Source organism: Myodes glareolus, chromosome 18, assembly GCF_982192425.1.
Source record: "Myodes glareolus chromosome 18, mMyoGla1.1, whole genome shotgun sequence".
Classification (NCBI taxonomy): domain Eukaryota; kingdom Metazoa; phylum Chordata; class Mammalia; order Rodentia; family Cricetidae; genus Myodes; species Myodes glareolus.
This window is the reverse complement of record NC_142043.1, coordinates 66,637,356-67,063,059: the sequence shown is the minus strand read 5'-3', so window position 1 is coordinate 67,063,059 and position 425,704 is coordinate 66,637,356. Positions and strand designations below refer to the sequence as shown.

General features: G+C 51.1%; 11 protein-coding genes and 3 pseudogenes across 27 annotated transcripts; 8 read left to right on the top strand and 6 right to left on the bottom strand.

The window, feature by feature from the left end:
• Positions 1–6,452: 6,452 nt before the first annotated feature.
• On the bottom strand, positions 6,453–16,108 carry Tcp11 (t-complex 11). 2 transcript variants are annotated; one of them, XM_048451186.3, is made up of 10 exons: positions 16,023–16,108; positions 15,592–15,729; positions 14,579–14,651; positions 12,170–12,290; positions 10,597–10,817; positions 9,877–10,013; positions 9,344–9,558; positions 9,082–9,263; positions 7,797–7,960; positions 6,453–6,860 (listed from the first exon to the last, which is right to left on the bottom strand). In XM_048451186.3, the coding sequence occupies exons 2-10, from the start codon at positions 15,710–15,712 to the stop codon at positions 6,634–6,636; spliced, it is 1,461 nt and encodes a 486-aa protein (XP_048307143.2). In that variant the 5' UTR covers positions 15,713–15,729; positions 16,023–16,108; the 3' UTR covers positions 6,453–6,633. The 2 variants fall into 2 exon arrangements, with proteins under 2 accessions (XP_048307143.2, XP_048307144.2); XM_048451187.3 differs by having other exon boundaries at positions 15,652–15,729.
• Positions 16,109–81,754: 65,646 nt separating this feature from the next.
• On the top strand, positions 81,755–115,852 carry Scube3 (signal peptide, CUB domain and EGF like domain containing 3). Of its 3 annotated transcripts, XM_048451776.3 has the most exons (23): positions 81,756–82,236; positions 93,422–93,544; positions 94,213–94,338; positions 96,384–96,518; positions 97,371–97,496; positions 97,681–97,797; positions 99,655–99,702; positions 101,582–101,698; positions 103,311–103,433; positions 103,786–103,902; positions 104,567–104,692; positions 104,948–105,064; positions 105,202–105,306; positions 105,476–105,592; positions 105,858–106,013; positions 106,157–106,372; positions 106,718–106,879; positions 107,086–107,253; positions 107,749–107,910; positions 108,145–108,342; positions 108,710–108,862; positions 108,972–109,051; positions 112,084–115,852. In XM_048451776.3, the coding sequence occupies exons 1-23, from the start codon at positions 82,152–82,154 to the stop codon at positions 112,231–112,233; spliced, it is 3,027 nt and encodes a 1,008-aa protein (XP_048307733.3). In that variant the 5' UTR covers positions 81,756–82,151; the 3' UTR covers positions 112,234–115,852. The 3 variants fall into 3 exon arrangements, with proteins under 3 accessions (XP_085536005.2, XP_048307733.3, XP_085536006.2); XM_085679879.2 differs by lacking the exon at positions 99,655–99,702 and having other exon boundaries at positions 81,755–82,236; XM_085679880.2 differs by lacking the exon at positions 106,718–106,879.
• A 1,518-nt stretch (positions 115,853–117,370) lies between these two features.
• Znf76 (zinc finger protein 76) lies at positions 117,371–144,645 on the top strand. Of its 4 annotated transcripts, XM_085679882.2 has the most exons (15): positions 117,490–117,624; positions 117,960–118,069; positions 129,027–129,182; positions 133,963–134,043; positions 134,153–134,230; positions 137,140–137,339; positions 139,207–139,323; positions 139,529–139,604; positions 140,110–140,235; positions 140,348–140,527; positions 141,239–141,475; positions 141,564–141,727; positions 142,307–142,471; positions 143,345–143,458; positions 143,838–144,645. In XM_085679882.2, exons 3-15 carry the CDS (start codon positions 129,110–129,112, stop codon positions 143,940–143,942), a joined length of 1,716 nt encoding a protein of 571 aa, XP_085536008.1. In that variant the 5' UTR covers positions 117,490–117,624; positions 117,960–118,069; positions 129,027–129,109; the 3' UTR covers positions 143,943–144,645. The 4 variants fall into 4 exon arrangements, with proteins under 4 accessions (XP_085536009.1, XP_085536007.1, XP_085536011.1 ...); XM_085679883.2 differs by lacking the exon at positions 117,960–118,069 and having other exon boundaries at positions 117,371–117,510; XM_085679881.2 differs by lacking the exon at positions 117,960–118,069 and having other exon boundaries at positions 117,487–117,624.
• A 1,671-nt stretch (positions 144,646–146,316) lies between these two features.
• Def6 (DEF6 guanine nucleotide exchange factor) lies at positions 146,317–171,371 on the top strand. Its single transcript, XM_087898387.1, has 11 exons — positions 146,317–146,469; positions 154,546–154,686; positions 155,215–155,400; positions 156,780–157,016; positions 157,856–158,002; positions 164,643–164,751; positions 164,867–165,165; positions 166,799–166,965; positions 167,057–167,255; positions 169,562–169,652; positions 169,812–171,371. The coding sequence occupies exons 1-11, from the start codon at positions 146,374–146,376 to the stop codon at positions 170,030–170,032; spliced, it is 1,893 nt and encodes a 630-aa protein (XP_087754513.1). The 5' UTR covers positions 146,317–146,373; the 3' UTR covers positions 170,033–171,371.
• LOC148119192 (PHD finger protein 23 pseudogene) lies at positions 159,815–164,651 on the bottom strand (annotated as a pseudogene).
• Positions 171,372–177,532: 6,161 nt separating the features above from the next.
• Positions 177,533–248,357, top strand: Ppard (peroxisome proliferator activated receptor delta). Of its 5 annotated transcripts, none has more exons than XM_048451192.3 (8): positions 177,533–177,597; positions 181,923–182,006; positions 233,249–233,455; positions 242,256–242,410; positions 243,341–243,479; positions 244,641–244,843; positions 244,947–245,397; positions 246,402–248,357. In XM_048451192.3, exons 3-8 carry the CDS (start codon positions 233,329–233,331, stop codon positions 246,647–246,649), a joined length of 1,323 nt encoding a protein of 440 aa, XP_048307149.1. In that variant the 5' UTR covers positions 177,533–177,597; positions 181,923–182,006; positions 233,249–233,328; the 3' UTR covers positions 246,650–248,357. The 5 variants fall into 5 exon arrangements, with proteins under 5 accessions (XP_048307149.1, XP_085536003.1, XP_048307150.1 ...); XM_048451193.3 differs by having other exon boundaries at positions 177,537–177,597; positions 181,923–182,000; XM_085679877.2 differs by lacking the exon at positions 233,249–233,455.
• An 11,849-nt stretch (positions 248,358–260,206) lies between these two features.
• On the top strand, positions 260,207–270,789 carry Fance (FA complementation group E). Of its 4 annotated transcripts, XM_087898382.1 has the most exons (11): positions 260,207–260,559; positions 261,724–262,315; positions 262,969–263,013; positions 263,257–263,325; positions 263,493–263,636; positions 263,830–263,953; positions 264,116–264,194; positions 265,024–265,090; positions 268,544–268,669; positions 269,599–269,674; positions 270,388–270,789. In XM_087898382.1, the coding sequence occupies exons 2-11, from the start codon at positions 261,770–261,772 to the stop codon at positions 270,513–270,515; spliced, it is 1,404 nt and encodes a 467-aa protein (XP_087754508.1). In that variant the 5' UTR covers positions 260,207–260,559; positions 261,724–261,769; the 3' UTR covers positions 270,516–270,789. The 4 variants fall into 4 exon arrangements, with proteins under 4 accessions (XP_087754508.1, XP_085536001.2, XP_087754507.1 ...); XM_085679875.2 differs by lacking the exon at positions 269,599–269,674 and having other exon boundaries at positions 260,210–260,559; XM_087898381.1 differs by lacking the exon at positions 262,969–263,013 and having other exon boundaries at positions 260,429–260,559.
• Positions 270,790–272,895: 2,106 nt separating this feature from the next.
• On the top strand, positions 272,896–275,199 carry Rpl10a (ribosomal protein L10a). 3 transcript variants are annotated; one of them, XM_087898383.1, is made up of 6 exons: positions 272,896–272,979; positions 273,190–273,264; positions 273,353–273,433; positions 273,782–273,930; positions 274,690–274,862; positions 274,994–275,199. In XM_087898383.1, the coding sequence occupies exons 1-6, from the start codon at positions 272,975–272,977 to the stop codon at positions 275,162–275,164; spliced, it is 654 nt and encodes a 217-aa protein (XP_087754509.1). In that variant the 5' UTR covers positions 272,896–272,974; the 3' UTR covers positions 275,165–275,199. The 3 variants fall into 3 exon arrangements, with proteins under 3 accessions (XP_087754509.1, XP_087754510.1, XP_087754511.1); XM_087898384.1 differs by having other exon boundaries at positions 272,960–272,979; positions 273,193–273,264; XM_087898385.1 differs by lacking the exons at positions 272,896–272,979; positions 273,190–273,264; positions 273,353–273,433 and adding an exon at positions 273,530–273,679.
• An 831-nt stretch (positions 275,200–276,030) lies between these two features.
• On the bottom strand, positions 276,031–295,679 carry Tead3 (TEA domain transcription factor 3). The gene is made up of 15 exons (XM_085680120.2): positions 295,568–295,679; positions 295,072–295,432; positions 294,643–294,779; positions 285,243–285,494; positions 284,011–284,075; positions 280,572–280,634; positions 279,624–279,635; positions 279,050–279,187; positions 278,919–278,968; positions 278,489–278,550; positions 277,997–278,139; positions 277,738–277,911; positions 277,417–277,557; positions 277,186–277,338; positions 276,031–277,099 (listed from the first exon to the last, which is right to left on the bottom strand). The coding sequence occupies exons 1-15, from the start codon at positions 295,677–295,679 to the stop codon at positions 276,986–276,988; spliced, it is 1,977 nt and encodes a 658-aa protein (XP_085536246.2). The 3' UTR covers positions 276,031–276,985.
• Positions 295,530–309,391, bottom strand: Tulp1 (TUB like protein 1). Of its 2 annotated transcripts, XM_087898379.1 has the most exons (15): positions 308,423–309,391; positions 308,249–308,300; positions 307,856–307,937; positions 307,603–307,755; positions 307,132–307,266; positions 306,213–306,308; positions 305,992–306,111; positions 305,636–305,751; positions 302,283–302,288; positions 301,828–301,998; positions 301,609–301,721; positions 299,379–299,490; positions 299,204–299,302; positions 298,014–298,185; positions 295,530–295,926 (listed from the first exon to the last, which is right to left on the bottom strand). In XM_087898379.1, exons 1-15 carry the CDS (start codon positions 308,467–308,469, stop codon positions 295,793–295,795), a joined length of 1,608 nt encoding a protein of 535 aa, XP_087754505.1. In that variant the 5' UTR covers positions 308,470–309,391; the 3' UTR covers positions 295,530–295,792. The 2 variants fall into 2 exon arrangements, with proteins under 2 accessions (XP_087754505.1, XP_087754506.1); XM_087898380.1 differs by lacking the exons at positions 302,283–302,288; positions 307,132–307,266 and having other exon boundaries at positions 305,636–305,685.
• Positions 309,392–320,323: 10,932 nt separating this feature from the next.
• LOC148119190 (small ribosomal subunit protein uS15 pseudogene) lies at positions 320,324–320,801 on the top strand (annotated as a pseudogene).
• A 20,001-nt stretch (positions 320,802–340,802) lies between these two features.
• On the bottom strand, positions 340,803–425,143 carry Fkbp5 (FKBP prolyl isomerase 5). The gene is made up of 11 exons (XM_085679869.2): positions 424,991–425,143; positions 387,672–387,794; positions 383,366–383,510; positions 372,113–372,255; positions 371,202–371,316; positions 359,265–359,421; positions 354,519–354,609; positions 351,484–351,567; positions 347,404–347,589; positions 343,585–343,824; positions 340,803–343,008 (listed from the first exon to the last, which is right to left on the bottom strand). Exons 2-11 carry the CDS (start codon positions 387,774–387,776, stop codon positions 342,904–342,906), a joined length of 1,371 nt encoding a protein of 456 aa, XP_085535995.1. The 5' UTR covers positions 387,777–387,794; positions 424,991–425,143; the 3' UTR covers positions 340,803–342,903.
• On the top strand, positions 377,725–378,065 carry LOC148119189 (protein transport protein Sec61 subunit gamma). The gene has a single exon (XM_087898378.1). The coding sequence runs from the start codon at positions 377,789–377,791 to the stop codon at positions 377,993–377,995; it is 207 nt and encodes a 68-aa protein (XP_087754504.1). The 5' UTR covers positions 377,725–377,788; the 3' UTR covers positions 377,996–378,065.
• Positions 402,769–402,869, bottom strand: LOC125411591 (U6 spliceosomal RNA; annotated as a pseudogene).
• Positions 425,144–425,704: the final 561 nt, after the last annotated feature.

Below are 425,704 nucleotides of genomic sequence, written 5' to 3'. Positions count from 1 at the left end.
CACTGGGTTTATCACACTGTGACTGTATGGGTGTGGGCCGTGGGGACTGAACTCAGGCCAGCGGGCTTAGTTAGCACCAAGCACCTCTCCCAGCTATGCCCTCTCCCCATTTTAAGTGGCAGTAACAAAGGGACTTAAAGGGAGATATTGAGAGGTCAAGTTTCTGTTACTTGAACTGGTAGACGACTGTGGCAAGCTACATACAAATTCAAAGCTCCTTTTTTAAAAAGCTGTGGAGAGGACACTACAGATAAAGCGGTGTAGGCATGTCAGAGTGCTGGGTGTGGCCTTGAGGCCTGTGGCTGGGCACTTACATCACAGATCCAAGGCTAGCCTGGGCAACACCAAGACCCCATCCTCAAAAGTCAAGGAACTCCAAGAGGCAGGAAGAAAATAGAGAAATAACAGTAGTGAGAAACCAACAGCAGCGACCTCCAACAGTCAGTTCCTTTCCTACCCAGGACAGAACACCTGAGGAAATCCCGCTACCTTGGCTGTGGGCTGCACAGCTCCAGAGCATGAGACTAAACAGGTAAAAACCTGCTACTGCAGGACTCCTTGCTTTGTGGTGGTTAGGAAAGGGCCTAGGAGGCAGAGAAGGACAGGGAGGGCCGAGGAGAAGGAGAAGGTATGGTCCAGTTGTCTGCTTCCTACAGCCACGGGCCTCGCCTACAGAAGTTCCAATCCCTCCATTAAATAAAGTCATCAAATTATGAATCAGTCTGTGGGATAATCAGGTTGGGTCAGACCCCTCACCTCTGAACGGATGACTTGATCAAATCTACAAGCTGTGCTCCAGGTCTTCAACACAGGAACCCTTTGGGAAATGCTTCATAGCCAAACATAATATTATTAAATATAAATTGTTTTCAAATATCAGTTTGTAGTAGCACACACCTGTAATCCCAGCATGAGGGTCAGGAATTTAAGGCCATTCTCAGCTACACAAGTTTGAGACCAGCTTAAGTCTTAAATAAATGAAAAATACAAACAACAATAGTCTGACACTGTTTTGAAATACCAAAGAATGGGAATACAAGAGAAGCAGATTTTAAAATCTGATCAGAGGGCCTAGAGAGATGGCTTGGTGGTTAGGAGCACTGGCTGCTCTTGAAGACACCCAGGTTCAGTCCCTAGCACCCATATGGCAGTGCACAGCCAAGTGTAAACTCCAGCTCCTGGGGATCCAACGCCCTCTTTGGTGTCCATGTGCATACACATGGCACACTTACATGCAGGCAAACACTCGTACATATTAAAAAAAACTCTTTCAAAGCTAATGTGATCCAAAGTTAGGAGTGTAGGATAGAAGGGGACTTGCCCTGTATGCATGCACAAGGCCTGGGTTAGGTTAGGGTGGATGGATCAGCCACATGTCCCCAAGGAACTCACATGGAGCGACAGTCAAAGCAAAGTAAAAAGGGTCGGGAAACACTCCTGCCGCCAGGACTGACAGCCTGAGCTCAGTCCCTGGAACCCATGTGCTGAGAGAGAATGAACTGTTCCAAGTTGTCCTTTGACCCTCACAGGAACCCATGTGCTCATCTGCATATATACATGCACAGTAAACAATCCTGAAGGTCGCTGGGTTGTGGTGGTGCAGCCTTTTAATCCCAGCACTTAGGAGGCAGAAGCAGGTGGATCTCTTGAGTCAAGGCCAGCCTGATGTACAGAATGAGTTCCAGTAAAACCACCTCTCAAAAAAACAAAAACCCTAAAGGTAGGGGAAATATACAAATAAAGGCGTAGCTCATAAAGAACAAATCACAAGACAGAATACCATTACATGATGACAGAAGGTCACAGTGTGAAGGTTATAAGGACCACGGCCTCTCTCCTTTCCCCCTCACCCCATGTGCACAAACACGCAACCCCTCTAACAAGGAAAAAATCCTGAGATGGGAAGGTGGCCACCTACGGCCCTGGAAAAGATCCCTCACCACAAGCAGCCCTTCCTGGCCTTCGTCCATGCTTTCCCTGCCTCCAGAACAATGAGAAATAAACACCTGGGCTATGGTATTTACAACAAATAATACAAAAACAACTCTCCCTTATCTGCTTGTGGGCTCCCACAGTTGTGAATGAATTTTGATCCACGTGCATATAATTGTGTAAATGAAAGCCATGTGTGTGCATGCACCTGCAGAGGCCAGAAAGCGGCATTGGGTCCCCTGGAGCTAGAGTTCCAGATGCTTGTAAGCCACCCAAACATGGTGCTGGGAGCCAGACTCTGGTCCTCTTGAAAAGCAATAAGCACTTTAACTGCTAAGCCATCTCTCCAGCCCGAAAACAGTATTTTTTACATTTATTTTTTGTGTATGAGTGGCTTGCCTGCATGCATGGTGCCTGCAGATGAGGCCATCGGATCCCCTGGAGCTAGAGTTTTAAAAGGTGGTGAGCACCGTGCGGGTGCTGGGAATCACACTCCTGCCCTCTGGGAGAGCAGCCACTACTCAACCACTGAACCCTCTCTACAGCCCCTAACTGAATTATACTAAACACAGACTTTTGCCATTCCCTAGGCAATGCAGTAGTTATTTACATAACATTAACCAATGAGTTATTGTATGTAACAACTGTTTAAAGCACGCAGGAGGACGTGTGTAGGTTATATGCAGTTTCTATGCCTTTCATTCATGGGTTCATGCAAACTTGTGGGTTTTGTTATTTGCAGGGGGTCCCTGGAATCTCCTGCCAATATCACAGGGCAGCTATATAGACTTCCACATCCCTTTATCAGCCACAGATCAAAGTAGGCAGGATAGGCAGGGGATTGCAAACTTCTAGACTACCAACTACTAGGCTTTCTCTGATATGAGCCAACACTCCAGGCAACAGGGCAGAATGTGCCTTCTGTCCCAAGTTCCCCGTGTCACATACCAAAAGAGAATGAATCCTGGGGCCACACAACAACCTTCACGAATTTAAAGATTTAAAACTGCACAGAATGCGTTCAGCCACGGTAGAATCAAAGCAGGAATCAATGGCAAAATGGCAGGACAGCCCATAAAGTGGGAAATGAGTCAGGGCAAGAGAAGTCTCCAAAGAACTGCTAATCGGTCAGGGAGGAGGGGCAGAGGGTGGGAGGAATGCGGGAGCTGGGGAGGTGGCAGCGCAGCTGCTGCAGAGTGGGTTGGGTTGTAGCACTAACTGCACACAGGGCCAGAGTGCAGACCAGTCCAGAGCAGATGTCAGAGGACGGTGGAACCAGAATTGGGGATCTGAAAGCCAATAAGAAGCAACAGAGCAATCTTCTAGGAACGTTCAATACAAGGTTCAAAATCTCCAGCAAAAATGAGGAGAAATGAGGGATTACCAACCACTCAGGCAGCTTCCTGCGAACGTTCCTCAAACCATCTCACAAAATGAGGTGGTGCAAGCCCTTTAAACGTGGAGAATTGAGGCCATCCATGGCCTCTCCAAGACATGCCCCTGATGACCTATGACCTCTCAGCAGTACCATGTGAGCAGGCACCAAGCCATTAAACATGGGCCTTTGAGAACATTCAAATCCTGGCAACCAATATCAGAAATGAACTGGCCACAGGCCCACAGCCCTCGAAGGGAGAGCTAAGTGTACTATGCACAATTCACAGGTACATACAACACACCAGTGAACCAAAGCCGGGCATACCACATCAATCATCAATCAAGAAAATGTCCACTAGCTGGGCGTGGTGGCGCACGCCTTTAATCCCAGCCCTGGGGGGGGGGGGGGGCAGAGGCAGGTGGCTCTCCTTGAGTTTGAGACCAACCTGGGCTACAGAGCTAGTTCCAGGAAAGGCTCAAAAAGTCAGAGAAACCCTGTCTCGAAAAACCAAAAAAGAGAATAAGTTTAGTGGTTCAAGGATGAACATACAGACCAATGGACTAGAAAGGCCAAAATAAACTTTTCTTACACATACGGTATTTTCTTACACGTACGGTATTTTCTTTTTGAGATGGGTGTAAATGGAGACCACTCGTTCATTTCCCAGCTGCCCAGACCCAAATAATCACACAGAAACTTTATTAACTACAACACTGCTTGACCTTTTAGCTCAGGGTTCTTATTAACTAACTCTTACATCTTGAATTAACCTGTTTCTGTTAATCTGTGTATTGCCACAAGGCTGTGACTTACGGGAAAGGTTCCAGGTCCTTCTCCTTCAGCAGCTCCATGGCATCTCCCTAACTCCGCCTTTTTTCCTCCCTATCTCTCCTTGGAATTCCCACCTAGTTCTATTCTGCCCTGCCATAGGCTGAAGAAGCTTCTTCATTAGCCAATGGCCACAGCATACAGAGAGGAATCCCACATCAGATTGGGGTCTTAAGATACATTGCCCAGGCTGTCCTTGGCCTTCCAGAGAGCTGGGGCGACAGCTACAGGACTACCCACCCAGTTAGTTCTCTTTTGGCCAGGGTGCCAACAATGTGAACCCGAGTCCAACAGTGGTTTCAACAGTGGTGCTGAGAACGCTGTATCCACACACAAGAAAATAACTGTTGTGCCGTGTTTTATTCTTGGCTCTTATGAGGGGCCCACCACCCAGCTCCCAAATAAATCACACAGAGGCTTATTCGCAGCTATGACTGCCTGGCCTTAGCTCGGCTTGCTTCTAGCCAGCTTTTCTTATGTTATCCCGACTACCTGGCTTTCATCTTCTCCTGTTTCTGTCAAACCTTTCTTTACTTACTTTTCCATAGCCGGGCGGCTGATCCGTAACATCCTCCTCTCCTTGTCCTCATTTCTCCTCTTCATCCTCTCGGCCTACCAGCCCCGCCTGTCCTTGCTCCTGCCTCGCTATTGGCTGGTCAGCTCTTTATTAGACCATCAGGTGTTTTAGACAGTAAAGAATCCCAGCTTCACAGAGTTAAACAAATGCTGTGTAAACAAAGTCACACACCTGAAAATAATATTCCCCAACAAATAACAGTCTCACATCATCTGATCCTTACGCCGGTACAAACTTTAGATCCTTAGTGATCTAGAGATGGAGCTGGGCAGTGGTGGTGCCTTGAAATAACAATAACAGCAAATGTCCTAAAAAGCTGGGTGGCGGTGGCGCGCGCCTTCAATCCCAGAACTCGGGAGGAAGAGGCAGGAAGAAGGCCAGCCTGGTCTACAGAGTGCATTCCAGGACAACCAGGGCAGTTACACAGAGAAACCCTGTCTCGAAATAAAATAAAATAAAATGCCCTCAAACCTGTAGGCAAGACTAAACTGTAAATGTGAATACAAACTAGAGAACCTGTCTCCTCCATGTGGAAGAACAAGAAGAAACAAGAAATGTCTACTGTGTTGGTTACTCCAGACTTAGCAAGGCTCTCACAGCCCTGCATCCACACCCATTGCCCGGGCAGTGTTCCCAGAGGCCCCAGCACTCTGAACAATGACGCTCGAACTGAGTAACTGCAATCAGAGCCCAAGCGGCCAAGCCTGTTCATCTGAGTCTATCTTTTTCCTGGGCCTCTCCAAGCTGAGGCTGTACAAGACAGAACTTCGAGCCATCTCTGCCCGTTTGTCTTTCCCCCACACTCTGGGGGCCACCAGTCAGAAGCATGTCTCGGGCAAACCCAGCTGTGACACCACCTTGTGCTGTCTCTGCATTGTGCCATCCTCAGCTTTTCCGGCTTCTGAAAAGGGGATGTTATTTTCCTTTATGTTGCCTTGAGGACACACACAAGCCAATCCCCACATCCTCTAGTCTGGTCCGTAAGGACCAGGTTAGAACGGGACACTTTCCTCATGGGAGCCAGTTGGGACCTGTCTGCTGTGGTCAGCATGACAGCAATGTGAGCCCAGGTCTTTCCCACAGTGTCCCACTTGGTGGTCTGTGACACACACACACACACACACACACACACACACACACCGCAGCACAGCATCCCACTTGGTGGTCTGTGACACACACACACACACACACACACACACCGCAACCAAGGCGAGATGGTCGTCCACTCCCATCTGAATGCACACCTTGCCTCTGTCATGAGGAGCGGGCATTCCAGACTTAGTGATGAGGCCACAGGAGGACTGGTCGGGGATGGACGGGGATGGGACCAAGGCAGACCTAGCTGTCCCGGCCTGACCTCTAGATAACCTGAGTGAGCACCGAGGATGCTGGGCCTTTGGCCTTTGGCTTTGTGCTGCTTGTAGCCAACGTCATTTTACTGCTGTGCCTTCTCCGCAGGCACTCTGGAAGGGGCTGGGGCTTTTGCTGTCCCGACTTCCTGCTGGAGCACCTGTAACCCCAGGGGAATCTAGTTTGCTTTCGCAGTGCCCTCTCCTGGCCCTGGCCGGCTGGGCAACGTGAAGGCTCCAGGAAAGTGTTTTCCTCAGAGCCTCCCTGAGCTGGGGGCACCCAGGCATCTGGCCTGTCACTTGTGACACTGCAGGGCACAGAGCCCGAGAGGAGCACTGCTGAGTCACAGCGCCTGGCCTCGGCTGTGTCCCAGAAACAATGCTGGTCTGCTTGCAGTTCAGAGGTTTATTAGGGAGTGGTCTGGGCCAGTTGGTGTTTACATGCTGGATTTCTACAGCCCAGGTGTGCTGGCTGTGGGGTGGCAGAGGGCACTCACTGCTCGCCTGGTCACTGGTGATGTCACTCCAGGAAGACGGGCCTTGCCCCTGGGTCCGAGGTGCCAGGGCTCTCAGAGAGCCTCCACTCTCGCAGACTGGCCTGGGGAGATGAGGGGTTTTAGGATCTCGGTATAGTAAGGGCCAAACACCTGCTGGTTGTGGTGCGTCAGGCTGACAAACTTCTGGCCCAGTTCTGCCAACTCTGCTTCGATGAGCGTGAGGCCTCCAGGAAGGTCCAGCAGGGATCGCTGCACGCCAAGAACCAAGCAGCATTTGAGGAACAAGTGGATCCGCTGATCTGTGTGCAGGACGAGAAGGAGAAGGTGACTGGAGCCACCGAGCACCAGGGGTCCTGCTACTCAGTCACATGCTCACCGAGGAGGGGGACCCCGAGCTGCTTGGGGACAGCTGTCTAGTTCTCACAGGTGCCGGGTTACCGAACCTCTAGGTACTCAAGACTGCTTAGTGTCGGGGTGTGACTCATATCTGTAGTCCCAGAACCCAGAGGCAGAGACGGGGAAAGCCATGAGCAAGGCCACCCTGAGATACACAGTGTGTCCACGCCAGCCTGGGCTGCAGCACTAGGCCTGGGATTGACATCAGAGAAGAAATCATCCGATTCCTCCAATGGGACTGGGTCCGTACTACAGAGAGATGACTTAAACCAACCCAGCTGGTTTCCTGCTGGAGAGCAGGTGTGGATGTTCCAATGAGCGACTCATCAACAGCCCTGAGCAACTATAACCAAGTTGGGTGGACAGGACTCCTGTTGCAGGCCTCCTTTAGGCCTTTCCATCTGACTGGAAAAGCCTCTGCTCTGGGCCTGGAGATGCACCCACTCCATGGCTGCCCCCCCCAGCGCCCTCACCGCCCACACGCATGGCTGCCCTCCCCCCAGCACCCTCACTGCCCACACGCATGGCTGCCCCCCCAGCGCCCTCACCGCCCACACGCATGGCTGCCCCACCCCCAGCGCCCTCACCGCCCACACGCATGGCTGCCCTCCCCCCAGCGCCCTCACTGCCCACACGCATGGCTGCCCCCCCCAGCGCCCTCACCGCCCACACGCATGGCTGCCCCACCCCCAGCACCCTCACTGCCCACACGCATGGCTGCCCCCCCCAGCGCCCTCACTGCCCACACGCATGGCTGCCCCCCCCCAGCGCCCTCACCGCCCACACGCATGGCTGCCCCACCCCCAGCGCCCTCACCGCCCACGCGTGGGCACGCTCACCAATGACGCTGCGGACACAGTTTTCCTTCTTGGCAATGTTCTGGAGCTGTCCTACCAGAGACACCGAGTTGTCGCTGCTCAGAGGGGCGAGGCCCATGTTCTTGAGGCTTTGGTGGATTTCCTGGGTCACCTGCTCGCTCACAATCTGCATGGTCTCCTCAGGCCTAGACCACAACAGAGGTGAGCCAGCACCTGGTAGGTGGCTTCAGGCAGCAGCTAAGAGGTTAGGGACTTGGGGCGAGTGCGAGTTGCCCACCCCAGCCGCCCAGAACCGAAGCCCAGCACTGGCAACCTCTGTAAATGTTGCCGTGTACTGAAACATTCAAAGCTCTCAGTGCTGAAGAGCAGCGTGGCTCTGCCCAGGACTCACCTGTCGGCGGCCGATGCACTTTGTAAAGCCTGAGACCTCCCCCCAAGTGTCACCCCTGATAAGCACGGACCTGGCAATGCTGCTTTTCTTCTTCGGGGAGCTAAAAATCAAGCCTGGGGCATTCCTTGAACACACCGAGCAAGTGCTGAAACCCTCAACTCCATCCCCAGCCTAAATCTGGTTCTTCCATCTCCTCAGTCATCATCGGTTCCAGCTCAGCACAAGCTCAGGCAAGGCTGCTGCCAGCACCAGCCACCATCGCCCAACCAGTGAGAGACGGGCCTGCAGCTCAAGGTCTCACAACACCATTTCTGGAAAGTCTCCCCTGCCGGTCCCCCCCATACGCCCCAATATTACTACAGAGATAAAGTGACACTGGCTGGTTCGAGAGCCTCTCTCTGTGGTTTGGGGTGAAGAGCTAGTAACCCATGACCTGCCAGTATCTGAGACACTTGGTGCCACCCACTCTTCTGCGGACACCAGGGGCCAGCTGCCGACTCCAGGCCTCGCTCTCAGTAACTCTCTGCCTTCTTTCTCTTTGAACCCAGTCTGTGCGCCAGCCGACAAGGCTAGCTGATCTTGAACCCTCCCCTCACAAGTGCTGGAGTTACAGACGATGTCCACATGTCTGGCTTCTTGTCTTTTTGGAGACAGGGTTTCTCTGTGTAGCCCTCACTGTCCTGGAACTTGCTCTGTAGACCTGGCTGACCTTGAACTCACAAAGATCCTCCTGCCTCTGCTTCCAGCGTTCTGGGATTAAGGCCTGTGCAACCACAACCAGTTCATGCTTGGCTTTTCCCCAGCATGCTGGGGCTACACCCAGGTCCTCGTGCCTGCTCGGCACCGTCCTCACCAGCCAAGCCATCTCCCCAGCGCCTTCCTGCTAACCCTTTAGAAAAGATGTCTGTGGCTCACCTGGAGTTAAAGTCCTCCACCAGGGACTTTGTTATCCGTTTCAGTTTATCCACAAACTGGGGTGAGCCAAACAGAACACTGCCAGAGAAGCTACTGGCCACCAGCAGGACGGAGGCGAGGACTGTTAGGTGGTTCCGCTGCAGCTCCAGCTCCTGCAGTCGGGTTCTGTCCATCAGCAGGGTCTGAGGAGTGGGAGGGGCCGTCAGAGGGCTCTAACCAACGCTCAGAGCCCTAAACGAGGAAATGCTCCCCATATTCCCACCTCAGGGAACTCTTCATTCTCAGGGTCCCAGATGAGAAGGTTCAGGAATCCCTGGGACAGCACCATTGCAGGGCTGAGCGGCTCTGAGGCAGCGGTGTCACTGGGAGACGGGCCAGGTGTGCTGGAGGAGTCCAGTGTGTCGGGGCAATTTGCAGGGGGGCTGGTGAGGTCTGCGGCCGCCTGGGTCAGCCACTTAGTGGTGTGGTTGAGGAGGCCTGCAACGGGAGGGGTGGAAGCCTCTTTACCTACGGGGCTTTAGGCCACGCTTCTCCTTAGCTAGTACTGTCTATGTTGAGCATGGTGGTGCATGCCCCCAGGAGCTGAGGCAGGGGCATTGCCATGAGTTTGGGGCTAGGCTGACCTACATAATGAGTTTCGGAATAACCAAGGCTAAAGAGTGAGATCTTATCTCAAAAAAACTAAAATAAATCACTAAATTAAAATGTTTTTTAAAAAAGTGTATGTTCCTGGTTAATCTGCCTTCTCCCTCCCACTGTGGAGGCAGAACGTCCCTTTGCGAATGTCAGACATACTGGGCTGCTTGTTGAGGCGTTCCTGGAACTGGGCCCGCTCGAACTGGATGGAGTGCTCCTGCAGCTGGGGCTGGAGGCTCTGGATCGTGTAGTTCACCATGTCCATCTTCATCAGCCCCAGCACTTGGAAGATCCCTCTAAGCAGGAGAGAAGAATCGTGCTGGGAAAGGGACCTGACGGGAGGGAAGCCAGGAGGATGCCTGGGCACGCGGGACTCACTCTGTCCCCTCCTTTCACAGAAAGGACAGACAGCCAAGACCAAGGCCCACAGGGAGCAGGTGGCACACGGGCATGCTCTCTCCATTGAGACCCGGCTGTGGCGGTGCACAACAGGGGACCCACCACTGGAAGAGCCGAACAGAGACACTCTGTGATGTCAAACCCTGCAAGGGCCACAGGGCAAAGCCACACGCTTCTCTGCACTCAGGCGAGGGGCGCTGGTGCTTTTCAGTTTAAACTTGCTGAGCGCACTTCCTAAGCGCCACACAGCCATACATCGGGAGACACGCTGCTGTGCCTTGGAGCATGTGAACTGAGACCAGAAAAGAGTTGGGACGGGATGTTCTTCACACCTTGAAATTCTGTCTACCGCGTGTCTCCACTCTGGGAGCAGGGTGCCAAGCTGTCTCCAGCAGAAGACAGGTAGCGGCTGTCCCACTGTCTGCTACCCTTCCCAGCTCAGGACCTGGAGCAGGCTAGGCGACTCATCAAACATCACACCTCAGCAGCCGGATGGGATCCGTAATGTTCTCCAGTCTCTGCACGGCTTCATCCCGGACGGGTGCACACAGCAAGGCCATCGTGTTGAGGATGTACTTAGAGAGATAGGTGACATTCAGGTCCCCACGGTCAGCTTGCTGATGAAGGAAGTCCATGTCCAAAGCTTCTTCGATCTCACTTCTGAGGCGGGTCTGGCGTGGTAAGAGCAAGGACAGCAGGATCTGCCAGGCAAGTCAGAAGAGTACGTTCTGCTCAGTCTGGCATTTTCTCTAGCGCTCAACCCCCGCCCCCGCCCCCCCCCACACCAGCCCGTGTCTCTTTAGGATCAGGAAGTTGCGGCAGACACGTTCTACTGAGAATTATCGAGATTAATAAAACACAGAATGCGTGGAACACAGATGTGCTGAGTTGAGAGCATGTAGGTTCAGTTCCCAGCACCCACACGGTGCTCACAGCATCTCTAACTCCAGACCCCGGGCTCTAGCGCCCTCTTCTGGCATCCCTGGGTACTGCATGAACAGATACACATGCAGGCAAAACACCATACACATAAAATAAAAATACTTTATTTGTGGTTTTTCAAGACAGTGTTTCCCTGTGTAGCCCTAGCTGTCCTGAAACTCTCTCTGTAGATTAGGCTGGCCTCAAACTCAGAGATCTGCCTGCTTCTACTTCCTGGGTGCTGGAAATAAAAATTAATCTTAATTGAAAAAAAGAACTAGAAAATGTACTCTTAATTTACAAAGGATAGGTCTTTATTTTTTAAAATTATTTCAGAGGGAGAAGGCAGAGATCAGAAGAGCTGTAATGGGGTCGCTGATCCCCAAACGTGAGCTCCTGTGTCTGACAACACACAACACACGGAGCTGGAGGGCGGAATTATGACTAGTTAGCTGAATCCAGCAGCCAGCTCCAGGTGGTACCAGACAACACTGCTTCCTGATAGCTGTTTCAGTTGGCAAGCTTCCAAAACTATCACCCAGAGCTTCTTTGTTTCAAGTCAGCCCGAGGAAGCCGGGGCTGACCTCCCACATCACCACACACCTCTGGCCTTTCTTTGCTGCGGTTGCAGCCAGTTCCTTTTGTACTCTACAGAGGGCGCTAAATATACAACAAGTCAAAGAAAAGAGCCTCCCTCCCGCCCCAGCTCTTTAAAGGAAGCAGATCATCCTCGCACAAACTCAGTCTGTTCCAGGGCTTGTCAAGATATCTTCCCTAAAAAAGGCAGGTCACTGTGCCTCCAATCGTCCACCACGAATAAAGCACATTCTTTTTTTGTTGCTTTGTTTTGTTTTGTTTTTTGACTTTCAAGGCAGAACACACCAGTACAGCTGGATGGAGTAACTCACTCAGAACGTTTGTATCCGATGCTTCAGAATTCTCCAGAACTCTCTTTATCCTTAGTCCTCTCCCATGTCCTGCTGTAGTTATTGTACATGACGTCTTCCTGTTCACATTACTCTGGTTGGTTTCTGTCTAGTCACCTTGGAAACTAGGATTTGCAGCCACTGCCACGGGGGCGGGGGCGCTAAGACGGGCTTGGCACGAGCTACAAGCGAAGATGGCCACTCACCTCCTTGACCTCTTTCAGAAGCTCAAGGGCACAGCTGAAGTCAGGCGGCACAGCTGACAGCTGCTCCTTCAGATGGTCCCAAAAGTCACTGGGCATCATCTCCTTGCCCTTGCTGTCCAGGCTACAAGAGGGCGAACACACAGGTTACTCACTGCGCGGGGAACCGGTCCAGGCTCGGATCTAAGCCCCAGAGAGGACAGTGGGAGCAACAGCAGGGGGGGGCTCCCTGAAGGCTCAAGAGCACAGGCAAGCCTGAGTGTAGGAGGTCTTCCTGTGTGGCTTGCTGTGTGTGGACGTGTGTGTGAACCTGCACGCATGTGCTGCGTTGAGTTCTGTGTGACTCGCTGTGTGTGGACGTGTGTGAACCTGCACGCGTGTGCTGCGTTGAGTCCTGTGTGGCTCGCTGTGTGTGGCCGTGTGTGAACCTGCACGCGTGTGCTGCATTGAGTCCTGTGTGGCTCGCTGTGTGTGGACGTGTGGGAACCTGCACGCGTGTGCTGCGTTGAGTCCTGTGTGGCTCGCTGTGTGTGGCCGTGTGGGAACCTGCACGCGTGTGCTGCGTTGAGTCCTGTGTGGCTCGCTGTGTGTGGACGTGTGGGAACCTGCACGCGCGTGCTGCGTTGAGTCCTGTGTGGCTCGCTGTGTGTGGACGTGTGGGAACCTGCACGCGCGTGCTGCGTTGAGTCCTGTGTGGCTCGCTGTGTGTGGACGTGTGTGGGAACCTGCACGCGTGTGCTGCGTTGAGTCCTGTGTGGCTCGCTGTGTGTGGACGTGTGGGAACCTGCATGCGTGTGCTGCGTTGAGCAAGAAGTTACTCATCATTTTCTTTCACTCCTAAATCCTAGGAAAATATTTTCCTTTTTTGACAATACTTGAATGTCGCAGACACCTCCAGATCAGTCAGGTTTAAAATAAATTGGCTCACCGGGCAGTGGCGCACACCTTTAATCCCAGCACCAGGAGGCAGTGCCGCCAGCCCAGGGTCCAATGACTGCTTCCTCACTATGTAGTCTGTACGCGGCTGCCAAGGTTCAGTACTCAGGTGCTGTCCCTTTAAGAGACAAGCCCACTTACTCTCACGCTCTCTTTCTGCCTTTTCTCTGAGGAGGCAGGTCACTTGTCTGTCTGTCTCTCTCTCTCTCTCACCCTCTCCTTTTCTCCCTCTCTTTCTTCTTCCTTCCCATGTAAGCTCTGTCTGATGACAAGTTTATTCCCTGCCATGAAATCTGTGTTCCCACCTCGTGCTGCATATAATTATAGGGGGGATCTCTGCGTTTCAGGCCAGCCTTAACTACACACACACACACGCGCGCACACACACACACACACACACACGCACACGCACACATGCACACACACGCACACATGCACACACACGCACGCGCACACACACACACAAAGGCTATGTTCTGTTATTGCTCTTTGCTATGACTTAAAAAACTTAAGATAATGAACACACTCAGGAGGCAGAGGCAGAAGGACCAGCCTTGGCTACACGAGACCCTATCTAAACTAAAAAACATACAAAGGCAATTTAATATAAAAAGGAGACTCTTTCCAATAAATGCTGTTGGAATAACTAGACATTCACGTGGAGAGAACTGAATTTAAACATTAAGGTGGATCAAAGGATCTCATTTTCGGACTGTGAGTTTTAAGTCATTATAACTAGCCTCGATAGATTAATCAAAGTAGGGACTGTAGCAATCAACGCACTTTCCAAGATGACAAAAATTTGGGTTGTTTTCTTTGCTAGTTTGAAACAGGGTCTCCCTGTGTAGACCTGAACTCTGTGTAGACCCGGCTGGTCTCACACTCACAGATCTGCCTACCTCTGCCTCCCAAGTCCTAGGATTACAAAGGCAGAGGTAGGTGTGTGTGTGTGTGTGTGTGTGTGTGTACCATCACACAATGATGAGTTTTTAATAATTGTGGTGGTTTGAAAGAAAATGGCCCCTGAAGGGAGTGGCACTATTAGGAGGTGTGGCCTCGCTGGAGGAAGTGCCACTGAGGGGCGGGCTTTGACGGCTCCTTTACACAAGTTTTACTCAATGTGACTGTGAGGCCACTTCTGGTTGCCTGCATATCTCAGCTCAGCTCCCGTGCCATTATTGCCTGTACACCACGTCGCGCCATGATGCTAATAAATCTGTGAAAATGTAAACCACCCCAATTAAATGCTTTCTTTTGTAAGAGTTTCCGTGGTCATGGTGTCTCTTCACAGCAACAGAAACCCTAAGACAGTGATATTGACTGACTGATTGGGGAAGGGCACACGTGGGTCCCAGGAATTAAACTAAGGTTATTGGACTTAGCTGCAAGTGTCTCTGCCCACGAAGCTGCAGAACCCCCTCAATGCTCAGTAATGACATCAGGAACCCAAACAGATAAAAACATAAAAGCCAACACCTGGTTGACGATAAAGTCTTCTCTTCGGAGTGGCAATCAAGCTTGGAAACTTCATGAACTCTCTCTGCCAAGCCTGTGATTGAAAGAATGTCTGGTAGAACCAGGCAGTGGTGGCGCACGCCTTTAATCCCAGCACTCAGGAGGCAGAGGCAGGTAGATCTCTGCGAGTTCGAGGCCAGCCTGGTCTACAGGGGGAGATCCCAGGACAGCCAGGGCTACACAAAACAAAACGAACCAACAAACAGTGACCTGATGCTGTTCCTATCTGCCGCTCTCTGAATTATTCTGGCCAAGACGGCTGGTAAACAGACACACTATTAACTCATGGATTAACTCGTGGTACTAAATAAGAGTTAAAAGGAAGCCTTCAAAGCAGGGCTGAGCTACAGGGGCATCCTGAAGGACCGCGGGAAACATTAAACACCTCAACTGCAACAGAAATTCAACACTAAAGCGCTCCAGCCGGGAGAGACAAAAAGAGACTAGAACAGAGTTCTCAAAACTCCAGCTCCCAGCCGGGCGGTGATGGCACAGGCCTTTAATCCCAGCACTCGGGAGGCAGAGGCAGGCGGATCTCTGTAAGTAGACAAGGCCAGCATGGTCTGCAAGAGCTAGTTCCAGGACAGGCTCCAAAGCTACAGAGAAACCCTGTCTTGAAAAACCAAACCAAACCAAAATCCAGATCGCCCCAAACAGAAAACTGCAAAACAAAGTAACCCTAATATACGAAATCTTAAGAGAGGAATCTGATGATACACGCAGGAGCTCTTTTACCTACAGACTTAACCACCTCCAGATGTTTCCAAAACACCGCCAAACCCTGACTTTCACCAACGCCACGCCGGGGTCCTGTTTCAAGGCATTTTGTTAACCAGCAGCGACCCCGCGTGGCCACAAGGAGGAGAACTAAGTGGAGAACGTCGACTGCAACCTCGCAGCGCGTGCACCGCGGTGATGCCGAATCCCGGGGTCCCGGCCCCGCCGACCCTCGGTCAGGCGACAGTTGAACCTACGTGTTCGGTGGCCCTGGGCGCTGCTCGCCTCCTCCCGAGTGTGTCCCGCGTGGGACTCACGGGAGGCGCCCTCGGCCGTGCTGGGCTCCTTCCGAGAAGCCCTCTCCTTCACGTCTGGCATCTTGGTGGTGCTGGTATCTGGGTGGGCGACAGAGGGACCAGCGCTGGTGCCGGGAGGAAACTGAGGCCGCAGAACCCGGCTTTACGCCCCCGCAAGGTGCCCCCCTCGGTCGCCAGGGACGCCGCCCTAGGCCAACACCCCCCTACCCTTCACCCTTCCCTCACCACCTCCTCTCCCTTCTCACCTTGTCTTCCCCCTCCCCCCTCCCCCTTTTGACCTCCCCCTCCCCATTTCCCTTCCCTTCCCCTCTCTCATCCCCCTCCCTGCCCTCCCCCTTTCTCCCCCGTCTCCCCCTCTCCCCTCCCCTCACCTCCTCCGCCGCCGGCCCGCCCACTCTGGCTGGCTCTCCGGCACGGGGCGGGTAGGCGGCACCGGCTGAACCACCTGGGAGGGCGGGGGCGGGGGCGGGGCCTGGGAGCTGGGCGGAGCCACTGGGCCCCTCGCTGCGGCGTCACGCACCCCCCACACACACACCGCTACCCTGCGGCCTGGGCAGGAGTGGGAGCGCCCGAGATCTGCTGACAAACAGCTGAGGTGTCCTAGCAACCTGGCACGTGCGCACGCGCCCCTCCCCTTCAGCACCCATCGAGTCTGGGCATCAGTCACCGGCCACCTGCTCACCTTCATCCCTCTCCTTTTCTAGGTGTCAGGAGCTGGGGTGGGGCTCAGGAGGAGCCTGCCGAGCCGAGCACGGATGAAGGGAGCTGGCCTTGAACTTCTGACCCTCCTGTCTCCGCCTGAGTGTGGGGTCACCAGTGTGAACCACCGTGAAGGGTTCGTGTGCTGGGGATGGAAGGGGCCTCAGGTACTTCACTGTTTGAACTCAGTCCCCAGCGCTGAGTCCCATTTGGGGGCTGGAGAGATGGCTCAGCATGAGAACCCTGGTCCTCTGGAAGAGGAGCACAGTTGAGTCCCATCACCCACATGGCTGCTCACAGCCTTTTGTAACTCCAACGTCAGGGCATCTGACTCCCTCTTCTGTCCTCCTAGGGCTCTGCATGCACGTGGCGCGCTTACATATATGCAGGCAAAACACCCATACATATAAATTATATGTCTTCTTTTGTTTTGGTTTTGTTTTTCAAGATAGGGTTTTTCCGTGTAGCCCTGGCTGTCCTGGAACTTGCTCTGTAGACCAGGCTAGCTTTGAACTCAGAGATCCACCTGCCTCTGCTTCCAGAGTGCTGGGATCAAAGGCACATACCATTTCTGCAGCTTAGATAATTAAAAAAAAAAAAAGAGGGCTGTAGCTTGGTTAGTAGCCCTGGGTAAGCTTCTCAGCTGTTTAAACCAGGCATGACAATACATTACATGCCTGTAGTCCCAATGTTCAGGAAGTGGAGGCAGGAGGATTAGAAGGCTACCTATGAGTTCCCAGGCAGCTTGGGATAAGTGAGACCCTCTATGTCTCACAAAGAAAAATGAACTTAAAAGGAGAAAGAGAACCCAGAGGCAGGGCTCTGGTCTCTGGCCAGCTCTCAGTCCCCTTTCTTCCTCAGACTTGGGCCATCAGCTCTGAGAACCTCTGCCTGGGGTTCTTGGCCTTGTTAACGTACTGTGTGAATTCATGACCAACTCATAGTTTTGAGACAGAAAACTGTGAAGAGAGATGAAAGCTTTAAAAGTTCATGAGACTCTGGGGCTCAAGCACAAAGTATCACCACCCTCCAAACTGTCCGCCCCATCATACTCCCTGACATTTCCCTCCAGTCAGCTGGGAAGCAACTTCACCTTCAAAGTGGCGGAAGTGGCAGGAGCTGCTCTGTGATGTCACATTGTTTCAATGTCACATAATGCGGTATTTAGACTCCACTGTTGACCTCGCTTTTAAAAGGAGCATTCAGAGCCTGGAAAGATGGGACCTAGCTGGCAGCTCACAAATCAGATGCATGCACATGGCACACAAACCCACACAGGTATGAGCATGTGTGTGTGCAGGCACGCACGCACATACACACACGCATATATAAAAATAACACTGCTAAGACACTGCTGTTCCTGCAGAGTTCCCAGCACTTAACATGGTGGCTCACAAACATCTGTAACTCCAGTTCCAGGTTACCCACCACCTTCTTCCGGCCTCTGCAAGCATTAGGCACATATATGATAAAATATACATACATAAACATGTACACACATCCACATGCAGGCAAAACACACAAATCTTTTTCAATTTAAATATTCTTGGTTTTGTTTTGTTGTTTTTTGTTTGTTTGTTTGTTTTTGAGATAGGGTTTCTCTGAGTAGCCCCAGCTGTCTTGGAACTCACTCTGTAGACCAGGCAACCCTCATAGTCACAGAGATCTGCCTGCTGCTGCCCAACTGGCTATGGGATTAAATGGACCTGCCACCACACCAGGTCAAAAAAGAATAATCTAGAATTCTGTTTGCGCATTTTAAAGTCTGGGAGCAAAGTGTGTGTGTGTGTGTGTGTGTGTGTGTGTATGCGTGTGCACGCGCACACACACACGCACACACACTCACACATGCACTTTTTCTCCCTATAAAAATAGCATTGCTATAAAACTCTCCCTAGATGCCCGAATCCCCCAGGACTTTGTACTCATGAGACAGCTGCTCCCCTCAGTGTCTATGTTCTTTCTTTTTTAGAAAAAATTATTATGTATACAATATTCTCTCTGTGTGTATGCCTGCAGGCCAGAAGAGGGCACCAGACCTCATTACAGATGGTTGTGAGCCACCATGTGGTTGCCGGGAATTGAACTCAGGACCTTTGGAAGAGCAGGCAATGCTCTTAACCGCTGAGCCATCTCTCCAGCCCCAATACCTACGTTCATGGGTCAGCAAAATGAGCTAATGGGCCAAGGAGCCAGTTTCTAAGCCGGGTGGCCCGGGTTTAATCCCAGGACTCCTTTCATGGAAGACCATCACAAGCCGCCGTCCTAACTCCACACCTGGGCCTTAGCATGGGCACGTTTACACACATACACACACAAAACAAACGTCATTAAGATGTTTAAGATCTAACTTCACTTGGAGGATTGTGGTATGAGAGCAGAGCGGGCCCTGGGAGGGGACTGGTGTGTGTTTGTGTGTGGGGTTGAAGCAGGAAGAGGAGAACGTTGTGGGTAGTGTTTTCCCGGGGTCAGGAACGGAGCAGACTCCGTGGTCCATATCATTAATAGTTACCAGAACCAAGCAGGCAAGAGCTGGATGGAGGGGCGAGAGCTGTGAGATGAGGTAGGCTCTCCTTCCCTGCGGGCCCTCGTTAATAGCTGACTTGTTCATTAATGGTTCACTCGGCCATTTTCTATCGCAGATGCTTACGGCCATCACACAGCCCTACCCATGCACATAGGCAGACGTGGCCATGGTGCTGGATTGTCCCCAGGGCAGAGGCAAGATGAGAGCGATCTCGGGGTAACCGAAAGCATGGTGGGCAAGGTGTTTTTTTTTTCTTTATTTTCTTTCTTTCTCGTTTCTTTTTCTTTCTTTCTTTCTTTCTTTCTTTCTTTCTTTCTTTCTTTCTTTCTTTTTTTTTTTTGGCAGGATTTCTCTGTGTAACCCTGGCTGTCCTGGAACTCACTCTGTGGCAGGTTGGCCTCGAACTCAGAGAACTTCACCTGCCTCTGCTTCCCGAGTGTTGGGATTAAAGGTGCATGCCACCACCGCCCAGCGAAGGTCTTGACTCCTGATCATAGGCTTCTTATGAATGCACACCGAGTGCCTGACTCTGGTTGAGAAGCTGTCTACCTACAAGGAGCTCTAGCACACGGTGGCTTGGCGAACCCTGCAGTAGGGATACAAGAGAACACGCCAGAGAAAGGATGTGCTGTTCAGGTGATCGGGCCAGGGCGGTTTCAGTCTTTATCTGGATCCCAAGCATTGAAGTTTCCTGTAAGGTCCTCTGTCTTTGGAGTTGTCAGCCTAGCTTATCCTCTGCCTCAGGACATCTTTAAACTCTCTGGGTGGTGACAGGACTCTTTGGGTGGTGACAGGACTCTCTGGGTGGTGACAGGATTCTCCGCCTCTGCTGTTGTCAGGTCCCTCCTTGCTCACCTGACTGAGAAACCTGTTAAAGTGCGGGAGTCTCAGAGATGGGAGGCGTTTGCCCAGCAGCCTAAGGTGGGACATAAAAGCCTTGCCTACCGTCAGGCTGAAGTGTGAGCACAGTGTCAGGCCAAACTCACCTGACTGAGGCAGGGTCTCCTTTGTGGTTCAGGCTCAAGCGGAACTCACTGGATAGCCTAGGCTGGCCTCAAACCTATGATCCTCCTGTCTCAGCCTCTGAGTGCTTGGGAATGCATGTGTCGTTTCTCCTGACTTAGGGCTCACTTTTTATACGACGACACCGTTTTATCTTCTAGTCATAATTTCTCTGACTGGTTTATTTGTTGAGACTAAGTCTCATTCTGTGACCCAGTGATACGTAGCCCAGGCTTCCTCATGCTTCTGCCTTCCGAGTGCTACATTCCAGGTGTACACCACACCTGCCTTGCACGTCTGCTCTAACACCCACGTCCAACCCGTTCCAGGTGTACACCACACCTGCCTTGCACGTCTGCTCTAACACCCACGTCCAACCCACCTCTTCAGCTCTTTGAGAACTCCTGCCCTAGAAGGAAGGCCTACCTGTACTACCGTTTGAATATTTGTATCTCTCTCTCTGTGTCCCCACGTCCCAGTCTGAGAGACAAATTATAGACATCAGTCCAACCCCAGCCCGATGGTTCACACCTGCCATCCCAGCACTCGGGGAGCAGAAGCAGGGGGGGTCAAAAGTTCAAGGTCATCCTTCAGTACTAGAAAGTTTGAGGTGAGGCCAGTCTGGGTTACGGGAAAACCTGTTGCAGAAAGAGACAAGAAAGGAAGGAAGGAAAAAAAGAAAGAAGGAAGGAAGGAAGGAAGGAAAGAAGGAAGGAAGAAAGGAAGGAAGGAAAAGAAGAAGAGGAGGAGGAGGAGAGGGAGGAAGGGAGGGAGAGAGGGAAGGAGGGAGGGGCTAAGGGCAGAGGAAGAAAGGAAGATAGTAACAAAGAGAGAAAACAAATACCAGACCTCTGCAGCCTCAGTTCCCCTAGGTCTCATTCCTCCCCCATGTGTGGGGCTGAATGTCAGCCAAGAATATCAGTATTCTCGTTGGTTAAGGACGGTTTTGTGTTCACCACCTCTCAGGAGCAAATCAAACAGAAAGTTGGTCACGTGCCCAAAAATATTCTGAGAAAAGAGTGGGTTCGGAGCAAGGTTGGTCAGGAAATGCTCCTACGTGGCTACCAGGGACCCAAAAGTTCAAACTTGAAAAGAAATCCCCAGTGCAGATGGGGAAGCGAAAACCAAACAAAGGCAAAAACCATCTAATTTTACCGGAGTCGTCCTGAGCCCGGGAGCATAGATGACTGGGTCAGGGTCCCCACGAGTTTATGGAAACCGTGAGTGAGCGCCCATAGGCCCGTCTGTTTATCGGGCGATGTATAGATCTCTGCAAGAGTACACGCTAATACCGTAAATAAATATTTACATTTCTGAAGGAAAAACATGTAAATGATAGGCCGCGGGATGGAAAAAGTCAAGGCTGAAGTTAAATAGAGGCCAAGCCAGTCAAGCCCACGGAAAGATAAACAGTCAACTAAAGTGGCTGGGACGTAAATACAGGGCGGGACATTTAAACGGAACCAGTTGGAGCAGCGTCAACCGGGGCTGGCTCCACCGGGGCCTCTCCCCCACACAGAACCGCACGTCAAAACTGTTTGTTTTAGTCTCCTGACGAATGTGTTTCTTTCCACGGACCCTCAAGGTTATGAGAAAAGCTAGGAAATCTGGGGACGGCCTAGAGGTGGCCCCTGAGAGTCAAAGGGACGTGCGATGAGCGGGAACCGTGACAGAGTTGGTGGAGAAGGCTCAGAGCAGAGGACAAAGAAGGTTCTGGAGGTAGCATTCTGGAGGTAGCTCTGCTTGTCCCCGCCCTAGGACCTTCCCCAGCCTGCTCACCCTGGGCCGTCGCCGCTGCTAGCTTTGTCTCCACGCTAGACCTTTTCTCTAGAGCGGTCATTAAAACTCGCAGCCACAGGTTTGCTCCTACAATGAATCTTTATTAAGTGTGTGTGTGTGTGTGTGTGTGTGCGTGCGTGTGTGTGTGTGTGTGTGTGTGTGTGTGTGTGTGTGTGACAGGAGCAGAGGTGTAGAGCGCCCTGGGACACTGAGGTCCCCTCTACCAGAAGGGGGCAGCAGAGGGCAGTGATAATGTCACAGGAGAATTTGAGCCCTCCCTCCCTCCCTCTCCTCCCGCCCCTCCTTCTCCCCAGTGACTCAGGCTAGGCAGCAGCCACAAACACCAACTTGAAAAGTTCTCTTAGCTGTGTCCCCAAAACAATTGCTCCTTGTGCCCGGGACACGGGCGCGAGCTACACACTTAAGCTGTTCCCAAAGAACCGTATTCAGTTGGTTTTCAGCTCTGGGGAAAGCTGGCAGTCTCTTTGTGGGTTTAAAAAAAAAAAAAATTAGTTGGAGGGACAATTAAACCTTTATGGGCCCCAGAACGTACCTATGTGCAGACATAAATAATGCCTCATTTCTGCGCAATCCGCTTTCTGGCAACGGAGAGGTTTTTTTCTTTCTGCCATGCAGGGCAAAGCTGAGCTCAGGTCCCAGAACCCCGTTTTGATTAGGGCAGATGACGGGTCAGCCGGAGTCACGACTCTGACCCTAAATATGACACCAGCCCTTTCTCATAAAATGGACACATCGCAGGCCTCGAGCCTGACTGGTCTTAAATAAATCACTTACAAAACTGCCCGAGCCTTTCCAGAAAGCCACCAGTATTTTAGGCCAAGAAAACGCATTTTTTTTCCTTGTGTTACTTGGGGCCCAAATGGTCCATTTGTCAAGAACCCTGACTGCTCTCAACACAGTACAATGCGTTCATATACTTCCAACTCGGTGTCCTTGAATGGTCCACGGGATTTCATTTTAATCCAATAATATCATTAAATGCTCCTGGGGGCTCCCTTCTTAAAGGAAGGTTTGAGCAAACCCTTTTGTTGAGGGAGGCGCTCTTTTGTAAGGCAAATGACCAGCCACCAATTTTGTTTTCGAAATCTTGGATTTCACACAGGCCGTTTCCTTACACGAGGGCCCACTTGAGGTGGGGGCTGCGCACTGGACACTCAGGCCTGGACAGGGATGAAGGCATCACGGACTGGCTGGAGAAATAAATCATTTTCAGTCCCTCGTGTCCTCTGTAATTATCTGTCCGAGAGCTGAGCATAAAGGCCTGACAAAGGACGCGGCGTTGGAGGGCCAGCCTATTTGAAGTTGATCTCAAAAGAAACCTATGAGATGTTTCGGGGGGCATTGCTGCAGGGGTTCTTAATTGTGGTAGAGCAGCATAATATTTATCACTTTACCCATTCCTACACGGACAATTCAGGGACATTAAGTAAATTAAAATTACAGTGTTGGGTAACATCATTACTTATCTATACCCAAGGCTTTCTCATGCTCCCCAAAAGCTCTGTGCCCTTTAGATAATTGGCTCTTCGTCCCCAGCTCTTCCCGGACCAAGCAGCCTCGCTCGCAGCCTTTTCCTCTAATAGGTAGAGAAGCCTCACACACCAATTCCTCTTTGGACTTTTTCCCTTTGCACAGCAAGAGGCTAGGATAGTTGCAGTGAGCGCTCTCCTCCCTCCCTCCCTGCCCCCCTCTCCTCTCTCTCTCTCTCTCTCTCTCTCTCTCTCTCTCTCTCTCTCACACACACACACACACACACACACACACACACACACACAGCTTTTTTCCCTTCTAGATTCTTCCCAGCACAGCCTCCCCACGCCTTTCCCGGCAGTGCCGTGCTGGCGGCCTGGCCCTGGCGTAGCCGGCACAGCCGTGCTCACTGGAGCACAGTGAAAGGGTTTAACCTTGCTGGAGGGTCTGCAGCCCCCAGAACAAAAGGAGGTCACCGGGGCTGAGTTTCTGCCCTAGCTGAGGAATGGTAGGAATGTTCTGACCCTGACGTCCGAGGAAGCAAGAACAGGCTGAGCTGGCGGCCCAAGCCCGCACATAGCCCTCCTGTTTCGGCAGTTATGTACCTGTGATGTAGGGCGCTAAGAGAGGTGGGGACGCAGGAAGAGACAGGCAGTCCTCCCTGGGCACCCTCAGACTCCATGCTATAGGATTTCCCATTGAGTTGCTGATGAAGGCAGAAGCAAGAAGATTGTCAAAAATGCCAGGCCAGCCTGAGCTGTGTAGTGAGAGCGGGCCCAACAGCCTGGAGTACACAGCAAGGTCTCAACAGCTGCCTCAAAAGGTGTAGGTGTGTGGGGGTATGTCCTGAGTTCAGATCCCCAGCACCCACGCATAAAGCCAAGCGTGACTGAGAGTCTGTAGTATCGGCCCTGTAGAGGCAGAGACAGGAGGACAGTTGGCGTTCACAGACCAAACTGATGGGCTCCAAGGTCAGGAAGACATCTCATCTCAAAAGGCGACAAGAAGATGCCTAAAGTCGACCTCTGGCCTCCAAGTACATGGACTTGTGCACACCTTCACACACACACACACATACACACACACACGTACAAAGGAGGATGGGGAAGCCCCCCACCCCCAAAGCAAAGGCTAGGGATGTAAAACCCAGTGGTCCAGTACTAGCCAGGCCCTGGACTCACTGTCCAATCCCAAAGAAACAAAGCACGCACACAGCTGAGCTACCTCCACCTCTGTAGGGTTTTCACTTCTGTGCCCACCGGCGGCCAACGGAGGCTCCCACAGGCCTCATGGCTTCCAGTTTGATTTTTCCTCTGCTCACAGCATTTGGACTCTCAGCTGGTGGCCTCCTGTCCCACCTTCACGGTCTAAGAGAGGCCCGTTCTCTACAGAACTATTTAGGGGGTCCTACAGTTCTGGGGTTCCACAGCACTGCTGGCCTGCCCCAGAGAAGCTACAGTTCAGAGACAGCAAGCCTTGGATTTCAGAAGTGGGGTGGCTTGACAGTAGCCTGGGTTCCTGCTGAGCAAGACCACATGACGCACTCCCCCAGCTCTGAGAAGTTGTTGGGGGAGAAGAGTGGAAGTGGGGCCTTCTGACACCTGAAATGCTTTTCAAGATTGTGTGTGTGTATGTGTGTGTGTGTGTGTGTGTGTGTGTGTAAGGAGGCCAGAAGAGGGTGTCAGAGTACAAGGACTTGTGAGTCTCCTGACATAGGTGCTGGGAACCCAGCTCAGGTCCTCTGAAAGAGCAGCAAGTGTTCTTAATTGCTAAGGCACTCTACGGCCCCTGTGATCCATCCCTCCTCCCTCTTTCTTCAGTGTGCAGATGTCAGTCCCACTAATGCTAATAAGGTTCTTTGCGGTTGGAACCAGCGCATCCACTCAGGGCTTCTGGAAGTCGCTAAGGGGTACCAGCTGTCTCAGACCCATGTGTAGGTTAATTAAGGGTAAGTTAATTTATTCCAACCACGCTAAGTTTTGGTCCCTGAGCATGACACCAGGTGGGTGACTGAGGCACGGGAGAAGTCCCACTGCTTCCCAGGTTTCCAATGGTTTAGAGACAGGCTAGCCATGTAGCCCCGGCTGGCCTCGAACTCACAGAGATCCGCCTGCCTCTGTCCCCTGAGTGCTGGGATTAAAGACATGCGCCACCACCCGCCTGGTTCCGTCTGAGTTTTCTTGTGTTCCATATTGGTCACTAACAATCCGTCCCTACCTCTAGGTTAGATTCACCCCATAAGCTGCACACACATGAAGATACTGTACTCAGCTTTAGTCGGTTAGGGCCCCATACAATCCCACAGCCTGTGCTGGGCTTACAGGCGTGCGCCACCACCACCTGGCCCTCTACTCTTTAAAAAGACTATATTTAGTTAGTTAGTTAGTTAGACTCTTTGAGGGTCTCACTCTATAGCCATGGAACAAGGACATGGTCAACAAGACAAAACAACAGCCTATAGAATGGGGAAAAAAAATCTTCACTAACCCCACATCAGACAGAGGTCTGATCTCCAAAATATACAAAGAACTCAAGAAATTGGACACCAAAAGAACACATAATCCAATAAAAAAAATGGAGTACAGACCTAAACAGAGAACTCGCAACAGAGGAATCTAAAATGGCTGAAAGACACTTAAGGAAATGTTCAACATCCTTAGTCCTCAGAGAAATGCAAATCAAAACAACTCTGAGATTCCATCTTACACCTGTAAGAATGGCCAAAGTCAAAAACACTGGTGACAACTTATACTGGAGAGGTTGTGGAGAAAAGGGAACACTTCTGCATTGCTGGTGGAAATGCATGCTGGTACAACCCCTTTGGATGTCAGTGTGGCAATTTCTCAGAAAATTAGGAAATAACCTTCCTCAGGACCCAGTAATACCACTTTTGGGTTTATATCCAAAGGATGCACAATCATGCTACAAGGACATGTGCTCAACTATGTTCATAGCAGCTTTGTTTGTCATAGACAGAACCTGGAAACAAAATGCCCCTCAACCAAAGAATGGATAAAGAAAATGTGGTACATTTACACAATGGAGTACTACACAGCAGAAAAAAATAACGACAGCTTGAATTTTGCAGGAAAATGGATGGAGCTAGAAAACATTATTTTGAGTGAGGTAACCCAGACACAGAAAGACAATTATCACATGTACTCACTCATAGGTGGTTTTTAAACATAAAGCAAAGAAAGTCAGCCTACAAACCACAATCCCAGAGAATTTAGACAACAATGTGGACACTAAGAGAGACTTACATAGATCTAATCTACATGGGAAGTAGAAAGTAGAAAAAGACAAGATCTCCTGAGTAAATTGGGAGCATCGGGACCTTGGGGGAGGGTTGAAGGGGGGAGGGGAGAGGCAGGGAGGGGAGCAGAGAAAAATGTAGAGCTCAATAAATATCAATAAAAAAAAGATTGGCCTTCTCCCCTACATCCCTTTCTGTCAGGATGCCTTTATCACAGTGACAGAAATGGGACGGAAGCAAAAGCATCCTTGGAAACGATTAAGTGATGCCTACACATTTCCGTCTTTGGTTTCCACCCAACTCAAAATGCATTGGATTTCTCTTTGTATTCTCCCTTGACCCATAGTTATTTAGAAGCAAAGTTCCCAAATATTTGGTGATTTTCCAAGGATCTTTATTATTAGCTTCTAATTTAATTCCATTGTGGTGAGAAAACTTTATTACTTGAACTGTTTTCAATATGCTGAGCCTTGCCTTATTGTAAGAAGATGGCCTATTTTGGTAACTGTTCTCTGGGAATCTGAAAGAGTATTTGCCTTCTGCTGCTGTTGGGTGGAACAAGCCATGCGGTCACATAGGTCAGGTTGGTGGCATGCTCGAGTCTCCCATAGCCTTGCTCATTTCTATAAAAGTAATCAAGGCACACGGAGCCGTTACCACGATGGCCACATTTGCAGTCTCACCCGTTTTGGCCTCATACTTCGAAGTTCTGTTATTAGGTGCATGTGCTTTTAGAATTTGGATGAGTTTGAGGATGCGGCCTGGGTGGTACCCGCGCGGGCCAAGCTCGCACAGAGCTGTGTGTTTGACCAGTACCGCTCGAGCAGGGCAAGAGGGTGATGCCTGCGATCTCAGCATCTGGGAGGTGCGCACAAGCAGGGCCATATTCCTACTCACAGGCTGAGCTGGAAGCCAGGCTGGCTACATGAGACCCATCTCAAAAATAAGCAAACTGCAAAGTATTTCTAGTGAATTGGCCATCATTATGAAAGAATTTTTTTCCTTTCTTTTCTTTTTTTGTTTGTTTTTGATAGGGTTTCTCTGTGTAACCCTGGCTGTCCTGGAACTCACTGTGAGACCAGGCTGGCCTCGAACTCAGAGATCTGCCTTCCTGTTTCCTAAGTATTTTCTTAACATATAACACCCTTTGCTCTGAAATCTTTGATAATAAAGTCATTTCTGTGTCTAAGGAAGCCTGCCCCTGCTTCATTCCCAGGTCAGATGGGGACACGAATACAGGTGGTGTGGCCCCCAGCTCCGGCTTCCTGTGATGAGGGCTGCCAGGGGAGACAGGAGGACAGCATGTGGGAGTTGGTTCTCTCCTCCATTGTGTGGGTCCTGGGAATAAACACAGCCAGGCTCAGGACTTTTACCACAGTGCTGTCCTCGCCCTAGCCTTAGATTTTATCTTCTCTGTGTCTTGTTCTTTAATGAGCCCTTTGGTTTTTCTTCTCCAACCTGAAACTTATAGAGTTTTATGGTCTGGAACTCGCGATGTAGGCTAGGCTGGCTGACCAAGGAGCCCAGGGATCTGCCAGGTTATGAGCCTCCCTGACCTTCTCTTCTGTGAATTCCTCACACTGTGTAAAGCACTGGACTGAGCCGTTTCCCTTCTTTTCCAACAGGAATTCTCACTGCACAGGCCAGCCTTCAGTTCCTGAGCCTCCTTAACAGTGGGACCACAGGTACATGCTGCTGGGCGTGGCATGACCTAACAGCAGGGCAGCACATACGTGTTGATGGGCATTGCATTACCTAATAGCGGGGCTGCACTTACGTGCTGCTTGGCGTGGCATGACCTAATAGTGGGGCCGCACATGTGTGCTGCTGGGCGTGGCATGACCTAATAGAAAAATAAGAGTTTTTCACTTATGTATCTGTGTGTGTGCCTTTGAGTGCAGGTATCCAAGGAGGCCAGAAGAGGGCGTCAGTTCCTCTGGGGCTGGAGTTATCATTTGTAAGCTGCCCAGTTTGTTTACTGGGGACCAAGCTTGGGTGCTATACAAAAGTAGCAACACCCTTCACCACTGCACCCTTGCTCCAGACTCCACATCAGATATCTAGATATATAACTGTTGATCTATATAACGATATACATAGCACATGTATCTTATCGCTATTGCCTTCCCCATTTTACATACAGGAATCTTCCTACAATATGGATTCATTCCTCCTGACCTTTTGGCTTTTATTGTTATACTTTTTACATATACATGTTTTAAACCACACAATGCAGCATGAATTTTTGGTTTAGTAGTCAATTATCTTTGAAAAAAGATATAAATCATTGCTTAAAATCCCGTGGTTTTGCCCTTGTTCTTTTGAGCTGAGACGCCGTCCATCTGGCATGGTTTCTCTCTGTCTGGGGAACTTTTAACAATTTTCTACAGTGCAGTGATGCTGCTGATAGGTTCTTCCAGCTTTTGTGTCTGAAAAGATCTTTATTATACTTTTATTCTTAAAGATTTCTTTCTTACATTTTTATTTATTTTGCCTGTGTGCAGCAAGTTTGTGCATGATCACTGGCCTATGTGTGCATGCATGCAAGTGTGTGCTGTGTGCACGAGTGTGTGCAAGGGTGTGCATGTGTGTGTTATGTGTATGCAGGTGAATGTGTATGTGGGCAAGTGTATGTATATGCGTGGGCATGTGTGTGCATGTGTGTGTATGCTTGCGAGTGTGTGTGCATGTATGTGCGCATGAAAGTGTGCATGCTTGCTGGCCTGTGTGTGCATAAGTGTGAGTATATGTGCATATGCAAGTGTGTGCATGCATGCAACAGTGTGCATGTTCACTGGCCTGTGTGCATGTGTGCATGCATGCATGTGTGTGCGTGAGTGTGTGTTCATGTGTGTCAGATGACATCTTGTAGAAGTCCTCTGTCCCTCTGTCATGCGGGTCCCAGGGATTGAGTTCAGGTTGTCAAGCTTGGCAGCAAGCTCCCTTTACCAATGAGCCATCCCCTATTCTACATGATATTTTGCAGGATTTAGATCTACAGTTCATTAATGAGTATGGCGGCACACAGTCATTAAGAGATCATTAAGAGATAGGAGGCCGCCGGGCGGTGGTGGCGCACGCCTTTAATCCCAGCACTCGGGAGGCAGAGGCAGGCGAATCCCTGTGAGTTCGAGGCCAGCCTGGTCTACAAGAGCTAGTTCCAGGACAGGCACCAAAAACTACAGAGAAACCCTGTCTCGAAAAAAAAAAAAAAAAGAGATAGGAGGCCAATGCAAGGTTTTTAATTCAAACTAGGATGGAGCAATGGTGGGCATGTTTTATTTCCCACCTCCCAGAGAGTCTTTTTCGTTGCTGGTAAATTCTAGAAAACTGTGCTTTCTTTATTCCCACCCTTCCTCCTTTCCTTCCTCCATCATATCCTTTTCTTTCTAAAAACATTATCTTATTTTTATTTATGTGTATGTTACTTCTCTTGTCTGTACACGTCTGTACATGAGTGCAGTGCCAGAAGAGGCCAGAAGAGGGCATCAGATACCCAGGAACTGGAGTTACAGAGCCTTGTGAGCTGCCTTGTTGGTGCTGGGAACTGAACTCCTGTCCTCTGGAAGAGCAACTAGTGCTCTTAACTGCTGAGCCGCCTCTCCAGCCCCCTCCTTTCCCCCTTCCTTCCTTGACCACCCTCCTTTCCCCTCCCTCCCACTCGTCATAGGAGAATAAACACAGTCACCAGTGCTCCACTTCAGCTGGAAGAAAAAAAAAATCTATTTCTTTGCAAATTCTTTCTTATCTTTGTAGAAAGCAGAGCAAAACTAGGCCTATGGCTGGCGCATTTGCTGAATGTTTCTGGAATCAAATCATCTCCGTCAGTCGTGTGATATTGAATCAGAAACCTGCCTGCCTCTGCCTCCGAGTGCTGGGATTAAAGGCGTGTCACTGCTCCCCAGCAAAGGTAATTTCTTAAGAGTTAACAATAAATTCTTATGTTTCTCATTCAAATGAAAACTAAATTTTACTTGTGAAATTGCATGGAGCTAGGCGTACGTGTGTGTGTGTGTGTGTGTGTGTGTGTGTGTGTGTGTGTGTGTAACATGCTCTATAGAGATGTTTTCAGGTCTGGAGAGATGGCTCAGCTGTTAAAACTGGGCTCACAAACAAAAAGATTAGGAATGTTTTCTAATTATTTCTTGCAGGTCTGACTTCATTTTCTTTTCTTTTGGGACAACGTTCTCATGTAGCCCACACTGGCCTCGAACTTGATATATAGCTGAGGATGCCCTCGAATTCCTAATCCCCCTGCCTCTGTTTCCAAAGTGCTGGAACTGAAGTGTGAGCCACCAAACCCCACACCTGCGGGTGCTCCGGGAGAGCTCAGGGTTTGGTGCCCGCTAGCGTTCTAGCTAGCTTCCCCGTTGCTGTGGCGAACACTGAAGAGAGTCAGCGTCGGGAGAAAGGGTTCATCTCATCATCTTCCAGCTCCCGGGCCGCCATCACTCACTGAGGGCTTCAGGACCAGAGCTGAAGCAGGAACCATGGAGGTGCGCTGCCCGCTGGCTCGCTCTGCACCTTTCTCATACAGCTTTGGTCAGGGATTGTACCACTCACAGTGGCCTGGGTCCTCCTACGTCAATTAGCAATTAAGAAAGTGCCCCACTGGGGGATGCTCAGTGGTTGAGAACAATTATTCCTCTTGAGTGGGCACTTTGGGTGCTCACAACCACCTGTAGTTCTGGGGGACTGGACACCACCTTCTGGCCTCTGCAGGGCCTCTCATGTACACACACACACACGTAGACAAAACACTTATATATATTTTTTTGTTGTTGGTTATTTGTCTTATTTAGTTTTTCGAGACAGGATATCTCTGTGTAATAGCCATTGCTGTCCTGGAACTAGCTCTTATAGACCAGACTGGCCTCAAACTCATAGAGATCCGCCTGTCTCTGCCTCCCAAGTGCTGGGATTAAAGGTGTGCACCGCCACAGTCCGGCTTAAACAAATATTTAAAGAAAAGCAAGCAGGCAAAGAAAACATCTCCATAGCTGAATCTGCCGGAGGCGATTCCTCAGCTAGGGTTCCTCTTCCTAGGTAACCCTGGCTTGTGTCCCGTTGGCAAGCACTCGCCCTCCAGCTGAGCGCCGTCCCTGGCCCTTCAACTGTTTTCTAAAGTATAGAACATGACAAGCTAGCAAGAGCACACCAGCAGAAGGAACCACATTAGTGTCACTGAGCTCAGTACGTATTCCAAGAATGGCTTAAGAGATATTACGGAAAGTGCCTGCCCTAGAAGTAGGGGACCCCAAGCTCAGCTCTCCAGCACCCCCAGGAGACAAGTGTGGGTGCACACCTTTAACCCCTGCCCTGGTGTGGTGGCAGGAAAGAGATGGGCATGATCCCCAGAGTCACTGGCCAGTCACACCCACAGGTGTGTGCTCTGTTTGCTCAGTGAGCTCTGTTCAAATTGACGCCTCTCTCTCCAAGAAAGGCCAGCTTCTTCACGTGAAGGCCTCAGACTCTGACTCCCTCCTTCTTCTTGTAGTGTCTGGGGCCTTCCTTAAGCTCCTGACCCTGTCTGATGAGGAATCCTGCACATCCCTTTGAGGTCTGTGAGGAACGGGACTCAATGACACAGGGTTTACTCTGGAAAGGGCCAGCGGAAGGGGCCATGGAAGGGAGGAACCGGAGTCCAGGGTCCACTTACAAGCCAGGGGCCGTGACAGGGCAGAAAAGGCGATGGGGGAGGGGAGGGGAAAGTTTCCTTTTCTGGTCGGCAGTTGACTGTGGCTGGGGAAAAGTTAAAGAATGCCAGGCAATGATAAGCATCTCTCGTGGTCAGTCATTACCTGGGGTCAATAGGGCAGGGAGGGGAGAATCTAGAAAATTAGGCACTTTAGTGTTGGGAACCAAACTACTTTAGTTTTGGGGCTTGTCACTGTTTAACCAAAATGGAGACACTTTTCAAAATGGCTAACAACCTGCCAAGCCCAGCTCAAGCCTCGCTCTTTTCAGGAAGCCATCTCTTCACACAGCCGCCTGTTCTTTCTGCAGCCTCCGTGGCCGCACCCCTTCACCAGGTCATTACCACCTTCAGAAGCGAGGCCTCTAGTCACCCCAGAAAGAAATAGTTCTACCTCAGTTCAGATGAGTGAGCCAACGCGTTTGCAGGAGCAGGGTGACCCCCAAACAGCTTCTTCACAGGAAAGCCCCACCCCCGAGCATGGCTGATCGCCTGAGCTGCAGGCATAGTTAACCTCTCTCATCCGCTCAGGCACCCGAGACCACAGGCCGCTGGGAAGGACAGGACAGGTGTGCAGAAGAGAAGGAACGGCAGGAATCTCAGGGGACCCTGGGACTCTCCGACTCCCTCCTTCAACAGGGAGCTCAACAAGCTGATCCTACTGGGGTCTCACGCTGGTAATCATGGCTGCTCTGACTGAGATGGTGACGGCCAGCGAGGCTGCGGTGAACATACACCAAACCCTGAGTTCAGTCCCTGGCTTGTACATGCTTGTAAGGTGTAGCACTGAAGGTAGAGGATCAGGAGTTCAAGGTCATCCTCAGCTACATAGCAAGTTCAATGCCACCTGGGCTATAAGAGACTCTGGCAAAAAAAAAAAAAAAGAAGACCAGAGGATGGCTTTCTCTACTCCTTGCTAATTCTTTTTTCTTTCACTCATTCTTTCTCTCCTCCTCCTCCTCTTCCTCCTCCTCCTCCTCCTTAATTTTTCAAGACAGGGTTTCTTAGTGTAACAGCCCTGGCTGTCCTGGAACTAGTTCTGTAGATCAAGCTGGTCTCGAACTCACAGAGATCTGCCTCTGCCTCCCCAGTGCTGGGATTAAAGGTGTGCGCCACCACTGCCTGGCACTCCTTGCCAGTTCTAAAGGGTACTGTAATGTCATTATCCCAGTTTCCAGAGAAGAAATTCGAGGCCCAGAAGACAACTAGGTCGCTTGCTCAGAAGAGCAGGCAAAGCCAAAATTCGAGTTCAGGCATGCTGGTTCCTGGGCCACAGCCCTGGGCTGTGATGCTCAGTGCCCCTAGGGCTAGCAAGTGCTCTGCTACCAGCGTTGGCCAAATAAAAACATGGAGAAGTGGCCTATGAGGAGAGGACTCCCGGAGCTTGCCCTGTGGCTGTCTAGCGGTTGATGTGTGGCCCACGAAGAAAACACCCCTCTCCGGCTTTCCTCCTTGGCAGCGTAAACTGAGAGCAAGTTGGGGCGATTCTCTTCCTAACCCACACTCCTAGACTCCCGGGAGAGCAGGAAGAAGCAGAACCGGAAGAGCTGAGGAGCAGTATCCCCCTAGCTCACGGGCTCCTGAGCCCACACCTCCTAAGGCTCAGCGGGCCGGATGTTCCTGGAGCTTGCCGGAATCTGGCCCGATTTGCAGAGATAAAAATCAACCTGACCCTTAATTCCCCAAATTAATTTATGGGCTTGCCTCTTGGGTGCCGAGGCACGTCTGGCCACCTGAAATCTGGTAATTATTTATATAAACACGGCATCCCGCCTTGGTGGATTATAATTGGCTGGCACGGCACTGGAGACTTTTTGGAAAACTCCGGATCTCTAAAATCTTCCTCGTGGCTCACGGACAGTGTTAACCAAACCAAAATATATAGTCGCCTTCAGCAGGTCCGGGCAAACTTATGCCCAACATCACTACGATTTTGGAGGTCTCAGTGGACACAGGAAAGAACTATCCCAGTCATCTGGGCTGCAGCCACCGTAGAGAGGACACAAGGTTGTGGGTGGGGGTGGGCGTGGAGACCCCCGTGGGACCCAGCGTCGGCTGGAAGCTGAGTTTAACGCCCTGCTGAGAATTAAACAGGATTAGGAACTCTCCGCTGTTTGGGGCGGGGGGCTGGCACGGGGTGAGGGGAGACGCGGGTGAGGATTTCCCTCCAGGAGGGCTGAGCTGTGCCACAGCGCAGGAGGAGGATTAGGGGCCAGAAACGAAGCTGACTGAGCTCCCAGAAGACCACGGGGTGGGGGGGTGGGGGGGGATGAGCCTGCACCTTTAAATAACATTAATTTCTGAAAGGCCCAAGTTGTTTCCCTAAATTGCTGCCCGGAACCTCTGGCTTTCATCTGTTTTTATGGTACCTCTTTAGGCTGTAGGCAGGAGCTGCCGCCAGGCGACAACCAGCATCAGTGACCCTTCTTCAGCCCCAGTACAGCCCGGGAGGAATCATTTCCTGCAGGAGGAAAAAAAAATTTTTTTTTCTAAGAATCAAGATATTTTTGAAAAATAAAAATCAATGTGCAGCAGAAATAGCCGCACACCCACACCCCCAGGAGAACACGTCTCACGGCCCTAACACAGCTGGGACCTCATTTTCTTGGTGGAGGGAGAGGGGACAAGCCACTTAACCTCAGTTTCCCCATCCGTAAAATGGGGTTAATCATGCTCCCCTGTTTCAGGAGCCCTGGTAGGTTTTAATTGGGTAATGGTTGTGGCGCCCTTTGATGTAGTAACTTTTATTAACTTGCGAGGGATCCCCTGGGGCCAGAAAAAGCAGTTAAACCAGAGAGAGAGAGAAAAAAGGGTTTGAAGGGCAAGCCAGGCTCCTGCACTGAGCGGTTCCAGCTCCACTCCAGACGTGCAGGGGACATGCAGGGGACGGGCAGGGGATGCGCTGGGTCCTCTCAGCATGCAGCAGGCAGCTGCACGAAGTCGGGGCTGTTCTTTAAGACACTGTCTGAGTGCGGCCCCAGAAGCCTCTGCTGTCAGGTGTGGAGGGGAAGACCAACCTGAAGCCTTGCTCCCAAGCCCCCATCCTCCCTTCATCCCACTGAGGTTCTTTGCCAAGACCAAGGTCCTTGGAATCGAGTTTAGGAAAGTTCCAGCCTCATTCTCTGAAAAATTAACAGAGTGCCCTCGAGGGCTGGCATTCAACCGAGGCTTACAACCAGAGAAAGACTTGGGAGACAGCATCCACACAGGCTGCCAAACGAGAGCTCTGCTCTATCCTCCTGACCACAAAGACAAATATAGAACACTGTGCCTCGGTTTCCTGTCCCTAAAAATGATTCTGATCTCATGTTCCCCCCCCCCCCCCCCGGAGATAAGGTTTCTCTAGGTAGCCTTGGCTGTCCTAGAACTGTCTCTGTAGACCAGGCTAGCCTCAGACTCAGAGATCTGCCTGCTTCTGCCTACTGAGTGCTGGGATTAAAGGTGTGCACCACCACTGCCAGACTCTAATCTAACATTCTTACCTTAAAGGCTCAACTAAGATTTGGAGGGGCTGAAGTGATGCTCATTGGTAGGTACTTACCGCACACGAGGCCCTGGACTCAACGCATTCAAACCTGATTTCTCAAAATGCTGGTATTTCAGTGACTGTTCTCCAGGTCAGTTCACGTTGCCCGAGTCCCTACTCTTTCTTCCTCAGTTAAAAAAAAAAAATGTGTGTGTGTCTGTGTGTCTGTGTGCGTGTGTGGTCAGCAGTCAGCCTTCAGGAGTTTATTCTCTCCTTGTACCACGTAGGGACCTGCAGTCAGACTCTGGTCATCAGACATGGTAGCAAGCGCCTTTACCCTGTGTCACAGAGATCCTCTCCAGTGCTGGGATTAAAGGTGTGCGCCACCACACTAAGCCCAGCACTCCCCCTTTGTAATTTAATTCACTTTTCTTTCACTTTTATTCACTTGGTGCTGAGGATGGAACCCAAGACCTTCTGTGTGCTAAGCAGGTGCCGTTCTGTGAGCCCCACCATGGACCTTTCTCGATTGACTCCCCCTCCTTGTTGAGGGCCCAGCTACACAAGCCCAGCCCAGCAGGATGAAGAACTTGTCTCACTATGCCAAGGACTGTGCCAGGGACTCCGGTGCCACAGTCTGTGCCACCCTTCTAATCCCAGACGAACTGAAAGAGTTTAATTGCCCTTCAGGTCCTCAGATGGCTGCAAAGTGCTATTTAAAATTCCTACATAGCCCGGGCGGCCGTGGCGCACACCTTTAATCCCAGCACTTGGAAGGCAGAGTAGGCTGATCTCTGTGAGTTCGAGGCCAGCCTGCTCTACAGAGTGAGTTCCAGGACACCCAGGGCAATTACACAGAGAAACCCTGTCTCAAAAAACCAAGACCAACCAACCAAACCAACCATAAGCAGCAGCGTCCGAGCCCAATGAGCCATGCACAGTTTGTTCTCTCTCCTCCTGAGTGGGTTTCCTCAGCCCAGGCTGTCCTCAAACCTTGTCAGGATGAACTTGGGTAACCTTGAATCTCAGATCCTTCTTCTCCCAAGATCTGGGATTAGAGGTTTGAGCCACTCACCTGGGCAAGCACTCTACTGAGAACATCTGGTGATCTTGCTTCCGCCTCCTCTAACCTGGGACCAGATTCTCTGCCTGTTTCCTATCGGAGCTGTGATGCTGAGAGTCTATTCTTGACCCTAGTCTGGGACGAGCTTACACACACCTGACACATGTTAGCTTCCAAACAGCAACCAAATGCTGTTGGTGCGTGTTTAACCACACTGCCTCCTACAGTGGGCCTGCCATACCCTCAGAGTCAAACGTTACTTCTGTCGGGCTGGCTAAGCCTTGCCATGATCGGCAAGTTCAAGCAATTTAAGGCTGGAGAGACGCCCCAGCAATCAGAAGCATTTGCCGCTCTTCCAGAGGACATGAGTTCGGTTCTCAGCACCCACCTGTTTTCACTCCCGCTCCAGTGAAGCTGGTGCCCTCTTCTGGCCTCCAAGGGTCCCTGCACACATGTGATATACACACACTCAGAAAGGTAGTGATATTTCATTTGTATTTTAATAAATAAAGCTTGCCCAAAGTTCAGAGAGCAGAACAGCCACACTGATCAGCCTTACAGAGCAGGCAGTGGTGACACACACCTTTAATCCCAGCCCCAGAGAGGACATAAGATAGGAGGAGGCAGCTCTCACAGTCTCATTTCAGACTGAGGCAGAGGAAAGAGACAGTGCCAGGCTGTTTCGCTTTTCTGACCTTCAGGTTGAACCCTAATTTCTGTCTCTGGATTTTTATTAATCATGCTACACATTTACACACATAAATCTGAAAAAAAAAACTAATTTCAAACACTTCTGTAAGCAGTGCTAGCACATCTTTAATCCCAGCACACGGACCTCTGAGTTCAAGGCCAGCTTGGTTTACAGAGTGAGTTCCAGGACAGGCAGGGACACACAGAGAAACTCTGTCTCAGAAGAACAAAAACAAACAAAAACAAAAAGACGGCTGTGGAGCTGGGGGCTCAGGAAATGCTTGTCTAGCGCCCCCAGCCTTGAGCTGGAGCACAGCACTGCACATTTGTCACGGAGGGAGCATGGGGCCAGCCTGGGCTGCATGAAACCTCGACAACAGACAACAATGGGACCAGACTGTCTTCCCGTAGTTCACTAAGCGGCATGGTACTATCTGTCTACCTGTCTCTGCTTATTTTGGTTTTTGGGGACAGGGTCTCTATATAACCCTGACTGTCCTGAAATTCAGTATGTAGAGCCGGCAGGCCTGGAGCCCACAGATCCCCTCACATCCGCTGGGATTAAAGGCGTGCGCCACCTCCCCAGCTTTATTTTGGTAAAGAAAACTCCCTGCTGCTAGAAGAAATAAAGTCATATTAGTTAGACAGCTATTTTGTCTACACAATGTCCCGATGCCCAGCCAAGTCATCGCTGGGACAGCCCCTTGTAGACAGTTGATCATCACTGCGGGGACTGGTGCGTGTATGCGGGGACCATTTCTTTAGGGACTGATGGTTTTCAAACCACCTTTGACAGACTCAGATAATGAAGGCAATCTTCTCGAGACAGATCTCAACCTGACTTTTACAGCGTGGGGGGAGGAAATTTACATAGGGAAGAAATGAGAAACAATGGTTAAATCAAAGCCGCCCTTGGCAGCCTCTGCCCCCCTCGCCCCATCTGAGGGCAGCCCTGCTTCAGTTCCGCTGAGCTCTGCTGCCTACTCCAGTGGGCCAGAGCCCACACCCTATAAATCGTCTCTGCCCTTGCGCAGAAGTTGCTGACTATACGTGTTTTGGGGCCCGGCATTAATTCCCTCATCCTTGGCTGGTGACGTGAAGATTTGTAACTGATAGAATATGGTTTTAATGTGTTTCCTTCAGGTTACTATTAAAAACATGCGATTTATCTGAACTTGCAAAAGTTTCCATTTTAGAGAGGGAGAGGTGGGGAGGGGTGGGGAGGGATGGGGAAGGATAGAAGAGGGCTGGGGAGGGCTGGGGAGAGAGTATGGGAGTGTATTACAGGAACAATTTCTCAGCATCCAATGGGCCGGGAAGCTGAGTGGTCCCGGGAACACAGTCTGGTCTTTCTCTCGCTCCACCTTAGCTTTCCTGGGTATGAAATAAGGATAAATATTTGTCTACAAGAGGCGGCAGTTGTAAGGATTAATTGGTTGGTGCTTCAGGAACCCTTTGAAGATGAAAGACCTTCTTTGCAGATGCTAAGTAAACTCAGAACGTGTCTGGCTTTAATGAGCCAGGTGAAGCCAGAAAGGACGGCTGGAGATTAACTGTGCCTAGCCCAGCGCCTGCCTGCAAGGACCCCGACTGAGGTCTGGGCGGAGCTCCCTCGGCTCCATCCATCCTGGCTCCTGGCACATCATCTGGTAATGATGTCCATGCACAAGGAACCGAGCTGGACTGGAAGGTTGAAGAACCCAGACCTCCTCCAGGCATTCCTGTCACCAGTGAGTCTAACCCAGGCCTGGGCAGGTCACAGTTCCCCGTTTGCCAGTGGTCTTTGTCATAGCCATCCAGGGCTGGGTAGGGTTGTGTTGAATTTGCATCCTACGCACAGCTAACAGCAATGGTGCCTTATCAGACCATAGGTTCTAAGTCTTCTTTGTGTGTTTTTCATGCATGAGTGTGGGTTTGTGTGTATACGTATGTGTGCATGTGTAGGTCAGAGGTTAATAATAGGTTTCTCTCTCCAACTTAAAAAAAAAGATTTGATTTTGTATATAAATGTTTGCCTGTGTATACATGTATCACCTGCATGCCTGGTGCCAGCAGAGGCCAGAAGAGGGCATCAGATCCCCTGCAGTTGGAGTCACAGACAGTTGTGATGCACACTCCATGCCCCACGTGGATGCTGGGCACTGAACCTGGGTCCTCTCCAAGAGCAGCTGGTGCTCTCGGTCCCTGAGGTCCAGCCCTCCATCTGATTTTTTGAGACAGTCTCTCCCTAAACTTGAAGTTCTCATATTCAGCAACATTAGGTGGCTTCCAGCTCCCGGGAGCCCTGGTTTTCACCTCCCTCTGTTATAATTGCAGGCACGTGCCACCACGCTCAACTCCTGACATGTCTTCCGGGGATCTGAACTCAGGTCTTGGTGTTTGCACGGCAAGCCCTTACCCACGGAGCCACCTACCCAGTTCCAGCTTCCTTCCCACTCCTGAGGCCACTGATCTCTCACACCAGACCCCCTACAGAAGGACTCCAAGTCACACAGCTGAGACACCGATTGCTCAGAAGCTTGACCCGAGCCCCGGTGGGTGAGTGAGGTGCAATTGCAGCCCTTGGCCAGCACTCACGGCTGTGGGAGCATGCCAGCTCTCCACACACCGCACCAGGGACAGGTTTGGGTAGGAAGCAAGACGTGAGTCTGGGCCGGCTGGAGGCGGCTGCGTCAGGATATGTGATACTTTGTTAGAAGTGTCTCGTGCCAAACCCTGGATCATAGAGGAAGTCTGAAAGGAAAGGTTGTCGCACAAGAACCCTGGGGCGCTGCCGCGGCTTAGGGGTGCCTCTTGGAGGATGTGGCCTGCGCTGTTGGCACGTCAGGCAGTCAGCAGCCCAGACACTCAATGAATGAACTATGTTAGGACTGTGGCCCAAGCAGCTTTAGCTTGGAAGTCTCCTGAGGAGCCAGAGGGGAAAACTAAGGTCTCAGAGGACAGCCTCAAACCGGCATGATGGCGCACGTGTCCCATCTTGGCTCTTGAGAGTCTGAGGCAGGAGAACCACGGCTCAAGTCTGTCCTTGGCAGCATACCAGGTTGGAGGCCAGACTAAAGTACATAAGACCCTGTCTCAAACAAATGGAAAAAAAAAAAAGCCACCAAATTTGGCCCTCCTCCCCTCAGAACCATGACATCATACCAGCTAAATGTGGGCTGGGGAAGCCCCTGGTCGGGACAGAAATATCTTTAGCCACTGCTGTCCATGATGGGAAGGAAATGGAACTCTGTTTAAATGCCATGTTGTTTTGAGAAGTCTAACGTGAAAGTCCCTATTTAGAAACTTGTGGACTCTGCCTTGAAAGTGGTTGAAGTTTCCACACCCTCGTGTTGACTAAGGCCTTGAAAAACCAACTTCCTGCTCAACTACTGATTCAAATCACCTGGGAGTGAAAGCCGGGCCTCACAGTCCCAGAGCTGTGCACGGAGGGCCTTCGCCAAGAAAAATCCTGGGGCTGAGTGTATCAAAGGACAAAGAGACCCCAAGCCTGAGCGGGCTGAGCCATCCAGAAGGGAAGCCGGGCTTTGGGAGGATACTTGGGCACAGCTTCTCTGGGCCCTTCTTAGATACTGGAGAAGTGAGAAGAGCCAGGCGGGCCATATGGAGCCTGCTCTCATTCAGTACCCGCTAAACACCACCCACTGAATCTTCAGTTCAGCCAGGACAAGCATATGTTTGTGGCTGTCACAACGTCTGTGTTCTCAAGGCAGAAACGGGATCCGTGGGTCTTAGCAGGGCACCCTTTGTCCCAGCTTACCTCAGGCTTTGATTTATGCTGTTGATCTACAGTGATAAATAATATCTTTGGGACTGGGAAGAGGCTTTGTGAGCAAAGACCTCGCCGCTAAAGAATGACCTCATTGGAATTCCCAGTGCACACACACATGTGTACACACACACATACACACACACACACACACACACACACACACTCAGTACAGTAATGTGGACCTGTAACTCCAGGACTCAGAGATCCATAGGCCCAGCCAACCGACCTAGGCAGTCAGTTGGCTCCAGCTTTAGTTAGAGACACTGCTTCAAAAATAGGAAGACTCGATTGTCACATAAATTCCTTCCCTGTAGGAGCTGTACCACACCCACCTCCCAGGTCCTAAGAAAAACCAAGGTGTGAGTCCCCCAAAGCCCACCCTGAGGAAGCAATGAGTTCATTAGACAGACTCACAGAGCGTGGATGACCTTAGAGTAACCACAGGTCTACGCCCAGAGCGGAAGATGATGATCTCCCCCAAGGCTGTGTAGACGGAGCCACCTCCTCTCCCTTCCTCACCTATACCCACAGCCCTTCCCAAAGCCCCCAGACCACGTGCGATTAGGGCCGCTCTGCTTACAGCTGGCTGGGTACTCCGCAGAACCCGTGGCTCTCCCCGCTCCCTCCTCCCAAGAAGGAACAGCAAGAGTTCAGAGGCCAGCTGTCACGGTCTTTGGCCAAGACGCCTGCAGATGGCCCGTGTGGCTCAGAGGACAGAACGTGGAGCTCAGAAGCCACCAGCGTCCTACACTTGCACACACATGCACGGGCTGGTGTACGCCACCCACCCCTCATAAAGCTGGCATTCCCCGCCTTCCCTCACAGTGCAGCCGTGTGAAATAGGAATTACGTGTTCACGGTGAAGACAGCTGCTTGTAAGCAACAGGGCTGAAATTCAAGTTTGGGTATTTTTCACCACTGTTAGTGGATCCCATGAGTTAGGCATGTGGCTCAGTGGCAGAGCACTTGCCTGGCATCCAGGAGGTCCTGGGTTTGATCCCAAGTGACACCAAAGCATGACAAAATGACTGGGGGCGGTGGGGCTTGTCGCAATAACAAAGACGTTAAGGAGAGCTGGTGGTGGTGGCAGGCTAGCCCGTCAGAGGTCGAGGTAGAAGAGTCATAAGTTCTAGGCTAACCTGGGCTACAAAATGAGACCCTGCCTGAAAACAAAACAAGCAAACAAGCAAAAGAGTTAAGGAGCACAAACTGCAAAGCCCCTCAGCTCTTTGGATGCTGAGGCCTGCCCCCTCCTCACCTCCCTCCTTGCCTGGCCCCCCCTCCTTGCCTGCCCCCTCCTCACTGCCCCCTCCTCACCTCCCCACCTCCTCACCTCCCTCCTTGCCTGCCCCCTCCTCACTGCCCCCGTCCTCGTCTGCCCCCCACCTCACCTGCCCCTTTTTGCCTGCCTCCTCACTGCCTCCACCTCACCTGCCCCCACCTTGCCTACCCCTTCTTCACCTGCCCCCCTCCTCGCCTGCCCCCTCCTCACCTGCCCCCTCCTCCCCTGTCTCAGGACCCTATCTGTCTGTCTTCTGGGGAAAGGAACCCGTGGTAGTCACTGAACAAATGTTCAGAGCAGGACAAGAGTTCCAACAATCCTCTGTCTATATGGGATCTTCACCGAGATAGACACACAAGGGGTTCCTGTTGGGGTTACCTCTGTAGCTCACCTCACCGAGAGGACCCACTTTCCTTAGGAAGGCCTCCGGGTCCTTGCTGGCCTGACCCTTCCTGTTCTGCCAGCTCTTGCTTCTAAGACACAGGGAGGCCTTGATTCTTCTTTCAAATTCATCTGCATCACCTAGGACCACAGAACCAGCCTGAACCAAACTCGTCATCACAGTTGAAGGAAATCGGTCAGCAGTGAGAAGGCTGAAGGCAAGAAACCAGAGCACCACACCCCGAGGCCAGGGCTTCTCACCCCAGGCCAGGGTTTCTAATCCAGAGGCCAAGGCACTTCCCAACAGGTGAAACCCCACTTAGCCTGAGGCTCCTGAGAAGGGATGGCCTCCTCCGGAAAGCCCTGGGGAGGTCAGTCAGGGAGGAGACTCACCTGATGTCTTTGACCAGCAGCTGCTCACCTGATCCTGTGCCTTAACTCCCTGCTAGGATATGGGGGTGGGCAGCAGGTAGCCCACCACTCAGGGTCTATGTGCCTACCTCTGTATGCTAGGTGTGGACACCCCAAGGGCGAAGGATCGCAGCTCCTGAAGTGGTCACTGTCACCTGGCAGTTGACTGCCAGACAGGTCACTTAGTGAGTGGAAGTCTGACTTTGCCCTCTTGACCATGATGACAAACCCTTCTCCCCATCACATTTCTGGTTAGCTTTGTTTGGGGACGGGGTCTCTCTCTGTAGCTCTGGCTATCCTGGAACTCCCTATGGAAACCAGACTGGTGTCAGTTTACAGAGCTCTGACTGCCTCCACCTCCCAAGTTCTGGGATTAAGGATGTGAGCCACCACAATAACCCCTCCCCATCACCTTAAAAATTTAAAGTCAGGGCTGGAGAGATGGCTTAGTGGTTAAGGGTTCAGTTCTCACAGCAGTTCACAACAGTCTGTAACTCCAGTTCTAGGATATTGAACACCTTCCCACAGACACACATGCAGACAAAACACCAATGCTCATACGATAAAAATAAATTATTTTTAAAAAATTAAAGAATAATAGCTACCATTTTTCTTTCTCTTTTCTCTAGCCAGAACGGCTGCTTGCTCCTTCCCTGCCTTTTCCTTCCATCTGCCTAGCTTTCCTTCTTTTATTTTGAAAGATTTTACTTTTATTATGGGGGGGGGGAGGAAACGGCTGAGCATGTGCATGCAATGCCCAATATGGCCAGAGGGGGCGTCCGATCCTGTGGAGTTGGAACTAACCTTCTTTTTTCTGTCTTTCCTTTCCCTCCCTCCCTCCCTCCCTCCCTCCCGCCCTCCCTCCCTCCCTCCCTCCCTCCTTCTCTTCCTCTCTCTTTCTTGACAGGGTCCCCCTATGTAGCCCAGGTTGGACTGGAATCATGATCCCCCCTCTCAGCCTCTCACGTGCTGGGATAGCAGATGACCACACTCCAAGCTCACAAACCTGGTTCAGAATGCAGCCTGGACAGAGGAACCCAAGACCGAAGTCCACCCCTGCCTGTTCTGTGCTTTATATCCTTGGCCAGGTTGCTGAACCTCTCTGAACTTGGGCCTGCTCACTGGGAATATGGCAAGATCGTGACTGGCATTGGGGTGAGGTGATCCATACGTTGTCTAGACCCAGGGTCTGGCACTGTGAGTACTTATGAGGAGGTGGGATTAATAGTCTTGCCTTTCTTCCAGTAATTGCAGCACCAAATGTGTTTTCTCCTGCAGCTGGGTCACAAGGCTATTTTGTCGCCTGCCGGACCCTGCTCCTTTTCAGTACACTCTTGCTGTGAACCACCATCCCCACCCCCTTTCCTTTATTCTCCGCTCCTCCTAGGCTGCGGGGGAGTTTCACCATGAGGAGGGTAGCTGGGAACCTGAGAAGGGGAGACCAGGGAAGATGGCAGCCACACATGTTCCCATCCCCCATATCGGGTCCATAAAAGGCTGCCCACTGCCCGAAACGGTGACCCCGTGGGGCCGCCTGGCCGTGTGCGTGTTCCCCAGCGATTGTCTGTGGAGGAGTTCCCTCCAGTGCCTTTTGAAGTTCAGCGGAGTGAAGTGTGATGGAAGTGAGCCACAGCAGGGGCCCACAAAGCAGCTCGCATGGCCTGTGGCCTCTGCTCAGCACGGCCATGGACGGCCATGGATGTGGGAAGCAACACTGGATGGAGCTCTCTTTGGGGTCCTCTGGCCCTGCCACTGGCCTTTGACCGCAGGACTTGAGGGGAAAGTGCTGGAGAGATAGCTCAGTCTAACCCTCTTGTTTTGTGGATGGAGAAACTGAGGCTCAGAGAGGGTTAACAGTTTGCCTGAGTAACACAGCTGGTGGAGGTGGAGGCAATGCCACCCCGGGGGGCGGGTACCTTAAGACAGACTTCCAGACCCGGTTTCTATGCCGCTGGTGAGTTTTGGCTCTGACCCCTGCTAGCTGGGTCATGTCGACAAGGCACGCAACCCCTGAGTCTTGGTATCTTTTCCTTCCAGTTACTAGAAGAATTCACAAAAGTCCCTAAAACTTAGGAGAGGCCCAATGGAGACAGGTGTGTGTGCGTGCGCGCATGCGTGCACTTGGAAACCGGAGGTTGCTATTGGTTCCTCACTGACTCAGCCAGGCTACTGGAACTGAGTTCCAGGGACGTTCCTGTCTCGGTTTCCCCAGCTGCCACTCCAGGCTTTTCCATGAATTCTGGGGACCCAGATTCACATCCTCACGCTAGTGCAACGAATGTCTTCAAGTAAGCATCTCTAGCCCCGAGGAAGCTTCACCTTCTCTCTCTTGTGACTCATTACATTAACAAGGTCACAGTTTTGGCTGCGATGAATGACTTTGGCTTTAGCAAAATAGGAGGTTAATTTCTCTCACACGATGCTGGTGAAAATGGCGGCTCCGCCAATCTGATCCGTAGCACCCATCTCAGGCCCTTAAATGGCTGCCACCGCCCCCTGCCACTGCAGTCACCTGCCAGCCAGTGGGAAGATCACTCAGAAAGCAAAAGACCCACTCTTCCTTTTTTTTTTTAATTTAATATTTATTTATTTATTATGTATACAGTGTTCTGTCTGTGTGTATGTCTGCAGGCCAGAAGAGGGCACCAGACCCCATTACAGATGGTTGAGAGCCACCATGTGGCTGCCGGGAATTGAACTCAGGACCTTTAGAAGAGCAGGCAATGCTCTTAACCTCTGAGCCATCTCTCCAGCCCACCACTCTTCCTTTTAAAGACATGGTCTGGCATCTATACACGTGTTTCAGGCCATGTCCTGCTGGGTAGCCCTTTATCACGTGGCCACAGAGAGCTGCAAGGCAGGCTAGGCAATACAGTTTCTCACTCAGCTACTCAAACCAGCTCACACCAAGGGACATCTGGAACATCAGGAGACATCTTTAGTTCCAAGTGGGAAAATGACGGTGACAGATAGGGGCAGGGATGCCACTGACAGTCCTAACTATGGACACATAAAATCATGCTTGCTGCCAAACCCAACAACCAGAGTTCGATCCCCGGGACCTGCGTGGTAGAAAGAGAGCCTTGACTCTCTGACCATTAAAATGTATTTTATGTGTGTTTGCTTACATACATGTATGTGCACCATGTACATGCTTGGTACCCAAGGAGGCCAGAAGAGGGTGCTGGAGCATCTGGAAATGGAGCTACAGATGGTTGTAAGACGTCATGTGGGTATTGGCCCCCAGCTCTTTGGTCCCCCCAACTTTTCAAAAATAATAATCCAACCACAAACACTAGTTCTGCCCTAGTTAGGATGTCCTGCTGTAATGCAGACAGCAGGCCCGGGAGTGCCAGGCTGGGGACACAGCTCAGTTTTTAAAATGCTTGCTCCACTAGTGTGAGGACCCATGTTTGATCTCTATAACCGTGACAAAAGCCAGGTGTGGAGACAGTGAAGGGGCTCCCTGGGGCTCCCTGGCCAGCCAGTCCAGTCTACTTGGGGTCAGGGGGAGGTACTGCAAGTAGATGGCACCCAAGGAATGACACCCAAGCCGGCCACATGCATGCATATACACACCAAGAAACTGGCAGGCTACGACAAAATGGAGGAGAGAAAGACGGGCACCTGGGACATAGCAGCACCCACCACATCGTTCACATCCAGTCTCCTAGCTGCAGGGGATTAAAACATCTTTTCCCAAGGTCTCTCCTTCCCACAGGGATCAAGGTTTTGAATCTACAGACCTCCAAGGAACTATCAAGAATTAGTTCTCAAGGCCTGGAGGATTGTGGCCAGGCAGTCTGTAATCCCACCCTTTGGGTGGCCTACAGGAGCCAAACAGGAAGGCCGGAACCCACACGCCTCCCAGGGCGATGGAGCAACAGGTGAGGAGCATTTCCCTCCCTGGGGCCTTCCCCTTCTTGGTTTATCCTGAGATATCTTGATCTCTTCAGAAATCCACTTCTAATTCCGTTGTCTGAGGTCTTGAAATCAGGGCTTGACAAAAAGGAAAACGAGAGACAAGGGCTGTCAATTCAAGGGGAAATACTTCAGGATGACTGTCCTGGTACCCACCGGGCAATGCTAGCCTGTCCTAGGCTGAGCCCCGGACCCTGGACTGGTGCCGGTCCTGTTTGGCTGAGCCTTCTTCTGTCTTCTTAGACAGGTTCTGAGACCAGCTAATGGGGAGAATTCAGGGTGGCCCCACCATCTGTACTCCCAAAATCTGTGATTTATTGGGCATCTGTAATGTTCTACAAACCGTCTCCACCAACGCTTCACTGAGAAGTGTGCATTTCTCTGTCAGCTCCTAAAAAGGCCACTGTTCTATTACAGTCCTGTACAAAGGATCCGAGAGGGACTGGACACCTGACTGGTTGGTACAGTGCTTGCTTTAGCATGCGTGAAACCCGGGGTTCCATCCCCAAGCACAAAATAAACCAGTAGCTGTAATCATCCTGTGAGCCGAGCACTCGGGAGATGGAGACAGGAGACTCAGGAGTTCAGAGGTCAAAGGGCCCCAGACCTTAGCACAAACACCTCCATGGTGAAAGTACCATTCCACACTGTACAGTTCAGCACATAGACAGCACCGCCTTACAAAATAAAAACAAAGACCTAATCCGTCGAAATCCACAGGTCTGAGAGAGCCTCTCAATGCGCTCACTGGCCTTGCTTTTTGCTTTTGTAGTTGTGCTTCTGGCTAACTATTTTTGTTAACCGAAGTATGTCAGCTCAGAACATGGTTGTGCTTAAAAGCTCATCCTGGGAAAGACTCGGGGCTACACTGGGATCCCGAACACCCAGTACAGTTGCCAGCAAGCTAATAAAGACTTTCTATTGGCTTAAACGCGTGTTCGAGCAGTCTTCCCCTGTGAATGCCCACAACTACCCTAGGTCGCTTGGCCAGGGCCACACAGCTAACAAAAGGAAAAGGTGAGTTTGGGTTCAGGATGTCCAGCCCTCCGGCTCGGGTTCTTCCAGGGCTATCTGTCTGGGGGAAGGTGACCAGAGAGGACCTAACCCATTATTACAGGTCTATGCCGCCGTGGAGGGCAGCCAGCCCGTCTCTGGGCTGTTTTATCATCCCAGCCCAGATCAATACTACAAAGAACGGTACCATTTGCTCTCTGTGGCCAGTTGGGGGAATGGGACCAGGGTGTGCCAGGGACTTCTTCAAAGTCACATGGCTCAGCGGTGAGCAACAAGTCACCAGACTACTCTGGTCTTACCCCCACCCTGCAGAATCTGAGGATCCCAAGGAAGATTCCTGGGAAAGATGCAAGTTCAGTCTGCACAGTCCTTGGGACCCCTTGGGGCTGTGTGGAGGGAACTAGACTGAGGTTTTCTTGTTGGTGTGAAGGGACCAGCCATGGCAAAGACACACAAGTCCTGGAGGCACTGAGCCACTTCTAGAGAAATGCTCTTTTGAACATTGGTACACACACCACAGGCTGTCTGTCAATAGGAAGCGATTCTTCCCCAGGGAGAATGGAACCAGAAACAAGGGATTGGACCACCTGACTCCAGTCACAAGCCCAGGGATGACCTTCTTGTTTTTAAGGAAGGCAGCGATGTCCAGCAGCCAGGACCTCAGATTTCCCCAAGCCAGGTCTACCACAAGGGGCCTGAAATAGCTGTCAGGTCCTGTGCTCACAGAGAAGGGAGGGCAGTGGCAAGGGCCGCAGACAGCAGCGGGGTCACAGTGCTGCTTTGTTGGGAGACGAGACACTCTGCCCCGGTTCCATCTGACGACGGTGGAGCTGAAGATACAGATATCGCTGCTTGGCTCTAGATCCCAAAGGCCCAGTGAGCCTGACCAAATCACAAGGGGAACAAACACGTCCAAAGGGACATTCTGCAGAACAGTCTGTACCCAAAAGCTGTGAGTGGGACAGCAACATTATCACCACCCCCGAGGGGCAGAGACAGGTGTCCGCCCACAGAACATGGTAAATACAGATGGAAATATGGTTCTGTTGTCCAAAGGGAAGTTCTGGTCCATGCTAATGAATGAATCTCAAAAATATGTATGAAAAGAAATTACATGTAAACATGGGGTCCCATGTAGTACAGGCTGGCCTCAAACTCACTAGATAGCTGGGGACAAACTCAGACCTCAGATCTTCCTGCCTCAGCCTCTAGAGTGCTGGGGTTACAGAGATGAGCCGCCACGCCCTGTTTATGTAACGCTGGGATGGAACTCCGGACTTGGTGCATGTTAAACGAGCCCTGTACCCACTGAACCACACCTCCAAGTTCTGTACTGCATACTTTAAATGAATGGATTTTGTGGTAAGGTTTGTTATTACTTTATAATGTGTCTGTGTGGTGGTCTGTACATAAGAAGGGAGGTGCCCTCAGAGACCAGAGAAAGGGGTTGGGTCTCCCAGAACTAGTTACACCGTGGGTGCTGGGACTGCAGCTGACAATGTTACCAGCCAAGCCTTCTCTCCAGGTCACTAGCCAATTTTAAAGACATTTTAACTAAGTACAATATATGGGTTTTTTTTATTTGTTTGTTTGTTTGGTTGGTTGGTTGGTTGTTGGTTTTTCAAGACAGGGCTTCTCTATGTAACAGTCCTGTCTGTCCTAGAACTCGCTCTGTAGACCTAGCTGGACTCACAGAGATCTGCCTGCCTCTGGCTCCCAAGTGTTGGGACTAAGGGCGTGTGCCAGCGCTGCCCAGCTAAGGTTCATTTTTGTGACTTTTTGTTTTGAGACAGTCTCTCACACTGAAGGCCAGCCTAAGGATCAGGCTGTCCTTGACCGTGTGATCATTTTCTTACCTCTGCCTGGGGCACTTGTGTGTTCACATGTGTGCTTACACGTATTTACACATGTGTGGAGAGGCAGCATTGAGGCTGAGAGACACTGGGCAAGCATCCACCTTGCCCTGCACTAGCTGTGTGACTAGGGTGAGACGCTTAACCTCTCTAGGTCCTGTTCTTGCCTCTTTGTGAGTTAGGATGAGAAACAGCCAGAACTCCATGCCATCTTCTATCTGGAAGACGGCGAGATCCCTAGGACACTGGGTCAGAAAGCGCTTTTTGAAGGCCCAGGTTAGCAAGGTAGGAATGGTGGAGGAGAGGGATACAACAGAGTGCTTCCGAGAGGAGAATGCCAGTCACCAAAACGGGGCCTTTGGATCAGAGTCAACTGGGAGATGACAAGCCAGGTACAGATGGCTCATCAGGACAGACGCTTATTTCTCTCTTATGAAAGAAGTTTGTCAGGGGCTGGAGAGATGGCTCAGTGGTTAAGAGCATTGCCTGCTCTTCCAAAGGTCCTGAGTTCAATTCCCAGCAACCACATGGTGGCTCACAACCATCTGTAATGAGGTCTGGTGCCCTCTTCTGGCCTTCAGGCATAGACACAGACAGAATACTGTATAGATAATAAATAAATAAATAAATATTTTTAAAAAAAAGAAAAGAAAGAAAGACGTTTGTCTGGGCAATGGTGGCGCACGCCTTTAATCTCAGCCCTAGGGAGGCAGAGGCAGGCTGATCTCTGTGAGTTCGAGGCCAGCCTGGTCTACAGAGTTCCAGGGTGGGAGTCTGGACTGGGCTGGTACCTTGAGCCCCTTTGTTTCAGCACCAGAGTTACCTCATTGCTTGGGGTAGTTACTGAAGCCGCGGCTATGACAGCAGAATTTAGGCAATGCAAGTCCACATACTTCTGCCTGCTTAAGGAATTTCACAAAATTTTTCTTCTGCTTGGGCACAGGAGGTTCCATTGCTTATAGGAGGAAATGGACTTGGGGTGACAACTGACTGACTCCCCAGTGAGACCCAGCTAGGGTAAGAGGAGCCGGTGACAAAAGGCACATGCTAATCTTCATGAATCTGCGACTTGGGGAAGCCCGGGTCCTCCCTAAACCATCACCAGACTGAGGGTGGTGGATGGCATGGACTCGGGAGCCAGAAAGCCATCTTCCCACGGGAGGAACTGTCACTGTTGTCACTGTGGATAGGACTAGCAGTGACTCCCGGTATCCTGAAGAGCTGGGGACCCAGGCAGAGGCGGGAACCGGAGGGAAGATGGCTGCAGTAAAGAGAACCCTGAAGTCATAATCTGCCTCCCCAGAGCCGTGTACCCAGACCCTGGACGCTCAGAGTCTAACAAAGACCTCCTGCCTGCTCAGTCCTCCAGGCCCAGACAGGCAGGCAGGCAAGCCTGGCACTGCAGGGGAGGTAGAGCTGGCAGCAGAGAGAGGAAGGAGAACCCAAGGAGCTGAGACTGAGTCTAGGCCCCCTGCAGGGCCAAAATAACCCACCTCTGAGTCAGTCAGCCAACATACTGGTCAGTCGGTGGAGAACCCGAAACCCCAGCTGGGTCTGTTATTTAACAGTTTGCCATCAAACAAAAATAAAAATAAAACAATCTCACCCCCACACTCCCACCAGCCTCAACCACAGAGGCTTTCCTGCCATCAGGAGTCACCTTGGGACAGCCCAGGTTGAGTCTTTTCCACAGTCTGCTCTCAGGGACACAGGAGCCCCTCTTATCAGGCCCTGAGGTGCTCACTCATCATGTCTAGGTGTCCCACGTCTACAAATGGCCCTTCAAGTGGGGACAGCGAGACGGGGTGGGGGGCAGTGAGAATCCAGGAGTGCCCTGGATGACCCTCACAACACATTTGCCACCAGACACTCAGAGGCCCAAGGTGACAGTGGATTTCTTTTCCAGGGCTGGACCCTTGGGGGTCAGATCCCCCAGGACAAGCTGTGGGAAGGCCTGCCACGGAGAGGTCACCATCTAATTGGTTCCAGTCCTCAAAGGCGGGGGGAGGGGCCGCTCAAATCTTAAGTGGTGCAGAGAATTACAAGTCCCCAGCGCTGCTCCGTCTGCTCGGCCTGTGGAAAACGTTCCACAACCTCGCTTGCTCCTTCACCCTTCCTTCGCCCAGGACTTCGCCCAGGACTTCCAGAAAACAAAAAATGCCTGAGAAAGAGGATCAGGAAAAACAGTTTGGAGGCTTTTCTTTCTTGTGTGGTTATTTACCTTTTCTTTTCTGGAGTGTGTGTGTGCTTGTGGTGTGTGTATGTGTGCACATCTGGGTGTGCACATGGTGGCGGTGTGTGCACGTGCGCTTGTTTGCGCCTGGATGCAAGGGGTCGGTGTAGGTGTCTCTGTTATTGCTCTCCATGTGTCTCTCTTACGGTTAAGTCTCTGTTGCTGTGCTGAAACGCTGACCAAAACCAGCTTTGGGGAGGAAATCAAGGCAGGAGCTCAAGACAGGAACCTGAAGCAGGAACTACGGAGGGATGCTACTCTCTGGTTTGTTCGCTGGCTCAAGTTTGGCTTGTAGCCCAGGACCACTTGCCTGAGGAATGGGGAATGGTGCCGCCCACAGTGGGCGGGGCCGCTACTAACAGATCGGCTTGATCTAGGCAATACCTCAATTGAGGCTGCTCCCCTCAGTTGGTGTCTATCAAGGTAACAATGAAGGCTAACCAGGACACTCACTCACTCACTGAACCTGGCGCTTGCTGGTTGAACCAATGAGCTCCACCTTCCAGTACTGGGTGCTCTTATGGGGGTGCTGGGGATCTGAGCTCAGGTCCTCCTGTCCGCACAGAGAATAAGATACTCAATTAAACCTTCTCAGTTTGCTACAGGTGACTCTACATGAGTCATAACCAGCCAGCCCTGGGCCTGAGCACCCCTTTCCAACATGGGGCAACCCTACCTGATCTCCTTCAGCAAGCTGGTTTGAACTTTTCCTGAGTGTCTCCCCAGGATGTCCCTTCCTCTCTAGCTCCACAGAATATTTCCCTTCCTCTCCAGCCCCACAGGATGTCCCCCTTCCTCTCCAGCTCCACAGAATGTTCCCCTTCCTCTCTAGCTCCACAGGATGTCCCTTCCTCTCCAGCCCCACAGGATGTCCCTTCCTCTCCAGCCCCACAAGATGCCCCTTCCTCTCTAGCTCCACAGAATGTTTCCCTTCCTCTCCAGCCCCACAGGATGTCCCCCTTCCTCTCCAGCTCCACAGGATGTCCCTCTTCCTCTCCAGCCCCACAAGATGCCCCTTCCTCTCTAGCCCCACAGGATGCTTCCCTTCCTCTCTAGCCCCACATGATGTCCCTTCCTCTCTAACCCCACAGGATGTTCCTCCTTCTCTCCAGCCCTACAGGATGTCCCTCCTCCTCTCCAGCCCCACAGGATGTCCCCCTTTCTCTCCAGCTCCACAGGATGTCCCTCTTCCTCTCTAGCCCCACAGGATGTCCCCCTTTCTCTCCAGCTCCACAGGATGTCCCTCTTCCTCTCTAGCCCCACAGGATGTTCCTCCTTCTCTCTAGCCCCACAGGATGTCCCCCCCTCTAGCTCCTTGGCATCTCATCCGTGACTGTTGTGTGTGTCTGTCATTTATTCTCGACTCTGGGGAGTACTAGTCCAGAGGACACTCTGCCCGTCCCAACCGGGGGCTCTCAGCTATGGGTGTTTCTCTTCATTCCACAGCTTTCTTGGTGCATATATGTATCTCTATATATACATTTTTTGAAAGATTTATTGTTTATGCTGGGCGTGGTGGCACATGCCTTTAATTCCAGCACTTGGGAGGCAGAGGCAGGTGGATCTCTATGAGTTCAAGGCCAGCCTGATCTACAGAGCGAGTTCCAGGATGGACAGGACTGTTACACAGAGAAACCCTGTCTCGAGAAACCAAAATAATAATAATAATAATAATGATGATAATTACGTATGAAGGGGGTGTGAGTGCTGTGTGTGTGTGTGTGTAAGTGTGTGTGTGTTTGTGTGTGTGAGCTGGAGTTACAGGCAGTTGCCAGCTGTCCAATGTAGACGCAGGAATCAGAACCCAGATCCTTAGAAAGAGCAGCAAGTGCTCTTAACCACTGAGTCATCATTGTGGTTTTGTTGTTGTTGAGACACAGTCTGTGTTAGTTAGGGTTTCTGTTGCTATATATAAAGGAACTCTTATAAAGGAAAACATTTAATTGTGGTGGCTTTCTTACAGCTCAGAGGTTCAGGCCGTTACCGGTAGGCCGTTATCATCATGGTAGGAGATGGCGGTGTGCAGGAAGACACAGTGCTGCAGAAATGGCTAAGAGTTCTTCTCCATCTGGCAGGTAACAGGAAGTGAACTCACTGGGCGTGGCTTGAGCATATATGAGACCTCAAAGCCCACCTCCACAATGATACACTTCCTTCACAAGACCACACCCAGTCCTCCAACAAGACCATCCTTCCTAATAGTGCCACTCCCTTTGGAGGCCATTTTCTTTCAAACCACCACAAAATCTCATGCAGCCCAGGCTAGCCTCAAGTACCTTTTATAGTCAAGGATGATCTGGAACTCCTCACCCTTACTCTATTTTCCACTCATAGATCTCACCAATGTGGTTAAGCTGGCTGGCAGCAGGTAAAGGTATCTGATGACATAATTTCAGTCTCCCAGAATCCACTTGGTGGACTGTGAGAAACAGTTGTCTTGTGAGTTCAACAAGTACACTGTGACCTGTCCCTCCCCCAAAATAAATATAACAAAACTAATTTAAAAAAAAAAAAACAGATAAGGAAAACACAGAGCCAGGAGTGGTGGTGCGTGGATGTTGTCCCAGCGTTTGCAGGGGGGTAGAAGCAGAAAGATCAGCATTTCAAGGCTTACTTTTGTTACATGGTGAGTTAGAGGCTAGCCTAGGCTACATGAGGTCCTGCCTCAAAGACTAAAACCAAAAACAAACCCACAAAAACACACACGGGGATTCTTTAAGTTGATATATCTGGGTCTGGATAAGGACTCGTTCGCGTTCATCCCTTCCCCCGGTTCTATCTACCTTCACTGAAGAGACAATGAAAATCTTCCTTCCCGTCGCCTGTGGACTTGAGCAGATACTAAGAACAAAACACACCTGTGGTTAACTTGAATCCCGATGCCAGAAATAAACTGGCCCCTTGTAAAGATGGCGTGAGAGCCCTGCAGTGAGTGGGGTGGCGGGTAGCAGGGGAGCCCTTCCCTGACCTAGACAAACAGTGACGTCAGGCCCCAGGCATTAATAACCCCACCGAGGGCTCCCAGGCTCCAGATACAGCTATTTAAAGTCAAGAAATGTCATTTCTCCCCACAGAGGCTGTCCTGCTGTGTATTTGGATTCTCTTCAGCCCCCGTGTCTGGCAGGCGCCCTGACCTGGCTGCCCAGTAATGGGACCACAGGGCTCCTGGCCAACCTGTCATCACTGCTGCAGGGAGGAGGGCCAACCTGACCTCTCCAGGTCTTCTCCTTTCTCCCTGCTCAGGTCCCAGGAGAGGTTAAGTAGACTCTAAGAGGCCCAGTTCGGCCTCCACACAGAAGGCCTCGCTGTTCATGCTACAGTTACGGATTGGGAGTGGGGTACAGAAGATCTGGGGACCACTCCCCCCACCAGAGTCATGCACTCAGCCTGACGTGTGAGTGTAGGTCACTTGTTTTCCCTCTCTGGGCTCCCATTTTCTTACCTGGACATTGAAATCATTCACCTGGCCTTGTTTCTGGGATGGCCGCAAAGATCAGAAACGAGGTTCTTTTGAGCCTATAGTGGGAGAGCACATGGGAAGCCCAGGGTCAGGGGCTGGGGAGCTGCTTGGCGGATAAGAACGCTTGCTATGCAAGACCAACAGTCTGCTTCTGAATTCCCCAACTCCCAGGTAAGCATCCTGGAGCCCATGCACGTAACCCCAGGAGCTGTGAAGGCAGAAACAATGTGTGTCCAGGCTGGCTGGACAGTCAGTCTAGCTGAAAGTGAGCTTCTGGTGAGGCACCCTGTCTGGAGGCAACAGGCATGGAGTTTGAGGCAAAGGCCTGGTGTCCCACTCTGGTCTTGGAGTGGACACGTGCACACCCAACCTCATAGGCACCCATGCATATCATACGCCTGCGCTCAACTTCAAAAGAAATCCATGTTGGGTGTGGTGATGCACACTTCTAGTCCCAGCACTTGGGAGGCAGAGGCAGGCTGATTTCTGTGAGTTCAAGGCCAGCCTGATCTACAAAGTGAGTTCCAGGACTGCCAGGGCTACAAAGAAACCCTGTCTCAAAGATATATATATATATACATATATCATAATTTATAATTAATGTAGACCTCTGTATTTATTTGGGGCTAAACAGATGTGGGATCAGGCAGGACAGAAACCTTGGTCAACATATATATGGGGGTGTATAAATAAAAATAAATCCAAATATTGCCTATGATTGTTGCCTGAGGTTTTTGTCCTGCCCAGTTCCTGCAGTCATTAAGTCCCGAAGAAATCAAACAGAGGTCTACATTAACTATAAACTGATTGGCCTATTAGCTCAGGCTTCTTATTAACTCTTATAATTTATATTAGCCCATAATTCTTGTCTGTGTTAGTCATGTGGCTTGGTACCTTTTTTGGTGAGGCAGTCACATCTTGTTTCTTCTGTGGCTGGGCCAGGATTGCAAAGGAATGGGTTTTCTTCTTCCCAGAAGTCTCCTGTTCCCATTGACCCGCCTCTACTTCCTGTCTGGTTGTCCCACCTTTACTTCCTGCCTGGCTACTGGCCAATCAGCATTTATTTAAAATATAATTGATAAAATACCGACCATCATCCCACATCATATGATGGCCAGTCTTGACTGTCAAGTTGGCACACCCACAGAGAGGAGCCTCAGAGGAAATGACCCCCTCAGATTGGCCTGTGGACACATCCGTGAACTTTTTCCTGATTGCCAACTGATGCAGGAGGACCCAGCCACCATTCCCAGACACGTGGGCCTGGGGGTCTAAGAAAGGCAGCTGCTGGGGAGCCTGAGGGCAAGTCCACAAGCAAGACTCCCCCACAGCCCTGCTTCAGTTCCTTCCTGACTTCCTCAGAGATGGGCTGTGACCTGGAAAACACAAACCCTTTACTCCCCAGAATACTCAACCTGTGAGTCCCCCCTCCTCTTCCCCAGGCAGGACCACTGCAGAGTACCTGGGCTCTGGACCACGGGGTGTAGCAGGCTGCCCCCATGGTTTCCATCATGGTCACCAGGCACTCACGGCAAGAACATCCTCATTCCAATTGACTCTGATCAGAGGCCTCTGTTTTGGACTGGTTGTTTCTGAAACTTAGGGGACACGGAAAGTTGAAAGCCTGGGGGTGAAGGGGTGGCCATCCCAGGCTGTCCTGCACAGGTGTCTAGAACTCTGTCTGGACAGCGCACATTCAGCGTGACTGTTATCAGCCCAGCACAAACAGGAAGAAGGAAATATTTGGGGATTATATTTGGGGCGATTTGTGTTTCCCTAAGTTGTATTCTTTATGTTTAAGGTCAAAGAATCCACAGAGAGTTGTCTTGTTTTGTTTTGAATTGAAATAGTCTAGGGCCAGGGAGATGGTTCCGCGGGTTCAGGCGGTTGCATGAAAGCCTGAGGAGCCGAGTTGATCCCTGGGGAGAACTAAGATGCTCTCTGACCTCCGCATGACCTTGGCACCTGTGTACTTGTGCACACGATAAGTAGGGGGATGTAACAACAGAATGGTCTAGACACACAAAGGTGTGAATCAGTCAGAAGACTACATATCGTGTCCTAGTAACAAACATTCCCAGAGTCTCAGTGGCCCAGCACACAACTTTCTCCTGATGTCGCTGCTTGTTCAAGTGGCCTGTGCAGGAATGGGGCTCTGTCCACTGAAGCCAACCAGGGACTGAGACGCAACTCAGTTGTCAGAGGGCTTGCCCGATATGCACAACGCCCTAGGTTCTATCCCCAGCACTGTACACAGGCCACCATGCCCCAGATCCCAGTGTTCCAGAGAGAGGAAGGAAGATCAGGAGTTCAAAGTCATCCTCCTCTAGAGAGTGAGTTTGGTGTCAGCCTGGAATAGAGAGTTTCCTGTACCAATCAATCAAAGACTTGGATGTCGACTGGGGCCTGCGTCCCTGGTAAAGGACTTGCCCAACAGCCATGAGGTTTTAGGTGTGAGTCCCACTACTAAAAAAAGAGGCATGGATTTTTTTTTTTTAAAGACGAGGTTTCTCTGTGTAGCAGCACTGGCTGTTCTGGAACTAGCTCTGCACACCAGGCTGGCCTGGAACTCAGAGATCGACCTGCCTCTGCCTCCCAACTGCTGCGATTAAAGGTGTGTGCCACGGCCGCCTGGCAGGAGACATGGATGTATACCACGTCGCAGCCCATCAGCTGCGTGTGAGCCACTGGTCACCATGCACCTTATCACTGAGCTCTGTCTTGGGAAACTCCGTGGTTAAAATAAAACTGAGTTAATCGATTTAGCCCTGAAACATATATCCAGAACACTATCTACACCACACACACAAGCCACTGAGGCTACCCAGGAAGGGTAGGCCTCGGTCCCTGTCCTCAGGGCGCCTGAATCTTCAGAGGACAGATGCCATCACCTTCTGTATAGTACGAGGGACATAAAAAAGCAAATGATAATCCCCCCATTCTGGTATGGGGGGACGACACACACTTGTAATCTTAGTGCTGAGAAGGCTGAAGCAGGAGGATGGCTAGCCTGGGCTACAAAACAAAACAAAACAAATAAAACCACACCTTTCTGCTACCCAAAGGTAGCTAGTCATTATCTTTTCTTTCCTTCTGGACTGGGTCAAGAACACTTCGAAGGTCTCTGTCATGCTCTTCTGGGAACCCCTCACTTATCATAAATCCGGATGTGTGAGGAAGGTGGTGATGGGGCTCCGTGCCTCGCTCAGCAGTTAAGAGCATGCCAAGGACCCAGGCTGGGTTCCCAGCACCATACTGGGTGGCTCCTGACTGCCTGCAACTGTCGGTTCCAGGGGCTCTGATATCTCTGGCCTCCATGGGCACCTATACTCAAGTGCACACACCTACACACACACGCACACATACACACACACTAAATTAGAGGGCGGGAGAGATGGTTCCATGGTTAAGAGCACTGACTGCTCTTGCAAAGGACCCAGGTTCAGTTCCCAGCACCCACATGGCAGCTCACAACCATCTATAACTCCAGTTCCAAGGGATACGATGCCCCCTTCTGGCCTCCACAGGCGTTCCACACACGGTACAGGCAAACAATTAGACACATAAACAAACAAACAAATCTTTAAAAATAAATAAAATTTTTAAATAAAGAAAGATGGTGACCCACACAGGATAGAAAAACTTGCATTTCCATCTCTAGCCTGACGTGAGCTTGAGGTCTGGAAGGGACAGTCCCTTGAGAATTACCTGGCCTTAGGCAAATATGCTTGGGGTTGGAGACTGTCCGTCATCCACAGAGCAGGGAGCCAGCTAGGCACTGCAAGGCTTCTTGTCCCAAAATATCTCCCTGGCCTGAAAAGCCACGGTGAGTCACCTCCCTGGTCTAAAACATCAGGTAATCCTCCCTCCAAACAGCCGTACTAAAATGCACACTAATGCCTGGCAGCCGGCCTGTGAGGTGTGTGGGGGACAAAGTAGGCCTCCACCACAGGGGATGCCCTGGGGCCCCTGCAGGAGGGAGGAGGGCCGCTTGACATAACCAGAAACAGGCAAAGCCACAGCCCTGGAACCCCACCTCCTTCCTGCCCCATACCCTGTCAAGTGGGTGATCCAGCTCAGGGATCTTAGCTGCTACCAGGTAGGGAGCCCCTGAGTGGCTGTAGCCATTCTCAGATGCAGGCAGAAGGAATTTTCATGCAGAGTTCAGAGAGGGGTCCAGATGGTAAGGGGAACCCCAAACCTGTGGTCACCAAGGACATGGGGCACTGACATCTAGCATAATAGGAACCCCTCTAGACTGAAGGGACTAGGGGGGCTGTAGAGATGGCTCAGTGGTTAAGAGCCCTGGCTGCTCTTCCAGAGGACCAGGGTTTCACTCTCAGCATCCACATGGTAGCTCACAACCATCTGTGACTCCAGTCCCAGGGCATCCAGTGCCCTCTTCTGGCCTCCATGATGCATGGATACATGCGCAGGTAAAACACCCATACACACAAGACAAAGAAAACCCATTAAGAAAGACCACAGAGAGTTATATAGGTGGTGCCTATCTGTGGTCCCAGCACTGGGGATGCTGAGGTAGGGGACTATAAGTTGTAGCCCTGGCTACATAGTGAGTTAAAAGCCTTCCTGGGTTGTCTCTGTATTTGAGCAAGGTAGAATGGAGAGAGTGGAGTTACCACTTGTAACTCCAGCTATAGGTTTTGTGGTGCCCTCTCCTGGTCTCCTTGGGTACCTGCATTTACATGGTGCACATAAACTCAGGCTGGCACACCCACACACAAACAGAAAAGAACTCACTCTTAGGAGAAACTGATCAGGAGGCACGCACGCTTCATGGCTCCCACCCGTAGGAAACAGAAAGATTAGGAAGAGTTCAAGGCCAGCTTCAACCTTGTGGAGACAGAGAGGGCTACATAAGACCTTATATTTGAAAGGAAGGAAGAATTTAGGCAGAAATAAAGGGGGCACTCAAGGGAAGTGGAGGCAGTGGAGGATCAGAAGTTCAAGGTCATCTATCACTGTACAGTGAGCTCAAGACCAGCCTGGAATAGATGGTCACAAAACTAAACAATGTCAGAGCAAGTGTGACCCAGGAGACCCTGAAGAGACAGTCCTGGGATGTGGCCAGGTCTGTAGTGTCTTTGTGGGATGCATAGGGTGTTGGGGGACAGATTTCTCCCCCACCCGAAATGTGCTATAACCACCAGGCAGAGAGCCCCAAGAATGCCTCTCACCCTTCCCTCTGCTCCTCTACTCCCCCTGCCCCCTCCGCATACCCCTCAGGGTAGCATGCACTGGAGAAAGACAAGAAAACCCACAAAAATCTTCCAAATAAGATGAATGTGCTGGAGACAAAAGCCGTGCTGGGTGGGACAAGGTTTCAGTTGCTCCCGATGGGGCGGGCCCGTCAAAAGTGGCTTGTGGCTGCAGAAAAATGCGTCATCTCCTGTTCTCGACAAGGACTCACTGTCTCAAATGCCCCCCTTAAAAAAGAAAAAAAAAGGCCTAGGCCGGTGGGGTTCCCATGGTAAGGGAATTGGGGATCTGTTGCTGGCCTCTAGGTCACCCTTGAGGTCCTGTTCGGTTCCAGCAGGACAGTCGGGCTTCTTGGAACAGGGTTGCCCTGCTGGGGATGTTGTGGGAGCTGGTTTAAATCGTCGGCTTCTTGAAGTCACTAACTTCCCAGCGGGTGGCAAGTGTCCAGGATGAGGCTGGGGTGGGGGTGCCAGTCTGCTGCAGGCTTGAGTCCTCAGAGAGTGTGAGGGTAGGGTCCAGCGGCTTCCCTGGGCATGCCTCTGGGGAAAGGGTGATGGCTGATGGCCGGAGACAAAAGCTCTCCCAGCACCCCTGCGCTCCACACTCCTGCGGGCTCCTGGCCCCTGGAGTTCCTTCTTTCTCCGCTCCAGTTCCACGCCTGTTAAGGGCCATTGTTCTGTGGAGAAAGAGATGGTTTTAGTTTGGAGGCATTGTTGCGGACTTTCTCCCTGGGCCAAGGGATGGGAGGCCTCCTTGAACAGTGGCCTCAGGCAAGTAGAGGTGGCGCTTGGCCTGGATGAGAGGACAGGGGACTCTATGTGTCTGTGATGGTCAAGCCTGGGACAATCCTCTGTCCCACAGAGGCCAGTCTCCAAGATGATGCCGTGCCCACAGCACAGAGAAGGCTGTGGCCTCCTGCCCCTTCCTGGCCTGCCCCTAACCCCACCGGCCCCACCCCCACCCCAGCTGTTTCAGCTAAAACTGTTTCTCAGTGTTGATTCTTCTCTCTGTGGCAGATTGAGAAACCTCAGTTTCCTTATTTGTAAAAATCAAAAGGGTTGCCAGCATGGTGCTGGTGCATGCCTTTAAAATCCCGGCATTTAGGGGGCTGAGGCTGGCCTGGTCTACACAGTGGCTTCAAGGCTGGTTTAGACTGTATGGGAGCCTGTCTAAAAAAGGAAGAGGAAAAGGGAGGAGGTGGTAGAGGAAGAAAAGGAGGAAGAAGAAGAAGAGGAGGAGAAGGAGGAGGAAGAGAGGAGAGGAAAGGAGGAGGAGGAGAGGAGAGGAGAGGAGGAGGAAGGAGGAGGGAAAGGAGAGGGGAAGAGAAGGAAGAAGAGAAGGAAGAAGAGGAGAAAAAGAAGGTGGCTAAGGAGGGGAATGCCATACTCCAGCAACGGGCATGTCCCCCTCTTCCCTGTCAGGCTGGTCCAGTGTGCTTACTTCCCACTGTTGTCAAACCAGGGGACCAGGACGTGGGTGAGGGGTCAGGAAGGCTGAGGGCTGAAACCAAAGGAGGTGGCCCTGGAGGAGGGGGTGGGAATGAGGTCCCACGGGAGTTTGCCAGGTGAGTGCCACACAGAGGTGCCTGAAAATGGCCCGAGGCGCTCAGTCTGAGAGGGATGTGTCAGGGCAGGTGGGGTTCAGATGTCTCCCTGTCACCCTGCTTAAAGTACCGCAGAGGTGGGTTTCACTGAGGGATCTCAGAGCTGGCCTGACTAGGAAGTGTCTGCTGAGGTCAGGAAGTCTTCTGATCAACTCTGCAAGTGACATCTGCCACTGCCTCCTCTTCCTACGTATGGAAATCCCTCCCACACTTTTTTTTTAAACATTTTTAAAATTTTTTAAATATTTATTTATTATCTATACAATATTCTGTCTGTGTATATGCCTGCAGGCCAGAAGAGGGCACCAGACCTCATTACAGATGGTTGTGAGCCACCATGTGGTTGCTGGGAATTGAACTCAGGACCTTTGGAAGAACAGTCAATGCTCTTAACCGCTGAGCCATCTCTCCAGCCCCCCTCCCACACTTTTTAAACAGAATCTTAAGTAGCCCATGCTGGCCTCAAACTCACTACGTAGTTGAGGATGACCTTGAACTTCTGACCCTCAACCTTCGACTGGGATTACGACCAGTTCTCCAACATTGAAGATGCAACCGAGGCTCTGCATTCTACACAAACCCCTATGCTGAAGCCACTTGGTGACCCGGTGGAGAATTCCTGAGGCATAAGGGACGTTCTTGGGTCTCCAGCAGCAGTTCTTGACCATTTATTTTCAGCCATTGAGCAATGAGTGACAGGTCCTCTCCTGCTGAGGCTCGGTGACGATGACAAGAAAATGACAGTGTCCCTGGGTCTGGAGCGGATGGCTTAGCAGTGAAGAGCACCGACTGCTCTTCCAGAGGACCTGGGTTCAAATCCCAGCACCACAGGGTGCGCACATTCTGGGGAATCTGACACCCTCTTCTGACCTCTGGCACCAGGCCCTCGTGTGGTCTACATACACATACCCAAATCACTCCAAGTAAGAAATGCACATCATATAAACACGAAGCATTTCTACCTTCTACACGTCAGTAAAGCTTTTCTGTCAGGGACCATGTAGAAAATGTCTACCTCCTACGTCAGTAAGACTTTTCTGTCAAGGACCATGTAGGAAATGTCTACCTCCTACGTCAGTAAAGCTTTTCTGTCAAGGACCATGTAGAAAATGTCATGGTCTGGCAGGTCACATGATCTCAACTGCAGGGGTGGCAGACAGAAAAACGCAAATGAATGGACGTGATTGGCCCACTGAAACTTTATTCCTAGGAACAGGAGTGGGGCCAGGTGTTCTGGTAGGCATAAGCAATCAATCAGGTTAAATTAAATTGGATGGCTGGGTGTGATGGTGATTTAATTAACCCGAAGGGCTGGGAGCTGGCTTCAGTGCAGCGTGCTCGCCTAAACTTAATTCTTAAATTCACATAAGAGACTAGATTCGGCAGGTGTGATGGCTTCTGACTTTTATTTCAACACTTCCGATGCAGAGGCAGGAGGATCTCTGAGTTGGAGGCCAGCCTGGTCTACAGAGTGAGTTCCAGGCCATCCAGGGATACACCCTGTCTCAGAAACAAACCCCCCAAAAGACAAAAACAAATCAGAACAGAGGGCTGGAGAGATCGCTTGGCAGTTAAGAACACTGGCTGCTCTTCCAGACAATCCAAATTTAATTCCCAGCACCCACATGGCAGCTCAGAACTGTCTGTAACTCCTGTTCCAGGGGATCTGACACCCTCATGATGGCATCCATACAGACAAAACACCCATGCACTTAAAATGCAAATAAATAAATTATACAAACAAATAAAAACCCCAACAACTAAAAGGGAGTCTGAGCCCTGAGATAGGCCTTGAGTTCCAGGCAGGTGCAGCGTTCACCAGCGGAGGGGTGGGGTAAGGGTTACACAGCAGAAATGGCGGCAAGGCTGACTGACATAGCAGGCTTTCTTTTGGGCCACCAACCAGCTTCCAGATCATGATCCAGAGTCTTATTAGTTGTGACCTTATCTTAGCTCTTACTTTGACCTGTTTCTCTTTATCTACGTTTTGCCTCGGGGCTTTTTATCTTCTTTCTGTATACTTTCCTGTTTCCTCTGTGTCCCGCTGGTCACTGCCTGGCTTCTGGCCCTGGGTTTCTTTCTCTTTTTCTCCCTTATTCTCTCTTGTCTTACTTTTCCTCCAGCCTAGAGTTCTCCTCTTTAGTCTCTCTGCCCACCAGGCCCACCTTTTCCTCCCCTGCTTAACTATTGGCTGTTCAGCTTTTTATTAGGCCAATCAGGTGCCTTGGGCAGGCAAGGTGAAACAAATGTAACACATCTTTACATCATTAACAAAGGAAACAGAAACAAATGTAACACATCTTTGTCTAGTTGAAGCAACATTCCACATCAGGCTGAGGTGAGACTGTGGGGGGATTTAAACACTTGACAGCAAGCTTACTGAGACCTCTCTTAGGAACAGATGTCCAAGGCGATGCCACCCCCCCTCACTCCCCCACCCTTCCACCCCCCCTCATCCCCCCACCCCTCCACCCCCGACGAATACCATGGAGGTGACATTTTTATGTGAGCCTTCCCTGTAAGCATACCTCACAGACAGACTTCCTCAGAAATAAGCAACATGGGGTCCTGGAGATTTCTCCTGGGTGGGTTTACATTTCCAGAAGACTGCAGAGACTCAGGTCCTCTGTGACTGTGATATTAACTCTTTTTCTAGATTAAAAATTTAGGTGGGGTGTGTGTGTGTGTGTGTGTGTGTGTGATGTATGTGAGAGTGTGGACATACACATGCCATAGTGTGTGTATGGTGTTCAGAGGACAACTTTTGGGAGTCAGTTCTTGCCTGCCATCTTGTTGAGATGGGGTCTCTCATGCCACATACTCAGAACGCCAGCCTGTGTGCCTACCATCAGTTCTGTCTGTAAACCACCTTGTGGTAGGGATATTGGGACTGCAGACGGGCATTATTGTACTTACTGTTTTCATTTATACATCTTTATCCATCTGCTTTTGAACCAGAATCTCACTATGTACCCTGCTGTCCTAGAACTCACTCAGAGACCCGCCTGCCTCTGCCTCCTGCATTCTGGGATTAAAGGTGTGTGCTGCCACATCCAGGCATGCGCTGCCACATCCAGGCGTCCATCTTTCTATGTGCATCCCAGGGATTGAACTCAGGGCATCAGGTTGCATAGCAAACTGCTTTACTTCCTCCCAGCTATCTCCCTCACCCCTTGAGGTTAATAGTTTTTAATTAAAATTTTTATAACATTTATTTGTGTGAGAGAAGGAGCATCTATTAATAATGGTATTTTCAGAACCATCTTGTTGTTTTATTTTACATTCCCTTTACTTGTTTTTGTGCCTTTTCTGCTTTTTTAAAAATGAAACTGTATCATTTTTCTTTGATATTTTCTTTTTCATTTGCTTTGTTGTGAGACAGGGTATCACGTGATCCAGGCTACCCCTAAACTGGATATGTAGCCAAGGATAACTCTGAACGTCCTGCCTCCATCTCCCAAATGCTGGAATGACCTGTGCATCACCACGGTTGTTTGTCCAGAGCTGGGGTGGACCCAGGACTTTGTGTGCCAGACTGGTGCTTTACCAACCGACCCTCATCCCAGCTGCAAGGCAGTTTTGGGGTCCCTATCTTCTCTCAGTCACCCTAAAATTAAAATGTTTATGTGGATGTTTTGCCTACATGCATATCTGTACATCACATGGTGCCTGGTGCCCAAGGAGGCCAGGAGAGAGATTCCCTGGGACCAGAATTACAGAAAGTTATAAGCCACCATGTGGGTGCTGGGAATTGAGCCCAAGTCCTCTGGAAGAGCAGCCAATGTTCATAACCACTGAGCCATCTCTGGGGGCCTGGTTGCCCTTAAATTTGAATCCTATATATGCAGTGTGCAGGAACGCATTTCTTCCAGTCTTTGTTGCTGTGAAGCATCTTGACAGGTTGCTCAGCTGGCCTCAGATGCTTGCTCTTCCTGCCTCAGCCTCCTGAACCCTGGGAACCACCTGATGAGCTTCCCTGATTCCCTGTCATGGGAAGCTGCTCCGGGTCTTCCTCAACAACTTCTGCATCAGTCTCTCTCCTCCCCCACTTGTTGCCACCAAGCTGAGGTTACCTCTGAAACCTCTTGAGCCAGATCCCCACATTTCAACTCATTATCAGCACCATAACTTCCACGTTCTACTAGGAAGCCCCGCTGATCAGTGCTTAGAGTACTCCACTGCTTTCCTAACCCAAAGTACCCAAGTCCAAACTCCAAACAAACACAGGGTCAGGCCTGTCACAGCAATACCCCACTCCCAGTACCAACTTCTGTCTTAGGGTTTCTATTGCTGTGAAGAGACACTGTGACCATGGCAACTCTTATAAACGAAACATTTTTCAAGGTGGCTCAATTATGGTTTCAGAGGTTCAGTCCATTATCATCATGGTTGAAGGCTGAAGACCTAATGAGCCCCAAATGCAAACAGCATGGGTTTGACTGGACTCACACCTGGGGGCTTCTCACACACACCTCTGCTTGCCAATGAGACGTAGGTGGGAGAGACTCAGGGTGCATGGTTTCCGGCTAGTTTATAGCCAAGGTTCAAATGTCAAAGATCTCCAACAGCCAGGCTGCTGTCTCTAAGTGGAGGGGATGCTGGTGCAGGAGGTGGAGGGCTGAGACATCACATCCGGGAGGAGGTGGTGCATATCTGGGAGAAGGTGGTGCACATCATCTGGGAGAAGTGGTGCATATAATCTGGGAGGAGGTGGCGCACATCTGGAGTCTCAGCATCCAGGAGCTGGAGGCAGGAGGATCGGGAAGTCGGGGGTATCCTTGGCTGCCTAACAAGTTTTAGGCCATCCTGGGCTACATGATACCCTATGGGGGTGGTAAGTAAGAACAAAACGAACAAAAGAAGAAAGAGGGAACTCGAAGGCCTATGGGAGAAACCGCAAACACGCGTCCTATTCAGCTACTAAAGGGAGTTGGGAGGTCGCCGCAGGCTTCAGTTCCTCCCACAGTATCAACCGCACAGACCCCAGAGATTGATATAGGGCCAAGAAAACTCCCCCACCTAGAGACTTCAAAAAGCAACCCTAAACTTTTCATTGTTACCACACCAAGGGGCTGTACTGCCCCTCCGGGTGTTTTACTGGCTAGATTTGCTGTAATTGTTATTATGCTTACTGTTCGCAAGAATACACTCATTGTCTCCAAAGCTCAGACCGTGGCCTAAGCATGACCTCATTTCTCCTCTGACAGGGCAGGTAGGTTAACTGTTCTTCAGAGGAGGCCGCGGAGGTCCCTGGAGGTCCGCGCCTTGAGTAAGGCCACACATCAAGAGAGGAAGGGAGGATGGCGGCAGCCTTGCTCCTCTGGGCTCCTCGTCTGTGTCATTAGGTCTGTTGACGTCCTCCGTGGTCACAGAGTTGGTTTGATGGGTCCTGAAGGATTGGATGGGACTGATCAAGGTAACTGTGGGGCCTGGTGACACGGGTGCTCCCCTGGTCACAGTGCCAGCACACCCCAGCCCCACCCCAACCTGCCCTTCCCTTCCCTGCTCTGAGCTCACTGCTTTCCCTTGGCTGACTGGCATAATCCCAGCTCCCCTCCCACACAGCCTTTCTTCCTCTGTGTGTACCGTGGGGTGTGCTGGTGTGTGTACTGTGGGCTGTGCTGGTGTATGGCGACCGAGGTTCACGTCTTCATCTATGCTTCTCACATTTTCCCCCCAAGACAGACTCTCATTTATTTATTTTTGGCTTTCTGAGACAGGTTTTCTTTGTGTAGCCCTGGCTATCCTGGAATTCACTCTGTAGACCAGGCTGGCCTTGAAGTCACAGAGATCCGCCTGCCTCTGCCTCCCAAGCGCTGGAATTAAATGTGTGTGCCACCACTGCCCGTCTATTGTTATTTTTAACATGGGTTCTGTGGAATGAAACTCTGGTCCAAAAGAAAGCACTTACTTCTAGAGCCACCTACCTAGTCTGCCTCCTTCTTCTTCCCTTCTCCCTCTCTCCCCTACTCTCTCCCCCACTCCTTTATTGTTTTTTTGACACGTCTCTTTTAGCCAAGGCTGACCCAGAACTCACTAAATAGCTAAGGCTAGCCTTGAACTCAGGCTCCCAAATGTTAGGGTGACAGACACCTGCCACCTTCAGCTTCCCTTCCAAACCCCGAAGGGGCCTTCTGGAGACAAACTGCAACTCAGAGAGGGTGGGATGTCTGAGCTGAGGATGGATCTCTTCCTGCCCTCCTGGCCGAGTCGCTGTACAGCTGCTGAGAATCCAGGTACCATGCATCCAGCAAGTTAGAGTGTTCCATAGGTGTCAAAAGCCACCACACCTCAGGAAAAGCACCCTTGTGATGGGGTGACCATGGGAGGTCTGTGAGTGGAGAAATGTCTCCAAGGAAGAAAGCAAGGGGTCAAGTGGTCGGATGGAGGAGGAGTGGCCTCTGGTACCCTAGGTGTGCACCACTGTAGAGGTTTTGAAGCTTAACTAGGGGCGGGTGAGCATGGGGTTTTAGAAACCACTATAGAAAACCTCACTTGGGAACACAAACACGGGGCGAGGGTTTGTATATGGGGGTGGGGTGGGTTCCCAGTCACCTGAAGACTTATGTGACAGCATGTGCTAGCTTATACCCACATGTAAAAGACTTACAAGATTCAGTGTATTTCCATGTTAGCAAGGGAGTGAAACCTTTACATGGAACATTGGGTTCTTACAAGGGGAACCCACTTCAACAATGCTGAAACAGGGAGACCATGTTGGCTCACAGCTGTGATCTCAGCACATAGAAGACAGAGGCAGAATCAGGAGTTCAAGGTTATCTGCATAGCAATTTCAAGACCAGGCAACATGAGACCCAGCCTCAAAATAAAAGTTAGAGGGGTTGAAACACTCCAAACAGTATGAAAACGTGTCTCTCACTTCTGGATCCCTTTCTGGTTTGTTTCAGACAGGGTCTCACTGTGTAGCCCTGGCTGGCCTCAAATTCATAGAGGCCACCTGCCTCTGCCTCCAGAATGCTGGCTCAGTGCGTAGGGGAGCTCGCCACCAAGCTTGGTGACCAGAGTTGGAGCCTCGAGGACCCCCTTGGCGGAAGGAGAGAACTGGCTCTGGAAAGTTGCTCTCTGACCTCCACGCACCCACCATCCACGCACCCACTGTACACTCACCCACCGTCCACGCACCCACCAACCACGCACCCACCATCCACGCACCCACCGTCCACTCACCCACCGTCCACGCACCCACCATCCACGTACCCACCGTCCACGCACCCACCATCCACGTACCCACCGTCCACGCACCCACCAACCACGCACCCACCATCCACGCACCCACTGTCCACTCACCCACTGTCCTTGCACCCACCATTCACATACTCACCATCCTTTGGATTCCAAATTAGACTAAAAATGGCCCCTCTGGGCTTCCTTCCTCAGTTTCTTCCCTACCTCAGTTTAAAATTTTAATTATTGCAGTTATTTGAAGACAGGTGTGCACAGGAACAGTGGGTGTGTGCAAGGAACTATGGGTGCGTGCATAGGAATAGTAGATGTGTGGACAGTGGGTGTGCAAGGAACAGTGGGTGTGTGGATGGTGGGTGTGGTGGGCAGTGACAATGGCCTCCTAACTGGGCTCTGAGCTGGTAGGACTCTGTCATGAGACTATGCAGGTATCAGAGCTGTCCCCATGGGAAGCCTCTGTGTGAGCTCAGGCCCAGGTGGCCTGCCTGAACCTCAGCTGTATCCCTGACTTACACATTCTGGCAGTGGAGAATTAGCCTTGAGGCTGGGTTCCTTGGTGTACCAGGATGTACTGCTAGGCTGTCCGCCAAGAGCTGCAGCTTCCAAGCCCCAAGGGTGGGCCAGGCCCTCTCCTTCCACAGCCCTTAGCAGCTAGCCTCACGGGCACCGTTACATTATGAGACCAGGGACCTCTCATGGGCTTGGATGGGGGCAGCTCTTGCTCAGCGAAGAACAGATTCCTCGAGCTGCCCCTGGCCAACAGGGAATATCTGGGAGCCCCCACTGGGATACAGGGCCAGCAGAAGACATGTCCCTGGCAAACCTACCTCACATTGTCCTCTGCGGTACTCCAGGCCGGAGCCAGAGACCCAGAGAGGCCACCACAGCATCTCCTCCCTACATCTCCTCTCTCCCCACCTCTGTTCCCCGGCCTGTGACTCCTCCCTTTGGGATTTCTTTACTTTCCCTACTCCCCGGTCTCTCCCTGTGATGAAGCAAACTGACTTTTCGGGATCCTGCAATGAGGACAAAGCAAAGCCAAGACTCAAGCATGACCAGCAGGTGCTTAGAAAAGAAAAAAAGAGTTGGGTGGTGGCTGACGCACACGGCACTCAGGAGTCAGCGGCAGCTGGATCTCTGTGAGTTTGAGGCCAGCCTGGTCTACAGAGTGAGTTCTGAGACAGCCAGGGCTACGCAGAGAAACCCTGTCTCCCAACCCCCCAAAAGAAAGCCATCTGCCGTGCAAGCTGAGGACCTGAGTTCACCGTGCAGCAGGTGCACAGCTGACCTATGACATCCACCTGTGTGCACACACACCCTCCCCAACTCACACAACAATAATAAAATTGTTTTGAGATAGGGGCTAACCATGTGGCCCTGGCTGGCCTTGAACTCACAGAGATCCACTTGCCTCTTCCTCCTGGATACTGGGGAAATCATGCTTTTTAAAGTTTCCAAAGCGGATTCAGTGGGGTCTCCCACTGGTGTCAGGCCCATCCTGTCTCTCAGAGGCCGTTTCATCCTTAGGTTCCCCCCCCCCCCCCGCACTCTCCAACTGCTATATGCACATAGAGCCACACAGGGTCTAACAAACCCCGGGCTGGTCTCAAACTAAGTAGCTGAGGATGGCCTTGAACCGATCCTCCTGCCTCCACCCCCGGAGTGCAACACCACACCAGCCTTCTGTGGCTCTGGGTGAATCCAGGTCTCTGTGCACGCTAGGCAGACTCTCTAACCACTGAGCTCCCCAACCCCACGCGTGGTTTTTTGAGTCCCATTAATAATTTCTGGGAGAGATTCTCCTCCCAAAAGCCCTGCTTACCTGGTTCCTGGCACCTGCCACTCTCCCTGCTTCCCTGAGTTCCACAGGTGGGGATGTTGTGTGCTTCGAGGCCAGCCGCTAACGGGTCTTGCCTTCCTTAAGCCCATGCCTTCAGATGCAATTCACTGCCTTCTTTATTATCTCATTAGGATTTAGGTTGACACTTCCATATGTCGACAGCATCACATTCTGCCTCATGTACAGTCAGTTCTGTGTGAGTTTCTCCCTCCTGCCCACGGAATCATCCTGGATCTCTGCATCCTCTAAGGTGGCCCTGGCACGCAATGGTAGGCTAAAGATCAAGCCAGGGTTATAAAGATACACACACAGTTAACACTGTACCTTCACTTCTCCCGTGTGAGTGTACCTCGTTCCTCTCTAAAAGGCACGTGTAAACGCTCTTGAGGCCTGTGGTCCTGGGCGGGTGGGGGGGGGGAGGCTTCAGGGATCTTATTTAAACTTCACCTGGGGCTGGAGGATGGAATGTTGGACAGCGGCACCTGCTGGTGATGATTGACACCGCAGCCTAGAAGACTCTACAGCATGGGTTCAGCGGTGCCAGGCCAGGGACTGAAGGCCAGCATAGATCCTGAGGTGTGGCACAGTGCACTGGGGTCAGAACACCCGGAAGAGCTTGTCCCCCAGCCCGCCGTGACTTCCTGCAGACTGGATTTTCCTAGATCAGAGCAGGACCCCAGGGAACCTCAGCTCCATTTCTGCCAAGTCGGCTTGGAGGACAGGGTCAGGATGTGAGGCACACACCTGCCAGCCTGGGGCTGGGCAGTGTCGGGGTGGGACTGAGGCTCAGGTCAGACTGAGTTACACAGTGAGACTCTTATCTCAAAGGAAAATAAATTAAGCATTAACTCAATAAGGAGACTTCGTGAAAAAAAAAAAGAAGGAAAGAAGGAAAGGAAGGAAGAGAAAAAGTAAAAGAAAAAAGGCTAAAGTTTGAAATACCAACTTCAGAACACTCTGGCAGACACTCCAACAACTCCTCTCTTGGTTCTCCGATGTTTCCAGAAGGACTCCCGGTCCTGTGGCCCTCCTCTGAGGAGCTCTACCGCGATCTTTTATGCATTTTTATGTTCAAGCCCGGTTCTTGAACACGCCGCCACCTCCACCCTCTTTCCTTTCCTACCGACATCCAGAAAACTGGGACAGGTGGGGGCGAGGTCCCACACTGCCTCTTCGTCTTTTCCTTGAAAGAGAAGTGTGTGTGTGTGTGTGGGGGGGGGGTTAGCCATAAGGAAACAGGGCTGAGGCAAGGAAGCCAAGCTGCGAGACTCCTCGACTACTCAGGGTGGGACTGCCAAGGCAGGGACTGGTCGGTCCCTGGTAGAGGCCTTGTCCTGGAACCTTCTATGTGGGCATATTTATATTTGGGGTCAAAGAGACAGACCCAAGAGGCAGCTCATCTCAAAGAAGAAACTCTAGCCAGGATGTGGCTCAGTTGGGAGATGCTCTTGTAGCCTGTGCAAAGCCTAGGGTGGGCCCCTAGTTCTGCATGAACCAGCTGTGATGGCATGCCCCTTAAATCCCAGAACACGGGAGGCAGGGCCAGAGAATCAGCATTCAAGGTCATCTTTGGCTATACAGAGACTTGGAGGCTAGCTGGGACTACATAAGATGCTTCCTCAAACACACAAAAGAGGAGTTTGCAACAGTGTTTTAAGTACTCTCTGGTGCAAGTCCTTAGCAGAGGAGGGGGTGGGGCTACCAGAGCCCTCCCGTCAAGTTCTGCCTCCCTGGATCTGCTTCCCCAGAACTCAGTTGAGCACTGCCTGTGGGACTTTCTGTATTCTGACTCCTTCCCGTCCAGTCCCCAGCCTCTGTTGAGTCCAAGCTGTCATCATCCAATTCTCAAACTCTGGGAAGTTCCCGAGCTCTGTCTTAGAAGATGCATCCCATCTTAGTCTTCTGGAACCCAAGAACCCCCATATATCTCCTTGGTTTTCATTTGTCTTGGGGTCTGCTCACTGCTCCTCTACTCTGAGGACTCTCTGCTGCCCTGTGACATTTAGACAGCCTGTGGGAGGCAGGGAGACAGATCAGGGGCTGCTTTACCAATTGAGGGTTCCCATGACACCCCTTGTTCCTTCATAATTTGTTTCTTTGTTTGATTGGTTGATTTTGAGACAGGGTGTCATGTAGCCCGGCTGCCCTGATATGTAAAGGTGACATTGAATTCATGGCCCCACCACAGCCATCCCTCAGTCACTCAACAGGTATCTGTTCAGAATAGCCAGGCCAACGTGTGCTTGAGACTGAGGCTACAGCAGAGACCAAACAATCTCTGTCCTTAAAGGTCTGACAGACCTGTGGTAGGCTGACAGCAGCAGCATGGACAGGGCCTTCATGGTGTGTATGTGTGTGCACGTGTGTGCATGCATATGTGTGCACATGCATGTGTGCGTGCGTGTGTGTGTGTGTGTGTGTGTGTGTGTGTTTGTGTGTGTAGAACCACTGACTTCCAATCTGCTGGGGTAGCAGGATGGCTTCAAAGATAAAATATCCTGAACCTGGGTCTTAAAGGACAGCAGTGGAAACCCATCTGGAGAGATTGCTGAGTATGCTATGGCCTGGATAGAGTGACATCAGATATTATCACAGAGAAAGATCCAGAGCTGACATGGAGGGCCACCTGCACCATGCTGAGGCACCAAACCGTCACCTTGGCTTGCAATTATCCCTGGGAGACACTGTGGTCCCCGTGAGACACTACGGTCATGGAAGGAAGAAGTTCCATAGAGTCTAAGGGCCTGGGCCAGCTGTGATCACTGAGTGGGTCTTGGGCCGCTCAGCTCAGCTCTTAGGAAGTGGACAGGTCTGGGGCAGGTAGTGAGAGGAATGAGTTTGGCTGGGGGAGGTGGGCCCTGAAATGTTGGACTGTTAGAGGTGGGGCATTTGGTTCAGTGGGCAGAGCGCTCGACTGGCATGCATGTAGTCTGGATGTGTGGCTCAGCTGGCAGAGTGATTGTGGGGCATGCATGGAGCCTTGGATTCTATCCACACAGCACACCTCAGAAACCAGGCATGGTGGTGCTTGCCTATAATCGCAGCACTGGGGAGGTAGAGGCAGGAGGATAAGAAACTCAAGGTCATTCTTGGTTTTACACCGAGGCCAACCTGGCCAACGTAAGACTCCATCTCAAAGGATGGGCATGATGGCGTACACCTTTAACCCAGCACACAGCAAACAGGGGCAGGTGGGTCTCTGTGAGCCGAAGGCCAGCCTGGTCTACATAGTGAGTTCCAAGACAGCCAGGACTGTGTAAAATGACCCTAACAAAACAAAACAAAAAGAAACCCACCACCCACCACGACCACCACCACCAACAAAAACAAGATCCTGTCTCAAAATAACTAAACAAATATGAAGAATTTTTAAATAGAAAAATACTATACATAAGTAGGCAGAAATATAGGACCCAGCCAAAAAGAAAAAAAGGGGGGTGGGGTGGGACAGACCTAGAAAGAGGCCTGTAAACTGGATGTGTAGAGTGAGAACCAGGAGGTCAGGGGGCTAAAGGGTCTCCATTCGCCGCCCCCCCTTCGGTGCCCCTCCCCCACCTCCAGCCGCCTGTGTGATTGGTTGGAGTTTGATCCTCTGTTTCCTAGAGAAAGAGTGTGGGTTAGAGAGGAGAGATTGCTCCCAGTAGCCCACTGACCGGGCTGGGATTTAAACTCAGGGCCAACACACAGGCGTGGCCCATACTCCTTTCTCTACCATGGCTCTCCATCACGGAAGGTCATGGAGGAAGAGCAGGGAGGGAAGGAGTGGGGAAGAGGGAGGAGATAGAAGCCTTCCACAAGCCAACCACTCCACCATGAAACTGGCCAGGAGGAGATGGGGGGGGGGAAGGAGGGGCTTCCAAGATGGAAGGGGAAAATGTGCAGAGGCCTTGGGATGACGCAGTTAGGTCAAGCTTGATAAGGCCTGGCAGGCGGCCCGGGCTGTGAAAATGTCTGCGCGAGTCACTGGAGACCTTGGCTCCCCAGCAGTGTCGGGGCTGCGCTGCGGGTCAGGACCGGGTGCAGGCAGGCACCTCAGAGGGGGAAGGGCTTCAGGGACGGCTCATCTGTGGGGTGAGCAGGTCCACGTACTGGGTATTGGCTAGGAAGACTGGCCTCTGTCCTGAATACAGAGGGTCGGGTGGGATGTTCGTGCTGGCGAAGGATCCTAACTGGAGAAATAAGGGACAGGGCGTAGCAGGGAACTGAAGTCAGGGAAGCAGCTATGCCCTGGGGGACAGGTGTGGCTCTGGTGGCTGGAGGCCCCCTGACCACTGGAGCTGGTGATCTCTGCTTTCTTCCTGCAAGAAAGAAGCAAGCGTCACCTCCACTTAGGGCCAGGGAGAGTGGGTGGGGAGTGGGTCGGGAGTGAGGGGTAGACACTGGGTTGAGAAGCCATGAGCGCTGAATGAAAGATGTCCAAAATATTCAAAGGAGAGGCCGGAACAGGGAGAGGTGTGGGGACCAGGTTGATTCCTCCTGTATCCTGGCAGGGCCATTTGTGACCTTTCTAAGGACTAAGGGCTGGGGACAAGCAGAAACTAGGGCTGGAATACACTGACTCTGCCCATCTTGAGCCATCCCAGAATGGACCCAAGAGGCTGGGCCACCTGGCTGCCATCCATTGAGACCCCCTTCCTCCTTCTTTCTCCTCTGTCCACGGGCTTCTATGTGTCTGCCACTGACTTGTGTTCATATCTCTATCTGTGCATTTATGTCTATCCTTTAAAAACCACTAAGGTAGGGCTGACACCTTGTCCAGGCAGCCTTCTCGGGTTCCTGTTTTCTCTGCCTCTCAGGGGCATTTTCTGCCTGGGTCCTTCAAGGTCATCCCAACAGTTTGTGTCCTCAGCTCCTTGCTAAGACTCCAGACTTTAGGGTTCAGCGCGGCCTCCAGGGTTCACGCCCACTCCAGGGCTGTCACGCTTCCAAGGGGGACCACATTTTCTTCCCCTCCCATCTCTCTTTTCTTTAAAGATTTTATCTCTAATCACGTGCATATGTGTGTGTCTGAGTGTGTGCCCTCAGAGGCCAGAAAAGGGTGTTAGACCTCTGGAGTTGGCGTCACCGGCAGTTGTGAGACAGGGTATGTGGCTGAGAACTGAAGTCGGGTCCTCTACAAAAGCAGCAAGTACCTCATAACCACTGAGTAGTCTGTTCAGCCCCTTCCTGCCTGCCTGCCTGCCTGACTCCTACGGTCACGGGCATAGAAATCGCGCCTCGGATTTCCGTGGGGCTGGGGATTGAACCTAGGCCCGTGTGAAGGCAAAGCAAAGGCTCTGGGTACCAGCCCAGGGACCACACTTTCCAGTTCTCTCATGCACTGAGCATAGAATGGGGACAAGCATTGCACAGTGAAAGATGGATGGCTGTCAGACACTAGGAGGAGGGGAAACAGGGGTGGCCTCCCATCTCTCCCAAAAGGAAGCAACAGTGCTCTGATCTAGGAGTCAGAGCAGAGCACAGATGTGCCTTGGTTCTAGCTTTACCTTTATTGACATTGTGTGGCTGTGGGCATGTCACATGACCGCTCTCATCAGCTGACAGAGGTAGTGGCTGATATCTGTACCCTGTCCTGGCTTTTGTCCTTGGTAGCATACCGCGCAAGTCAATCTGCCTGAGCTGTTTTCCCATCCATAAAAAATGGGACTAGAGTCACGCATAGTATGGCAGGCGCAATCCCAGCTACTCGGCTGAGGCAGGGTGGTCATGAGTTTAAGGCTAGCATGGGCTGTGGACTGAGTTCAGGGCCAGCCTCGGCAATTTAGATAATAGCTCAGAATAAAATGCAAAAAGAGGGCTAGCATATAGCCCAGCGGTGGAGGGCTCGTGTAGCAAGTGGGGGGACCCGAGTTCCACACCCAGCACTGGTGAGCGGTATGATGCGCTGAAGGATTCACTGAAATGGCTGCCTCCCAGGCCTTGGCTGGAGTAGTGTCTGGGAACTCTGGTTTGTGTCCTGGCATCGGCATCTTCCTGGGGAAGCAGGGCAGGTGAGCTTCTGTTTCATCTCTAGAAATGGAAAGCTACACATAAAGCCAGTGTGCTGGAAGGCGTGGAATTTCTGGAACCTTCTCAATAGGAATGTGTGAGAGACAGGAACCCGCTAGGGGTGCTGAGACCTCGTCAGCACCTCAAGCTCCAAAGCCTGGCCTGATGCAGGGCTGCTTTGTCCCAGGCACTGCTATGCCCTGTACCCATCCAACATTGTGGCCCCTTTGTCCCTGCCAAGTAGTGGAAGGAGGGACCACGGCCTCCATGTATCACGTGCTCTGTGCCAGGTGTTTCCACACGCCATCTCCTTGAACTAATGCTATGAACCCTGTGAGGCTCAAGGAGAGGATAAAGCTGCTCAGAAGCCATACAGGCAGCTGGGCGCGAGCTGGGCTGGAGGCTGAAGAGACAGCGCAAATGGTCACGGCTTGCTGAGGAAACATGCAGACCTAGGTCGCCTACAGAACCTATGTGGAGAGCCAGTGCCACAGTGCACACCCGTAATCCCGGCTCTGCAGAGGCAGAGGCAGGCAGATCTCTGTGTTTGAGGCCAGCCTGGTCTACAGAGTGAGTTCCAGGACAGCCAGGACTACAGAGTGAGTTCCAGGACAGCCAGGACTACAGAGTGAGTTCCAGGACAGCCAGGACTACAGAGAAACCTGTCTCAAAAAACAAACAAAAAACAAGTAAAATAAGGTGGAGAGCAATTGAAGAGGACACTGGATGTTCACCTTTGACTACCTGTATACACACATACACATACACACACACGCACATACACACACACGCACACACACCCCACATACACACACACCCATACACACACATGCACACGCACATACATGCACACATATATATACACATACACGCACGCGCACACATGCACACACACATATTTGCAAGCGCGCACATATACACCCCCACATACACACACATACACACATGCACGCACATGCACACACATACATACACCCACACCCACATACACATACATATACATACCCCACCTCCCCACATATACACACATACCCACACATACCCACACACATGTACTCACACACACAGGCATACACATGCACACACACATACATATACACCTCCCACCCCCCCATACACACACACACACACACACACACACACACACACACACACACACGAACGGTAAAGCAAAGGCACTGGACTGAGATTTGACCCCCACAGGCAGTCATTTTTTAACTCTACAGCTCATGGCGGCAGGGGCCCAAGTACCCAGTGCCTTCCAGGGACAACAGTCACTGGCCAAGAAGTGATTAACTTGACCCCGGTGGTGGGACAGGCCCTTCTGGCTTGTACCTGCTCTCCAGTGGACTATTGCCCGTCAAGCTATTGTCACTGATTGGTTTCACCTTTGAGAAAACTGAGGCACTGAGAGGGAAAGAGAAGGCTGAGAGAGGTAATTTGGGGGATGGGGGTCCCTGCACGTGGCTGGATTCCGACAGGGGTGCCCCCGGATATATTACCTAGGAGTGTCTCAGAGGGGTCCCTGACCCAGAGATGAAACGCAGCTCACAAGCAAGGGGGATGAGGTTTAAGAGCAAACGGCAGCACTTCTGGGTTTGGGGTGCACACCTGTCATGGCAGCACAGCACACGCCACAGCACACGCCACAGCACACGTCACAGCACACGTCACAGCACACGTCACAGCACACGCCACAGCACACGTCACAGCACACGCCACAGCACACGCCACAGCACACGCCACAGCACACGTCACAGCACAGATGGAGGCGGGAGGGCCAGGAGTTCAACGTCATCTTGAGTTCCATAGTGAGTTTGAGGTCAGCCTGGGCTACATGAGACACTATCTCAAAAAACAAAACAACCCTCCCCCCAAAGCCCTAAGTACATTGATTAAAAGTACATTTTAAAAATGCAGTTGAGAGATGGATGGAGAGGCCCAGAAAACATTGGACACTTTGCGATCATCTTCGTGTTCCTTCCTAGTCCTCTTGAGTTATTGTGTGAGTGGGAGTCCCTGCAGACACTGATCCCAACTCACTGTGCCCAGCGATAGAATCCATGCTTTTACCCCATAAAGTCCTCTGAAGGGCAAGGGATGGACTAGAGACAGATCAAGGTGCAGTGGGGGGAGGGGAGTAGACTAGAGATGGATTGGGGTACAGTAGGAGGAATGGGCTAGAGACAGATGGGGTGCAGTGGGGGAATTGACTAGAGACAGGTTGACACGCAGTGGGGGTGGGCAGAGAGCAGAATATGGGAGAAGCCCCGGGTTATAGGGGAGCAGAGAGGACGAATCAGAGAGAAACTGGGACTGGGAAGAAACTGTAGGGGAACATGGGGCTGCCAGAGGAAGAGTATGCAACTCCTGGGCACGCCACAGAGCCTTCTGTCCATCCCGGGGTCTGGGAACTCACAGGAACTGTTGAGAAGGCCCCAGAAAACACTCAAGCTCCTGGAGAGCCCTCCAGGACCACCTTAGCTGGGGGCGGGGTTAGGAATGAGCTGGCAGTACTCATGTCCCAGGGACACAGAAGGATACACGTTTAGATGGAGAAGTAAAAGCAAGCAAGACAGAGACAAAATTCCCTCCCCACCTTGGGGCTCCTCAACTCTCTCCAGTTCCCTCAGGCACTGTCTGGATACCTCCAATTCTCTTTCTCTCTCTCTCTCTCTCTCTCTCTCTCTCTCTCTCTCTCTCATTTGGGGCAAAGAGTGACAAGTTTGAACTTGCCCTACAGCTTCCACATAATTGGTGGCAGCAGGCGAGGCTGCTGGAGAGGGAGGGGTTTACCAGAGGAATGAGGGAGGAGGACTCCTGAGTGACAGGACTGGGAGGGACCACGTAGGGGGATCATCTGACCAACCTTTCTGTGGCCTCCACACCATTCCCATGACCCGTGTGTTCACCTCCCCCGTGCCATCTCTCACATTAGCTAAGGGCCTCCGGGATTTCTCTTCCCAGCGTCCCAAGGGCAATGTCCTCTCTGCATCATCCAGCCAATAAATCCACCCTGGTTTTCTAACTGAGGAAACTGAGGCCAACAGGAATGGGACTGGAAGCCAAAAGGAATCTGTCTCAAGACAGCCAGGGCAGGGAATTCATAGCCTCTGTCTGCATTCATTCTTTTACTTTTCCCTTTAATCCTTGCTAAAGGGCTCAACTCTTCCCCTGGATAGGAAGGAGCCTGCTGTCACCCCCACCCCAGCTGACGCCGCCGGCTGCCAATGTCAAGGGTTTGAGAACTGAGTCATCTTTAGGGAGACCTTGGTTACTGCCCAGTTCTCCTGGGTACCCTGGGATGACAGTTTCTGTTCTGCACAAAATTGGCTCTGGAGCAGGACTCTGAGGCCTGGCACAATTGGCTCAGAGCAATTGAAGGGGGCAGAGGGACAGTGTCCAGGCCTGGGGGACTTGCTCCTTCAGCAGTGTGTCTCTGTTTTAAACCTATCCTCTGCTGCTGGTGAAGTTAGCCATGGAAGTCGGTTTGGAGATAGTGGACAGGGCCTTCTGCGTGTTCTAAGACGATCGTGGGTTAGCCTCTGCCGGCGAGCTGAGCACTAGACAGCGCATATAGGAGCCTAGTCAGCGAGTTACCTCCAACGCCCACAGAGCCCGCCCTGGAGCCGAGCCCGTTTTAGCGGAGGGACTCGGATCTGAAAATGAGGATTGTGTCCCAAGGGTGCGAGTGACTTAGGGGTAGAAGTTCTGAGGACGTTACTTGGTCCGGAGTGCGAATCCATCTCTGTGTTCCGAGGTGCAGTCTCCCAATACCTCGCGCCCTCTTTGTCTCCCCGCCGAGGTGCGCATGCAGACCTGCTCCGCTCGGCCCTCCCGGCGTGCGAGCGCAGGGGGTGCACCCTCGACTCCCCCGCTAGCTCCCCACGGGGAGAGCGGACGAGCCGGAGCCCCGGTGCTGTTTGGTCTGGAGCGGAGCGGGGGCTTGCATTGATCCATTGATTGTGCGCGGTCTGCGCCTGACCTCCCTGCTCCCGGGGAAGCCGTCTCCATGGAGACCGGGCCCGCTCCCCCAGCGCCGGATTGTAAATTCCTGCAGGCAGCGGCCCGGCAGCCTGGGGAGGGGGCCGCGCGCCCGGGCGCGCAGGGGGAGCGGCCGCCACGCCGAGGCCCCCTTTGAAAGAAAAAAAAAAGGGCACGAAAAAGGAGGTGGAGGAGGAGGACGGAGAAGAGAAGCAGGAGGGGCAGTGGGAAGGGGAGGAGGAAGAAAACGAAAAGGACCAAGGAGAGGAGGAGAAAGAGGAGGAGGAGGAGGAGGAGAAAAGCGAAGAAAAACAGACGGAGCCCGGGAGACGAGAAAGCAAGGGAGGAAGAAAGAGACAGAAAGGGCGTGTTTAGGCGCTACGTCTCCCCTCCCCTTTCTCAGGTCCCAGCTCCGGCTCCGGCTCCGGCTCCGGCTCCGCGCTCGCTCTCCGGCTCCAGCTCCCCGCGGGCGAAGCTGGGCGTCGGGTGCGATAGCCCGGGCCGCCCCTCGGGCCGCCGCCCCGCGCCTGGCCGCGCTCCCCACCGCGCGCTCCGCACGCCCAGCCCGGAGCCCCCGCGGGGCGCCCTCCAGTCCCCTCCCCCTCTGCCTCGCGCTCTCCCCGGGGCTGCGACACCCCCGCGGCCCCGCCGCGCGGAGCTCCAGGCCATGGGCTCGGGGCGCGTCCCCGGGTTCTGTCTGCTCGTCCTGCTGGTCCACGCGCGCGCCGCCCAGCATGGCAAAGCTGCGCAAGGTAAGGGAGGCGCGGCGCGGGGCTGCGGGGCTGCGGGACGGCGGGGTCCCAACCAGGGCAGGTGCCTGGAAGTGCGTGGCTGTCAGGACCCGGCCCTGTGTGTCCCGGACTCTCCGACCAGGGTCAGACCTCTGGGCGCTGCGCGCCTGGAGAAGCTCTTGGAGGAGCCTGGGGGCGGCCGGCAGCAGGGAGCATGCACTTCTGCCGGCTTCTCTGCCACCTCTAGCATCTTCCGCCGAGGTTAGAGAATCTTCTCTCAAACACTGCCAGGGACTTCACTCGGGGGCTTGAGACCGAGAGAAGTTTTCAGCCATGCCGCACACTTCGTACCCTCACCCCCTCCCCGCACGCAGACAGGCCGAAATTTCAAAGTTGCTGTCTTATCAAGTCTAAAGATGTTAAAGAAAAACAGGCTCTTTCGCGGTGAAACCGACTGCCTGTCACGGGATGGTAGGGGGCAGAAGGAGAAAATGTCTGTGACTGGCTTCTGGCACGCACGTTGCGTTTCTGCCTTTTTGGGGGGGGGGGAAATCTCTTTCGTCTCGCATGGCTTTCATTTCTTATCATAATATTTATTTATTAAGGCCTGGGGTTTCCAATTCCATTTAAATCCAGGTCAGAATTGCATTAAAATAACAAAGTAAAATTCCAGGCTGGGAGCTCTGACAGATTCCCTCTAGGAATTAGAGAGAGACTGGGAGGCCCTCCTGCCCCGGTCCCTGACCCCGAGCTCACTGCCCAGCCAGTCCCAAGGCTGCGCTGGCAGAAACCAGGCTGGTGTCCCACAGTTCTCTGGGGACAGCCTCCCCTCCCCCATTGACCTGCTACACCCCTCCCCCCACGTTGTCCTCACCCAAAAGAGATTTATATGGACAAAAAGAAAATTCCTCTTAGCAAGATTTTGCCCGGGAGGTAGATTCTGCCTATTGTCCCAGGGGCTCCTGAAGCCAGCCAGGGATGAGGAGGTGTCTGAGCCAGCAGGAAAGTTGAACTTGGGAGTTGGGGAAGTCTGAGTGTCTGGCAGTCAGGTCGCTGTGTGGAGGGGCATGAGCCCTGGAGTCCTAAGCTGTTGTATGCCACCCGCTTTCACTGTGTTCCTAGAAGGTGCTAAGTCAACACCATCCGCTTCCCCCCAAAACACGGTCTCTACCCTTGCCCCCTCCAACCTGTCCATTAACATAACTAAACACTGGAGACCCCCCGCCGTCAAGTACCGGACCCCACCCCAAGCTCCTTCCAGCCCCAAACGGCTTCTTCTGCAGCCTCGGTTCCAGACAGCCCGCTGCCTGGAACAGCCCCTCTCCCCACTCTGGATTTGCTTGTGTGTTTTCGTAAACAAAGCTGGCTTTTGTAGTGCACGCTGACTTACTCATAACATGGAATTAGCTAGGGAGTTTAGTCTGAGGAAGGAACAGATTTCGTGCAGTAATCTAGAGACAAGATAAGGGCCTCTTTCAAGTTGGAGCCAGAGTCTGCAGAGGTGGTGGGGACAAGAGGAGAAGCAGCCTATTAAAGGGGCTCCAGGTGCAGCTGGAGACCCCCTAAATGGGACAGGTGTGCAGGGAAACCAAGGCTCTCAAGGGATAGAAGGAGTCAGGATACCGCCAGGGTACCTCAGGTACCTTCTTTTATTGGACACCCCACTGGGTGCTGGGGGACACTCAGCAGGAGGCGGTACCCTCAAGGTCCCTGCTTATCCCAGTCCTGAGCGCCACCTGCCCTGGTGAGGCTGCAGTAACTTGGCATCTGCCCCCTCCCCCGTAGGATTTCTGAGTCTGGTTGGGGCTAGACTGGAACCTCTCATTAACCCTACCATCCAGGAAATCTGTGAAGCCCTGTCCATCAAAGGTTGCCTAACAACAGGTTTGCTGGAAAACAGAGCTGTGCTTGGACTCAGATTTGTAGGTAGATGCTGCAGGCAGGGTGAGAACTGTTTGGTCTGAGCCTTACAGGCTTACCCATGGTGCTGTGAGCTCCAGGAGGCCTCCCTTGCCCCCTCGGCATATCTCCCATCTATCATCAGGGCTGGGAAGTCCGCCTTTGATGCCACGTGCTTCTCAGTGGAACCCTAGAGGGTCTGTAAATCGGAAACACCCTCAGCAAGCATCTTGAAAAGAACACTGCTGCCCTTCTGGGGACATCTGTGTCCCTGGGAGCGTCAAAGCCATGTGATGGGATGGAGGATGGAACAGGGGCAGGAGCTTAAGAATAAAGGAGGGAGGAAGGAAGAGAGAGGGAACACCAACTCCCGCACCTTGGTCCACCCTGGCCCGCTGTGTCCTCTGGGACCTAGTTCTTGAGTCAGGGATTGCTGAACGTTTTGTCCCTGTGGATGAGTGGGCGGGTCAGCTAGTGGGACTGGGAATGAGTGAGCTTGCTGGGTACACGGTTTTGAGTGGTTCTCAAGTGCCTGTCTGTGTGTCTTAAAGTAGACAGACTGGATAACCAAGATAATTGTAAACTTAAAAGCATTAATTTGCTTTGCTTTTTTTTTTTTTTGAGGGGTGGGGGTGGGGTAGAGGTGGAAGGACAGCCATGCTTAAAAAGACCTAATCCTCACTTAGGGCTCACGTTGCAGCTGAATGAAAAGGTCTCAGGGCCTCCAGGGGGACTGGTCCGGCCCCCAGGCCGGCTCCAGCTCCAGGACAGCCAGGTTGGCCATTTAGTTTACCTGGTAGTTTTGAGAAAGTCATCCATTTAGAGGCCACGACATCCCTGAGACTGAGCGCGTTCATCTGGCGGGGAACAGTGTCTCTCTGTCTCTGCGTCTCTGTCTGGGTGTATGTGTCTCTCTCCTTTCCCCCACCCCTCTCTTCCTCTTTAATGTGGCTGTTTCCTCTCCTCCCGGCTTCCCTCGGCTCCTGTGGCCAGCTCCTACAGTGAGGGGACTGTTCCTCCTAGCCCCTCCCTCCAAAATATGAAATGAAAACCATAACCGTGTCAGCGGGTGAGGGTGGCTCCTCAGGCAGCCGCCGTCGCTTGTGCCCCATCGAGGCCCTACTGGAGAGAGCAGACAGACAGACAGACAGACCCCACTCTTAGATCCTGTTGTTTTATCAGTTTCCCTAAGCTCATCCCCACTTTTAGGAAGTCCTCAGAAATCCCTTTGACCTCTTTCTGTGGCTTTCTGGTGGCATGTCATAGGTGTGGGGAGAGCCTGGGGCTAGGAGGATATAAATTTTGTTCTCCACCCCGCCACACACACACTCGAGTCTCTGTAGAGTGGAATGGGAGAGACTGGACTACAAAGACCTAGGAGTCACAACCATTACAGGAAGAGAGCCCTCAGATGAAACCGCTTTCTGGAACCTTCTGGAATCTGAGAGCGAGAACCGGTTTGAGATGAGAGCAGCTAGAACCTGCTGTGAATAGAGACAGGCTTGGTGTGAGGTTGGGAATGCGAGGTGTGCATTCACTGGAGTGTGTGAACATGCATGTGCATGACTCCGTGTGTGTGTGTGTGTGTGTGTGTGGCACACTGGTGAGGGGTAGGAGGTGGGCGATGTGCGTTTTGTGTTAGTTGGAGAAGGAAAGTAGAGTGGTCCAGTGCCTTGAACCGAGGGTGGGGGAGGGGAACGCGTGGCTTCAGATCCTCTGGAGAAGATGGTGGAGGTGGAGGAACTTGCAGCCAGATCCCACCCTGGTCTCTGCTGCCTGCTTCGGTGTGCGGGTGTGGGCCTCTGTACCCCTAGCACATGACCGCTCAATAAGAAAGAGTTCCTGTCAGGGCTGGAAACTGCGGAGCCGCTCTGAGGCTGGCAGTGCTTACGGGAGGCCCAGACCTGGGGAGACAGGAGTCTGGGAAGCACTGGACTGCTGGAGCTCAGGGGAGAGGTGAAAACAGCCAGCGCAGGGCCGTGTGGAGGGGATGAATGGGCTACTCACCTGGGCAGAGGAGGGACACTGACTCTCTGTCCGCAGACTAGCCACGCTCTTCCCTGCCAGCCTGCCTTCTGCCTGACTCAGGTGGCACTAGGTGGGTGGAAGAGGAGGTGTGAGCTCTCACAAACTCAGAGCCTGCTGGCTGAGAACTCGGGTTCTGCCCATTTTGTTGAACCCATTCATATAGGTAAGCTTCAGTAGTGCGGCCTCACCTACCCAAGGGCCAGGCCCTCTCCATCTGGACCATGTTCCGTTCTGCCTGTTGGAAGTGGGGTCACGTGGTACTTTTCCTTTTTTCCCCCACCTCAGTTTCCCAAGGATGATAGTCCTGTGTCAGGCGAGCAGCTAGCCTAGAAACCAGCCCCAGAAGCCCACGGACATGCTTCTGTATGTGTGCACATCGTGGTGCCCAAGACTGACCCCTGCCAATCCCCGAGCCCTGCCCTCTTCAGACCAAGGGCTTGCTCTGGAATTGGAGCCGGATGTTACAGTTGCGTTTCAGAAGTGGGATACCCCCCCCCCATCCTGAACAGGCCGCTGGGGACCTTGGTTTGCCAATGGTTTTCTCCTGTGACAAACCATAACCCTAGAGAGCTATGGGCTTTGAATTTCAGAGCTTTGTGCCCAGGACTGTCTGGTTGTGGTTACGGACAGTGGCAAACTGAGGACATGGTTGCTGACCCGTAGAAGATGCAGGATAAAGAAACAGGCCTAAGGAATCCCTGGGTGAGGTCCATCATCAGGCTATGTGGGCGTCAGTGGAGGGGGGTCGTGGGAGGATGGGATGTTAAAGGGTAGACCCTGGGGGGCAGGTTTAGAGAGAGGACGCTTTTTACAAGTTTCTAATTATATTTATTTGGAGTTTTCCTCTGGCGGTTTGAAGCTGTTAACAGCAGGAACCTGTATCCCTGGTGTTTGTTTTTGTTTCTAACCAGCTGCTTGGCCCCAGAGAAGTGAATCCCAAGGCTGGCGACACCTGCCCACCACTGCGCCCGCCCACCCGCCCACCCTCTCCTTACCTGTGTGTCTGCCTGCTCCCTGTCTATCCTGGTCTCCTCTGCTGCCATGGAGCATCCAGATGCTGGCTTTTGACCATCAGCCAGTTCAGTTCCAATCCATCTCAGGCTCTGTTTGGTTGCTTCAAGCTGAGTGCTGCCTGGGGCCAGGGGAGGCAGAGACCCATCTCTCAAGTACTTTTGAAGGCTTTTGGGGGTGGGACAGAGTTCTGTCTTTACATTGGCTATTAGTTCTTTCCCAGGGTAACCACATTAGGTGTTTCCCCATCCATTAAATAAGACATGCCTGCAGCTGCCTGAGAAGGTAACAAAGGAGCCCAAGAGCCTACATCCACTGTATTCACCAGGCCTCAGCACACTGTCTTTGGGGACTCTTAAAAAATCTCCATGTGTGTAAGTGCAGGCACACCGCCATGGCACACACGTGGAGGTCAGAGGACAACCTCAGGTATCCCTTCTCACCTTCCACCTTGTTTGACACAGTGTCATTGTGCACCAGCTGGCTTGCCATCTGGGGATTCTCCTGCCGCTGCCTCCCGTTTTGCTGCAGGTGTGCCAGGATTAGAGAGGCACGCTACTGGATCTGGCTTTCCATGAATTCTGGGGCTCCCGGCTCAGGTCCTCAATCTCACACGACCAGTGCTTTCCACACTGAGCTATCTCCCCAGTTCTCTCCTCCTCAGAATAAACTCCCTAGGACACCCCCCTTTCCAGAACGCAAATGGTCACAGGAAAGAAAAGAAGCAGGCTTCCTTCTGGGGTATGCCACAGGGAATGGCTTCCCCCAACCGTCTGACTAGCAGAGACTACAGAGTACCTCCACTCCACTGTTACTTTGTCTCAGTCGCTGCTGAACCCTGGGCACCTGGCACGCTGCCCTCAGGCAGGTACCTAGCAGCCATTTGCTGAGTGGTCAGGTATGCACAGCTCTGCCAGCAGTGCCATGGTTCCAAAGGGTCAGAAGTCATGGCCTTCAGAAACTCACAGCACCGAGTTCATACGGAGCAAACATCCAAGAGTATACTGGAGGGGATGAATAATGACAGCAAACTTTTCTTAAGCACTTACTGTATGTCCACACTGTAGCACGTGGTGGGTATTAGCTCATTGGATGCTGGTAGCAGCCCCCAAGATGGTGCTGTGACTGGTTCACAGGGGAGAGAGCTGGTGTGCCCAGAAGCTGACTCAGGACAACACAAGCACAGGCCAAGCCTGCACCGGGACCACCGCAGTACCAGTCTAGAACCTGCACAACCACGGCACCAGTCTAGAACCTGCACTAGCGTAGCCACAGTACCAGTCTAGAACCTGCACAGGGACTGTCACAGCATCAGTCTAGAGCCCGCACCAGGACAGCCACAGCACCAGTCTAGAACCTGCACGGGAACCGGCACAGTATTGGTCTAGAGCCTGCACTGGAACTGCTGCGGCGTCAGTCTAGAACCTGTGTCACCGCCACCACAGTGTCAGTCTAGAACTTGCACGGGGCCTGCTACAGCGCTGTTCTAGAACCTGATGCTGGGGCCACTAAGGTGTCAGTCTAGAGCCTGCACTGGGCTCGCTACAGCGCCAGTCTAGAAACCTGCACCGGGACTACTGCAGTAGTATCAAAGCAGTATCAGTCTAGAGCCTGCACTGTGGCTACCACCGTGTTGGTCTAGAACCTGCACTGCTACAGTGTCAGTCTAGAACCTTTAGTCGGTCTGTCACGGTGCTCCTCTGGCAGTGTCTCCCAGCTCAGGCAAATCATGTATTTACATGAGTTGAAAAAGATATCCCCAGACCTGTCCAGGAGGTCCTGATTTTTTGGGTCTAGACACCCCTGGGACTTTAGAGGTCCTCAGATTCCAGTGTACAGCCTGAGCCAAGAACCAGCAGTCTAAACCAACCCACGCCCAAGAGCATCACTTGGCTTGCAGCTGGTAAACAGCTGTGCCCTAAGAGGATGGACCAAAGCTGAGGCTGGCCATGTGTGCCACAGAGGTCCCTGCAAGGACACATTCTGGGCCGCCAGGTATGTTGAGGCGCTTTGAAGAACTGACAGAGGAGGAGGAGCAGGGTACGATTTGGAGCCCTGTTTCCTGCTCTGTGCCTCAGGCCAGTTTGCTTCAGAAGATGTCAGCCACAGTTGGAAGGTCCCTTCTCCAGCAAGCACCCAGCCATGGGAGAAATGAACCATGTTACATAAAACCGCTTCAGAGTGTTAGCTGAGCAACTCGGTGTGAACCAAAGGGAGGGCAAGTTGAGTCCCCCAGGGCCCAGAGCTCCCCAGGAGCTGGATGGACAGTTCTGATCCAGGCGTGGAAAGGTGGAAAGGGTGGGCCGGAGCATAACTGAGGAGGAGGAGGAGGAGGAGGAGGTGGGGTGCAGTGCGCTGGTCAGGTGGCGGTGAGGGAATAGTCCAGCGTGGGACATGATGTTTGGAGCCGTGTGCTGAAGACAGCTGAGCATTGTGAGTGAGGAGATGGTTGTAGCTAAGAAAAGCCTGGGGCAGCCGGCAGGGGAGGCCAAGGGAAGAGCCCGTGCACCCAGAGCCGAGCCCCAGCAGATGGAGACAGACAACACTGAGATGGTTGCACAGGGGGACTTTGGAGGAGTCTCCACGTTTCTGGGTTCCCCATTCAGAACCCCAGGAGTTCTGCTGTCTGTGGAACTCTGTGCTATTGGGTGTTCCCTGTTGCGCTGCCACCATGGACATTTAGCCTGTGGCTGGTGGGGCTGAAGAGCTGTCTTTGAAGGGTGATGAAGAAAACCACATGAGGCTCATGGCTACTTGCAGTGGACGGAACAGAGCTAGACCCCCACTGCTCACCCCTCAGCTCCCACAGCTCCAACTTCTTGTTGTGTGAATTCTAGTTAGTCCATTACATAAAAACCTGGGCTCGGATAGTGGGGGGTGAAAGCTGAAAGATAGAGAAGCGGAGCAGCAGCCACGAGTTCTTACCTCTACGAAATCCTCAGACTGAATGGGGTGTCCTGCCGCTACCAGTCCTCAGACTGAATCCTGAGCTCCCATCCCCTCCCTCCTTATATACCTCTCCCTGCCCGCCGTATCACTCCTGTCTCCCCTCCCTATGCTGGGATTAAAGGTCTGAGCCACACTGTTTGGCTCTGTTTCTCTCTTAGACTAATTCAATCTCACATAGCCCAGGGTGGCCTTGAACTCACAGAGATCCGTCTGCCTCTGTCTCCCAAGTGCTGGGGTAAAAGGTGTGCGCCACCACTGCCTGGCCTCCGTGGCTAACTAGTGTGGCTAGCTCCACACTCTGATCTTCAGGTGAGCTTTATTTGTTAAAGCACAAACAAAATATCACTACATTTCCCCCTTTTTTGTCTAAAATAAAAAAAGGTTTAATATAAGGAAACTATATACAATAAGTACAATAACTATATACAGTATATACAGGCAATAAGTACATCAACAATGGCTAGTCCATTTGCATTTGACAAATTCAAAGAAAATACTCCAGTATCCTATCTTGGTGAGAAAAGTGTTGTACCTAATTCACTTTTTATTTTAACTTGTGTTACCAACCCAAATTTATCTTTTTATAGTCTCTCAACCTTACACAGTTTCCATTTCTTTAGTGAATTTCTTTTCTGAGTCTGGTTAACACTTCCTGTTGCCCACATCCTTATTCAGGCAAATTAACCTCATGGCTGCTCACAGCCTCTTCTGAGGGGCGCCAACATCCTCATTTGTGGGGGAGGATCTCGGGACCAAAAATGAAAAAGAAGCCAAGTGTGTTGGCACATACCTGCCATCCCAACACTAGAGAGGCTGGAGCAGGGGGATTATGAGCTGGAGGTCAGCCTGGGCTACATAGTAAAGCCTTGTCTTTTAAAGGAAAACTTAGGATAAAGCCTCCCCAGAGGGTGGGAGAGCTGGACCTTAAACAGGATTGTCTCCACTGCTGTTAACCTTCCTTCAACAGGACAGTTCTTGCTTCTGCATCCACTGTATCAGTCGGACAGACAGGTTCTCCGACAGCCTCTTGCCATTCACAAGGTCACTCGCACTTGATTTATGAACTCAATCTCCATCTTTTCACTCTGTGGTGATCGGCTGGCAGGCACGTGACTGCTGAGCTTGGGTGAGGTGGGCAATAAGTGTGGACAGGACGGCCGGCGACAACACAGAAGAGCCGAGGGGTCATGAGCAGAGCTGAGTGGAGCCCGAAGAGCCAAGGCAGGCAGGATGTGAGGGGTTCCCTTTGCAAGTCCCAGCCCCACGGTACCTCAGCCCTGCCCCCAGTGCTTCTGGAAGCCTCAGAACAGAGGACGAACGGCTGCTTCAGGCTTCTGAGTGTCAGCAAACTACAGGAACTGCCGGTGCACAGTGTGCTCTGCCTAGTCAGAAACTCCAGGACGTGCCTTGAGCTGGGTTCGCTGGATCTGGCGAGGGCTGAGAGCCTCCATTCTAACAAAACCCACTTGGCAGCTCAGGAGTCTTACCCGCCTGCTCTCAAGCCCCACTCCGTTAGGGGCAGGCGTCTAGTCAGATACTCTTTGGAAACTTTGTATACTTTTCTCTAGTTCATAGGTGGGCATGGCCTCTTCCTCCTCAGACTGTGACAGGGCTCTTAACCCTAGTTGCTTGTTAGAATCATCTGGAAGCTTTTGAAAGTTACGGATTGCCAGGCCCCAGCCCAGACTTGATGACTTCAGACTTTGGGGCCTTGGGCATTTTGCGGGGAGCTGCTGAGAGGAGGACCTCCTCATGCCCAGTGTCTCATGGCCCCTACCTGCTCCTGCTTCCTGTCATTGGTCTGTCCTGACTGGGCTAAATGGCCTGTATGTTCTGAATGTAACGACTGCCCCAGCAAAGCCCTTTCCTGCTGAATGAACCACCCTCCTCCTCAACATCACTTCAACTTTATGATGTTGTCTCTGACTTCCCAAGGTTCTTTATTTTATTTATTTTGGCTTTTTGAGACAGAGTTTCTCTGTGTAACAGTCCTGGCTGTCCTGGAACTTGCTTTGTAGACCAGGCTGGCCTTGAACTCACAGAGATCCGCCTGTCTCTACCTTCCAAGTGCTGGGTGCTGGGATTAAAGGTGTGCGCCACCATGGCCTGGCCAGAGGTCCATCCATCCATTGGTTCTCTTTCTTTCTTTCTTTCTTTCTTTCTTTCTTTTCTTTCTTTCTTTCTTTTCTTTTTCTTTCTCTTTCTTTCTTCTTTTTTTGGTTTTGGTTTTTTTCGAGACAGTTTCTCTGTAGCTTTGGAACCTGTACTGGAGCTAGCTCTTGTAGAGCAGGCTGGCCTTGAACTCAGAGAGATTCACCTGCCTCTGCCTCCCAACAGAGGTCTTTTCTTAATCACCTTCGTTTTTTGCCACTGTGCGGGGGAGGCCACTTCCCTTAGTGTCGTGCCTATTAGAGGGAGCATTAGCATTGGAGCAAAAAGATCCAGAACTGAGGGCAGGGGCGCTGCCTGGTCAATGGGAGAGCTCCGAGAACTGTGCTCACCAAGCTTCAGATGGCGGGGCCGACCCCTGTCAGCTCCTGGCCCTTCTGCTGCTAGCTCAGGGGTCAAGGAAAATCTTCCATGGAACTCTGTTCCTCTAAAGCTGCTTGGTACCATGCTGAACAAGTAAGAGCAGGCTTGATCTTTTGTCTGGGTTTTTGAGAGATTGTCTTACTATCTAACCTGGAACTCCTGATCCTTCCGCCTCAGTTTCCAAGTGCCGGGGTCACGGGTGTGCGCCGCTGTACCCGAGTGCCGGGGTCACTGGTATGTGCCGCTGTACCCAATAGGGCAAGTCTGTTCTACAGTGGACTGTGAGTCAGATGAAGATCCCACATATGCCCCGTCTCCTTCTCTTCCTTAATTACTAGTGATCAGCTGGGCATGGTGGTTCATGCCTGTAGTCCCGGCATTTGGGAGAGAGGGAGGCAGGAGGATCAGGCATTAAAAGCAACCCTTAGCTATGTAATGAGTTCTAGACCAGGCTAGACCACAGGTGTCCCTTTCTAAAAAAAACTTATCAGCAACTGGACATGGCCACCTTTTAAGAGACCAGTGACTCCATGCCTGTCCCTCCCTCGCTCTAAGCTTGCTGCTATGAAAGATAAACTAATCCACACTGTGTCTAACACATCGAGTGTCTCAGAGTAGCTGAGGTGTCACTGTAGTTTAAATATCTTGGAGACAGTAAGGGTTCATTGTGACTCCCTGGAAGGACCAGAGGAATGTGAGGACCTCGGGTGCACTGGCTCTGTCTTGAAGAGGGGACTCTGACTTGGGGGCGTGGTGGTTCTCACATGTCCTCCTCTGCCCCTGCCAGATATGGATGAATGTGTGGAAGGGACTGACCATTGCCACATCGATGCCATCTGCCAGAACACACCACGGTCGTATAAGTGCATCTGCAAGTCCGGCTACACCGGGGACGGCAAACACTGCAAAGGTGAGACTGGGTGGGGGGCACCTGCGGGAGAGTGGGAACCAACGCTGTTGCCTCAGGGATGCGTCACAGTTCCCAACACCTGCAGCCTCTACAGGCCCAGGAGGGCAGCCGCCTCTTCCCAGACAGCAGGGTGTCCTGGTGTGCATCAAAGCATTGCACAGATCAGCTGGAGCACTGGTGGGAACACTCCCTAACCTATACCCACATAGCTGACTGGAGCACTGGTGGGAGCACTCCCTAACCTATACCCACATAGCTGACTGGAGTGCTCACACCTCAGGCACAGAACTAAGGCCTGAAGATCCCTGAAGCCTCAACCTCTTCTTGTACCCTTCAGATGGTGCTCACGGGATGGGACTGGTGTTCTCCAGTGGGAGTTCACTCACAAACAAGCATATCTTCTGCCCTAATTAAGACACTGCCAAGTAGCTTAGGATTATTGTTCTCAGTGTATGACCAGTGGACAAGGTCCGCCATACTTCTTGCTGCCCCTAGGACCTGAGGAGTGTTGGTTCAAGGATGACACCCCCCTCCCAGCAGTACCACAGTTAAAAAAAAATGTTCAAAGTCTCTATATAAAATGGCATAGTTAAAATATAAAAGTAAAATGGCGTAGCTGTTTGTATGTGACCTTCAGCATCTCCAGCCTGCTTTCTCTCTGTGCACAGACGTGGATGAGTGTGAACGGGAGGATAATGCAGGCTGTGTGCATGACTGTGTTAATATCCCTGGCAATTACCGGTGTACCTGCTACGACGGCTTCCACCTGGCACATGACGGACACAACTGTCTGGGTGAGCAAGGGGGGCGTGGCGCTCATTTGGTAGGGAAAGAGGAAAAGGGGCCAGAAAGAGCTGAATTCTTTCAAGGGAGCATGGGCAGCCTCCCCTGTGAGTCAGGCACGTGAGGACTGGGGTGCTGCTGCTGGCCAGAAAGTACTAGAGAGGCGATGAGAATGGTGGGCTTAACTCCGTGTGGGGGGTGAATTAGCTTCAGACGAGCCCTGTGTCGGCCACTTAGAACCTGCGGGACGTTGGGCAAATGAACTAGGCTTTGGGAATCTTAGATCTCTCGTCCATAAAGTGTGTTAGTACCCTTCTTAGAGGCTGCTCGTGGGGTGGGGTGGGGGCTAATCACGAGAACCTGTGTAGAAAAGCCCGTTTGCAGCTTTAGCACGAGCGGGTTCTACACGGACAGGAGCATTGTTACTGCTGCAGATGGCGCTCCTTGGGGCCCTGGAAGCCTCTGCTCCTCGTGGCTAGTTTTGTCTCCAGCCTTCCTGTCTTCAGTCTCACCTATCCCAGTTCTGAGCCTCAGTCTGCCTGATGTCCCGCGTCCCCAGAGCTCCGATACAGATGGGATCCCTGGGCCACTTAATTCAGCTTTAGTCTGTCGTTTTTGAGAGTCAGTCAGACCAAGTGAGAGGTCCCCTTAAGTAGAAAGTCTGAAGTGTACAACAAGATTTGAGATTTGAAATTCTCTCAACCTTCTCTTTGGTTCTGGCAGAAGAGAGACTCGGCAAAGGAATGAGCAGTGGGTTAGGGTTAGGGCGTCAGATGCCTCACGGTCTAGGACCCCCTTACTGCAGAGGGGCACGTGACCATCGCTGCCACCCTTCTACCCGGGTCCCTGGCAGACCCTTCCCAGTGGCTGTCTTCCCCATCCCCTCTGCCACTGGAGAAGGGGCCTTCTCGGCCCTGTCTCCAACTCCTTAGGGACAAGAAATGAAACACTGGGTACAGAATAGAGGTAGCCATGGGACTGTGAATATCAGCTCCAGGTCTTTGGCTTCTGTTGGGTCTTTCTAACCCCACTTCTCACCAAGAACTAACCATAGAGATGAGAGAGAGATTGAAGGTACTGAGAGGGTCAGAGATACAACAGTCTCTGTAAGGTGTGAATTTAAAGCCTCAACCATCTCTTTAACTCTTAGGGAATCCTTGAGAAAACTGTCCATGTGGTGGGCCTCAGTTTCCCCAGGGAGAAGCAGAGAATGGGTGGGCAGTAGTCAACATAGAGATGGAGTCAAGATACAGAAGTGAGCTTGGTTCTCGGGCTGGTGACTTGGTGACATCCCATTGTTCCTCCCCCACCATTCAGGGTGTGGCCTGGTCACCTTCCCCACCCTTCCATACCCACTGCCAGGCTCTGTTTTGTTAAACCAAAATAGGAGAAAAGCTCGGGACTGTGGCAAGGAGCCCAGGCCCGGAGGGAGGGGAGAAAGGCGGAGGTTGTGGCCGGTCCACAGAAATGGTCCTTGCCTCATGATGACTTGTGACTCAGCTGTCATTCCCGCCATTGTCGGCACCACAGCCATACTGCTGTCTGAGGACAGAGCCAATTCCAGGGTCCCTGATCTCCTGGGTCCACCACTGCCAGCCCGTGTGACTAATCTCCACCCTTGTCTTCAGCGATGTTCCTCTCACCCTGGCTTCCCTTCTGACCTCCGCACTCGGGCCCAGGGTTTTTACTGACTTTATTGAGATTTTATGTGTGCAGGCATGTATGTTTTGTGTACCGCATGCCTGAGGTGCCAGAAGAGGACACTAGGTCCCCCGGGACTGGAGTTAGAGGCAGTTAGCCGCCATGTGGGGACTGGGACTAGAATTGGGGTCTCATTGCTGAGCTGTCGTCTATCCGGTCTCTACCTGTAGGGGGAGGGATCTCACCTAGGCTAGCCAGGTTGGGTGCTCCCCACCCTACCTGAGCTCTGCTCTACGTTCCTCTTCACAAGTACAGGACTGCTTGCTAAAGTGACTCGTGTGTGTTTGGGGCTGGGCTCGGTCTGCCCGGTCTCTGGTGCCGCCGCCACAGCCCCACCAATCACCTTCTTGCACAGATGTAGATGAGTGTGCCGAGGGTAACGGTGGCTGTCAACAGAGCTGTGTCAACATGATGGGCAGCTACGAATGCCACTGCCGAGAAGGCTTCTTCCTCAGCGACAACCAGCATACCTGCATCCAACGGCCAGAAGGTCAGCCCATGGCCTGGGAGGCCCCCAGGCTTCTCTGCCCTGCTTTCCCTCTACACTCCATGTCCTACCTTCTAGATTCCTCTCTAATTTCTTAATGTAGTCACAGCCTAAGGGCTCCACACACAGAAAAAAATCTAGGGGATAAATCTGGGATCGGGCCATTGCCTGGAACCGAGGTTACTTTGGGGCATTCTCTGGCCCGGCTGTGATGTGGATTCCTGTTGGTGGCATTTGTCTGTGCTCTGCCACTCCAGGGACAGCCCCACCAATGTCCCTGTCTATGACTTGGATCGAGCAGGTTGTCAGAGGGAGCCTGGGGTGTGTGCCGCCTGCTCTTTCCTGCACTGGGATGTGATGTCCCGAGGGCAGTAGTTCTGTCTGGTCTGCTTTGTGTCCCATCACCCAGTCTGCTGCCCTGCCTGTGGGGGGAACTTAATACTCGTGCCGTAGCCAGGCCTGGTGGCGCACACCTCTAAGCCCAGCGCTCGGCAGGCAGAGACAGGTGGATCTCTGAGTTTGAGGCCAGCCTAGTTTACAGAGTGAGTTCCAGGACAGCCAGGGCTACACAGAGAAACCGTGTCTCCCTCTACCTCCCCGAAAAAGTGGCCTAGTGATTACCTACACTAGTTATTTCCCGCTCTGTCAGTCTGATTGCTACTTATCTTCAGGTTTCTAGTCCCGGTGTAAGCTCTTTGAGCAAAGAGGTCCTGGTTTAGATTTTCCTGGGTCATTCCTAAATCCTGAGCAGCTCTGGATTTGGGCTGACCCTCAGTGTCCTTAACCCCAGCTGGCCCCGCCCCCTGCGGCCTCCGGGTGCAGCTGGAGCACCAGGCTCTCCTCTTCCCTTTGCAGAAGGAATGAACTGCATGAACAAGAACCATGGCTGTGCCCACATCTGCCGGGAGACTCCCAAGGGGGGCATTGCCTGTGAATGCCGCCCTGGCTTCGAGCTCACCAAGAACCAACGGGACTGTAAATGTGAGACCTATGAGGGCAGGGGCGTGAGGGACAGGGCGATGTGGTGCTCAGTAGCCAAAGAGCAGGGCCAGGAGGAAAGAGGCAGAGGAGGGGGAGGCATGGAGGGACACAGTGAGGAACCAGCCCTGCTGACCTGCAGCAGGAGGGGAAAGCAGGCTGACAGGTCTCCTCCCTCTCTGCACAGTGACCTGCAACTATGGTAACGGTGGCTGCCAGCACACGTGTGATGACACCGAGCAGGGTCCCCGGTGCGGCTGCCATGTCAAGTTTGTGCTCCATACTGACGGGAAGACATGCATCGGTGGGTGAAGCCAGGGAGCAACTCAACACTTGTGACGGGGCAGGTGCAGGGACTGGGGGCTTTGGGGGTCTAGGTGCCGGACCTAGTAACTGCTGAGGGATGGCGACCCATGTGACGGCAGGTCTAGTAAGGGACGGGGCTCCAGGAGACTAAAAGGCACACTCGACCCTCCACCCTCTCCAGGAGTCCCGCCCTCCTCTCCCTCCCAGGCTGTAACATTGCCAAATTGGGACCCATTAGCAGAAGTGCTGGTCAACGAGACTGCAGGGATGTCTTGAGGAACTCTGGGGTGGTCAGTGTGGGGAGGTGGGGACTGGGACAGGCAGGTGTCCCCACTGTGGAACAGGCTAGGACCTCCTGCTTGTCCCTAGAGCAGCCAGTCGCGGGCTGACAAGTAGGGTGACTCCAGCCACTTCTTCCTCTCTACCCCTGCAACTCCATCCCTTTCCTGCCCCTCACCTGATGCCCCCAGGCTCACCTCCCACTCCGCGACCACTGAAGCCTGTGGCTGCCGGCACCCCTCAGCTGCTACAGCCCTCCACCCTGCCGCTGCCTGAAACCCATCTCCTGAACTCCTACGCCTGACCAGGGCCTCCACATACCCTGGATGAGCTAATTCCTTCAAGTTACCTTTTGGGTTCCCTCCATTGCCATTTCTTCAGTGGCGAGATGCCTGGACAGTGTGTCCCCTTGGAGAAGTGGGAAATTAAAGGGAAGGCTTTGGCTAGAGTTGAGGCAGGGTCTCCAGCCAGGCATGGAGAGGCATACCTGCTCTGTGGGCATGGGCACTTATGGAGAGCTGTTCGTCTGGTGGGCTGTAAAAGACAGGAGTGGGGGAGGGAAAAGGTGAGAGCGGTGGCTCTGTGAAGTCCTGTGTGTTCAAGACAGATTGAGGTTAGGACCGCTCGGTCCGTTGCCCCTGTCCTCACTTCAGCCACAGGACAGGGGAGCAGGTGGGCTCACACAGGTTCCCGGCACCTGCTCGAGAAACATGTGAATCAAAAGTGCTGCTCTAATGGAAAGCTTTCCTGCTCTAGCTCCCCGCCCCCCAACTCTTCAAAAACCCTAAAACAGGTTCAGGTCTTCCTAATGCCTTCTCCGGCTGGGTTATTCCAGCTCCTTTCATATTCTCCTTATAGGGCTAATTTGTCTGCTTTGAAAACCTCCCACCACCCTTTGGACACACCCACATACCCCCAGATTCTTCCAGAAGAAACCGCATTGGTCCCTAGGGAGAAAGACAGAGGTCCCATGGGGAAGAGGCAGGGCTCCTTCTTAGGTTTCTGTTCGAATGTTCTCAAACATGGCTGCTTTTTGAAAATGCCGTTGTCAAGCTTGACCTCTCTAACCCGAGACGCACTGCACCACCTGGGCAGCAGCAGCCGCGAAGCAGGACAGAGCAAGCGAGGCTGTTTCTCCCCATCCCTCTTCCCATCCCTCTCCCCCTGCTCTGAGGGAGATGAGCTTACTTGTCTTGGGAGGAAATGTCACCGGGTTTACCAGGACGCTCAGAGTGGGGAGACTGGGAGTGTAGTTAAAGCAGAAGGGATTTGGGAGGTGGCTGAGTGCAAGCCTTGACATCTCATGCCAGCTTTGCCTCTGACATGCTGTGTGGGGCTGCCCATCGCTGTTCTCCCGAGACTCAGAACCTCTGTTTTATAGTTTCTTGATGGGGGCTTGATTTCTTTGAGGGTACCAGGCAGGACGAGGCTGGGGAATGAGGCTAATCTGGGGCCCCAGGAATCACCATGTGGGGTTAGTGGTTTGGACCTTTGGGTGGAGGGTCCAGGGTGGGCCTGGGGCCCAGTGGGCTGCAGTGGCGCCTGCCCCAGATCTAAACAGCTTTTTTACAAACAGGGGAAAGGCGGCTAGAGCAGCACATGCCCACTCAGGCCGTTTCTAATGGTAAATATGTCTGCTCTCCGCTTGCTCTCACTGGCTTGCTAGGGAAGGGCTAACCCGCTGGGGCTCCCACTAACTGCATGCCCAGCAGGGCTTCCCCTGGTAGTGTGGGCACTAGACCCATCAGGTGGTAAGAAATGCGAGCTCCTCAAAGCTGGCCTGTGAACCTTCATGCTGATGTCTTCCTGGTTCCCCTCCTTCCTCTTCTGTTTCCTCTTCCTATACCACCTTCTAACACCTTACCCCCTTCCCAGTCATCAGCACCCCTCCCCCGCCCGTCACTGCATCTAAAGTCTTAGCCAGTGCCACCTTCCCTGTCGTTTCCATTAAGCCACTGAGATAAGGGGCATCAGAGTTGGATGCCATCCCCTCTGTGGGTTATCCTACTTGGGTTCCTACTCTCAGTACACCACTGACAGCAGCTGCTGATCTCTGCCTGACCTGAGTTTGGATCCTGGCTCTGCCATGTTCTCACCAGCCAGTCTCGAGTGAGCCCCATCTTCTCTGGCCCTCAACTCACTCTTCTTCAGAAGGGGGCAGTGATGGTCCTCCCGTGGGTGTGATGATCAGGACAGCATGTGGTCAGTGCCTTGCACCAAGGACAGGGCAAGCTATGTCCTCCTGCCGCCCTCCCTGCTCTGAGCAACTGTCCTGCAGAGGTGGACAACTCTGTCCAGCTTCTTGGTCCAGCCTGGCATAGGCACCGTGCCAGTTCTGTGCCCATCCTGGGTCCTCCGGAGGATCTACACACAGACAGGATCTTGTCCAGGCCTTGGGGGCCCTCTTTCCATACTTTGAGCACTTCTGGGGAGACTGGACTTCAGTTCCTCATGGTCTGGGCGGCCTCAGACCACAACGAGAGGAGAGCCCACTGTGGTTGCTTCCAGATCAGGACATGTCAGGGACTCCCAGGCAGAAGCAGGCTTCTTTTGGAGCCCTGGCACGCTGCCCTCTTTGGTGACAAGGGTGAACCTGATATCCTGAGAGTAGTTTTCTCTTGTGTCACGGAGACCTTGAGATACTAACGGGAGGATGCTTGGTGCCTCTAGGACAGGCCACATCACTCCAGGTCCTCATGCGTGTTCTGGCACTACTGGGGCTGATGGCTTTCTTTCGGACCTCCTTTCCAAAGCAGCTGTTTGAGTCTGTTTCCCTTCTGCCCTGCCTCTCAGCAGGCTCAGGAAATCTCGCCTGAGCACAACAAGGCTCTGAACTCTCTTCTGTGTGGCTTCTACCTTCCCTCTCTGGATTCTTCTTCCCTCGAGCCCCTCCCATGCGTGCACATTATCTCATCAGTAAAACAGAAGGACCAGAGAGCCTGCTTTTTTCCGGGGGGGGGGGGGGGACAGGAAGGTCTGGGAGGAGGTAAAGGTGGATGGCCCAGCTTGGCTATCTCCTCTGTCAGGTTCGCAGTATCAGGGAGGGGGATGAATCAGTGGGCAGCCATCTGTGTCTTGAGACCCTCTTCCCACCAAACCTCTTAGGAGACTGTCCACCATGAACCCCCCCCACCCCCAGGATGGGAAGAGACTGGTCTGCCCCTTCTGTTCCCAGGCAGGCCGAGCTCTCCCTTAGCTTTCATCTCTCCTGCCTCCCCACCCCCACCCCCTCAGCACATTCCTGCCTGACAGCTCCGGCTCGTACCCGCCTCGCTGCTGTCCTCCTTGTTGCAATCAAGTAGGGGCAGGGATGTGGAGCGCTGCTCGCTCGGCACTCCTGAGGGGCTGGGCCTCGGGAGGAAGGGGAGGCTGGAGCCTGGGGCTTCTGCTTAATGCTCCTGCTGACCTCAGGTGAGGTGGCTGAGGCCTTCCCTCAGGCCCTGCTACCTGAGTCTGGCATTATAGACCAGTAACCCCATTGCTACCCACATCTCCCTCCACAGAGACCTGTGCCGTCAACAATGGGGGCTGCGACAGTAAATGCCACGACGCCGCAACCGGGGTCCACTGCAGCTGCCCTGTGGGCTTCATGCTGCAGCCAGACAGAAAGACCTGCAAAGGTGAGAGACCTCAGAGAGCGCTGGAACAGGGCAGCCTCCGCCAGGATGAGGTGGGGTTGAGATTTAGCTCTTACAGAGCCACAACTCCCTTCTCCCAAAGGCCCTGGGACAAAGCTAAGGGGCGGCTCCTGTCTGCCTCTCCCATCTCAGTTCAAGGGGAACAAATCTAGCTAGGGGCACAAAAGTCCAGCTAGCACTTTGTTGCCTTCTGGGCCCAGCCTCCCTTGTTCCTGCTCTCACCCCCGTCCTGTCCTGTGCTGGGGAGAAGGTTCCTTGCCCTGAATGAGCATGGCCATCCCTGAGCTGGAAGGACATCTGAGCCGACTCTGCCTGAGGTCATGGGTGGCTTTCATGTTTTGGACCTGCATTCCTCAGGTCTTCCCAGTGGCTCTGGAAGGATCTCTTAGAAAGACTATACTAGGGAGAGTCAGAAGCACCAAAGAGAGCCTGGCTGCCAGTTCTGAGCCCAGCTCCAAGGGCTCCCTGGCTGGTTACTCCAGGATACTGTGCCCCGGCTCTCCACATTGGCCCTAGCTCATAGATGTGCTGTGGGGATGGATGAACTGTATACAAATGAGAAGGATTGGCACGTGGGGACTTGGGCTTGGCTGTCTTTATGGTTTAAGTTCCCACACTAGCCATTCTGCTCCCCTCCTTCTAGTTCGCTGGATGTGTGGACCATGAGGGAGAGAGGGGGAGGGAGGCCATTTAGAAAGTGATGACTCATCACGTCTGTCTCCTGGTCATGAGAAGTGGGGACCGGGAAATAGGGCCGGCTCCTTCTTTGTGTCTTTTGGCCCAGCAGCTGCAGGAGGGGGAGGGCTGGGGCAGCAGGTCAGCCAGCCGCACTCGAGGTTTCCTGCTGGGCAGGACTGTTGACAGGTAGGCCTGCCGAGCGAAGTCCCGCCCCCTCCCCTCCAGAAGTGGTGAGTAGCCTGGGTCCTGTCTGCCACCAGCTAGGCAACTTGACCTCAGGAAGGAAGCTGCTCACCCGCCCCTTTCTCTCTAGTACCCGACACTGCCAGGCTCTGAGTTTCTCCAGACCGCTCCGGTCCAGTCCCCTGCCTGGCCCCACTCCTGCTCCTCTTCTCAGCCTCTCTCGCTCTTGAAAGTCCTTACGACCTAGCGTCATTGCCAGTTCCTCCTCCCTGACGTTGCCCCTTTCCAGCAAGTCCCTCTAGGCTCTCCATATAACCAGGGTCCCGGCTCAGCCCTCCTGACCCAGGCTGTGTGACAGAAGTCAGCATTACGAAAGGAGAGCCCTGTTACTGTCCCGGGGATGGTCATCATCTGGAGAGTACGGGATGTGGACCAGCCCAGAGTTCAAATGGCCTCCTGTTCCCCTAACTCCAGAGAGTTGTCCATTGCTGACCTAGGTGGTTCCTGGACTCAGCCTCAGAAAAAAAAAAAAAAAAAAAAAAAAAAAAAAGGTGCTACCATGGCCAGATATCCCGGACAGGGAAGACATGAGAACAGAGGGTGACAGCCAAGTTAACAGGGACAGACCAGGCCCCTCCTTGACTTTCCTTGTCTCTTCGAGGAAGAGCTCTTGTCTCCTGTTTGCTCCTGGCCTTCAGTATTGTCCTTCATTGTGTTTTGTCTGCTCCCCCAGACATCGACGAGTGCCGTTTAAACAATGGGGGCTGTGACCACATCTGCCGCAACACAGTGGGCAGCTTCGAGTGCAGCTGCAAGAAGGGCTACAAGCTTCTCATCAACGAGAGGAGCTGCCAGGGTGAGCAGGCTTAGGGGACTCTTCTGGAGAGGCTCTCGGTTGGGAGAGCTTCTGGGATGGTGGGGTGGAAACCACCCGTGGACACAGGAGCATATACAGGCAGTGTTAGCCACAGCCAAGGGTGCTCCTTCCTTCTCCGCTGTCCCGATTCTTCCAGGTGTGGCCTGCTGCAGCTAGGTCATGACCCACAGGTTCTAGACCCGAACAGAAACTCCAAGCACGGTGCACAGAGGGAGTTGGCCCTGCTCAGTCGCAGATCTGGGGGCAGTCCAGGGTCTCTTTCAGCTCTAAAGTCCATCCCCTGCACACGGGGCAGACAAAGACTCAGGATCTCAAACCCTCGCTCTTCCAGACATAGACGAGTGCTCCTTTGATCGAACTTGTGACCACATGTGTGTCAACACACCAGGAAGCTTCCAGTGTCTCTGTCACCGCGGCTACCTGCTGTATGGTGTCACTCATTGTGGGGGTAAGCCAGCAAGCTCATACCCTCCTGCTTCCCAGCCACCTCGGTCCCTCACCTTTCCACCCTCCAAAAGTCTTGATAACCCAGTGCTGGCTTGGGGTAATAAATCCCTGGGTGCATGTATCATGTCTGCATCTGACACCCCAAGGCCAGCTAGCAGACAGGCACCGGGGAGCAGTATCTGCCAGCAGGGTGATTATGTGAGGGTTTTGTGACCCCTAGGCTGGCCTTGAACACATTATGTAGCCAGAGGTGACCCTGAACTCCTGATTCTCTGCCTTCACTTTCCAAGGGTTTGAGCCTGCAGGCGGTGCACTACCGTGCCCAGACTCTGCCTCCTAAATTCTACCCTCCCTCCCTATGGCTATTACCCAGTGAGAGGGTAAGAGATGCTGGTCAAGTTGGCACCCGCTCAATGGTGTCTTTAACCGGGGATAGAGAGAATAGGAAGAGGTTTGCGCTCCCCGCAGGCCAGAGAGCCCTTTACTATCTATCTCTGTGAATGTTTGATGTGAACGCTGCCACCTGAGAGATCCGGAAATGCACAGCAGATCTCTAGAAGGCACTCCCTCATCACTCAGTGTAGCTGGACAGTTACCTAAGGTCCTCACTTGCGGTCCGACCCCTCCACCACCACTGCCAGTCTGTTTCCCTGCTCCCCCCACAGATGTGGACGAATGCAGCGTCAATAAGGGAGGCTGCCGCTTTGGCTGCATCAACACCCCCGGCAGCTATCAGTGTACCTGCCCAGCAGGCCAGGGCCGCCTTCACTGGAACGGGAAGGATTGCACAGGTGTGTGGCGCCCTCTGCTGGCCAGACCCGGAAATGGCATTTCAGGGAAAGCTGGGGAACTGGTGGGAAGATGTGAGGGGGACAAGGGTTGGGGGTGTAGCCGGTTGGGTTAGGCACGCCATTCCTGGTTCAGAAGTGCCCAGTCTCCTTGGGCACGTCTGTAGTTCTGCACATAGATAATATTTTTCTGAATTAGCCATATGAGAAGGTGGGCAAGGCATGTTCCATATCCTCAGGCCCTAGTCCCCTTCCTAGAGCCAGTGACCTGTCAGAGCAGTCCTGGGGCCTCCAAAGCCATGCTCAGCTGCAGTCGGTCTGGCAAGAAGGACACTTGTGCCCTGACCTGCCCTTCCCGGGCCCGGTTTTTGCCAGGTATGTGGGAAGAGGGGGTTGGAGAGCTTGGGGGAGAAGCTGGCTGTCCAGCACTCCTCCGTCCCCTGGGATTCCTCCAACCATTGGAGGTTGGGGGGGGGGGTCAGGTCAGAACTGTGATAGGCCCCTTCTCTCAGAGTCCGAGAATGGTTTCACCGTGAGCTGTGGTACCCCCAGCCTTAAAGCTGCTGCAGCCCGAGGCACCCATCCTGGAAACAGCACCGCCTCAAACTACTGCCATGGTGAGCGCCTGCCCAGAAGCCCCCAGAAGCCCTCCTCTCTGATGCCCCTGGCTTTCACGGTCCTGCTCCCAGCTAAACTTGACTATAGCCCAGCTTTGAACCACCTCCAACAGCAGCCTCACCCCAGCCCCAGCCCCCAGGCTGTGCTGAGCTTTCCCCACCCCTCCAGAGGCTGCAGCCCTGTCCGTTAAGCAGCGGGCCTCCTTCAAGATCAAGGACGCGAAATGCCGTTTGCATCTGCGAAATAAAGGCAAAGTGGAGGAAGCCAGCAGAATCCCAGGGCCAGGTCTGAACCTCACTCCAATGGGTTCCACCAAGCCCCTCAGCCCTCCCCATCTGGTCCTGTCCAGCCATTCACCTGTACCCTGACAGAAGAGGGGGCAGCTGTTGTAGGCTAAGGCCTGAGCAGTCCTCATCATTCCCTGTCACTGAGTAAACTAGACAAGGAGCGAGAGGGATGCCGGGCTTGATGGGGAAGTGAGAGCAAGAACAGAGAGCTCCATCTCCAGTGGGAGCCCTCAGTTTGAAGTTGACAAGGCCTCTGTTTCTAGGTGGCGCCACTTGCTCCGACTGCCAAGTCACCTTCATCCACCTTAAGTGCGACTCTTCTCGGAAAGGCAAGGGCCGACGGGCCCGGACTCCTGGCAAGGAGGTTACCCGGCTCACCCTGGAATTAGAGGCCGAGGTCAGGGCAGAAGAAACAACAGGTGGGCCTGTGGACACTGTCGGGTAGAGGACCAGAGAGGAGGGCACCTGTCCTTTCGGCCTGTGTCACCTGCTGCCGTGGCTCCCGCCTTCTGTGCTGACCACTCTCTCCACTCTTTCCGATTCCTGGACCATCCCTTACCAGCTGGCTGCGGGCTGCCTTGCCTCCGGCAGAGGATGGAGCGAAGACTGAAAGGGTCCCTGAAGATGCTCAGAAAGTCCATCAACCAGGACCGATTCCTGCTGCGTCTGGCAGGCCTTGACTATGAGCTTGCCCACAAGCCAGGCCAGGTAGCTGGGGACCGAGCAGAGCTGGCGGAGGTCTGCAGGCCTGGGCAGCACCGGGCAGGCACCAAGTGTGGTAAGAGAGCTTTCTGGGAAGTCATGGGCGTGGGGAGTGGGGGAGCCCCAACTTGGCCCTGGCTCAGAGCAGAACAGGACCCTTTGCCTCAGGTACAGTTCTTAAAACTGTGAGGAAGCGAAAACTTTTCTGACCACTGTCCTCCCTTCCCTGGTCCCAGGCTGAAATCTAGGACCCCAGGCAGGGCCAGCAGCCTCCTGCACACAGATTTAACCTCCCCATCACTAAGCAGGATTCTGTTAGTTCCCTGACAGATTCTCCCCGTATCTGGAAGAGTGGGAAGGGGAGTCTTAGGCCTGGGTGGTGGGAGATGGGGGGTGGCTAGCGCGGCCGACTCTCCCTCAGTCAGCTGCCCGCAGGGAACGTATTACCACGGCCAGACGGAGCAGTGTGTGCCATGCCCAGCAGGCACCTTCCAGGAGAGGGAAGGGCAGCTCTCCTGCGACCTTTGCCCTGGGAGTGATGCCCATGGGCCTCTTGGAGCCACCAACGTCACCACATGTGCAGGTGCCAGGGGAACAAATAACACAGACTGGGCTAGGGTGGGCACTGGGACGGCCATGGGCATGGGATTTTCTAAAGGGCAGGTCCAGGCTCCAGACCACTCTCCTAGTTGAGGTCCTGTTCATATGCTTCTGTTCCCTAAGACTGGGGTGACCCTATGGAGTGACTTGGGAACAACCCCATCAGAGTTGGGCCCTGCCCTATTGCAGGTCAGTGCCCACCTGGCCAACATTCAGTAGATGGGTTCAAACCCTGCCAGCCATGCCCACGGGGCACCTATCAGCCAGAAGCAGGACGAACCCTGTGCTTCCCCTGTGGTGGAGGCCTCACTACCAAGCATGAGGGGGCAGTCTCCTTCCAGGACTGTGACACCAAGGGTGAGTAGGTTACTTAACTTCTCTCTGGCAGTTGAGGAATTGCCCTCCAACACTGTCTGTGTCCCCTGGGCAGCCCTGAGTATGTCATTCCATCATATTCCTGGATAAGTGAGGACGCCCCAGCTGCCTAACCAAACAGCGTCTTGGTCTCAGAAGCCATCTTGGGGCCGAGCCTGGGGATACAAAGTAACTAGTAATCCCACTATCAGACTGCTTTGAGATTGGGTGGACACACCCCTCACCCCCAGTGAGCTCCAGTATCAGGCACTGCCCAGTGCCTGCAGGAGAAGGCCTGGTGCCTGAGCCAGCCACTTGGGAAAGTCTCTTCCCTGGCCTTAAATTATTGCCTGGCTGGGAAAGGTAGGACCCTGGAAGAAACTTGGGAGTCTTTGGTCCCTGAGTCTCCATGATGAATGTATTCTGCCCATCCGTGGCCCAGATGCCCACTTCCCTACCATCCGTCTTAGTGCATGCCTTCTTCCCTCCTGCCTGCAGTCCAGTGCTCCCCAGGCCACTACTACAACACCAGCACCCATCGCTGTATCCGCTGTGCCATGGGCTCCTACCAGCCACACTTCCGCCAGAACTTCTGCACCCGCTGCCCAGGAAATACAAGCACTGACTTTGATGGCTCTACCAGTGTGGCCCAGTGCAAGAGTATGTGGGAAGTGGAGAGAGATCTCGAAGCCATGGGCACAGGATAAGGGGTGGAGACATAAACCAGCAGGAAGCTGGACTGGTGGGTGGGTGGGCAGGCAGCAAGGAGGGTGAACTGGCATGGTGGCTACCTTATGTATCTGTCCTCCACCTTCTAACTCTTCAGCTTGCTCAACGTGGTTCCCCACTGACTTTCCATTGTTATCTTGCTCTGTCCCTGGGGTATGGCTGCAGATCGGCAATGTGGTGGGGAGCTAGGTGAGTTCACTGGCTACATCGAGTCTCCCAACTACCCGGGCAACTACCCGGCAGGTGTGGAGTGCATCTGGAACATCAACCCCCCACCCAAGCGCAAGATCCTCATCGTGGTCCCCGAGATCTTCCTGCCATCCGAGGATGAGTGTGGGGACGTTCTCGTCATGAGAAAGAACTGTGGGTGACTGCCGAGTGGGCTCGGAGGAGGGGAAGGGCAGTTGGAATTTGGTTGGGGTGATGATGTTGGGAACAGTGGGGGCAAGCCTGAGTGAAGCCTTGGGGCCAGAAGCTGGTGCAGAATCTGATACAGATTTGGTGAGAGCCGTGGAGAAGCCGGGCTGGGCTGCCAGTGCTGCCAAATGCATTGGTCTTTCTGTCATTGTGATCATGTAAATGTGCTCACCATGTGACTGTGCAGTTTCAGGGGTGTGGAATGGAAGAGGGTGTGTGCAGGCGTGTGTCAGGGGGAGCGAGCTGCTGTTGGAACGACTTGGGCCCTGCTTCCCAGCCCCACTACTTCCTGACCTGATGCTTGCCTTGCCAGCCTCCCCATCCTCCATCACCACTTACGAGACCTGCCAGACCTATGAGCGGCCCATCGCCTTCACGGCCCGTTCCAGGAAACTCTGGATCAACTTCAAGACGAGTGAGGCCAACAGCGCTCGTGGCTTCCAAATTCCCTACGTGACCTACGATGGTGAGCAAGGGCAGGAGGGCAGGAGCGCTGGAGGGCTGGACTGGGGTTGTGAGGGAGCAGGGGAGCAAAGAGTCCCCATCCTCAGCCCCAACCCTGCTTGACTTTACAGAGGACTATGAGCAGCTGGTGGAAGACATAGTGCGGGATGGCCGGCTCTACGCCTCTGAAAACCACCAAGAGATCCTAAAGGCAAGTGAATGTTCACTGCGGCAGCTAACGTAAATGGGCACACACACCAGTGTGCAGGCAACATGCTGAGGACCAGCATGATCGTCTATTCCCTGGCTCTCTGAGGTGGGTGTTCTCTTCACTGCCACGTCCAAGGGGAGCGAACCCAGGCCCAGAGTGCTAGCAGGCTGCCTGTAGTAGGCCTGTTCCAAGGTGAGAGAACCGAGGCCCAGAGCACCAAAGGGCTTGCCCGTAGTAGGCTGGGCTCTGACCAACTCCTGGATCTGCAGTGTCGCCGCACGGTGTCACACTCTGGGGGAGGTTAGAGAGGTGAGGAGAAGAAAGGTCCTTTACCTATGCCATCAAGAAATGCAGGGGAGCTGGGGGTGGTAATGCACACCTGTAATCCCAGCACCTGGGAGGCAGAGGCAGGTGGATCTCTGAGTTCGAGGTCAGCCTGGTCTATAGAGAGAGTTCCAGGACATCCAAGGCTACACAGAGAAACCCTGTCTCAAAAACCAATAAATGAATGAATGAATGAATGAATGCCGGGGAGATAAAATGTAGAATGATTTTATGTTTTGTTTTGTTTTGTTTTAGACAGGGTCTTATGTATGTAGTCCAGGCTGGCCTTGAACACCAGGTCCTCCTGCCTTTACCTCCTAAGTGCTGGGATTATAAACCTAGAAAGAGACGTTTCTAATAATGAGGAATGAATAACATGCTGGGTCTGTGGAGTCACCAGTGGTGGTGGCATTCACCTTTAGTCCCAGCACTCGGGAGACATAGGCAGATAGGTCTTTGTGAGTTCGAGGCCAGCCTAGTGTGTACATGGAGTTCTAGACCAGCCAGTGATACACAATAAGACCCTACTTCATATTTAATTATGGGTATTTGTGTGGCTGTGTGCCTGTGTGTGCTAGGAGGCTGGCCAGAGGCATAGGATCCCCCTGGAGGTGGAGTTACAGGTAGTTGTGAGCCACCCTGCGTGGGTGCTGGGAACTAAACTCAGTCTTCTGTAAGAGCAGTATATGCCCTTAACCTCCGAGCCATCTAGCTAGGCCTGAGCCACTATTTCAAATCAAATGTAGCTGGCTGTGAGGGTGCACATGTATGGTTTGAACTAGTCAGAGTTGAGGTGGAAGACTAGCCTGGGCCACACAACATCTCAAACAGCACATGCGATGCGCTATGCAACAGGACTATTTACAGTGGCACACACCGTCGATCCCAGCGCTTGGGAGGCAGAGGCAGGCGGATCTCTGTGAGCTCTAGGTCAACCTGGTCGACACAGTGAGTTTTAGGCCAACCCTAGTCACGCAGTGAGACTGTGTTTCAAAACAAAAGTCAGCATAGCACAGCTGTCCTGATTAAAGTGGGGTGGAGAGGCTGAAAGTTCCTCTTATTTTAGAACTCTGTGGTACAGTCTAGAAGCCAGGAGGTGCGGTGTGGGTTTTGTTGGCATGAGTGTTGTATGTTGGGGGTGTGTGCATGTGGAGGTCAGAGGACAATTTAGAGGAGTGGTTCTCCCACCGTGTGGGTCCTGGGAATTGAACTGAGGTTGTCGGTGCCTTTTCCTGGTGAGTCGTGAAGCAGCCTGGTGTCTGGTGAGGAAAGGACTTGAAAGGGCTGAGGGTGACTGAGGAGCATCCCACACCGTGAGGATGGCAGCAGTGGCTGTCTTTGGAGACCATAGGACCCCTGTGGTTCCACGTGGTGAGGAAGAGCAGAGGAGGAGCTGGACACAAAGGACACACAGTTAGCACACCACACAAGGGACCCGACTCTCACTGGGAGTGTGGAGAAATGTTTGCCAGGCCCAAAGCCTGGGTCAGCCCGCACCACAGTTTCTGTTGTCTGCCGTCAACAGAAACTTCCACCAGATGCATGGTGCCTGCCTGTAGACCTGGCTACTGGAGCAGCTCCAGTGTGGGATCATTTGAACCCAGGAGTTTAAGATTACCCTATACAAGGTAGCAGGACTTCGTCTCAGGAAAGAAAATCCAGAGAATGGAAACCCAAAATGTGTTTCAAACATGAAGTAAACTAAATAGACACCCTTATGTAGCTCTGTGGGGAGACTACATAATCTATGGTGGGCCAAGGACAGAAACATGGAGATCTGATCCATGACTCACGCCTCTAATCCCAGCTATTCAAAAGGCTGAGGCAGGAGGATGGCATATTGTAGGTCATTTGGGGCTACAAAGTGAGTTTAAAACCAGACTGAGCAACTTAGGGAGACCTTGTCTCAAAAAGTTAGAGAGAGACCTGGGGCTGTAGCTCAATAGTAGAATGCGCACCTAGGGGCTAGAGAGTTACTCCTGCAGTTCCCAGCACCCACACAGTGCCTGACAACCATCCATAACTCTGGTTCCAGGGAATCCAACACCCTCTTCTGACCTCCTCTAGCACCAGGCATGCATGTAGGGCACATACACACTGGTGAAATCCACATAAACAAATCTAGAAGAAGAGAAAAGAATACTTGCCTAGTATCCGTGAGGGCCTAGGTTCAACCCTCTGTATCGTATAAGACAAAAGAAAGAAGTAGCCCAGCTATTGAAATAGTCCAAGTGAGACGGGCAGTGGTGGCGCAAGCCTTTAATCCCAGCAGCAGAGGCAGGCAGGCGGATCTCTGTGAGTTCAAGGCCAGCCTGGTCTACAAGAGCTCGTTCCAAGACAGGAGCTACAGAGAAACCCTGTCTCGAAGAAAAAAAAATAGTCCAAGGGAGAAACTCTGGTGGCTTGGTTCAGAGTGGTAGCCATGGAGATGGCGTGGACTGGTCAGACCCCGGGTGTGCTCTGCAGGCAGAGTCACCAGTGCTGTAGCTCTGAGCAGGTGGGCTCACAGATCGCTCTGCAGGCCAGGGCCTGAGGAGCAGAGGACTAGAGCTGCCACTAACCTAGCTGTGGAGTCCTAAAGGAGCAGATGGTAGGAAGAGCCCAGGGGTCCCCTCTGCGCACGCTCAGTGTGCAGTGCCGTTAGACGTGAAGAGGGGCTGCTAGGCATGTCAGTCAGCCTGACAACTGCCACCTGCTGTCTTCTGCAGGACAAGAAGCTGATCAAGGCCTTCTTTGAGGTCCTGGCCCACCCCCAAAACTACTTCAAGTACACGGAGAAACACAAGGAGATGCTGCCGAAGTCCTTCATCAAGCTGCTGCGCTCTAAAGTCTCCAGCTTCCTGAGGCCTTACAAATAGTGCTCGCGGCCTGGAGCCCCGCGTGTCAGAGCTCCGACTCCCTGCCCTCAGAGCTGGCCCCCACTCAGACAAGAACCTGGCCTCTCCTTCGGGAGGACAGACATCCCTACACCAGGCACTCTCCCCTCTGTCTTCCTAGTTATCCCCCCACTTTTTTCTTAACATGTTTCCTGGAAAAGCCATTCAGTGCTGCCCCTGTCCCCTCAGAGGTGAAGGAACAGAACCCCCTCTCTGGCCAGCTCACCAGCTCACATCCCTGCCCCCCCCCCCCCCCGTCAGTCTGCAAGGGTGTTGGAGGCCTGATAGGATCTGGCCTGCTAGGAAGTGGAGGGTGGGGTGGGTAAGAAAGGCTTCCACCATTATAGGGTTGTGCCTTTACTAGCCAGGAGCCAAAATATCCCCTGCTGTGCTCCCCAGAATAACTTTACAGCCCAGACCCTGCCAGAGAAGCTCTGACCAGCTTTATGCCAACCCAGGCTGCTAGGCAGTCTGAGCCCTGGGTGCCCGCACAGCTGGCACAGCACTCTTATCTGCACAGCTTCTCTTGTCTGCCCGGGGCTAACTCCCTAGGGTTTACAGGTGGTCCATACCACTGGGCTGACGAACCCTGCCAGAGCCCAACTGGAGTTCCTGGAGACAATGCTCTCAGATAGCTCTGGGACAGAAAGCAGGTTTTTTAAACCATTGCCTAAAACAGAAAAGAAAACGTATTCCCTAAAGGACTGGGCTGCAGAGCAAGTAGAAGCCAGCCTCAGACACTAACCCTTTCCTTGTCAGCCCTCACAGGCCCAGCCATGCCCTCACCCCACCGAAGTGCTCCCTGGGGAAGGCTTACTCCCCTTGCTAAGTGCTGGCCTTAAAGAAACCCGGCCACTGATCCCCACCAGCCTAGAACTTGCTCCACAGTTGTTTCGCCCTTGGAGCCCCAGGTGGCTGGTGGGCTCCACCAAAGAGGACCCCACTCTGCAGCCAGCCTGGAGCTGCCTACCTCTGGCCTCGGGCTGTGGGCAGCAAGAAGAATGTGTGCCCTTGGCAAGCCACCTGCCCATCCTGTCCACATCTGAGAAGTGCAATCATTGAGTCTATGTCGTCTAGAGGGAGGGGTTTTGTTTTTTGTTTGTTTCTTTTTCCTCTCAGAGTAACCCTATTTATAGCTGCCCAGGAGAGAAGAGTGTGCTGGGAGTGGAAGCCTCTCAGTTTGGCTCTCCCAAGCCTTGAGCACTGGAGCATCTCTGCCTGAGGCCGCCCAGAACTTCAGGGCCCTCAGCTGTGCGGAGCCAGGGCAATCCCTCGGAGGTGCCGAAAGTGGAGGAGAGTAATTCTGGTAACTTGGTGAAGCAGGAAGGAGAGGGGCTGTTGACTAAGCTGACCCTGCCGTCCTTGTGCGTCTCTGTGGCTCATGGTTACAGATGCAGATGGAACTGGTCGGTGAGCCACTGCAGGTAGGGTACCCTCTGGCCTTTCACAGCCTTCATGTTTCCCCTGACACGCACATGGAAGAGCATCAGGACAAACTCTAAGGATGGACCAGAGAAGGCGGAGCAGCCTTGGATAGGACAGTTCTCCATGTATGAAGCTGCTGAAAGGGCAAGAACCAGATGTGTGCTGACACTGGCCACCTGCCTCTTAAGAGTTGACGTCCAGCCTGTTTCAACTACTGTCTTCCAAAAGGAGGAAGAAGAAGTCCAAGCCCAGTCCCTGCACATGCTCCACCTTTAACCCGACTGTTGCTGTAAAGTCTCTAGTTTGCTCCTTCTAGGGCCCCCAAGGCTGTAGTCCTAGACAGTCACTAGCCACCAACTAACTCCTCAGGTCCAGCTCCAGGTGACTGCCAAGAGATTCAACGATTCAACACTAAATAATCTGGCCCCCAGCCACACCAGCCAAACTGCCAATGGCAACCAAAGCCAGTTTCCTGGATATCTGTTAGCCAACACCGTGGGGTGGGGTAGGGGTCTGCCGTCTGTCTGTCTGTCTGTCTGTCTGAGAGCTATTGTAAAGCTGCCAGATGGCTTCATACAAGGGTGAGTGGGCATTTGATGGCAGTGTCTGCTTCCTCAGAAGTGCCACAGAACGGCTGGAATCAACTCTGACCATCCTACTAGAAGCCAGGAAAACTTGTGAGTCCTCTCTCCCTGCCAATGTGCCCAGCTCCTAGAGAGCCACACAGTGAGAGTGCCTCCCGAAGTTGGCCATTAGGATATGGTTTCTCCTTGCTCCCTTTCCTGTCATACCATGCATGTGTCTACTTCCTCTGGTCATTTATTGAATGGCCGGTGGGAGCTCATGAGTTTCATGGTACAGAGAGAAGAGGTGACTAGACCTAGCTGACATCAAGACAGACGGAGGAAATCGAGCGAGGACTGGCTACTACCAACCAAGTCGGCAGTTAGGAGTCCAGGTGGAGCTACTGCTGAACTTTCAAAGGAAACTGGCCCTGGGGCACCTAGCCTGGGGCTCGGTCGGTGGGACAAGGATAACAACTCAGGGACTTTCTAGGACTGCACAGGTTAGGTGAGGTCTCTAGGAGGAAGTGGGGGGGATGGGAAGATGGTGTGAATAGAGCCTTCGTGAACTGACCCAGGAGCTTCTCAGCTGCGGTGCCCACGGACTACATAACCATGGCACCTCATTCATCTCAGCACAGACCTGCCCTGATCTGAGTTCCAACGTGGGGCGTCGTTTCCTTGAGGGCTCCAAGCACCAATCTCAAGAAGGTACTTAGGTCCTCAGCAGCACAGTGGTGCCTCAGCCCTCTGCCTCTGTATTGTCAGGCCAGCCAGTCCCTAACCCGGGGGTAATTCTCAGAATTAAGAGAAAACTGCCCAGAGCCTGGACTTTCGCTGCCCATCCTAAGCCTTTAGGAATGCCCGGAGAATTGCCACCAAGCTACCCATACTCCCATTTCCCCAAATATGGCGGCGGAGAAGACTCTGATTTGTTGCTTCAAGTTCAGGGGTACGGCTGGCTTTTGGTTCTTACAATTCTTTGTGAATCCGATTCTCCAGATGCATGCAGAGGAGAGTCTGATGGGCTAGGACGTTGTAGCTCAATATGTCAGAAAAGGTTAGGGAGCATTCAAGGACTGGTATTTGCTGCTGTGCCTCCAAACGACAGTCTCAAGACGGGAGTGTAGGCCAAGCGTAACTGACTCCAAGCAGAAGATTTAGCCTGCCTGGTTTCTTTCTCAAGCCCAGGAAACCTTTACATTGGATCCCGTCTCCAGGGTAGAACAGCCATTATTAGGACTAGGAATCTTTTAAGAATTAGAGGGAGCAGAAACGCTGGTTCATGCTGGCAGCTCACCAGCACAAAACAAATGGCAAGCCTTTGGACAAGCTACAAATTTTCAAATTTTGGTCTTGGTGAGCTGGCATTTCAGAGAATAATTATCACATGGAAGGCTTTTTTTTTTTTCGCAGAAGAGACCCTCAAAATACTGTATTTATAGCTGCCTTCCGCTGCTGCGCTACAGCAAGCATCTCACGGTCGACAACAACAGCAAACGGTGTGGTTCATAGAGTATTTTGCACTTGGGGAAAATATGTATCTGAACTTGTAAAAAAGGAATGTTTGGATTTTGTATTGTCTTTTTTATATTATTAAAATACTAAACGGAGCCCTTCAGGCTGGCATGCTTCTCTTCTACAGCTGGGAAGGAAGCATAAAGTAAAAGTACTGACTCCCAGACCAGGCTGGCTCCTTCCTCCCCCAGCATCTTATTCCCAATGACTTTGTATTCGGAAACTCTTGTCCCTGTCTACCTCTAAAAGCAGTCTCAGGAATTGTCCCTTGCTGACTGTGGTACAACACGACCTTAATCCCAGTGTTCAGGAGGCAGAGACAGGAGGATCTCTTTGCGTCCAGCCTGATCTACATAGTGAGTTTCAGGCTAGCCAGGGATACATAATGGAACGCAGTCTAAAAGGGGGGGGGGGCGTTGAGTAGCTACGTAAAGGATTGTGTTCTCCAGGGCTGTGGTGATGGCGCAGTTGAGAGCACTTGCTGCTCTTCTGTAGGACCTAAGCTCAGTTCCCAGCACCCACATCAGGTGGCTCTTTACTGCCTAGAATTTCAGCTCTAGGGAATCTGATGCCCTCCACAGAGACTTCAGGATTAACAGGCACATGCCAAGGATCCGCCCCCTCAATCTATGTATCTTTTAAACTGGAAGCTCATTCCCTTTTTCATTTTCTCTCAGGTTTCAGGAAATAACCCTAAACCACAATTTCTTCCTGATGGGAGAGGAAATGATAATTTTTAAAGTCTAGGTGCCAGCTGTGAAACGGGCAAGAGAATCACAAATTCAAGGCCACCTTGTGACATATAACGAGTCTGCGTCGAAAAAAGAAAAGAAAAAGGGGGCAGGCACTTCTGATCCTGTTCTTCACAGTGCTAGCTTACCAGGAGGTGCGGTTGGCTTAGGAGCAATGGGTGGGCGCCCGAGAACCTGAGAAGAACTGACAGGGTGCTGTACCTCAGTGTCCATCCACCAGAACGTCACCTCTCAGGGAAGGCAGGATTGAGGGAGCACCATTCCTCAGCAAGGGCTGTCAGGGCGGCTTTCCTCACGGAGTACGATGTCTCGGGGAGAATCATCCCTCTAGGAGAACGCCAGGGCCCTTCTTCCTCTGGAGACAGGTACACCATACCTCACAAACGCGCATGATCCCCAAGGCACTGTCCGCCAGAACACGGGACACGGCGGGACTGCAGGGAGGATGGTCCCTCAGGACGCTGTCCTCCAGGGCATCTTCCCTCAGAGCGCTGAGGAGCAGCGTCCCTCGGGGTGTCATCCCTCGGGGCGCCGTCCGACGGAGCGCGGGGAGGACCGGTCCTCGGAGCCCCGTGCCCTCGAGGCTCCTCGGCACCGTCCTTCTCGGTAACCGCCTACCGGTACCTGCCGCAGCTTCCTCCGGGAACCGGTTCCTGCAGCGCTGCCTCCCGCCGCAGCTCGCCGCAGCCCGCCGCAGAGCACTACCCATTGCTATGGCGACCGCGGCCTCCACCCGGCGTCGTGACGTCATCACGCCCTCCCCGGACGCCCCGGCTGGCGAGGCCGCGTCACCCGGCGGCCAGCAGTGAGGGAAGCCGGGGCGGAGCTCCGAGGCTCGCCGGAGGCCCGGGAACCGGGATAAACAGGCCGGCCGGCGCCGCAGAGGGGGGCGGGCTGGAGCGTGGCCCCGCGCTTGGTCATCCGGGTTCCGGGGCCCGGCGGAGGCCGCGCCGGGAGCCAGAGGGAAGTGCGGCCGCCCTGGAACCTGGATATCGCGCGAGGCAAGCCGCGCGCGGGCGGGCGGGCTATGGCGCAGGCGGGTTGCGGGGCCGGCGCTGGTGGCAGGGCCCGGTGCATGGCGGTCTGTCGGCGGAGTCGCCCTCGGGGGCTGTCAGGTTGGTGGCCGCGGGAAGAGTGGGTCCACCGTGCCCCGAGGCGGGAGGCCGGGCGGACGCGGGGCCCCGGGAAGGTCCGGAGCCCGTCGTGCCCACCCTCCTCGGGTCATGGCCGGGCGGCTGGGCCTCCCGGGACGGCGGCCTGGCCCCACCCCCACCCAGGGTCCCTGCCCCTCCATTCCGTCCTGGACTCCTCCCCCAGGGCTCCCAAACCCCACCCTGTGACCGCGCCCGCCTCCACCTCTTTGACCCCAGACACACACCTCACCCACTGCCCCGCAGACCTTACCAGGTGACCCCTGATTCATTGACTGCTAACCCCAGCCCTGCTTCAGTTCTGATACAGTGATCACACAGCTCCCAGATCTCCACAGCCCCTAGTGATCCCTCAACTATCCTCTGTGGACAGCCTTCAAAACTCCTGGCCACTGCAACTCCGACTCCGGTACTTTCCCACCCAACTCATCTCCATAACTATCGTGATCTTCGCCCCATTGATACCCGTCTTTGACTCCCCCAGCCTCCAGTGTCAATCAGCACATAACGTAAGCCCCTCACCACCGCCACCATGGTGGTGCTGAAGAGTGTATGGAATGAAGTATATCAATGGAGGCATCAAGAAATTCTGGGTTGAGTGTGTGGTCCCAGGTTCAAGTCCAGATTCTATCGTGTTGGGCTTGGGGAGCCTGGGAACGGTCCTGTCCTTCAGTGTTAGGCTGGACTTAAGCGTCTGGTCAATATTGTGATGTGGTTGAGTTTGAAGCTCCCTGATGTTTCTTCCGATTAAAGTTCCGCAATTCTTAGTCAAGACAAAACCAGACTGCTTTTATGTACTCTGCCCTAGAAGTGCTTCATTCTTCTTCATTCTTGCGATCCTACACTTAATTGTCCACACCATGCCCCCTTGATCGGGCTCTACCCGTCTGGGAAAGCAGTGTAGCAGGAGAGCTTTCCCTTTGCGCTGTTGACTTCATAAGCTTGGCCATTCAGCTGTGCAACCTTCGGCATCCCATTTAAAGCCTCCCCACCCCTCCGTTACTCTTCTGGCAAGAGAGGGTTGTAAACATGCCCGCAGTAAACACGTGCAGGACGTTCAGCACCATTGCTGGCCCACAGCAAACCTTTAAGGTATGGCAGTTGTTATGGGTGAAGTCCTGGGTGCCAGGAACTCCACAGACAATGAGTACGTGGCCCATGCCAGTCACTACGGCTGCCATCTTGGAGCCCCTGTCCCAGTCTGACTAGGGCTCCTCCCCTCACACTTCAACTTCCACAGCTCCTTAATGATTGCCGACTCCGCAGCAGCTACTGTATATCAAGCTTTATATAAAATAGCGTTACCTCTCCCAAGTCCGAGGTGTTAGTTATCTCCGTCACTGCTCCCTCCCCCACTTTTCCTGGGAGTTGCTTTAGTAAAGGATCCAGAATTCATCCCTTTGAACCATCTCAGAAAACCCACTAACCCCATTGTCTCTCATCTCTTCGCTTTCTGGTTTCCCAGATTCTCAGACCCTTGTTCCTTGCTTTCTCATAATTCTTAAACTTCATTAAATTCTTAGATTCATCAGCTCATTTTGCGACCCACATGGGTTTCTAGCGCCCTTTATCCCACGACTCCGTGGCTTTTCTCATCCTGTTTGTGACTTTGAACCTCTTTTCCCCTAAGACCCTGTCCCTTCTGTGGGAAGGACATACATACATTCTTAAAATCCCTGTTTGAGGCTCCTGTAACAAAAGCCAGACTAACAAGTGAAAAGCGTATGTTTGTTTAGCGTTACTTACCCCATAGAAAGCTTTCTGTGAAGGAGGTGAAGACCTGAGGCTTACACCTATATGTCTTATTTCTAGGCGTGATGAAGATGGATAGCTCAAGAAGAATGGAAGGCCATGGGAGTGCAGGAGATGGGGGTGGGGTAACTAATGTAACAAGCTCCAGATGTCTGGGCTCCTGCCTGTGACCTGCATCTTTAAGAAGAAGGGTGCTTTTGTCCATTGGGCATAGGGAGGGCATCTGCACATGATGGTCTTATGACCTGCTTCAGGAGAAGATAAGCAAGATCTTGGTTCTCAAGTCTTCAGATCGCTGTGCTTTGGGGTAGCATGTCCTGGGCCTAGTTAACCTGAACACCTGCTGTGCTAAGCAAGCACTGTACCACTCAGCCGTAGTCTCATCCCCTGTGTCTGTCCTTTGCTCAAAGTTGGGACCTTGGCGCTTCTAGCTCTCAGGCCCGAGGAATCCCTATGCTACTGGACCTGTTTTCAGTATGTATCCTTGCTCCTCCCTAACTTCTGCCATCCCCAGCCACATCCTGTCCCCTGAAACCTCTGATTAGTTCTTCTAGTGACCTTGTAATATGCACAGTTTCTGTGAAATGAGTCACTTCTGCCCAGCACGGTCCCACCCTTTGTAGACTATGTACACTTGCCTATTCTAGGGCTCCACCTTTCTGCCCACGCCCCGCTCAGACCCTGCATCTCATCCCCTTCGTGTTCAGATAGAAATTGCCTTTCTTTCTTCCCTCTTTCTCACCGCGCAGGCTCCTTCCCGCCTGTCTCGGTTGACGACATCGCAATGACTCTCCCTCCCACACAGCTCTGCTCTCAGGCTCTCCAGGGCTTTGAATTCTGGGGCTGCAGCTTTCAGGCCTACAGGGCAGACATCCTGTGCCTCGGGTTAGCACTGAGAACTGAACTCTTCTCTGGGAACATCTGATGGATTCAGATACTAGAGCCCCAAAAGTCCCTATCTTCAGGAGAGAGCCCTGGGAAGTGCTTCAGCCTTGATTGGCTGTGTCTCCAGAACACACTCTTGTTCCCAGCCTTCTTATGCAGTTGCTTTGCTCCAGATCCTCTGAGGCTAGAATGTGTTGTCAGCCTCCCCAGGCACTGAATTGGCCCTATTGTTTTCCAAGCCCTTGGCTCCCCTCCCACTGGAAGCCGGATGGTGAGTAGCAGATACGACATTAAAGAACCGTGCCCCAGCGTCTATTCGCCCAGTCTTGGTTGTATAGCCATAAACAGCAGAAGGTGAGAGCCCAGAACTCTGAGGGTGGACCTCAGAAGTCTCCTGCACCCTGCGTTGTTGCTTTTATCTTCCTAGGGTACAGGACATAATCTGCCTTATGCGTGTACTCTTTTCCTCCACCAACCGCCCTGTGGCTTCCTTGAGAACAGAGGCTGGATCCTTTAATCTTCTGGTGTCTTAATCCTCCTCCCTCTTGTCTGTAGAAAGCAGGCAGTCAGTCAGTCACTGCTTACTGCGCTGAGTGGGCTCTGAAATTCGGCGTACCTCCCAGCAAGTGAAACAGCTTCTGTAGCCACACCCTCCGTCCCCAGAGCCCTCAGCATGCTGACAGTCAGACATTGTGGGACTTAGATGCCGCTCTGTTTAGTCATTGTTCTGGAGAGGGGGTGGCTAACAGTGCGGGCTTTGGGGTACATAAGCCCAAAACAAGTTGGTTGAGAAGACACTCCAGGCAAGATGGCTCAGCAAGAACCCAGTGTCCCCAGTTTGATCCCCAGGACCCATGTGGTCAGAGAGAACTGAGTCCTCCCAGTTGTCCTCTGACCTCCTGCAGATGCCGTGGCATGCTCCTGATGAGAGTGCACCCACACGTGATAAGTAAACAGTTTTAGAGGCGTTGGTCCAGTGGTAAGAGTCAGACTGCTTTCAAGAAAATGGCTCCATGAACTGCTTAGGTAAGAGTGGAGAACAGGGAGCCAAGGTTGCTAGCTGGCTGTTGGAAATCACTGGGCCTGTGAAAGTTCGAATATTCTTTTCTGCGTGTGGAAATCTACGTCAGGAGACAGTGGTGGAGGAGTTAGATGAATAAGTACAAATTTAGCCCTGTTCCTCAGAAAACGCCTCCAATCAAGTGAGACTCTAGTACTGAATTGGGACTTACCTAGACTGAGTAGAATATTTAGCTCTACCCTGTGTCTGACCTCTTCTGTTTGTGAGATATCAGAAAGCTAAATTTAAAAATCAGCCTCTGCAGAAGGCTGTGCTGGTGCTGTGCTGGTACCCTGGGACCTGTGCTTTCCTAGCAACAAGAACCTGTTGCCCTGGTGCAGCCCTGCTCCCCAGCTCAGGAGAGGGTTCTGGTGCAGCACTGTTCCCCAGCTCAGGAGAGGGTTCTGGTGCGGCCCTGCTCCCCAGCTCAGGAGAGGGTTCTGGTGCGGCCCTGCTCCCCAGCTCAGGAGAGGGTTCTGGTGCGGCCCTGCTCCCCAGCTCAGGAGAGGGTTCTGGTGCAGCCCTGCTCCCCAGTTCAGGAGAGGGTTCTGGTGGTTAATAACTGGACTGGACCTGGGAACAGGTGAGGCTATTGTGAGAGGGTTAGAGAGCCCAGCCAGGTGCAACAAGGATCTTCCCCTTCTGACCTACTTGGAGGTCCTGAAGGGATGGGTGTTCATCCATCCATCCATCCTATTAAGTATTTTGTCTGCGGTATGCAAAGTACTCTTCTAGGTGCTAGGGATAGGAGACTGAATTTGCCCATTGGGGAATAGACAAGAGAGACAGAGACAGACAGTAAAGCAAACAAAACAGTTGGAACCATTAAATGCAGACGAGAGAGTGGCCAGGGTTCTTGTTTTAGACAGTGGCAAGGAACTTGTTCCTGAAAAGGTGACATTTGAGCAAAGACCCGAAAGAAGTTAGAAATGAGCCTGACATATATCCGAGGGAAATTTATTTTCCTAACAGTAGACAAGCAAGCACAAAGGCCCTGAAGCAGAAATAAGCCGTGTATATTCCAAAAACATGAAGAGCCAGCCGGTCCAGCTGTGGTACCGAAATGACTGCGTTCTGACAAGAGATGAAAAGCGGGAGCTGCTGAGGTGCGGAGTAGATCGGGCGCAGATCGTGGGTCTCACAGGCCACCAGCCACTGGAGGAGTCTAGGCGATGAGTGGCATGATTTGGCTTAGATTCTGAAAGCTCGTTCTAGCTGCCATGTTGAGAATAAATTGTATGGGGCAGAGAAGGACAGACACTGATGGGGTGCTCCTGCAGTGGGAACTGATGGGGTGCTCCTGCAGTGGGAACTGATGGGGTGCTCCTGCAGTGAGAACTGATGGGCGTTCCTGCAGTGGGAACTGATGGGGTGCTCCTGCAGTGGGTATAGATGGGGTGCTCCTGCAGTGGGTATAGATGGGGTGCTCCTGCAGTGGGTATAGATGGGGTGCTCCTGCAGTGGGAACTGATAGGCGTTCCTGCAGTGGGTATAGATGGGGTGCTCCTGCAGTGGTCCAGAAAAGAAAAGTTGATGGCTTGGATCCAAAGTAAAGGAGTAAAAGAGAAATTGTTGAATTGTGGACTTATTTTCAAAGAGGTTCCAACAGATGGATGGATTGAATGTGTAGTAAAGATGTTGAGGACAGCTCCAGTTTGTAGCCTGGGCAACTGAAGGATGAAATTCTCTCATGGTGAGGGGAAAGAGTTCGGAAAGTCAGATTGAGAGGGTGAGATTAGGAATTCACTCCCCCCTTCCCAGGGCTGGGCTCAAATTTATGTAACAGAGGATGACATGAGGGTTTTTTTTGTTTTGTTTTGTTTTTGTGTTTGTGTTTTTTGTTTTGTTTTTCTTTTCCAGACAGGGTTTCTCTGTGTATCCCTGGTTGTCCTGGAACTCACTCTGTAGATTGGGCTGGCCTCAAACTCAGAGATCCACCTGCTGCTGCTTCCTGAGTGCTGGGGTTAAAGGTGTGTGCTACCACATCTGGGTGGAATTCATGTTTTTTTATTCTTAGACAGGGTTTCTGTAGGTAGCCCTGGCTGTCCTGGAATAAACACGTTAGTGGTTTTAAGCAGCCAATAGAGCCGTTAATAAGTAGCTCAATGTGCAAATCTGTGGGGCCTTAGTAACTATCTCCTTTCCTAGCACTGGGCAGCGGATGCATGTAGAAGCGGTCTGGGAGTCTGCCTGGGCTCTGCACCCACGTAGCTGTGTGGCCCTACAGTTCCTGGCCTCCCTTCTTTTAAATGGCCACCTTAGGCTAGAAAGGACCTGTCCTCTCAGCTCCCATTGTGGATATGGATGAATTTTCTGCTCAGAATAAACAAGACAGTGTGTTGATGGAGTGGGAGCCTTCGAGGCCGCTGAGCTCTGCCTGGGCATCATGTTGAGGATAAATTTCCTCCTTTCTTCCTCGGTTCGTAAGTAATAACCCGGAGCACTGCAGTGTGTGAAGTGCTGATGCCACACCGGACATGATTTGGAGACTGTGAGTCTCCCTTCCTAGAGTTCTGCAGGTGAGCCACCAGCGAACTTCACTGCTGGCAGGCCCTGCATAAAACCTGGATGCAGTTGTGTGCATCTGCAGCTCCAGCCCTGGAGAGCTGGAGACAGACAGATCCTCAGCGCTCTAGCCAATCAGTGAGTCTCAGGTTCCTGAGAACCTGTCTCAAAAGTAAGGCACAGAGTGATTAAGGAAGTCTCCTGATGTCAGCCTCCAGCCTCTGACCTCCACACGCATCAGACACGTGCGCATGCATACACACATGCACATTTTTTAAAACTTTAACTATTCCACTGTAAGGATGTTCCGCAGTTTGCTTGGTTTCTGTGAGTTTAGGCAACTTTGAATAAACAAATCTGTGGATGTGTTTTCAGTTCATCTGGATAAACAAGGAATGTGGTCCCTGAAGGCTGCCCCTTCTTGCATGCCCAGCGACAGAGGGTGGACATTCATGTCAGTCCGTCCACACCTTTGGCCTGTGTGATGCTGTCGGTGCTCTGGGCTCACCTGTCTAGTCGTCTCCTGGTGCCGGCTCGTTTTCAGTTGGATGTCTTCGTGTTAAGATGTCTAACTCGTTGCCTTCTTTATTGCTTTATTGAGACGGGTCTCACTGCGTAGCCCAGGCTGACCCTAACCTCCTGGGGAATCCTCCTCTATGAGCCTTGTAAATTTACAGCATGAGCTGTCACACCCAGCATATGTCTATGTTTTTAATATATTTCATAGTTCTTTTATTAAAATATTCCCCAACTATTAATTTTCCTAACAACCACGTTTAACCATTGTCTTTTTTTTCCTTCTGAAGGTCAGAACTACTTTCTCTTCCTTATTAAGATTTTGCAGATTGTTCCACTTTGATGTCTTGATAAAATGGTGTAAGGTAGTGTCCTGTCCCTCCTAATGTTGATAGAATATGTCATTCTTCACATAGATGGTCCCCGTCAAGCCAGTGGTGACCATGGCTGAATACCTTGATTATTGTTCTGCTAATATTTTTTTCTTTCTTTTTTTAGGCAGGGTCTTGCTATCTATCCCTGCTGGCCTGGAATTTGCTGTGTAGTATAGGCTGGCCTTGGGCTCACAGAGATCCCCTGCCTCTGCTTTCCAAGTGCTAGGATTAAAGGCCTGCCTCTCAAGGGGTGGTTGGCTTCTCCCGTAAGGTTTTGCCATTGCTGTACCAGTGGGTGTACTTGCAGGCAGGCCGGCCGTTACTGTAGCTCATGGAATTCATATCTGGGATGAGACCGATCCTTACTTTCACCTCTGGTGATGTGTGGAGCACCTTCCAGCACTTTCCAGTGCCACGAATGATGGTCAGGAGTGGGTGAGGCTTATAACTGAGCCCAGCCCAGTTTTTCTGTACTCTGTGGAAAAATATATGCCACCCCTAGTCTGTACCTCTGCTGATTTGCTTATCGGTACACTAAGCATTAGTATAATCTCCTAAAATGCCTTGAGTCTAGACTTTCGTGACTAAGAAGTGAGGCTGAGATCCGGCCGTGATCATCACGCTGGCTGTCACAAGTTGAGGTGTTAAATCCTGCATCAACGTGTAGCTGAGATTTCATTTTAGTTGAAATGAGTTCTATTCTGTAAGGGTAGGGGCCCACATTTCCTGTCCTTTGGAACTGGGAATGATCCACTCCACCTAGTCACTCCGTTTCCTGCAGACTAGCTCCCATCTCTGCAGTTGTAATAGCCACATAACCATGCAAACGTGAGCTGGGCTTTTAAAGCCGGTGTGCTTTCTGACAGAGACGTGTGTAAATGCTTTACGTCTCAGTAGAGCAATGCACTTTTCTGTTACTAATTTCCTCTTCTCTCCTCGTCATTTAGAAAGCCACAGAATTAGGCTCGCGTCCTGATGTGCACTGAAGTGCTTTTCTGGAGTAACAAACACAGAATCATTTTTGTTAACACAGCTCTCCCAAATCTGTTTCTGATTTGTTTGCCCCTTGTTCCATCAGCCTTTGTCCCTCGCAGTCTAACGTTTTTCATCTGTGAGAAGTTTGGATGTGGACCAGATCAGAGTGAACCTTTGCAAAGAGGGGGGACAAGAGCACGTGTGCTCTTTCGTCCCCTAGCTTTTGCACCCCGTATCTGTCTACTCTGTGATTTTCTGCATTCCGCCAACAGGCTAAATTCGTGCTTTGAAAGGGGAGCCCAGAACTTGGCTGGATGCTGCTTTAGGTCTGACCTGTTGTTAGCACTCTTGGTCACTCCCCACCTTCCCCAGCTGTCTCCCGCCCCAGCTCAGGTCACTGCAGGGCTTGTAAACTCATACCTTCTCCATCCATCTCGGAATCCCGCCCAGTGCAGGCAGGAACTGTCCAGACAGCCTCTATGGTCACCTGGGAGTTTAGTGCTAGCATAGGAGGATTCAGAAGAACCATCATTTAAAGAAGGGAAAGGTAGGCTAAAGGCAGATAGATGGGTCTAAGAAGGGCTGTTTTGGGAAACATGCTCCCAGCTTTTCCTTCTTCCCCGTGGCAGACCTAGAAGACTGGGGTGAGGTTGTGTCTTGAGTGCTAACTGCACCCCATGCTTCATCAGTAGGGCCTGTGGAGGCCATACCTAGACAGGCCAGGCAGGCTTTGTCAGCGGCTGGAGCTTTAGGACCTTGGGCAGATGGCTTTCTCTTAGCTTCGGTACCTCACCTGCAAGGGAGTGTTAGCCTGAGCAGTGGGAAGGACCCGAGGGCCATCTGGGCCAATGGGTAAGGAAGCAGACAAGTGGCTAAATCAAGACCAGAAACCAGCTCTGCAGACAACCACCCGCTTCCTTCACGAGGGAGTGAACTCAGGTGTGTCTTCCTCCCGGTACCTCAGAGCCAGCCTCCATTGTGGAGTGCTTGCCGTGTGCTAGCACTCTGCTGAGTGGCGCTTACAGCCTCACTCAGCCCTTACAGTAACCAGGGAAGCAGGTCACTGCTCAGAGAGGGTTGTTCATTTGCCCAAGGCTACACAGCTTCTAAGAGATAGAGACTGTGCTCTCAACCACAGCAGATTTCCTTGCTGAGCCCGTGGAGAACAGACACCCTAAATTGAGCCGCTTGTCACTGTGGGAGCTACAAGCCCCGCCATGAAAGCTGGAGGCTGTTCTGTCTCTTCACCCTGCAGTGTGCTTTGTATTTAGGCCAAGTCCTCTACGTGTCCTTTATTTCCCACACATTATGATTATAGTAAAATGGGTCTCAAAAATCTCTCCCCGATTAAGAGAGTGAGAGTTGAGGGTTGTCGAATAGCCAAAGACAGGCCAGGAGCAGAGACCTGAGCAAGGGTGGGTTGGTTTCTAGAGAGTTGGTTCAAGTGTCAATTCCCAGTCTCTCCATGCCTCTGTGGCAGCCTTAGACAACCTCTTAAAAAAGAAAAAGGGGGGGGAAAAGGAAAAAGTAGATGCCCATGTTCCAAGGAAGTATTTTGTTTCATGACCTCAGCATCTTAGCCCCCAGGAGCGGCTAGTGGAGAACTCGAGCTCTCAAGAGTTCCCGATCAGATGGCATGGGTTCAGATCTCCTCACATGTAGCAGCTGTGCCACCTGAGCAAGCTGATTGGTGTCTTAGGACTAAACTATGAAATAGAGAAAAGTAGGGCCAGCGAGATGGCTCCATGGATTGGTGGCTCACATGTACCCAACCTGAGTTTAGTCCCCAGAGCCCACATAGTCGGAAGCACCCACTCTGTCAGGTTGTCCTCTGATCTCGTGCACGTGTGTGCACACAGAGAAAATGAAATGTTTTTAAACTTGGGAACATGTTGACACTCTTGCTGTCCCTTCAGCCCCCAGCAGTGTGTGCTGCTGGCTGTTGCTGTTGCTGCTCCCTGGAGCACAGAACACATAGTAACCGTTTATGGATTCAGTGACTGAGTTGTTCAGGTGAAGATGCTAAGCTTGGGGTGGGGCATCACAGCCAGCGTATCACAGATGGGCTATAGTTACACCAAGATACTGATCTGTTCAACCCCTGAGGCTGCCAAAGCCCCAGCTTGTCACCTCTAGCTTCAAGTCACATGTGTTATGTGACATAAAAACATCCTCTGGGTACATCTCTGTGAAACAGTATCTTCTGGGAGGGTGGATGAGTCAGGTGGGCAGCCTGGGTGAATCGTAGGACCATCAAGATGGCCATGTGGGTTAAGTCACTTGCAGCCAAGACTGATGACCTGAGTTTGATACCAGGAACCCCCAAGATGGAAGGCGGGAACCAACTCCTAAAAGTTTCCCCCAAAAATTGTAAGAATAAATCCCTCTTTATGAAAAAAGAGAATCCTAACTAAAGCAGAGGCTGAGGGCTCTTGACAGGTCACAGTATGGGGGTCTACAGTGGACCATGCTCCATGCTGCTAGGACATAGTGAGTCACTCCTGTGCGCATCCCTTAGCATGAGGGACTGAGCAGCCACCCCGAGCCAGAAGAGCCCTGTGTGGAACACAGGTTATGGTGACAGTAAGTGGTGAAGGAGGGGAGCCCAGGACTGTGGGCACCAGGGAGAGGAGGGACCCCGGCTTCTCTCTCAGTAAGCCCTTGGGCTTTAATCAGTGAAGCTGTGTATTTAAGTTTGTGCTTTTTTTCTTGTTGTTTTGCTTTATTTTGTTTGTTTGTTTGTTTGTTTTAATGTCATTCTCACAGCCTATTAGAAAACAAGCCAGAAGCGGTCAGGACCATCTGAGCACATGGGTGCTCTGACCATTGAGAACTGGTACTGCCCTGAGATAGGTCAGCGACTGTTAGGAGGACAGTTCTCAGGGATGACCCGCCATGGGATGGATGCAGTTGCCATCCTTGGGATGGGGACGCTGTGAATTCTGTTAGAGACTTGCTTATTCCTTGAGGACGGTCAACAGTGCCAGTGGACGGATGGGTCTGAGCACAGGGCAGACGCTGAACAAGCCCAGAGAACCAGGCAGGGAGGCTGCCTGCCTACAGCCTTTAAAGGGAGCGAATCTCAAAGGGTTCAGATCTGTGGACTTTGGCTTCACATGCAGCTTGACCGGCGTTCTTCTACGTTCACCATCTAGAGCTTTGTGTGTCCTTTTTGTACACTTCCCAGAGGAACCCACTTAGTTCTCTGGAAACATGGCTGTGTGTTCTTGGCTGGCCTCAGTCATTGCAGCAGGAAGACGCTGTGAAGCTTTTTTATGTGACATTGTCCATTTTCTCAGATTGGTGACCCAGAAGGAAATCTCTGACCTCTTTGGTGGCTGGAAGCCAACTTCATGTCTGAAGGCACAAGTGGCAGTTTGTCATGGAAAGCTTGGGGCTGCAGACGGTGACCCTCAGTGATGGGACGACAGCCTACGTCCAGCAAGCTGTCAAAGGTGAGTGTTGCCGGGGACCTCAGAGTCCTGTGTCTCAGCCGCTTCCAGTAGCGTCAGTGCCTCACTGCCCTCCTGCCCACTTGTCCCTGCCCGGGGCAGCCTCTGTGTGAGGGTCTCATATGTACTTGAGGAAAGAGAACTCCTTGAAGTAAAGCCCCATGGGATGGGTGAGCAAGTGCTCACCTGCAAGCCGAGGCCTCCTGCTTTCAGACACCACTATTCCAGTTTATGGTCCTTCCTAGATAAAGGCAATTCACTATCCTGATTCAGGAAAGTGTAAGCCCTGAACTGTCTTCCCGAGTCTCCACCATGTGCCAGATACCCTAGGTTCAGAAGGGGGTACCCCCCCAGCGTGCAGTTCGTGCCTTGCTGCCTGACATTAGTGGGTGCCAGAAATAAAAATGTCGGGTTCACAAAGAAATTCGAGTTTCAGATAAGTAACAGATTCTTTGGTAGTATAAGTATGTCCTCAAATTTGCATGGACCATGTACTTATAGGATCAAATCATAAAACAGTTCTACACAATCCTTAAGAGTAGACTGGGGAGCTGAGGATGGCTCAGTTAGAGAGGATCCAAGTTGGGTCTCCAGCACCTATGTTGGGTGGCCCACGACTGCCAGTAACTCCAGCTCCAGGGGATCCAACACCCTCTTCTGGTCTCTGAGGTTACCCATATATACATAGCACCCCCATGCACATATATACCTAAATAAAAGTAAAAGTGAATTTTAAAGAGCTTTAAAGAGCAGATGAGGTATCCCTTATGCAAGTGTTCAGGACCAGACCACATGTACCGGTTTTGGAGACTTGGGTTTGGAATGTTGCACAGACCTGAACTTGCCCATTCCTAATCTAAAGTCAGTAGAATTTCAAGCATTGCAGATTTTAGATTTTCAGATGAGGGATTCTCATAATGAAAGTTTGTTTGAAATTCAGACTTGATTAGCAGTCGAGTGTTCCATCTGGCATCCTGCCTCCTCTGTCAAGGAAGTTCAAATCAAGGCGAGTGTGGAGCCAGCAGAGTGCTGTTGGGCATAGGGGCCTTTGGGTGGGGTTCTCCTCCTTTAGGTAGGGGTGCTCCTCCTTTGGGTGGGGGTGCTCCTCCTTTCTTCCAGCATTCTCAGACATGCCCCATGCGTTGTTGTCTCCTCCCACCTTTCCTAAATGCGGTAAGCACCGCTCTCCCTATGGCCATGTTGCCGCCTCCCTTTCAGTACATGGGCTGAGCGTCTGCGCCTAGGTCTACAGGTGCCGCCTGTTTACTGTTTGTTTTGTCATTTAAAATTGTTTCCTTTCTTTATTAGTTTGTTTGTTGTTGTTGTTTTGGTTTTTCAAGACAGGATTTCTCTGTGTCGCCCTGGCTGTCCTAGAACTCGCTCTGTAGACCATGCTGGCCTCAAACTCAGAGATCCACCTGCCTCTGCCTCCCGAGTGCTGGGATTAAAGGTGCTCGTCATCATGTCCAGCCTAAAATTTTGTTTCTTGATAATGATGTAAGACCTAGATGCCATCCGTAAGCTCTTGAGGTGGTCAGGCTTCTGGGAGGCCTGTTAGAAACTGTCTGTTGTTTGTGGCCTGTCTAGGATTGTTCTCTTGCCAATGTGTTTTCTCTACAATGCTGCTAAAGCCCCAAACTCTCTGACTTTCCGTTACAAGTCCTGTCCCTCTGGTGACACCTGTGAGAGACAAAATTTAGGTGGGGCTGTGTTTCTCCTTAGACCCTGTGACTCCCACAGAGAATTGGTAGTTGAATGAATAAAAGCGGTTGTCAGCAGGCCCAGGCCTACAGTCTCTACACGCAGGAGACTGGGGCTAACCTGAGCTACAGAGTGGGACCCTGTCTTAAAAGGGCACAACAGTAAAGAAGTAAGCTCTCTGGCCCAGAAGCTGCCCCTCGTAAATCTTCCCTCCGTAAATTAAGCCTTCGCCTCCTCCACCTCTCTGTGTCTTTCTGCCATTGTTCTTCTTGGATGTGTTCCCTGCCTTCTCCATCATGTTGCAGTGTGTGTGCATGTGTGTGCATTTGTACACACTCACATGCACACACACAAATAAGTGTCATTTAAACATTTTAAAAATTTTCCTTCACCAAAATAATTAGTCTTTTCCTTTTAAACTCAGCCTTACTCAAAATATTAGGACATGGACAATGCTCTTTGCCAGAATGTACTGCGAATGGCCCTCCAGTTCATGTCCCCTAGAGTTTCTCTTCCCATCTAAAACCACGGGAGCCTGGACTCAACTGACCACTGCCTCTTGGCATCTTGGGCTTCCGAACTCCCACAGGAACTGCTCACTAATTTTACCTACAGCAACCTAAGCTTTTTGTAGCTTGCCTCTCCAAACTTTAACAAAGCCCTCCCACAAAAAGTTCTCGAGACTTAAGATCTACACCATGGACACAGCCGGCAACCCACTTCTCTAGCACCCGTTTCTGTAAGTTCTTCTGCCTTGCTGTGATGAAAACCTCCCAGAAATGACAGGGAAATGTTTACTCTGGCTCACAGTTTGAACATGTCCAGTCCATAGTCATTTGACCTCCTGCTTGGGCAGAATGTCATGGCAAACAGGAGCCTGTGGATAGTGGGAGAGAGCTGTTCACCTCATGGCAGACAGGAAGGAGGACGTGACGCACACATTCACCACCTGACCCCTAGAGACCCACTTCTTCCAGCCAAGCCCCCCTCCTGTAGTTTCCAGAACTTTCCAAAACAGGAAGACGTTTGTTATTCAAGGTTGTGTACAACTCCAGGACCATGACTGATGAGTCATCTGCCCTTTATAAGAGAACCCAGGAAGACTCCCTCTAGGGGCAAGGCTGGGGATTCCCCTGCTGGGGCATGTCAGCAGATGAGCCAGCTGGTGTTTCTGCTGACTTAAAGGAACCATCTGAAGGAAGGAGCAAACCCGTCTCTGGCATGAACTTGTCGATCTCCTCTTCTTGCTTTCTCTTCTCACTCCCATTCCTCTTTCTGTCTTCCTGAGAGGACCACCTGAGCAGGGAGCATTTGAGTCTAATTCCAAGAGTCACCTAGACCTGTTGGCTCATTCCTGTGAGCCCAGAACTTGGGCAGTGAAAACAGGAGGATGGGAGGAAGTCAAGGTTATCCTCAGCTCTGTAATGACTGTGAGGCCACCCTGGGTACCACAAGACCTTGTCTGAGAGAAAAGAAGAGATAGGAAAGCCCACAGATCAGCCAGGACACAGTAGCCCACATCTGTGTTCCCACGAGGATTGCCAATTTGAAGATAACTTGGGCCATATATCGAGACCCTGTCTAAAAGATAAAATCAAGGATTAGGGAATACAGCTCATGAGTGAGGCCCTTGCCTAGCATGCACAAGGCTCTAGGTTCAGTGCCCAGCACTGAAAAAGAGAAGAAAGCCTGGCATGATGCCCATGCCTATCATCTCGACATTTAGAAGGCAGAGAGAGAAGGGCACACGGCTGTGTGGTCTTTATTTTTCTGGTCAGTGAATTCCGGGTCACCTGGGTCACAGCAAGATCCTGTAACGAGAAATGCTTTGATTGGGGGTAGAGATGAGGGCTTGAAGTTTCATAGATCAGTTACGGGAACATGGCTCAGATGACAGTGGGCCCATAACATAATAGCAACACTCAGGCTAGGCAGATGACTCTCTCTTTCAGCATATAAGCGTGAGGACCCAAGTTCAACTCTCAGCACCCACATAAAAAGCTGCGTGCGATGGATGGTACATGTGTGTAGTCCCACTGCTGGAAGTCAGAGGCGGCAGCTCCCTGGGGACACTGGCCTGCCAGCCTTGCTTAATCTGGGAGCTCCTGGTCAACCAGTGAGAGATGGTGTCTCCAAAACAAGGGAAGGCTTACGGAGGGATAACACCCAAGGTAGATCTCTGGCACATATGTGCACACACGCACACATACACACACACACACACACACACACACACACACACACGTGCACACATACACCTATAGCCTCTTATTGCTTTACTTCTATTTCTTTTGTTTGTTTTTCAAGAAAGTCTCTTCTATATTCATGGCTGAGGCTGACCTTGAACTTCTGGTCCTGCCACCACTTCCCACGTGCTGGGGTTATAGGTGTGCACCACCACAGCTGGCTTTCAAACTGCACAGTAGATTTGCTGTCGTGAGCCCGGAAGTTCAGGGAGGGCTGACCATACACTGGCACATTCCCAGGAAACCCAGTCCTCACAGCTACCATGTAAGGAAGGGAGAGTTGTTAAGGAATATGAACAGGAAGCTGAGCCATGGGCTAAATAAGTGGCCCAGGGTCACACAATGAGTAAGAACCTGGAATTTACACTCAGGAGGTTTGTCCTGGCGGCTCCAGAGCCCATACCAATGCCTGCCTTGTTGGAGGACCCAGGTTTGGCATACAGTTACAGGGAAAATGAGGTGATGTGTTTTATTGTGTTAGTTTGGTCTGTATCTGAATTTTTAGCATTTAGGATCGTCCCTGGTCTCAGGACATCCTTTCTTCTACACACAGCTCCACCCCAGCAGTTCTGTGTTAGATTAGAGGCCCTTATCTTCACAGGCCTGGCTGGAGCACTGTATGAGACACCTGAAGGTTACCCCGTGGCAGGATGACTTTTCCCTTAGTGCCTCCAGACTGAGGCTTAGGAAGTGAGGAATGAGGGAACATGGTAAATGTCACCCATGCTTGGGTCACAGGCATGAATTCAGAGACTCCGTAGGCGTCTACCAAAGCAGGCAAGCATGTGGTAGACTTGCGTCAGGCCTGGCCCATTTCTCTGCTTCCACCTCCTCAGGAGAGAAGCTGCTTGAAGGGCAAGTGATCCAGCTGGAGGATGGGACCACCGCATACATCCACCAGGTGACGATACAGAAAGGTGAGGCGTCCTGGCACGTCCCTGTTCAGAGGGAGGCCTGGCAGCCCTCCCTGAGGCACCCTCCATGGCTGCAAGCTTCTGAGGATGGTTGGTGTTGCTCCCTTTACAGAATCTTTCTCCTTTGAGGATGGCCAGCCTGTGCAGCTGGAGGATGGCAGCATGGCCTACATACACCGCACACCCAAAGGTGGGCCATGGTCGTCACACCTGGTGGGAAAGAAGAGTCAGAACTGGCAGGGGCCGGGCGGTCAACACAAACACTGTTTTCCCAGAGACACAGCCTCACTTACCCGAGAGCAGCCTTGCACGCCTTCCCTGGGGCAGACCACACAAGCAGCTGCCTCTGTCATAAGATGGCAGCAAGTCTTAAACATTGGCATAGGCTTTGGTGCTGACTTTGGCACCAGACCATCCATCAAGACTTAGGTCTCTGCGTTGGACCTGAGGGCACTGTCACAAGCCAGGGAAAAGAACTTGCTCATCTTCAGCAGTGAAGGAAGCTCCCCAGCAAGTGTAGTGGCTCATCCCACACTCCCATCGCTTAGGAAGCTGAGGCAGGATTGCCAGGAGCTCAGGGGCAGTCTGTGTTACTAGTATGTTCTGGGCTAGCCAGAGCTATAGAATGAACCTGTCTCAAAGACCCAAAAGAAAATAGTTTCTAACGTACAAAAGAATAATCATTTAGATTGGAAGTAGTTTTGTGGGCAAGTACACCCTAGGCACTGTGTTCGTGCTGGAGTATACACAGCAGAACAAAGTCAGACAGCCTGTTTAGCCATCTGTCGTGAATGAACTGTCTGCACACAGTCAGGGCAGATAGACTCCTTGGGTGCTGTGCTGCGCCAGCCTCTTCCCTTCCTGACCCCTTTTTGCACTAGAACTTGTACATAGCCCTAGATATATAGTTATGTAACATTTATATACACATAAGCAGTCACTGATAGTAAATCATAAAGAAATTTACAGTGTTTGGGCTGGAGAGATGACGCAGCAGTTAGGAGCACTTCCTGCACTTACAGGGGTCCCAGGCTTGGTTCCCAGCACCCACAGTCAGGCAGCATTCAAATGATTGTAGCTCAGATTCCAGAGGATGCGATGCTGTCTGACTCCTCGGGCTCCTGTGCACAGTGAGATACATAAACTCCCGCAGGCGCCTCTGCACTCATTCCAGTCTTTAAATCCTAAAGAAGAAAAAGCCATTTCTTTGGCATGCATTCAAATTCACCGCTATTGCAGACAAATGCAGGTTTGCCTATTGAGCTCTCGGCCAGATGTTGTTTGCTCCACAGGATGATGGTGGATAAGGGGTGCAGAGCATCTCCAGCATTTCAGGTTTGACCAGTGGTTTCGTTCTGTGATCACCATTGCTAAGGGCCACCTCACATCAGGCAGTGTAAATGGCAGAAGGATGTTTGGAGCCTTCCCAAAAACGGTCACAAATTCTGTCCTAATTCCAAGCCAGAATTCACTTAGAAATTTTTTTGTTGTTTGCTTTTTTTTTTTAAAGATTTATTTATTTATTTTGTATACATCATTCCTTCCAGGTATGCTTGCAGGCCAGAAGAGGGCACCAGATCTCATTACAGATGGTTGTGAGCCACCATGTGGTTGCTGGGAATTGAACTCAGGACCTCTGGAAGAGCAGCCAGTGCTCTTAACCTCTGAGCCATCTCTCCAGCCCTGCTTTTGGTTTTTTGATACAGGGTTTTTCACAGAGATTCACCTGCCTCTTCCTCCCAAGTGCTGGGATTAAAGGCCTGTGCCACCATTGCCCTGCTTTACTTAACAATTTTTATGAAATTCAAATCAACAATTCAAACTGCATTTTTAAAAAATTTTTGATTAAAGTTTTTAGTATTTATTTTATATACTAACCAGTTTCCCCTCCTTCCTTTCCTCCAAGTCCCTCCCTGACCTTCTTTCTACCCCCTAACCACTCCTCAGAAAGGGTAAGGCCTCCCATGAGAGTCAACAAAGCATGGCATATCAAGTTGAAGCAGGACCAAGTTCCTCCCTGCTGCATCAAGGCTGATCGAGGCATTCCACCACAGGGAATGGTTCCAGAAGCCAACTCCTGTGCCAGGGACAGGTCTTGGTGCCACTGCTAGGGGCCCCACAAACAGACCAAGCTACATAACTGTCACCCACACGCAGAGGGTCTAGGTCGGTCCTATGCACACTCTCTAGCTGTCGGGCTAGAGTCTGTGAGCTTTGGGTCAGCTGTCTCTGGGTTTCCCTGCCATGTCAAATTGCAATTTTTAAAATCAAATCTCTAACACAATATAATCCAAAATAGACTGACTTGATACTTGATACAATAGAAAAATACTATTTTTAATAACTATTTCTGTAATTCACTTTGTATGAAGAGTTAAAGCTGCAGATTATGACATGGTCTTGAATTTGAGCTGACTGGGTGTTTGAGGCAGGGCTGGTTTGTGTTGTGTGTTCAGAACTGAGGCTCCAGGGGTTCACGTGATGCAACACTAGCAAGGCCTTCCAGCAACACCCCAGATCCCTGCACGTTTTGTTTGAATCAGGTTTTAATCATTGCACACGCAGAAACATCTAGTGGTGCCCAGTTTCTCACGATTCCAGCATGCAGTTATGTAGCGCCGTCCGGGGTCACTAGCCGCAGTCTAAGCAGCTGGGACCTGGGGAAGACAAGTGGCAGCTTGGACTCAGCTCCAGACGGGACCAGCGAATGCAGAAGTGAAGGTGGGAGGTGACGTTAGAAGAGAGGCACATCAAGGATCTACTGGAGCAAGAAGGCTGGGAAACAGCAGAGGGGCGAGGGTGGGCCAAGGTCGGAGTCCTTGGGACTCATGAGAGTAGAGGTTCAGTCTTTATCCTAAGATAGTGGACCAGGCCCTCAAGGAGCTGGTGAGTCCCAGTCATTATACCCTGGGAGGCCTGTCCTTATGCGAGACTGCCCCAGAAGGACCAACAAGAGAAAAGTCACATAGTGAAAGCTGAAAAGTCCACACTGAACCACCCCCCCCCCCATTAGTGTACTTACCACTCATAATTTAAAGTCAGGGTCTGAGCTGGGTCTCCCCCTGTGTGGCATCAGGACTAACTTCGTGTGCCCTGTAGAGGGCTATGACCCCAGCGCCCTGGAAGCTGTCCAGCTGGAAGACGGCACCACCGCCTACATTCATCACCCTGTGTCTGAGCCATCGGACAGCACCATCCTGGCTGTGCAAACAGAGGTGGGCTTGGAGGACCTGGCAGCAGAGGACGAAGAGGGCTTCAGCGCAGACACAGTGGTGGCCCTGGAGCAATATGCAAACAAGGTGAGTGTGCAGAGGGGGCCTCACCTGCCCACCACCTCTTGACACTGCCAAAACCTTACTTGTGTGGCCAAGTGTAGTGGTCTGAGCCTAGAATCCCAGCCCTTGGCCTTGGAGATAGGAGCTTGAAGCCAGCCTGGACCACACAGTATCCATCAAACCAAAGCAAAGCATAGAACTTCACCTCTAGAGAACAGGCAGGCCTGTGCCTGGGCACAGCCACGGCTGCTCTCGCTTGAGCCCTCTGCCCCAGCTCCTGCCAATCTTCTCCCATGAGTGCCTTTGACCGCTGGGGCCGTGACAGACAGCTGTGTGCACTTACTGTTGTTTACTCTGCCAGAGGAGGGAAGGCTGCCTCGGGAACAGTGGCTTCCATGTGGCAGGAAGGCAGTCCCAGACCCACTCAGGCTGCTGTGATAATCCTCTGTTCTTTGGAAAAGCTCTGCCTGTGTCTTTTATTAGTTTTTCCATCCGCTGAAGTAAAATGCTGCTGTATTTATTGCTTCTCTGAGACTTACGTAGTCACTTGGGGAAGTAAACCCAGCAGGCAGTGAGCAGGCCACGCACACCAGGGCAACTAGGATTCTCGGAACAGGAGCCCTGAGAGAAGGCTCTGGTTCTCCATGCTGAGGACAGGAACAGAAAACCCATGGGCCATGGGCGTGCTCCTACTTGGGCCAACCACAGAGCTGGGTGGATGGGCAATTTCCCAAACACTGGCTAACCTGCATGCTGGGAGAGTTGATTTTATAAGCTGTAGGAGAAAAGAGGAAATTCTCCTGCCTCTTCAAAAGGAAACACAAAACTACCTCAGGCCACTCAGTCACAGCTCCTTTCAGTCACTATGACCCTGGGAATATTAAAGACCAAGTATGAGGCCAAAAGAGAACGGAGCTTTATTTAAAGCAAGAGCCGTGAGGTCCGTGCTGGCTCTGCCACTGCCTGGTCCAGCTTGGGAGAGTCACTGCCTCCCAGACCTGAGCTGAGAGAGTGAAATAAGTGGGATCAGGTGATTTCAGCAGTCACTTCCGGCTCCGATGATTCTGATCCCTGCCTGCTGTGCCCGCTGTCCCCGCTGTGCCCGCTGTGCCTGCTGTGCCTGCTGTCCCCGCTGTGCCCGCTGTGCCTGCTGTGCCCGCTGTGTGTGCTCCTCCCAGGATCTCCCACTGGGAAGAAGAGGACTTGCTTCTGAACCCCTGCCTCCTAGTGTGTGTGTGGTCAGCTTTCTAACTCAGCCTAATTCAAGTGTAGCCATCCCAGCAACCTAGCTTCCCGTCTTCCCAGCTATCTAGGAGATCCTCCCAGGTGCCCTGTAACGTTCAGACTTAACCCATCAGGGCTGCACCATGACCATGCCAGCCCTGTTTTCATGTGGTATGCCTGCTTGTCTGTCCCTGCTTGTCTAGATGTGTTTCTCCGCCTCAGAGACACTCTCTCACACACATCATATATATATATATATAACATTCTGGAAAGGAGTTCCCGTTCTAAGTACATTGCTCAAGGGACTGGTGTGTCTTCTTGTCTCAGCCCTTCTCTTCTAGAGTCCAGCCTGTGGTCACATGGAGCCATGCCATGCTCCGGGTTTGAGTGAGAATGTTTGAACACTTGGTGGTGCTGTTTGGGGACACCCAGAAGGTGCAGTAGGAAGTGTGCCACTGGGCGTGGACGTGGAGATTTGAAGCCTCACGCCACTTCAGTTCACTCTCTGTCTCGGGCTTGTGTCGGAAGATGTGAGCACTCAGATTCTCTGCTCCTGACCCAGGAAACTTAGTTCTGCTCACTGTGTCTTGGGCGCCAGCTGGGTCCTGTATCCTCCTTCTCGTCCTCGCAGGGAGTATGTTTAGGGACACCAAGATTTTCTTCTCAGGTTCTGCATGGTAGCTCGGCTCCCCATAATGGCAAAGGGCAGCAGATTGGAGACAGAGCTTTCCGCTGCGGCTACAAGGGCTGTGGCCGTCTCTACACCACTGCCCATCACTTAAAGGTAAGGACTGACAATTAGCCCTATCCTCTTCCCTGGGAGACTGTAGTTCTACCCTGGCACTGCCCTGCCCCAGCCTCCTGTCACCTGCTGGAGGGAAGAGGCATGTTCAAAGGAAGCCGAGACACAGATGGTGGGAGGGACAAAAGAGCTGAGTCCATCTCCCATCACACTGAGTGCTGAGTTATGGGTTTGCTTTTCCCCACAGGTACATGAACGAGCTCACACGGGCGACCGTCCATACAGGTGTGACTTCCCCAGCTGTGGAAAGGCCTTTGCCACAGGTAACACACCTGAATGAAGACATGGTCTGCTTCCAGTTGAGAGCAAAGGGTTCTAGATCCACTTAGGGACCTCCTCAGGTGTCCAGCTCAGACTGCTATCCCAGAGAAACCACTGGGATGTGTGCTTTCTGAAGAACCTGCTCCCAGTGAGCGCCTGTGGGGGCTGGGCCTTCAGGAGAGGCTGGGCACGGGTACGGAAGTCTGCCTCTTGTATAGGCTCTGACAGCGCCAGCTGTGGGCCGCAGAGGGCTGAGGCCTTTCTAGCTTTGATTTCCCAGTGAAGCAAGGACCCTTCGGTCCTGCTTCTCCAGGCTCCCTCTGAATGTCATGTTCTGGAATGTCTCCATCTGACCTTAGGGAGTATCACGGGGCATTGTGGGCAGGACAGGACAGAGGTTGGCCTGGGCCTTCCAGAAGACCACTTTAGATAGACAGCCTCTAAATAAGGTAGGCATTGAGGGAAGAGGTTCCATTGGCTGCTCTTTTCACTTCCACACTTGGCTAGGCTATGGGCTAAAAAGTCACGTCCGTACTCATACGGGTGAGAAACCATACAAGTGCCCAGAGGAGCTGTGCAGCAAAGCCTTCAAGACCTCAGGAGACCTGCAGAAGCACGTCCGGACCCACACAGGTAGGCTGTCCACAGCGGCCAGGGGTGTTTTTCGGACTGAGTCCCAGAGCCCAGGGCCATCCCATCTTGCCCTGGTCCTCCTGAGCCTCCCCTTGAATCCCTGTCTACATAGGTGAACGCCCATTCCGGTGTCCTTTTGAGGGCTGTGGCCGTTCCTTTACCACATCGAACATCCGGAAGGTACATGTGCGTACCCACACGGGCGAGCGGCCCTACACCTGCCCCGAGCCCCACTGTGGTCGTGGCTTCACCAGTGCCACCAACTACAAGAATCACGTGCGCATCCATACAGGTGGGCCGGCTGGCATGTGAGCACTGCCCTCTCCCAGGCCCCGTCTCCTTCTGTAGGCTTCTGATTGGGGCACCTCTCAGCTCCAGCCCTTCTCTGCCAGCTACTCCGGGCTGAGTTGGGGTGGGTCCCCCAGATGACTGTGACCTCCGTGAGCAGTTCCCCGTTGGTAGTTGGGTCTAATCTGACAGGTCTTGCCCACCCTTTGTGGACTTGGACAGTTCCTAGCCACATACCCACTGAGCTCTTGAAGGAGGCCAGGGTCAGGGGTGGCCTGGAAGAAACAGTGAAATGTCACCCTCGTCCCCTCCAAGCATCCGCTGTGCATATGGCTCTGTGTCCTGACCCTTCCAGGGCCACACCCCTTGTCCAGCTTTCTGTCGTTTCTCAGCCATGCGCCCACTTCTCCCTTCCTACCTGACTCTTCCCTCTGCCCCACTGTCTCTGCTGTTCAAACCCTCACCCCTTCCACATTAAAATGCCCTACTCACTCCCCTTCTCTGAGCCCAATCTTGCTCTCTCTACCTTGTCTCTGGGTGCAGGGGTCCCATTCTCATGCCCTCCTGTCTCTCCAACCCCTGCCACTCAGTCTCAGTCCTCAGCTCCTCTGCTTTCCCTGGCTCTCCCCTCACCAGCCCTGTCCCCCAGCCCTATCCCCTTAGCTTTCCCCTTGCCAGCCCCAGTTCCCGCCCCCTCACAGCCCAGTGTCCCCAGGGGAGAAGCCATACGTTTGCACGGTGCCAGGCTGCGGAAAACGTTTCACTGAGTACTCGAGCCTGTACAAGCACCACGTGGTGCACACACACTGCAAGCCCTATACGTGCAGCAGCTGCGGCAAGACCTACCGGCAGACCTCCACCCTGGCCATGCACAAGCGCAGCGCGCATGGGGAGCTGGAGGCCACCGAGGAGAGTGAGCAGGCCCTGTATGAGCAGCAGCAGCAGCTGGAGGGTGAGGGAGCCGAAAGCGGGGAGGTGGGGCCCACAGGGCCTCTCCTGGCGTCTGGCAGCAGGTGACAGCCTGGGCCCTCCTCTCCTAGCTGCCTCTGCTGCTGAGGAAAGCCCACCAACCAAACGAGCCCACATTGCTTACCTTTCGGAGGTGAAGGAAGAGAGCAATGACATCCCAACCCAAGTAGCCATGGTGACCGAGGAAGATGGGGCCCCCCAGGTGGCTCTGATCACTCAGGATGGTGCCCAGCAGGTAGAGACCCTGGGGATGGGTGGAGCAGTTTCAGAATGGCTCCTCCAGTCTGGGGACTCTGGGGAGCCCTGAAGTTCTCAGCCTCACCGCCACCCGTGCTCCTGTTTTGCCTTTATGGACTCAAAAGAGCTAAGACTGCGGGGACCCGTGTGGTCACCTGCTCCTCCCAGTCTCCTTCTCTGAGGCTGTTGCTCTTCATCTGAATGACGTGCATGCCCTCAAGAGGGCCATGTCAGTCTACCAGTGTCGCTGGTCACAAAATATTCTGCCCCTTGGCCATACCTCATTGTCTAGTGTGCCTCTTCCTTCCAGAGTGAGCAGGAAGACAAGTTAGGTGGAGCTCCTGGCCTGCATGCAGCAGCTTCTAGGGGCAAAGTAGTGGGAAGTAGAAGTGCCAGTGAGATGACCTTCGAGGACCTCTCTGCAACCATGGCCCTGTGTCGTGGTCCTGGTCCCCAGTCAAGCTCTCTCTCTCAGCTTACTGTGAGCCAAGCTGTCTAGCGCAGCAGGTGGCCTGTGGGTGCATTCATACAGCCCTCTTCTGATGCTCCATCCAGCTCATCTCCCTCCTGTTGGCAGGTCAGCCTGTCCCCGGAAGACCTGCAGGCCCTGGGAAGTGCCATCAGTGTGGTGACTCAGCACGGCAGCACCACCCTCACCATCCCCAGTCACCACGATGAACTGGCCACAGCTGGCACACATACGGTCACCATGGTCAGCGCCGATGGCACCCAGACTCAGCCCGTATGACCAGGCAGTTTGCTTATTCTCTGTGTTCCTTCCCATGGGGGGCATTAAACGTGCAGTCCAATCAAGACATTTCATGAGGAAGATAGCACAGAAGTTCTCCCTGTCAGGCTGGTGGTGTAGGCCTGCAATTGTAGTTACCTGGGGGGCTGAGGCAGGAAGATCACAAGTGAAGGTCAGTCTGGGCAACTTAGAAAGACCCTGTCTCAAGCTAAAGAGTAAAAGGGGTGTGGGCACAGCTCAGTAGCAGAGTTCCTATCGGTATATGCAAAGTCCTAGGTTCAATTCCTATTACAAAAAAAAAAAAATTAAAAGCCAGGAGTGGTGATGCACACCTTAATCCCAGCATTTAGGAGGCAGCAACAGGCAGGCCTCTGTGAGTTCGAGGCCAGCCTGTTCTATACAGCAATTTCTAGGACAGACAGGATCACAAAGAGAGACCCTGTCTCAAAAAAAGAAAAAAAAATCTCCTTAGCAACCTTCATCTTCAAAACAGACCATCTCCAGACAGTGTCTAGGACAGGGTAGGCATAGTGGCCTGCATCTGTAATCCCAGCTAGTCAGCGCTAACACAGCTCAGGGTCAGCCTGGACAACTTAGAGAGATCCTGTGTCACAAAATACAGAAACATAAAGCACTAGGGTTGTAGCTTGGTGGTTGCTGTGCCTGCGCCACTCCTGAGGTTCGGTCTCCAGTACCATCTCTACCACACTGCCAACCTCACTGAAGAAAGATCCAGCCTTGTGTAATCTGAGCCCAAGATGCTTAATCTGACCTATAATGGCTTTCTCCGTTGGGAGTATTTTTACTTGCATGGGGAAGGGGTAGGTGCTGCAGGTAGCTGGAAGGTCTTCCCTTCTGTGTTTTCAGGTCACAATCATTACCTCTGGGGCCCTGGTAACTGAGGACTCAAGTGTGGCGTCTCTTCATCATCAACAGGTGGCGCTGTTAGCCACAGCTAACGGAACACACATCGCCGTGCAGGTAGGTAGAAGAATGGAGGGAAGGGTCCCTGACCAGAGAGGGTAGTGAAGCCGTTCGGATTCCTCTCTGCCAGCATCCACACGTCTGAGGGAGAGTGGGGACATCCTTGCCTTGGGGGTGACGGAAGCAAGCCCTTATCTTCTTGAGTCTTTCTCTTCAGGAAATGAGGGGCTGGAGTACCTTCCCTCCAAGGACATTTCTAGCCAGTTACTCTTTTATAAGCTGTCTGGTGTCTCTGACCCTGAGGCAGCCTGTGGTCTCCCTAGACCATGCCTAATAGGACTTTTTATTGGGGAATTTCCTACATTAGAAAGCACAGGTGATCACACGTGCCTTGGCTGGGGTCTCACGCTGTCCTTCCTGTGCACCCTCTTCACAGTTGGAGGAGCAGCAGACCCTGGAGGAGGCCATAAGTGTAGCCACCGCTGCCATGCAGCAAGGGACTGTGACTCTGGAAACCGCAGTGTCAGAGAGTGGCTGCTGAACCCGAGAGGACCGGCTCCACACAGTGCTGGAGAAGATGTCGCGCTCACAGGCAGCCCTGCCTCTGGGGCCCTGGCTGTGGCTGACCCCAAGAAGATGATCACATAGGCTGCTGGGATGAGAGGGCCTCAGGAAAATGGCCTCTAATGGAAAGGGCTGTGGGCCACACCTAAGACGAGGGTCAGGCAGCGGACAGTGGGGGCCGAGGACAATCAGTGTGGTCACCAGGCTGCCCTGGACACCTGCTTTCCTCCCTTGGGGGAAAATTCGCTTCTGTCCACTCCCTTTCTCAGAGAGATGGGGACTAGGTGGATAAGGACCGGCCTGCACCCTGACTGGTCTGCCACCAGGGGAAAGGTAGACAGCTCTTCAGCCCAGCGCCTCCCAGCAATAACCACCTCCTGGGGGTAGGTTGGCCAAGATGCCTAACCACTTGGCATCAGGGACTTCCTGCCAACACAGTCAGAATTAATTCCTCAGGGGCCTGTGGCTGGAGCGGGTTCCCAGGCTATGGCTCCCCAGTGGCTCTTCGCTCTGTCTGTGGCAGAGAGGCAGAGAGTGGCCTATACCTAGACTGCTGGGGATCAGGTTTAATTTGTTTTGTGGTTTGGTTTTTTAATTCTATTTTGATAATTATTTTTTTTCTTGCTCTGGGTGGTGGCGGCAAACGGGTGAATGAATATTTAATAAAAGTTGCAAGTTTCCACTTGCGTACCTCCGTCATTCCAGGTTGGGCCCTGGTGGCAGGGTTCCCTGGGCCCCGTCATTCCAGGCTGGGCCCTGGTGGCACGGCTCCCTGGGCTCCATCATTTCAGGCTGGGCCCTGGTGGCACGGCTCCCTGGGCTCCAGCTTCCCCTAGCACAGCTCTGTGCATGAGTCTAGGTGGGAGGAAGGCTCCAGGAGAAATGAGTCCTGAGGAGCTGCCAGTGGGCTTCTGCCCACACCTATGCCAAACAGGACTGGAGTGGCTGTGGTTCCCAGGTGTGACTCTGCATGCTTGGACTGGAAGAATTCTGGGTCTCCTGTCTTTCTGACATTGAATGGAGCCTGAGACCTTCCTTTCCCAGCCACCACAGAGCCCCAGGCGAGGTTCCTGAGGTCCTAATGCTGTTACTGTAGTGCTGACATCCTAACCCTGTTACCAGTTAGGGGCAGGACATCTAAGCCCATGCCGTGGGGTTTCAGAAGTATACATGACCCTACTGAAGAGTGAGCTGGAATGCCCGAGCAGCCATAACAGGGAGATGCCGAGGGACCTCGTGGAGAGCAGCTATAGGGCTGACCGCAGCTGTGTGGGAATGCTGGAGGAACTGAGGGTGCCTCCTCTGTCTCTACTATGATGCTCTAATGGGCCCCCAGCCCCTTCCTGAGTGGACCCAGAATACTGAGAACTACCTGTACCCTCTCCTGGGTCCCTAGGAAGCTCATATTCACCCTTTGTTTTGTTGGGGTCTTTTATAAGTTTGTTTCTGAGACAGAGTTGTGCTTCTTAGCCTGGGTGGTCCCAGACTTATCCCTGACTTTCAGACCTCCAAGCGAGGGGCGATAGTGTGTGTCTCCCATAACCTGCTTCCCATTTGCTCCAACACCAGTCCTGTGGGAGTGAGAGGCTGAGGCTGGGCATGCTCCCTGGGGGTGGGATGTCCCAGAATTAGCCTCAGCCAGGCTTTGTTGAAATCTGATGGCCTCCACGAGATGGGTTCATCCCAGTCTGAGAGGCCTCTGCATCTAAGGAAGTGGAGGCCTTAGTGAAGAGGGCCTACCCCTGCCTGCCCCTGCCTGCCCCTGCCTGCCCCTGCCTGCCCCTGCCTGCCCCTGCCTGCCCCTGCCAGGACCTCAGAGGTGAGCCCTGCTGTCACACATACAGACTCTGGTGTCTTCAAAGCCACTAGGTGCAAAGTGTCCAGTGTTCTGAGTTTCTTTAGAGTCTGAGTGCGAAGTTGCCCCGTCCTGGTGAGGGGCCTGCTTCCGCTCTTTTTCCAGGTGGGTTTCTTCTGCTTGGATAGAGCACCTCATTGAGATCCTTCTGGGGGCCCTAAAAGGAAAGTCCTGCCCCAAGCCTGTTGTGTCCTTTGTGCCCAGTCTGTCGCCTGGGAGGTAGGGCCTTGGCATCTTACTGGTTGGCGTAGACTTGACTCCTGACCCTGTCTACCTCCAAGTCAGGGTGGCCTTGAAGTACCACTGGGAGCCTGGGAGGGTTCTGGGGCAAGAAAACCTGTGCTAAAGGAGCCAGGCCAGGCAAAGGAGGGCTCTCTGGCTCTGGGACATTAGTCCTAGTCCCCTGCCAGCCCTGGAAGCCGGAGGGAGCAGGCAGGTGGAGCTCTTGTTCCGCTCTGCACCAGGGCCTCTCTGCGGTCTGCAGCCGTTTGCATTTCCTGAAACCGGATCTTGGTGTCAGAGCCGCCCCTGGGCCGGGGCGGGCGCCTCAGCCATGGCCCTGCGCAAGGAGCTGCTCAAGTCCATCTGGTACGCCTTCACCGCCCTGGACGTGGAGAAGAGCGGCAAGGTCTCCAAGTCCCAGCTCAAGGTGAGGGGCATCCTGGGGGCTTAGGAGAGGCTCACTCGCCACCTCGGTTCCCATCCGCCGGGAGTCAGACAGGGAAGCCTTTGCTACTCGGCGGGCCGGCACCTTGCCACCCAGCAGCCCTGGGTGGAGTGCTGGCCCAGGGGAGGTAACAGAGCCAACCTAGCTCAGTAGTTGCTTCCCAGAGGCTCCCAGGCACGTGTCACCAGTGCTGCTGTCCAGAACCATGTACTCTGACTGGAGAGTAGAGGTGGCACCATGGGCTTCTGAGATTCGGTAACCTGCCCTCTTCTCAGGCTTCTTGTGGACTCCCCAGAGTCATGCTTGGACTCGCACCCTGCTCCTCCCTGTGGCTTCCTCGTGGCTTTGAAGAAAAACAGTTAGTTAGTGTTGCCAGTCACTTCCTTTGGAGCAGAGAGCCTCCTCCATTTGCAGAGCAAGCCGGCAGCCACTGAAACAGTAGTGTGGGCCAGCTAAGGGGTCATGGCCAAAGTCTCCCCTGTGTTGCTACACAGCTCACCGACCAGCTCCACCTACCAGCACAGGCACACAGCAGGTTGGGAAATTTGCCTTATGCCTTGAGACTTGAGGCTGAGAGTTGGGGTAAGCCAGGCCCAGGAAAACCCCATCAGTGGCCACCCCTGTCGTCTTAAAACTATACGGTCTGGACAGTTCAGAGGAGACGAAGGAGCTCTCTTCCTGGGTAGGCGTCTTCTTCCTGGGGGAGAAATTAAGGCCTCAGCTGCTCGAGTCCTGGCATGCTGGGGAAAGCGTCAGAGCAACTCAGCTCTCAGACCCTGCCTAGGGATCCACTCATTCTTTGTAAATAATACTCCATCTAGTGGAAACCTGGGAGGCAAACGGACAGCGTGGGCATGTCCCCTCCACCTCGACCCTCGTGTTGTTCAAGCTGGGTCCTGTGAACTCAGGTGCACCACTTAGTTCTGTCCTGGTCTATCCCTTAGCTGGATTTGTGGGCATCTATTGACTAATGGTCTACTTCCCCAGGAAGGAGAGTCCAAAGCCACCTCAGGTCCCCTAGGGAGGCAGGTTAATCCTTCCATCTTGAGTAAATCCAGCTCATATTGTGTGGTTGAGTTCTGCCATGAAAGGAAATTAGACCATCTGAGCAGCACCGATCCTGCCAAAACTATCCCACACCCACCTTCATTGCCCCCCCTCTTTTGAGACAAGGTTTCTCTTTGTCACAGCCCTATCTGTCCTGGAACTCGCTCTGTAGCCTCAGTTTCCATCTCTGCAAAATGGATCTAATCTTTCACAATATTCTGGAGAGCAGTGTGCTGGACTTTCCTTTCTTGTTTGTTTGTTTGTTTAGACAGGGTTTCTTTGTGGTTTTGGAGCCTGTCCTGGAACTAGTTCTTATAGACCAGGCTGACCTCAAACTCAGAGATCCACCTGCCTCTGCTTCCTGAATGCTGGGATTAAAGGCCTGAGCCACCACTTGGCCCACCCTATCTTTTGGGTACCCTGCCACATGACTTCTTGCTCCCAAGATACTGCATGTTCCATCTGTGACCTGTGACCCCTCTCCAGGCTCTCTCTGTGCCTTAGGCACAGAGGTTACAGCCCTTGAGCAGCCCCCATTCTCTGGTGCTCTTGCCAGGAAGCGCTCCCATCTAGAACCCCTCTGTGTTAGCATCTGACTGGCCCCATTCCCGCCCCCAACCTCCATAGGCTGGGTGTTTCTGGGGAAGAGTCTGAGAGTGTGCACGGTTGAACTGTCACAGCTCGAATCGCGCAAGGGACACCGTGAACGTCCCACCTGCATGACAGGAAGCTCGCCCACTCTCAAGCTAACACCGACACTCTTGGGCCGTGTGGAGGTGAGGCAGAAACGGCAGGGTCCCTGCCGAGGAGGAGAGGGCTTCTTCCAGGCCCACAGTGGTAGACGCTGGACCGGGAGGAAGTAGTGATGGTGCTGGAGGTGGGGGCAGAGGCAGAGAAGTAATAGAGAAGTGGTCAGAAGGCAGAGGAAGAAGCCGAGGCAGCAGATACACCAGCGAGGTACACTCTGTCTTCTGTAAACATGGGGATGAAGGAAGGTCCTGGGCTTAGCTGTTCATCCTAGTACGGTTTCTAGCCTCTGTGTCCTCTGAGGGGGCAAGTGGGAGGCTGCACCAGCCCAAGCCTCGCTATGGCTGTGAGTCGCCTCTTCTCCCCCAAAGATGCTCATAGAGGCTATAGAGGGCTGCCTTGTCTAGCCTGGGTACATCCCGCTGAGGCCAGAGGAGGAGGAGGAGGAGGAGGAGGGGCAGAGCAAAGCCCAAGGGACTGGTGTGGCGGCACACACCTATGACCCTAGCACTCAGGGTTGAAGCAGGACACCCTAGAAGGTCTCAAAAAAAAAAAAAAAAAGAAGCAAACAAGCCCAAAAGGAGGAGAGTGATTTTGTCTTGTTGTCCCTGAGAACAGAAGGCAGGTGGGGAAGGGAATGACTTCTTCTGTGAATCCTCTCTTATTTATCTGTATATTTAAATCTTATGTCTGTATGTGTGTGGGCCACAGTGCATGTGGAGGTCAGAGGACAACTTGGGGAGCTGGGTCCCCTTCCGCCAGGCATTGAGCTCAGGTTGTCCTGGGGCAAGCTCCTTTATCTCCTGAGCCTTACCATAATATCTTGCCTTAAATCCCAGCACTCAGGGTAGCCCAGGCTGGCCTCAAATTCACAGAAGTCCTTCTGCCTCTGCCTCCTCCCAGTGCTGGTGTATGCTACCAAGCCTGGCTGTGCCTTAAAACAATGACATGGAACCCACACAGAGGTCACACCTGTGATCCTGGCACTCTTGCTAAGGCAAGAGGATTGCTGAGAATCTGAGGTCAGCCTGGGTTACAATGTGAGTTCCTATCTCCAAAAGCCAAACCAAACAAATAAAAAGGAAAACGAGTCAAAAAAGAGTAGTCTGGCTGGGCAGTGGTGGCGCACGCCTTTAATCCCAGCACTTGGGAGGCAGAGGCAGGTGGATCTCTGTGAGTTCAAGGCCAGCCTGGTCTATAGAGATAGTTCCAGGAAAGGCTCCAAAGCTACACAGAGACACTCTGTCTCAAAAAACAGAGGAGTAGTCTGTGTGGGAGAGACGGCTCCTGCTTTGTGATCTCATTGCCCGCTGCCTTTACGGCTTCTACTGTGTGCACCTCTGACCTCTGTCAGACAGGGTCCCGGGATCTGAAGGCTGGGGGCTACAGAGTCAACCCTTCTGATTTCTCGTGCTCAGTGTAGACAGGATAGCCAACCTCTCCCTGGACCCAGGGTCCCCAGGGAGAAGGGGTCCCCCCCCACACACACACCAATAGTGGAAACACACAGAATCTTCTAGGCCCAGGCTGCTCACCCGAGTTCAGGGACTGAGGGGTCAGTGGGGATTGTAGATGTCATCGGAGTCCAGATGACAGCGTATGGAAAATACAGACACCTAGACCCCACCCCTGGAAACTCTGAGTCAGTAGGTCAGGGCGGGGCAGGCCTTTCAGTTTCAGCTACTCCAGTGGAGACCCAAAGGGACCTCCGAGCTAGACTTTGGGCAAGACACTTCCTCCCGAGCCTCCATTTCCTAACCTGTGAATGGAGGCTGAGAGTCCCTACTTACCTCGGAGGCTCTGTTCATCACTGCCCCACCCCTGCCACTTCCTCTCCTGCCTGATCCCACCCCTCACCCCACCCCAGGCGTCGGAACGGCTTGCAGTCTGAGGTTAGCGTCTCTGTGTGGAGGACCCTAAGTGTCTAGAACCCTGAGTACCACAGCATCCTGACAACTGACAGCCCAGCCGTGGGCTCTGCAGATTCAGTCACCAAAAGGCACAGATGAGGACCCCAGCTGTGCATGTGGCCGCAGGGGAAGGGAACAGGCCTGGAGATACAGCTCAGCTGAGGGCGCTTGCCTAGTGTGCATGGGGCCCCCGGTTAGGTCTGCAGCACTACCTAAACAGGGAATGTAATCTTGGCACTACGGTGGGAGAAGCAGGAGGATCAGAAGATCAAGGTCATACAGGATGAGTTTAAGGTCAGCCCAGAGTACCTGAGACCCTGTCTCAAAAAAAAAACAAAACAAAATAGGAATGGGCTGGAGAGATGGCTCAGGGGTTGAGAGCACTGGCTGCTCTTGTAGAGGACCCACATGGTGGCTCACAATTCTCTGTAATTCCAGTTCCGTAAACAGGCAAGATGGTGTAACCTGGAATCCCAGCCCCAGGAAACTGAGGTAGAAGGGTTGGAAGGCCAGCCCAGGGTGCAGAATGGGACCCTGTCTCAAATGTTCCTTCCAATTTCTTGTCATAAAGGCAGTCTATGTTCCAGACTTACACAACACACACTGACAGGTTGTTGGGTGAAGGCACCTACTGCCAACCCTGATGGTCCCGGTTTGATTCCCGGCACCCACCTTTGGAAGGAGACTTGACTCCCTGTAAGTTGTTCTCCGCGCTCCACACAGGAGCTGTTAAAATAACAGAGATGTGAAGAACAAGGCGCAGCACTCACCACTGTTATTACCCTGCCCGGTTATTAAGTCTCTCCATGGAAGAGTCTTGTGCCTCCCTGTTTGTGTGTTTCTGGGTGTCACCCATTCCTTAAGGACAAGAACCACTAGGCCAAACCCTTTCCCTAGAGCTCAGCTGGATCCAAGTCGAATGTCTCAGTGACTCCTGAGACCTGTGAGGTGTGCACTCCACACACATGTAAATAAATAAAAAAATGGACCAGGTCCTGCCAGCACACACTTTAACCCCAGCACTCGGGAGGCAGAGGCTCAAGGCCAGTCTGAGCTACAGAGAGAAACCCTGTCTCCAAAATTCTCTCTCTCTCTCTCTCTCTCTCTCTCTCTCTCTCTCTCTCTCTCTCTCTCTCCTTAGGGGTGACTTAGCAGTTAAGAGGACTAGCTGCTCTTCCAGGGGAATAGGGTTTGGTTCTTGGAACCTACACGGTGCCACACAACTAACTCCAGTACCGGGGAATCTGGCGCCCCCTTCTGGCCTCCTTGGGCACAGCATTTACATCAGATGCACAGACACACATTCATCATGCAATACACCCATGCACACAAAATGAAATTGTTTTTAAATCCTTTTATTTTTGATTTTCTTTTTTACTTTAAAAAGGGATTTAAGACCTAGAGATGCCTACGTTGTTACAAGCTCACACTAGTCTTGCAGGAGACCCGAGCATCCTAGCATCCACGTCAGAGTGCTCACAGCCTGTAACTCCAGCTCCAGAATACCGATGTCCTCCTCTGGCCTCCGAGAGCACCCACACTTGTGATCACATACCTACACGTAGGCACACACACACACACACACACCCCACATAATTAAGCGTAAAATAGGTCTTCATTAAATGAAAAGAAAATATAAAACAAAAAATGCTGAGTTAAAGCTCACATCCAATTTAAATTTAAAAGATTAAATTTTTGGTGGTGGTGGTAGTGTGTGTGTGTGTGTGTGTGTGTGTGTGTGTGTCTTCATGAGCATGGGTACCCTCGGGGGCCAGCAGATGATATCAGACCTCCTGAATTACAGGCAGTTGTGAGCTGCCTGCTGCGGATGTTGTGAACTGAGCTCAGGGCCTCTGGAGGGCAGCAAGCAAGTGTGCTTAACCACTGAGCCCTCCCTCCAGCTCACCTCCAACTTTAGGTTTATAGATTGCGGACACCACAAAGATAACTAGTGTAGCTAGTTATGGCAGCACGCACCTGGTTTCCCTGAATTCCCGGCATTGGGACGCAGACGCAGAAGGAACACGTTCAAGGTTATCTTTGGTTCGGTAGTGAGTTCAAGGCCAGCCTTGGCTACGTGAGATGAAGATGGATGACTAATTCACATCTGGTGGTAGGGTTTTGTTTTTGTGGGGGTTTTTTTTGTTTGCTTGTTTTTTGTTTTTGAGACAGGGTTTCTCTGTATAACAGTCCTGGTTATCCTAGAACTTGCTCTGTAGACCAGGCTGGCCTCAAACTCACGGAGAGCCGCCTGCCTCTGCAACATCCCAAGTGCTGGGATTAAAGGTGTGCACCACCACCGTCTGGCTAGTGGTGGGTTATTAAAGCCCCCGTTTTCCCACTTTCCTCAGTATTTGCTCTTACCATCTTTCTCACCTTTGACAAATAGATTAAAAAGGTGCCCTTTTCACCCTGGACAGGAGTTCACACTCACCGTGTGCAGACCTGAACCTGGCTCTCCACCTCTGTCACCTTACACCACATGGCCCATAGCAGCGGTATCCCTTTTTATTGAAAACAAAGTCAAAGCTCCGATCTGATTGTAAAAGGGTTTATCCAGGACCCTACAAGCAGGAAGTGAAGGCCCCTGGCTCCCCATGCGCCAGCTCTCACGGAGAGTAGCCCTTTGCCTGGGCTTTGCAGTGTCTCCTAAGGAGGATCCTTGAGAAGAGACATGGCAGAGGGGAATAAGACAGACGCTCGGGCAGATACTGCCACTTTAGATAGTCTGTGGGTGTCCTGCACTGGCACTGGACTTTCAAATTCTAGACCTTGAGCAATGGCACCTTAGACTGGACCATAAATCATTACTCAGATGTCAGTGACTTGGATAGACCCATGCATGGTGTAAGGGAAAATGATACTGACTAGCTCTCACAGCCAGACTTCCAGAAGTGAGGCCGGGAGAGCGGCTCAGTGGTGGAATGCCTAACATCTGCAAAGTCCTAGGGTCATCCCTAGCACAGTAAAGCACACGCACACACTCATGCACCTGCACACACAAATACATGAACACATCAATATTTTATTTATTTGGTCTCGTGTAGCCCAGGCTAGCCTCCAACTTCCGATCCTCCTACCTCTACTTAATTGCTAGGGTTACATGTATGCGCACCATGCTCATGGTACATTTAAATTCTTCTTCTGTAATTAAGAAAGCAATTTTGGGCTGAAAAGATGATCTAGTGGGTAAAGGTATTTATTGACAAGCCTGAAAACATCTCCCACGTGGTACAAGGAAAGAACTGGACCCTTAAAGTTGCCCTCTGACCTCCACATGGACACCAGGGCTTAAGCACTGCCCTGGCCACACTTAATGGATAAATGTAATACTTGTTAAATCACTTTATGCAGTGGCTGGGACATAGGGAGTGGCAGGCATAAAGCAGTGGTTTACCCCCGCCCCCCGAGACAGAGTCTCACTGTGTGTCTGTGCCTGACCTGAAACTCTATGTAGACCAGGATGGCCTGGAACTCACAGAGGTTCACCTGCATCTGCCCCCTGAACGCAGGGATTAAGGTTCTGCCGAATTATGCTCCACCCAATAAGTGGTTGCTTTTAAGTCATCACACTGCCTGTGATTAAGCAGTGTAACAATTTCCCCAAAGCAACCTTCCCCCTTCTCTTCACTTTACCAAATCTTCTTGTTCAAACTTCAGCTCCTTTGTTTTAGCATCATAAATCTGATCAGCATGCCTGCCCCACACGTACCATCCTGCCCCATGGCTACCATTGCTCTTATTCCTCACCTCATGAACCATTTCTCACGAGCATTCTTTGAACCATCCCTAGCTCCCACACCTGCTCATTAGGGACCTCCCCAGATCGGACTCACCGCAGTGCGAATGGCAGCCTGAATACTGAGTCTGTGATTAGAAGTGATCAAGTCAAGGGTTTTGCCCCAGAACGGCCTCCTGCCTCCCTGCAGATAGCCTAGAATTTGTGGGAAGCCCCTGGGCTTTGGAATCTTGCCACACAAGCTTGGAATCCCAAGTTCCCATTCACTCCCCTACTGAGAGACCAGGAACTTCTGAGTCCCAGATTATAGAAAGAAGCTTCCAAGTCATAATTAAATAATAGGAGAGGGTGTCTTTTCCCGGGTTTGAATCGCAGCTCTGCTGATGAGTAGGACCTGAAGATTTCTTCACCTGGCGCCTGGGGACATGGAGCGTCACTATATGGGGGTGATACGAATGAAGGGAAGTATGGAGTGTGCTCTTGTGTGTCGGAGTGGATGGTGCCCGAAGAGAACTTAGTCAGAGCAGGGTGGGGATGAACGGACAGGCCAATGGAATCAGTCCTTTGGTCAAGGCCTGACTGGGTGCAGGAAAGTAAACTGTCTCTCTGTCCAAGGTGCTGTCCCACAACCTGTACACGGTCCTGCACATCCCCCATGACCCCGTGGCCCTGGAGGAGCACTTCCGGGATGACGACGATGGTCCTGTGTCCAGTCAAGGTTACATGCCCTACCTCAACAAGTACATCCTCGACAAGGTGGGGCACGCCCCTTCCCTAGGACCCCAATACCTAGCTTTCTACTCCGGCTCTCCACTCCCACTTCTGTCCACACTGCCCATCCTCGCTCCTCCATCTCCACTCCCCTCCTCACTCACCTGTCCACACTGCCCATCCTCGCTCCTCCATCTCCACTCCCCTCCTCACTCACCTGTACCCCGTTGCCCATCCTCTGTCTTAGCTTCCGCACCCCGTCAAAGCCCCCCTAACCTGCACCCCACTCGTCTCATCTGTCACCCCCTGTGTAGGTTCTCCTCGGCTGTCCTGCCCCCTAGGGTTCCCCTCCTTTCTCCCTTGGCTGAGGAACTAGCTTTACTAGTTTACTAGTAAAGTTTACTAGCTAGTTTACTAGTTTACTAGTTTGCCAGGGGAGGAAGTGGAGATATTGGTGAAGTGCCTGAGCCAGTTTGAGTTCAGGCTTGGGCTTGGCAGGCGAGTAGGGCGAGGCTTACGGATGGAGCGGGGATGAGGGACGATGCAGCTGGCTAACTGCGGACCTCGTGACAGGTGGAGGAGGGGGCTTTCGTTAAAGAGCACTTTGATGAGCTGTGTTGGACGCTGACGGCCAAGAAGAACTACCGAGCAGATAGCAATGGAAACAGCCTGCTCTCCAATCAGGATGCCTTCCGTCTCTGGTGCCTCTTCAACTTCCTGTCTGAGGACAAGTACCCACTGATCATGGTTCCCGATGAGGTGAGGGTGATGTCAGATCCAGGGATTGAGTCACTCAGGGCCAAGCCCCTGGTAAAGCTGTGAAGGAAAACAGGTTGTCTATGCGCCTTCCCAATCCCCTTTCTCCATGACCCTTAGCCCCACCTGACTGCCTCTGAATACAGAGAAAGAACTATCAACATCGTGTCCCTCAGCCACCTTCTAAGAGAAGCCAAACTACATTTGCATCTGGGTTCTCTGAGGAGGAAAGTGAGCCACAAATGTTTACGTTCTGCAGCAGTACAAATGGGCAGCACACTGATGAGAGCATTCAGATGGAACAGCGGGATTCTTGGGCGCCGTGTAATCTAGGAAGGTGCTTTGTTAGGGGAAGTGGGCGGGGTGTTCTCGCAGACAGGAAGTAACTCTGGTTAGCAAGGTGGACAGCCAAGTCTGGCCTTGGCCTCAGAGGGTTTCTTTTCTCTTAACTGGTGAGCCAGACAGACTCCAAAGATGTAGGGCATGCTGGGGGATGAGGCTTGGAGTCTGGACCCTGCCTTCTTAGTTCTGGGGGATCGCTGAGATCTGAACTAAGGCCTTCTACCAAACCGCCACTGGAGACCCAGAGTAAAATCCCTAAAGAGTCTTTCAAGACGGCTGGGGCCAGTGTGGACTCTTACCAGGTCCCTGCCAGTCGGGGCAAGGTGGCCCCTCAGAGAGTAGGAAGGCTCTCTCTGCAGTGAGAACAAACCGCAGCAGGATGTACCCCAACCACCACTTCCTGTGCCTCTGCCTTAGGTTTCCTGTCCCTGCCCTGCTTACCCCCCCCCCCCGCCCTAATTCCATTGCTATCCCCCAAGGGAAGGACCTCAAGGACTGGGGACTGGCTTCAGGATCACAAACCCAAGCACTGGCTGCCTCCCACTTGCCCTGTGACTTGAAGGAAGTTGCTTTCCACCTTGGCCCTTCCTTCCTTGTTTGTCATAGGCAAAGTTGAGAGTGTTGAGGAGGAGTTCTTTTTTTTTTTTTTTTTTTTTTTTTGGTTTTGGTTTTGGTTTTGGTTTTGGTTTTTTGAGACAGGTTTCTTTGTGTAGCTCCCTCTAGCAGTCCTGAAACTCGCTCAGTAGATCACGCTGGCCTTGAACTCACAGACCTTTGCCTGCCTCTGCCTCCCGAGTGCTGGGATTAAAGGTGTGGCACCACCGCGCTGCACATGGCCCTACTTTTATTTTATGGCGGAAAGGAGGTGGACTTAGCACGGGGGGAAGAGGGAGGCTGACCGAGGCATGCCTAGGGTTCTAGGTCCCCTCTCAAATCTCTCCCCTGTTTCCACCTGTATGTGGCCTTCCCACGCCCTTGTCCTTGGTCCAGGCTCCTCTGGAGGCGCTGCTGACGTCACCTGGCCTCCCTCTCCCTTCCAGGTTGAGTATCTGCTAAAGAAGCTCCTGGGCAGCATGAGTCTGGAGATAGGCTTGGGCGAGCTGGACGAACTGCTGGCCCAGGAGGCTCAAGCAGTTCAGACCTCTGGGGGTCTCAGCGTCTGGCAGTTCCTAGAGCTCTTCAACTCTGGCCGCTGCCTGCGGGGTGTGGGTCGGGACTCCCTCAGCATGGCCATTCAAGAAGTCTACCAGGAGCTCATCCAAGATGTCCTGAAACAGGTCAGTCTGAGAGGATCGTTTGGAGAGGGTGATGGAGACTTGAGGACCACCAGGAGGGAGGGTGATGGAGACCTAGAGGACCATCAGCAGGGGGTGATGGAGACTTAGAGGACCATTGGGAGGGGGTGATGGATGCCTAGAGGACCATGGAGGGGGGTGATGGCAACCTAGAGAATCATCAGGAGGGGGTGATGGATTCCTAGAGGATCATCAGGAGGGGGTGATGGAGACCTAGAGGATCATCAGGAGGGGTGATAGAGACCTAGAGGACCATCGGGAGGGAGTGATAGAGACCTAGAGGACCATCAGCAGGGGGTGATGGAGACCTAGAGGATCATCAGGAGAGGGTGATGGATTCCTAGAGGATCATCAGGAGGGGGTGATGGAGACCTAGAGGATCATCAGGAGGGGTGATAGAGACCTAGAGGACCATTGGGAGGGGGTGATGGAGACCTAGAGGATCATCGGGAGGGGGTGATGGATTCCTAGAGGATCATCAGGAGGGGGTGATGGAGACCTAGAGGACCATCGGGAGGGGATGATGGAGACCTAGAGAACCATTGGGAGGGGGTGATGGAGACCTAGAGGACCATTGGGAGGGGGTGATGGAGACCTAGAGGATCATCAGGAGGGGGTGATGGATTCCTAGAGGATCATCAGGAGGGGGTGATGGAGACCTAGAGGACCATCGGGAGGGGATGATGGAGACCTAGAGAACCATTGGGAGGGGGTGATGGAGACCTAGAGGACCATTGGGAGGGGGTGATGGAGACCTAGAGGACCATTGGGAGGGGGTGATGGATACCTAGGAGGCCTCTCTTACTTGCCTCTGTCTGCAGGGCTATCTGTGGAAGCGAGGGCACCTGAGGAGAAACTGGGCAGAGCGCTGGTTCCAGCTGCAGCCCAGCTGCCTCTGCTACTTTGGGAGTGAAGAATGCAAGGAGAAAAGAGGCACCATTCCACTGGATGCTCAGTGCTGTGTGGAGGTGAGGGCGCAGTGGGTGGACAAGGGGTCGGGAGCAAGGGTGGAGGGAAGAGAAACCTCACTGGGATGGTTCCACTTAGATTAGGTTGGTACAGCTCAGACACACCTGGCTGCCTTGAAGCCATTCTCGTCCACGTCAGCACTTCTTTTCCTTTTGTAGTGTGAGTGGTCAAACCTGGCGTCTCGCTAGGCAGGTGTTCCGCCATACCAGCCCTGTGTCAGCCCCATAAAACCACCGACCAGGCGCGGAAGTCATTGGTGGATTATTAAACCCCGATAGAGATGACTCAGATCTACACTCCACAGCAAGCCTTCCAGTTTCTTTTTTCCCTTTGAGACAGGGCTTCTTCTAGTCTAGCATGGCCTTGAACTTATTTACGTAGTCAAGACAGACCTTGAATTCCTAGTCCTCTTGCTTCTCTACTTCTCAAATACTGGGATCATTCGTGTGTGTGTGTGTGTGTGTGTGTGTGTGTGTGTGTGTGTGCACGTGTTCTTGTGGGTACATGTGCACATTTGTTTGTAGGTGTACATGCACCTATATATGGAAACCAAAGTTTAAACTAGGGTGACATTATCTAAGACCTATGCACTTTGTTGTTTGTTTGTGTTGCACTCACATGTGCATGGGCACACAGAGGCTAGAAGTCATCCTTTGATGTCATCTACCTGAGTTTTTGAGATGCAGTCCTGTAGTGTGCTTTCCCAGGGCCACCAATCAGCTCCCAAGTGAAGATGAGTGCTCGGGCTTATTCTGTCCCAGCAGCTCTGATAACTTAATTCAATCTGTTCCTTTCCGCCTGTGTTTTGCCTTGGGGCTCTTTATCTTTCTTTCATTCTGTATGTCCTACTTTTCGTGCTTCTGTGTCTGGCTGGCAGCTGCCTGGCTGGTTGGCCCCGGGCATCTCCCTGTCTTCCCTAGTTCTCTCCTCTCAAGCCTAGATTCTTCCTCTTACTTATTCTCCCTGCCCACCATCCTGCCTATCCCTCTGCTGCCTAGCTATTGGCCATTTAGCTTTTAGACCAATCAGCTGCCTTAGGCAGGCAAAGTAACACATCTTTACATCATTAAGCAAATGCAACATAAGCAAATGTAACACATCTGTACATAGTTAAAGTGATATTCCACCCTGGAGTCCCTCACTCTGAAACCTGGGGTGCACTGGTTCAGCAAGGCTGGTGGGCCAGAGAAACCCAGGGTCTCTCCTCCCTCTGCCTCCTGGCACTGGGATTATGACGTGCATCGTCACGCCTGGCTTTTAACCCTGCGCTTGGCTAGGACTCAGGAGCTCAGGCCTATGCAGCCAGCACTTTGCTGAACTACCTCCCGGCTCTCCCAACCTCGTTTTGTTTGCTTGTTAAGACCGCACGTTAGTGGCTCGGGTCTGTCACCTAGGGCAAGTATCGAGCTCTGCACTGCCTGTCTCCACCTCCTCGGTGCCAGTAGAAGAGCACGTCCCGTCATTCACACCCAGCTTCCTACATGGGTGCTAGGATTGAATGGAAGCCTTTTATAGTTGGGAATGTCATGCAGCTTGTCTCGATCATATCTACCCCCCATTCCCACCCAACTTTGTATCACTTTTTCTTCCTTTTCTTCCCCAGGGGCAGGGTGGGGTTTGTTTTTTTTTTGTTGTTGTTGTTTTTGTTTTGTTTTTTGTTTGTTTTGTTTTTTAAGACGGAGTTTTTCTATATCTTTGGATCCTGTCCTGGAACTCACTTTGTAGACCAGGCTGGCCTCGAACTCACAGAGATTCACTTGTCTCTGCCTCCCGAGTACTGGGATTAAAATCATACGCCACCACCACCTGGCTCATATCACTTTTTTCTTTATTTTTTTTATTTTATTTTACTTTTTTGTAAAACACAAGAGCCCATTCTGCTTTATTTACAACACACTGGCTGTCTGTACAAGCAGCCAGCCAATATTATTAAAAATGATTCTAGTGATAATTGATACCTTTTGCTTTCCTCCCCCACTCCACCAGGTATGGTGCTCTGCCTTTGAGCAACCACCATGCTCAAACATAGGGAGTCCAAAATTAAAAATACAGCAGGTGTGGAAGAAAGTAAATAGGAGGGAGAGAGAGGAAGCCATGAGGGGAGTGTTATATTCACACTACAGATTATAGACAACTGTCCCGTTACAGCCCCATCTGAGCCCTGGCCCAGAATGAATGTGGAAAGGGTGGCCAGTTCACCCGACAGATTTTGTCTACAGACCCAGCCTCCCCTGACCCAACTGTAATGGGTCTAATTCAGGTTCATGGAGCAGGAGGGACAGAGAAGACACTCAAACAAGTCTCCCTCGGGAATTCCAGCCTTGAAGAGGCTGAAGACCCTGAGGCTCAGTTCCCAAGTGATGTCAAAGTTCCAGCCTCCAAGAGTGATGTCAGGGTTCTCCCGATTCGGGAAGACCCCCAAACTGCCGGGCCTCTGGATGAAGTTCCGTGTAATTCTGGCAACAGAAGAAGTCAGGAACATTGGGCTTCTTAATCTTAGCCCAAGAGAGGTGGATCCATGTCCTACACAGGCTGTACTCAATCACCGGCTGCCCAGCAAAGGGCTTTCTGCAGTAACATGTGATCAGATCCCACGACTCACCGCTTCTCACCCGATTCCACCATGATGTCCTCATCCCTGACCCGCATCTCACCTTTACTGGAGCTGGCATCTCCGTCTTGGCTTGTTTCTGTGCTGCCCACTTCCTTGCCTTCACTGTCAGTAGGGAGAGCACCTTCAGGGTGTCCTGTAACAGGGGGCCTGGGGACTCCAGGGGGTGTTGGAGCACAGGGACTGGGACTTCACCACTGTCCTCTCTTCTTCATTCTCCTCCTCTTCCTCCTCCTCTTCAGAGTCTGTATCCCTGGGAGGTGCCCTAGAGGGGCCAGGAGGTGGGAATCTATCCCCACGATCTGCCTATTTCAACTTCCACTTCTTGCTCTTCTTGATTCGAGACTGTTGTTCCCCATCCCCAGGAGCCGGTCGAGGCCTCCGAAGCACCCCAAAGCCAGCCCCACTTCCTAGTCCCAACTTTCTGTTCTTTCGGTCCTTCTTTCGAGGCTGAGAAAGGTCCCGCTGGAAGGTGGCACAGGGGTGAGAGCAACAGGTCCGGGAGGGATGCGTCAGGGGTGTGGGAGACAGCGGAAATGACACCTTGGGTCCTTCCAGATCAGAGTCCTTGAGCTTCATCTTCTCAAGCACTGTGGCGCTGTCAGGGACCTCTTGGCTAGGAGGGGTGTAACCCACATAAGCCAAGACAAAACTGCAGAATTCGTTGAAATACTCAATTGTTCTCTGCAGTTCCTCTGGTGGCTGAGTCTCTGGCTTAAGAGTCGGAGGTGGATCTTTGGAACTGGGCTTCACCATAGCTTCCAGCATTGCCTCCTCCCCTCCCGGTCCGGCGACCCTCTCCTCTAAGCCAGGACTCCCGGCGCTGCCTTAGGTGCTCCATGTTCCTATGGCCTCACTCCACCGAAGTGTCTGCCTTGGTGCGGTTGAGACTCCAGTCCGCTACCGCCACCCGCCTCCACTCTCTGCTACCACTGCCTCCCACACTCTCTTTCTTAATCTTTCAAGATGATTTGTGCTGCCCAAATATTCCTGGATTCTGGAGAGCAGTTGGCTTACCAAGGGCTACACTCTCAGAGAAAATCGACGCTTCATTTCCCAGCAAACAGTTGCCATTAGCTTGGCTGCTTGTGGTGGGATAGTGTGCCCACCTCCCCTGTCCCTGCTGGGATTTGCTTCAGCTTGGGCTTGTAACAGGTTTTGTCCATGGTGTGAGCTGCCCTGCCATGTCCAGAAGATAATGTGTCCCTTCCAGCCATCAGCTGCCTCAGGCTCTCACACTCTCTTCCAAAACGATCCCTGAACCTTGGGAGGGAGTTTGCAGTATGCCCGCCCCCTTTAGGGCTGAGTATTGTGCAATCTCTTACTTGACCGGTTGTACATCACTGTGTTTACCACCATCTACCATGCACAGAAGCTTCTCAATTAAGGGATGAGAGATGCGTTGGCCTTGGGGACCAGTGATGCAGCACTGGGAGTTAGTGTAACACCCTGCCCTTCGGCGGCATCAATTGTAGTGGCTTCTCCTCTAGGGCCTGTCTAGTCATAGGTAGCTAAATAATGGTGTCAGTATGGATTTCTGAAGCATGATTAATAAAAACTCGGAGACAGAAATTGGGGTTCAACCTGAAGGTCAGAAAAGCAAAACAGCCAGCCATTGGCTCTTACCTCAACCTCAGTCTGAAACGGCATTTCTGCCTCCAGGAAACCTCAGAATGAGACTGTCTGAGAGCCGTCTCCTCTAATTTTATAATCCTCCCTAGGGCTGAGATTAAGGGTGTGCACCACTACCGCCTGGTGTCTATGACAAGCTGGTGTGGCTGCTGGGATTAATTTAAAGGTGTGTGTTATTGTTGCCTGGTCTCTAAGGCTGGTCAGTGTGACTGTTTTATTTTTCTGGTCCTCAGGCAAGCTTTATTTATTAAGATACAGATGAAATACTACTACAGGTTTCATCCTGTGACGTGGGACTCTGATCTGATCAGAAAGCGGTTGGTTGTTCCCATGATGGTCATGACGCTATTGTGTCATGTAAAGACAGTGGGCGTGTATTCAGGCCAGTCATTATTGTAGCCTGTAGCATGATTGAGGACAGCTTTTCTCCGCTATCATGAACCTTCCAGCACTGTGGAAGCCAGCCAGTAGAGAGAAATCTTCTAAGTTCACACTGGCTTGGTTTTTGTCATGTTCTGAGACTCAAGCCTTAGCAACAGGGCCTCTCTGTCAGGATCTGAAGTACAATCTCCATAGCCTGTGATGCTTGGGGATCTATGGGACCTCAGGGGCCAGCAACTCCAAAAGTGACTCACACCTGGCACTGGGTTTCTGAATATTTATTTTTCTGTTTAATTTTATGTGTCTGTGTACCTGAGTGTGTGTCTGTGCACTGTATGTGTTCAGGAACCTGGGCGGTAAGAAGAGTCAGGGCTACTGGAACTAGAGTTAATGATAGCTGTGAGCTGCCATGTGAGTGCTGGGACCAAAGCCAGATCCTCTGCATGAGCAGTCAGCAAGCACTCCTAACTGCTGAACCACCGCTCCAGCCCCTGGCACGGGACATATTTCTATTGGATATGTATTCATTTCTCTTTGGCCCATACTTATATAGGAGTAGAATTGCTGGAACATATAACAATTCTAACTTTTGAGGAAATGCAAATTTTTTTCAACAGTTGTATCATCTGATACACTCATCAATGGGATCTAAGTATTACAGCTTCTCTATATCTTCGTTTATTACATTTTTTAATATAATGTCTATATCTTTGTTTTTACATTACACTAAAGATTTGTTAAGGGCTTCCAGCATTCGGGAGATTGAGGCAGGGAAGACTGGAGGTAGAGGTCAACCTGGGCTACATATCAAAACCTTGTCTCAAGAAAAAATAATCAATTACCTCTCGTAGACCAGACCGGCCTCTCAGGGCTGGGATTAAAAGCAAGCGCCACCACCGCCTGGCTGGCTGTATACACTTTTGTTACATAAGTAAACAAGTGTTGAACAAGCCACCAGACATCTCAGAACCAGTTTCTTTCTCTGTGAAGTGATGCCTGACAGGAATATATGACCACAGATAAATGTTGTATAGAAAACACCAGTGCAGGGGTTGGAGAGGTAGCTCAGTGGTTAAGAACACTGGCTGCCCTTCCGGAGGACCCAGGTTCAATTCCCAGCAACCCCATGGCAGTTTACGACTGTAGTAACTCCAGTTCCAGGGGATCTAACACCTTCACACAGACACACAAGCAGGAAACACCAATGCACATAAAATAAAGATAAATAAGTCATCAAAAATGTTAAAACAAACAAACCCCATCAGTGCAGGGCTGGGTATGTTGTGGTGCACATCTTTAATCCTAGCCCTTGGGAAATAGAGGAGCTACCTGAGTTCAAAGCCAGTCAAGGCCAGCCTGGTCTACATAGTGAATTACAGAACAATTAAGACTATAATGTGAGACCCTGTCTCAAAAAACAAAAAAGAAAGAAAACACCACTGTAAACACCTTTAATCCAAGCACTCGGGAGGCAGAGCAGGCAGATGTCTGTGAGTTCGAGGCCAGCCTAGTCTAAAGAGTGAGTTCCAGGACAGGCTCCAAAGCTACACAGAGAGACCCTGTCTCGACCCCCCCCCTCAAAAAAAAACCCACTACTGTAGATAACTGTTATTTTCCACAGAACATAAGTTTAGTGGAGGTAAAAACCTCAGACACACCCCTGTACCATTATTCTCCCCAAACCCTTGAAGAACAGGTGACATTTGAGAGACTAGCTGGAAAGCAGCAGTTGCAGGCGGTGAGGACTTGGGCACATGTTTAAGCGTGTTCTATATACTAAACCTTGTGGAGAGATATCAAGATATCAAGATGAAAATGGTGCCAGCTAACCTTCAGAGAACAAAAACTAGCCCCATAACTAACCATCCACCACCCCAGACCATACATACTCCCCTCAGGGTGGGGAAGGTCCCAGAGAAGAGGTCAGTGTGTGTGGGGGTTGTCTAGAGCTAAGGCAGATATGGTCCCCATCTCAGTGAAGTCATCTGACCCGGGGCCATCTACCCCTTTCCTAGGTGCTTCAGGACCGCGAAGGAAAGCGCTGCATGTTTTGTGTGAAGACGGCTAGCCGCACCTACGAGATGAGCGCCTCAGACACGCGCCAGCGCCAGGAGTGGACGGCCGGTGAGTGCGGGTCTGGGTCTAGCTGGGCCTCGGTCACTTCATCCGAGCGACCCTTGGAGGCCCTTGGCCGCGGTGGCCTAGGCCCCGGCTGACTCCGTCCCGCTCAACCCCATAGCCATCCAGACCGCGATCAGGCTGCAGGCGGAAGGGAAGACGTCGCTGCATAAGGACCTGAAGCAGAAGCGACGGGAGCAGCGGGAGCAGCGCGAGCGGCGCCGGGCAGCCAAGGAGGAGGAGCTGCTGCGACTGCAGCAGCTACAGGAGGAGAAGGAGAGGAAACTGCAGGAGCTGGAGCTATTGCAGGAGGCGCAACGGCAGGCCGAGCGGCTGCTGCAGGAGGAGGAGGAGCGCCGTCGCAGTCAGCATCGGGAGCTGCAGCAGGCTCTGGAAGGCCAGCTGCGGGAGGCGGAGCAGGTGAGGCTGTCCAGAGGGCGGGGCTTGGACCGGGGGCGGAGCCTCTGGGAGGGATTCGGGTGGGGCGGGGTCATGACGGAAGAGTGACAGGAAGAGGGCCAGGGCTGGGCCTACGTACAGGGCGTAGCCTATGGTCTGGAGGATGCTATGGGAGGAGCCTAGAGAGGGTGGAGCCCGTATGCTGATGGTCGAACGGAGTGAAGTTGAATTATCCCGTAGGCGGGGCCTGGATAAAGGGTGGTTCCCGTAGGGTGGAGAATGTTGTGGGCGTGGCCCAATGGGTGTTGGGGGAGGGGCCGTAATGGGGGTAGAGCCTATGGCAAACCACTGGTATAGAATGGGACCTAGCTCAGAAATCTTTTCTGGGGTCAGGACTTGGGCCGAAAAAGCTGCTTAAGACCTAGTGATTGTAAATGGTTTGGAATGAAGTCAATCTAGACTTGAACCACGTTTTAACAAAACCAGTTTGGGGACTATAGGTTGGGATTAGTAGGTAGGACATACGAAGGCAGAGTAGACACACAGAAACAATTGAATTTATAATTTGAGAAAACTCGGTTCTAGACCATCGAGCTGGTTCAGCGGGTAATGTCGCTTCCCGCACAAACCTAGTATCCTGAATTCTATTCCTGGAACCCCCTAAAGATAGGCAGAGGAAACCGGCTCCACAAAGCTGTCCTCTGACGGCCATAGGCGTGTTGTGGCATGTGTGCTCATTACGCCTCCACCGAAAGAGCTGTAAGAACGCAGCACGTGCTAAGTCTCCCTGTATCACCAACTAGAACTCTGTTCATGGAGCTAGGCCAAGGATTCGGTGAAGAAATACTTGTAAGAAGTTCAATAAAGCCAGGCAGGGTGTCTCAGGCCTCTAATCTCAGCGCGAAGAGGTGGAGGCAGGAAGCTCAAGAGTTCAAGGTCATTCTTGCTACCTAGAGAGTCTAAGGCCAGTCTGGACCTCCTGAGACCCTGTCTCAAGGAACCAAGTGGGGTTGGAGTGATGGCCCCGCAGTTAAGAGCACTGGCTGCTTTTTCAGAGGACCCAACTTGGGCTCCCAGCACCCACATGGCAGCTCAAAACCAGCCAGCGAATCCCACACCCTCTTCTGGCCTCTGTGGGCACTGTCCACACGTAGTGCACAGACAGATATGCAGCTAAAACACCCATGCACATGAATAAAAACTTTTAAATAATAAAAAAATTCAATATCTTTTGGTTGTCCTAATAACTGCAGTCCCTGGCACCCACCATAATATTATAATTGTTATGGTAGGAGTTAGGAAGGGATTATCATAATTTAATATGTTGTTTTATTGTAATATATCATATTATGATGTTTAATTACATATAATTATAATTGGTGCTGTTTTGTGAGGTGCTGGCTAGCAAACACAGGGCCGTGGGCATACTAGGCAAGCCCTCTGCTGCTGAACTACAGCCCCAGCAAACGCCTAATTATTATTTCTAAGGCCAGTGGAAGGAAAGAATAATTTGAGGCATCAGGCTCTTGGACAGGTCAAATCAGGAAACCCCAACTAAAAATCCTCCAATACAAACAGCCAGGCAAAGCCCAGGAGAGGCAGTAGCCTGTCTGTCTCCTCCGGTGTCCCACTGACCGGCTCTGCGCTCCCACAGGCCCGGGCATCTATGCAGGCTGAGATGGAGCTGAAGAAGGAAGAGGCGGCCCGGCAGCGGCAGCGCATCGCCGAGCTGGAGGAGATGCAGGAGCGGCTGCAGGAAGCCCTGCAACTGGAGGTGAAAGCTAGGAGGGATGAGGAGGCCGTGCGCCTCGCCCAGACCAGGTAACCGCCCGAGGACGGGGTCCCTTTCCCGCCAGCGCCTGAGCGCCCCCCTCCACGCCCCGCTCTGAGAGGTTCCTGTGCGCTCCTGCAGACTACTGGAGGAAGAGGAGGAGAAGCTAAAGCAGCTGATGCATCTGAAGGAGGAGCAGGAACGCTACATCGAGCGAGCGCAGCAGGAGAAGGAGGAGATGCAGCAGGAGATGGCGCTGCAGAGCCGTTCCCTGCAGCAAGCCCAGCAGCAGCTGGAGGAGGTGCGGCTGAACCGGCAGAGGGCGGACGAGGACGTGGAGGTGAGACACCCGCGGGAACCGGGAGAAACTGGGGTAGCCAGTGTGTCATTTCGCCTGCCCCAGAACCAAGCTACCTTGCTTTACACTTGCATTATTACCAGCTGGCTGTGTTACCGCCTACAGATTGCTTAACTTCTCTGAGTCTGAAACTCTGGGAAAGGAAACAGATAAGTCCTGTTACCACAATGAAACAAGCTAATACGTGGTATTTAGTATGTAAATACAGAACGCACCTGTGACTGTATTTGCCAATAGTATAATTAACCTGAGCAGAATTTCCCCTCCTCCTCTTCTAAGCCCTAGATTTGTAGACACTCCTTGAAGCTTGAATCCCTGTAGATAAGGGTTCTAGCTTTTTTTAAGCTTTTAAAGTTTTTTTATTTCCTTTTATGTGTGTGGTTGCTTTTTCTGCATGTATGTCTGTGTACCGTGCGCAAGCAGCACCCACGGTGTCCAGAAAGTGGTAGTACTGGACCCCCTGGGACTGGAGTTACAGGCACTTGTGAGCTACTCTGTGGGTGTCCCACCCTGGTCCTCTAAGGGCCATCTCTCCAGCCTGGCGTGCACAAAGCCCCCGGTTCACTCCCCAGCACTGTTTGTATCAGGCACTGAGGCTGTAATCTCAGCACTCAAGAGTTGGACAAGGGTTAAGAGCACCTGGCTGCTCTTCCAGAGGACCCAGATTCAATTCCCAGCACCCACATGGCAGCTCACAGCTGTCCAGTTTGAGGGGATCTGACACCTTCACTCCAATGCACATAAAATAAAGCTAGATAAAATTTTAGAAGCAAACAAACAAAAACTAGCAAACAAACAAACAAAAAAGAGTTGGACAGAGAAGGATCAGAAGTTCACGGTCATCACCGCCTGCATAGTGAGTCTGAACACACAAGACCTTGTCTCATAAAAGGAAATTAAATAAATACATTTTAAACAAGCTTTTGCTGGGTTTTAGTGCTAGGCCTTTAGATCCTATCACTCAGGAGATAGAGGCAAGTGTATCTCTGTTGAGTTCTAGGCCAGCCTGGTCTACAGAGAGTTCAGGCCTGCCAGAGCTACCCAGAGAGAACATGTGCTGCTCTTCCGGAGCACCCGAGCTCAGTTCCCAGCACCCACATCAGTGGGCTCCCAGCCGTCTGTGGCTGCGGCTCCAGTGAGATCCAACTCCTCGGGCCTCCGTGGGCACCTGCACTGCTGTGTATATTTATACCCAGACACAATATAATAATTTTTTTTTAAGACAGGGTTTCTCTGTGTAGCTTTGGATCTTGTCCTGGAACTCACCCTATAGACCAGGCTGACCTCAAACTCACAGAGATCTACCTTCCTCTGCCTCCTGAACGCTGCGATTAAAGGCATGTGCCACCACCACCTGGTGACATACATAATTTAAAATAATAAATATAAATCTTAAAAGAGCTTTATTTAATTTTTTCTGGCTGACACAGTCATTGCAAAAACAATGCCGACTGGAGAGTTAGCCCAGTGGTGAAGAGGACCCAGGTTTAGTCGCTAGCACCCTGGGTCACAGCCAACTACAACAACACAAAATGGACAACACAGGAAGGGTGGGCCTGCCCACTCACCCTGCTTAGGGCTCTGAATTCTGGCTCAGAGACTCTCCCATGAGGCCCTAGAGAATTTGTTAAACAATGGTTTGATATCCAGTGTATGTCCCTGGGTTTGTTGTTTAACCTGTTTCAAATTTGTCTGTGTTAGCTTCTGCTCAGGAAGTTAAATAAAATAGGAAATGCGCTTAGCATGTCTTAGCAGCTCGGTAAATGAAAATGATGATCGCTGAACTTGGGAGGATGCGAGTGCCCTGAAGTTGGAGGCAGACTCTGACTTTCTGTGAACATGTGTGGGCTTTGTTTTTTAAAGATTTGTTTCTTTTATGTGATGTGTATGTGCACAGCCTGCATGCAAGTGTCCTTGGAGACTAGAAGAAGGAACTGGAGTTCGTGGACCTTGAGTTACAGATGAGCTGCGTGTGGGTTCTGGGAAGCAGACCTGGGTCCTCTGTATGAGCAGCAAGTGTTTTTACCACTGAGCCATCTCTCTAGCTCCCTTCGCCCACCGTTTTTGATACAGGATCTCACATCTCTAATTTGCTATGTAGTCCAGGCCATGACCTCCTCCTTCCTTTACATCCCAAGTACATATTCCAAGCATGCACCACCATGGCTGGCCCTACGTGAGTTTCCCAGGGAGATGATGAGGTGCTGCAGTCAGATTCTCAGGGGGTCTGAACCTGACCCGCCACCGCGGATGGCCGTTCTGACCCTTTCCCACCACCTGCTCCACAGGCCGCCCAGAGGAAGTTGCGCCAGGCCAGCACCAACGTGAAACACTGGAATGTCCAGATGAACAGGCTCATGCGTCCGATTGAGCCAGGAGGTGAGCCTTCCCTTCTTGGGGTGGAGTAAGGGAGTCTTCCAGGTCTCCCGGGCCACAAAGGTGGAAAAAGTCAAAGGTCTCCCCTCTCCCAGAGCTAAGGCAAGACCCTCACTTCTCCCATTTCAACTCGCTTTTTCCTTCTACCTCTCTCTCTGCCAGATAAGCGTCCGACCACCAGCAGCTCCTTCACTGGCTTCCAGCCCCCTCCCCTCGCTCGCCGGGACTCCTCTCTAAAGCGGCTGACCCGCTGGGGTTCCCAAGGCAACAGAACCCTTTCAGCCAACAGCAGTGAACAGAAGTCCCTCAATGGTGGGGACGAGACTCCCATCTTGGCTTCTGCCTCTCAGGAAGATAAACTGGACTCGGCACCAGAAAACTAGCCTCTGATGACCCTTGTTCTCCTGACGCTGTGTCTACCAGGACCTGGCTACAGCGGGCTGTGGGTGACTCCAGCCTCTGCATAAGGTCCTGGGGCTACGGGCCCAGGTCTGCTGACCAGAAGTCGGTCCAAGATAGGATGTCTTGCCATTCTCACCAGGCCCAGACTGTTGAGGCTGTCTGGGGTGTTCATGATCAAGAATATGGTTCTGTGCTTCAACCTCCAGGACCCTGTGACCAGGGCTGGGAAAGAAACTAGACAATTAAGACAAAGGTCATCTGTCCCCAAAGGTCATCTGCCCTCTGAGACCCCTCCAGACTACCACCAAGTCATGGAGGCATACTTCCAAATAAAACTGCTCCCATCTGCCCCCTGCTCCTGCCCCTCCCTCCTTCATTCCCTCCCTCCCTCCCTCAAGTTCAAGTTCAAGGTCCCAGAGGCAGCAGGTGTGGTGAGGTGGTTGGTAGTGTGAACTGTGGGTTGGACCTGGCTCTGCCGCTTTGCACTCCCCGTGCTGCTCAATGGAGATGTTCACAGTCCCGATGGAAAGGGCCTGCGGAGCACGGACTCATGCTGACCATCCTGAGTCTTGTCTGAAGTGTTTATTGAGCATCTGTTGCCTACCTGGAGGCCACCTATATTACTCCATTCCCATAGCAACCGTAAGAGCTGGGTTACTGTTACTGTGATTGCATTACTGGTGGTGCAGGCAGATCGGGCCATTTGTCTGAAGCCTTTCAGACTCGCTTTGCGCCCCGTATCTCTGAACATGGACCTTGTTCCCTCAGACTCTGCCAAGCTTGCTCCCGTTTTCATACCCCTCACTGCGAGCCCAGGAAGTTCACCAGGGCCGCTCTCCCGTGGGTGCCTGTGCCTCTCTCCAGGATGCTCTAAATCTAGATTGCTGTCTCCTCCCTCGTGTGTTGAATGCTTGTCCCCAGCTCGGAGCACTATTTTGGGGAGACTGTGGAGCCTGGAGCAGGTAGGACTTACCTGGGAAGTAGGTCACTCTGAGGCCAGCTTTGGTTCCTCTGTGTTCTCTGCTCGCTGTGTTGCCAGGATGTAAACAGCCTCTCAGGGTCATCCACCGAACTACTTCGCCATGCTGCCCCCGCCACAATGGAGTGAGCCCTCCCAATCCTAAGCAAAAAACAAAAAAACAAAAAAAAACAAAAAACTTCCTTCCCTTTGGTTGTTTGTGCCGGACGCTGTCGTGTGATACAGAATACTAAGCCCTCCTTTCCCATCCCCATAGCTGCGGAGAGTGAACTGTGGGCTCCTCCATTTGGCCCCATGTTTAATAAATCCACACTAGTGGTGCTACTGCTGGTGGTCACTCATGCTGGTCTCTGTCAGCTCCTAATTAAATAAGAGCTCCGCTGGGATTTCCTTCCAATCCTGCTGCCTGGATGGCATTTCCAAAATGCAGGTGCGATCTTGACTCTCTTTTCCAGCCTCTCTGCGCTGTCCAGAAGGGATTGTTGTGTTTGAGACAAGGTCTCTCTCATAGCTCAGGATGGCCGTCAACTCAGCATGCCCCGGCCTAAACCGTGGTAGGCACAGCCACACTTAGCTATGTCCAAGGGCTAATTTAATTAGTGCATGAGTGTGTGTGTGTGTGCGCATGTGTGTGTGTGTGTGTGTACGCACACACACGTGCCATGGTGAATGTGTAGAGGTCAGAGGACAACTTTTAGGTGTCAGGTCTCTCCTTCTAACCCAGGCATCAAACTCACATCATCAAGCTTGGCAGATGTACCTCTACCTGCCGAGCCATCATCCTGGACCTGTGTTGTGAGTTCTGACCTGTCAAGTTTGCTTGCTCCCTTCCTTGTGGGAAATGAGGGCTGTGGTAATCCACCCAGGAAGACCTGCTACAATTTTGCCTCAGGGATCTAGCTTCAGCTTCCCCCTTCCTCTGGGTCTCCTCGTGGTTTTCCTTTCTCAGTGTTTGTAACTAAATGTTAGAGTTCTTCAGTGCGATCCCCAGTACCTGGCCCAGGACTCGCTTCTGAGAAACTGTCTAACAAACATGTATTAAATGGATGTCATGCACAACTTAAATGGGTGTGGCACAGTTCGGACACGAAGACGTAGCTGAGGCTGGAGCTCAAATCCATCCAGTCCAGTGCGTGAGGACGATGTGCACTGTGCCGGATGTTCCCTTTGGTGTGCACTGTTATCTGAAAATGGTTCCTGCCCTCCTGGAGCTTGCTTGCTCTTTGATCATGAAGGTCACAGCTCCTGCCAGTGAACGCCATGCTCTTTCAAGGAAGTTTGTGACGTTTAAAGTTCCTTGAAAGAGGGTGCAGAGGTGAGGGGTGGGAGGGGAAGTCCAAACTCCAAGTGCTGTGGGAATAACTGGGGCAGAGGGACGTGCACGGGGAAATTGGGAGTTGAGATTGCCCTGGCTGCTGTTTTGTTTCCACTGCGCTGAGGATGGAGGCCAGGGCCTTTTCTCGCCTCACTGCTCACCGCTCAGGGGCTGCCTCTCCAGCGTTGCCCTCCCCCATTTTTCTTTCATTTATTATTATTATTTTAAAGAGATGTTCTTGCTATGTGCTGGGCTGCCCTCAGGCTCACTCTGTAGTCCAGGATGGCCTTGAGCTCACCCTCTTCCCGACAGCCTCCCACATAGTGAATGTCAGGTGTGTGCCACCAAGCTGGCAAGCCCTTAGCATCCTACAAATATGAAGGAGATCAGGACAACACTGAATAAGTAGCACTATTTATGGGTACAAGAAGTCTGGATTCTGAGCCCCATATGGGCTGCGATTCTGGCACTGAGGGGCAGGAGGAGGCACGGAGGCAGGCAGATCAAAAGTTTCACAAAAGTAAAGTGGGGGTGGAATAGACAGACAAAGACTTTTAAGCCAGTCTGATTACATATCGCGAGCTCACACACTCCCATGGGATCCAGCTATTAGAAGGGGTAGAATTGATGGGTGATTGTTCTGATTGGAGAAGGAAATCTTTAGAGTGCAGAGTTGGAAGAAAATCAGTTTATCGGTTCCCAGTGCTGTCTACTGAAACTGTCCTCCAGTTTTCAATCCCACCTTCCCTGCTTTCAAAAGGGAGGTTGGCCATCCCTTCGCCCATTCACCCTCTTCCAAGAGTGGAGCATCCAGGAGAATCAGGAGTTCGAAGTCCCTGGAAGCTGTCCTCTGACCTCGTGCTCTCTAGCTCTCTATGGTACGTGTGCACTTGCACACAGGCCCCCACCCCACACAGTGATAACAGAGGCAAGAGGATTAGGAGCTCAAGGTCATTCTCGGCTACACAGAGGATGTTGGAGGCCATCCCAGAATATGTGAGACTCCATTGGTCTCAAAACATAAGTAGACAACAAAACAAACAAAAACAGAAAGAAAAGGAGAAAAAGGGGAAAAGGATGATAAAAATTGAATAACTTCTGGGCAAGGTGGTGCACGCCTTAGTCCCAGCTAGAATGGCAGAGGCAGGCGGATCTCTGTGAGTTCCAGGGCAGCCTGGTTTACATAGTGAGTACTAGGAAAGCCAGGGGCATAGTTAAGACCCCCCACACTCTAAACAAAACAAAACACACACAGAAGAAGGAGGACAGAAAAGAAAGGTGAAGGAAGGTCTGATTAAGAAATTCTTAAAACCCAGACAGAGTTGATTGATTGATGAACTGATTGGTTGATTTTTAAATCTTTATTGTTGTTGTTGTTGTTATTATTATTATTATTATTATTATTATTATTATATAAAGATCTATAGCCCAGGCTTCTAGGAACTTGAAGTCTCAGTCTGCCTCAGCCTTCCCAGAGTGGGGATTACAGTCACGTCCCACCATGACTGGCTAAATCATCAACCATGTGTCAGATAAAGTTGGTTGTCTGGGGGGCGTTTATTGAGCCAGCATCTCATATATTCCAAACTGACCTGAAACTCACTGTGTAGTTGAGGCTGGCCTTGAACTCCTGCTCCTTCTGTCCCTACCCCCGAAGTGTTGGGCTGTAGATGTGCACACCACCATACGTGGCTAAGGCAAGTTTGGATTCTTGTCATGTTGTGCTCAAATGGGGCCTTCCTACTCTCCCAGCCCTACGAAGGAATTAGGCTTGAGATCACCAACGATCCCCCTGTGCCTCAGTTTCCTCGGCGGTAAGTGGAGTCTCTTCTGGGCTATGGTGTGTGTCATGTGGTGCGGCATGGGGAAGCACTTACAGCTGAGGTATGACGGCACCAGAGTGATCATGTGATGTCTGAATGTGATCTAATTCTGAGCAGCATGAGAAGCTGTCTTCTTGGGGGGCAGAAGATATTTCCTAGTTTTTTAGTCCCAAGGTTAGAAAATAACTCCTTCTGGGTGACGGTCGTGGCGCACGCCTTTAATCCCAGCACTCAGGAGGCAGAGACAGGTGGATCTCTGAGTTCGAGACCAGTTGGGTCTACAGAGTGAGTTCCAGGACAGCCAGGGCTACACAGGGAAACCCTGTCTTGAAAAACCAAATAATAAAGAAAAGAATTCCTCTATGCTGTCCACATCTTGAGAGTGTGTCCTGTTTTAGACACCCTCATTCCCTCCAAACCCTGGGGTTCCCACGGGAAACATAGCCATTGTGGCCCCAGGTTCTCTGGTTCTGTGTGACTTCTGTGGAAGAACGGGCGGGGACACGGAGCTGGAGAGCTACAGGTGTGTTAGACAGACACTGTTGTCAGGGGCCACCCAGACCCGGCAAGCAGCTGCTTTGAATTGCTGCCCTAGTCCCTGCTGCAGAGAAGGGCCCTTGCTGCCCTTGCCCCTGCTGCTGAGAAAGGGGAAGGAGGGAAAGGGTCCCCGAGAGTCCGCCGGCGCCACCTGCAGGCCAGCGGCTGACACAGCTGTGAGCAGATGTAGCTGACAAACTACACAGACACTGGTCATCTCTAGGCAGGTTTGGGTAGCTGAGATCCCTGGCTTGCTTCAAAGGACCATAAAAACTTGGCTGGAATCTGCTTTTCCTACCCAACTGCCCCAAAGGTAAATCTAGACCACAGGAAGATTTGGGGGCACTCTTTCAGTCAGGGTTGTGATTCAAGTCACAGAAAGAGACTGAATTATTACTGAATCATTAACTATTTATGGAGGTGAACGAGTTCAGCATGGCATACATGTGGAGGTCTGAGGACAACCTGCAGGAATCTGCCCTCTACTGGCACCATGGGGGTCCTGGGGAGGGGACAGGTGTTAGACTTGGCAACAGGCACTTTTACTCATGAAACCATCTTATCAGCCCATAAACAGAATATTTAAGAATCTAGAAGAGGGCAGGTGAGATGGCTCAGCATGTAAAGAGGCTTACTGCCAAGCCCGACAATCTGATTTCAAATCCCAGGACCCACAAGGTGGAAAGACTGACTCCGGCAAGTTGTGCCCTGATCTTTGTATGTGTGTACCTCCACACACATTTGCACACACACAAAATAAATACAATGTAACAAGAACAGCAGCGAGAACCACAAAGAAGGGGGTGGGTTTGGATTTGGATCTGGGAGGAGTTAGAAGGAGGAGTGTGGGGGGTGAATAAAAACAAAATGCATAATATACAAGTATGACATTCTCAAAACAAACAGAAATATTGTATTATAAAAAAGAAATTCAAAAGAGAGTTAGAGATGTGGCTCAGTGGGTAGAGAGCTTGCTTAGCATGCATGAAGCCCTGGCTTCTGCACCCAGTGCCATATGAACTGGCCACAGAGGATTCCAGCACATGGGGAATGAAGCTACCAAGATCATCCTGTTCCAGACTGGCCTGAGATCCTATGTGAGAGCCCATCTAAATCAAAATGGCAGAAACCTTAAGGCAGACTTTGACTTACACGGTCCTTTACTGAAGTCTCAGAGGATAAGAGAGCAAGTTCCAGAACAACCAGGGCTGCAACACAAAGAAACCCTGTCACGAAAAGTCGGGATGTGGGGGTGGGGGGTGGGGGGGTGGGGGCAATAAAAGGAGGTAGAGAGACAGCTCCAAATTAAGAGGGGACCAGCAGGGGGACCAGAGTTCAGATTCTAGTATACATTGGAGCACACATGTATGTAACACACACACACACACACATATATAACACACACACGTATGTAACACACACACGTATGTAACACACACACACACACACACAGAAACAAAACAGAAGTGGCAAGGGACTCTCAAATCCAGAGCACTGGGCACTGATGCTGTGGCATACAGAGAGCCTGCAGAAGGCAGAGGGAACCTTTACCGGACATATGGAGGAGGGAGGGGCCTGCTGATCGCTCCTGCTCCTGCCTGTCAAATTTTCTTCATTCCAAGATGATGAAACCAGCTCCTGCCAGATTGCCTTTTGGCTACATACCCTCTTAGGGTACATGGTAAGGGGTGAGTTGGGATAGAAGGTCACTCTACTAGACAAGAGCAGAATTTCCTCTACCAGGGAAGGCAGCCCCTGACTTAGGGGGACAAAAGGTACAGGATCATGAATTTCCACTGACAGAGATCTCAAGTGGGAGGAAAGTTCCTTCTGAATTTTTTTTCCTGTTGGGGTAGGGTCTCCCATAGACCAGGCTGGCCTAGAACTGCTTTCTACGTAGCTAAAGATGACCTTGAACCTTTGCTATTTCTTCACCCACCTCCTGAGTGCTGGAGTTACAATGTCACCACACCTCCCAGTTCTTTCTTTTAATATGATTATTACATTTTTTTACTTCTAGTGTGTGTGTATGTGTATACATGCGTATACAGGGACTGAGCTCAAGCCACCAGTTTTCTTCTCGAATAAAAAAACTGGAGGGCTGGAGAGACGTTTCGGTGGTGAAGAGCATTTGCTGCTCTTGCAGAGGACCGGTGTTCAATTCCCGGCATCGCCATTGATACCTGGAAACTCTGCACAAACTGTATCGCCCCTTCCGGGGGGCCCAACGCCTTCTTCTGGCCTCTGCGGGCACTGCACGCACACACAGACAAAACGCTCAGACTTAAAAATAGACAAATACTTTTAAAATGTATGTGGCTGTGTATGTATTTTCATTCCCAGTTATTCCCCCCACACGCCGCCCTCGAGCTCTCTTGAAAATTACAATTTGTCCTTTCCCCACCGCCCTTAGCTTTGCTTCTCTCAAGCCACACAAGTCTGTGCCTACTTTCTTCTCAGGAAGAGCGAGGCGGTTGTACTAGATGACCTCCACCTTCTTTCCTCGCTTTAAATTTCCTTCTGTGAGACTTGCTGGACTCGTTTTACCAGCCCTACCTTCTCCCCCAGCGCCTTCCTCAGCTGCTGCTCCCACATCTGACTCCAGAGGGCGCTGTAGACGCGCCAGCAGTGCGGTGGGCGGAGCGATGACTCCGGTCGCGCGGCGATTGGTTGCTGCCTTGGGGGAAGAGGGCGTGGCGAGTGCCTGGCGGGGGCGGGAGCGAGCGGCGCGGTGACGTTAGCGGGACGGGGGCGGGGCCGGGGCTCGGAGCGTGTGACGCCGCGGGTCGCGGCGTAGCTGGAGATTAATGGGAAAAGTTTTGGCAGGCGCTGGGGGATTCTGCGGAGCCTGCGGGACGGCTGCGGCGGCGGCGCGGGAGGTGACCGGGACAGGTCCGTGCGGGTCGGGAGAGGTCAGCGCGGCCCGGGCCGAGGTGGACGGTGGGGTTAGAGCTCCGGAGGCTGCGTTCCGCGGGGCTTGAGGCTCTTCTCGCTTGGCCTGTGCTTTAGAGGCGCCACCTCTGGGGTCCGCAGGACGGAGACCTCGGTGGCCGCTCCAAGCCGGCGTCCTTACCTCCTTCCACCCACCCTGACCCCGTCTGGGGTCCCGTGGTTTCATCTCCTCCCGATTCACCGAGAACCCCATCTCCACCTCCCCTCTGACTTCTTGCCGAGTGCCTCTCTGGTGCCCCGCTCGCTACCCAGCCCTCTTTGGAGACCTTCCTGCCTCCCTCGACAGCCTCCCATCCTTGCCCTGTCGGTCATTGCTCTCTCTCTCTCCCCAACTGCGTCCCCTGTTTCTCCGGTTGTCTGATCCCTCTCCATCTTCCCTAGGATGTTGTGAGCCCGTCCAGTTTGTCCAAGCCTCTTTTATTTTGGCTACCGGCAGAGGCCCTGCTTTTGCCCGGCTCTGATTTCCTTGGTAGCAGCAGTCCTGTCCTTTTCACCTCTTGTCACCCGACCGCTTCGCTTCTAGGTTCTTTGCCCCTGCTTCGGCGGCGAGAACCCAGAGGTACATGATAGGCTTCCGTTTTACATTCGGTTGAGCTGGGAGGACGGGAGAATGGGGTGTTGACCATTCTTGACCAGGTTTGTTCGGTGGGAGGGCTTATTGGTTGTTGCAATGGGAGGGATGTCCAGTTGTTAGGCCGTTCTAATCTCAGCTTTACAATACTTCCCCTTTATGGGTCTGTTGACTTCCAGGAACCCTTGGGGAGAGCCGTCTCGAAGTTGGGTGTGCGCCAGCGGTAGCCGGAGGCCTCATATAACTCTTTTCCCTTCCAGGAAATAGGATTCATTTGGGATATTATGGAACCCATTTAAACCATGACACTTCAAGCTATCTCTGCCCTTGCTCCTCCTTTCCACGCACTGCCCTATTCCAGAAAGCTAAGAGAAGTCTCCAGAAGTTATGCCTGAGGATGACTGTGGTCTTCAACTTGGGTTTTCTTCCCTGTACTGGCTCTTGGAAGCTTTTTTGGTTTAAAAGTTACATTTATTTATTTATTTATGTGGAGTGGGGTATAGATAGGTGTGTGTAGGTCAGAGGACAGTTACTGGAGTTGGGAGTTGGTTGTCTCATTCTATCATGTCGGCCCTGGAAATACACTCAGGACAGCAAGGCTTGGTGGCAAGCCCCTTTACCTGCTGCTGAGCAGCCTCACCAGCCCCAGAATACGTTTTCTCCCTTCCTGTTTGCATTTTTTAAATGACTAGGGGCCTGCTAGCTAGCCCTGGGGCTGTTGGGCATCTGTATCCTTTGGTCTTGATGTCTTGAGTAAAGGCCACACTGAATTTCTGTCTTCTGTCTGTCACTGACGGAATGTGCCTTACATATTGGTCACTGGACATTGTCTCTTAGTGCCTTTTCTTCTTCCTTTTCCTGGACAGCTTCATTTCCTGTGGCTGGGCGAGGCAGCCGATGTCATTCCTTTTGCCACCCAGGTGTGTTCTTGGGTATTGCCTTGGTATCTGCCTGGGCAGGCTGTGGGCTTGAGCCAGTGAGGCCTGGCGAGGAAGTTGAGCTGTCTGCTTCCAGCATATAGATCATTGTCTCAGTTGTACCGGGGCTTGGACCGCTCTGTTTGGCCCTGGACCCCTGGAGACCTCCTCAGGAAAGAATGTATACCCTGTTTTACCCCACCTGATCTCGGCAGACTCTGGAAGTGTGACCCACTCTCACCTTAGAAGCGGGGACCCATGGTTACGCGGGTACCAGGTCTCTGGCCTCCCTCTGTTGAGGATCGTGCTCTGTCTTTGAGCCAGAATTGGTCACAGAACAGGCAATCTTCTGGAACCACAGCAGGGAGCCAACTGAACCAGCTCGACCAGACCTTACAGTTTTATAACCTTGGTGTACACTGACCCTTTTCCATGAAAGCAGTACGATTGTGCCTGGCTTGTGGTTGAGCCAGTCCCCTCTCTACTGATACCCAAACCCCCTCTGTGCAGCACTGGATTCGGGGAAGTAGAGTAGAGAGTGGGTTAGAAGAAATCTTTTCTTCCTATGAAAAACATCCCCAAGGTTTTTTAAAACTATCTTTTACATTTATTTATATTTGTTTATTTTGTGTGAGCGTGTGGGACAAATTCTGGGAATCTGTTTTTCTCTGTTGTATGAGTCCCAGGGACTGAACTCAGGTCATCAGGCTGGGTGGCAAGTGCTTTACCTGCTGAGCCACACTCCCCCTCCGCCCCTTTAAATTTGAAACAATATCCCTTTATAACCCAGGCTGGCCTTGAGCTCACTTTGTAGCTCAGGTTAGCCTCCTACCTGGTAGCAGTCTTCTGCTTCTGTTTTGAGAGCTGGTATTACTAGGATACACCCCCGACCTCGGTCATTTTTGAGGGGTGCGGTTGAGTGCCTGGCTATGATTAGTCCAGTCTCTGGCTGCCCAGAGACTCTGCCCGACACTCTCTTGGTGCACGTGTCTGTGCACCACCTGTGTGCTTGGTGCTGTGGGTCCTCAGAGGTCAGAAGAGGGCGTTGGATCTGCTGGAACTGAAGTTACAGATGGTTGTGAACCACTCTGTGGGTGCTGGGAATTGAACCTGGGTCTTCTGAAAAAGTAACAAGTGCTCTTAACCTCTAAGCCATCTCTCGAGGTCCTCACCTAGCACCCTTGAGAAGTCTGGCTCTGTCCTGTCTTTGCTTAACCAACAGTCACAGTGTTCTGTGCTGAGGTCTCCCAGGACCCTTGAGCACAGCGCAGGGCCGTCCTGGCAGAGCCCTGTAAGCCTTAGCTGCGCTGGCCAGCCGGCCAGCCTCCTGGGGGCGTGTCCATTCTGTGGCCTTCAAGGAAATAGTTGCTTTTCATTTGGTGATTTTTTTTTTTTTTCAGATTGTGGGTCAGTGCCTATTTTCAAGGTGCGGGTGGATGAGCCGTTGGCAGTGGCACCACCTGTCACCTCCATAGTTTATTGGACTGTCCCCCACTCTGTTTGGGAACTTTTCGTTTTACCTTTCCTCTGCTGCACTCTGGTATATGCTTAAACCACCCAGGAAAAGCAGCCCGTATCCCTCTTCCCAGCCCCACCTATGGTCCCCTACTCTCTTCCCCAAAGGCCTTGTAGGATAGTCAGTGTGGAAGACTAGCCTGGGAAGCCGGTAGGCCTCTATTTTGGACAGAACACTGCTGCCTGGCTGTTGTGCAAACTGTCCTCGGACTTCAGCCTGGCTTGTCCTGGTACATTGAGACTTGTGTCTTCAGGAGGTATTAGACCTGTGGTTTCCATCAGCTTCAGCTGGATCGTATCCTGAGGCCCACCTTCCCAGGGTGCTGCTCTCTGCATGGTTGGGGGGGTGTTTGTACCCTAGTGCTCTCCTCTAGTGCCACTGGGGGACCCGGCAATGCCAGTACTAGCACCATGGTACTGTCCACATTGGGAGCGGTCCTGCCTACCCAGCACTCACACAGACTTGTCTGTCTTGCCAGACTCTGACTTGTATTATATCCGAAGCCCTGTGCCCAGTGCCCTTGTCTGTGCCATGCTGTCCCAGATTGCCCTGTGACTGTTTCTTGGAGATGATTTCATGTCGCTGAGCATGTTTGTGTGCCGCGTTAGAGCCAGGGGAGGTGTGGCTTGCCGTAGCAGCAGGATTCCAGGGTGTCCCTAGCTGGAGCCTGGCAGGGAAACAGGCCTTCAGCATCTGGTTTTAGGCGTGCGGGTCTTCTCCCACAGCCCTCAGAACTTGGGGCTGGTGACTGGGGTGTGACTCCAGTCTCTCTGCATGTTCCCCTAAGGAATCTGGTATGATTCAGGGCCTCTCCTTTTATGAGCAAGTAGGGTGTTGGGCATCTCCTCCCTACCTTGCCAGCTCCTTCCGCCCCACCCAGGTAAGCTCAGCAGAGCCGGTGTCCACTTGCTTGGAAGTACAGACTCCATCCAGGATTGGGAAATATTGCTGACTCAGGCTGAGCTCGACAGCCTCTTTGTGTGTGTGTGTGTGTGTGTGTGTGTGTGTGTGTGTGGTCACATGGGACCACTGTTTTGTTTTTTTTTTTGTAGCCAAATATTTTTTTTTCTCAAAGTTTATTAAAATACAAAAGTCTCCATTTCCGCCCCTCCTCCCAACACCCTCCCACTCCCCCCACTCCCTCCCCTCCTCCCTGGGACCACTGGTTTTTGAGTCCCACTGTTGTGTTAAAACTTCCTAGTGCTTTTTTTGAACCCTGGCACCACTGAGTTATGGACCTTGGTTCCTTTCTGTCTTGCAGTGCTGTGCAGCGGTGTGGGCATGCACGTGACACTCACTCAGTGGCTCCTGCTCACCGACAGATGAAGACAAACCCACGGTAAAGGTAAAGCCCACTTCACTGACTGGGGCGTCTGGCTGACGGCCGCAGGCTCCACATGCCGAGGCCCCTCTCATAACAACTGCTGAACTCCAGTGGGCGCTTGTTAGGGTGTCATCGGATGTGTGCGGCGTATGGAGGCTTTAGGAATGTGGAGAGTCTCGCCGTTGTACCCACTGAAAAATAAACTCAACAAGAACAGGGATTTACTCTTGCTCCTCTTGTCTGAGGGACCGCCTGCTACAGAGGGTGGTCAGTGTTTGCTGAGTGACTAAATGAACACTCTTGCTTCTCTGCCACGTAGCCCCCAAGATGCCCCTCATCATTTTCTTCCATTTATGCCATAGATGAGTTGCTGTTTGGTTGTTTTGGAGACAGAGCCCGGATGTGTAACCAGGCTGGTCTAGAACTCCAGGTCTCCTTGCTTCTCTTCTCTAAGTGCTGGAAGTGGAGGTGCATGCCATCACATTTGCTGGGGCTGGGCTGGGGTGGCATGATAAGGGCGCTTTACCCCTGCCCCCTCTGTGGGGCAGAAACAGGGCTCTTCCTTCTCCGCTGGGTGTCTGAGCCCTCAGCGCATGCTGACAATTCTCTGGGCTTCTCGTGCTGTTTCTCTGTTCTCAGGATGCCTGGCAGGTTCCAGAAACTCTCAGAAGGGGCACACCAGGGAGTTTGATGGTCATTGTCTTGACTGTTTGGCAGTCTGGGTTATGGCGGGTCCCTGCTGGGGGCTGGGGAAACCTGGCCCTGTTTTAATCTCTGATGTACAGCGGGGCCAGGAGCTGTTTGTGGGCTCCACTTCCCTTTCTCTGCCTTCTACACCCGGCGGATTTTCCTGTTGCCAAGGCGGGTGACCAGCCTGGATCTGTCTGTCTGTCTGTCATAGGGATCAGGTTGTTTGTGGATCCTTCAGGAAGGTCTGGGGCAAGAGCCCCTGCAGATCTCAGGTCCACATCCAGCCCCTTTCCTCTGAAGGGCACGTGAGGGAGGAGGAAGAACAGGGTAGAGGCTTCTGAGGGTCCCACATGGGATAAGGAGGAAGTCCTCCAGGCAGGGAGAGCTGCTGAGCTGCACTGGTTTCTGTCACGTGTGTAGCAACAACGTCTGTAGTTTAGCTTCAGCCTCCATCTCCTCCCACGGGGGCTAAGTTTGAGCTGCATCTCATTTTCCGTGCAAATCTTAAGGGTCTGAGGCTGTTGCCTCTTAAGCCTTCTTGCCTCTTCCTTGGCCCAGGTGCTCTGAAGGGGAAGGTGATGTAGACACAGTCTTTGGTTGCCACCCCTCTTCCAGGCACGAGGAGCCTGGCTGAGGGGAGAAGACATGCCTAGGCTACGTTTTCAGATTTTAGGGAACTGGCAGGTACCCAGAGTGTGACTGTCAGCGTTTATCTTTAGACGGCATCCCGAGGGCCAGACAGGCAGCTGGGCTTTGAAGTCACCGTGCAAAGCAGTAGTTTTCTGCTTCTGTCCTCAGCATCCTCCCACACACCTCTTTCTTGACCCTGTGTAGACCTGACTGGCCCCAAACTCACAGTGATCTTCCTGCCTCTGCCTCTAGGGCGCTGGAATTGAAGGTGTGAAACCCAACATCCAGCCATATTTAAGGTCTTTTTTGTTTTGTTTTGTTTTTTTGCTTGTTTCTTGAGACAGGGTTTCTCTGTAGCTTTGTAGCCTGTCCTGCCACTCGCCCTATAGACGAGGCTGGTCTCGAACTCACAGAGATCCGCCTGCCTCTGCCTCCTGAGTGCTGGGATTAAAGACGTGCGCCACCACCGCACAGCTTAATTTATTAAAATTACGTTTGCTTGTTTATTTATTGTCTGTGTGCTTGTGCGCACGGGCGCACCGTTTGTGTATGTGGAAGACAGAGGACAATGGCTGCTCCTAGCGTGACTGCTGGGCTCTGAGCACGGGTAGCCCAGAATGAGAGTACTGAGAGATGCTTGGTCTTCTTAGGACCTGGTCTTAGAAGACATGGCATCATCTTCTCTGATCTTCTGGTCACAGGACCAATTCAGACCAAAGGGAGAATGGCACCAAGATGTGTCCTTCAGAGACACATCTTGGAGAGAGAGAGGTGGTCTTGAGCTCAGCCACTGCTGTGGGGAGGTCACCTGGCCTGCACTCGGTCACTTCCAGAAGGAAAGTACTTTCTCATTGTTTCCATTCTGGAGCAGACCTGTTAGGAATTCACTGGTAGGTTCGTCGAGGATGCTGAGTCACAAGGGAAGGTGTTTGCGTCCAGTTTGGTCAGTTCTGGAGACGGAACACTAATATTGCACAAGGTGACTGGAGAGAAGGAATGGAGGTGGGGGATGGGAGGACAGTACAGGGGTCTCAGCGGGGGAGGGGAGTTCTTCCCTGCTTTGATCTTCATCCTTGTGGGTGCAGCAACTGCACTGGCTTTGATCTACCCACCAATCATATAAGTGCCCAGAGCACAAGAGAGGATCTCCAGCCCCACTCAGGGTTACTGATGCATGGGAGAAATAATTAAAGGAAAGTACTTTCTCATTGTTTAAAGGGTCTATACATGTTAAAAGGCAGCTAAATTTAAGTTTTATTGTCAAGGCTAAGGCACATATAAAGCTAAGCATTTTACTAAAAAACTGAAAAGCCAGTCAGAAAAAAATAATTGTTAACACCATTTGTTAATTGTTTCAAGTGTACTTAAGTTTGGACCCATAAGAGGCAAGGATAGGGGCTGGAGGTGGTTCAGTGGTTAAGAACACTTGTTCTTCTGGGTTCGATCCCAGGACCCACGTGGTAGCTCACAACTGTTTATAACTGTCCGTAACTCCAGTTCCAGGGGATTCAGTGTCTAACCTTTGAGTGTACCAGACATGGAAGCGCTACACAGACATAAATGTAAGCGAAACACTTATAACACTCATAGTCATAAAATAAATGAATCTTAAAAATATTCTTAAAAAGCAGGAACAGCAGCCAAGTGTTGCTAAAGTTTCCTTGAGAGACTGGGACACTCCCACCATGGTCCCAGTGACAAACCAATGTGTGAGTCCGGCAGCCTCACTCTAGGAAGCAGTGAGTTCATTAGACTTTACCTGCTGAGCATGGGTGACTTTAAAGCAGCCACAATAGGTCTGTACCCAGTGTGGATGATGGCTGCTCCGTGGCTGTCCCCCCTCCCAGTCCTTCACCATCCGCGTCCCCTCACTGTTCCCCGAGACCCTGAGACCGGGGCACTTAGGGCAGACTTGCATACATCTGGCTGGGAGGGGTGTCTGGGTACTCAGGTGAGGGTCCCATGATCCTCATTTCTCCCTCCTTGGAAAGAGGGAACTTGACAGTCTGCAAACCCCGCTGTGATGATCCTTGGCAAGCTGGCCCTGACAAACTCCTGAAGATGGCAGCAGTGTGGGCTGGAAGACAGTCCTGTATACCGCAGGTCTGTGACCCAAGTACATGGGGGGCAGGGAGTGGAGGCAGGAGGATCAGTTCAGGAAGTTTGAGGCTGGCCTGGGCTTTGTGGGACCAAGCCTCAAAAACAAAAGGAAGAGGAGTGAGAAGAGGTGAGGCCATGTTGGGGAGTGACAGGGAGAGCCAAGGGTCAGGAAGCAGTCTGAGAAGGGACTGAAGAGGACAGGTTCTCCTGGGCTTATCCCGCCCCCCAGTCAGCAGCCCTGTTCCAAGCCTGTCCTTTGAAGAGGCGTGTGTGGATTTGGTGCAGGCTGACGAAGAGCCACCCTTAGCTTTGCTGTTAACCACGGTTTACAGTTTAGTGTCTCCAGCCTTTCTAGCTTCTCAGGGAGGATTCGGAGGAACCACAAACCCCAGAGTGTCCCCTTCTGCGAGCTGGGCTCTGAATGTTGAGGGAGGGACTTTCTGAGGCATCTCCTCTCCCTGTTCAGGAGTGAACTTTGGAACAGAGTCTTCACTACTTGTCACATGGCCTTGGGGACAGGGCAGCACACAACAGTGCCCCTTTCTTGCTTCCTTATCCCATCTTGCGTACCTTGCGTCAGCCCAGCCCAGCCGTCCTCAATAGCTCTCCTGGCATCGCTATTGAGTTCTTTACAGCTCATCTGGATGCGACTCTGGAAGCTGCTGTCCTTGGAGGGCACAGCATCAGGGAGCTGCCTGGCACTGAGCTCATGTATCTGTCCTCAAGCCATGGGTGTCCCATATGAGACTGTTATGGTTTTCCTGTATGATCCTTGGCACAGCCTCGGCACTTCCCGTGTCCAGGAGTCCGTGACCTTTGAGACTCAGAGAACTTGGCCTCCTCTCAGCAGCCGCACAGGCCAGCTCACTTTCCCAGCTGGCAGCGTAGCTGACTAGGCCTCTCTCACCTCACAGACACTGCTGGAATTTTCTGGAACCCAGAACTCCACTCATCTCCATTTCCAGACAAGTGAGGTTTGTTTTTCCTCGCTTTCCCTAAATGCCTAAAGCATTTTTGGGCTTGTGATTAATTTTTTCCCCCTCTGCCTCTGCTTCAGTATTCTTGAGTACAGGCTCGTTCCTCAGCTTTCTGGGTGTATTGGGGGAGTTTGTGGCCCTCTCTCCTGGGGGGCCGGGGCAAGCAATACATGGCTTTTGTCCACCAGAGGTCAGTGACACTGCCCCTCCCCAGCTGTGGAAACCCAAGAAGTTCTCCAGACATCGCCAAGTGTACCTTTAGGGCCACAGTCAGCCTGGCCAGTGTCTCTGACCAGCTAGGCATACTGGGTAAGGAGAGCAGACAGTCCTTGCATGGGAGGCCAACCCTTGTCACCTCAGCAGGTGCTGGGTGGCTTTGGGAAACTGGGAAGTGGTTTACAAAGAGTCACATACCCCAGTGATAGCCACGCAGCAGAGGGTCAGCGCCTAAGACACAGCCATCACCCTGGCCACACGTCTCTGACTGTGCTTTTCCAAACCGTTTAGTGTCTGCAGAAGCCACATTCCTGGGACAGCTGGTAACATTTGCTGTGCACATTGTCCTGCACTGACCAGCTCTGGTGTCTCTATGACCAAGGATCTGGGCACTCCGACCATAGTGGCTCATCTCTCTAAGCCTTCTGTCCCAGGCAATGGTGCTGCTGAGAGAAAGCACCCATTACCCTGGTCCACAGGGGTTGACTGGCCGAGAACATTCTGACAGTTCACTATCTGGTAAAAGCCCTGAGGACAGTGGGGAGAGCCCCTTGACATCAGCGCACATCCTGCAATGCAGTCCTCAGGAACTCCTGGGGGGCTTGGAGAAAACGCCCTCGCTTCCAGAGAAGTCCCCCAAAGCCTAAATGTTAAGGCTCACACAACTCCCTCTCCCCGCACCCATGTAAACACTGAGCAGGTGGAACCAAAGGACAAAACCATCCGGGATGCAACCAGACTCCAAGTCTGGACAGGACCTATGTTCCTTCAGTGTCCTTGGTTGCTACTGTCGCTGTGAACTGAATAATGTCTCCCAAGACATCAAGGCCATGAACCCCTGAACCTGTCGCTGCTGTCTGGCGACCGCACAGTTTGCAGGTGTGACTAAGCGAGGACGCTTTCGTTTGTTTTGTTTTGTTTTTTGTTTTTTGAGACAGGGTTTCTCTGTGTAGCCGTAGCTGTTCTGGACCTCTGTAGACCAGGCTGGCCTCGAATCAGAGATCCGCCTGCCTCTGCCTTCTGAGTGCTGGGATAAAGCCTTAAGCTAGGGCTATTGAGCTGGAGGGATTATTCTGTAATTCCTGACGGGTTCTCCATCCACTGGAACCGGAGCGATTTGGTGCAGGACAGGCGTGTGACCTCTGTGCCAGACGCTATGCTTCTGGCTTTGAAGGCAGAAGATGAGGCCAGAAAATGCGGGGAATGCAGTTCTGTCTCTGGGAAAGACAGCGGAAAGCGCTCTCCGAGGGCCTTCGGGGAAGTGTGGCGCTGCCAGCACTCTGATTCTGGTCCAAGGTAACTGGTTTTGGCCTCCTGACCCCCAGTTCTCCAGAGATGAGTATCACTCTCCCTCGGCCTGCCTCCTCCCTTCTCTGTAGAACATTCGCTGCTTTGTACCCAAGAGCGTCACCTGGTAGACACATCTGGCAGTAGCCTTCCCTTCCCAGGTCAGCGTTGGTGTGGGGTGTGTGCCTGGAGTGGGGTCCCAGCTCAAAGCAGGCAGGCCTGGGTTTCTGGGGTCTTCACCTCCCTCAGCTAGAGGCCTATGAAGGAGACTAAGCCCAAGGAAGGCCCTCTCTTTCTACCCTTCCCCGATGCCCACCTAAGGTACTGTCTCAGCCTCTGGCCCTTCCCTCCTGGCTGAACAGCTGTCTTTCTTGAGCCTGGTAGCCAGGGGGTGTGTGTGGCTGTCACCTGGGTCCCCTTGACCAACTGTGAGCTCCCTGCCGCCTCCCCCACAGTGGTGGGCCCACTTTCATGCTGGGCTTTCCCCCCCTGTCTCCAGAAGTGGGACCACCCACTCACCCACCCCTGTCATAGTCTCCTTCCTGCCTCTGGTCCTTGGGCGTCTAAGACTCAGACCCCATAGGTCAAAGGTGCCCAAGCTGAAAAGCCACCCTCCCCCTGGATGGTGACCCCCTACCTCTACTTCCCTGGCCACTAGTTTATAGTAACCTCTGCTGTCATCTGGGGGCCAGGGTACAAATTGCTTACATGTATTAAATCTTCCTTCCTGTCCCTGACTTCATATTTTCTGGTAATGACCCCAGATTGATTCTTATCAGAAAATAGAACCTTCAATAGCAGAGTGGCTAATATGACTCACTTGTGGCAAGGCCCTGGGTTGGTCTCCTCTGGGTGGGAGTACTGGGGAAGGAGGAATAAGGTGGGCTTTATGAGTGAAACCATTGATAGTCAATAAATTGATCAATAAGTGTTTTTTTTTGGTTTTTTTTTTTTTGAGTCAGAGTTTCTCTGTGTAGCCCTGGCTGTCCCAGAACTCACTCTGTAGACCAGGCTGGCCTCAAACTCAAGAGATCCACCTGCCCCTGCACTAAGGATAGTGCTGGGATTAAAGCTGCCCAGCACCAATAAGTTTTTATTGTACAGATGAAAAAATAGTCCTCTCTGTGCTGGAAGTCCTGCCTATACCTCCTGCCCCATTATTGGCCATTTAGTTCTTTATTAAACCAATCAGAAAGCATCTTGGCAAAGACACCCTCACAAAGTAAAAAAAGATTACCCCACAACAGCACAGTCCTTCCCAGAAGGACATCCAGGCCAAGGGCTCTCTTGCCTTGACTGTGAGCTCAGTGGGGAAGTCAGACTGGCTTTGGCGAGGCTTTCCCATTGCCGCCCCCCCCCCCCCCCCAACCTCTCCACCTCGGCACCTTCCTCCCTTTTGGGTCTGAGTGAAGCTTCCTCCTCCCACCTCTGGCTGGTACCTGCCACGGTGTATGACAGTGGACTTGGCGTTAGATGATGATTTCAGGGGTCCCCTTTGTTCTCAGTCCCCGGAGCTGTTGGTGACCGCTGTAGCTGGGTGGTGAGCCAAGCACCCAGTGCCACTTAAACACCTCAGCTGTTTGGTTGCATTCTGCCGGGGAGTGTGTGTGTGATGTGAGTGTGTGAGTGTGCATGCGTGTGACTGCGAATGCGTGCGTCACTCACAGAAGGTAACATGCTGGCTGTCACTGATTCTCAGAGCCAGTGAATGTTTCTTAGGAGGCATGGACAGCGAATCTGATTGGTTCAGTTGGAAATCACCTGCTTGACGCACTAGCCTGGCGCTGGTTTCAGAGAACAGTAGTCCCCTTGTTGGTCAGTGAGCGGACACGGCCTTTTGGCAGGCCTCCTTCAGGGTCTCATTCCAGGTCAGCAGGCAGAGGAGGCCCAGTGAACAGTGATCAGGGGCTCCCTGGACCCACTCCAGCAACCCGAGAAACACAAATAACTGTCCAGCTAAACAGTGGGCGAGCCTTGTGGGGGATGGGGGCCGGATCCAGGTGGTAAGTGAAAGCAGAGATGGCTGATGGGGAGAGGAGAGGGAGGGGCATCGCCTTCATCAGAGTCTCCCTTGAGCCTGTCATCACCCCGCAAGACATGTTACACATGCACGCGCACACACAAACACACACCCATCCGCGGCCCTGTTGATAGTCTCATTTTACAGATGAGGTCTGAGATGAGGGAGGCAGAACTGGAGTGTGAGCCTTTCAGCATCTGTTCTTCATTCAGTGACTGCCTGTCCTGACAGTGTCCCCTCAGCCAGGCTTCTCGGGTCTGTGGCTGCTGTGCCACATCCTCAGGCTTGCGAGCAGAGGCCGGAAGCAGTCGTGACCCTGGTACCCTCCCTGGAGCTGCAGCCCGACTTCCCAGCAGCCACAGTGTCACGTTTTCTTCTTCCTTGTCCCCTCATGCCCGCCCCGGCTTACTGTGAGGTCAGAGGACAGTCTGTGGGGATCAGTTCTCTGCTTCCACCCTGTGAAACATCAGGGATACTTGCAAGTGTCCTCACTCCAGTTTGTTCTAGGTACCTTTCCTGTTTCTTACGAAACCTTCTAAGTTTTTATTTATTGTTTACGGGGGCAGGGGCCTCATGCCACATCACCCTTGTGGATGTCAGAGGACAGCTTCAGGGGCTGGTCCTCTCCTACCCTGTGGGTCCTGGGAATAATACTCAGGCTTGGTGGCAGGTGCCTTTACCTGCCGAACCATCTCACCAGTCCACCTGACTTCGTTTTGTTTGTTTTGAAACCGAGTTTCTCTGTAGCTTTGGAGCCTGTCCTTAAACTTGCTCTGTAGACCAGGCTGGCCCGGCACTACACGCTATGGTATGCGAGCCGGGAACCGGGCTGGAGACTTAAAAACACACGCACACAGACAGACAAGGACATGGGTCATCCCTGATACAAGAATGCCAAGTTTAGTGTGTTCCGGGGAAGCTTCTGTAGGGATCCTGACTGATAGTAACGCCCCAGCTCTCGGGATCTTTCAGCTGTAGGCCCCACCAGAACCCACTCCCCTGCCATAAGGGTCTTGTGCTCAGAGCAGCTGCAGGCTGCTCAGAACACAGGAAAACAAGAGTTTACAAGAAATTCAGGGTCTTGTGGTTTGCATTCCCCAACACTTGAACTCAGAGATCAGCCTGTCTCTGCCTCCTGGGTGGCACCTGTGGCCCAGAGACCATTTTCTGCTTCTGTTTGCATTTCTAGTCCAGAACGGGATACAGTCTTGGCAGTGGCTCTGGCTGGTCTCTGAGAACTGTGCCTACTGGCCTGTCAACTGTGGACTTTTGGGACCCTGCAGATCTGGTGGCTGGAGGGAGGGCCAGGTGAGGCAAGCAGCCTGTGGTTTCTGTGGAATCTGGACAGGAGCGAGCTTTCCTCTGAAGCAAACGGGTAGGTGTCCCATGGGTGCAGGTGCTTTTAGGAGCTGGACACGAGGTAATGGAGGAGGCCCTTGCCACTGACAAACTTTTCAGTCCTGACAGGGTGGGACAAGGCCAGAAAACTGTATTTGAAGGATTCAGACATTAGAGGAGCAGATCCACTCATTGCTGGGTCTGTGGGGACTTGGGAGACTGTTGCCTTTAGGGTATGAGGCCAAGTACATTTCTGTAGGTCTTTACATTTTTATTTTAAAATATTTTATGCCTTTAATCCCAGCACTCAAGAGGCAGAGGCAGGTAGATCTCTGTGAGTTCTAGGCCAGTCCGATCTACAGAGAAACCCTGTCTCAAAAAAAACTGAAAAAAAATTATTATATAAATTATACTCACTTATTGTAGTTGATTAAAGACACTGGATTGGGCTGGATGTGTGTCGCACACCTTCAATCCGGGGACTTAGGAGGCAGAGGCAGGTAGGTCTCTAACTCAAGGCCAGCCTGGTCTACAGAATGAGTTCCAGGACAGCCAGGGCTACACACAGAAACCCTGTCTCAAAACAAACAATAATAACAATAAAAAGAGAGAGAGAAAGAAAAAGAGAAACACTGGGAAGAAAATGCTCTGTTTCTAGGTATGCAGGTAGCTGTAGTCAGTCTGCCCCAGTCTTCTCAGATTGTGTGAGCCTGGCTATTTTGTTTGCTTATATTTTATTAGCGTATGAAAGTTCTATGCAATGATGGGCTTGCTGTGGTGTTGCCATACATTGTATATAACGCATCCTGAGCACATCCATTCCCGTTATCCGTTCTTGTCATCTGCTCTCGCTGGCCTCCTTCGTCTTCCCAAGCTGTACCCCTTTTTACTTGTAGAGTTTTGTTTGTTTTAACTAAGCAGTGTGTTTAATTAGGGCTGCTTACCGGAGCTGGGAAGGAAATACCGTCCTCCTTCAGCAGCTCCTCGTTCTGTCAGGTTCCAGCTGTTAGCATTCAGTTTGGGCTGGCTAGCTTTTGGGTGGCTTCATTGTGATCTGCCTCCCCGCTGCATTGACTTCGCCTGAGGAGAGAGGGACAAAAGTCTGTCTACTCTAGATGAGACACCAGTGACAGGCCAGAGTGTGGATTCCTTCCACGTTCAGCCCAGTGAACCAGTGAGTGACACCCAGGAACTGTACCGCTGAGAAGGAGCCCCATCTCAGCACAGAAGGGAGCTCTACCACCGCCCTGGTAGAGTGCTGCTTCAGTGGGTTGCAGCCGGAAGGTGGACAGAGTCTCAGAGAGGGCTAGTGACCCTCTCCACCCTCTCCTATGAGGGGACACCACAGTCTCCTGGCTGTCTCTTTTTGGATTAAGGCGGTAGCAGCCATGTTGTTATGCTTGGAGGCCAACCTCCTTCAGAACTCCCTCTGTGGGGAGGCAGTTGGCTCAGGAAGGCCCCGAGTTCCTGAGATGAGCTGTCAGGCTGTACCTCGCTGTTGCTGCCCAAGGGTGGAGACTGGCTCTCCCCACCTCTTCATTTTTTATTTTATTTATTTATTTTTGGTTTTTCGCGACAGGGTTTTATTCTGTAGCCCTGGCTGTTCCTGGAACTAGCTCTGTAAACCAGGCTGTCTTCAGACCTACAGAGATCTGCCTGCTTCTGTCTCTCAAGTGCTGGGATTAAAGGTGTACACTACCACTGCCCAGCTTTATTTTATTTTATTTGAGATCAAGCTTCACTGTGTAGCTGTATCTGTCCCGGAACTCACTATGTAGACCAGGCTGGCCCAGACACCTCCCAGTCTAGAAAAGACAACTTCATCTGGTCTGAAGGTTTCCTCTCATTCCTTTGAGGGAGGACTCGCTGGGGCTCAGAAGAAGGGAGCATGAGATGGGAAGGTTGGGACCAAGACTGGGACGCAGGGGTGGAAGAGCAGTGGAACAGGGCCTGGTCCCTGGCTTGCTCTGAGGCAGAGGACACTGGGCAGCAGATTGAGGCAGTGCTGGTGCAGAGACTTCTTGTTGACCGAGCAGGAAGAGGCCTGGAAACCAGGGACCTCAGAGACAGGGAGATCTCCTGCCGTGGCCTCCCCTTGGTCATGGTCCTCTGTGGAGGTTCCCCCTTCATCCTTGTCGACTTTCTCCACCTGGCAGTGCCCAGGCCTGGACAGCAGCCGACATCTGTGTGGTAGCAGCTGCCTTGCTCCTCCTTGGCACCTTCCTGGGCAGTGGGCGGGCACCTGAGTGTAGTCAGGTGTGCAGATGGTCAGCTCTTTAGATTCCATCCCATGAAAGACTCCAAGTCAGGGAGAAAACTGGGGATAACATTTGCCGGGGCACAGCTATGCCAGCCGGATGCACGTGGTCTCCAGCAAGCAGGACAGTGAATGAAAACTATGTGTCAGGTTTTCTGTGTGCCATGGTGGCCTGTGCACAGCTTAGATTAGCTGTGTGTTCCTGCGGGCTTGCATTCATGCCCCAGGCCCAGCGCGGTGGCTTCCTGTCCTTCCCCTCCAAGCCCGCACCAGCCCTCTCCCTTCCTCCACTCCAGAGCTATAATTAAGTTCCCATGTGAAACCGTAGCCCTCAGCTGACACACATGGTCATAACCACAGCCCTGGTCATTGGGCAGCTCGTCTGGGGTGACTTCGGGGGCTGGCATCTTGGCTTCCAGATGGTCTCTGGCAGGTCTGAGTAGGTGTTATTCTGCCAGGAAAAGGTGGATCTGGTTTTGCCCAAGACTGGGCCAAAGGGAAGAAGGAGGAGGGCAGATGGGCACGCAGACGGGGGTGATAGGCAGGCATGCTTGCTGGGCTTGGGGGCACACCACTACAGGGCACACTGTGAACTGCTTTATAGTATAGTCTTTTATTTATTTTGATTTTGGGTCCCAGGTAGTCCACGCTGGCCTACAACTGACTGTAACCGACGAAGACCTTGAACTCCTGATTCTGCCCACTCTGTCTCTCCAGTGCCTCCGCACCCATTCTATTTGGTTTATATTTTTTAGCATTTGGAATTAAGAATTTTAGTGTTTAGAATAACATAAAACCTCGCCATCTAATTGGACAATGTCTGCCTCACTTGCCAAATAAACCCACACCTCTGAGTTAGCCCCAGACTCCTTCCCTCCCTCCCCACCCCAGCAGCCGCTGGTCCTACCCCCCCCCCATAGGTCTCTATTCTGTATATTCATGTGAGAACTGTACAACATGTGACTGCTTAGGTCTGGCTTCTTTGGAAACACTATTTCTTGTGAGTGTGGGCACATGCATGTAAGCCGGAGGGCAGCTGTGCAGGGCTCAGCTCCGTCCTTTCAACTTGTTGAGACAGGGTCTCTGTTCCTGTCCGCTGCACTGTGTGCTCCAGGCTAGCTGGCCCAAAGCTCGCAGCTCATTCTCCTGTGTCTGCCTCCCATCAAGCTGGGGATCTGGGATTATGGGACCCCACCGGTGGCACCTGACTTTTTGTGTAGGTTCCAAGATGGAACTCAGGTCCTTGGCTTACAGTTGTTCTTAGCCATTGAGCCGTTGTCTCCCAGTGCTATGTATAGTATTCAGTTTACCCACGCCCTCCTGCTCTGTGCTGGTGCCCCCACCCCTCTTGGATTTGAAAACAGGTTCTTCTGTAGCCCAGGATTGTTTCAAACTCCTTATGAGGCTAAGCATGACCTTGAACTTAAGATCTTCTTGCCTTGACTCCAGTACTGGGTTTCCAGGTGTGCCGTACCAAGCTTTGTTTTATGTGGTGCTGGGAGCAAATCCTAGACTCTGCATTTGCTGAGCAAGCAAACAGGTGCTCTACTGTTCGAGCCACACGTCCCGCCCCGACTTCAGTCCTCTCTTATGGCCAAGTAACATTCCCGTGTGTGTGTGTGTGTGTGTGTGTGTGTGTAAGTGATATATACATTTCCTCGTGTGTGTAAGTAACATTCCCTCGTGTGTGTAAGTAACATTCCCGCGAGTGTGTAAGTAACATTCCCGCGTGTGTGTAACATCCCCGCGTGTGTGTAAGTAACATTCCCGTATGTGTGTAACATCCCCGCATGTGTGTAAGTAGCATTCCCTCCCGTATGTGTGTAACATCCCTGCGTGTGTGTAACATTCCCGTATGTGTGTAACATCCCCGTGTGTGTGTAACATTCCCGTATGTGTGTAACATCCCCGCGTGTGTGTAAGTAACATTTCCGCGTGTGTATAACACTCCCTTACATGTGTAAGTCACGTTTGTTATCTAGTCCCAATACTAGGATTTTTGTGATGGACGTTTGGGAGTCTTCCTCATCCCTCTGGTCATTTTTCTTCTCCTCTACTGCCATGTGCCTTCCTGTGTGGGCTTGTGCAGATATGTACACCGTACAATTTGCCATTCTAATCATTTTAAAACTGTACTCTGAGTTTCTGCCATCGTCACTGCTTTCCACCTCTAGAACGCTTCCATAATTTCAGAAATGAAATCCTATACATGAAATATTAACTCCCATCTCCCCTCCCCCAACCCCATCTGCTCCAGAATCTGCCATCCTACCCCCTATGAACCACTCACTGTAAAAATTTACTGCACATGAATAGAATTAGGAGATATTTCCCTTCTCCTTCCTTCTTGCCTTTATTACTATTTTTAACTATTTGTGTGTGGGTGTGGGTGTGAATCTCTAGGTATGAGGACCTGAGTGCGGGGTCGGGAGACCAGAGGAGTCGGATCCCACAGGAGGTTGTGTGCCACCTCACGTGGGTGCTGGGAATCGAACTAGGGTCTTCTGGAAGAGCAGTACTTGCTACCAACTACTGACCCGCCCTCCAGTCTCATCTGTTCAGTCCTCCTGTTTTGAAGCAGGATCTTGCTCTGTATCCAGGTTGGCCATGAGCTTTCACGCCTGCCTCCGCCTCCCAGAAATCACAAGTGTGCATCGCACCCAGATGCCATTTTCTGAGTGTTTGTTTCACTTAGCGTAGCGTCTTCAAGGTTCATCTGTGTGGTGTGTAGCATGTGTCTGAACTTCCTGTAGAATTATTTATGTTTATGTCATACGTATGAATGTTTGGCTTATATGTGTGCCTGTGTGCCACATGTGTCCCTGGTGCCCATGGATGCAGCAGAAGGCACTAGATTCCCCAGAACTGGAATTACGATGTCTGAGAGCCACCCTGTGGGTCCTAGAAACTGAATTTGGGTCCTGTAAGAGCAACAAGCACTTAACTTCTGAGCCATCTCTCCAGCCCCGAGCTTCCCTTTTAAAAGTTTTACTTATTGTTTGTTTTTGGGACAGGGTTTCATCATGCAGCCTTCCTGGCCAGAATCACTGTTGAGACCAAGGGGGACTCACACAGACCCACCTGCCTCTGCCTCCTAGTGCTGGGGTTGAAGTGCACAGCCCTGTCTAACCGTGCCCCGACGTTAGTGCTTTTGGGGTGGCTGGCTGCCGCTGTGCGCCTGGCCTGCCTGTCGTGAGCTGCTGTGTGAGTGCTGGGAACCAAACCCAGGTCCTCTGGAAGAGCAGCCATGCTGTTCCTCACTGAGATTCCTCCAACCTTGATTTCTGCTTCTTAGAATTTTAAATCATTATCATCTGTGTTTGTGCACATGCAGATACACCACAGCACCACGTGTGGAGGTCAAAGGGCAACTTGTGGGAGTCAGTGCTCTCCTTCCATGTTGGTGGTCCCAGAGATCAAATTCTAACTTAGTTTATCACACTTGGTGGCAGGCATCTGTACCCACCGAGTCACCTTAGCCATCCCCCTTTTTTGCGGGGGGAGACAAAGTATTCCAGGCTGGCCTCAAACTCGGTGTATAGCTGATGGCAGTGATCATGTGTTTTTCTGCACTCCAGCCTGCACACCACTCTCTCCTCAGCAAGAGCTCTTAACTGCTGGGCCATCTCTCTAATCCCCACCAGCCCTGTCTGGAGACTGACACCATGACCAGGTTTCGGTGTGAATGGCATGGGCCAGAGCTGCTCTGTGCTGCCGTGTGGAGCCATTGTTGGGAACCAGTATGAGGTCACCAGGGCTAGAAATCGCTGGCTTTGTGCTGGGCTATCAAAGTGGAGAATTACAGCAGAGGACCTAGCTGTGGAGACCCTCGAGGCTCGGCTGGCCTGTGGAGTTCCTTCCAGTACCTACTTCAGCTCTGCTTCCTCTCTTTGAATCAGCCGCAGGGGGGTTACTGATTGGCGGTCTGCAGTCCAGAAACAGCTTCAGCTGTGGGTGCTCACGGCCATGAGGCTGTGAGAGTGCCGAGGTCTGCCTGGCTTTGAAGGCCATGTCTTAGGTCCTGGTCCATTGCTCGATGCTGGAGGGAGATGGGGGAGGCCGACTGTAGAGGGACCTACCACCGAGACGACGCTAGCAGCCAGCAGAGGCCTGCCAGACACTGGTGTGGTGGGGAGGCCGGCGGGACACTGGCATGGCGGGAAGGCGGGTGGAACACCGGTGTGGCGGGGAGGGTGAGTCATCGGAACGGGTGCTTGTTTGTAGAGCCCTCCCCTGTGACAGGGAGTGTAACTAGTTTCTGTACTTTGGATGGCAGAAGCTTCCACAGCCAAAATCAGCCTGTCGAGTCCCACAGATGCCCATCAGAGTGAGTGTGCCCCACATGACGAGGAGAAAGTCAAGACTCGCTACAAACCTGACTTGCTCAAGAAGCCTGGGCCTCTGCTGCCTATTACAGCGCAGTGGCCAAATACTGTCCGTGCCGTTTATCTCTTTTATTTTTTAATTTTTTATTTGGGTGCATTGGTGTTTTGCCTGAATGTATGTCCATATGAGGGTGTTAGGTACCCTGGAACTGGAGTTAACAGTTGTGAGCTGTCCTGTAGGTGCTGGAATTGAACCCGGGTCCTCTGGAAGAACAGTCAGTGCTCTTAACTGCCGAGCCAGCTCTCCAGCGCCTGGGTCATGTATCTTGTCTCCTGACACTAGGGTTTGCCTGGGCCTGGCTACTGGTTCTGCCCCGGAACTTACCAAGCTGGAGTGTAATGACGAAGGTTGTCTCTGCATGATTTTTACTCCTGTCTGGTGGCTACCCTGACAGTTGGATGCCATGTGGGAGGCCTCGGCTCGGCAGCCGTCACCAGGCTAGTCCCTGTTCACAGACGGAATAGGCGCTACCTCTCAGTGAGAAGAGTGGTGAAGAGCACCTCGTCTTCAGTCCCCATGCGCTAGCCATGGGGAAGCCTGGAGATGACTGTCCCAGCCCTGTACCACGCTGCATCCCTTCCTTGTTCTCAGGGAGCTGCAGAATGTGTTGGCACCTCTGTTGCCAGTTTTCCCTCTCACCCTCTCAAGTGGGAATCATGCCAGTCCCATTTGCATGTCAGCAGTCAAGATCCTTCCAGAATGGGCTGTGCCCTCAGGATCTGCCAGCTGCCCCCTCCCCTGGCATAAGACACCATGGAATTTCCCTATGGAGATCCCCTTCTGCCCTGATGACCGGGTGGGCCCCTCGCCTCTGCGTGACACCCCCTTCTGCCCTGATGACCGGGTGGGCCCCTCGCCTCTGCGTGACACCCCCTTCTGCCCTGATGGCCAGGTGGGCCCCTCGCCTCTGCGTGACACCCCCTTCTGCCCTGATGGCCGGGTGGGCCCCTCGCCTCTGCATGACACCCCCTTCTGTCCTGATGGCCGGGTGGGCCCCTCGCCACGGTACTGCATTGCAGGCAGATGTACAGGTTGGCCAGCCTTCATCTGTGACAGACAGTGCCTGGACGAGTGTTTCCCACACAGGGCATGGCTGACTTGCTTTGCAGGGAGTTTCGGAAAAGCTAACTCCCTGAGATTTCTTTCCTCAGCCCTCAGAGTTAGAACTTCCATGGCTGCTGCCCAGTAGTCTGTGTTTGCAAAGCCCCTCATCGATTTGTGGGTACACTGGCTTGTGGTTAGTGATTCCTCCCACAGCCCAGGCATCTAGAAAAGAGGCCTGATTCCCTCAGGAAGTGACCTAATTCCCTTGGAGGGAAAACACTAAGGAACATAGAGGAAAATGTGAAATTACCCAGAATCTTCTCAGAAATCACCATAGTTTAATAATTCCGTGGCTATTCTTTGTGTTGTTTCACTGATATCTCTTTCTGCCCCCATTTGAACACACCCATATACCTTTTATCTTTTTGTCCTTCTTTTGAGAGAAAAATATTGCTATGTAGGCTCAGCTAGCCTCTAACTCTCCGTGTAGCTCAGGCTAGCCTCTGACTCCTGTCTCTCCCTCCCCAGTGCTGGCATTCCTGCCCTGGGCTCTCACCCCAGCTATATACACCTCGACCCCCCTCCTTTTGAAAAATATATTGAAACTTCCTTGTCATGCTGGGTTTTGGTTTGTTTTTTGTAACAGTCTTGTTATGTGGCCTTGAACTTGAGACCCTTCTGCTTCAGTTCCCCGAGTGTTGGGATTTCAGGTGTGTTTGCCCACACCCTGCTTGGCTTTATGAGATGTGATCCTCAGAGATCACAGTGTGCAGTGTGTAGTTTAATGGCTTTGTGTTTACACAGCTGGTCACAACTTTGAGAACACTTTCATTGCTCCGAACAGAAGTTTCTGTCTGCGCCTGACTGGGTCTTTCCTGCCCCAGCCTCAGGCAACTGCCAAGCCGCTTCTGTCCCTGGGATTTGCCTCTTCTGGACACTTCCTGTAAGTGGGATTACTAGTATGTGATCTTTTGTAAACATCTGGCTTGTTTCACTAGACATTAATGCGGTACTGTTTTTGAAAACTTCATAAAATGGTTATGTGAGTGTAGCTGGTAAAAATGTGTTTTTTTAGATTATGTGTGATGTGTGAGTGCAGTGCCCTCAGAAGCCAGAAGAGGGTGTCAGATCCCACGGAACTGGAGTTACAGATGATTGAGCCACTGGATGGATGAAGGTGCTGGGTCCTCTGCAAGAGCAGTGCACACTCTTAACCACTGAGCCAGCTCTCCAGCCCAAGGATATTCTAGGTTTTATTGTTTTGTTTATTATACATTGCTGGGTGTGGTGGTGATGCTATAATCCTAGCACCGGAAGGTAGAGGCAGGAGAATTGAGAGTTGAAGGTCAGCCTGGGCTACATAAAACACCACCACCACCAAAATAATTGTCAAAGTGTGTGTGTGTGTGTGTGTGCATGCAGGCGCGCACCCTCAGAAGTCAGAAGAGGGCTCTGGATGCCCTGGGGCTGGAGTTTCAGGTTGTTTGTGAGCCACCTGATGTGGGTGTGAGGTACTGAACTGGGGTCCTTGGAAGACGTCTCAGCAGCCCCAGGTATGGGCTCTGACCACAGAGCAGTGCCTGTCTTTCCTGAGCGGTCCTGCTATTACATGCTCAAGCTGTTTCTCGCCTTCTGCTTTTGCAGGGTCCCTTTATCTGCAGCTTCACCTCCGTGCTACAAAAGAACTGAATGGACTGTCCCAGGAATAGAAGTTACTTTATTGCATTATCGTGCTAACGAGCCCAGTTCATTAATTACCGTTGTTAATCAGTGTCTGATGTATTAAGTAAATGGGAAAAATGATGGGTGTAATCATGAAGTCTTTCTAAGTTCAGGGCAGTCTAATTTGTTCTTATTCACCTCCTCCCCACTTCTCCATCCTCCCCATTGCTGCTCCTCGTCCTCCCCAGAGTCCTCATGTCTCCCCCTCCTCCCCTTTAGGTCACTTTCTTTCTAATCACAGCTTGGCTTATACTTCCATTGCAGGCACACGCACAGACACGGATGGATGGACAGACAGACACACATACAACTAAAATCTGGGCTCTGCACTATAGAGAAAACTTGAGGTCTTTGTCTTTTTTTTATTTACTTCTGCTTTTTTGAGACAGAACTGCGCTTAGCCCGGGCCCCCTCAAACGCCCTCAGCAGAGGATGTCGCTGAACTCCTGCTCCTCCTGCTCCCCCCTCACCTGTCTCCTAGCGCCCATCTCCTCAGTGGCTTGTTTCACTTCACATAATGATTTCCAGTTTTGTCTGTGTGTCTGCAAATGTCACATTTTCACCAGTTTTCTTTATGACTGCGCAAAATCCACGACAACACGCAACACTTCATGCATTTGCCCGCTGTCCCATGCAGGAGCTTCGTGTAGTTTGGACTCCAGTGTCTGTGAAGCCCCAGACGGCACCCTGCACCTACTCTGTAAATTAAACTGTATCATGGTGTTATGTATTGGGGGGAAATTCTACGCTCTTTGTCTGGGAAGTCCCACCGTGAGCTCCAGGGTCTCCGCAGCCGCCTCCAGCATGCTCACATGTGTCATATGTCTTGAACACAGGTGTGGGGTGTGCACTTGAGAACTCAAGTGTTGGCCAAGGCTGCCCTAGGGTCGCTAAGAGCTAAGGATCAGGCTGTGCTGCACTGCTCACGTGTGGTAGCCGGGCCATCTGTGGGTAGGAAGCTGCTGTGGGTCCAGTGTTCCAGCTTAGGAGTCTCTTGCCTGGAAAAGGAGCTCCCTAGAGTAGCGCTCACCCCTCTTGCCGGCCTAGCTTTATCATCTGTCCCCCCAACTTAGCGCCTCACGGTCCTTGTTTCCCCTTACTGGCCTAGCTCCTTATCATTGTCCTCCCCTTGCTGGCTTATTCTCGGCAAGTGTGTGGTTTAGATTTTTGTGGGGTTCATGTGTGTCTCAGGCTGGCCTCATACTTGCTTTGTAGCTGAGACTGACTCTCTAATACTTGTGCCTCCTCCTCCCGCATCTTGGGATGACAGATGTGCACCAGCGTGCCTGGGTAGGTCTGCAACTTTGTGGGGGAGGGGGAGAGAGATTTTGATAGTAGTGTGGTTTTGTTTCTTTATTTTGGGCTTGGGTTTTGTTTTGAGATAACGTCTCACTGTGTAACCCTGGCTGTCCTGGAACTCACTCTGTAGACCAGGCTGGCCTCGAACTCACAGAGATCTGTCTGCCTCTGCCTCCTGAGTGCTGGATTAAAGGTGTGCACCACCATACCTAGCAGACATTGACTCATTTTTTTAAATTATTGTTTCATTTAGTGTTTGTGTTTGTGTGTGTACTCACACGTGCATGTCCTAGCACACATGTAGGAGTCAGAGGACAACTGATAGTAATTAGTTCCTCCTTCCACCATGTGGGTCTTGGGGAGCAAACTCAGGTTTTTCAGCTTGGCAGCAGCCTCTTTACCAAAGGAGCCATCCCTCTAGCTGTGGTACGGAGGGCGCTTGTTTGTTTCCCAGCCACCCAGACTCCTGAAATAACCACACAGAAACTATTAGTTAAATCACTGCTTGGCCTATTAGCTCTAACTTCTTATCGGCTAGCTTTTACATTCTTAATTTAACCCATTTCCATTATTTTATATTTTACCATGAGGCTCATGGCCTACCGTCAAGGTTCCTGCTTGTCTGTCCCCCAAGGCGGCTCCAGGGATTGTCCTGACTCCGCCCTCTTTCTCCCAGCATTCACTTTAGTTTTCAATGCCTACCTCTGTTCTGCCCTGTTATAGGCTCAAGCCAACTTTCTTTGTTCATTAATGGTAATCACAGCATACAGAGAGGAATCCCAAATCAGCCAGCCCTTACTTTGGTAACTTTTACCAAATTCTAGCATATTGCACTAACTTATGTCCCCACAGCGTTAGAGTTCCTAGCGCGACAGCTCTTTGAGTTTGGATGGATTCCTAAGAAGTCCTGTGGTCTTCTGGATAATGACACCTTCCAACCTGCTGTTATAACTACTTCATTTAGAAATTGATAAGTCTGTCTGTTCCCCTGGGATTACATCACTTCCTGCCCAGTGTCACATGTGACGAGGGAGTGGCATCGGGTGGGCGATGTGTACGTAAAGGACGTTGGCTCCGGATGTGGCTGTCGAAACCTTCTGAAGTCATCTGGAGAGATGTCACTCTGAAGATGTAAATAGCAGTGAGGAACACTTCACTTCCAGGAAGTCTGATGCAATCTGCAGGGCTGCCTGTCAGGGAGGTGGGCCTCCCACACAGCTGTGCATGCTGCCCAGTCACCCTGCTGCGGTAAGCCCTGCTATTCTCCACACACTTCCTGTCTAGGAGAACCTGCTGGGAAGCTGTCAAGAGCCTCTCCAAACATGCTCACAACATGGGGTCTCTCATGTGTTTGGGGTGTGCACTGGCGGACTAAGGAGTCCGGGACTGCTCTTGGAAGGTCACCTAAGGCCCTAGAGCCCACCTCTTCCTCTCCGGGCAGCTGCCAGGTCATCTTGTCATCTTTGTTTGGCTCACTTGTTTTCCACCTCAGTTCCTTTGGGGTCTGCCTTAAGCTCCACTAGCTCCAGCTCCAGCCCTCTGGAGAAGCTGGCCCCAGAACTTCCCCCAACTTTTCTTTCTCCTTTTTATTGATTTTTATGTGTGTGGATGTTCTGCCCACCTGTATGTCGTGCACCATGTTCATGCAGTGAACACAGAGGAGGCTCAGGCTCAGGTCTCTAAGATTGGAATTGCAAATGGCTGTGAGTAACCGTGTCAGGGCTGGGAATTGAACTCAGGTCCTTTGGAAGGACAGTCAGTGCTCTTAACCACTGAGCCATCTCTCCAGCCCTGTTTTGTTTTGAGATAACGTCTCTCTGTATAGCCCTGATTTTCCTGGAACTTTGCAGGCTAGTCTGGCCTGAACTCAGCGTTCTCTTGCCTCTGCCTCCCTTGTACTGGGATTAAAGACTTGCAACACACACACACACACACACACACACACACACACGTGTGTGCGCTACCCTAGTTTTTCTTGGCATCTCAGTCTCCTCTGTGTTTGGCGTCCCTCAGAAGAGTCGTGTTATCTGAGCAGCTGCCCAGCGCCTGGAACCTGGTGACTCTGTAAACTTGCCCTCCTGGAGGGTAAACGACTCTGCTCTTCTGGGCCTCGGTTTCCCTTCCTTACCGTCTGTGCCTGGTTCCCCTTTCCCTGCTCCCTGACTGTGATTGCCCTTCTGCCCTCCCTCTGCAGCTCTCACCTCTCTCTTCCTGTTTACCACTGTCCCGTGCCTGGGACCTCCCCTGGGACCTCCCCTTCGCTCCACCCTAAGCATCAAGCCCCTGTATCCACCGCCTGCCCTGTGCTTCCTGCTCTGCTTTGCTAAGACCACAGGCATTTCTTGATCCTTCTATAGATTCCTTTCTGTCTTTCCTTTTTGGTTTTTGAGACAGGGTTTCTCTCTGTAGCCCTGGCTGTTCTGGAACTCACTCTGTAGACCAAGCTGACTTTGACTTCACAGAGATCCGCCTGTCTCTGCCTCTTGAGTGCTGGGTCTTGAGTGCTGGGACTAAAAATATACACCACCTTTCCACCCAGCTTCTTTCTTAAGACAGGATCTCACTATGTCACCTTAGTTGGCCTGGAACTTGTTATATAATCCAGGCTAGCCTCAAACTCACAGAGAGATCCCGCCATGCCCGGCCTTGATTTTTGACTCTGACTGTGTTGCCCAGATAGATGGTCTCTCACTTATGATCCCCCTGCCTCAGCACTCTGAGTTCCAGGATTACAGGGATGCACTGCCCTGCCTGGCCAGTCTAGCTCTTCTAGAAGTGCACCAATGCAGGTCTCTTGATCTAGCCACCTCCCAGGGACCATGCTTCCTGATAATTGTTGCCTTGGTGATTGCATTTCAGTATGAACACCGCTCAGACCCTGGCAGCGGCTTCTAGGATGGTTGGGAGAGTGAACCAAAAGCACATTCATAGAATATTCACCTGCTCCCGCTGTGTAAAGAGCCACACATGAGGCCTTAGGAGTAATCAGCTATGGAAACTCACAGCTGCAGGACTGGACCCATGATGCCCAGGGGACTCTGGCAAAGTACATTTCCTTCCTCTGCTTCCTTTTCCGTGACACCATGACCCTACTCCAAATCCTACCAGGGCCATTCTGTTCTTTGTGGTACCTACTCCCACGGGACTTGTCTGAGCTTCTCTTCTGTCACCATTTACTGCGCTGAGGACCAGGTAACAGTTATTTATATTGGAACTTGATTCCGCCAGTGGAAGTGGCCAGCTGGCAGGAAGAGATGCAGGGCCTGTACTACTGCTGAGTCTGATTCCCTGCACAGCATAGGTGCAAAGCCCTGCTCCTCCTGTTTCCAGAACCCTTTCACAATCCTGTCTCCTGGAAGGCGCAGGGCTTAGTGCAAGGCAGATGCAGGAGATCCAGCTGACTGCTGTGTCCTGGTGGTCCTGGTGGTCCTGGGGTTGGGGTTTTGGGGTATGCCTGCATTTTGGAGGGTTTTTTTGTTTTGTTTTGAAAAATAAACAAACAAAAACCTTTGAATTCTTACCTGTTTTGAAAAATAAACAAACAAAAACCTTTGAATTCTTACCTGTGCTATGATCCTTTTACTTTGAAAAATGCCAAGCGGGGCATGGTGTTCTAGATTTGTTTCTGTTGCTATGACCAGAGCAACTTAAAAGAGGAAGGACCCATTCTCTCAGGCCAGTCTGTTGTCGAGGGGAGCCAGGGCAAGGTACTCAAGGCAGGAATTTGCTGGTTCCATGGCCGCTATTGAGCTAGCTTTCTTATACAGCTATACAGCTAGACTCACCTGTTCGGGATGGTGCCTCCACAGTGGACTGGGGCCTCACGCGTCGGTCATCCGTCAAGACAGGCCCTCGCAGTGTGTCCTCAGGCCCAGCTGATCTAGGCGTTTCCTCTCCGCTGACTCTAGCCCTGTCAGGCTAACGGTTAACGCTAACTGAGCACTTGGGACGGGGAAGGAGAGTCAGTTCAGGGTTATCCTCAGCTACACAGTAGGCTCGAGGGCAGCCTGGACTATGTGAGACCCTGTGTCAAAAAGGAAGAGAAAGAGATTAGAGAAAATGTGGAATGGCACAGTGACCGTCACCCTCTTCCCACGCAGGACGCTTGTCTACCGAGTGACCGTTCAGAAGCTGCTCTCGGTTCTCCAGTGTCGTGTTCTGGGTTCGCTGTGCCTCTTCCCACCCAGGAAGCCTTCCTTTCCTCTTGATGGTGAGGATGGAACCCGGGCCTCACAGTCCCGGGCACTGGCCGTGTCCCCGTGGCTCTGTGTGTTCTGTCTGTGCTGTGTCGGTTCTTACATCATCTGACCTCCTTCTCTGGTCAGAGTTCTGGGTCTTAGAATGCCAGCGTCAGTATCTGCCTGGCGTGAGTGCGCACACCGCACGTGTGTGTATGTGTGTGTGTTCTTGCCTGTACGTTAGTGTTTTGTGTGTGTGTGTTCTGGCCTGTGCATTAGTGGTTTGCACCCCCGCTTCTGAGCTCATCTTCAGGAAGGAGTCTTGGGTGCTGGATTGGGAAAGTGTCCCTCAGGACCAGTCACTTTGCTTCTGGTGGGGTTGGGTTAGTCAGCCGTCTGTCACTGTAGCAGAATGCCTGAGGTAATCATTGTAGGAGGAAAAAGGTTTGAGCTTTCCAGGGCCAAAGCAGCACCCTCAGCTGACATGACGGAGAGCCGCTCCCTGCGGGGCACAAGACAGCTGTTGCTCTCACACAGGACCCCAGTTCAGGTCCCAGCACCCATGTCTGGCAGCTCAGACCACCTGTAACTCCAGCTCCAGGGGATCTGACTCGCTCTTCGGGCCTCCAGAGGTGTACACACACTCATACCATAAATAAAATACATTTATTTATTTTTCAGTTTTTGTTTGTTTTGAGACAGGGTTTCTCATTGTAGCCCTGGCTGTCCTGAAACTTGTAGACCAGGCTGGCCTCGAAGTGCCTGCCTCTCCCTCCTAAGTGCTGGGATAAAAGGCGTGAGCCACCACACCTGGCCCCATGTACATATGTATGTATATGTATATATATATATATATATATATATATATTTTATGTATGTATGTACTTACATATATATACATACACACACATACTTCCTCACACCTGTACCTATCCTCCAAGCCTAGGATGAATGGCCAAATTCCCACGCTTTCCTGTGCTTGCAGCCCGAGACTCCATCTCTATCCTTAACCTAAGCCACAGCGATTATTAAGCCACCACCTGCGATGTTGGAGTCCCTGGGTCTTGTAAGTCAGCTCCAGTCATGGCATGTCTCCACTTTCCTCATTCTGGAACTGAGGATGCTCTTTCTAGTTGGGTTGCCTGTCTGAGGTGGGGTAACCGCCTCCCAGTCATTCATAGCTGCTGACAGTCTGAGGCCACACCCTCGACATGGCGTGCAAAACCCTGTGCGCTCCAGCCTGTCTGCCTTTCCTGGCCCTCTTAGCTCTTTTACGCCTCAGCAGATTGAACTGCCTGCGCACCAGCCGAGTACTCAGGCTAGCATTCCGCGCACTTCCGTGTGGTGTGTTACTCTCCATGCCTCTTATTGTTTGGCACGCAAAGCCTGGTGTCTTTCCTCCCTTCTCACCCAGTTCCGATTTCTGCCTCAGTGAAGCAAACAGCTGCAGAAGGGCAGTGTGGACAGGCCTCGGCGTGGCTCCTTAGCGGCCCCTGCATCCCCTGTGGTGTTGTCGCGAGAGAAAGGATTCAGTCACTGACCTGTCCTCAGAGAGGCCTATCGGGCAGCACTGCGTGGAGCGATTCTCTGCGATGGCAGGGTCCTGTCCCTGGGCTGGAACACCAGGATAGCAAGACTAGATGGACTTATCCTTTGAGGAGGCCCATTGCTTTTCCCAACCGCTCTCAGTTTTCGGTCCCGAACTAAGCCCCTGTGTGTGCAGTGCTGTGCTAAGTACCGTTGCTGCAGGTCCTGAAGTGCTCACGGCACAGTCTCTCCCTGAGCAGAGCTGGCTGACAGGTCGGTCGTCCTGTGGGCTGCCTCTTTGTGGACCTTTGCCTGTGACAACCCGTGCTTCCACCACAAGTTTTCTCTCTCTCCTTGGGTGAATTGGGAGCACAGTTGCAGGCTAAAACGATGGCCCCAGCAGGATCTCTCTCCAGTCTCATTAGTCTCTCTTTCTCCATCTCCTAAGTGGTAATAGGTTGTGGGTCACCACTGGTTCCTCGGTCTTCGAAGTCCAACGTCCTTTTTTGTAGGAGAGCGGCTCACAGCACTGCCGGGTCAGGACCCCAGGGTGGGTGGGCACTGGCTCAGAATCTGCTGCTGAAGATAGAAAAAAAGTGAAGCAGCCTGGATCCACAGATGGAATGGCAGCGAGTGAGGTGCTCTGTGGCTCTGGGCAGTGGCATGAGCACCCCCAAGTCATGCATACCTTGCTGTACCATTTTAGGGTATAGCTGTGCTTCTCATGGTCCAAAATGATTGCCATGATCCCAGCTGTCATCGCAGAGGCACTTGGGGAGAGGAAGAAGGGATGTTTTGTCTCTGAAGAAAAACTTGAAGCAGCCCCTTCACGGCCCCATGACTGAGGCAGAGGTACCTAGCATGTCAGAGCTATGGCTACTTCTCTGTAAAGCACCATGCTCTCCTGGCAGAGGCCACAGCACACAGAGCCTCCGCTGCTGACACTGCTGGCAGTGGTGGCTGCGTTTCCTTTCCTATCTCTCCCTGACTGGGGGCTCCACAGCCTCTGCGGTCCCTGCCCTTTGCTCTAGTTCTTTGCTCCTTCTGCCTGCCTTCCAGCCTCTTCTCTCTCTTTTCTCTCAATGTCCTGCCCTCCCTCCCGCCTCCTCCCTCCCCATCTTGCCCATCCTTTCCTTCCTGCCCTCAGTCCTCCTTAGATCCCAGGAAGTGGGAATCAGCAGCAGCCCCCTCACCCACAGACAGGAATACTCAGATCAGTGAGGGGTGAGAAAAGCAGGCCCAGTTCATTTGGGGTTTGTTTGTTTGTTGCGACAGGGTCTCTCCATGTAGCCCTGGCTGTCCTGGAACTTGCTGTGTAGACCAGGCTGGGTTCTACTATACAGAAATCCACTTGCCTCTGTCTCCAGAGAGTTAATAAAGGTGTGAACCACTGATCCAGGCTCAAGTGCTAAAATCAAGTGGGAATTAGTAACTTCACCAGAAATGGCAGTGGCTTCAACCGGTGACATTCGTCATGTGAAAAAGAATAAATCGAGTGATGGTTTAGGTCTGGGCTCTCCACTCTGCAGTCCAACCCCAAGGCTGCCTCATGGTCTTGGGGAGATACAGTGAGCCACCCCACACACCTACGGAGCTTTCCAGCATGTCCTCCTTTAGCTTTAGCTTCCTGTCATTGGCTGTTCTTCACTGCGAAGGAGGGTGGGAAGTTCTTCACGGAGGCACGCGGCTACCTAGAGTAAAATTGGCAGTCTGTCTCTGAGCAAGAAGAGAGTGGCTATCGGGTGAGAATAAGCAGAGTCAGCCCTGTTCTTGCAGCATTAGTTTAGTATCTCCTGTCTGCTAGGAACAGCCAAAGTGTCCTCGTGGGGAGAGGGTGCCAGGATCCTAGAACAGCCTGGGTTCGTTGGCAGCCTTCTTCTGTGCTCTTCTCTGGCCTCTCCTTTTCTTGTCTTCCTTGTCCTTGTTGCTGGGGTGGTTCTGACATCAGCACCACCACCTGAAACCCAAGGAAGCTGCTGGCTTAGGAGCCCCTGGGAATGAGCCACGTGCCTAAAGAGCTGCACTCCAGCCTTAGAGACTCAGAGGCCAATGGCTGGAAACTGTCTTATTCTTGGGTGCGCTGGGCCACTTCCAGGAGGCCAGCTCCAGGGCTGGGGCACCAAGAGAGGGATATGAGTCTTTAGAACCGTGGGCTCTTCTTCCGAGGCCATTAACCAGCATGAATGTTTTGTCCACGCTGACCAGAGAGGTATCACTCATGAGGAACAAACACAGCTTACTGTGAATTGCCAACAGTAAAAGTTGATGTTCCTTCCGGGATTCAGAAGAAATTTTAGGAGTCAATTTGGAGACCCAGATTATACGCCTCTCTCTCTCTCTCTCTCACACACACACACACACACACACACACACACACACACACACACAGGCCAGGCAGTGGTGGCACACACCTTTAGTCCCAGCACTTGAGAGGCAGAGTTAGGCAGATCTCTGTGAGTTCGAGGCCAGCCTGGTCTACAAGAACTAGTTCCAGGACTGGCTCCATAGTTACTGAGAAGCCCTATCTCAAAAAAAACAACAACAAACAAACAAACAAATAAAACAAAACAAAACAATAGGAGAGAGAGGGAGGGAAGGAGGGAGGGAGAAAGAGAGAGAGAGAGAGAGAGAGAGAGAGAGAGAGAGAGAGAGACTGCCTACTTAGTCCAGGCTGGCCTTGAACTCAGAATCTTCCTGTCTTCCTCTGCCCCCAATCAACTGCTTTTTGTTCCCAAGAAGCTGCTGAAGCGCCCTTCACTCTGCCCTCCCTGGTGCTGGGAATGGAGCTCGAGACTGCACGAGGTCCACTGTCCCGATGGAGCCACATCCCTAGCCCCTGCCAGCTGGTCCTTTCTCCATCCCAGATCCGTGCAGTGCTGTTCTCTGAGAGTCGGGCAGGGGAGCCTGTTGCAATGAATCAGAGTGTGTCTGCCTTTTGTGGAGCAAAGGGTGAATCAGGGCCTCCCCCATGCTTGTCCCACCTCTGAGCTGTGCCCCAGCCCTACAAGGACCTCCCCCTCCTCCTTTCTCTTCCTCTTCCTCCTCCTCCCCCTCTGTCCTCTTGTTCTTTATGATTTCTTTGTTCTTATTTTATATGCATCAGTGTTTTGTCAGCCTGTGTGTCTGTGAGAGTGAGGGTCCCCTGGAACTGGAGTTACAGACAGCTGTGAGCTGTCATGCGGGTACTGGGAATTGAACCCTGGTCCTGTGGAAGAGCAGCCCGTGCTCTCAGCCTCTGAGCCATCTCTCCAGCTCCTCCTCTTTCTTTTTTTTCCTCCCTCACTTCCTTTCCCCTTCTCCTCCTCCTCCTTCCATCTTCCTTCTTTCTTCTTGTCATGTAAAGACTTCAGTTCCTGGCCTCACATGCTGCAGGATTTGGAATGTTTCTGGGATGCTGTGGGTGGGAAGGGCAGTTAGTTCTGGTGCCTTCCTCAGGAGCTTGAACCGTGACTCTGGGTGTTCTGCTCGGCTTCCTCATCTGTCACATTTTGACCCTGGCAGCTCCTCCCATGCAGGGCTATTTCAGGGACTTGGAAGGTGTGTCATTAAAGGTAGTAGGGAGTGATTGCACCCACATGCAGAGACCTGCATGGGTTGCCACTGTAAGACATGGGATTTTGTGGGCAGGAGCGTGGCAGATGTGTGAGTGGCTAGACCAGATAGAGGAATGTCCTCCATCAGGGTGGGCAGGCCCTGAGTGAGGACAGGAGAGTGACTAAGGACATTGCCTGGCCGGTGTGCCTAGGCGAGTTAGCCTGACTGCAGGTGCTCCCAGGATAGGAGAGAGAATGACAGGAGAGGAAAGACTTGTGGGCCGAGAGCATCAGACATTAGTGTGTGCTGCTTACCAGGTACTGTTCTGGCACCAGGGCCGCCTGTGGCTGGTGTGAGACAACTGCTGGTGGACACCCTGCACTCTCCAAGGGCTCTGCGTGGTGTTGAGACAGTCGGCGGGAAATGTGGCTGGACCAGGGTAGGGATGTGGCTGGGGATAGTTTTACCCAGCATAGGAAAGTGGCCAGGCACAGAGTGACAAGAGCAAGGAGGGTCCCATCTTGGAGTGTCATCTGCTGTATGAGGAGAGAAACACAAGCAGGTAAGATTTATTTATTATGTATTCAACATTCCTTCCATGTATGCTTGCAGGCCAGAAGAGGGCACCAGATCTCATTATAGAGGGCTGTGAGCCACCATGTGGTTGCTGGGAATTGAACTCAGGACCTCTGGAAGAGCAGTCAGTGCTCTCAACCTCTGAGCCATCTCTCCAGCCCCTTGGTAATGCTTCTGAACCCTCCAGTTCGGTGTCAGCCTGAGCGCATCCTGGTGGGCAGAAGCTAGACCGCCCCACTTCAGGACTTAGACACTGAACTGGAGTCTAGCTAGCCTACTCGGTCCTGTGTATAGCCTGGCTTCATGAGGAAGGAGGAGGCTAGCAGGCAGGGCGTGACCAAGTCTGAGGCCCAGCCCAGAGTCCTGGACCTGACCTGGGTGTGTTAATTAGAGTTTTTATGGCTGTGAAGAGACACCATGACCACGGCAACTCTTATAAAGGAAAACATTAATGAAGTGATGGTTTCAGAGGTTCAGCCAGCCCATTATCATCACAGCAGGGAGCATGTCTGTGTGCAGGCAGACATGTTGCTGGAGAAACAGTTGCAGGCAACAGCAAATTGATTGACTGTCACATTGAGGGAAGCTTAAGCAAAAGAGACCTCAAAGCCCGCCCCCATAATGAGACACTTCCTCCAACAAGGTCACCCCTCCTAAAGTGTCATTTCCTTTGAGGGCCATTTTCTTTCAAAGCACAACACTGGAGGAACAAAGAGAGAGCAGATACCAGGGCTGAGACCACCCTGGGTTGGTCCCTCAGGAGTGTGGGAAGTAAGGAAATAGGACCAAGCTTTCGTTCTAGAAAGTTCAGTCTGGCTGGGGCGAGTCAGGGGTGTGGTTTAGGGGTTGTTGCTGGACTTCAGGCGGAAGATGACTCTGGACACAGTGCTTGGTCCCTGTGATCCTGGGAAGGTTGGGACCTTGGGAGGAGGGAATCTTACTTTGGGGAGTCTAATGCCAGGAGTGGATGCAGTAAGAACCCTCTGCAGTATCCCCCTGGCCATGGGGATGGGACTTGAGGCTGGGGTGTCTTGTGGCAGCCGCAGCATTACCGAGGGTGCTGCAGCCTTTCCTGCTCACCCCCACCGTGGCCCAGACGCTCTTCTCACAGCCCCCAGGGGACCGCATACCCACAAAGTGGGAAAGCCACCTTTCCAGGGGGGCTCCTCGCTCCCCTAATTGTCGGCCCTGGGCACCCAGCTTTTGGCTGTGGAACAGAAGATGGGGTGCATCAGTTGTTGGTCCTCACTGGGCCCCAAGGAGCATGCTGGATGTGCTCACAGGCCATCCTTGTCTCTGTACCTTTAAAACAAAACAAACAAACAGAAAACATTAGGACAGGTCATGGTGTCACATGCTTTAATTTCAGCACTTAGGAGACAAGCAGGTGGATCTCTGAGTTTGAGGCCAGCCTGGTCTACAGAGCAAGTTCCAGGACGACCAGGATACAGAGAAACCCTGTCTCTGGGGGGGAAATTACAGAAATACATCTTTTTCAAGGTTTCTTTTGAATTCCACGTCTATTTCCCCAAGTGCCAAGTGCTGGGATCCCGTGCTTGCCCATGGCCTGGTGTCCCTGCTCATTGGTCAAAGCCAGTGCCTGCCTCCAGACCTGCTATGATAGGACCTGCCTGGTGTCCGGGGCCTGAGCCTAGGTTTCCAGGCGTCCCTCAGTGTGTCCTCAGATGCCTTCTGGGCAGGTGGGGAGAACTCTTGTAGGTCCAGGTTCAGCCTGTTTGCTTGTTTTAAAGTCGACATGTTTATTGATACAAAAATAGCCTGTACACGGATCAGAAAGTGTGTGGCCAAAAGGGACAGGCTGTCTCGGAACTTGTAGCCCCACCCCCAGAACAAAGGGGAGTGTGACTGGCACCTCCCTGCACACACACATGCACACGGGCACGTCTCACTCCCTTCCTGCGCCCACACCCTGAGGTTGTGGAGCGGAAGTTGGTCTGACACCTAGATTTCCTCACTGTGGTGGGACTCTTCCGTATCAGCCACTGCATTCCCTTCAGAGCCTCTTGAATGTCCATGTGGTGTGAGTAGGCCTTAACCAGCCGTCCTCAAGCCAACACCTATGGAAGATGAGCGCTGAAATGCCTTAAGCCTGGGGCTGGAGAGTTGGCTCAGCAGTTCAGAGCACTGGCCACTTTTCCAGAGGACAGGTTCAGTTTCCAGCAGTACATGACAGTCACAGCTGTCTGGCCTCTGTGGCACTGCACACACGTGGTGTAAGCTGCATTCAGACAAATGCTCATACACATAAAGTAAAATACCCCTCTCTCTCTCTCTCTCTCTCTCTCTCACACACACACACACACACACACACACACACACACACAAAATGTTTAAAGCCGCAGACTCGAATGAACTGGGCCTGGCTTCTACAGCGAAGATCTTCCCAACATAGGATAGACAGGCCAGAAAGGAACCAGTCCAGGATCAGTTACAGTTACAGGTAGACAGGCCAGAAAGGAACCAGTCCAGTTACAGTCCAGGATCCTCTGAACCAGTGAGGAAGCTTCCAGAATATGAAAATGGCCTCCTAGAGACTCAGAATAGATGTAGCTCAAGAGGCAAGCAGCAGGCACCACAGGGTTTTATGGAAATGAATACCTCCCAAATGAACATAACGTGAGTCAACTCCTTCTGTGGATGAGGGGAGGAGTGCTTGTGTGTGGAAGCCAGAGGATGGCTCCAGGTATGATCCTCAGGAACCGAACGCCTCGGAGCCTTGGAACTTGCCAGGTGGGCTAAGCTGACTGGCAAGTGAGCTCCAGGAACCCATCTGTCTCTGTGTCCCCATTGCTGACTGGGCTTACGAGTACATCTGCCACACCCAGCTCTTTTCTGTGGCCTCTGGGTATTGAACTCAGGTCCCAGGGTTATGCAGCACGCAGTTTAGCGACCGAACTGTCTAGCCTGTGCTAGGCTTCAAATGAACCAAATAAGGTCAGGTATTTGGGGCAGGAAAGCCGCGCAGGCAGAGTGTCCATGCTAAGGATCTCAGTCCCTTCTGCCACCGACTTGAACTGGACTTTAGTCAGCAAATGCTGGCATGCTTGCTCTGTGCCCAACCCTTTGGGGGCCACTGGGAAGCAAGGGTACCCAGCAGCTGTCCTCCAAGGGCCACATGTGACCCATATCAGCAGGCAAAGCTTGCTGATGGTGGCTGGTCAGGAGAGCGGTCACCTTTTCCTGGGGCATTGGGATTGGGGTTGGGGGCGGCTCAGGAACTCTCCAGCGTTCTGGAAGGGGTCCATGTCTTGACCGCACCACTAAGGTGAATGCAGGTGTGCCTGAGCTCAGCTCCAGGCAGCCCAGTGAGTATCAGCTGCCTTAGCAAACAAGTGTGGGAAGAGCTCTGGCGGGCAGCAGGAGGCTTATCTAAGGAAGTGTGTTTGAGCCAATGTTTGAAGGATGAGGAGGCATAAATCAGATTAAGTGGGGGTTTAGGTGTCCTAGGTGGAGGGAGCTGTCTGTGTTGATGCCTCAGGGTAGGGAGTGCCTACTAGTGTGGTTAGAGTCAGGTTCTCACCTCCTGGTGGTCTTTCTGTCTTTTTCCTCCCTCCCTCTCTCATTAAAATTTACCTTATGTGTATGGGTGTTTTACCTACATATCTACCTACATCTTGACATGCAGTGCCCATAGAGTCCAGAAGAGGGTGTCAGATTACCTTGGACTGTTGTGAGCCGCCATTCAAGTGCTGGGAATCAAACCCAAGTCTTCTGCAAGAGGAGTCCTTGCTCTTACCCACTGGGCCATCTTTACACACACGCATGCACGCACGCTGACTTTCCCTCCTGATGATGGGATTACAGGCCCGCGATACCACACTCGTCTTAAATTATCTTTCTGTGATGCAGTATGAAGTCCTAATTCGATCCCCAGAACCCACATTAAAAAGCTGGTGTGAGCCTGAGCTGCTGGAGCCCTTTCCCTACGAATTCATGGCCTGATGAACAAAAAGAAATAAAAGACCTGGACTGTAAAGGGTTTTTCTAAAAAAAAAAAAAAAAAAAAAGCTGGTGTGCACCCGTAATGCCACTACTGGAAGTTGGAGGGAGATGGATCTTTGGATTGTGCGGGGCAGCCTGGCCTACTTGGCAACATTCAGCCAGTGAGAAGCCCTCCTTAAAGGCAGTAGATCACACTCCTGCTGCCTGCCGCCTACCGCCTGCCATCTCATGACTGAGGAAAGAGGATCATGGATTCCAGGCTAGCCAGGGCTCTAGGGTGGAAATGCCAAATAAAATCCGACTAGAGCCAGTGCGGTGACCATGCCAGGCGTGGTGGCCATGCCTGTAATCCCAGCAGAGGCCTGGAAGGACGTCCGTCTCCTGCACTTGTGAGCCATGCAGTCCTCTGGGAAGCGACTGCCACTCCTGGGCCATTAGTGACTGCAGTTCAGAGCATGCTGTGTGGTCAGGTGGACCTTCGGACGTGGTGTCCCTGGGTTTGGGACCACGCCTCCCAGCTGCCTCTTCCTCTGACAGTACTTCCTGGACCTTTAGCTGGGAGAGGTGGAGCAGCTCCCCAGGCTGCTCTGCTAGTGAGCCGAACCTGTTTGTGTCTGGGGACAGTCTTGCCGTGTCCTTGTGCCATTCCTTCCTCTGAGGTCAGCACTAGGGTCATGCCCACACTGGGCTCACAGAACACCACACTTGTGAGGGAGAAGAGTCTGGGTCTTCCCAGTGGCCTGCGCACCTGGCTAGCTCTCACATAGGAAACAGACCCTCCCTCGGGCTAGCTGGAGGGCTGTTGGACACTCCCAGCCACTCTCAGAAGGAAGGCTGTGTCCAAGGTGTCCTGAAGGCACCTTTCCAATAGCCACCTACTCTGCAGGGACATGTGTGCCGCAAGGGCCATGCTGTGACCCGTGGCAGGGTCAGTGCCTGGGGTTCCTGGCCTGGGAATCCTAGGTAGATAAAGGAAAGGCCCTGCCTGGGTCTAGACTCCTGAGGGGAGAGAGAAGCAGGAAGTGTCAGTGGGGAAAGGTGCACAGGCCCTCGCCAGGCAGGTTGTGGTGGGTGGGGAGATACCAGCTGCTGGTAGCCCCAGGATTTGGGTGGAGATTTTGGAGGAGGTGACCAGGAAAGAGAGCTGGGACCATTGAGTGCCGAGTGGCCCGGGACTGGGCCCCCTGGCCTTTGCTTTAGCGACCCACCACCAGCCCACAGATCTTCTCTTTCCAGTTAGCAGCAGCCCCAAGGACGTCGCTCCTGAGCTCTTGGTGAGTAGAGAGGACCCTGCCCCTGACACTCCTTGGCATTCTACTAGAGAGTCCCAGGGCGAAGTCAGGATGTGGCCTTTCTTGTCTCAGCCACCTTGTCCTGTTGCTTGTTGCCATAGCACCGAGAGTCATCTCTCCAGGCATCCCAGCTGCCTCTCCTGCACTGCCCACCCTTGCTGGCCTTCAGGGAAGCTCTTGAATGGAGGCTAAGGCCAGAGTCCTGGCAAGGAGCAGCTTGTACTGTGGGCTGGGGAAAGCTCTGGGGTTACTGTCCCTGGCTCATGGTCCCCTTGCCCGTGTTTCGGCACTCCTGAGGGAAGCAGCAGTCACGGGGTCTGTGCCACCAGTGTAAGAAACATCGGGTGGACAATTGCAGTCCCTGGTGTTCTGGGAGACCCAGCTCTGTCTTCTGGTGGGGTGGGAAGGAGCTGTGACCTACGGTGTGGTGTGTGAGGCGTGTGCTCTCTAATGTCTTGTGTTAGTGTCCTCCCTGTTTGACTTTGGCATTTCTTTGTCACATCCCCAGACCCCTCCTCCTGGCTCGGCAGCACCCCCTCCCCCCAGTGAGAACACAGATTTTCACTGGCTTGAGGGCTGCCGTGGGGAGCTCTGGGGGCTCCCATCAAATGAGGGAGGATCTGGAAGGGACATGACTGGGTTTCCACGATGCTTCTCTGGGTCACCGAGAGTCCATCTGCTTCAGTTTCCTCTCCCTCAGTTCTTTCTCCCTTCCCTCAGGGACCAGGAAGTCCTTGAGGACTTCCTGCTTTCCAGGACTCTGTTAGGCAGCCCTTCTCTGGGACCAGAAAGCTCCAGGACAGCAGACAAATAGGGACTGTTGTGTCCTGCGGCTTCCTAAGATATTTCCTGGGAGCTTAGCCATGCCTGGCCTGCCTTTAAAGGGATTACATTTGTGTGTTTGTTTATTCAGGGTCTCTGTGTGTGCCTGTGCCCATGTGAGGTGGTCAGAGGAAAGCTTGTAGGAGCAAGTCTCTTCTCTCCTTCCTCTACATCGATCCACAGGATTGATTTCAGGTCAACAGGCTTGGAAGCAAGCACTGTGCCTTTCCCATTGAGCTTTCTTGTAGGCAGAGCTTCGAGCTTTACTTCCTCACCCCGTATCAGCATACCCTATGATGTCAGCATCCCCTGTGATGTTGGCATGTCTGTAAGCGTGTCTATGTGATGTCAGCATGCCATAATGCCAAAACTTGGGAGGTAGAGACCAGAGGATCAGTTCGGTGTTGTTCTTGGTGAATTCAAAGCCAGTCTGAGCTACATGAGACTATGAGAGTTTTCCTTCCTTCCTTCCTTCCTTCCTTCCTTCCTTCCTTCCTTCCTTCCTTCCCTCCTTCCTTCCTTCCTTCCCTCCTTCCTTCCCGTCCTTCTGTTTCTGTCCTTTCATCCTTTTTGGTTTTTTGAGATAGGCTCTCACCATGTAACTCTGGCTGACCTGGAACGCTATGTAGACCAGGCTGGCTTCAAACTCACAGAGACCTATCTGCCACAGCCTCCCAAGTGCTAGGATTAAAGGTGCGCAGCACCATGTCCAGCTGACATGGGACTTCCAAAAAATTAAAAGAATGGACAGTGGTGGCACACGCCTTTAATCCCAGCACTCGGGAGGTAGAGGCAGGCGGATCTCTGTGAGTTTGAGGTCAGCCTGGTCTACAGAGTGAGTTCCAGAACAGCCAGGGCTGCACAGAGAAACCCTGTCTTGAAAAAAGAAAAAGTAGGAATGGAGAAAAGGCTCCATTAAGATCACTTATTGTCCTGCTTGCCGAGGACCCCAGTTCACACCACATCAGTCACTCGCAACCATGTTACTCTAGCTCCTGGAAATCTGATGTCTTTTTTGCCCTCTGCAGGCACCTGTACCCGTGGGCACATCACACACATGCATGCACATCATTAAAAGTAACAGAAATGCATCTTTAGAATTGCTAGATGTCTTTCTTGTCTTTCACCTGTTCCAAGCTAGGTGGATGTTAGTCCTGGCCTTCAGATGGGCAGCCTGAGTCACAGAGAGGCTCGACGGTGCCCAGGGGTGCAGAGTTTGGAAGATGGAGGTGGGGTGAGCCTATTGCAGAGCCTGCCTGCCACCAGTGCTTTCTCCTCTGTCCCGTGCTAGAGCGGGATGGGATATGAAGTGTCGCTCAGGCTTAGCGACCCTGGCCCTAGTTCCCTTCCTGCTGCCTGAACAAAATACTCCCAGGGAAAAGCACCTTTTAGGAACAGGGCTGGTTTCAGGCTACAGAACACAGGCCATCATTTTGGGGACATGAAGGCGGGAACTTGAAACGGGGGTCCACAGTCAAGAGCAGAGAGGAGATGAATGCACGTGTGCCTACTGCTTGCTGGCTTTCCCAGGAGGCCTACATGATGCCAAGTTGATGAAACTACCATAGTATCTTCTGGACTTGGAGGAAGGTTGAAGTGTGACACTCAGACCCACAGGGGTGGAGAGAGGGACGGTTTGAGACCCTCAGAACTCCAAGTATAGAACTGTAGCAGGCTGTCTTGGACCACCATCCCCCAAATCATGACAGAGACTTATTACTCATTAATGAGTGCTTGGCCTTATCTTGGGCTTGCCCCACTAGCTCATACCTTATATTAACCTCATCTGTGTTTGCCTCGGGCTTTTTCCCTTTTTTTCTGTATGTTTTACTTTTTTTGCTTCTGCGTCTAGCTGGGCCCTGGGCATCTCCCCTCCTCCCCATTCTCTCTTCTCTCATTCTTTCTTGAGCCCACATTCCCCTCCTCCTTATTCTCTCTGCCTGCCAGTCCCACCTATCCCTCTCCTGCCTAGCCATTGGCTGTTCAGCTTTTTATTAGATCAATAGGCGCCTTAGGCAGGCAAGGTGAAACAGCAGCACATCTTTATGTAAGTAACCAAACACAGCACAAACACAGCAGCACATCTCTACACAGCTAAAGTATTCTACCACAGAGAGCAGGCTTAGCACACAGCAGGCTGAGGGCTCAAAACAACCATCAGGGGCTCTGCCTGCAGCCCTAGGCCGTGGACATCACCTGGAGCAGGTTCCGGAAGGCTGCGTTCCATCGTGAAGGCACAGGGCTGGTGGAGGGGCTGACTCCCTGCTCCAGCCAGCAGTGATGGCCGCTCACCCCAGGCTCCTCGTGGGCCACCATGGGACATGTTCCCACATATAGGCTTTGTCTCCCTTACTGGAAACTTTGTGTTTGTGAGTGTGTACAGTGCCCTTGAGGCAGAAGAGGACATCAGGTCTCTTGGACCTGGAGTCACGGGTGGTTGTGAACTGCCTGAGTGGGTGTGGGACCTGCTCAGGCCCTCTGGAAGAGCAGCAAGCATGCCAATGGTTTTCCATCTCCTACTGAGAGCTTTTTAAGTCAATTTTTTTCTTAATCCTATTTTTAAATTCACATTTAGAAAATGTATTTACTTCTGTTTTCTCATCAGCACACAGACTGACAGGTTTCTTTGTATCATATTCATGCGCACTGGTTTTGATCACCTCCATCGGCTTCTCTATTTCCTGTGTTCTGTCACTGTCCTGCCCACCTCCCTCCCCTCCTCCATGGGCCCCTTTATGGTTCCCTAGCCTCTGTTTACTCTTACTGCCATAGAAATGCACATGCATAAAAGCCAGGTCCTCAGTGGGTGGTGGTGGCACTCGCCTTTAATCCCAGCACCCAGGAGGCAGAGGCAGGCGGGTCTACAGAGAGAGGTCAGGACAGCCAGGTCTTCGTAGAGAAACTGTGTCTTGAAAAAAACAAAAAATAACATAAAATCAGGTCTTGAGGTCCCGCATTGAGGGAGAGCATACAGAGTTTGTCTGTCTGGGCCTGATTTGCACCATGTAATACTTTCTGGTTACATGCACAATGACTGAATATGTGATCAAGTCCCACGCAAGACAGGGCCGAGAAAGATGGAGAGTCCATTCAGTTAGGATACAGAGTATTTTTGTAGTCTTAGAGTTCAGGGGTAGGACTGAGAGGCTGTCATGGTGTGGCTACCAGCTCCTATCTTCACAGTAGATTGGTCCTTCATCCCTGCCTGATCTACAGTCTCTCTCTAGGGCTTCCTTCCTCTCATTTGTGAGTGAAAGGTGGTAGTTGATGCTTCCTTTCAAAAGACAAACTTACCGGTTAGATCTTCATTGACTTCGTGAGTCTGGAATCTGGGCCACTCTAACCGTTGCTATAGAAAGAATGTTCACCTGGCTAACCAGAAGCCGGCTCCTTCCTAGAAAAGGGCTCAGCTGGGCATGGTGGCACACACCTTAAACCTCAGCAGTCAAGAGGCAAAGGCAGGTGGATCTCTGTGTTTTGGGGACCAGCCTGGCCTACATGGAGAGAATACTAGAAGAAAAGCCAGTTGGGGCTGGAGCAGAGGCTCATCTGACGGGGTCCTGCTCAGCTGGCGGGGTCCTGCTCAGCTGGCGGGGTCCTGCTTGGCTTCACTCTGAGTGTAAAGGTACCCGAGGTACACGAGACCCATCTCAGAAAAGAAACAGAAGTTTCTCATTGGGTCACTTCAGGTCACTTTATTGTAAAGATTAAAGCAAAAAGGGGTAGCTGAATGACAGAGTATTACTTAGCAGGTACAAGGTCCTAGATTCAAATTCCAGTAATGCAAATAATAATTAAATAAGCAAAACCAGAACCATCTTATGAGGCTAGTGGAGCTGGGTCATTTGGGAAGCTGGACTTCTGATTCCTGGAGAGGCCAGATAGCAGCCTGCGGGGAGGGGGGGGTTGGTGGGGTGTCACTTTAGCACAAATGGCTCCCTCTTGTTGTCTAGTCTGATCTGTTGGATGGAAGATCCTAGTCCAAAACACCGGCTTCCTGTGATCACCAGCGCGATCATCTGTGGCTGCTTGGCCGTGGTTTGACTCTGGCAGAGGGTAGGCGGGCTCGGTGCCAAGCTGTAGAAAGTTAGCCCTGTGCATTTGTCCCCGCAGCCTGTTCTGTCTCTTACCACCATGGTCTCTGGATTTTCCCCTCCGCCTCCCTCTTCTGAGCTGGTCTCCTGTGTACCTGGACCACCCTCAGTGGGTCTTCATTAAAAACCATCTGTTCATTCATGGCTTTATTTTCTTCTCTGAACTGAACTCTTTTTTAAATGAGAACTTTTACTCCCAGGATTGTCCCAGGTAGCCCAGTTCCCTTTGACCTTGAACCTTCTCTGAGGCTTCCAACCAGATCCAGTGCCTGCCCCGCCTTCCTCCCTCACCGCACACTGCAGGTGCTGGCTTTATCTTCTACCCTGGGAACCCAAAGCTTTGAGGCACCTGAGGGTTTGCCACCACCCGCCCTCTCTGGCCATGACGGGAATAGTACTGTCCCCTGTGGAGTAGTGCTTGAAGTTCTGCTCAGCTGACCCAGAGAGGCAGGAGCCACGGCGTCCTCGGCTTCTGGACCCTGTGTCTTCCCATATGGAGTGAGCACCAGATTTCCGTTATTCCAGCAATCCTGCATCCACGGGAGCTAGAGCAGTGGTTCTCAGACCGTGGGTCGCGACCCCTTTGGGTCCTATATCAGATATTTACATTGCGATTCATAACAGTAGCTAAATTACAGTTATGAAGTGGTTATAGTTGGGGTCATCACAGCATGAGGAACCGTATTAAAGGGTACAGCATTAGGAAGGTTGAGGCGCACTGGTCTAGGGAGAAGGGTCCAGCGAACTGGAAGACAGGCCCAGGGAGAAATGAATGTAGCGCTGCTTCAACCTGGGCAGAGAACCATGTTCTTTCTTTCTCTATTATCTTGGAGTGTCTGTGTGTGAGTACCTCAGAGGCCGGAAGAGGCACCAGAGCGGAGCTGCTTTATTCAGGGCTATTTATTGGGCAGTTGCTGTCTGTTGGTTACTTCTCGTTCTACGAGGGAGGGATTTGACGTGCACCAAATGCATGTGACCCACAGAGGTCAGAAAAAAGCATCAGCTCCCCTAGGACAGAGACTACAGCTGTGAGCTGCCCTGTGGGTACAGGGATCTGAACCCAGGTCTTCTGCGAGAGCAGCCAGTGCTCCTAATCACTGAGCCTTCGCCGCGGCCCAGGACTTCCATTCTTTAGGGACTGGACAGGTGAGTCTGTGAGTGGACAGATTCCAGAAGGTTGAGGAACTCTGCCGAGATCTAAGCAGGGAAGAATGCAAGCCCTTGAGGGTGGCTCACCGAACTGGACCTCTCAGAGAAGGCCTGAGGGAGGTGAGAGAGAGAGATAAGGCCCTGGGCAGGAGGATCTGGGCCAGCGAGGAGCCTCGTGCTGTATTGCAACAGTGGTGGCTTCAGGAGCTGAGTGAAGAGGGCCCAGCCCTGTGTCACACGCTAAGCAGGGACAATATTGTCCCCCTCAGAAAGAATTAAAAAGTAGGGTGATATGAGAGTTACCTAGCCCTGCCCGTGGGATGCAGGAACTTACTTCCATCCTCTGGCCATTTTTTTGGGCTTCCAGTGCTTGGTGTAGTTTGTATTCTGGTGAACGTCTTCATTTAAGACTATCGAGAAAGCTGGCCCAGCAGTGGTGGCGCACGCCTTTAATCCCAGCACTCGGGAGGCAGAGACAGGTGGATCTCTGTGAGTTCGAGGCCAGCCTAGTCTACAGGAGCTAGTTCTAGGACAGGCTCCAAAGCTACAGAGAAACCCTGTCTCAAAATAATATATATATATATATATATATATATACATATATATATATATATATATACCAAGAAAGCGTGTTCTTGTGGATGGATAATATATATATATATATATATATATATATGAAGAAAGCGTGTTTTTGTGGACGGAATATATACATATATATATATATATATATGACGAAAGTGTTTTGTGGACGGATAATATATATATATGAAGAAAGCGTGTTCTGTGGATGGACAACACTGCATTTCTCTGCACGCGCTCTGGTTATCTGATGTATCAGCACTGACTTTTGCTGATTTCTTAGCATTGTATATGTGGAGCCGGCACATATACTGTGTGTTTTCTTGCTCGGGGAACTGAAACGTCCATTATGGATTAATATTTCCACGCATAGCTCAAATTTGGCAGCCATTGTTTCCCTGGACAGATGTAGGTGGTCACACCACAGCAGTTCCTTGTGGCTTCCCTCTCCCCAAAGAGGGTCAGCCAGTCAGCCCTGCTCGCCTGCCCTGCCTCCCTGCTGAGTCCATCACCTGTCTCTCCACGGGTCATTTTCCTTCTCTCCCTTGGCTGGGTTCTTGTCTTCTACCCCTGACAGGCGGGATTTCCCCAGAGAGGTCATAGTGATAAAATGAAATATTGGGGGTTGTCAACGCTCAGCACTGAGTCCTGCTTGCCCAGCTCAGTGGTCTGGTTAGACGAGATGTCGGTGAAGGCCTATCTGGAACATCAAAGGCTTCCCTAGTCTTAGTGGCTTAGAAAGAAAAGTGATGGTGTCTAGACAGTACCTGGTGACCTTCGAGCCCATGGCAGGGTTGCTTAGTTCTGGAGTCCCTTGGACGTTTCACATGGAGCTGTCAGGCATGTGGCTGTCCACGTTGTAGGCGTGCGTGTACTGCACGTACTCAGCAGAGCAGAGCACGGGGAGATCGCTGAATGGTTACTTTGTTCCGTGGGGTCTCAGAGTGGGCATCAGAAGCACGAGCCCGTGTGTCAGCTACCCTTGAATAACTCAGCCTGGATCTTTCTAGGAACAGGCAGGCAGCTGCTTCCTAGACCACGCCAGACTCTGTGGTTCTTCCTCCTGTCGTCTCCTTGTCTAGTGTCCTTCAGCTTTGCGGGGCAGGGGGGGGGGGGGTAAATGCTGCCTTGCTCCTTCAAAGCCCTCCTGGGTTCCCTGCTTTCCCCAGGGTGGTGGCCCTCCCACCCCCTACCTTCCTAACCCTGGAGCCATCCCAGCTGCAGCCTCATGACCCTCCTCTGTCCCGTTGGTTCCTGTCCTTCTCTCTTTGCATCTGTTCCTGTTACTCTGGAGCCCTGTGTACCCTGTGTTTCCATCAGAGGCCTGATAAAAACCAATCTCCCACCTCCTGCCCAGGACCACAGGCTTCAGCTCCTCCGAGAGCCTTGGCCATGGGTCACAGTTGAGTGTTTGTGTCAGCTCCTTGACTCGTGCACTCATCCAGTGTTCGCTGAACAAAATGAATGACAGCAGGTGGCAGCCATTGGCAGGGACCGAGAGGAAGGCAGAGGGACAGTGAGGGTCTTAGTGGACGTAGCTCCAAGGCCCTGGTGAGTCTGGAGAGTCTCCTGCCTGGCAGCAGAGCCGCTTGGTCAGAAGCCCCCTGGACACTGAAGGTTTTTGCTTAGAACCATCGTTTGAAGAATCCCGAGTCTTCCCAAGCCTAGGCAGGTCTTCCGGGTAGCCCAGCGATGCTTCCCAGCAGCTTTCAAAATGTCTTCCCTCTTCCCACAGCATAAAAGACCCCGTGTTCCTCAAAAGAAACTTCAACACAAGAATATAATTAAGAAACGCAAGAATATAATTAAGAAAATAAGGCAAGTGTGGTGGCACATATCTTTCAGTCCTAGCAGTTAGGAGGCAGAGGCAAACTCACAGAGATCCGCCTGCCTCTGCCTCCTGAGTGCTGGGATTAAAGCTGTGTACCACCACTGCCCGGCTCTGGCTTACTTTTTTTGTTTCATTCATTCACTTGTGTGTGTGTCTGTGTCTTGTGTGTGTGCCTGTGTGTCACATGTGTACAGTTACTTTGACATTACTTCAGCATTCATGTGGAAATCAAAGGCTAAGCCATTGGAACCAAGTCTCTCCTACTGTGTAAATTCCAGGAGTTGAAGGGGCTGGGGAGATGGCTCAGAGGTTAAAAGCATTGACTGCTTTTCCAGAGGTCATGAGTTCAACTCCCAGCAACCACATGGTGGCTCACAACCATCTGTTATGAGATCTGGTGCCCTCTTCTGGCATTCAGGCATACAGGCAGACAGAACACTATAATAAATAAATAAATAAATAAATAAATAAATAAATAAATAAATAAATTCCAGGAGTTGAATTCAGATCATTAGTCTTGGTGGTGAGCACCTTCGTACATTGAGCCATCTTACCACACCCCCTCCTTGAAGACAGGGTCTCACTGTGCAGCCTAGGCTGGCCCTGCATGTGCAGCAACCCTGCCTCAGCCTCAGGGGGAATTACAGGTCCACACTACACCAAGCTTGTTGTGTTTCTGGGCTCAAGTTCTCATGGAACTCACATTTTGGAACCTTCACCATCTTGCTACGGATGGGAGTGGGCATTGCATTACCCCTGTGGTCCCAGAGTCAAGGGGCTGCTGAGAGCCAGGCCAGCCACTCCTTGCTGCTGGCAGGGGTGGGGGGCACAGGCTGGGACAGCCCACCCGCGGCCCCTGGCTTCCTGTTTCCTAGCGCAGGCATGAGCTCCCTTCCATCTGCCCTTCTGGTTGCCAGAGCCTTTCACTTTCGTCTGTTGTTCCTCTGGTACCCAGGGAAGAGGTGAATATAGGAGGGTCAGTCCCTGCCCACTGTCCTGTCTGCTTCCTGCACTCCCTGGCATTTTTTAGGGATTGACCTCAGGTACCCACTAGGGTGAATCCACCCTGGCCTTTGGTACCCTGGGGAGATGGGGTGACCTGAATTGGCAAATGGGAAGCAGTGAGTTCTATGGAGTTGCTGGCCCAGAAAACTGGGTCACTCGGTCAGCACACAGATTACTGATTGATGGGAAAGCTTGAGACAGTCATCCAGGGTCTTTCTCTTCCGGCCTCCTTCCCTGCTGGCCCCAAATCACTCTGCCTCGGTGACACCACTGACCCTCATTCCCGCTGCCGTGGGAAGGAGGAAGTGGAAGCGGGAACAACGGCAGGGGATAGGAAGTGGAGGACGGCTCAGGCCATCCCTCCGCAAAGAACCACAGTGCTGTTCTCCTCTCCAGGGCGCTTTCCTTCTGTTTTCCCTTTGCATCTCTTCCAGGTACTGTGGGGCAGAGCAGGGAGCACCCTGCAGGTCTCCTGTGGTGACCATGAGGTCGGAAGGGGACACCTGCGGAGGTCCTGGGGTCCCAGGGCTTGCACACTTTTAAATCAGAAGCCTTGCTCTGCCGAGAGTCTCCTCAGGGTCAGCAGCAGCCACAGTCCCAGTGGGTGACCCTGTACTGCACACCTACCTCAGTCACCCCCTGCTTTATGGGGTGGGGGGAGCCTGACCCGGAATTAATTTCTAAGAGGCCTCAGATATGAATGCAGGGACTTAAGGAAACTGACCCCGTGTCGTGTGCTTGGTGTGCTTATTCATTCACCAAGTACCTGTTGAACTCTCACTAAGAGGCTCTGTGCCAGGCCCTGGGAACCCACCTCAGCAGATCAGAGGTCACTCCTGGGGTGTGAGGACGTGATGAGGCCAGAGTAGGCAGGAGACCTGGCAGATTGGAGTCAGGATTGAGGTAAGCGGGATGGGTGTGTAACCCGGGAGCTGTGGGCTGGTCTGGAGGGACAGCCAGTGAGAGCCGGAGAGAGCCAGTGATCCTCCAGGGAGAGCCAGTGCCAGCCTCAGCCTCTGTGGCCTGAGTGTGATGGTGGAACAGGGGACACAGGACAGATCGGGAAGATGGGCTAGAGAGATGCAGCCACCAGAGCCTGTAGCCACCGTCAGCTGTGACTTGGTGGTTTTGTGACTGGGGCAGCCAGGAGGGTTGTGGCAGGCTCTTCTGGCAGATCAACTGAGAGAGCTTGCAGCCTCACAGGAGGCAGGGGAGTGAGGGCTCCTGACTCAGACTGAGGGGAGATTCAATTGCTCAGAGCCTGCCCCTGGGCCAGGGAGATGCTGCTTCTGGCGCATTCTTGGCCCAGCAGCACTCGGATGGCGGCTCCGTGACTAATACTTGAGCTAACCTGCCCGGACTCCACCCGTGCTCCCCTAGCCATTCTGTGACCCTGACCTAATTCCTCCCTCCCTTCTCTCTCTCCCCCGCTTCTCTCTGTGTGTGCCTATGCACTCTGTTTCCTGTTAAATGGGGACAGTAGCACCCGGTTCTTGGGGCAGTTGTGACAGTAAGGTTAGGGTCAGTAAGCATGGAGAGTGGGAGCTGGAACCACAGGGGAGGAGGCAGTGCGAAGGCCAGCCTAAGATGGGGCTTGTGGAAGAGGCCCTGGCAGCCCCTGGCATGCTGGTCAACCCCAACCACCACCACCCCTGGAGACCAAGCACACAGCCTTCTTGACCGTCAGGGAAGCTGAGCCTCTAGGAAGACCACCTGGGTCTCCTTAGCTGACCTCACTGGCAGTGGGATCCCCTGAAAGGAAGCCCAGCCCTCTCCTCAGAGAGCCTGTGGCCTCCTTCAGACCTCCCTGCCTGCCCTCCTAGTGGCTGCCTGTAAGGCCCCAGCTTGCAGAAGGGGGGGGGAGCCCTTCTGGGGGCCTTCTGTAGGCAAGGCTCCTGATCAAGGGGCGTGGCCCTAACACAGTGCTGGGAGCAGAGGGCGCTTGCCACTGTGAGCACCCTCAGGGCAGGACTGCAGAAGGGAAGTGGAGAGCAGGTTTGTGGCTGGTCAGGTGGCAGCAATCCGGGAAAAGCCAACTGAAGGCAGGGTATCAGGCAGTGTGGCCACCGGAGTAGGCAGGGCTGTCTGAAGTGGACGGCTCCTGACAGAATACAGGAGTGGTCTGCAGTATGGAGGTTAGAGCTATGCATGAATGAAGCCTAAGGAATGCGTGTGGGTTTTAGAACTACAAGCAGCTGCTCCCTAACAGCAGGATATGGGATGAGCTGCATCCAGAGCTGGTCGGCGATGTGACTGTACACAGGGCTGTCTCATTAGCTCTCAAGCTCTGACATTGTCCATCCTGTCCCCTGGTGGGTCCTCTGGGAGACACTCTCAGGGCTCTGGAACTGAGACTTCTTGCCACTTCTTCCTCTGTCCAGGGGATATCTGGGGATTGCTGCAGGGCTCACAAGGCTTGGGTGACTGCCTGTGTGTCACCCTCAGAATGCAGTCCTGAGCAGGAACCCTGTCCTCAGGTCCCCAGGACCTACAAAGAAATGCTATGTCAGTTATGTGAGAAGATGGCACTGCAGTGTCCCCTGCAAAGGGGACCCCAAATCCTCCTGATGTCCTCCCGTCCCCCTACTCACCCATCACCACACACAAGCAACAGGACTCCAAGCCAGCTCTCTTTTCCCAGTCTCATCCCACCCACCCATGGTCCCAGCCACCCCAGCAGTCCTGTTGTCTGTGTTCTGCACAGGAGCCGTAGACCGGATGGGGTCTTCCCCTCGCCCCACCCTGGCCTATCTGTCCCCACGGATCTGCAGCGTGAGGGTCTTCAGTGCTTGCTCTCTGCTCGCAGGTCCTTCCTCCCAGCATGTCTCTCCAGGCTGCTCGTGTGCCGGACACGGAGCACGGATGTGCAAGGCTATGGGAAGTTTCTTTTATTCAGAGACTCTCAGGAGGCCACTGCATGTGTCATTGCTAGGATCATGTCCGGTACAACTGCAGCGAGCAGGGATGTTCTGGACACATAGATGACCTTGAGAAGGCTCAGCGTAGCCGAAAAAACGAGGGGACTCGGAAGACGAGCGGGACTGACACCTGGCTGCTCTGTAGTGAACCTCGTGCAGGGGGGAGTCAGCACTTCTGAGCATGCCCAGGCTCTTGTCATTTTCTATGTTTAAGACTAGAGGTGATGGTGGTGGCACATGCCTTTAATCCCAGCACTCGGGAGGCAAAGGCAGGCAGCTCTCTGTGATTTTGAGGCCACCTTGATCTACAGAGCTAGTTCTAGGACAGCCAGGGCTGTGGCACAGAGAAACCCTGTCTCAAAAAATCAAAACCAAAAAAAAAAAAAAAAAAAAAAGAAAAGAAAAGACTTGGGGGTGAGGGATCAGGCATTGGTCCTTAAGAGTTGTTTACACCAAACAAGCTTCTCTCCCTGCAGAGCAGTTGAGCGGGTGAAGTGCCAGGGACAGTTCAGTAGGGTGGTGGAGATAGAGCCAGAAGCACACTCAGCTCTGGGAATGGGCGCCAGGGCTGTGCCATGGGTGCCCAGTTGCCCATTTGCCCCACTTTTCAGGAAAATCACATTTTACGTTTTTGTTTTATGTGTGTAGCTATTTTGCCTGCGTGTGTGTCTGTCCACACATGTGAGCTCTGCCATGGAGGACAGAAGGTGCCGGAGCCCCTGGAACTGGAGTTACAGACAGCTGTGAGCTGCCGTGAGTGCTGAGAGCTAACTAAGCCTGGGTCCTCTGTAAGAACAGCAGAGCGCTCAGCCCCCAGGCTGACCTGGAACATCCAGTCTCCAGGCTCCACACAGCTAGCTTGCTTTAAAAGCTTTAAAACAATCAAAGCATTTGAAGTCAGTGTCCCGCTAGAGAAAAGCCCTGCAGAAGTGCCATGTTCGCGTGCCCCTCCCCCAGCTTCCTCACGTAATGTCTCAGATGGACAGACATCTCTAGCTGAAATGGCTCCATCAAGCTGTGTCTTCCTTCTGTCCAGGTTCTGTCCAGGACCCCTCATCGCTTTTAGTTATCCCCACGATGCCTTCCTCGTCTTTCTCCGTCAGCAAGCTAGAGATTATTATTATCACACTTGTGTGTGTGTGTGTGTAACATGCATATCACTGCTCACCAGCAGAAGCCATTTCTCCTCCTCCTTCTCCAGGGATCCAGCTAGCAGACTTGGCAGCGAGTTCCTTTGGTTACTAAGCCATCTCCCAACCCCCAAGTTAAGGCTTCATGAGCCTCCCTGGCCATGGGGTCCTGGTTTGGAAGTTTGTCACTCTGTTGGTTGTCATTTGAATGTTATGATTATTATCTCTAGCTGACTTCTGGAAACTAGAGACTCGAGAGTTGGAGACTGTGTTCCTTCTTCACGTTATTGTCAGTTTTGCCTTCTTATTTTACCCTCATTCTAACTATTGTAGAACAGACAGCTGTGGTATTAGGTTTCTGTCTGTCTTTCTGACCAAGATATTCAAGAGAACACGTTAAAGCAGGGATTCCTTATTTTGACTCACAGTTTCAAAGGGCTCATTCCTTCGTGGTGGGGAGGCACAGTTCACATCATGGTGGCCGGAGTGGGAGTGGGAGGCCAGGATGGACGGCTGTTTGGACTGGCGCTCTCTTCCCCTATCCCATCCTGGCCGGCTCTGATCCACAAATTGTTTACCAGTGGATGCTTCCATGCCAGTCCATAGCCATTCTGTCTGTGGCTGTCGGAGCCCTCCTAAGATGCCCCCACCCCAGTCAGACCACGGGAGGATAGCTAGACTAACACTCCATCACTCCACTTATGGGGGTACAGCCATAGACAGTCTTCAAGCAGGGCTCCTGGGTGAAGTATGTGCCCTCGTCCTCATATATGTGAGGGCTAAGCTGGATACAGACATGGACCTCACCAATAAATATTTAATAAAGCTTGCTTCAGATGTGGCTCAAAAGTTATGGTAATGGTCTTATTCTCGCCGTGTGGGATTAGTAATACATGGGTCCAGTTGCCCTCCACAGACGGTGCCGTCTCACATGATCACATGATCACTGCAGAGTGCCTTCTTGTTTGGGGGGCTATTTTTGTCGCTTCTCAGCACCCAGGATTACACTTGCCCAGTCCCCACCATGAATCCACATCCTTCATGGTGTTACACACCTTTAATTATATTATGTAGCCCTGGCTCCCTTAGAACTCTGTGTAGACAAGGCTGGTCTCCTATGTTGTGGTTAGAGGCATAGCCACAGTACCTGGCTTGGATTGCTAGACTTTAGGAATTTCTGAGCTGTTTTAGGGAATTTAGCACTTGGATAAAAGTTGGAAGTATTTTTCACTATTGTCTGATCGATTCATTAGGTTTGGTTTGGTTTGTTGCCTAGACTTTTGGTGCTCTGTCCTCCGCTCCAGACCACAAGCTGCTCTCTGCAGGGCTGGGGACCAGTCTGTCTTACCTTAAGTTCCCTCTACCTATGTAGAACTTTTATACTTTTATATAATTAAATTTGTTAATCTTTTACCTGTAATCTTGTCACCCATAAAGCTTTTATGGGTTTATTGTCAGGCCTACATCTTATTAACTGTGAGATGCCGTCATTTCTTGTACTTTATGAGGGTTTTGTTGTTTTGGTAGGGTTTCCTGTAGCCTAGGCTGGCCTCAAACTCTCTGGGTAGCTGGGGATAACCCTGACCTTCTGACCCTTCTGCCTTCTCCTCCTGAGTGCTGAGGTTATAGATGTGCACCAGCAGAGCTGGTTAAAGGATGCTGAGGATCAAACCCAGAGGCTGTGTGCACTCGCAAGCACTCTCTCTCCCACTGAGCTGCATCCCTGCCCTAGCTCACATACCCTTGCTTTAACTGTTATCTCTGGGACATTTGTCTCCATGAAGATGTGGGGCCAGCTTCCACGTTAGTGCTTTATCAATTGTTCTCACAGCTGACCAAAAACTTCTTATCCTCGTGTGTGTGCGTGTGTGTCTGTGTGTGTCTGTGTCCTCTGATGAGATGCTTACACTCTTCCTGTGGCTGTCGCTACGTCAGCCCTCTACCACCCAGACTTGCGGGCTGCATATGCAGAGGCCCAGAGTACAGCCTCTGAGAGGCTGCCATGCAGTCCAGGCAGGGGAAGGCCTCAGGGTGACTGGATGGAGTTGAGTGTGAGGAGGGAGGAATACGGGGCATGGGGGTGCTTTGCTGGGCACCCAGGCAGGTGCACACCTTTAATCCCATGCTTAGGGGGCAGAGACAGGCGGATCTTCTTAAGTTCTAAGCCAGCCTAGTCCACAAAGGGACTATTTCAGGATAGCCAGGGCTATATAAAGAGACCTATTTCACAAAACAAAAAATAAATAGTACACACATACAGAAGTTTAAACTGTTTTCCACAGTGGCTCTGGACAGCTGCATTCTTAGCCACGGTGCTAAGGGAAGCAAGTAAAGGTGGCACACAGAGTGGTACAGAGTGGCACCGTATCTAGTTAATGAGAACAGCTCTCAGTCCTGCCAACCTGCCCAAGAGCCAGATGACACTGGCAGGAGGGCAGGGGACTCGGCAGTGTGAGAAGAGAGACCTCTGGAGGTGGTGGCTCACACCTGTACTCCCGCACGTGAGAGGCAGAAGGGTCAGGAGTTGGTCGTCTTTGGCTGCATAGCCAGTTCAGTCCATCTGAAAGCTCTTCCGGGACTGAGGAGGGCCCTGGAGCAGCATTGCCGTGTGACAGTGGCCCTGTAGTGTGCCTGCGTCTACTATGCTACCTCCTGTGGGCACTGCCTCTCCCCTGACCTCTTCTCTCTTCCCTGCCCAGGCGGTCCATCTGCGCTCAGACCCAGATGGTGCCAGAGCTATGACCCGGCCTGCAGGCGCCACGCCGAGTGGGGGTCAGTCATGGAGCAGCCACAGGAGGAGGCCCCTGAGGCCCGGGAAGAGGAGAAAGAGGAAGTGGCCACGACTGAAGGAGCCTCAGAGCTCAACGGGGGACCAGGGCACGTTCTTCCTTCCGGCAGCTGCACAGGTGCGGAGGAGACTGAGGGCCTGAGGGGCCAGGCGGGCCGGGTAGAGGTCCAGGCTTCCGTGGGCAGCTTGGGCTGGGGTACTGAGGAGTGGAGTGAAGTGATTAATGCCAGCATCCTGGGTCCTGCCGTGCCTCTCACCAGCCCTTCTGGAAACAGACGGGATGGTAGGCCAAGTGGATGTGAGCTTTGGTGAGACGGGAGAGTATGTGTAGGACATGTTGTCATCTTGTCACTGCCCCACCCCCTTCCCCAGCAACACCGGCAGCAGGCTTTGGTGAAGGGGCTGAACCCAGAGCTGTGTGTAACCCAGGCAGGCCCTCTAGCTCTGAGCTGCATCCCTAGTTCCGACTGCACCGGAACATGAGGCATGCCTGCAGCTGTCATAGACCACTTGATCCGGGAGACCTGCTACTAAGTCTGTGTGTCTCCATTCTGAGTGTGCATGCCAAGTGGTTTGGAGGGGTGGCTATGACTTGGGCCACTTGCATCAGGTTTCAGCTGACTCTTTCCACTTGCTGGGTCACTTCATTGACCCTCCCTCCGTTGATGGCAGTGGTGACAGTGTTCTCTGGTGGCCAGCACAGCCCTGACAGCTGTCTCATCCACACAATACCGTGTCCAGCTTGCACACCGTGCCCCTCAGCCCTGGCTTTCCCTGCTTGCTGAGGCCTCTCCACTGTCCCCACACAGCCTCTCCCTGGGTGTCTTGGGCCTGTCCATCCATCCTGATGATCCCAGGTCCTGCCCTCAGAGCCTTTTAGTCAGGAGGGTGGGCTCTATAAGACATGGCTTGCTGCTGGTTTCGGCTGGGCAGGCCACTGCAGTGGGATGGACTCTGGCCTCCAGTGTCTGCAAGTGACAGTGGCACCTGGAGTAACAGAGCTGTGGGGTAGGCCAGGCTCTTGCCTGGGCCTGCGACCAGGAAGGGATCAAATCCTTGAGCCATGTCACCAGAAACATACAGAGCAAGCGTTTCATCTTTAGAGCTCAGAGTGGGTGGCGGGGACACCCTCAGAGTGACGTCCCCGGTGGCTGTGATGTGATATGGGGGTCCAGGGCAGCCTGTGTCCTTGTGTCTTAGAGGGAATGGCTATGCTGAGCCTACAGACCCGAGTCCTCGGGAGACAGGGGTGACTTCCAGGAGTCAGATTTTACTCAGTGCTGTCACAGGCTGCTTTTAGCTCAAGAAAGGCCCAGAGGCGGCCAGGTGTGCTGTTGCATGCTATTAATCCCAGCACTCAGGAGGAAGAGACAGGAGGATCTCTGTGAGTTAGTGAGTCCAGGCCAACCAGGGATATGTAGTGGGACCCTGGGGAAAGAGACAGAGAGACAGAGACCCTGGGGGGCCAGAGGGAAGGAAGCACACTGGGGACAGAGTGCCAGGTGTCAGGAACGTGCTGAGAACAAGCTTTTTGAACAGGGAGGAGAAGGGCACGGGGTCTGGCCTGGCTGCTTGCCCTAGCAACTTTGTCCCCATATCTGGGTCTGGGCAGGAAGTGCTGCTCTGTCCTGGGTTTCACACACACCTCTCACAAGTGATTTCCCACCTTGAGCCATTAGGTTGTAATGTTCACGTGCCAGCCAAAGTGCACTGGCTGGAGCGGAATCAGGTTAGGACGGACAGGTGTGGTGGAAACATCTAGAACAGCAGGACCGTGGGACTCACCGGGTGCCATGTCTGATCCTGTGTTTTAATAAATGGATGCAGTAGAGGCAGCTGGGCAACTGGACTGATTTCAGCTATCAAACCACTGGCCTAGGAGACGAGCCCTAGCAGACAAGTACAAGTCAGAGCAATCGAAGCAGGTGTGAGCGGTCGGAAAACACTGTTTCCCAGACAGTGACTCAAATGTCCCCGCCTGTCAGCTTAGTGGAAGGGCTGTTGGCCTGAGGAGGAGCTCCAGGTGCCAGTGGCTACAGGACAGTGCAGATTTATGTCCCTGTAGCCCTGTAGTTCTGCTCTGGGAATGTGTCCTATGCCTGTTCACTCCATGAGCACAGAGGTGACCCAGCCGTCTTTTTACCACAGCACAGCTCTTAGGAACAGAAATGGAGTGTCATCCTCTGTGGGAATCCCTCGGGTGAGCCCTGCCGGAGCCTCAGGGGAGCGCTGCAGTCCTTAAAAAGGATGAAGTAAGCTGGGCAGTAGTGGCACACGCCTTTAATCCCAGCACTGGGGAGGCAGAGGCCAGCAGATCTCTGTGAGTTTGAGGCCAGCCTGGTCTACAGAGTGAGTTCCAGGGCAGCAGTGAGGGTCACAGCCTATAGTGGCCACCTGAGTCCCTGCTCTACTGTGGGTGGTCTCTATGCCCTCCCGACAGGATGTCACCATGCAGACCAGGCTGGCCTGAGCTCACAGAGTTGTCTGCTTCTGCTTTCCGTGTGCTAGAATTAGAAGTGTGCCCCACCATGCCTGGTCAATTTATCCATCTTAACTCTGGGATGAGAATAAAATCAGAGCTTTTTAAGTTATGAAAGTCACACACAGTTGCTGAGAAAGACACACAGGGCAGGCTGTGCCTTTTTTTTTTAAAGATTCATTTATTATGTATACAGTGTTCTGTCTGTCTGTATGTTTGCTGGCCAGAAGAGGGCACCAGATCTCATTACAGATGAATATGAGCCACCGTATGGTTGCTGGGAATTGAACTCAAGGCCCCGGGAGAGCAGTCAGTGCTCTTAACCTCTGAGCCATCTCTCCAGCCCCAGGCTGTGTCTTATAAGGGATGCTCGGCACCCCATTCAGGATTCGAATCAGCTCTTCTAGCCCTCTGGTTTGCACTGTCTAGAATCTTCTATTATATGAAAGATTTTCAGGCTTTTTGTTGAAACAGACTAGCCTGGAACTTGTGACTTTCCTGCTCCAGCTTCCAAGTGCTAGGGTGACGGGCGTGAGCCACCATGTCTAGTTCTACCTTATCCTTAAAACAATTACTCGCCTCCCCCGACACACCCAGGAGGTGGTGGCGCAGGTTTAATCCCAGAACTCTGGAGGCAGAGGCAGGTGGATCTCTGAGTTTGAGACCAGCCTGGTCTACAGACTGAGTTCCAGGACAGCCAGGGCTGTGTAGAAGGCCTGGTCTCAAAAAACTCAAAACAGAAACACTCTTTCTTATTTACTACTAGTGTATGCGACTATGTGTTGGGGGATGCCTCCTCCCCCCTCTCCCCCCCCCGCCCCTACCTACTCCCTCCCTTTTCCTGCCAGTCCCCTGCCTTGTCCCCATGAGGTTGTGGCTTCTGCCTCAGAGGCTGTTTAGGGACCCTGAAGGAACACTGAAACAGTGGGAAGACTGCATGGCTCCAACCCCTGCCTGTGTGCTCACTCACACTCAGGTGGCCCAGCCCCTGTCACCATCCCGTGAGGCAGGCAGTGCAGGCTTCACACTAGCATACAGCAACAAGGAAGTCCATGGCCAGGGCCCTGTTGGCGGGGGATTGGCCCTGGAAGCTGGTGCTCACACCCACCTCTCCTACTTCATGGCAGCCCACAGGAGGAGCAGGTAGATAAAGCAGCTCTTTGCTTGCCTGTGCTTCCTTTCCTTGGCAGCACTTGGTGAGTGTTTAGGGCCTGGCAGCTTGCCAAAGGAGCCAGGCAGTGGTGGACAGGGCTGAACACCAGCCCAAAGGAGCCCAAAGTCCAGGCAAATGGGACAACAATCAAGAAACCGCCCAGTTAGCTGGGTGCGGTGGCACACGCCTTTAATCCCCACAAGAGACAGGCAGACAGAGTTCGAGGCCAGCCTGGTCTACAGTGTGAGTTCCAGGACAGCCAGGGCTTCACAGAGAAGCCCTGTCTCAAAAACAAAACAAAACAAAACCAACAACAAAAAAATAGAAGGACCTGAGCCTCAGGTTCTCTTAGGCCTTGCCTGATGTGAGGGCAATGGTGGGCGCTGGCCGCACAGTAAGGGGCCAAGCTGGCCCATAGGCCACTGCTGGACAACAGCATGCATGCAGCCCCGGGGCGAGCAGTGCAGGAACACCTGCCACCCGGGAGAACATGGGGATAAGTCAATAGGTGTGTTTGCTGAGCTCCCCCTCAAAGATGGGGAGACTGGTACTCAGTGGGGGGCCAGGGCCAGGGTTCACACTGAGTTCACATGTTTGAGGAATGACTTCATGCTGTCTCAGTGGTGATCTTGCTGTTGTTTTCATAATAATACTATTGTCGGCACAAGGAGCATGCCAAGGGCTGCAGTGGAGGGTGCAGCTCCAGGGTTGCATGGTTCTAGTCCGACCCCCACATTGCCACCCCCTTGTCAGGGTACCAGAGAGACATTGTGTTTTTTGTTTTATTTTGTTCTCTGTGTGTGTGTGTGTGTGTGTGTGTGTGTGTACGTGTGTGTGTGTATGTGAGAGAGAACTTGACTCACACAGTTACAGGTACCCAGTCCTGATTCTGCAGGCCAGGCTGTACTCGCCAGGACGCAGCTCAAGTGTGGAGGCGGTGGAGGTGGGGCCCCCTCTTCCATTCATTCTCTTACAGCCTTCTGTGGGGTGAGGGCCACACACATTGTGAAGAGTGACTCTTCCTCAGATCTCCTGAGTTAATGGTAATCATGTCTTTATCTTTCTTTCCTTTTTTGGATTCAGAGTCTCTCTGTGTAGTCCTGCCTATTCTGGAACTCACTACGTAGATCAGACTGGCATCAAACTCACAGAAACCTGTCTGCCTCTGCCTTCCGAGTGCTGGGATTAAAATCTAGACTGCCCTTTAAATGGAAGCCTGGCTGTGTGGCCCAGCCGGGTCTGCATGGAAAGCCAACCCAGCAGCTGTTTTTAAATGTCAGCCTCGGCTTTCTTACCTTAGTGCAGGGGACACAAAGCCTGACTTGAAGGGTTATCTTGAGGTTTTACATGAAACGAAGAGATGTACATAAAGTAGTACCTAGTAGGGTCCTGGAGCACAGTAAGTGTGCAAGCACACACCCTAAGGTGGGTCCCAACCTTGACTGCACAGTAAGTGTGCGAGCACACACCCTGCAGACGTCCCAACCCTGACTGCACAGGGCAAGTGGGTGACCCTGGTGCGACCTTACGCCTCTACCAGCTTTAGTACCCTCGTCTGTCAATGCCACCAATTGTCAACCTCAGTGAAATGCAATGAAACAATCCAGGCACGGTGGCATTTGGGAGGCCAAGGCAGGAGCAGCACCATGAGTTCAGGATTAGCCTGGGCTACTTAATTAGACCTGTCTCAAACATACAAACAATCCAAAAGACCCTTGGCTGGTGGGTGGGGGCCTGGTAATGCTAGCTCTTTTCCCATCCCTCCTGGTAGGCGCAGGCCCTTAGGAGTGTCTGGCACCGGGGCAACCATCTGGGCCTAGCTGTTGCTGTGTCAGGTGAGCAAGGGCAGCTCCTGAGAGCAGCGGGGGAAGCCGAGAAGTGTTAGTTCTTCATCACTGTGACAGAATACCTGGCACAGACAGCTTAAAGAAGAAAGGATTAGTTGGGTGGTGGTGCACACCTTTAATCCCAGCACTCAGGAGACAGAGGCAGGGGGATCTCTGTGAGTTTGAGGCCAGCCTGGTCTACAGAGCTAGCTCCAGGACAGCCAGAACTATTAGACAGAGAAACCCTGTCTCCTGTCTCAAAAAAACAATGTGTGTGTGTGTGTGTGTGTGTGTGTGTGTGTGTGTGTGTGTATAAATATGAGGGGGACTAGAGAGATGACTCATCAGTTAGGGACACTGACTGCTCTACCAAAGGACCTGAGTTCAATTCCCAGCAACCACATGGTGGCTCACAACCATCTGTAATGATATCTGGTGCCTTCTCCTGACTTGTAGACATGCATGCCAGCAGAACATTGTATGCATAATAAATAAGTCTTTATATATTTATCTGAGAGGCTAGAGAGATGGCTCAGTAGTTAAGGTCTAATTCGATTCCCAGCACCCGCATGACAGCTCACAACTGTCTGTAACTGTTCCAGAGGATCTGATGTCCTCTTCTGGATTCTACAGGTACTGTACACATGCTACATAGATATACATGCAGGAAATACAGCCATACACATAAAATAAATGTATTAAAAAATCTGGGCATGTTAGTCTGACCTATAATCCTACCAGTAGGGGTTACAACATTACCAGTGAGGAGCCCTCTGCTCACTGGTCAGTCAGTCAGGCAGTGAGCTCCAGGTTTGGTGAGAGATCATGTCTCAAAAAAACACAGTGGAAGCAGGGTATGGTGGTACATGCCTTTAATCCCAGCATTTGGGAGGCAGAGGCAGAAGGATCTCCGTGAATTCTAGACTAGGTTGATCTGCAAATCAAATTCAAGGACAGCCAGGGCTATACAGAGAAACCCTGTCTCAAGAAGAAAAAAAAAAAGAAACCACAGTAGAGAGATGGAGAAAGACTAACAGACAGACAGACAGACAGACAGACACACACACACACACACGCTCAAGGCCATTCTTAGCCACTTAGTGAGTCCGAGACTAGCCTGGGCCACATGAACTACTGTCTAAAAAAAAAAAAAAACAAAAACCCGTGAAAGGGTCAGGTGGCGGCGGTGCACATCTTTAATCCCAGCAAGGCACAGCAGAGGCAGAGGGAGCTCTGAGTTTGAGGCCAGGCTGATCCACAGAGTGAGTTCTAGTACAGCAGGACTGTTAAACAGAGAGACCCTGTCTCAAAACCCCAGTGAGGGGCAGGGGAAGAGGGAAGAAAAAGTAGAAAAGACAAGACCCAAGCAGGTAGGCGGTGCCCACACTGCAAGCCTAGCCTCTTGGAGCCTTGGCCTGAGGAGCTCAGGGCAGTGTCCTTGTGAAGAAAGGGCTCCGAGAATCCCAGCACCCACCCAATCATCACCCATCTACCACACCTCCAACCGAGGAGGTCATGGAGTGGATGCAGGACCTGGTGCCTGAGCCGGTGTCATACTTTGGGGTGGGATGTCTCAAGTGGTCAGCCAGGAAGAAATGGCACCGTGGTTTTTGGAAAAGCCACCCCCACACCACTTCCGTTTGCCCAATACACATCCACTCACAGGATGCTGGGGTCCTGCTTCTCTAGCGTTACAGACAGCCTGTGGTTATGCTAAACAGGCCCTCATCCTTTCACCACCTGCTGAGCTGGGCCTGTTTCTCTCAGGCAGCCATTTCCCAGGACTCTCACTCTGAGTACCCAGGTAGCTAGTAGGATCCGATTATCTTGGCTACTTACAGGGCTTTGGAGATCTTGAGACACCCTACACACACACACACACACACACAGAGCCAGGAACCGCAGAGGATAGAGTGGAATGAGGGGCCATAAGAGCCTGTGCCAGGACCCTCCTGGCCCTGCGCACGGAGAAGGAGCTGGTGTGGAGAACACAGACTCCCTGGGAGCTGTGGAGGATATGAGTGTGGTACCCACACCTTCTCTGCTTTGGGCTTCTGTGTGCCCTGCCCTCCCAGCCCTCACATGAACACACAGACCCCTGCCCCCATCAGATGGTGACAGACTACTAAAGCTCAAAGTTGCTTTGCCCTCCGGAACAGCCTGCCAGAGAAGATGAGGGGTCTGCTCTCCTCTTCCGAGGGCCAGAGGGCATTTATACCTTTGCAGTAACAATCATTGGGAATTAGGGCAGTGGCCCATTTATGAGCTTATGTTCCTCCTAAGCGCAGCTCCCTCAGATGGCAGCTCCCATGGTGTCTCTGCTGTCTGAGCTCCCCACTGTGGCCAGAATGGGGCCCTAGTGTTAGGTATTTCTTAAGACGACCCCTCCAGCGACGCAAATAATTCCAATCAGACCTAATTAGACCAAATGCCCATGTTTAATAAATGCAGCGCTCCCCAGTGACCAGGAGCATGGCGACGTGGGGAGGAGGAGTGGACCACGTGGAAACCCAAAACCCCTGTGTTCTTTTTCTCAGCATTGGCCTAAATAGCCTGTGGGAGGGGTCAGTGCTTGGTGGGCTTTCCGGAGGTGGAGTCCAGACCAAGGCAGCTCCCAGGGGGAGGGGGCTTAGGATGGATGCCAGGGACTGGGGTAATGCTTCCAATCGTCCCAGACTCCTTGGATATATAGGGGTATTAGAGGGCTGGGGTCTCACTTTCAATCAAACACCTAGGAGCAGGCCTGGGGAGGAGGGACCTGTTAGAGGCAGGTTGAGGGCTGGGAGCGTTAGTCTGGATGGGTCATGTGGCTTGGATCTATCTCTTGGTTGAGTGTCTGTCCCTTTTCTGGGGGTTCAGCACCTGTCTCTGAAGGTTAGTCTGCGGTTCCAGGAGAGAGCCCCAACTGTAAGGCAGGCATGAGGGGAGTACAGGCAGTACTGTGGAACCAGGTGACTGAGACCCAAGGCAGAGCCTATTGTCTTGTCCCTAAGTCTCAAAGCCGACTGGAAGGGACTCTGGCTTCTGACAGTCATGTGACAGCCCGCTCATCCTGAAGTTGCTGTCTTGGCCTCCCCATCCCTGCCGGTTTTAAACCCTCAGTCCAAACCTCTGCATTTACTAACTGAGCGAGGCGGGTACCTGCACTCTCCCCCCCAAGCAGGACCAGCCGGGGGGAGGTCTGTACCCCCCTCCCCAGTTTCCAACAGACACATGCTACCCCATGGTCACCTGGGATTGCTGCTTGCTGACCCCAAAGCCCCACCAGGCCCACTCCTCTCCCTGGCAGGGAGGCTGTAAGCAGCAGCCACACGCTTGCCTGCCGTGGGCCACACATTTGGGGAGACTTGGCCCATCTTCCCAGCAAGAGGGGCTGAGCTCTGGGCTGCAGCTCCTCTTTCTACCTGCTTCTTAGACGTGGTACCTGATGTTCTACGGCCCCTCTATCCTGTATCCACAGACCTCTCCCAGAATTCCTCTCCTTCCTCCCTGCTGGACCAGCTGCAGATAGGCTGTGATGGGGCCTCCGGCGGCAGCCTCAACATGGAGTGCCGGGTGTGTGGGGACAAGGCCTCAGGCTTCCACTACGGGGTCCATGCGTGCGAGGGGTGCAAGGTACGGACTGAGGAGCCCAGCGTTTTGCCTGCCTCGGATGAGGCCCTGGAAATTTACCCCCAGCAAAACTTTTCAGTTCCTTTCAGGCCTGAGCTGAAACAGACACCAACTTGGTTTCTGTGGGTGGCCAGTGTTCCTTGGGTATTGGGCTTCAGAAGGCAGGCTGGACAGAGTGACCTGGGAATGAGCATCTATTTGTATATTTGAAGCTGGCTTCAAGTGCCTCATGTCTTTTTCTTTTTCTTTTCCTTTTTTTTTTTTTTCAGAGATGGGTTTTTTCTTTGTAACAGAATGGTGATGGCCGATGGCTGTCCTAGAACTCATCATGTAGACCAGGCTGGCCTCAAACTAACAGAGATCCACCTGCCTCTACCTCTTGAGTGCTGGGATTGAAATTGTGTGCCAGTATACCTAACCCTTAATTGTTTTTTTTTCTTTTAAAGACTTGTTTGTATGCCTGCAGGCCAGAAGAAGGTACCAGACTCATTATGGATGGTTTTGAGCCACCATGTAGTTGCTGGGAATTGAACTCAGAACCTCTGGAAGAGCAGCCAACTCTCCAGCCCTGCCCCCCCCCGTTTTAAGATTTATAATTTTTTTTTAAAGGATGCTTTTCCTTACTTTTAAAAAAAAAAAGTTCCTTGGGACTGGAGCGCCACCTTTAGTGGCGGGCACTGGCTGCTCTTGGTTTGGTTCCCAGACCCACATGGTAGGTGTCTGTGACTCCAATCTCAGGAGATCTAGCCACCCCCTTCTGGCCTCCACAGGTCTGAACACGTGTGGTAAACAGTCGCACCTGCAGTCAGAACACTCGTGCAAATAAAATTAAATCCCCACCACTCCCAGATTTTGGCCTTTTTTGTGTCCTTACTTGCCACTGAGCCCTCCAGATCCTTGGTTCTCCACATCCTTACATCCTCCGTCCCACAGGGTTTCTTCCGACGGACAATCCGCATGAAGCTTGAGTATGAGAAGTGTGATCGGAGCTGCAAGATTCAGAAGAAAAACCGCAACAAGTGCCAGTACTGCCGCTTCCAGAAGTGCCTGGCTCTCGGCATGTCGCACAATGGTGAGCGAGAGATGCCTGCACAGCCCAGCTTGGGGCTCCCCATGTGCCAGAGAGTGCCCAAGCACTTGCGCCTGGCATAGATGAGGGCCTCAGTCTGTGAGGCCTGGATGGTCACCTGCTCCCCGCACTTGAGCCTGACAGAGCATGCAAAGCCCAGGCCAGGGTTTCCTCAGTCTGTAATGGCTGAGGGTGGGCAGGAACCAGGAAGTGGCCATGTGTGGCAGCTGCCAGGGCCCAGGTGGGAATTTCTCAGAGGTCAGATACTCCCAGGAGACTGAGCCATCCTTGCCTCAGACTTCCAAAGACCAGGGAAGCCTTCTGCTTACTCCCTATGGTGGCTAGCCACTGGACCACATACACTGGGCTTCTTCAAGCCTTCTCTGGCTTCTCCTAAGTGTGTGTTCCAGCGTGTCTGAGGCTCATCTGTATCACCTGGCCTTGTTCCATTGCAGGGGTCACAGGGAGCCCTAGGAAGCCTGGGGCAAACTGAACCCTTCCTTCATGCTTTCTCTGACAGAAGCCAGGGCCTGCTTCATTATTCAGACTGTAATCATGAGTGTGTTTGTGTGCGTGTGCCGGTGCACATGCATGTGCGTGGAGGCCAGAGCACATCTCTGGGACCATCCACCTCTTTTTTCTGAGCCAGTCTCTCATTGGCTGGGAGCTCCCAAGATCCCGCTTTCTTGGCCCCACACGCAGTTCTTTCTCACCTGACATCTAGGCTCAGGCCCTCAGACTTAACACGGAAGCACTGTACCAACCGAGTTACCGCCCCGGCCCATGGCCCTGGGGTCTCACTGCTTATTGCGAATGCCCCTCATTATTCTAGTAAGTTTTTAGGTTCTCCACTCTTCCTGACCCACAAGGAAGGTGAAAGAACAAAGTCACATGACAGGTGGTGACATGGGGCCTAGCTGCAGGCCCTGGTCGCCAGAGTCTGTCTTTCTAGCTGCCACACTGTGCCAGCCCCCACCAAGTCAACAAAGGTTCTCAGGGAGTTGGGCCCCTGGGCTGCCTCAACATTGCTTGTTTGCTCACTGTGGGGCCTCTGAGGGCCCCGGGCCCCAAAGGATGACTCTGTATCCCTGAGAGAGCAGGGGAAGGAGAGGTGCTGGCCCCCGCCTGCAACTCCCCCTTGACCAGCCCTCAACCCCTGCACAGCCATCCGCTTCGGACGGATGCCAGAGGCCGAGAAGAGGAAGCTGGTGGCAGGGCTGACGGCCAATGAGGGGTGCCAGCACAACCCACAGCTGGCCGACCTAAAGGCCTTCTCCAAGCACATCTACAACGCCTACCTGAAAAACTTCAACATGACCAAAAAGAAGGCCCGTAGCATCCTCACCGGCAAGTCCAGCCACAACGCAGTGAGTGTCACTGGCCAGCCTGGGCTCTGAGGTGGGGTTCAGGGGACACAGGGCGGGGTCTCCCCCTTCCCCAGGCCTGGCTTCTGATGGGCCTGGTTTTCAGCCCTTTGTCATCCACGACATCGAGACACTGTGGCAGGCGGAGAAGGGCCTGGTGTGGAAGCAGCTGGTGAACGGGCTGCCACCCTACAAGGAGATCAGCGTGCATGTCTTCTACCGCTGCCAGTGCACCACGGTGGAGACCGTGCGGGAGCTCACCGAGTTCGCCAAGAGCATCCCCAACTTCAGCAGCCTCTTCCTCAACGACCAGGTGACGCTCCTCAAGTACGGTGTGCACGAGGCCATCTTTGCCATGCTGGCCTCCATCGTCAACAAGGATGGGCTGCTGGTGGCCAATGGCAGTGGCTTTGTCACCCATGAGTTCTTGCGCAGCCTCCGCAAGCCCTTCAGTGACATCATCGAGCCCAAGTTTGAGTTTGCTGTCAAGTTCAATGCACTGGAACTGGATGACAGTGACCTGGCCCTTTTCATCGCCGCCATCATTCTGTGTGGAGGTGAGGGGACGGCTCCCACTGGAAGACCACATGTGCAGAACCAGCTGCGTCTTGTTAAACAGATAGAGGTGCAGAGAGAGAAGCTGACCTTGCTGGGCTATAGCTCGGTGGTAGAATGCTCATCTAGCAGGCAGGAGGCCTGAGTTCAGTCTCTAGTGGGGGGCTGGGGGAGCATCATTATGTTAAAGGCCGTTATTTGTGGATGATGGAGAAATTTCTATATTACTTTTTCTTTTTTCTACTCCAGTATAACATACAGGTAAGCCTGCTCACCCACAGGGGCACTGAGCTCGCCGCAGGCCAGAGCCATCCTAGTCTGTAACTCATTTGGTCCTCTCAGCAACCTGGGTCAAGGACACTGAAGCTCAGAACCACAGACAGGATCTGAGTTCAAGTACCAAGTATCCTAGCCAGGAGCTGGCCCTGCCAGACCAGGAAAACAAGAGGTCAGAAACAGAAGATGGGGGGCTGGAGAGATGGCTCAGTGGTTAAGAGCGCTGCTTGCTCTTCCAGATGTCCTGAGTTCAATTTCCAGCAACCACATAGTGGCTCACAACCATCTGTAATGAGATCTGGTGCCCTCTTCTGACCTGCAGGCATACATGCAGAATACTAAGAATACTGTATATATAAATAAATCTTTTTAAAAAAAAAAAATGAGGGGCTGGAGAGATGGCTCAGCGGTTAAGAGCATTGCCTGCTCTTCCAAAGGTCCTGAGTTCAATTCCCAGCAACCACATGGTGGCTCACAACCATCTGTAATGAGGTCTGGTGCCCCCTTCTGGCCTTCAGGCATACACACAGACAGATTATTGTAAACATAATAAATAAATAAATATTTAAAAAAAAAAAAAAGAAACAGAAGATGGGTGGAGAGGCAGGGGCGGGGACTGGAATACCTAGGGGTGGAGCCAGTAACAGGGCAAGGCCTAGAGATCCCCGAGTGGGCTAGCAGGTTCCTCTGCCCTGGCCTGAGACTCCACTCTTGCCCCATCTTCCCACAGACCGGCCAGGCCTCATGAACGTGCCACAGGTGGAGGCCATCCAGGACACCATTCTGCGGGCTCTGGAGGTCCACCTGCAAGTCAACCACCCTGACAGCCCATACCTCTTCCCCAAGCTGCTGCAGAAGATGGCCGACCTACGGCAGCTGGTCACTGAGCATGCCCAGATGATGCAGTGGCTAAAGAAGACGGAGAGCGAAACCTTACTGCATCCCCTGCTCCAGGAAATCTATAAGGACATGTACTGAGGCTGCAGCCCAGGCCTTCTCCGGGCTCCAACTGAACCCAGCTATGGGACTGTTTTGAGCTGCAGCCCACAAGCACTGGGCACAGCCCAGGCAGCTGGAGCCAATTCGCAACACTCCAGACACGTGGCCCAGACTCCCACCTTCCCTCCTGCTGCCCATGTCTCCCCAGCACCCCTGCTCCTCCACCTTGCCTTCTGCAGCATCCTCTTCCTCCCAGCCTGTCCCCATGTCTGTCCGATCCATGTCAGTGAGGCAGTTGGTACACACTCACAATCAGCCCAGAACAGGACCTCCGCCTTTACCCACTTTCCCCGGGAGCGGTAGGTCCTGCACCGGCCCAGTCCTGCCTCGCCTCTGTCTCCCTCTTCAGTGACCCGAGCCATCCAAAGAAACACTAAGCTCTGGGCCCAGCTTTCCTAGAAGCTTGGCCTGGACTTACTGCTGTCCCAGGTTGTGGTCACCATCACAGGGCTCCTCCTGCAGAGGGGAGTGGGCAAGGAGCCTGGGCCAGGAGCCAGGTTTCTCTCTCAGACTGTCTCCTCAACCCAAGGCACCCCACTCCAAGTCTGACCCCTTCCATTCTTCTTGCCAGTGTTCTAGGCCATTGCCACTGATGGCCCTTGCACTGCCCTGAGGATACCCCCTCCAGATGGGGTCCCACACCCCTGTTGAAGTTCTGATGCCCAGGACTCAGGTTTGGGTCTCAGGGTTAGAGGCCAGACAACACATGGGGCAGGCTGTCTTATCAGTACCCCACTGGCCTCCACCCTGTAGCTGCATTCAGACTGGCAGAACCCAGTGCAAGGAACAGGACCATAGCTGCCCTTTCCTCTGTCCGAGAGACGCTGGCACATCTGCCCCCTGCAACTGCCTCAGTGTGACCATGGCACTGCACTGGCTCACCTCTCAGTCACCACAGGGCCTCTACCCTGCTCTCCACAAGGTAGCTCGGGGACAGCTGTGTCCCCGTGCCTAGGGTTGGTGATGTGTGAACGGGCAGAGGTGTCGTGCCAGCTCACAGGCAGAGTCGCCAGGGCTCCTCTGACCAGTCCCTCTCACATTCACACACCCAGCAGCTCCATGGCCGCCTTTTATGCCTGGCTGGTCACCAGCTCCCAGCTGCTGCTTCAAGTGGCATGGAGCTTGCTGGGTGCTCCCATCCTCTGCCCAGCCCCCTCCAGGCTCTCCTGAGACCAAGAGCTGAGTCCAGGCCCATCCTGCCCAGACCCACGGGGATCCAGCAGCCAGGCTCTCAGAGAAACGCAGTGGAAGCCTGGGCTTCAAGCCCTGGTGTCCTGGAACCTGTCTGATGGTCCTTTGTCCCCAGGGCCTTAGCCATTAGACCACAGCTCTGGAGGGAAGTGACTTGGAAAGGGGACAGAATGCTCCTGCCAATGCAGTGACCTTCCATTGCCAGATTATCCCTGCCAGCACACTCCCCACCCCACCTCCACTGATCAGGTCTTGGGGTCGTCCCTGCGGGGGGGGGGGCGGGGGGAGACAGGCTGTGGGTGGAGCTGCATTCCCTGAGCCGCCCTGTCCCCGCCCCTACCCAGGTCTGGTGCTGAGGATGCAGCTCCTCTCAGGGTCTGAAGTCTCCAAAACTAAAATGTATATTTTTGCTAGGAGCCCCAGCTTCCTGTGTTTTTAATATAAATAGTGTACACAGACTGACAGAACTTTAAATAAATGGGAATTAAATATTTAAGAGTTGACTCGAAACCAGCTGAGTTCTTCATGCTATTCTGAGTACTGAGGGACACCTCTTCCATATCCAGGGCTGGCAGCATGGAGGCCAAGGGAGGCCCCTGGTGCTAGCCTAGGGTCTGTTGTGTTCCTCCCTGCTCTCCCCATATCACTTCTCGGTATGTGGGTACCACCGTTCCTGCCAAGGGTCTGAGGGGGGAAGAGTCAACATGTTCTGAAAGGCCAGTAACATTGGGGTTCATGGGGAAGGAAGGACTCCTAGAGGCTGTGAGGCCTAGGCCTTAAGTGGCGTGTGGGAGTTAAATGAACTGACCATGTCCCAAGAGACCATGGAGTTCTGCAGTGTGAAGTGTGATTAGGGTGGGTGGCACAGGGCAGCTTGCTGGGGTCGGTGTTCTCCTCCCACCATGTGAGTCCTAGGGATTGAATTTAGGTTGCCAGGCTTGGTGGCAAATGCCCGTACTCACTGAGCCATCTTGCTGGCACACAATAATAATTTTAAATAATTATTTTTAATCTTTATGTGTATGTCTTAGGGTTTTATTGCTGTGAAGAGACACCATGACCATGGCAACTCATAAAGGAAAACATTTAATTGGGGCTGGTTACAGTTCAAAGGTTTAGTCCATTATTGTGGGAAACATGACATCATGCAGACAGGCAGGATGCTGGAGAGACAGCTGAGGGCTTTGGATCTCTAGGCATCAGGAAGTAACTGCCACACGGGGCGTGGCTTGAGCTTCTGAAACCGCAAAGCCCACCCCCTAAGTGACACACCTTCTCCAACAAAGCCACACCCACTCCACAAAGACCACACCTCCTAACAGTGCCACTCCCTATGTCCAAGCATTCATACCTATTCAAGCCACCACAGTGTATGGCTGTTTTGTCTGAATGTATGCCTGCTCACCATTGCAGTGCCTGGTGCCCTTAGAGGCCGGAAGTGGGTGTCAGATTCCCTGGGACCCGGAGTTATAAACAGTTGAGTCTGGGTCCTCTGCAAGAGCAGCCAGAGTCAGGTGTAGTGGCACACACCTTTAAGGCGGCACAGGCAGGGGGGGTCTCTGTTAATTTGAGGCTAGCCTGGTCTGCTCAGAGAGTTCCAGGACAGCCTGGGCTACAAAAGGCCCATCTCAAAAAGAAAGGGAAAGGAGGAAGAGCCTTAACTCTTAAGCACAGTCCTCGCTCCAGCCCCTAGAAGCTCTGAGGGACAAGCATGGTGCCGACATCTGTAAAGCCAGCACTTGGGAGATAAGTGGCGGGCAGGTCAGCTCAAGTTCGTCCTGGGCTGCACAGTGTGTGAAGAGCCCAGGATACATGAGACTCTCAGAACAAAGAGGCTGGAGAGACAGCTCAGCAGCCCAGTTACTGCTTCTGTGGAAGACCTGGGTTCAGTTCCCAGCCCACCACATTAAGGCTCACAGTTGCCTCTAACTCTGGTTCTAGAGGACCCCACACCCCCTTTTAGCTTCTACAGACTCCTACATACACATGCTACACAAATGCAGGTCAAACATGCACATAAGTAAAAAAAAATCTATATTCAGATCTCTTAAGAAACTCTAATTCTGCTTCAAAATTGCTTCAATGTTAAAAATAAAAGTTAACCCAATAAAAGTAAGATTTGTATCAAAAGTACCCAGGACTATTAGCTTTTCAGTTAAGCGTTTTAACTTCTGGAAAATATGAACCGTTGTTAGAACTCAGTTTAATGGGAGGCAGAAGCAGGTGGATCTTTGTGAGTTCGAGGCCAGCCTGGTCTACAAGAGCTTGTTCCAGGACAGGCTCCAAAGCTACAGAGAAACCTGTCTCGAAAAACAAAACAAACAAACAAACAAACAAAAAAGACTCAATTTAAAAACTTCCTTTTGCTGGATGGAGTGGTACATGCCTTTAATCCCGACACTCAGGAGGCAGAGACAGGCAGGTCTCTGTGACTTTAAGGCCAACCAGGACTGTATAGTGATGTGGGATTCCCCTCTGTATGCTGTGAATACCGCTGATTAATAAAGAAACTATCTTGGGCCTGCACAGGGAATAAGGTAGGCGGAGAAAACTAAACTGAATGCTGGGAGAAAGAAGGAGGAGTTAGAGATGCCAGAACTTTAGCCTGTAAGCCACAACCACGTGGCGATACACAGATTAATAGAAATGGGTTAAATTAAGATATAAGTGTTAGCCAATAAGAAGCTAGAGCTAATGGGCCAAGCAGTGTTGTAAATAATATGGTTTCTGTGTGATTATTTTGGGGCTGAGCAGCTGGGAACCAACAAACAGCCTCCCCCAACAATATAGTGATAACAATAATAATAATAATTTCTAAATTTTTCATTTTTACCTGATTGGGTCCTCATTGGACCTGCTCACCTTTGCCTCCTCATCTCCCATACTCTTTGTACTGCCAGCTCTACTGAGACTTATTGTTAATTATGAAAGTTCAGCCTATAGCTTAGATTTCTCCCATGAGCTCTTATAACTTAAATTAACCCATTTATGTTAATCTACTTTTTGCTGGTGGCTTTTCACCTTTCTTCCATCTTATACCTCCTCTTCCCTCTCCATGTCCTCTGGTGTCTTCTTCCCAGAGCTCTCTCTATCCGGAAGTCCCACCTATACCTCTGGTCTAGCTACTGGCCTTTTAGCTTTTTATTAAACCAGTCACAAATGACATATCTTGGTAATCAAATATCTCACAACAGTCCAGCCCCACCCATTAAAGTGAGTGCTGACTTTACTCTAGTGGAAATAAAATCTTGTCAATCAACTTAGAGGCCATGCCCTTCCTTCTTCCCCATCCATCTTGGCACACAGAAAAGATCCAAGACCAGGGGCCCAGAAGCACCTTGACCTAGGTCATATCAGATCTCCTGGCCCCAGGCTTTGGTTCTTCTCCCACTGGATGCTCACATTGAGCCCCACGTGCCAAACAAACATCCTTCGGTCATGACCTCACACATCCTCTCCAGCACCCAAGCTGATCACGCGTTCCCAGATGAAAACAACTTAGACTGTTTACCTCAGAGGAAAGTCCCTGCCCACCTCCCACGGTCTCCAGGGGCCCCATGGAGGAGGCTCATCAGGGGCCAGTGTTCCTGTACCCAGCTAGGCTGCTTAGCACCCCGCCAAGGGATGGAACGGGCACCTTAAGTCCAAATGCCACCAAGCGGGACCCCACCCAGAACACTGTCATTTTCAGGACCTGTCATGAGAATGGGCTCAGCAAGACGAGAAACCTGTTGGGAATTCTGGCAACGTCCAGCCTGTCCTTCTTTGCTTTTCCCTGTTGCTTCTCGATGGGGGTTCAAGGGGTGCTTGCCAGCCTGGCATTGGAGGAGCAGCATCTACCCTGAGATCCCTCTCCAGGGTCATAGGGATCCAGGCTCTCAGTAACTCCCATGCCATGGATATTTCAACAGGTGTGATGGGAAAGAAAGACACATGCTCAGAATCACGCCTCATTCAGCCCAGATCAAGTGACCTCTCTGGCTCTAACTGGCAGAGCAGCTACCCAACCTAGAGTGTCCTGATGAAGTGGAGCCTCAGACAAGAACCTCCTCACCCCCCATGTCCCCACCCCCACCCCACCCCTCATCCCCCATCCCGTCCACCTCTAGCTGTGGTGTAGCCTTGGCCTTGTGGCACTGATAATATTCTAATTACATGTGACCTGTACAGCACACTGACTTCATGGATATGAACAAACCAGGCCGCAGTGACCTGGATGGACGCCAGGTCCCCAGGACTGCCCAGCGTGAACACTTAGCTCTACCATCTTTCTATAGCTTTCTACAGTGGCGGCTCCCACCAGGCTGCAGCTGTGCATGCCCTCAGTCCTGAGCCCTAAGCCCTCAAGACCCAGGTCACCTTGCTTTCCAAACTCCTTGGAGCCTTCTAGTACTTACTGAAGGACCCCAAAGGCTTTCTGCCCTACCCTCTTCCCTGGAGCAGAGCCGCACACTTGTCCTTCAGGCCTGAGATGGGGCAGCAGCTGGCTGAGGCTCCTTCCTTTTTCTGGCCATGTGGGATGAAGGTCCCACCTGCACATCTCTGCTCACATCCCACCAGGACTCCAGGCTGGGGGTAGCAGCTGTATCGGGGAGAATGGCCTGGTCCCCAGCAACCATATGTGTGAGTCTGAATCTCAGGAAAACACTGGAAAGAGGCACATTATTTTGGGTTCAGCCTGGTTATTGAAAACTGAGTCACTTAAGAATTTGAGTAAGCCAGGTGGCAGGTGTCACAGTCCTCTAGTCTCAGCACTTGGGAGGCAGAGCAGACAGATCTCTGTGAATTCAAGGTCAGCTTAGTCTACAGAGTGAGTTCTGGGATAGCCAGGGCTACACAGAGAAATACTGTCTTGAAAAACTAAAATGAATGAATGAATGAATGAATTTGAGTGTATCTGTGGAAGAAGGATTTCTTGGAACAGAGGAGACTGAGCCCAGAAGGGGAAGGAACAAGCCAGTGTTACCCCGCTGATCGAGGGCTAGCTCAGGCTCTGTTCACCTTCTCTTCCATTTTTGTGTCAGGGTATTGCTAGTTCTCTAGGCCTTCTATCAGACATTCACATTTTAGCCCAAATTCATTGCCAACACCACAAGGCCATCTGTTCTCCCAGGAGAACTGATGTTTGGGCAGAGGAGGGATGACAGTTGAGACTGAGATTTGTGGATTTTCTAAGCTGGTAGAAAAGCAGACAGGAATAAGAGGCCAAGTACTCAGAAGGACTTTTGCTGCGGGAGATTCCTGGTGCTTCCCTCCTGCACCAGGTCAGGAAGGCTCGGGACAATGGCAGTGCAGACTGTTTGGGTTTTCAAGTGTGAAGACCAGGAGCTCCTTTGCCATTCTCCCCGGCCCCTCTTATCACCAACTTTATTCCTCAGTGGCCTCCCCATGGCACCCCAGTCCTGATGCCCCCCCAAACTCCTTGCTCTTCTTCCCTTATTGCTACCTTCCTAGTACCAGGACCTTGACTCCTCAGTCCCCACCTTTAACTTTAGAATTTGGGGTTGAGCTTAGTAGTAGACTGTTTACCTAAGTGTGAGGTCCTGTGTCCCGCTGGGGGGTGAGACAGACAAATAGACCCACGGACAGACTTTAACCTGAAAGTCTTCCTATCAGTACCCCACCCCAACCTCTACTGTGGGATACTGCTTTTGTACACTATAAAGATTTGTCACTCGTACTGGTTTAATAAAACAAAGATTGGCCAGTAGCCAGGCAGGAAGTATGGGCAGAGCAACCAGACTAAAGAATTCTGGGAAGAGGAAAGGCAGAGATGCAGTCACCAGCCAGACACAAAGGAAGCAAGATGAGAATGCCTCACTGAGAAAAGGTACCAAGTCACATGGCTAAACATAGATAAGAATTATGGGTTGATTTAAGTTGTAGGAACTAGTTGATAGTAAACCCGAGCTTATAGGTCAAACAGTTTATGATTAATATAAGCCTCTGTGTGTTTCTTTGGGACTGAACAGCTGCAGGGCCAGGTGGGACAGAAACTTCTGTCTACAAATGGCACCCAATGTGGGGCTTGAACCCATAACCCTGGGATTAAGAGTCCCATGTTCTACTGACTAAGCTTTTCTGACCTTCAGGTTGAACCCAATATCTGGGTTTTTATTATTCGTGTTAGGAATCACCATCCACCAATCTGATCAGTGAGAGAATTAGAGAGCTGCTGGGGACACATCACAGTTCCAGCTCCACTCAGAATCTTCTTGTGGGGAACACTGACTTATTGTGGTGTGGGGGGGTCAAAGCACCATGACCAAGGCAACTCTTAAAAGAAAGCTTGTTGTGGGCTTACAATCCCAGAGGGTTAGCGTCCATGACTGTCATGATAGGGAGCACGGCAGCAGGCAGGCAGGCATGGTGCTGGAGCAGTAGCTGAGAGCTCACATCTCAGCCACAAACAGGAGGCAGAAAGAGAGCTGACTGGGTGTGGTGTGGGCTTTTGAAACCTCAAAGCCCACCCCAAGTGGTGTACCTCCTCCAAGAAGGCTACACCCCCTAATCCTTCTCAAACAGTTCCACCTGCTAGGGACCAAGAATTCAATACATAAGCCATTCTCATTCAAACCATTACTGTTTTTTGTTTATTTTATGTGTATGGATGTTTGCCTGCATATATGCCTGTCTTCATTTGCGTGCTTGGTGCCTTCAGAGGCCAGAAAAAGGCCTTAGATCCCCTGGAACTGGAGTTTGTGATCTGCTGTGTAGGCATGGTGACTGAACCCAGGTCCTCTGTAAAGCAGTAAGTACCCCTAACCACTGAGCCATCTCTCCAGTCCCATTTGATACCTTTTTAATGACTAAAAAATAATTCACTACAGTTGGGCGTGATGGCTCAAGCCTGTGACCCCAGGACCCAGGAGGACACATTGGGCCACAATGGCTATACAGAACCCACAAAAGTATTTTATGTAGCCTAATATATCAAAATCACATGTACAATACTACCAATTAATTCAATCAACACAAAATGTTTTGGTCTTTGTGTTAAATGTATTTTATGCTCAGAACACCTACAAATGTGAACCATGATGGGTACCGTATTGGAGGATGCACGGTGGTTATATGCGAGATTCCCGAGTCCTCCCAGGGCAGGGCCTGGGCCACAGCCTAGATGCTACAAAGCCTGGCATGCAGTTGGCTCTCAGTAGATGCCATGTGCGTGAGCGAGCGGACCACTTCCTGCAGCTGCTGACTGGAACCGTAGCCACTCCCAGGAGCCTCAGGCTGAGTCAGATCTCACCCAGGAGCTCATGGCCCCACAGCAGAGCCCAGACAGGAGCAGTAGCTACTGAAGTCAGGTGATGGGGCAGATGGCATGCTATGACCTGGAGGACTGGGGAGCTTTTAATGCCACCTGGGGCTCTATTGGGGCCATTCTGGAAGAGTGTCTGAACCACCCTGTGGCCACAGCGGTAGGAAGACAGTCAAGATTTAGTATCTGGATCTGGCCCAACCACACCCACGCCCACTGCCTGGGGTACCTGTGCACAAGGCCAAAGCATTGCCTCCTGGGTGGCCTCAGGTCATCAAGGCACCAGGGCCAGCAGCTGGCAGGGTGGGAGCGCGGCATGCAGGGTAACTGACCTTCAGGCCCCATGAGCCTCATCTGCAGCCCTGAGCCTGCCTATGAACCAAGGGCACAGGCAAGGGCACCTGGTCAGTGACTAAGGAAAAGTGTGTGGGGATGGGGAGGGGGCTCCCAGGGGAACACTGAAGCGGGGAGAAAATAAGGGTGCTATAGGAGAGGGATGTCACCAGGCACTGGTGTCCCCGTTGGAAGGTTCTGGAGGACCTGTCAAGACCAGCAGTGATGGCCTGAGAGCCTGTGGTGTGAGGAAGGCTTTTGCTTATCGCTGTGAGATGAGGATCCTTATTCTTCTCAAGCTACGGAAGAGGAAACTGAGGCACAGTCTGTGTAACTTTAGGGAGCAAGGGGGACATGAACTCCAATATTCAGGTCTGAGCTGGCACCAGGAGGGACAAGGAGGAAAGGAAAAGAGTTCAGAAAGGAGAGGAGGCCTGGGAGATCAAATAACTGAGGTGAAGGAACACTTAACAAACCTCTGCGGCTCAATCTGGATGGTGGTGGCTCACACCTTTAGTCCCAGCACTCCGAGGCAGAGGCAGGTGAAACTCTGTGAGTTCAAGGCCAACCTGGTCTACTGAGTAAGTTCCAGGACAGCCAGGGCTGTTACAAAGAAAGAAAGAAAAAAGAAAAGAAAAGAAAAAAGAAAGGAAAAAGAAAAGGAAAGAAAGAAGGTTCAGTGGTTAAGAGCACTGACTACCCTTCCAGAGGACCTGTGTTCAATTCCCAAAGTTCACATGGTGGCTCACAACCATCTGTAACTGGTACCAGGGATTCTAACACCCTCTTCTGGCCTCTGCTGTCACCAGGCAAACAAGTAGTACGCAGATATACGTGTAGGCAAAACACACATAAAATAAAAAGTAAATCTTCAAAGGTGAAGCAAACAAACAAAACATCATGTATGGTTAGGGCTGGGGACGCGACTCAGCTGGCAGAGTGCCTGCCTAGCTTGCACGAGGCTCTGGGCTCCATCCCCAAGACCACATACACCCAGTCGGATAGCACATAGCTGTAATCAGGTGGAGGAGGCAGGAAGAGTGGACGTTCAATGTTAGTGCCGTATAGCAAGCTTGAGGGCAGCCTGAGCTACATGAAACCCATCTCAAAAGACTGAACCACAATGTTAAAAAAGAAGGGAGATAAGAGGCGTGGGGGTGAACGCCTTCAATCCAAGCATCTAGGAAACAGAGGCAGAAGTAGGCAGAGTTTGAGGCCAGCCTGAGCTACATAGCAAGTTTCAGCCAGGGCTGCATAATGAGAGCCTGTCTCAAAACAAACAAACCAAAAAAGTCACCGAAAGATTCCAGCACAGGTGTTGACATAGCCGGTGTCACGTCTGGGCCAGGAAAGGGAAGCAAGCTGGAGAGTTCCCATGGGGCCACCTCTTGGAGCCATCCTGGCGGTAGCTTTTGGAAGAGGAAAGGACGTTGTTTTGAGGGATTTCTGCTGCCGCCTAGATGCTCTAAGGGTCCTGTCTGTAAGAGACATGTGGAGAAGGACCTAGCTTGTCCTGGATTTAAGGAGAAAAGGCTTATATGACAAAGAAACTCCTCCATGCATCCACTGCCCTGGCTGGCCGCCCTGAGGCTGACCACAGGTGTCCAGGGCCCCTCCGGCATTATTGTTCAACATTTATTAGCCTGCAGCTGCCCCAGCTAAGGTCACCCATAGCCCAGTACACTGTTCTAACTTGGTTGCAGAGGCACATCTGAGGGTTGTCTGTGGCCTGCCTTCCTTGTATGTCACTAGTAAAATCTAGTTGAAAAAAAGGAAAAGAGGTTCCCCAATCTGCTGCCCAGACAGAATTCTAGAAGGATATCCCTGAAGGCACGTCACTGCCACCTGCTGGAAGGCAGCGGCATGACCGGCAACCCTACACCAGGATCGTCGCGGTTCCCACATACAGCGGGTGCTTCAGTACTGTGTACGGCGCAACATTGCAACATTAGGGCCAGTCTTGAGTGTCCCTTCCTCCTGGAAGAACACGGCTTGAAGGTGATGGCCCATCTCTCCTTTTACTGCCTCTCAACCGGATACGGCTCCAGTTCTCCATTTGGGGAAAAGGGCCACTGGCTTTCAAGTCTGACTGAATCTTCCTGAGCCGGTTCCTACCTGAGGCTCTCTGTCCACAGGTCCCCAGCTGGTGTCACTATTTAGATAGGTTTAGGAAGTCTTAGGATGCCTTACTGGAGGAGGCCTGTCACCGGGGACCAGCTAGGTAGACTCCTAGTTCGCTCTCTGCTTGTGCTTAAAGTTTAAGCCTAGCTGGTCCTACTCCAGGCCGTCACGTCTGGTCCTACTCCAGGCCGTCACGTCTGGTCCTACTCCAGGCCGTCACAGCTCCCAACCCTCTGCACCCATTCGCCCAAATCAACTCGTTCTTAGACAAGCTGCCTTGTCATGGTGTTTTGTCACAGCAATAGGAAAGCACATCGGTGACCCACGAAGGCTGGGGCTGAGGGTCAGTCCGCTGAAGGCACGAGTTACCCAGCAGGCACAAGGCCCTCAGTTTGCTCACTGTTGCGAGTATGGGTAGACACCTGTAACCCCAGTACTTGGGAGATGGAGGCAGGAGGCTCGGGAGTTCCAGATCATCCTTGGTGACACAGCAAGCTAGCAGGCAGCCTGGGCTGCATGAGAACCCGTTTTTAAACTATCCATGATAAATATAATGTATTACCTGAGCAATGTTGATGATTCCAGCTTCTACTGTGACAATGTTGTGCTGTGTCCCACCGGCCCAGCCTCACCTGTTAGTCTAACCCACGGCAGCTGTGGCCAAAGCCAAAGCCTTCTGGATGTTTCTCTCTACTTTATGGAGTTAGGGCCGGCATCATTCCTAGAAACCAACAACCTAGAGAAAGACCTGTTCTTTCCAGACTGTGCCTTGGCCTTGATCCTGTGTGGGTGGGAGGACCTCAGCTATTACCTTGACCTTCTGTAGCCAGGAGCTGCTTGAGAGAGCAGGGAGGAGGGGAGGAGCCTGCTGGGTGGAAAATCTTAGTGCTGGATGAAGCTGCTGGGGCTTTGGTGGGAAACCCTCCACCTCCACCCCTGTGAGCTGCTGTTTCCCAGCTGGGGGTCATGGGTGTTGAGATAGAGAGAGTCCCGCCTTGAGGAAGGGGGTCCTAAATCTTCTACAGGTTGGATTTTTGTTTTTTAATTTTTCCTGTTTTGTAGAAAGATTTTGGAAGAAAACTAATAAAATATACCTGAGCTGGCCCAGAGCTGTCTGAAGACTGACGTTCATTTCTAGCCCTGCCTTGTCCTCGGGGGCCATCGGTTGTGCCTGGGCTCCATAAGGCTTCCTATACACTCCTCAGAGGCTGGGGATGTAACATCTTGGCCCATGATGGTCCAGGGTCCTGGAACCAGGTTTAGAACTCAATCCCGGTTCTGCCCAGATGGTTCAAATGCAGAACCTTAGGGAGTGAGGCTGTAGCTGAGGCTTGGGGAATGTGGCAGGTTCTTTGGCCCTGGTGTACTTCTCAGGGTCCAAATACCCCAGCATTTTTTCTACTTACCAGAGAGAGAAGGTCCCTGGAAGAAAGCCGTTCCTCAGACTCATTCCATTGAAAGAAAGAAATAGTTTTGGCTCAAAATTAAGATCAGTTCAAAACACTACCATGGTATCCCATGATATTCAGAGCAGAAGGTCAATGTTCTCTGTGTGACCCCAAGATTGGTGACCTCTCTGATCCCCTCTCCAGCCATCTTGCAGTCCCGGGGCCTTTGCACTGCGTCTTCTGTGCCTGCAGAGACCTCTCCACAGGTTCACCGACCCCATCTTTATCTGGCTCATTATAAGATATCTCACTTTATCTTCCTTTCTTCTTCCTGAAAGTTATTACCACAGCCACAGTATTTGATAATTTGTGGCTGGAGAGATGGCTCATCAGTTAAGACCCCATATTGCTATCTTATGGAGGACCCAGGGAATCAAAGTCCTGGATACACACCAAATACACATGGAGCAATATCCCCCAGCCACCCACCCACCTCCCCCCACCACACACACACCCATACACATGATTAAAAATAAAATTTAAAAGGAGCTGGAGAGATGATTCAGTGGTTAGAAGCATTGGCTGCTCTTGCAGAGGACCTGGGCTCATCCCCAGCGCCCACATGTAAACCCACAGTCATTCATAACTCCAGTCCCAAGGGATCCCACGCCTTCTGGCCTCAGTGGGCACCAGGCACACGTGGTGCATTGACGTACATGCAGGCAAAACACCCATAACACATAAAATAATAAAAATAAATACACGGACGGTGGTGGCACACACCTTTAATCACAGCATTCGGGAGGCAAAGCAGGGGGAATCTCTGTGAGTTCAAGGCCAGCCTGGTCTACAGATCGAGTTCCAGGACAGGGTCCAAAGATACACAGAGAAACCCTGTCTCAAAAATTCAAAAAAAGTAAGTAAATAAATAAATAAAATGGAAACATTAAAAACGACGTGGAGAAGGAATAAGATTAGGCAGCAGTCTAGTCCCAGCCCTTCCACCAAGCATCAGAAGTATTGGCACAAGTCGCTGGAACCAGACAGGCCCCTCCGCGGACTCGGTACTATCAGTCGGGGTAGCTGGCGGTTCGCCCTTTCCTGACGCCACTTCTTCGACCATGCCCACTCCCGAGAGTTTATTTGCTAATCACGCCCCTCCCTCGACCACACCCCTTTCCCGGAGTCTGGTTAGTTGCTGCCCACGCCCCTTTCTCGGCCACGCCCCTTCCGCTCGCGCTCCCTCCTCTCAGGCCTTGCTCTGGCTCCCCGCTTCTTCCGTGCGGCGCCTTTTCTGGCTGCTGCAACGTTATACCTCGTGTGTTCGGGCTGCCGCCCCGCCTCGGTTCTGCGCTGGAGTGGTCGGTGTCGGACACCGTGGTCCCGGCCGGGACGGCGCCCTGGGCGACCCTAGAGGCCCCCGTCCGTCTTCTGCTGCAGGCGCTGCAGGCGGGGCCCGAGGGCGCCCGGCGCGGGCTGGGGGTTCTGCGCGCCCTGGGCCGCCGCGCCGAGCACTTCCCCTGGGGCGGCTTCCTTGAGGCGCTGGGCCGCGCAGAGCCCGAGGTGCGGGGCCCCGACGGCCGCCTGGAGCTGTGAGTCTCCGCCGTGGCCCCCGCCGCCTCCCTTCTGTTTGTCTAGTCGCGTCAGGGTTCCATCTAGCCCAGGCTAGCCTCGAACTCCTGCGGCCATCTCCCGAGTGCTCCCCAGCATTGTCAGGCATAATTCTAAGTATAGGCATTGATTTTGCTTGCGTATGTCATCTCTTGAAAGTCAGCGTTGCCGACCAGGTGGCGCACGCCTTTAGCCCCAGCGTTGAGGCAGAGGCAGGCGGATCTCAGACCCTGTCTCAAAAGAAAAAATAAAAGCTGGGTTGTGATGTTGCATGCTGGTAATCGCAACACTTGGGAGGTAGAGGCAGGAGGATTCCTTTAAGTTCAAGGCCCCTCCCCCCAGGACTTCATAGAAAGACACGGTCAAAACAACAGAAAAAAAAAATCAAACTCCAATGCAGACATATGTCAAGTGGACACCTGTGTTAAAACAGGTCATACAGTGTAGGGTGTAGTTTCAGCAACCAGGAAGATGAGACTGAAGGATTGCTTCAAGTTGGAAGCCTGGACTACACAGCTGGCAAAGCCGTATTAAAAAGAAAATAGGGGCTGGAGAGATGGCTCAGTGGTTAAGAGCACTGCCTGCTCTTCCAAAGGTCCTGAATTCAATTCCCAGCAACCGCATGGTGGCTCACAACCATCTGTAATGAGATCTGGTGCCCTCTTCTGGCGTGCAGACAAAATACTGAGAATACTGTATACATAATAAATAAATCTTTAAAAAAAAAAAAGAAAAGAAAAGAAAAATAGATGTTAGTTAAAACACATGCGCTAGGTCATAGAGTGAGGCCTGCTGGTTGCCAGGGTGGAAGGTAGCCCCCCACATAAGTGTTCTGGATAAATTCTCCTTTCTGGAGTGTCAGCCTGCCTCTGTCTCTCTCTCTTTTTTTTTTTTTTGATATATTTATTACATATACAGTGTTCTGCTTGCATGTATACTTGGCCGCCTCTTAGCAAATCTTGCAGACGTCACCCCCGATTCCCTGCCACAGTGGTGGACACCCTACCCAGTCTACCCCACTCTGTATGACATATGTCTGTCATCAGAGCATCTAAAGAGCTAAGGCAGGAGGATTGAGAGGTTGGGACGGTCTGGGTTACATAACGAGATCCCCAACCCAGAAAATGGAAAAACTCTATCTACAGGACTCCACTGCTGCTACAGTTGCCCGGGGTGTGCCGGAAGAACCTGATGACCCTGCTGATGGCTGTTCGACCCTTGCTACCTGAGAGCGGCCTCCATTCTGTGCTGCAGCTTGCCCAGCCGGACACAGCATCTACCCCTGATGCCTGGCTCCACGCCCTCGCGGTGCTGCTAAGAAGGGATGTGGGGATTGGAGTCTCTGTGGAGGGAACCTCCCCGTTGTCCCCAAACTGTCAGTCACAGCTCCGAGACCTGTGTGGAGGCCTGGGCCAGGGCGGTAGGGGCCTGAAATTGTCTCCAACTCTAGAGGACCAGCATTTGCAGCTCCATGGGAAGCGAAGGAAGGAACCAGAGGAAGATCCTGCCAGCCCTGAGTCAGAGAGAGCCCCTAAAAGGTTCCGGGGTTTGAAGGAAGAGGAGGAGGACCAGGAAGAGAGACCCAAGCTGGAGTCCCAGGAATCCCCATTAGATGCAGGAGGCGTGTCACCTGACCCAAAGCGGACTGCTACTGAAGCGGAGATGCCTGAGACTGGCCCTGGTGTGGAGGAGGCCAAGGGTCCAGCTGAGAGGGTGGAGTTGCCCAAAATTGTCCAGGTACTGTGGCTGGAGGCTGGTTTCAGGATGGTTCTGCATAGTGGTGAAAGCTGGTTGAGACACAAATCCCAACAGGGACCTCTTTACATGGGGCAGGGATGAGGGGGTGGCCTGTGGAGGAAGAAAAGAGGACAGCCTCCCCTCCCCAAACTGATGGAGGTGGGGAGGAAATTACTAGGAACTGGAAACACCTGTCCTAATCTAGAGTGTGGGGTTGAAGGGTTTGGCCACTGGCGCTCTCTCTACCCACTGGCGTGAGTTACGCCAACATCCAGCGAGCCTGCCCCATTGAAGTTGGATGCAGAAAAGAAAAAGCAGTGGGCTGGGTTTCACACAGGCCTGCTCTAGACATCTTGTAAGATGGAGATGGCACCTTCCTGTTCTTCCTGAATTGCTATTGCCCCCGCCCCAAGGTTTTATTTTATGTGTGTGCCTGCTTTGTGGGCACATGTGGTACCCATGGAGGCCAGAAGAGGGCGTAGGATCTCCCAGAGCTTGAGTTACAGGTGATTGTGAGCAGCACCATGTGGGTGCTGGGAGCTGAACCCAGTCCCGTTGAGCCCTTTTTCCAGTTCTTGCCCAGGTGTTTTCTCCAGAGGGAGCTAGGAGGTCCTGCCGCACTATAGAAATGGTGACTGCTCTCTCCTCCACAGGACCAGGTGCCCAGGCTGCAGCAGCTGCTGAAGGCCTTCCAGGAGGTGACCGGCCCTCTCTTTGTCACAGCCCTTCTGACTTCTACCTTACCCACGCCCAGGGACGCCCCAGATCATGGAGCCTGGGTGGGGCTGGGTAGAGGGAGATCTGAGGATACTCACTACAGGGCCGAGTCTGGATATGCTGTCATCCCCTGGAAGTCCTTCTTTGGCGGTGTCTTCTAAGAGTGGCCTCTGTGACCTGTTGTCAGCGCTCTGCCAGCTCTTACTCAGGATTTGTCTCCCCAGGGGCTGGAGGGGTTGGACAATGAGCCCCCAGGGGACCTGAAGTTTCTCCATGAATGTGGTCCCAGCCAGGTGAGACAGGCCTGGCCCTGAGGTTCCCTATGCACCTGCCTGTTTCCCCGCCTCCCGTGGGGCGCTCCATCCTGCTCCCTCTCCCCTCTTGCCCTTGCTCTGCCCTTTCTGTTGCCCACTGGGCCTTTAGCCTCGCAGAGCCAACCAGGTGTCCTGGTTTCCCCCAGATGGAGTTGCTGTGCAGCCAGCTGCGACTGAATCAGCTCCCTGATGAAGGCGTCCTGCAGTTCTGCAGCTGCCTGCTGAGTCTCACACCGGCCCTCAGCATCAGCAATGCCTCCATCTTAGCTAGGAGCCTCTTTCTTGACCGGGTGGGTTCAGGAAACCCCAGAAGGCCCTGTGCCCCAGATGGGGCTTTTGGGTTTGGGAGCCAGGGGTGGCAGTGCCATCCTAGATAGGTACAAACACTTGGCTTTTCCTCAGTTACATGGGTTGCCAACTGAAACGTGTGAGATAACACTTCCTGACTGGAAGAAGTGACTTTGTTCTCTCCCTGGTGACTAGATCCTCTCCCTGCCATCCTCCGCCTCTAGGCTGCTCAGAGCTGCCCTCGTCTCCTTCTGTGTGAAGTACACCTATGTTGTCTGCAAGACCCTCCTAGTTCCCCTGCTCCAGGACCCGAGCATGGGTAACTAGTACATAAAGCCTGCACACTTCACCCCTTGGGGCCCTCCCGAGTTGGGGTTCAGTGAGTGAAAATGCTAGTTTGTTCCCAGACAGTGGTCATCCTGTCCCTGCCAGCCTTCTCCTGCCCTCCCCAGCCCTCTCTCCTCTCCTGTCTTTGGCCCAGGTCCCGTGCAGACCGAGCTACTGTGCTGTCTTGTAAAGGATGAGTCCTTGGAGCCAGACATGCAGGTCCGGATTCTGGGGTGAGTGCAGGCTGTGTGCTAACCCTGTCTCCCCAGTCCAAGCCTGCATGCTGTGCTGGGTTTCACCCCAGCACCACATACACACGCATACACACACGCACGGTGGCATGGCACATGCTGCTGCTCCTGGGGCCTAAACCCACCTTGTGCCCTTTCCTCTGGGCCCATGTTGAATGCCAAGTTAAGTTGGACTTCCCCAGTTTAGTGGGTTTTTTTTTCATCTTCCCCAGTTTTACTGGGTCCCTCTCAGAAGGAGCTCAGCCCAGACACACCATAGTGTTTAAGAGTGTTGTCTCCAGAGTCAGACATGAATGAGCTCAGTCTCCACCTTGTTTATTGACTTGGATGCACTCAAGTTTTTATTTATTTTTTATTTTGCGAGACAGGGTTTCTCTGTGTAGCCCTGACTGTCCTGGAACTCACTCTGTAGACCAGGCTGGCCTTGAACTCAGAGATCCGCCTGCCTCTGTCTCTGGAGTGCTGGGACATGCCCACCACGTCCAGCTTTCTTAAAAAACAGAACAAAAACAGGGCTGTTACATAGAGAAACCCTGTCTCAAAACAACAACAACAACAACAACAACAAGAAAGGAAAAAGAAAAAGGGAGTGTCCTCAGATAACACCAGCCACTGCTCACTGACCACTTAGCTTCAGAGCCTGCGCAGTGTCCCCTTTCTGTGTAGCAGAACTTCACGGACAGTGGGCAATCAAACCCAGGAAGGTACTTGCGCCTGGATCTGCAGCTGTTGCACATGGGGCTGCTGCCCGCTCTTCTGCGTGCCCAGTGGTGGGAAGGCAGCCCTTACTCACTGTGTGCCCTCTGTGCAGGCAGGTCCTGGAGCTGGCCTGGAGGGAGGAGACATTCCTGGTGTTGCAGGCACTCCTGGAGCGGCGGGTGAGTGGGCTGCCTTGAGAAGGCTGCATAGGACCCAGGCCACTGGCCTTCAGTCTCAGGCAGGCAGGCTGCTACCTTCCAGCAGGGTCAAAGCCTGGGGACAGGCAGCTGACATCTGGTCCGCCTAGCTCTGTCTCTTAGTAACACCTGCTGGGCTGATGCCTCCTTCTCTCTCTTGAACTCCTGATCCAAATCCCCTGCTGGGATTGTAGGTGTGCACCACCGCACTGGGTTGGAGTCATAACTTGGGAGATCAACAGGAGAGGAATGCTCCCCTGACCTTTCCCACCCTCCAACCCCCCCACATCTGCCCTCCCCCAGTGCTTAGCTGTCACTGGTTCTGAGAAGAAGCAGAGACTGTATTTGCAGCTTAGACAGCAGGCCTTTAACTCTCCTTCCCCGCTTCTCGTGCTGAAGCTCACCAGCCCTGGGCCCCCGTTCTTGCTTCTCCTGTGTCCAAGTTTGAGCCCAGGACTCTGTGCATGCTAGGCAGGTGCTCTGCTTCAGAACTGTAGTCCTAGCCCTTGGTCTGTGTAGCCCAGGCTATCATGAATTTAATCCCAAATACTGGGATTACATGCCTGAGCCACTATAACTGACTGGCTGTACATTGCTTTTTTGAGATAGGGTCTCTTGTAGCCCAGTGTGGTCTTGAACTCATTATTAGTATGGGGTGACCCTGAATTCCAAATCCTCCTGCCTCCACCTGAGATTACAGGTACGCATCACTGTGCCTTATTTTATTATTATTATTATTATTTTGATCTTTCAAGACAGGGTTTCTCTGTAGTTTTGGAGCCTGTCCTGGAACTAGCTCTTGTAGACCATGCTGCCTTGATCTCAAGAGATCCGCCTGCCTCTGCCTCCCAAGTGCTGAATTAAAGGCGTGTGCCACTGCCACCTGGCCAGCCGTGCCCTATTTTATATGATGCCAGCAATTGAACCCAGGACTTCATGCATGCCAGCAAGGGCTCCATCACCTAAGCCATCCCCATCCTGCTCTCTTTTAGTCGTATATTTTGGCATTTGTCTGCATTACCACCTACAGTTTTCCATCCTTACAACATTATTAGCATTGCTATTTGTCTTAGTTAAGGTTTCTTTTGCGCAAAGAGACACCATGACCGTGGCATCTCTTATAATTGAGTGTCTTACAGTTCAGAGGTTTAGTCCATTATCATGATGGGACGCACGCAGACATGGTGCTGGAGGAGGAGCTGGGAGTTCTGCATCTTGTACAGGCAACAGGAAGTGAACTGGGGTTCTTGATGTGGCTTGAGTATATATGAGACCTCAGAACCCACCTATGTAGTCTTACTTCCTCCCTCACGGCCATACTGACTCCAACGAAGCCACACCTCCCAAGAGTGCCACTCCCTGTGAGCTCACGGGGCCAGTTACATTCAAACTACCCCACTGTTATTATTTTGCAACAGGGTCTCCTGTAGTCCAGGCTGGCCTTGAACTCACTATATCAAAAGATGATGTGGGCTCCTGGCCATCCTGTCCCCGAGTCCTTGGATTATTGATGTACAATGCCATTCCTGGCTTCTCTCATTTTTACATCTTAGGTAATTAATTACGTTTCTTGCTGTTATAAAATTCCTCACAGAATCAACTTAAAGAAGGCAGGGTTGGTTTTGACTCACAATTTAAGGATACAGGGTCTGGGACTGTGTCCACATTCAGAAAGTAAAGAGATGAATCCTAGGCACATTCTGCTAGGGGACCCCAGCCCATGGGATCGTGGTGGCACCTACATTCAAGGAGGATCTTCCTTCAGTGGAACCTTGCTAGGAGGCACTCTCATAGACACACCCAGAAGTGTGTTTCCATGGCGATTCTAAACCCATGAAGTTGACAGGTGAAGATGGACCATCATTGCGATTAACCTTGGCCGTTCATGCCCAGGTCTCCTTATCTGAGAGTGGAGACTGTAGCAGTACTTTCTCATTGGGACCACCACCCCACAAATAATGACACAGAGACTTAATAATTATGAAAGCTTGGCCTTAGCTTAGGCTGGTTCCTAACTAGGTTTTTGTTTTGTTTTGTTTTTTAAGATTTTATTTACTTATTACGCATACAGTGTTCTGCTGGTATGCGTGCCTGTAGACCAGAAGAGGGCGCCAGATCTCATTACGGGTAGTAATCCCATGTGATTATTGGGAATTGAACTCAGGACCTCTGGAAGAGCAGTCAGTGCTCTTAACCACTGAGCCCTCTCTCCAGCCCCGTTCACCTTTTTATGACACCAGTCACAGCAGTACATCTTCACACAACAGGAACCGGCCGGAACTGTGATGAGATTTTAACACAATGGGCATAAAGTGCTGAATGCCTCCTGATGGTCATTTGTTATGAAGAGCTGGCAGTGCCCCTCAGGACCTCGCCATGCCCTGTCATTAAGGCTTCAGCCACTGAGCAGGCTAGCGTCACTGGCTCCCCCACAGTACTGATCTGGGCCTGGCAAGGGCAGTGGCTACAGTGTGAGACCATGTGTCTGCTATTTTATTTCTTTTTCCCAGTCTTCGGTTACTTTGAGCCTTGGTGTCCAGTTGTGGGGACGGGCTTATTGGTATGTCAGCTTTCCCTTACTGTGATACAATACCTGAGGGTAGACCATTGTGGGAAGTTTACTCTTGGCTCTTTTGAGGGGCCTACCACCCGGCTCCCAAATAAATCACACAGAGGCTTATTCTTAGTTATGAATGCCTGGCCTTAGCTTGGCTTGTTTCTAGTCAGCTTTTCTTGTGTTATCCTGACTACCTTTGCCTCTGGGCTCTTAGCTTTCTCTGTTTCTGGATACCTCTCTTTACGTCTTCCTCCGTGGCTTGCTGTGTAGCTGGGTAGTTGGACCCTGATGTCCTCCTGTCCTTGTTCTCTTGCTCCTCTTTTTCTCTCCTCCGAGAGTTCTCCTATTTATCCTCTCTGCCTGCCAGTTCTGCCTATCCTTGCTCCTGCCTTGCTATTGGCCACTCATCTCTCTATTAGGACCATCAGGTGTTTTAGACAGGCACAGTAACACAGCTTCACAGAGTTAAACAGATGCTGTGTAAACAAGTCACACACCTGAAAGTAACATTCCCAGCAGTAAACAGCAGGAAGACAGGTTGGCTTGAGTTGAGAGGCTCCATCTGTTTTGGCTTTGTTGCTCCCGGGCCTGTGTGGGACACATCATGGTGGAAGAAGTGTGTGGTAGGTAGGCTGCTCGGGCCATGGCGGTCGAGAACAGAGAGAGAATAGGGGCCAAGCTACCACCGTCCCTTTTAGACAAACCCCGGTTACCCAAAAGCTCTGTCATCCCAGCACCTTTGCCCAAACCTTCAACATGTGGGTATGTAGAGGGGCTTTCTAGATCCATTCTAGAGCACTCTGTCCAGCTACCTGCTAGGAGATGGAGATCCTGTTTAACCCAGGCCTGGCCTGATGATGCTGTCCCAATGCGTGCAGGTGGAGATGACCTCTGAGATGTTCAATGTCTTGGTGCAAAGGCTCTGCAAAGAGGCGCCAGCAGCCACCACCTCCATGTCCTACGCCAAGCTGATGCTGACAGTGATGACCAAGTACCAGGCCAGTGTGAGTTTCCACAGGGGCTTGTTCATTGGACCAGCATCTCTGGTGGTGGTGCTATGTGGGGCATTGGCAAGTTAAGATGGCATGATGCTTGAGCGGACCCTGTCCCTCTGTTGTCCTGCTTGTGAGGAGTCATACACAGGCATTTGGTGACCAAAAAAGGGCGGCTAAGCCTCACTGGGGATTGGGACTGGGGGTGGTTACTGTGGAGCAGGCTGAAGCAGGGGGATTCCTGTAAGTTCAAGGCCAGTTGGCTACAGTGGCACACGCCTTTAGTCCCAGCATTCAGGAGGCAGAGGAAGATGATGTCTGTGAGTTTGAGGATAACCTGGTCTACATAGTGAGTTCCAGGACAGGCAGGGCTATGTAGCGAACCTATATACCCGCCCCCCCCCAAAAAAAAACTTTTTAAAAAAGTTGGGGAGGTCTGGGATGGTGCTCAGTTGGCAGAGTGTCTGTCCACCATCCACAGAACCCTGGGGTCAATTCCTAATACTTTGTAGACTGGGTGTGGCAGCACAGAGGAGCACACAGCCTGTAGGAAGTGGAGGTAGGGAAATGTTCCTGGCAAGGGATACAGTGAGCCAGCGTCTGCTTATTGTAGCCAAGAACACTGAGAGCCAGCTGGGCAGTGGTAGTGTTTGGCTGTTTTAATCCTAGCACTCAGGGGAGGCAGAAGTAGGCAGATCCCTGAGTTCAAGGCCACAGTGAGTTCTAGGACTGTCAGAGCCAGTGGTGGCTGAGACTGTGAATTTGCTAGCCTGTGCTGTGCATCAGCCCTCAGACACTGTTAGCTCCTTTTTGTTGGTTTTGCTTTGAGATATGGGGTCTGCTGGCTGACTTAGGTTTGGCCCCCTGGGCTTGTGGTCCTGTCGCCTTGGCCTCCTAATTTATTTATTTGTGTTTTGTTTTGGTTTGGTTTTTTGAGACAGGGTTTCTCTGTAGCTTTGGAGCCTGTCCTTGAACTAGCTATGAAGACCAGGCTGGCCTCGAACTCACAGATTAAAGGTGTGTGCCACCACTGCCTGACAGGCCTCCTGTTTTGCTGGGTCTGTTTGTCTTGTGCCACAGTGTCTGTATAGCAGCTCATTTTACAGATGTGGGGTAGAGGGACTAGCAGCATGTTCCAGAAGGCCCTGCAGGTCATGGGCCAGAGAGCTTTTTGTTTTGTTTTTAAACAAGATCTCATGTAGCCTAGGTTTTGCTATGTGGCCAAAATGACCTTGAACATCTGATCCGCCTGCCTCCAGTTGCTGAGTGTTAGGATTGTAGGGTGCACCACTATGGCCTGGTTTATGTAGTGCTGGGATGGAGTATAGGCCTTCCTGCTTGATGGGCTCTGTAGGTCTGGCTAGGTTGAACCCCCTATGTTGACCAGGCTGGCCTCAAATTTACAAAGACCCTCCTACCTCTGCCTCCTGAGTAATGGGAGTAAAGGCCTGGACCACTATGCTGGGCCATCTGGCCAGGGCTAGCACTACCCACAGTGAGCTGACCCTCCCATGTTATCTAGCAGTCTACGGAAATGCCCCACAGGCTGATATGGAGCCAGTTCCTCAGTTGAGGCGCCCTCTTTACCCAGTTCTATCTGATGACCACCAAGGTCCTCCTGGAGCTTGCCTCACCTCAAGAAGTAGGAAGGTTCTGTTCATCCTTAGCAAGGCCTGTGGGGTGTTGAGGAGACAGGCCACCGCAGTCCTAGCCCAATCCCCCCTCTCCAGATCACAGAGCAGCAGAGCCTGGACCTGGCTGTGGCCCTAGAGCCCAATGCTACCTTCCTGAAGAAGTCCCTGCAGGCAGCACTGAGACATCTAGCCCGCTGACCACACACAAGGACTCGGTTCCCTGACCCCTGGCCAGCTCAGGAGTCAGCTACCTGGTGCCCAACACTCCTGGCTGGGTAGAGGCCATCTTGACCTTAGAGAGGAGCCCCTAGGCTCTGTGCTGGCTGCCCTTCCTGATCACAGTACAGGGACAGTGGAGAACCAGCGGTAGATGGGCGGTGTCCTGGGAGAGCCGGCTCCAGTGTCCTCAGGTGTATGTTGTGACCCTCCTTTTCTGTTTGTTGCTGAACTAAATAATTTTGCAATAGTTTTTAATAAAAAGAAAAAAAGGTCATCCAAGCATGGTGACTCACCTCTGTAATCTCAGCGCTCAGGAAGATCGGAGTTGAAGGGCATCTTCAGCCACACAGTGTAAGGCCAGCCTAAGCTACTAGAGAGAGCCTTTCTCAGACATGTTTGTGGGTGTGGCTGGGAGATGGCTGAATGCGTAAAGAGCTTGCTGAGTGCATTAGGATTTTAATTTGAATCCCCAGAACCCATATCATCCCTGCTCTTATGGCAAGATGGGAGGTGGGAGCAGGGGGCGGGCCAGTTTAGCCTGAGACAAAATGAAGGCAAGGACTGTTCTCCAAGGTAGCCCTCTGAGCTCCACATTTGTGCAGTGGTATGTTCGTATCCCAAGAGCTCACACATGCCCAACACAGAAGTGCACACATACAAAGAATTGGTTAAACATACATACGGAGGCACCTAGTCTTAGTAACAGTGCTTCCCTTCCCATTAACTCTGGACCCTGAAACCCCCTTCTTTCCCTCACCCACATCCACCCCTGTTCAGTGAGAAGGGTAAGGGGAAGCCTGTTGGATGTGAAGTTGGTCTCAGGTCAGTCAGGTCACGTGTTACCCTCCTGCGCAACAGGCCTAGGAGCTGCCTGTTGGGTACCAAGGCATGCAGTGGCCTGGGTGACTGCTTTCTGTCAAGGGAGGGTTTGGGGTTGGTAACTTTTAATGCTGAGCATGGAAACCAGGGTCTTGGGCCTGCCAGGCTAATGCTCTCCCGCTGAGCTACACCTTCAGCCACAGGGAACATTCGAGCTGGGATCTGAAGGATGCCTGGGCTGCCGTGGGTTGAAAGGGAAAGACGCCTGGTGCCTGCCACAGACCTGATTGACATCTACACTCTCACAGCACCTGTGCAGGTACCAGACTGGGCCTGGTGGAGCACGCCTTTAGTCCATCCCAGCACTCAGGACGGAGAGGCGGGGGGATCCCAGAGTTTGAGCCAGTCTGCTCTAAGTAGAGTTCCAGGACAGCTAGGGCTACACAAAGAAACCCTGTCTGGAAAAAACAACAAAACTTTAGCATGCAGACATTACTGAATTAGGAGAGTTCATGGCAGCACCCTCCTAGCTGATCCCTGCGGCAGGTGGGGAACAGAACTTTCTGGGTGCAGCTTCCAGTGAAGTCCTGAGTCCCCTGTTCAGGAGGTGGGAAGTCAATTTAGGGACAAAGCAAAGCCTGGTTTTGAGAACAAGCTGATGGAGCAAGGGGAGCAAAGAGACAAACAGCCCCTCACCCCGCTGGTGGCCTTTACAGTTGGGTAGCACCTGAAGCTCCCCTCTACTCTTCACCCCCTGACCCTGTGTGAACTTTCTTTACTGTACCCGATGTGTGCTGTGAATGTGCTCGGGCAAGGTGAACTACTCCCAGACCTGCCCTTGGCAATCGTGGGTGCTGGCCAGAGACGGTGACCTAAAGGAGCTTGTCTCGCCCCTCAAGATCCGGGTGAGGCTCCCTGCACGGCCCGGCCCCTTGACCCTGTTCCTCTCTATTAACTGCAAAGACGGGGTCAGGCAAGAAGGCCGGCTTTGTTTGAAATGCCAACTAATTGAGAAAAGACGGGCATTGGTCCAGAGTCCAAATTGCCCGGAGGCGGAATGGGGCAGTTTATACAGATGGCCAGGGCAGACTGGTGGGCGCCTTCTTCCAGGTGTAGGCTCGCGCTTAAGCGGTGCACACCTGATCCTAATCTAGTCACAAGAGGCTTCTCGGCGCTGCAGATTTCAACAAGGATAGTTTCCTCGAGCTATTCCTCTCATCGCTGCCTCTGCCCACGAGTGGTGACGGCTGGACCATTGCACAAGCACGGGCTAGTGGGGCAGCTGGCCCGTTGTTCTCCGGGGCTCATCGCCAAATTTGGCGATGACGGAAAGCAGAGTTCTCCTGGTGACTGGGGAAGACAGAGGTCAGGCACTAGATAGGAAAATCCGATCTCAGTGCCCAGCTCCAGCGCCTGTAGCCCAGAACCCGCACAATCCCGACGCCGGCTGGTCCTAGCGCCGAGGTCACGGTGCAGCCGCGCGGTGGCGCCCCCCAGAGGCCGCAAACAGCAGCGCTCCTCCGGCTTAGACTAGGAGCCGAACGGGCAACGGGACGAGTCATTCTCGCGAGAACAGAAGAGCTATTTGAGCGCAGGCGCAGAGCGCTCTGTTCTCTTCCTTCCGGTTCCCGAAACCTCTGCAGCAATGAGGTAGGTAGTTATCGGGGGGCTATCCGCAGCCATCCGCGCACCCAGGAGCCCCGCGGGCGCCGTGCGGCTCGACTCGAAGGCTGTCCCCGCGACTGTGTTCGTCGCCAGCCTTTTCCCGGCAGGCTGTGGGCCTCGTCCCTCGGCGCGGGGCCCGAGCCCTCCGGGGAGCCAGCATGGCGGGCACTGAGCGCCCTCGTTTCTCCCTAACAGCAGCAAAGTCTCTCGCGACACCCTGTACGAGGCGGTGCGGGAGGTCCTGCACGGGAACCAGCGCAAGCGCCGCAAGTAAGCACGGGCGGGGCGGGCACGGCGGCGGGGCGAGCACCCGGGCACCCTCCGGCAGAGCGGGCTGACGGTGCCCCTTCTCGCTTAGGTTTCTCGAAACGGTGGAGCTGCAGATCAGTCTGAAGAACTACGACCCCCAGAAGGACAAGCGTTTCTCGGGCACCGTCAGGTTGGCACCGCTCTGACCCCACCCAGCCCCTCAGTGTCCCCGTGTAGCCTCCCCTGCCGCTCTGGCCGAGCCCGAGGCGTGCACGGGGGCACTGACGGCGCGCGGGTAGTTCAGGCGCCCTGCTCCGGGCAGGCTGGCTGGACGGACCCCCACCCTGGGTCTTAAAACAAGAGGGGAGGCGTGGGGAGGCCTCGGCCGAGCCCGCCGGCTAGCCTGAGAAGCCAGGCTAGTGTCGCAGACCTCCGGGTAAGGCTCGGGGCTCGCTGCCGTCCCAGACTCCTGGGACCCCTCCTTTCGCCTCCTGGGCGTTCGGGGACTGGGCATGACCTGTTTCCTCCCCCAACGCAGGCTTAAGTCCACCCCTCGCCCCAAGTTCTCGGTGTGCGTCCTGGGGGACCAGCAGCACTGCGATGAAGCCAAGGCCGTGGATATCCCCCACATGGACATAGAGGCGCTGAAGAAGCTTAATAAAAACAAGAAGTTGGTCAAAAAGCTGGGTAGGTGCAGCTGGCTGGTGTCTCGGGGCGCCCCTGGCTGCCTCCCGCAGGTGCCATACGGAAGAGGGTTTAGGAGTCTGCCTTGGCACAAGCCAGTGCCAGGAGCGGCCTCGGTCCCAGAGTGCTTCACAGCGGTTAACAATCCAGAAAGCGGCACACAGGCCGGTCTGATGCAGGCCCTCCTCCCAGGTGTGGGAAGTTGACACAGCTGTTGGGTTTTCTGGTGATGTTAACAGCCTAGGCTGTGGAAGGTGGCCTGTTGGATTTTTAGTGGTGTCAGGCATTGGCACTCGGGCAAGTGAGGCTACTGGATGGGCGTATCGGACCCTGCTTGTCCCCTTCTTCCCTCTGATCTAGGTGGTAGTTATGCCTGCCTTTATAGATAGGAAACACCTGCTTGGTGTAACACCCCGCCAACCGCTGTTCCCAGCCATTAAACGTGATGGCCACCCTCACCACGTGCCCAGGGTTGTACTCTCAGTCCTCACTGAAGTGCCCAGGCTGCACCGCGGCAGTCTTGCTTTGGGTTTCTCATAGCTAGAGTTGGTTCTAGGCCTGCACCACAAAGCTGAGCTTCGTCTGGCTTGCAGTGAACTGTGCTAGGAGCCATCGCAGCCCCTTGGTCCTGTGCAGTGTGCCCTGGATTGTGGGTCAGTCACCTTCAGGAGTGCAGGGTCTGCAGAGGCAGCTTGGTGGCCAGTCGAAAAAGTTCTGCTGTCTTTTTTTTGAATATGAGCAGCCCTTGTCTTCTCCACACAGCCAAGAAGTATGACGCCTTTCTGGCCTCTGAGTCTCTGATCAAGCAGATCCCACGTATCCTGGGCCCAGGCCTGAACAAGGCTGGCAAGTTCCCTTCCCTGCTGACACACAATGAAAACATGGTGGCCAAAGTGGACGAGGTGAAGTCCACCATCAAGTTCCAGATGAAGAAGGTGGGTCTGGGTTGGGGGCTGCAGTTTGGGTTCCTCAAGCACAGCATGCTTGACTAGAGGTGGGAAGTGCAATGTCGCGGCTCTCTGAGCCAGGCCTGCCACCTAGGTATTGACCAGCCTGGCTTCTGCAGGTGCTGTGTCTGGCCGTTGCTGTCGGCCATGTGAAGATGACTGACGACGAGCTGGTCTACAACATCCACTTGGCTGTCAATTTCTTGGTGTCCTTGCTCAAGAAGAACTGGCAAAATGTCCGGGCTTTGTACATCAAGAGCACCATGGGCAAGCCCCAGCGTCTGTACTAGGATGCCCCAATAAACCTTCGTGCTACCCTACCGTTGGTCTGCCTGTTTCTGAGCTCAGTTCCACCCTGCTGGAGTGATTGGAGCTGTATGAAGCTAGACGCGGCTGTCAGGACATGTGCCAAGCAACAGGTCGGCCCACACCTGGTTGGCCTTGCTTCTGGCCCCAGCCAGATCTCTCCTTGTAACATTTTCTTGTGAGCAAGACTATGGTAGAATTTAGGTTAGTAAGGACAGTTGAAATTCCACTGTGGTGAATTGAGGCGTGGCTTCCTTTGCTTGGGCTGTGGCAGCCTCAGGAGTTGCTCACTTCAGAATTCAAGCACTTGGAGTTAACCCAAAAGAGCAGAATCCTGTCACAAGTTAGTTGCTGTCGTACTGGAGCCTCTGGGTGGCCTCATCCCTAAAGTGAGGCTTGGCAGGCCCCTCTTGGGAGCCAAGCCCTGCTACAGCAGTAGGCCTCCCGGGTTAGGCAGTGATCCTGGTGTGTTGAGGGCATTTTGCAGGGGTTGCCAATGCCCTCCATGTATGCTGTGGGATGTAGCCTAAGTCTTACTATCCTTGCTGCTTCTTGTCCATAGCTGGCTGAGTGTACCTAGTCTAGCCTGGGTATCGCTAGAACTGATTGCTAAAGGCCTTCAGTAGATGGTCCAGCTTGGTAATCTACACACCTGGCAGCCACTAAAGTCCCCAGGCCTCTGACTTCCTGGCTTGACTGCCAGCAACTGTCCAGAAGTCACTAAGGTGAGCTGTGCCCACTATCAGCACAGGTGCTGGGTGTGCGTGACCAACAGTGGCAGTTGATGGCAGCATCCCTGCACCATATCTAAGTATGGGTAGGCCATAGTAGGAGGCTGCACACAACACTATCCTGACCCAACAGCTTTTTTAATTGTTTTAGCAGGAACCAGGCCTTGGGCCCCTGCTTGAGCCATTTATGATATAGCCCATCACAGCTGGATTTAAAAATACACAAAAATACATATAATACATGTTATAAAACCTAGGTGGGGTTTGGAGGTGGCCTGAGCAGTATGCGAACGGTGAAAACCTTCAGGAAGCTCGGGCAGGATGAGGAGAGGCACAGTACTTCATTTGAAACTCATAAATACCCAGGTGACCTGGGGACAGGCCAGTTGACCCTCAGGGGCCTGGATGTGGAGGAAGCAGGGGAGGGGAGGAGGCAAGGGCTCTTCAAGTTCCAGCCTCCTGTTCCCTGCCACCTGTCACTGAAGGGGTGCCTAGCTCCGGGTATGTTGGGCAGCACCCTGTCCAGCCTCCAGCCCAGCTGTCCCGCTTGCTCTGGGCCAGCCCTGTTCTAGGGAGGTAGCTGAACTTAGGCTCCAGCTCCACCCACTTCTGTGAGACCCTAGCTTGCTGTGCACGGGGCCTGGGAACAGGCTGGTACCCAGAAGGTAAGGAGAAGTGTGGGCCCTTCTTAGCCCGGGCCCCAACTGGACACCTTGTACCAGGGCAGCCTTGCAAGCTGCCTCTCTGGTCTCCATTCTACCCTCACCTGCTCATTACTCCCTTAGGAGCCACAGGTATCCTCCATCCCCCAACTCTGATGTCACTTGAGGCCAGGTGGGACCCAATCATCTGTGGGTCAATGCCCAGAAAGGCCACATCACCATGGAGCCCTCTTCTCTCCAGTAAAGCGCAGAACAGTGGCAGGGAGCGTGTGTGCCGGGGCCAAGGAGGTAGCCTGGGTCCCAGCCTCAAGCCCATGGGTGGGTGAGTCCCCCAACCCACACTGTGGGAGCCCAGGCAGGCAGGTGTGTGGAAGAAAGTCCATCTTGCATCCTGGTGGACGTCAAAGGGATGCTAGTCTTTGACAAGCTTGTAGACATGGTGCTGTGCCCCATGCTCGCTGGTGGAGACTTCGAAGACAAAAGCGATGACGAGCAGGGTCTCCTGCGAGTCCCGACTTGTGACCACCTGTGGGGGCAGGGAGGAAGAGAGAACGGGACTCAGTAGAGCAGGGGCAGTGGCGGGCAGACGGCTAAGCGTGGGCCGGCACGCACCTGCAGGATGGTGAAGTTCTCCAGCACGCTGTTCATCATGTACTTCTCAGGCAGGTGCTTCAGCTTGTGGATGAAGTTGATCATGTACTCGCACATGGGCGAGCGGTGGATGCGGTACACGAAGCGGCCGTTCTCCAGGCGGGCGTACTCAGTCTGCGGAGTGGGGCAGTCGCGTCACCTGGCGTCCCTGACCTGTCTGCCTGCCCCCCACCTCCCCAGGCCTCTGCTCACCTCCACCTTCTCTACCACTTGCTTGCCGAAGGAGCACACCTTGGTGGAGACGCTGATGGTCATGCTGTCGGCTGAGCTGTACTGCGAGCTGACCCCGTAGAAGGCCCCAGGGCCCTCCTGAAGTGTGCTGTTGAGGTCAGCCTGGGGAGAGGGCACCAAGTGCTGAGAGGCCAGAGGCTAGCCTCCAGCTTCCCCACCTCCAGCCTCCAGTCCCACCTACCAAGAGGCCAGCAAGTCCCGCCCAGGGGCCCGCTGATCAAGGAGGAGAGCAGAAGCCAGGAGCTGGGCAAGCTGCCCATCTTGGGTTGGGAGAAGCCTCACCCAGAACTTGACAAGGAAGAAGGCGTTCGGGGGCCCCTTCTCGTAGAGTTCCTTCAGTCCCCCCTTCTTCTCAGGGAACTTGTCGTAGATCTGGCGTACGTCTACCGCCTCCAGGGGTGGGTCTGAGAAGGCGGGGTTTGTCTGGCCGATGTGCACAAACAGGTGTTTGCTGTACTGTGGGGAGGGCCGAACCAGGATCAGCCTGCGACTCAAGGACGCCACCGCCAGGAGGCCAGTCACCCCACCGTCCCCACATTACCGTGTCTGGGTCCCGTTGCACCTCCATGAAGGCGGAATATTCCAGGAGGCGTAGCCGAGAGGAGGCGATGGTGCGGTCCTGCCAGGCAGGCGCAGAAGCAGAGGAGGCAGTGGCTGGGGGCAGCGGGGCCAGGGACTCGTAACCTAAAAGGGTAAGATGTAGCTCATCTGCCCACGCACGGTGGACAGCAGGGTTGGGCTTCACACTCCGAGGGGCGGGGGACAGTGCGTAGCCTACACACCAAGGGGTGGGCCTAGCACTCGTCACTGGATGTTTGTGTGCCACTATTACTGTGTGTTTACACAGAAAGCTAAGATGCCATTACCGAGAGTGGAATTCTGTTAAGATTTTGGTGTCTTTCTTTCCAGGGAACAAAAACTTAACCAACCCCCTACGGCTGCCACCCACCCCAGTACAAGTACACACAGGTCCTGAATAGAAGGGACACAGAGGTACCAGGTACCAGGTGCTAAGTGGCTGGCGGACACTTACTGTTCAGCGTCGGTGGCAGAGGAGGCTGGATCGGGTAGGCAGGCTGGGCAAAGGGCTTGATGCTGCGGTAAGTCAGGAATACGACAGGTCAGAGGTCCTCAGCCCCCCCACCTGCCCAGCCCCTCCCCTGCATCCCCTCAAGCTGATGCCTCAAAGCGCATGCTCACAGGCTAGCCCGCCACCTTTTTGTTTCCTCCATGTTCTAATTCGGATGGCACTCAGCTGCATCCCACAGCTGGTGGGTACACTCCCCTCCCATCCTTAAAAAGCTATTCACTGAGGCTGTCAGTATGTTCTCAGAACTGAGAACCCCGAGTTTTGCTCCCTAACTGGTGGTAACCAGAGATTAACTATGCTTCCCCAAGTCAGAAACAAATACAGGGCCCAGGAAGGAGGGAAGCGCACGCGTGGAAGACACAGGCATACTCACTCCTGAGACGGTCCAGGCTGTTGTCCTAGCAAAGGGGGACTACTCCAGAACTGTGGACAAAGCCAGGGTCTCAGTGCTCAGGAACCCTAGCCACACCCCTGCCCAGCCCCCAGCCTGCAGCCCACCCATACCCTTGAGGAGGTGGAGAAAACAGCCTGGGGCAAAGGGGAGGGCGGGCTGAACTTGTTCTGCAGGACGCTGGCAGAGACGATCTGTGCAGAGGACATGGACGCCATGCTTTGGAGTGCTTTGTCCTTGGAGACCTGGTCCTGGGGGATAGTGGTCACGTGAGGTCCAGCTCTGCTGTGGAGTCCCTGGTCTACCCTCTCCGAGCCCCAGTATCCTGGTGTCTGGATCCTTTCTGGGCACAGCCCACAGTATGAAATCTTACTTTATTCTATGCCCCAGTAAGGTGGTCCCTTGCAGTCCCTGAGGGACTTGGTTCTGGGCATTCCCTCACACACTGAAATGCAGGGTGCCTGAATGTCACCCAGAGCGAAGACACTGCATGTTCTTCCTGGGCACTCAGATCATCTGTGGTGTGTCTGTGAAACCGCATTGGCTTCACAATTAGCAGCTTTGATTTGGTTTCTATGCTGGGCACCGTACTAAAGCATGTCCCATGAGCAGGCCACCCCTGTGCTACCCCACTCCCGCCACCCAGGTGCTCTCAAGGCCCTCCCCAAGGGGACCTGGGGCACTTACCAGGTTCATGGCCTGTGAAGAAGAAAGGGATAGAGTATTAGACACACGAGGGCTCTATGGAGGGAGGGATGTGGTTTCTTGTAACCCACCCCCACCCTGTGTCCTGGCTGCCAGCTCCCAAGAAAGCCAAGAGGCAGCTGAGAGGGAGTGCATGCCAGCCAGGGGGTGCCCTGGTGAGGGAGGATGAAGGAGAAAAAGTTAGGACCACGAGTCTGTCCCTCCTAGAACCTGAGCTTGGGAGACTTAGCGGCAGGGAAAAGGGTGGATCCCGAACTGCAGACTGAAGTCAGGAACCTTCATCCCACCTCCACTGAGCTGCCCGCCAACACCCTTTATGTCCTCCCTCAATTCCCAGGCCATTAGCAAGCAACAGTCAGGAGAAGAGAGCAATGGGGACAGAGGAGAGGCAGGCTGGAGTGGCTCTCGGCACTGGCCACCTGCTGTCCAGTCACCTGGGGCTGTGGCCTGGGAACCCTGACAGCCTGGTTTTGTTTTGTTTTGTTTTTGAGACAAGCATCTCACTGTGTAGCCCTGGCTGTCTCGGAACTCAGATCTGCCTGCTTCTGCCTGAGTGTTGGGTTAAAGTGTCATTACCCCAGACACCTCCGAGTTTCTGAACTTAACGACTGTCACTTGTGTGTCTCAGTTCCTCAGCCCCCAGCCCTGTTCTGGGCAGAGCTAGGCCAAGTGGCAGGGGCCCATACCTTCAGCCTGGGCCGTATCTCCTGAGATCTCCTCCTGGCTAGAACCTGCAAGTGTCTAGAGACCCTGTAGGGAACGAGAGAGAGAGAGCAGAGGACAGAGAGAGAAGGGGCAAGAAGAGCTCAGGCCGGAGAGATGGAGAGTGGGCTGGAGAGCCGACGAGGCAGAGGCCTGCAGTACGCAGCGTGCAGAATGGGCGAGAGAGGCCCGGCAAGGGCTGGAGGCCCTGCCAGGCACCCAACGTACCTTGATGCCAACCTGGTATTCCCGAACCTTCTTCCGTGCTAGAACCTGTATGTGGCTGGACACCTGTGTGCCCCGCCACAAAAGAAAACAGGTGGTGAGGAGGCACAGCCAGGATGGCCAGGGAGAGGGGAGCCCGGCCCTCATCCCTGGGAGAACGTAGGCATGACTACTGAAACTGTCAATTCTGTTTCTTCAAGGACCACTATGCATGCTCTGTTCACAGACCAGAACCCCAGTCTAAGATCTGCTCTATGCTCAGGCAGATGAGGGCGGCACCTAACTCAGAGGAAATGGGGGGGGGGGCTCTTTCTTTGGCTCTGGCTCCTAGCATTAGATGTGTACTGAAGCCATAGCTGCCTTTTATTTTTTTTAAAGATTTATTTATTCATTATGTAGACAGTGTTCTGCCTGTATGTATGCTTGTGGGCCAGAAGAGAGCACCAGCTCTCATTATAGATGGTTGTGAGCCACCATGTGGTTGCTGGGAATTGAACACAGGACCCCTGGAAGAGCAGCCAGTGGTCTTAACCTCTGAGCCATCTCTCCAGTACCCCCTTTTTTTGAGACAAGGTCTCACTTTGTAGCCTGTCTGTCCTGTAGACTGGATTGGCCTCTGCCTCCCAGCTGCTGGGATTCAAGGCTTGCCACAGCTTCTAGTACTCTCTCCACCATCCTGTCTACCTGGATTCTCAGCCTGGACCTCCCCTGCCTTCCTTCCTCAGCTTCTTCGGAGGAACCACACAGGCATGCCTTTCCATGGACAGATGCACACAGTAGGTACTCTTATTGGAAGAACTTCTTTCTCAGCAACCTGCTCCCTTGCCCTGAATAGTAAAGTTGAGCTAATCCTAGGCCAATAGCGCCCAGCCTGTATGACAGCCCTCGGCACAGTCCAGGAACAGACAATGGACTAGAGACCCGCATGTCATCCAACGCTGCTCCATGGCCAATAGCAGCAGCAGCGGTAGGCTTTCTTCAGAAGTTTTTATTCCCATAAAGAAGCTGTTGCTATGCTATGGACTTGAGAACCCCAGTAACTAGCTGAGCAGTGGTGGCACACGCCTTTAATCCCAGAACTGGGGAGGCAGAGGCAGGAAGATTATCTGTATGTTCGAGGCCAGCCTGGTCTACAGAGTGAGTTCAGGACAGGCTCCAAAGCTACAGAGAAATCCTGTCTCAAAAAAAAAAAACAAAAAAAGAGAGCCCCAGTAACACCCCTCAGCTGCATTCCTCCGGCAGGGCCCTGCCCTGGAATCCCAGCAGATCCTGGCTCCTGTCCTGGCAATACTGATGGCCACCAAGCTTTGGACGGCCAGCCCATTTGGTCTTTGCAGTAACTCTGACTTACAGATGACCCAATCACAGCCAGATTAAACCTCACAGAGAGGTTCACTATGAATCTAGGCTCACACAACAGGATACAGAGCTGGCATCCAAGCCCAGGCAGTGTGGGGACCACCGGCTTCACCTGCAAGGTATTCTCCCAGGATTCCTTCAGACCCTGAAGTGGGGACCACTTCCCCAGGCAGGGCCAGCACTGGCAGCTGGAAGTCACAGGGAGCTTACTCCCAGCTTGGAATTAAGTTGGTCCGGTTAATATGGAAGCACTGTGCTGGGCATGGTGGGTCCACACCTCGGATCCCAGCACTTGGGAGGTAGAGGTAGGTGGAGCTCTGTGAGTCCCAGACCAGCCTGGGCTACAGAGTTCAATGAGAGGGAGTGCCACTGGAGATATGGGCACCCCAGATGGCTAGGCTGTCCTGTGTGGACAGCCTAGCCAGGAGTAGGTGCCATGTTAGAATGAGGCAGAACACGTGATCAGGTTGGGTTTGACGCAGTCTGAACTTACAGACCCTCAACCCCTTCCCAGGGCTGACCAGGAGGTTTCGGAGAATATGGGCATGGCTTACCACAGTGATGTAAATGCAGCAGATGCGCTTAGCTGCTCTAGGTACACATGTCAATCAATTGACAGTTGCCACGGCGCCAGGGCTGGGAAGCACACTTAGCCCCAGGTAGGGCAGACTATGGGAACTGGGGGCTTGACCTCAGAGTCTGTGTTGTCTGGGGGAGGGGACTGAGGCAGAGCCTTATGCTGAAGCCTCAAACTCACGAAACTCCTCTATCTCAGTCTTAAAAGTGCTGAGATAACAGGTATGCGCCACTCCATGGAGGGGAGAGTGCTCTTGTCGGCCCTCCAAGTGAAACAGCCTGAGCTCAGGGACAGAGTGGCACCCCAGCTGTGCTGAGGACCCGGGGATGATTCAGGGACCAGGGCAGGAATTACTAAATGCCACAATAAGCGGGGAACCTAGGGCTCCCTCCACCTTCCCAGGATGAGGTTAGGGCAGGAAAGGCTTGTCTGTGCACACCCCACCCTCTGGGGAAGTGAATGTAGAATTTTGGTGTACCCCAGATCACCCAACTCGCTCCCCTCTGCCTGGCCACGCACAGCTGTCACTGCTCCCACATTCCCACCACTGTGGGTGCACTCTGCTTCCACCTCCTGGCTGTTCTCCCTGATCTGCCCTGGCAGCTGCAGGACCACATCCCTCACAACTGCCCCCACTCTTGGATCCCCCACCAGGGCTCCCTCCCTTCCTCCTCTGTACCACCTGCTCCTGGCTCGTTTTTAGGTCAGGGGCCAATCTTGACTCTTTCTCCTTCTAGATCAGTGACCCAATAGGGGCCACTTTACTCCCCCAGTTTCTTAGTTTTATGTCAACTTGACACAAGCTAGTCATTTGGGAAGAGGGAACCTCAATTGAGAAGATGCTCCCACAAGACTGGCGCCTGCCTGTGGTGTATTTTCGTGGTTGATGTGGGAGGGTCCAGCCTGCTCTGGACAGTGACATCCCTGGGAAGGTGGTCCCGGGTAGTCTAAGGGAGCAGCGAGCAGCACCCCTCCATGGCCTCTGCCTCAGTTCTACCTCTAGGCTCCTGCCCTGCCTCCTCTCAGTGATGGACATTGTTTAGAAGTGTAAAGTCAAACAACCCTTTCCTTCCCAAGTTGCTTTTGGTTATGGTCTTCATCACAGCAACAGGACCCCGAAGACATGGGAGGACACACAGCGGGCTCTGAGCGGCTGTACGGTAACAGACATGGGATGACACACAGCGGGCTCTGAGCGGCTGTATGGTAACAGACATGGGGAGGACACACAGCGGGCTCTGAGCGGCTGTATGGTAACAGTGGGGCTAGATAGTGTGAACTATATCACGTTGCAACTCTGTGGTCTGTGCTAACACAAGTGGGGTGTAGGGGTTGCTATCATACCTGATCTGCTGACAGGCTCCCCTCCCTGGCTAACTCCCACATAATCCAAAGGCAGTTCTGGGGTGCCTACTCCAGCAAGACTACACAAGTCATTTGCGTTCCAACCCACTGGGCACATGCCCATCTTCCGTGGCTAATCTGTGGCCAGGACCATCTCTCTACCTGTTTTCTCGTTCTGGTCTTCCCAGTCCTCAGTTTGATGTAGCGGGCAATCAGCTCATTTCGACCTAGATGGAGAGACAGTCAATGAGGACCGCGTAGATGGAGGGTCCAACCCAAACCTGGGCACCCCACCCTCACCACGCTTTCCTCAGGGCTCCCGGACACTGCCTCCAGGACTTGCAGGAGAGCAAGGCCTTCAGAAAAAAGGACCTTGACAGGTAGTGTGGCCATGGCTCCCAGCAAGGCTCAGAGGCTGGGGTTGAGGGTGGGTCTCGGCCTTTGGCCCCTGTCTTGAGCAGTTCTATCTGGCTTCATCCTGAACACAGGAGACCCGAACAAGCCCCGTCCCTTCTCTAGTGAAGGAAGACGGGAGCTAGAGGCCTCTAGCATGTCTCTGATGCTAGGAGCCTGGGTCAAGGTGTGTCACTGGGTCCTCATGCCAATAACCCATATGGTGTTACCCACTCGTCTCAGTCTTGGGGTAGGGGCTCTGCTCTGCACCGGAGACCCTCTCGGGGAGCAGGCTATGCCAAGGTAGGGGCTGTCTATACATGCCATAGGGTATATGTCAGTATCCAGGGTGTGCACTCAGCCCCCCAACCTCCTGTTCTCCCCAGAACTGCCACATTCCCCAAATTCCTCTGTGATGACAGAACAGGCCCCACTGCTCCTCCCTGTCCGCCAACCCCTTGTCTAAAAATATCCCATGGGGCTGCACTGCCATTGGTGAGGGTGCACTGTGGGCAGGCAGCCCCACCCGATGGAAGCACCCCAGAATATCTTCCTGTCCTGAGAGTGGGGTTCAGGCATTAAAGTTCGGCCTATACAGAGGGTGGGGATCCCATCTTCTTTCTCCCTATGGTATCCCCTCAGTCCTGGGTGCTGAAAGTCGGGTGCGGGGCGGGGGGGGGGGGATACTGATGCTGCCTCACTAGGCTACGGACTCTCAGAGGCTCACTGGACTGACCCAGTTTTCCTGGCCCCCTGAGTCACCCCGAAACCTCCAGCCGGCAAGGCTGGGGAGAGGCGGGGCGTGTGTGGGCTGCGGCCGGCCTGTTTGCGAGGTACAGCTGGAGGAGGCCCCAGACACACGCAGCTCAAGCCCGCCCGGACTCGCCCGCCAGGCAGGCGGCCAGGGCTCCCCCAACCAACCGGTCTGGCAGGGGACAGAGAGCAGGGGGCGGGGCCAGCGGGAGGGGCCACGCCCACCTCTGCCTGCCCCACGCACTCACCGTACATCTTGCCCTCATCTGACAGGATGATCTTGCGCCGACCGCAGGGCGGGTAGATGGCCAGGGCCTCCTGGAAGCTCTGCTCGATGTCCGGGCTCCACACTCCCTCGGCATCGTTGTCCAGCCCCTTGTCCAGGCCTTCGGACCCATCCTCCCGGGCCTCCCCGGGGCTGCTGTTGGCGGTCCAGCTGTTGGACGCTATTGTGCTGGTTGCTCTGGGCTCTGGGCCTGAGCCCCCTGGAAGGCCTGAGCCTAGACAAGCAGATGAAGGGGGTTAGGACAGGGTTTTGCCATCCCAGCGGCTGCTCCAATGCTCCCCCAACACCAGGCTGGATGAAAGCCGGCAGAGGTTAAGTCTATTCACAGCTGTGTGTGGATGAGTTAGTTTACTTCTCTGAACCTGGGTCCTACAAAAAGTCAAAATGGTCCCTCAGAGAGATGGCTCAGAGGTTAAGAGTGGAGGGCCCATGTGCCAGCACCCATGTCCGATATCTAACAACTGCCCATCACTCCAGTTCCTGGGAGCCCTGACACCTCTGGACTTAGCAGGCTCTCGCGCGCTCTCTCTCTCTCTCTCTCTCACACACACACACACACACACACACTCTCTCTCTCTCTTTCTCTCTAAAAACGCCAGGCTCGAACACAGAGAAAGCAATAGTAGCTGGTATGGTCATGCATCCCTGTAATCCCAGTACTTGGGAGGCTGAGGCAGGAGGATCGGGAATTCAGCCTCCTCCACTACACAGCACATCCGGGGCCAGCCTGGGCTATGTAACACATTGCCCGTCACACACACACAAAGAGATGGACCGACAAGACAATCTGCCAATCCTCATGACCTGAGCTGCATTCCGGGGACCCGCACGGTAGCAGGGTAGACCAAATCCTGCAGGCTGAACTCTCAGCTCCACATGCACCATCCCTCTGTCTGTCTCTCACTCACACAGGGAAAAAATAATTGTAATAAAGGAAGGTGCGAGATCTTCCCCAGTCACCACCTACAACAGTACATATATCAAAAGGTGCGGTACCCCCGTGATTACACACTTGGGAGGCTGAGGCAGGAGGATTGCTAGTTTGAGCCAGGCAAGCTGTTTGCCTGTAAATCCAACATTCAGGAGACTAAGGCAGGCAGACTGCAATTTTTTTTTTTTTTTGTAGCTTTGGAGTCTTTCCTGGAACTAGCTCTGTAGACCAGGCTGGCCTCGAACTCACAGGAATCCACCTGCCTCTGCTTCCTGAGTGCTGGGATTAAAGGGGTGCACCACTGCCTGACTCAGACTGCAAATCTTAAAGGTTAATCTGGACTACACAGGGAGACCCCCGCCTCCAAACAGTGACTTCAGCCTCGGACAGCTGGAGCAGGAGTTCAAGGTCATTCTCAGCCGCGTACAGCAAAGGAGTCCAGCTGGACTGTGTGAGGGTCGCCCCCACAGGGCACCTGCAGATCTGGACAGTCTGCACAGGCGGGCAGGAAGGATACTTATTCCCAGCAAGCCTGCAGAGCTCTGAAGCAGAGCATCAGGCCAGGACTGGTGTCTGCAGCCCTCTTAAGGCAGAGGTGAGAGCTCCAGCCAGGCCTTCACGACCCACTTCCACCAGCACCAGCACAGGCCTGCTGAGGCCCCTGCTGTGGGAGGAGACTGCCTTCACCTTTCCCACAGGTAACTCAGGAGAAACCCCCAGAGGACCTTAGCATGGGGCAGGCGCTGCCCAGGGAGTGGCCAGGACAGAGTGGCAGAGGCCAAAGAGGAGGAGGTACAGCCAGCAGCTTGGCTCCGCCTGTCCGGCCTCCTCAATCCACTTCCTGTTGCCATACCTCCTCACCACCCACAGGCAAGCCTGTCCTGGCCCACATGACAGACTGGCACCTGTGTTCCATACACCCTCTCTGTCCCGATGAACACAGCCCCAGACGCACCTCACACCTCCTGCAACCCCAGAACATTGGAACCTGAAGTCAGAGTTCTGAAGGCCTCCAGTCCTGGTGCGCTTTGCTCTGGGAAAGCAAGAACAGTGTGTCTGCCTGTGTGGTGGCGCCCGCCTTTGCTGCCAGCCAGCACTCAGGAGGTCCCAGGACAGCCAGAGCTGCACAGAGAGAGAGACCAGATCTCTCTATGCAAATGCTGAGCTTGGAGTTCATTCTGCGTGTCTATGTTAGGGGCATCTTACGATGCAGCCCAAGCTGGCCATCCACCTGCCTCAGCCTCACAGGTGGTAGGGTACCAGGCATATATATGCAACCGCACACAGTTCTAAGCATCCTGTTTAGACTCAATCTTTTTTTTTTTTTCTTTTGGTATTTCAAGGCAGGGTTTCTCTGCAGCCTTAGCGCCTGTTCTGGAACTCACTCTGAAGACCAAGCTGGCTCCGAATTCAGAGATCCACCTGCCTCTGCCTCCCGAGTGCTGGGATTAAAGGTGTGTGCCACCACCACCTGGCCTAGACTTAATATTTCTAACAGTGGCACCTGCCGTGTGCCAGGTGTGGTTCGGGGATTTGACAAGGTGACTCATCCAATCTTCATAGTAACCCTTTGGGGTACTGTTTTTTTTAGATAATTTATTCTATTTTATGCACATTGGTGTTTTGCCTGCAAGCCATGAGTGAGAATGTTGGATCTTGCTGGAGCTGGAGTTACAGTTGTGAGCTGCCATGTGGGTACTGGGAATTGAACCCAGGTCCTCTGGAAGAGCAGCCAGTGCCCTCCACTGCTGAGCCATCTCTCAAGTCCCTGGGGTACTCTTAGTAATCCTACTTATTACATGAGAAAAACCAAGGAACAGAGAAGTCAAAGCACTTCCCCAAAGACACACAGCAAGTAAGTCACAGAGCTGGATTTTGAACAGAGTTACTGGTTAGTGGCAGAGATGGAGGCTAGGGGGACAGGGTACATGGGGAGAAGAGAGACCCTGTGCCCACACCCTAACCATGTGGACAGGAAAAAAGAAGTGAAGCCCACGATCTGGATAGGAAAACAAGGGCCAGGCCACTGAGACCCCTCAGCTGAAGTGGCTTCTGAGACACCCAGAAGTCTGTCTCTGTGGCCAGTGGGCAGCCAGGGCCTGTTCCTCACCATAGAACTGTGTAGGTCTGCAATCCTCCATTCTATCTACAGTAGGAATGGAGTGAGGGGCTGTGTGTCACCTGGGGGGGGGACACTGGAGGAGCAGCTGGTGGTCTTGGCCTCCCCAGGTATCTGTCTGACACTGCCAGTCAAGGAGCTGCCAGACCAGGTGAAGGGTCAGAGGACCCATCTGAGATAGGACCCCTGGGCCCTCAGCCTCACGATGGAACAGCCAGGCCCAGAGCACGGGGGCCTTGGCAGCCCGACTTCTAAAGAAACTTGCTGGCCTCCCCCAAGTCTCTGGCTGTCTCCCCCTCATCCAGGCCATGCCTCCCTTCTGGATGATGTCAGTCCTGCCCCGCCCCCGCGGGAGCATGTGGCCAAATATGGCGAACAGAGCAGCCGGGGAGCTGGGACTGACTGGGGGCGGGGCAGCCCCTGGCTGGGATCTCTGGCAGCTGGGGAGGGGGAAGGGCATTGGGGGTGAGGGGGTGTCAAGAAGTAGGGACCCTAACGCATACACCCTACACGGCTCCTGGACACCTGCAAGACCAACATGGTTCTAGGCACACACCCCAGGAGGGCAGGGTACCCACATGAATGGCATAGGTGGCACCCCCAAATGAGCCTTCCACAGAAGCACATTCATGTAAGGCTTTACCCAGCATGGCTCTGCTGACATCATTCAGGAAAGACACCCTCAGGAGGCATGGGAGGCTACTGGGGTGATGGCTGCTGTCCTCCCAGGGTCCATCCACTAGAGTGGATGAAGACAGTCCCTTCTGTCTTCTGTCTTGGAGTGAATGCTCACCTCCAAACCCAGGGACTCATGGGAGACGGGAGGCTGAGTGTCAAGGGGCAGGTGAGTGGGAGCACAGCAGCCCCAAAGACAACCTCCATTGTAGGGTGCGTTCTGAGAGGAACAGGGGAGCAGGAAACGGAGGGTGAGATGGCCCGAGATGAATGGAAAGGACAAGAGGGTCCCAGAAGAGTCACCCAGCAGGCTCAGGCCAGAGTAGAAAGCTCAGAGACCAGCCAGCGCCAGGCAGCCGAACTGACAGCCTGTCATATGGGATGGGAGGAGGGAGAAGACCCAGGGGATGGATCCACAGCACCCAGGTAAGGAGGCAGTACTCGCAGGGACACTGCAGGGGGAAGTCAGGGGCCTAGAGCAGAGAAAGGACAGAACCCCAGGGGGGCGGGGCCTGGCTCGGCTCCTCCTCCCACAGACCCTCTCCCTCAAGCCGGAGTTTTCTGGAGGGCTTTAGCCTCCCCGAGACTTCTGCACCTCACCCTTAGCCTGCAGATCAGCCACACCTGCCTCCTCCCCTCTCCCAGACCCTCAGCCTCGGGGTCAGAAGGCGCCTCGGGCCAGTGACGAGGAAGGGGGCCAGGAGGCCCACTCCCAGCCCTGGGGCCAGATCTACGGGCAGAACTGGCCAGGCAGCTCTGAATGGAGGCCAGAGTTGGGCGGCCGCAAAGGTCCTGTGGCTCCCTCCGAAGGGGAAGGCCAAGCCTGGGGCGAGGACTCCCCGAGAGCTGGTGCCTTGGTACGGGCACAGCAGACACAAGGCACGTGGTTAGGTGGCACTTCGCTGTTTCCCAGGGGCGCAGGAGCTGAGCCCTGCAGAGACCCCTGCCCCCAAGTGCTCTTTTACAGGAGCTAGGCTTAACCCAACGAGGGCAAATCAGTGAGTCCCCTGCGCTCCACCCCAGACTCGGTTGACAAGGAGGCAAGGCTGGGAAGGGCCCGCTGGGCCTCCCCACCCCCTAGCCTTTCTTCCCTCTACCCCACCCCCATGGCAGCCAGCTGTTCTCCAGCTGCCAGAGGTTCCCACCCAACAAGTAGCCAAGCTCCGGTTGGGACCAGAATGGGCCAGGGGAGGGGGTAAAGATGCTCTACGCCTCCCCCCCCCCCCTCCAGTCTAAGGACCCAGGAGGGACAGGCCAAGTAGCCACACCCTGCCATGCTGGGGAGAGAGGACCCGCGCCCGTTCTCCACAGGAGGGAGTGATTTACAGGCCGACTGGAGGAGGCGGTGCCTCCCCCCTTCCCGCTCAACTAATGTGCTTCCAATTTGAGAACTACGGTTCCCTCCCCTCTCCACCACCCCTGGAGCCCTGGCCAGGAACAGCCCCCTCCTCAGAGCCCCCAAGCCTCCCGCAGATGGAGCTGACCAGTCCCAGAAGGCCTCCCAAACTCTGTCACTCTCCAGGGTCTCTTTGTGTATAGGAAACCCCAGAGATCCAGTTGGGGGGGGGGGCAGGCTGAGAGACAACCAGAGGAGCTGGGGTCCCACAGAACTCAGTTACCACGTGGCTATCCACCACCCCTGCCAAGTCACCCACTGGGCTGCCAGCAATCAGCGATGTCATGGGAAGTCTCAGTGTCTTCTATGAGCACACAGGCTGCCACCTTGTCCCTCCTCTGACACAGGAGGCAGTAGCCACCTTACTGTGTAGCCTCCTGTGTTTTAAATATATATATTCATGTTCACATATAATCATAGTGTTATTTATTCGTGTGTGTGTGTGTGAGAGAGAGAGAGAGAGAGAGAGAGAGAGAGAGAGAGAGAGAGGGAGAGAGAGAGAGCGCGCAAGTGAGCGCCTGTGGAGGTTAGTCCTATGCTCCTTCCACCACATAGGTCCTGAAGATGAAGCTCAGGTCATCAGGCTGAGCCGCAAGCACCTCTTCCCACTGAGCCATCTCGTTGACCCCACCACCCACTTTTGAAAGCGGGTCTTCACTCGTGTAACCTAGGTCACCCTCAAATTTGTGGCACTCCCAAGTTTTGGGGTTTACAAGTGTGAGGAAAAATTCAAATTAAGGTTATGTGTATTATAACATAAATTTATCATTTTTAATTCCTCTTTTTTTGTTCTTATTGGGTTTTGAGATAAGGTCTCACTTTGTAGCTGTGGCTGGCCTTGAACTCACCATCCTCATACCTCAGCCTCTCAAGTGTTGGGGACTGCAGTGTGAGTGGGAAAAAAGCACATACCTGTAATACCTACCATGTTAGATTTCTGTCGGAGAGTGAGTTTCATTGTACAGCCCTGGTGAGCCTGGGTAGCCTTAAAGCCATGCCTAACTTGGTCTCTCTAGTGTCAGGACCCCACTGGGCATGTAGCCCTGGCTGTCCTGGAACTCGATCTGTAGACCAGGCTGAACTCATAGAGATTCACCTGCCTCTGCTTCAGAAGGTGTGCACCACCACACCCAACTTGAAGGTATCTTTTGCAAGGTCTTCCAGATAGATGCTGCGTGCATTGGGATCACAGGCCCCCACACCCTGTGTGGCATAGCCCTGAGGATGTCACCCACACAAGCTGAGACAGTGACCACCCACGGCGTCTCAGTCACACCCCAGTTTCTACACAGGGAGCCACACACTCTGGCTGTCTCTCCAGCTACACGGCACCCTGGTACACATCAGAGGATCCTGTCCTTGTGCTCACTTACGGTGTCATAAACAGTCACACAGACAAACCCAAGGCCACCTCACTCACTTCACAACAGGCAGCCCCATGGCATGACAGGTCACAGGGATGCCCCTTGCCTAGAGCCACAGCATCACTGCCAGTGGTACCCACAGACACAATTTTCGTCACGATTATCCCAGCGCGATGCCCAACAACAGAAAGTCACCTCAGCAGCTTCTCGGACACACACAGGCACACACAGAGAAATCTCCACTCCCCAACCGACTTACACACCAGAGAGTCATGGGCTCTCTTCCCACCGTGTGGGCTCTGGACATTGAACACAGGTCAGCAAGTTTGGCTCAAGCACTTTTTTTTTTAAGCCTTGGAGCCATCTCGCCAGCCCAAGTTCTCAGTTTCTCTCGTGACCACAAGGATGGAGAACACCACTGTGGCTCTCACCCACGTTGCCACAGACAGGTTTTCCTACGTGTGCTCACAAAATCTCCATTTGGCTTCTTTCCCACAGGTACCCGCTGGATAGCGCATCCCACACTGACGACCCTTCACGCTCCTCTCGGATGCTCCAATGCAGTCACACAGGGCTTCTCGTTTCCTCTATCACTTCCTGCCCTTTTAGGCCTGGCAGGGAATCCAGGAAACAATCAGCACTCGAGGAAACCCCAAGGGCTGAGGCTTTGGGGAGCTGGGTCTGGATTCTGGGTCTGGAGACAGGTAGCGCCCGCACCTGGCAACAGTACCCACAGGGACCGCAGCAACCTTCTGATCCCCAGCTCTAACCAGAGAGACTTAGGAGGGGGTCCTAGGGCTGCTACAGGTCCTGTGCCCCACGGGGGACAAGGCTGGGACCTCCTGAGAGCCTCGGACCAGCCTGGTCCCTGGTCCCTCAAGCAGGAGTCCACCCTCCAGCCCTCAGCAACTGCATCCTCTGAGCACAGACAGGCCTGGGGCTTCGGTTCCCCAAGCTCCTATGTGGAGCCCTAGAGAGCCTGAAAGGCTCTGGGACTGAGGCTGGAGGTAGCCACCCAGTGGCCTCTGAACCCCACTTACAAGAGCAAGCACCCCTAACTCCACAGCCTCCCTGTCTTTTCACCACTACTTCAGGTTACCTACCTCTCATCCTTATCCTTGCCTTAACTATAAGCCTCCCCCCCAAGACTTCACCCTCCTGCCTTCTTTGTACCATCAGGGGCCACCCTCCCACCTCTCCAGACCTCTCCAGGTTCAGCTTCCACGATGAAGGGAGACTGAGGCAGACAGGGGGACAAGCCTCTGCGGGGCTCAGGGATTAGGCGCCTGGGGGGAGTCACCCACACAACTGGCCCATCAGGGGACCAGAGACCTGTCTCTTGACCTCGGTTGAGCTGTCTCTTCTCCCCGACAACATAGCAAGCCAGGATGTAAAAACTCACAGTGATGTGGGTGCAGGCCTCTGGATAGACACTCACCTACGTGTGTGTGCACACACTCAGAGATCTCCTGCCAACCACTGACCATTCTGTTCCACCATCCCCAGCCCCAAAGTGCTAATTAGCATTAATTACAGTTCCCTCCCTGGGGGTGGGGAAGGTCTGGCTACTCTTTTGGCCACTGGATGAGTAGAACCCCGACCTTCCCATGAAGGAATAAAAAGCGTGACAGACAATGGGGAAGACCTGAGTGGGAAGGGAAGACCAGCTGCCCTCAACTACTTTAACAAGTGCTCAGAAGAAGCGTGGAGAAGGAGTCTCCGAGGGAGGTCCGGGGTCTAGGAATGACAGAGCCATAGTCTCCCTGAACCCCCACCTTCTATCTGCTTTCCTTCTTGACCCCAGGCGACAACAACCCTCAGCCGGGGGAGGGGGGGTGTCCCAGACCCCAACACGGAGGCGGAACCGTGTGTGCACAGAACCAGGCCACGGGAGCGCGAATACACGGAGCCACCATAGACACCAGCCCCTCAAAGCCGTGTCCAGCCCCCACCCCCATCCTCTCCGCTGGGCTACAAGTCCAGGCCTGACTTGGTTCTGCTCCTATCTGGAGAGCTCGGGACACAGACCCTGAGAAGCCCGGCCCCGGACCGCGTTCCTTCTCGCTCTTTAAGAATCTAAGCCCTCAATCAGGGCCCCTATTGGGGGTGGGGGTAGAGTAGGGGCTTCAGTGACACTGCCCCAGGGCCTGCTGGGGCTAGAAAACAGATCCACACCAGCGCTCCGGCCTCCCTTCCCAAGAAGGAATAAAGACGTGATGGACAATGGAGAGGACCCGAGTGGGAAGGGAAGCCCAGACTCCCTCAATTGCCTTAACAAGTTCTGCGGAGAAGGCCCCAAATGAAGCCGCGTCCTGAGCGAGACTCCTCGGCTAGAGCTGACACTCTGAAGCCCTCGCCCCGACGCGGGCCGCAGAACTGGAGGGGACAGGCGTCCCCCTTCGGTGCGCACACGCTCCGGGCTCGCAGTGTGGCTTCCCGACGCCCGGCCGGGTCCCAGCGCAGCCGCGAGCAGTGCTCACACCGACGCGCCCTGGCCAAGGCCTGCGTGGAGCCGGGGCCCGCGGGTTCCCGGAGTCCAAAGGGCGCTCCGGATACGAGTCCCGGCGGCAGGCCCTCCAAGCCCGCGGCTCTGGGCGCACACCCCGGCACTCGGCGGGGCCAGGCCCGGGCACCCGGGACACTCCGGGCTTCCAGCCTCCGGGTCGTGGGGGGGTGGGGTGAGTGGGCGGGGCTTCCCGGAGAGCGTCTCCCCCCCCCCCCTTCCCTCCAAACTTCCCGGCACCCAGGTCCTGGGCTCGGGCGCAGGCTGGACAATAGCTCAGCGCCCCCAGGGTGTCTCGGGTCCCCGCCATCCAGAAGCCACCCGAGCAGTCACCTCTGCGCGCGAGGCCTCCGAGTTGTGTCCCCTGGGCTTACCTGCTCCGAGCTCCGGGGGGCGCTCCGCCGGGCCGCTCCTCCGGGCCCGAAGGAGTAGCAAGGGGGGCCGGAAAGGGGGGTCGTGGGCAGGGGGATGGCCGGAATGCACGGAATGAGCCGGGCCGGAGCGGGAGGTGCTGGGCGCGGAGGAGGGAGCGAGCGGGACGGAAAGTTTGTGTTGAGGAGCCGGGCGGGGGGTGGGGGCTGCGGGCTAGAGGGGCGGGACGTGTGGGCGGAGTTAGATCTGGGCGGGGTCATGGATGGGCGGTGTTAGTGTGGAGGCGTGGTCTAAGGCGGGCCCGGGCTTGCGGTCTCTGACCACCCAGCCCCAAGAACGCCCGTCACTGTGGATTCGCCCGCCCGCGCACCCCAGTTCTCGTTCGCCATCTCAGAGTCCCCACCTCCCCTACGCAACCCCCTTTCGGGTACCCCGCTGAATCTTGGGGATCAGGCCTGGAGCGGAGCCAAGAGCAGAGCTCTGCCCCCTGGGCCGGACTCTTGAAGGAGTCTGGGGTCCTGGGGAACGGCGTTTCGTGAAGCGAAGCGGCGCCCTTCCCATCTGGTCTGCCGCAGTCGAGGCCTCTGCAGCGCTCCTCCCACCGAGAGCCCGCCCCCCCCCCCACTCCGGGGCCCCAGACCCGGCTCCGCCCTGCCCGGACCCGGTTTGTCTGGTTCTCCCCGAGTGGCTTGTTTCTCGAATTTCTCCCTTTCTCCCTCTTCCTGGACCTCTGGGGCCCCTCCTTCTCCGCCCTGCGGCCTGGAGAGTCGAGGGCCGGACCCTGAGGTCCTGCTGAGGATCCATAGGACAGAAGGATAGAAGGGAGTTTAGAGCACGCATGGGCACCTGGGTCTACAAGCACGCATCCGGGAATTACTGCTGCGTTCAGTCTGGGATGTAACTTTATTGAGAATGTGGGTCTCTGACCCTGCTTCTCCGTTTCCCCCAGTGAAGTCCTGGAGGGGCCTCGAACGTCTGACTCGGGCTCCTGGGCAGGAAGTGACTGAGGAGGAGGGGGTGACCAGATGTTCATCTCCATCCCAGTCAGCGCTCCTCCGCCTAGCCGGTGCCAAGCTGGGGGTGCGCGGGCTGTGGGGAAGGGATTCTATCACCCCCAGCTGAGTGTTTTCCCAGCGCTGAGGGGTTGTGGGGTCACTCGCAGGCCAGCTTCCCATCGAAGCTGGAGAGGGCGATGGCGAAGGCCTGCAGGGCGCACAGCGGGTACCGGTAGTCCAGAGTGAAGGCGTCCTCGGCTACGCGGCCGAACTGGAGCACTATATAGTCGGCTGGAAAGACAGTGGGGTGACCTCAGGCCCCCTCTTGACAGGCAACTCCTTAACACCGGGAGGTCTTTTTCCTTGATCTGGAGTCACAGCCCCCAGGCAGCCTCGGGCAACCTTCCCTTTACTGAGTCAGCCAAGGAGCCCCGCCTGTATAGGGTCTGTCACACCAAGTCCGCAGGGCAGGAGCCCCACCTTATCACCATCTGCCCAGGGCTACAGCAAATCTGTAACCTAGCTGTACAGGACTCTGACAAACTTGTCCAAACCAGAACCCTTCCCTCTGTTATCCAGTTTTGGCCTCATTCCTCTGCCCAACCCCAGTTCTTATGCCCACATTTGACCCTGGTTCAGGCCCTTCTCTAACCAGGAGTGGAGTGGCAGGCCTCTCCTGCTCTGGAGCTACCAATTCCAATCACTCTCAATCAATCAGCCTCTTTCCCCACCCTTCCCTCCATTCTCCCTTCTCTCTATGGGTAGCCGAGGCTGGCCTTGAATTCCTAATCCTCCTGCTATCTCCCTCCCAAATGCCCTGGCCGTCCTGAATCTGTCTAAGAGGACCAGGCTGGTCACCCGGATAACAGGCAAGACCACCCAACTGGCTTCCCAGCCCGGATCTCAGCACTTCTCTCACAGCATGAATAGGGATAGAAAGCTATTTTAAAACAAAACCCCTCCATCCTGGTCTGGTGGCGAACCAGGCTCCCACAGGAACTGGCCTGGTGAGCAGTCCCAAGGCCTGGGGACATGAGATACTGGGGACAGCAATAGGACTGGGGGGGGGGGGTTGCATGGCACTGGCCAAACCCTTTGTGGAACCTCTTGCCCAAGCTAGGACAGAGACGTTCATGCCCTGGAGATCTTGGTTCCCTAAATAAGTCCTCAGGGGCAGTCTCTGAGAAAAAGTAGAGGGCCGGAGATATGACTCCGCAGTAAAGAGCACTGACTGCTCTTGCAGAGGACCCGGCACCCATAAGACTGCCTGTAACTCTAGTTCCAGGAGATTGACACCCTCTGGCCTCTGTGGGCACCTGCACACACAAGGTGCACGTAAGTCATGCAGGCACACACACATAAAAAATAATAGATCTTATTTTTGTTTTTGTTTTTCGAGACAGGGTTTCTCTGAATAGCCCTAGCTGTCCTGGAACTCGTTCTGTAGATCAGGTTGGACTCAGACTCTCAGAGATCCGCCTTCCTCTGCCTTCTGAGAGATGAGATTAAAGGTGTGCACCACCACCACCCAGCATAAAATTATAAATCTTAAAAAAAAAGTCGTAGACATTTAGAAATTCATGGTCCATATTTCCTACTCTTGGTGCTTGCTGCCAAGTCTGGTGACCTTCAGGTCAAATTCATCTGATTCCTGGGACTCAACTGATGAGGGGAGAGAAGTGGCTCCTGCAGGTTGTCCTCGAACTACACACAGACACAGAAGACACACAGACACTTGCCTCCCCCCAAGCCCTAGCTATCCTGTTCTTAAAAGATAATTCTTGCTGGGCATGGTGGCAAGCCTCGATAATCCCAGTACTCGGGAGGCAGAGGCAGGGGGATCTCTGCGAGTTTGAGGCCAGCCTGGTCTACAAAGAGTTTCCAGGACATGTAACAGAGAGAAACCTGTTTTAAAAAACTAAAAATCCACCCCACAAAGACAATCCTCTATTTTAGCAGGGTATGGTGGCTATACTTTTAATCCCAGCACTGGGGAAGCAGGAGGATCTCTGTGAGTTTAAGGCCAGTTTTGTCCTCATAGATAGTTTAAGAGCAGCCAGAACTATATAGTGAGACCTTGTTTTAGGACAATTATCATGAAAATAATAATTTCTAACTCTCGTTTCTGCTCTGCGGTCTTGGGTGCCACCGCCGACTACACACCAAGGGGTTAGACTCTAGGTGGTCCCCAAATTCCCACCTTCATCCCTCCCCTCATCACTATACCATTGGGAATGTCCCAGCATCTACCCAAGGACCCTGGTCAAGGCTAGGTCACTAACTTGTACTAGTGAACCCCAAGACTTTTGCTCGAACTCTCTGAGCCCCCTCCCAAACCAGAGTCAAGAGGGGAGGGGAGAGGGTCCTCAGACACTCACGGTCATCAGCGTGCACAATCTGAAAGTTCTTGACGGAGGCCTGGGTGACCCGGCCCTGGAAGTTGAGGGTGTAGGAGCCACTGTCTTCGTTCCAGATGGGCGGCTTGTTATGTAGTTCGATGAGGCTCTCCAGGGTCTTGTTCTGCCAGCGCACCAGCAGCCCATCGCTGGACTGGGGCGCCCAAGGGGAGGTAACAGAGAAAGGATGGTTAGAGGTAGCTGGGCTTGCTCAGTGGGCCAGGATGGATGTGCGGCTGTTGTTCAGCCTGGACTGTAATGTCCACAGAGGGTCTCAGCAGATGCAGGATGAACAGCGCTGAGAGCAGGTCTTGTTGAGGGGGCGGGTGCTCTGGCAGAGAGTGGAAAGATGTAACTGGCACCCAGGAGGAGTTGTGGGCCACTATTCATGCCCTAGTCTCCCACTGAACCTGGAGCTCATTGATTGAGGTAGGCTGGGTAATCAATGCATTTGGGGATCCACCCATCTCCACCTGCCCGGTGCTGGGGTACAGGTACACACCACTGTGCCCAGCTTTTACATGGATACTGGGAATCTCCCCTCAGGCCTTCATGCTTGTACAGCAGGTATTTTATTGACAGAGACATCTCCAAGCCCCCTCTATTATTATTATTATTGTTATTATCATTATTACTACTACTACTATTTTTTGTGCATGTGTGTGTGTGTTGTCAGGGTCCCATATAGCCCAGGCTGGCCTCAAACTCCCTGTGTAGCTGAGGATAACCTTAAACTTCTAATCCTCTTGCTTTACCTCCTGAGTGCCGGGATTAGAGGTGTGAACCACAATGTCTGGCTTTTGTGGCACCGGGGATGGAACCCAGTGCCTCGTGCCTGTCAGGTGAGCCACCCCAGCCCAGCAGCTAGTGTTCTGATCACGGCTGTGTCCCGTTTGGACCTTGGTTCTTACTGACAGGCCTCAGAAGTAGTGATGGTGGGGTCCACAGAACCTGCAAGGCCCAGCTTCCTGGCCAGCGTGGCCTCCAATGGCAGCTTGGCCTCCTAGCAGGGAAAGTGAATGGACAGCTGACAGGGTTGTTACTTTTCATTGTAAATGACTGAAGTGACATCAGTCACCCAGGAGCCTGGGACATGCCAGCCATCGGTCTCTGAGACCCTAGGTTCACCCAGTCTGCAAGGTTCCTGCAAGACTAGGGAGATAGAGGCTCACATTTCGGGGCCGGATAGGGACCCTCTCATTGTCCGAGTTCATTCCAGGGATGATGACAGTCATGCGACGGGGTCCTCGGAACCCTAAAACATTGGTTTCCTGAAAGAGAGAGATGGATGTCAGGCTGCATCCCATCCGAGGAGAGCCGGGCACGGTGGCGACGGTGGCTTCTCACATAGATCACAGCTGCCAGCTCCTGGCGCAGGCTCCCCACGTCCACACCTCTGCCGCGCTGTGGGTTTTGCCCATTGTCAAAGACTGTGAAGCGGTTGCCCAGGAGATTGGACCTGAGGGTGGGAGAAGAGTTGAACCAAGGCAAGAGGGTCCCTACCACCTCTCATTCCAAAACCCTTCCCCCAAGCTCCTAGTTCAAGAGCAAGGGGCAGTGTGTGTCTCGGGAGTGAGTATGTCAGGTGCCTTGATCCAGGCTTCCCTTGAAGGGAGAGTTTTAAAATTATTACTTATCACTGTTGTTTTGAAACAGTCTGGCTGTGGGCTCATTGGTGGAGTACACTTCTTTGCATGCCTGAGGCTCTAGGTTCAATCCCCAGCAGCAAGAAAACAGCAAGAAAAACAGAGTCAGGTGTGGCAGTAACTGCTGCATTTGGCAGGCATGGCAGAAGATCACCTGCCACCACATAATGAGGCCAAACCAGCCTGGACCCTGTCTCAAAAAAGAAAAAAAAAATCAAAACTAAGGCTCTGCCGGGTGGTGGTGGCACATACCTTTAATCCCAGCACTCAGGAGGCAGAGGCAGGCAGATCTCTGTGAGTTTGGGACCAGCCTGGCTAGTTCCAGGACAGGCTCCAAAGCTACAGAGAAACCCTGTCTCAAAAATAACCAAAAAAAAAAAAATTAAGGCTGAGGCTCAGTGGTAAAGGGGTCAGCACAGGCTGAGGAGCCAAGTTTGAGCCCTGAAAAGGCAAAAAGAGAACTGAGCCTACAAAGTTGTCCTCCAACCTCCACACAGACATACCTGCATGCATGTGCCTGAACACACCACACTCAGAATAAAACTAAATAATAAGATAAATAATTCAAGCCGGGCATCGTGTTGCACACCTTTAATCCCAGCACTCAGGAAGCAGAGGCAGGCGGGTTTCTGTAAATTTGAGGACAGCCAGGACTGTTACACAGAGATTCCTGTCTCAAAAACAAAGAACAAAAGCCAAACACACACTAAATATATAAATAAATAATTCGGATTTTGTCTCCCTCTGTGGCCCCAGGAGATAGCAGTCTCCTGTCCCCCTTGAGTTGGTTATTTTGATCATTGACCTACTGAATGCACATGGCCGTGCACACAGTAGGGGTCAGGGAATAATCTCTGGGTAATGTTTGGAAAGTGCTCAAGGCTGTGCCTGAGGCATGGGCAGGCTCCTACAGACTTTCGTGAAATGCACAAATAAATGAAGTTCTTTCAGGCCAGTTGTGGTGGCACACATCAGTAGGATTTGATGAAGGGGGCAGAGGCAGGAGTTCAAGGCCAGCCTGGGAGGAGGAGGAGGAGGAGGAGGAGGAGGAGGAGGAGGAGGAGGAGGAGGAGGAGGAGGAGGAGGAGGAGGAGGAGAAGAAGAAGAAGAAGAAGAAGAAGAAGAAGAAGAAGAAGAAGAAGAAGAAGAAGAAGAAGAAGAAGAAGAAGAAGAAGAAGAAGAAGAAGTCCTTTCAGACTAGCGGGTAGCTGAGCCGCTATAGGGAAGCCTTCCCAGCCATGTTGAGTCTCCCTTTGCTTGTTCATACACTCAGTAAATACTGCTTTCCTTTGCTCTTGAAACATTGTCTCATGAGGTAGACAAGGCTGGCCTTGAACTGTGGGTCCTCCTGTCTCTGCCTCCTGGTGCTGGCTTTACAGCTGTGTTCCATGATAACGTATGTGGTGCTAGGATTAAACCTGGTTAAGCAAATACTCTTTTCTTTCAATTTAACTACATCCCCTTTCTCTCTCTCCTCCTTTTTTGTAGGGAAAGGGAGCAGGGTCTAATGTAGCCCAGGCTATCTCTAAGCTCCTCAAACAACCAAGGGTGACCTTGAACTCCTGATAATTCTTTCTCTAACTACCAAGTGCTGGGATTATAGCATGTACCACCACACCTAGTAGTACACCTCCTCAGAGAAGGTACTGTGTGGGAGCCGGTAGCACTCCATGATAAGGGCCCTGCCCTTATGGAGCTATGTGAGAGCCTTGGTATAGTCCCCACCCCTTGGGGGAGATGCTGGCATGCAGTGCCAGGGGCCCATCCCAAGCCCACAAAACCACCTAGATCAGGTCTCCAAGACATCCAGGCTTGTCAGAATGTGAGATGCCCTAGGCTGAAGGACGTCTCTGGGGCATCCCATGTGGGGGCACTCTGCCAGCCACAGTGGTACAGAAGTGACTGCCCGTGGCCCAGAAGCGCAGCCGCACCTCAGCTTTCCAACGAAGTCCTCCCCTCCCCTGGACAAGTTGGTAGGGTCTCTGGAGATGAGGTAGTTGGCTGTCTTACTGCGCTTGCGTTTCCTGCTGGCCAAGAGGAACACCTGCAGAGAAGGGAACAGAGAGGTGACAAAGTGGAACTGGGGTACCAGGGAGGCCCCAGACACTGCCCCTGCCCTAGACAGACGCCCCCAACCCCGCTCTCAGGACCTTCTTCTCCGAGTCCAGGTGTAGGAAGTACGATGGATACATGCCACGGTCCATGCCCTTCTTGTCCCGGGTCAGCCGGCAGCACACTGCCCTGCCCTGGGGCGCTGGCTGCAGCACAAACTCCCGAGGTTCACCCACTTCCACGGGGGGAGATGGAGCCCTCTCCTCCTTCTACACAGGCAGACAGCGCATCAGCCAGGATACCCCACTCCATAGGTCCCTTTCTGCACCCCAGGCAGGACAGGCCATCACTCACCACTTTCTGGAGGGAGAAAGGAGACAAGTCCTTTCTCATCCAGTCCTGGGTGGAGGCATCTCCATCCCCCACAGCCCAGAAGCCCAACCTCATGATAGAAGGCTCTGGAATTCTGCAGTGTATTATAACTATTTAGCTTGAACCCAGACAGTCACAGTTTGAGTTCATGTTCCAACACTAAGGTCGGTCAGCTGGATACAACTTTCTTGTTTCCATTTTCATTATATATATATATATATATATATATATATATATATATATAATTTATTTTTATTTTGTGTGCATTGGTGTTTTGCCTGCATGTATGTCAGTGTTACGGTATCAGGTCGCCTGGAATTGGAGTTACAGGAAGTTGTGAGTCACCATGTGGGTGCTAAGAATTGAACCCTTGTCCTCAGAAGAATAGCCTGTGCTCTTAACTGCTAAGTCATCTCTCCAACCCCATTTTCATATTTAAAGATAAGGTCTCATAAAGCCCAGGTTGACCTTGAACTCACTATGTTATGGAGGCTGGCCTCGAACTCCTGATCCTCCTGCCTTCACATCCCAAGTTCTGGGACAACAGCTATGAGCTATCTGCCACAGCTGGCTCTGTGGTGGGTGGTGGCGGTGGAGTGTTTGTTTTTGTTTTCTATAATAGACGTAAGCGTTTAGTCTGCAAGTCTGTTTGTACAACACATGTGTGCCTGGTGTCCTGGAGGCCAGAAGAGGGTACAAGATCTCCTGGTGCTGGGTGGTGGTAGTGCATACCTGTGAATTCAAGGCCAGCCTGTCTACAGAATGAGTTCCAGGACAACTAGGTTGTTATACAGAGAAACCCTGTATTGAAAAAAAAAAAATCTGGAACTGTAGTTATAAATTATTGAGAGCCATCAGGTGCTAGGAACTGAACTCAGGTCCTCTGTGAGAGCAGCAAATGCTCTTAACCACTGAGCCTTCTCTTTAGCCCTTAATTTGTTTATTTCGAGATAGGGTTTCACTAGAAGGCCAAGGTTAGCCTCAAAGTCACTCTGTAGCCCAGGCTGGCCTCACTACAATCCTCCTTGGCCTCCCAGTGCTTGGAGTAGGGGTGTGTACCACCATGCCTAGTGCTCCAAATATTAACCCTTTGTAGTCTCATTAACACACTGGGGTAGCCATCCCTGTTCCAATAGAAACGGGGGTCATGCCATGCCTACAGGAGAGGTCTCTGTGGAAAGGAAGAAAGGCCTCCAACCAACAACCATGGCTGAACCACTTTAGAAACGAACGGTCCATTCCGAGTCAGTCTTTGGGTAAGTACAACCTCGTGTGACACCATGAGCCCACATGGTTCTGCTAAACTGTCCCTAGATTTATGACCCTTAGAGACTAAGCAGGAAAGCTGGCTAGCTTGGAGGCCATTTGTTATGCAGCAAGGCATAGCTGACTCATACAAGACTTGGCTGACTCAGGAACCTGTCAGCTTGCTTACTCTTGGAGAATTTCCTAGTAACACTTCAGTTACAGAAGGAGGCAGGGTGAGACCTCGCGCCCTTTCTCCTGCTGCTCCCAGAGAGAAACCAGGACTCTGCAGGGGAGCGACTGACCTATCAGGCTGGGGGCTTCAGCGCCTGAGGCCTCAAAGTTATCTATGAGCGCTGAGGAGCCTTCTGCTGGGGGCAATTCTACACTGCATGTGGTAAAACACAGCCTGGGGCGCTTGGCCAAGGGGCAAATGACCATCTAGACTGTACTCCAGCCGCTCCAGAAGAAACTTGGGAAATGCAAGACTATGTCTGGAATGCGAGGTGAGAAAAGTCATCGCTTACTCAAACATCTCTGCACCTGTGAATTTGGACGCCTGCTGTGGGGAGGGATAAGATACCCTGGACAGCAACAGCAGTAATCTCGGTTAATGCAAATCCATCCCTGAAGACCTGACACTCCTACACAAACTACTAAACCCACAGAGCTCGGTCCAGGGCTGGCTCTTGGAGGTCTCTCCCTTTTGAGGAGAGTTTTAACTCTCCTTGTCTGCAGACCAGTGTGTGCACAGGTTGTCATTCAAAGTCCTTAGCAACATGTCTTGACAGTGGAAGATGTCAACTCAGAATAGACTCAGCTGTGGTGAAGATTCTGGAGCCTTTGGTAGTCAGAGATTAATTGGTTACTTTATTTAAAGATTTATTTTTTCGTCAGGTAGTGGTAGCACACAACTTTAATGTTAGCACTTGGGAGGCAGAGGTAGGTGGATCTCTGTGAGTTCGAGGCCAGCCTAGTCTACAGAGCGAGTTCCAGAATAGGTCCCAAAGCTACACAGAGAAACCTTGTCTCGGGGCTGGAGGGATGGCTCAGAGGGTAAGAGCACTGGCTGTCCCGAGTCGATTCCCAGCAATCACATGGTAGCTCACAACCATCTGTAACGAGACCTGGTGCCCTCCTTGCCGCAGTACATTGTATGTTTAATAAATAAATCAATCTTTTTTTTTTTAAGTACAAAGAAGCAAAAACTCTAAAAGAAAAAAGAAAAGAAAAGAAAAAGAAACCTTGTCTCAAAAAAAAAAATTCTCTGTGTGAGTGTTTTGCCTGTATGTGTGTCTGTGTACCTCAGGTGTGTCTGGCGCCTTCAGAGGTCAGAAGAGGGTATCAGATCCCCTGGAAATGGAGCTACAAAGGTGAGGTGCCATATAGGGGTGCTGGGAATCAAGCCCAGTTCTGCTGCAAGAGCAACCAATGCTCTTAACTGCTGAGTCATCTCTCCAGCCTTGCTTTTGGAGACAGGGTCTCATGTGGGCCAGGATGACTTCAACCTCACTGTGTAGCTGAGGTTAACTCTGCACACCTGATCCTGCTGCCTCCACTGCCCATGCGCTGGGGTTGCATGCATGTGGAACTGGGGCTCTTTCCTGGCTGGGAGGCTAGAGGTCCTGAGGGATGAACTCAGAGTAGCAAACAGAGTGAAGTATTTTAACAGTGGCTCCCGCTAGCCAACATCCAGTCAGTCAGTGCCCCAGAGGTGTGTAAGATGTGCCTCCCAGATGCCAGACATAGACTTTCACCTGAAATCCCAATACCAGTGAGGGTAGAAAGAGTTGGCATTTCCAGGCTGGCTTTGGCTACATGGCAAGACCTTATCCCATCTCATTCCCCCACCTCTACCTTCCTGAAACCCAGAGTCCTGCTGCTGTGTGCTCAGCCTCCCTGTTTTTTTTTTGTTTTTGTTTTTGTTTTGTTTTTTGTTTTTTGTTTTCCAAGACAGGGTCTTTCTGAGTAACAATCCTGGCTGTCCTGGAACTTGCTTTATAGACCAGGTTGACCTCAAACTCACAGAGATCCGCCTGCCTCTGCCTCCCGAGTGCTGGGATTAAAGACCACTGCCTGGCCCTTCCCTGATATTTTAACACGTGTCTTCTCACTGGGGACCGCAGAGGGGAGGCCTTGGCAGCAGAGTATGTAAGGGCCGTGGGTGGCCTGAGCCATGCCTCTTCTGTCCCCTTGAACCCGATGCTCCTAGGCCCTGTGCCCAGTCATGGGTGGGGACCCAAGTCCTTACCCCCAAAATCCCACCACACATGCCCCTCGGGTGACAACCTTCCTGCCTTTCCCTTTTGCTCGGCCCTTCTGGTTGCTATTCTTCATCGCTGAAGACTCCTCCTCTTCCTCCTCCCCTTCCTCCTTCTTCTCTTCCTCTGAGCCTTTGGCCGGCCCTGAACATGGAGGGAGAAAGGCTGTAGACCTTTTACCCTGATCAGCCAGGTGTTCCCAATACCCATGTTTCCCTTTAATCCTCTCCACGCCCATAGACAGGTTCTGATCAGAGCCTCAGAAAGGCCATCCGGCTCTCAGAACAAGGGTGTCAGGATGCCCCCACAGGGTCCAGCTCTTGCCCCCCTCACTCCTCACTGCACACACCGTGCCTACGGTCCTGCCACCCTTCGGCCACACACCTTTCTTCTTCACACCCTTTTCAGTCGGACCACCTTCCCCAACTAGAAACATGGCTGCTGGGGTCTTCTTCCTCAGGGCTGCTGGACTCCTTGATGGGTCCTTGTCAGCCTCCCCAGCCCCTGCAGAGAGGATACAAGAAGGAGTCACCATTTCAACACACCCAACGACCCCTGTCCTCCTTCCATCTGTCCGTCCGGCGGTGTACACCCCTCCCCCTTACCTTTCTTCTTTGTCTTTTTCAGCTTGGTTCCCTCCCCTGGCTCCTTCTTCTTGGTGTGGGGTGGTTTCCGGGGGATTTCAGGGCTTCCTAGGTCCTCTGGGAATAGGAAGTTTGAGGGGGTCGGAAAAGAAGAAACCTATTGGGGCCTAGGATCACCTTCTAACCCTGTGGTCCAGCTTGCAGTTACCAGAGTGCTGAACACCAGACAGGGACTGTGGTCCATGGTTCTGAAGTTACTTTCTCCTGAGTCTAAAAAACAATCTGGCTGGGAATCAGCTTAAGAGGCTTGGAAGGAATGAGCGAGGGAATGAATGGAAGCCAGGCTGTCACTTCAGCCCTTAATCCTCCTTCAGTCTCTCCTCCAGGGGGGACCCTCCCCGGCCAGGAGCTCAGCCTCCGACCCTCCAGAGATCAGACCCAGCATGCCACACATTTCTGACCAGACCTTCCAGGCCAGGAGTCCTCACCATCTTTAGCCCAGGATTTCCTTTTACTTCCATCTACTTAATAAAAATTATAACGTTAGCTGGGCTGTGGTGGCACACACCTTTAATCCCAGCGCTCAGGAGGCAGAGGCAAGCAGATCTCTGAGTTCGAGGCCAGCCTGGTCTACAGAGTGAGTTCCAGGACAGCCTGGGCTACAAAGAGAAACCCTGTCTCGAAAAAACAAAAACAAAACAAAACAAATTATAAGGCTAATCCACATGAAGTCAGAGCAAAGCCCCCAAAGAAAACAGAACGGTCCTCCCTGGCGCTCCCTTTGCAGTCTTGAGAACTGATCTCCTTAGGGACCTAGGGACCAGCATTGAAGGGGGGGGGCTCTCTGCACCGGTGCTGGGAGCTTTGCGGTCTCCTCCGCCCCTCAGGGGACTCTTTCTGCCTGCCAGTGGGTGGGTTCCTGGGTGCTCCCTGCACCTACCCCGCGGGCCTAGGGCTTTGGCTTTCTTCTCTCTTCCCTTGGGTGGTCTCCTGGGGGACAGAGAGCTTTTCTCTTTTTTCCCCTCTTCCTCATCCTCTTCCTCATCGTCATCGGAATCCTCCTCCAAATCCTCAACTATGGATAGAATACTCTTGTAATACAGGCTCCAGAGGTCCAGACCCTGCAGGGTGCTGCGGGGTTTCAAGCACCTTCCTGCACAGTGCTGCGGTGGGAGGCACCCTGCTCTGCTCCCTCCTGACTTGCTTTCCCACCGCTACCACCATCTAGGGTACTTTGACTACTAACTGTAGCTCAAGGCAAAAGCTTGGACCCATGCTGCCTCAGTTTCTCCATATGTGTAACAGGGAAAGAGGAGGGGAACCCGCCCCTGGCCTGGGTGACCAGGTGGTGACGCCTGCTTCCCAGGTACAGCTCACACTGTCCGCCCCTCCCTCCCTACGCCTCACTCACCGCCTCCCACATCTGGGGCGCGGGCAACCAGAAAGGTTTCCCGGGGATCCCGCTTCTTGGCCTCGGGGTCCCGAAGGAACTTGGCGTAGACCGTCGGCACAGCGCGCGCCTCTGCGGGGTCTGCGGGCGGCTCCTCGAGCTTCTTGCGCCCAGCTAGACCAGATGTGTGGGCAGAGTTCTGTCTCAGAGGTCCCCACTTCTTCCTCCCCGGCCCACACCCTCCCGAGCACCCCACACACACCCCAGGACTCACCTCCAGCTTTGCGGGGCTTGGATCCCTGAGACTCCGGGGTCTCGGACTTCTTTTTCCTCAGTTTCTGTCCCTGGGTGGGTCGCTGTGAAATAGGGGTCACCGGGAGAGAAGGGGACTCTGGGGCTCCTATCTCCCTCTAATCCCTTGGAGCCGCCAGAAATAGCCTCGGATTATCCCAAGGGGTGCTGCAGTCCCTTCTCAGTGTGGATGGCCCATACTCTCATGACGGTCACTTCCAAGACCCAAAACCCCCAAATGTTCCTTGGCACCCCATGTCCTAGCCCCCCTTTCTTCTCCTAAACTCTCCGGGACCTCTCCCCGACAGTCCCCTTTCTGTGTACCCCGAGGGGCACCTTCGTGCCTCCTTTCCAAACCCCAAATTTGTTGACACACCTGCTTGGGGCACTGCTGCGGTTCCGGGCTCAGCAAGTCCTCTTCATGGCCACTGAGGGTACAATGGAACCAGGCTGTTCCCTTCTTGTGTTCTACTCCCCCCACCCTGCCACCACCACTGTGATCCTGCAAATGGGGCCTGGGGTTCACATGGGACGATGTGGGGGTTCCCACCTGTCTGAGGCCCACACTTCCCGGAGGGTCTCCTCCTGCAATGGCATGGTGCTTCTGGTTGCCTGTCGCCTTTCACGGTCACTCCTCTCCCGTGCCTCGTAGTTAACAACCTCTCATCCCCCTCAGTAGCTAATCTCAGCTCAGCTTCTCCCCACCTGCGCAGCACAGGCTAAAGCCACTTAGGACTCACTTCTATGGACCAGCCGCTCCAGCCCAGGACTCAGCCGCTGAGAGGAGGATCTGGACTTGTAACGCTCCTCAGCACAGCAGCCTAAAGGACCCTCCACCTAAATGAGGCGCTTCCCTATGGAACATTTCAGTGGTGGGGGTGGGGGGCTGGAGAGTAAGAGGTTAGACTGACTCTCCAGTTGTCCCCAACCTCCCAACCAGTGTCTCCTTCCATAGCCAGGGTCTCCTTGCACAGGTTGGCCTAAAAGCCAAGATTCTCCAGGTTCCTGAGTGCTGGGATTGCCAGCTTATGATACCATACTCAGCCTGAAAAACTTACTTTAAAATTTTTACATTTATGGGAGCATGGGGGTCACGGGAGAGGGTAGAAAGGGAGGAGGGTAGAAAGGAAGGGAAGTGAAGAAAAATATATACTTCAATAAAAACAATAAAAAATTACATTTATTTATTGCATTGTGAGTGGCACACATGGTTCATGTGCACAGAGGTTTGAGGGACAATTAATTGATTTGTGGGTATCAGCAAGCACCCTGTCTAAGTCATTTTGGCATTTTTTTTTCAGTTAAAGTTTCACTGTACACGTAGCCCTGACTGACTTAGAACTCACTGTCTAGACCAGGCTGGCCTTGAATTAATTCCCAGAGATCTGCCTGCCTCTGCCCCCCCCCCCAGTAAAGATTACAGACTCGCCTTGCTGTCTGGGCTTGATTAGTAGAGGTCTGGAGCCTTTCGACTATTGGGATAAGGAATGTGATATGGGAGGTTTGCCTAAAGGGTCCCCAAAGCTTCCAGATCCAAAACAGTAAAGGGAGGTGGTCTGACAGGAAGGCAGTGAGCAGGACAGGGGCCTGGGGTTCCCAAAGCCTGGTGTGTCGGAAGGCATGGGACACTGGAGAGCGGTCATCTTTGGGTAATTTCCGCAGCCTCCCTGAGCCTCTTCCCTCTCCTGTAAAATGGGTCTAAGTGCCGTGTGGAACCTACCTGGTGTTGGTGTCCGGGCATTAGTCACTGTGTGCCCGTCTTTAGGGCTCCCCATCCCTGCACATGCCACACATCTTGATAAGGGTCTGATTTCACAGAACACTCTATTTTACCTGATGTCCCCAGGAGTCAAAATGTGGATGGAACAGAGATAGTCTCTCTTTTCCAGGTGGGGAAACAGAATCTAGGGGGACACAAAGTGACTTGCTTTGCTTGGTGTCAATTAGAGAGAAGCTGTGGAATCGGGCCCAAATCCAGACCTTTCTCTTGTGTCTTTATTATCATTATTATTTTAGTGTTTTTAGACGGGATCTCAGGTAGCAAATACTGGCCACAAACTCACTACGTAGCTAAACTCCTGATTCTCCTGCCCCCATCTTCCAGGTACTGGGATTACACGTGTGTGCAACTGTGTATTCCATTTATTTATTATTTATTTATTTATTTTTCCCCTGGTCTTACTATGTAACTCTGGCTAGTCTGAAATTCATGGTGTGTGCCAGGCTCAGGCTGGCCTTAAACTCACAGAGATCCGCCTGCCTCTGCCTCCCAAGTGCTGGGATTAAAGGCGTGCACCACCTGCCCGACTCAAGCTATTATTTTTAATTATGTAATGCATGTGTGTCTGTGTGTGGGTGTGTGCACATGAGTGCAGGTGTTCTCAGAGGCCAGAAGGACGTGGATTCCATGAAGCTGAGGTGATAGGCCTAGGCCTATGTGAGTTGCCCAGTGTGAGTTCTGCAAGAGGAGTCTGTGCCCTAAACAACTGAGCCATTTCTCCAGCCCACATTTTAATAACATACATTATAAAATGATTTACTTTTTAGTTTTTTTTTTTTTTTTTTGAGACAGGATTCTCTGTGTAGCTCTGGCTATCCTGGAACTTACTCTGTAGACCAGGCTGGCCTCCAAGTCAGAGATCCACCCGCCTTCACCTCTAAGTGCTCAGATCAAAGGTGGGTGACACCACTGCCTGACTTTAACACAAAATTTTGAATATTTGAGATGATAATTTATGGGCTGGGACTACGCCTGTCACTACAGTTCTTGGAAGGCAGGGTGGCCTTAGGAGGGCTACAGATTTGAGATCACTCCTCCCATCTTAAAAACAAAACAAAACAAGACAAAAAGCCTTCCTGTGTTGGTTCGAATCCCAGCACTCCGGAAGCAGAGGCCGGGCTGGGCACCACAAAGCAGCGAGGATGTTGGAAAAGATCTCCCTCCAAAGAAGGCGGCTGGAGAGAAGGCTCGGTGCCCAAGCGCATGCGCTGCTGTTGCCAAGGGACGGCTTTCTACTCCCAGCACCAGCAACCCCTACAATCAAGCTCCGGGAATCTGCTGCCGCTGGCACCTTTGGCACCTGGACTCGCGTGTGCATGTACACACACAACTTTCAGCACACATATACATAATTTCCAGAAAAGTTTTTTAGTATTTTAGATGTTTTGAGGGTTTTTTTATTTATTATGCATATTCTTACCTGAATGTATGTTAGCGTCCAGAGGCCATAAGAGGACCTCAGATCCTTTGAGGCTGGAGTTACAGATGGTTGTGAGCCACCATATAGGTGTTGGGAATTAAACCTGGGTCCTTCATAAGAGCAGTCAGTGCTCTTGACCACTGAGCCATCTCTCCAACCCCTCAAAAAAAAAACTTAATAAAAATAAATCTTAAAAACAACAAAACAAAACAAAACACAAAAAAAAGACTGGTGAGATGACTCGGTGGGTAAAAGCATTTGTTGCCAAGTCTGAAGACCTTTGTTCAATCTCCAGAATTCACATGGTAGGAGCGACAACCAACTCCAGCAAGCTGTCGCTTGATTTCCACACATGCGTGTAGCCACACACACACACACCCTCACTCAATAAACGTAACGTAAGAAATAAAGATAAATAATTATTTGAGTCATTTAAATCCCCTCCCCTTGACAGCAGTATTTGAATTCCCAGGGGCAGCCCCAGGGTTGGTGACCTGAGGCGTGGGAAGGACACTCAGGTTTGGGTCAGAGGTGACTTTTGGGTTTGAGTCTCCAGTGCAGGGACGAGGGACGGCCTGGGACACAGATAAGCCCAGGCACTTTGATCTGCCTGCCTCCTGGACTGTAGGCTGCAGGACAAACAGGCTTAGGCTCTGTAATTACCATTGCTTTGAACTCAAAGGGACATTTCTCAACTGGGTCCCTGGCCTTAGTCACCAGACTCCATTCCACGTGAATTTAGCTGTTCTCTGAAATTGGATTTACTTTCAGAGGACAAAGATTGCCTAGTTCCCCAAGTTCCTTTCAGCCACGTACTCTCATGTCACAGAGAGGTCACCTACTTGGCTAAGGCCACACAGCTTGCTTAGTGGATCCAATCAGCAAAACACCTACTATGTGACTGGTTATTTATTTTTACAATATCATTTTAGAAAGCAATATTTATACATTGTGTGTGTGTGGGGGGGCTGTTTTACTCTCACAAATGTTTGTGTACCATATGCCTGTCTTCTCAGAGCTGGGAAGAGGGCATCAACCGGAACTTGAAATTACAGATGATTGTGAGCCACCGAGTGGGTGCTAGGAACAGAACCCAGTCTTCTTAGCTATCTCTCCAGGCCCCTTCCTGGTATTTTCTTGTTAATTCTAGTCCCTAGCTTTGAAAGACCACTAGACACAAGACCTTCCTCTGTAACATAGTAACATCGGCCTAACAACCGACTGATACCAACTACTCTGTCAGGCGCCTGCTCCCTGAATCCTCTATTTGGCAGATCCCACAACCTTCACGGAGAGGATCAGGAAGCTGAAACACATCCCCAAGCCTAGGGACTCAACCTCAGGAACCGAGGAGGAAGCCTGATAGCTGGGATTGTGTCTTCAGTCAGAAATAGACTGTGTGTCTCGTCAGCCTGGTGGCCACGGACAACTGTCCTCCTCGCTGCAGTTTCCCCGTCTATAAAATTCGGATGCTCATTCGAAGAATTCATTCCTTCTGGTGGGCTTTCCAGACACCTAGAAGCAGCCTGGGGGAGCACTGCACACTGATTGGTGCAGAGCCAGAGCCCGGACTGCCTGCAGCTGCATTCTGCAGAGGTGGGCGGTCTTTGCAGCAGCAGCAGCAGCAGCAGCAGCAGCAGCAGCAGCAGCAGCAGCAGCAGCAGCAGCAGCGCTTGCCCCGATTTGCAAAGGTTGTCTGAATGACCGAGGACCTGCCACTCACAGGTCTCATCTCTCCCTGGCTGGCAGGAAGGGATCAGGTCCCAGGCCAGGCTGTCTGAGTCTAGCCCCACTGTGGCCCACAGACACAGCTGAAGGAACCCCTGAGTGGCCACAGAGTGGGATCTATGCCCTGCGTTTGCTGGGGTAGAGAGGGTTGTGAGGTCACTGGGTGCGACACAGCCTCTTATACACCTCTGGAAAGTTGATAGAGCGCATGCCTAGCACAACCCCAAAGCCTGACATTTCCTCCAGCCAGGTGTGCACCCTCCCCAAACAGATCCACCAACTGGGACCACTTACCTTTAAATGGCTGAGTCTCTGGGAGACATTTCCTGTCCAAACCGCCTCAGCTTCTGAGTGGAATTTAGAAGTAAGGTTAACACGGCAACCCTGATTTTCTCTTCCTCTGGCGTGCCCACAGAGAACCAAGCCCAGGATTTCCAGGGTTTCCAGACGTGGACTTCTGGCACAAATGGGCCCTTTAAGGAGGTCTCCCTTGCCAGAGGTGTTGTGTGTAATTCTAGTACTCAGCAGGTGGGGCAGGAGGCTCAGGAGCTTAGGGTCATTCTCAGCTGGGTAGACTCTGAGGCCAGCCTGGGTTACCTGGGACCTTGATGTTGAAGAATCAGCCAAGACAAAGTTTACATCCTGGTGCCAGGCAGAGACAGGGACTCATCCTCCCCCTCAGCTCCTGTCTTTGTTCAAAGTGTACAGCTGGGCCAGGTGATTGACCAGATTTTGTTTTTGCTTTTCAGTTGGAAACAGTTTGAAGGTGAAGTAGCAGAACTTTGGAACAGGCCAGCAGTGCTGGCCTTTAATCCCAGCAGGTCCCAGGAGGCAGAGGCAGGCAGGTCTCTGAGTTCAAGGCCAGCCTGATCTACACAGTGAGCTTCAGGACGGCCAAGGTTACCTCATGAGACCCTGTTTCAACCCCCTTACCCTCACCACAGAAGGGCTGTGGAAGGAACATCTGGGTCAAAGATCTCTTCAGGTCATTGCTGAGAGTGAACCAGGCTGGGCTGTACGTGACACAGTCTTCGGAAGCCGAGGTGAGCCCCCAGAAGATACAGCCTAGGGGTCTTGATTGGGCTCACTTTCTCTGCCAGTTAAAGAATTAAAAGGCAGGAAAAAACCTGAAGCGCAACAGGTAGCAGCCGAGAAATCTCACACCCCGCAGACAGACTCAACAGACGAAGCAAGGCCGTTGTGGGCGTGAGACGCACGCAGCACATGTATGTAGCAGACATGCAGAGAACAAGACCCTCTGCAAAGCAGGGGGGACTCAGAAAGCCAACAGCTCCAGTCTCTTCCCGAGGGCTGGGGTTCTAAAGTCTCTGTGGAGGGATCCTCCCCTAATTTAGGGCTGGTCATTTTGAAGGAAGCTGGGTGGTGGATTGGCCCAGAGCTGTAGTGTTTCATGACTTTGCCCTGAGAAGGGTGAAGCCAGTCCAGCAGCAGCCGACCTGCTGGTGGGAGACAAAAGCCCCGTTAGGAGGGTAAGGAAGACGCCAGCCATCTTGGAAATTTGCCACCTTAATTACATAGCCATGGCTCCCGTTGCTATCTATCTGTCTGCCTACCGGGAGTCTGTCTAACTCCTTGTCTCCCACTAAGTCTCCCATCATCCTCTGAGAACGGTCAGTTATATCGCTATGAGCGACGTCCACTTGGGGAGTCTGTGAACTTGAGCAATGTCTTCTTCACCCAGCTGTCCCCAGGACATTGTTCTCACTGAACCTCAGAGGTCCTGAGTTAGTAAGGGCTAAGGGCTCAGGAAAGGCTGGGAGGACTCTATTGATGGCAGGAGACAGATGCCTGATGTGGTAGGAATGGAACCAATGAAATCAACACCTACATCACCTGAGACCGACTAACATCTACTGCAGGCAGACCCTTGGCTTGGCTCATCCCAAGTGGTTCATAGCCTGCGAGGCCATGTTATTCCAACTGGCTGGTTGGAGTCGTGTGTCTGCCCTGGGCAGTGCTCTCTGGGATAGCCCCACCCTAAGGGAGAATTAATCCTGAACAGAAAAGGAGGGGTAACTTCTCACTGGGGAGCTGCTGGCAACTGCTGGGAGAGTGACACGGGATTGGAGAGGCAGGAGCTGCGGCATCCATGGAGAGAGCTTGTGGGCATAGGCACCCAGGCTTTGCGCTCTCCTTCGCTAAGCTTGGGTGACAGGCGTCCTGGGACCTTTCACAGGGGGGTAGAACAGCTGGCCCACCAGAGCACAGCGGGCTCACAAGAACTGGATGCACCCATGTGTGCTTGGCATCCTCTCTGAAAGCCCTCGCCCAGCACTGTGCTGTTCCTGCCAGCCAGAGGGCAGAGTCTCAAAGGCGAGGAAGCAGAGGAGTCAGTGTAGAGCCCCAGGTGCTGGTGAAGGGTCCCCAGGAAGCCTTATGAGGCAGCGCCACACTGACAGCATCCGCCAAAGTTCTGCAGATTAAATTTGATGGCCAGGCAGCGTGCGAACCACTAGTGTAGGGACCTTGTGAGGTGGCCTTGAGCTGGGGACTTGACTGCGTTATCCCTTGCTATGTGACTTTGGGTCAGCCCCATAACTCCCCAGATCACTCATTCCTGGGGAGGACACAGCTTCTTCACCTTGGGTTGTAAGGTTTGATGACATAATGTCCTTCCAAAGAGGATCTCACATCGTACCTACTTCGGCCATCAGACTTTTGAGACAAGGGCTCCCAAAGAATTGGGATGTCCCTGGGATTCTCATACTGGGAGAAGGAAACGCCTGAAGCCTGGCACCAGCTAAAGGGGGACTTGTTCTCCCAGGAAGACATTTTCATACAGTTCTGACATCTGTCAGACCACCATTCAGGAGACTGGAGTCAGTGATGGTCAGAGCCACACTTTAACCAGGACTGCTTAGCTATGCAAACCCCAGGACCTCCATTAAACCTAAACCTCACATCAGGATCCAAAGATGGATTTGAGGGTCCAAGGGCCTCTTTCTTATCTCAGTGTGGTCACGAGGGAATCTTTCTCTGCTTTTCATTATGAGTATTTATTGTTTGAGACAGGCTCTTACCATGTAACTGTGGGTGACCTCGAACTCGCCAAGCTCCTCCTCAGATCCCAAGTGCTGGGTTAAAGGAGTGCACCATCACTATACCCAGTTAGCTAATCCATTTAGTTGGCCTGTTGAGAGCAGATGGCTGAGCCTGGCTCAAGCCTGCCAGAGCCCAGCCTCTCCCCCTTAACTCTGCTAACACTGGAACTGTCTGTGAGTCCCCAGTTAACACACATTCCCACACACCTGTTAATGGGCAGGAGCACACACCTGTAATCCCAGCCCCTGAGGCAGGAGGACTCTTGTGGATTCGAGGCCAACCTGGGTTACAGATCTCTCCCCATTCCCATAAAAAGAGTTAGAAACCAGCCAGGCTCGGTCTCTTGTGGAGTCCAGCAGGGCAGCCTCCAGTATCTGGGACCCAGATGACCTCTGAACTGAATGGGTTTGTGGGATGGGGGCCTTTGGACTCACCACCAGGTGGTTTCCGCCCTCCACCCTCCTTGACTGGGGATGAGGATGGGTCCAGGGGTGGTTGCACCAGCTCAGCCTCACCACCAGGCGGCGACAGAACCCACCCACAGAGGAGGCCACTGCTGAAGAGGCTGGTGCCTCACTTCAACTTCCTCCCTCCTCCTCCGTCCCTCTCCTCGGTCCCCCTTTTTCTCTCTCCTCTTCCCTCCCCATCCTTCCTCTCCTGGGTCTCATCTTTTGGGAGTGAAGACACAGAGACATTTTTTGTCATGGGCAAAGGAAGTGACCCAGGTACCTTGGGTACCCTAACCCTGAAGTCACAGAAGAGTCAAGGGGCCTTTGGGAAGGCTGGTCCTGAACCTGCCAGGTGAGAAAGACAACCCAGGTTCCTTTTTGACAGGATCTCTCTGTGTAGCCCTGGCTGTCCTAGAATTCTCTCTGTAGATCTGTAGACCAGGCTAGCCTTGAACACCTGTCTCTGCCTCGGTTCCCCCTCCCCCAGGTTTTTTTTTTCTTAAGATTTATTTATTTATTAGGTATACAACATTCTGCCTCCATGTGTACCTGCACGCCAGAAGAGGGCGCCAGATCTCATTACAGATGGCTGTGAGCCACCATGTGGTTGCTGGGAATTGAACTCAGGACCTCTGGAAGAGCAGCCAGTGCTCTTAACCACTGAGCCATCTCTCTAGCACCCCCCCAGGTTCTTAAGAAAAAAAAATTCTTGGCATGGGGCCAGGCACTGGATTGTACTGTCTCTGGAAGAATGTCTCAGAGAGGGAGTGGGACCTGCCCTAGACCACACAGCTGATCTGCTCCAATCCTACCTAAACCCTCTGCAGCAGAGGCAGCCTGACTCTGAGAGGTGTCTGCACATGGTGTCTGCAGAAAGCTCATCTATGGCAACCAAACGGGGTGCGTGTGCAGCATGTGTGTGTGTGTGTGTGTGTGTGTGTGTGTGTGTGTGTGTGTGCATGTCTATATGAGTATATGCATGAGTGAATGTAAGTGTATGAGTGTATGCATGTGTGTGTATGCATGATTGTAAGTGTAGGTGAGTATGTGAGAGTGTAAGTGTAGATGTGTGTATATGTGTGTGCAAGCACAAGTGTACTTTTTAAAGGCAGCTTTAAACCAGAAACAAAGGCAGAAGCACACCTGAGAGTCGAGGCCCTGGTAGTTGCTCCGTCCACAGGGTGGTGGTGCCTCAGTGGTCCCAGCCTAGCTCGGGGAAGCCAGCAAGGATGCTGGAGAGCCGCTGGTCCCTGGGCTATGGACAGGCTGTGCGTCAGGGAAGGACTCGGCCTCACGATGGCAAATAAGCTCTGTGGGAAGAGAGACGCCAAGTGCTCAAGGGAAAGGTCCTCCTCCTTAGGCTGCACCCTGCAGAGGGTAGGGTAGGGGAGCAGGGGGGAAGACATGGAGGAAACGGTGCCGCCTACAGCTAGGGTCTGTCAATCAAGGCAACCAGGACACTTCCTCAGGTGGGGCCCCCTATGCAGGTTATTCTAATCTACAACAAATTGGCATTAAAGTCAACATTAATGCTCCCCCGTGCTGGGTTCCAGGGCCAAGTGGCTACGCCCAGCTTTTATGTGGGCACCAGGGTCCAAACTCAGGTCCTCACGCTTGAGCAGCAAACCCTCTTAGCCACTGAGTCAGCCCCCAGCCCTGAACTGGCCTTAATGGCCCCAGGCCTCTGAGATGGTTTCTTGAGTCAGACGCTGTTGTGAGTCACGGTGCCCTGGCATCCTGAGGCTTCTCCCCTCTTAATGAAGTTTTGGCACGTGGCTGTCACACCTCCATCTCGATGCTGCCACAGCCACACCCTAGTCCTGTCATCACCCGAAACTGCCCCACCTCTGAAATCGCCATCCGGCCTCCAGCCTCTGGTGACAACCTCCTCCCATCCACCTTGCGCTGTCCCCGGCCGGCTGGCCGCGCCTCTTCTCTGACCCGCTTCAGACCTCCCGCCCAGTGGCGCTTCCTGCCCGAGCGAGCGCCTATCACCTGCGGTCCGGCACCCATGGGTGCTGAGTCATTGTACTTGAGGACTCAGTCCTTGGTCAAAGGTAAGCCCGGGATTGACAGAGCAGGAAGGACCCCTCCCAAGGCTCTGGAGAAAGGGACCTGAGCTTTCTGCTCTGGTGACAGCTGGGAGCACATGGCCCACAGGCTGGGCGGTGCTTCTCAGTGCAACCATGTGGAGGCGATGGGATCATGGGACCCAGCTGGTCTGACAGCAAACCGGCTGATATGGTCTCTTTCTCCCATGATGACATCCACCATGAGTCCCCCCACCAAAGACTACACTGCCAGGGGATACTTCCTGTTAGCTTTTTCAGCCTATAAAATTGAGCCAAATAAACCCTTTTTCTTTATCAAGTTACTCAGCTTTGGGCAATTTGTGATAGCAATAAAAACAGACAAATACACAGCTATTCATAAAAAAAAAAGCCTGGAATTTTCAGATAGGTGAATCAGAATTCGAGATTCATGCATCAATGGTTTATGTCACTTGGGACAGGCCTGTGCACCACTGTGGTAGACTCTATTGGAATCATTTTGAAGACCTTTAAAAAAAGTACATTTTAACTGTATGTGTCTACCCACGAGAGCCTGTGCACAGGCGTTCCCACGGGTGCACGTCAGAGTACAACTTGTCCCCTCCCTCCACCACCTGGGTCTCAGGGTTGGAACTCAGGTCAGAGTCTTAGCGGCGGGCCCCTTTACCTGCAGAGCCATCTCACTCGCTCTTCTTTCTTTTTTGGTTTTTAGAGCCAGGGTTTCTCTGTGTAACAGTCCTGGCTATCCTGGAACTCGCTTTGTAGACCAGGCTGACCTTAAGACTTTTTCTTAAATCTCTCTTGTGAAGTGTAGCATGCATGCAGGAGGATGTATAAAACCAATAAGCAAGTTCATGCCCAGACCTAAAGCCAACTCCCAAGAAACCCTATTGTCACAAGAGTGAGTCTCTTGTCCCCTTCAAAGGGACCCACAGTTTGTCTTCCTTCTGTCTGCCTCCTTAAACATGGGGCTGTTTGTGTCGAATTATTCTATCAGTGGAATTAGGCGGGTACCGTCTGTTTCTTTCATCTTTGTGGTAGAGACAGGATCCCCTGTAGCTCAGGCTGGTCTCAGATTCACTTTATAGATAAGGATGACTTTGGTCCCTGATCCTCCTGCCTCCACCTCCCCAGTTTGGGGGTTACAGGTATGCAGTACCATTCCCAGTTTCCTGAGGTGCCGGTGGTCTTGCCCAGGACTTCACGAGCGCTGGGCAAGAATTCAGCCCAGTGCACCTGATGTGTTTGCTCATCTTCTTAGTTTTACTTTTAAAAGTTATTGATTTGTGTATTATGTGTGTGTGTCATGTGCATGCAGGCGCCCACGAGGTCAGCGGGTGCTGGAGTTACAGGCGTTGTGAGCCATCTGATGTGGGTGCTGGGAACCGAACCCCGGGTCTCTGCAAGAGCCACTTTCCGACTGAGGGTCTCCTCGGCCCTCGTGTGTTAATGAAGGCAAACTGCTAGCCTGGGCTAAAAAGCAAGATCCTGTCTTTAAAGGATGTGTGTGTTGCTGAGGAGGTTCAGAAGAAACAGGCTACAGGGGACCTGACCACAGGGCATGACAGGTGACCAGCTGTTGTTTTGACTCCATGACTCAGACTCAAAGGACCGCCTCTGCGGCCCCCACCTATGGGAGCTGGGGAGATGGCTCAGCTGGTAAAGAACCTGCTGTCTATGTATATACGTGTATGCATATACATATATTTGTTCAACTTTATGCCAGAGGAGGGCACCAGATGTCATTAATTACAGGTGGTTGTGAGCCACCATGTGGTTGCTGGGAATTGAACTCAGGTCCTCTGGAAGAGCAGCCAGTGCTCTTAACTGCTGAGACATCTCTCCAGCCCCTGCCAGTTTTTTAATATAGATATGTGACCATATGACACAGACATCTTTAAATCCTTTGCAGTGGGGGCTTGAGGAATGGTTCAATGGTTAAGAACACTGGCTGCGCTCTTTGCTGCCAGACCTCCGCCATCATGGGTCGCATGCACGCTCCCGGGAAGGGCCTGTCCCAGTCGGCGCTGCCCTACCGCCGTAGCGTCCCCACGTGGCTGAAGCTGACGTCTGACGACGTGAAGGAACAGATTTACAAACTGGCCAAGAAAGGCCTCACTCCCTCCCAAATAGGTGTGATCCTGAGGGACTCTCACGGTGTGGCCCAGGTCTGTTTTGTAACTGGTAATAAAATCTTGAGAATCCTTAAATCCAAAGGCCTTGCCCCTGATCTCTCTGAGGATCTCTACCATTTGATTAAAAAGGCAGTCGCTGTCCGAAAGCATCTTGAGAGGAACAGAAAGGATAAGGATGCTAAATTCCGCCTGATTCTGATAGAGAGCAGAATTCACCAGCTGGCTCGTTACTATAAAACCAAGCGGGTCCCCCCACCCAACTGGAAATATGAGTCATCCACAGCCTCTGCTTTAGTGGCATAAATTCCCTTGTGTACATGAGCAATAAAATCACTTTGAATAAAACAAAACAAAACAAAACAAAAAACCACTGGCCGCTCTACTGGAGAACTCTCTTTCTAATACCAGCACCCACTAGGTGGCTCACACACATCTGTAACTCCAGGGGACCTGATGCCCTCTCCTGGCCTCCATGGGTACTGCTGGCACATGGTGCACAGACATACATGCAGGCTAAAACACATACACATAAAGTAAAAAATATCTTAAGCCTTCACAACAACTAGCGCAGTTCTTACCTCTGTTTTCTTGAGACAGTCTCTCACTGAACCTGGAGTTTTCTGTCCTTGGGCTAGCCCTGTCAACACCCTGCACTCCAGCGTTGGGAATAGGCACACATAGCAACGCCTGAGCGCTTCTGTGAGTGCTGGATCTGAACTCAGGCTGCAGTAAGTGCTCTTACCCATGGGCTATCTCCCAGCCCCTGCATGTTGATTTCTTTATATATTGGGGACAGTCATGGTGTAGCTCAGGTTGGCCTTGACCTTGTGGCGATCTTTCTTTCTTACCTTCATGACTGCTGGGGCCCAGGTCAATTTTGTTTTGTTTTTCGGAACCGTGTCTTACTATGCAGCCCACCTTACAGCCAATCCTCCTGCCTCAGCCTCCTGAGTGCAGACATCACAGCCATATGCCTCTGTCCCCAACTTTTGAAATTTAACCTGGGTTCTGCTTTTATATTTATTAGTTATTCATCTCTTTGAGATAAGGGCTGTCTAGTTAGATTTATTTTCTCTCCTTTTTTTTTTCTTTTTGTTATGTTTTGGTTTTTGAGACAGGATTTCTCTGTGTAGCCCTTGCTGTCCTAGAACTCGCTCTGTAGACCAGGCTGGCCCAAACTTAGAGATCCACCTGCCTCCTGAGTGCTGGGATTAAAGGTTTGCACCCACCCCCTGACCTAGTTAGATTTCTACTGCAGTAAATTCCAGGACCAAAATCAACGTAGGGAGGAAAGGGTCCATCATGACAGGAACTTAGGGCAGTAAGTCAAGGCATTTCGGAACCTGGAGGCAGACACTGAAGCAGAGACCTTGGCAAGTGTTGCTTAATGACTTATTTTTTTCCGTGGCTAGCTCAGCGAGAGAGAATTTCTCTGTGTAGGCCTGGCTGTCCTGGAATTCGCTCTGTACATCAGGCTGGTCTCAAACTCAGAAACCTGCCTGCCTCTGCCTCCTGAGCGCTGGAAGTAAAAATCATGGGCCGTAATGCCTGGAAAGCCTATTTTCTTACACCCTCCAGGACCGTGTGTCCACGTGTGTCACCACCCACTGTGAGATGGGCCCTCCCACGTCAATCCTCAATCAAGAAGTTCCCGCAGACAGGCGCATAGGCCAATCTGACAGAGGACCACAACCACACAAGGTCATAGGCTGACCTTGAACTCACTGTGCAGCTAAGGAGGACTTCCACCTTCTGGTCCTCCTGTCCCCACCTCCCAAGAGCTGGGGTGACAAGTGTGTACCCCCAAAAGGTACTTCTGGGGTGCTGGAGATGGAGCAGGGCCTGTGCATGCTAGAGGGCACACACCTAAGACTGGGGTTACTTTCGTATGGTTGTGGTAGCTTCCCTCACTGTCCTCCTGGCAGGGCCGAGGTGGGCTGTGTCGCTCATTCAGGAATTCCGATCTTTCCCCAGGTGGAACCTGCCCCGACCCCCACCCCCACAGGTAAAACTCAGATCTGGGCCAACACTCCCACGCCTCTCACATCCCCCTCATTTGAGTGTGTTTAGAAAGGGATCCAAGTCATGGTTCTGGGTAGACTAGCTGGGTGAGCAGTCTGGCCTCCATCACACCCCTAGCGAGACCCCCAATGCATGCTGGCTGCTGCACAGCCCGCACAGACAGTCAGCCCGGGGTTCCTGCTCCTCACCGCTCTGCCCACCCGCTCTGCTGCCTCCTCCAGGACTGATCCCATTAGGCTTCACCAGCTTACAAGGCTCCCCTTGTCACAGCAGCCCGCTGCCCTCCCTCCCTGCCCCTAATCCCCATCTGGCCCCTTCCCTTGTCTCCTCTGTCTCCCCAGCCTCAGAACAAGTTCTGGGACAGAAAAGGGGGGGCTGTCTTCTGTGATATCTCCTCCACCCCCACACGGGTGGAGGCTGCTCCCCCTGCCTCCCCGCCCCGGACGGCTCCATGCCCTTCTCTCTTCCCCAAAGGTCTCTGCCTTAAGCCCACACATTTGTTTCAGTCAGGCCTGTGGTGACCTGGGCCCCTGGGAGGCCCCCACCCTGATCCATCACCCGGCTGCGGATTCTCTGTACACTCGGTGTCCACCTTCCTCTGGTCTCAGGTCTCTGGTCTCAGGTCTCTGGTCTCTTCTACCGTGGCTTCATTTCCCCCTGACCCCACTTACTCCCAGGGTCAGACCTTGAGCTGACACCACGGGCAGGCACCTCATCCTGCAAGTGGCTCTGCCCACCCTACTGGAGACCCCCCAACAGCTGTCTTTCCTGCACCCCTATTCTTGGCACCCAATGCTTTGGATATCCCTCACCCTTTTGGGGTTTGACCTTTCTGCTGCTGCCCTAGATTCAGATACAAGGTTCCTGCCCTGGGACCCCAGAGTGCCAAGTGCTCAGTTATCTCTGTGGTAGAACAAAAAAAGGTTGAAAGCCAGGCATGGTGGCACACGCCTTTGAACCCAGCACTGGGAGGCAGAGGCAGGCTAATCTCTTGAGGCCAGTCTGGTCTACAGGGTGAGTTCCAGGACAACCAGGGCTACACAGAGAAACCCTGTCTTGAAAAACAAGACAAAAGCAAAAACTAGATGGTAGGCTACTAAATTATTGCTGATCTATACAGCAGATGGAAGTTACCCTTAAATTATGGCCCCTCCAAACACTTCCTTCATGAAATTGCTTTTCGTCAGGTATCTTATTAAGCAACAACCACAAAAATAACTAATTTTTCACCCAGTTTGGACCTAAGACAATTCACAGAGCCGTGATCTTTTGGCTGATCTGTGAAAAAGATCCTTTAAGACAGGATCTGGCAGCGTCCTGAGAGTTTATTAGAAACCTCCCAAACTAGGAACTGGAGAGATGGCTCAGAGGTTAAAAGCACTGGCTGCTGTTCTAGAGGTCCTGAGTTCAATTCCCAGCAATCACAGGGTGGCTCACAACCATATATGTAATGAGATCTGGTGCCCTCTTCTGGCCTGCAGGTGCACATGCAGGCAGAATACTATCCATAATAAATTAAAACAAAACAAAACAAAAACAACCTCCCAAACTCTCCCAAAAGAACCTGCAGCCACCAACTAGGCTTCCACAGGAAGAAATATTCTCCGATCTTTCAGAGGATACTGGGCAGTGTCAATAACTTAACTTAAACAAGCCGGCTGGGGTCCTTACAGCGTTGACAACTGTCATATAGGGCCAGCTGGTCAGTGGTGGGGAAATGAGCCATTTGAGGCCTGGTCAGGCCACAGCCCTCCCCGTTCCTCCTTGCATGTGAGAACGTTCATGAACGTTCCAGTTCCCTAGCATTGGGTCCTGAACGTGGCGGACATACCCCTAACCACAGCCCTGACCTGGGAGATGGACATAGAAAATCGAGAGCTCCAAGTAGGAGCTGGAGAGGATGACTCCACTCTCTTCCTGCTCTCCCAGAGAAGTGGCTCACAACTGCTTGTAACTTTAGCTCTGGGAGATACTATGCTCTCTTCTGGCCCATGAGGAAGCCTGGACACACGTGGCACACACATACAAATAAAAATCAGTGTTCAGAGATCCTCAGCTACGTAGAGAGTTTGAGGTCAGCCTGGTCTACATGATTCCCTGCGGGTACTGGAAAGACGGCTCTGTGGTCAAGAGCACCCACGTGGTGACTCATAACTGTCCCTAACTTCAGTTCCAGGGGAGCTGACGCCCCCTTCTGGTTTCCCTGGGCACTTGCACGCACATGGTACACATACATACATGCAGGCAAACACTTACAAAAAAATAAGTGTAATAGCAAAACAGTTGAAATTCCAGGAGCCATTAGCTGGAGGATTACTGGCATCAAAAGCAGACTGAGTTTTCTGATCCACAGACACAGGGTGTCCCCTGCTCCCTGTGACCTGAGATGATGTATTGAGTCTTTCTTAGTACATCTTCACACAGGATTTTAGTTTGCTTTCGTCCCTTGGGGTTCACATATGCCTTAGCACAGACAGCCGCTCATAGCCCTGTATTTCTGCATTTTATTTTCACGTTTAATTTCGGATGTGTGTGTGGTGTGGAGAACGAGGAGGCCAGGGGACAACTTCAGATGTCTTCCTCCATGACCTGCCACCTTCTGCTTGCCAGCTCTGGGGTTACAGGAACATACAGTCATGGCTAGCTTTTTTGTTTTGTTTTGTTTTTGAAGACTGGGTTTCTCTGTAGACCAGGCTGGCCTCAAACTCAGAGATCCACCTGCCTCTGCCTCCCGAGTACTGGGATTAAAGTACAAACACCCAGCTTTTCATGCCTGGCTTTTTTAAAAATATAATTTTTAACAATTACTTTGAGGGGCGGTCCTTAGGTCCCATCTATAATGTGGGGTCCTAAAGATCAAACTTGAACAGGCCATCTTACTGGCCTGTAGCCAGCTTCTGTATTTCATCTTTTCTTTTTCTAAAGATTTATTTATTTAATTTAATTAACTATTTATTAAGTACACAGTGTTCTGCCTGCAGGCCAGAAGAGGGCACCAGATCTCATTACAAATGGTTCTGAGCCACCATGAGGTTGCTGAGAATTTAACTCAGGCCCTCTGGAAGAGCAGCCTGTGCTCTTAACCACTGAATCACTGAGCCATTTCGTCAGCCAGCCCTCATTTTTTTTTTTTTTGAGAGGGCCATCATGCAGCCAGGCTGGACTGTAGCTAAGGACAGTCTTGAGCTCCTCAATCTCCCGCCTCTGCCTCCCATGAGGTTATCGTAGGGTATGATGCCACACCAGTTCTTGTTCACAGTCTGGAATCCTGGCACTGAGAGGGTCGGCTGGTCACTCGCCCTGGAACTCTCCATTCCTTTGCCACAGCCTCCCCAGTGCTGGGATTAGGGAGCGCACACTGCCTAGCTGCTGCCTGGCTGGAGACCGACCTCAGCCCCTTATCCAGCCGAAGCTGGCCTGGTCCTCGTGCCTCCCACTCAGGCGCTGGATTGTGGGCAGTGGCACCATGCCCAGCCCAGAGCTTTCCGGTAGGTGCCTGGACATCCTGATGTGTGTGTATTGTTTATTTTTTACGTGAGTTTTGCCTTCATGCATGTATGTGTACCACGTGTGTGCCTGATGTCCCCATCAGATCCCATGGAACTGGAGTTACGTTTGTGAGCTGCCATGTGGGTGCTGGGAATCAAAGCTGAACCCTCTGCAAGAGCAAGCGCTCTCAACCACTAAACCATCTCTCCAGTCCCCTTGTAGTATATATTTTCATAGGCACATGACAATCGTGGTATAACAAACTTTATTTAAATAAATATATATTCTTATGTGTTTGGGTGTTCCACCTGCAGGTATGTGTGGGTACTACTTGCATCCCTGGACCCTCAGAGGTTAGATGAGGGCATTGGGTCCTCTGGAACTAGAGTACAGATGGTTATGAGCTTCTGCATGGGTATTGGGAATTGAACCCAGGTCCTCTGGAAGACCAGTCAGTACTCTTAACGACTGAGCCATCTCTCCAGCTCCTGAGGTCTATTTTCGGTAGGCACATGACTATCGTGGTTTAGGCTACCCTTCCAGACCCCTGTGCAGCGGCACAGCCTTAAAGTCTGGCCACTGAGTGTGGGTAAAGGCGATTGCAATTGCTAGCTGTGCTGGGCACATCAGGTAGCCGTCTGCCCGAGATCTTTGGGGTGACGCCCACTAGAGAGCAGCACTGAGAATCTGCAGCGGGGCCCTAGGTAGCTTAAGACAGCCTGGTCCTTCATGGAAAAGCATTTGCCCACTGGCTTTGCAGCTTTGCAGCCAGGCCTCATGAGCCTATCTTCCTGGGGTCCCTGGGGGGAGAAGCAGCACCCTCTTTGTTCTACAAGTATTCCTTCCTTCCCAGGCGGGCAGTGGCTGCTGTTATAATTTACCACCGAGTCTCGGCACCCAAGTAATAATTTTAAAACATGGAAGAGGAGAGAGAAGGGACAGAAAAGGGGACAGAGAAGGGGGCAGGGGGACAGAGACCGGTCCCTGAGGCCAAGAGTGGCGCATGAGAAAGAGGCGGGAGGTGGGCAAGAGTCGCATTTTGTAAGGGAATGTAGCGAATGTGCATAGGAGGTGTTCTTAGTGGCTGCAGCTGAGGATCCTTCCTGTCAGGACCCCAAGGGCAGCCAGTGCAGATGCCTGCATACTACCGGCTGCTCCTCCCCAGCAAGAGCACTTGCTGGCTACACTAACAGTTACAGCACGGGAGAGAAGAATAGATGTTAGCCCTCCAGCTCCCTTCCAGGACTCAGCATCCAGCCCAGGATTCTCTGCTCACCTGCATCTGAGTGCTTCCATTCTCTCCCCTCCCTCCATCCCTCCCTCCCTCTCTGGACTTTCTCTGCTAACTTGGTGCACACGTGCTCCTTGGTCTCCGCCCTCTGCCACACGGGTCTCAACTTCTGCCACTGGGCAGTGCCTGGTGTGTTGGTCCAGCTCCTCACATCGCTCCATTGGGATTAAAAACAGGCTGGGCGGTGGTGGCGCATGGCTTTAATCCCAGCACTCGGGAGGCAGAGGCAGGTGGATCTCTGAGTTGGAGGCCAGCCTGGTCTGCAAGAGCTACTTGTCCAGGACAGCTAGGACTGTTCACAAAGAAAGAAACCCTGTCTCGAAAAACAACCAAAAAACCCCAAAACAAAATAGTCTCTCCTGCCTTGGGGCTGGAGAGATGATGGCTCAGCAGTTAAGAGCACTGGCTGCTCTTCCAGAGGACCTGACTTTGATCCCTATCACCCACATGACAGCTCACAGCTGTAACTCCAGTGTCAGGGGATCCGACACCCTCCTCTGGCCTCTGCTAGCTAACACGTGCCACGTGAGCGTGCTGTCCAGCACACAGGTGCACACAGACACACACGCACAAAATAAAATTTTGTTTTAAAATGGCCTTTCCTCCATTACTTTTTTGCTCATACAGTGGTATCTTTAAAAATGCTTTTTAAGGATAGGGAGATGGCTCTGTGATTAAGAGCACCAGCTGCTCTTCCAGAGGAACCAGGTTCAATTCCCCAACCACCTGGCGCTTTACACCTCCTCTGAAATTCCAGTCCCAGGGGCTCTGATGCCTCCTTCCGGCCTCTGTTGGCACTGTAAGCACACAGCTATCCATACTGGCAAACACTCACAAATATAAACTAATAAATAAATAAAATCTCAAATATTTAAGCCAGGCTGAGCCCCTTCTAGGTGGTGTCTCAGCCCCTAAAGGACTGAGCTTTAGCATGTGGATGCCTCGCTCCAAATCAGCCACCCAAGGTCTCCTTCCGCCCTCTAGTGGAATCTTGGCGTTTCCTGGCTGGACCACAGTCATCCTGTATTCATTTCCACCTGCAGTTTGAGCACCCCCCCACTCCCCACCCCTCAACCCCTGCTCAGCCTTTGGGATGTCCTTTGCCCCTTCCTCACCCACAGAACAACACTTCCCCAGTGCTGGGACTAAACACATGTGCCACCATTTCTGGCTTGGTTTTCTTTTTTCTTTTTCTTTTCTTTTTTTTGGGGGGGGGTGTGGTTTGGTTTTTCGAGACAGGATTTCTTTGTGTAGCTTTGGAGCCTGTCCTGGAATTAGCTCTTGTAGACCAAGCTGGCCTCAAGTTCAGAGATCTACCTGCCTCTGCCTCCTGAGTGCTGGGATTAAAGGCATGTGCCACCACCACCTGGTTTTGGCTTTCTTTTTCCATTTATTTATTTTAGAGCCAGGATCTCGAGGGGAGCTACGCAGCTGAAGATGATTGGAGCCAATGATCCTCCTGCCTCCACCTCCCGAGTGCTGCACTAAACATGGGCACATCCAAGTCTATGATGAGCTAGGGTTCGGACTGTATTTTGTACACTAATAACTGAGCCACAGCCTCGGCCCCAGGTCAGGTTTTCCTCACCAGCGACCAGGAGTCTGAACAGGTCCTTTCTGCGCACAGGAACGCAGGTGTCCACGGAGACCACGTCTCCTGGAGGTGGAGTTACAGGTGCCTGCGAGTCACCCGGCACAGGTGTTTATTAGGAACTGAACACAAGAGCAGACGGCACTCTTATCGCTGAGCCATCCCTCCAGCCCAGCTGACTAATTTATGACCATCTCTAGGGAGGAGGCAGCCAGGATCTAAGGTGCCTGCACCAAGGAGAGCCGGCCTGTGGAGACTTAATCCGCTGGGCGGTGGTGGCGCACGCCTTTAATCCCAGCACTAGGGAGGCAGAGGCAGGCAGATCTCTGTGAGCTCGAGGCCAGCCTGGTCTACAAGAGCTAGTTCCAGGACAGGTAGGTCTGTTACACGGAGAAACCCTGTTTCACAAATAACAAAACAACAGCAACAAAAAGAGCAATAATCCTGGGCAGCTGGCTGCTTTGTTTTCCCTCTGAAGCCCTGCTCCGGCCCAGCCTACCTCTGCTCATCCTCCCTTGTGCACACGCTCATGGACTTTGAGTCACAGCTGGTAACAGCGTGAGTCTGCCGCTTCTCTGAGGTCCCCAACCCTAGCATGCTCTTCAGAGCACCTCACTGTGCTGAGCTGAAGGACCCAGATTCCTTCCAGATGTCCACTCACCTCCTGGCCAGTCAGTCACCTGAAGGCCGCGCAGCAAGCCTGCACTCGGGGCTTCCTTTGAGGGTGCTTACTTGCAATTGCGGGAAGCTGCCAATCAGGCCCCACTTGGGTAGGGAGGATTGAGCCGGAGGTCCAGAAAACACAATAGAGCATGCGCAGAAAGTGCCGGCCGCTGATGGGACCGTGCGTGCGACCTCTGAACTGTGGCGAAGGGTGGAGAGTGGGGCTGGTGGGGTGGTCTCACTGAAGGGCAGGGAGAGGTGGGGCCTTTCTTCCCTCGGGGTGGGCAGTGACTGAGGCGCCATTCGCTAGCTGCACCCTCACCAGCTGGATAGCGGAGCCTTGCCGGGACCAGAAGACCCCTGGGGGGCGGTCAGCGGCTGCGCTTCGGAGCTGCAATGTCTGCATTCACTTGGTGAGCTGACCCCATGCCTGTGGCTGCCCCGGGCTCTTCTTCCTTTGGTTTTTAGACGTGCCGGGTTCTGAAGCTGCTGCGGGGAGCTGCTCTATGGCAGCCCATGACACGCTGGGCAGTCAGAGTAGGCAGATGGCTACAAGACCAAACAAGCCCCCCTTTCCTGGCACCCTCCTCTCCCCAAATCTTTTTCTTTTCTTTTCTATTTATTTTGTATACAATATTCTGTCTGTGTATGTCTGCAGGCCAGAAGAGGGCACCAAATCTCATTATAGAGGTTGTGAGCCACCACGTAGTTGCCAGGAATTGAACTCAGGACTTTTGGAAGAGCAGGCAATGCTCTTAACCTCTGAGCCATCTTTCCAGCCCCCCTTCCCTCCCCCCCCCCCCGATCTTTTCTAGAATGTAATCTTAGAATAAATGATTTGATCACTGTTGACATTCAAGTAAAAAACAAAACTCTATAACCATGGGAGGGGAGGAGGCCAAAGAACCCTTTAGGTGAAATAAAATGCAGAGGCAGGATATGGTAACTAAAATCCACACGTAGAAACAAAGTGTGTGTGTGTGTGTGTGTATGTGTATGTATGTATGTGTATGTAGAAAAGGTTCAGTAGCTAGGAACTAGTTGGACGGAGGTGGTAGCCCATGCCTTTGATCCAAGCCAAGGTCAGCCTGGTTCTACTGTTGGGACCCTTTGGAGTCCTGGCCCCCAGCTGCTCTTCCCTGCTAGAGATCTTTACTTTCCTTCTGATTTGAGTTACTGAAAGCTGTGTCAAAGTTGTTTACCAGCTCTGCTTCACGAGCACGTGTTGCCTCGGCCTTGAGGATCAGAGGATAAGGTTTTCACCTGTTGGCCCACCTGACTGTTGGGTATATAAGCCTCCGTGGTGCTACTGAATAGAGGGCTTCTTACCAGAGACTAGAGGTCCGTGTCTCTGTGTGTTTCAGTCTCCAGCCCCTTGCCCGAGGCTCACGAACTGTATGGTAGTGCATAGAGCGCTGCAGTCTACAGAGCGAGTTCCAGGACAGCCAGGGCCACACAGAGAAACCCTGTCTCGAAAAACCAAAAACCCCAAACAAATAACAAACCATGCTGACCGGCTCACCCGATCAGAAGTGTTATCTGTGTAAGGGTCCTGGCGCAAGGGGCTAGGGAGGGAAAGCGGTGTTAAACGGATCTCCCCCTAAGCTAGGGTCTCCTGCAGCCCAGACTGGCCTTGAAATCCTTACCCTTCTGTCCCAAGGACTGGAACTACATTCACTTGCTACTATGATTGGCTAAAGTTTTTTGTTTTGTTTTCTTTGAGGCAGGGTTTCTCGGTGTAGCCTGTCTGTCCTGGAACTCACTCTATAGACCAGGCTGGCCTTGAACTCTGCCTCCCGAGTGCTGGAATTAAAGGCCCACACCACCACCACCTGGCTTGGCTAAAGTTTTTATGTTATTGAAATTACATTGGTATTAGTGCAAATTATATTCTATTAAATTAAGATGTTCACAGTCATCTCTAGGATCACCAATACCTAGAAACCAAAGACTAAAAGACAAGGAAATTGGAATGTCATACTAGAAAATATATTATTTAACACAAATTAAGGTGGTAATGGGGAATGGCAGACAGGGCAGTATAGTAAGACAGAGCTTTGCAAAACGGGTTGGGCTAACTCATTCGGCAGTGAGCTTGCCTTGCACAGATATGTGGTGGGCTGGGAACTGAACCCAGGGCTATTGGAAGAGGAGCAAGCACCCCTGAATGATGAGCCGAAGATCTTAGGATGAAGAGTAGGAGAGACGCTATTATAATCATCTGTGTGCCCCCAAATATACAAAGCCACGCTGGAGGTGCCAAAGGCAGATTCAAGACAGCTCAACAGTCACGCTGGAGACTAAAACTCCCCACTTCCACCCAGGGACAGAACAACTGGACAAAAGAACAGGCTGAGGGTGCCCTGGAACCCAGCAGACCTCACAGCTACTAATCAAAATGTCACCTGGCCCAGCAAAGTGGCCTCTCCTGCTGGAAACACAGAACCAAGTCCCCGGGGTTGTCCTCTGACTGCCACACGTGTGTACACACACACACACAGAGTAAAATGTAATACCGATAATTCTTTAAATGCCATGCAAAAGCATGCATATGATGTTCTTAAAAGTAGGGCAGATTCTCTGGGGCGGACCATATGTGGCTGTGAAAGTCTCAACACATTTAAAAGGATTTGAACCAAACAAAGAATCGTACACGGTATGCGCTCTAACCACAGAGGAATGAGATCAGATTAATACCAGAAGGAAGGTGGCTGGAAAAGTCACAAAAGTGGAAATTAGGCACACTATTTAGCAAGTCGAGGGTCAAAGAAAAAAGTGTGAAGGAAATTAGAAAATACTTTGGGATGAATAAAAACAAAAATTTGGCCTGGAGAGATGGCTCATGGATTACAAGCACCGGCTGCTCTTGCAAAGGACCCAGGTTCAATTCCCAGCACCCAGCACATGGCAGCTCACAACCATCTGCAACTCCAGCTCCAGGGATCTGACTCCCCTCTGGCCTCCACAGGCCCTAGATACCACGTGGTGCACAGACACACATGTGGGCAAAACAAAACCAAACCAGATAACTCCAAACCAAAAATGCAACATGCGCAAGTGTATGAGCTTCAGCAAGCCAGAGCGGGGTGTGTGTGTGTGTGTGTGTGTGTGTGTGAGAGCTGTCCAGTCTGGATTAAAAAAAGGCACAGCCTGGGGGGTGGGGGTGGGGGTGGGAGATGGCTCAACATTTAAGGTTGCTACTGCTCTTTCAAAGGACCCAAACTCATTTCCCAGCACCCACAAAGAGCGGTTCACCACTGCCTGTGTAATTCCAGCTTCAGGAAATCTCACGTCCTCTTTTGACCTCTACGCATGTGTATACTTACACACACACACACACACACACACACACACACACACACACATATGGGTGGTAGATGGGATTTCATATGGGGCAACTGTGCACTGACTGTAGCATGTGCAGTGAAAACATGCGCTACATAGGTCCATTTGAATCTAGAAACTGAAACATTGTTTAAAGAGCAAGGGCAGACACTTTATGATCCCAGTGCTTGTGAGGTAGAGACGGGGGACCTCCAAGCAATGTGGCCATCCTGAGGAGCTGACATGACAAGCCCGAAGTTCAGGTGAGAGGCAGACACCTGGTGTCAGTTTCTCACAGCCACTCACACGTGCACCTGTGCAAATGCACCTACACACACACACACACACACAAAAGCATGCCAAGAGAGATTATTTCCTAACTTCAAATACAGAAGCAAAACAAACCCAAATGAAAACCTCAAATCACTGTATTAAATCAGATGTCTATTCCTTGCGGGCACAAAGAAGAACATGTGATCGGCACCCATCTCTTCCCAGGATTTCCCAACAGCCACATGCAGTCTTTGTCTCTAAGCAATGCTTAGCTGGTGTGTTTGCTGGGAGGATGTACTTCATGACCGAAATTCTAAGTGCTTCAGTATGCCTCCCAAAGGCAGTGTGGAGGATGGAAACTCAAAGTGGAAAGGTTCTGTCTGTCAAAAGGGCGTTAAGAAACTGGGGAGATGGCTCAGTTGGAAAAATGCCTGCTTTACACTGGGGACCTGAGTTCAGATCCCTGGCCCTCATGATGTAGGTACACCCTAGATGAATGTTGTGGGTACCACGTCCACGTAGACAGGTGGATCCCAGAACCTCATGGACCAGTCAGTCCAGTCAAATGGGTGAGCTTTGGTTCAGTGGGAGAATTTGACTTGTTCAGCTATCAACGATGCCCACCCAGCATCAACCTCTGGCTTCACATACAAATGCACACACGCACACAGACATGTAATACACACACCACACACATCAGTGGCCATTACAGCCACTGAAAGCGAAGTAGTCTTTTTCTATACAAAGTTATTTTTCATTTTTCTTTCTTCCAAGCACTACGTGCAGTCTTCCTTTTAACAGGGTCTCAAGTATTCCAGGCCAGCTTTGAACTCCCGATCTTCGGCCGCCACTTCCTATGTGCTTGAGGATGTGTGTGCTGGAGTGGACAGGTATGGCCACCACACTGACTTGGTTCTTCACATAGCTTTTCCACCAGTGTCAGAAAAGGGGGAACAGCCCCCGCCCACAGATGAATGGGTCATCCAGTCCCTGGCACCTGCTTCAACACAGACCCGAATGCTAAGTGGAAGATTGCAGTCACAGAAAGACAAGAGGGTCCTGGGCTGGGGTGTAGCTCAGCAAGAAAGCCCATGCCTAGCAGGTGTGAGGCCTTGGGTTCGATGCCCAGCAGTGCAAAAAAGAAGAGATAAATACTGTGAGTCAGCTCAGTTAACCCTAGAGACGTGGAGAGGTGGCCGCGGGGACTGGGGGGAGCGTTGTGAGGACTTAGTTTACTGAAGAGATGTGGAGAGGTGACTTGGGGGGGGGGGAGCGTTGTGAGGACTTAGTTTACTGAAGAGACGTGGAGAGGTGACTGACCGGGGGGGGGGTGTTGTGAGGACTTAGTTTGCTGAAGAGATGTGGAGAGGTGGGGGGAGCGTTGTGAGGACTTAGTTTGCTGAAGAGACGTGGAGAGGTGGCCGCGGGGACTGGGGGGAGCGTTGTGAGGACTTAGTTTGCTGAAGAGACGCGGAGAGGTGACTGGGGGGGGAGCGTTGTGAGGACTTCCGGTTTACTGGGACAGCTGCAGAGCAGGGAGATGGCCATTTTGGAGACAGGTCACACAACACTGAGAGGGCACTGAGCTGTTGACTTAAATGTTACGAAGGGACTGGGAGATGGCTGAGTCAGCAAAGGGCTCGCTGTGCAAGCAGGAGGACCTAAGGTCGCCCCAGCATCCACATAAAAAGCCAGCGTGGCTGGGCATGGTGGCGCACACCTTTAATCCCAGCACTTGGGGCAGGTGCAGAGGCAGGTGCATCCGTGATTTCGAGGTCAGCTTGGTCTACATAGTGAGTTCCAGGCCAGTCAGGGTTACATAGGAATATCCTATCTTTAAAAACAAACAAAACAAAACAAAACAACAACAACAAAAAACCCCAACAACTAAAAAGGATTATTGGGTTGGCAGGTAACAGCACTCGCTGCCAAGCCTGATGACCTGGAACCCACATGACAGGTGAAAACCAACTCTGCCAACTGTCTTATGGTCTTCCATGCACACACAGGTACATGAATATTCACACAGTGAAAACAGATATCACCTAAAGAGCACAGACTTATTTTGCAGTTAAGACAGCCTCAAAGTCAAGTTGCTGGTTGGTCATCTGGGTGCACAGCGGCCGGAAGACGATGTGCTCTGGCCTGCACATTCCAAGAAAAGGGAAGGAGCAAACCATTCATTGCGTATCTACCACGGACCAAGCTGGGGTGGTGTGCCATAGGCTGGGCACGGGGGGCAGTGAAGCAAGGTGTTCATGGCCAGATCTCCTGGGTGTTTGTGCCACACTGTACTAACTTCATGTACAGGCCAGTGTCGTCATCCTCAGAAGAGACATCCTTGGCCTTTCAGAGGACAGCAGTAGATGTACGGGTTTAAGGTTTATTTATTTATTTATTGAGACAAGGTTTCTCTGTGTAGCCCTCTCTGTCCTGGAACTCCCTCAGTAGACCCGCCTGGCCTGCCTCTGCCTCCCAGAGTGCTGGGATTAAAGGCGTGCGTCACCGCCAGCTATTTATTTGTTGGGAAAAAATTTCACTATGTAGACCTTGAAAAGTTTCTGTACCCCAATAAACCTCTCCGCCGACACAATCATAATAATCAGACCAAATCAAACCGAATTAGAAAAAGCCCAGGTTGAATGGTGCTCCTGGGTGGCCTTCCAGGCCCTCAGAGAGGAGCTGGGGAAGGAAGACCAGGGAACCAAGCGTTTGTTCTCCCAGGGCTGTTTAAATACCCGGTGGGAGTGGTCTTGAGCATCTCTGAGGAGGGGTCACCATTTGGCAAGCTTTCTCGGTGGTGGAGTCTGGACTGAGGCAACTCCCAGGGGAGGAGGCTTGGGATGGAACTTTCCACCCAAACATCCCAGACTCTTTGGGTATAGGGGTGCCGGGGCTGGGGTGCCACTTCTAACCAAACAAACCTGACTGAGTCTCAATTTGAGAGATCCACCTGCCTCTACCTTCTGAGTGCTGAGATTAAAGGTGTGTGCCACATGCCATGTCTGGTTTGGGCTTAAGAGCTTTTGTTTTAGACCTCCCGAGTAAAGTGGGAGCAGGGGGACCATGGGAGAAGGTTGAAGGGGAGGGGAGAGGCAGGGAGGGGAGCAGAGAAAAATGTATAGCACAATAAAAATAAAATTAAAAAAAAATAAAAAAAGAAGCCTCAAAGGGTCTCCTTGCTGTTGCTCTGGGATCTGATGAGAGAGAGGGAGAGAGAGAGGGAGAGGGAGGGGGGGGGGAGACAGAGAGAGAGCACGTGAGCCAGGGTCTCAGGCTTCTGTACTCAGCTGGTTTTGCTGGCCCAGAGCATGTACTCATACAGGTCACTCAACTGGGTACTCATTAAAAAAAAAAAAAATCCAGGAAGTGGAATTATTTTAAAACAAATCCTGAACTCTACAGGTGTTTGCTGAGGTGCAGTCATCTGCAGAATGACCGCAGGATCAGGCCTCCAGCCATCCCAGGGGCAAGGAGTTCATGATAGAGGACTCTGCTTCTCACTTAAGTGACATTAGCCCATGACTTGGTTTCTGTTTGTAGGGCTTTCTGATAAGAAAGGGGATTCTGGGAATACCTTACTCTAGAAAAATAGGAACCACGAATTACAAGACTGAATCCACATAGACTCGCAACACACAGAGATAACCTGGGTATGAACAGACCCCCAAATCTTTTATCTAAGTGAGATTATGCTGTATGCAATCCTGTATCGTGTTTTTTTCCTTTGACATCATATATTCATAATTTCCCTTTGACTTGATCAATTCACTCTGGAGAACAGGCTGGCCTTGAACTCAAGGTCCACTTGCCTCTGCCTCCCAAGTGTTGGGATTAAAGGTGTGCACCACTATGTATGCCTAGCTGATTTAAGGGGTGGTGTGCTAGAAATTTATTTTTGCAAGTCATTTATATTTATGTGTGCGTGTGTGCCTGTGTGAGCTCACGTGCTCACCTGTATGCAGCTGTCTGTGGAGGTCAGAAGAGGCAGCATACCCTCTGAAACTGAGCCTAGATCTGCTGTGGCTGTGAACCTATCCTGGGTTCCCTGCAAGGTCAGGTTTTCTTAACTGCCAAGCCATCTTTCCAGCCCTGTTTTGCTTTTAAATTAATGTATATGCATGATGCTTTTATTATTTGTTAGTTTGATTTGTCTTTTCTTTCTTTCTTTCTTTTTTTCCAAGACAGGGTTTCTCTGTAGCTTTGGAGCCTGTCCTGGAACTAGCTCTTGTAGACCAGGCCGGCCTCAAGCTCACAGATCCTACTCCCTCTGCCTCCGAAGTGCTGGGATTAAAGGCATGTGCCAGCACTGCCCAGCTGAATGATGTTTCTAAAATAATGATTTTCTGTAACTGTAAATGTGTAGAGGTCAGAGGACAACTTGCCGGTCTGTTCTCCTACCATATTGGGACTTGGGGACTGAACTGGGCTCATCAGGTTTGGAGGTAAAACCTTTACCCACTGAGACATCTGGTCAGCCCAGGTTTTTTTTTTGTTTTGTTTTGTTTTGTTTTTTTAATCCTCCTGGATATTGGAACAGGTTTAGGTTTTAGATTGAAAAAACAATCAATGTGTCCCCCCCCCCAATCCCTCCTTGTTATGTAGCCTCTCTGGGTCTATGGACTGTAGCATGATTATCTTTTACTTAACAGTCAAGGTTCACTTACAAGGAACTAGATATCATGTTTGTCTTTCTGGGTCTCGGTTGCCCCACTGGGGCTAATTTTTTTTTTCTAGTCCCATCCATTTGTCTGAAAACTTCATGATGCCACTTTTTTTTAACAGCTGAATAATACTCCATTGTGTAATATACCACGTTTTCTTTATCTATTCTTCAGTTGAGGGACATCCGGGCTATAGTTTCTGGCTATTATGAATAAACTTGCTATGAACATAGTTGAGCAAGTGTCCCTGTGGTAAGATGAAGTGTCTTTTCGGGTATATGCCCAAGAGTGGTATAGTTCAGTCTCGAGGTAGATGGATTCCCAATTTTCTTAAGAACCAGCCATATTGGTTTCCATAGCGGCCGTACAACTTCCACCAGCAGTGGAGGAGTGTCCCCTCGGGATGCAGAGCTCTCTGGGAAGGGGAAGTAGGCCTTGCGGGTGGACTGGAAGCAGGTAGGGATGGGAACAGGAGAGTCCAGGTGGGAGAAAGGATAGCTAGAACTGGGAGGCATTGGGGGAGGGGTGCGATGTGGAAACCTAGTGCGGTGGAGCCTTAGCAAGGACTCCTGGTAACAGAGGACACAGAGACCGAACCAGTCACGAAACCTTACACCCACACCTGTCCTGCCTGCAAGATGTGCTGGGGGCAATGGGGGCTCAGAGCGTGTGGGGGTGGCCAGCCAATGCCTGGTATAACTTGAGGCCCAAACCGCAAGAGGCTCACTCACCAGCAGGCTTCAGAGGGCGCACAGGCTGCTCCTGAAGCGCTGTCCGCTGACAAAGTTCCAGGTAGGACTCAGGCTCATCCCAAGCTCCTAAGTGTCTCAAAGGCTAGAAGAGGCCTGGTGTGGCGCACGCCTTTAATGCCAGCACTCCGGAGGCAGAGGCAGGCAGACCTCTGAGTTCACAGCCAGCCTAGCCCACACAGTGAGTTCCAGGACAGGTAGGGCTACATAGTGAGTCCCTGACTCGACACAAACAAAAAAGTGGTATTACATGAAGACCGGAGCTCGAATCTCCAGCACCCACGTACAAATGCTGAACGTGGGAGCTGGAGACACAGTTCAGATGTTAAACACTAGGCTAACAAAATGTCAAAACTCAGTGTGGCTGTGTTCACACCCTGCAACCTCAGTCCTGGGGTGGGGTAGCGGTGGAGACAAGATTGTTGGGGCTCACTGGCCCTTTACTCTCAGTGAACCCAGTGAGCTTCAGGTTCGGAGAGAGATCTGTCTGGAGGGAATATGGTGGCGAGCAACGGAGAACACCCAGTGTCCTCATCCGGCCTCCCAGTGCGCATGTGCACACACAAACTAAGTGACTGAGGGAACGAGGGTGCCTGGAGCCTTCAGGGCCCTCGCAGACAGACGCTGCCATTTTGGCACTGTAGGCCTACAGAGCATGTGCAGCTGGGAATCTGGAGGCAGAACATTCCAGAAAGAACACGTATAGCACGGAATACCACCCAAGAGAGCCACTCCTGGTTTTTTTTTTAAATGTACATTGGTATGAAGTTGTCAGATATCCTGAAACAGGAGTTACAGACAGTTGTGAGCTGCCATGTGGGTGCTGGGGAATTGAACCTGGGTCCTCTGGAAGAGCAGTCAGTGCTCTTAACCACTGAGCCATCTCTCCAGCCCTGCCACTCCTGTTTTATGTATTCATTAGTGTGAACAGTTAAGCATTCTTTCCTTGGTCACTTAAAAAGCAGGATGACCCACTAGTAAGAAGAAACAAGCCCTAGTTTTACTCACGTAGTTCATCGTAATGAAGGCACGATGTCACAGCGCCTTTGCCTTGGTGTCAGCTGGGTGACGCCAGAGCCTTTCGCAGTTTCCAAATCTCTCTCTCTCTCTCTCTCTCTCTTTCCGAAACAGGGTTTCTCTGTCTCCCTGGCTGTCCTGGAGCTCAGAGACTCTCTTGCTTCTGTCTCCCGAGTGATGAGGCATGCACCACAACCTCCCGACACTCTTTTTTAAAAAGGATTTATTTATTTGTGTATGAGTGCCATATCTGCATGTTAATTTGCGTGCTAGAAGAGGGCTTCAGATTCCATAATTGATGTCTGTGAGCCACCATGTGGTTGCTGAGAACTGAACTCAGGACCTCTGGAGAAGCAGCCAGCACCCTCAACAGCTCTCCAGAACCCCAAATCTCATTTCTTCAGCTGGGCTTCACCAGAGTTTTCCAACCCAAACAGCTTTTCTGCATCCACGGACAGATCAGCCCTGTGGTGGTTTGAACGCTAACGGTCCCCCCAGGCGTGTGTTTGGTCCCTGCTTGGTGGAACTGTTTGGGTTTGTGCCGTGCCAGAGAGCTCTCTGTCTGGTACTTGAGGATTAGGATGCAAGCGCTCAGCTGTTCCTGCCACCATGAAACTGCGAGCCCCAAACAATCCCTGTTAATATAGCTGCCTTGGCTGGGGTATCTTGTCACTGCCACAGAACAGTGCTTCTCAGACCAGACGATCCACTGTTTAGAGCATGATGACTGTAGACCAAAACCATCTTTCTTTTGAGGCTACTTATCAGGGGCTGGAGAGGCGGCTCAGAGGTAAAGAGCACTGGCTGCTCTTGCAGAGGTCTTGGGTTCAGTTCCCAGCACCCACATATGGTGGCTCACAATCAGGTGACTCTAGTTCCAGGGGATCTTCCTCGGCCACTGTATGCACATGGTGCACGGATACACACATGCAAGTAAACACCCACACACATAAATTAAACTCAAAAAGCCCTCTGAAACAGAACCAGGAAGAACGAACGGGTAGGGAAGAAAGGAGACTCAGCACTTAAGAGCACTGTGCTCTGCAGGACTCGGGTTCCGTTTCCAGGACCCACATCTGCTCACAACTCCCGGTAACTCCAGTTTTAGGGGATCCAAAGTCCTCTTCTGGTCTCCAAGAACACACACACTCAAGCACACACAGATAAAAGGAAAATTTTAAAATTATACAAATAAAAAAAACCCTGAGAACAATGAAAAACCACTTTTTTAAAAATTTATTTAAGGAACACAAAATGCATCTAAATGATCTTTTTGTATTGTTTTGAGACAGGGTCTCACTATGTAGCCCTGGTTGTCCTGGAACTCACTATGTAGACCAGCCTGGAACTAGCTCTGTAGACTAGGTTGGCTTGGAACTCACAGAGATCCACCTGCCTCTGCCTCCTGAGGGCTGGGATTACTCCCAGATTCTAAATGATTTTTTAAAAACCAAAATTTAAATTTATCATCTGGTCACCCATCACTCTACCCCATCTAACAGCGTTTGACGACATCTTCTGATTTCCATATAAACTGTTTGAAATTGCTGACTACAGTAACATGTTAAGTCCAGGGGTGCTGCTGGTTCGGAACCTCGCATGCTGCCCCCTCCCGGCACGGGTCTCCTTGGCTCAGGACGTACACTGGAGATAGCTGGTGAGGTCTCCTGTAAGAAGCTGACTGGCCTAACTTGTTAGAACTCAAATTCTCGCCATGCCCCCACTGTTTCTGTGGTCTAGTCAACAAAACTACAGACACTGGAGAGTTAAATAAGAGGTCACCTCCAGCTCTTCGAACTTCCTAGGGGAGACCAGAGTTGAAAACTTTCATGGAAAGGGGAAGAAGCGTAAAGTGTGAAGTTTGAGGGGTTTTAGTCACCAGTAAAAGAAATTCTTCAAAACTTAATTCCATCTGTTGCACGTAGAATAAAATCAGAGCAGCGGGAAACAACTTGACTTGTAGGCTTTTAAGGTCCTAAAGATGAGACTTGCTTTATTAAAACCACCATAAAAATAAAAACCCACATATACGCAACTGCCAGTGTTCCTAGGGCTAGGAAAGCGAGGTTTCCAGGCTTAGGTAGCGGCTCCCTGGGCTGCTGGGTGCATCCCCTTGGGGGCTTCTTGGCTGTGGAGAAGCAAGGCTTGCTCAACCCCATCTATTACCTATAGGACTAAAATCCAACTATGTGACTATTTAAAACGTGCCCTGATCCAAAGCCCAAGTACTGGAGTCTGGTGTGATGTACCTGCATGGGAAGCCAGCATCCTTTACAGTCCACACCAGAATGAAGAGGCTGTAGAACGGGGGGCAGCACCTCCAGGTACCCTTACTCTAAGAGGAACTGCCTGCTTTCAAACCTCGCAGATTCTGCCTTTCAAAACCTAAGCAAAAAAGCAAAAAGTGTTTCTGCATGACAGAGGAGTGTGAAGTTCCTTCCATAGCGCGCTAACAGGCTCACAAGCAATTTTAAAAAAAAGGAGTGACCACATCAGTCTTGGTTGGATCTGGACATCAGTCCACTCCACGTCTAGGACAAGAGTGAGCCTCAGGCTCTTCACAGCGAGGCAGAAACACGAGGCCGAGCAGCAGCTGCCAGCATGAAGCACTGAGTGCCAACTCATTCCTAAGAGCAGGGACAGTGGGGAAAGCAAGGCCACTCCAACTGTTCTCCACACAGAAGCCGTTCTCAGGGAAGGCTAGCCCGGGGACACCCACCTGCCGCCAGACTCCCTGGGATGAGCTGGGTATGACAGACAGCCACACTCAAGAGTCTGAGAGGGGACCCGGGAAGCTGCTGGACAGGTAGGCAAGGGGTCTGCGAGTCTGCTGTGGACCCGGGGATCCCTCACTTTGGGCTCCTGTTCTCAGCACTTGAGTTAGTTTCCAACAGAACCTCACCTCCCACCCCCTGCCTCGCCTCCCAGTAGGAAAGCAGAGATCATCAAGTTAGGTTTTGAAAGGTTCCTGCAGTGTTACTGAAGGGCAGATGGAAACTCTCCCAGCAGCCGGGGCATTAGGATCATCTCAAGGGACGCCGTGTTGGACATTGAAGGGGACAAACTGAAATGAACTGGACTTGAGCGCTGGCTTGGTCTCCACACCAACGGCCCTTTCTGGTCTGCTTCCTGGCGTGACCTCCCACCCCACCCCGGCAGCAGCAGGTGGTTATTTTGGGAAGCTACTGGTTTTGCCATTTGCTTCCAGAATCCCAGAGACTGTAACAAACCTTACACTAAACACTGTTCAGTCCTGAGCTGGGTGTGAGCCCAGCGAGGAGGGCCGAGGGCGTCAGGACTCTCTTCCCTCCTTGGCGTGGCGTCATACATGGCCTTCGGCCTTCCCTTCTTCCATGGCCTGACTTTCGGGTCTTTTACCAGCCGCTCCTTCTACAGTCTTCTTGCTTATTGCTTTGCTGGCCGCTTCCTGGGGGTTAACAGAGGTGGAGATGAAATTAACCCCTGCCTTCCCAAGATGGTTTTATCAGGTCTACAACAAATGTGGATGCTTGTATTCGGGTGCACGGCTGGTAAATGCGGTGGTGGCATGCAATGGAAGAGCTTGCTAGCGGAGGTGGCTGCTGGATAATTAAGTCCCGTGGTAGTAGAAGCTGGGGATGACCGGGGCAAGAAGCTGACCGTCTTCAGACAGCCTGCTGTCAGCCTGGACTCACACGGACAGTTCGGTGAGGGCACAGCAGTGACACGCCTGCTTCCGAGTCAGGCTGGACATCTCATCCAGGAGATATTACTCAGAAAAAATACTGATGGGCTTAGAATTTTGTTTTTTGTTTTCCCCCCAAGACAGGGTTTCTCTGTGTATCCCTGGCTGTTCTGGAACTCGCTCTGCAGACCAGGCTGACCTTGAACTCAGAGATCCACCAGCATCTACCTCCCCACTGCCGGGACTGAAAGTGGGAGCCACCACCATTGGCTGAATTTATTAATATTTTTAAATGACAAGCTCAGCTCCTCAGCACCAGGGCCAGGGCCTTGCACGCACCTTCGCATCCTGCTCTGCAAACTTCTTGAACATGTTGGCGTACACCCTGCGGTCCCGCTCGTTGTGCTCCTTGGCCTTCTTCTGGCACACGGAGATCTGCAGTCTCGCGGCCTTATTCTGAGGATTCACTTCCAGCACTCTCTCGAAGTCACCTTTGGCTGACTCAAATTCATTCATGAGCAACTGGGCTTCGCCCCTCCGGTACAAGCCTTTCTCGTTGGCACCGTCCAGTCCAAGGGCCTAGAAGAGACGTTCCGCAGTTTACAAGGGCTGGCTGTAGTGCTCACTTGAGGCTTAATTAAAAATGAATTCAGTAAAGAGTGTACAGATCGAGGGAGTCAGACGAGGGGGCTGAGATAGTGGGACGACAGCACTTACACCCTAAGATAAGCGTAGTTATACATAACGGCCATGTAATAATCAAATTCACTTTGGTTTTCAATGTTTTAGTATAAAATGTCTCTTCCAAAGCTCCTGTGTTGAAGCGCTGCTCCCTTATGGGAGGCTTGACTGGACTCTGAGGGCAACTCCATCAGTGAGTCCTTACTGACCAGGACAGGAAGAGATTAGCGCAATGTTTCTCAACCTGGGGGTCACATATCCGAATATCGTAATTTTATTTTCATAACAGTAGCAAAATTATAGTTATGAGGTAGCAATGAAATAATTTTATGGTTGGGGTCACCATAACATGAGTGACTATATTAAAGTATTAAAGGTCACGGCGTTAGGAAGGTTGAAGAGCACTGGACAAGAGGAAGGTCAAAGGGGTGTGTGGGTTTTTTTTTGGAGACAGGGTGTCACTATGTACCCCTGGCTGTCCTGGAACTCAGGCTGGCCTCAAACTCACAGAGATCCACCTGTCCCTGCCTCCTGAGTGCTCGGATTAAAAGTGTGTGCACTTCCAAGCCCTAGAGGTGGCTTTGTTTCCTCTGCTATGCCCTTCTGCCACCCTTCTCTGCCCACAGCAACAGTGCCAGCCAAACATGAACAGAAACCTTTGAACTAAGTGTGAGACAAGTGCCCCAGCCCGATGTGTGTATCCATGTGTACATAGGCCAGATGTCCACCTGCAGGAGCTGTCCACCTCGAGTGTGAGACAGTCTCTTGCTAGCCCCGCCGGTCAGTGGGACCTGAGGATCTGCCAGTCTGCCCCACCAACACTGTGATTACAGGCATGGGTGGCCCAGAATAATAATAACAATCATTATCATTTTTGCACGTGTATGGGCATTTTGCCTGCACGCATGTCTGTGCACTTGCACGCTTATGGACCCTCTGACTGGAGGTACAGAAAGTGTGAGCTGCCGTGTGACTGCTCGCTATGGGACCCGAGTCCTCTGTGAGAGTGGCGGGTGCCCTCACTCCTCAGACACTTTTATGTGGGTGCCAGGCCAAACTCAGGTCTGCATGCTTGTGTGACAGGCACTTTACCACTGACCCACTTCCTCCCCACCTACATTTTTTTTTTTTGAGACAGGGCTTCTCTGTGTAGCTTTGGGGCCTGTCCTGAACTCACTCTGTAGACCAGGCTGGCTTCTAACTCAGAGACCCGCCTGCCTCTGCCTCCCGAGACCCACCTAAAATCTCTAGCACTTCCAGTTCTAGGAACTCACCCTGTGCAAACACAATGAGAAGACTTTCACCCCTAAACGGGGAGGGAGGGCTCTGAGGGCACTCATCTGATGGGGAGGGGAGTCCTGGCTTCATACAACTAAGTCCAAATCTTTTCTAACCAGCTTTAAACTTATTTTTTATGTGTATTATGCGTAAGTATGGGTGTGCACGCACACACACACACGCATGCACCTGAGATCTTCCTCTATTACTCTCTGCCTTACCCCTTTTGAGGTAGGGTCTTGCTTTGAACCTGGAGCTCCTAATTTTCAGGGAGGCTGGCAGGCAATAGCCTTCACAGCCCTCCTATTTCCTGTCTACTCAGTGTTCCCACTCTGTGTGCGCTAGGCAGGCTTGCTATGTGGGTGCTGAGACTCAAACTCCGGCTGCCCATGCTTGAATAGCAAATGCCCTCAGAACCACTGAGCCATCTTTCCAGCCCTCAATCTATGGACAGCAGGGTTGTAGCTTAGCTAGCTCAGTACACACAAAATCCTGAATTTTATCCCTGGCTTAATACAAAACAAAAACCAAACCCCAAAAACACCAAAAACAAAAAACCCTGGTGTTGTGGTGTATGACTGTAATCTCAACACTCAAGAGCTGGAGGCAGGAGGGTCAGAACTTCAAGGTCATTTGTGGCTACACAGCAAATTTGAGGTCAGACTGGGATCTGAGACCTTGTCTGAAAAACATAAACACAGGTGCTAGTGTACACGTGTGAAGGGAGGAGGGCTGTGTGTAGAGCGGTGACTGGGGGGGTGGGGCACTGAGCTGGTGTCGTGGGTAAAGCCCCTTGCTGAGGAGCGTCACTAACTGGGTTTGGTTCTCGGGACCCAGACGGTGGAAGGAAAACTGACTCCAGAGAGCTGTCCATGAGTGTGCACCATGGCGTGCATACAACCACCCACACTCACGTAATAAACGTTTAGGGAATGGGGAGAGGGAGCTGGAGAAATCATTCAGTGGCTAAGAGTCTGACTCTTGCAGAAGATCTGAATTCAGCGGCCAGCATGCACGCGGGGTGGCTCACAACTGCCTGTAACTCAAGCTCCAGCGGATCAGATGCCTTCTGCTGGCCCTGGCAGCACCTATGTGCACACATGTACACTCCCCCACACAGATAACACACACAGACAGGTAGTTAAAAAAATAACGTGTCTTTAAAAAATGGCTTTGGAGAGAAAGTTGATTGGGATTTTATGGCTGGGCTTTCCGGTATGCTTGAATTCCAAAAAGTCTCCCACTCCACCCCCAACAGGGTCTCTCTGTGGAAAGAGTTCTGCCTGTCCTGGAACTCACTCTGTAAACCAGGCTGGCCTCAAACTCCAAACTCACAGAGATCCACCTGCCTCCGCCTCCCAGGAGCTGGGATTAAAGGTGCATGTTACCACTGCCTAGCCTACACACACACACACACACACACACACAAACAGGACCAGAGCACAAATGCAAAGCCGTGAGAGCTGCCGAGACGCTCTACGGGCCTCTTAGATTAAATCTGTGTATTCAGTCGCTAAAGTTCTGAGGAACTCAAACTAAATCTTCTTTATAAAAGAGAACCCAAGGGCTGGGGGTGCGGCTCAGTGGCAGAGCATTTGCCTAGCAGACACGAAGCACAATCCCCAGCATGGCAAACAAAACAAAAGGTGGAACTCACAGAGTTCTTCCTTTACGACGTCACTAAAAACCAGGGTAAGTAAGGCCATGGCTGAAAACTGCCACCAATTCTGTGGAAAATTTTATGTAAAATGCCTGATAAAAATAGCCCATGTCCAATTGTCTATATTCTGTCAATTATGTTTTAAATAAACGCTGATTGGCCAGTAGCCAGGCAGGAAGTAGAGGCGGGTCAGTGAGAACAGGAGAATTCTGGGAAGAAGGAAGCCCACTCCTTGGGAGTCCTGGCCCAGCCACAAGATGTGACTGCCTTGCTGAAAAAGGTACTGAGCCATATGGCTAACATATACTAGAATAATGGGCTAATATAGGTTAGAAGAGTTAATAAGAAGCCTGAGCTAATGGGCCAGTTTACAACAACAACAAAAAACCCCCCAAAACCCCCAAAACAAAACAAACAAAAAAACAGTCCCTGTCTAGCCCAATCCAATGAGTGTCCCAGCTCATGCTGAGCACAGAGGAGACAGCCGAGGGAGGCAGAAGGTGAAGATGCCACCCTCCCCAGCCCACGACATCACCCACCTTGTCGCAGCACTCCACGGCTTTGGTGTACTCTCGGAGCTTCAGGTAGCACATGGCCAGGTTTAGGAAGGCTGCAAGCAGGAACGATTCAGAGGCTTTTGACTCCTTCTCTGATAGGCCATACTCCATCTCCAGCCAGGACACGATCTTCCCGTACTGAATCACAGCCTGCAAGTACTTGCCGCCCTAGGAGGAGAAAGCCAGTAATGACTGGTACTGTGCTCTAGAAGGGACAGCGTGAAGTGAGCATGGCCTGCCTCAGCTGAGTCCTCACGAGGAATAGGCCGCACGACAACCCCGCTCTGTGTCCTTCAGTTCCCAGGCCTCAGCTCTCCTGCCCCTTCCTAGTCCTGTGTGAGCCTGTGAAGTAGCCTGGAGCAGCTGACACCACAGCGTGCTGGGTTTCTGGCATTCTTTTAGCCTGGCAGCAGGTGGTTACACCATTTGAAGCCAACATTCAACAGTCTTTCAAAAGGGTGGTGAGCCGTATGGCTTATGAAAAAGGAGGTGACTTTTCTCTTCCCCCCTGGCATCCAGCGTTGCATAGTAAATACTGCAATATGGTAACGTAGTCCCCAGACAGCCTAGGCTATCTAAAGCAGATTGTGCACGTCCCCGGCTTTCATTAGAGTGTGAAAGCAGCACCTGCCGGCACAGGCAAAACTGCAGCGGTGTGGCTGCGCCCTGGCGTCCGTGCAGCGGTGTGGCTGCGCCCTGGCATCATTTTACTTGTAAAAGTAGGGAGAGGACCAGAGCATGGTGTGCTGATCCACAGGCAGTGGGAACACACCTAGCTGGCTGGCAGCATACAGTCTAAGTAACCTTGAACATCAAAACTCAATGTGAGAGAAGACTAGTCTACTCTTGCTTGTCCTACCGTCCCCCTTCCTCAGTACTAAGGGCTGAACCCAAGGCCTCACGATACTAAGCGAGCACTATACCTGTTCTATCTCCAAGCCTTCATCTGTATTTTAGACAGACAGGGCTTTGTTAAGTTGTCAAGGCTGCCTCAGCTTCCAGACAGTGGTTCTCCAACTTCCTAATGCTGTGGCCCGTTAGGGGTCAACCAACAGGTCGAGAAGCGCTGTTCCAGAGTGAGCAGAACCCCAGGCATGGCCGGCACAGGCCCTGGCCCTGCTGACTAATGCTGACTGCTGCAATAACTAATGCCACGAGTGGAGCAGCATCTGGGAATCTCGCACACGAAACTGCAATGCAGGCGAGGGCTCTTTTCTGCAGCAGTCAAGTGCAGCCTGAGCACAGAGCACACTTCCTATCAGGTGGCAGGTGGGCAGGCAGCCCTGCAGGACGTTAAACCCAGTGTTCACCCACTGAGCACTGCTGAGACCCGCACTAGGACTGACTGCACTCAGCGCAGTGAGGACAGCCCACTGTGTGGAGCTCTCGCCACAGCCAGTCGCAGACACACTTCCTTCCCAAGGCCACTAGGAGGCGCAAGACACCCGCACACAGCAGTGAGCCCAGCCTTCACAGGCCAGGTCAGAACCAGGTGAGGACAGTCATTTCCTGCTTCTCGTGAGTGTTCCGAGGTGGAAAGGAAGTCCCAACATCAGCCTAAAGAACACAGTTCAATCCTTCTCTGCTCACAGCAGTAAGCCAAACTGGCAGGTCGATAAAAACGTGCGGATGTCCTGAAGTCCGAATCCGCAGGGCAGCCCACCTCTGCAGGACCCACACATCTGCAGTAGTGTGCACCACCCTGGGGAGCGGAGCTGGTGAGAGCAGCACAGCAGAAGGAAGGCTGCCCCAGGGCTGCAGCCCACCAACGCCGCCGCAGCAGCTCCAGAGCATCATCACCGCTGCGATCTATCATTAGGAAGCTGCCTCCAGGAACTCTGGCGGGACAGAATGTTCAGAGACGTCTGAGCTAAGCCCTTAGGTCAGCGGTTTCAAACCTTTCATTAATTTCCCCTCCAACAGACTAACGTTTTGAAAGATCTTGTCTATCAGATTACATGCCAAAAATACCATGTTCCATATGTGTGACTGACGATCCATATTTTATCCAGATTGGTGATTTTAGGAAGATTCAAAACATGCTGAAACCTATGTATGTATCATCTCTGCAATGTTGATGTGGCCCAACCAACACAGTGAGAGAACTCAATTAAATAAAAAGCAAAGGGCTAATGTTCCGGATCCCCTGCAGAGCTATCTGTATGCTTTCTGATGACTCGTACGTTATTTTAGCATCTTTGCTAAGAATAAACAAATGCATGTATTATTATTAAAAAAATCTCTGGATTTCACCCACAGTGAAAAACATGCTTTAAACCAAGCGGGTCTTCACTACACGCAGCGTGCACACGCACTAAGCCGATTCAAGGACCCAATCACGGGTTTCAGTTCAAAGTGGAAAGCAGATGAACCACCCCCCAAAACAAAAAGGCCAGTCATCTATGCTGTCTCTGGCAGTGTTTTTTGGGGGTGACTACAGTCTCACAGTTTTTCAGCTTGGTCCCCTCCCGCAGATGAGGCTGTAGATGCAGCAGTGTATCTCGGAAATAAGCTCATGAACACTCGACTCAGGCCTCTGCTCTATATATAGTGTTACGAAAAAAATAACCAATGATTTTTCTTTAACAAGCAAAAAAAAAAAAAAAAAAAAAGCAAAAAAAAAAAAAAAAAGACTGCCGGTACAAGAAAGAAAATTGAAGAACACACGGGCAGCCTCTCCTACTCTTTCATTTATTTATTATTTTTGAGATAGAGCCTCACTATGTAGCCCTGGCTGGTTGGTTGGAACTTGCTATGTAGACCTGGCCTTGAACTCAGAGAGCCTTTGTCTCTGCTTCTAGAGCACTGGGATTAAAGGTGTGTGCCACCACAGCTGCTTCTGGCTTCAATCTCTTTACTACAAGGCAGGGAACTGAGTCAGCTCCTTCGGACACCATCACCTAACCCAGCAGAACAGAGCCATTCTTGAATTCTTATCACTAAGTTTGCACGCATTTGGGAATAGACTGGCGAGCAATCTGCATGTCATTCTGAAATCTCTTTTCTTGCACCTGGGATTAGGACCTGTAGGATAAAGCACTGGCTCTTAGGTCCCACGGACAGGGCTCGGGGAAGCAGCTGTCACTCAGGGCAGCTGTAAGTGGCATCACTGTGGCCACTGCAAGGTTCAGAACTCTCTTCCTAGCAGGCCCTTGGGAGGGTTGTGCTGGGCATCCCTGGATGCCGAGTCACCCACGCCAGTCTCCAGGGTGTTCTGAGTACCCAGCCAGCCATCACCATTAGAGGCATCTTTATTTTGCTGCTCAGTTACAGCAGCAGTGATGTATTTCTAGATAAAACTCATCAAACAAAGTGGGCAGTGGTGGTGCACGCCTTGAATCCCAGCACTCAGGAGGCAGAGGCAGGCAGATTGTCTTTGAGTTTGAGGCCGGTCTGGTTCACAGAACAAGTTCCTGGACAGCCAGGACACAAAGAAATCCTGTCTGAAACAACAATATTCTCCACTATTTAAGACTTATTTTGAAGATACCGACAGGCTGTGAAAACTGCTGTCCCCACTGAGAACGCAAAGGTAACTCATTTCTCGACTGGAAACTGTGATGAGGACAATCCGGAGACGGCTCCGGCTCTGCTTACGAAAAAGCAAGCGCACTGCTGCACGTGGGGGAAATCACTCCACATGTTTGCAGACTGCATGTTCTTTCCTGCCACGTGTCCTAGTGACCTGTCGGGAGTGGGAAGACACGGAGAGCCACTGCTGTGACCTCTGACCCGGAACAACCACTCTCCATCCTTTCTCTCCACACTTACTGCACGCTGACTACAGCCAAGCAGGACCTGCTGGGCACTGAGTGCTATGGTTGCGGGTGAGCCGTCCAGCTGTAGTCTGCTCTGAGGACGGCTACAGAGAGGCCTGCAGTATCTCCTTCATGCTAGCGTACTTACTCTGTTCTCACTGCGAAGAGCAGGCCTGTGAAAACTGACGGTTATTCTCACCAAGAAGGTATTGACAGAATGAAGGGCAGGGAACACTGCAGTAAACAGTTCATGGACACGCAAATACACAGCTTAACACGGAAGGATTTCCGGGGACTCACGCACCTTGAAGTACACAGTGCCCTTCTCTTTGACAATGGCCGCCTGCTCCAGCTTTTCTTTGGTGTCCATCTCCCAGGATTCTTTGGCCTGTGTATAGATTTGTGGCAGTTAGACAGATGAGCAGGACGCACACCAGCTGAAGCCTAGAGAGCAAACAGCGGCTACTTCTAGAAGATACCCAAATGCAAAGACACTGGCGGGGAGAGCTGTGCCCACGCCAGGTCAGTGCTCCCAAGCTGTGGTCTGGCCCATGCTGTCAGCTGCCGAGCTCTCCGAAGGACTGCACTCTAGCCTCGGGGAGGACCTCGCTTTCCAACTCTCATGGTCCAGGCCAAGCTGCGTATGCATAGAGAATCTTTCAAACTCCAGATCAAGCAGCTGTCTCATTATTCACACAACCAGATGTATTATGGCCTCTAGCAGCATCAGCTTGCAGAATTTTTTTTCCAGACAGTATTGTGTGTATCTCAGGCTGGCCTCCACCTTAACCATGCAGACAAGGATGACCTTGAACTTCTGATCCTCCTGCTGCCACCTCCCCAGTGCAGGGGATACCGGTGCACACCACAATGCCTGCTTTCACTTGGAGGATTTTCAGCAAAATGCGACTGGAAAGATGCAGCTCGTGTGAAACCATCACTGCAGAGCTGCACATAAGTGACTGCACTGTCTTCTGTGAAGTGCTATGGTCTGTGTTATGTGTACCCGACCCTCCACAGCAGTGCACTCAGGTCTAGAAACAGCCGCTCTGGGGCCAGTGCTCAGTGAGACAGTGCTTGCTCTGTGTGCTTGAGACCATGGGTTCAATCCCCAGCACTTAAAAAAAATTCATATATACAGCTGGATTTAAGATCACAGAACACAGTGGAATAACTGTGTTATTCTAGGAAAAAGTAATAGGGTGGCTGGCTCTATTTAGTATATATGAATTAGAAAGTTCAAATGGAGGGCTGGAGAGATGGCTCAGCAGCTTAGAGCACTGACTAGCTGCTCTTCCAGAGGACCCGAGTTCCATTCCAGCACCCACATGGCAGCTCACAACTGTCTGTAACTCCAGTTCTAGGGAATCTGACACCCTCTCACAGACACACAGGCAGGAGAGATATATCAATGCACATAAAATAAAAATACATCTTAAATAAAACAAAACAACACAACCCCCCACCCAAGGTTTTCAAGTGGAGCTGGGCAGTGGTGGTGCACACCTTTAATCCCAACACTTGGGAGGCAAGGGCAGGCGGATCTCTGTGAGTTCGAGGCCAGCCTGGTCTGCAGAGCTGGTTCCAGGACTGCTAGGGCTGTTACACAGAGAAACCCTGTCTTGAGAAACCAAAACCAACAAACACTGCTAATGAGTGTGGACCTATGTGAAGACCACGGCCAATGTTAGATGTCTGTCTGTATCACTCCCCACTATTTTTGAGAAAGTAACATTTTTATTTACTTTTCAACACAGTTTTCCTTTGCGTCCTTTCTAAAGCTTTATGGATTTTCTGTGCTATTACGTGTGTGCACGTGCACCGTGTGTGTGCTGTGGAGGTCAGAGGGCAGCCCTGCGGAGTCAGTTCCCCTTCTGTGGGGCTCTAGAGACAAACTCAGGTCACTGGGTTTGTAGCTGGTGCTTTACCTGGGCAGCCATCTTGTCAGAGCTTCACTGAATTTTTTGAGACAGGGTCTCTCACTAAACTTGGAGCAAACTGACTGGCTAGGCAGGCCAGCCAGCAAGTCCCAGAGATTCCCGTCTGCTCAGCCTTGGGTCGCTGGCACAGGCCCTCATGCCTACCCAGTGAGCCATCTCCCCAGCTCTCTCTCTGTATTTTTTCATGGGGTGTGGCAGTGGTGGTGGTGGTGATGGGTCATGCTATGTAACCCAGGCTGGCCTGAGACATGAGATCCTTCTGATTTAGCCTTTAGAGCACTGAGACTATAGGTGTGCACCACCACGTCTGGCTTCTGACTTCAATTTCCTTTCTCTAAGGCAGGGGATTGGGGCAGGTGAATTCCAAAGACATCACAGGCCTCTACCTGTGAGCCCGCACAGTGACGTGAACAGCACACTGTGGAGAGGTGTCAGCACGAGCTGGGTGCCGTGGGACAGAGGGTAGGGGTCCTCTGTAATAAGGGGTGACAAGAGCATGTGTGTTGGGGGACAGGACGCTGGTGTGGGAGAACCGTACTACTTTCTTCCAGACTTATAGGCTAAGAGGTGACAACTGTCCTTTGGAATCTAGTATGATATGGAAGGACACTTCCTAGTAAAAACCTGATGTACAGACCATGGGGGGCTGTGGCAGCATTGGAAGAAAATAAAAAGGGCAGGTCCTGAGGAGCTCCGGGAAGGGCGGGATGTTGGTCACTTGGAGATACAGCTGAGGACGACAGCCTACTTAGCTTATGGTGTGTCTGCCCAGTAAAGGCAGCTGGAACCTACAGAGGTAGCCCTGGGCTGGAGTGAGCAAGTCCAAGGCCATGGCAGATTTCCTCTCTTACTCTTGGACCAGCATGGGAACAGCTGGGTAGCAGGTTTGTTTCTTGTCCCTGGTTGTAGCCCTGCTGGCGCCAAGGCTGAGACCTTGGGATCATAACCTGGAGCCCCAGCGGAGGCCTCTTCGAGACTCCTGTGAAGGGTACGATCCGTTCAGTCCTGAAAAACTGCACCCCCACCTCCCCCAAGGAGCTGCTTGGCAGTACGTGAACTCTTCTGTCCTCAACCCAGGAAAAAAAGTAGAAAAAGAACAAGCCTAGGAACAAATACGGGAACAAGTCTTGGATTCTACCCAAGAGTTTAAAAAAAAAAAAAAAAAAAAAAAAAAGAAGCAGAAAAACAAAGGCTGACACACACAGTAACAAAATAATACCAGCTCCTCTTATATATCCACCCAGGCTGGGAGCAGAAGTGGCGGGGTGGGGGCAGGAATCACGGGTAAAGAGAGCAAGCACAGAAATAGACACCACTTAGTCAAACCGCCTAATGCACAGCGACGGGAAGGGTATGAGCAGAGACCCACCACGACCTTTGAGAAGTTCGCTTTTCTCACCTTTTCGAAGCTCTTAAGCGTAACTTCATACGTAAGCTCGGCATTGGGCTCAATGCCAAATTTAGGCTTCCCTGCCTCACCAAAACCGTATCTGAAATGGAGAGGGAAAACAAGACTTTAGATACCCAGAGACCAAGTAGAGGCTGACCAGAAGGAGAAACATCCACGGTTCACTGCTGCGTTTTCTTAGACCTGGCTGCACGCACACACCGCACACAGGCACGCACACATGTTCGTCTCTAATACACATACATAATTCCTGCACTACCTGGGACAGTCTGTTTGATATGCTTTTCAATATTGATGTCTTTTCCTCTGCTTGATTTGTGACTTAATCCTTTCCTTTTTTTGCTACGAGGGATTTTTTCCCTTTAAGCTCTATGGGCAGAGAGGACAGAGGAGTCGGCTACTATGATCACTGAAGTCAACACAGTTCTGTTCGAATCACTTCCAACGTTTTGCCGTCTATGACTGTTGCTTCTTGTTCTTTGGCACTTTCATACTTGTCTGTAACAGACCTGTCATTTTACCCCAACTCCTTCACGCTCCTTCCCCTCCCATTGGAACCTTTCCCCACCATGGCCCTCCCCTACTCTCACGTCTGAGGTTCCTCAAGTCTTTGTTTCAGAACAAGCTTCTCACTCTAAAGCACTGCTGCCTCTGATCAGATAAACCATAAAGGCAGCACATCGGTCAAGAAATCAGCTCTTAAAGAGTTAAAAGGGGCACTGAAAACAGAAGGAACACATGGCCACAGCCAGCAGCCTGGCACCCCACTTAGAGGCATACAAACTTTTACACCTCTTAATTATCCTGTTTAAGATGCAGTAAATACCCTTCAGCCAAAACTTACTAAGTTAAAAAAGACAAAATACACCCGGAGCTATGTAAATTTCATTTTGAGAAACAAGGTCTTGCTAAGTAGGGTGCTGGTTTACTGGGGTATGCCATCACACCAAGCTTTTGTAAATTAGGTCCAGGGAACTGTTTCAGATCTTAAACAAATTAAATGTATTTGGAAAGCATGCGTCTGATAGAACAGAATCCCATGGAGGTCTGTCTGTTTTAGGGTTTCTCAGCATCTAGAACACTGCCCTATGCTGGGTGTGGTGGCTCAAGCCTTTAATTCCAGCATTTGGGAGGCAGAGGCAGGCAGATCTCTCTTAGTTCCAGAACAGCCAAGGCTACAAATAGAGAGACACTTTCTCAAAAAAACAAAACAAAACAAAACAAAACCCCCCAAAAAACCACAAACAAACAAAAAACCTAAAAAAAAAAAAATCAGAACAGTGCTCAGTATATAACAAGGGGTTCACTGGAACCGTTTTTATCTGCTATGAGCCAAGCTACTCTTGAAATATGAAATGGCACAAAAAGTTCAGTTAATCCAAACTTTCTGGTCATGGTTTGAAAGATGTCAAAACTGGTTTAAGGCTAATAATATCCCACTTGGGTCTTCTTGGGCTAGGGACGGGGAAGAAGGCACACACCATGCTGCAGCGCCACTCCTCCATCCCCTGAGTTTTCAGGAAGCCTGCTCACTCACTCACCCAGTCACACAAGACCACGAGCAGCAGGAGCAGAGGCGCAGCGCCTGGGAAGAACTGGGTGCGGCAGCCCCAACACAGGCAAAGGGCATCTTCAGCAAAGCAATAAAGGAAAGGGTACAATTGCCAGTGGCCAATTCTAGGAAATGGCGCCTGGTTTTCTCCCTGGGGCGGGGCGGGTGGGCTGCCTCAGAGCTGTCCCTCACCTGCTGCAACGGAGGCAGGCAGGTGGGTGCTTCTTAAGTCTGCTGCTGAGAGGTGCTAGGATTGGCAGTTCTGCTAAGGAGGGACAAATGCAACAGATAAACTGGCATTCGCTTTGGAACAGAGGCGGTTCACTGGGCTGATTTTAACCCTTCTTTGTCAGGGAACATTTAGCAATGTTTGGAGATCTTCTGAGTAGGACCACTAGTGGCTGGCAGAGACAGTTCAGGAATATTGCTGTACATTGTCATGGCACAGGGCAATCCTCCTCTGCTACAACCAAGAATTATCTAGCCCTAAACATCAATAGTGGTGACTGCTGGGGGCTCCACTACAGCAGTGGGGTGGGGTGGGGGATGGGGAGTGTGGGAACAGGTTTGAAGGAGATACTGCCTAACTATTACCAGGGGATTAAAGAAGATTATTTGTACCGTCTCTCCTGGTTAAAACTAATTCTGCTAAGCCTGGTGGACACATCTTGGGAGAGCAGGCGCACACCCATCCGCTCCAGAAACAGCCAGCCTCACTCTGTTAAACAGAAGGTGCCTGACTTACACCAGTTCAGACTGGGCAAAGCAGGACCTGACTGGAAGATGAAACATCAGAAATGGAGTCCAGAGTCAACACCTGAGCAACAGCTGCCTTTAGGGCAGACACAGAAAGGGGTCAAGGGCCAGCTGGCCTTGTAGGGAACAGCAGCACTTGTGTGGGCTCTCACCAGCTGCTCCTTACAGACATAGCTGAGGCCAGAGGTAAGTGCTTCCTGAGAGGTCACAGAGACAGCACCAAGCACAGACCCTACTGTCCTGAGGGAGCTGGGGACCCACACGGCTGGCCCATAATTAGTCAGCACTCTTAATAGCCTGTGTTTTGTTTGGGATTGTTACAAAAGAGGCATAAAGTAAAAAGAAGAGAGAAAAGTTATCAGTACTTAACCTAAAACAAAAGAGAGATCAGTCACAATATTTAATTATTTCTTTGAGCAGAGAAAACACATTTAAGAACAGTGAGAAAAACTCTTGGAGTGGGAGGGTCTCCAGGAGGGACTGCCAGGCTCAGTAGTCTAGAGAACACTGCGAAGAAAAGACACAGCCCCAGAGGGAGAAAACGGGATGCTTTGTTAGTTTCTTAAGAAAACATCCTGTCAAGGAGTCTGTGGATGTCAAGGAAGGTGTGTGTGTGTTTCTTTGGGGTGGGGAAGGTGACACACAGAAGACCACTCAGAGTACAAACTGGATCAGCATTTTATCTGAACAAGACAAGTCTGTATGTTGCACACATACATGGTGCATACGGATGGTCTACATACATGTAAGCATCACACACACATGAAGACAGTGTAGACAGCACTGTACAGAATGTACTTCACAGAACTCAATATATCAACAAAATACCCCAGAGATATGTCAACATACCATCCCCCCCAGGGGGCAGGCAGGAAAAAATACTTTATATACCAAAACTTACGAGAACTTGATAGTTTTTATGCCTGAAAAGATTCAAAAAGCCTACCCTTTGTTCTGCAGAGATTATTTTCCTGTGGCCGAAGGGTAAAAGGAACAAAAGCCATTGCAAAGGCAGTAAGAGCTAATGAGGAAGGACTCCCCTGGGAAGGGGGTTTGCTAAGGCTTTGCCAGACTTCTCCACCTAGGCCTCTGCAACCTTGCAAAGCGGTTAGGTGACCTGCCCCGGTGCCACCATGGTGGGCTGCGGAGAAAGAGGACCAGTACGACCTGCAAGATCCAGCTACACTAAGAAACGTCTCATTTGCTTTACTATCTTACCAGCTGGGTTAAGACCTAAAGATATGGGTCATGTGTTACTGAATGCTCACCCTTTACAGAGCTGATCCCTAAGGACTCAACCGTGAGAACATAACTGGAACATACATGCCACCTGAGGGGAGCGCTACTATGATTCTGGAAGGCCTGATTTAAAGTGATTAGGGAACTTTAAATCTCAGCACTCGGGAGCCAGAGGCAGGTAGTTTGAGGCTAGCATGGTTTACATAGTGAGTTTTAGGCAGCCAGAGCTAAAAAAAGTGAGAAGATATCTTTAAAAAGAAGGACTGTAGGTTATAAAGACCCTCTGTAAAGGGCGGGGGAGGAGCTGTCAGCCAAAAAGAAATAGCTTCATCGTAGAGTGAACTATGGCACAGTGCATCAAATACGCCGACATAGGACTACAGCCGCGGAAGAATAGGGGTGAGAGAAACAGCAGACAAAAGGGTCTCAGACAGCTTTAGAATCAGGATGGAGTACTCTGGAAGAATTTTCAAGGAAGTGTTGGCAAGGCTAAGAAAACTGGGAAACAGGATTACAGAGGAGCATCAGCACTGTTAACACTGGACCACTTGGAGGTGAGGGCAGGCCAAAGAGGCTCAGAACTCCGAATTCTGCCAGTGGCAATCTGCAGCCTGCAGGCTCCTCTGGACAAGCAGATGCGTTTGCATGCAGGCGGCGGCACCCCTGGATTCTCTCAGGGGTCCATTTCTCAAGATAGAAGAGTTGAATTTATGGTATAATTTTAGATCTAAAAATAATACAAAACATGTTTTCACAAGAGACTGTCAGTGCCGGGTAGTTCTAAGCTTGGAAGTGCCAATGGCTATCCTTATGACGGGAAAAATTTAGGCAAAAATGAGTCATCTCCGCTGCCTTTAGATCCAGGAAGAACAAGCTGGTTTTTTCTTCCTTCAGGGACTCCATAAGAATGTGGCATGGATTCAAGCGTAGTAAACCATGCACTACTGCAACTCTCCACACCCTCCTGCTGCAGCCAAAGGAGAGAAGACAACACAAGCCGGTCTCTGCTGATGCGGCACCACGGTACAGGAACAATCCGATTCTTAAACAACGGTGGTGTGAGGCCCCAAACTTCCCAACTGTCACCTGACTAATGAGATGACTTCACCGTGGGAAGAACACTGAGTGAGTGAGTGGGCGGCCCCTGGTCTGCAGCTAGCTCCACCGTGTCCCGAAACACTGCTTCTTACCGTGGCCCCAGATATAAAACACACTGCTCTTCCCTCTGCATTTTCTCCAGGGCTTTGTCGACCCCAATTGGAATGTCGTGGTCCTCTCCTTCGCCAACAGTGAACACCACATCTCTGCAGTCAAACATCCTTCCGCCACAGCAACCTTCCAGGTGGACTGAGGGGAGAAGACAGGACAGTCACAAGCCACGCAGCAACATGGCTTCCCCTCTTGTCCACAAGACACACCCAGTGTCTTCTAGAAGCTTTGCTTACCCAGTCTGACAGTTTAAGAATAAGAGTATTTTTTTTCTGTTTTTGGTTAAATGAATACTTACCGGTTTTCTTACCCGTGACACGGTCACGACAATACTGGCTTAAACACCTTAATTATGACAATGCCACACATCTAGTCTTGACTATATACAATGGCTTAACCATTTGTAACAGGATCTTGGTTTCAGATGCTTGGGCGAAAATAAATAATAATACCTAGGGCTGAAGGTTGTTTCTGCAATAATACATCCATGCTAAATGAAGACAGCTTTTGGATTTGAGGCAGTCTCTTCTTATGTTGCTCAGGCTGCCCTGGAACGCTTATTTTTCTGCCACTGCATTCCAAGTGCTTTATTATTATATTATTACAGGCATGCACCACATCTTGCTCTAATTATTTTGTATGGTGGCGGGGACCGAATCCAGGGACTTGAGCATGTAAGGCAAGCCATCAACCATTGAGTTACACCGCAGCTCCAACTACTTTTAATGCTAATGCTACATATGCCTTTTCTTCCTCCCTCTTCCTCCATTCATTTCTCTCTTTCTCCCTCTCAGACAGGGTTTCTCAGTAGTTTTGGAGCCTGTCCTGGAACTAGTTCTTGTAGACCAGGCTGACCTCGAACTCACAGAGATCCGCCTGCCTCTACCTCCCAAGTGCCCAGCTCCATGTGCCTTTTCAGACAGGTCTTTTTCCTCAGTAAGAAGGACGAATGGCTTGTGAGACAGAACAGCCCCCGTGATTCTTCTTTGATGATCTAGTTGCTTCCTAAGGCTGCTTAACTGAGATTAGGTAAGTGACTTTAGAGTCTTGAGAAACCACCCTCTCCGAGACATTAATTCCATGTCCTATGACAACTGTCATCGCCCAAACACAGATCCAATTCCAGCCCACTCCACTTTCACTATCTGATCTCTACAGTCTCCTAAAAGTCTAGGATTCTGTTTTAGCCCAGAAGCCAGCTTTAAAGCTAATGCCTCCGGTCAGCCATCTGATCAATCACCTATAGCCTAGGCTGAGAAGTGAGAGAAACTCCGCAGGGTAAAGAGCAGCGAGCTATAGACAGCAGAGGCCTGGTCACCAGAGTAAGGACATAGAGCTCAAGGTCGGACACCGTCTTGGTTGCTCCGACTGCTGCCAACCAAATCCAGAGTCAGTTCCTCCAAACAATGGCCACAGCCAGTTTTGACGTCTGGACGTGGTAAAAAGCCTCTTGTTTTATATCCCATACTCATTAATATATATGAAGCCTTCTATAGTATAACCACATTTGGAATGTTCTAGATAAAATAATGGCTAACTTGTAGAACACTTCCCCTGCCCTCTGAGCGTATGTTTAACATGGAAACACCAGGCTGAGAACAGTGTAGGAGGGACCCAGCTGGGCAGCAGTGAGTACTGCCAGCAACCTCTTCCATTCTAACAACAGATTTGACTTTACTTTAAAACAGATGCACACCACAGGCTTGGGAGCACATGGTGCTTTTCCCTCCCCTGTAGTAAAAGGTGATGTTTTTAAAGAAACTGAATCCTTAGCAGGTTGGTTATCTAATCTGAGCCTGAACTCAGGCCTGTAAGCCTAGCCACTCAGGAGGCTGAGGCAGGAGACTCATACAGCTGTGGCCTATCTCACAGTAAGAAGTAAAGAGAGGGGCAGGGAGAGAACTTGGTGGCATAGTACCTGCTTAGCAAGCACAAAGCCTGAGGTTCAAGCCCCAGAACCACAATAAACAAACAAACAGAATGTAGATTACTGGACGGTTCAGCTCTTGCCCACCCACTACTGACAGTGTATCTGGTACTCAGATGTCATCCTAGTCGCTCACCCCTTGACAGATTTGGGGGCAGGGAAGTCTGACGTTTACTGTCAGGTGACTGCGTCCTCCCGAAAGCCCAGCGCCTTCAGTAGGGAGGAAAGACCAGTACACGTGCTGTGGCTTCGGCTGATCAAGACTGAATGTGTTTTCAAAACAGGAAGCCCAGGCACTCCTGCGAAGGACCCCCGATTATACGTCAGTTTCCTAGACAGATCTGCAGCACATAATGTGTTTGAAATTACCAAATAATTTCAGACGTTCGCCTTCTGTGCGCAGGAGAGAAGAACCGAGGAAGTAAGGCATAGTTAGGAAAGCAAACACTGAGGTTGGAGAGAGCTCAGTGCTTAAGAAAGAACACTTGCTGCTCTTGCCAACGACCTGCGGCTCAAATCCTAACACCTATATGGAAGCTCAGAACTCTAACTCTAGTTCCTGGGGATCCAAAGCCCCCTTTGGGCCTCTGTGGGCACTGCATTCATGCGGTACACAAGCTTACATTCAGGCAAACACACACACATCTAAAAAGGAAAAAAGATTTTATTAATTTATGCATGCATGTGTTTGAGTGTAAGCTCGATGTGTACAGGTATCCACAGAGACCAGAAGAGGGCATCCAATCCCCTGAAGCTGGAGCTATAGGCAATTTTGAGTTGTCCAGCACCTGTGCTGGGAACCACACCAGCTCTGGAGGAGCAGCAGCTACCTCAGCAGGTAGAGGCTGTCTCCGCCTGACAAGCCAAGCTCAGCACCTGGGCCTCAGAGAGTAGAAGAGAATCAATTCCCACAAGCCATCCTCTCATCTATGTGTGCACACCCACACACATAATAAATAAATAAAAATGTAATTAAACATTTTAAGTGGCATTCTCACACACACTCCACCTTAGACATCTATGCACCATCTCCTAAGTTGGGGATGTCAGAGAAAAATGCAGGATCAGAGCAGGGTGAGCGCAGCCCACGATTCTCCGTCTCATTGGCTGGACGAGCTGGCTCTGAACACTGCTGTGACAGTCACTAGGCTGCTGCTACCCAGACCCAGTAAGACTCTTGGAGGTGATCTACACAGAGGCACCCAGTTCCTCCGAAGCCCATTTCCACTGCTCTGTCTCTGGAAAACCTGTGGGTACTTTTGACTTTGTATTCCATAGTACAAATACTCACTTAATAAATATTTAATAAGAGCCATCGTGACTCACTTGGGAGCTCAGCCTCTAGGGCTCAGGAGGTCTGTTGCTAATCTCATCCAGCATGATTTACAGGAAGTAAATGATCTATGACGTGTCCGAAGTGAGCAGAAGTACATACAGGATGCTTCTACTTAGGGCTTTTTTGGTTACAGAGAAATAAGCAAGTTAAAAAGAGACAGTATTTTCTCTTGACTGAAGGTCTAATGTAACCTGGAAGGGGGTGCTCCAACAAACCCCACAAAGTCAAACCAAACCAAATTACCCAAGTGTAGCTGTGCAATCCAGAGTGTAACCACATCAAGTGAGCCCGGTCGCTGCAAAACATCATTTCAACTGGAGCTCTGACTTATTGTTCTCTTACTGCCCTAGAGCAATTTTGTTTTGAAGAGCACAGAACACCCTGTTCTGAATGTGGCTGGCACATGAACTCAATGTGCTGACAGCAATTTGTTCTCTGATTAAAACATGGGGGGGGGGGGGGAAGGAGAGCGCACAGCAGTAACAAAAACTGGAATGCAAGAACCCCCAAACCGTACAGCTTGTATTTCAGGAAGCAGAACCGAGGAGGAGGCTGCTTAACTTTAAAAAAGTGCTGCAAACGCCACAGCTAAGACGTTAGCTTGGTGAGTGTCTGCTTTCCCCTTTCTAATTATAGTAGCTGGTGTCTGATAGCTGGGCACTCCTTCCCAAAACAATGACTGGGTCGCGGGGATCTGAATGGGACTGCTGTAACGGCATTACTACTAGGAAAGACTGGGCATCTGGCTAAAGAAAACCACGCTATGACGGGTCACTCACCCTCGGCGAGGCTCTGCTGCCTAATTCACGTGGAAAGAGCTTCTCTGGATCCGTTTCCTGACAGAGCAGGGTTTCCCAGAGAGCATATGTGATTAAGCCCAAGGAAGGCAAGCAGAGAGGCACACTGATCACAGGATATTGTCCCCACCAGGTGTGGTGGTCAGATAGCCCCTCAGAGTCCCCCTGTTTGCTCCGTCCCAGTCTGCTCTGTCCACTGAGGCAGACTCCTGCCCCAGGCAGGCATGGGACCTGACTAGATACTGGAAGGGCAGACATTTCCAATCTCACCCCTGTCCCCTCCACTACAGCTTAGAACACGAGCCAGACCTTGATACTAATCAGTCCCATTCTGCCACCTAACAACCCTCACCACGGGACATTCAGTTTCTTCATCTATGGAGGGTGACACTGGCTAATTTGTAACTGTAGGATAAACCAGGCACTCAAAAGCCAAGTGCAGTGGCATTTGGGAAGCAGAGGCAGGAGGGTCACTGCCGTGAGACCAGACAGAGCTACACTGCGAGTTGGGGGGCAGTAAGAGCTACCTAGTGGGACCTGGTCTCAAGCAAACAACCATCACCACCAACAACGACAAACGGAAATTAAATTTAAAAAATAAAGTACTCAGGAGCCTGGTGATATAATTCAGTAGAAAAGTGCCTAATTAGTGCTCTCAAAACACTGGGTGTAATTCTCACACAGCACAAAATAACTAAAAGTTCAGAGTGGACACAGTGTCAAGTGCAATTCTGGGGACATCTGATCACCACTCAACACATGAGACTGAGAAGCAAGAGGACCAGCCTTAGTGACACGAGGTCTTGTCGCTAAAGAAAACCAAGGGGCTGGAGAGATGGTCTGGCTGTTAGATATACTTGTTGCTCTTGTAGAGGACCCAGGTTCAGTTCCTAACATCAACATGGTGGCTGACAACTGTCCATAACTTCAGTTTCAGGGGATATGATGCCCACATCTGACCTCCTTAGAGACCAGACATGCACATGGTACATAGACATAAATGCAGACAAAAAGCACATATGCATAAAACAGTATTTTAAACAAATGTAAAAAACAAGTTAAGTGCTAAATTAAAGCCCTTGAAGCACACAGACATGCACTCACACACGCCAGGGTGTCCACCACAGCACTCCGCTAAGTGTGGACGTGGAAAGGAGCTCAGGAAGTGACAGATATGGCTTTGTTCATATCAGCCGTGCATAACCCAACACCACATGGACCTGATGGCTGGGCGGCGGTGGTGCATGCCTTTAATTCCAGCATGGGAAGCAGAGGCAGAAGGATCTCTGCGAGTTTAAGTCCAGCCTGATCTACAGAGCAGTTCCAGGACAGGCAGATCTACAAAGAGAAACCCTGTCTCAAAAACAACCAAACACACACACACACACACACACACACACACACACACACACACACACACACCACACACACACACACACAACCAAACAAAACACTGCACCAAAAAAGAAGGCTGCACTTAATGTCTGCACAGTTGTGAAGCACAAGGAAGACGCCCAGCCAGCTGGACCAGACCTGTTCCGCCTCTGTACAGCAGAGCACTGAGCACACAGGCCAGGGCTGTTCCCTGTTCTGCCTCCGTACAGCAGAGCACTGAGCACACAGGCCAGGGCCCAAAAGTAAGGATTTACTTAGTGACTAATCTGAAAACAGGGCTTTTAAGGGAATGGTGGCAATTTTTACTAATTTATAGGAATTTTCCTTTCTGAATCTATTAGTCAGTACTCTGATTTTAATAAACTCCAGGAGGCTATCAAACCCATCACTGACCCAGGATGCATGGGTGGTTTGTTCTTTTTCTTTTTAGTAAAAACCAAAACCAAAACAAAACAAAAACAAAAAAGCCAGACTATTCTCTAATATGATTTCACTCAAAAACCTGGAGATACTGTCTGGAGGAAGGAACAACATAACTCTAAAACATAAAAAAGAATGCACACTACATTTTAGATCCAGAACACACTGAGCTATCTTGTAAAAACATAATGAGATGGCTCCATGAACCTGTGATTTCCTTCTGTGGCCGTCTGCTGGACAGTACTAAGTATCTGGAAAGTGTGTGCACGGAACCAGAACACTCACAGCTCTCTCCCACCTCAGCACAAACATCCATGAATCCTTTCCCTCCTCCATTTCCATGTTGGTCTGCTTGTCCTGCTTCATTTGCACGGAACAAACGGCTTGATGTCATTTTGACATATGAGCCCTGGTGCCTTTAAAAGATGCTTTTCCTTCCTTGATGTCCTCCCTCCCTCCCTCCTTCATGCCACATGAAGGCCCCAGAGGCTGGTGTTGAGTGTCTTCCTTAGTGGCTCTCCATCTTTTTTGTTTCCAAGACTGAGTCTTGCTGTGTAGCCCTGGATGTCCAGGAAACTCACTATGTAGACCAGGCTGGCCTCAAACTCAGAGATTCACCTGTCTCTGTCTCTTACATGCTGGCATTAAAGGCGTGTGCCACAACCCTAGGGCCCACCTTATTTTTTTTAAAATAGGCTCTCTCACAGATCCTGACATGTATTGGTTTGGCTAGTCTGTATGGTCAGTGAGCTCCAAGGTCTTCTCCTCTGTTCTACCATCTCCAGTGTAGATGGTGTGTGGGTACACACATGTGCACAGATGCCCGAGGAGGCCCCTTCAGCTGGGGTCACAGCGGGTTGTGAATACCCAGCCTGGGTACTGGGCACCTGGGCTCCAGTCTGCCAGGCAACAGCTAGTGTTCTTTGCTGGGTTATGCTTTCCCAATCCTTTGTAAGCTGTGTGGGACATCCTTCTAGCATATTCTCTTCCATTCTTAAAGCTACTTCTTCCTGCCCTGCCTGTCACTGTTGCTGGTCTCTGGCAGATTTTCTGTCCTGTGGCTGGTGGGGTAATGACTTTCTTGTAGCCCCGTCACTCACATCTCTTTCTTCCCCGCATCCCGAGATGCTCTTGCCCGTTACCCACATCACCAACGCAGACGCGGAGAAAGACACTGTCCACTTCACCCTTCTGCCCTTCTGGTCAATTCCCAGGCTTTCTCATCCTCCTTCCCATTTCTGAGGCCTGGGCGGGTGGTTTTTGTTTGTTTTTGAGTTCTGAACTGGCTCTTAAACTAAAGACAGTGATCTGTATCTTAGCCACCTTTGTCTTTTCTCACAGTTTCCCTGACACTTTCATTCCCGTTGACCAATCCCTGCTGGCTGCACACAGAACCCAGGGAGGTTCAGAGGACCAAATAACTGCACCTACCTGTCACTATTATTCAATGCAGGCAACATGGTGGCCTTTTCCCAAAAGGGGGACCGTGAAGGACACAGGTGAAGATTTCTTAGGTATAGATTAGGCAGCTACCTTCACAGGCTGGGGACGCCCTGCCTTCCTGCTGATGCAGGGGAAGAGACTGAGCCCTCTGGCACTGTCACTGCCGTGGAGCGCTGCCGTGCCCAACACGTCTGTTTCAGAAGTGCAAGGACACCTTACATTCCCGTTCACCTGGAGTCTCCTGGAGGCTAGTCCCTTGCTGCAGTCTGGAGCCAGGCCATAGCTCCTAAGCAGAAGTCACAGCGACAGATCCTCGGGCAGTTAGTTCAGTCCTTGGCTGCAAACTACAGTCACCTGGGAGCTTAAAAAAATATTTGCCTCTGCCAGTCTCTCTGAGATTTTTATTTAATGGGCTGAGCCAAGGCTGAGTTACTACAGTAGAGGCTTGCTGGTGCGGCTGCCCCATACTGCTTTATAGCAATGGTGATTGCCCCATAGCCTGTTTTGGCTCCCGTGAACCAGCTGATTGGGAGAGCTTGGAGTTCTGCCCGAGCTTGTTGAGAACGGTATGTACCTCTACAGAGGTCTTCTCAACACCTGCTTTGGGTTGGATTTGCAGAATTCAGTTTCCATCTGTCTAAATCCGTCTACTTTATATATTTCATTTTGTTGTTGTTGCTTTATGTTTTCACTGTGTAGCCCCGATTGTCCTGGGACTCACTGTGTAGATCAGGCTGGCCTCAATTCATAGATATCTACTTCTGTCTCCTGAGTGCTGGGACTAAAGATGTACGCCACTATACCTGGCACTGTATTTATTTCATAAACTTGCATTTCTGATTCTTCTCTCTTTACTTTCTTTCTTGTTTTAAATTTTTTGAGACATGTTCTCACTCTGTAGCTCTGGCTACCCAGAAACTCACTAGCAGACTAGGCTGACCTTAAACCCACAGGTCCTCCGACCTGGGTCTAAAGGTGTGCACTACTAGGAGCTTCTCTCTTTTTAAAGGTAACTCTCAGCCGGGCGATGGTGGCACATGCCTTTAATCCCAGCACTCAGGAGGCAGAGGCAGAGGGATCTCTGTGAGTTCGAGGCCAGCCTGGTCTACAAGAGCTAGTTCTAGGATAGGCTCCAAAGCTACAGCGAAAACCTGACTTGAAAAACAAAACAAAACAACAACAGCAAACAACAACAACAACAAAATAACTCCCTCACTCTTCCACCTATTATTCTACTGGGTTAGGAGGTGAGAAGGGAAGGGAAAGGAAGTTCCCCACAGCAGGACCCTCAAGATCGCAGTTGAACTGAACATTTAAAAACACTGTCCACTGTCTGCATCTACAGTCAAACGCAGCTGAAAGCATAGGCAAAGGATCCCATCACCAACACTAGCAATCAGAAACCCCAAAGAGAGGGAGCTGAGGCATGGATGGGAGCTCCTCAGAGCCCCACTCCAGGACAACCGGATCATCTAAGCTCAGGAGTGGCAGTGTGGTCACACTGGCAACCACGCTCAAGTGTGCTGACTGGAGCATCAGTCATTACAGTCACGACAGGCAGAGCACTCAGAACGCGGTGGGAAAGGACAACACTGGATAAACATGACAAGACAGTAATTTTACTTGGTAAGAAAAGGCACAGAAGAAGAGAACCTATGACTGATTTATAAAAATGAGAATTTTGGTAAGAATAAAAAGCAGACCTTGAGAAAAAATAAGCTCCACAAACCTACAAAACAGCAGACTGTGACGATTTACTAGAGTTCCATCCAGTCCATGTGCCCCTCAAAAGCAAGGCCTGCCCCTAGGAAGAGGACACAAACTGAAGTCACCACTGTCCCTAGAGACAAAGTAACCAAGGATGTGGTGTAGGAAATGAAAGGAGTCAAGGGGTCCTTTCCACAAATCCAATTAAAGGAAGCAAATTCTGTAAATATAGTACAAAGGATAAGAAAAGAACACGGAATGTACCCCCATGCCTATGTGTACCCTATATCTGACTACCCCACTGTATCCAGTCCACGGCCTCCAAAGCCTATGTGTACACTATGCCCGACGGCCCCACTGCACCGCGGAACTCTTAGGTATTATCATGTGACAGTTCTGAAGTGACGTGATGTGTAGTCTAGGACTGCATGTGTAAACACACCGTGAATCTACTGGAGAAAGAAGTTCCAGATGAGCAAACAGAGAACAAACTTGAGGTGCTGAATGGAACTGTGTGACTTTATGTACTTGTGGTTTTTAAGACTACATGCAGCACTATGCTGAGATGAGCTGACCTGAAGGCATTTCTAATAGTCAAACCCGAGACAATCTGCACACCAAGTAAAAACATCTCACTGCAGGAAACAATAGCCCTAGGTGTATACTGACAAGGGTGAAGAGTCAAATAAACACAGGGAGAAGGAATAGATCTTCCTTACAGTAGAATTCCAACTAATAAATGTGAAATGGAAATAAAATTATCATGAATCAAATACCATGGTAATAACTTCTGTATGCGAAACTCATTACTGGGTGTGAGGTGTAAACGGAGGATGTAACAGGAAACAGCCCTTACAAATGCTAAATGGACAGAAGAGAAGTATGGGGGCCGCTACCCTAGCCCAGAAATCACCAGAAGCGACACGCCTCTTGAAGATGAAACTCAAAGGGCACAGTATCACCCACACAGGATTTTCCAAACCTCAATCTACCTACTGCAAACCTAAACCGGGAGATAGTCTATCAAATGGAAAATTGTTTTCAAAAGTGTCAGCCATAGGAAATGAAGATTGAAGATTAATTTACTGCAAGAGAATAAGGCCACAAAAGCTAAATGAAGTCTAGATTCTGAATCTGAAGTTTGACTACAGGACTAGAAAAGAGTTAGTGAGGTGGTGGGTGTGGGAGGAGAAATTCCTGCTCGTGACAAATGCCCTGTGGATGCATATGATCTTAATACCAGGAGAAGAACAGTCTGAAACAGCTTGTGAATTTCCTCTAAATCTAGATTTTTTTCCAAAGTTAAAAAATATGATTTCTACTGAACACCCAAATCAAGGTTTAGTCTCACCTGCTCCAAGGCCACCTCTACAAGTGGCAGTTTTGTACTGTTATAATTTGGGTAAACTGTTCCTTTTAATTTAGTTGTGAAAACCCTCCAGCTAAAAATACATTATGAAGCCAAGTGGTGGTGGCGCACGCCTTTCATCCCAGCACTGTGGAGGCAGAGGCAGGCAGATTTCTGTGAGTTCGAGGTCAGCCTGGTCTACAGAGCTAGCTCCAAGACAGCTAGGACTTTTACACAGAGAAACCTTGTCTCGAGAAACCAAAATAAATAAAAAAGCAATAACAATAAACAAAACAAAAAAACCTATCACCAAAACATTATGAAGCTGGACATGGGAGTATTAGCCTTTAATCCCAGCATTTGGCCTTGGAGCAGGTGAGACTAAACCTTGATTTGGGTGTTCAGTAGAAATCAAGTTCAAGGTCAGCCTGATCTAAATAGTGAGCGCCAAGACAGCTAGGTTTACAAAGGAAAACCCTGCCTCAAAAAACCAAAATCCAAAAACAAAAACAAAACGAAAAAAAAAGAAAAAAAAATACTAAACCTTATTTAATTGTTAGACTTGTGTAATGAAATGAGTCTAAACGGTATGTACATGCTAAAATTAAAAACTCAATTATTCTAGTTGTTTTAGGTAGACTTTTTTTCCTCTGAATGGGCCTTTTCTGAATGTCCATTTAGTGACTTGGTTTCTTCCGGAAGCGCGTCTTTCTCACGACTCCCTTTTGAAGACATCAGCTCAGCGCAGAAGGCTTTTATGGACTGCCCAGTGCGCGTCAGACGCACTGCAGATGCTGCAAGTCACAAGCAAAGATGCAAAACCCTGCCTGAGTTCAGGCGGGTGGGCAAAGACCGATGTAAGCAGGGGCGACCAGCGTGCGGTGCTCGGGGAGGGACTCCGTTTCCTGTCTTCAGAGGAAGACATGAAAATAGCTCCAGGCTGGCTTGGCAACTGGCAAAACAGCACTTGATCCCAGGCCACCCCATACAGAATGAACACAGCTGTCCAACTCCACCGCTCTGCTCAGTAGCTCCGCAATCTTGGGCCATTTATGACATCACTGAAGTAATTTTCCTCACTTGGGGATAATAAATCTCACCTTCTAAGTTACTGTGAGAAAGACAAAAAAATGCCCTCCAGAGATCTAGGGACTGAGAATTATTTGATAGACGGGACTATTGTATAAGTATTTTTGAGTTTATAGATGCTTACAGATGCCTGGAACGCACATTAAATTGGTATTTAACAAATGAAGCTATTAGATGAATGCTGAATCTAAAACTGCTCTCGAGATATATATTCAACACACTAATTATTTTATCAATTTTTTATATCAAATATGTGCACACCCTGGAGAGCTGAAGAAGGTGCTAGATTCTCTGGACCTGGAGTCCTGGCAGATGCAGGTCTGGGAACCAAACACAGACCTCTAAGAAAGCAGCGAACTCTCATAACTGCTGAGCCGTGTTTCCAGCCCACAAACTTTCCAGATGACTGCACTTTGCTCGCACCATGGAGGACTGGCTCCCAACAGCTGGACTCACCCTCCACCGTTGCCCCTTCGTTTGGGTTGGAGTAGCCTTCTCCTTTCCGTTTGATTCTACGGATGATGCCTGAATCCTCAAATAAGTCCTCTCCTTTGAAATCAAGAAGTTCAATCTAGAACAGAAAAGTCAGAGTCAGCTTAACAGTTATTTTATGAGACTCTAAACTCCATCTTTATCTTTATGGCTCAGGGAGAGGAAAACAGAGAAGGCAAACAATGCCCTCGGCACCACTTGGAAACAGCTCCGTGGAATGACCATGTCTAGGACTGCATCCTGTGAGGCTGCAGAGCAAAGGCAGACAGGAAACACTAGGATAACGGCCTGTGGGCACAAGGCCAGAGCTACAAGGTGCCGGCGATGAACAACTTTGTCTGACTCAGACGCTACCAGTTTCCATGCCTGATTTATGAAGCTTTCATCCTAAAATAGAAAACTTAAGACTCTGGCCTTCAGCTGACTGAAGATGCACTTTCACCTTGCTAGATAACAATCAAGTTTTACCAATTATGTGTAACTAATTCAACACAGGCTGAATAATACCCTAGCACTTACTGCTCCTGATGAAGATTAGCGGACAGTCGTGAGCCTTCACAACTTACCATTTCAACACGCATCACCACCATTTCCGGCCTGTCAGTTTTGAGTATGTCTTACTTCCCCTGGTGACCAGAACTCGTATTTCTAAATCTGCGTCTTTTGTTTGTTTGGATATGCCCACTTAGTGCCAGAGACACATTTCTAAGAAAGCACAGGCACATCCCCTGGGTGTGTGGGAAACAATTCAAGAAGTCAAGCTCGAAAATAAATAAGCCAGAGCGGGTTCTCAGCACAAACTCGGCTCCTCTCTCGCTGTCTGCGGACAGCACAGCACATGCCGGCAAGGCGGGCGACGACACACATACACTTGCCTCGAAAAAGAGAGTCGCATTCGGGGGAATTTTCGGGAGGCTGCCTGCAGAGCCGTAAGCGTATTCTGGTTTACACACTAAGTGGCAGACCTCTCCTTTCTTCATGGAAGACACGCCAATGTCCCAGGCTTTGATTACCTGGCCTAAGAGAAAGCAAGAAAACAGGTTGCTTCAAACAAAGGTCAAATCTGTCAAATCACAAGAACTATAAAATCTGGATGTTTCCTTCCTTGCTGGTTCCAGAAACTCGGCTTTACTGCTCAACTGCAGGACTGCAGCAGGCTACTTGTGCGCTGTCAGTATTTACAAGCTCTTGTTCGGGTGGTGTGCTTTGGAGTTTGGTTTCTAGACAGGGTTTCTCTGTGAAGGCCTGGCTGTCCTAAAACTCAGAGATCTGCCTGCTTCTACTTCCCCAGCGCTGTGACTAAGGCCTGTGCCACCATATCTGGGTAGTGTCTTTTGGAGTCAGTCTCATAGTGTAGCACAAGCTGGCCTAGAACTCCCAGTTCTCCTGCTGACTGCCTGCCTCGAGGATGCTGGGACAAGAGGCATGCGCTTGGGAAATACACACAGTTCTTACCACGTGCAGCATTCACTAAGCTTCCCTGTGGGGCCGGAGAGATGGCTGAGTGGTTAGAGCATTGGCTGCTCTTCCACAAGACCCAGGTTCAATTCCCAGCACCCACACGGCAGCATACAAATGTCGATAACTGCAGTTCCAGGGAGCCGACATCCTCACAGACACGTGCAGACAAAACATCAATGCACATAATAAACAAACAATGGCTCACTGTAAGCAGTCTTCAACCATTTGGGAAACAACAGAGAATTTAAGGAACAACAAAACACACTTGAGGCGATTATTATCGATTAAAACCTTTAACATTTGGGCTACAGCAATGTCTCGCTTGGCAAACTACTTGTTGACAAGCTTGCTGACTTGGTTTTGATTCCTGGGACTCAAGTGTTAAGATGAATGAACTGATTCCAGTTAAGACTGTTCTCGGGCCCATACACACACATACACACACACACACACACACACACACACACACACACACACATATATACACAAACACACACACGTACTTTAAAAATTAATAAAAACACTCAAGCCTTTAAAGTAGGACAGGTGGAGTGACAGAGAAATGGACCTGGCACATTAGGATCACGGGCCCTGTATGTACGAATGCAGATGGAGAAAGAGCATTTGCTATTGCTATTCCAGACTTCAGCTTAACATTCAACTCTGAATTCCTTTTTATTTAACAACTTCATCTTCTTTCTTTATTCCCAGAAGGAGGACACGCATTTCAGGATTAAAAGTGCTAGATCGCAACCTCAGGTCTGCCCCTTAGTAGCTTTGAAAACTTATGTAAGTTTAATTTGTTCCCTGACCCTAAAACCTTAAATAACAGTGCCCAGAACGTAGCTTTCTGAAGATGAAATAGAAGCATGTAGGCTCACGACACAGTGCTGGGTGTACGGTACAGTCTAATAAAGGAAAGCCACATCACAACCACCGCCACAAACAAATCCCTCTCTCTTGGCTTTTGAGACAGGGTCTTATCACACAGCTCAGGTTGGCCTCAGCTTCTACGTGCTGGGTCACAGCAAACACTCTTCCTGTCTATCCCACTCCTTATGGGGTGTGTGTGCGTGTGTGTGTGTGTGTGTGTGTACAGTGTGTGCCTGTGCCATGCAGAGTCGCTTTTCCTTCCATCTCTTTTTCCCTTTTGGTTCCGGGGGTCACACTTAGGTCATCGGGCTTGCAACGCCTAGTGCTTTCACCCACTGAGCCATCTGATCAGCTTTATCTACCTCATTCTTTTTAAATGTGCTACTTCACTTATTGTGTGTGTGTGCGCACACAAAGTCGTGAAAACTAGTAGGAAATAGTGCTCTTCCTTCACCATGGGTACTGGGGGGTCTAACTCAGACCATGGGGCTCTGAAGCATGCACCATCTTACCAGTCCTCCTCGTTTCTCTGTTATTTATTTATTTATTTATTTATTTATTTTGAGACAGGATTTCTGTGTAGTCCTGGCTGTCCTGGAACTTGCTTTGTAGACCAGGTTGGCTTCGAATTCAAAGATCTGCCTGTCTCTGCTTCCCTAGTACTGGCACTAAAGTCATGTGCCACCACCCAGCTCCCATCTCATTCTTTTCTTTTTTTTTCTCTGAGACAAGTTTCCTCTGTAGCTTTGGGGCCTTGTCCCGGAACTAGCTCTTGTAGACCAAGCTGGCTTCGAACTCACAGATCTGCCTGTCTCTGCTTCTGCCTCCCGAGTGCTGGGATTAAAGGCGTGCGCCACCACCGCCCTGTATACCTCATTCTTAATAGCTATTAAGTATTACTTAATTGATTGTAGTAGCAGTACTACAATCTCCAACTGAGAAATGTATTACCGACAATCTTGTAATGAGGATATATGTTTAGATACTTCTGCAAGTATATCTAGAGTGTAAATTCCTAGGTGACGTTCAATTAGTAACAACTAATGCCGAAGTGCCTTTACAAGGTGGCTACCTCAATGCATCTGTGCACCCACTCAGTTCTGAGAGCCACCTGGAATCATTGGGAGAGACTGAAAGCCTGGGACTGAGGCTGCCTTCCTGACACTGACACTCTTCAAACACTGTTTCCACTTCACCGCTGACACCTTTAGAACAGCAGCAAAATATCCACAACCCTAATAATATGAGGACAGGCACCTCACACTGAGCCATCTCTCCAGATCCTATGGGGCAAAGTTTTTAAACTACTGCAAATATGTGTTTCTCATTGGGTGTACTACTATGTATCTGCTGAAGACCAGGGGCTGCCAGGGACTAACAATGTGAAAGCCACGCCTCCCTCCTCTCTTCTAAGTATTGCTACTCCGAGACACTGGAGCTGTCACTGCTGCCATGTACCCAAGGCTGTCCTCCAACTCCTTCCTCACCAGGGAGAGCCCTGAATTCTCACAGACCTGCCCCCGCCTCCCCAGTGCTGGAACTGCAGGTGTGCACAACACACCACTTTCCCGACCTGGCTTCTGGGAAGCAATACCAAGAAAACCTCTGAAATCCTGGCAACCCAGGGAACTGTCGATGTCCTTTAAATTATAGACATAATCTTTGCTTGTGCATTGAACTGTTACATGCCTGTTCTTAAAACTGGGAGGGTTTGTTCTTTGGCTCTGCAGTCTTCTCAACACAGTTCACATAATAAAAGCACTTTTCTCAATGACGTCTGAACACATGACCTTTAGTAAGCACTGCAGCCCATCTTTTGTAATGTGTGTTGTTCTGTCGACCACTGAGCAGTCCTGACGCTAAATGCTGTAGAGAGGCCGCTTGCTCGTTCCAGCCGCCAAGAACCGAAATAGTCACACAGAAACTGTATTCATTAAATCACTGCTTGGCCCATTAGCTCTAGCTTCTTATTGGCTAACTCTTACATCTTAATTTAACCCATTTCTATTAATCTGTGTATCGCCATGTGGCTATGGCTTACCAGATAAAGTTCTGGTGTCTGTTTCCAGTGGGGCTACATGGCTTCTCTCTGACTCCACCTTCTTTCTCCCAGCATTCAGTTTAGTTTTCCCCACCTACCTCTATTTCCTGTGCAGGCCCAAGACAGTTTTCTTTATAGAGTAATGGTAATTACAATAAACAGAGGGGAATCCCACATTACTAACTCCACATGGCTTCCTTTGTACAGTGAAAGCCTGTAGCTGATATGATCCAGATCGGTTGGTATGTCAGTAAACTGTTAAGTGAAGAATCATGCAAATACATACCTCATTTTATAAAACATGGACAACCTAGTAATTCATAGTGTGTTAGTGGTCAAGGCTTTGTCTTTGAGTATGGTCATTCTAGGTTATAGTAATGTTAACTTGATGTGGAACGAGATCTGAACAAGACAGGCAATCAGTATGTAGGTTCTTCTGGTGAAGTGTTTGAGGGTGACTTACTTTAACTGTTTTACCTACCTCTCATTCAAGGATACTTTTAGAATTTCTTGAAACCTTTCTAGAGTATCCTACAAGTTTCTCTTATATTTAGTTTTTCATTATATCTAATGAAACAAGATACTTGGAAAAAGTACACAAAGGTTTGGTAAGAGAAATTAAAAATGCAGTCCTTGGCACCTGCCAGTGCTTAGACACAAGCAGTTAGGCTTCTGTGTTGTCAGAGGTTGGCCTGGGGCTCACATCAAGGCCACGTTGTTCTCCCACTGGACATAAACAAGCTTATAAAACACCAACATCAGACGAGGTCACTGTATAACCATCACATACCCAGACAAAACAAGAACACTTAAAAATTTATCTAAGCTTGGATAAAAAAGAAGGTCACTGTGCATCCTACAATATACCAAACAGCCCCCTCTCCTGGCTGATATGGGTGACTGTTGCATCTTACCATGGGCCGCCCTAGTCCTATTCTGTTCCTGGCAGAAATCTTCCTTCTCAAGAAGAGGATCACTCCGCATCCTAACTGCCCTGCTTGTTCAGAATTCACCTATATCCTACCAACGTCCTTTCTACATGCGTCCTCCGATGCTCCATGGAGCTCACTATGTACATTCTCTCTGGAAAGGACGGAGCCCAGACTGTTTAACTGCAGTGTGCTCCTGGTAGTCTGTGACTGGAGAGGACCAACGTCCAGGTCACTCATGGGCACAGTGTGTGGATCACTGCTCTGCTCGGCAGGACCCAGTTGTATCCCTCAGGGTATCTGCAAATGACTAGAGTAAAAACTAGTCTGGATCAACCACATTCTCCTGGGTGCAGTTCACAGGAGAACCATTGGGCCAGACAGATGAACATTTCAAAGACTCTTCATCTTTAGGGTCTTTAGCTTGCAGATAGACTATGCCAAAAATAAGCTGGGTGGTAGGGGCACACGCCTTTAATTCCAGCACTTGGGAGGCAAAGGCAGGCAGATCTCTGTGAGCTCAAGGCTAGCCTGGTCTACAAGAGCTAGTTCTAGGACAGGCTCCAAAGCTAGGGAGAAACCCTGTCTTGAAAAACTAATAATAATAATAATATTAATAATAATAATAGTTCTATAAAATGTATCTTTATATTTGATATGGACCTGAGTTTTACTACCTCAAACACAATGTATCAATTCTAGGAGTTCTATTCCACTTGCAACAAAATATCAAATACTATGAATTTATATCTCTTATACTTACACAGACACAAGCAACTTGAGTTTAAAGATGGGCTGACAAAGAGCCCAGTGTATCAAGTATGAGGCTCTGAGTTACAGCCTCAGCTCCATGGCCTTGTGACTTGTGCTATCAATCCCACTCCTGGGAGACAGAGACAAAATCCCAAGTTTCACAGGACAGCCACTGTAGCTGAATGGGTGAGCCCTAGGTCCCAAGGACCTAACTCAAAAGCAATATGGACGGCTCCCACGGCTGACATCTGATCTTTACATAAACGAGAACATGACACACATCTGCACAATACATAAGAAGTAAATAAAATGCACACCAAACCCCAGGATGAGAGCAATGCACTGTATTTTTTCCTTCTTCTGTACTGGTGTGTGTGTGTGTGTGTGTGTGTGTGTGTGTGTTCTGGTTAAAAAACTCACGTGAGTCCGTTGGGCTCAGTCCTCTCCAAAGCTACGTGTCTTATCCTCCTCAAGCTGCCGTCCCGCAATCAGCCATGGATCAGGTAATGCAGTTTGTTGAGCCAAGTCGGCAGTTCGTAAAGGACTCAATTCGGCTGGTTAAAAGATGCACCAAGCCCGACAGAAAAGAATTCCAGAAGATTGCCATGGCCACAGCCATAGGATTTGCTATTATGGGATTCATTGGCTTCTTTGTGAAACTGATCCATATCCCTATTAATAACATTATTGTGGGTGGCTGAGTGCTTCCACTTCGCTGGAACTAGGAGCAATGAGGGTGTGAGAAGCTTATGAAGTAAAAAGTTGCCTGTATACTTTGTGTTTTTCTTTTTTTTCCCCTCCCCAAGAGGTTTTGTATTTCTAAACTAAAATAATTTCAAAATAAACATTTTTTCCCATGATAAAAAAAAAAAAAAAAAAAAACCTCACGTGAGTCGGGTGGTGGTGGAGCACATCTTTGATCCAGCACTCAGGAGCAGAGACAGAGGCCTCCAAGTTTGAGGCTAGCCTGGTTCAGAGTGCGCTCCAGGAGAGCCATAGCTCTACTGTACTGAGAAAATTGTCTCAAGAAAACAAAAACCCTATATGATACTTTAAACAACGCGTTAAAGGTTAATCACAGACACTTTCTTTTATAATACAGACTGCTTTATTAATAACTGCCTACTTTAGTGATTCTTACTGCACATGCATAACTCCTGTGCTGACTCCAAACATGTTTAACTGCATTAAACAGTTATTTAATCTTAAGCATTTTCGGGGTGCACTTGGTGTGACGACACCTGCTAGGCTGTGCGGCTCAGCTCCAGAATGCTCACATTTTGCCCATCTCAAACTTTACACCTGGATTACACACCCCACTTCCCCTCCCCTCAGTCACCAGCAATCACTTTTTCTGTTCTTTGGGATGGGCCACTCTATAAATACTTAATACAAACGGAGTCACAAAGTGTCCATTTTTGTGACCGGAGTAGTTCATGTAGCATAATATCTTTGGGGTTGATCACCGGTGTAGTATGTGCCAGACTTTTCTTCTCCTTTAAGACCAAGTCAGGCCGCACACAATGTCTGCCAGTTACCTGCGAACTTCGAACTTCGATGACACTTCGAACGCTTGCCCCTTTTGACCACTAAGGTGCTGTGAACGTGTATAAATATGAGACTCTTCACACAGTTCCTTTGGATATCTACCCAGAAGCGGACTGCTGCATCATAAGTGAGTCTTTTGTGTTTAATTTTTTGAAACTATTTTTAATGATTTATTTACTTATATTTTATGTGTATTGGTGTTTTGCCTACACATATGTCTTTGTGAGGGCATCAGATCCCCTAGAACTGGAGTTACAGACAGCTGTGAGCTGTCACGTGGGGCTGAGAATTGAACCCAGGTTCTCTAGAAGAGTAGCCGTGCTTTTAACTGCTGAGCCATCTCTCCAGTACCTTTTTTCTTTTTCTTCTCCTTTTTCTCCTTTTTTTTTTTTCCTTTTTGAGACAGGGTTTTTATGTAGCCCTGGCTACTCTGGTACTCACTATGTAGACCAGGCTGGCCTTGAACTTTGAGATTCACCTGCCTCTGCCTCATGGGTGCTGGGATATGTCTTTTTATAAAGGTAGCATCATCCTACCTTCCAAGAGAAGAGAAAGATTCCCCTATCTCCCATGTCCTCACCAATACTCCCTCCCCTCCTTCTCTTAAACAGCATCCATCCAAAGGTGGAAGGATTTCATTGCCCTGCGTTTGACTGCTCTAATGACAAATGACGCTGGGTACCCTCCCACTGGACACCTGGATGCTTGCTCTTCTGGCACTAAACTGCCCTCGAAGCCCTCGAACTCCAGAGTGGCTGAACTGCAGGCATGTGCGACCTTGGCCCCGCTCCTCCATTTTAAGACTAGTTGTTATACTGAGCTTCTTCACTGTGCACAGAGAGCTCCTTCCTAGACGGGCTTCCCTCCGCTCTGGAGATCCTCTCAGCTACTGTATCCCGTACTGAAGAGAAAACACTTTAAAAAAAAAAAAACTTTTGTGTTTGTTTTTGGTGTTGATATTGTTCCAACATTACTGCCAAATCTAATGACATGAAGCTTTTCTTGTTTTTTTCTGGTAGTATCAGTTTTCGCTTGCAGGCTTTGGTTCTTATTCCACATTGAGTTACTAATTACATACGATGCATGGTAAGGGTCCAATTCATTCTTTCCTAAAAGCATATTAAAATCTGATCACATGAAAGTGGTACAGTATCTCAGCGGGAAAGTGAACTATTTCAGATCACCTTCCTCACAGGCTCGTGCACTCTGAACCTCAGGGAAAGCGCACACATGAGCGGTCTGCAGAGGAGCAAGGGACCTGCGGAAACAGAAGGAGCACGCGCTGAACCACAAACAGTCCCTGACACTGGGCACACACTCAGTCCTTTCTAGTAAGTGTATTTTACTGGTGTAAAATGTCTTTCAGGCTTAGTAGCATGATATAAAACACAACGCTTCCAAGCACACATTAACGTCACAGCACCATCAAGCAAGCGCATGCAGCTTGCTTCTTCTAAACCCCGGGGAGAGCAGCTGGTGTGGAGCAGGCACAGGGCACATGCTGTGGGCTCTCCTGGACTGAGCTGTTTCACACCTAAGGTCTGACGAAACTTCAGAAACACTACCCGGGGGCTGAGTCACGGCTGAGTCACTGTGTACAAGTGAACAAACACCACATATAACCTCTTTGTACTTCCGTCTCCTCACACATGAACAAAAGCACTTTCATGCTATCAGATTCTAAACATACTCGCACTTTAAATGCAGGGATACATTTAAAAGCTGTACACTTAGTGATTTGTAACAAGGGAGCAACAAACAATGTTTAAAAAAAATCTTTCAAATAATAACAATGTTGGGGAAACTGGACATTTAATTTTTCTAACCCCCAAACTGTGACGTGGATAGACGCTTTAAGAAAGCACTTGCTTTGTTTTACTTGGTACTTTACAGTCAAGGAAGAATGCTTCTGAGAAAGAATGAATTTGAATACCACCACCCAAACAAAATAACAATAAACACACAAGGGAAACTGTCCCCCTTCCTATCCTGTAACACACTTCACAGTGGTGACAACCAGTTCATAGACTGGTTCAGTTTCTTTCCCAACATCCCGGGACAAAGAGGCTGGCTAAGCATTGTCTCCGAAGGTTTATATGCCTGCACGGTAAGCAGTTACGACATGAGACATTACAATGATTTTTATTGTGACTGCAGTGAAAACTTTAAGACCAGCCAGTAATCTTCTGATGCAATAACAATAATAAACACCTAAGCGCGCACGACGTTAGGCAGATCTACGCAAAGACATGCATTATTTCCATCTCAACATTACACCATAGTCTACAGTAATAAAACAGTTATCCAGTCACCAGGAGATGATGAAAGAGTCTAAAAGCCTACAGAAGAGCCAAGGGCACGTGAGCAGTGTAGAAGCGCAGCACTCTGCTGTCCGTGAATTTTTCAATAAAGTTTTTACAGTCAGGCTCATAACAGTTCTATTTAAATACTAACGTCCAGAAGGGTGTGGTGGTGCGCGCCTTTAATCCCAGCACTCAGGAGGCAAAGGCAGGCAGACCTACAGAGCGAGTTCTAGGACAGGCAGAGCTACGTAGAGAAGATTAAGTCTCAAAACAAAACAAAATACTAAAGTCAATCTAGATTCCCCAAAGTAGCATGGAACTTCTTTTTGGAATATCTCTATGCATTTCCTTGGGAAAGGAATACTATAAAGATCAGTGAGCTCCAGAGACGGTATGTATACTACTTCTAGTTTAAATTAGTTTTTATCTTGAAGTAACTACTGTTAGAAAACATTAATATAAAATCTAAATAGCCTGGCTACTTTTTTCTCTTTTTCTGAGAAAGGGTCTTGCTGTGAAGTCCAACTCAGCCTTGAACTTACAGTCTTAACATGCCTCCAGTGCTGGGCAGTTTTATATCAACTTGACCAAAGCTAGAGTCATCTGAGAGGAGGGAGAAATTAAGAAAATGTCTCCATAACATCAGGCTGTAAGCAGGCCTACAGGGCATTTTCTTAATTAGGGATCTACGGGGGAGGGTGCAGCCCACTGTGGGTGGGGGCATCCCTGGGCTGGGGTCCTGGGTTCTGTAAGAAAGCAGGCTGAGCAGGTCATGAAGAGCAAGCCAGTAAGCAACATTCTCCATGGCCTCTATATCAGCCCCTGCCTCCAGGCTCCTGCCCTGCTTCACTTTCTGTCCTGGCTTCCTTGAGTGATGGACGACAATATGGAAGTGTAGGCCAAGTCAACTCTTTCCCCCACTCTTCGCTTTGGTCATGGTGTTCATCACAGCAACAGAAACCCTAACTATGACACCTCCCAACCGCTGAGACGAGTGTCTGTACGCCTGGCTTGGGTTTCTTTGTTCTACGGTCAACTGAGACCACACTGCTTCTGACCCTCCTGCCTCCAGTCTCCCAAGTGCCGGGATCCCGGGCCTATACCACTATACAAAGGATCAAACGCAGGCTAGCTGGATGCTAGGGGAGCACTCTAACAACTGAAGAACACCCCAGCCCCGAGCGGTCATTTCTAGCGATATAAAAGTGAACTGTGTTTCATTTACTATAAGCCAATATGAATTCATTTGTTTACTTCTGTCAGTTTGTACTTTTCCCACATCTTCAGGGAGCTAGGAAATGGTAGAAAAGCGGGGTCACAGACTTCTCAGGTGACTGTGTCAAAAGTGGACAGGAGGTTCAAAAGGTCATCTGCAATGTGGCACCTGAGAGCTTATCAAAGGTCCTTTCAGACTGTGTTGTGCCAACACCACCCGCCCAGCGTGTACTTTGAATGCACTGCTGTGCACACTTGACCTTATGCGTCTGGCCGAGTAAGGAAGATATTCCAGTGGTGACCAATTTCACTGTCCCGCAGAAAACTGCTCGCTCACCCCATGGCTCCCTCACAGAAAAGGCTTACGTTTCGTGAAGCTGCAAGCACACAGCAGACACCAATTCTAAAAACCTTTTACGTGAAAAGGCAGCGACAAACACTGTCAGCTGTCTTCCTTAGAGTGGCAGGTCTACCCCATTCCATGTCAGGAAATGCCTGCTAAGTCTGAATAATCACAGTCCGCCCTTTCACGTATAGCTGGGATTTCACGGAAACACGGAGCTCTCCAGTTCCCAACTGCAAGTGTAGAGGCTCCCTGATGATGGGCGTGCACACAAGGGCTCTGCTCCTGCCGCTCTTCCACACTGCAGCAGCACCATGTGGCTCGCAGGCTGGGTTTGCTAACTGACAGCCCCCTCGGTGTGAACAGTGAGGGAGAGGCAGAGATAACACAGTGACTGCTGGCGGAGACAGCTGTCTCTGCCATGCTCACACTGAGGCACCAGGGGTTTGTGCCTCCGAAGGCGCTAGTCTGTCAGTGCAAATATGTCAGCTGTAAAGACATCCTCTTCGCACTGTCACGAAAAGAACCGTTATCACAGATCCCAAAGGATCTCAGAGACTCCTGGGGATCTGTGGGCCACACTCGCCAGAGACACGCTTCACTGCTTCTACAGAATACAAACAGAAACAAATCTAAACAACACTGCAAAAATTGCCTCTTACCTTTGCCCAGGCTAAAGACAAACGGCTCATTTCTATCATGGCTGGAATCAAACTTCTTCCCGTTTGACAGCTTTCCTTTGTAGTGGACATAGACCCTGTCGCCAATCATCGGGGCCTCATCACTGCTCCCCACTCTTTTGACAATCTGGAAAACACAAACACACGGGGAAAATGTAGAGCTTTTAACTTATAAAAGGATTAAAAGACCACATGGGCTACTCCACGGTGCCCAGACAGATGTGCAAATTCCCTCTCGTTCCTTGTGGCTTTCTTCATTGCTCTTTTGGAAAAAGTCTGCCCCTAACCCTTCACGTTACAGTCACTATTACTACTACTTACTGCAGCAGTCTCTCACAATAACCAGGCAGGTGCAGGGGTGAATGAATCCCTGCAGGAGACAGCCTGGTCTACAAGGTAAGCTCTGGGCCAGCTAGGACGTACTGTGAAACCTCATCTCAGACAAAACAGAATTAACCAGGCACCTCAGCTGGCTAGCTCAATGCTCCACACTCTGATGTTAAAATCTCCTAAGATACGGATGGATGGGCAGGCTAAACGTACACAAACTGAACTAGGCCACAGCGTGCAACACCTCTTCAACAGCCACTTAGACAGCCACAGCAAAGCTTCAAAGATTGGCTTACTTACTTCCCCCTTTGCGAAAGATAGATCATGACTCTACTCTGCTATTCCCCGATGTAACAGGTCACATTTCCATTATTTAAACAATCTGTAAAATCTAGACTTGGATGATGCCAAGGAACTTGTTTTCTAGTTTTTTTAAAAAAAAGAAGAAAAAGAAAAATAACTCCAAAATGAAAAATATTTGGTCATTGTAAAATCCAGAATATTTCTTTTATTCTAATGCAGCTGATCAATTCTTGGAAAAGAAAATTCATTCCTGGAGTGTGGTGGTGCAACTTAGCCTGTCAATCATCCAGGGTCATTTTCAGCAGTACCTAAGATAGCAAGCAGTTAATACCTGATAACATCCTCTTTGGGAAGAGTTTGATTTTCATGTAAATAATTACTTGCTTTTAAATTCTTGGAGAGGTGTCTCTGCAGCCCCACCCCACATAAACACTGTGAACTTAAGATTTCTCAACTTTCTCAGCTCAAATGCCCAATCTTTTGTTTTGTTTTGTTTGAGTCAGGGTTTCTCCTCGTAGCCCTGGCAGTCCTGGAACTCGCTTTGGAGACCAGGCTAGTCTGGAACTCACAGAACTCTCCTGTCTCTGCCTCCAGAGTGCTGGGATTACAGGCATGCACCACCACCGACCAGTAGGCTCAAATATTTTCTAAAGGAAAAAAAGCAATATTGCTCTTCCAGGCCTTTCTCTCTGTTTGGTTTTTCAAGATAGGGTTTCTCTATGTTGTCTCAGCTGTCCTGGAACTTCTTGGCTCCAACTCACAGAGATCCTTCCTCTGCCTCCCTGTGGGATTAAATGTATGCACTATCACACAGCTTCTTCCAGGCCTTAAAAGAAAAAAATTCAAAAGAGTAATTTTAAAAAACCTATTTGAAATGCTTAAGAGGCTCTGGTACCAACTTGCATGTGAATCTAGGGCCCAGTGGCAGTCATGGGTGGGGATTTGCACCTGAGGACTATTAAGAATCCCCAGGCATGTGGGATGCATTGTGGGAGTCAGAGGCCAGCTGCAATGGAAACAACACATACGAAAGCATCATTCCAGAGCAGGTGGTGCGGTATGCGTGTGTGTGTATCTGTCTGTCTGTCTCCCCAGCAAGATGAAACTTGTGCTTAAGTCTAACGTTGTCTTAAAGATAAAAATTTAGTCTGAATTAATTTGAAAAAATGCAAACCTGTAACATGACGGGCCTGGCTTGTTGGGGTATCTGTCTCACCCGGTACCCCACAACCGGCAAGTCCCAAAGAAAATCACTCACAAGACTCCATAAGATTATAAACTGATTGGCCCATTAGGTCAGTCTTCTTATTAACTAATTCTTACATCTTACGGTAACCCAGAATTCTACTCTATGTTAACCACACGGCTCAGTACCTTTCTCAGCTGGGCAGCTTACATCTTTCCTCTCCGGTGGTCTGGGCAGAACTGGCAGAGGGAGCTTCCTAGAATACTCCCAGTCTCTTTGCTCCACCTCCACTTCCTGTCTGGCTTTCCCGCCTATACTGCCTGCCTGGCCAATCAGCGTTTTATTAAAATACACGATTGACAGAATACAGACAATTCTCCTGCACTACAAACCTAACTTTTATTTTTCTTGATTAGTATTACTATAAATTTTACAAATAGAGGATGTTAACAAATGCTCCAGGTAATAGTTGCCAGACCCCTGAATCTTCACCAAAATCCTCATGGTGACTTGGAGGATCTAGACAGTAACAGATGTTATGACCTAAAGCTCATCAAACCACAAACATTCATAATAAGACTAAAACTTTCTGGCTTTAGATTTATTCCCTAGAACAAAGGAGACTATAGTCTACTGTCTGTTTATTTAGTGGGCTCTGAGCAGGCTAGGCAGCAATGTGCACCTCCAGTGGAGGAATACTGTGGTCTGAAGAAAGCATGAACGCAATCTGTCCTCTCTAAAGACTATGTTGAAATCTGATTGATACTGAGCCAGTGTTGGGACACGAGGACTTCAAGAGGGAAGTAGTTTAGGTGGAATCAATGCTTTGCTTGTGTGATCTCCCGGCGGAAGGACCGGGTTCATCACGTAAGTTGTAGAAAGCTTGACTGCTTCTTGTTGTGCCTCCCAGACTGCCCGCCTGCCCTCTGCTTTCTACAGTGAACAAGGAGACACAGGCGTGCCGAGTTCTTGGACTTCTCAGGCTTGAGCCCTGGGAGCCAAAATAAACGGCTCTTTTATGAATCACCCAGGATTCTGTTACAGAATACACAGGGTCTGAGGGACCTGGAAGCCAGGTCTCTGAATGTGGCACACTGAAAAAAAATAAGGGAGATGCTGTGGACAGCCTGAGAAGTCTCCAGTGTCTTGAGAAGTTTCTTAGAGCTCTGGAAGGGAAGCCTTAGGAAGAAGACAGCACGGGCTGGCAGCAGAGAGTAGACACAGGAACACGTGGAGGTTCAGGGGACCAGCACAGAAGACAGGTGTCCACATAAGCAAGGAGAGACAGGACCACCCAGCAGCGTTGACACAGGAGCAGCTGAACTTCCACACGACAGGAACATGGAGAATATGCAAGATAAGCTCATCAGAGAAAAATTAACTACATAAAGCATGTGTGATGACTGTGTGGGACAAGCAAATGCTGGATGTGTTCAAGTCACTTCACCTCTTGGTTTCTGCTCATGCTCCTATAAAATGGGAGAATTTGGCCCACTCTGCTGGCACAGTCTTGGAATCCCAATTACTAAGGAGACTCAAGATCTGCCTGGGTTATAGTGTGAATTCAAGGGCAGCCTGAGCAACTTAGTGAGACCTTGTCTCAAAAATACAAAGCTGGTGATGTCTTCTGGCCCTAAGTACCACCCCCAGAATAACATCATCACAAGGGTAATGCCTCCAGAACACAGCTGCTGAGATGCAGACTAAAATCTGTGAGAGTCTGAGGAGATAGTTCACAGGTCAAGTACGTGCTGAGCAAGCAGGAGAACCCAGGTTCAGATTCCTAGGGCCTGTGTGAAAACCTATTCACGACAGAGGGCGTCCGCAACCCACAGGCTTGCTGGCTACACAGTCTTACCAAAACAGTGGCCTCCAGGAGTGATGAAGTGGAGAAGTGACTGAGAAAGATATCCTGACAGAGGGCAAGCACACGTGCACACAAGCATGTAACACACACACACAATGAAAACTCGTGCACACAAGCATGTCACACACACACACACACACACACAAAATGAAATAGTATTTATTGTGCTTTAATAGGAAAGATGACTCAAACATACAGCCTGTGCTCCTACATCATGACACATAGAAACAGTACCTGTATATAAAGCTAAGTCCCCTGTTTCTCCTCTATAAATTCTTCAGTACACTAGAACAGTACTTAAGACAGCACTCCATCCACATGCATGCTCTAAAGTAAGGAGAGGATGCAGTCTCTTGGAATCAAGCGTAACTTGGGCTGTTCTCCAGGACCTAAGATGTGTGTGACCCAGACCAGCCTCAGCTCAGCTGAGATTAACAGTCCCCATTATGAAGAAAGGCGAGAATTGAGCTGTACGGTTTACTACTTTGCCTTAGTTAAAAAGAGAACACCAGGCAGCCTTCCCCTCCACAAAAAGGCTAGGTAAACGCTCCCTCCCCCTCCCGCAGAGCAGGGCTCCCTCGCTATGCTCCTCTGTGCCTTACCTTCAGTACTCCTCTATCTTTTTTGGTAGTAATATCTTCTCCCTGCTCAAGCACTGTGGCTGTTGGGTTTTCTCCATTGTTACTGGTGCCTTCATCAGTAGTCATTGTCTCTTATAAGAAAACCTGCCAAAAGAAAGGTATTTTCTGCAGTGAAAGTATCATTTCTTAATGCGCCTGAAAAACCCTCAGAACTGAGCTTACATAAGGCTAATAGAGTTAAAACACCAGAAATAATAACAAAGTATCCGCTGCGCGCACGGCCTGATGTCATCAGACAGGTCAGTAAAACATCACCCAGTTCTTCCATTTCCCGTCTAGCGCTGGTCCTAGATTAGAGGGTAGTACAAGCCGGGTCTGCTGGTAATTATACTCCTTCAGACAACCCGCAGGGAGAAGCTGCCCTCTCAGAACGTTACAGTATCCTTCTCCTACAGCCTTACTCTTTCTAGAGAACTAAGAGCTTCTCGGGCGCTCTGCTAAAGGCATCACTGAGGTTAAGAAACAGCAGAGATCCAAGGTTCATCAAGATCAAGAACACAAGCACTTGTCACCGCTGAACCTTCTGGAAGACTACACTTTCCACCGCTCACTTCTGACAGCTACAGGAGAAGGTTTTAGGGGCTGGGAGTGGTGACTCAGGCCTATAATCCTAGAACTCAGAGGAAGAGGCAGGAGGGTTGCAAAGTCAAGGCCAACCTGAGTTCCAGATTAGCCTGGGAACTAAGATACCATATCAAGGGGGAAAAAAAAGAAAAGAAAAAAAGAAAAAAGGAAAATCAAAACAAAATCACCCCACACACACAAAAAGGAGAGAACAAAGTTCCCTTTCCCCTATCGCTCTAGGTGTTTTTAATAATAACTCTAACCTGTCTTCCAGATCTAGCCTCTGCTATTCTCTGCATACACCACACAGAGCAAACTGATCAAGTCCTTTCCCAGAGCCAGCCCAGGGCTTTCCTGCACCACTGATTTGATAGCTCTTTCTTCTTCCCCCACACGCCAGCTCCACTGCCTACGAGTGAGTCACTCTGCCCATGTCTTACCCTTCCTTAGCTCTGACTGAATGTTTTATTTATGAGGCATTTCTGGTAGAGTTAAAGGGTCTTGGGGAACACGGTTACGCATCGCTCATATTACAGAGCCCTGAGGTCTCCTCCTGCTCCTACTTGGGCTACTCTAACCTTTGTGCAGAGAAGTGCGATCAGAATAAAGACTACTCTCACAAAGAGATCTGAATTAAGTGGTAGATTACATATTTTTAAATGCACGATTCACTCTTTTCCCCTCTTTCCCAAAGACAGGGCTTCTCTGCGTTAACAGCTCTGGCTGTCCTAGAACTAGCTCTGTAGTCCAGGCTGGCCTCTGAACTCATGGAGATCCACCTGTCTCTGCCTCCGAGTGCTGGGGCTAAAGGTATGTGCCACCATCCTGTCTACATGAGCAGCTCTTACTGCTAATGTCACCCGACACTTCTTCATGCAATGTGAACAGAGACTGCTCATTCATTTCTGGCTCAGAAACTATATTAATTACACTGTTTGGCCGATGGCTTAGGTGCCTTATATCTCAAATTAACCCATTTCTATTAATCTGTGTATTTTACCACAAGTCTCGTGGTTTTGTTACCTCTTGCTTCTTGGGTAGCTACATGGCATCCTTGACTCTGCCTCCTCTCTCTATCTCTTCCAGCCTGGCTCTATTCTGCCCTGCCACAGACCAAAGCAGCTTTATTCATTAACCAGTAAGAGCAACACATATACAGAAGGACATCTCACATTAATGCAAGGCCAAAAAAAATATTATCAATCATCAATAGGATAAGCAAAACACACTTTCTACTGCTTTGATTAATTTTATACTGCTCCATAACTGAGCAGGGAAAATGAAGAATTACCAGTTATTTCCCGGAACAGGTTCTTATGTAGCCCAGACTGGCCTCAATCTGACATTCTCTTGCTTCGGCCTCCTGAGGCCTGAGGTTAAAGACACTACAAACCCAGCTGAGAACTGACCACTTCCACATTAGGGTAAGAACAGACCCTGGGTCCTCTGTTTACAGTCAAAACCAAACAAAACAACTTCTATCCTGTGAAAGACCATTCTACCGCTACAACTACTGACCAGACAACTGAAATACAGTATTTTAACTCCTTTCCAAACAAACTAAGCTTTTTCCATCGTGAGAAACTTGCTGTGCTGAAAGATCTTCAGAAAGAGCACCGAAACCCGAGGGCCAACCCCCCACTCTGGATTTCCTAGCACAGTTTATTCCAGAATAAAAGGTCCAAGTGTTTGGCTCAGGGTAAGTGAAAGCTAGAACAAACTGTTCTCAAACAAACAACGAAAGTTAAGAACCCAGTCTACATGATGCTGGACTAGATAATAAGAAAAACCAGACAAGCTTCGGGAAACCCAATGCTCGTGACGTATTTTCTGACGCGCAGAAACTTGTGTGAAGTACCTAACAGCAGAGAGAGATGGCCCTGCATGCATCTGCAGGGAGCAGGTTATGGTCAGTATTCATGGAAGTACGTTTCTGAGGTTCTCACAGATACACAGACCTCGATCAAAGCACTTGAGAAATTAAAACTACTACGTGAAAAATTCTTGAGAAATTGGTCTCCATCACCACCCTAGATACCAGGGAAGGAGAGGGGCCCTTCCCAACACAGCTGAAAGGTTTCCCAACACAGGTGACATAAACCCTTTAACAGGTGATGTGTATCAAAACCAAAACGTGAGTGGTGTTCTCACACCAGGTAGAGAAAAACCAGCAGTAATTGTTTCTGAATGCACAATGGCCCAAAGTCCATTCTAAAATCAATTCAAGGAATCCAAGCTGTCTGGCAGTGCTGGCCATGCTGCTACATTACGGAACTCTGAGGTCTTGGTTCTGAGCACACATGTGCAGCTGACTGTGCATGCCATCACACCAAGCTCAGAATGCAGGCTACTGCGTGCTATAAGCATCAGTGTGTTTGCTGTAATATTGTTTTCTATCTTATAGAAACATCGTGGGTTAATGACGTACAATGAGCACCTACCACCTTTCTACTGTCATTTCTTGGCACGGAATATCAAATTAGTCTATCTTTGAGTCTGACTGTACAACAAACGTACATGACCATCTGTTGGCATGCATATCTGCTTTCATCTTTAACAAACAGTAAAAATACATGTATACCAGCTGGGCGAAGGTGGCGCACACCTTTAATTCCAGCACTTGGGAGGCAGAGGAAAGTGGATTTCTGTGAGTTCAAGGGCAATCTGGTCCACAAAGTGAGTTCCAGAACAGCCAGAGATGTAATCCTGCCTTGAACCACCCCCCACCAAATACATATATGTCTATATGTACGTATATGTGTATATATATATACACAAAGAAGTTTTACAATAAACTATTACTGATTTATTATCAATAAATGTTCAGTTTTTACACCGATTTAATATGCCCGCATGTCTGGGATTACATAAGAATTACTTGGTCAAACGGGGTCATGAGTGTGAACAGAAACCCCATCTAAGCAATAGCCTTTTAATAGGTGACATGTGTCACAACCAAAGTCCACTGCAGCAACAATTAGATGAATGCTTTCATGGTGCCGAATGGGAGGCGTATATTATTTATGGGATATTTCTCTAAAAATTATTTAACTGGAAGGCTGGAGAGATGTCTTTGTGGTTAAGAGCACCTGAGGACTGAGGCTCGATTCCTAGCACCCACAAGGTAGCTCACAACCATCTATAACTCAGATCTAGTACATCCGACACTCTCTTCTGGCCTCTATGGGTTCTGTACGCAGAGGGGACCCAGACACACATGTAAGCAAAGGTACACGACCTCGGAAGGTTATATTTATAAATTTATACATACAAACACATAACAATAACAATTAAAGAATAAGGGCATGGATTTAGAAGGGGACACAGAAGGAATTAAAAGGGAAATGACGTAAATAAGTATTCATATATAAAATTCTCAAAAGAAAAATAATTAAGCTAAAAATAAAAGGTAAAAAAACTTGGCTTGCTATTCAAATAAGTAACAAATCCCCACGTGCCAATTTGTTGGCTCTGTAAGTGCCAACTTGACAAAGGAACTTATTCAGTCTTTAAGGAAATGCAAGTACTATAAAGCTCAGAGGACGGCTCCTAACAGTACTGCTGAGTCCATGTGAAGAAAAGCACCAGGAATCCTCAGAACAAGAAAACAAACCCCTTTTCAGGTTTCAAGACAGATAAATCTTAAAAGAATAAAGAAATAAACTAAATTTTCCAAATATTCTCCTGAATTCCATTTAGGCCACTAGAAGTATAGGTTTTTGTAAGCAAACAAATAATCTTCTTACTTTATTGTGTTACATAAAAAAGACAGGACAATTCTTAAAACCCTTTAAGGCAAACTGAAGAAGTTTCACTATTTTCTAATGGAGTCCTGTTTTTCCCCCACCCTAGTTTTAGTCTGGATTTAAAGTCACTCTTACCTAATGCTATTATTAATTCATGATAAAGCTTATTGTACTGCACCAGCTAAAGGGGGGAAATTGCTTCCCAGTGCTGCAGAAAGGGAACACGCAGTTCCTTCTGTTATGGACGTGCCAGATAAGCACGCACTCTCCAAAGTGCTAGTCAGCAAGCACCTGAGACTCGACACAAAAATGAGAAGACAGTTGGTATTCATCAACAGGGGACCGAGAGCGCCAGTTAACCAGCCAAACGGCTGGACCTCCCATACTGATCCTGTTCTGTACCAGTCTCCACCCAGATCCCCCAGATCAACAGGGGACTGAGAGATTCAGTTAACTAACCAAATGGCTAGACCTCCCACACTGATCTGTTCTCGTACCAGTGTCCGCACCAGATCCCCCAGGCGACAGTGTTCTGAAGCTGCTTGATGCTCCAATGAGCAGGGGTACCCTGCAGGTCTCCCATCCTCATGGTGTGCTAGTATACACTCAACGGCTCACTCTTACCATCCTCACGGTGTGCTCCTAAGTCCTTCAGGACAGATGTCAGGCCTTTAAGTCTCATCCTTCGGGCTTCTTACTAATGCTGCTAACTAACACTGTCACCCTTAGGATTACCTGCAGAACTTCTAAAACACTGTGGGTGCCGGGACTCCGAGCCGGTGTCAGGGCACGCTGCATGGTCTCAGTGTGAAGCCAGATGTGGCTGAGAACCACAGTTTCTCTGTTTTCCTCCACTGTCCTTTTCGCTCTGTGTGGGAAGAGATTTTCTTTGATGGAATTTTTAGATCACCATTTGGTTAGTAGCTATGGCCAGTATTTTGTTTAGTCTGTTACAGAGACTTTCTTACAATTAGTCATGTCTTCATCTTTACATGATGTTTATTAATTGACTGCGCACTTTCCTTAGCACTGTGTAACTTCACATCTCTCTTCAGCTACTCCTTAGACTAAGACAGGACACCTCTTCAAAGTAAGGATTTGCTAAAGGTTGCTTAAAAAGGCAACGCAAAGTGCTGAGTTTATGTTCCCTCGTGTCCTCAGAGCACTGGGCGATGGTGAGGATGGAGAGGAACAGCAGGGTCTCCTGAGTGTGAAAGTTAAGCGGGAGAGGGGTGAAGAAAGATGCCAAGATGATAGCTGGAAAGTTTGGCATTCGCAGCAGGGTTTCAGGAGAAACGAATGCTCTGGGCAGAGGGAGGTAAAGGTTTAGTTGTGTAAGGGACAAGTCCTGTTTAAAGTCATAAGGGAAAAGAGTAACGAGAATGAAAAGTAACAATTCCAGAAAAGGACACTTGAAAGCCTCCTCAGTGATTATTCACAGGTGCCTAATTACAGCTAAACTGACAAGTGTTGCGAAATAAACATATTCTTATTTTAAATATGAATTTATTTTATGTGCATGATATTTTGCCTGAATGTGCATCTGCACACCATGTCTGCCTGGTGCTTACAAAGGCCAGAATGTGTCAGATTCCCTGGGATGAATTACAGACGACTGTGGGTGCTGGGAACTGAACCTGGATCCTTTGGGAGAGCAATCTCTCCATCCCTAAATCAAAGAATTTCCTTAAGTGGGTGATCATAAAAATGTCTGAATATTTGGAAATGCGAACCACAATGTTACAGTTTGTAAAACGGTGAGTTACATGTATGTGCAGCTGACGGTTATCTAGCTAAACCTGGAAGCATTGAACACTCAAGTCACCAAATTAGGAAGGAAATCTTCCTTAGATGAATGTTCATTCAAAACGCACACCACTGCCACGCAACTGTGTCACTATGGTGCCCGGGGATGACTTGGTCTCCTAGGCACTGAGTTATGGATGAGACCGCAGGCAACACAAACTGCTTGGATCTGAATGTGTCACTGTAACTACAGTAACAGTGTGTGCAGATGGCTAGAGTCAGCTGATTACAATGTGTCACTGTAACTGCAGCTAACAGTGTGTGCAGATGGCTAGAGTCACGTGACTACAACTGCACAGACACAGCACCTAAATGTCAAATGTCTGTTCTGGTCATTTCCCCTTGGTTAAGATGGCTACAGACATTGTCTGTATGTATGTTTTGAGATATTGAGGTCTTGAGTTTGAATCCCAAGAGGGGAATCTAAGCCTACGCTGTGCCAGGCACTGTTCTAATGTTTCCACTATGACAACAGAAACAAGCATCTCTAGGAAACTTACATTTGGTGATGGCAGAGACAGCAGAATGAATCTCTGTAAACTTTGGTCCCTGCTGTTGGTTTTGTTTTTGAGATAGGGTCTCACTATGTAGCCCCTGATGGCCTGGAACTTGCTAAGTTAACCAGGCTAACCTCAAGTTCCTTACAAGTGCTGAGATTAAAAGGGTGTGTTACCATGCCTGCCTCCATGTTTTTAATCTTAAAAAATAAATAAATAAATTTCTACTTGGTACCAGAGTGGTAGATTATTAACTTGAGGTGACTCGTTAACACCTAATTGTTTAGTTCCATTTGCTGCTGATTTCTAAGAACAGACCACCAGAAGCCAGTAAGCCCCATAGTGTGGAGTGTGCTCCTGTTTATAAGCTCCACTACTTATAACAGAGGGCACAGAAGCAGTACTGACAAATGGTGACGAGAACTGTGATTTTCAAAAGCAGTTAAAACGAAGACAGGAAAACAGCAGGCACGATACAGAATCAGTGCTAAAGTGCCACGACGAGCTGACTAGACGTCTCTACATTGGGAAAAAAAATCATGCTGTACCCAACCGTAACTTTAAAATTAAAAATAAGATTTGTTTTTCCTCAGGAGCGATAACTAAGAAAAATGGGCGTAATTAACCATGTAGGCGTGAAGTGTACTGGAAGAACACCTGTGTATACACAGCAAGCAGAGGACCGGGACCGCATCTCACCATCTCTGGAGGACACACTGACTAGTGATGGGGGAAGAGTCGTGATGAAGGGAGAAGAAATCTAGAACCAAAGTTTTATACACGATCGTGTCCCAGAGCTGGAGACAGGGTTAAGCGTCAAGAACACTGACAGCTCTTACGGAGGACCTGGGTTTGAGTCCCAGCACCCACACAGCAGCTCACAACCACCAGTAATTCCAGCTCCATACTATCTGACCCTGTCATCTGGCCTCTGCAGGTCACACACACACACACACACACACACACACACACACACACACACACAATGCACAGGCATACATGCAGGAAAAACAACCATACACATAAATAAAATATTGCATTCTCCTGTAATAAACCACTCTCATTCAAACATTTGAATGTAAATCAAGCAGATGTTAAAAACATGGCTTCCTTGTGTTTCTTAAAGGCCATTTTTAAGTCCAAAAGAAAAACTGTAAACAGGCTTCATCACAAGAGTTGAAAATGCAAAAGAATGATTTCCTTAGAGTACTAAAAAGTACCCTAATAAATACTTTCTAAGTTATCGCTAAAAATAAATTTCCTGCACTTTAAAGATAAATTACAGCAAAATTTAATATATAACATCTGTTTGTAGTTTGTATACCTTTCTAATTTCTGGAGATATGAAGGTTTGTGAGCACATGGAATAAATCAGCTCTTTAAAAAAGGAATAGCATTTTGGGTCTGTGAACAAGCCTTCCTCCCGTAAGAACAAAAGCTTCGGCCACGGTAGCTGAAAGGCCAGAAGCACAGCCTTATCTACAGGCACTGGCTACGGAGCCTTTGCCCTCAATTTCTCTAGCTATAAATTGCAGGCAGGGATTAGGCTAAAACAACACTCCAGCTCTGAGACTTTATATTTAGAAATTATCTTTAATGAATAAATCTATGCTTTATGGGAAGTCAGACTTGACAGGTGGAAAGGGAAAAATTCCCAAAGAATAAAAAGTTATTTTGGTATTATAGAGCTCAACTTTCCATTCTAGCCCGCTGGTGTGTGTGTGTGTGTGTGTGTGTGTGCGTGCGGGGGAGGGGGGATTGTGAGCTCCCCTAGCTTCTGTTGCTGCTGTAACAAGTGTCCACAGACTCACTGGCCGAAACCACGCAGTTTATAAACCTGCAGTTCTGGAGGTGAGATGTGCAGGGAAAAGAGCAAGCAGGGTGCATCCTGCCTATAGGCTGAAAGGGAACTGCTCTCCTGGCCTTCCCCAGATTCTAGGTCTTTGCCAGTGACCCCCTTCCTCCATCTTCCAATGCTGCATTTCTTTGTTCTTTCTTAAATTTTTTTTTTCTTTTTTGGTTTTGAGACAGTGTTTCTCTGTAGCTTTTGGAGCCTGTCCTGGAACTAGCTCTTGTAGACCAGGCTGGCCTCGAACTCACAGAGATCTGCCTGTCTCTGCCTCCCGAGTGCTGAGATTAAAGGCATGCACCTCCACCGCCCAGCTCTAATTGATTTTTCAATGTTATTCATCTGTGTATGCCTGTAGAGGCTGGAGGTGGGCTTCCGATGCCTTCCCAAAGTGCTCTCCACCTTATTTTATGGAACAGGGTCTCACTGAACTTACACCAGCGCATATCTGACTGGACTCTAGACAACAAGCCCATAGACTCACACTACCACAAGTGGCTTTTCATGCGGGTGCTGGGGATCTGAACTCAGGGCCTGGTGCTTGCTAACAAGCACTTTGCCGACCCGTCAGAGTGGTCTGTTCACCACTCCTCTGTAGTCACAGCTCCCGCCTGCCACCAGAAAGTTTCTCTTCTTTTTAAGAACTCACGTAAGCAGGACATGGTGATGCACGCTTTTAGTCCCAGCACTTGGGAGGCAGAGGCAGGTGAATCTCTGTGAGTTCAAGGACAGCCTGGTCTATAGATTGAGTTCTAGGGCAACCAGAACTACATAGAGAAACCCTGTCTCAAAACCCCCCATGCTTCAATAAACAAACTCATGTGACAAAGCAGGGACAAGCTGGAATATCCAGTCTTTCGCCTTACACACACCACAATGTGCCCTCTGCCCTGTGAAGCAGCATCCAAAGCCTTTCAGGAGCCATTCATTTGATTACTATAGATACCCAGTCATGTGACCAACACCATTCAGTAGGTTCCTTCATCCCACATTTAGGGCTCGCCGACAGTTTCACCCTTTCTTTCTCTACTATCCACTTGGATAGTCGAGTTCTAATTTGATAGTAAAGTAATAACCTAACATTTCATAGATATTCTAAAAATGCCTTCAGCATGTCAGAGAACACAGACCAGGCACTTACCTGGTCGGTCTGTTGGTCTGTCTATCTTTGTCTTCTTTCATTTTTACTTTTGGTTTTAAAAGTGTGAACTGCCACCAGCCGGCTACCTGGTCTTTCAATTCCTCAACAAATTGAAATTGCAAGAAAACAATATACACGGCACACATTCTTCCTCCTCACTAATCACTGGCACGTCTCTCTAAAACGAGACTCGGGCCCTGGCAGTGCTTTAGAATTTAAGCAGCATACTATAAATGTGAAGAATGTATAAGCATCATAAGCAGACTGTGTGAGAAACTCACAACACTGCTCATACTCTAGCACACGGGGTGTGTGTGTGTGTGTGTGTGTGTGCGTGCACTCTCCCCATCCCCGTAAAGCCACCGTCACAACCCAGACGATGAACAGATCTGTCATCCACCAGTTTCTACTTCCTTCTTCCCCAGCTCAGGTCTCTAGGCAGTCTCTGATCTGCTTGCTGTGTAGCTCAGACTACCCTGGAACACAAATGATTCTCCTGCCTCACCTCTTCATGCTGGGATTACAGGAGTGTCACCATAACTAGTTCCACTCTGTTTTCTTTTACTCATTTTACTTCAGAAAAACTTGCTACATACAAAGCTACGAAGATTTTGTTCCAGAAATTTCATAAATGTGTGCTTTACATTTAAGCCTATGATCAACTGAGTTTACTTTTTGTAGGGCACAGAAGTCTGTGCTCACAGACATGCAGTAGGGAACCTGGAAATAAACAGATAGGGCTGTTCCTTCAAGGGAAGGAATGGAAAACCCATGTGTGTCCCCACACCAAGGCTGGAACGGAAGCATTTTCTAGCCTGGTGACCTCCGTGCTATGTGTGTTGCTAAGGACGCCCAGCACTGGTCTTCATAAGTTTCTCATTCTATAGAACCTAAACTTCACGGAAGGTGTCACACGTACTTTTCAGAGTCGATGCAGTTATGTCTGATCTCTATTTTGTTCCTTAGAGACTCAGGCATGCTTTGTTGTACACTAGGGCTTGTGCAGAAGAACAGTTTTCACCAGACTGTGCTGTGCTTAAATTAGCCTAAAATAAACCACTTGGGGTCGGGCTCCCCAAGTTTGACCGCACGCGAGCTGCTGTGCCATCCTGTGCTGAACTGCCATCTTGTCTGCCGTGGCTGGTTCCGCTCTGCTGCCCTCTGCGGGTGGAATTAATCCTAGAGGGTTAATGGCAAACAGGTATTACTCATACCTCAGAATTTCAACGTTTAAAATATGTTCCTGTACCGTTGGTACTTTTTGTCTAACCAGGGTGAAACCAGCAGCCATTAGTCACCGGTTACACCTCCGTTCTAGGACACCCGCTACAGCTAAATCCTGCTACTAGCAAACACGAAGGAACTTTGCAGTTTATGAGGTATTAATCATGATCCTGGAGTCTGTGACAATCCTCAGGGTCAAGCTATAGGATTAAGTTATTGTGGAATGATGACATCAAACACTTAAACAGCAAATTTTAAAAATAAAAATGGGTTATATACACCTACCTAAACCTCCTACCAAGAGAATAGTATGAAAAAAGAATTATTTCCTAAACTACAAAGATCAATTTGCTCCAAGTTTTTATTTGTGAAAAGTTGGGCTTTCTCCTTTTAAATTTTATTTTTGTTTTATGTGCAATTGGGTTTTGTCTATAAGTATGTCTGGTGTAAGGGTGTAAGGTCTTGGAGTTACAGTTGTGAGTTGCCATGTGGTTGCTGGGAATTGAACCTGGGTCCTTTGGAAGAGCAGTCAGTGCTCTTAACGGCTGAGCTGTCTGCAATCCCCAGCAGAACTTTTTTTTCTATTAAACAAATTCTAAAGGCTTATTATTTTATGTATGTATTTTGCCTGCATGTATGTCTGTGTAGTATGTAAATGCTTGATGCCTGTCACGGTCAGAAGAGGGGTTCAGATCCCCTGGGACTGTTATGAGCCACCATGTGGGCTACGTTCTTAAGGGTTATTTGTTTCTTTTTTTGAACAAATCTATTTGTTCAACTTTGACATTGTGGTAATGTTGGTATCACAGAATGAGTTAGAAAATATTCTCTCTGTCAATTGTTATCCGAGAGTCTGTGTATAACTGATGTTACGGTTCTTAACACATCTGGAAGATTCCTCAGGGAAACCATGTAGGCCTTAGTTTTCCTTGAAGGAATCCAGCCTTTGGCTTTGCTTTCCACAGACGAAGCCCTTCGCAGGCTATTCACTGCTTCCGAAATAAGCCTTGCTGGCCTCAATCAGTCTACTCCTTAGTGAAAGCAACTCATACATACTATTTTTATCTTCTCTTTGAAACTGCGTCTTCTATACTTTTGTTACTTTCACGCCCAACTTGCAGTGTGTGTCCTCTCTTCCTCTCCTCAGGCTGCAAGTTCACAGACTATGCTTGTGTTTTCCAAGAGACAACTTTTTAATTTACTTCACTGGCTTTCCCGACTGTTTTCCTATTTTCTATTTTACAAATTTAAGCTTTATCTTTGATCTGTTTCTTCTATTTACTTTAGCCTGTTTTTTTCTACCTATTTTCTTAAAATCTGTTGATAAGTGGTCAGGTTTGTAGTCTCCAAGGATAACTAGAGACCTCTTCAGGGTTTATCCGATTCTGATTCATGTATTTTGAAGTTCTCTTTATAGGTACATAAATATTTCAAACTATTAAATATTTAGGAGTAATGACCCCTTTAACACGAGGTCTTTATTCTTAGTAATCTTGTCTCTTTTTAACATTCATGTGTAGGTATGTGTGCATGTGAATGTTGGCAGAAGCCAGAAGAGATCATCACAGCCCCTGTAGCTGGAGGTACGTGTGGGGAGGTGACTCACCCAATGTGGGTGCTGAGAACAAGACTCAGGTCTCCTGGAAGAACTTACTCTTAACTACTGAGTCATTTTGTCTAGTCTCTATTCTTGGTAATCTTGTTGGCTCTAAACTCCAATTGGTGTAAAGTCAGTACTAACCCAGCTTCCTTTAGACGGTGTTAGCATGGCTCACTTTTCTACCCTATGTTTTTATTCCCGTCGTGAGTTCCTTCCGCGCAGCACAGGGAGTCACCACACTCACAGTGGAGATTTTAGCCGTCTGGACTCAATGTGACAGTGTTTATCTGAATCTCTCTTCTAACTGTGCATTTCCTATTAACGACAACTATTTTACATTTTCCCTTTTCTCTGGCCAAATTTTGAAATTCCTGGCAATTTTTCCCTTAAAAAAAAAGTTAACACAATCCCTTTTCTCTTAAAACCTACAATGATATAAATATCATGTCCTCACGATAGTCTCGCAGCTGACTGACTCCTTTTCCCCAGTTTTTTAAACTGTCTGTAATTATACCTGGATAGTCTACACTGTTAAGGCCTCCGTTTTCTAGAGTTTCTCCTGCACAGTTTTGTCTGCTAACCCCTGTGTTACCATCCGCGCACACTGTGGGTCTCACTCTGCTGTTCAAACAGGGTCATGGTTTTCCTATCTGTATTCAACACTCTCAGTCTTTCCTGTATTTTCTTGACAACTGCCTCAGGATCTAATAATCTCATCAACAGAGGCATTTCTGGGTCTGTTTCTATTGACTAACTTTTCCTGTTTCTCTACGAGCCTGGAGATTTTTCAGCAGAGGCTAACTGAATTTGGCCCTGATGAGAGCCAGGTATTTCTGCATTCCTCTAAATGTGGGATGTTGCTATTAACCAGTAGTTAACCAGTGGGATGTTACTGGTTAAGCTATCTGGAGACAATCAATCGATCCTTTCCAGGCCTGTCCTGGAGCTGTGTTGGGAGGGTAAGGAGTCTTCCCTTGAAGGCTGTATTCGCCCACCACTAAAGCAACTGCTTCTGAGTCCCTCCTTGGTGTTCTGTGAAACAAGGTTTTCCTAGTTTGGTTGTTAGTAACTCCAACATTTCTGTTTGACAAAGTCTTGCTACTGTGTAGCCAAGGCTAGCCTTGGACTCACCTATGCCTTCTGAGTACTGAGAGTATAGGCATTTGCCACCACATTTGACTCTGAAAAACAGGTTGCTTTAGGGTGGCTCTTTCTCTGACTGAGCAGTACTCGTTTGCAGAGCCAATGGGACAAGCACAGTTCTGGGCACCCTGTGGAGCTCTCCTCTTCCAGGGCCACCTGTCTGTCCTCTCTGGACTCAGCAGTGTAACTGCAGGCCTTACCTGCAGGCTTGTTTCCCCAAGGATCACCCTTCCCTCTGCTGCTGGCTTACTGGTGTTTGAAGTTGTCTCATATGTTCTGTCTGGAGCTTTTTGTTTGCTTTGTGACTGTAGCCAGGAGAGTAAATTCAATCTCTGTAATTATATTTTGGTCAAAATCAGAAGCACAAGTCTACAAATTCCACTGTTAAGCCAGAAAAAGACATGGATGGGATGAGTGGGAGTTCAACAGGTAGAAAGTGTTGTAGAACACAACATTTGCTTAACTAAGTAAAAATGTGTTAAACTTGTTTGTGTTGCAGAGTAACTGTTTAATTAAATAAAGCTGTGTTACATTTGTTTATGCTGCACTTGTTTAATGATGTAAAGATGTGTTGTTGTTGCACCTTGCCTGCCTAAGGCACCTGGTTGGTCTAATATGAAGCTGAATGCCAGCAGCTAGGCAGTAGAGGGGCGGGCAGGCAGGCAGGGCTGGCAGGCAGAGAGAATAAGGAAGAGAAAGAATCTAGGCTTAAGAGAGAACAAGAGGGAGATGCCTGGGGCCAGACAGACACAGGAAGCAGGAAAGCAGGACATAGAGAATGAAAGGTAAAAAGCCCCAAGGCAAAACGTAGATGAAGAGAGGCAGGTTACTATGAGCTAAAAGAGCTACCTAGAAAGGAGCATAAGCTAGGGTGTGCATTCCAACCTGATAAGAAGTCTGTGCCGTGATTGGGGGCTGGAGAAAGCCCGCTACAATAAAGTCTTATAGAACCAGCATTGTTGGACAAATCACAATAGTCTCACATTTGAAAAGTATGGTTTTCCCATGACACTATGAAAGTCTACTACTTTAACTGATAATAAAATTTTCCAAAATGGCAGGTATTAGATTCTAAATGTTAATCAAAACTATGACTGTGGTGATCTGGATAACTGCAGTATCATATTTCATTTTTCTTTTTTCTTTGAGATAAAGTCTCACTACGTTGTCCTGGCTGGCACCACACTCTGAGCGAGCCTTCTCCCTCTGCCTCTCAGGTGCTAGTGTTACAAGAGTACGCCATCACACCCAGTTGTTTGTTTTGAAACAAGGTTCCTCTGTGTAGCCCTACCTGTCCTGGAACTCGCTCTGTAGACGGGGCTGGCCTCGACCTCAGAGATCTGCCACTGCTGCCTCCTGAGTGCTGGGATTAAGGGTGTGGGCCACCACCACCCACACACACTCAGTTTTTATTTTTAATCTATGTAAGAAATGGTTATGAAAAGAACAAAAACTGATTTCTGTATTCCTGAAGAAACAATAATTATCAAAAATATTTTAAAAATATGAATGCATGTCATCCTTACGCAGGGGCCACGCTAATCTCTGTATCATTCCAATTTTACTATATGTGCTGCCAAAGCGAGCACAATTATCAAAATTTTAAAACTGAATTGAACTCTGCTTCATTTTTATGTTTTCTGAGACAGGATCTGGCTTTGTAGGTCAGGTTGGAACTGGAGCTGTCCATTCTCCTGCCCCAGCCTCCTGTGCGCTGCGGAAGGAAGGAAGGAAGGAAGGAAGGAAGGAAGGAAGGAAGGAAGGAAGGAAGGAAGGAAGGAAGGAAGGAAGGAAAGAAGGAAGGAAGGAAGGAAAAGGAAGTCACACACACAGAGACAGGCAGGCGGACGGGGACTGACTGCTGCCGTGTGGAGTTCACTTTGGGTTGACGAATGCTCTAGAATGGTGGTCTGAACACATTGGCAAACCCTGAGCTGTGCACTCTAGGGGTGAATACCACAATACCTGAGGTTTGGTCAATAAAGCCATCATAGAAACAGTCCATTGAATACACGGGCCCACGCTGCTTCCGTCCGCACTATGCCACACTGCTGTGACACTTCTGCACTTAACTGCCCACTGTGAGTCGGACAGAATCAAAAGTCTTGCTGAAGAATCTGTTTAGGGCTGGAGAGATGGCTCAAAGGTTAAGAGCACTTGTTGCTGGCTGCTCTTCCAGAGGTCCTGAGTTCAATTCCCAGAAACCATATGGTGACTCACAACCATCTGTAATGAGATCTGGGACCCTCTTTTGGTGTACAGACATACATGCAGACAAAACACTGTATATATAGCAAATAAATAAATCTTTAAAAAAAATCTGCTTGACAACCAGGCAGTGGTGGCACATGTTTTAAACCCAGCACCTGGGAGGCAGAGGCAAGCAGATCTCTTTGAGTTTGAGGTCAGTCTGGTCTACAGAACAAGTTTCAGGAAAGTCAGGGGTACACAGAGAAATCCTGTACTATCCACAAAAACAAAACAAAATCAAAAAAAGAATTTGTTTGACAACAGAATAGCTATATGAACTTGAGCAAGTCATGTAACCACTGAGCTTCAGCTTCCCACTTAAAACAGGCTTAACATTACTGGAATTTGGAGCGTAGCTCAGAGCTGTCCGCAACTCTGGAAGAAGAAGAGTTCCTACGTGTTGGGATTCCGGGAATGGACCTATCGCACTGAGAGCTGCAGTAAGGCACAGTGAATGTCCGGCCTCAGCAGCAGCTCTTGCGACCTCCTTCTAGTTTGCTTTACTTTCTTAGGTTTCCACATACACAAACATGAATCTGGAATGGTAGCTCACACAGGTAACCCCAGAACTCAGGAGGTTGAGGCAGAAGGATCAGTTTCAGGCCATCCTCAGCCACACACTGGGTTTGAGACTCAAAGGTCAGCCTCTGAGACCCCACCTGCAGAAACAAAACAAAGCAAGTACTTCTGTTTAAATACACCGCACCAAGCTGCACCTCAAGAAAGGGTAGACTCGGGGCTCAAGGAGCGGCTCAGCAGTCAAAAGGGCTTACCGCTCTTCCAGAGAATCCAAGTCGGGTTCCCAGCACCCACTCAAGCTCACAATCCCTGCGCCTCCAGCTCCAGGGAGCCAATGTCCTCTTCTGGATTCCACGAGAACTTCACTCACGAGCATCATTCACACAGACACAGACGTATACGCACACATAAAAACAAAGAGGTGGATACACTAATTTCTGCTTTCAGTTTGATGAAAGAATGGGGTTACTTTGTCATCAACATTCCAGTTAGACAATTAATTGTTCACTCATTTTTGCAACTTGAAAACCAAGAACTAATTATTCTTTGGCTCTACACAAGACGCATAGGAACCAAGCAGGAAGGGTGCAGAAACTCTGCGCAATGAGCTACAGAGGAAATTAAAGCAAACCATTTGGGGGTTTTCTGTACGGCAGAGACCACAGCTTAAGGTCTCCACAATGAGGCAGCCACGAGGGAAAGCATGGCAGGCAGTGCTGGAGATGGGACTGAAGGATGGCTCTCAACCAGCAAGGGTGTGGTGGGGGCGCAATTAGGGCGGGCAGGGAAGACAGCACAGTTCAAGCCTGTGGCTAGCACAGAAAGTGACTGTGGAGGGCATGGCCAGCCAACAAGAATGCTGAAGACCCTCTAAACCAAGCCAGTGACCACAGCAGGTGGGGGAGGGCTTCCTGCAGGGCCAGCAGCACGCAGGAAGCAGCAAAGACATGAATCACCATGACCCATCCAGGAACTGCTCGTGATCCAATTTGGCTAAAGTGAAGGGTACATGTGGGAAAGACGCAGACGATGCTAAATAAATAGCAGAGGCTTGACTGAAGGACCTTGTGTACCAGAGTACACCATTTGAACTTTACTCCAAAGGAAATGGGAACTGAGCGTTTTTAAGGACAGTGACAACCAGACTGGCTTAAAACAACTTACTCTGGCAACCCGCCAGTGGCTTCCCAGCAGAGAGCCCTCCACATGGCTCACAGGCCATCTGAGAGAATGCTTCATTCCCACCTCTCGCACTCAGTTTGGGCTGCTCTGGCAAACATGTTACTCCCGGCTCCCTCTCCAGGGCTCTGCACCTGCTGGTCCCTCTACTAGGAACCCCACAGCACACCCTCCCATCTGCCCATCTCTGTTCTGTACACTGCTGTCTCACCTCGGAGGAGCACAGGGTCCACGGGAGAGACTCTCAATGACCCAGATGCTGGAACTGTTTCCATACAGGGAACTGAGGAACAGTGTGACTGACGGATGAATGCTTAGCTAGTGAAGAGCAGAGTCCTCACTCCGTCCACAAAAAGAAATCTGCATATCCACCAGAAAATAACGCTTTACACTCCTAGTGAGAGTGCAGGCTGGCACTGTGTTTTTAAGGGCAAATTTGCTAATATCTACAAAAAGTTTAATATCCTTTGTTGGGACCATTTGGAGTCCTGGCCCCCAGCTGCTCTTCCCTGCTAGAGATCTTTACTTTCCTTCTGATTTGAGTTACTGAAAGCTGTGTTAAAGTTGTTTGCCAGCTCTGCTTCACGAGCACGTGCTGCCTCGGCCTTGAGGATCAGAGGATAAGGTTTTCACCTGTTGGCCCACCTGACTGTTGGGTATATGAGCTTCCATGGTGCTACTGAATAGAGGGCTTCTTACCAGTGACTAGAGGTCCGTGTCTCTGTCTCTCTGTCCATGTGTCTTTGTGTGTTTCAATCTCCAGCCCCTTGCCCGAGGCTCGCGAACTGCATGGTAGCGCATAGAGCACAGACAGGCGCTGTGCGCTGCAATCCTTTAGCCCAATGACATCATGTCCAGAAATCTGACTGCAGGCATTCTCAGAAACAGGTATCTAGTGGAAGGCTACTACACACAGCACTTTCTGACAGACGCAACGGAGACAGTTCTGTGTATATGTGCAAGGGTGAATGCGTGTATCTATGTATATGGAGGCCAGAGGTGAATGCTGGGTGCATTTCTCAGTCACTTTTTGAGACATCTCTCATGGATATAGCATGTTAGGATGTTAGGATGGCTGGCCATCAAGTTCCAGGGGTCTGTCTTTCTCTCTTTTCCCAGGGCTTGAATTATAGACAGACACCATACACTTGGGTTTTCACAAGGATGCTGGGAAACCCAACTCAGGTTCCCATGCTTACATGGCAAGCATTTTACTGAGTCATCTCCTCAGCCACAGGGAAATTATTAATGGACTATTACTAAAAATCTCAACAATTACTGTGCAGCAGTTAAAAATAAGTTAACAGTTATATAGAAATTAGTGTGTAAAGATATTTAAGAATGACATAAAAGAGAAAAGCAATTTATGGAACAGAACCTAACTGTTCTAAGGGTCAAGGGTCAGTGATAAGGTATTTATTGAACATACACAAGGCCTTTGGTTTGGTCTCGATGACCACAGAATAACATATATGTCCATAAAATATGTGCATAAAAACACACATGTGGAGTGGGGTTCAGTGGGGGCATACTACTTGGGAGGCAGAGGATGGTACATCTCTGTGACTGGCCAGGTAGTGTACATTGTAAGCTCCCAGCCAGCCAAGGCTACATAGTAAAACCCTGTTTAAAAAACAAAACCATATGCATTTTTAAGTGCAGGAAAGCATCTAAGAAATACATCGAACCATTCTGAATCACAGGACTCAGTGGGGGGGAAAAATTTCTCATTTTGCTTTTTGTGAGTGAGCATTTATATCTTTAAAAATCAGTCCGTTATAAATAAATTTTTAAAAAAAATAAGGGTTGAAAAGATGGCTCAGGGATTAAGAGCACTTGTTGTTCTTCCAGGGGACCAGGGTTCAATTCCCAGCACCCACATGGCAGCTCACAACTGTCTGTAACTCCAGGATCCAACACCTTTACACAGACATACATGCAGGCAAATCACCAATGCATATAAAATTAAAAATAAATTTTTAAAGAAATCTATTAAATTTTAATTCTCATTAATAAAGAAAAGGTTGAGTATAGAGAGACACTTGAGAAGAACATAACAGGTGTTGATGCCCCACTGACCCACAGCGCAGGAAACGTGAGCTGCTGCCAGTGCTCAGTCAAAAAGGCACCGTCCACTGACAACTATTCCTGGACACTCACTCCATGTCGAGTAAGATGGTGAAGAGGAAGCAACTAGTGAGCTGGGTGGGGGGAGGTTTTTTTGGTCCCCATTTCTCTACCTCTCCTTTTAAGAACCTCTGGTGATAAGTTTGTATTCTCATTCTATCTTATGTTTAGAGCTCCTACTAAAATAGGCATTATCTGGCAGAATCAGTAAACAGATAAAAGATTAGTTTTTTTAAAAAAATATTTATTTATGTATTTCAGTGTTTTGTCTCCAAGTCTGCATACCTGAAGCGAGCATCAGATCCCATGGGACTACGGTTATAGAAGCTTGTGAACCACCATGTAGGTGCTAGGAATTGAATTTAGGACCTATGATAAAACAGAGACTGCTCTTAATCCTGAGATTTATACATTTTCATCTGTTTCTTCCATGAATAATTTCCACCCTCTGATTCTTTTAACAGTCTTGCTACAGAGTCCTGCCCCTGCCTCCCGGTGCTGGGGTTAGAAGTATGAGCTTTCGTGCTTGGCTTCAAATGCCGTTCTTGAAGAGAAGCTTCCACTGCAACGGGAAGTCAACTCCACCTAAGTTCAACCCATTCCCACTACACCAGCGCCCTGTCAGCCCCGGACTCATGCCCTCTCTGCTAAGAACATTCTAGAACCTTCCCAGATGAGCACAGCTTCTCATCTCCTAGACCAATCCTTTCTATCTATTCAGGGCCTTCAGCCCTCTTGGGCACCACAGTACTTCAGGGATAAACATAAATAGCCTTAACAGAGCCAAACCACAGGCAATCCTGAGAGAAGGTCAGCTTCACCTGAGCTGTGAGAACAACGACCATCCAACACAGCTCAAGATCCTCAAAGGACCTCGGGAAGACGAAGCTCTTAGTGTAACCGCTAAGTATTTTGTGACTGATTTCACAGTCTACCACTTTTGTTAAAATGTACAACATTGAGGCAGGTGTGGAAGTACAAGCCCAGAATTCCAGGACTCTGAGGCAGAGGCAGGAGAAGCAAGAGTTCCAGGCCAGCCTGGGTTACTTAGCTATACTTTGCCTTAAAAGCAACAGAATTATGCATGTGCGTGTAAGCACAACAATGAACAAGCAATATTAGAAATTTCCCCTTTTAAAACCAGGCAGTGGTGCACACCTTTAATCCCAGCAATTCGGAGGCAGAGCAGGCAGATCTCTGAGTTCAAGGTCAGTCTGGTCCAAGACAGCCAGAGCTACCTGTCTCAAAAAAAAAAAAAGCTACATCCAGAAATTACAAGTCTACCCAATATACACAATAACTATCGGCTCTAAGCAAATTGGTTTTTTTATAACTTCAAAAATAAAGATTTCTTCCAGTCATGGTAGTGTACACCTTTATCCCAAGACAAAGGAGGCAGAGGAAGGCAAACTTCTGTAAATTTGCGGCCACCCTGATCTATATAGTAAGTTTCAGGACAGTCAGGGCTATGTAGAGAGACCCTCCATCTAAAAAAAAAAAAAAAATCCTATATTCTTTGTGCGTCTCCTACAAAACCACAATAATTAGGAAATATCTGGGCAACAGCTAACTTTGGTAAAAGTTTTCTTAACACTGAGAAAACTATTAAGTATATTAATAAATTAGAGAAGAGTAAAATTAAGCATAAGAACATATAACTTGACCATCAGGGCTAGCTATGAGTAAAATGGAACATCTAATAAGATTAAGCCTCCCTCCCTTTCTTTAGAACCAAACCAAAGACAAAGCATCCTTGACCAGCTCACGGATGCCGGCTGTGCTGCTTCCTGAGGGACTGAGGGGAGCACGTGTCATCTGCCGTATGTTTCCTCTCAAATTGCACAACGTCTCCTCCACAGGCTATGGCTGCATCTAGCATCATGCTTAAGCATCCGGGGTATTGTCGTCAGAATCCCCAACAGCCACCTCTAGAGACTTCAATACAAACTGCAGTCTTCAAGTGGCCACAGACTTCATCAGTTAAGGGCTATATATATTTTCTCCATACAGTCCAGACACAATGCAGTTCCTGAACTTTAGCTTTCAGGTTCCTGTTCGTCAATGGCTCCAGCCCCAGGGGCAATACATAAACACACCAGTCACAACAGTGGACATGATTGAGTCTGACCAAACATAAGTCACTCCAGCAGTGAAGACAGCAACAGCAAAATCTTAACAATGTATGCAGGAGAGAGAAAGTATATTCCTTGGGTATGAATTCAGCTCCTTTATAATCCAGGGCTTTTCTGGGTTTTTCTCCACTGAAAAACTGATAAGCTTCTTTATCAGACAACAGCCATGAAACTCATCCTGTTTCCTTTTGTCACTGGCCTGCCAGGAAGCCTGGAGCTAAATTCAAGGTTCAAGCACAGACGCCATCTGGCCGTAGATGGCTGCTGTACACTTTTCTTCCTTTCCATTCTCTCATCTGCTCATTATTCCTCAAGTACTTCATGTTCGTTTTCCTTCATTATCAGCTCTCTTTCATATAAATTACAAATTAAAGAGAAAAGTGATGGCCTAAAAGTCCTTATCCCCAAATCACTGTGTATCTATTAACCCACGTTATCCAGAATATAGGCTTTAAAATGAATCTTTACTTTTGTCTTTCAAAAAAAGAATAAAATGAGATAAAAATCAAAACCTAGCCAGGTGGTGGTGGCGCACACCTTTAAACCCAGCACTCGGGAGGCAGAGGCTGGCAGATCTCTGTGAGTTTGAGGCCAGACTGGTCTACAGAGCAAGTTCCATAGCTACTGAGAAACCCTGTCTCAAAAAACCAGAAAAGAATCAAAACCTAAGTTGCTAAATTTGGGGCTCTAAATTAGAATTACAAAACTACTAAGTCTAATTAGTCTGGCAATGCCAAATAATTGTTTAAAAAAAAATCACCTCAAATTCTCTAGGATATCATGAGCATTCTTAAATCAAAACAGACACTATGCATGAAAATATTAAAATCGTTGGAGATTGAGTTGGGGAGATGGTTCAGCAGTTAAGAACACTGGCTGCTCTTCTAGAGGAATTCCCAGTACCAAAGAGCACCTCACAACTGTCTGTATAACTCCAGTTTCAGGACTTAACACCTTCACACAGATACACATGCAGGCAAAACACCAGGATAAAAATAAACCTTGAAAAACAGAAAAAATAAATCATCTGTAAAAACACAATTTGAGCGCTAAGAGGAACACCATTCACACTGGTTCAGAGACTGTATGCACACATCCACGAAGACAGAGTCCAGTGTATGACAGTGCTTTGGGGGGGTGGGGGTTAAAAGTGAAAAACACAAAAACAAGATGAAACAACTCAAACTAAGACATTTGGCAAAAATACTGTGAATTAAATAAAGAAGTTCTGGAATACGGCCATATTAAAAATGGTACAAAGTCTGTGAGTTCGAGGTCAGCCTAGTCTACAAGAGCTAGTTCCAGGACAGGCACCAAAGCTACACAGAAACCCTGTCTTGAAAAAAAACAAAACAAACCAAAAAAAAGTACATAAACAATATAACAGTAGTCTGTAAAAATACACAGGAAGCCTGGTGCAGTGGCACACGACTTTGATGGTGGCAGAAGCAGGCGGATCTCTGAGTTCGAAGCCAGCCTGGTCTATTTAGTGAGGTCCAGCACAGCCAGGGCTACAGAGACTCTGTCTTAACAACAGAATAAAGAAGAACAGACAGGAGCCTCAGTTTCCAGCTCAGGGGAAAAGCACTCGATTGGCGTATGAAAGCCCTGGGACCAATTCTCAAAATCAAAAAAGAAAAAGAATGGCCAGGCATGCCTTTAATTCCCGCAGAGGCAGGCGGTTCTCTGAGTTCAAGACCAGGCTGGTCTTCAGAGAGAGGTTCAGGACAGTCAGGGCTACAAAGAGAAATCCTAAACTCTAAAGATCCTCTCAAAAATCAATTTTCTCTTTCTCTTTCAAGGTATAAGAAACTTGGGATTAATACCCAAATAAATCAAATTATTTTTAAAACATCTTAAGAATTAAGCTAACAAAAATTGCTACTATGTAAATTTAGAAGGAAAGCTAGCAACCATTTATATATACCTTAGCAGACTTCTTTTCAAATAAAATACTTTTGGGCTGGGAAAGTGGGATGTGGCTCAAAGACCATATTCAAGCTCTAGTACCAAAAAGAAAAAAAAAAAAAAAACGAAAGAAAAATAAAACACAGAACTCACTCTCTCTCTCTCTCTCTCTCTCTCTCTCTCTCTCTCTCTCTCTCACACACACACACACACACACACACACACACACACAACATGCACGTATACCCTTCAAAAGAACCCAGATCTGCTCTGGTGAGAGGACTCAGCAGTCCTCAGGACCCACACGTGGAAAGAGAACCAAGTCAGCTCACACCACTGTCCCCGGTCTCTGTGCTGCCCCTCCCTAGTTATAACTAGAAGAAGGGAAATCTAATAAAAGTCACAGATCAGGAAGGGGGAAAATCCTCTAATCCCTTCAGAAAAGTGAAGAATAAGAAAAGCAAAATATGGTCAATCGATAAATGACCTGATGCACACCACCGAATACACGGGAAAGATCAATACAGAGCCAGTAGGTTATACAATTCGATCTCAGAGTGGTTAAAAATGACAAAGAAAAATCAGTATTTCAGGAAAACTGAATCTAGTCCAGCAGCCTGCTTCTTTTGGAAGGAATGGAAAAGTCTGCAGAAGTCTGGGGTATCTCTGTGACCCAGGCCATTTTCTCTTTAATCGTGGGAAAGAATATAGAACATAAAACAATTGCCAGTTGTGAAATGATTTCATGGTAAAATTATGCTTATGGTGACTAAGAAGTATTGTTTGCGGGAACAGTGTCTCACAGAGGTTACAACAATCCACTTCCAGGGAAAAGGAATCGCTGCGGCAGGGGCTCGGGCCTGGGATCTGGCATCGCACTCTGTCAAAGGGAAGGGGTTATTACTGAGTAACTGGTGTGACGAGAACCTTATCAGAGAAGAAAGCAAGGCTTAAGTAAGGTCCTTGCCATTCTGCCTGGCTCATGTTAAAACGGCTGACGGGAGCTCAGAGGTGGTCCAATCTAACACAGAGGTACCCAGCTCTTCACCGCTGCCAGCTAACTGAAGCTGTAAGAGAATCTGTTCTACCTTGACAAAAACAAGGGTTTACTAAAAAAAAAAAAAAAAAAAAGAAAAGAAAAGAAAAAAAAAAGAATACTGATGCTTTAAAGCACTCATAACTGACAACTTTAAAGAGGAGCTTTTCTCCTTAAAGCTGATTTTGTAGCCGTTTCCGAAAGCTGGCCTCTGACCTCCACAAGTGAGTCACAATGTAAGCACAAGCACATCACCCACACACTCAATGCATGTGCAATTTTAAATAAAGGAACAGTAGTTCTCAGCGGAGAACCCAATCATGACCGTCCCTTAACAGGGTGAATTACTACCGTGCCGTTCCTGATAGACAAGCACTTTTTATCTTGGTTTTGAGAATCGGCAGTAGAATTAGTACTGGTATAATCCCACCCAGACGGCTGAGTACCACAGCAATGACAGCAACACCAGCCCTTCTTCAGGCCTGAGAGCCAGAACCTGCATGGTAATCAGCTATGGATCTTGAACTTTCAACTACCTCCTCCACATCTGTTTCCATGCCTGTAAACAAGGCAGCTGGACGGAGAATGCCTTCCTCCCTTCTCTCTCCCCTTCTGTCTGTCCTTTGCACTCTGGAGCTTTGTTATTTAGAATCTAGGCTGTCTAGAGGGTAGGGAGAAAACAGTCATAGAAACCCACCAAACTCAGCCAGGCGGTGGTGGTGCACACCTTTGAGGGAGGCAGAGGCAGGCAGATATCTGTGAGTTTGAGACCAGCATGGTCTACAAAGTGAGTTCCAGGATAGCCAGGGCTGTTACAAAGAGATACCCTGTCTTGAAAAACCAAAACCAAACAAACAAACAAAAACCAAACTTCAAAAACAAAGAATAAGGATTATATAAACAACTAAAAATATAAAGAGAGAAAGCCAAAAACAAACTGACAAATTAAAGAGGCATAATAGTTCACAATAAACAGCCATTAGCTTCACTGCTAAAATTAGTTTTAAAGTTTTAGGGTTTGGTTTTGTTTGTTTTTGAGACTGGGTCTCACGACGTAGCCCTGGCTAGGCTAGAATTTGCTATGTAGATCTCCAACTCAGAGAGAGCTAGCTGGGTGCTGCTGCCTCTTCAGCACTGGAACTAAGGTATGACACACCAGGCAAAGACCTGTTTATATGCATGTGTGCCTGCATATGCATCTGTGAGTGCCTGGGGCCTGTGGAAGCCAGAAGATGCCACTGGATCTCCTGGAACTGGAGTTACGGGCGGTTGTGAGCTGCTATGTGGCTGCTGGGAATCAAACAGAGCCTCTGCAGGAGCAACAAGTGTCCGGAACCACTGAGTCCTCTCCTCGGCAGTTTCGGCTACTTTTATTCCCCAAGAAAAGCAGCGGCAGGGAGGGGAGCAGAGAAAACTGTAGAGCTCAATAAAAATCAATAAAATAATTTAAAAAAAAAGAAAGGCAGCGAGAAATGTCAGATGCAGATTCAGAAGTGATCTAGAACACTCAAGATCCTTCGACAGAATGCAAGTCATCTTCTCCCATGTTAGTTACTGTCTCTGCTGTGATAAAATACCTGACAAAGCCAAGGAGAAAGGGCTTATTTTGCTCCAAGTTCAAGGGTGCAGCCCACTGTGGTGGGTGCAGCAGGGCAGCAGCGTGAGGCAGTCAGGAGGCAGAGAGGCATGATGCTGACCCCCACTGCCTTTCTCCTCTACCAGCCTAAGACCCAGCCTGTGGAACGTGCTGCTCACCCCACTGGCGTAGTCTGGATGGTCCCTGCAAGCACACCCAGGGCTTTCCTCAGTCCACATGGAAAAGACGCCATGTTCCCTAGCTAGACTGTTCCCCAGCACTGTCACTGTCACTCTGAACGCTGCACCAATGCAAACAAATCCAGGGCACCTCTCCTTCCTTCAGGGTTCTGACGTGCATCTTCCCTCATTCTAATGATGCTGGAGACACTGTTCCAAACATCTTAACAGGATGAACTCAACTAATTCTCTGTGATCTCGGGGCGGAGGTTAGGAAACCTCCTAGCAGAGCAATGACTCAGCTGCCGACTTGCTAACTAGTCCTCCAACGTTCCGGTCACCTTCTTCAAGTTCCCATCTGCCTGGCAGTTATCCATGCCTCTTCACCTCTTCAGAAATTTGTCGGTTACCATGGGATCTGGGCTGCTATTTATCTTTGTGCCTGTGTTCTCTTTTCTGAAGGACCAGTGTCTTGTTTCCTAACACTGCTCAGAGCACAATGAGACCTAAAATATCTGAGCACAGCGGAGCTTGTTAGTTAATGAAAACTGCTCAAGTATATAAGCGTTCCTGAAGCCACAGGTCCCGGACCGGCGGACTCTACACCTGCTGTTTCTAGAAGCACCTCCAGCTAAGCGGCCCGTCTTGTCGCTGTATCTTACAGATAAAGAAACTGAGCTGAGGGAAACTAATATTTCATCCAATGTCTTGTCTCATTGCAAGATGGTAGTGATGAGACTCAGATCCCAGCAGTACAATCAAGAGTCTAGCTGGGGGTGGGGTCTAGCTCAGGTTGCTTGTCTAGTATGCACCAAGTCTTAAGCTGTGTCCCCGTACCACGTAAGATTGAACATGGTAACACACACCTGTAATCCCAACACTTGGGAGGTAGAAGCAGGAGGACCAGAAGGTCAGCTACACAGTGAGTTCAAGTTCACCCTTGGGTACAAGAGATGTCTCAAAAAAAAAAAAAGTGCGTGTAATATTGCACAGCAACCACAGAACACCGTGAAAAAATTCACTGTGAGCCAGGCAGTGGTGGCGCACGCCTTTAATCCCAGCACTCGGGAGGCAGAGGCGGGCGGATCTTTGTGAGTTCAAGACCAGCCTGGTCTACAAGAGCTAGTTCCAGGACAGGCTCCAAAGCTACAGAGAAACCCTGTCTCGAAAAATGAAAAAACAAAAAAAATTTCACTGTGAAAGCAGCACTTTTAAATGCCGGAGAGTTAAAATCAAGAGATCAAGAGGTACAGAGATTGCTTCCCACAAACTCATAATGAAGGGCAGGAGGTGTATACTATAAACTGTAACCCAAACTTGGAATGTGAAAAGTCCCTAAGGCAGAGTCCCCATGATTTTAACATAGTTCAGATACAAACTCATCTAGGCCTTATGAGTTCTAGGGCCAGACGTTTAGCTCAGTGGTAGAGCACTTAATGAGCACACATGAAGGCCAGAGCGTAATCTCCATCTGAGTTAAGGATGCTCACCAAAGACAGCTTTTCAAAGCACCCTGGAGATTTGGGCTAAAGTGGGAGATCCCAGCTCCAAAAGCAAAGTGAGCAACTACAACAGCACCAGCAGAATTCAGGACGTGCCTCCTACAACACCAGGCTGACTGAAGCCGTCTCTGGCCCATATACTGCCTTCATGTCTTACATGTATGACGCGCACAACAGACAGGGATGATCTGCTTTATCCAGTTAATTAACCCAGGACAAGCATAGTGGAAAATCAAAGGGAAAGATGAAAAAGAGGCATTGAAGCCAAGGTGTGGTGGTGCACTCTTTTAATCCCAGCACTCAGGAGACAGAGGCCGGAGGATCTCTGTGAGTTCAAGACCAGTCTGTCTGGTCTACAGAGCAAATTCCAGGATAGCTAGGGCTACACAGTGAAACCCAGTCTCAAAAAAAAAAACAAAAAAAAAAACAAAAAAAACAAGTCAGAAACAAAGGAATTTAGTGAGTCACTGAGGTTTTAAAAAACAGTCAAAAATGACCAGTAAGAATAATGGAGTCATTAAGGGCTGAAGAGAACTGCCTTGGCTGGGAGGGGAAAGGGCGGAGATGCAGAGCAGCTAGAGAGAGATGGTATTGACATGTAGTCCACTTCCAAACATGGGGCGTAGAAAGGCGTGGCAGGGCAGCACAACTGAAGTGTTCCATTTTGAGTGTGCACGTGTATGGGAAATGACACCCACGAGTGTGAATGCACATGTGCTCATGCATGTGGAGGCTAGAGGTTAATGCAGGTGACTTTCTCGATGGCTCTCCACCTAAGTAGAGGCAGGGTCTCTCAGCTGAACCCAGAGTTCACTGATTCAGCTGGTCCACTTGTCCAGTGAGGTCTCAGAGTACTGTCTCTGCCTCCAGGGCACTGGGATTACAGACGGGCTGCCGTGCACACAGCTTTTATGTGATGCTGGGGATCAGAACTCCAGTCCTCATGCGTGCACAACCAGTGTTCTGGCCACTGGGCCATCTTCTCAGCCCCCAGCGCCAGGGGTTTTAGAGAAAGAAATGAGTGGTACATTTGGACGACTGCATTCTCTAACTACTGCAATAAAGATAACCTAACTCCCTAGGCGAGAGGCGCTGCATTCAACAGACACTGGTTAGAAGCAGTTATCCTAATAAGAAGCATAAAAAAATAAAAAAATAAAAATAAATAAAAAAAAATCAACCTTTGTTTTTTAGTCCATGAAGCAAGAAGCTAAAGACAAAAGTTTCACAATTCCCATTTGTCAAAAGCCAAATCTATGAATCTCTGAGCTAAAACGAACTGATTCTGTTTATACAGAAGTCTGGTACACCAATACTACTACCATTTACCCTCTCTGTATGAAGCTACCAAGTTTTAAAGATTTTCTTTAACTTAAGTATGTGCATTCACTTATTTCTGACTGGGAGTGTGCACATGTGTGCAGGTGCCCTTGGAAGCCAGAACTCCCTGGAGCCGGAGTTAAGGCGGCTGCAAGCTGCTCAACACGGGTACTGGGAAGCAAACTCTGGTTCTCTGCACGAGCAATCAGTGCTCTTAACATACTCCTGAGTCATCTCACCTTCCCAAATTTCATGAAGTTTTAAAAGCACACCAACCATAATGCCAGCATCTGGGAGGCTGTCAAGAAGATCACAAGTTCAAGGCCAGCCAGACTAGAGTGGGATTTTATCTCAAAAACAACTAAACCAACCAAAATAAAACAAAAGGCACACTGATCAAAATTTTGATAAGTAGTAAGTCTGGAGATGTGGAGGGCACTGTTTTCCTCTCTCCGGGCCTGCACTTGGTTATGTGGACAACACAGCAAAACAAGAGGGTGTCAATGTTGCCAACAGGTGTGTTAAAACTTCTTCTCTAGTGAAGATAGGACTGGGTGAGTTAATACAGCAGCAGAATACTTGCCTAACATATAGAAGAGACCCTGAGTTCAATCCTTAGCACATAATTCATTCCTGAAACCTAAAGAAATTCACTGTACAAACAGGAGAAAAGATCTAGTCTGCCACTTCAGAGTTTCATCAACACGCTCTTTAGAGAAAACTCATTCCTTGATCTGGGCTGATAGCAGACAACTATCATTTTTCTGTTTAATGCACCTTTGGTTTTGTTGAAAAAAATACCAGTGACTAACCTACTGAAGCCTCTGGCTAGTCCTCTAGACACTTTAAATATCTCCCAATGTAGGAAATAACCAAAAACTTTGACACAGGTGCTCAAAAAAAAGTTGTTTATAAAAAAAAAATAAACTAACACCTATAAATTATATATAGTTAACCTTGAATAGCAAAGAACCAAAGAACATATACTGAAAATTATATAAAACACCAAGAGGGGAAATGATGTTTAGAACCATCACTATTTAAACCACGACTTAATCAGGTTTAGTTTGGCTATGGGAGACTCACCCTGAGCAACACGGCTTGCAAACACCAAGCTCGCCTCTCTCTGATAAAAAGCACCACCCAGAGACGACAACCAAGCTTTCTGGCCTCCTCTTCTTTGTCTAGGGTCCGGAACACTAAAGCTGGCACATGTCTATGCAGAACCTAGCACACTGTAGGTGTGCAACTCTTTCATAAGAACGAACACCACCTTCAATTCCAGGAAAGCTACTGCAAGGCTGATCTGTCCCTAGTGACACACATAGGATGACAAAATAAAGCAGGGTTTCCTCACCGTAGCTATGCCTTGAATCATCCTCTGGATCCTGCCTCTTCCAACAAAAACATTCGGAACTTCAGTGAAAAGCAACACACGCACACACACACAAACACACACACACACACGAGACAGTTCTCCTTCCCTGTCATTAATTGATTAGCTAATTTATGGTTGGTTATTTCACTTTTTGCAGGTAAGATCATGTCTCACTTTCAGCACACTTTTTCCTTTACTAAAAATGCAGTGTACACACCATACGGGGCAGAGTTTAGTAAGTCTGAGCACATGGAACCAACTGGCGAGTCTGGATTAAGCTGTACATAACATTCTCTGTACTGATTCTGCACTTTTCTGGAAGTTAAACATGAGAGAGAGACTGGGAGGTAACTCCGTGGGTGATGTGTCTGCTGTGCAGCGTGAGAACCTGAGTTCCAATTCCAAGTGCCCGTGTAAAGCAGGGCACAGTGGTGTAGGCCTGGAGCACCATCAACACCAGTCTGATGAGCGCAGACTGGCCAGCCAGACTAGCTAAAAGCTCCCGGTTTTAAAATTGAAGGTGGAGGAGCAATAGGAAAGAGAATGTTGGCCTCCCTGCACACACACATGGGCAAGTAAATCTGCACACACACACACACACACACACACACACACACACAAAAAAAAAAAATTAAGAAAAATAACATTACCTAAAAGGTAAATCACTTGCTTTCCATCACCCCAGAAAGGTCCCCTGAACCCCTTCCTGTGACCCACGGTCCTGCCTGCAAGCAGTCCTCCTTTCTACCATCTTGTCTTGACTGCGCCTGTTCCTGTGTTTTTCCCACCACTCTGCTTGTGGGCTCGGTAGTTTGTTTCTACTGCAGGTGAGCTGCTGTGCACACCCTGTACCAGCCTATTCCTGAGCACAGACTTTGTCCATTTTAGTGCAGTCTGTTTCTCTGAAAAGGGAAAAAAAGGAGAGGGGTTCACTTTTAAGTAAACTAGAATGGATAGCTACACACAAATATACATACAGTAATTATGTGTGTATATATTTATGTGTGCATATTCATATATACACAATTATATAGTTATATGTAAAGTGGACAATATATATACATACATACACACATCATATATATGATGCATATTTGTACATATTAACTGTGAACCCAAAACTGTTTTGTAAAGACTTATTTTATGCATATGAGTGTTTTGCCTGCATGTCTATATGCATACCATGTACTCAATATTCTTTTTTCTTAACTTTAAAGATTTCTTTTTATTTATTATGTATACACACACCAGAAGAGGGCACCAGATCTCATTAGGGATGGTTGTGAGCCGCCATTTGTGGTAGTTGGGAATTGAACTCAGGACCTCTGGAAGAGCAGCCAGTGAGTGCTCTTAACCTCTGAGCCACCTCTCCAGCCCTGCACTGAGCACTCCTAATCAGCCCCACAATACTAATTTTGCAGAGCTACTAAACTCAAGATAAATTAAATCTACGATGGAAAGATGACCATCTCAGCTTTTCTTAATTTTCAATCTATCTAGGAACACAAGAATAGAAACATCTTTCTCCCACTTGAACTGGTGCTGCACCTCAGCAAGACAAATATGTCCTCACAAATTTCGTCCAAAAACAGAACACTGAGATCTTACCATCTACTGCACAATAATGTTTTACACCAAAGACAAAACGCAAGATCTGTTTAAGATTTTTTTAACTCTGTCAAAACGTACACATGGAAACAATTTCATCAGTAAATATTTTACACAGGTAAAGAGCAGTCCATGCTTATTCAGAATACATGCTGATTAAAGACTCAATTGCTAAGATGTTCTCTCCAGTCCAAAAAGTAGCTCACCACCACATGAAGTCTATGACGAGGAAACTGACTCAAATTCTCCTGTGTAATTAATTTCAGCTGACAAGAGAAAGGACTTCACTTCCAGAAACACAAACATTAAAACACACACAAATCTATTTTTTTAAATAAAGACTTTACTTCATCACTCAAAGTTAAGTCTATTAAAACCAACCCTCCAAATCTTAAATGCTCCTCCAACGTTAATTTACTAACATTAAGGGTGAAAAGTAAGCGTTCTCTTGGCTTCTCTAGATAATTTATTTGCCATTACAATTCCTGTCATAGTAATTTTTAGTCAGTTTACAAAAAAAAGAAAAAAAAGGATACCACCACCTTCAAGCTTGAAGGATGCTGGAGTAAAAATCACTAATCTTTATTCTCCTTTAAAACAAATCTGATTTTTTTAAAAGATCAATTTGAAAATTGCCACCCTGCTCTGACACTCTGATGAACATTTTCAGGAGATACATTTAACAGTAGCCCAGATAGAGACAGAGTGCTACAGATGGTTCTAGAAATTTACCACTGGCACCAAAGGAAGGCTTGCAACCAGAAGAGGGAAAATGCAACCTCTTCCAGTCTTTGATCTTTCCTCCTCTTGTGTTCTTTGCGAACTGAGCAATTTCAAAACTATACAATTCGAATGTGCCACACTGTAAATATGAAGAAATATTCTGAGCCTGTGGAGGCTCCCTTTTACTGCTGTATGACTGTGTACTTAAAAACCCAGTATTTCACTCTGAAAATGTTATCATTTTCATTTCTGTAATAATTGTATCTTCTTCTAAAGGAAAAAAAAAAGAGGCTCAATGAAGCCTCGAGCTTTGTTACAGAAAACAGCAACTCCAAACATCTACAATCTCCGGCTTTCACTACTGAAAGCTGGCCTGGTTGTTCCAGATAACTAAAATAACACTTTTTCTTACTTCTGACAAATGTTTTGCTTCCAAACTAAGGGTTAAAACCAGGCACACCAAATGTGTAGACCCTCCACTCCCTCCAGTGGTCCTTCACTCTAAGGAATCAAATGTTTCCAGAAAGACTAGTAGTAAATATTGATTAAAGCATACAATGTAGACAATTATCACTGGTGGATTTTTGTTGGTGGTATTGTTTTGTAACGGGTCCTGCTACAGTCCTATTACATATGGCCTGGAACTCCGTATGACGATCTGGCTGCCTCTGCATCCTGGCACGCACCCCTATAGCACAAGTCAAATTCTTTCAACAAACTATGAAGGACGAATGATTCTGAATAGTGGAATTTTAGTGCTCTGAATATTACTATAACATTCTTAATAATCTACAAGGTACAACTGCTAGTAACCTGCCAACAGATACGTTCTCTAATAAATTCTTTTAGCCTGTCTCCCTTACAGAACTGGCTTTTATACAAAGTAATCATTATTTGCAAGTAAGCTCACACATAGGCATCCCTTGTTTTTAGACAACAGATACAGGGCTTACATATCATCCACCCAGCCTTCGATGCATGAGGTTTAATGTTTGAAACATCTGAGGCAGCACGTACGTCAGAACTTTAAAATGCAGCAAAGGGCATCAGAGCTCAATGGTAGATTCTTTGTCTACCATTGACCCTGGGCTGAATCCCCAGGGCAGCAAAGGTAAAAAATAAAAATGAATTAAAAAGCACTAAAATATACTTCAGAGAATTTTGGAAATATAAAATAACGGGAAAAAAATCTAGTTACTTATTGGTAAAAGTGAGAAGCTGGAGCATGACAAAATGGAGGTAACTGTTCAGTGCGCATTAATCACAGACCTGCAAGTGTCAAAACATGCACAACAGAATCTTCTTTGGAAATCATGAAAATGTTAAAGGCATTTAGAGCATGTTCTTAATGTCAGCTATAGTATTCACTTAAGGGTACAGCATTTGCCTAGTATACAGAAGAAGTGGTTTCAAGCCTAGGAGAGAAAAAAGAAGGACAGGAGGAAGGTGAGGAGAGAAGGAGAAAAGAAACTTTCCAGCAATATCCAGACTCAAAAGGAGCTACACTTGAAGGTAACAAACAGCCCTAATTTTGCGTGTGTCTAGATGTGAGAAACAACTTGTGCGTTAATTTTGAAAGTGAAATATGGTTGATAATTCTATTATCTGGTCTACCACAAATAAGACAAAGTAAACAAAAATCAGTAATTAAAATACCTAAAAACTGAATTTTAAAATGGGCACTAAAAAGCACTTTTCTAGGTCAAGCACACTCCAGCCATGCTTTTGTGTAACTACATGAAATAAGCTATGAAGGTCTGGGGAGACGGCTCAGCAATTAAAGGTCCCGGCTGCCCTTCCAGAGCACCCACATTTCAGCTCTCCTGACCTTCAGAGCCCTCTCCTGGCCTCTGATGTTGCCAGCACCAAGCATGCAAATAGCATACTGACATACAGATAAAAGACCCATGAGCATAAATAAATTTTAAAACAAATTTAAGTAATGTGACTTATGGTATTTGGTACATTTAAGTAGCATCATAAGACACAGGATTATAAACCCTCCAACTTCATGTAGTGAAACACCAAAGTGGAATTAAGTCATCTAAAACAAAGAAAGCCCCCTTTTTTTTAAAAGCAGCCCATTCTACATGGCGAAGAGCCACTTAATCTGCCTTCAGGAACTATCAGGAACTTTAGCCAGACCGAACCTCTCTGCACCACGGGGTGTTAGTTCACTCTAAACTGAAATGCTTTAGGAACTAGCAACACAGAATACCCTTTCTTTCCCAATCCAAGAACAAGGAAGAATTTCAAAATCAACTGACTTGCCTAATCCAAAACCGTAGGTTTTTCATGCTGAAGTGAATTAAATTATGTCTTAGGCTGGTGAGGTTGCTGAGGAGGCAAAGACACTTGCCACTAAGCTGGACCACCTGAATTTGAAGTCCAGGACCCACATTGTGGAAGGAGAGAAACACCTGTGCCAGCGTGATCGCACAAACACTGACAACAGACAGATAAATAAACAAATACATAAATGAAATTTTAAAAGAGAATAAAATAAATCCACTCAATATCACATAACTGAAAAGTAAATATTGAGAAGCATACTTTTAAAAAATGTTGGAATGACAAAAATCTCATTAATGTATAAACTTGCTGTTTTAAAACAATTTAAGAGTAATATTCCTATATTAATTTAAAATAATCTCGAGTGGTCCCAACTAATAGCTAACTCAAATTAGCTAGCTGAATAAAATGGCCACTCAATTAATTAGTGTAATTAAGTAAAGACTAACTACTCTGAAGTTCAACACCTCTAAGTACAGATTATACCCAACGCAGTTCCACACATTAAAGAGAAAGAGAGAAAACTAAACCACGTGTTTCTAACAAATAATGAACGTTATTAACCTTCCCATTTAAAAATAGCTAAAATATGCCATTTCTGTAGGGCCCACAAAGTGAAAGCTCTTAGAAGCCTGTTCGGCACATACCAGACAGCTGGGAGAGAAGCTACCAGAAAACGGTTAAGGGAAAGTACAACGGAGTAAGAATGTCCCACCAGGATAAGATAGTTTTCAAGTTATTTCTTGAATTGATTCAGACAACAAGAGGAGGAGCTACTACAATTCTATAGTAATAATAACAACAAACACTAACAGCAAGAAGCGGGAAGGAAGGGACAAAATTCTTAATCCAAATTCACCTTAACTTTTCCCTTGTCCTCTACCCTAAGAAAACGTTAAGACAATGAAAATAAACTCTCTCCTACCCCGGGAAAGGCAAAGAAAATACCCATTCAACGCTCAGCCTCAGTCCACTGGGAAAAAAAAATCCCCAAACCACCAGCTCCCAACTGCTGCCTGCAGAATTGACTGAAAGGCGGCCAAGCGCGGAACACACTGTCCCGAGCCCTGCACGCTCTGCTTACAACCTGTACCTTCCAAAGCTTTCGCCACCGCCGCAGAAGCCCATTATTCAAAACCCGAGGCGCAGGCGCTCCACCTGGCTCACCCTCAGCGAAGAGGATGATGAAGATGATCAGAATGCAGTGTGCTCCCTTAGCTTCATACGCGCGCGCGCGCGTGCACCAAAGGCTGGGTTCCGAGTCACGGGCTACCGCCAGGACAGTACTGTGATGTCCCAGGGCAGAAGGGAATGGAGACTCCTAAAACAACTTACATATTTAGAGAGTGAGTGAGTGTAAGCGTGTGTGTGCACACGTGCAGGTCAGAGGACAACTCTCGGGAGTCGGTTCCGGGGATCGAACTCCGGTCGTCAGAATTGGCGACAAGCGCCTGTCCCCGCTCAGCCACCTCGGAGGCCCCTAAAGCAACTTTTAATTGGCTTTCCCTCCTGCGTCCACTTCCGAGCCCGCGGGTCACCTGCCCGCCGGCAGCGAGCCGGCCCGGGAACGGCAGGTGAGGGCGGCGCCCGTGCGGCACGCCCATAGCACGGCCCGGCGGACGCGGCGGGGCGCTCCGTTATCCGCGCGCGCGCGCGGGGCTCCGGAAGGCCAAGTTTCCTCCGCGCCCGGCGGGCGGCGTGGCGTGGCGAAACGGGGCTCCTGGACCTGTGCACAGGCTGCGCGGGAAACAAAAGCCGCGCGCGGGCGGGCGGGCGAGCCGGCGCCGCGCTGAGCGATCGCTGACCGGAGGCGCGGCCGCTCCGCCTCCCACGCGTGGCCTCCGTCTGCCGCACGCCCCGTCCACGCCGCCCCGGGGAAAGCCGCGTGAGGGATGGCGGAGGCGGGACCGCCAGCGCCGGGCTGACTCCCGGGTCCACCGCGCGCGCGCGCGCTCCATCCCCGCGGCCATGGCGCCCGTACCTGTCGCCGCCGCCGCCGCGTCTCGGGCTCCGCGTCTCTCCGCGGCGCGCGCCGCCGCTCAGCCTCTCAGCCCGCCCAGCAGGCCGCCCGCCCGTCCGCTCGCTCGCTCGCCCGCCCGCCCGCACGCTCCAGTCGCTCAGCCGCGCGCCGGACACCGCCGCCGGAGACTGGCAGCGCCCGCGAGCCGGCTAGTGCGCCGGGCAGCGCCCGCCGTCGTCCCGCCTCCACCGGCCGCAGGACCCGCCTCCCATAGGCTCGCGAGGCTGTCAATCCGCCCCCAAAAGGCGCGCGGGCTGTAGCTCCGCCTGTCCCCATTGGTGGCCGCGCACAGTCTATGCAAATAAGGCCCCGCCCCCTTCGGGTGCCTCCCCGCCTCTCCGCCGCAGCCCACGTGTCTGGCCCTTGCCCTTTGTGGGGGCCGGAGAGGAGGGATGGAGGAAGCTGACTGACACCTCTTGGCGTCGTCCTTGGCCTCCAGACGCACTCCTGCTAAGCCTGCCCTGCCTGTCTGTCCACCCAGCCCGCCCTTCGCGAGGCCGGAGGGATCAGGCCATGCTGACCCCAGGAAACAACCTCATGGACTCCAGGATGCTCCTTAGAGACTGGGAAGCCCCCAGGTTAACACCTAGCTCCACGCTCTACCTCTGGGCCTCTGCCCTCTTCATCACAGTCGCCCAAGTGACGGGGACTGGAAGGAACCCGAAGGGTGGGCTC

Coding starts and splice junctions, on each gene's coding strand:
- Scube3 (XM_048451776.3), top strand. CDS start 82,152: ATGGGCTCGGGGCGCGTCCCCGGGTTCTGTCTGCTCGTCCTGCTGGTC. Junction 106,014..106,156: donor CAGGGCAGAAGAAACAACAG/GTGGGCCTGTGG, acceptor ATCCCTTACCAG/CTGGCTGCGGGCTGCCTTGC. Junction 107,911..108,144: donor CAGTGTGGCCCAGTGCAAGA/GTATGTGGGAAG, acceptor GTATGGCTGCAG/ATCGGCAATGTGGTGGGGAG.
- Znf76 (XM_085679883.2), top strand. CDS start 129,110: ATGGAAAGCTTGGGGCTGCAGACGGTGACCCTCAGTGATGGGACGACA. Junction 140,236..140,347: donor GCACGTCCGGACCCACACAG/GTAGGCTGTCCA, acceptor CTGTCTACATAG/GTGAACGCCCATTCCGGTGT. Junction 141,728..142,306: donor CTCAGGATGGTGCCCAGCAG/GTAGAGACCCTG, acceptor TCCTGTTGGCAG/GTCAGCCTGTCCCCGGAAGA.
- Fkbp5 (XM_085679869.2), bottom strand. CDS start 387,776: ATGACTACTGATGAAGGCACCAGTAACAATGGAGAAAACCCAACAGCC. Junction 347,590..351,483: donor AGGGCACTGTGTACTTCAAG/GTGCGTGAGTCC, acceptor TTCTCCTCCTAG/GGCGGCAAGTACTTGCAGGC. Junction 343,009..343,584: donor TTGCAGAGCAGGATGCGAAG/GTGCGTGCAAGG, acceptor GTTAACCCCCAG/GAAGCGGCCAGCAAAGCAAT.
- Rpl10a (XM_087898383.1), top strand. Junction 273,434..273,781: donor CGTTTCTCGGGCACCGTCAG/GTTGGCACCGCT, acceptor CCCCCAACGCAG/GCTTAAGTCCACCCCTCGCC. Junction 274,863..274,993: donor TCAAGTTCCAGATGAAGAAG/GTGGGTCTGGGT, acceptor TGGCTTCTGCAG/GTGCTGTGTCTGGCCGTTGC.
- Ppard (XM_048451192.3), top strand. CDS start 233,329: ATGGAGCAGCCACAGGAGGAGGCCCCTGAGGCCCGGGAAGAGGAGAAA. Junction 242,411..243,340: donor ATGCGTGCGAGGGGTGCAAG/GTACGGACTGAG, acceptor TCCGTCCCACAG/GGTTTCTTCCGACGGACAAT. Junction 244,844..244,946: donor GCAAGTCCAGCCACAACGCA/GTGAGTGTCACT, acceptor CCTGGTTTTCAG/CCCTTTGTCATCCACGACAT.
- Tead3 (XM_085680120.2), bottom strand. CDS start 295,679: ATGGAGATGAACATCTGGTCACCCCCTCCTCCTCAGTCACTTCCTGCC. Junction 280,635..284,010: donor AGACCAGAACGAGAAAACAG/GTAGAGAGATGG, acceptor CGGGGCACACAG/GTGTCCAGCCACATACAGGT. Junction 278,551..278,918: donor CAGCCTGGACCGTCTCAGGA/GTGAGTATGCCT, acceptor GACTTACCGCAG/CATCAAGCCCTTTGCCCAGC.
- Def6 (XM_087898387.1), top strand. CDS start 146,374: ATGGCCCTGCGCAAGGAGCTGCTCAAGTCCATCTGGTACGCCTTCACC. Junction 154,687..155,214: donor ACAAGTACATCCTCGACAAG/GTGGGGCACGCC, acceptor ACCTCGTGACAG/GTGGAGGAGGGGGCTTTCGT. Junction 166,966..167,056: donor GTGCGCCTCGCCCAGACCAG/GTAACCGCCCGA, acceptor GCGCTCCTGCAG/ACTACTGGAGGAAGAGGAGG.
- Tulp1 (XM_087898379.1), bottom strand. CDS start 308,469: ATGCCATTGCAGGAGGAGACCCTCCGGGAAGTGTGGGCCTCAGACAG. Junction 306,112..306,212: donor GAAAAAGACAAAGAAGAAAG/GTAAGGGGGAGG, acceptor TCCTCTCTGCAG/GGGCTGGGGAGGCTGACAAG. Junction 298,186..299,203: donor TCCCTATCCGGCCCCGAAAT/GTGAGCCTCTAT, acceptor TGGGCGCCCCAG/TCCAGCGATGGGCTGCTGGT.
- Tcp11 (XM_048451186.3), bottom strand. CDS start 15,712: ATGCCAGACGTGAAGGAGAGGGCTTCTCGGAAGGAGCCCAGCACGGCC. Junction 14,652..15,591: donor CGCCCAGGGCCACCGAACAC/GTAGGTTCAACT, acceptor TTTCAATCACAG/GCTTGGCAGAGAGAGTTCAT. Junction 9,264..9,343: donor AGAATGAAGAGTTCCCTGAG/GTGGGAATATGG, acceptor CCCACTCCTCAG/ACCCTGCTGATGGACAGAAC.
- LOC148119189 (XM_087898378.1), top strand. CDS start 377,789: ATGGATCAGGTAATGCAGTTTGTTGAGCCAAGTCGGCAGTTCGTAAAG.
- Fance (XM_087898382.1), top strand. CDS start 261,770: ATGACCCTGCTGATGGCTGTTCGACCCTTGCTACCTGAGAGCGGCCTC. Junction 263,014..263,256: donor TGCTGAAGGCCTTCCAGGAG/GTGACCGGCCCT, acceptor TTGTCTCCCCAG/GGGCTGGAGGGGTTGGACAA. Junction 263,954..264,115: donor GCTCCAGGACCCGAGCATGG/GTAACTAGTACA, acceptor TCTTTGGCCCAG/GTCCCGTGCAGACCGAGCTA.